We start from the raw sequence: 567,641 nt of genomic DNA on the forward strand, positions 1-567,641 counted from the left end.
GACTACCACAGCCAGAGGAAGACAGGCCTTCCCTTCTTTTCTAGTTCTTTTTGGTTTGAAAGCAAGGCAGTCTTATTTTCCCCTTCCAAGCAGCTGGTGGTTCACACGGGCCAGCACACACATTATCAAAGACCTAGTTTGTTTCTAGTAAATGAGTCCATTGAAGTGGGAGCCTTGGCGGGCACGGTGGCTCACGCCTGTAATCCCAGCACTTTGGGAGGCCGAGGTGGGTGGATCGAGATCGAGACCATCCTGGTCAACATGGTGAAACCCCGTCTCTACTAAAAATACAAACATTAGCTGGGCGTGGTGACGCACACCTGTAGTCCCAGCTACTCAGGAGGCTGAGGCAGGAGAATCGCTTGAACCTGGGAGGCGGAGGCAACAGTGAGCCGAGGTTGCGCCACTGCACTCCAGCCTGGGCGACAGAGTGAGACTGTCTCTCCAAAAAAAAAAAAAAAAAAAAAAAAAAAAGAAAGAAAATAAATGAAACGGGAGGCTTAATTTATTTGAGACACATCACAGCTACCCTGAAAGACGGAGAGAGGTGCTGGTGCCCTGCAGTGATAAGCACTCCTCACATCACAGTAGGGTTGAGGAGACGGCAGACGTTTGTAAATATGAGTCTTTGTAATTTAGAATCTGCCAACATTTTTTATCAGGTGGGAGGAGAGGAAATGGCCACAGGCGAACACACACGCACACACCCCATAGCACGCTTAGCTCCATTGTGGGTTAGAAAGTCCATGTCTTACATTGAGTAGAACCCCAGCTCTTGGTTTTGGGGTCATATTACACTGTCCCCATCAAACTTATCACCCTGATTGTTGTCAGTGCTTTTAGAAGATGTAGTAGCATTTCTTCTAGAGAGGGTGTAGGAGTCTCCTTCTTGCCCAGCAGCCCTCAAAGTCCTGATCCCCCTTCCCCATGGGGCCCTATGAAGGCACACTCCCTGGAGAGTTCACTAGTTTCTTCTCTCCCTTTCCAGGGTCTCTGAGGCTAGTGTGACTGTTAGAGGCTCCCAGCCATGCTCTCTCTGACCCTCAGGCTTGGGTTGGGATCCCAGTGCTCCTTGAAATAGAGCAAAAGGTGATGGGTTGCAGAGTGTCTGTGGAGGTGCTGGTGCCTGAGAGCATAACAATAGAGCAGGCTCCTGCACATAACCTTTGGGATGGACCCATGGCCCCAGTTTGGAGGCGAGGGTTAGGACAAGATGGCCCTGAAGGAAGGATTGCCTCCCATCTTCCTTGGTTGGGTCAAATCAGCTGGTTAATGTCCTCTCCCTTTTGATTTTTCTTGAAAGACCCATATCACTTTCATCCAAATCCATATGTCAGTTGTTTCCCCCTGGCCCTGACCTCTGATCAGATAGGGGGACTGGATCTGGATCATTGGGATGATTGATCTGGAGCTGGGAGACAGCTGCTGTTTCATTAAGTCAGCTCAGCCATAGCCCCCACCCTGGAAACCTTACTGTCTCTCCAGCAGCCTTCTAACTCTTCAGGGAGGGCCCTTTGGTCTGTGATGAAATGGTTTGTGGGTGGGCAGCACGCCTGGGAGGGGCTGCCTCCATCTCCAGGAAGCACAGCTCCTCTCCCGGCTCGGGCAGGATGGGGTGCAGGTAGTGCTCTCCTAGTTTTAAAAATTCTAGGATAGGAGAGGTCAGTCTGCCTCATGGCTTTTGCTCTGTGGGGTAGAGCAGAGGGCATTGGAGACATTTCTGATTGCCCCTGCTGAAGAGAGGGATACCTGTTCTTGGGAGGTAAGAAGCAGAGGGACAGTTGGTGAGTCTCACTCTCAGGGTTAAAAGCAGGGAGGCTATGAATCGAACAAGGATTTCCACATTATCCTTTATAAACAGGTTGTGAGGTTGCAAGAAGTCCTTAGAACAGTGTTCGGCACATAGTAAGGCCTCAATAAATGTGAGCTGTTGGTATTGCCATTGCCCTGGCCAGGGAAGTCGGGAACCATGACGGAGACTCTGAAACCTGTGTGACTTCCCATGAGTAACCGCAAAAGTCTTGGACACAGAGGACAAGACAGGTGGCAAAGAAAACACTTGCTGGGGGATTGTGTTCCTCTTCATGGCCAGTTGTATGTGAGAGGGAGAGAGAGAGGGAAGTGGAAAGTTTAGGACCTGGGGCCAGCAGGCAGGAGGCAGAGCAGAGCCTGTCAGGCTTGAGACGGTGCCCTAGGTTGGAGTACAGGATGGTCTCCTGGGGTTCCCCACGAGGAGCCGACGCCTACCCGCTGCATGGGCCTTGGAGACTGAGAAAATAGGCTCCACCGCTCTCCTAGTGACCCGTCCCCCTGTAGGGCCACTGCTGGCGCAGCTTAGGCACTAGGCCTGGAAAGGGGCAAAGGTAGGGAATGGAGCTGGGACTCTCTTGGATTACCTATTATGTTAGGCTGGCTTCAAGGCTCTATCTCATGCCTCCAAAAGACCTGGGCTCAAATTCCGACCCCCAGGCACTAGTGGAGTATCTTTGGGAAATGATCCTCTGCCTAAGCCTCAGTTTCCTTATTTGTATAATGGAGCAGAAGATGCCACACACACAGAGGGTGAATGAAATAACGTAGGACAAGTACTTTGGGTGAAGCACCTTGTAAACTACAGAGTGTTGTGGAAATGCAAGTGTTTGTTGAACCTCTGCTTGAATGCCTCCAAGGACAAGGTGCTCATCACCCCTGAGGTAGCCAGTCCTGCTGTTGAGCAGTTCTGAACTGGCTGAGGGGGAGTCTTCTCTTACAGTTCTGCTGTGGACTCGCACAGAAAAAAATGTCCCTCTACTTCTTCCACATGATAGAATGAAATAGGGTCACAGAACCCTCTCCCGTCTGCTGCTTGTCCCCCTTATGAACATACATGAGTGTATGCACACGCAGGGGTTAAAGTGTAGTGCATGCACATTTGGATTCCCACAGGGCCTCTTACTAATAAAGTAGCCTCTGTTTGCTTACTACCAGCCAGTGCAAAGGCCTTTACCTATCTACAGCTCTCAAAGATCCTCATAGCAATCTTATGAGGTAGACAATGATCTCCACCTTACAAGATGAAAAAAAAAAAGCGAGAGAGCCTTGGAAGGTTAAGCTAGTAGGTTGCAGAATGAGAGTGCAAACCAATGGCCTGTAGTGCAGTTGTTCACGTAGGCACTTGTGTGGACAGTGCACACCCTCATGAGTATGCGTCCTCCCTCCTGGCACAGGGATTGGAGGGCGAGGTTGGGGGCTGAGAAGGAGGTCCGGGGCAGCCTCTTTCTTCATGTGAAGAGGGAAGGTCTCCCCAGGGAAGGCCTTCTGCTCTATCTACCCTTTCTCCTCCTCCTACGTGCTCTCTTCTGCTTCAGAGGCCGGCAGAGTCTGACTAAAGGCAAGACAGCGGTGGTGCCTTCAAATAAATAGCTGTTGTCTCATCCTCAGCCCCATTTCCTCTTGGAGAAAGTTGGCAGGCCCTGGGGCCACAACAGCATCCACTCTGCTGTAGCTACAAAGAGAAGATGGTAAGGGCAGTGCCCGGGTGCTCCCCTCCTCAGAAACCTCCTCCTGGGAGCAGTCAGACAGATCTGTGGCTCTGCCATTGACCACTTCTGTGCTCTGGACAAGTGACTGTCCAGCGACTCAGCGTCGGTGTCTTCATCTGAGAATGAGCTCATTCCATGCACCCTGGAACATCTGCTGGGCTGCCTGTTCTCCTCAACCCATGCCCCCTGCGCCTGGGAAGTGCCAAGCACACAGTAGACCTCCCTAAGCAGTAGGTATTCCTGCACCCAAGGCCCGTGATGAATTCCCTCCCACTCCTTGGCATTGCGGACCCTACCCTTTTCTTAAGCTCTGCCCAGGGACACCCTGAAGCCCTACAAAGGCCCTACCTCCTAAAAGGAATCCCTGCTTGGCTTGACGGCGATCTGACCCAGGCGGTTCCTTGGAGTCTGGGCTGGGCTGCGGTGACACCCCTGGTGCCCCAAAATCCACCGTGCACTCCTCTAGTCTCTGAATCCCCATGGAGGGGTGTCAGAGCCTGGCAGGCGTGGGACCTGTGCCTCCTGGGGAAGAAGGAGGCTGAGGTGGGCAGGACCCAGGGTGTCAGGCAGAGTCAGACACTGTAGAAATGCCTGGGGGAGGGCGGGGATGGGAGACTTGTAGTCTAAGCTTGCGGGACCTGCCGAGTCCCCTCTCCCTTGGTGTTGCCGACAGAGCCCCACGGTGGCTGGGGGCCTGGCTTTCGTGCGGGGCGTTGGTCTGAGGCGGCTGGCCGCAGTGGTGGCTGCCTGGGTGCTGAGCCCGGATGTGTCCAGTCAGCGCGCACTGGAGATGGCACTTGTTGCAAAGGCCCTGGCGGGGCTCAGCTGGGGACATGCAGGGCTATGCCTGGAATGGTGCCATCCACCTCCACTGGGCCCAGGAAGGGTGGAGCTCAAGAGAGAAAGAATGGCACCCACAGAGGCAGGACGTCTTAGGGCAGAGCTCACCATCTGGGTGATGCCTCCTGGGGGAGGTGAGGCATTGGCCCAGCATGGATGGGGTGGCATTTTACTGCGCCGTCCACCCTTTCTGGTGACTCCCAGGAGTTGGGGGCCCAGTGCTAGCTCCTGGTTGGGACTGATGACAGTGAATTTGAGGACATCAGAGGCCTTCAGAGCTTCCCTTTCTGCACAGGCTGTGAATCCTCTTGGTGAGCTTCAGTAGGTTCTCTAGGGCAGCAAGGGACCTTCATATCCCACCTGCTTCCCTGGACACAAATCTGGGCAGGAAAACAAACAAACAAACAAAAGCTGAGCATGGTGTTCCTCGCCTGTAGTCCCAGCAACTCGGGAGGCTGAGGTGGGAGGATCGCTTGAGGCCGGGAATTCCAGGTTGAGCGCACCATGATTGCGCCACTGTACTCCAGCCTGGGCGACAGCAAAACCCTGACTCAAAAAAAAAAAAAAAAAAAAAAAAAAAAAAGAAAGAAAGAAAAGAAGAAACAACAATAGCAACAACAAAACCTGGGCAGATGAGGCAAATCCTGGCTTCCCTGGAATCTGACCCTCTGGTCTGCTGGTTTGTATCTTGTCTAATCCCCATTTCATAGTTAAAAGCTTTTTAACCTCATTATTTCCTTTCAGTCTTATCAACCTGGCAGCATGGGAGTTATTCTCGCATTTCATAGAAGAGGAAATTGAGGCCCATGAGGGCGAAGGTGCTTTCCCGGGGTCACAGAGCTGGCAAGGGAGCAGCAGGATTGACTCCGCAGCCCCTGCATTTCCATCACAGTGCCCGCCACATAGTAGGAGCTCTACATATGGTGCCTTCCAGGGGCCGCCTGGCTTTCTGGAAAGGATCCGAAGTGGTTTGGTGAGCACTGGCTTTGGAATTCAAACCCTGGCTGATGCCTCTTGCCGGCTGAGTGGCCTTGTACAAGTCACCTGACCTCTTTGACTTCTTTCTTAGCCAATAAAATGGAGATCACACATCTTCAGGGCAGAAATTACAAACACATTAATTTCCCATCCATAGATCCTTCCCACGAATCACCAAAGAGGAGGCCTGCCTTGCCTGCAGTTTCTCCCACCTCCTCTGCCTCCCCTATGCCCAACTGTTGCTGTTTCCTAATGGAAAATGGGGGGAAATGAATGTGAGAGAACATTCCCCAGAGGAGAGGAGGGCGGAGCTGAGCAGGGCTGGAGAAGAGCAGGCAGTGTGTGGGGGGATGTGGGAGGCACAGGCTCCGTAGGGTGTCAGTGGGTGTCACTTACATCTGCTCTTCGGACCCCTTCAGGATCACAAAAACAAAAGTAGATAACTTGAGTTATTTAAAACTTTCGTTTTGGTGGCTGAGTGGATTGAGGTTCTTTGACTGGCACTACGGCCCTGAGACACCACCACCTGGGTTTTGTGCTCATAGGAGTTACTCTTTTTTACGGGGTAGTGGTAAAACTAGGAGAGTATCCGTGCTAAGTGGTTATCAGGGTGCTTGACTCAGGTAGACTCTCAGCGAACGGCAGCAGGCATGATGGTATTCTGTTGTGTTGTTTTCTTGTAACTTGGGGACACTATGCGGAGAGAACCAATGTTTCAGGAGATCTCGGCCTTCACTGATCTACTCCTTGCCCGTTTCTCCCACTGTTTACCCTTTGTTCATCTATGTCTAACATATGTTGTGCTCCTATTAAGTCAGGCACTGTCCCTTCTCTGGAAGAGACAGTGGAACCCTTCTCTGCCCTTGGGGAGCCTGTCTGCTGAGGACGATGTTCAAATACCATCTGTGGAGGGCTTCTGAGTTGGGAAGGGATGAGACTTATTTTGTGGTGCCCCCAGGAGTGGCAGTACTGAGCCTTGTGAGTAGAAGTTGGAGGGGCCACCTAAGCTTAGTGTGAGGGAGGTTTTGCTGGTAGAGCTGTCACAGGTGAGATGTGCTGGCTGGGGAAGTGATGAGTTCTCCATCAGGAGGTGTGCACGGGAAGGCCAGACCACTCTTGCTGATTGCAGATGGAATTCCCAATTTGGGTGGAAGCATGGACTAGGTAGCGTTGAAGGTCTCTTTGAGTCCTGAGATTGTGTGATTCTTAGAGACACTAAAACCAAGTATAGATCACCTCCAGGGTAATCCAGCTGGCATCTATTCCTCCTTCGGGTATTGTTGTCATTGCCCAGAAGAGGACATGGATTCTGGGAGGAAGGACAGAGCCCTGACTCAGGGTTCATGCTCAGCCTGGTTCTCCCACCCTTCTCTCCTACAGACACACAGATGCCCTCCTCCTCTCTAAGCTCACCAGCGGCTCCCTTTGCCTTTCCCACCCTTTACCTGTATAGGAATCCAATATGTAGGGTAAGAGGAGGTGACATGGTATGGTGGGTGACATGGTATGGCAGGTGGTGCGGGGGAGGATGCCCTGGGCCTGATCTATCAAGGGAGAATTTCTATGGGGAGCCAAGTTCCCCTTCATCTCTGGCATAAATTAAGACGATGCTAATTGTTGTAAAATAAACTCCAAAGTAGCGGTGCTTACTGCAAGTTTATTTCTTGCTCACATAAAGTCCAGCTGGCATTGAAGGGGATAGAGGGGCCTCTGCTCTACATAGATGTATAAGCCAGGGTGATAGAGGATCTGCCATCTTCAATAAGTGGCTTCCAAGTTCACCTTGGGCATTGACTTACAGTTGGAGAGAGCAGAGGGTGGCCAGGGAAGTTTTTATGAGCTGGGCCTGAAAGTAGCGTGTATCACTTATGCCACATTCCGCTGGTCTAAGCTCAGTCTCATTGCCTTCTCTGAGAATCGGGGGCCTGGAACTGTAGTCACAGGATGTGTAGCGGCTTCCCCGCAACAACTGTGCACTGTGGAGGATCATGAGGCTTTGGCAGACAGCTAACCCTCCCTGCTGTTCCCTGACCCAGGCTTCCCTCCTTCCGCCTCCGCCAGTTTGCGCACACTCCGGGGAGTGAGCCTTTGAGCGCAGGAAGAGACCCACAGGGCCTTTGCATCTCCAGTGCCCAGCTCAGTGCCAGATCATTGGAAGTGCTTCGGGGTATTTGGTGAATGAACAAATACTCGGGTATCATTTCGCTTGTTAAAAATACAGATGCCACAAGGTCAGGGGTTCAAGATCAGCCTGGCCAACATGGTGAAACCCTGTCTCTACCAAAGATACAAAAATTAGCTGGGTGTGGTGGCACATGCCTGTAATCCCAGCTACTCAGGAGGCTGAGGCAGGATAATTGCTTGAACCTGGGAGGTGGAGGTTGCAGTGAGCCGAGATGGTGCCACTGCACTCCAGCCTGGGCTACAGATTGAGACTCCGTCTCAAAAACAAACAAACAAACAAAATACAGATGCCTGGGGGAAAACAGTTAGTTCATTCCTCAAAAAGTAAGACATAGAATGAGCATGTGATTCAGCAGTTCCAGTCCTGGCTGTATTCCCAAAAGAATTGAAAAGAGGGGCTCAAACAGATCCTTGTACACCTGTGTTCATAGCAGCATTATTCACAATAGCTGAGAGGCAGAAGCAACCCACGTGTCCACCAGGAGAGGAGATGAATGGAGAAGCAACATGTCATAAATAATGGAATATCCTCAAACAGGAGTGGAATTCTGACACATGCTGCAACGTGGATGCAGCTTGAAGACATGATGCTAAGTGAAATAAGCCAGAAACAAAAGGACACATATTGTATGATTCCACTTATACAAGGTACCCAGAATAGGCAGGTTCATACAGACATAAAGTAGAATGGTGGTTGCCAGGTGCTGAGAGAGAGGAAGATGGGGAGTTATTGATTAATGGGTACAAAGTTTCTTTTTGGAACGATGAGAAAGTTCTGGAAATGGATAGTGATTTACAACAAGGTGAATATACTTAATGCTGCTGAATTGTACATTTTAAAATGGTTAAAATGGCGAATTTTATGTATCTTTTACCACCATAAAAATAGAAATGTTGGTCAGGTGCAGTGGCTCATGCCTGTAATCCCAGCACTTTGGGAGGCCGAGGTGGGCGATTGCTTAAGCTCAGGAGTTCAATACCAGCCTAGGCAATATGGTGAAACCCCCTCTCTACTAAAAATACAAAAACTAGCCAAGTGTGGTGGCAAGTGCCTATAGTCCCAGTTACTCAAGAGGCTGAGGAGGGAGGATCACCTGAGTCGGGGAGGTTGAGGCTGCAGTGAGCCATGATAGCATCACTGCACTCCAGCCTGGGCTACAGGGCAAGTCCCTGTCTAAAAAAAAAAAAAAAAAAAGCCTAGGCCGCATACCAACAAATTCCTATTCTGTTAGGATTGGTGAGAGCTGGGCTTCTGGATTGTTTAACGAGCTCCTCAGGTGAATCTGATGTGCATCTACGTTTGAGACCCACTAGTCTAGCTCTGGTTGTTGGTAGAATGGGGGAACAAGGGGTAATCTCTCTGAAGGTCTTCTAGAGGAGGGTTTCTCAGACGTTGATGTGCATGAGTCCCCTGGGGATTTTGCTGAAGTGCAGCGTCTGATTCAGTGGTTCTGGGGTGAGGCCTGGTATTTTTTTGCATTTGTAACAAGCTCCTAGGTGACGATGATGCTGGTGCCACTGGCCTGTGACCTACATGTGGAGTATCAAGGCTCTCAAGGGCAGATGGTGGTCTTATCCATGGTAGACAAAGTGGAGTTTTGGAAAGGAGCAAGTGAATGTGTAAGATGACTGCTCCAGATACATAGAGTTCAATGAGGATGAGCTGGGGATGAATGAGGAGCAGGAGTGCCACTGATTTGTGAATTAGCTTCTGGGTGTGTATCAAACAGGCAGGCTTGTGGTTTAGCTAAAAAACATATTAAGGGCCTGGCGCAGTGGCTCACACCTGTAATCCCAGCACTTTGGGAGGCTGAGGCGGGAGGATTGCTTGAGTCCAGGAGTTCGAGACCAGCCTGGGCAACATGGTGAAACCCTGTCTCTACAGAAAAAAAAAGTACAAAAATTAGCCGAGCATGGTGGCATGTGCCTGTAGTCCCTGCTACTCGAGGGGCTGAGGCAGGAAGATCACTTGAGCCAGAAAGGTCGAGGCTGCAGTGAGCCACGATCACACCATTGCACTCCAGCCTGGGTGACAGAGTGAGATGCTGTCTCAAACAAACAACCCTGCAAAGCTCACTGAATTAGAGATTATTAGCAAATAAAATCGTGTGGATTTTGCTCAAGTATGCCTGAATTTCTAGACTTTGTGCTTTATAATAAGGGGCTTAGCCCAGTGGAATACAAGCTAAACTGGCCCACATCTTACTTTTCTGTTGCCTTTCCAAATCCTTCTCATCCTACAGAGTCCACCTCAGGTCCCAGACCTCCACCAGCTCCCCAGAGCTGAATTCCACCTTTTCTACCACCGCCCCTCACCAGGGTAAAGTACTTCGGAGCCCTTGATCCATCCTGTGCTGCATATTGGGTCACCTGTCTCAACTGTTTTTCTGCCCATACGTCCAGCTTGCTCCCTGGACCTGGCGGACTCTTCCCCTGGCAACATCCTGGGGGAAGAACTGAAACTCTAATCTTTGAACAGTGGAACAGCAGGTAGTATGGCTCAGTAGTTAAGGAATTGGACGCTCATGAGTTTAAATCTCATTCCCATCTCTTCTAGCTCCTCTAACCTTCTCACCTGTCACGTGGTAATCGTGATACCTTTCTCCCAAGTCTGCAATGAGGTTACAAGCAGCACCTGGCACGTAGTATCAGGATCCGTAATGTATTTTCATGACAGCGTTCCCCTTCGTAGCCCTTAGGCTGGTTCTATCTTCTGCGCCTCTAGCCTCTGAGGAGTTTTTCATTCCCTCTTGCTGGTTGGAGGTGGCTCTGATTCGTGTTTGTTTGCCCAATATCTGGTGTGCAGGGGAGGTGGGGTTGGGGGTCTTCTAAGCGGACCGCTCAGGTTTGATCGTTGTGCTTGCAGTTCTGGAGGCGACCTGCAGATGGCGTGCGCGTCCTTGGGAGGCGTTCCGTCCTCCCAGAGATGGAACGAAGCTGGGCTGTCACCAGGTGTCTGGAATGCAGAGCTTTGGTTTTCAACTGATGCCGTTAGCTGCTTCTCTTGGCTGGGTCCTGGGTGTGGGGGCTGAGATGAGCATTTCTTCATAAGCCTAGGAATACCGAGGCGTACGGAATCTCTGCCCCTCCCCTCTCACGGTGCCGACCCGGGAATCTAGTTATTCATGCGAGGGACTCCTCTGCATCCCTGATGCACTCTAGGTGCTCAGAGAGAATTTGTGGGATGAGTTGCTATTCGGAAGATGCTTCTATGAAAGGTCATGCATCCCAGGTGCGGCCTCACCGGGGCCCAAGCTGATAGGTATCAGCTGCCTGCATGCACAAACTCCTCCCTCCCTCTCCAGCCCTTCCCAGTTCCTCCTCTCAGCTGCTAGGGAGCGGTGGGTCCCAGACTCACCTTCCTTCCAGGTTCCTGATCCACAGCTCAGCCTCAATTGCAGTGCTCAAGAGCCCCCTGTGCACTTCTTAGGTGCACTTCCTTTTCACCCAGGGGCCAGTCACCTGCTTCTGCCTCTCCAAACCTTCAAGTCCCTGGAGGTCCATCTCACCTGTCACCTCCTGTGATGCCCTCTGGACCCTCTCATCAGAAACCAGGCCTCTGGACACCCACGGCACCTTGCCTGCTCCTCCGTGTGGACGCCTTTTCTTCCACTTGGCTGACTCCTTGGAAGCCAGGTGAGGTACCTGATGTGCTGACCTGGTTCTCTTTGGCTGAGCTCCATTCCCTCTCCTTCATGAGCTTCTCTCACTCCTCACCTCCGACGACTTCTCTTCTTCTCCCTCTGACCTCATCTGGTCCTAAGAGTCAGCCCAGAACTTTAGGCCTTGGCCTGGTGCCCCAGCTATAATCTCTTCTTCCCCACTCCCAATAGGCACCTCTTTCACAACTGTGGGCTAGTGGTCTTGTTACAAGTCCTGGCCCCCTGGCTACCCTGCACTCTCTTGGAGGAAAGAAGCCAGTAGGCAACCTCTCCCGTATCCCAGGCTCCCCAGCGCTTGGTGAGCCAAGGTTGCCTCATTCCATCTGCTACAAGCTTCCCTCCGTTTACAGGTAAGGACACTGTGGGTCAGAGGGGTTTAGGAGTTTGCACGAAGCCACCGACCTAGTTCCCCTTGTGGGCCCAGCACAGCTCTGAGAACAGAACAGGAGGCACCGTGGCTAAATGCAAGCCTTTAAAAGTCTTAGAGCACTGAGCCAAAGCCCAGGCTTCTCACAAAGTCTCTTTATGAGAGACAGACGGCCTGGGATTGGGGTCTCTCCTCCCTCCCCGCTGGCCTTCGCCAGATGGGAAAAAAGCCACCACATAGAAACATAACCTTTATTGCACACGGCGCTGAGTCTTTTTTCATAGAAAAAGGTATTAACACATAAGCATCTGCAAATTGAAGCAACTCCTGGTTTTCTTGGAACAGTAAAATCGCATGCAGTGTCTCTGAGTTGGGATTTTGGTCTTTGTCAAAACCACCTAGACTGGGGGGAAGGTGAGGAGGAGGGAAAAAAATTGCTGAGTCTTTGTGCCTCTGTCTCAAAATAGGGTGAGAGAAATATATAGATATATAGCTCGTGGACGCGTTCCTATCTGTCTATATATGTATATATATCTCCACACATATTTTGTGGGGTGGGGGATTTGACTTGTACTGTCAAATTCTTTGTGCCCTGGCTTCATGGAGAAGAAGAAAATAGTTTCATTTGTACAAAAGAGTTCTATGTACAGGCGTTCATGATTGGGGGTTTTTGTTTTGTCGTTGGTTGGTTTTTGTCTGTCAGTTGAATATAAATAATGCAGAAAAACAGCCGAGCTGGCGTGTGGGGCTGCGGCACGGCGCGGTCCAGGCGTGGCTGCTCTTCCTGCCGGCCCTACACCAGGGTGTAGGATTTGGAGTAGGCCCCGGCCCCCTGCTTCTGAGACCTCCCTACCCCCGACGTGCTCATCTCGAGAAGCGAGTCCCTGGAGCCCCCCATTTTGGTGTGTGGGCCCCCGGCTCGTGGAGGCTCGGTGCTGGGGGCCGGAGGGGCAGCGCTGGGGGCGGTGGGGGGCTCAGCAGGGGTGGGGCCGGGGGCTGGGGGGGCTGTGCTGGCTGGGGGGGCTGGCATGGCCAGAGTCCTCTGAGGTAAGGTGGCTGTGGAGGCGGCAGCGGGGGTCCCTGGGTGGGGAAGGCCCAAGGGCTTGCTGGCAGGGTCCAGGGTCAGGTGGCGAGCCTGGGTGTGGTAGGTTCGAGCCAGGTTCCGGATGGAGGCCTCACGGGGTGGGACCACGGGGCAGGGCTCACGTCCATCTGCCTTTCGAAAGAAGGCCTCTGACTTGGCATACAGGGGCAGGTTGCAGTAGTCACCTGGAATCACAGAGGCAGAGGATGTTACAGGAGTCATAGCCCTCTGGAAGCAGCTCGTTCAGCCCCCACCCCATCCCCTACCCCCAGTCTTCTCTCTGATTTGGCATAGGGGCCCCTCCCCTGGGGGGCAATAAAGAGTAGCGGAAAGGTCGGGTACTTGGCCTTTCTGAGCCTTCGTTTCCTTATCTGTGAAATGGGGATGATCTTACTTCCCCACAGGATTATTGGGAGGAGCGAATGAGGTGAGGGAGGTAAAGTGCTTTGCTACAGTGGCTGGTGCAGATAACAGCTGCCCAGTACATGGATGCTTGTTGTTCAATGGTCACTAGAGGCTGGTCAGCTTCCGGTAGTGGAGAGCTCACTACTGCTAAGGACGAGGATGTCCTAATGGCTCTGGCTGGTGGAAAGCTTTTCTTTACCCTGAGGAGGAAAGGAATATCATTCCCTGTCGCCTCCCCACCATGGAGCCTGGTTCTGTTCTCTGAGGTCTCACAGAGTAAGGCGTCCCCCTCTTTCCCATGGCAGCCTTCCAGATGTTTGAAGTCAGCTACATGTCCCCTCTCCTCCCCCTTGGTCCCCTCTTCTCCAGGTGGAAAGTTCCTAATTTCTTTTTCTTTGAGACGGAGTCTCACTCTGTCATCCAGGCTGGAGTGCAGTGGCATGATCTCGGCTCACTGCAACCTCCGCTTCCCGAGTAGCTGGGATTACAGGCACGTGCCACCATGCCCAGCTAATTTCTGTATTTTTTTAGTAGAGACGGGGTTTTGCCATGTTGGCCAGGCTGGTCTGGAACTCCTGACCTCAGGTGATCTGCCTGCCTTGGCCTCCCAAAGTGCTGGGATTACAGGCATGAGCCGCCACGCCCAACCTAGTTCCTTATTTCTTAAACTGCCTCCATGTGACTTGCTTCTAAGACCTCCACCGCCTGACCCCCCCGTGCTCCATGGGCACCCTGCCTGCAAATGGGCCTCTTCCCCCGGGGAGCTGGGCCAGGCATTTTCCTTAGATTTTCTTATTGAATCCTCACGACAGCCCCTAGGATTGGTTAATACCTGTCTGCACTTTACAAGTGAGGAAACTGAGGTTCAGAGAGATTAAATCATTTGCCTAAATTTGCACAGCTAAAAGGGGTGGGGGTGTCATTCAGGGTCACAGTCTCCACAGTCTTTCCATTGTTCCAGGCTCTTCTTTCCATGACCCAGAGAGCCTCGCCCCCTGCCTCAATTAGCATGGCCAGTGCTAAGCAGACCAGACTGCATTGTTTGATAGTCTGGGCTTTGCACGCTGTGACCCCAGCATCTGCTGATAGACTCCCCCTGGTGATCCTAGCCCTGCCCTGCCAGCCTCTAAGGGCATATGCTCCAGCCAGGCCCCTGGGGTCAGGTGGTTCCCAGCCAGGCCAGGTCACTGCCTACTGAGAGGTATGATCATGGTGGGTGGAGCTGCCAGGATTGTTTGTTTGGGTCTGGATTAAATTCACACAGCATTGAGACCAGAGGCCCTTGGGCAGCTGACCCTGAAGGGATCTGTTTCCATCCTGGCACAGCTTCAGATTAAGGGGATGCTCACTACCGAATGAATGAGGCCTTACGACACGCTGGGGATGTATATCATTTCTAATGCCCATTATGACAATGCAAAGTAGATACTATCGTTGGCATTTTACAAATGAGAAACTTAGGGCCACAGAGGTTAAATGACTTGCCCAAGGCCACAGACATAGGAAGAGGTTAAGCCAGGATGTGGGCCCCGATCTGCCTGCTCCTAAGTCCTTGCTGTTGGTACCACCCTGCACTGCCAAGGAGCCAAGCTGGGCTGGCATGATCCTGGTGCTGGCAGGACTAGATCTAGCCAGGGCTCATGGGGCTGGGGCCAGGGGGCGGGGGGCACTGCCTGGGAGGTGGTCTGAGCACTCACTCTTGTTGGCCCGGTGAGGGATGGGCACAGCCACGTTTTTGCCCCGGTCCGCATCCTGGGGCTTGGGTGGTGAGGCGGTAAAGCGGCAGATGCCAGGCTCTGAGGGTGTGCTCATGGATGTCATGCTGTCGGCGTTCTCGTTGGTGCCTGTGGTCATCTGGTCAGAGGAACTGTCAGAGATGAAGCACTCGGTGATCTCAAACTTGGCGTGCTGCAGCTGCTCCTCCAGCTTGGCATGCTCATAGGCCCGGGCCAGCTCCTCGTAGGTGGAAGAGGCACTCTCAGTGGACACCATGCTGTTCCTTCCTTTGTCTGGGGAGTTAAGAGGAAAGGGGTGGGTTACGGGGAGAAGGGTATAAGTGAGACTGACTGAGCACTTCCCCTGCCCGTAACCCCAGCAGCCATCTGTAAGTCTGGCCATGGAGGGCACCAGGCTGAGAAGATCCCGTGAAGGTGGCAGTGGTGGCAGAAGTAGGATCTTTGGCTCATGAAGGGCAGAACATCTTTCATTCTTGAAAATAAGCAACTATCCCCTGGAACATTCAGCCCTTTCTCCAATGAACATCATGTGTACCATTTTCTCTGACAGTTTTTGGGAAAGCAAAATTAACTCCCTGACCAAGTAGAGCTCAGTGAGGTCAAGTGTTTTTGTCCCAGCTGCACAGTGGCTCAGTGACCAGCTAGACATGAAACTGACTTGTGCCTTGGGCCCCATGAGCTGGTGGGTAGAAGCTGGGAAGAATAGAAGGTGAAGGTGAATGATGGGGAACTGGGTGGAGGTGTTCAGGATGCCAGTAGGGCCTTAGGCACACCTGTGTCCTGGGACAGGCTGGCACTGTAGCTGTCACTCTCAGTGACCGTGACACCATGCTGGGAGCCCACGGTGCGCCAGTCGGAGGTAAGGGTGCGGGCGGGTGTGGAGGCCTGGCACTTGGTCAGGGTCCACTGGCTTGAGTACCGGTTCCGGGTGCTGTGGGCTGACTTCACATTCTTCCTGGACACTGGGTCTGCACAGACAGAAGCAAGAAATTGCATCCTCCAACCAAAGGCACCCAGGCTTGGGTAGCTGGCACTTACCAGAAAGGGCAGGGGGGAGCAAGGGAAGAGGCAGACACAGCCACAGAAGCACCCTTGGGAATGCTGCCTTTCCTAACCACATTGCTGTCCCCAGAGGAGAAGAGCAATCGAGTCAAGGTGTGGGGGGCAGTGGAGGGCATTCTCCCCACCCACCCCATCTTTTCCTTCCACCTGGGGGAGAATGTGATGTCCCTTCCTGCTGCCTCCTGACTGTCCATTCATTCCCTACAGTCCTTGATGTGTTCTATCCTATGTCCAGATATACAGTGCTAGAGATAGAAAGACCCTTGGAGAACACGAATACCCAATACTCTCAAAATTTCTAGGTAAGGAAACAGGCCCAGAGAGATAAAGTTGGTGATACGCCCAAGGTCACAGTTAGTAAATCTGCAATGGAGGTCTCCAGACGCTAATTCCAGTGCTTTCCATTTTTCCATTCTATTCCATGTAATGCTCCCTCCTCCCTTTTAAAAAAACACCACCTCTGTGTCATGCTATGCCCGAGCCACCCTGGGTGGGAAGAGGGCTGTCTCCCCGGGGATAACGCATACTGGTTCCTGGCCGGATGTCAGACATGTCGATGAGGGGTCCTGTGCTCTGGATGAGGGCTGGGCGGTGCAAGGAGACGCCAGTGCAGAAGCTCTGTGGGTTGACAGCTTGGCTGAACTCAGCATCTGTCACAGGGATGGTGGCCTTGTCATCTCCTGGGGAAAGAAGGACAATTACTAGGAGTCCTTTACAATTGTTTTTTAAAGCTCTTTTGGACGTGACTGAATTTCTCTGTCTTTATCCAATGTGTTTTTTGTTTGTGGATTTGTTTGTTTGTTTTTTTGAGAGAGGGTCTCACTCTGTTGCCCAGGCTTAATTGTGATCATTGCTCACGGCAGCCGCCTCAATCTCCTGGGCTCAAGCTATCCTCCTACCTCAACCTCCTGAGTAGTTGAGACTACAGGATGCGTCATCATGCCTGGCTATTTTTTTGTGTGTGTGTGTGGTAGAAATGGGATCTCACTATGTTGCCCAGGCTGGTCTCAAACTTCTGGCCTCAAGTGATCCTCCCTCCTTGGCCTCCCAAAGTGCTGGGATAACAGGCATGACCCACCACACCCAGGCTTTATCCAATGTTGAGTGACAGAAAGGCCAGCAATCCCCTCCATTGGACAGAGGAGGAAACTTAGCCCTTGAGAGAAGCCACAGTGAGTTCTAAGGTTGTTGAGTGGTTGATGGGGCTACTGCCAGAACCCTGGGCACTGCCATGAGGGCTGGTGTTTGACTTCCATGGGTTGTAGCCTGGAGAAGCACACCCAGCAGGACAGGGAGCTTGTGGCACCTGTCACTCACCCAGCTGCTTGATGCCTTCTTTGTCCTCGATGAGCAGCTGAACCCTGGGGATGTCAATGTGTAGCCGTGGGCCCTGGGGTGGCCCTTTCACAGGGGTGTCAAAGCTTCTATTGTTCTTGCTGTGGGGAGAAAGACTGGAGGTGGGTGGCTCAGCAGCCATAAGGGGTTGGGGGAGGGGGCTTTGCAGGACAGTGGTATCTTAGAAGCCTGTCTCCTATTCTGGGAGTTCGGAGTGAGGCTCCTGAGTCCCCCTCAGGAGAGAGGGGAGAAGGGAGGAGAAAGGAAGCAGCTTGGTGATACCCACCTTATCAACATTTCTGCCAAACTCTTTGCATCTGCAAAACAGTAGAGGGAGAGGAGGGCTGGGTGAGAATGAAGTTTGAACAGGATGACAATGGGAGAGGCATGGGAAACAAGGTGGAGAATTCCTTAAAATGGGGCCAGGGCTGGTCTCCTAAGAAGCAGAAGGAGAAATGTAAGGACCTACAAAACAGCCCAAAATATGACACGGTTTCACTGCTCCAAATTCAGGATTTGGCTCAAGTCTGTTTTCCTTTCTTCAAATTTTATCTAATCGAGAGAAACTTCCCAAAGCACTGGGGGCATAGCAAGTACCTCATCTGCTTCATGAATTGACTCTACTTAAACACGACACCATAACAGGCTGGAAATGGATATCAATGGAAGGTTTATCCTCAGTTATATCTTGTGGAGAGGAGAAAGTGGAGGATGTAGTAGAGGTGGTCAATGGGAAGCCCCAGATGATTAAACTCTCATATCAACCAAGAGGCTTCACTTCCTTCTCTGGGGCCTCTGTCCCCAAAAAGTCCATGGATGGATTTTGGGGCCCCTGCTTTGTCTCAGAGGAGCCTTGAATAGGATCAGGACTCTCAGGTTAGGAATTTGGAAGAGAGAAGAATTAAAGGGCCTAGTTAATTTATTAGACCCCTGATACCTGAGAATGAGCTGTCAGAATGAATCCCAATAGCTGTATGCATGCATCCAACCATCCAATTGTCTGGCTATCCATTCACCCATCCATTGATCCATCCATCCATCCATTCATTCACTGATCTAGCCATCCATCCATCTAACCATCTACCATCCAATTATCCATTCATCCATCCAACCAGCCATTAATTCATCATCCACCTATTCAACCATCCATCTGTCTATCCATCCACCCATTGATTCAACCAGTAATCCATTCAACCATTCACTCATGAATTCAACATCCATTCAATCATTCTTATATTTATATATTAAACCTTACATCCAACCACTCCTTTAGCCATTCACCGAATCATTCCACAGTTCCAATAGTTTTTCCATCCAGCCATCCATCCATCTTGTCATCCATCGATCTATCAGAATAGTCATCCATCCATCCAAGCATCTGTTCAATCATCTACCCATCTGTTCAACTATTCATATAATCATTATCTGGCCATTCAACAATCCATCAATTTATCCGTCCATCCACCCATCTATTCATTCAGCCTTTTATTCAAGCATCCTTACATCCAGCCATCTATTCAGCCATCCAACCATCCTTCTATCTATACATCCTTCCATTCAACCATTTATTCAGTGATCCATTCAACCATCCAACCATGTAACTACTCACACATCTAGTCATTCAATTATCCACCCAATCATCCATCCATCCATCCATCCATCCTTCCATCCATCCATCCATCCATCCATCCAATCATCAACCATCCATTGAACCATCTATTCATCCATTTACCCAATTCCTGAACACAATAGGGAGCATTAGTCATTCCCTCTTCTGTGCTACTATTGTCTCCTGGCTCCTCACATTAGATGATAAATTCTATAAGAGTATGCCTTGGCCATTCTTTATTGATCTCTATAGTCTTGCAGTATCTATGATGAAGCAGACTTAGTAAAAGTTTTCGAAATAAGTGAAAGTATATTTATGAAGCAACTAGTAGGTGCCAGACACTGTATTAGGCTGTGGGAAAATTGAGGTAAATCAGACCCATTCACAGTAGACTGTGGCATCAGGTAATGGAAAAAGGGGACAATATTCAAAATATTTAACACCTGACATGGTGCAGAAACTGCCCAGTTAGAACTGAGCATTGTCCTAGAGACTACCTGCAGGTCTATTCTTTAGTGGATAGGTCCTAGGAAAGTTGCAGGGACCCCGTGAGAGGGGATGAAGCATCCAGTGTGGAAAGGAGCAACATCTGTTTACCAACCAACATGGAAATGTTTAAATATTTAACAATCAACATGGCTTTACCAGTGTGTACCTCTAAATATTAGCCCTGATTAGGGCAGGCACAAAGTCTAGGGGGCACAGAGGAGGAAGTGGTGAACGAAACTTTCTGAACTAAGGAGGTTTCAGAAAGTCTGAGTGGCTGCTCCTCCTTCAAGGGGGCACAGGCACTCTGTATCATCCAGATGGTGCTGTGAGCCAGTGAAGTGGGGACAATGTGGCTGAGAGCCAACACCCCCTCCTGGAAGGCCCATAGGAAGCTCCCCCACCTCGGAGTCGCTTCAGCCGTTTCTCCTTCCTCTTCTTGCGTACGATGAAGAGCAGTGCCACCCCCAGTGTGGCCAGGATGACAGGGCAGCCAATGGTGAACAGCTTCTTCACATCATCCCCTTCACCTTGAGCAGACTTGATGGGTGGAATGGTGCCTGAATGAGGGCAAAGAGTAGAATTCGACGTCCCTTATGAGCCAGGTGCTGTGCAGAACATCTCATAGGTGGGGCAGTCCTCTGACCTCTCTTGCTGCCCTTGGGCTCTGACCTCCACCTCCTGGCACAGAACCCTGGACTTCCCCTCTGCTCCCCAAATTCTGGTCCTATCAGGACAGCCATGAACAGTTGTATAGTTTTAATATTGCATTATATTAACAACATCCTGGTACTGTTGTAGAATTAGCCTAAAGTCTCCTGGAGTTAGTCTCCCGCCTGTTGAAGTTCAGTGCTCATTCCCAGAGAGTGTATTGATGGGCTTAAATTCTGATATCCAGCTGCGGTGGGGAGAACAAAGGGTGAAGCACGGTAGGGAGAAGTCAGGGCAGTGGACCCTGGGTTCTCTTCCCCAGATGGAGACAAAAACCACTACAAACCCTACATTCTCTCCCTGCTCACCCCTCCTGGGGGCCATATCTGTTAACCCGGGGCTCCTGTGGGGAAGCATGGCAAGTTCTCCTGCTGACATAACCCTCTGCCAAGCCCTGATCCTTGCCTGTTTCAGAGCTTTGCTTAAGAGTCACCTCCTTCATGAAGCCTTCCTTGCTTGAGTCCATCCCCTTCTAATACTGCTTTTATTCTGTTTCCTTAACACATAGGTAGACTTGTGACAATGGGCTTCTATGAATTCAGCCTTCCATGTTCCTTCAATGGATGTGTGTGTGTGTGTGTGTGTGTATGTGTATGTGTGCACGTGTATATGTATCCCTATGTGACAGATGCAGTTAGGAACTGGTAGTATGCCTTTTCTGTGGATCCTGGAGTCTCCATGTTCAAAAAGATGGTGGCCACTCAACCCTCGCAGGACTCCAAGAGAGCAAGAAACAAATCAGTACAGGGTTAAGCCACCAGGTTTTGGTATTTGCGACTGCAGGATAGGTTGTCCCCTCCTGGCTAATATTCCATATCAGCAGAAAGTTCTTAGAGGTCAGGACCTCAACCACACCTCTACCTCCCTTGTCACCTCCCTGAAACAATGCACAGTGATTGAGGACTGCAGCTTCAAAGACTCTCCATCTTTGGTATTACTGACCTATGTGTCTGTCCATCTGTAGTGGCCATTGGTGCATCTGCCCACTTACCTGGCTGCAACAAACCTGATGTCCCCTTTGTCAGCCCCTTCACCTGCAGGCCAGCATTTCCCCCACCTGCATTCCTGCCTGTTTTTCTATTAGTCTGTCTCTTTATGTATCTGCCACTCTGCCCACTTCCTTCGCACCACCCTGCTCCAGCCTCTGTACCATCCCTTCCACCCTTGCGACTTACTGCCATCGTAGTCCAGGGTGGCAAACTGGGCCGTCTCATTGCCGCAGCCGGCGCTGTTGCAAGCCCTCATGCGCAGCTCGTACCACGTGGCCTCTCGCAGTTCGGTCAGAAACACCTCCCCGGAGCTGTTGGCCCGGAGGCCCTGCCAGGCCCAGGTCCCCTTGGGCCGGTACTCCAGAACGATGGCTGTGATAGGGCAGCCCCCATTGTTCCAGCCCTGCAGGTTAAGCCGAGCATGCGTGGAGTTGATGTGGGTGAAGAGGTGTTGGTCTTTGCTGAAGGAGGGCTCTGGCAGGCCGGAGGGAGAGAGAGAGGTTAGAGAGACTTGGTGGGAGGCAGGACTGGGCTGGGCTGGGCTGGAAAGGATTTCCCTGGGGCAGCTGGGATGGCAGTGGCTCCAAGAGAATACATGTTTGGCACAGATGGGGTGGGGAAGCCCCAGGGCGCAGAGGAGGAAGAGGAGGGGAGGGAGGAGAGGGAAGAAAAGGGCAGGGCCTGGAGAGAGGCCTCGGTAGAGGAGGAAGGGAGCTGGGAAGAGGCAAAGGAATGCCACCTTCGGCCACCCGGTGGGGAAGTGGAACTAGTTTTTCCTAATGGGATCCATCAGGACACTGTGGTGACGGGAAGGAGGCTGAGGCTCCTCCTCCCTTCAGTCTCCCTGCATCCCTGGACCCCTCCTTCCCCACCCCAGCCACCTTACACCGCATACCTGGCCCCTCTAGCCCACCCTCCCTGGGCCCGTCGCTCCTTCCCTGCCCCAGTGGCCTGGGCCTCACCCCGCCCGTGGGTCTTGGCCTCGATGATCTCGCTGATGCGCCCAGAGCCCACGCTGTTCTTGGCTGCCAGCTTCACCTTGTACCACGTGCCACACTTGAGGCTGTCCAGCTTGAAGGAGCGCTCGCTGGAGCTGATGAACACATCCTTCCACTCCTCGCTGTTGTCCACCGAGTACTGTAGCACGAAGCCTGCGGAGGGTAGGCCTGATTCAGGTGGGGGCAGGGCAGGGCAAGGCAGCAGAAGCCCAGCCTCGGGTACCCCAACAGGGGGCTGGGCTCCAGGCAGGGGGCAGAGTCAGGCTTTTGGTCATTGGAACGGGCATATGCTCCTTAGAAGCAAAATTGGAAGGATCAGCCCCAGTCAACTCTCTATATTAAACCAACCAATCAACAAAACACTGTGAGGGCCTGGGGTCCAGCCCCTGGGCGGGTCTGACGCTGTCACTTTGGCTCTAGTGTTAGGGGTTAGCGGCAGGTTCGGGAGGGGAGAAAACCAGAGTTGTGAGGCTCACAAGGGGTCCTGTCTAGATCTTCACTAGGGTCTAGACATGGCCCCCTGAGCAGCAGGCTCAGAAGTACCTGGGGCGTGTTAGAAAGGCAGGTCCTCAGCCCCAGCCCAGAGCGCTGAGTCAGAACTGCATTGTTACAAGGCCCCTTGGTGACGCAGATGCACACTCACACTTGGAAAGCACTGATCTAGCCCATTTGTCTACTTCGACAGATTGGGAAACCCAGACTCAGAGAGGGAAACAGCCTACTCCAGGGTCACACAGCTCACAAGTGGCACTGGAGGGGCGGGCATACTAAATCCCAGATGCCTGGGCCATTGCAGTTCCCTTGGCACTTGAGTGACTTCCTTGTGGGTCACTTGGCCCCCAGATCATTTCTGTCATTTGGAGACAAATGGCAGAAGTGGGTGAAGCCCCTTCCCTGCCCCGGGCCCAGAATTCCTTCCCCTATCTTCCCCCGCATCCAGACCCCTCCTCACCTCGGATGGAGCTGCCCCCATTGTCACCTGGAATCCAGGTCAGGGTGATGGACGAAGCTGAGGTTTTGGAGACAGTGAGGCGGGGCTGGTCCGGGGGAACTGTGAGGGGAAAGCCACCACCCCTTAGCACAAGGGTGGACCCTGTGATGGGGTGTGGGGAGTCCCCCCGTGACGGGAAGGTGCTGGCTCTCCCACACCCTCACTCCCACTCCCACTCCCCAGCTCTCCTGCCTCCTCTTCCATGTGCACCTCTGTTTCTCCAGAGGTCTGTCTCTCCCTTGGTTTGGCTTCTTCCATTCGATGACCCTCTCACGTGATGGAATCCCTACGCTTTCTCCATCCCTGTCCCCACCCGGGGTCACCTGCCTCACAGAGCCTCACCTTGCACCAGAAGGTTGACGATGATGGTGTCAAAGCCACCGGTGTTGGTGGCCGTGCATGTGTAGTAGCCGGAGTCCTCAGCCTTCACTGCACGCAGCAGCAGTGTGCCGTTGGTGTGGATGAGCCGGTGCCCATCCATGGACACTGGAATGGCCGAGTCTTCACTGCCAGGGGTGAGGATGGGGCGGGTGGGTCATGTCAAGCACCCCTTCCTCCTGAGGCCCTCCCCCCGGTGTGTGACAAAGAGAGCTGGGGGTGGAAGGAGGCTCGCCAGGGGACGCTGGGTTCTTGGGGCTTTGCTCAGCACTCCCTGGGGGTATGAGGTAACCCAGCCTCTTTAACCATCCGGGGAAGGGAGGTCCTTGGCTCCCAAGAGGGGAGCCAGGAGGCCAGGCCTGCTTGAGAGAGCAGTAGCAGCACACCCTGCAGGGCCTCTGCAGGCCTGGAGGCAACCGGGTCACCAGGCAGGAGGGCCCCAGACTCTTCTCCACAGCGCTCTTCTACTATATCCCTCTTTGGGGCTACCCCATCCCTCCACTGTCCCGACACACACCTGTCCTTGGTCCACTTCACAGCAGGGGCTGGATCTCCCACTGAATTGCAAGGCAGCCGAACATCTTTCATCCAAGGTGTTGTCACGGTGCCCCCAAAGGAGATGATCTTTGCTGGGGCTACAGGGAGGAGAGGATGAGGGCCACTCCACGTCTACCCCTGCACAATATCCTGGCCTCCTTCCTTAGGGCCCCCTGGATTTACAGTTCAAATCCTCCCTCCCCGATCTGACTTCCACCTTGGGCTTTTGGTGAGGGGTAGGTGTCAGGGAATATTGGCTGGGAGACATTGACTCAAGAAACATTGATGAAATACCAGTTATGGTCAGGATCACAAGAGGCTCTAAGGATTCAAAAAATGAGTATGATTTATTCCCTGTCCTCACGTTGATCACCATCCAAGAGGGAGACAGATACTTAAGGAAAAATTATAACAGGGCAAAATGCTATGGTAGGTGCAGGCACGAGGAAGCCTAGGGGTGCGAGGCAGGGGGAATGAATGCTGCCCATAAGTGGGCGGTGGAGGCAATGGCCGGGAATAGCATCTGGAATTGGAAGCTCTGACTTGAAGGCTAAGAAAGACTTTATAAGCAGGGAAGGAGACACATGTCAAGAAGAGGGAATAGCACTAAGCACGGACATGGAGACCTGAAGCTCATGGCAGGTGTGAGGGTTTGCAAATACTCTGGGGTAACCAAAGCTTGAGTCCAGGGGGACGGGCAGAAGTAGAATCTTGGGGGCTTTGGTGGCAGGGCCAGGAGACTGGACTCCCTCTTAGAAAGCCGCCACCAGAGGGTTATAAGAAGTGGTGTTGGCCAGGCCTGGTGGCTCACGCCTGTAATCCCAGCACTTTGGGAGGCCGTGGCAGGTGGATCACCTGAGGTTGAAGTCAGAAGTTCAAGACCAGCCTGGCCAACATGGCAGAACCCTGTCTCTCTACTAGAAATACAAAAAATTAGCCGGGTACAATGGCAGGTGCCTGTAACCCCAGCTACTCGGGAGGCTGAGGCGAGAGAATCACTTGAACCTGGGAGGTGGAGGTTGCAGTGAGCCGAGATCATGCCACTGCACTCCAGGCTGGGTGACAGAGAAAGACTCTGTCTCAAAAAAAAAAAAAAAAAAAAAAAAAAAGGAGTGGTGTCCTCAGCCGATTTCAGATGCATCCTGGCTGCTTGCAGAGGATAGTTTGGTGGAGGGGGTCCCGGAGGACACAGACCATGACAGGATGGTGGCCAGAATGTAGGCTGGAGGTGATGTGTAGCAGTGGGGAGATGAGGGGCTCAGAGCAAGAGCTGACAAAACTTAGGGTCTGGCTGGTTTGGGGGAAGAGAGCGGGGAGGGAAGGATGGCTCCCAGGATTCTGGCTGGGCCACCGAGGTGAGTGATGGCACCCTCATGGGAACAGGGCACACTGAAGGAGGGGCAGGCTTGGCAGGAAGGACCGGATGGCTTCATCTCATACTGAGTCCACAGTGCAGCCACAGCTGTAGCTGGACCACAGGTGGGTGCGTGTTCTGGAGCACCAGAGAGATGCCTGGACCAAAGATGCTGATCTGGGAGTCAGCAGGCATGATGAGGCCACAGGAGGGGATGCAGACTGACAGGGAAGTGACCAACTCTAGGATCAGCATGCACAGGCACAGAAGAGAGGACGGGAGTGTCCCAAGGGTGGTGGCGGAGGACTGGGTCAGCAGCATCACAGAAGGCGCGGGGCCACAGGTGCCCAGAATGTGGTGGGTGGGTAAATGCATCTAGTGCCTGGGAGATCGCCAGGCCCAGATTTAAAGGAACCAAGTGCCCAAGTGTCTCAGAGAGTAGAGCAGGCCCATGGAGCTGGGGCCCTTCTTGGGGTGGAGGGAGAGTGAGAGCGAGGGAGCAGCTGAGAGGTTCAGGTGCAGGGTGTGGGGGTGGGCTCCTGTGCTGGTCGTGCCGGGTGCCAAGGGGCTCTCAGAGCAGGGGAGTTCTGGGGTCTGCTTGGAGCAGTGGGGGCACCAGACAGGCCCGGCAGAGGGGCCCACATGAAGACGGCCTTCATGGGGGGGCAGTGAGAAGCCTGGGGGCTTTGTGGGGGTTCTCCGAGTTTCTCCAGAGATCAGGTTCCAGACCTGGTTTTGCCACAGGCTGGGGTTGGCTCCCTGAATCTCTGTGTCTCAGGGTGTGTGTGCATATGTGTGTGTATGTGTGGGTGTGTATGTGCATCTGCATGTGAGTGTGTGGATGTGTGTGTATGCATGTGTTAGTGTATGTGTGTGTAGATGCGTGTTTGTGCACATGCATGTGAGTGTGCATGTTAGTGTGTATGTGCATGTGAGTGTGCACGTGTATGCATGTGTGTATGCATGTGTATGTGCATGTGCATATGCGTGTATACATGTAGTGTGTATAGTGTGTATGCGTGTGCATGTGTGCATGTATTAGTGTGTCTAGTGTGTGTGCGCGTGTGTGTATGTGTGTGCATATGTGTGTGCATGTATTAGTGTGTAGTGTGTATGTGTGTGTATATGTGTGTGCATGTGTGTATGCATTAGTGTGTATAGTGTGTATGTGTATATATGTGTGTGCATATGTGTATGCATGTATTAGTGTGTATAGTGTGTGTATGCGTGTGCATGTGTGTGCATGTATTAGTGTGTAGTGTGTATATATGTGTGTGCGTGTGTGTATGCATGTATTAGTGTGTATAGTGTGTGTATGCACATTAGTATGTGTATGTGCGTAAGTGTATGAGTGTGGGTCTGTGTGTATAAGTGTGTGGGTGTGCATATGCATGTGTTCGTGCGTGTGCACATGTATGTGAGTGTGCAGTGTGTGTGTGCGTGTGTGTGTATGGGGGAAGGGGGCAGGAGTGGTTGTCTTTCCCACCTCACAGGGCAGCTGTGAGGTGACGCTGTGTGAATGTGTTCTAGGAAGTCCACAGCTCTCTAGGACCGTGTTTATTTAATGCCCCCAGGAAAGAGGCCAGCCTTCTGCAAAGATGCCCAGCCCTCACACTCCTGCCTCTGGGCCAGTGCCAGCTGTTCTGGAAGGGTGATAGGTTCTAGGCCCCTTCCCTTCCTGAAGAAGAGGTTGGCGGTAGGGGTTAGGGGGTGGTAGGAGGTGCTGAGGCTGTGTGGAAAGAGCCCTGACTTGGCGCTGGGAGAGCTAGCTCACTCCTTCCCGGTTGTCTTTGCAGCCCATGCCACTCCTGCCTCAGGTTGCTCAGCTGTGGAATGGGTCAACAAGCCCTGCTGGCAGGGCAGGTGGAAGCCCCTGGCCCACCGTAGGCCCTCGATCAGATGCTGGCTGGCTCTGAGCCCGCGGCAGGGTAGGGCTGGGGCTCTCGTGTTTGGGCCAAGAGAAGCTTGAGTAGCCCCGGTAGGGTGGCCAGGCTGCGCAGGCACCACCTCCTCTTGTCTGGGCTGCGGTGGGTAAGAGAGTGGGGGAGTGAGGAGGGGCCCAGGGAGGCCCAGCGGCAAGTAGAGGACCTGCGGTCCTGGGCTAGTTGTGGCCGGTTCCTACGCCCCAGGGAGAGGCAGACGCTCAGCCTTGCAGCTCTACCTGCGCGGCTGCTGCGGCTTGCCCTGGGGATGAGGCCTTGGAAGTGTCATTCCTCTGAAAAGTGGGGGTGTAACCCCCATGGCACACTCATGTCCCGGTCAGAGATTCAGTGGGGCACTCCCTAAGAGGGTCTGATTCTAGCCCAGAGCCTCCTTCACAGCACACGCTCTGTAAAGGTCTGCGGATCGCAGGAATCCGCCATCGCTGGAATCACCCCTGCCCGGTGTCCAGTTCAGCACGGGGGCTCTCCTTTGAGCCTCAGCTGCTCTGTGGAAGCAGCACACCCGGCTGTAGCCACCTCTGGAGGAGCGGAGCATTGGGACAAAGGCCCGGCTTTGAATTGGGGGTAGAGGCGACTCCCCTTTTTTCAAGCTGGGAGTAGGGTTTGGAGTCGGGAACTGAGTGCACCCTGTCCACCCGCCCCAGGCAAGAGCTGGAGGAAGCCTGTTGTGAGGCTTTGCTGGAGTCAGGGGGCAGCAGAGGCCCAGTCTTGGTGTGTGCGGGAGGCAGGCAGGTGGCCAGTTCCTCACAGCCAGGTGGCAGATAAAGCGGAGCAGGCAGAGACCCTGTCTGGGGAGAACCAGGATTCTGTAAGGGAGCTTTTGGAAGTGTTTGCCCCTCTGCCACAGCCTCAGGCTTCTCACCCTTGCCAGCAGGCTCGATGGTCACCTTCTCGCTGCTGTTGCCCCGGCCGGCAGAGGTGACGGCGGCCACCCACAGCAGATACTGCTGACCGCGGTTTAGGTGGGCGATCCGGTAGAAGAGCTGCTCTGGACTTGTCTCGTACTCGCTGGGAGCCTGCGGGGCAGAGGCAAAGAGGCTCTAAGAAGCAGAACTGGGGCCCTCCAGCGTCCAAATCTTCCTCAGTGCCTGGGGCTCAGAGGAGAGGATGGCGGGGTCGAGTGGGAGGCAGGATTCTGTCCTATTTGCCCTTTCCAAGTTTTAGAGATGCAGCGGACAGAGTGTGCCCTGGGCTTGGTCCCTGGGAGCTGATGGGCCTGCCTCGTGGTGTTGCTGGGTCAGCCTCAGTTTACCTCTTTAACTGATCCACGCTCTGGCAGCTGTGGCTCAGGCCAGGGGATGTGAGTACTTTAGGTGAGGGACGGGGTAGCCAGGAGAAGGGAGAATGGGGGACAGGGGGTCCCAGGAAAGCCCTGAGGAAAGAGTCTTCAGGAAGAAGGCAAATGACTGCCTCTACCTGATGAGGGTTGGAGACAGGCTCCTGCAGCCTGCCCTGGCTCCCAGTCACCTCCTAGCCCTGCCGTCTAATTACCACTCCTGCATTTTGCAGGCAGCATGCCCGCCTGTCCAGGGGGGAGGGGGCGGGAGAAGGAACTATGAAAGCTTTACTGGGTAGCACTTTATTAATGATTATTAGTGGTATAGATCACCATATATATTTGTAGGTTATACAAATCTATAAAATTTTTTTTAACAAAATGACAGTTTTGACAAGTTGCCAACAAAACAATATCGGATCCCAGTGGTTTTACCAGTTGCTTTGATGAAAAGATTATGTTGCCTTGGAAACCAGAGGCTCAGATATTGAAATGAATTTGAGAAGGAGCTTTTGATAAGCGCTAGTTTGCAGACCTCCTGTCAGCCTCTTCCCTGGCACGGGCGGGATGGGGCTGACTTTCATTTTATTTTATTTTTTGGTCAGCTGCAGGGAAGGGAGAGGAGGACAGCACAAGGGCCCCTTTGAAAACAGAGCGGAAGTCCAGGGAGGGAGAGCAGCCCCAGAACAGATGGGGGCCCGAGGCCAGAGGGAGCTAATAATTAGTTATCTCTGCAGTCACAGGATCTTGCACACACACGCTCACAGGCACACACACATGTAGACGCATGCACACATGCTGAGGAACAGACCTCCAGGCATGTATGGGCACAGAGGGACATTCTTCATGCCCCATAGTGGGGCTGAGAGGCCCAATAACTTATAACAGGAGGAGACATCCTTTTTGGCCCCAGGCCATCTGCAGGGAAATGTTAGGGGAAAAGGCACAGGCATCTCTGCAACACACACACAGAGCTCCCTGGCATATTCCTCCTGCCTCCCTCGTGGGGGTCTGGCCTTGAATCCAGGAGGTCCAGGGGAGCAGGTGCAGAGCCACCCTTGAGCCCTGGTGGTTGGGAAGCCCTTTCAGGCCACAGTACCCTAGGACTGGTGTGCATATCTGTTGTTGATATATGCTTGAAGTGTGGGGTAGTGTAGTGGCTTCAACACCCTCCTGCCCTTCCTCCTGGGCATACAGCCCGTAAGGTTGCCCATAGTTTCTGGATGCTGTTTTCTCTCTTGCCAACTAGGGAAGCAATACAGCTCTGCCCAACCTGTGTGTGACTGAGGCACAAGGAGGCAGGGGTGTGCACGTCCTTTGTAAACTAGGACATATTCTTCTCCGGGCTTGTTTTTGGTGACAGTACAGGAACGTATGTGTTTCTATGTACATGTGCATGTGTGGAGAACAGCTGAGTGTATGTGCTTGTGTGCATCAGTGTATACCTGAGTGTATATTTGTGCCTACACAGGCAGGGCAAGAAAGTTTGGCCTCTTCTTGTAGGTATTAGCATCCAACCCAGATACTGGGCGCTTTCCTTTTAACCTGGACACCCCGTGAATCTCCTGAAATCATGTTCAAAAGCACACAGACATATCCCCAAATAAAGTTCCAGTGGATCAAAGGTTTTTGAAAAAAGGCAAGCTATGAAAGAAGAAACTATAGGTAAATATTTACCCATTTTTCTAATCATAAAAATCAAGGCAAAATCATAAATGGAAATGATTGATAATTCAGCTTCTGTAAAAAGAAAAACTATGGTACAACAAAAACAGAATCAAAGGCTGGGCATACTGGCTCACACCTGTAATCCCAGCACTGTGGGAGGCCAAGGCAGGTGGATCACCTGAGATCAGGAATTTGAGACCAGCCTGACTAACATGGTGAAATCTCCTCTCTACTAAAAATACAAAATTAGCCAGGCGTGGTGGTGCATGCCTATAATCCCAGTTACTTGGGAGGCTGAGGCAGGAGAATCGCTTGAACCTGGGAGGTAGAGGCTGCAGTGAGCTGAGATTGTGCCATTGCACTCCAGCCTGGGCAATAAGAGTGAAACTCTGTCTCAAAACAAAAACAAACAAAAACAAAAACAAAAAACCAGAATCAATAGGCAAGCAATGAATTGGCAGATACTTGCAACTTATATGACAGAAAATGGCTATTATCCTTAATATGTAAAGAACACTTATAAATCAATAAGAAAAATATGAGAAACCCAAATAGAAACCTGGACAAAGGACGTAAATTGACAATTACCCAAAGAAAAAAATATAGCTAATAAACATATAAAACCTAACTAGTAACCAAAGAAAGGTACTTTAAAATAAGGCACATTTATAAAAAATCCATCTAACAAAAATAAAGCAGAACAAAACAGAAAACAAATGTGGGATCAGCATAGGTGCAAAGGACAATACTGTTGGCCACTCACCCTGCTGGTAGAAACATACATGGGTGCAAATGCTCCGAAGGGCAATTTGTAAGTCTGTATGCAGAACTTTAAGAATACTTACTCTTTGTGACCCAGGAATTCCTATAGAAATTTACCCTAAGAAAATATTAAAATATGTGCATAAAGACTTCTGTGAAGGATGTTCACTGAGACGTAATTTATAATGGTGAAAATTTCAAAGACACATTAAATACAGAATAATGGGAGACTGGTTAAATAGATTCTGTATAAACAGCCATTCAAGATCATGTTTTAGGTCAGGTGCAGTGGTGGCTCATGCCTATAATCCCAGCACTTTGGGAGGCTGAGGAGGGGCGGATCACTGAGGTCAGGAGTTCGAGACCAGCCTGGCCAACATGGTGAAACCCTGCCTCTACAAAAATACAAATATTAGCCAGGCGTGGTGATGTGTGCCTGTAATCTCAGCTCCTTGGGAGGCTGAGGCAGGAGAATCACTTGAACCCAGGAGGTGGAGGTTACAGCGAGCCGAGATGGTGCCACTGCACTCCAGCCTGGGTGACAGAGCAGGGCTCCATCACATACACACGAAAAAATGTTTTAGAAGAATATCTGATGGTGTAGGAAAGCACCAACAGGTATTCCATGAAAAAAGCAGATTGCATTATGTTATGTATAATATTATTTTAATTTGGTTTAATGAAACACCTCAAAACCTGTACTATATGTACAGATCAAAGACTGGAAGACTATATACCAGTGTTTATCTGTAGGAAGTACAAGTAATTTTTACTTTCCTCTCTATTCTTTTATATGTTTTACAGATTTTCTATAATAAAATTGCATTATCTTTATAATCAGTGAAAAATGTATTATATTATTAGTAAAATGTCTACCAGGATTCAGTGTAGCTGTGGCCATCCCCAGGGATAGCTTCCCTAGAGCCAAGGCCATACACAGTCTTTTCTGAGGATGCCACAGGTATGGTTCATCCGCTCCCGCCAGCATGTGTGAGCACACACAGTCTCAGGTATCTGCCTATAATTCCAGGCTCATGCCACAGTTTTGCACTGTCACTGATATGCGCGTGTGCCCTCACCCCTAGCACCCTCTCCCAGAGCTGTCTTTCATAAATGAGTTTGTGTTGAAATTGTTTGGAATTTGGAATATATTTGTGCAAAGTGATCATGTCACACACAGTGGTTAGGTCCCCAGGTCCCTCACTAAGTTCAGTTTCCCCCCAACCTTTGACCCCAGTCCCCCTACAGGGCTGAACTGAAGTTCTCATCACATCAGCAGGACTTGTGTGATACTGTCTGATGGCAAATCGCAAGACATGAAGAAGATGGAGGGAGGGTCCCAATGTCTCCACCAGCAGGAGGAGGGAACGGGGACCAGGAGCTCTGTTCCGGAGCCCAGGAGAGGAGCCTGAAGCCTGAGTTAGTGAGGAGGCGTGGCTCCCGGACACCAACCTTGGAAAGACTTCATTATCAGAGGAGGAAATGACTGCAAAAGTCCAGGCTAGAGAATGACTACCCTCTCCCACCAATTAAGGAACGGAAGCTTGCCCAATATCTGAGGCTATAGAATTGCTAGGCTGCTACCGATTCATTCTTCGAATGTGTATTCCATGACCAGGATGTTCCAGGCACAGTGTTCAGCCTCTGGGGACCCAAAGATGAAAAGATGCTGCCCCTGTCCTCGTGGGGGCCTCAGAAACCAGGGTGGGAGACAGATATGTGAACAGTGACTGCCTTCAAATGCATTCAGTGTCTGACGGGAGTGAGGAATATGCCACGGGAAGAAGCCACGGGGCAAAGGTGTGGAGGTGTGGAGAGGCACAGTATTGTCCAGAACTGTGAACAGCTTAGTGTCCTGAGAGCCTAGAATGTGTGTGTGTGTGGGGGGGTGGGTAGAGTCGGGGGGAGACGGGAAAACAGAGCAGAACACATGGCTGAAAGCATTGCCCAAAACACACCAAGTGTCTGTGCTGATGTGGAGTCACTGGAACTCTTATCCCCTGTGAGTGGGGGTGTGATTGGCATGAGTACCCAACAATAGCAGGCTGTTCTCAGTGAACACCTGCAAACTCTGTGACCTAGCGCTTCCTCTCCTAGGCGTACACCTGGCAGAGATCCATGCCCATGAGCACCCAGAGACACATACAGGAATGTTCACAGCAGCACCATTTGAAGAGTTCCAAACTGAAAACTGCCCCAAAGCCTTCCATCAATGAATACTAACGGCTAGCCCAATGGATTAATAATTGTAACATATGCACACAAAAGCTATACAGAAGAATGAATGAGCTATAACCACGTACAACAATGTGAATGAAATTCAGGAATTCAAAATAATGTTGGGTAAAAGAAGCTGGACAAATGGTATGATTCCATTTATACAAAGTACAAAAAGAAGCAGCACTAATCTATGCTACTGAGGTCAGGATGATGGTTACCCGGGAGGAGGCGCAGGCGGGGGCTGGAAGGGGGCATGGGGATTCAGGGTGTCGTAATGTCCTGTTCTGTGCTCTGGGCGCTGCTGCTTGGGTGGGTTGTGAAAATTCGCGGAGGTCTACAGTGATGACGTTTGTGCACTTTGCTGCATGTGAGGTAGTGGCCGTGAGGATGGAGTGGGGGGCCGCAGTCAGTGGGCTTCCCCTCTGGTAATAGAACTCTGGCCTCACTGGCGGGGAGCTGGGCCGCCTACCACTCAGAGGGTAATTCAGAAAGACCACAGGAAAGCAGAGAATATAGGAGGAGATGATGACACAATTACTGAGCAATTTCAGGGCAGCTTTCCTGGTGGCCATAAGCTTATCTGCAGATCTCAGGCTGATGCCCAGTTGTTGATGGAGGGAGGAGCAGGCCTCCTGCTCCTGCTTCTGCTCCTTGCTTCCGCTCCTTGCTTCCAGCCCTGGGCAAATCTTCCTGACAGTACTTCTGCCCCTCTAGTGTGCTCCCCTCTGCCACCCACCTCCACTAGACTGGAAGCCCCTTGAGGGCAGGTATCTGCTCCTGCTCCCGTACCTAGAACAGGCATTCTCTATAGTAGTCACTCAGCAGGACTTGGTGGTTGACTGGCTGGAGATGATGAAAGAGGCAGAGGGGAAAATGCATATGATGGGATATAGGTGCATATCCCACTGCACCCATCCCCATCCTCCCTTCCCTCTCTGTGGGGCCCCTCCGAGCATCAGTGGAAGTGCGGCTAGCCCCTTGCCCTGTGTCTTTCCTGGGGGCTGCCCCCTCTGCTCCCAGGGTTAGGGCAGATATCGCAGCCTCTCAATCCTCTCCTCTCGCCTGAGCCCAGGCCCTGGTCGAGAGACGCCTGTGCCTTCTCTCGGCTTTCCCCCGTCTTTCCTCCTCCCTCAGCTTGCTCCATGTGGAGGCGCTCATGCAGGGCAGAGCTCCAACAGCACCTCCAAGCCCAGACCAACCACGTTGAAAGATGGTTCATTCCCAGAGGGCACAGACCAGCCTGGGGACCTGCTGGGAGCTTCCTCTGAGCCAGAGCAGAAGAGCTGAGGCTGACCTCCCTTCTACCCTGTCTGGTTGGGCATAGCCCACCTGACTCAAAGGAGCCCCCAGTGTTTGTGACAATCTTGTGGCCTCTGGAACAGAGGACTGACCCAAGATGGACACTGAGTAAGGCTTCGGCCACTCTGGGTGGCCAGTCCCCATTCTTATCTATGAATCTAGGCAGAAGCTCAGATACAGGCAGCCTCAGGGTTTGGCCTGGAAGCCGGCTGATGTACAAGGTCCCTTTTCTTTTCTTCCATCCCCTTCATCATCTGGCCCTGAACTCACTTACCGGCTGGCCAGACCCGGGGCTGGAACAGAAGATGGTGTACTTGCGGATCACCCCGTTGGGCTTGGTAGGGGGGAGCCAAGACACAACCACACTGCTAGCTGATGAAGGGACAGCTTTGATGCCAGCAGGGGGACCTGGAACTGAGCAGGGAAAAGGCCTGGTCAGTTGAGAGAAAGCAGGAGCACAGCCTTTGGGGAAAATGACAGAGTTGGGAGAGGGAGGCAGATCAATCTGGGAGAGCTTCTTGGAGGTGGCATCCTTGAGCTGTGGTTTAGAAGGGGAGGGTCCATCCAGCATGGTAAACAGGTGGGAGGAGAAAATGATCATTTTGGAATTGTAACAAAGTCTCTGAAATGGAGGCCTTTGGAGTGCCAGCTTCAGAACTGTTTGGCCAGAACCAAGGACTTAGGATAGGCAAAAGAGAAACAGAACCTATGAGGAATTCATCTTGATCCCTCTGACCTTAACCCCTGACCCTCACCCCCTTACTAACTGTAAGCATGTATTTAGGGGGAAAATACCCAGCACCTGTCACTTCTTTTTGGCCTGTGAGTTTCTTGAAGCTGGGACCACAACCTGTTTTCTGGCATGAGCCCAGGGCATTGCCCTTGGAGTGCTGGCTGGGCCCTTTCTGGAAGAAAGTCTACCTTGGAAGTCACTAGGAAATCCATCCTAAGTGGATTCCAACTCTTATGGACTCTGATGTCCCCTTGCCCTCCTCTCTCGGCCTGTCTCTCCTAACTGGGACCCCAGGACTCTGCCTGGGAGACTGGAAGCTTCCTGTTCTCAGCTCACACTCCCTATCCTCATCTCTCCATTGTATGGTTGTGTACTTGTTTCCTTTCTAGAAACTTTTATGATCTTTTGAGGACAGTGATAGCATCCCATTCAATTTATTTTACCTCTCTGAGCCTCCGTTTCCCTATCTATACAATGGAGATAGGAACTCTATTAAAAGGTTGTATTGAGAATTAGTGCTAATTAAAGTACTGGGCAGGTGCGGTGGCTCATGCCTGTAATCCCAGCACTTTGGGAGGCCAAGGCGGGCGGATCCCCTGAGGTCAGGAGTTTGAGACCAGCCTGGTGAAACCCTGTCTCTATAAAAAATACAAAAATTAGCCAGGCATGGTGGTGTGCGCTTGTTTTCCCAGCTACTAGGGAGGCTGAGGCAGGAGAATCACTTGAACCCAGGAGGCGGAGGTTGCAGTGGGCTGAGATCACGCCATTGCACTCCAGCCAGGGCAACAGAGCAAGACTCCGTCTCAAAAAAAAAAAAAAAATAATAAAGCACCTAGCACAGTGCCTATTGCATAAGACACTCAATAAATTGTAACGATTATTATTTTTGCATTCTGTCTCTCAACTCTCAGCTGATGGCACCTACCTCAATGTTTTCTTTCCTAGTCAATCATTTGGGGCTAAATAAAATAACTAGATACAGCGTCATCATCCTTCTGGGGGCCTGAGTCCAGAACCTGGGAATTGTTCTTGACTCCACCTGTCCTCCCTGCTACACAGCCCTGTGTGTCACTTCTGCTGGATATCTCTGCAGCTGTGGGGTAAACGAGTCCATGGATGGCCACTGGGGTAAGTGCACTAATTGGAGTGTTCAAATCTCTATCCTTGCATACTTTTTTCCTATCAGTTATTGAAAGAGGTGTGTCAAAATCTTCCACTGTGGTTGTGAATTTGTCTCTTTCTCCATGTAATTCATCAGTTTTTGTTTTTTATATTTTGAGGCGATATTATTGAGTACATTCAAATTTAGAATTGTTTTATTTGCCTAGTAAATTGAGTCTTTTATCAGAACAAAGTGTTTCTCTTTATCTCTACAAATTCTTTTTGCCTTATAATATGTCTGACACTAATATTCCAGTTTTCTATTAGACAGTTTGAATGATACATCTTATTTTTTCCATTCGTGTTGAACCTTTCTATACCCTTATGTTTTAGACATCTCCTGTAAACAGTACATATTTGGGTATTGTTTTCCACCTACCATTCTGACAGTCTTTATCTTTTAATTGGAGGATTTAGTTAATTTATCTTTAATGCAATTATTGTTATATTCGGGTTTAAATATACCATCTTATTAAATACTTTCTATTTGTCTCATCTATCCTATCCCCATTTTTCTTTTTCTTTTCTTTTGTGGCTTCTTTAATTAAGTCAAATAAAAAATATTCTATTTTCCTCCCTCTATTAGCTTGACTGTTACACAGTCTTTCACCACTTTTAGTGGTTCCACAATAGATTACAACATGAATCTTTAGTTTACCAAAGTCTAATATCAATGGGCACTTTTCTTCTCAGACAATGCAATGACCTTAGAGCTTCCATTTACCCTGTCCCAACCTTGCCATTGTTGTGTATCTTATTTCACTTTATTTTCATTTTTTTTGAGACAGACTCTCACTCTGTCGCTCAGGCTGAAGTGCAGTGGTGTGCTCACTCACTGCAACCTCCACTTCCCGGGTTCCAGCAATTCTCCTGCCTCAGCCTCCTAAGTAACTGAGACTATGGGCACCCACCATGATGCCAGGTTAATTTTTGTATTTTTAGTAGAGACGGGGTTTCACCATGTTGGCCAGGCTGGTCTCAAACTCTTGACCTCAAGTGACCCACCGGCCTCGGCCTCCCAAAGTGCTGGGACTACAGGCTTGAGCCACCATGTCCAACCCCATTGTCGTTTATTTTAATTCTGTATATACATCATCATCATCATTGCTGTTTTATGCAGCCAACATTAATTTAGATTTACCCATACATTCAGCATTTAATTGCTCTGCCTTTACTCGTTGCATCATTGAGCTTCCTCCTACAATCATTTTCCTTCTAGTTAAAGAATATCCTCTGGTATTTCTCTAGGGCAGGTATGTTGGTAATACATTCTCTCAGTTTTTATTTGTCTGAAAATGTCTTTATTTCATCTTAATCATGAAGAATAGTTTTGTTAGGTATAATATCATAGGTTGGTAACTGTTTCCCTTACATATTTTATATATATACAAATACATCATTGTCCTTTTTTCTGGTTTCCATTGTCTCTGACAAGTTAGCCACAATCTTATTGCTTCTTCTTTGGAGGTAATCCGTCTTTTCTCTTCTGGTTGCTTTTAAGATCTCTCTCTCTTTTCTTTATCAGCTTTAATATGATATGCTTAGGTGTGGATTTCTTTCTTTCTTTCATTTTTTTTTGAGATAGAGTCTCGCTCTGTCACCTAGGCTAGAGTGCAGTGGTGCGATCTTGGCTGACTACAACCTCCGCCTCCTGGGTTCAAGCAATTCTCTGCCTCAGCCTCCTGAGTAGCTGGGATTACAGGCACCTGCCACTGCACCCGGCTAATTTTTTGTATTTTTAGTAGAGATGGGGTTTCACCATGTTGGCCAGGCTGGTCTTGAACTCCTGACCTCGTGATCCACCCGCCTCAGCCTCCCAAAGTGCAGATTTTTTTAATGTGTGACAATAGAGTTTGTAGAGCTTCTTGAATTTGTGGCTTGATATCTTTCATCAGTTTTGAAACATTTTCAGACATTTTATCTTCCGCTCCATTCTCTGTCTCTTCTTCTTTAGGATTTCTTCTCACTGCATCCTCTATGTCCTTGATACTTGGAATGTGGTCTGTGGATCATTACCAGCATCACCCGGGAGTACGTTAGAAATGCAAAATCCGAGATTCCACCTGAGACCTGCCAAATCAGGATCTGAATTTTGACATGATCCCCAAGTGATCTGTATACACACTGAAGTTTAATGTTTCTTACCTGCTCTTTTAATTTTCCATCTATTTGTCTTTCTGTGCTACATCTGGATATTTTCTTCTGCCTATATTCCAATTCACAAGTTATATCTTCAACTGTGTTTAATGTGTTATTAAACCCATCAACTGAGTTCTTAATTTCAAGTATTAGGGTTTTTTCCCCCTAGATTTTCCATTTGATAGTTTCCAATTCTCTGAAGTTTTCAATCTGTTCAAGCAAAATTATCTTAAAGTCCATGTTTGATAAAACCCAAGTTTGAAACCTTTGTGGGTCTGTTGCTCTTATCTGTCTTTTTTTCCCTGCTGGCTTTTGTTCATGTTGTCCCATTATTTTTTATTGTATGCCAGGCATGGCATTTGCAAAATAGTTTGTAGAAATAATTTGTGGCATCTGCTGATGTTATCTTCCTAAAGAGAGGATTCATGTTTGCTTCTGATAGGCACCTGCAATCTGGGCACGAGCAATCTGGGGTAACTTAAATTCAATTTCCAGTATTGGGATGATTTGAAGGTGAACTGTCTGCTTTCGGTCCACTTTTACCCTTAGAGTGCCGTCCTTCATGGTCTCAACTCTAAGTGAGGGGGATTCACCAGACAGACCCCCACATCCTGGCAGGCCCTGACCTCCAGCTCATGTCTTTCTAGTGCTGTTCAGCTTCTTGGCCACTTCCTCCAGATTCAGCAAATGTCCCTAAGGGAAGGAGCTGTTCCAAATGTCAGGCTCACCTCCAGGGCCTCTATTTTCCCCTGGATCCCGGCCTAATGATTCTTCACTCTCCTGCTAGCTTTATGATGCCTTCAACAGGTGTTCTAAAAAGTAGTTTGTCCATATTTCCTAGCTGTCCTCCGCAAGAAGAGTGAGTTTCAGTCACCCAATCCACCCTTGCTGGAGGTAGAACTCCTCTGGTATGTTTCTCTAAACTTGTCACTGCCGTTCATCCTCAGTGCTGCTGCCCTAGTACATAACTTCCTCGTCTCTGCCTCGACAGGTTCTAACCAGTCTCTCTGACACTAGTCCTCATTACCCACCCTTTGCCTGCCATCAACAAGAATTACCTTCCTAAAACATGGGTCTAGTCATGCCTCTTCCTCAGTTAAAGGTCTTTAAAGTGGTTTAAAATCCAAGTCAGCTTTGCATGTGGAGGTCATATTGCTAGGTTTGGTATTCACAGGGGGAGGTTGAGGAGTTAGCACTGGAACTCATGAATTGGGTCCAGCCAAACCAGCCTGAAACCATGCTCAGACTGAGATCTGGACTCAGTAAATAAAACTGAATTTATGTTTGCATTTTGTTCTTTTAAATTTATTTTGCTTTTTTCTAAATTTCCTGATATTGTTTTTCTTTTAGAAAAATGCAAAATCCTGAGGGTGGGATCACGGTGTCTTCAGATGAGGATATTTGCAAAAGCTCCCATACCAGGGCTGGAATTGGACTACAGATCTGTCTGCTTTCCATGCCAACCGAGTAATAACTGTAAAAACTTCCACCTATGAATGGGAGAGCCTGGTGGAGCTGGGGTGGTTGTGGAGGACAGGCAGAGTTGACTCCTACCCTCTGCCATTCCCTCCTAGTCCTTGCAATTAGAACCTAACTTTTGCTTAGGTATCCGTGTTCCTCCACACTTCAGAGACAGCTGTCTCTACTGCCTACAGTAGAGGGTATGTCGTGCTTGGGGTAAATCGGTAATGATAATTCCATTTCCCGTTTGGTGACTGTCTTAGCAAGAGGCATGTGGCCCCACTCTGACCAATGGGAAATGAGGATAAGTCTGTTGAGGGGGTTTCTGGGAAAGTTACTTTGACTCCCAAGAGAGGCATGCCCACAGGAAGAGACTCCCTCTTCTCACTCTGAACTCTGTCTTGCCTGGTGTGATGCCTAGGGCTGCAGCCATCTTGAAATCATAGCAGGGGCAGCTGATATTCGGAGGATGGCAGAGCAGAAGGCTGGGAACCACTGACTTAACCAACCCTGGAGCTGTCCTACTCAGGACTTCTTGCTATGTGTGATAATAAATGTGCTTATTGCTGAAATCTGTTTTTGCTGGCTTTCGCAACAAAAAGCTTCCTAACAGACACAAGTAGTTTGATGGAAAGGATAAAGTATACGGAGACAAGAAAGCCTGGATTTGTCACCTGTTAGTTGAGCGGCATTTGGAAAGTAGCTTTCACTCTGGAGGCCTCAGTTTTCTCCCCTGTAACATGGAAATAATGCCTCCCTCACAGGGCTCTTGGGCAGGTTAAGTCATATTATGACTGCTATTCTGGATGAGACGTCATCTGACACTGGGTTCTTTGTGGCCTGGGCTTCCCCTTGGAGGCCCTGATGCCGCTATCTGAAGCAGTCATTTCTTTTTTTTTTCTTTTCTTTTTGAGATGGAGTCTCGCTCTGTCACCAGGCTAGAGTGTAGTGGTATGATGTCGGCTCACTGCAATTTCCACCTCCCAGGTTCAAGCGATTCTCGTGTTTCAGCCTCCCGAGTAGCTGGGACTACAGGTGCCCACCACCACACCCAGCTAATTTTTGTATTTTTAGTAAAGACGGGGTTTCCCCATGTTGTCCAGGCTGGTCTCGCACTCCTGACCTTAGGTGATCCACCCACCTCGGCATCCTAAAGTGCTGGGATTACAGGTGTGAGCCACTGCATCCGGCCTGAAGCAATCATTTCATTGCCAGCACCTTGGTAGCCATAAAGCAACTGCTATTTGCTAGTACTTGACATTTTAGATGTGGTACTAGTACTTGATGAGGTACCACTCTCCCCATGTTATGAGGAAACGGGTTCAGGAAGGCTAAGTGACTTCCCCATGAATGCCAGTCTGGGGGCATGCACTTCCGCTGTATTTACCAGCGCCTTTTCCATGCTGCAGCGCCGCCTCCCAAAGGTGAGGGGCAGTGCTTCTTTGGGCCCGGGCTCCTGCTGTGTATAACCATGAGTGGCTCTGGGGCGGAGGGCTGAAGGCTCCTTGAAGGGAGGGGTGATGCTCCTAGACCTCTGGGTTCCTCACAGGGCCTTGCCTTGTTCAGTTAAACAGGTGGAGGTGCTTATAGCTCAGGCCTTGCATCAGAATAGGAGGCAAGAAGAAGCCTGGGGGCCCCAGGGGCTCATTTCTGGAGGCCAAAAGGTGCCTGAGTGTGGCCCTGAGGCCTCAGATGGGACCAGGCTCTAGATGCCATCTCAGCTCAGTCTCCACGCTGGAGCAGGTGGCTCTGCCCGGAGCTGTCCCAGGAGGTCTTGATGGGAGGATTAATGACAGGAAAAGTAGGGCAGGCAGGTTGGTAAATATTGAATTGCTCAGAGCTTAAAGGGAGAGGGGGCCTGCTGGAGGTGGAGAGGGAGGGAGAGCCGGGAGATTAAGCTGAGCTGGGAGCTGGTCCAGTCCCCGAGCACTGGGCGACAATGGCAGCTTCTCCCCCACCACTCCCAGCCGAGTCGTTCCTTTTCAACATGTCAAACCCTTCCAGTGCCTTCAGCCAAATTGTTTGGGTAGGATCTAGACTCTGGGTCTCCATATCCCTTGAAAAAACTAAGGGTGAGTGGAAAGGAAGCCACCATGCCAAGGATGTCTCCCGCTTCTGTGCCTGCTGTGTGCCAGTTGCTTGTCACACCTCTTCTAGTAACGGGGTACCTGGCCCAGAGCACTCACCTGTGAAACAACTAAATGATGGAGCTGGTACTGGGAGGGGAAGAAAGTGGCGGGGCTGGAGGCAGAAGCCCAGAGCTGTGTGCTGTTCATGCACCGTGCCTCCCTGGCGGCCCCTGGGGTAGTGCAGCTCCAGGCCTGGGTGGAAGCCTGGTCCTTCTCCTGGCCTGTTCCTCCTGGGCTGACTTCATCCCAGCCTCCCCTTTTCCCCTGCCCTTACCGTGTCACTCTGTCCTTGAGTCTGGCCCCCTGTCTCTGGCTTTCCTCCAGTTCTGCCCCATGAGGAAGGGCTTTGAGATCACCCAGCTCCAAATGGAGGCACAGCCCCATCCCTGCCTTGACAGTCCAGGGCCAGGACCATGCTGCGGCCTCTGTGGGGTGACCACGAAGTCCCTAACCCGTGATGTACTGAGCGATGCTCCTGCTTCCCCTAGCCCCAACGTGTATCCAGAGGAAAGCAGGCTGAATCTTGCAGGGGAGCAGATGCCACAGAAAGAATGCCCATGGTGTGGGAGGAGAGGGTTTTTCCGGCCTCTGACTCAATGCTGCAGAGAGCAGGTGTGTATGTGGGGGTGCGGGGGGAGGTGCAGGGAGGTTCACAGCTGCTTATCTGCTCATGCATGAATCCTAGAGCATTTCCCTCAAGAGTCCTCAAGGCTACTCTCCCACAGTTTGAAGGCCAGGAGAAAGGACAGTACCCTGCTCTCACCCTGCCTCCTGGGGTGGGGCCGGGGGTTAGCAGCGGGTGGCAGGGCCAGCCTGTCCCAAGGAGAGGCCTGGACTCACCGTCCTCCTTGGTCTGGATGTAGAGCACACTGCTGCGCACGCCGTCCCCAGCCTGGGTGTAGGCCAGCACCTGGACGCTGTAGTTAGTGAACTTCTCCATGCCCCGCAGCTCCACCCGCTCCCGCGTGGTGGTGATGTTCTGCATCTCGCCCCACTCTGCCAGAGACCAGCAAACTCTGAGGGCCCAGCTCCATCGGGCTGTGGCCCCTGCTGCTACCCCTGCTGCCTGGGCTCTGCCCACACCTACTGCACAGGCTCAGCCCTCGACTCCATGGTGGCGAGGACTAGAGGGTCTTTCACCTCAAGGTACCCAGGAGCAGATGCGGGCCACTGCCCCCAGGCCACGTCTCTCTAAGGGGCCAGTGAGGGCGAGCCACAGATGCTGGCCTGGGCCCGGCCTCAGTTGACCTTGCACCAACTTCACCTTGACACGCTCTTTGAAACGCCTCTCTCTCTCCATCTCTCCAGGCAACATTTCTCCCTCCCGCTACCCAACTCCCTTCCCATGGGAGAGCCCAGAGTGGCTTGGACCTGGATGGAGGAGGTCCCATGCAGTAGACACAGCCCAGCAGCCACTCTTCCTGCTGGCCAGCCCGCCTTGGGCCGCCAGACCTCCCTGGGCAGTTATCAACCTGGGGATGATGTGTGACAGGCTGAGGCTGCCTCCCCTGCCTCTGACCACTTCTGGGCCAGTGCCCTGGACTCCCAGTTGGGGTAAGGGGCTGAGTGACTCGTCTGCCTTCTCCCCACTGTTGGAGACACCCAGCCATTCCCTGCACAGAAAGCCTGGGTGAGTCTGGTGGAGCCGATAGCCTTAGCCAGGAAGGGCTGGGACACTCCTGAGGCTCAGGGAGGACCCAACGTCCCGGCCCTGCAAGGACCTTCTCATAGACTCTAAAGAGGAGCTTAGGGAGAGAGTCCCATGGGGGCCAGAGTTGTAAGAGGAGGAAAAGGGACAGACTCTGGAGCCTCCCACTAGGACTGCTGGGCTTTCAGAAAGACAGGTCCAGCAACGGGCTGAGGACCAGCCTCTTAGACATGAGTTCCTGGAGACCCCCCTCCCAGCACCTCGCGGATGGTCCAGGGCAGGCAAAAGGCCAAGGCAGAGGGCCTGGCCAGGGAAAGCAGCAGCTGCTGGGATCCAGAGGGCGAGAAGGCTGTGCCCAGCGTGAGAAGACTCCAGGTCAGTGCAGGAGGACCCTCAGAGGTCAGAGCAGCAGGGCCTTCCTCTCCTAGAGTCAGAAACCAGGCTGGCCTGTCCAGGACTGGAGCCAGAGAAAGGGCAGGAAGAGGGCAGCGTGGTCAGGAGTCCAGCTTGTCTTTGGGTATTACTGAGGCTAATACGTTCCTTAGGGGCTAAGCTGGAGAAGCCCGCAGGCTTCGAAAAGAGGAAGCGAGTTCTGGAAAACAGGGAACCACCCTTTACTTGGTTCCACACAAATATGAACGTAGTGAGGTCACATTGTGAGCAGCGTGGCCTGACACTGCACAGCAAAAGAACTGGGGAGACCTTCAGAGAGCTCAATCTGAGCTAGAGCCCTCTGCTTTTTGTGGGAGAGAGTGGAAGTGGTGGTGGGGAAAGACACTTCGTACTGGCAGTGTGTCTGGGCGGAGCAGAATCTGGATGGGAGAGGGGACCGTAGTAGCGCTGGACAAATGACTGTGAGCTGGATTCCAAGGTCCTCCAGGAAAGAAGAGAGGGCCCAGGGGGCTGGGAGGCAGAAAGTGCAGGAGCTGGGTGGGGGACAAACTCATTTTAGTCCTTTGTGGTCTATTGAGATGACTAAGGCCTTTAATGGAGCATTTCCACAGTTTGGGATGCCTGTCCTCTGACCTGTGTGAGCTACAAGTCTCCAGGTCACGTGAAGATCTGTGTATACCAGTGGGCAGGAGCTTGGTGTGCCTGCGGGAAGCTACTCAAACCTGTTTGCACATTCCAGGGCGAGGAAGACATTCAAAAGTTTGGGCCATCTTACTGATTTCTCTCCATTTGCCATTTCTACCTCCCTGCTCCACTGTGCGCACCTCTCTGCCCTTCTCTGGATCCCGGGTGGCTTGTCTGCACAGAAAACACGCCTTGCTGCGTGCCTGGCTCCAGCTGGGTTTGGCCAAGGGAGGCTCTCCCTGGGTTCTGGTAGCCCTGCTTCCTCCCTTTCCCCCTTGGCCTTAGGTGTTGATGGCTTCCTGCTGATGCTGGTCCCAGGTGCCCACCTCCCTCCTCAGTCCCTTCATTAAACTCTTTGATCGCCCCATTTGAGTGCACCGACTATTCCCCACCGGTCCCTGGCTCACATAGCCATAAAGGCCTAATATCAACACGTGAAACTAGAAAAGCCAATCTGCCCTTATCATGCCCCCAACACTTCCCCAAACACACACTGTTGTCCAGGAGTAGCTGGGTGTCTCCTTCCCACCCCTCACCAGAGATGCCACCCTAGGTACCACCCCCCCACCTTGCTCCTGGCTCTGACCCCAGTTGAACACGGAGGTGTTCAAGTGAATCCCGAGCCCCTTCCTCACTATCCCCCGGCCCCTATAGCCGTTATCGCCCCTTGTGGTCTCCCCGTGTGGAGAAGAGGGGGCTGCACTTCCTCTTGCCATGCTGTGGGAGGATGCTCAGCTCTAACTACGCCTGGAAGCAGACTCCACTGACCTGTGCCTCTCCCCTGAGTCCCAGCCATCAGTCCCAGCAGACTCACCCCCATCAACATAGAGGGACCAGAAGATGACCCGATAGCCTTTGAGGACGCCATTGAGGGTGCTGCGCGGGGGCTCTGACCAGGAGATGACGGCCACGTCAGAAGTGATGGACAGGGCCCGGACGTTCTCAGGGGGCTGGCTGGGCACTGCAGGGGGTAGGGGGAGAACCAAGGGTCCAGTCAGTCGTGGATGTGAGTGACAGTACAGCAATTGTGTCCCAGGCTGGGTCCCGCAGTCCAACCAGAGGAGCGTCCAGTTAGACACGTGGGGGGACCTCCTGACTTGAGCATCCTGATTGTTGGGGCAGGGAGGCTGGGAAGTGAACCGAGTTTCCTTTCCTGGAGATTGGGGCAGACAGAAATCTTTACAGCCTTGGTTCCTTCCTCTCTGGATAGCACATTCCTGGTTGTGGTTAAATCCTGGGGAAGAAGGTGATGAACTCTGGGCACGAGGCCCTAGGAATTCCCCAGCAGGCCACCACAGCCCAGGCAAATCCTGCTGTGATGAACATGACAGACCTGGAAGGCCACCAAGCCAGCCCTGGAGGTGTCTGCAATGCATCACCTCATCTGATGGCTGCCAGCCCCTCTGTGTCGTCTGACCAGGGGTCTGGGCCAAGGCCTGGTTCTAGGGACTCCTGTGTCCTTGTTCCAAGCTAAAGGGAAGGCAAAGAAGGGAAAAGGACTTCAGCTAACCCTGGTGCAGGAGAGGAGTTTCTACCCAGACCTTGGGACCTCTGGGACCATTAAACCTTCGCTCGTGCCCTTGTATTCAAACACACCAAAAGGCTTGGTGTGACGGGAAAACACTCTCTGAGACCAGCTTAGGTGCTTCTCCCGCCAGTCACACTCTCCCTCTGAGAGCCACCTTTGAGTTTAAGCTGAGGTTCACCCTGGGGCACAGTGCAGCCTGCCCCTCCTGAGATGACAGGCCTCCGAAACCCCACGCCCCAGGATCCACCTCAGCTTGGGGGAACTTTGGTGGCACTTCCTGCTGGCATCCGAGGGCCAGGGACAAAGCGCAAGACGGAGTCTGCTTTGCTCCGAGTGGGAGAAAGGAGGCACAGGCTGGCTGGAAGGTAATTAGATCCCGTTGCCCCACAAGAGGCAACTCTAATTTTTATGAGCATTTAAATGATAATACATCATCCTAACGATCCTCTTTGAGAATGATTATTGTTTCATATTACTTAGGTGTAAAAATGTAAGCACCATGTAATTAGGGACCCAGTGTAATAAACTAATACAGATCGCCCATTCGAACAAAATGAAGGTAATATAATTATGGAAAAGACACTATTGCTAAAGCAGGGGCCCTTGAATACCCCAGGAGGAGTGCTAATATTGCCAGGAAATGATCAGGATCTGACAGGCTAACGAGGGCCTTAATTAAGTATGAAAAACTGCTGAACAAATGCTGCTGGAAACTTTCTTCTCCCCTCTCCTCCTTTGTTTTGAAAATGACTCCATAGCCCGTGCTGATCTCTCCCTTTTGGAAATTCCAGGGGCCCCCCACGAGGCAAGGGAGGTGATGTTTGGACAGAGGCCAGAGGTGGGCCTGGCGTGGCCCGGGTGGTGCATGGGAGCTTAGCGTTAGGTGGGGCAGGCTGGCCTCGGCTTGGGACGACTGTTCCCTGGACACACCTTCCTAAAGCCTCCTGCATCTGCGTCACTTGTTCGTGCATCCAGCCTTGCTCCCAAGCAAAAGGGAGGCACAAGGTGAAGCAGGAAAGCTATGGGAATCAGAGATTTTGATCCAGACTCTGTTGTTTTCTGGATAGATGGTTCTGGATGGTTTAATCTCCTTGAGCCTTGGCCTCCCTTCATGGATAATTGTGCGACTCTTGGTGCTATGATTCCCAAAGGTGCTCCCTGGACAAGCAGCATTACCTGGGAACTTATTAGAAATAATACCTCCTTTTTTTTTTTTTTAGAGATGGGGTCTTGCTGTATTGCCCATGCTGGACACCCGGATTAGAAATGAACATTCTTGGCCCCCACCTCAGACCTGCTGAAGCAGAAGCTCTGGGGGTTGGAGCCCAGCAACCTGCATTTCCTAGACCTCCAGGAGGTCTGCTTTGTGCTCAGGGCTGGGAACCAGGTGTTAGGGCACTGCTCAAATGAACACTCCTGGCACTAAGAGGAGACAAGGTGATCTTCCTCAATCCAGCCAGGCCCGAGGCCAACATCTCAGGGTGGGAGGGATGGAGAGGGATAGCGAGCGCCATGGGCCGAGGGCTTGGTTGTGGTGCGGCTCTCCTCCCTCCCCCTGGACTTCTCTGCCATGTGCCTCTTTCCTTCTTTCAGTTCTCCCCTCTTCTCAGGTGCTCAGTGCTCTGGGGCTATTGAAGTCGGCCCCATCTTAAAGCCCAGCTTTTGCCCCAGAATCATGAAATGAGAATCTGTGGTGTTGAAGCCTGGCATCAGTATTTTGAAAGTTCCCCAGATAATGCCAACTGGTGGCCAGCGTTAGGAACCATTGGTATGAGCGAATCTACTTTCAGGTGTTTCTGACCTAATGTGTCCCCCATGCCCAGGGTGCTGCATTTTCAGAGAGGATGAGCTAGGAGGAGGCCATTGCTTCCTCTAAAGGAATGGCTTTCTGATGGTGAAATGCTTGGTCTCCTGATGGGAATAGGGAAATATCATTCTGCCCTCCGGACTGTTGGTTTCGCTCTGTTGGGGCGGGGTGGGTAGGCTCTGACTCAGGGGGGCTTTAGTCTCAGACCCTAGTTTTGGGTTGGGGCATCAAGAAGGAAGCTTGGAAGAATGCTCTGCTTCTTCTTTATTCTGCTTTTTAGGGGACAGAGGTCAGCCTGGCCCCTTCTCTGGGAGCATCAGGGGCCATGTCCTTTTTCTCAACCTGGTGCAGGCTCAGGTACCAGCTGGCATCTTCTCTGTGCTTGGAGAGCAGGCATATTCCTGCTTCCTCCTAACCCTCTCCTCCTGGAGAGACTGGGCCCTTTGATGTGCTAATCAGAGTGTGCGGTTCTCTCCAGTCATGGAAGAATGAAGACTTAAAAATCCTCTAAATCCTCTGCCGCATGCACATTAGGATTTCTTAACTCCTCAGCCTCATCTCAGATAGATGGTGGACAGGTTCCAGACTAGAACACAAAGGCAATTTGGCTCCTGCCCTTTTTCCAAGAAATTGTAAAGGAGGAGAAATAGGACCCAGGTGTAGAGGGAAGAGAGAGGCGTTAGCATGCCGGGAAGAAGGAAGAAGGCCAAGGGAGAAGCATGGATGGGGAGACAGGTGGACAGACAAGTGCTCAGACAGGCCAACAGGTCAACAGAGACCGGATGAGCAGAGCATCGGTCAAAAGGAAGGAGACGCCCGATATGCTGAATGGCCCATGCATCTCTCGAGGAGCTAATGGACAAGAGGAGATGGCGGGGATGCAGGGAGCCTGTGTGGACCACAGGACCAAGATGGGGCCCAGGGGCAAACAGAGGGACCCACAAACCCTCTCTGGCAGCCCTGGCTCTGCCCGTGGCAGGAATCTGTGCACACTCCCCTCTGCTGGGGCCCTCACCATCCTCCAGAGTGGTGGCATTGATCTCGCTGGAAGAGGGCCCCGTGCCAGCCCGATTGAAGGCCTGGACCACCACCCCATACTGGGCGAACTTCTTGAGGTTGTCCAGGGTGTAGACCTCGCTGTCCCCTGTGGCCTTCATCTCCACGATGCTGTACTGCCCGTTGCTGCCGGGGCTGTTCTCTCTGTAGCCAATCTGGTAGCCCCGGATGACACCGTTCTGCAGCTCCTTCTTGGGTGCCTGTGAGCATGGGGTGGGGGTGGGGACAAAGAAATGGCAACACGCTGAGATGATGCTCTTAAAACCAAAGTCAGATCATGTCACTCCTCTGCCCCAGCCCTTCAAAGGCTCCCGTCTCACTCAGAATGAAAGCCAAAGTCCTTACAATGGCTACTCTGCCCTGTGTGACCCAATCTCCCATTACCTCTCAGATCCTCTCCTGTGCCCCTCGCTTCCTGTGCCCCAGCACTCTGGCCTCTTTGGCCGCATCCCCATCTCAGGGGAAACACTCCTGCCCTCTGCCGCGTCCTTGCCGAAATGCCTCTTCTGAACGAGGCCTTCCTTAACTCCTTACGTAAGACAGCTCCCTGCCTCTCTCTGGCACTCCTTATTTTTCTTCCCAGTTTATTTTCCTCCACAGCACTTAGCATCATCTGACAGTCTATAAATTTCACTTATGCATTAGTGAAATTTGCCTGTCTGCCTGCGTTAGAACGGAAGCACTGTGAGGATGCTTTGTTACTGTCCCACTCTCCATGTCTAGAACGGTGCCTGGCATACTATGGGCCCTCAATACATACTGAATGAATGAATGAATGAATGAATGAATAGGGATATCATTTGGCATGGGTTCAGGGGCCTGGGGAAAATAGAATAGCAGACAAAAAGTAATCAGATGGGGCGGGAGGTAAGCAATTAGTTTGAATAAAAAGAAAGAGTCCCAAGATACCACTTCACATCCATTAGGATAGCTCTTATAACAATAATGGAAAATAAGTGGTAGTGAGGATGGAGAAATGGGACCCTGTACATTGCTGGTGGGAATGGAAAGAGGTGCTGCTACCATAGAAAAGAGTTTGGCAGTTCCTCAAAAAGCTAAACATAGAATAACCATACCATCCAGCAATTCCATTCCTAGGGTTTATACCCAAAATAATTGAAAACAGGGATTCAGAGAGATACTTGTACACTCATGTTCAAAGCAGCATTATTCAGAATAGCCAGAAGGTGGAAGCAACTCAAGTGTTCACCAGGAGATGAGTGGAGAAGCAGAATACGACAGTGCAATACAATGGGATAGTATGCAGCCATGAAAGGGAGAAAACACTGACATCCGTCACAACGCGGATGAACCTTGAAGACACTGCACTAAGAGAAATAGGCCAGACAAAAAAGGACAAAAGCTATTTGTCCGATTCCACTTAGGTGGTACTTAGAATAGTCAAAATCAGAGAGAAGAAAATAGAGAGGCCAGGTGTGGTGGCTCATGCCTGTAATCTCAGTACTTTGGGAGGCTGAGGTGGGTGGATCAGTTGAGTCAGGAGTTCGAGACCAGTCTGGCCAACATGGTGAAACCCCATCTCTACTAAAAATACAAAAAATTAGCTGGGTGTGGTAGCGCACACCTGTAGTTCCAGCTACTCAGGAGGCTGAGGCAGGAGAATCACTTGAACCCGGGAGGCGGAGGTTGGAGTGAGCCAAGATCGACAGAGTGAGACTCTGTCTCAACAAAAGCAGGGTGGAATAGAGCTTTCATGGGGAGCTCATGGTTCATGGGTACAGAATTTCAGTTTGAGAGGATGAAAAAGTTCTGGAAGTGCTAGTGGTGATGGTTGTACAACATTGTGAATGTGCTTACTGCTATTGAGCTGCACGCTTAAACATGGTTCAAATGGTAAATTTCAAGTTGTATGTATTTCGTTAAAACTAAAGAAAAAAAGATCCCTGACTTTCACCTGGGTGCAGCCCCTCTGGGAACGCTAAGGCTGCAGTGCCCCAGATGCCAAGGCCAGGGATTGGGGAATGGTGAAGGCTGAGGCCCGAATGAGCCCTGGCTGGAGGCACAGAGATGGCAAGGACTTGGAGGTTAGAAGGGGGCTGGTGGGAATGAAGACTGAGCCCAGTCAGCCAGGCGAATGGAGGAACTCCACTGGCATCGGTCTGGGGCTGGAAAACACTCTCACCCCAGGCTCGAACCCTGATAGACACCCAGCCAGGTGCGCGCACGCATGCGCGTGCACACACACCCCCCTCTCCCCGCCCCGCCAATATATCCATTCACACCCAGAACCAGGAACACGTATCCAGACCCATCAAAGCAAACATCTTAATCCACACCCCCTACTCCCAACCAGATACATTTAGATCCACAAATAGAAACTGGCTCCTTTAATGCCCGGGCCTGCCCATCTATAAATTGAGACAACACGCCCCCCAGCGCATTTAAAAACAGCTTGAATCGGGGTTTTAAAGACAATGAAGTTAATTTAAAAGCCCACCTTTTATTGTACTAAAAAATAGTGAGATAAAAACAATTAAGTTAGTAAAACAGCCTTGCTGTTTTTTTTTCTAGTCAATGAATGTTTTAAATGAACTGCATTTTTAAGCTCACTGTTAATAAAATGAAGTTTTTAATTTAACATAATTGTTTTGAACTCACTAAATAGGTGTGTGTCTGTGTGTGTTTAATTGACTTTACTCTTTGTTGCTGCTTGAATGTTTCTCTCTGCACTTGGGCAGTTCTGCTTGCTGGTCTGTAAGTGGACACATTTTTACATTTGGGTCTTGTATCTACACATGTATGTCTATGCACACACACATACACACAGACATCCATTATAGATACAAATGTATCTTCAAGAGCCTGAGACCTTCCTCTTCACATCGACCCCCATTCTCACGCTTCATGTACGTGTATCTATACTGACACACATTGAACATCATTATACTATGCCACAGATTGCCTACATGCCCAGAGCTATGTATACCATGATACATACCTGCACATGTGACCACATCCACATATACTGACAGGTCTCAGACAGGCATGCAGGCACACCCCAATCTATCCATCCAGATAGATTCACATATTTATACAAATCTTCACAGATCCTTCCTGCCTCCTTCCTCTCTCTTTTTTTCTCTCCTTCTCTGTCCCCCGCCTCTCCAAACAGCCACAGTCAGGATTTAAATCAATCTTAACAATATTTCTCTGAAGCATTAAGAAATCAATAGGGCTGATTGCAAATTTATGTCATAAAGCAGGGGCGATCCATCTCGTGGAAAGGGTCTTAAAATGAAGTGACTTATCTTCAAGTGAATCTTTATTTTTCATTAATCTGTTTCTCAATGTTAAAAAAAAAATCCCCTGAGAAGTCAGCCCAAAATTTATTGACCAGCTGGTTCATTCTGAAGTTCTAACTTTCTAATCAATTTTATTTTTCATTATGAGACTTTGGAGAAATAAATCTGATTCTAAATTTTTATCGACCTGTGGGTCAGAGCTTTGTAGCCCAATGTTTCAGTATTTTACATATTTATTCATCTCTGCCCCCACCTCCTGGCTGCCTTGGAGTGTTTGTAGGATACAGGTCCACAGCCAGGATGCAGCCAAGAGTTTGGGATTGGATGCCCGGCCTCACCCCACTTTCTGAGGAGAGCCCTGGAACCCAGATCTGAATCTGGACAGGAACCCTGGCTCCAGGTATCCACTAGGTGGGCTGCCCCCAGGAAGGACCAACTGCCCAGCCCTACCTCGCTTTCCTCTTGGTCATGCCTCTGGGAGGGAAGGAACCAGGCTGCTGCTATGTGTGTGAGTGTGAGTGTGAGTGTGCATGCACATGGTCTTAGGAAAAATATCACTAGGTCCTTCTGAATCTCTCTCATTCTCAAGTCTACCTTTCTAAAGAGCCCAGAAGAAGGACTCAAGCACCTGGGCTTTTCCTGTCAGGAGGAGAGTCAGAAAGTCACCATGGACAATTGGTCCCTGATGAAGACAGGCAGCCCCCGAGCCCCACTGTTGAGATGGGAAAGCTCCAGGAAGAACACAGAAGGCCCTGAGAATGCTCTCTGATCCAGAGCCCTGTGCAGTGGCTGTGGAGGGAAGAGTGGCTGGGGCTGCAGACTCTGTGTTGCAGTCTGAGCTCTGTCTTTGCTAGCCAGGCCACCTCACATCTTGTCTCCATGGCCTCCTCTGGTGGAAGGGGATAAAAGTGCCTTCTCTCGCTGCTCCCCAGGAATGAGGAGAGGGTCAGATAAGTTGGTAAAGAGAAAGCACTTGGAGACTGGAGGATGCAGTGAGACAGGAAGCCCCTGGATTGCCAGCCCTTCTATGCCCATGGAGGGGTTTGGTGGTAGGGCCAGAAGATGCCCAGGGAAGCATTTCTGAGTCCTGCTCAAGGTCATTCTGTTCTGTTTCCCTGCCCAGCTGTGGAATCTCCCCTAAGATTTTCCTTAAGTGACAGATACTTCAGTCATCCCCTATATTTTACAGGTCTTTGCCCTTAGAAATGGCTATAGCACATAGTGGTCTCTTTTCTCTACAGTTTCTCCACCCTCAGAGGTAGGGAGGGCAGTTGTTTTCATGCTGATGTTAGAGAGGAGGAACTTGGCACAAAATCAAATCTACTTCCAACCTTATTACAACATGTGGGGTTTGGAGGATGGGCCAGCACCGCCGAGGAACCATCTTCCCTCCTTGGCACTGCAAGTTTTTCGTTCCACCCCAGGCAGAGCCTCCATCAGAGAACCAGGGAGGACAGGGAAGTGGGGATTATTGTGCTGGGGGGACCTGCCTTTGCCTCCCTCTCCTTCCATCTCTCAAATCTCACTAGGTTTAGTGACAAAACAGACATGGGCATCATATAAGACTAGAGACTAGCAAGCCTGCTGGGAGCTTCCGTCCTGGATTGATGAGAGAGGAGGCAAGCAGACATTCCAGGGGAGATGCCTTAGACACACTTACCTTCCAGGTCACCTGGATGCTCTGTGAGGTCACTGGCTGCAAGGTAACATCCATGGGGGGCCCATCGGGAGCTGAGCAGGGTAGCGGGGAGGAGAAACATTACAAGTCAAGACTTGGAAGAGGAAGGGGTTCTATGTTCCCACTCCCAGCCTCCTGAGCTGGAGGGCTCCTGGGAGAAGACTAAGCTCAGATGCAGATAGCAGAGAACTTTTGTCTGAGTTCCCCTGAAAGTAACGTAGGGTTTCAATTTCCTCTTCATTCTCTATAATTTGCTGAAAATATAGCAAACAATGATAATAAGGTACTACTGTACATTCAGTAGGATGGCAAACATTTTTAAAAGTTGAAGAGTATGAAGTGTCTACTTCATAAAAGAATGTCTAGGCTGGGCGCGGTGGCTCACACCTGTAATCCCAGCACTTTGGGAGGCCAAGGCGGGCGGATCACGAGGTCAGGAGATCAAGACCATCCTGGCTAACAGGGTGAAACCCTGTCTACTAAAAATACAAAAAATTAGCCAGGCGAGGTGGTGGGCGCCTGTAGTCCCAGCTGCTCGGGAGGCTGAGGCAGGAGAATGGCATGAACCCAGGGGGCGGAGCCTGAACTCTTATCCTCTGATCATGGGAGAGAAAATTGGCACAACACTTTAGAAAACATTCTAGCATTTTTTGTTAAAGGTAGAAGTATTTGCCTGTTTGATGACTCTGTAATTCTACAACTGCTTATATCCCCTAGAGAAACTCATGAACTGGTACACTAACATACAAGAATGCTTATAGCAGTATTTTTGTAATAGCTCCAAGCTACAAACAATCTAAATGTCCATCTACAGTAGAATGGACAAATCCCCTGTGGTATAGTCATATAATGGAATACTATACAGCACTGAAAAAGCATAAATGATATAGCTATGCTAATGACATGAATGAAGCTTGCAAAAGTAATATTGATTAAAACAAGCAAGACACGGAAGAATAGATGAAGTATGATGTCATGAATACATTCTACTGGAAAATAGGGAAAACTAAATTATACATTTTATTGCATATACATTGTGGTGACAGTACAAAAAAGAAAAGAATGAAAATTAGTATCACAAAAATCAGGATATTGATTACTTCAAGAGGAGGGGTGATGTTATGACCAGAAAGGGGTACATGGGGGACTTCTGCCATGTTGGCTAATTGATGATGAGTGTTGGTTATACTCATTGTTTACCTTATGCTTGTTTATAAAACTGCACATATATGTCATGTGTATTTTTCTGCATTTTTTTTTTTTTGAGATGGAGTCTTCCTCTGTCGCCCAGGCTGGAGTGCAGTGGTGAGATCTTGGCTCACAGTAACCTCTGCCTCCCAGGTTCAAGCGATTCTCCTGCCTCAGCCTCCTGATTAACTGGAACTACAGGCATGCGCCACCACGCCCAGCTAATTTTTGTATTTTTAGTAGAGACAGGGTTTCACCAAGTTGGCCAGGCTGGTCTCGTACTCCTGACCTCAGGTGATCCACCCTCCTTGGCCTCCCAAAGTGCTGTGATTACAGGCATAAGCCACCACTCTCGGCCTCTTCTGCATTATTTTGTATTACATGATAACAAAAGAAAACATAGCAAGATAAATCTTGTTTAAACTTTCAAGAAAACTCTATGATGAGGGTCATAGAAAATGATCCAGGCCCTAGTACCCTATCTTGCAGATAGATCTTTCCAGATGCTGGGGCCAGGGGAGTGGGGCAGAACCACAGATAGTTCCCCCAAACCCAGTATCTAGAACCCTGCTTGGAAAAGGGTCAAATAGGAGCCTCCAGTGATCCAGAGGTGGACACAAACATCTGTTAGGATGCTTTTCCCCACCCCACCCCCTTTAACCGCAAGCTCATTGCCAATGAACAGGATCGCTGTAGGCCCCTGGTGGCCCTGATCCCTGAGGCCACGGGCAGTGCAGGCTGGGTGAGGTGCTCACCGGCCTCCTCAGTGCTGATGGTGAGCTCCTTGCTTGGTTCACTGCGGCCAATCTTGTTGAAGGAGTACATGCGGATGCTGTACACAGATGCTGGGTGCAAGTCCACAATGTTGGCCTGGTTGATGGTGGGGGAGATGTTGCGTGTGGACTGCTTGAAGTCCCAGGAATCTGGAGAGAAGACACCTATGTCAAAGCATGGCCAGGCGAACTCCAGGACCCCTTCCCAGCCTGAAGTACCAGTACAACCCAATATTAAGTTGGATGCCCGAGGGGTCCAGCTCACACAGACTGCAGAGAGGGCACAGGCCTGAACAACTTCACAGACGGTGCAAGGGGTCTGTCCCATGCAGCTCCAGCTTGGGAGAAGCCTGACTCTCCTCTGCCACTGGCCAGCCTGTAAGCTCAAACTTCAGGCAGAGGTCGGACGAGACGTTCCCCAAGGTCCCTGCCAAGATCACCATCTGTTTGCTATCCCTGAGGGTCTGACTGGCCAGTGCCCTTCTTCCTGGGTCTCCCCTCACATCAGTGACCTGGTCTAACAGTGAGACACCCCATTTACCCAGTGGCCCCCATGCAAAGCAGGAGGCTAAGTCTCCTCTCCTTTTCTCCTCCTTTTGTGTGTGCTTCTGTATTTCTTTTCCTTGTGCACTTGTGAGGTGATGAACTTGAGTGTTATATGTCAGGGTTGAGGGGACAGGCCAAGTACCAGAGTCCCCAGTCCAAACCCTACCCTCTTTCCTTCATCAACAGGAGGATGGTTTCAGAGTCATTAGGGTTAGGGGCCACCAAAGAGATTAACATGTTCACGATTTATCCAGGGAGACTGGTAGTCTATCTCACGGCTGATGTTTAGCAAAATTGTAGGAGGTGGAAAATACCAGATAAATACCATTCAGGTGTGACTAAACAGTGCCTAGACCCATATTGTGATGATGAACACCCTGCATCTCCAGAGGAATCCAGTCATTTGTTCAATATATTTTTGCTGCGCACCTATTAGGGATCTCCAGAGGAAACGGGAAGGGGTTGCAATTAAAAATGCCTCAGCTAGGACCTTCCACACTCGGGATTCTTAACCAAATAACTGTTTTAGCACCTTACTTGGAAAAGAAAAAAAGGCAAATCACAAGGAAACAAGCTGATAGTAGGGCTGAAAAATGTTCCCAGGGCAAGTCCAGATGTCACTATTCCGTCTAATTTTCTATGCCTTTAAATCCACAGTAGAGTATCGTGAAAAATTCTCCATAGAAAAGATTAAGTTGTATTCACCACAGTTTAAGTCCTAAATCAGGAAAGGAGGCTAGCACATTCTAGAAAGACTAAAAAAATTTTTTTGGTTAAAACTAATGCCTGATAGGCCAGGCACAGTGGCTCATGCCTGTAATCCCAGTACTTTGGGAGGCCAAGGCGGGTGGATCATTTGAGGTCAGGAGTTTGAGACCAGTTGGGACAATATGGTGAAACCCTGTCTGTACTAAAAATACAAAAATTAGCCGGGCGTGGTGGTGGGTGCCTGTAGTCCCAGCTACTTGGGAGGCTGAGACAGGAGAATTGCTTCAACCTGGGAGGTGGAGGTTGCAGTGAGCCAAGATCATGCCACTGCACTCCAGCCTGGGCAACAGAACGAGACTCCATCTCAAAAATGAACAAAACAAAACAAAACAAAAAAACGTAATGCCTGATAAATCAGGAGAATTGGTTCACCAGAAGACAATGTCCCAGGCCTCCAATTTCTGGTTAGTTGAGATCTTGATGGTTTGCAAAACACCACTTATAGCTGCTCAGGCTTAGCATCTGTGAAGGGCACCGGCCCAGCTCCCCATCTGTAGTTTTGCATTTAATTCTTTGGTTTCACGAGCCAGAGAAACAAAATGGCAGGCTGTTGGTGCTTAAAAACACATTATTTTCTCTTTGTATTTTAAAACACCCTAACCACGGGAGGGTCACTTTGTGGTTGGCAGGTTAAGCTGGAATTGCAAATATGCAGGCTCCTACCTGCTGTGGGCACTTGCTTGTGGGTTTGGGACAGAACAAGCTAGTCATGTGGAGGCAGGTGCTCCCTTTTCTCTGTGGCATCCTGGGAGCTGGCGCCAGCTCATAAGTCACATCTGATGTGCCCACGTTTATAGGAGAGGGAGAGGGAGCACAAGTCAGTGCATTCATTTTTGATGAGTGCACGCAGAGGGAGGAGACTGGGGCGGTGTGTCTGGAGAAGAGGCACTAATATTTACCAAGCACCTGCAGTGTGCCAGGTGCAGTGTTGGGCAATTTAAATGCTCGCCATTTACTCCTCACATCCTCCTGCGACATCAGTGCTCCATCTCCACAGCAGAGGTGACCTTCACGGCACCAAACCCAATTTCCCTCCTGGCTTTTTGGGTGTATTCAACACTTGGACCTCTCTCCCTTCTTCAGGAATCACCCCCCCCCCCCCCCACTCAGCTCCATAATAAAACACTCTCTGGCCTTTTGCTTATCTCTTGGGCCAGCTTCTCTCTGTCTCTGTGCAGGTGCATCCCCCTCCACCCTGCCAGGAATGGTTCGAGTTCTTCAAGCCTCCACCCGAGGCTTCCTTCTCTCTTGCCATGCACTTTCCCCAACCATGCATTCTATTTTCATCTCTGCACAGATACCTCCCAGATTAATATCCAGCCTGGGCCTCTCCGTCCGACTCCAGACCTTATAGCCAAGTTTTTAGTTGACGGCTCATCTTGGATGTTTCATGGACACTTCAAACTCAACCTGTCCAAGACAGAACTCTTGACCATACACCCTGCTTACCCAGCAACTTCCTGGGTTCTATCTTGAATGGCACCACCATTATCAATTTCTTGACTCTCCCTTCTCCCTTTCTCCTTATCAAGTGGGATAGCTTTTGTGTTCTGTGTCATTCCTTTTTTTTTTTTTTTTTTTTTGAGACGGAGTCTCGCTCTGTCGCCCAGGCTGGAGTGCAGTGGCGCGATCTCGGCTTACTGCAAGCTTCGCCTCCCGGGTTCGTGCCATTCTCCTGCCTCAGCCTCCCGAGTAGCTGGGACTACAGGCGCGTGCCACCACACCCAGCTAATTTTTTTGTATTTTTAGTAGAGATGGGGTTTCACCGTGTTAGCCAGGATGGTCTCGATCTCCTGACCTCGTGATCTGCCCACCTTGGCCTTCCAAAGTGCTGGGATTACAGGTGTGAGTCACCACGCCTGGCCTCTGTGTCATTCTTGAATCCTTCCGCTTCCCTCCATCCCCATCTCTACCTCAGGCTTAGCCACTGTCATCCCTCCTTAGACCAGGGAAATGGCCTCTTCCCTAGCCCTCCATGTGCTCAGCATACCCTGTTTCTTTCATCTGTTCTCTACACTGCAGCCATTGTCCGCTCTACAAATACAATCGAGCTCCTCTTACAGGTGAGCATTCCATCTTGCCCCTGAGAGTCTGAGAGTAGTCTTCTCAAAACACAAATCTGATACTGCCGTTCCTAACATAAAATTCTTCAATAGTTGTTCCTTGTTCTCAGGATAAAGGTAAAATTTCACAACCTGACCCAGGCCCTGCAACATCTGGCTCCTGCTCACCTCCCAGCCTTATCTTTCTCTATTCTTCTCCTCCTCTGAACTCTTCCAGCATTTAGAGCCCCGCCTCAGTCCACAGCATCTTCTTTCAAGGGTTCACTGTTTGGTGGTAACTGCCCAAGGAGATGCTAAGCTCCCTGAAGTCAGGAGCCATGTCTAAACCTTTGGTCCTCTCCCCAATTTCACATGTGTTGGGCACTTAAAATGTGCTGTTGATTTTAAACCACAGCCACTGTTTTTCCCCTTTACTTGGGACTTGAAGTTCCTCTGCACTCTGTGGCCACAGTGTACTCTTTGCCATTCCCCTCCTTGCCTTGCTCAGCTGCAAATCACAGGAAGGTTGGGCGTGGGAGTGTCCCGGAGAACAACTCCTTTTTTTTTCTGCGTTTGCCGCCCGTAGTTTGCAGGTGGATTTGACCTTGTGTTCCCAAACCATCTTTGGTGTTAGCACAAAATAGGTCCCTCTCCATAACCTTTCCAGGCTAATGCATCAGAGTCAGATCTGGAGGTCTCTGGCTGATCTGCCAAACTTGATCACTGTCATCTCCCTGACCCTGAATGGCTGAGACCAGGGGCCCTATTTTCTTCCGTTTCCTTTTCAGTTCTCAGAGTACTGAGCTGGCTTTGGTGAATATTGTCTCTTTTAATATTCCCTTTCATATGAGCCTGGCTTACCCAGATTAACATATTTCATTAAGGGCTCTCTTTCCCTTTCTTCATCAAAGGGTTTATGATGCAAAATATTCTTCTTAAAAATAAGGAAGCGGCTGGGGAGATGTCAGTGCCTTCTGCTCTGTGGGCTGCTTGCTGAGAGGGGACTGGGAATCTTTGGTTTTTCAGGAGATACATTCACTGTAGAGGGGACGCAGCTTGGAGAAAAGCCACATCTGGAGCGTTTAGCTGCCTGGGCTCAGGAAGCACATCCATTCTGCATCTCTAATTTTCTCCTTGGATCACACCTTTGAGACCCCCATGACAATCTCTTCACAGCACGGAGAAGAGGCCTCCTGCGTCACAACGACAGCTCACGACATCTCAACACCAGTCCCTCTGACAGCCACACTCCAGCTCCCACAGAACACCATGCCATGCCAGGCCAGCTCACCCCATGGTGGCCGGCACAGCCCCTATACCAGCTTGCGCTATGAGGCTGGTGTAGGGGAGGGCCATCCTCAAAGAACCCATCCTTGCTCTGTGCTTGGTGAACAGGGGCGAAATGTGGTGTCTGCATTTTTAAATCTGCAGAGCGCCATCTGATAGATTTGTGTGGATGGTGCTATTTATCATTCGGCATTCATGTATTATTACTCTGCTGCCTGGGGCCAGGAGAAGTCAGCATGAGTAGGATGGCTTAGAAAGGGCAGACTTGGTAATTTCTCTTGGAAAATTAGCATGATGAGCAACATGGTAGAAATCCTGGCAAAGGCACAGTTGGGGCAAAGAAGGTCGGGAGCCGATGGTCAGGACCCAGGATGGGTGTGGCCTGGGGCAGCGGGAAGTGGAGAGGGGAAGCAGAGACACAGGACAGGAATCTGTGGGAGGTTATCAGGTGCCAGGCTGGGTGCTAGGCACCTCCATGTATGTCATCACACTCCCCAAATCCTCATGGCTACCCTGAGAATGAAATGTTACTGTCTCCATTTTATACATAAGGAGATGCCCAAAGATGTTAAGTACTCACTAAAGATCATGCAGCTCTGACACTTGGTCAGCCCAAGTCTTCAGCTTTGCCAGTGGTTCTTGTTCCACTAGTCCACAGGTGCAGGAAGCTGTCCTTAGAGACACACACACACACACACACACACACACACACGTGTGCACACCCTCTCGTTTCTTTGAGTCATCCTCTGTTCCCTTGGATACCTTTTTCAGTTCTCACCTAATACAGTTTGTGGCATATTATACTTGATTGGATAGTGCTTTGTAATGGTTCTGAAAGTGTGTGTGTGTGTGTATGTGTGTGTGTGTGTGTATGTATGTGTATGTGTATATTCTCACTCCAACTGCATTGTAAGCTCCAAGGGCAACATTCTGTCTCCTATTTCTTTTTCTTCCTCTACCACATGGCTGGTGCATGATTCTGCAAAAAAAAATTGGCACTCAGTACATGTGGCTGACTGACAGACACATATATTTCAGCCTGCAAGTCCCACAGGACTATAAATTGCTGCACGAGGTATTTGAGTTAGAAGAGACAGAAGAAGTTATATTTATTAAAAGTTTGCTCTAGCCCCGTGCTATCATAGATGCTTTCTCTCTAATCCTCTAAACAATCCCATGAGGTAGGCATCACCACCCCTACTTCACAGATGGGGAAGCCGTGCCATGCCAAGGGTCTCTGCTGGCCTCCAGTGATAGCACACTGCAGTTCTCATGGCACTCCTGTTCCTAAATGCCAGGATGTGACAGATGCCTGCCTGGGTGGGCTGTGCTGGAGCCAGCCCACCCAAAGATGTGGAAGGGACTGGCTGCCTTCTCAGTGCTCTGGGTCCTGTGACTTAGTTCTTTAAGAGCGCAAAGCCCTTGTGGTAGGCAGAGACTGAAGCTGAGCTTTCATTTTCTCTCCCTCCACCCTCCCCACCCATTCTGGCGTTCCTAGCTGGGGTGGTCTACCGCAGTTCCTCATTCTGCAGGGAGCCAGAAGGGCAAGACATGGATGTGCTGTAAGAATAGCATCTTTCCTTTCCACCTTGCCTTCTGCCTTGCTCTCCAGATGTGTGATGTTCTCCACATTGCCCCTGCTGAGGGGTGCCCCAGGAGAGGCTCCCATGCATTAGAGACTGGTCAGTGGAGGGGCTGTGGGCATCAGGGCAGCATGGGGGAGGAGGAACGGGGGGAGGGGCGCGAGCGACAGCCCAAGCATCCACCTCCCATCCCAGATGTGCGCCGGCAGGGAGGCGGTGTGTGCAGTGCCATGTGGGATGTCACCCTCTGGACCCAGCCCTTCCTGTTTACTCCTGGGTGGCCTGTGCCCAACCTCAGGGAGCCCTGAGATGTGACATGGACACAGTCAGCCCTTTTGTCCCCTTTGCCTCATCACATTTCCCCAGCTGCAGGGCTGCAATGGCCTCTTTTCTTTTCTCCTGGATACCAATTTCTTCCACTCACATTCTTTCTTCTAAGGCACCATGTTTGCTCAAGTCTCCCCCGGAAGCTCAGACATTGTTAGCGGTTCTCAGTGACCTTCCCCAGCAAAGTGAAAGCTCAGCCCGCACGCCTCCCTCCCAACCTGGCCCCAAAGCACCTTTGTAGATTTATTGCCCATGAATTGCATCTATGAGCCCTGTGCTAGATCATAGGCCACTTCCTGGTGTGCATTGCGCCCTCACTTGGTCTCTGTCCTTCGCTTTCTCAAGATCTTGGCCTGTTGCCTTTCAGTACCCAAGATCCATCTCAGCGCAGCATCTACAGGGGACCAGACAGATGCCTTCCTGGACAACCCCTGTTGGCTGACGCCCCTCCTTGGATCTGTAGCCCTCCTGCACTCAGGGTGAACTCCTGGGTGGCTGACCGCAACTAAACTGGAAGCGTCTGAGAATAGCGTTTGTCTCTGTAGACATGTGTATCAAAGATGACTGACCCAGGTCCCTGGACAGAGTGGCTTCTCAAGGGGTGAATGCAGCTCAGAGATTTGCTTTCACATGTCCCACTTCAACTCACTCGCCAACACTTGCTGAGCATCTCCCATGTGGCTGGGCCCTGTACCAGGTGCGGGAAATGCAAAGGGAACAGGACTTGGCCAATCAAGAGGAGAGGACAGCCGGCCGGCCAATGGCCACTGCCGTGCTAAGTGGGAGAAGAAGGTTCTGGAAGCTTCAGGAGAAAAAGAAACCTTCCATCTAAGTAAGGACCCACAAGAGGAGTTGAGCTGGTGAGGGAAGGAGACTGAGGAAGGTTGAGTAATCTAGATTCTACTGTTTTCTATGCTTTATTTATAGTTAATTTAATTTGTAATTATTTTGAGGAGTGAATACAGGCTTATGGTATCGAATTCAAAAGGTACAAAGGATCCAGAGTGAGACAGCTGTTTTCTTCTCACCCTGCTGTGAAGCCACCCAGGTGCACTCTGTTCCCCCCTGAGGCCCCTCCTTGCCATTCCTGCCACCTGACCATGGGACCTACCACAGTCTCCCCAGATGTGGGGTGCCCATGGCGCCCCACAGTGGCGGGGCGGCTGCACAGCAGCCAGCTGGCATCTGAGTGGAGGGCTCTGGGAAGGGCTTTTTTTTTTTTTTTTTGAGACAGAGTCTCACTCTGTTGCCCAGGCTGGAGTGCAATGGCATGATCTTGGTTCACTGCAACCTCCGCCTCATGGGTTCAAACAATTCTCCTGCCTCAGCCTTCTGAGTAGCTGGGATTACAGGGGTGCGCCACCACGCCTGGCTAATTTTTGTATTTTTAGTAGAGATGGGGTTCACCATGTTGACCAGACTGGTCTCGAACTCCTGACCTCAGGTGATCCACTCGCGTCAGCCTGCCAAAGTGTTGGGATTACAGGTATGAGTCACTGCACCTAGCTGGGAAGGGCTCTTAGAGGAAATATAGGTCCAAGCTTTTCCAGGGCCTCCTATCCCCCACTCATGGGGACCATTCTTAGGACCAGCTCTTTGATCTCCAATCATCCTCCTCATCCCAGACCAGGAGCACCCATATGACCTGGCCAAACCCGTGATGCTTCTGATGCCAGAGACAGCCCACAGCCCTGGGTTCAGTGCCCTTACATGGCTTCAAATCAGACCACCCTTGGGGACCCTGGCCCAGGGACAGTCCTGGAAAGGAGCTGACATCACTACCCATCAACTGGGGGTCTCCATCTTCCACCCAGACTCCTAGCCCGGCCAGTGTCCCTCCCTTCAGGAGCCACAGCTGCTTGTGCACTGGTGGGTGCTTGTGTGTCTAGCTTGGATGGGCAGCCCTAAGGCTCAGGGGCTCTCCTCCCAGAGGGCACAGGCAGGACACGTGGCACAAGGGGCCATGGCAGGCCACGCTGTCACCCTCCTGGCCCAGCGCCTACCTGATTTGTTCTTGTATTCAATGTCGAAGCCCGTGATGATGCTGTTCCCGTCGAATCGCTGGGTCCAGCGCAGGTTCATGCTCCGGGCCTTCACCTCCCGGATCTCCAGCTCTGGGGGGTCGGGGGGCTCTACGGTGCAGCAGGGGAGGGGAGGGAAGTGAGGAGGGCAGCAGGGAGCTTGGCCTCCTGCTTGGCCCTGAGGATTGGCATCACCTGGGTGTAGCCAAGGACTCTGGCACCCTAGGGTTTGATCAGGGTGGGGGCTGGAGGAGGCCAGCAGCCGGGCTTGGAGGCTGAGGAGGCCTGGCTTGCTCTACTGTCTTGCTGCCATCTTGTTCTTGGCCTGGGAGAGGGCTAACTCTTCTGCAGGGATTCCTGTTAGCTGATGGCATTTTTCCCCTTCCAACTTCCCCAGCTTGACTTTCCCTTCCCACACGTGCTGCAGGGGCCTGGACCCAGGAACCTGACTCCTCCACCCCTCCCCAGAAGGGGCAGTGGAATCTATAGCGGCTGTAGCCATGGCAAACTTTTGCTGTTTAAGTTCCTGGAAAGGTCTTATTTCCCTACTCTGGGCAGGAGGGCAGGTGGAGGGAGGCTTTTCCCCAGAAGGCAGTTTCCTGTCATCCTCCACCATGGCGTAGGCTGTGGCCCCTGCTCTTTGAGGTGGAGTTAGCGGTGGGCCCCTGGGCCCTGGGGAGGTGGGATGGGAAGGGTGGGGCCGGTGAAGGTACCTTGCACAGTGAGTTGGATCAAGCCCCGGTCCTCCCCATACGAGTTGATGGCATGGCAGCTGAAGAACACAGAGTCCCCACGGTCAGCGGGCTTGAGCTGGGAGACCACCATCAGGGGCAGGAGAGGGAGGAAACAGGGAGAGTCTTTTAGAGCTGGTCAGCTGAAGGGGTCACTCCAGGGCTCTCAGCAAGGCCCTCTTGTTCTGGGAGGGGGACCCACAGGGGCTTTGTCAAGGGCTTCTCTTCCCAGGGACTTCCAAAGATGGAAGTATGGAGGGCTTCATACAGGGAGGGGCTGGGGGACACCAGAGGGAGAGAGGGGCTGAGGAGTCCTAGGGGAGTGGGAGGGGCTGAGGGGGTCCCAGGGGAGTAGGAGGGGCTGAGGGGGGGGGTCCAGGAGAGTGGGAAGGGCTGAGGGGTCCCAAAAGGGAGAATGGAGCCCTGGGGGTTCCAGAAAAGAAGTTGGGACTGAGGAAACCACATTTGATTGCTGTGGGGTTGTCAGAAAGGAGATACAGTGAAATTCTGAGACAGAGATTCCTGGATGGAGAGGGGAAATAGGTGGGAAAGGGGAGGTACATTTTTGGGGTGTGGGGAGGGGCTCCCAGGCTCCCCATTTGCCTCCTGGATGCAGATGTGATAGCTGCGGGCTCCCCACTCTCTGAGAGTTGGGGTCCCCCAGCACTGAGGTGGGGGTGCTCACCTTCAGTGTGGAGACGACCTCATCGCCGTTGTCCTTGGTGGCGATGGCATACCGCATGACACGGTCAGGGTCGATGACCGTGTCCCCCTTCTCCCAGCGGATGATGATGGGCCGCTCACCCCGTGCCATGCAGTTTAGCTCCTTCGCATGGCCCTTGATGGCGATGGTGGTGTTGGGGTGGGAAGTGATCATGGCCGGTACTGGAGGGCGGAGGTGGAGAAGGCCCAGTGAGGGTCGGGAGACCAGCCTGGAGGAGGCACGCGTGCCCTGCGCAGAAGCCCCCGCCCCAGCCCTCCTCCCCCAGGAGAGGCTCCAATAAAGGAGTACAGGGAACTCCACTGGCCTGTCCCTTCTCCCACATCCATCCATGACTGGGGCAGCCTCCCTCTTCACCGGGGGTCCCACATTCCTCCTCTGGGGAGGGAGTGGCCTGCGCTCAGAATGCTTTTACAGGTATGCCATACATAGAACTATAAAGGAAACCACTTGTATTGAAATATGGTTATGCAAATATTAAAAACACGAACAAGCAAACCTTCGATATCGTATATCACCTATCAGTATGTGTTCTTTACTACTCTTTACAAAATAAGATCCAGTGGTAGCTCGTATAATTGCTGTCTTATATTACCATGATCCTGTAATAGTGCTGCGTATAAGTGATATTTTGAGATATTTGCAATCACTGTGATGTGATGGGAGCATATCCGAGGATTTCTGCTGGTGACAGTCACAGGGCTGCTATTGCTGCATTCTGTCGCTTATGTTCAAAATGGAAGGAATACTAAATTTCAGTTAGAAGTTAGTGAAAAAATGTGATTTTCCCTCCACCCACATTCATGGATCCCCCTGAATCAGATCTATACAGCTTCTAGCGGCCTCTGGACCCCAGGTTAAGAACCCTTCTTGAAAGCACCAAGGCTCTGCTTTTTCCCTATAGCTAAGGCTTGTTTATCTCCCTCCTGTTCCTTCAAACAAGATACAAAGGAAAACCCTGGACACCACTACCACAAGTAAGATCCACAAGCAGTGCTAACGGGACTGAGAAAATCACCACCAAACAACCAGGGCCCAGGCTGGTCATCAGAAGCCCCCGTCCCTACTGCTCAGACAAGAAGCCTGTCAATCACCGGCCCCTCCTCTGGGCCTGAGCACCTGCGGCAGCAGCAGGAGGGAAGGGGCAGGGGAAAAATGGTCTCAGCTGCAGTGAAACCCTGTCCCCTTTCTCCTCCGCCCAACTCAGTGAACACACATGGGGCACTTATGCCATCATGAGACCTTGTGCCAGGCTGGGGGGTACACATGACAATGAGACAGGGTCCTTGCCTCTGGAGGGAGGGGAAGACAGATACCTGCACCGGCAACATGAACTGGAGGAAAATCTGATGAGTGTTTCATCAAAGGGTTAGGAGACATTAACTTTGACTGAGGGGCATCAGGGAAAGCACAGTCCATCCATTCAGCAAGGATTCATTGAGACCTACTACGTGCCAGGTCTTGTCCCGGGTTCTGGAGCTGACAGTGAATAGGACAAACATGGCGTGATCTCATGTTTGAAACTCCTATGATCTTATGGAGTTTCACTCTAGTGGTGAGAACAGACAAGACTAGCAATTTCAGTGAAGAGTGGTGAGTCCTATGCTGGGAGAAATGCACGGCCCCTGACCCAGCAAGACTTAAATGGGGAGAGCAGAGGGAAGGGCGCCCAGGCAGGAGAATCTGCTTGAGCCAAGGCTCCAAGGCAGACATAGGCGGGGCAGATCCCAGGAAGGTCAGTGATTTGGTGCTGCTGGAGACTACCCTTGTCCTTTTCTTCTCTGGGAAAATTTGCCTTCCAGTGGCTCCTGTCTCAGGAGGGATGCCCAGGAGCCATCCTGGAGTATATGAATGGGGAGGGGCTGTCATTGGCTGCAAGAATCGGAAACCCCCCACCCCCACCCCCATTCAGGGGAATACCTCTTGTCACAGCAGAGACCAGCTCACCCTATCCTGGTCACTGGCCTGCTTTGGGCAATCGTGCAAAAAGGGGCTTTGTCTTTGTCCTCAAAACCCAGTTCCCTGCCCGCCCCCCGCCCCTGCCTCCGCACTGTGTCTCTGCTCCATTTCGACAGCTGGCCCTTTCTCCTCCTTCCTTCCGGGTATTCTCAGGGTTTTTCTCTCTCCTAGTTTTAAAGGCCTGCTCAGACAAAGTTGTTGCCAGCAAACTCTCCAGGGACATCTGACTTTTATGGACAAATAAGCCTTTGAAGAAATGAGGGGAGCCACAGAGCTGCCACGGTGCCATCTGACACCAGTCCGTGGGTGAGGAGGCGTCTGGGACAGGAGTAGGGTGGATGAAGGGAGGCTTCAGGCTCCCCGAAGTCACATCACATAGCAAGCCACCTCCTCTGCTGCCTTGTCATGAAGGACTTGATGCTGACGACAGCCCTGGCCTCCAGGCCCCCGCACCAGCCTCTCAGCACATTCCCCAGCCCCAGCTCATCAAATAATGAAGCAGATAAATTTTATAATGCACGGCATTACACTAGGATACACAATAAAATGCAAAAGACAAATAACGAGGTGCAAGTTATAATGAAGAAAAAGCCTGCAGTCAGAGACATCCGAGTATGAATTATTGACTAAGGTTTTACACTCTCAAGGATGTGCGGAGGAATATTTTTCCATCAAAGATTTGCATAATTCACTCGTATAAACCTGGGTGGAATATAGAGTAAGATTTTACACCAACAAGTCAGGACTTGCATTGCAGATGCCTCCATTTTTTACTGGAGAATTGAGCTCGGGTGTCAGGGAGGCTCGTAAGCGGACTGGGGACTGGGACCCCCATGGGTCGGGCCCTGAGGCCTCCTTCCTGGGGAGGAATCCTGTTCCTGAGAGGTTGCTGCTGAAGCCACAGAAAAGCAGGGGAACTGTGTGTGTGTGTGTGTGTGTGTGTGTGTGTGTGTGTGTGTGTGTAAGTGGGGCTGGGAGGGAGAGTCTTTCTTTGGTAAGAGGACTTCACAGTTCTGCAGCACACCTCTGTTCTGTTCTCCAGGCAGGCCTGCACTAACCCTTCCAGGACCTGTGTGTGAATTACAAAGGCACCCCCACCATGCCTCTGGCTGGGTGCTGCCTGGTGCCGGGAGCCACAGCTTGGCCAATGAAGCAGGGACCATGTTTCAGACCGCATTCACCCCTGAGGCTATGTACTTTTGAGCAGTGCACAACCTGTGTATCCATACATGCCATTCCCACTTCAGGGAACCTGCCCTTCTAGTCAGCTTTGTTCAGCCCTGTGGGCAGCCAGGGACAGCAGGGTCCCCAGGGATCCTTGGCCCCTCAGCCCTTCTGTGTGTGGTAACAACCATACCTGGAGCCTGAGACAGGGTCCCTTCACCCTTCCACCAGCTTAGGATGGCAATGAGCACCACACACCACAACTCTTACAGTCCCCTAGCTCAGGGCTAGTTCAGGGGAGCCCGTTCATGAGGAAGAGGAGAGAAGCTTGAGGGGCTTGGGGGCCAGGCCAGCCTGGGATCTGCTTCTGTGGCTGCGAGCTATGTGGCCTTCCACCCCTTAAAGCTAACTTCTGTGGGCCCCACGGAGCATTGTGAGGACAAAGTGAACCCACATATGTAAACTGCCTGCCACACAGCACTTGCTTAAGAAACCTGGATTCTAGTCCTATCCCCAAGGGGTTCCATCAAGACAGGAGCTCTTTTTTATAGAAACGTGTGACGTGCAACATAGACTATTGCCTTTCATTTTGTGTGTCAGGACAAGGGTCTTTTTGGGTAGAGGAAAAAAGCCTAGGTCTGTGGCCTGAAGATAGACTGTTGTACTGAAAGCAAATGTCAGAGAATGTGGTCCTAGGCAAAAGAGGACCTGGCCAGAGTCAACCTCCATTGAAGTGTCAAAAGTGGCTCTTCTTGGCCTGGCCAATGGTTCCTTGTGTCATAGGCTACATCTACTGGTGTCAGCCAGCACTGGCCGGTCCTAGCTTGATAACCAGAACCCCACTGGGCTGGTATAATTAGCCCCTGAATTCAAAACAACTGGGTGCCAGGTAATAAGGACTACCTCACATGTACAAGTGGCATGGAAAAGGGTGTGTGGCTTGACATGCATTACCAGACTCCATGGAAAAGGCCCAAAGAAAAAACTAGGTCAGAAGTCATTTCCTTTTCCATCCTCGCCAGCGCAAGTGAATGCAATCAGCCAATTAGCTAAACTGGGTCTGCTGAATGCCCAAAATGGCAGATGTGAAAATGGTGGATGTGATAATGGCAGATGTGAAAATGGCGGATGTGAAAATGGCAGATGTGAAAGTGGCAGATGGGAAAGTGGCGGATGTGAAAATGGCAGATATGAAAGTAGTGGATGTGAAAATGGCGGATGTGAAAATGGTGGATGTGAAAGGCGCATGTCTCAGGCAAGAAGGAAAGCAGGGCCCTGGTGCAGTAAGATGGATGTATATCCTTCCATGGGAATACTGCCAGCTTCCGTCCAGGCCTTGCCCCTAAAAGTTAATCTGGGAAGTGCAAGACTGTATAAGACCCATGTCTGTTACTCCTACAAGTTCAGAAAATACACGTGTACAAGTTACTGGCTTCAGGTGTTACTTGCCAGGTGATTCCACAGAATCCTAGCATCCTAGCACTGCAGAGCCCAGATGAAGACCTGTTCTACTGAATTTGTAGCAGCTGCTGGCCACACGGGGCTAATGGGCACTTGAAATACAGCCAGCCCAAATTGGGATGTGTGATAAGTATAAAATACATAGTGGATTTCAAAAATGTAGGAAGAAAAAAAAAAGAATGTAAAATACCTTTTTTTTTTTTTTTTTTTTTTTTGAGACAGAGTCTTGCTCTTGTTGCCCAGGCTAGAGTGCAATGGTACAATTTTGGCTCACTGCAACCTCCGCCTCCTGGGTTCAAGTGATTCTCCTGCCTCAGTCTCCCAAGCAGCTGGGATTACAAGCGTGTACCACTATGCCTGGCTAATTTTTGCATTTTTAGTAGAGACGGGGTTTCACCATATTGGTCAGGCTTGTCTTGAACTCCTGATCTCAGGTGATCCACCCGTCTCAGCCTCCCAAAGTGCTGGGATTACAGGCGTGAGCCACTGCACCTGGCATTAAGTTTTATATTGACTATCTGTTAATATTTTAGATGTATGGAGTTAAATAGAATATACTATTATAATTAATCTCACCTGTTTATTTTTTTGAACATGTGACAGAGAGGGGATTTCAAATTACATATTGTTTGGCTCACGTTATGGTTCTACTGAATGGAACTGGTATAGATCAGTGACACAGACCCTTCCTTTGGCAAATGGAGAAACTGAGGTGATGCAAGGAAGCAATTTGCCCAAGGTCACGTTGCTGGTAAGCAGAAGAGCATCTTAAAAGAGGATGGGTTGCAGAGGGCAGTACTGAACACACAGCGATGCTGTGAAAGGTGGGCGGCCTGGTATCACTGGGAATGCGATTTCTCAGCTCTCTAGGACTCATAATTACAAGCTCAGGTTATCTGTTCCTAACATTAACCAAGAAATATCAGGTCTTGTTCTGGGGACCCTATTTGACGAAGGACATTGACAGTCTGGAGTGTGACCAGTAAGATGGGCCGACTTCAAAGCATGCTGAGAACTGGGAATTAGTAACCCAGGGAGCAAGGGAGAGACACTGCAAGGGGGGAAGGGAAGACCTCCTACTTGGCCTAAGAAGGAATGTTCTAGTATTTTCTGCTGTTTGGGGAAAGGGCCACAGTGGGAAGTGGCAAGCTCCCTGCATTGGAAGTAGACAACCTGTGGCCTCACAGAAAGGAGTCAATTAAGGCCTGGATCTGGGCCCCTTGTCTTTGGGCCCTTGGGGGTGCCCGGGTCTCAGGAGAGGGAAAGATGGTCTGGGAATGTGGCTCACTGTCTGATGAAGTGGTTCTATGAATCAGAGTACTCGTGTCCTTGCAGATGGGCGCTTTCAGCCCCTTGTCCTCAGTAAGAGGCAGGGAATCCTCTTCCCCTCTTCTTCTGCCAACTAACCAGAATAGAGAACTCTGCCACTGTGCCCCTCCATCAGGCCCTGCACCCAGCCTCCAAGGACCACGGTGTCCTCCTGTGCCCACAAATAGGAGCTTTGGCCCTCCTGGCTGCTGTACTGCTGGGCTTAACAAGGCAGCCCCTTAATAGGGGGAAGTTCAGGGCATAGGTGCCTGCCCCATTGATCCTTCACCTTCTTCCACCTCCCCCTTACTTCTTGCTCTGGACTACAAGGTCTCTCTGCTTCACTGAGTTGCAGTAATAAACAAGATTGAACTCTCTCTATATGGAGACCAGCTGTACCTGACAGGGCTTTTTGGGTGAAGGCGGCCACCACGAATTCCCTGGGGAGATGGTCATATGCACTCACCAGGAGTACAAATCCTGACATGCACAGACACAGACACACACACACACATCACACACAGAGGGGCAGTGTCAGAAACACACCTCAACAGACAGTCACAAACACAGTCACCCTCACAGCCTATGCTCTGACACCCTTACCATAAACCCATGGACGGCATTACACACACATAACCCGATGCAATGATCAATTGCACGTCAATACCCTGATGTGCTTGTTTAACACATATCTCCCCACACTTCTGTAGTCCATAAGCACAGGCTCTCTCCACACACACACTCGTATAGTTCCCTTTTATTGGGTGCTTACCATGTCCTGGCAGGATTCTAAGTACTTTGCATGAATGAACTCATCTGAGGTAGGCACTGTTATTATGCCCCGGTTCCAAAGCCTGTGTCTCAGTGTATTTCTTGACGAAGCTCCATGGCCTCCCGCATGCCCAGGTTCCCCTGATAAAGCAGGCCCTGAGCTGGATGCCTCTGCCTTTTGGCCTATCATTCAGTGGTTCCTCCCAACAGCAACCACGAAAGCAGGTCTTATCATCTCCACTTTTCAAATGAGGAAACTGAGGCTTCCAGAAAGTGTTTCTTCCACCTCTAAGGGGGCTGGCCACCTCTAGCCATCTGTTTGTCTGCCACCCTTGCATACAGTCCCTGGCTTTTGGAAATGGAATTTGGCTGTCACCAAAAAGCTGTGGCCTCTGCGGCGGGGCAGCTGCAGCAGGTACTCCTGGGGCAGGCAGTGGGGACTGCTGCTTTAGGGGTGCAGGCGGGAGAGCCGGGGTGGGGTGTATGCACAGGGCTGGGTCCTGCGTGACAAATGCTGATGACAGCCACAAAAGCACCTCACTGCTCTGTAGGGCACAGGAGGCTTTAATGAAATACAACTTCTCTGCTTTCCTGCAATCTAATTCAATTAACAGCCAGGGAAATCTGATTTCTCTTTACAAACGGGTGCAGGGGAGACTTTCTGGGGACTTGAGAGAAGGGAAGGGCTAGGGCTAGGCACAGTGGTGTGGGTGAGCTCCTTCTCAGTACACAGCTCCTTCCTATACAGCAGCTTTAGGTGGGGTAGGATCTTCTCTCTGAGACCCTGGGGGAGTGAAGACCCTGGTGTGAAGACAGCCCATTTCATTCAAGCCTCAGTTACAGTCCCCAGCACCTGCTACAGTGCCTGGCACTGTGATGACCAAATTGGGGCATACTCTGGTGGAGGCCAAGGAGACTTCCTGATGACTTCCAGGGCTCTTCCCTGACACCCCACATTGCATGCAGGCCTCTCCTGCGGGGCATCCCCTGCATGGCATGTGTCCTCCGGCAGCGTCCTTGCCTCCTTGTGTCTGAATGTGAGACTCTCCAGGGCAGAAGCATCTCTATTCCAGGGCTTGGCTCGTGTTTGTGGAAAGGAGAGCTTTACTGGGTATCTTTGCCGTCCTCCTCCAGTGCCCCAGGGCAGCCTGCCCCAGTCCACACTTAGGCTCACTCAGGGGAGCAGGGAGCCTTGCTGGGCCACTGGGGCTCAGGAAGCTGCCTTATAACCATGCGGAAACTCCAGATTTCCTTCTGCTCGTTGAGATGGGCAGGCACCCCTCGAAGAGGAAGCACCACAGAGAGGAGAAAGGCACCAGAGCCGTAGAGGAATCACCCCCTCCCCTTGCTCCAGGGCCCTTTCAGGGCAGCAAGCCGAGGTGGGAGGAAATCAATTTCAGAAACAAGACAGTTGTCAGAATCTGATGTAACCGGTTCCCGTCTGTGAAATTACTCACAGGCCGGCTCCTGTCACCCCTGAGGTCCTGCTTGGACCAGCTGCTATTTACATTTTAATTTGATGTGAGAGGCTGATAGATTTTTAAAACACCACAAGACAGCTCTGCTGCCTCACTCACTCCCAGCATCCACACACTTTCTGACCAACCCCCAGGCGTGGAGGTAGAGTTCTAGGGGTCCCCAGACCCTGCCACGGGGATTGCAAACTCTGCTCCTATTTGGCCCCTACTTAGCACCCCCAGATCCCCCCTTCCACTGGGGTCCAACTTAATAAGCTGGGGCAGGTCCGCTCCTTGTAGTTTACAAAGCAGTGCTGCATCCTTTGCCTCCAGCTTCATTCTTACTAAGGAGGTGGCCTGGCTCTATTATCCCCTACAGAACCAGTGAGGAAATGGAAGCCCAGAGAGGTTCAGTGATTTATGTAAGGTCACACAGCTGGTGAGTGGCAGGAAGGAGACTGAGCCCCAAGTCCTCTGACAACTGGCCAGCTCCTTTCTTTCGGTTTATCCTAGCCTTCTCCTGTGTAGGTTTTTCTTCCTCACATGGAGAGATTCTGGGGAGAGTGAAGGTGAGCGGGGGATTTTGAAAGAAGCTGAACACTGGAGGAGGGCCGGGCTAGCAGGGCCAGGAGGCTAGTCCAGGGCAGGCTGGGGCTGGAGGCAGGAGCTGGGGAGAATGGTGAGTCTGGCCTTCCCTGTCTTTGTCTCCTGGCCTCTTTTCCTCTGGTGATTGGAGCTCAGCTGGTGTTTCTGACAAGTCCCCAAGTCACCAGGGAGTGAAGATTCAGTTGTGAATACCCAAAGGAGAGGAGCGAGCAGTGTGTGTGGGAAGGAGGATGTTGAAGGAACAGGATGAGAATGCCACGGGCTGCTGGGAGAGGCTGCTAAAATGCAACAGAGGCATGGAATGTTGAACTCCAAAAGGAAGCCTGGGTACATCTTCACCCCATTCATGGGCGTGACTACGATAATAATCATCACAGTCTGTTATACTGAGAGCTTACTATGTGCCAGGTACTGTTCTGAGTTCTGTTACCTGCATTAACTCATGGAATCCTCACACAACCCTATTTTTATTTTCACTTTACAGATGGGGAAACTGAGGCTGAGATAAATAAATTGCCCCGGTCACATGGCTAGTAAGTGGCAGAGTCAGGCCATGGCCCAGGTCATTTGTGGTCTCATCCATGACGTAAGAATGTGAATGTTGGCCAGGTGTGGTGGCTCACGCTTGTAATCCCAGCACTTTGGGAGGCCAAGGCAGGTGGATCACTTGAGCTGACCTGAGTTTGACTTGAGTTTGAGACCAGCCATGGCCAACATGGCCTGTCTCTACTAAAAATACAAAAATTAGCTGGGCATGGTGGCGTGTGCCTGGAATCCCAGCTCCTCGGGAGGCTGAGGTGGGAGGATTGCTTGCACCCAGGAGGTGGAGGCTGCAGTGAGCTGAGGTTGCACCACTGCACTCCAGCCTGTACAACAGAGTGAGACTCTGTCTCAATAAAAACAAAAAACAAAAAACAAAAAACCCCATGAATGTCAGAGAAGGCCAGTAGACATCGAAGTAGAATCAGGGACCCAATAATAGGGGTGCCAAGCTGAGCTTCTCTGAAGAAAAATGCACGTGAATTTGGGGGAAAGAAGATTGGTCTGGGAACCAGGGGACCAAGGGGTTAGACTAGTCTGCACTTCCAGGTGGGTGGTCTGGGGGAGGGTCTTGAGGAGATTCTCAGGCCTGGCTACACCTGAGAATCACCTTGGAAGCTTTTAAAAAATATTACACAGATCCCACCCTGCCCCCCAGGCTCTGACTTATTGTTCCATGGTGGGCCTGGCTGCCTGCATTCCCCATCCCTACCCCGAGGTAATTCTCACGTGGTTTGGAGAAGAACCCCAGGGCTGGATGAGCCCTCCTCTACCTCCTATGACAGCAGCTGCCTCTGGCAGGACAACTGCAGAGGCAACAGGATTAGAAGAAGGGCAGCAAACTTAGGGCGTCCTTCATCAGGAAGGGACTTGACTTTGTCAGGAAGTCCTTCTGAAAGTCTAACTGAAATCTCTCCGGGACTCTCATAGTGCTTTTCGCCAAAAAGGATGCTTTGGGGACGATAAAATGCCTTCTTGGATGTCCTCTTCTTTGCCTTCTGGGAGAGGCTTTTCCAAGGGACAGCAGGTGCCCTGAAGCCTCTCAAGGGCTCTGTGAACCCACCTTGTCAGGGAGCAGGGAGCCCGTGTGTTCAAGGCTCGGATCGCCTTTTGTTTCTGAAAGGATTACATGCACCCCTGAGAGGTGAGGGGGCCCCTCCTTTTCCCCAACCCACCCCACTCCTCTTCTCCCCGCAAAGCCTTGTGTCGCTGCTCCTTGTTAACAAGTTCCTGACAAGAGCTGCAGTGCTGTTTGGCGGTGTGAGATAAGCTGCCACAAAGGGGCATTGTTGGCGCGCCGGGTGGTCGGCGGGGCGGGTGGGAGCCGCGCTTCGCTCAGCCTTCGACGGCAGCGGCATCTCCAGGCCTCCCCTGGGAAAGGCTGGGGGCGGAGTGGGGAGGGGGTGCCTTCTGGTGCCTGTTTTGTTTTTCCCTTCTTAAAGAGCCAGGGCCATGGCGTTGTTAATTTGATTGCGCCCACTTCGGCTTCTTGTCTCTCCTGATTAGCCAAGCTCCACCTGAAGCATGAGATTAATTCAGATTGCATGGAAGCAATCAGCCTCAGCGCCGAGAGCCAGTGGGGAGGTGCCAGGGGAGCTGGGGCCCATGGGACCCTGGCTGTCCACTGCTCCAGTACACAGGGAGCAGAACTGGCCTGAACAGTATGTGTGCAAGGGGTAGGGGTGAGGGTCACAGAGAATGGTTGGGGACTTGGACTGCAGAGCTGTTTCTGCTGCACTGGGGGTCCAGTTGAGGCCCTCAAACTCGCCAGGCCTTACTTTGTCCAGCTTTAAAATGGGGCCAGTCACCTCTTCTCTTGGCTCCTTGCTAAAGAGTAGAAGCGCAGGACGGGGAGTGTTCTCAAATGAAGATGGGGACCCAGTTTTCCCTTGCCTCTGGTCCTCTTCTTTTTTTTTTTTTTGAGACAGAGTCTCGCTCTGTCACCAGGCTGGAGTGCAGTGGCACGATCTCAGCTCACTGCAACCTCCCCCTCCCGGGTTCAAGTGATTTCCCTGCCTCAGCCTCCTTAGTAGCTGGGACTACAGGGGTGCGCCACCATGCCCAGCTAATTTTTTGTATTTAGTAGAGATGGGGTTTCACCATGTTGGCCAGGGTGGTCTCCATCTCCTGACCTCGTGAGCCACCCACCTCAGCCTCCCAAAGTGCTGGGATTACAGGTATGAGCCACCGCACCGGGCCTGGTCCTCTACTTTTTATTTATTTATTTTTTTGAGACAAGGTCTTACTCTGTTACCCAGGCTGGAGTGCAGTGGCATGATGATGGCTCACTGCAGCCTCAATCTCCCAGGTTCAAGTGATCCTCCTGCCTCAGCCTCCTCAGTAGCTGGGACTATAGGTGTGTGCCACCATGCCCGGTTAATTTTTGTATTTTTTGTAGAGATGGGATTTCACCAGATTGCCCAGGCTAGTCTTGAACTCCTGGGCTCAAGCAATTCGCCCCCCTCTCCCTCCCAGAATGGTGGGATTACAGGTGTGAGCCACTGTGCCTGGCCTGGTCTTCTACTTTCCCAAGAATGTTGGAAAAATGATAGTAATAATAATAGCTAACATTTATTGAAAGCTTATTATGTGCACGCACCATGGCTAATGCTGTACATGAATTATCTCATTAACCCTCACTTCTCCAAACACAGCCCTAAGATGTGGGTAGTATTTTTTATTTCCATTTTAGACATGAGAAAAATGACTCCGAACATCAGAATCCTTTCAGAAACAGAAGGAGATGCCATCTTCCTTTGATCACTTGGAAGGTACTTCCGGGTCATTGCTGTGAATACCCTAGAGCTGTAAAGGGCCTGAAGTAAATATTTTAGGCTTTGTGGGCCATAGGTCTCCGTTGCAAGGACTCCACTCTGCAGTTGTACCTGGAAGCAGCCACAGACAACACAACATACAGAACGGGTGTGGCTGGCTTCCAGTTACATAGACCACTGGCCAGATTGGAGATCCAGTTACTGAACCCTGCCCTGAGATTTTGTGCACAGGAGTGTTGGGCTTTTAGACTTGACCTAGAGGGATTTTTTGGCTAGGAAACTATTTTGCATTCAGATAGTGGCAGTTATAGGATGCAGGGAGGGAGAGCATGTCAGTTTCAGATGCTGGAAAGCATGGAGTTGTCAATAACAGATCACCGGCTGGGCATGGGATTGTTGTGGGTTGAATTGTGTCCCCAAAAGATATGTTGAAGTCCTCACCCCTGGTACCTGTGAACGGGGACTTACTTGGAAATAAGGTCTTTGCAGATGTAATCAAGATGTAAGTTAAGATGAGGTCATACCAGAGTAAGGTGAGCCCTTAATCCAATAGGACTGGTGTCCTCATAAGAAGAGAAGAGACCCACATAGAGGGAAGAGGATGTGAAGCCACAGGAAGAGAAGGCCATGTGGTGATGGAGGCAGAGACTGGAGTGATGTGTCTACAGTGCGAGCAACATCAAGGACTGCTGGCAACCACCAGAAGAGGCAAAGAAGCCTCCTTGCCTTTCAAGCGCACATGGGCCTGCCAATACCTTGATGTCAGACTCCCAGCCTCCCAGAACTGTGACAGAATAAGTTCCTGTTGTTTCAGGCCATGCAGCTTATGGTACTTTGTGACAGCAGCCACTGGAAACTAATGCAGGGATCCAGTGTGTGATGAGACCTTCTCAGTGCAGAGTGCCCAGGGATGGTAGCCAAGCCTCTGCCCCATGGAGCTGGGCCAGGGTAGGGGGGCTTCCTAGGTGCCAGGTTGGGCTTCACATTCTCTGCTTTATGGGGAGTGCACCCCCTGTTATGCTCCCAGCCCCAAAGGCCCCAGCTGGCGGTAGGCAGGCAGGTGCAGGAGTGTGCAAAGACCAAGCCCATCTTGCCCCTGATATCCTCCCCAGCACCTGGCTCAAGCTCTTTGCTGTGTAATGGATGAACAGTGCCAGGGCTGAATGCAAGCAAACACAGACAGGAGAAGATGCTCTTTAGAACTGAATCCTGCCACATCTAGAGTCTCTGTGGACTTGAGAGGCCCAGAGGACTAGGCAGGGAGGGGTGGGTGGAGGCTCAGGCTTCTAGGCGAATCTGCACTCAGCCCCCAGTCTCATTGCTTTCTGGCTCAGGACAGGACACCTGCCAGTCACACGAGTCATGAGTCACTTTAGCGGGGGGCAGGGGGTGGGAGCCTTAGGCTCGTCTGGTCTAGCACACAGCTCTAGGGAGGATCCTGGCAGAGTGTCAGCCAGCGTCCGGCTGCTCAGGGCACCCCCTGTCACCTCCACTTTGACACAGTCACAGTGAACATGCCACCCCTCCGTTCCCATCTACTCCATTTCTATTGGTGGGACCATCATCCTCATCTCTCAGCCTGGAGCCCTAGATTCTCCCAGCTCCTCTGTCCCATTCATCAAGGCCTGGTATTTGTTCCTTCAGAATGACTCTTAGAGTTCCGTTTTCTCTCCATTCCATGCTCAAGATCTTAATATCATTCCTATCATCTAGTGCATCATGACTTCAGAACCATACTTCCCATTCCTCTAGTCTCCAGCAGCCTCCGTCTGGTCAGGTGAGTGCCTCACTGCCTGCCCGGGCTTCCTGCCCCCAGGGTCTTTGCTCATGCTCCTCCTTCCACCTGGATGCCTCCTTTCTTCCTTTGCCCTTCCAAACCCAACTCAAGCCCAAGCCTCCGGGAAGCTCCATCTGACCACGTCTGTCCACCTTGGGTTTTTCCTTCTCTAACCTCACATCACACTTCCAGTGCCGAACATTTTGGCACGTGATCTTGTCTTGTTTCCTGAAGGTCAGTTCCAGCTTCCTAACGAGTCTGTATGTTCCTGGAGGGCAGGGAGGGTGCTTCAATCTTGCCTTTCTCTCTGTTAGTCTTTGTCACCAGGCTGGACACCCAGGGGCTGCTCAGGAAGCACCTGGTTATTACTTGGCTCATCCAACAATTTATTCTGGCCCCACCATTCAGAGGGGCTTCAACTGTCATTGGGGGAGCAATTCTGGGCTGCCCACTTAGGGCAGGGCTTGGAGGCACTGCTAAGCTCTGTGCCTACCTGCATTTTCTTATCTATTAAGTAGAGCCGCCCCATGATAACCTTGACTCTCTTTTGTCTCGGAGCATTTGCTGGCACCTTCACCTTAACTGACATACAGGATACACACAATTTTGTGATTCATCTGGTCTCTGCCCTTTATGGTACCTTGGAGCTCAGATCCATCTGGAAACTCTTCAGTGCTGTGGTCATGGGGACTGCAGGCATGAGAGTGAAGTGGTGGTCATGTGCTTTTTGCCACCACTGGCTAAGGCCTCTAAGAAGGAGGTAAGAGCCCAGATGAGACCCTTAGGGACAAGCACTTTTAAACTGGAACCGGAGGATGCATGGGCAGGTTCATCCCTCCTATCCCTTTAATAAAACCTCCCTGCTTGTCAGGGGACCAGGGCGAGGATGGAGATTGTTCCACATGGAGACTGTTCTATTCGACCTTGAAACTTTTGTACAAACGTCCACTTTGGGGTTAGGTTTGGGATGCGATGTGATTGCTCCAATGATACTGTTGGCATTGGGAGGTCAGTAAGATCTCCCACGTTTCGTTGGTTCAGGCTTATCTTCATCTTTCCTATAGCTCCCCGAAGCACAAAAGCCTACAGCTTCTGAATGCTGGGGCCTGGAACTGGCGACACATGCCCTCGAGTCTCCACTGGCACAACAGAACGCAACCCACTTGTTGAGCTCTAGTCATGCCTTAGTGGGTGAGGGAAAGGGACAGGAGGATGGTGACCCCTCTGAATAGAGGAGCAAACTGAGTCCCTGGGAGAAGGACTATGCCCAGTTTACCCAGGGCATAGCGAGGAGCACTGGGACATGAACAAGGATCAGAACCTTTCTGTCCCCTAAATGAACCACTTGTTTTGGCCTCCCTGGGCTCTGCAGAGGGTGGGGAGAGCCTGCAGCTGGCTCAGGGCTGCAGACCTCCTGGCGAGGGCCCAAGGAGGTTTACTGACTCCTTGCTCCTCTGAGAATGGGGGCTGCGGCAGGGAGCCTGGCCTGATGAGAGGATGTGTCCAGCCTTTCTCCTCACCTCTGTTTGATGAAGCAGGAGTCAGAGTGTTGCTCCTTATTCTGTGAAGTCTCAAAATCAGTGAGGCCAAAGAGACAGCCAGATGATCATTGCCATGGAAATCATCACAATGGCTCATTCTCTCTTCCCTTCGCTCCCTCCCTCCCTCCAGCAGCGGTGGAGGTGGGGCTGGGCACTGGGCCCCAGGTTTCCAGAGGGGACTCCCTAGCTTGGCATGGGCCAGGGTGGGGCCCTTTCTGCCACCTGGAGGCTGGGCAGGTGAGGCCGACTATGATCATTACCTGGCTGGAGAGAGCAGGTGATGGCTCCCAAATCCCACAGCTGTGGCAGGGCCGAGCACCAGGCCCAGGCCAGCGTAACTCAGTACCCAGGCCTCAGCCCTTGAGTGCTGCCCCGCCTCCTCCCCCTGCTGCTTGCAGATGCAGCAGAGAGTCTATCCCATCCCCCACTCGCCCAATCAGGGGGACTCATAAGGGGAGAAGGGAAGAGCAGAGGGGGTGACCTGTGAGCCCGGATGGGATTGGACCAGACCTGTGGACTAGAGGTCCGTCAGCCAGTCCAGATTCCAGAGTGGGCAAAGGCCTGTGCTGATCTGGGTGCCGGAAGTGAGAGTTCCCACCCAGGGAGGCGAAGACCAGCCCCAGCCCCCAAGGAGCTTCAGTCTGTGACGAGATAGGACCCACCACCAGGGAACACACAGGAATATCTTGGGCCAGTTGTTTGCCCTCTCTGGGGCCTAGTTTGTCACCTGTGCTGAGAGGGGCCTTGTGAGTATAGTGCGTGGACACCCAATCCATGTGCCCAGGCTCCACTTACATGCTCTGCCAACAGCCGTCCCTCAGCTCTAGGGGTCACGGCAGTGGCAGGGCCCATCCGTGGAAGGATAGTCTGTGGAGGAGCCCTCGGGAGGTCCTGGAAGCAGGGAATTCCCTGGGTACCTGGACTGTGGTCTAGAAAGGGATTTGTGGGCTCTGAGCAGCCATTTTCTCAGGCTCATAGACTCCTTGCCCTGTGGAAGGGGCGGGGGCCCCAGTCCCCCAGGTCTCAGGGAGGTGCTGCTTCTGTTTGACAAGAAGGAGTTTCCTTTGGGCAAATTTGAAATGAGGACCATCTTGGATCTCCAGATGCACTTTTCCAAAGTTTTGCATCCTGACCTCAGTCCCAGTGGCCAGTCATGGTGGGTAACCTGGTCCACGGAGGCCCGAGGGCTTCCTTTGCTAGGCCCGTCCCCTCCATTTCTCAAGTCCCCACGAGAGTTTGGCCCCAAGCTCCCTGCTCCTGATGTTGTGGCTGCGCAGCTGGGCGTGTGCTCGCTGAGGGCACTTGGACCTTACTTTAATTGGTCTGACATTTTGCTAAACAAATAAATCAAAACTCAGACCAAACAAAGAGCCCTTATGGGTTTAATTGGCCATGGGCTTTGTCTGGAACCCAATCACTGGTGCCTTCGCAGAGTGGAAGAGAGTCTGGGAGGTCCAACGAGACCTGTCTAATAAGGTCACCTGCTGGATAAGAGGATGGCCGAGTCCCAGGAGGGCACTGCCATTCGATGGCTGCCTCAAAACACAGCCAGCCTTCTTATGCCTGGGACTGGGCAGCTTGGCTTTGTACCTGCCTCTGGTTGAAGAATTCTCTTTGAAGATGCTTTATTTTTTCCCCATGTGTCAGTTGAAGGGGGAATGACCTCCTCCTCCTTTTGGTCGTTATCTCTCTTCCTTTTTTTAAAAATACATTTTAAAAGGGAAATAAAAGGCAGCTCTGTGGATGTGGTATTTTCTTCTGTTAATTAAATTTATTTTCAACCAAGTTCTGGGAGGTGGTCTGGTGTCTTGAAAAGACTACCCATGCTGCTGCAGTCATAGCTAGTCTGAGCTGGAAGGGAACTGGGGTCATCTAGTGACTAGATCTTAGTTCAGGCCTCTCACTGTATGGATGAGGAAACAGGCCCAGAGAAAGGAAGGGACAACTCACGGATGCAGAGCCACTGGGTCTGAGCCAGGACTAGCACCCAGCCTTTTTACTCTGTGTTCCTTCTACCAAACCATCAGTCCGTAGAAGCAAGTTCTGGCCTCAGCTGGGACTATACTTAAACCAATGACCTTGATCTAATCTCTGACGTTCTCTGAGAGGGAGCTATTGCCTACCAACCTCACAAGCAAGGTATGGGAACGGCTTTGTAAACTGTAAAATGCTGTACATGCAGGCGGCGATGCTGGACTGTATGCTTAGGCACTCGCGAGTTCAACCCACACCAAGACTCAGGGAGGAGTGGGGACCACTTGGGCCTGGTTGGTTGCCATCAAAGATGTCCAAGGACTTGGAAAACCACTTGCCTGCTCTAATAAACCCTTAGCTCCCTGTGATCCTGAAAAGGGTTCTGCATAGCAGTTCTCCAAGAACTAGTTTGGGAATTCCGACTCCCATCCAGACCCTCGGACTCCTGGAACTCTTGTTTGAAGCTTAGTGTCAAGAGTCAACTCTACATAGAAAGAAAACATTTAGCTTCCAAAGGCCATAGCATCTCACATTTCATTCTCCCTGTCACTCTCTGCCAGACACCCTGAGTTTCCTCAACATAGGACAGTCACAGGCCTTCCTGTCTCCACACTGTGCTGTTTCTGCATCCCTGGAAGGGCATGAACTCCATCCCTGCTGGCTCTTGTCCAAATACTTCTCATCCTTCAAGCCCTAATTAGAGACTATTGCTTTTGTGAAGCTTTTCTTGACACCTGCTTCTTCACCCCCAGAGTTAAAATTGATGACTCTATCTCAGATTCTTTCTGTATCACCTTGTTTGTAGCTTTTTAAGGCATTTATCATTTTGTGTATCATAGTTGTTTTGGGTGTCTGTCTGTTTCCTCTTCAAGATTCTAAATTCCCTGAGAACGGCAGCTCTGTCTGACTCATCACCAGGTTTCTAGCATCTAAAACCAATGACTGCTAATTATCGAATGTGTATTTTGTGCCAAATACTGTATTAATTGCTGTAAGTGCATGGTCTCCTTTAGACCTTACCAATGCACAAAGTACTACACAGTAATTCCAAACTTACCGGGGAGGACATTGGGGCTGACAGAGATTGTTGTCCTGGACCTCATAGCTATCCAGTGGCAGAGCTGGGCTTTGAACCCAGGGCTGTCTGGCTCTAAAGTCTGTGCTTTTAATCACCACACTTTATTGACCTATTTAGTGAGTGCTCAGGGAGCACCATTAAGTGAGTGCTGAGTTATCACTGGAAGCTGCAGGGATCAATGGTATAGACACTCCCCATTAGAAGCCAACCACAAACGTCCAATCTGACACTTGGAGGCTTTCTCTGCTGTTATATTCCCTTTGATAGATTTATTTTCTTTCTTCTGCTTGGGCAAAGTGGGGATTAAGATCAGTTTGCTTCCTGAGAGTTCATAAAAGTGTGAGTTCTGGAAAGGTAAAGTTATTTTGGGTCAAAACTTTCCCGAGTGTATTAGGGGCATTGAGGCAAACCTTGAATTGGCTTTGCAAATGGTAGATCTTTCTGTGGCTGGCTCTGCAAGTGGGCGATGATGTGGGCGTTTGAGATGGACTGAGGGATGACGAGGAATGGGTTCTCCTGCTGAGGGCATGGGTAACCAGATCCCGAAGGTTCTACCTACCTGTGCCCTTTAAACTGAAATCAGAATGGGGGAGTGGGAGAATTGCTATCAGGTTGAGGAAAAGCAAAGGAGGGAAAGAAAAGAGCAGGCAAGGAGAGAGGCTGTGCAGGGCAGTAGCTGGGGTGGGTTACTTGGAACAGGCACCTGCCTCGAAGCAGCAGGAGGCAGAACAAATATTCCAAAGAAGGCCAGGCGCACCAGCGGTCCACCCAGTGCCCACTTCCACCCCGCCCCCCGAAAGTGTTGCATTGTCACAGGAGCGTCCTCTGGCAGCCAGATACAGTGCAGAATCACGCAGGCTGCTACACAAAGACAGTCAGCTCCTCCAACCCCAGACAGAGGCCCTGCCCATGACCGCTGCCCTGGAGCCTCCAATGTCCTCGGCCCTGCCTCTTCCCCTCCTGCTGGATTCTGGGTGGCATGAGGGCCTCTAGGATGGCTGGGGCAGGTCACTGGGGAGAGTGGGGCCGGAATGGGAGGGGGCATTTGTGACAGGAGGGGTGTGAGAAACGGAGGATGTGTGAGAGGGAGTGTGTGTGTGGCAAGGCTGGAGAGCAGCCCATCTGAGAGCCACGCAGGAGCCATGAGTGGGTGTTGAGAGGTTCTGAGGGTGATCAGAGGTGCCCTGAGCGGGATGACGTGACCCCGAGGTGTGGAGAGACAGCAGCTGTAAGAAAGGCGTGTCGCTAGCCCTACCGGGAGAGAAGTGAAGGAACACACCAAGGCCTGCAGATGAGGACATGGGGGAGGAAAGGAAGGAGGAAGCCAGGTCCAGGTTCTGCCCAGCAGTGACTGGCATAGTGGGAAACTCCTGCCATTCCTTTGGGAAGATGGGGCCCCATAGGTGAGCCCCAGCGTGTGTGTGGTGCGTGAGGTTTTGTGCAGCATGTGTTCAGGAGGTGGCCCTGGATTTACCAAATATGCTCCTTCTGAACTCCTCAGAGCACTTTGCAGTTGCTGCTGGGTTGCAAAGTGAGGATGGCATAGAAAAAGTGCAGGCCCGCCAGGGGAAGTGGTTTGCTCCAGGGCCCAGGGCATCAGTGACAGCCTGAGGCACGTGGGGTCCCCTCACACACAGCCCAGCTCCTGACAGCTGTGTCCTCTGGCACCCGCGACCCCTTCATCTCCATGGAACAACTACTTGCCACAGAGCCGGCAGCTCAGCGGAATCCCCCAACTTAAAGGAAAAGGCAAAGAACAACAACAGCGAAAAAGCATCTACGAGTTTGGGAGATGAGGAGGGTTGCAGAGGTGCCTGCTCTTCCCCCGCCTCGCGCAGCCAGAATTAGCCAAGCTCTCCCAAGCTGAGGGATGTAGATTGATTGCCTGGTTTTATTAAGGACAAAGTGCTTTTTGATAGTGTGAGGGAAGTGGCTCCCCAGGGCGGGGATTCCGGCTCGGAGCTCCCTGAGCATCGATCGCTGGGGCTTCCCTGTCTTATGCTGAGCTGAACGCCGGCTTTGGCAAGTGATAAAGAAGCTATGATTCTTAAAGGTGGGAACTCTGGGGAGAGGCTGGGCAGACCACACACGGGGCTATGCTATCAGCAAGCTTTCCCACCTGCACCCTGGAGGGACTGCCGCTACAAATAACAAAGCTGGCCAGGCCATGAAATCTTTGCTGGCCACTTACCATACTGGTTGCTTCACTTACACCATCTGACTCGCTCTTGACATGAAATGTAACGGGTAAGGCCCTATTACGAGCCCAACCCCCCGCTCATAGTGTTGATCAGGAAAATGAAGTAGCACGAGGCCAAGTATGCTCATCAAGGTCCCACGGCATTAAGTCCTGGCTCCCAGATTCATACTTGGCCGGGTCAGACGCTAACACTCAGGCCCTTATAGCCATGTCTTGACATGGGGCCAGATGGATGTGGCCCTTCTGATGTGATTCCCAGGAATCCATTATACAGACCCCTACAGTGTAAAGGGAGAGGCTCACCCAGTAGGGATATCTGTATGAGACTTAAGAAAATCCTGGGATAGCAAATAGGCAGTGTGCTTCTAAGGCCATCGAGGCTGGCTCTGGGCAGGGGGATTTAGAAGCCATGGGTGCAGCACCGAGTTGTAATGAGCTGCATTGGTCCTTGGGCTTTTCTGAAGCATCTTCCTCTTTCCAAGATCAGTTCCTGCAGGACTCACAACAATTTTGTGAGATCAGTGGGCTGGGAAGGGAACCCTCGCACAGGTGAGGAAACTGGAGCACAGAGAGGGGGAGTGACTCGCCCAAGGTCACTCAGCTCATCAGGCTGATCTGGAATTGGAACCCAGGTTTTCTGACCTATAGGCCCTTCTTCTACATTGTGTATATGCTACTTTCCTTTCTAAGCCACAAGCAGGTTGTACACAAGCAAGTGTATATTAAGTAGCAAAAATAAACGGTTTGATAGCATTATTCAGATCGAATCGCCAATCTACAGACCAAAGTAAACAGGATGCTACGTGATACTGCAGCAGAGCAAATCATGAGCTTGTTGTGACCAGGGTGGGGTGAGTTGGGGCCTCTCAGGGTGAGGCCCCTGTTTTAGATGACGGTGCTTTTGAATGCCCCATCCAAGGGTCCCAAGGCCACCTCTCACTAGGAAGCCTTCCTGCCTCCCCTTCATAGATGAAACGATGGAGACTGAGAGAGTAGGCAGGGAGAGTGCAGAGCCGGGGCTTGGCTGTGATTTGGGGGTGCTAGGGGGGTGTGTGGGGACAGGACTCACTCTTGACTGTGAGGAACATGGACTTGCTGATGTCGGTGCCTACGCCGTTGCTGGCCTGGCAGAGGTAGTAGCCGATGTCCTCTTCTAGGACGTGGCGGATCAGCAGCGAGCTGTTGGGCAGGATCTGGATGCGGCCAGTGAGGGGCACAGGGTGGTACTGCTGGGGGTTCCCGCTCCCTGGAAGGAGGCAGCTGTTAGGAGGGCTGAGTCTGCACTGGGGCATAAGCTGAGAGTGCCCCAGGAGTGGCCCTGACACCACGCTCTTGCAGATCTAGGGCCATTTTGTAGCAGAGCTGCACCATCCCCAAAGTGCTGAGGCCACACGGCTCCTGGTGGGCAACAGGAAAGACCCCCCACCAGAGGACTGGCCTTGCCTTAGCTCTGATGCAAGGAGATGGGGTTGGGAGTCTCAGCTCAATGCCCACTTTGACACTGGCATGGAGCTTCTTTGGGGTGAATTCCTTGGAGAGGAAGAAAGAGCTGTGTTTGGCCAGTTGGCTGCAGGTGGAGAGAAGATTGAGCCTTCAAATGGCAGTTGCCTGGTCTTAGGCAACCAGGCCTGGGAGAGAGGCCAGCATCCTCCAAGGGGGCCTTGTGGGCACACCCTGCCCCTCCATTCCCCAGTGTCAGTCACGAATACAGTCTAGGATTGGGCCTCAGTCAGAAAGCAGAGGCATCCTTGGGATGAAATTGGGCTCCAAGAAGGACCCTGACCCCAGAAAAGGTTGACTGGTGAGAAGCGGGGGACTTCGAGGCTCTGGGGCCCCAGGGGAGGGTGCGGTAGGGAAAGCAGGCGTACACTGAGTTCTGGGGCGGAGATGGGAGAGGAGAGGTCGCGTCCGGGGGGACAAGAGGAAATACGGAGTCAGCATGATGGCTGTTCCTGGTCCACAGACCCCCGGGGGTGGCTGAGGATGACTCCAGGTGAGGTGTAGCCTGGGGTCCACTGGGGTGCAGACCAGAGGACTCCCATCCAGGGATAGGAGTTGCCTGCATGGAACAGGTTCAAATCCCACAGAGCATCCTCCGTTCCCCGTCCCTGCCCTTCTTGGAGATTCTGGCTGGGCCAGGGGCTTACCCTTGGCATGCTTCCACATGACCTTGGGTGGGGGGTAGCCGTCCACCGAGCAGTTGAGCACACCAGCTTTGCCATAGATGCCATCCTGGTTGTTGGGTTGCACCACAAATCGAGGGGGCACTGCAGAAAAAGGGAAGGTAGGGAAACAGACCATTTTAGTCTCTGATAGGTCTCCTAGGCCTTCGAGCACCTTCTGTTTGAGGTCAGCCCTGCCCGGGCCATTATACAGTTGGAAGCGGGCAGCTTCTGAAACCCAAGATGCTGAGAACTTTTGTTGAGTACTGGGTAGGGACTTGGAAGCTCTGAGTTCCAATCCTGCCTTTGCCAGTGACTAACTGAGCAAGTGTCTCTCTGCTCAGGGCTTCGGTTTCCTGCCCTGGAAAATAAGAGGTTTAGGCTCCAACAGGCCCTTCAGGATGCTGGAGCCCACCTTCCATGAGCCCGTGATTGGAACTGGAAATCTAGAGACTGCAGTAGCAGCAGGCAGAACGGGCTCCTCCCTCCCCTGAGGCTGGCCTGTCCCTGCTCACCACGCACGATGAGCTGGCGCTCCCGGCTCACGGTGGCGGCTGCGTTGCTGGCAATGCATGTATAGTTGCCGTTGTGCTTGAGGGAGACGCTAGAGATCTGCAGGGAGCTCATGAATTCCTTGCTCTCGATGGTCACGCCCGAGCCTGAGATGATCACCTGTCCGTCCTTCCTCCAGGTGATACGGATGGGCATGTCCCCCGAGGACACCACACAGGGAATGTAGAGCAGCTGGCCGATGGAGGCAGGTGGGAATTCGAAGGGCTGGATCAGAGGGGGCACTGGGAAGGCAAGGGGGTGCTGCCATCAGGACCCTGTGCGTTCTCACCTGGCCGCCAACGCCGCCTCACCTGCCTTACCTGGGGCTCTGGGTTGGGCCTTGAACAAAGATCCCCTGGGGCACTGCAGCCTTGTTCTCCTATATATGCAGGGTCTCCTAATGATGCCTGGCTCCTGTCCCTCTGCCCGCCTGGGCTGGGACCCACTGTCTCTGTTCAGGGCCTTGACTGGCCTGGATTAACTCTGACCTTTCGATGTGTCCTGGAATTTGATTCATGCCTGCTGATCTCTGCTCGCCTTTCCCTCCAGCTTCCCTGCTGCTTCTCGGCACCCCTGTACCCACCTTCTCATCCCAGTGATGCAGCTCACAGCTCTCTGGGGGCCTGGGATAGAGGCGAGGTGCCTGGTGACAAGAGGGGAAGCGTGGTGCTGGGACTGTCCCCCATGCATGTCCTATGGCTGCTCATCTGAAACCAGAGCACTGAACTCGGGGTCTCCCACAGGGCCCTCAGCCACCTCACCCCTCTTTATTGTCATTGAGTGTTAGGACAGGCGAGTGGAAGCTCACATCACTGTTCAGTTGCTTTATACACATGATCTCACCAGATCCTCCTACCAATAATGTCCCCATTTTACAGATGAGAAAACCCAGATTCAGAGCAGAAAAGAAATTGCCCTAGGTTGCCCAGGTCATAAGATATGACCATAGGATTTGAAACCCATGGTCTGCTCCTCAAGTCCAAGTGTCATCACCGTGTGGCTTGGTTGCCTCTCCAAGAAAGCCCCAGACATGCCCAGACAAAGAGACAAGAGATAACTTTTTTTTTTTTTTTTTGAGACAAGGTTTTGCTCTGTCACCCAGGCGGGAGTACAGTGGCATGAACATGGCTGACTGCAGCCTGGGCTCGAGTGATCCTCCCATCTCAGCCTCCCAAGTAGCTGGGAATGCAGGTATATACCACTGTGCCTGGCTAATTTTTAATTATTTTTTAAGAGACAGGTGTCATTATGTTGGCCAGGCTGGCCTCAAACTTCTGGTCTCAAGTGATCCTCCCACCTCAACATCGGAAAGTTCTGGGTTGACAGGCAAGAGCCACCACACCAGGTCCAGAGATCTTTCTGTCTTGTAGGTGAGCTTCCTTGGGTGGCAGGAAAGAGCAGAGAGGAAGCCCTGTCTTCTGCAGGACAACCAGTTTGTTAGATGCCTCTGGGCAAAGCACCATCCACCCAGCCTTCCTCCCACTAGAAATGCAGCCTGCACCCCCCTGCCAGCACTGCCTACGTCTCAGCCCCTGGGTGGCCTGTCTGGAGCCTGAGTCGATGTGAGATGGATCCTCCTTTCTCGGCTCTGGCTAGAGCATCAGCCATTATCTTTATGATAACTCAATTAGGCTGCAGCGACTTCCCCAGCAAGTGGGGCAGAAGAGAGAAGGAGATAGACAATTAGCTTAACAAGGATGAGCACCCAATAGATGAGATCTCCTTTGTGCAGTCGAATAATTAAATTACAAGGCCATGCACAGTCCTCTAGCCTTCTCCCAGGCACCAGCCGCACCCCTCCCTGGAAGCCTGCTACTCTCCACCCTGGGCCCATCCAGAGTGGCCACAGTGGGGGATGGGCTCCGGGGGCAAAGACGGATGGCATCAGATGCATGGCCCTCCGCCCTCAGGGCACCCCTGCACTTTCAGGGCTCAAAAGGGAGCTGCCTGCAGGGAGCAGCCAGGTGTGGACACAGAAAAACCCAGGCAGCCCTTTGGATCCTGGGAGAGTTCTTGATCGGGAGCTCTAGGTCCAGAGGAAGTGATATTTAGGAGGGATGTGGCCTCTGTGACCGTCAGTAGGGCCCTCAGGTGACCCTTCCAATGTCATCTTCCACCTCGCGCTCACTCCAGCCTGTGCTCCCACCAGCATGCCGTGAATTCCACAGCCCCACACCTCAGCCTGCCCGAGTGAACACCGCTGGGCGTCTGTCCTTCTCATCCCCAAGCACATGGGCTCCTCACCTACCAGCTGGCTTTGATCCACCTTATTCCAGATCCACCTGGAACCTAAATCCCAGCCAGCTTTTCCGGGGTTCTGGTCATGGCCTGGACCACCTCATCCCAGTCTCTGGCGGCCTCTTTTCCTGGGTTGGGACTCTGCCCCCAGTATTCTGAGTGGTTTATCGGGCCTTAGACATCTTCAGATAGATTTCTCTGGAGCCCTGACTCTAGCAATGGCTCAGTGCCCATTCCTGAGACCTCCCCGAGATTTCTCTTGTTGGGCCTCTGCTGACCCCCCTCCTAGTTTGTGTGTATCCCTAGGTCAGATCTAGGCCTCCCAGCTTCCTTGGGCTTTCTGATGGATTGTAGCAGAGACCCAGATGTGCTGCCCAGTTTGTTTCCTTAGGCCTAGAAGAACCAGTTCTGGCCAAGTCCTCCTCCTGCTCACAAAGGCCTCCTGGGAAACTCCCCTGGGAAACTCCCCTATATCCCTTCAGATCCTGTTCAAATGCTACCTCTTCTGTGAAGCCCACCTTCCTTCCACACAGCCCTGAAGCCTTCAGTCCACACCTGGATTAGGGCACGTATCACATGGCTGTCGGGGTAACTGCATTACCCCCTCCCTGGGGTAACTCCCTATATAAGTCCTTATATAACTAGGACTTATTCACCCAGCAAACTGTAGGTGCCCGATGAATGCCTGTCGGGTGAGGAAATGCACAAACATATGTCTCAATATCATTTCCTAGGGTGACCTCAGAAGTTCACCTGCGAGAGGGCAGGGGGTGCGGCAAGCACAGGATGGGGGCTCAGCCAGAATAAGAGGGGGGGTCTGTGCTGCTCCTCGAGATGCTTTGGGGTTCTGGAACCTTGGTCCCTTGGTCCCTCCTAGGGGCCAAGCCCTTGCTGTCACAGCACCGAACAAGCTGCTGTGATTTGAGAGCCCTGTGTACACTTGAACACGAGCAAGGGGAGGGTGGAGGCAGTGATGAGGAGCTGGAGAACAGGATATATGGGCAAAGCAAGCAGGGAGAAGGTTCTGCAGAGCCGAGAGAAAGCTAAGGGGCTGTGGAGTCTGGAGGGCCAAGCCCGGGCACAGACGGCCAGAACACCACGTTTCCATTGAGGTCAGAGCCAGTGGATAGAGACATAGTGAAATCAGGTAGGAAGGTTTAGTTCAGGCAAGAAGACTGTCTCTCTCAGTAAGGAGGAATTTAGATAATGGAGCAAGTTACTAAGGCAGGTTAATTCATTAATTAACTAATTCATCTAATATTTATGAAATGCTGCTCTGTGAAGGCATTATGCTCTGTGTGGGCTGGGGAAAGTAGAAACACACTTCAGCTACAGACGGAGCCTCGGGGAGCTTCTCGTTTACTAGGGAAGGCAAGATACTTCCCCAAAGATGATTAGACAAGGACCGCCTGGATATGCAGATGCTGAGCTCAAGCAGAGGGCGATGCCATCGGCTGGGGGTGACTGCAGCTTCATGGAGGAGTGGAATTTGAGCTGAGAGTTAAAGGACACACATGCTTTCAAACAATACATGGGGCGAAGGAGACGGAGGAGGCTGAGCCAAGGGGCTGTCATTCCTTCTGGTCTTCTGAATAACATCAACAGCTCCGAGAGGCCATGAAGAAGAAGTAGCCAACATCCATCCTGGGGAGTTAGACATGCAGCTGGGCTGGTCCCACGCTCCCAGAGGGCTGTTGGGAGGCAGATGACCAGATGACCTCCCAGAGGCCCAAGGCAGGCTCCTCGCTCCTCTCCAACCCTGCTTCTGGGGGATGGGCAGGTGCGATGTATGGCTGGTGCTCCAGGCTAGCCACTCACATCCGGTCAATACACACACCGGGCAGCCTGGAGGGGGAAGAGAGCCCAGGGATCATGGCTCCTCCACCAGCTCATTCGGTACTAGGAGTGCTGTGAGTGGGGTCTCCAAAGCAGGGTGGGGACTCCTCCATATATGTACATGGCTGTCCAAATGGGGCTGCCTTCTGACCTGTGAGTCAGCGGCGCCCTCTCCAGTGCTCAGGGCTAGTAGCTGCATGTGTGCCTGGCCATTTCCATTTCTGGGAAAGCCATCCTCCCGGAGGTGGGGTCTGACCCCCTGCACCCCGGTGATGACCTGGGCCCTCTTTACTGTGGAGTCCAGCCTACAGACCTGCCCCCGAGTCCCAGCGTGTCCCTAGCAGGCAGCTGGATGTAGGGGGCATGAATGCCTCACAACCCAGGGCTTTCTCCCCAGAAGCCCTGCTCTGGCCACAGTCGTCTTTAGTAAGGTGCTGCAATGGTGAAGAGGCAGAGGCCTGAGTGGCTGAGAAGACACAGTGGTTGAGGCAGGCTATTCAGTGTCCAGTCACCATAAAGCTTTTATGGCCACTTGTTTGGGAGTGCTGCACAGAGGAAGGCGTGCTGACCACCAGCCCAGCTCATAAACATTTAATGGTGTCTCTCATCATCTCTCTTTGAGATGGAGCCTTTTATTTACTGCACCTGCTAGCAGAGTGTGCGCCGTGGGAAGTCTGGGCTTCTTTGCCCCTGCAGCACGGAGATGGGGCACTAGCCATGCCTGGAACCCAAAACACCCGGTTTCAGACTCTGCTACCCATTCAAGTGACTGTGGGCAAGGCACCTCCTCATCACCATCCAGTCTAACCTCAGTTTTCTCATCTGCAAAATGGAGCGGTTGAACCAACTAATCTCTAAAGTCAGACATTGATTTTCTAGTTAAAACAAGTCCCATATTTTGGGAATAATGACAACTGACTTAAGTTTTTTACACAACCCTCTCTTCTCAGGAAGCCCATCCCGGATCGCCTTATTTGAAATTGCAAACCCCCGTCTCCTTGGCACCCTCAGCCTCTCTCCTGTTTGACAGGAGACATCTCTGGGGTATTTGCCGTAGGATCCCTTTCCTCACTAAAATGTAAACTCCCTGATGGCAGGGATTTTTGTCTATTTTGAGCATAGCTGTATTCATAGAACCTAAAATAGTGCCTGGAATCTAGTGGAGGCACAGTAGATGTCACTGAATGAATGACATTCGTGGTCGTTATCCTCATCACCACTACCATCGTCATGAGCCCTGTCTGTCCCACGGGAGTTTGCTTCATCCTTTGTTACTGGCTCCCTTGGCTGAGGAAGTAAGGTTGTTGGCAGCGGCTTCCTTGGTGTTCCTCCCCCAAATGGCATGCAGGCCATCTCCTCCTAGGGAGCCTGTTGTGCACCTTTCCTGTGGATCCCAGTGAGGTTCCTCCCAAATCTCCACCTTCACCAGTAGCAGGCACTTGGCCAGGTGGCTGACTCTCCCTTAAGCTTATCATCATAGAAACCCCCAACCTACTCGTTAGGGTGGGAGAGGGTCTCTGGCACATGCTCCCAGGCATACGGCAGAGGCTGGATGGAGCAGTGCTGAAGCTCAGCATTGAACAGCTAGGGAAAAATTAGGGAGGGAGGAGGGAACATGGGCATTTGGGAGAGAGGGTGTTTGTGTGTGGGTGAGTATGTCCCTCTTCCACTTGTCCTCCACAGAAGCCTGGTACCACCTCCCTGTCCTGGTCCTGCTGAGCATGGGCAGAAAGCACCTCTTGGCCTTGTTTTGGCTCAAGAAGCCCTCGGAAGCTCAGATGTAGGAATGGAGATGTTTCTTCACGGAGCCAATGCAAAGGGGCCCCAGTTGCAGCCCTGCCTTCCTAGTTAATTAAACATTCAGCCTGCATGCCCAGAGATGCTTTTGTGCTACATTATTTTTCAGCTACAGGTGGCCCTAAAGTCACCAAATCTAGGTTTGATCTGTGTGCTCTCCTCTTAGCATCCTGCCAAGGATTTCTCCGGATGACCAGAGACAAATACCAGCCACCCCTGCAGCCTGGCTCTCCACTGCCAGCCAGTGTCACATATGCCAAGGCACACACAGCCTTCAAAGCACCCTCCACCCTCTCTCCTCTCTGCTCCTCCCACTTTACTGGAACACAGCAGGCTCCCTTGGGCAATATTTCATATGGTCCCACCTGCAGCCACCTTTTGGGCTCAGGAATGTTGCCTTATGGGAGGGCCCTGTTGGACAACACACTTGCGTATATGTAACTGCTGGCATGCATGTTTATGTATGTGTGCTCAAGTGTGAATGGGCTAATGTGTTAATTGGCTGCACGTGCATGCAATACGTACCAGGGTGCACACGCACGAGTGCTCACACACAGGTCTCTGCACACATGTGCATGCATGTTGGGTGTGTGCTGCTGTTTGCAGCTTAGTGTTAGAAAAATTTGTTAGAAGACAAGCAGTCCCAGAAGGAATGGAGTCAGCAGTTGTTTTTCCAGCTCATGGAGCAGCATGGGTTTCAGCCCCATCCTGCCCACTGACCCTTGGCCCCACAGAGAGCTGGGGTGGGAGACTTCCAATTTTATCTCACACTTCCGGTGCTCTGTCCCCACCGTCCCTGCCCCCCCAACTTGCCCTTTTCTACTTTCTAGCTCTCTGCTCTGAACCTTGAGTGGGATGCACTTCCTAGTCGGGCAGCAGCAGTGGGGTCTGGAGAGCTGCCCCCAGGCCCATACCCTTCTCCCCCTGCAAGTCAGGGCCCTGCCATGCCCACGGGCACCTCCTCCACCCCCCTCCTTGGGTAGTTCTTGGAACAGCGCATCCGCTAATCAAGCAGCGTGATCATAATCAGCTCTGATGGTTCTTCTGCAAAAGTGCATTCTAATGAGGTGGGAGACGGAGTCAGGGAAAAAATGGGGATGAGGGGGCCTGAGCTTTTGGAGTGGTGGGGGCATGTCCCAGAGCCCCTCACACCAATGCTGCTTCTTGGTCCAGAGAGAAAACAGGTGACTACACCCGCCTCAGGGCTGGATTTCTGGGATTTTTCAGACCCTGCGGGTGGGGAAGGGGGAAGGTGTGCATGCAAGCATGTGTACACACACACACACACACACACACACACACATATGCCTGCTATACACAGCTTATGCTGGGTGCTGGGGACTCACACGTGGCCAAGGCATGGGCTCTGTCCTCTAGGATCACACACACACACACATATCCCTCCCCTTCCCCCCACTTCCCTCCCTCTCCCTGGGCTGCAGAGACACTGTCACTCAGCACCATCACAACAGGCCCAGCGAGTGGCCGAGACGGAATGCATCAGATTCAATTCATTAGGACTGATCACTCCCTGAATGGGGCTGAATAATTGATGAGCAGAAGCAGCTTTCAGGACGTTCCGAGTCCTCTGAGGCCCGCTGCAGCCCTGTTATCATTTTTTTTAAGCCAACAAACCCGACCAAATGCTTGCCAGTGAGGGCTGGTGCAGGGAGTGGAGCAAAGGTTAGATGTTTTAATATGTGATGTTTACACTTAAACTCTCGGTCCACTGCTTGTAAGGGAAATGGATACAGGCGGCCCGGCCTGTGATGCTGCTTAAAGGAGGCAGGTTGAGCTGTGTACACAGCCACCAAGCTGATTTGTCCCAGATGTCAGGGGCGGGGATGTGGGCTGGGGGTTGTGAGGTCCCTGGTGGTACGGCAAGGCCTCTGGGCTGGGCAGAGAAAGTGGCCAGGATGCCCTTCCACATGGCTCCCTTGCAACAGCAGGGAAATGGGTGTTTGGCTGTGAGGGTCTCGTCTCTCCTCCCAGGCCTCAGATGGCCACGGTGAGGTTTCCTAGTAAGTTCTCAAAGTAGACTTTGACAGTCCACTTTCATCCGGGAGCAGTGGCTCATGCCTGTAATCCCAGCACTTTGGGAGGCCAAGGTGTGTGGATCACCTGAGGTCAGGAGTCCGAGACCAGCCTGACCAATATGGTGAAATCCCATCTCTACTAAAAATACAAAAATTAGCTGGGCGTGGTGGCGTGCGCCTGTAGTCCCAGCTACTCAGGAGGCTGAGACAGGAGAATTGCTTGAAACCAGGAGGAGGAGGTTGTAGTGAGCTGAGATCATGCCACTGCACTGCAACCTGGGTGACAGAGCAAGACTCCATCTCAAAAAAAAAAAAAAAAAAAAAAAAAAGTCCACTTTCCTGGGCTCAAAGTGAGGTTTCCTACTAAGTCACTCCAACTCAGCCTAATGTCTCAGTTTCAGTTCAAAGCACACACTGTCTGGCACTGTGATGGGTGTTGGGCACACAGGCTTGTGACTCGGCTCCTGTGCACTGATGGCAGGAGCTGGGGGAGAAGTCTCCACCCAGCCTTCCACTGCCACTGTTCAGTCCTTCCAGCTGGCCACCAGGCCCTTCCACCGGATGTCCAGTGATATCACATGCTTGAGGGTCCTCCACAAACCCTTCCTCTTCCCATACGTCCCTCTTGCTGCCGATAGTGTGTGTGTTCCATGTTGCTTCCGGTCTTGGGCAAAGCAGCAGCCAGGGGGGTCCCCAGGGCCTTCCCCCCATGCCAGAGCCCCTTCCCAGGCCTGGACCCCTCTTCTCTTTTTCTTCCTTCCGTGGGCCTCCTGCTAGCTCTCCTCCCCTGGTCAACGTTATTCCTCCCTCTCTTCCCTTGGGGATACAAAGGGGGTTCTCCCCAGCTTCCCCTCCCCACTGCCCTGGGGTGTGACACAGATGCTCAGGAGAGGGAAGCCCCCAGGTGACAGGGCCCTCAGAGTTCTCAAGGACTCTTGTCTCTTCCACACCCTCCCTGGCAGTCCCAGAAGCTCTATGTCTTTATTCCTAAGGCAGAGCATGGAGCAAACGGTCCTCCCTCCAGCCTGTCCTTTCCCTGGCTTGGGGCCATTCTCGGTTGGAGCCCAGGTTCTGGAGTTATGCAGACCTGGGAAAGATTCTGACACCAGATGGCAATTTACTTAACTTTTCTTTTCTTTTCTTTTTCTTTTTCTTTTTTTTTTTTTTTTGAGATGGAGTTTCACTCTTGTTGCCTAGGCTGGAGTTCAATGGCACGATCTAAGCTCACTGCAACCTCCACCTCCCAGGTTCAAGTTATTCTCCTGCCTCTGCCTCCCAAGTAGCTGGTATTACAGGCATGTGCCACCACGCTCTGCTAATTTTGTATTTTTAGTAGAGACAGGGTTTCTCCACATTGGTCAGGCTGGTCTCAAACTCCTGACCTCAGGTGATCCGCCCACCTCGGCCTCCCAAAGTGCTGGGATTACAGGCGTGAGCCACTGCACCCGGCCTTTCTTAACTTTTCTATGCCTCCACTTTCTGCCCCGAAAACTGGGGAGGAAATGTTACCTGCCTTAGCTGAGTGGGCAGCTGTGGGGTCGAAGATGGCACTGCACGTGGAGCATGGAGCAATGTGAGAGGCACACAGTGCGCCTGCCGCAGTGATAGTGGCAGATCATTATAACCATCGCAGCCTGCTGCGATAGCCCAGGATGGTGGCTGGAGACCCCCAGACCTCCCTTCCTCCCAGGCGGAGCCCCAGGCTGAGGTCTTCATGCTTCTGGAGCCTCAGGCTGCAGAGGACAGCCTGTCCACTTAACCTCCCCAGGCCTGAGCCCATCCTGGCTCTTCACGAAGAGACATAAGCTCTTCAGCCATCACAGCCGTGGCTCACTCAGTACCCAACCCCTGTAGCCTGGTTTTCACTGGCTTCTCCTTAGTCAAGCCTGGGGGTATCCACCTCCCCAGCATGGCCCCAGAGCAACCAGGCCACCCTCCTGTCACACACCATCCAGACAGTCTCCAGGTCTGTCAGTCCCAAAGAATGTATTTGGGGGTTTCGAAGACCTTCGCAGCCCGAGAACAAAGGAGACATTGTCATTGACTCACATGCTCATGTATTTGAACATTTATATTCACTCATTCATTTGATCCACAGACTTAGTGAGTGGCTACCCAGGACCAGGCATGAAACAAAGACCTCACCCAGGTGGATGTCAAGGGCCCAGGAGGGACAAAGGTTTTTTTTTTTTTTTTTTTTTTTTGAGACAGAGTTTCAACTCTTGTTGCCCAGGCTGGAGTGCAATGGCTCAATCTCGGCTCACTGCAACCTCCGCCTCCCAGGTTCAAGTGATTATCCTGCCTCAGCCTCCCAAGTAGCTGGGACTACAGGCACCTACCACCACGCCCGGCTAATTTTTGAATTTTTAGTAGAGATGGGGTTTCATCATTTTGGCCAGGCTGGTTTCAAACTCCTGACCTCCTGATCCACCCGCCTCGGCCTCCCAAAGTGCTGGGATTACAAGCGTGAGCCACTGTGCCCGGCCTGAGGGAGGAGGCTTTTAAGCACCACACATCACTTTCCAGGCCTCAAGCAGTACTAGCAGGTGGAAGGGTGTTCCCAGTCCTGTAGAAGCAGCCTGGCTACTGTGTATCCCACGGGGGTCAGGGCTCCCAGCGTGCTCTCTCAACCCTGGCCTCCTGTTGCTGGTATCTTGTGTGGGCCCGCTGAGCTCCTGGGGGCTCCATCCCAACAGCAGAGGCCCCATGCAGCCCATCTCTGACCTGGCCTCTCTCCCAGAAGGCAGCCTGCCTCCTCTATCTGTAACTCACCCTGTCATGCACCTGGGGTGTGTGCTGTCTTATTCTGCAGCCTGAGGAGGACCCCGGATGTAGAGGAGCTCATGGCCTGCGTCCACCCACAGTCTTCTGCCCTGCTCCCTTTTTTCTGAATGCCAAGCTGGGGCCTCTCTCGCTCAGCCTTCCGTTCACCCAGGATTGCCTATTGTTGTCTGAGTCCCAGCTGGGGAAAGGCCCACGCATCCTGGGTGGTCAGGCGGGCAGGGGCCCTGGCTGGTGAGGGAGGCCTACCTTTGACGGCTACGTGAACGCTCTGGCTGATGGAGAGCTGGGGCTGGATGAGGACACTGCACAGGTACTCCCCCTCATCCATGCCCTTCTGCACGTCAGTCAGCTTGAGGGTCCCATTCTCAAACACCACCTGGCGGTGGTTGTCCGGCAGCAGCAGGGCATCCTTGTACCACTTGATGGAGTAGTAGGGATAGCCGATGACCCTGCAGTTGATAAGGGTGTCCCGCCCGGCGACTGCTGTGATGTTCCGCATAGCCCGGATGCTGGGGGGGCCTGGGCAGGAGTCAGAAGAGAGGAGGAGGAGGAGAAGGGCATGTGCTGCCGTCAGCCAGGGACAGCCGGGCACCACCCTGCGGTGCTCTTCTCAGGCACTTGGCCCCTGAGACTTTCAGGGGCAGACATTTGGTGGGGGCACAGGGATGCCTTTTTACAAAGCTACAGACAGGGGCTGGAATTGGGGGGTGCCCACAGTCTCTCCAGGACTCACTGTTACTAGCTTCAAAGAGTTGCAAACGGATGCAGTATATACATGCCTTGGCCAAGAGCCATTCCCCTTGTGGGACAGGGATAGGACCAAACTGCAGCCCCACCAAGAAGTGACTGGGATTTGGGAGGGCAAGTCCTCATTTATGGGAAGATTAAGATTTGGGGATTAAAGTGGAAAGGTAGAGATTTTGTTGTTTCCATTCTACTTGCTTACTTTGATCTCGTACCCAAAAGGAATTTAAGTTAACTACTTAAAAACAACAGGAAGGTCTTCGCCAGGTGAGCTGATGACTTTCATTCAACAAGTAAATGTGTATTGTAGGCCCCTGGGAATGAGCTGTGAAAGGGGCTCTGATAGTGCTGGCTGGGGAGAGAGAGTGTCCTGGGCTAGGCTTTCTGGGCAGATGGCAATCTAGGGGTTGGAAAGGGAGTTCAGAGGCTACCAAGCAAGACAGTGCTCCACAGGGTACAAGGTACTCTCTGGGCCTCAGGTCCCCATCCAGAACATGAGGGGCCCAACTGGGAAATCTTCCACGGCCTGACTGGGAAATCTTCCAGGGCCCTGCATCTCTGTCCCCCTTCCAATACAGAGGAGAGGGCAGGAGGGTGGCCAGATGGGAAACTCACACTTCTGTCAGGAGTCCAAGGCTTGGCACAGGCAAATTCAACATGAAACTCCACCTTTGCTCCTTTTCCTACCCCAATGGCAACCAGGGGTGCCCCTGGATCAGTGCCCCTTCCCTTCCTGCTGTCCCCCTGCTCCTCTGCCCTTGGGTCAGGGGTCAGCAGTAGGGTCAGATGAAGACCAGTCAGACCCCATCGGGCTACAAAGAGCTTCAGAGGAGACTGCGTTCTCACCACAGTGACTTGAAGAACTGAGATGTGGGGGTGATGCCCTTGAGGACTCCTTTCCCCACTCTTGGAGGCTGCCTTCCTTGGGACACCCCCACCCAGCCTCAGCCTCTTACTCTTGATGGTGTGAGCCTTGCGGGAGAAGATGACGCCCTGGCTCCTGGTTGCTTATACCTCCTGGAGCATTTTGGGGGCTGGCTCAGTGGGAGGACAGAGGGAGCACAGCTTGGGTGGGCAACCATGTTAAAGACCAAGCCTGGTCCCCAGCCCCTGCCCTGTCTTGCCCTTACAAGGCCCTGGTGGGGCTGGCAGATACCAGCAGGTGTTTAGCATACTTGGGCCCCAGAGAGATTTGATGGGGAGGAATGGGCTAGAGGGTAAGAGAAGGGGCTGGGCTGGCTGGATTTCTGGATAGGAGGAAGGAGGAGGGGGAATGGGGAGGTGAATGAGGGTGAACTGTACCAGACACACACGCACACAAGAATGGATGATGGCGCTTGAGGAGGGCAGGAAAGGGGGACGAGAGAGGGGAGAGAGACCTCTACTAAAATCAAAATGACGATTAATAATAAGTACTAATCAGCACAAGAATAATGGTAACCACAGAGATGGCAAAGGAACTCAAAAACCTATTCTGATATTTAAATGTAGACAGGCACCTCTTACGTTTATTCGCGCCTGATATTCAGCACTGCCCACCAAGTTCCGCGCTGTGCACCGGTACACGCCCCCGTCGCGGATCTGGGGGCCTGTGACGTTCATGTGGCTGATGGTGGTGCCGTCCGACATGGTGTACTGGTTGGTGCGGTGGCTGCCATCCCGCATGATGGGCTCATCGTCGAGGGCCCAGGTGACCGTGGGGGGCGGGGCGCCCTTGGCCGCACACATCAGTGAGAACTGCTCCCCGGGGTTGACCACCTTCTCGCTGAAGGACGAGACGATGCGGGGCGTGCCATCTGCAGGGAGTGAGGAGCCCCCTTCAGGGTCACCAAGCCATGGAGACACGGTCCCCCCAGCCACCCCACCTCAGCAGGGGAGGAGGCAAAAAGCAGCCATAAGAGCAAAAAAGAACTTTTGTGTACATCAATTCTTCTGCTATCCACAACCCCAAGTGGTGCCAGTTACTGCTGTACATGGATTCAGGCTGTAGGGTTTGCATCCTCCCTCAATCACTTATTAGCTCTGGGTCTTTGGGCAAGTTGCTTAACCTCTCTGAGTCTTTTGTCTCATGGATGGAGGATGGGGATAATAGCAATCATGATTATACCCACCTCATGGATAGTCTGAGGATAAAATGAATTAATACATTTCAGAGGCTTCACACAGCGCTTTGTAATTTCTTGATAAATGCTGCTTCCTCTCAACTCTTCCTCTATTAATAAAGACACAAGCTCAGAAGTTAACTGCTTAGAACTACATATGGAACCGCCTGGCCCTGTGGAGTCTGATTCCAGTTCCCTCTGCGTGGGGCCCCAGGAGGGGGTGGTGGCGCTGCAACCCTGTTAGCACAAGGCCTTAAGTCTGAGGCTGAAAGTGCACAGAGGCGGTGGCAGTGAGGAGTCTTGGCCGAGGCTTAAGTCTTGGCTAACAGAATAACCTTGGACAAGACAATTAACCTCTGTGCCCTGGCTTCCTCACGTGGAACACGGGGATGTAATTATTAACCCTGGCCATCCTTCCGCACAGGATTGTTGAAAAGGATTAAAATAGGCATTAAGTACTTTAAAAGTAGGCCAGCCACGGTTGCTTATGCTTGTAATCTCAGCACTCTGGGAGGCTGAGATGGGAGGATTGCTTGAACCCAGGAGTTTGAGACCAGTCTGGGCAATGTAGGGAGACCATGTCTTTAGAAAAAATGTAAAAAAAAAAAAGCCAGGTGTGGTGGCACATGCTTGTAGTCCCAGCTACTCAGGAGCTGAGGCAGGAGGATTGCTTGAGCTCAGGAGTTTGAGGCCGCAGTGAGCTATGATTGCATCACTGCACTCCAGCCTGGGCAACAGAGCAATGAGACCCGTCTCTAAGAAACAGAAACAAGAAACAAAAAGGAAGACAAATGTTTGTCTGGTCGGGGTGAGGAATGAGGGCTTAGGTTCCTGGGTGCCTCACACCTTCAAGGAGTGCAGACCCACAGGCTGTGACGAGGACACCTGGGGAGGATCCCATACCTGTGGGGCTTGCTTGGGTTTGGCTGGTATCTTTGTTACGACAAATCCTTGGAAGGAACAGAATTGTGTTGTGTTTGTTTTGGTGGCAATGAAGGAGGAGGTGGGGAACCATTAAACTTGTTTGTAAGGACAGGGTTTCTGCCAGCCCCCACTGCTCCTTTGTACAAATGAGAAAGTGGTGCCTCCTCTGTGTGGGCACAGCCCAGTGCCAGGGCTGATGGGTTGGCAAATGAGGTGCAGGCTGGATTTCAGTCCTCACCTACCCTCTTGGCTGGGCAACATGTGCAGTGAACAACCTGAACAACCATACACAGAGGTGCTGGGTAAGGAACCCCGGGTGCTGGCAGCTTTAAAGGAGGAGATAGAGAAACAAACAGGTAAAAACCCAGGATGCTGGTGAGACACAGAGCCTGCCTTGAAGAGGTCTCAGGCAGGGAGAGGAATTGCAAGTCTAGAGGTCATTGGCACTCTTCCAGCCTCTGAAGACTCCTCTAATACTGAAATTCTAGTAATTTCCAAGGGCAGAGACAGTATAGTATGATGGTTAAGAGACCTGAGCTCAAATCTCTGCTCTGTCCCTTGGGCAGAGCTGTGTGAACTCAGACAAGTGACCAAAGGTGCAGTTTCCTCAACAGCAAAATGGGTAACATCATTAAAAAAAAAAAAAAGTAAAGGCCTCAGCCCAAGCGGAAGGATCGCTTCACCCCAGTTCAAGACCAGCCTGAGCAACATAGTGAGACTGTCTCTGAAAACAAAACAAAACAAAACAAACCATAAAAAATTAGCCAGGTGAACAGAATAACCTTGGACATTAGCATGGTGCAAGATGGTCCCTGCCCGTAGTCACAGCTACTTGGGAGGCTGAGGTGGGAGGATTGTTTGAGCCAGGGAGGTTGAGGCTGCAGTGAGCTGTGATCGCACTACTGTTCTCCAGCCTGAGAGACAGAGTGGGACCCTGCCTCAGAAAAGGAAAAAAGATTAAAAAGATTTAAATATAAAAAAGGGCTTCCACACAGGGCCCTTAGGGTGAGATGGTGCACTGGCCTGGTGTGTAGTGAGCACTGGTTTAATGCCTCCTGGCATTGCTCCCACCTCAGCAGGAGGGAGGGAATGAGCTCGGCAGCCCTGAACCTGCCCCCTGAGTCCTGGCGCCCCAGCTCACCCTCGAGTGCAATGATGGCAAAGTCCTGGGCGGTCTGGGCCTTGCGGGTGGCGAAGCACTGGTAGGCCCCGGAATGGCTCTTCTGGGCCGAGGTGATGAGCAGCGTCTCGTTGCTGAGCCCGCGGATGGAGATGGCCTCGTCAGGCAGCACCAGCTCCGTGTTGCGATACCAGCGGATGGTGAACTCTGGGGAGCCCGTCAGGGCACAGGAGAGGATGACCGTGCTGCCAATGCCGGTCTTCAGCTTCTTTGGTGTCAGGGTCACATGAAGGGGATCTGGGCCAGGCCAGGGAGACGTGAGGGGAAATGGGAGGGAGGAAAGAACAGAAAAAGGGCTTACTGTGAGTGGAGTGTAGCTGGGGGTAGTTAGGGGTCACAAAAGGCCCAGGTTCTGCCTCCAGACCCCTTGTGTGGACTGGGACTGGGGAATTCCTTACTCTAGTCCTCAGTTTACTCATTTGTTAAATGGCAGGCTCAGACTGAGGGATCTCTTGGTACTTCTTGTTCTGATGGCCTGTGCTCCCCTAAAACGTGTCCCTGTGCCTGGTGAGAGTGTGAGGCTCCCTCTGGCTCACTGAGGAGGGCGGAGACTTGACTGGCTCCTTATTCTCCCCGCCACCCACCTCAGAAACCGGGGGCGGCACCCTTGGCCCAGCAGGCTGTCTCCCATACTTGCGGAGATAACACATTGCTATGTGCTGCTGGTCTGATTTCCTCTAGTTGGATCTGTGGACCCCCTGCTCGGCATCGCCCCACTGCAGGCCTGGAGCTCCCAACCTGGATCCATGTGGCAGCACCTCCCTGCCTCCCCCCAGCTGTCCTCCATGCTGCAGCCAGCCACTCGCTGCTCAGAACTTCCATGACTCCAATTCAGCATGGCATTTGAGGCCCTCAAGGCCCTAAGGGACTGACTGTAGGGGTTCAAAGGGGTTCTGTTGTCACCAAAGCCATAGGTCTTTAGAGCACCAGCAACCTGCCTGCGATTTCTGCATACCCTGGGCTGTTTCTGGCCCCAGGGCCTCACCTAGAGCATTCTGTGCCTAATTCTTGCTCATCCTTCGCATGGTGTCACCTCTTCCAGGAAGCCTTCCTGGACATCACTCCCCCTCCCAGGTTGGGCTAAGGATCCCTCCTCTAGCCCCCCTGTGTATAACTCACACCACACTGAGCACCCTGTCTCTTCATCACCTCTTTTGTGTCTGTCTCCCTTTCCCTCTGGACTGTGGGCCACTTGAGAGCAGGGTGACATCTCTCAGCTTCATAGGCCTATCATGACCGGAGTCATTACTGATGGTCTAACTGGCTTAGCAAGCCATTTACAAGCTCCAAACTGACCTCTCCTTGATCTCTATGGGCTAGGGGCTCTGTATGGGGGCTCAGGCTCCCTGTATAGCTTGGTACCCCAAGTGAGGAAGCCTGCAGGAGAGAGGAAGATTGCAAGCTCATGTGGGCCGAGTGCAGCCAAAGCATAAATGACTGCATGCTTGCTTCTCCCTACTCGTTTCCCAGAGCCTCTGCCTGCTCTCCAGGAAATGTCAGTGCACATTGAGTCAGGTGGCCTCCTGCTCATCCCAGTTGCTAGCCGGAGCTCCCAGTGCTCTGCCAGCCACCGTCTCCTCACTGCTCCTGTGTGGGCTTGGCGCAGGTTAGGTGGGGGGCTTCGTGGAGGAGTAGGGGGTATGGAAAGCATTGCTTTCCTCTCCATGAACCTGGCAGGGAGAGGCTGTAGAGAGGCTGGAAGATGGAGAAAAGTCACGTTGATTCCCCTTGAACCTTGGTGGTCCAAACAAGCCTGCTGTGGGGAGGGGTAGGGGGCTGGGGATCAGAGAAGATGCATTCAGGGTCAGTGTGGGAATGTACACATCTGGAGGTGGTGACTTGCTGTACATCTGTGAGAGTGTACTTGGATATGGGCATGTTCCTGTGAAGGGATTGTGTAGCTGTGCATAGGTACAGGCACCATATACGTGTGCATGCGTACATGGGGAGGCGGGCAGGTGCATTTTCAACATGTGTGCCTGTGTCTGTGTGTCTCCGCTTGCCTGCATACACTGGTGCAGGAGCTGTGAACACTGCATTTACCTACAGGAAGGTTTGCTAATTTTCCAAGGATTTGAGGGTGTGTTGTCCTTCTGACCTACATGGAGAGAAAGAGAGAGAGTGTAGAGCAGGAGGGTGGGAAGGAGGTGAAGGTAATACTGGAATAAACTTTTTCAGACAGTGCTTAGGGCAGGAAGGGAGGTGCCAATCCTGATCCTCTGTCTGCTCTGCTGTCCAGGGCTTGTTTGTACGAGAGGAACCCCCAGGCCCCTGAAGTAGAGCTTTCAGCGTTTTAACCTAAGCATTTGCACCGTGCACTGCCATCCCAGAGCATTTCTTGGGGCTCTTTCTGTTCTTCCACCTTGACAGTGAATTTGTGTTGCAGGGACGCTCTTCCAGGCACTGTAGATAAACACACTCCAACTCTCAAGACTCTCTTGACTGTGAGGAAGGAGACTCAGCCCTTATCTGGGCTGTGGGAGTCAGACACTAGGCCCAGGAGTGGGCTCTGCTGTGGTTCTCTGGTCAGCCTGAGGGTCTGCAGCCCTACTGCCCTATGCTCACAGTGAATGGGAGGTGGGAAGAGAGTTTCTTTGGTCAACCAGGATGAGAGGTGGGATCACCTCTGGACGTTCTCTTTCCACTGCCCACGTTGAATAACCCTCAGGATGCTGTTAGTAATGACAGCCTCATTCCTGTCTCATGAGGCACGGCATTTCCTCAAGGGTGTCCAGATCCCAGCCCCACTGCAGCCTAGAGAGCAGGGAACTCAGAGTCAGACCCTTGATGCCGGAGCTAGAAGGAACCTCTTCATTTCACAGATGGGAACCTTGAGGCTGGGTCACACAGGAGTGGACAGAGGTGGGGTAGGGGGAAAGGGGTGAGCTGGGCCTCACAAATCCGCATCCAGAGTGCTTTCCAGGGCATTCGCCCATCTGCTTCTACCCTCTCTGCCTGCCTTGGGGGCTCCTCAGCAGCAGGGGTATGCTAAGGCCACCTGTTCTCCACACCAGCTCCTTGGACCCCTAGAAGCGGCAGGAGGAGGAATAGGAAGGAACCAGGGTTGACATCCAGCTGGAAGGTCCTGGCAGAGACGATTTGCTTGTTTATGGCCAGTTTCTGATCTGATTAATCAGTGCCCCTATCAATGATTGTGAAACATCCTGAATGTCACCCTAGGATTGGGATGTATGTCCTCTCTAGTGGATTGACAGCTGCCTTGCTTCCCTTAGTTCGGACACTACCTCCCTACAAGCCCGGAAGCCCTGCCCTCATGGCGAGCACATCACCATCACCCTCCTCATCCCACTGGAGCCTCATGACCTCTGGGAGGTAGGAAGGCTGGGACCACTTTCCCATTTTACAGAGAACGGCACTGAGCTGATGGTCATGGTTATGTGATTTGCCCAAAGTCAGTTACTATCTGCTAATGCCAGAAACAAAAGGCAGGCCTCCTGATTTCAAGCCAAGGGCTTTTCCAGGATACCAGACTGCCTTCCCCAGTCAGCCAGGGTTATTCCCAGGGCCTGGTCAGAGACAGGTCCAGCTGTCGGCCACACTCCTCCCCCGACCCCTGAGGTGCTCTCAAAGGTTACTGGGGCTGCAGAACTCACCAATTCCCCGACTCACCAATGACTATGAGGATGCCTGTGGCCTCTGCCGAACCGAAGGTGTTGGTGACCTCACAAATGTAGGTGCCGCTGTCCTCGGTCCGCAAGTCGCTGATGGTCAGCCCTGTGATGCGCTTGGTCCAGCGGCTGTCAGCCGGGAGGGGCCGGCCATCCTTGAGCCAGCGGATGGCGGGGATAGGGTAGCCCGAGGCGGTGCAGGGAAGCTCCACGGTGTGGCCGGCCCACACTTCCTGGGAGTGGAAGCCATCCAGGATGGTGGGGATCGACTCAGCAGGGTCTGGAAGGCAGAGAGGGTCGGCAGCCCTGGCCAGCCCTGGGTGGGATGAAGTGGCGCTGGGGGAGGGAAGGCAAGCCCCCAGACAGGAGCCTGCTGCCCATTGGCGCCCATAGCGAGCAGTTTCCAGGGCGGCTCCAGAGGAACATTTCAGGGAGGGTGAACTGTGTCTTCTGTGCTCAGGCCAGACCAAGCCCCAGACAACTTTGACTGGGATTCCCAGCACGGGCTGGGAGGAGGAGAGGATATGATGGAGTTCGGGACTAGAGTGACAGACAGAGAGACAGATGGAAGAAGGGAAGAAGGTGGAAGAGAGCAAGACGTGCAGGGAGGGAGAGGGTGTGCATGAGAACTCCTTTCCCACGGAGAGTCCCTGGCTTCTTTTTTTTTTTTTTTTTGAAATGGAGTCTCAATCACTCTGTCACCCAGCCTGGAGGGCAGTGGGTGATCTTGGCTCACTGCAACCTCCACCTCCCAGGTTCAAGCAATTCTCCTGTCTCAGCTTCCCAAGTAGCTGGGCCTACAGGCACGCATCACCACACCCAGCTATTTTTTGTACTTTTAGTAGAGACAGGATTTCACCATGTTGGCCAGGCTGGTCTCGAACTCCTGACCTCGGGTGATCCGCCTGCCTTGGCCTCCGAAAATGCTGAGATTACAGGCCTGAGCCACCATACCTAGCTCTGTCCCTGGATTCTGGCCCAGGCTGTAGAGCAGTGATGTGTCATGATGTCTCAAGTTTGCAATTCATGGTAAGTATCTCTCTAGGCCTACTGGGAGATGGGAGGACGATCTATCTGTTCCTGCTCTGTCTTCTGCCTAAACTCTGGACAGATTCAGAAATGACCAGTGCATTTCCATCAGAGCCTAGAAGGATTCAGAAGCCCACCTGTGACAATCCTCTATTTCGCATTCCAAAACCAAGAGAAACCAGCAACTACGAGACCTGTGGCCTGAAGCTGCAGAAAACCGTAGGGCCTGTGGGCAGGATTCTGTGTGCAATGCCCAGGCATTTCTGAGTGGTGTCCTGTTGGCCCTCTCAGGCTCGTTCCCACCCTCCAAGGCCTCTCTGGGTTTCCTGCCCCTGGGGGACCTCCTCCTGTTTTAAACCTCCCCAGGATGCCCCTCACCTACACAACACACCTCCGCTGCTTATCCTGAATGCCAAGGCCTTCTATGATCTGGGCCAATGAGTCGGCCTGGCCTGCCTACACTGTCCCCTGTCTCCATGGAACCCTGAGGTGGTGTGCTGCGTCACCTGGGTCACCTGGATGCCCAGCCAGCCTGCTCTGCCTGGCCAGCTCCTACTCATCTTTCACAAACCAGCTTAAATGTCACCTCTTCTGGATGCCTCCTCCAGGCCACTCTCAATGACTCCCACAGATTTTTCTTTTTCTTTCATTTTATTTTCAAAGAACTCCCTGTTATTTATTTTTATTTTTATTTTTTTGAGACAGAGTCTCACTCTGTCACCCAGGCTGGAGTGCAGTGGTGTGATCTTGGCTCACTGCAACCTCCGCCTCCCGGGTTCAAGCAATTCTCTGTCTCAGCCTCCCAAGAAGCTGGGATTACAGGTGCCCACCACCATGCCCAGCTAATTTTTGTATTTTTAGTGGAGACGGAGTTTCACCATCTTGGCCAGGCTGGTCTTGAACTCCTGACCTTGTGATCCACCCGCCTCGGCCTCCCAAAGTGCTGAGATTACAGGCATGAGCCACCGTGCTCAGCTTAGAACTTCCCCTTATTTTAAAATAATCCCAAAGTGCTGAGATTACAGGCATGAGCCACCGTGCCCAGCTCAGAACTTCCCCTTATTTTAAAATAAATGTTTTAATAATAGGTCAGGCATAGTAGCTCATGCCTGTAATCTCAGCACTTTGGGAGGCTGAGGTGGGAAGATCACTTGAGCCCAGGAGTTGGAGAGCAGCCTGGGCAACATAGTGAGATCCCATGTCTACCAAGCAAACAAACAAAACCACACACACACACATGACTATAGTGCCAGGTGTGGTGGCACAAGCCTGTGGTCCTGGCTACTCAGGAGGCTGAGGTGGGAGGCTCAATTGAGCCAGAGATGTGAGGCTGCAGTGAGCTATGATTGTGCTACTGTACTCCATCCTGGGCAACAGAGCAAGATCTTGTCTCAAAAATAATGATAATACTAATATTAATACAAGCTTTAAAAGTGTTTTAACAGATAAAATAGATACCATATGCACTTGGCAAAACTTCAGAAAGTATAGAAGAGCATGTCATAAAGGGAGTCTCCCCATCTCCCCACCCTCCTGCCCTCTGCCACCCCACGTGACTCTCCAGAGGCAGCCCCCATCAGCACTGCCCCTTCCAAGGGCAGTCAGCACCTGGAAGACCGAGCTCCTCAAGGCAGCGTTAAACCGCTGCTGTATCTCCCCAGGCTGCTGAACCATAAATGTCTAGGGAGGACGAATGGGGCACTCAGGCATGGGCAGGCCAGTAGTCTGATTTTTCTGGATAGAAATCCACATTGCAGAACTGTATAGACTTGTGGAATTATAGAGCTGGCTTAGGGAGCTTGAGGCACAAAGAAATGAGGATGCTGAGACCAGCAATGTACAGGGACCTGCCTGGGATCACAACATGGAGCTAAGATCAGAAGCCAGGTCTCCCCCACCCTTGTTCAGTAAATGGCGTCTGAGATGGAGTAATCTAAAATCCTAAATTTTGCTTAGGAGTGGATAGTGGTCCCTTCACTAATGGAAGCTTTCCTCTGCCCTCAGCAATTGCCCCGGAGAGCAGTTGGGGTGAGAATTCTCCTCTCTAGGGGAAAGAATCTCTGTTCTCTTCCCACCTTCCAGTGCTCGTCAGGGGCTGCCTGTGGGCTACAGAAGGAGCCCGGGCTGGGAATCAGGCTCTCCAGGGGGAAGTTCTGCCTGGGTCACTGAGAAGCCCTGTGACCTTGGGCAAGTTTTGTGATCTCCTAGAGCCCGAGTTTCCCCACCTGCCCTGGTGGAGGTGATAACATTGCCTCCAGACTTCACAAGGCCGTTGCAGGCAACCAGTGGTGTAGGTGTGTGGAAGCGCTTTAGATGCTCAATCCAGCTGCAGATGCGTGGGACAATTACTATCTAGAGCCCATGCGCCCTGCCTGCCAGATTCTGTAGCCTCTTCTCTCACCCCGAACCCGGTGGGAATGGCTGGGATAAACAAACCCAGTGCCAAGGAAGAATTACTCAATGTGACACTTAATTGATGCAAAATACACAAATTCCATGGCACACTGCAGAATTTACAAGCGGAGGGGCCATCAGGGTGGTGGAGGAAGGGGCGGGGGGAGGGAATTAATCACCGAGGCTCAGGCGTGAAATTAAATTCTGAGGGAAAGAAACCTCTTCCATTACTCCAGAGCAGAAGTAAAATGCTGCGGCGTGTACATGGCGACAGCCCGGGGGGACCGGGCGCTCCTAGCACTGAAGCAGGGCTGGGGGAGACAGATGGTCAGGCTTGAGAAACTGCTGGGGGTGCACTGGAGCTAGGCTAGGCTGGCTGGGGATCTGAGACGCCCTGGGGAGGCTGCTGGGAACCCCCGCCTCCATAGCCAGCTGAACAGCATTGCTGTGGTTAGGTGGTTAGGGCACCACCAGGAGCATGGCTTCTGCACCTGGCTCTGTCCTTTGTGAGCTGGGGATCTGATTCCAGTCCCTCAGCCTCTCTGACCACTAGTCTCCTCCTTTATAACTGCAGGTGACAATGCCCATCCCACTGAGTTATGGGGGGGACAGAGTGAGTTAATACACCTGAAAGCACTTGGTAAGCTCTGAAAAAGCACCTAGATGTCTGGAATGATTATGATTAGGTTGTATTTTGTGGAGGCACAGACTATTCTTGCAACTGCCTCTGCAACTTGGAAAATACAGAAAAATGAAAGTTGCCGCCCCCCCCGCCCCTCCCTTGGGAATGTAGTAGGAATAACAATGTAGAAACAACAGAACCACCACCACTGACAATAATAGTAGCAGCTACTGTCTGTCCAGAGCTTCCTGTGTCAGGCACTAGCTAAGCTTTTTATAGGCGGTATTTATTTATTTATTTATTTTGGAGACAGAGTCTCACTCTGTCACCCAGGCTGGAGTGCAGTGGCATGATCTCGCGTTCTCGGTTCACTGCAACCTCTGCCTCCCTGGTTCAGGCGATTCTTTGCCTCCACCTCCCGAGTAGCTGGGATTACAGGTATGTGCCATCACACTCGGCTAATGTTTGTATTTTTAGTAAAGATGGGGTTTTGCCATGTTGGCCAGGCTGGTCTTGAACTCCTGTCCTCAAGTGAGCCACCTGCTTTGGCCTCCCAAAGTGCTAGGATTACAGGCCTGAATCACCACGCCTGGCCTTTCTTAATAGGAGATATTCTGTTTCATTCTCACAGCAACCCAGTAGGAGTACATTTTGTTACTCCCATTTTCCGGATGAGGCAGCTGAGGTTTGGAACATTATTTTATGCCAGGCTGCACAACTAGTGAGTGTTGAGGCGGAGATGGAAAGTTTGGCCTAATTCATAACTGCCATCTTAATAATACACCTGGTTATCTCTCCCCACCCCCAGCAACTTTAGCCCTGAGTGCTGAAGAGACCACAAATGCGGTTCCTGTTCTCACAAACTGACCACCTCCAGTGCACTGCCATTTGTACCATTCTCACCCGCAACAAGCCCCAGGAGCTCTCGGGGGTCCTGGCCTCTAGAGACTGAAACATCTCAGTGGACACTCGTGCCCTACCTCTCTCTGGGGACTGATCTCCACCCTCAGCTCTAGGGAGTGGAACCCAAGTGCAATGGGGAGGGGCGGGTGAGCCTGAGACGGGCTCTGGGCTCCACAGTGCCAACCCCCTCGGCACTGCTTGCTCCGGTATCAGTTGCATTTTTGCCGAGACAAGCAGCTTGCAGATCGCCTTGTCACATCCCATCACATCAGGGCCCCGCGTCGCTGCATGTGCCCCCTCCCTGGAGCCCCCTCGCTCGCTTCCTTTGTCTCTGTGCATGTCTGTCCGTTCTGCCTTTCCTGTGCCCCATGCCAATCTCTCTTTGTGCCGGGGCCTCTCTCTTGTCTGTCTGGGTACCGTCCCATCTTCATGCCCGCTTTTCTATTTGGGCTTTATCTGTGAGTCTCCTCCCCCTCGCCCCTTCTCCCGGAAGCTGGTGGTGAAAGAGGAGGGGAAGAAGGGCTGGCATGGCCTCCAGTTCAAAGAATGTTTCTTTTTGAGGGACTCTTGCCTAGTGCCCCCAAAAGCTAGAGGTCCACCCAGAAGACTAGAGGATGAAGGGGCCAAATATTCACGGAGGAGAAGGGAGCAGGCCTGCAGGAAGGGGATTTCTGTGTCTTTCCCACATTGCAGGATAAGCATGCAAATGAGATGCAAAACACCATACAAACAAGTCCCTGTCATTTTGAGGCGAGCCCTTTGGAAATTGGGCTGCAGATTCCAAAGTCAAGCCACAAAGATGGGGCTGCACGGAGCAGCCCCGTCCCCTACCCTTATGACAGCACGGTTTCCCTCGACATTGATTAATGCCATAAATATTTACTTGGCACCTACTGTGTGTTAAGCACAGGGCCAGGCGCTGAAGACACAGGGGTGAATCGGGAGCTGGGTTGTTGCCCTCCCAGCTCCTGATCTCCTGGCCTTGCCCCACATGTGACAGACAAGTGGAACGGGTCCTGGAGAGAGTCTCTGTGGGTCAGGGCAGAGCTCATCACCAAACCACCAAACTCAGGGCAGAGCTCTGAGCGCCAGAGGCACACAGAATCAGAGCAGCCACCTAGACTGGTTCCTCTTCCAGAGGCCTAGAGAGGCTGTGAGATTTCATGAGTCTAATCCCAAAAGCCGGGTGTTCTGACTTAGCGTTCATCCCCGTTCCAAAAACTCCAATCTCAAGACAGAGATTTTCAACTCGCAAACTTTTAGGAGGTTGTGAAATCCATTTGGTAAGTTGTGGCCAGCATTTAGAGAAATCAGAATTAGATAGAATAGAATAGAAAATTCCAGAGCGCCTTGCAACGAGCATGGTAGAAAATGCCAGTGTGCATCGTGCAGGCTGTGATAAGAACGTCTGTCTGGGCATTGTGGTCAAAGAGTTTGGAAACCACTGTTCCGAAAGCCTATCTCGAGGAGCGCCTCCCTGTGACCTCAGCGTGGGTATGGGCATTCAACTGACCCCTTCTATGGGGTCCTGTAGCTGGAAGGACCCCGAGGCCAGGGGTTCAGAGTTTGAATTCTGGCTGTGCCTCCCACTGGTTAAATAGCTCTGGCAAGTCACTCGGCTTCCCTAAGATTTGGTTTCCTCGCCTGTAAAAATAGGGGGAACAGCACACACCTCACAGGGCTATGACGGTCCCTGACAGAAACAAATGAGGGAATCCCAGATACACAGGAGGATTCAATAAACACCAGTTTCTATCCCTCCCGAGAAGCTATAATCACCCCAAAAGAAGAATCCTCTATTCTGTTTAGAAATATTTTGTTTATAAATTATGTTCTGCCTGCTTTCAAATGTTGTTGCGAGGTGGCCTGTGACAAAAGATACATGTGTACTCATTGATCAGATAGAATCCTCAGGCCGCGCGCAGTGGCTCATACCTGCAATCCCAGCACTTTGGGAGGCTGAGGCGGGCAGCTCACCTGAGGTCAGGAGTTCAAGACCAGCCTAGCCAACATGGTGAAACCCTGTCTCTACTAAAAAACACAAAAATTAGCCGGGCGTGGTGGCGCATGCCTGTAATCCCAGCTGCTCAGGAGGTTGAGGCAGGAGAATTGCTTGAACCCAGGGGGCGGAAGTTGCAGTTAGCCAAGATCATGCCATTGCACTCCAGCCTGGGCAACAAGAGAGAAACTCTGTCTCAGAAAAAAGAAAGAAAGGGAAGGGAAGGAAAGGAAAGGGAAGGGAAGGGAGAAGGGAGGAGGGAGGAGGGAGGGAGGGAGGGAGGAAATAAAGAAAGAAAGGAAAAGAAAGAAAGAAAGAAAGAAAAGATAGAATACTCAAAAGCACCTAGAGGCATGGAAATGCAATCCCCCCACCCCCAGCAAAAGCAACACTAATAGTTACTATGTTTGAGTATCAGATTTTATCTATGAGCTTCCTGACAGGAAAGACCAAAAAAAAAAAAAAAAAAAAAAAAGAAAAAAAAGGGAAAAAGAGGGTGAGTCTCGTAGCCTCATTATTTGAAAATGAAAACATAGCAGAGGTCTTCCTTGGTGGTTTCAGTACCCGATTTCTTTAATCTCTTTCTCTGATTTCCCTGAGTACACAGGGGGCTCCTCCATCTGCGGTGGGACATGCCAAGTTCCAGGGATGGCCTGGTGTCCTCCCTTCCCAGCCTGCCCCGTTCTCCCCAGGCCCTCTCCCCTACCTGTCACGGAGAGGCGTGCCCCATTGCTCTGCCGGGTCTCCCCGCTATACTTGTGCTTGGTGATGCAGCGATAGGTGGAGAGGGCGTCCTCCTTCTGTACGTCAGAGATGTACAGCCCGCCGTGGTAGGTAATAAAAAACCTGTTTTCTGGAGACACAATCAGGACATAGTTCGTTACTTCCCGGTTTGGTGCAGCCTCAGAGGCAGGGTAGCGTCTCTGACAGATGAGGATTTTCACACACAAACAAAATGACAAATAGAAATGATAGTAATTGTTCCTTTCAGTGTAGATGCTCCAGGGTTTAACAGAAAGAAGCTGGGCTTTAGAGTTAGACTGAGATCTGGGTCCCGATCTGGCTTTTCTACTTATGGGCTGTGTGACCTTGGGAAAGTTACTTAACCTCTCTGAGCCTTATCTGTACAATAGGGTAAAAATAATGGGGTGGGTGTACAGATTTAAAAAATGGGGCCAGGTGTGGTGGCTCGCACCTGTAATCCCAATGCTTTGGGAGGCTGAGGCAGGAGGATCACTTGAGACCAGGAATTGGAATTGGAGACTAGCCTGGGCAATATAGGGAGACCCTGTCTATAAAAAAAAAAAAATTAAACAATTAGCTGGGTTTGGTAGGGCACGCCTGTAGTCCCAGATACTTGGGAGGCTGAGGCAGGAGGATTGCCTGAGCCCAGGAGGTCAAGGCTGCAGTGAGCCGTGATCTCACCACTGTACTCCAGCCTGGGTGACAGTGTGAGACTCTTGTCTCTAAAAAAGTAAAAATAAAAATAATAAGGTGTCTGGTGCAGAATAAGCCCTCACTAAGTGAATATTAGTTCTCATCTTTCCTACCTCTTTGCAAGAGTTTGCAACTCTTTCATATTCCTTGCTCGTTGGCTTTTACAACTGTTCGAGATGCTAGCTCTATTTTACAAAGAAGGAAACTGAGGCTTGTAGTAAAGTAACTGGCCCAGGTCGCACAGCCAGGAAGTGGACTGGAACTTCTGACTCCCAGTTGTCCTTCTGTATGGAATTATACATAAGCCTCCATCCCTTTCTCTCAATTTAAATCCTTTATTCACTCAACAAATGATTACTGAGGCAAAGCTATACCAGGATGGGGACAAGGAGGGGCAGATACACAAAAATCATTCAAACAGTTCTCAAACACCCGTTGTGTGCAAGGCAGTAAGAGACCAGGCATGGTGCTCTATGTCTCCTGCCACTGCCACAGCCATCTCTGCCCCGACTGTTGGGACCTAGCAGGAGAGCAGGAAGCACAGGTGGCAGCGTGCCCACTTTGCAGATTGCGACACAAGACCCCCCCGCTCCACCCCAGAGGGGAAGTGGATTTCCTTGTCTAAGGTCCTAAGGCTCACCCTGACCTTGAGCTGATAAAGGCTGATTTAAAGGAGAAAACTGGACTTGAGGGTTGGGGGGCGGGGTTTGCACTAGACTCCCTAAGCTCATGGATGTGTCCTCCCACTGAGGCCAGACTGAGATGGAGAGGAGAACCCTGGGGTCCTCTGCCTCCTCTTTGGGGATTTCCCAGGCAGACCTGGAGGGCCCAGGCTGCCATTTCCATGGGAGGCGGCCTTGGAATCAGGATAATGATAGTGACTTCAAAGCTGCAGGGGAGAGGGTCATGCTGAACCCACGGGAAGAACCCGATAGCACCACATGTCAGGCTGGCAGAGGGAAACATTTTGGGCAGTTCCATGCCCTTCTAGCCCTATTATTTAGAGGTCTGCTACCTGAGGCCTAAGTGACATCCCCTCAGCCAAGATGAGAGCTCTGCTCCTGTGAGGAATATTCTGTGGTATCCCACCCATCTCCCTCCACCATCCCAAGCACAAGTCCAAGATTCTCAGCGCCTGGAGGTGGGGACCTCACCATAGGGCACCTTCTGCCACTGGAGGCCGTAGAACTGCAGGGCTGAAAAGCTGAGTGCACGACGATATCTTTGACAAAGGTTCACCAGCCTTCGTTTGAATATCTCTGGGGCTGGGGAACTCCCTCCCTCACTCAGCAGCCCATTCCAAAGTTGACTTTTAGATCAGTCTTCCTTGGTGACCACTGATCTTCTTGGCACTCCCTCTGTGTGTCCTGCTTTGACTCACTAGTGCCACGCTGAACCAGCCGAAACCCGTGTTCCTGACATACTCCCTTATACACTGGAAGGCAGCTGTGATGCCCTTTGAATTTTCTTCAGCCTTAGGATTTTATTTTCATTTTATATATTTTTTGAGACAGACTGTCACTCTGCCACCCAGACTGAGTGCAGTGGTGTGATCACAGCTCATTGCAGCCTTGACATCCTGGGCTCAAGCGATCCTTGCACCCCAGCCTCCCCAGTAGCTGGGACCACAGTCATGCACCACCACAACTGGCTAATTAAAAAATTTTTTTTGTAGAGATGAGGTCTCGCTATGTTGCCCAGGCTAGTCTCAAACTCCTGGATGCAAAGGATCCTTCTGCCTTGGCCCTCCAAAGAGTTGGGATGACAGGGATTTTATTTTTTAATAGTTATTTATTTAATATAGTTTCAAATAACTTCATCAGTCTGGTCTCTTGCTTCTGAATGAAGTTTGGTTTATCTACAATTCCAATTGCCCCTCCCTCCCTCCTTTCTTTCCTCCCTCCCACACATCTCTGTATAGGACTGGACCTACCATGTGCCAGACACTGTGCCCCACTTTGAAAGCCTCTAAGATTAGACTTAGCCCATCAGAGCAGAGTAGAGCAAGACTACCAACACCCAGCCTCAGCCTGCATCACCTTGTCATGGGGATGGTGTGGGAGGAGGGAGGCACCCCCGTTATACTACTCTCCTTGCAGTCAACTAAAGACCCTGGCCCTGTCTCTGTGAGCTGCTGCCATGCCACTTTCCCTCTCTCTGTCCTTGAACAGTGGTTATGTGGGCCAGAGTCTGGAACTTCCCATTGATCCCGGTTGAGCTACATCTTGTTGGGGATCCTCCCAGATGGGCACTCGGCCATCTGGCAGCCTGCCCATCTTCTGGAACCTAGAGTTTGTGGACACCCCACTCTGCCCGGCTCCAGCACACAGACCACAGCCGGGCAGAACCCGCAACTAGGCAGACCCCCACTCGGGGCTGTGGGTGAGGACGAGAAGGAAGGTGGAGGGCGCCAAGCCCTGCAGCTGGCTGTCAGAGGAACCGAGGAAGCATGGAGAAAGCCGGCTCCCCAGTGGACTCTGCATGTGCCGTTTTGTCTCCATGTTGTGACATCCCAAAGTCAAACGCGGAAGCTCTCTTGTAATTTATTATGTAACTGGGACTGGAATGCAGAACTACTGGAGGGCGTTGCTGCCAATCAGGAGTGCCAGTGTCGGGAGGTAGTGATGGTGGGGTGAGGAAAAGCAGGAAAGACACAGAAATCAATGCTCACAGCCGACAGGTGCTCCAGCCCTGGACAGCTAGGACCCTGTGATCTTGCATCTCCCGGCACCTCAAGACAAACAGAGCACTTGGCCCTACGAGGATTTTAAACTAGGGGTGGGGGGTGGAGGGTGGGGGGGCTGATGCTGCCTTGATGGTGGTGGGGAGCTAGGGTTTCTATAGCAACAAGCAGCTGCTGCATCTGATGTTTCACATCCTTCATTGTCCTCATTTTCCCCTCCCTCCCCCCCTTCTTGTGCATATTTAATTGCAGTAACGTTTTCAGACACAGTGTTTTGCTCCTCCTGAAACAAAGGCAGGCTGCAGCCAGGGGGATGCACAGCGCGAGAGGGGAAGGAGAAATCAGGGGTATGATGTTAGTCCCCTTGGGGGGGCTTGTGCAACATCAGTTCTGCATGTTTGATGAGCATCGGACGGTGGACCCTGCTGGGGAAGGAAGGAGCAAGAGGCATGTGGAGTGAGCCTCATACAGTGTGGAGAGCGGAGGGAGGCCCGGCCCGCTGTTTGGGGATGGAGACGGGCCAGGGTTGGACAACATGGCTGGCCTCCCGGGCTGGCAGCCCATGCTCTGCACCCCAGATGCAACTAGCCATCCCTGGGAAGGGAGAAGAGTAGCTGGCCCACGTTCTCTGCTTTGAGGCAGGCTGGGTCCCACGGGAGAAGGATAAAATGGCAGCCAGTACCTCCGGGTCCAGCACCAATCCTGAGGCCACTTGGACAGGTTGGGGGAGGTGGGACATTTGGGGTTGACAGCATAATTTGGGGTTGCTAAGGGCATTTAGTGGTTAGGGGCTTGAGTCACAAAGAACTGTTCCACCCCAAATGCCAACAGTGTCCCTGTGAGTTTAGGCTGGAGGGTGCCATTCCTTTAGGCTGTAAGACCAAGACACAGAGCTACGTTTAAATGCTGACTGTGCCCTTGACATTGCTTGATTGACATATTTCAAAGGCTGTGGTATCATCTATCTACATGCTTATGACTAGGGGAGTGGTTGGTTTCTGCTTTTCTTCCTTTTATTATTACCACAAAGACCCTGACCTGTTTTGCCATCCCCTTTCCTCTGTGATCTTGAGCAGGACTCTACTTTTTTTAAAGCTAAGTATTTATTGAGTAGCTATTACAAATTAGGCCAATGACTTTACGTACATTATCTCATTTAATCCCCACAACCCTTTGAAATGGATACAATTATTATTAACTGAAGCACAGAGAGGTTACATAACCCATCCAAGGTCACACAGCTAGAAGGTGGTAGAGCCTGGACCATTAGTCGACTTCCTATCCTCTTCCAAAGCTCTGCGCTGGACTGACTCTCCTAGAATGACAGCACCACTCATAGGGACATATGGTCAGCCAGCCTCTGCCTGGTCGCTTCTGTCAATGAGGTCCTCACTGCCTCCTGGAGGAGCATTCATCCATCCAGCTCAGTTTGGCTGAATCTATCACGTCTTTCTGGAGTGTCTCCAGGTCTTGGTCTGGGCACCATGGGAGAAGTCCTGGACTTGGTCTCTGCCCTCTGGGATCCCACAGTTAGGAGACAATATCCTTCCACCATGGAAGGTGTGGCCGTCAGTGCTGGGGTACTGGGGAAGGCTGTGGAAGGTCTTGTGGAAGCTATGAGTAAAAGGAGCTGTACAAAGGGGGGCTGGGCCACCAGGGGTAGTGGGGAAAGCCCAGGGTGGGGATATAGGATTCCAGGTTGGAGTCCAGGCTCTGCCACTCATGTTGGGGTGTATCCTGGGTTGAATAGCATCCCCCCAACAAATTAATGCCCCCTAGGATCTGTGAATGTGACCTTACTGGAAATATGGTCTTTGCAAATGTAATCAAGTTTAATTGGGGTCCTCCTGGGTTAGATTGAGCCCTGAGTTCTAATAAGACTAGTGTTCGTCTAAGAAGAGGGCGATCTGGACACAGACACGCACCCAGGGAAAGTGCTGTGCAGAGGTGGAAGCAGAGTCAGGAGGATGCACCTAACAAACAGCAAAGAAACGCAAGGATTGCCAGCAGCCACCAGAAGCTAGGAGAGGCCAGGAAGGACCCTCCCCTAGAGCCTGTAGAGAGACGCTGGCCCTGCCAGCACCTCCATTTTGGACTTCCAGTCTCCAGAACTCTGTTGTTTAAAGCCACCCAGTTTGCAGTGATTTCTCATGGCTGCTCTGGGCAGCTCACCCAGGGTGCCTTTAGGGAGGGCCAGTCTTCTCTCAGACCCTCAGTTTCCCATCCGTAAAAAGAGGGGAATTTGGATTTGGTAAGTGTTTTCAACCATGTTTGTAGATTAGAATCATCAAAGGATCTTTTCAAGTGGAAGTCTGAATCTCTCTCTGAGGGTGTGGTGGTCTGGGAATGGATTTTTTAAAGAGCTGTAGGGAGTGTCTTATGTGCAGGGCAGAGAACCCCTGGATGAGATCAATTTGCAAAGACTCTTCACACTCATTGACAATTTGATGTCTCCATGATCCCACTATACTAGTGCAAGCCCCATTTCTTCTTCAGGAAAATGGAGAAAAGAAATAGAACTGATGTCACAGGGCTGTTGGGAGGATTAAGTTAAATACTGAGTATGAAAGTCCCCAGCACGTGGGTGGCTGGCTCCATGTCATCTCAGGAAGATGAAGGGCCGGAGTAGCTGAGGTTGGGGCTGCCGGGGCCCTCAGCGCCTCCTGCGGTCAGGCCTCCTGCAGGTAGACTCCCTCCTTCCTCCTCAGGAGCTGGGTTGGAGAGCAGGGAGCTTGGAGATGAAGAAGCCTCCTTGGCAATTCTGAGGCCCTGCACACAGGTGTTAAGTGAGCTGACAGCATCTTTTCTGTCTTTTTCTAAAAGGTCAGAGAGCTGGGCTTTGGAGACTCCCTGGAGCTGCAGGAGCCATGGAGAGATAATTGATAGAAACCTCTGGGCTTCTGGCAGCCCCAGAGGGCTGGACAGAGAAAAGCCACCCTCTGCAAAGGTGGGGCCCTGGCTGCTCTGCTCTCAGGGAGGGGTGAGGGGGAGTGTGGTGGGGAGAAGGTGATAGACAGGGGAGGAGGGGGAAACTGGGGGTTTGGGGGAGGATCTGAACTGGACAGATCCCACTGCAGTCTCTAGAGCAAAGGAAGGGAAAGGATTGAATGAGGCAGGGGCCAGCAGCCTCCTGACTGGCCACCCTGAATCCACCCCTGCCCCTCCTCCTTCTGTCCCCAGCACACAGCCAGAGCAATGCTTTCAATCCACATCAGATCCTGTGGCTCCTCTGCTCAGAATCCTCCAGTGCATTCCCATCTCAATCTGGTCATAAAACAGGCACTCAGTACGTGTTTCCAGAGTGAATGCATGAATGAAATTTCCCAAAACTCTACGGCAGTTTTGTCCCCATTTCACTCACGAGGAAACTGCAACTCAGAAAAGTCTGATCCCAGCTGGAAATTCACCTTCTTCAGGAAGCCTTCCCAGATTAAATCCACTCCCATTTCTGAGTGTTTCTGCACCTGGCAAAGCTCTTGTCCTGCTAATCACTATTTCTACTACATCCAGTTAGACCTTTAAGAAAAATGGTCTAGGCTGGGCGCAGTGGCTCACACCTATAATCCCAGTACTTTGGGAGGCCAAGGAGGGTGGATCACCTGAGGTCAGGAGTTCGAGACCAGCCTGGCCAATGTGGTGAAACCCCATCTCTGCTAAAAATACAAAAACTAGCCGGGCCTGGTGGTGGGTGCCTGTAATCCCAGCTACTCAGGAAGCTGAGGCAGGAGAATCGCTTGAACCTGGGAGGTGGATGTTGCAGTGAGCTGAGATCACGCCATTGCACTCCAGCCTGGGCAACAAGAGTAAAACTCTGTCAAAAAAAAAAAAAAAAAAAAAAAAAAAAAAAAGGAATAAAGCTCTAATTAGCAGTGGCAAGAGGTTTGCCAGATGCTCACAAAAGTGAGCATTCAAAAGTCAAGATTAAATAGTATGATGGTTCCCCCCAAAATAAAAAATAGAATTACTATACGATCCAATGATTCTACTTATGGGTATATATCCAAAAGAATTGAAAGTAGGGAGAGAGATATTTGCACACCCATGTTCATAGCAGCATTATTCACAATAGCCAAAAAGGTGGAAGAAACCAAACTGTCCATCAACAGACAAATGGATAAACAACATGTGATATATACATACAATGGAATATTATTCAGTCTTGAAAAAGATGGAAATTTGGGCACATGCTTCAACATGGATGAATCTTGAGGACATTATCCTAAGTGAAATAAGCCAACCGCAAAAAGGCAAATATGGCATGATTCTACTTTACTTATAGGAAGTATTGGAGTTGTCAAGCTCATAGAGACAGAAAGTAGAATGGTGGTTGCTAGGGGCTAGAGGGAGGGAAAAGGGGGAGTTGTTTAATGCAGGGGTTCCCAACCTTGGGGCTGTGGACCAGTACCTGTTCGTGGCCTGTTAGTAACTGGGCCTCAGAGCAGGAGGTGAGTGGCAGGCGAGCGAGCATTTCCTCCTGTCAGATCAGCAGCAGCATTAGATTCTCACAGGAGTGCGAACCCTATTGTGAACTGTGCCTGCGAGGGATCTAGGTTGCGCGCTCCTTATGAGAATCTAATGCCTAATGACCTGAAATGAAACAGTTTCACCCGTATCCCCCTACCCCTGTCCCGTGGAAATATTGTCTTCCATGAAGCCAGTGGGGGACTGCTGGTTTAAAGGGAATGGAGTTTCAGTTTTACAAAAGGCAACTGAACTTAAACATGACTGAACTTAACCCTTAAAAATGATTAAGATGGTAAATTTTATGTTATGGATATTTTACCACAATTAAAGTTGAAAAAAAATTTAAGTCAAGGCTATAAAAAGTTGGAATGAGTGATAGGTGGGATTTGAACAATGAGATCACTTGGACACAGGGCGGGGAACATCACACACTGGGGCCTGTCGGGGGATGAGGGGCTGGGGGGAGGGATAGCATTAGGAGAAATACCTAATGTAAATGACGAGTTGATGGGTGCAGCAAACCAACATGGCACATGTATGCCTATGTAACAAACCTGCACGCTGTGCACATGTACCCTGGAACTTAAAGTACAGTAATAATAATAAAAAAAAGTTGGAATGAGTGTCTTTGTCAGGTAGTGAGTCTCCTGTCACCGGGAGTATTTAAATTGATGCTGAAGAAACCCTTGGCTGAGATATTGCACAGGGGATTTCAGTCTTGAATAGAAGAAATAAACCAGACCATCCTTAAGAACCTTTCTCCCCCAGCGATTTAGAAGTTCACGGCTTAAGGAATGTTGGAGCTGCAATAACCCTTGAGGATCATCCACTACGGGGATTTTAAAATGCGTGTGTCTGCACGTGCATTTGCACACTTCCACCCCAAGGCCTTTGCTGTCACAATTCCTTTTGGCCTGAAATGCTCTTTCCTTGACTTACTTCTGGCCTCATTCAGGTCTCTGCTTAGTAACAGCTCCTTGGAGAAGTCTTGTCTGACCACTCTCTAAAAATTAGACTGTGTTCCTCGTCCCTGCCCAACTCTTTACTCTGTTTTATTTGTCCTTGGAGCACATGCTGCTTCTGTTTGAGAGCAAGAAGTTATTTTGGTTCACCCTGTATGCCAGCTCCAGAAGACATCTTGCACACAGCAGATGCTCAGTGAACATCTGATGTGTTGAATCAATGAATCCTGGCAGTGGAGGAGGCATCTCCACATGGGGTGAGGCAGCTGAACTTCCAACCTGGACTCCTGTTCCCAATGTGCCCTGTGCCCTGGGGCTCTCTCCCCCTCTAGCCACTGCTGCCACATTGCAATGGTTTGGGCCACTATTTCCTCTTTGGGCCACTTTGATCCTTTCCTTGTTTCCCCAGCTTGGGACATAAAGCAAGACGGATGGTTTGGAGCTAACAGAAGAGAAAAAGTACAGACAAAAACACAGCCCAGGTTGTCTGGACTGTAAGCCATGGTGGTCTTATCTTAGTGAGGCCCCTGCAGGGTCTCCCAGCTGAGCCCATGTGGGCAGTGGGACCTCACACTTCCCATGGCAGGGCCCAGGGGGAAGGTGGGAACAGACACTCCCTCAGTAGCACCCCGGCTTCTGTGTCCCTCCCCGACTAAAGATGTACCTCTTCGTTAGGTGACTAGATAGGAAATGCTACCCCCAGCCCGAAGAGGGACTACTAGCAACACAGGGCTGCTGGTTTCAGGATGGAACCACATTAAAGTCCAGGACCCAACATTCAGATCAGAGGTATGTGAAATAGAAGATGCAATGAGGCCGGGCATGGTGGCTCATGCCTGTAATCCCAGCACTTTGGGAGGCCAAGTAGGGTGGATCACTTGAGGTCCGGAGTTTGAGACCAGCCTGGGCAACATGGTGAAACCCCGTCTCTACTAAAATACAAAAATTAGCTGGGCATGGTGTCAGGCTCCTGTAATTTCAGCTACTCAGAAGGCTGAGACAGGAGAATCGCTTGAATCCAGCAGTGAGCCGAGATCATATGACTGCATTTCAGCTGGGGGACAGAGTGAGACTCCCTATCAAAAAAAAAAAAAAAAAACCCACAACAACAACAACAACAACAACAAAAAAAAACAGTGCAGGCGATGTAGTGCTGTGCTCTGAGGAAAGAGAAGCCCTGGAATCAAGCTGCCTTGGGTGGTTCCATCTCTGCCTGTCTTAAGGGGAGCTCAATCTCTTACACATGAAAGGTTTCCACAGCTCGGGCCCTTGTGGAAGAAGCCCTGTGTCCAGGCACCAAGCAGCTATAAACTTCCCCTCCCCAACTCTTTTAGGTACCTCTCTCCAAGCACTGTACTTTGGATTTGGAGAGAGATCCAGGTGAAATGTCTTAAATTGTTATAAAAACTCTGCAAGAAAAGCACCCCGAGGTGCATGAATCAGTGGACACCCATGTGCTGAAATGCCTATCAAATACCAGGCACTGTGCCAGGCACATCTTCCCTCTTTTGACCATTGGTACACACCTAGGAAGACCATCCTTCTCTTCCTTTACAGATGAGGAAATTATGGCTCGGGCTAAGAGACTTGTTCAAGCCACACATCTAGTGAGTGGAAGAGCCTGGACTCACACCTGGGGCTCCTGAACACAAATTCAGAGCTGTTTCCTCCAACCCTGCTGCCAGGAAAGTGTGTGCTGCATGCTGGGGGTGCTTTGGCTAACCCCTTCCCTGTGAGGTGGACTTCTCTCTCCTTTCTGGGCAGAGGTTGGTCCCCTGGCCTCTTCATTCTTCTGAAGGAGGCTTCCCTCTCACTAGCCAGGGCCAGAGTAGGTGGGTGGGCAAATGGTGAGATGAGACCAGTTTTGGAAGACATTACAGTTACTGAATGAAAGAGTGGATGAATGATCTCACAGGCTAGTGCAGAGTGAAGTAAGAGGTTAGGGGGACTCAGAAGCTGAGGCTTAGGGAGAAAAAAATCCTGCCATGATCAGTTGCCATGTGTTAGTGGGAAGTGTGATCTTGGGCAGGTGGCTGAATGTGCCTGCAAGGGAGCATGGTGCATGCGCTGGCATGTTGTGTACCTGCGCTGGCATGTGAACCTGTGCTCGTGTGTGTACCTGCGCTGGTGTGTGTACCTGCACTGGCATGTTGTGTACCTGTGCTGGTGTGTGACCCTGTGCTGGTGGGTGTACCTGCACTGGCATGTGTACCTGCGCTGGTGGGTGTACCTGCGCTGGTGGGTGTACCTGCGCTGGTGTGTGTACCTGTGCTGGTGTGTGTACCTGCACTGGCATGTTGTGTACCTGCGCTGTCATGTTGTGTACCTGCGCTGGTGTGTGACCCTGTGCTGGTGCATGTACTTGTTGGGTACACTTGCACAGGCTGATGGGGCATTGTATGGGACAAGAAAGGGGCTGGCAGCTTAGGGAGGCGTAGGTCCCAATGGGTACTATACAGAGCTCTGTATTTGGAGGTTTGAGACCTGCCACCTACCAGCTGTGTGGCTTTAGGAACACCCGTTAACCTTTCTGGGCATTTGCTCACCCCCAAATTAGGGATTCTAAACCCCGATTTTCTCTGTTCGTGGAGTTCTTCTGTGGTGTCCATGCAACAATACTTATGAAAGGCTGTTGTGATGTATACGCACTGTATGCTTATAGGGCAGGTTTTTTTTGTTTTTTTTTTAAAGATCTTAATACTAAATGGGAGGCAGGTCTATGATGCGTATGTAGTGCATAGGTATTCACATGGGGTTGGGAGCTGCTTTTCCACTATTGGAGTCAGATGCCTTCCTGAAGCAGGAAAACCAGAAGCTGAGGAAGGTTTCCTGCTTTGCCTCCCCCCTTTCCTCTGCAAGGAAGGTCCCAGTAGGCAATGGGGGATATGGAGTCAGAGGGAGGAGCAAGCGAATAGGGTGAGGCTTTGCGTTGAGACCAGGCTTTGGCCACAGGGTCAGAAAAAAATTGTTGTCTCTCTTGGAAGAGAAGAGCTACTTAGTCTGTCACAGCTCAAGTCTGTTTCCTGCGGTAGCTTCAGGATGCCAGGGCCTCGAAGTACCTCAACTGGCCCCCAGGGACCTCCCAATTCAAAAAGAGAAATTGCAATCAATACAGGTTACCAGTTGCTGCTCCATGCAATACAGATTTATAAAAACAGTGTCGTCAGTCTGCAGTGTGGAGCCTGCAGATAGTTCATAGGACTAATGAGATAACTTGCCCCACAATCAGGGCTGTCCTTTCCTCCCAAGCTATTTGTGCTGTGGGGCAGGGCAGTTGAGGGTGATGGATACTTCCTGGCTGGCGGGAATTAGCTCCTGTCTGGGGGCCCTGGCACCAGGGCAGCCTGCGGGGAGCAAGTCAAGGCGGACTCTGCAGGGCACCTTCCTTTCTTTCCTTTTGGTTCCACCTGCTGATGGTGAATATCCTGGGAGTCCCTGCCAGCCTGGGTTTGAAAAAACCAAGGGAAGCCAGGCCCATCCTTCTTCCTCTCCTTTCCTTGGACTCTGAACTCCTAGGATTATAAACCCTCAACTCAGTACCCCAGAGGGAGATTTGTAGCAGAGTGAAAAGCACATGAGATGTGAGTCGGGAACTGGGATTCAAGTCCCAGCTCAGGCCAGGCTGGCTCTAGGTTTTAGATCCTCCTTGTTTTGGACTGAATTGTTTCCCCCAACATGTTATGTTGAAGCCTTAACTCCCAATGCAACTGTATCTGGAGATAGAGCCTTTAAAGAGGTGGTTAAGGTTAAATGAAGTCATGAGGGTGGGGTCCTGACTGATGATGCCCTTATAACAAGAGGAAGAGGCTGGGTGTGGTGGCTCACGCCTGTAATCCCAGCACTTTGGGAGGCTGAGATGGGTGGATCACGATGTCGGGAGTTTGAGACCAGCCTGGCCAAGATGAAAAAACCCGGTCTCTACTAAAAATACAAAAATTAGCTGGGCGTGGTGGCGGGTGCCTGTAATCCCAGATACTCAGGAGGCCGAGGCAGGAGAATTGCTTGAACCCAGGAGGTGGAGGTTGTGGTGAGCTGAGATTGTGCCACCACACTCTAGCCTGGGCGACAGAGCAAGATTCCGTAAAAAAAAAACAAACAAAAAAAACACAAGGACGTGCACACACAGAGAAAAGGCCATGTGAGGACACAGCGAGGAGGTGGCCATCTGCAAGCCAGGGAGAGAGGCCTCACCAGAAACCACACCTGCCATGACCTTGACCTTAGACTTCCAGCCTCCAGAACTGTAAGAAATAAATTTGTTTAGGCCACCCAGTCTGTGGTATTGTGTTATGGCAGCCAGAGAAAATGAATACACTCCTCATCTGGACATGCTCTTCCCTGGGACTCTTCCAGCACGAACATTCTAGAACCGGGTCCTGCTCTGCAAAGACATGAAGATGGGGAGGGGAGAAAGGCAGAGGGGAGCCAATTCTGAAGGTCACCAGGCTTCAGGCTGTACTGTACAGGCTGGGTTCAGAGAATGTGATGGGGAAGAAAGACTGAGTCTAAGACCATCCGGTGGGCATCAGGGGCCAGGAGCTGAGGGGAGGCAGGGAGGAAGCTGAAGGCATCATCCAGGGATGAGGTGGGCAGGGAACTAGCCCTGGGAATGGGTCGTTAACACAGGCTGGGCCTCATCTGCACCCTCAATCAAAGACTCAGATCTCATCCCCCGTGGAGGAAACCGAAGCACAGCGTCACACAACTCATCTGTGTGGTCAGAGCGCAGATGTCAAGAGCAGCCTCCTGTCTCCTGGCCCATTGCTGTTTGCTTGTGCAACTGGGGTCAGGCAGGGTGGACACGCCTGGGTCAGGAGAAGAATGGGTGGATGGGAGGCGGGACCTCGGCTATGCAAACTTGTGCGAGGCACGCAGAGCCAGAAGCTTTGGCCTGCCCGTCAGTGCTGAAGTGGTGTCAACACCCCCAAGTCCCCCTTTCTGCACTGTAAAGGGGAACAGTCAGGTCCCACCATCTTTATCTCTGCCTTTGGCCTCTATAGGAGATGGCATTACTGGAGAGACAGGTGTCGGAAGCACTCAGGAGGACACAGGAAGTTAACAGCATGGTAGAGCAGAGAGAACCCCGCTCTGCAGTCAGAAGGCTTGGATTGGACTTGGGTTCTCCTGTCTAGCTGAATGACGCCACGTGAGCCACTGAATCTCTCTGAACCTGTTTCCTGTGACAATTACCAGTTAACGAGTGCACCCAACGCAGTGCCTGGTACATAACAGGTGATCAGCAAGTGTTGAACAACTGAATGAATAAATGAATGCATAGCTCTCCTAAGTGGGGGACTCAGAACTTGACCTGGATCTCAGTCTCCAAGTCCAGGGCTCTGCCAGCCATTCCCACCAACTCCTAACTGCCCACAGACTGGTCTTTTAAGTAGGTGGGAGGGGTGTGGAGTTACCAGAAAGGACCCTACTCAGCTCCCCGGGAGCCCTGACAGAGTGACCACTTGGGGCAGCTGAGATCTAGAAGGGCCCCTCACCGTCTCCGGAGCAGCTCCTAGAGGTCTTAGGGGTGCAGAGGGTGGGGAGCAGCAGACAAACCTGGGGGAGGGGGTGCAGAGGCACGGTGGCTAGTTCTCTCTCTCCCCGAATCCTTTCCTCTAAATACAGCTCTATCTTTCTCTACCCCAGGATTAGCACACATCTCTCATCCTCATATTGCAACAAGATTTTATTTCTAATTATGCTGTAATAAAACTGGAGCGCTCCCAGGCTTCCTTTCAAATGACTTGTACACACACTGCAGATTGGGCCCTCCTCAGCCCCATTGTAATAGCATTTCCCTGACATTCATTAGACATGCATGAGAGGGGCGCTTTAAGAATAGAATTGCATTTAAATGGATTTGCTGAGAGAGGAAGATGAAAAAAAGAGAAGCGAGGAGGGGGGAGAGGGAGAGGGAGAGAGGTTTGTTGAACAAACTATGAAAACAAGATGCCATAATAACAGGGTGCTGAAATAAGCCTCTTTATTCCCGGCCCTCGTCCGCTGCACATGGCAGAGCCCAGTCAGGGGCGACAGCCTCCAACCCTCCCCAGAGCCCCCACCCCCACTTTTATGTTTCCCGCTGGGGGTGCTTTGTAGCTCTCACTCCATGTGTCAGATGCTCATGGTATAATAGAAATCACTGTTATTACAATTCGGGAAAGCTACCTCCTTGCAACAGAACCCCAGTAGCTGCACGGCGGCAGGGAAGGGGACCCTGGTGTGCCTGGGCCTTGGGGAGGAGGATGGCAGCTGCCCACCCTTGGCTTGCTTCTAAGGCGCGGCCCCACCCTTCTGCTCCTGCCCTGAAGGACCGCCCTACACCCTACACCGCCATTAGCCACTAAGCAGTTGGGATTGTTCTTTTACCCTGGGTGGCTCTGCAGCTAGGAGGTGGTAGGAAGAGTAGGGATGCATTCTGACCCCAGGGCCTGGCCCTCATGGAGCCCTGCTCCCTGCTCAACCTTCCCTCCCCCAACACCCCGCATGCTATAAAGGCCACTCTGCTGCTGTTTAGCAAGCAGCTACTGTGTGTCTGTAAGACTTGTGGTCTCATCTAATTCATTCTCACTATAGCCATACAGACTCACTTGAAATAGACATCTGATCATGCTGAAAACATCTCGTGGCTTCCTATTTTTCTCAGGATGAAGACCAAAATCCTTAACAGGGCAGCCCAAGCCCACAGTCATGCCCCTGACCTCCAGCCACGCTGGTCCTCCGCTCCCAAGCCTTGCTGCTGCTCATGACACTCTCCCACCCCTTCCCAGGGTTCATCCTGACCTACCACTTAGAGTCAGCTCACATCCCCTTCCTGGAGAAGACCCCCACCATGGGTCTTTCTGCCTCATGTGCCGCTTCATTGCATACTCGTCTCTACTGGGACAAGGTGTGGACTGAGACATGCAAGCCCTGGTACTGTCCCTAGAGAGTAAGCCCTTGAGGGCTGGTGTGGATCCCAGCGGCCGCTGTCGCCCCAGCCCTGTCTCAGTGGCAAAGGCTCAATACCGTGGAATGGATTCCAGGCTCTAAGCCAGCCCTCTTCCCACCATCTGCTTTAATTCCTGCAACAGCCTTCTTGGGCTAAGGGTTTTCTTCTTCCCCTCTAACACTCAAGGAAGCTGAGGATCAGAGAGGTCACAGCAACTTGCCCCAAATCTCAAAGCTGGGGCTGTCCAAATCCAGAGCCAGACTTTTGGTAGGTATTTCCAAGTACACTACATGGCCATGGGGAGTCCTGCCAGCTCCTTCCCATAGGGGTACACCCCTCCCTGCACCCCAGCAAGGCCCCTCTTAGACCCTCTCTTAAAGTCCAGCTAACCAGAACCTTCTCTCCCTTTCCAGACAGTTCATGGCTCCAACCGTTGGGCCACAGCCTGGGACCCAGGAGGGCCTCAAGTTCCACATTTGGATGGGGTCATCTTTGTATTCCTAGGTAGGGTGCAGGCTTCTTAAAGAGTGATACATCAGTATCACTCCTCTGAACCTCCCCATAACAGCTGGGCCAAGGCTGGGAATTCCCGAGTGCACCGTTAGTTCTGGTTGGATCACATTGGAGATGGAGCATTGGATGTAGAGCTGGAAGATCGGGCCAGCTTTACAGCTGTGTGACCTGGATGCAAGTCCCAGAGAAGAAACCCCGCAGTCTCGAAATCTACAAAGTGGTTTTGATCACACCCTCTAGAGAGTTACCGGGAGGAGTCGCTGGGCTGCCGTGGAACCATGCCTCACATGGGCTCATTTCTGTCTCTGCTTTTTCATGCCTTGGTAATAATGGGGTGCTTATACACAGACAAGGAGAAAACGGGTCTTACTGGTTCTCATAAGGGGATGTGGCTAAAAGGGACATGGCACTGTGACCTCTTGCAGCCATCTGGTGTCTGCCCCTGTGTCCCTGTGTGGCTCCAAGGGCACTGGGTGGCAGTGGAGACCATCCCTCTGTCCTTCCTACATGTGTTTCCCCATCACCACCTTCCCACTCCAGGGGTCTACCTGCCTCAGAGGCCTCCAATGGCCTCCTCCTGCACACAGAAGCCCCACAATGAGTGGCTGCAGCCTCCAAAGGCCAGGAGCAGCAGGTGGGCTCATTCCCCTGCCTCCCAGTCCTCAGCATAGCCCTAGCCTGGCACTTGGTAAAGGCCCGGTACATGTTGGTCACTGCTCTGGGCTCAGTTTCAGTTACAACACCTTCGAGATGGTGCTCCAAAAATATTCCTTGAATGAATGAATGGATGATTGAATGAGCGCATGAATCTTGGCTACTCTGCCTCAGTGGCAAGTACGTGGCTCTGAAGTCAGATAGACTTTCGTTCTATCAGTGTGACCTTGCACAGGTTACTTCGCCTCTCTAACTCAGTTTTCTCATCTATAAAATTGTGCTAATAATAGTACCAATCACACAGAGCTGTAGTGGTCATGTGAATTAAAGTGCCAGGCCCGGCGCCTGCACAGTGATTGCGTGATAAACGATTGCTCTCACGATTATGACTTACAGCTTTCCATCCAACGTCTACATCGGTACACTCCGGAGCTTGGAGTGACTGCTGTGCCAGTGATTCTAGATCATGCTTGACTCCCATTTTCTTCTTCTTAGAACTGTTAAAAATCCTCTGCTGTTGCTCAAATAGCAGAGGCAATTCAGCTATTTTGAACCTCTGCTTTTTAAACTTATAGGCTAATCGGCATGACTGTATGTACATCAGCCATGCCAGCCAGGGAGCTTATCAGTAAAGGTAGAAATGTTCCAAGTCCCATCAACATTTGTGTTGTGAACATGTGAACATATGAGTATATGAGTGCTCTGCCCCAACTCTACTGGTCCACGCACCAACCTTTCCACACTGGGTCATCTCAGCACCTCTTCTCCCTTGTCTCCTGACAGCCCTTAGTCATTTCTTGCTACCCCTAGCTCACAGTGTCTATACCCCTTATCCAGCTTTCATCATATACTGGCCTTTTACTATTAATTTGTAAAATTCACTGATAGCTTGCCAATTAAGAGGACATACCTCTTAATTGATAATTTCCACTATGTTCTAGGCTTAGTGCTAGATACTTTACATGCATTGCCTCAGTTTCATCCTGAGAGGCGGGCAATATGATCCTCATTTTATAGACAAGGGAACTGGGCTCATAGAGATTCAGAAGCTTGCCTAAAGTCACAGAGTTAGAGAACAACACATTTGGGATGCGAACCTAGATTGTGTGACTCCACATTCCTTCAGGACAGAGGCCTCAAATCCCACCTCCCCGCCCCCAGTGTCTGGCCTGAAAGCCCAGTGTCTGTTTATTGACATTAGCTGCTGCCCATGGCCAGCTTTCAGGGTGTTACAAACATTATCTGAGAAATTTAGATAGCGGTTTCACACTGGGCTAGGCATACAGTAAAGGTATAATAGATGATTTCTGCTATGCTTTTTGTGCACTTATCTTCTGAGCAAGGAGACGGGCCCCGCCAGCTCCCTGGACACGCACTGCCTCCCCACCTTGGCATTGGCCAACGTGGCACCAGCTTCCCCAGCACACTTGGAATTCTGAGCTCATTCACCAGAGAGGTGCAATTTCCCACCTCTCACTCGCTGACACTCTCTGCACAATCGATCACAAAACTGTTTCCAAATTAACTTAGATTTAGCTCCAGCCTCACCTGTTCTGACTCTGGCAATTTCCTCTCTACCTCTGTTAACTCCTCCGGGCACTGGCCTGCCTGTATCTCTCTCTCTTCCTGAAAATGCCCAGCTGACCCCGAGTCAGGGTTTCTTCTTGCCCTTGGCCCCAGATTATGTGGGACATGGCCTTTCTCAGGATGCCCCTTTTCTCTGTCCTCAGCCATGGGCTGGGGGCAGGGGTCAGGCAATTCTCTTCTTTTCCTGCCCCCTCTTCTCAGGATTCACCCTACATGTTGCGTTATCCTCTAATTAACATTTTGGGTTGAAGGGCCATAAAGTTTCCTCTGCATTAGTCCCTAAAAACGTGTAAAGAAAAAGATATCTGGAAGGACAAAGGTCAGAGAGAATTGGTGCAAACAAAAAGTTTGGGGATATACCTCAGGGTTGAGAAAGCATTTCTGGGTAAATTCCAAGAGCTGCATTCTCCAATCCCACTAAACTCCAGCCAGGCACCTGCTGTGTGTCAGGTCCTGAACTCTGAGCTTTTACCACAATCCTGCCAGATGTATATGGTCATCCCCAATGTACAGATGAGAAAACTGAGGCTCAGAAAGGTTGTATAAGTCATTAGGTTTTCTATGTCACAGACCTAGGAGGAGAACTCAGGTCCAGAGCTCAGCCCTCTCCCCCACTGTGCCTGACTCTCCCTGCCTGCACCCTGCTTAGAGTCTTCCGAGGGACACGTGTTGGGGGCAGGGTAGAAAGGGAAGGGAAGAACTGGATTGGGGGCATGCATTTGTCATCCTTCTGCCACCTGAGTGCCATGTTTAGACCTGCCTCCTTGGCCTATAAGATAGAGGTAGTTGCTGCCCCCAGAACTGGGAGATGGGGCAGTTGGGGAAAGGGGGTCTGGAGGGGACAGCAGCTGACTTTGGAGGGAGAGAGCCTCTGAGGGCTTCGTGTAATTTACCCACAGGGCCTTGGTGGCCTGGCGGCTGTGGGGGGCATCTCAGCATATCAGCAGTCACACCATTAAAGATCGAGGAGAAATTAATATCACCGAGGTGGTCCAGAGCTTCTGATACCAGCAGAAAATTACAGGACACGAGATGAGGAGTATTACAGAATGAGTGGGAGGGGACAAGAGATCTCCGTGGCTAATCCTGTTAAGGAGACAATGTCTTATCAGACTCATTACACTTTTGAAAGGAGGGAGTATGGAGGGGGAAGAGAAGGTGGGGGACAGAGTGTGATGGGGTGGGGGCAGCTGCGGGGAAGGGAGAGAGGTGAGGAGCTGCGGTAACACAGCCTGCAGGTCCATCGGGGTGGGCATGCACCTGGAAGGTGTCTGACCTGTAGAGTAAAAACCCTCTCTGGGAGCTACGTCCCTACTGGGCTGTGGGGAATGTCAGTCAGTGGAGCAGCCCTTCAGCCTTGATAATTATCTCAACAGGTGCCTGGGAGGAAAGCAGGTGCCTTGACTCTCCTGCTTTGACCTAATCTCATCTTGTTGCATCTCCTATGGAGCAAATAGAACCATCCCCAATCTACACAGACACTCAAAAACCAAACACACCCATTTTTCTGCAAAGCACTTTCCTGTCCAGGCCCTCATTTGACACTCACAATCCACCCCCCTCTCCCCTGCCCCCGAGATGAGCAGGAAGGGGACCACACTGCCTGGGAAGTTAGAGGGCCCTTTTTGGCACTCAGCTGAGCCTCCTTGGGTAAATCACTTAATCTCTCTGGGCAATCATTTCCTCACCTTGAAAACAGAGATTAACTAAATCCTACCCTATCTACTTCACAGGGTCCTTGTGGGGATGAAAAGGATAATATATGCAAGAGGGTCCTGTAATCTGTGAAACACTGATGTAAAGGAAAGTGATTGCTATCATCATTTTGAGGTCGAGACAACAGGTTCAGCTAGGTGAAGTGTCTTGCTGGAGGCAGCAAGGCTGGAAGTGGCGGGCCAGGGCTTGCACCTTTAGTGTCAAATCCAGGGTCATTTCTGCCTCCATGAAGTCACTCCACTGGCCTGTTCCCAGTTGACCATTCACCAGGGAATTCAACAGGCACAGACCCGAGTGTCTGCTTACTACAGGTGCGCGATGTGCTCAGTATTGTCCCAGGCTGGCCCGGGGAAGTGCGTGGTTGGGAAGACACTGCTTGCTGTCTATACAATATTTATTTTCCCTTTCTTACAAATGTTTTTGAGTTGGCAAAGTTGTCCATCACCGCCTGTTCTGGGTGATGAGATCAAGTTTCTTGAGGGTTGAAGGATAGGGAAGGGCTTCCAAGAAAGCATTTCTTCTTCAAACAGAAAGGACAGACATTCACAATGGATCGAAGGCCTGAGTGCAAGAGCCTAAAATGATAAAACTCTTAGAAGAACAGATAAGGGAAAACCTTCATTACACTGGATCTGGCAACAATTTCTTGGATATGACACCAAAAGCACAGCTAACAAAAGAAAACAATAGATAAATTGGACGTCATCAACATGTAAAACTTCTATGCATCAGAGGACTCAACCATCAGAGTGAAAAGGCAACCCATGGAATGGGAGAAAATATTTGCAAATCATATCTCTGATAAGGGGTTAATATCCAGAATATATAAAGAATGCTTACAATTCAACAACAGAACCAAACAACCCAGTTTAAACATGGTCAAACGACTTGAATAGACAGTTCCCCAAAGAAGAGGTACAGATGGCTAATAAGTACAGGAAAAGATGCTCAACACTAGGGAAATGAAAAATCAAAACCGCATTGAGATACTACCTCATTCCCATGAGGATAGCTATTATTAAAAAACAAACCCAAAACTCAGAAAATAACAAGTGTTGGCAAGGATGTGGCAAAATTGAAATCCTCGTGCACTGATGGTGGGAATATAAAATGGCACAGCAGCTAACAAAACAGTGGATGGCTCCTCAAAAAAAATGAAACCTAGAATCACCATGTGATCCAGCAATTTGGGTATCTATCCAGAAGTGTCTGGGTATACACCCACAAGAACTGAAGCAGGGACTGGAAGAGGTATTTGTACACCCATGCTCGGAGCAGCATTATTCACAATAGCCAAAAGGTGGAAGCAACTCAAATGTCCACTGACAGATGAATAGATAAATAGAACATTGCATACACATACAATGGAATATTATGCAGCCTTTAAAAGGAAGGAAATTCTGACATATGCTACAACATGCATGAACCTTGAGGACATTATCCTTAGTAAAATAAGGCAGACACAAAGGGACAAATACTGTATGATTCTACTTATGTGAGGTCCCTAGAGTAGTCCATTTCATAGAGACAGAAAGAAGAATGGTGGTTTCCAGGGGCTGAGGGGAGGGGGAATGGGGAGCTATTGCTCATAGTGGGTCCAGAGTTTCTGATGACAAAGTTTTGGAAATAGTGGCGATGGCTGTACCACAATGTGAATATACTTCATGCCACTGCACTGGACACTTAAAATGGTTAAGATGGGAAATGTTATGTCATGCATATTCTACCACAACTTCAAAAAATAGTAAAAGACAGATACCATGGACACAAACATTTTATTCTATTATTTATTATTTGTTATTTTTATTTTTTGAGATGAAGTCTTGCTCTGTCACCCAGGCTGGAGTGCGGTGGTGCGATCTCGGCTCACTGAAACCTCCGCCTCCTGGGTTCAAGGGATTCTCCTGCCTCATCCAAGTAGCTGGGACTACAGGTGGGAACAACCACACCTGGCTAATTTTTGTATTTTTAGTAGAGACGGAGTTTCACCATGTTGACCAGGCTGGTCTCGAACTCCTGACCTCAAGTGAACCACCTGCCTTGGCCTACCAAAGTGCTGGGATTACAGGTGTGAGCCACCGCGCCCGGCCTGGCACAAACATTTTAAACATCGTCCTGCCTCCTTTTTTCCTGCTGGAAAGTGAGGCTCAGAAGTGCAGCTGTGTTGCAATCATGAGGATGGCAGAGCAGGAAGGGAACAGGAGCCTGATCTCCTGGGTCAGCCCTGAACTGCCAGTCCCCAGACTCCTTGTTAGACAAGAAAAACAGGTCTCTACTTTGGCCACGCTGTTGTGGAGGGTTTTCATTACATACAGCCAAATGCAGTTCTAATGGAGACAGTACCCAAACTCATCCCCTCTGACTGCTTCCACACCCCCTGCCTCTTCTCTACCATCTTCTCACATGATGGCACCTTGCATCTCCTGTAGACCCCACACTCTGTGCCTCTGCTCATGCTGGGCCCCCTGCATGGCCCCTCTTCCTTCTGAGCTGCTTCCTTTTTTTGGCCAGACAGCTTCTTCCATGGCCTTTGCACGCAGGTGGGGCATTGCCCTGGATGGGTGTGTTACCCCATGTCTGGGCTCCCATAGCAACCCATGGCCACCTCTCTCATACTATTTATCACCTTTCTTAAGATTGGGTATTTCATGCCAGCTCTCTGCTAGACAGAAGCTCCTTGAAGGTCAAGATCTTGTTCAGATCTGGACCCCTGGTGCCTGCGTATCAGGCACATGGCAAGTGCTCAGTAATGACGGGTTGACTAGAACTCTTCTGACCTCCAGGGGCTCAGGATCTGCGGAGGTGGATACAGACCCAGAAACAAACTCCCTGACAGGAACAGCTCAAGGTGCACAGGGAGCCCAGAGGATGAAGTGACCGCTGTCTCTGGGAGAGTCAGGGAAGGTGTCACAGAGGAGGTTGCAGTTGAGCTGGGTCCTGAAGGACACGTGTGTCTTCTCTCCCAGTTTGGGAGTGAGGTGATGTATTGGAAGTGAAGGCCACATCATATGCAAAGGTGTTAAGGCACGAAAGGGCAGGGAGCATCTGGGAAGCAGGGATGCAAGGGGCGGGGAGAACAGGGGTTTGGCGGGTGATGAATTAGACACCACGGGGCCTGAGTGTGAAGACTTGAGTGACCAGAGAGGAGCCTGCCTTTTAGCCTGTGCATAGGTGGTGGCTCAGGGCTTTCAGCAGAGGGAGAGAGGGTCATGCTGGGCCCTACAGACATGGCAGCTTAACTATGGTGATCAGCTCTGATTCATGGAAAGCCCTCTCCTGCAGAGTGTGGAGGGGGCTCTGAATGGAGTGAGGTTGGCAGCAGGAAGCCAGCGGGGAGCTTATTCCAAGGGTCCTGGAGGAGGGGCGGGGGAGGAGGGGGAAGAGAAGGTGGAGGAGGAGGGTAGGATGTGCAGCAGATTCTGCAGTTGCACTGTCTGGGGCCAAGGTCTGGCTCTGCCACTTATTGATGTCAGTTTCCAATTCCTCTGTGCCCCAGTTTCCACATTTGTAAAAGGAGGTTAATCCCAGCACCAATCTCAGAGGCGCGTTATGAGAATTGCAGGAGATGAAGCATTATGAAGTGATCAGCATGGGGCCTGGCACACAGAAAGAGCTCGGTGACCCTGCAGGGAGATGGGGAGAAGGGACATTCTCAGTTCTGGCTGGAGCTGAGGGGTCAGTTGGGGGCTACAGGAGGTCCAGCAGGTACAGACTGTGGGCTGCATGGTGCAGGCTTTGAATGCCAGGGCAAGGGGCTCTAGCTCATCTGATGGGCCACAGAGGGCCACAGAGGGTTTCCGGAGGGTAGAAGGGTGTTACGAGGATGAACTAGGTTATGCTTACGGAGACAGAGAGAAAGAAACTGGAGACCCTTTCCTTTCTCGACTCACAGGTGTCAATCTAAATCTTGTCCAGTTAATCTAAATCTTTTCCAGTTTTTCTCACCCTGCTAGTGGGCCTGAAGGAAGCAGGCAGAGGGGTGGTGGAAAAAGGTGAAGACAAAGATGCATCCCATGGACCTACCCTACGTGAGATACCGCCTGACCCCAGGGCCCTGGAAGTGGGGACTCGCTCTGATGGTACAGCTATGCCCCAGTATGGCCTCATCATTGCTGACCACTGAAGAGATGGGTGTAACCACGTCCTTGGCCTCCCAGTGAGGGTCAAAGGCCCAGAGAAGTCAGCTTGTCCAGCGGGACTTCATGTGCACTAGGGAAGGGCTGGCGACCTTATGTAGCCATCCATCTAGATTCTAGAAGCTTCACCGCCGACATGCCCACATCTTCTTAGCTGCAGTATGAATCCCTTTTTGTTGGATTAAATTGGTCTGGTGGGGTGGAGGATGCTAGTAAAGTGGTGGCACAGTAGCATCTCACCAGTGAGAGGGGAGCAATGCCCTCTCCTGGAGATGGATGCAGGGAAGGGACAGTCCACACAGGACCAGGCAGGATGCACGTTGGGCTAGATCTTGGGTGAGGGATCTTTCCAATAGCCATAAAGGGATTATTCTGAGCACTTCATGGTGATGCTGAAGGAATTTAAGATGCCCGTAGTTAGTCTATGAGAGTCAGGTGTCATGAGTGGGAGGTTAAGCAGGTGGGGGACTTGCAGGAAGAAGGTGCAGAGGCAGTGTGGCAGGGGAGGCTCTGACTTAGAGACAGAAGGTGACCTCTCAGGATTAGGCTGAAAACACTTAATACCAGTCTGGGCTGCTTCCCTGGAAGAGGCGTGGGGCTCTGAAGCCCTAAGGTGCAGGAAAGAAGGCTCCACCCTGCTCTCCACCTTCTTCTGTGCCTTTGAAGAGCATGGAGTTTCCCCAGCCCCCCTCCTGACCACCGTCCCTGGAGGGGGCTGGGTACAGTGGGAGCTGGGTAGAAAGCGAGCTGCAGCTTCCCAGGAGTCCCTGCCCGCCTCACACGAGCCCCTCTTCCTGCCTTTCATCTGAGCAGAAAACAAGGGAGAGGCCCCAGGCATCAGCAAAGCATTTCACTGTGTGCAATTTGCATTTTCTGTCTCCATCTTGAGCAGCTCTGGCTTTGGGTAGCCGGAAGAAAGAGCAGCTGTTCCAGCCGCAGAAGGTGCTTAGTCCAGTGTGGGCTATAAAGTGCCACTTGGCTGTGGGGTGATCAGGAGGGAGGCAGTGAGAAGGAACAAAGCAAGGGAGCAGGGATGGGGTGGGGAAAAAGCGGGCTGAGGCTTTAGGGGCCTAGATCTATCTAGGGTGTAGATCTAGGGCCATGGTTCTCAACAAGGGGTGATTTTCGCCCCTTAGGAGACATATGGCAATGTCTGGAGGCATTTTTGGTTGTCATGACTGGGTGTGAGGAGAGAGCAGTTGCTTCTAGCATCTAGTGGGTAAAGGCCAGGGACACTGCTAAATATCCTACAAGCCCGGGATAGCAACCACAACAGAGAATGATCAGGTCCAAAATGTCAATGATGGACATTTCCCACCAGGACTGGGAACCCTGGTGGCAGGATCAGAGGAGAGGGACAAAAAGCAGAAAAGACGGGGATGGGTGATGAGGTTTAGCCAGTGTCTCCCAGGCACAGGGCAGTGCCGGGTGCCATAGAGGCAACAAAAGAAGCTGTGGGCAAACTGAGAAGCTGCTGCCAGCACCTACGGGCACCACAGATCCATGAAATTTCACGAAACATGAGCAAGTGAGGTGGAGCGGGGACCCCTCTTAAGGGCCTGCCAGGGTCCCCCCAAACATAGAAATAAAGGAAAATCTTGAGTCCCTTCCAGGGAAATTCCAGGCACCTTACTAGCCCTGAGAAGTAAATGAGCAACCAGAGAAGCAAGAAGATAATAAAACAATAGCCACCCAAGGAAGTTGGAGCCACGAGATGTTCAGTTACCTATAGAAAGCAAAGATAATGGCTGGGCACGGTGGCTCATGCCTGTAATTCCAACACTTTGGGAAGCTGAGGAGGGTGGATTGCGTGAGCCCAGGAGCTCAACACCAGCCTGGGCAACATGGAAAAACCCCGTCTCTATGTGTAGCAGGACGAGTCACAGACAAAACTCCTCAGACACTGGATTAAAGAAGGAAGAGGTTTTTATTTGGCCGGGAGCATCGGCAGACTCGCGTCTTAAGAGCCAAGCTCCCCGAAAAAGAAATTCCTAGCCCTTTTAAGGGCTTACAACTCTAAGGGGTCCACGTGAAAGGGTCATAATAGATCAAGTAAGCGTGAGGAAGGTGACTGGGGGCTACATACATCAGCTAACAGAACAAAAATTTTACAGTGCTTTCTCATACAATGTCTGGAATTTACAGATAACACCAGTAGTTTTGGTCAGGGGTTAATATTATTATTATTATTATTTTAATCACCAGGGCCAGGTGGTGGCGCCAAGGTCGTCTAGCTATTTATCTTACTTCTGTTTCTTTCCAACTTTTTGCTTTCTCCCTTTTCTCCTGTCTTATAAACTAGGGGAAAGGGGAGGTTGGGGAGAAGTTGGGAAGGACAACAGAAGTGGTGGTCTCGTTCCATATATGGGGAAAAAAAGAAAAAGAAAGATAGAAAAACAGACAGAAAGAAAGAAAGACAGACACAAAGAAAGAAAGAAAAGAAAGACACCAGAGATAACATCTTAATATTCAGAAACCCAGACCCAAACCCAATGGAAAATGCTGACCGCCATCATGTACAGCTCAGGTAAGGGGACACTGAGGACTGAACTCCAGCCAGTCTTTCTGAGTCCCTTCCTGAGAGGACTGGGGAGAGTCATGCCCTCAGGCCAAATCTTCACATTCCTTTTCACTGACCCCGAGTTTTTAGACAAAGCCTCACTTTCGTAACCAACCGCAAATTTAAAAATCTCTAAATCCACCTGTGACCTCTAAGCCCTGCACTTCAATATATCTCACCTTTTTGTGCCAAACCCATGTATAACCTTGCACTATGTATGGATTTATGATTTTGCCTGTAACTCCTGCTTTTCTGAAATGTACCCTTCCTTTATAAGCCCTTGCTTGTAAGCCATCAGGGAGTTTGTCTGATTCTTGTTTGGTGCCCCGCAATACGTGCCTTTTATCCCCCCTCTCGTTGCAAATCTCAGCATCAGTGTTTGGCTTTGCTGAGCCAGGCAGGCAGACCCAAGTTTGGCTTGGTGGCATGAAGAGGCGCTCTTCAGACCACAGATGTCCCTGGGCTGAAGAAGGGGCAGAGAGCTCCCATTGGAGAAGGAGGGGAGAATGTCTACAGAGAGACCCTTGCCCAGGGCACGGAAGCCACAGCAGGGCTCGCCACTCAGGTGTCGGGATGTCAGGCTGGCTGGGGTGAGAGGGAGGGTGGGACACAGGAAGGAAGGGCCTAGAGTTGGGGGGAGGGGCAAAGGGCTAGGTAGGAAGAAGCCAAAGGGGGAAAGTCCTGCCCCAAACCCAGAGAAGCTCCAGCCCCCTGCCCAGAGCTCCTTGGGTGAGTTCCCCAAGTGAATTTAGACAGGCCTGGCTGCTGGGAGGGGTGGGGGCAGGATAAGGGTGTGATGGGGCATTGAAGTGGGCTTCTCCCTTGAAAGAAAGGGGGGGCCACTTTGACCAGGGACACAGTGAAGAATTTAAGGGCTGGAAAGGTCTGCATTTTATTAGTGATGGTGATGATGGAAATAATAATAGCTCTAAATCCAGTCGCCATTTGTTGAGTGCCTACTTTGTGCAGGTACTGTGCTAGGGTTTTGAATACAGTATCTTATTTAATCAGCACAGCAACTTCAGGAGGTGTGCAACTAAGCCCAGAGGGATGAATTGATGTCTCAAGCTGTCCAGAACAGCCCTGTAGCCACTGCAGTCCCCTTCTCTACTGTCATATCCTCATTGTATTTTACACTGGTGCTTTCAAACCCTTCTCATTTGATTTGCGTATTGCTCCATTCAAGTAGACTAGGTGAGAGTTGATAATCCTGTTTTACATGTAAGAAACTGAGGACAGACAGTTAACTCACGGGAAAGCCAGAATCAGAACCCAGCCTTTTGACTCCTAGCCAAGGCTCTCTCTGGGACCTTGTTAGGACCTGGGGCAGGCAAACCTCATGGCTTTGCTTCTGCACCTGCCTCTTACCAGGGTGGCAGAAATCTAGCTCCTGTGCAAGTTTCCTAAGTCCCTGGGAGATGCCCCTGAGACTCAGAGTGTCAGAGAAAAATTGGCATAACATCCTGCCTGCCCATCCCTGTTTTAGGGGCAATGGTTTTCATCCTGTGCCCCTTCTCCCCCACTGCCCATTCCCTCCAACAGCTTTACTTCTTACTGTAAAATTAATCATCACTGTATTGCATAATTAATAAGGCAGTAAGAGGAAATGTCTAACCAACCTTAACTCCCCACCCTGGTGGCGCCTGGACCAAGAGCTCTCCTGAGGGCGGGGCTCCAGGGCCGCCAGATGGGTTTCAGGGATAGAGATGGAGGGCGGGTGCTGGGGCCCCTGGGCACAGCCATTATTGGCAGGTGAGCAGGAGATCTCAGGCTGCAGGGGCAGACCCCTCCCCAGGCTGCTGCGGACACAGAGTTTATTGGTGAACATGTCTGTGCCTCTGGGCAGCACTGGAGCACCTGGTGAGGAAGGCAGGCTCTCCTCTTCTCAGCAGGGCAGTGGGAGGAGGACCTGTGTCTTCTCCCTCTTGCATCTTCAGATCCCTCCCTAATGGGAGGCGAGGCTGTAGCCCAGGGCAGTGAGCACTGGACAATGAGTCTGGAGACCTGAGTTCTAACCAGTTCCACAGTGACACCACACAAGCTGCTTCCTGTCTCTGAGTTTTGGCCTCTTTGTCCAAAATGAGAAGTTGTGCCAGATGACTCTTCAGACCTCGCTCTGTGATTCTGCCACTCCTGCACTTAAAATCCTGCAGCAGCTCTGTGCGGCTATGGGGATGAAATCTGCACATGCTACAGTTCTGTGGGGCTGCTCCAGTCATGTCTCCAAGCATCCTCCTGCCCCTTGCCTTGCTCCATCCACCCAGAACCTCTTCCTATAGCACCCCTTGTTCTCCTCTCCTCTCCTCTGGGCCTTTGCATGTGCAGGTCCCTCTGCCTGTGATGGTCTGGGTCTGTTTCCTACTCTACCCAGCCCCTAGGTTAACGACTTATCTTCACGTTCTAGCTCAGCTTTACTTCTACTGAAAAGCCCTTGCAGGTCACTCAGGAAGGGCAGGATGCCCCTCGTACTTGCCCCAGAATGCCCTGGGCTTACTGCATGACACGGCATTGCAACTGCCACTTATGTATTCATCTCTCCATTAAGGCACATGCTCCCAGAGTACAGCGTCAGGTCTGCTTTGACTCCAGCTGTTTCCTCAGCACCTTCCACAATGCCTGGCACCAATAGCCAACTGGTAGATGTGGCATGAATAAATGATTGCATACAGCAATTCTATGAGCATAGAAGTCCAGGAGGAACATGTTGGAGGAGTGGGGACAGTGGGAAGCAGGGGCAGGGAGGAGGCGTAGACTCACAGCCTCTGCTGCAGAGACAGTGTTGAGAGGGAATAGGGTGTCACAGACCCCTGATGCCCCTTGGTTCAGAGGGGCAGGCTTTCTGGGGCTCTGGGTCTGACCCAGCACTGAGGGCCAGCTGCTAGGGGCATGGAAGTGGCCCTCTAAGATGCTGTCCTGCCATGTGGAGTCTGAGGAGCTCAAGCTCCAGTTACTGACGCACTGTGGGTCCCAAGGGAGCCCCCCAAGCCTCTCATATGCCTGCCTCCTAGGATGGGCTGCTCCCATACACACAACAACACCCCCTCTCTCTAGGGACTGGACTCCAGGGCTCCTCGCCAGGGTGTGTGTGCCAGCCCCATGCAAATGCCACGTCTTCTGTGTGCCTTTCCAGATCCCCTTGGAATCATTTCTTGCTTCCAGCTCCCACAGCATGTGACATGTGACTCGCATCAGATGTGTTTAACCCCACTTTGTGAGTTGCACCGAAATGACATGTGGGTCTCCTTGGCTGCAGGGCAAGTTTTCTGAGGCCCAAGGTTAAAGAAGCATGAGTCACCAGAAACTGGTGGGATCTAACAGACTTGGGCTTGAACACTAGTTCTTGGCCAGTAGCTCACAGAGTAGGCACCTTGTGAATGAATGAATGAACAAATGAATGAACGAATGAAGGTGCTTAACTTTTCTCCTCAGTTCCTTCTTTCTTTCCTTGTTTTTCTTTTTCTGTTTTGAGACAGACTCTGTTGCCCAGGCTGGAATGCAGTGGTGCCATCTTGGCTCACTGCAACCTCCATCTCCCGGGTTCAAGTGGTTCTCCTGACTCAGCCTCCTGAGTAGCTGGGATTACAGGTGTGCTACACCACACCCTGCTATCAGTTCCTTCTTTCTAAAGTGGAGGCAATCATATCTATTTTATAAGGATGTTGGAAGGCTTGCTGACACTGTATGGAAGGATCTGATGCAGAAAATTCAAGGTTATTATTACAATCACTCATTGATGTGCCCCCGTTCCAGCCTCCCATCCTAGCCAACTGCTTGCTGAAATGAAGTGAACGCCAAGAGCAGTCACTGCAGCACCAAGGCCATTTCCTAGTGGTGTCTCACCCACCCAATAGCTGGTCCTGGAGTGGAGGGTGCTTGTAGCTGACTCTGGGGCAGGTTGTCTTTTATTTAATGTGTTTATTTCTTGCATATAGGAAGAAAGTTGGGATATTCAGCAAAGAGGGCATAAAGGAAAGAGAGAGGGGAAATAAATCCCAAAGAACAGCTGAGAACCAGATGAAATGGATGACATGGCAGCACGCATGGTGCTGGGACAGCTCAGCTTGGCCCTCCCGTTCCCCAGCTCTCCAGGCTTGCTTAAATATGGAACCTGGGCAGAGGCTAGGAAGAACTGGGATGGAGAAGTCAGGGGCCAGCTGCATTTTAAAAAAGCTGACAAAAGCCCCTCTGCTTGTGAAGGTTCTACTTCCACGCTTTCATAGATGTAAAGGAAGCTCCGTGCCAGAGGGAATCACACGTTCACCTGTCATTAGGCCTTGTTCCCCATGAGGTGTGTCTACCATGTGTTTGCTGAGTTTGTGCCTACTTTGTGACCATTGCATTCACTTTCTCTTGTTTGGAAAATGTAAAAGCAGTCAGTGTTGTAAGTGGTGGGGAGAAGACGAGAACTATTATAATGGACCTCAAAGCGGAATTGATTGAGAAAATAGACCGGTGTTGTACTGCTTCTCTATGGGATGAGCCGTGTGACAGCGAGGACCATTCTGAGGGCAGATTTGCACAACATACGACATGTGAAAAGGGCTGGGCTAGGCCTGTGCACCCTGGCAATGGAAGGAAGACATGAGGAGAAATGATGGATGAAATGGATGATGCACTCCGTGGGCTTCTCTGCATCTGTGACGGATGCCAGTCTAACTAGGAGATCAAAGCCTGAGCAAGGGGAGGTGGTGAAAGTGCCAAGAAGGCTGCAAGTGCCAAAGGCGTAGTGGCCCAGGAGTTCCCAGGGGCCCACTAGTGGAGTTCACCGAGGTGGAGGGTTCCCTGCCACATAGTTTTCCATGTCACCAAGCAGTTCTATTTTTGGGAAAAGATGTCTGTTTAACACTGTATCCGCAAGAGGGAAAAGTGTAAGCTTGGTTTAAAGCTTCAGAGGACTGACTCACACTCCTGTTTCATAGAAATGTACCAGGGTATGGCAACTTAAACCTCTGCTGGTCTCTTTGGACTGATGAGTAGTATCTGGGCCAACTCACTGCCTTCCCAGATGGAATCCATTTCTCTACTTTGTGCAGAGACACTCTTCTTTGAACACGTTGAGAAGCACTCCCTAGCCTTTGTTATTGTTTTTATTCACCAGAGAACACACAGCTCTCAAGAGGCCAAAGGGACATTTCTCTGCTCTAGAACAATCATCCGCAATCAATAGGCCTTGCAGGTCCCGGCGATTCTCCTGCTGCAGCTGCTCTGGCTTCTTTGCTGCCCCTGAACACGCAAAGCACCCTCCTGCCTCAGACCTCTGCTCTTGCTGGTCCCTCTGCTGGGAGGCTCTGCCTGGGTCTCTGCTGCTCACTCCTTGCCTCCTTCAAGGCTCTGCTCAAACCTCTCTCTCTCTTTCTTTCTTTCTTTCTTTCTTTCTTTCTTTCCTCCTTCCTTCCTATCCTTCCTTCCTTCCTTTCCTTCCTTCTTTCCTTCTCTTTCTTCTCTCTCTCTCTCTCTCTCTCTCTCTCTTTCTCTCTTTCTTTCTTTCTTCTTTCTTTTTGATGGAGTCTCGCTCTGTCACCGAGGCTGGAGTGCAGTGGTGCGATCTCGGCTCACTGCAACCTCCACCTCCTGGGTTCAAGCGATTCCCCTGCCTCAGCCTCCCAAGTAGCTGAGATTACAGGTGTCTGCCACCATACCCAGCTAATTTTTGTATTTTTTAGTAGAGACGGGGTTTCACCATGTTGGTCAGGCTGGTCTTGAACTCCTGACCTCAGGTGATCTGCCCACCTCGGCCTCCCAAAGTTTTGGGATTAACAGGCATGAGCCACTGTGCCCGGCCAAACCTCACTTTCAATGACGACCTGACCACCTGTTCAGTGCTGCATCCCGCCCCTCCCCTGCCCTTCTCACCTGCTTTTTTCTGCTCTGCTTTCTCCTTAGTATTTCTTCTGTTTTAAAAATCAATGTGTACTAAAGGTACATCGTTTTGGGGGTACATGTGATAATTTAATACATTCATAAAATTTGTAAAGATCAGATCAGTGAATTGAGGATATTCATCACCTTGAATATTTGTCTTTTCTTTATGCCAGAAACAGTTGAATGTTTCTCTTCTAGCTATTCTGAAATATACAATAGATTACTGTAAACTCTAGTGACCCTATTGATCTATATCTAACACTAGGTCTTATTTCTTCTCTCAAACCGTGTATTTGTACCTATGCCCCTTTGCATTTCTGACCGTGGCATTGATACACAAACACAGTATCTAATTTACTTGTTTATTATGACTCATTGTCTATCTCTTCCTGCTGGATCATAAGCCCCATGAGGGCAGGGATCTTTGTTATTCCACTGCTCTATCCTAAGATCCTGGATGAGTGTCTGCCACACAGAAGGGGCTCCATGTGGGTGGCAGGAAATGGCTTCACCATGCCCCCATCCCCTGTGCTTAGGCCCACTGTCTCACCTTTTTGGTGTTTTTTTCCCCCTCTCCCTCAGCACTCAGCTGGCTACAGGCTGTTTGTGTCTCTGGCCCAGGCTGCCCTCTAGGTGTGACAGATGCATGGCCAGGCTCACTCAGAGCTTGATGGCGGTGGAAGACTGAGTAGGGGGTGTGACAAGATCAGGGACGGTGCAGACCCTGTCCTCTGCATGCCAAAGCTCAAAGCCACACAGCAGGCTCATTCTGAGATGGGCAGATATCTCTTGGACAGCTATCTCCCCCCTCCCCCACTGTCATCTCCGTGACAAAGTGGGGCCTGAGGACTGGTAGCCTAAGCCAGGTTCTCAGAGCTCATGCTGATCGTAGATAACATTTGTAAGCACTGGCCATGGGTTGGGCACTTCATGCAGACTATGCCATTTTATCCTCCTGCAATCCTCCCAGGTAATTGTTATCATTATCGCCATCATCATCTCTGTTTAATAGATGAGGGGACGGAGACCTATAGAGTGACTTGTACAAAATTAGAGAGCTGGTCCTGTGACAGAAGTCAGGCTACCCTCCACCCTCTGCATAAATTGTAGAGACAAAACAGAAGCTCAGGTCTGTTGATTTCAAACCCTACATCCTTTCTTTTCTTTCTTTCTGTCTCTCTTTCTCCCTTTCTTTTCTTTCTCTCTCTCTCTCTTTTATTTTTCTAGGGCCTTGCTCTGTTACCCAGGCTGGAGTGCAGTGGTGCAATCACTGCTCACCGCAACCTCTGCTTCCTGGGCTCAAGTGATCCTCCCACCTCAGCTTTGTGATTAGCTGAGACCACAGGTGACACCCACCATGCCCAGCTAACTTTTGTGTTTTTTTGTAGCGATGTGATTTTTGCCTTGTTTGTTTATTTATTTATTTATTTATTTACTTATTTATTTATTTATTTATTATTATACTTTAAGTTTTAGGGTACATGTGCACAATGTGCAGGTTAGTTACATACATATACATGTGCCATGCTGGTGTGCTGCACCCACTAACTCGTCATCTAGCATTAGGTATATCTCTCAATGCTATCCCTCCCCCCTCCCCCCACCCCACAACAGTCACCAGAGTGTGATGTTCCCCTTCCTGTGTCCATGTGATCTCATTGTTCAATTCCCACCTATGAGTGAGAATATGCGGTGTTTGGTTTTTTGTTCTTGCGATAGTTTACTGAGAATGATGGTTTCCAATTTCATCCATGTCCCTACAAAGGACATGAACTCATCATTTTTTATGGCTGCATAGTATTCCATGGTGTATATGTGCCACATTTTCTTAATCCAGTCTATCATTGTTGTACATTTGGGTTGGTTCCAAGTCTTTGCTATTGTGAATAATGCTGCAATAAACATACATGTGCATGTATCTTTATAGCAGCAGGATTTATAGTCCTTTGGGTATATACCCAGTAATGGGATGGCTGGGTCAAATGGTATTTCTAGTTCTAGATCCCTGAGGAATCGCCACACTGACTTCCACAATGGTTGAACTAGTTTATGGTCCCACTAACAGTGTAAAAGTGTTCTTATTTCTCCACATCCTCTCCAGCACCTGTTGTTTCCTGACTTTTTAATGATTGCCATTCTAACTGGTGTGAGATGGTATCTCATTGTGGTTTTGATTTGCATTTCTCTGATGGCCAGTGATGGTGAGCATTTTTGCATGTGTTTTTTGGCTGCATAAATGTCTTCTTTTGAGAAGTGTCTGTTCATGTCCTTCGCCCACTTTTTGATGGGGTTGTTTTTTTCTTGTAAATTTGTTGGAGTTCATTGTAGATTCTGGATACTAGCCCTTTGTCAGATGAGTAGGTTGCGAGAATTTTCTCCCATTTTGTAGGTTGCCCATTCACTCTGATGGTAGTTTCTTTTGCTGTGCAGAAGCTCTTTAGAGAATACTATAAACACCTCTATGCAAATAAACTAGAAAATCTAGAAGAAATGGATAAATTCCTCGACACATACACTCTCCCAAGACTAAACCAGGAAGAAGCTGAATCTCTGAATAGACCAATAACAGGAGCTGAAATTGTGGCAATAATCAATAGCTTACCAACCAAAAAGAGTCCAGGACCAGATGGATTCACAGCTGAATTCTACCAGAGGTACAAGGAGGAACTGGTACCATTCCTTCTGAAACGATTCCAATCAATAGAAAAAGAGGGAATCCTCCCTAACTCATTTTATGAGGCCAGCATCATCCTGATACCAAAGCCGGGCAGAGACACAACCAAAAAAGAAAATTTTAGACCAATATCCTTGATGAACATTGATGCAAAAATCCTCAATAAAATACTGGCAAACCGAATCCAGCAGCACATCAAAAAGCTTATCCACCATGATCAAGTGGGCTTCATCCCTGGGATGCAAGGCTGGTTCAATATATGCAAATCAATAAATGTAATCTAGCATATAAACAGAACCAAAGACAAAAACCACATGATTATCTCAATAGATGCAGAAAAGGCCTTTGACAAAATTCAACAACCCTTCCTGCTGAAAACTCTCAATAAATTAGGTATTGATGGGACGTATCTCAAAATAATAAGAGCTATCTATGACAAACCCACAGCCAATATCATACTGAATGGGCAAAAACTGGAAGCATTCCCTTTGAAAACGGGCACAAGACAGGGATGCCCTCTCTCACCACTCCTATTCAACATAGTGTTGGAAGTTCTGGCCAGGGCAATTAGGCAGGAGAAGGAAATAAAGGGTATTCAATTAGGAAAAGAGGAAGTCAAATTGTCCCTGTTTGCAGACGACATGATTGTATATCTAGAAAACCTCATTGTCTCAGCCCAAAATCTCCTTAAGCTGATAAGCAACTTCAGCAAAGTTTCAGGATACAAAATCAATGTACAAAAATCACAAGCATTCTTATACACCAACAACAGACAAACAGAGAGCCAAATCATGAGTGAACTCCCATTCACAATTGCTTCAAAGAGAATAAAATACCTAGGAATCCAACTTACAAGGGACATGAAGGACCTCTTCAAGGAGAACTACAAACCACTGCTCAAGGAAATAAAAGAGGATACAAACAAATGGAAGAACATTCCATGCTCATGGGTAGGAAGAATCAATATCCTGAAAATGGCCATACTGCCCAAGGAAATTTACAGATTCAATGCCATCCCCATCAAGCTACCAATGACTTTCTTCACAGAATTGGAAAAAACTACTTTAAAGTTCATATGGAACCAAAGAAGAGCCCACATCGCCAAGTCAATCCTAAGCCAAAAGAACAAAGCTGGAGGCATCACACTACCTGACTTCAAACTATACTACAAGGCTACAGTAACCAAAACAGCATGGTACTGGTACCAAAACAGAGATATAGATCAATGGAATAGAACAGAGCCCTCAGAAATAACCCCGCATATCTACAACTATCTGATCTTTGACAAACCTGAGAAAAACAAGCAATGGGGAAAGGATTCCCTATTTAATAAATGGTGCTGGAAAAACTGGCTAGCCATATGTAGAAAGCTGAAACTGGATCCCTTCCTTACACCTTATACAAAAATCAATTCAAGATGGATTAAAGACTTAAACGTTAGACCTAAAACCATAAAAACCCTAGAAGAAAACCTAGGCATTACCATTCAGGACATAGGCATGGGCAAGGACTTCATGTCTAAAACACCGAAAGCAATGGCAACAAAAGCCAAAATTGACAAATGGGATCTAATTGAACTAAAGAGCTTCTGCACAGCCTTGTTTTTGTAGAGATGGGATTTTTGTATTTCGTAGAGATGGGATTTTTGTATTTTGTGTAGAGGTGGGATTTCGTCTTGTTGCCCAGGTCACAAACTCTTGATCCTCCCACCTTGGCCTCCCAAAGTGCTGGGGTTAGAGGCATGAGCCACCCTGCCAAGCCCTGCCTACTTCCTTTCTATTACACCAAGCCACTTCCCTCATTCTGTACTACCTTGGCTAAGGTGGTGACACTTGAACTGAGATAATGCTACTGGCCACTTTTCCTCTTCCTGTAGGCTGAGTGACATTCCGTTTCCCGGCCCCTCTGCAGCCAGGTAGGCTTGTGAATGCAGCTCAGTCTGACCAACAGATGCAGTTGAAATGATGAACTCACTCCAGGCCTGGCTCCTAAGGTCTCCTGCATGTTCCTCCACACTTACTCTCTTCTCCCCTTGCTGGCCACATACAGGGAATCCAGTGGAGGGCTCTGGGCCCCTAGGAGAAAGAAGGAACTGTGAAGAACAGAGCTGTTCCTGACTCTCTGGCATGGGATGTGAATGAGAAATAAACTTGTATAAGATTAAGTCATTGAGATCTTGGATCACCTACCCTGTCTAATACAGCCTTGAAGGATGAGGACATGTTTGCCAGGCAAAGAAGGCACTGGAGCCTTTCTGGGAAGCAGGAACGTGTTGATCATGTGGGAATGCGGGAATGTGTTGGGGGATGTTCACGCTGGCTCAGCTTTCTAGAGGGGTGGGGGGATGTGAGCTAGAATGGCGGGGTCGGCTGGAGCGTCTCAGATGCTATCCTGGAGATAATGGGGTAGTTTTTGGGGGATCTCATGCCAAGGATGAACGCTTTAGATTTGAGTGTTAGGACCATTCTAGAGCATTCCTCAATACCTTTCCAAGGAATTGCAGTTCTGAGACTTGCTTATAGAACATGCAGTTCTGCTTCTCCTTAGACAGTCACAGTGCATATTAACACATCAGTCCCCTCTATCCCTTTACTGGTTTGCTTTCTTCACAGCACTCACCATTTGAAGTTCTCTTATTGACTTGCAAATTTATTTTATACCTCCCTCTGCACAAGTGTCATGAGAGCATAAAACTTGTGTGTCTTATTCACCACTTATTCCAAGCAGCTAGATGAGTACTTGGCACCTAGTAGGTGCTCAATACATTTTTGGTGACTGAGCAGTTTAAGGTCCTGAGAAGTCCTGCGGCAAAGGAATACCAATCCCTTTACAACATCTATTGTGTGTGTATGCAAGACCTATTAATATCTCCCTTGACTACCACACTTTGTGCATGCTGCCCTGGTGGCCAGTGGCAGATGGCGTGGGCCTCTGCTAATTATGTCTACCACTCAGGGGCCACCGAGGGTCATGACCCTTCACAGGGGTGGGAGTGGGAGGTCCAGCTAAGACACTAAGAAGCCACTGGCCACGGCAGCTGGAACCTGGTGCTGAGGCTGAAGCCTTGTTCCTTTGAGGAGCTCGAAGAGGAATCAGGATCCAGCTCCCTGCCAGCCTGGCCCCACGCCAGCTGCAAGGCCAGCTTCCCACACATGGCAGCTGAGGGTAGATGCTAAGCTTTATAGATTACTCTTGGCCTCTTGCAGAACCTGTGCCTATGATGATGTTTTGCTGGGCACCAGACAAATGATATAATGAAACTCAAACCTCATTATGGAGACGAGCAGAGCCCTGGTGGGGAAGATGTTGGGAGACCAGTGCTCCAGAGGGATCACGCCTGTGCCCAGGGCCCTCTGCCTCTAGAACAAATGGTTGTGGGGGCTTGCGAAATATCCCTGGCCTGGGAGCAGAGGATTTGAGAGCAGCAAAGGGCTTTGGAGATCATCCTTATCATTGCAGTTATTGCTACAATTTACTGAGCAGCTGTCACTCTTACCCATCCTAGAGGTAGGTATTACTGTGCACATTTCACAGAGGAGGACACTGAAGCGCAGAGAGAGGGAATGATGCTCCTAAGATCGTGGACTGAGTGAGTAAGGGGTCACGCTGGAAGGAGGAGCCCACTCTCTGGACTCTGTCCAGCACTCTCATCTGGTCTCTCTGGCCTCCTGGAGCACTAGCCTTCATCACACTGTTTTGCTGAGATTTCGGGTATTCCCAGGGGAAGAACCTGCCCTGGAGCCCAGGTGAGCTCTGTGCTAGCCTGCTGGGACCAGCTATTTGAGAGGAAGGTGAACAAGGAAGAGTGGATGCAGATGAAGGCCCTGGGTCTGGGTCCTCAGCCCGTCCTCCCCCCACCTACAGATGTGCTCCTTTCAGAGGCATTTGAACCAGAGCAACTCCATCTTGAATAGAGGCTGGGTAAAATGAGGCTGATACCTACTGGGCTGCATTCCCAGACGGTTAAGGAATTCTAAGTCACAGGATAAGATAGGTCAGCACAAGATGCAGGTCCTAAAGACCTTGCTGATAAAACAGGTTGCAGTAAAGGAGCTGGCCAAAACCCACCAAAACCAAGATGGTGATGACAGTGACCTCTGGTCGTCCTCATTGCTACACTCCCACCAGCGCCAATACAGTTTCCAATGCCATGGCAACGTCAGGAAGGTATCCTATATGGTCTAAAAAGGGGAGGCTTGAATAATCCACCCCTTGTTTAGCAAATCATCAAGAAATAACCAGAAAAATGGGCAACCAGCAGCCCTTGGGGCTGCTCTGTTTATGGAATAGCCATTCTTTTATTTCTTTACTTTCCTAACAAACGTGCTTTCACTTTATGGACTCGCCCTGAATTCTTTCTTGCACAAGATCCAAGAACCCTCTCTTGGGATCTGGATCGGGACCCCTTCCCTGTAACATTCTTGCCTTCCTCTTCTAATGAGTAAACATTTCTCACAGGGCAGAAAGCCTTTGTGGCTTTCACAAGGGCTTGCTCAGCTGTGGCCTCTCCGAGTTTCCAGCCTAGGCCTGGGAGGTGAGGAAATGTCACCCAGCTGGCTGGTGAGGAAGCCTGGAGGAAGTCAGGGTTCCTGGTGTTCAACCTGGCATTTCACCACCATGATAATGAATGTGGATTACTCCTTCTGAAACTGGCTTGTGGCATTACCCTCCCCTCCCTATCTCATTCTTCTGCCGTAGGGACTCCTTGCCCCATCCCCTTTAGTGAAGGAGTGTATCCTCTGGTCACACCAGCTCTGTTTGTAAGCTAGAACCCATGGTGAGCAAATAGTGCTCAATAAGTACTTACAGGGGAATTATTAGGGAGTCCAACATCCGGCAGGGGATTGGGGGGAGGCGGGGATATGCTTTGCAAAGATCCGGTTCCTGCAAATCAGTTGAGTGAAGGCAAATGAGTCCCTGCCCTTCATTAGATAAGTGGTGGTTGATCAGGTTCTCCTCTGCCCGTTCAAGTGCAGGTATAACTAGACCTGCTTCTCTCAGGCTCTGGCCCACCCTCCTGCCCTGGAGACCTCACAGGGCCAGAGAGCCCTGCTCTCTCAGAGTGTGGGGTCAATCAGGCATCGCCCGGGGGCAGAGGGAGAGGAGAAGTGACCTGTAGATTAAGCCCCATCAACCTTAATGTTCATAATGGCCCTAATGGTGATAATGGTGATAACAGCACTTTCACAATTGTTATCTTAGCCGTTCTTCATAATGGCCCTGTGAGAGAGCTATTGTTTTACCTTCCCCTTCTCCAAATGAGGAAAATGGAGCTCAAGTTTACACTGCTTCTATGTGGCACCAGCTAGCACTCGAATTTCACACGTGTCCTGTCGTGCATTCAGAAGGTGATCTGAACACTCCAACCCCGATCTGCTACTGCTGCAGATCATGCGCAGAGTATGCTGGCTGTACGCCCTCTGCAAGCTTGGGTCCAGCTTTCTAGAGACTAGAGCAGTTTGCATTTATGGGTATTGGTGCCTAGACACGGGTGGTTATCAATTAGATTCCAGTCTGGAAGAATCTTTCAATCCCCTCTCAGCTGGGCTGCTGGGGCCGGCTGGGCAGGGCTGCCTGTGACAGCCCCTGACAGCTACAGGGGGCAGAGGAGCCCATCTCTCTTCCATTCAGAGCCTTCCACTGGATCACTCTGCCCCAGGCCTAGCCGGTGGTACCTCGGGTGCTCCGCCCCACCCTCTGCTCCAGCCCCAGCCAGGTAATCCCCTGGGCGGGCATCCCTGAGTCACAACATCCAGAGGTAGGCGGGATCCTGCAGTGAGGACAGCTCTCCAGTGAAGCCATCAGCGTCCTCTGCCCTGCAGCCTCCTGTCGCCGACCACTTCAGTGCCATGCAGCAAAGCAAATATGCTTCAGCCCCCCGTGGAACAGTAAGCCCCAAATGCTAAGTTCTCCCTTATGCTTCCAGAAGACAGCCAAAGGGTGGTATCTCAAGAAGAGCATTGAAGGAGGATGCAGGCACCTTTTCCTGGTGAAGGAGAACCTTGCTGCCTCCTGCCCTGTTCCACCAAATCCTTCAGGGCCCCTGGCACAGCTGAAGGAAAATGCCCAGCATCTGCCAGCTACTGCCTCCTCCCTCTGCTGCTGTGAGTCCCTCATGCTCGGCAGGATGTTCACGAGGCCAGGGCTGTTCTCTGCTTCCCCCTGAGCTCCCTCCAGCTCTACCATTCCATAGCTTTCTGGAGCTGGGAAGGAGGAAGTGCTGGATCCCTCATTCTAGGAGCTGGATGGGAGGGAAGGGGGGCCAGTGTGTCCACCCACTCTTCCACCTCGACTCCTGGGCCACTCTGGCAGCTGCACATTCTAGCTCTTGGTCTCACTTTCTCCCCTGGGGGATCCAATTCTCCAGAAGAACAAATGGGTGCCACATTTTTGGGCAAAACCTACCCATTTAGAGGCAGGGGAAGGAGCAGCAGAGTTCCGAATCCCTGGGTGGTCCTAGAGAGGCCTAGTACTCAGGGTGTCTTCCCTGCTCTTGAAAGAGGCCCTAGTCTCTACCACTGTGGGGAGATTAGGTGGAGGGTTCCTTGGGGTGGGCTCCGAAGGAGGTTGCCTCTGCTGGTATTAATGGGGAGCTGAGCTGTCATGGTTTGGACTGTCTCTGAGGCCCACATCCTTTCTGCAAATCACCTGCTCTCTGCTCTTAGGCCTCTGCCAGAGAGCCATGGGTTGGCCTTTTCTCCAGACCCAGGGGCCCTTTAGCATTCGCCAGTGGACACGAACTTGGTGACCCTGCACTGTCTCTGCGGTGCCTCCCCCTATCATCTCCCGTCTGAGAGCAGCTCCAAGTGTGGGGGCCCCTGAGCCTGGCACTCCCTACCTCTCAAGGGCAGAAGTGCAGGCCTGGACTCAATGAGGACTGGCATTGGGTCCTCTGGGCTCTGCCCCTGCCCTACTGTGGGGCCTGCCACGGAACCTCCCTGGGCACCAGCACCAGCCAGACTACAGAAAGCAGCATGTGCAAAGAGCAGTACTTAGAGGAAAAGAGTCCACTGCCTGGCCTGGGAAGGGGAGGCCTGGCCACAAGCTACAGTCCCAGGGGTGAGCAGGCACGGTTACTAGAACAGAAATCCTGCCGGGTGTGGTGGCTCACGCCTGTAATCCCAGCACTTTGGGAGGCCAAGGAGGGTGGATCTCCTGAGGTCAGGAGTTCGAGACCAGCCTGGCTAACATGGTGAAACCCCGTCTCTACTAAAGATAGAAAAATTAACTGGGCATGGTCATAGGCGCCTGTAATCCCAGCTACTCGGGAGGTTGAGGAAGGAGAATTGCTTGAACCCAGGAGGTGGAGGTTGCAATGAGCTAAGATAGTGCCATTACATTCCAGCCTGAGCAACAAGAGTGAAACTCCATTTCAAAAATAAAAAACAGAACAGAAGTCCTGTGTCCTGAGAACAAGAGGCTCTGGGACCACATCTGGAGGACTGGGCTCTGTTGGTAGAAACCAGAGCAAAGCACCCGGGATGACGCATGGTTTGAGACCCACCACAGGCACTAGAAGAAATGGGGTGAGGTAGGGAGTTGCTTAGAAGAGGAAAGGCTTACAGGGGACCTGATAAGTTCCAACTGGTGGTTCTCAGCCTCTGATGCATATTAGGATCACTTTTCAAAGTTACAGGCACAGGCTCCACCCTTGAGGCTTCTGATTCAGTAGGCCAAGGTGAAGTCCTGGCATCTGGTTTGATAAAGCTTCTTGTGGTGATTTGCTGTATGGCTGGGGTTGAGACTCCCACATGAGAAGAGCTCAAAGCTTGACCTCCAACTAAGATGTTGTAAGTCAGGGTCTTTCAAATAGGCAGAGCTTTGCTCTCTACACATAGTAGTTGAGAACAATAAAAAAACCCAAAGGCTTGGGCATGGTGGTGCACACCTGTGGTCCCAGCTGCTCAGGAGGCTGAGGTGGGAGGATCACTCAAACCCAGGAGTTGGAGGCTGCAGTGAGCCATGATCATGCCACTGCACTCCAGTTTGGGTGACAGAGCCAGATCCTGTCCAAAAACAAAAACAAAAACAAAAACAACCCAAAACAAAACAAAACAAAACAAAAAAAGAACAAGCAAGCAAGCAAAGGCTTGGGCCCACACCGCTGGAATGACACCCTTGTCTACGCTACAGAATAGAGAGGATGCAGAGGGTCCTGGATGCTTGTCTGGGCTCTGAATAGGATGCCAGAGCCCGAGTGCCCAGCCCTTCCACCTACACAAAGGGCACTTTTTCCACCAGCGAGGCTCCTGCCCTACATCAGCAGAGCCTGGGCTCTGAAGAATCCCATCAGCTCCCTGTGATGGGTGTGTGCTGAGGCTGCTGTACCCTTACCCGGACCTTCTAGGACCAACTGACCCCTTTACAATCAGGGTCTGTGAAGAAGTTGCCTTGAGAGGGGTGATTGGATTTGGGGTCTCATTCTGGGTTTCACTGACTCCATGTGGATGGATGAGGGGGTTTTTGTCCAGCGAGGAGGAAGAGCAACTCCCCTTCCCAGAGGTGAGGGGTTCTCCACAGGGCATGAGGACCAATCTGGCTCGTGCTCTTGGGTCCAGTCTTGCTCCTCCCCATTCCATGGAGCACAAGGCCGCTTTCCCAACAGTGGACTCTCCCAACATTTGTTTGATTGCTTTCTACTCCCAGTTCCCTTCACTTTACCAACATCTTCATTGCCTTCCAGCTTTCAATATGGATTTCAGTCCACCGAAATGAATACAAGAATGAAGATACTGAGCTTGTTAAGGGAGCTCCTAGCACCGTGCCTGGCACACAATACCAGCTCAAGAAATGGACATGTCCCTGGCCCCGCCACACCTTCCTGAATGCCTCGTACAACAGAGTCAAGGCTGACTGTTTCCACAAGGGACTCTTCTCTTTGTACCCAAAACCCTTCTAGCTTTTGCCTCCTGAGCATGTGTTGCTGCCGGAGCAATGTGGCCCAGCTGTGCCCCGAGTGTCAGGGAACAATCAGCTAGAGAGTCAACATTTTCATCAACGAAAGTGGATAATCCAAATGCAGATAATTGAGAACCAGGCAGGAGTCACAGACCTGGTGGCCTTCGAAGGCTTATTACCATTGATCTGCATATTCTAGGCATCTTATGAGAGGCGTCCACTTTTCACATGACTTGGGCTTACTTTGAAATTTGAATCCTTGATTGAGAATTTAATTTCTTCTTCTATATGGCAAATCATACCCACCCCAATGCCCCAACCAGAACGGCAATGGAGTGTGATGGACGGAGCCCCACATTAGGTAACAGGAGCCTGTGGTCTAACCCATAGGTCCCTGGTACTGGTGTCACCACCCGAGGTTACTGAATCTCTCTGGTCTCTGGCCCAGGGGCTGGACAAGATTATTGGTTCTCAGATCCCTGTCCATGGCCTAGCTGTACCAGAATCTCCTGGAACATATCTTAGAAAGTATGGATGCCCTGGCCCTGCTCTCAGTGTTCAATGCAACACAACCTAGGCATCTACATTTTTAAAAAGCTCTACAGTGATTTTACTGCATGGTCACATTTAGGAACTATGTAGCCAAGTAAGATTTTCCTTCCTCCCTCCCTCCCTCCCTCCCTCCCTCCCTTCCTCCCTTCCTCCTTTCCTCCTTTCCTTCCTTCCTTCCCTCCCTCCCTCCCTCCTTTCCTCCCTTCCTTCCTTCCCTCCCTCCCTCCTTCCTTCCTTCTTTCCTTTCTTTTTTTTTTTTGATGGAGCCTCGCTCTGTCGCCCAGGCTGGAGTGCAGTGGTGCAATCTCAGCTCACTGCAACCTGTGCCTCCCGGGTTCAAGCAATTCTGCCTCAGCCTCCCAAGTAGCTGGGATTACAGGCGTGCGCCACCAAGCCCGGCTAATTTTTGTATTTCTAGTAGAGATGGGGTTTCACCATGTTGGTCAGGCTAGTGTTGAACTACTGACCTCAAGTGATCCACCTGCCTTGGTCTCCCAAAGTGCTGCGATTACAGCTGTGAGCCACCACTCCCCGCCCTAAGCAAGATTTTGTTATCCTACCTGGTCCACCAGAGGCATTCACCCAGTTGACCCCTCTTGCCTATTAAAAATCTGAACTTCTCAGCCTGGCATGGTGGCTCATGCCTGTAATCCCAGCACTTTGGGAGGCTGGGATGGGTGGATCACCTGAGGTCAGGAGTTCGAGACCAGCCTGACCAGCATGGTGAAACCCTGTCTTTACTAAAAATGCAAAAATTAGCTGGGTGTGGTGGTGCATGACTGTAATCCCAGCTACTCGGGAGGCTGAGGCAGGAGAATCGCCTGAAGCTATGAGGCTGAGGTTGCAGTGAGCCAAGATTGTGCCATTGTATTACAGCCTGGGCAACAAGAGCGAAACTCTGTCTCGGAAAAAAAAAAAAAAAAAAGAAAAAAATCTCAACTTCTCTTGGCTTCCATGACACCAGTCTATCCCAATCCCCCTTCTCCCTCACTGCCACACCTTCTCAGTCTCCGTCTCCTTTCCTGCTTCCTCCCTTCTGTTCCACATCTAAATATTGGTGTGGGCTGGGTGCAGAGGCGCATGCCTGTAATTCCAGCACTTTGGGGGTCGAAGGCAGGAGGATCACTTGAGGCCGGAAGTTCAAGACCAGTCTCGCCAACAGAGCAAGACCCCATCTCTAAAAATTTTTAAAAATTAGCCAGGCTCAGTGGTATGTCCCTGTAGTCCTAGCTACTCGGGAGGCTGAGGTGGGAGGATAGCCTGAGTCCAGGAGTTCAAGGCTACAGTGAGCTATGATGGCACTGCTGCACTCCTGCCTGGGAAACAGAGCAAGATGTGGTCTCAAAAATCAATAAAAAATATAAATATAAAATAAATGTTGGTGTACCCCAAGGTCCTAAGCTCCCTCTACTATCTAGACTCTCTCCTATGGCTGGAAGTCCCTCCCATATGCCAATGGCTTCCCAGGTATGAATCTGTAGCCCTGATCTTTCCCCAGAACTGCCTACTCTTTACCTCCACCTGGATGTCTAATAGTCATAGCAAAGTGATCATGTTCAGCACAGAAAACTTTGCCTTACCTCACCCCTCCAGCCTATTGCTCCCCAGTCTTCCCATTCCCCATGAAGGGCATCCCAACCCATCCAGACACTTCATCCAAAAATTCAGCAGTTATCCTTGATTCTTCTGTTTTCCTTTCTGCCTTCACTCAATTATCAGCAAGTCTTGTTGGCTCTATCTCCAAATATACCCCAGACTCATCTAATTCCTCTCTAAGTACATTGCCATGGCCGGGTCAACATCTCCCTCCTCCCCCACCGAGGCTCTGCAGCCCAGTGTTCTCTCTGCTTCCACTCTTGTCCTCTTGTAATCCATTCTCCACTTGACAGCTCAAGTGCTCCTTTGAAAAGCATGTCATCCCCTCCAGAGCTTGCCATAACACTTACAAGCAAATTCAAACTCTTTACGGTGACCTAGAGCCTTCTACAATCTGGCCCTGCCCACTTCTTGGACTTCCTCTTTATGGCTCCCCTATCCTTGTTGATGCCACTCTGGGTACTCCAGCTCTCTACCCACTCCTTGGGCACAACTGGATCATTTTCACTTTAAGGTTTTGCACCAGCTGCTCCTTCTGCTTAGAAGCTCTTCCCTGATCTCCACACAGTTGGCTCCTTCCTGCCACTTATGTCTCAGCTAAATGTCCCCTCTGCAGACAGGCCTTCCCTGACCGCCCGATTCAAAGTAGATATTGAGCACTCTCTTTCAGTTTCTTCCGTTTTCATTCTCTGCACAGTATGTGGCACTGTTTGATATTTTCTAGTTCGTGACGATATTTTTCTGGCTTGTGTGTTGACTGTCTCTTTCCTCTAGAATATAAAATCTATGCAGTCAGTGACTTCATTTGTTTTGTTTGCCACTGTATTCCTGGTGCCTAGAACACTGCTTGGCACATTGTAGATGCTCAATAAATATTTATCAAATAAGTAAGTAAATGTAAGTTCCCTTCTAGTTCTAGAGGTATATATTTAGAATCTTTAATAATTAATCTTGTTATCCCATGTAAAGGTTTTGTGGAGTCCAAAAGTGTGATTTAGAATGTAGAATAACTGGGAAGAGTGTCAGTTTTTTATAGCTATTTAGCAGTCTAGCTGTTTCCGTCATCAGAGCTTTGCTTCCCGGAGACACGGTAAATTCCACAAAGACAGGGATTATGCCTTACCCATCTTCAAGTGTCTCAGAGCTCAAAGTTGTGCTGAGCTCCTTAAGTGTTTGTATAGAAAATGAATAGATGGTCTTCTCATGGAACAAGGATGGAAACTGAGGCAGAGAGTAGGGAGGAAATGTACTCAGGAGATCATGTTTTCTGTGGCTACATGGTTGGTTCTGTGACTCATACTTCCTGGGCTGGCTGCCTCCAAAGACCCTTTCATTTCTTCTTCGCACATGGTGAGGACAAGGCAAAGTTACCAGCAGCTTTCTCACCTAGGTGCTGGCTCAAGGGACTCAGGGCAAGCTTTAGCTCTAAGGGGCAATCTGGTAGAGCGAGGTTTGGAAGAGGTTTACTCTGGACTGTGTGTTGGCTGTGTGACCTCGGGTAGGTACTTAATCTCTCTGTGCCTCCCTTTCTGTATTGGTAAAAGACAGAGAATCATGGCACATAGGTACTTTCAGGAATTTTGTGATATGTAAATGAGAAAATGCATGAGAGGCTCTTTGAGATGCCTTGCACCCAGTAATTGCTAAATAAATGTTGGCCATTTTAATGATCGTTAATAGTTCTGGCCTTGAGCTGGGATCTGAGGTACCAGGGTTCCCTGCTTAGGATTTCCTTCTCTCTCTCTCTTCTTTGAAGCCATGGGCAAATCACCTGGAGCCTTCTTCTTTCCTGCTTTTTTGCAACCAGGATAATGATAGCTCCCCTTCCTTCTAGCACTGCTGTGTGGATTAATTAGTGTTAATTAATGGGCTTTGAAAATGAAAAGCACCTAGGTAAGTGCTGATCATGATTATTAATGGGAACCTTGAACATGGAGAAGGTGCTGAACAGGGTCCTAAAATTACACAGATTAAAGAACAATGAGGACAGGTGAGAAAGTGGCTATTAAGCTCTGAGGCTGGGACCCAGGTCTGCCAGCCTGCCAAGGTGTTCAAGCCAGAACAAAACCTCGCAGTCATTCTTATGCAAAAATGACTTGGTGAGCCAACGAGGTAGAATGTTTTCAACAAATGTCATAGGCTGGAAGGGACCGCTGCAGGTCACTGAGCCGAAGCCTCCTCCTTTGAGGAGCACTGTGGCCCTTTTGCCCCTGTGAAAAATTGCCGTGCCTGTGCACTTTGAGGCAGGAAGGGTCTCCCCACGATAATGATAATAATATAAGTTACCATGGATCACCTGCTCACTATCAAAGTGTAATTATCTAGTAAACACCATGCATTAAGGCTTTTACATGAATGTATTATGTCTTTTTTTATGGAGGGGTCAGATTTATTGAGATAGAATTTGCATATAGTAAATCTCACCCATTTTAGTGTACAATTCTGAAAGGTCTGACATACCACCACCGCAATCAAGATACAGAACAGTTCCATCCCCTGCCAAACCCCTTCGTGTCCCTGTTGTCGGCCCCTCTCCCCAACCCCAGCTCCTGGCAACCACTGATCTGTTTTCTTTACCTTCAGTTTTGGCTTTTCTAGAACACCATATTTATGAAATGATACAGTGAGTAGCCATTCAAGACTGGCTTCTTTCACTTAGTACAATGCATCTGAGCATTAAGCATTGTGATGAACACAGGTAAGATCCATGCGTTAATTTTACATGCATATGTTATCTCTTTTCATTCTCAAGACACCTCTGAGTCAGGGACTATTATTATCCCCGTTTTATAGATGAAGCAACTGAGGCTTAGAAATGTTAACTTGATTAAGATCACACAGCTGGTAAGTGATGAAGCCACGATTTAAGCTCAGAATTTCTGACCCAAAGTCCATGCACGCCCTTCTAGAAACCAATATCAGCAAATTTACTCAATTGTTTACACAGATTCTACCTTCATTTCCAGAAATGCTTCTTGTCCTTGATCTCATCCTATCTCCTCAAAATTCACTTCTGCCTATATTTAAAGACCCATGCCAGATCCCTAGGCACAGCTTCCTATAAGGAGCACACCACAGTTCTCACAGGGCCAGAGATCCCATGATCATCGGATGTGCATTCTCTGAAAGTAAGGGACATGCATTTGAGGACACAGGAATGAGTTCAGGGGACAAGATACCTGGGACTTGCAGAAAAGAAATGTTAAGTTTCATTTATTGTCAGAATCAGCCTGGTTTCTTCTGGACTTGGTGTCTAATTTTATTTCAGCTGCTGCTTTGTGGATGTTGGGCTCTGTATCCATTTACAAGTCCAGAGGGACCTGGGATGTGGTATGGTTTGAACCCACAAAACTGTTCTCTATTCCTTTGGAGAAGTGCTGAGCTGTGGCTGGGGAAGGCAGGCTTGGATACCAACTCAGCAACTAGCACACCAAAAAGGCACTTTCCCCTTACTGGGTCTCCAAGGATCTTGGCTGGTTGAGAGAGGGATAAGCCGGTTCCTCCAGCCCACACGGTCCTCTTCTTCGGCTCACAGTATCAATAATTGTCAAGATGTGCATAAAAGTGCATTGACCTAGTTGGAGGTTTCATAAATATAAATAAATTAAATGCTTATGCCTAAGGATGCCTGGGTAAGCATGGGGGAGAAAGAGAGAGAGTTGCTCATGCTTGGATGGACAGTGAACGGGACCCTCAGGCCTGCCAAGTGCAAACCAGAGAGTGCCAGGCTGTAAGGGAGAGGGGAATATCTGCAGGGCCCTGCCAGGAAGCCGGGCCCCTCCAGCTCCGGGGAAGGCTGGGCCTGAGTGCTCCTACTGTGTGCCCCGGTCCACGGGCTGTGGTGTCTGCGTAGGGATATTGACCCCTCAGTTCTCAGGCTGTGCCCTGAAGTAAATAAAGTTGAAGCACAAGAAGCCTGAGTGGGAGAAATATGGAATGATTTCAGTATTGATTTCCAAGAGGGAAAGAGGACAAAAGAATGCTAACAGCACTTCATGCTTTCAAAGTGTTCTCATAACATGATCCCATTTTATTCTCACAATGTGGCATAGGAGACAGGGATATTATTATTATTATTATTATTATTGTAGCACTAGCATTCCCATTTTAGAGATGAGAACATTGAGGCCCAGAGAGGTGAAGACATTTATGCAAGGTCACCCAGTAACCAGGTGGTTATCTAGTTCAAGAAACCGTGGCCTTTCCCCTCCCCATGCTGCTGGGCGGGGCCTGGGCAGGTCTGGGACCCTCTCCCCTGGCCTCTTCTTCCCCACCCATTGTCAGTGCAGCTTCCCTCACCAGCCGCTTGCACTGAAGACCCCTTGCCTCTGGTGTTCCCCCTTCCAAGTCCTCCCTGCACACTCCTCTGCCAGGCAGGTCTTAAACATGGCTTCTACCCCTCTGCTCAAGATCCTTCCTCAGCTCCCCTTCACCTATAGAACACTAGCCAATGTCTAAATCTGACAGTTTAGGCTTCGTGGTCTGACCTCATCTCGCTCCGCAAGAATCCCCTGCCCATCCAAATCTGAACGCCTGCCAGCCTTCCAGGCTCAGCTGCAGCCCCACCTCCTTGGGGATGCCTTCCCTGATTAGCCCGGCCTACGCGGCTCTCTCTTCTCCAGTCCCTGCCACAAGCGCCATTACCCTCTGTTCTGCATTGCTAGCCACCCCTCTCCCTGTGCAGGTCTGCCCTCCCCGCATCAGCCCCCGAGCCCTTGGGGAGCAGAAGCATCTGACACGCTTGACCAGATTAGGCCTGGAGAGAGCCTGGCTCCATCCCCGCCTAGCTTTGTGACCTGGGTCATTGTCCTGCCCTCTCTGCATCTTCATCCACAGAATGGGAGGAGGTTGAATCCACGAATGTCAGAAGTCCTTTCCAACTCCCACATTCCCTGTGATCATGGACCCCATCAGACCCTGGTGTGAAAGACTGATTCACTTTACCGTTGCTCTTCTCCAGAAATTTGCATTTTAACAGGCACAATGCTTTCGGCCAAAGAAAAGCAGCTCTGACATTTGGAGTTGTGGGGGCAGGCTTCCTGGTACCCCTGTACACGGCCTGCAGGGGGTCATCTCCTCACGGCCAAAGGCCAAGTCTGCTTTGTGGAGATTTTCCTACTCCCCACCCCCTCCTCTCCTACCCCCCTGTGCAACATTAAGGGATCCTCGGGGAACTAAGAAAATAGAAACACATTTAAATTCTTTTCCGCTTCTGTCCCCTTGCATTCAGATGACTGACTCATGCTTGCCTCATCTCCCGGTCTCTAACTTTGGGCTCTAGCCCCAAGGGGCAGGGACGATGTCTTTGTTCTAGCTCCATTTTTGTGCCAGATCCTCAGACACTGGGATTCTTGGTCTGATTCCCCATCTGCCCCCGCCCAGCCCCACCACCGGCATACAGTCCTTCCTATCAGCTTCTCAGGAGCCAGTGTCTCCCCAAGATGGGATGTTTAGGAGGAAAAAACCAATCCCAAAGCAAAACTCAAAGCAAGCTTGTTTGTCTGCATTCAGGCCTGTATCAAGGAGTTGCATGGCACCAGGTTTGCCCAAATCCAGAGTCCTTCAAGGACGTCTGGCATCAACACTTGCTTGGCACAAAACTAGATCACTACTGTCTTGACCTTTGAGTCCTCAGAGCAAAGTTCTTAGCGCCTGGGTAGCTGCCAGCAGCTTTGCTAATTGTTCTGTGTTCCAAGTCAGGAAAAATCAGACATGTGCATCACCTGAAGTGTTCAGCCACTTTGGTTGGTTTTGTTTTTTAACGTGCCAAGTTGAAGTGGACACTTGGGTTGGTTTTGAATGGCTGTGAACGTTGCTTGCTACATTTGAGCAGAGAGGATGTGGCATATTCAACTGCAATATAGTGGCATAGAGCATGGGCTCTGGGCAAGTGACTCAGTCTCCTTTTCTGTAAAATGGCTTAACAGGAGTACCCGCCTAGTTCACAGAGTTGTTGGGAAGATTAATAGGATCATACAAGGAAAGTACTCAGAATGATACTTGGCACAGGACAAGTGTCCAATACATATTAGCTCTTATGATTATAACATGACTTGAAGGCATCGAAAATATTCCCAGTTAGTAGTGAATGGCCTGAGTCTTTGCTACAGTCTGATTTTGACGATCTCTCTCCAGATTATCCTTGTAAATATTATCTCCCAGGATTATTCAGGGCCTCCTCTCTTCATAGTCATTCAATCCTTCCACGTGACTCACCTCATTTTGATACTCAGCAAAATGGAATTAGGAATTCATACTTTCTGTCCCCCAAAGTGCACTTCAAATCAAATGGAAAGGATTTGGGGGGTTTTCTGCTATTTCTTTTTCTTTTTTTTTGAGATGGAGTCTTGCTCTGTCACCAGGCTGGAGTGCAGTGGCATGATCTCGGCTCACTGCAACCCCTGCCTCCCGGGTTCAAGCAATTCTCTTGCCTCAGCCTCCTGAGTAGCTGGGACTACAGGCGCCCGCCACCACGCCCAGCTAACTTTTGTATATTTAGTAGAGATGGGCTTTCACATGTTGGCCTGGGTGGTCTCCACCTCCTGACCTTGTGATCCGCCCACCTCGGTCTCCAAAGTGCTGGGATTACAGGTGTGAGCCACCACACCTGGCTTATCTGCTATTTTAAATGAGCAGTTTCAGTTCCTACAAATATATCTGTAAGCATGTATAAATCAGAACAGCACTGGTATTTAAGGGATGCCATCAGGACGATGGGGGTATGACCCAGTTGCTTGCTAATGGAACCCCTGTTGATCCTCACTCACTGCAATGCAGGAGGCAGCTGGCTGAGGAGGGTGGGAGAACTGGTGCCTCCGTCTGGGAGCACAGAGAGGAGGAGTCGCCAGGGCCAGGGACCCACTCACTCCTGGAGGCGCCGCTGAAATGTCATGGAGAACTTCTTGGCCATTTTCCTGTCAGAATGAATCGCACCTTTCCGTGCTCTCACGGTATTTTTGTTGATACCATGTGCCTTGCACTGACTGTCCTGCTGAGGACCCTGAGGGCAGCATGGTCTCTGATTCACCCGGGATCTGCAGCATCCAGCACCATGCCTGTTGCAGGGGGCCCTCCATAAATGTTTGCTGCTAAAGGCATGAAGGCCCTTGATGGGATCTGCCACTTCCAGGACCCTAGAATGAGGGAATCCGAGGATACCCTGGACCAATCCCTCCTTTTGCAGATCTAGGAAATAGGCCAGGGAGCAGAAGTGACTTTCCAAGATCACACAGCTGGGGGCAGAGCTGGGACTAGAATGCAGGTCTCTTGACTCTGGTCCTAGGGCTGTATTCTCTACATCTGCTTTCCATCTTAACCCCCTCCTCCAGCCGTGAGCAATAGAACATGGCTTGCACTCTATGGGAGGGTGGGAGGGGAGGCTGGGGGCACCGCCTCCAAGGCGCATGTAACAGCTGATCCTTCCGCATTTTGCAGTGTGCCACAAGGAAGGCATCTTGGTGTAGGAGGACCCCTACCCCTTTGCAGTTTCCCACTGGAGAGACCAATCTGCTTCTTAACTTCCCCTTCCTAGGTTTAGGACAGCCTGTTCTTTGACACCAAGAAGCTGCCCAAGGTCACAGAGCTGAGACCTTGACCCAGCTCTCTCTGTTCTCGGTTCTCAAGTTATCCAGTTCCTCCTGTTTGACTCGGCTGGCAGGATCAGATCTAGACAGGACGCGGGAAGCAGGAGGATGACAGCGGGCCCAGTAGTGAGGGGCTGGGGAAGTTCAAGGAAGGCTTGGAGAATTCATGCCTGCTTCCATGATGGGTTTATAAGGGCAGGGAGAGCCTTCAGGACTCAGCCCTTCCACGAACTGGGCAATATAAAGATTCCTTAAGCTCTGGGGACATTGCCTGAGGCAGATCCCTGGAGGAAGAACCACTTCTCTCCCAGGGTGCTAGTGATTGCTGAGTCCAGCATGTTAGTTTTCAAAGACTAAGCCTAGATCTGGCTTGCTCTGCGCAGCGCTGAGGCCAAGTTGGCTTTTCTGGAGTGGAGTGATGCCCAGAGGGTGAGGCCCCCCAGGATGCTCCTCCGTCACCTCCCACAGTCCCATCTGATCCTGTCCTCAAGGACAGACATACCAACACGTCAGCTCTTCTCTGGAGTTCTTTAGGCAGGTGGCCACATCCCGCAGGACCCCAGGGAGAAGGCTCTCCACTTTTGCCAGGGGTCACTCTTATTGCTGCTGCCCCCTCAGAGATGGCTGCTTGGGTCAAGACTTTTCACCACCACCCTCACTACTCCTAGTAACTGAAATAGCTGATACATGGACAACGAACAGGGTGTTGTGATTATGAGCTCATTCGATTCTTTCCAAACTCCCCCATGATTTAGATACTATTATGATTCCCATATTGTAGTGGAAGACACAGAGGGTGGGAAAAGGTGAGTGACCTGCACAAGGTCAACCAGTTAGAAGGTGGCAGCCGCAGGGCTCGGATGCTGCACTCTGCCCTCCTCCTACCCTCCCCATTACGCTGTCCCTGGCCCCCTGACCCCCACGGTGGGTCTGGGGACACCAGTGTTCTCTGTCATCCTGGTCCAGGCTGTGAAAGCAGGTGACATTTCCCCCTCCCCTATCTCCTCTAGGGAGCCCAAGACTCCAGACGCGGGGACTGCCCGGAAGAGATGAGTCGGGCCGATGTTGTCCATGACTCCTCTGCTGCCTGGAGCCCCCGCTGCCTTGCATAGCCATCACAGAGATGATAAACTGAGGAGCAGGGGATGGGCTCAGAGCTGTTACCCTCTGCGAGTGGAAAACGAAAGGGAGGGAAAGTGTGACTTAGAAATACTTACAAATCCCTTGGTTTTTGGGATCCAAGCTATTCTCTGTTCTCCATGCCTCCTCTTTGTCCCTCATCTCCACCCTGAGAGAACGTCAGCTGCAGAGTGAGCTCCCTCCCAGGGGTGTGGGGAGAGCTGTGTTCTGAGTTTTCCTGTGGTCCTGAGTGAAATCACAGCCCCTCTCTGCTTGGCACTGGAGGATCTCCAGGTCTAACATCCAGGGATTTGGTGATGCCATCACTTTAAACCTCAGCATAACCCACTACCACTGGCAGCAAATGGTATATGGTGTTTCTTTGACAAAGACTGATGTGGCATTTCAATGTGCCAGGTGCCATTCTAAGCATGTTGGTGATATCAGTTCATGGAATCCTCTGACAATTCCCTGGGTTAGGTTCCACTGTCACCCCGATTTTACAGTGAGGGAGGCACTGAGGTCATATAGCTAATAGAGGGCAGAGCCTGAAGGAGGCCCAGGCATCTGGCACCAGGGTCCATTTTTTTTAACCACCCTAGCTCGGGGGTCAGGGGCTGCCTGTCTGCCAGCCGTGCCCATGACTCCTCCATCACTCGCTAGTGCTGCAGCCTGGCCTTTCGCTCTGGGACAGAGGAGTCCCCCTGCTCCTTGAGCACCCAGTGCCCATTCCAATCACTTTTGATTTCCCATCTGGCCTTAGGTAGCCTGTGCACCCTGTAGGGGCAAATTAACCAGGGATAACACGGGTAGCAGCTCCCAAACAAAGCCATGTTGACAAAGTCCCCTCCCCTGCAGTCCCCTGAGCCGGTGCACTGAGGGGTGTGAAGCGTTTTGTAGGTTATCATGCAAACACACAGGCATCCCGGATACACGCGAGCCCAGCCTGAGCCTTCATGGCCCGTAGCCTTGCCGGGCCACCACACTCTGCTGCTGAGGAGAGCTCTCAAGTGTGCTGTCATCAGGGACTGTGAAGCACTAAACATGTGAGATGCTTGTATCCAAACAAGCAAGAGGGATTCAGTGGGGCCAGTGGGGCAGACTGAGTTCCAAACACTGACGTCGACAACTAGGAGGGGAGGCTGAGGCATGGCCAGGGGCGGGTGTGGGGATCCTGTCCCCCTCCTCTAAGCCACCCCTCCCTGCCTTCCTGCCCTTTTCTCTTCCTCTTCTTCCCCTTTCCCTTTCCCTCTGACAAGAAGGAGCATCAGTCTGATTCAGCGCCTGAGACCAGGGGACCCTGCTGCCATCTGCAGAGGGGAAAATGAGCCTCATCGACCCAAATAAATAAAATAAGGACACACAGGGGGAGAGGCTGCTACAAAGAAAAACAAGGCGTGGGTTTCGGAGGTTGTTGCAGGGAAGCATTGGGGTCAGGAGGCACAGAGGCCCCTATGTTAGCTTACTCCAAGCCTCAGATGGGACTGGTGGCCTCTTCCTCCACCACGGTCAAATGCAAGCCTAAGAGGGGGCCTGTAAATAGAGAGAAGCAGATGACAGACGTCACCACATATTAAAATGCAAGCGACCGGAGTGGGCTCCTGCCGACTCTGCAGTGCGCCTTGGAGATGGCTGCTAGACCCGGTTGGATTCGATGCACGGGCAGCCCATCCTCCTGTCACCCAGCTATTTATTTATTCAAAACAAACACATGCTCAAACTCTCTTTTTATTCTAGGTGAACAAAGCAAACACACTCTGCGGGCGGAACACCCCCCTCCCACCTCCCCCAACTCAATGTGTTTTCATTAATATAAATTGTTTGCAGTAGGCAAATTAATTCTAGAAATGGTTCTTAGACACGGCAAATGGTTCTTGTAAAGGAAATGATGCAGGAGAGCTCTCTGCGTCTTCGTATGCACCAGGGATCTTAGGTAAATATAATAATGTTGATAATGATAATCGATGCTTAATACAATGGCCAGGCTTAACAACCTGCAGCATTAAGAACTAACCAGAGTGACTGAATCCAGGTTGTGAGTTGCAAAGAGCCCCTGGGATTGGGCAAAGAACATGAGGTACGGAAAGCTTTCAAACGGGGAATTTCTTAGTGTACCTTAAAACTTGTCATTCTGGAAGGTTTTTCAGTTTAAAAACACTTTCTTGCTCCTTTGAGTTTGACATCAATGAGGTGTGGTAGGAAGGTGGACAGGCATAGATAGCCCCGTGGTACAGGAGAAAAAGTGAGGCCCTAAGAGGTTAAGTGATTACCCAGCTGCTAATGAACAGAGCTTGGGTTGAAATTCAGATGACCTTGTTTCAAATCTTCTATTCCCTCCATCACATCAGAGCTCCTAAACTTCAGGGTTTGGGGTCTCACTAGGTATTTTTTGCCTTATCCAAATACTATCTGCATTGTTATTTATTTAATATGTTTTTCAAAATCTACCTTAAATCACCAAACTTTTTTGGCTGTCCTCACCTGCAGCAATGATATCCACGAACCCATGGGCTTGAGAGGCTAGCTCACTTTTTTTAAAAATGAAGATTTAATGCATTATGTTATTTGATTTTTTAAAAGATGGTCTTGCTCTGTTGCCCAGGCTGGAATGCAGTGGTGTGATCAAGACTCACTGCAGCCTTGACTTCCTGGGCTCAAACAATCCTCCCACCTCAGCCTCCCGAGTAGCTAGGACTACAGATGTGTGCCACTATGCCTGGCTTAAATACATAATTAAAAAAAAAAAAAACAACTTGTCCATGCACCACCTAGAATTGCCTGGCACACCATGAGGGATGCATGCCACATTTTAGGACACACTGGTCTGCACCAGAAAGCAGCAGCCAGACACCTCTAAGTTATTTTTGTCATTACTGACTGCCCCATGCCCAGTGCCTGCCAGAACTGCCTGTTCCTCCCACACCATCCTTCCAGGGGTCTGCAATACATTCCTGCTCAGAGCCAGATCCCTGCTGTCATCTCGAGATGGAGCACGGGACTGATGCCAGAATATTACCTGAGTTCTGGATGGGGTCTGGGGACCAGGACTAAAGAACTGCAGCAGAAAGGACTGCTGGTCAGGCTCTGCTGGGACCCACTGTGCAGTGGGGTGTGTCCCAGGGTGATGGCTAGGAAGGGGTCATCAGCCACAGAGACCCTCAAATGCAGACTGAGAATGGGATGATCACAAGGAAGTATTGTCAATTTTGTAAGCAGTGACAATAATCATGCAGTTATATCGGAAAATGGGCATATTGCTCCTAAAGATTCGTACTGAGTTCATGTAGGAGAGAAATCAGAGGCCTAGGATTCACTTTAAACACTTCAGCACAAAACAGGGGGAGTGATGAAGCTGGTGTAGACACATCTTGATAGTTGTGAAATATGAGTGATGGGTATATGAGGTTCATTGTTCTACACAATTTGAAATAATTTGTAATAATTATTTTGCGAATGGAAATCAATGATCCTAGTTCAGCTAGTGTAGAAGAGGGGGTATTTAGAACTTTTAAAAATTCATTTATGTATTTATTCATACAGAGAGCAGCACAGTTAGGAAGTGGCAGGGTGAGGGGGGTAATATGGGGTCTCTGGGGTGAGGAGCAGGTTCCAACACCCCCATAACCCAGTGGGCACCCTAGCACCCCCAAAGTTTGCCTTCTGCTTCTTGGTCTGGCCGTGTTTCTCACTTAGCCCCCGCATCCCGTCCTGAGCGCCTGCCTCTGTAATGAGGAGTGATGTATAATTGATGAAAGCACAATGTGATATAGTCACAGAAACCTCGTCTGCTAGGAGACATCTGTTCAGCACATAGAATCCACTCAGCTACTGTCACAATGCATTTACTGTATTGTATCAGAGCTGCAGGAATCTGCCAGTGCTATGCGAGCCGCGATCTGTAATATTCTCTGTCTGGGGACATGGAGAAGTAGGAACCAGTGCTTCTGCCTCAGAGATTTATGCACCTGGGCGGCATTCTCTGCATCTCCCTCACTTTGCATTCCTTCAGAGTCCTCTTCATAAATTATCCCCACGCTCCAATGGGGTTTTAACGGGCTCAGGTGCCAGCATCTACATCCCTCTTTCCCATGCTTCTGTCACAGATGCCCCAGGGTCCCCGTGCACTGCCCATTCTGGAACGAGGGAGGAGCGCTTGCCAGGGATGCAGCTTCAGGGATCCCTTCTTTGCTTGGGACTCTCTGTCCCCAGGTGCATCCCGGCCCCTCACCAGGTCAGCCCAGGCTCTACAGGCATGTGGGGTTCTGTGCTTGGTGCCAAGTGGGTTTCCTGCAAGTTCTAAACAAAGGGAGGCAGGGCTGGGAAAAGGGGGCATCTTGAAAGGACCACAGGCCTTGGCAGGGACACCCTGGGCCAGGTTGGGTGACAGGCCCCTGATCTGAGTCAATCATGTCTATGGGGAGGAGGGTGAGGAGCAGGAGAATCCTGGGGCTAGGGTGGAAAGCTGTGCTCATCAGGTAGGGCAGGGGCCCTAGGACACTTGTCAGTGGGGCCCGCAGTAGGCAGAGTCTGGATTCTCCACGGCTCTGGGATCCTGGTTTTGTCATCTTACACCCCTCTGCTCATCCTAGCCCATCATCCCTCCACTCTGTAACTCACAGTGCACCTCCTCCTGGAGGCCGGCTTGGCAAGGACTGCCTAGGAGCTTGGATGGAGCCATTGCAGTGTCGCCAGTCTGCCTCGCATTGAGCTCACACTGTCTTCACTCAGAGTCTTAAGCATTCTCCATATCTGTGTCCGTGTGTGTGTGTGTGTATGTGTGCATGCATGTCCAGGCTCTTCCATTTGCCTGGAAGTCCCCTGAGGGCTGGCTCTGTTTCTTTTCTTTCTTTGGGGTCTCCTGTGGGGTCTGACACAGGGCTGCAAAGGCCCCACAACCCCTGATATCTAATGTGAAGACCTCTCACTCTGGAAGCTGAGGCAGTGCTAGGCTCACCGATGGTCCATAGTCATTGTATTGAGCTAATAGTTACACACCCTTCGTTACATGCCGGGCAATGTTCTAAGTGATTTACACATATTCAATAACATAATCCCTTAAATAACCCATGCAGTAGGTACCATCATTGGCCTCATTTTTCAGATGGGGGAAAGCTGAGGCATACAGAGGTGATTCCATGCTGCAAGGTCACCCAGCCCATACATGATGGGTGCAGACTTGGCACCCGGGCAGTCTGCTTCCAGAGACCAGGCTCCGTGCTGCCGCACTGAACGCTGCCCCAGTGGGGCTCAGGAGGAAGGGCTTTGACCTCAGGCAGCATGGGGTGTGAACCCCAACACCGCTGCCATGTGTAAGTCACCTCCCCTAGGCTCGGTATCCTCTCCCACAAAAGGGGCTAATGATACTTACCCCAGAGGGTGGCTGTGAAGATTAAGCAAAAGACATCTCAAGCATCTGGCATAGTTCCTGGCACTTAAGCGGCACTAAACAAGAGGCTGTCCCTGTTCCTCACTACTGAAGAAAGGGCGCAGTGAGGGGCATAGGCCCAGCTCCTCCATCCCCTGGGCCCATGTGTCCTGCCCTGGGCCCACGTGTCCTGCCCTCAGCGGTGCCCACACACAGCGATGCTTCAGGGTCACAGACTCACAGGCTCAGTGCAGAAGAAAATGGATGTCTTCTGCCCTGCAGCACAATCTCTGCTTTCTCCCCTGCTCCCGCCCGCCCTGACCTCTTGCAAAATGGCAGATTCCCCAAAGCAGCCACAGAGCTGCCTCTCCATGCACCTCGCTGGGGCCTGGGGGCCTGGGTCACTCAGGTGGTACCTCAGGGCTGCTGTGCGGCCTCCCTCATTAAAGCCTAACAAATGAAATGTGAGAACCAAAGCTGCTCCCATGTCACCTGGAAAGAAAAGATGACAGGCTGCCTGTCTGCCACCGGGGCCTGTGTACAGGGTTCTACAAACCCCAGGCCCAGAGGCTGGGACAGCACTGCAACTTCATTTATCAGGAAAGACTGGGCTGGGCAGGGCTTGGGGCCCTGGCACAAGCCAAGGAACAGAGCCACCTGTTTCTGCCTGGCACAGGGATGTGGTGCTCCCTCTTTCCTTGAACCATAGTATTGAACTCACTGCATTTCTTGTTTTTTTTTTTTGAGATGGAGTCTCGCTGTGTTGCCCAGGCTAGAGTGCAGTGGCGTGATCTCGGCTCACTGCAAGCTCTGCCTCCTGGGTTCATGCCATTCTCCTGCCTCAGCTTCCCAAGTAGCTGGGACTACAGGCGCCCGCCACCACACCTGGCTAATTTTTTTTGTATTTTTAGTAGAGATGGTGTTTCACCGTGTTAGCCAGGATGGTCTTGATCTCCTGACCTCGTGATCCGCCCGCCTCGGCCTTCCAAAGTGCTGGGATTACAGGCGTGAGCCACCACACTGGGCTGAACTCACTGCATTTCTAAGTTGCCCTTCTAAAAGGGAGTGGGGTCTCACCTGGCATGGTTATCTAGGGAAGTAAACACCAGCCTTTCTCAGTCTTGACAAAGGACAGAAAGAGGAAAGAGGGGCACTCAATATAAACCTCAAGGAATTCCAAGGGAGGTGCACAGATATTGGGTCCTGGATCAGGCTCCATTTCAGAGAGAGTTTATCCTAGAAAAAAGTCTCCTGTTGTTTCTCGGTGGGGGTACTTTGACATTTTGGGGAGGCACATACCTGTGGGTCTATCCTAGGCAAAGAAGGACATTTAGTATCCTTGGGTTTTGTGCATGAAATGCCAGTAGATCCCTCAGTCACTCTGACACCCAAGTATTCTCCCCTCTTGCGTTTTCAAACACCCTTGAGAAGATGACACTGCCCCAGGTGAGAAGCTCATCAGATCCGCTGATGCTCTCAGCAATGCACGCACACCTGTGTGAATCTCCCTTCCTAAAACTCCAGGAACAGTCAGGTCTGCCCTCTGGGTGTCAGCTTCTGTGAATTTGGAGATGGTGTTCTGGCTCTGACATCTGTGTTCTGGGTGTCCCCAGCGGGCTGGGTTAGACCACCTCCACCTGACATCCCGCAGACCTGCAGCAGCCCCTGCTCCTCCTCTGGCTTTGGCTATCTGGTCTTCTCTCCATGGCCAGGCTACTCAGGCTCCTCGCTGGTGTGGGGCAGCCTCATTTCCCTACTGTGACTCTCATCTTTAGTCCTATGTGGTTGGAGCCTAAGGAAGACAGGAGGCCAGGGAGGGATGAAAGATGTGTTCCTCCCGCCTACCCCACCCTGCCCCATAGAGACTTTATTATTCACTTCTCCTGTCATCCTTTGCCCTTTGGCAGTTTCTGTGGTGGGATTTTCATTCCTCATTGTTACCTCTGTCAAGAAGAGACTCCTCAATAGTTCACCATTGCTGTTCTCTAACTGTTCTGTTTTGCATTTCTATGGTGGGTTGGTGGGTTTCCTCCTTCCTGATATAATGATTACTCTGTCTTCCTCTTACACACACACACACACACACACACACACACACACACACACCCTTTGATATTTCCTTAAGACACTTCTCTGAAGAGATGAGGGTGAGGGAAGGCTACAGAAGCACTTTAATGAGGAAGGCTTTCTTCATAGCAGAGGGGGAGGGTTGGAAAGTCAGTCATTAGAATAGGGATCAAGAAAGTCAGTGGAGCCACTGTCTCTGGGGGGCTTTTAAAAAATGTCTACTTTTTCCTGATTAAAATATAATACCAATTTGTTGTAAGAAATTTGGAAAATACAGAAAAACCAAAGTAAGACAATAAAAATGACCTGCAACCCCACCAACAAGAGATAGACTTGGTATATTTCCTTTTAGTCTTTTTTTGGAAGGGTGGTGATCAGGTTGCATATGCAGTTTTATATGCTTTTTTCATTTTATATTCCAATGAGGGCTTTTATTTTGCATCCTCAAATCATCTTCAAAAACATCATTTTAAGGACTACATAGCATTCCCCTCTGTGGATAGGCTGTGATAAAAATGGCAGGGATAACAGAACAGGAAGGTGCCAGGGCCAGCCCCGCCCAATTTCCGTTGAAATCTGAGGCAGAGGATGAGCGCCTCTCCCTGGTGATGCATTTCAGTAACTTACATCACAGTCAGGAAGAGTTTATCAATGTCGTCCAGCTCTATCTCCACCTTTGTGTGGGTCACCCTGAGTTGGATTTTTGTGAGCTCCATGTATGGCTAAAAAAAAAAAAGTGACCTTTCAGGTTCTCATTCCTTTGCAACCAACATAAGACTGTCTTCCTTCAACAAACCTCCCAAAGTAGAGGGATAGGAGGCAGGTGTGGAAATATGCAGATAGAAGTGGTGAAGGAACAAAATGTCATGTCTTAAGCTCCAAGACAAAATCGTGTGGGAGCAGGAAATGTATTAATAAATTCTTTTTTGTTCTCTATTGTCCATGATGAATGACCACATTCAGCATCAATAACTGCAAACATTCCTGGGAAAGAGATACACATGCAAGCCCATCGCTCCTGCAGAAAGCAGTGGGTTGAATTCAATTTTGAGTCTGAAGGCAAATTTCACAGCCCTAAACAAAATTATCTGTGAGAGCTGCCACAACCACACATGTAATAAAAGCAAGACCATTGTGGTTAAAGTGGGAGAATGACTCCCCAGAGTCATAAAAGATCGCAAGGCACTGGATGGTGGAGAATTGCTACTCTTAAGTCCAGATCTTTTGAAACCACAAGACTCTGTTCTTACTGGGATTTCTACCAGGAAACACAACCTCCCTGGGAGTTCAGAGCATTTTCTGATCAGCCAGAACATGCCATTCTTCTCAGGAAAAAAAAAAAAATCTCAGTAGGACATGCCAAAAGGGGTAGACACATATGTGTCCGGTTGGGGAGGAGAGAGAGAGAACAGGGGAGCCCATTGCTAATGGCAATCACATATTTCTATGTTTGGGTGAAATTCAACCAGAGAGGACATTTTGGAAACAGATGCAAGATGATGGATAATCAGCATGTCCCTCATTTACTGCTCATGGAACCTGCATTACTATGTTCACAGAAAGCAATGGAAGCACCTATTCTAGGGGAAAAGAAGATGAGGTGTGGGAGGTGAAGACAGGGATACAGGGAAAAAGTAGTGAAAAGGAGCAATGCAGGTATTTTGTTCAAAAATCTAGTCTTTGTGAACAAATATCAGTCAAGGCTGATGCATGTGTAATTAATGCATAAAAGGGAAACTCCTTTTAATTGTTTTCATTGTTTTGAATGCAGAGGCAAACCTGGACACCCAGTCTCTTATATAAAGGTTTCATAGGAAAAAAAGAGGAGGAAACCTAGTAGCTAGCTTTGGGATCAACTAGTTTGGCATTTACAGTTTGTCCGTTCCTGAATTTGTCCCTGCGGTGGGCTTTCTTTTCCCTTGGCATAGAACAGTGACTGTGATGAGCAGTCCCATAAAGCACAATATAAATTTTTATTATTATTGGATGGTGCTGCGGCTGGAACAGCACCGTTCTGCATGGAGGTTTTCCGACATATGATAATTACATTCTGTAGGTTTGCAAATAATGACATAACCCAGTCACCTTACTGTGGGTATGATTTATTACAAATAACAAAATGTTATTATATGGAAATTAGTTTCCACACAACAGCTGACTAGAGGGGAGCACTCGAGAGCCACTTTAATCACTAAGACAGGAACTGGTGGCATTTCAGGACCGGGGACAGCGCCAGAATGGCCTCAGCCACCTTACTTGCTAGAAACACCTCTGCAAGAAGCAAACTGGGGGGCAGGTGTGTGGGAGCAGGGCCATGAGCAGCTAAGACTCAACCTGAGTTAGAGACCGAGGTCCTTGCCAGCCTGCAAGAAGGAGGACCTAGGAATTATTTCTTTTGTCTTTTTCGAGACGGAGTCTCACTCTCTCACCCAGGCTGGAGTGCAATGGCACGATCTCAGCTCACTGCAACCTCCACCCCCCAGGTTCAAGCAATTCTCCTACCTCAGCCTCCTGAGTAGCTGGAACTACAGGCGTGCATCACCACATCCAGCTATTTGTTGTTGTTGTTGTTTTTAGTAGAGATGGGGTTTCATCATGTTGGCCAGGCTGGTCTCCAACTCCTGACCTCAAGTGATCCACCTGCTTTGGCCTCCCAAAGTGCTGGGATTACAGGCGTGAACCACCACACCTGGCTAATTCTGATTTTTCATTTGGGTGCTGTCTTCTCCTGACCTCCTATTTTTGCCCCTTAATTCTCCTTCCCTAACTTGGAAAGAAAATTGTCAACTTCAGAATCATCCAGAACTCAAGTGCTTTTTTACACCTCTAGGAATATTGTCTTTACTTAAAGAAAAAAAGAAAAAAAAAGCAACCAAAGACATATTCAGCCTGGGCATACCGAACGTATAGAAATATGCCTGGCCCAAACCCTAGACACAGGCCAGTCCTGATACAATATATATATTAAAGAAGTAAATATTTATTGGTCATTTAATTGTTTAACATTTTCCTCCAACATGTGGATGGTCACAGCTTATAAAAGAAAGCAGAATATGAAACCTTCAAACATTCTCTCCAGCTCTCCTCCCTCCTTTCTCCTCCACTGTCCAAGAATAAGAGACTTGGAATGCCAGTCTAACAGATCTCCCTACCTTGGTCATTTCCTGAAATTTTCCAAGGGGATTACTTTTTGTTATAATGAATTTGTACAAGATAAAAATTAAAAAGATAGTAGTTTTCATAGAACCTTGATGTTTTCCCCTATTTTATGGAGTATAACTTATTACCCCACTTAACTAAAGAGCAGGAATTCATTCATTAACTTGCCCAAGGTTGAAGAGCAAAGGAAGCATTAGAACTCAGGTTTTTCTGACATCCCAATCCAAGCTACGCCCAGCTATACCATGGGCATCTAGGGTGACTTAGGAGATTGCAGCTGTCCAACATGCAGCCATGGAAGCTGGGTTGAAATTGGTCTGGGGTCTATTATGGCCCCCCATGCCCCACTGGGAATCTTCATCTTTGCCTTCATTCAGAGACTGATCTAACTGATCTCTTTTATTCCCCAAACATAAAGTCCAAACATGTCTTTGCTCTTGTCTGTATAATTTCAGGATTTGCGGTGGGTGGAGAAGGGGTTGAAGGAGGGGAAAAAGGGAGCAGGGAGGCAGTCTGTGTGGCAAGGAGGGGCAGCGCCAACTTTCCTGGGCACAAAGCGAGTTTGTCATGATCTCAAAATCAGGGCTAAATGGCTTTGGTTTAAACTGATTAGGAGCTCTGGGAGTTTTGAGAAGCATTCTGACTATCCCACTTTGGAGCAGGATTTTTGGTGGTATATTTTTTGGGGGTTGATGCCTAAAGTTTTGAAAGGATAAATGCACTAAAAATTTAAACATTGGGAAAGCAATCACTCAGTGACATTTAATAACACTAATGCAGCGGAATTACAGAATTATCACAGTAATACGGATCTCAACACCAGTTTCCTATCAATGATTAGAGAATTCCTGACCAATTAACAATGAAACATTCCGTTGCAGCTTGGGTTAAATTTCAGGGCAGTAGCTGCAAAACCAGAAATCTTTTCTTAGTACCTCACAGGTGAATTTCACCTCTTGTTCCTTGATTTCTCAGGATGACCCTGAGGAGGGGACACTGGATCCAGCCCTGTATTTTGGTTGCTAGCAGGGGAATGTGCAGCTGTTTCCTCTTCACTAGCCAGCCCTCTCAGCTACTGGATGGCCACATTTAGTTCTGGTCCATATACCTTCTTATTCACTGGGATACTTGTGACTGGAAGAGGATTTCCAAATGGCTTCTCCTAATCATAGTTTTCAGTGGCTCCTTATTACCCATTCTCATAGCATTATGGAATAGACACTTCGAAATCTTCTAATGTTGGACACTTTTCTTTTGAGTATGAAAGCCTTTCTCCAAATGAAATCACATATGAAACCCAGAATTGTAAATGGGTGAAAAGGTGATGTTTGGGATGGGTTCTGAGCCCTCTCTGCTCAGCAGCACCGTAGCCCCTCTCTATACCATGTGAACATATTCACTGAGTTCTTCCTTAGCCTTCTCTTCCTCAACACAAGACATCTGCCACCACTCTGTGCTTTCTTCATTAACATGGACTCCACTCCAGGATTCAACTCAGTAAGGGCTGCAGGACCCTGGTTCTGGTTAGACCAGAGGATGTCCAGCTGGGTCAGAAAATGGGCATACAGTGCACAGAGATGTATAAACACCACATCAATAGCGACGCACGCTTACTCACTCAGAGACAGACACTAAAGCCCAGTTTAGCATCTGGGACTCATCTGGCTGCCCTGACTCCAGGAGTGCACTGGGTAAGCGGTGCATTCCCAGAGGGAGGTGGAAGAGCACAGTGGAAGGTCTAGGGCCAGGCTCTGTATTTGAATGTGGGCTCTGCCAAAAAGTGTCATCTGGAGCAAATTCCTTCACTTCTCTGTGCCTCCCTTTCCTTTTGTGCAAACACTGGGGATAACAACCATAGAGCCCACATGGTAGAGGTATGGCGAGAAGGGAATGAGTCTTCATATATGTCATGTAAACACATGTAGAAAAGCTTCCGAAATGAAGGAAACATTCCGTAGGTGTTGGCTCTCTCTACTCCTGACTACCCTTACATCTTCCGTTGCCGGCGGGAGTTCCTGGGGGCGGACTGAGGCAGGTCTTCCTGTAGCACACAGGGAGGATCTTCATTGCCTTGCTCTCTGCAACACCTCCTTTCTCTGCCTGGGCCTGGCTGGCCAAGTGGTAACATCTTGCAGGCACGTGACCGCCTCTCACAGCTGAGCTGCGATGCATAAAGGGATTTACGGTTGTAGAGCCGAATCTCACTCTAGATCATGTCGGGGAGCAAATCCCCACTCTCGCCACAGCTGTGCACTAGCAGGCCCAGCCCACAGAGGGGAAATGCCAGCTTCCCTCTCCCTGGGGCTCCAGGTCCCAGGGGCCATTTGAGTCCATCTCTCCCCCCACACCACAGGATCCCCTTTGCTCCCTGCTCCATTTCCTCCCCACCAGAGGAGGGAGGAGGAGGTGGTCTGAGCCACCACATTAGGCAGTGACAATTAGGCCCATTCAGAGTGGAGTCATTTGCATGCAAGTCCTCACTAGGCAGAGAACACTCAACCTGTCATTATCTCTTGGCATTGCTGGTAGCCGTGCCACGTGGCTGTGGAGATGGCAGCTTCCTTTCTCTGGGTGTTTCCAGGCAGGGAGAAGGTGATTTATGAAGGGCCCAGAACCTTTCCTTCTGCCCTGGCTGGCCACTGGAGGAGGCCAGGAGGCCAGAGCTGGAGGAGAAGGAGGGGTAGGGAGGAAGCATAGGGATCCCACAGACCCAACTGTGCTTGGGCACTGGGAAGAGTCTTGGGAGGGCCCTGCAGGAGGACGGGAGGGAGGGCAGGAATCATCCGAGAGTAGTTCCCACCTCCTCAGCTGGATTTATCGAACAAGATTATCCCTTGAAAAGTATTAAAAGCCACCATTTTGCCGTACACCCACAGAGCAGCCTCTATGGCAGCTGCTCCCTCAAACGCACTCCAGCTGTTCCCAGCCCCCACCCGCACCAACTACTGCTCCTCTGTCCCCACCCCCATCTCTAGCTCCAAATAAACTACAGTGAGCTACAAACACTACCACGCCTTGTTGAGCTGGTTCAGCATTTCTGTCCTCAGAAACAGAGAGACAAAAAGACCCAGAGGCAACTCCTCAACCCTGGATCATGAACCCTTTGCGGGCCTATCACAAAACCAGGGTTTGAAGACCACCAGGGTGTGTTGAGGAGGGGACAAAAACTCTTCAGCAGGGAGACCGACCTTCACCTTCTGAGGTTGAGAGGGCCCAGTTGAGATGTCCAAGATCAGGACCAGCCTACATTTAATGAGAATAGGTGGTGTTAATTGTGGAAGCTCCAGAAACACTACGCCATCCAAAACACCGTCCTGTATTTGCCAGGATCTGAAATTCCACTATCCGTGTTTTATTCCTTTCACTTAAACCATGGATTCTGGTTTAAATGCAAATACCCCTGAGAGAGGCAACACTATAGAATGTGGTCAGTTATTTACCCCTTAATAAGAATGCATTTCTGCAGCCTTTTCTGAGAATAAGTGCTGATTATAAAGGAAGTGAACGAGAGAAACATGAGAATGTCACGCCCTTGAACACATGGGACCTGGCTTCTCCAGCAGGAGGGAAAATACAGGGTGAGGAATCTGCATTCGGGAGCCTGGCCTTCCTCATATTTTCCCCAGGGCTGGTTTTGATTCATTGGTTTCTGGGATAGAGCCATGTTGGGACCCGAGGGGTCTAGGCCAACTCAGCTGAGTATCATCTATCCTGGGTTTAGGTCTATTGTGACAGCAAGGCCCTGTGTCCAATCCCCAAATGGGGGCTGGAAGAATTACCTTTTACTCTCACTACATTCCCTGCTGCTGTAATGAGGCCATGAACCTGCAAAGCCCAAGCTTGTGTCTCTTGGCATTGCATGTCTCCCGACTCTGTCTCTGTTCCTACCTCAGAATCAGCAGCCTCAGCTGGGCATGGCCCAGAGGTGCTGCCTTCTCACGACCTCTAAAAACAGAAGTTTAATTTATCAAGTACGTTTGAGCACCTGCTTTGTGCTCCCAGATATGGGAGATGTCTGACTTGGTGCCAGCCAAGAATGCTCCCTTTGCTCCACGACAGGCCCTGGGCACACATGGCCTGGAGTGGCCAGTTGTCTTGGCATGAGTGTGTGTTTCTGCCCTCCAGCTGCCTGTGACTCCTGGCAGGCAGGGGGGTCCCTCTATTTATTTATTTAGAGACTGGGTCTCACTGTGTCACCCACGCTGCAGTGCAAAGGTGCAATCTCAGTTCACTGCAACCTCCGCCTCCTAGGTTCAAGCAATCCTCCCACCTCAGCCTCCGGAGTAGCTGGGACCACAGGCATGCACCACCATGCTCAGCTAATTTTTGTATTTTTGGTAGAGATGGAGTTTCACCATGTTGCCCAGGCTGGTCTTGAACTCCTAAGCTCAAGCTATCTGCCTGCCTCAGCCTCCCGAAGTGCTGGGATTATAGGTGAGAGCCACCGTACTAGGCCCAAGGGTCCCTCTCTTTCGACTCTGCAACACTCAGCACAAGGTGAGGTATACAGCAGGTGCCCAATATGTACTGTTGATTGGTTGCCAGCCCCTCCCGTTGAATCACTCACAGTCTAGTTGGGATGATAGGAGTTCACACACAAGTAACAATCAGAGGCAAGGTGGGGTGGCTCACACCTGTAAGCCCAGCACTTCGGGAAGCTGAGGCAGGTGGACCGTTTGAGCTCAGGAGTTCAAGACCAGTCTGGGCAACATGGCGAAACCCCGTCTCTACAAAAAAAAAAGTACAACCAGGTGTGGTGGCGTGAACCTGTAATCCCAGCCACTTGGGAGGCTGAGGTGGGAGAATCGTTTGAGCCCAGAGGGCAGAGGTTGCAGTGAGCCATGATTGCATCGCTGCACTTCAGCTCGAGGACAAAGTGAGACCCTGTCCCAACAAAACAAACAACAACAACAAAAAAACCCAAACCAATCAGAGACCAGTGCAAGGTCCCATATGAGGAACTGACACAGAGTCTCCCAACCTGGCTATGGTGGGAAATTAGAATCTGCCGGTTCCTGGCCTCGAAATTCTCAGTGTGCTGCAATCCTCATCCTAAAACTGGTAGTGACCTTGGTCCCAATTTTGCCCATCTATGGCCTTGCTATCCTGAATCAAATGGCAGCGGGCATGATTCCAAGGTAAGGAAACCCCACGTGTAAATCACATGGTGGTGAAGAGCTCTGGGTCAGGCTTATTTGGATCTTTGCTCCGTCATCTGCTGTGTGATTGTGGGCAAGTTAACCTCTCTAGGCCTCAGCTTCTTCATCTGTAAAATGGTGATAGTGAACTACCTATGCCAAAGTTTGCTGTGAAGATCAAATGAGACAGTGGATATAGGGCACTTAGCACAGTGCCTGACACACAGCAAACACTCAGTGAATAAATATTTGATATTATTATTTCCTAAAGCATAAGGCTAATGTCATAAAGGTAATATAGCAGAATTCATTCTGAAGGAAGATGTTTAAATTCAAAAAGGGGAGATCAATTCCTCTCTTCCAGTAAGGCCAATAGTGGAATCATTCTGGGTAATGAAGACTACTCTGAGAGTTACTAAGAGATGCCGAAATTTTGGATAAAAGCAGAAAGAAAAAGGGAAATTTCCTGAATGATCTTGAAGATCAAGATATTTGTATGAGGGTCAAATACTATCACTACCACCAGCAGCTTGAATTCATTGAGCAGCTACCGTGTGCCAGGAACTGGGCCAGATATCTTATTTGTAATCACTAAAATGACACCTCAAGGAAGGCATTATTGGCTCCATTTAATTGATGGGAGCTCAGCTGGGCAGATGACTTGGCCAGGGCCCTGTGGCTGGGCACTGGCAGATCTGATATTCAAACCCCAGCCTGTCTGACTCAAAGTGGTCTTTCTCCCAAGCAGATTGCCTCTTGCACCCAGATATTCTGGAGCCTGAGCTCATTACCGATAATGCAGGCATCTCATTCATCTTCATGAGCCCTAGCACACTTGCACGGCATCTGACCCATGGCAGGTGTTCTGTATATGCTCACTGAATTGAGCATTTGGTGGCATTCGTTTATTTGATGGACCAGGGGGTAGAGAGGTGCCATTTATGAGAAGTGGCCCAACACGGCTGCCGCACCCAGACCTTTGTCACTGAGAAAGGGTGAGCATGTTTTCTGAGATGATTGCCATGAATTTGACCTCTTACTGCTTTTGGCAGCTGCACAGAGATCTCCCTCCCTCCCAGCGCCTGCCCCTCCCTCCCTCTCCACCGAGGCCTGTGTTAAATTGCAACAAACAACAGAGGCCCCACCTTGGTGGGCCCTGCTCATAAATAATGAACTGGCACGAGGCTCCATTCTTTTGAAGGAATTCTCTCTCGGCCGGCGGAGCTGTGTGGCAAGGCAGCCAGCTCATCATTGCTGTTGTTTATTTATTCATGCTCAGATGGGGTGGGCCAAGCCCGTTTGTTCACAGGCATCTTTCCCCTCGTTGAATCTTGCTCTCTGCCTGCCTTTCCTACTAGTTCTAGCTTCTCTGTGAGGGCTCCCGTGGCAGATGAGATGGGAAACCAAGTGGCTTGATTGTCCCAGGAGCCCGGGATGAGGGAGCCAGAGACTAGAAATGGAAAAAGATCTCTCCCATGCCGCTCTGTCTGCCCGTGGCTCCTTGGCAACGGGGCCTGTCTGGGATCCAGGGCTCCCTGCCATGGGGATGTGAGACAGGTGCTCTGGGGATGGCCACTGCCTGGCCTGTGGCACACAGGCTGTCTGCTGGCTGTGGGTTTCGGGAGGAACCTGACCAGAGGGGCTTTTCTTGATGGAGCCCATGGCAGCCAAAGAATAATATGGTTCTTTTTTCTACCCTGCGTCTCCCTGCTCCCTGGTCTGGTTCTGTCTCCCAGGCTGGAGTGCAGTGGCACAATCATAGCTCACTGCAGCCTCAAACACCTGGGCTCAAGCAATCCTCCCACCTCATTCTCTGGAGTAGCTGAGACTACAGATGCAAGCCACCATGCCCAGCTGCTCCTGGGTTTTAGATCAGCACCACTCTTCTCCTTGATTCTCCCCATTACCCCCACCCCAAAGCACGGCTGGTCTGACAAACATTTCCCAGAGTCACCGATGAGACTGGAAAGATGGGGTTGACCATGCCCGCACCTCCTGAGCTTGGCTCCAGCCTCCCCATCCTAAAATCAATCCTCTACCCCAAGCTCTGGGAGCCGCCCTCTGCCGCAAGCACAGAGCCCTCTCCCCACGCACAGAGTCACACACAAACCCAGCACAGCCCAGAATGCAAAGACAGACAGAATGGAAAGCGCTTAAGTGGAGGCCTTTGGCCAACTTTCATTTACTCTGCCACCTGGCTTCTTTTAGTCCTGGGCACGTGGAGTCTGTCGTTGTCGGACTAGATTTCTCCATTTAGGTCAGGGGAGCCTGTGATGGGAGGAAGAGGTGTCTGAGGCGGGGTGGGTGGATGAACCAGTGACAGGGAGGTTCAGGGTGAAGGGAAGAGGCAAGAACATGGGGAAAGGGATTCTGACTTGAGTTTATGCTGTCTGGGTGAACACCTCCTGCCCCAGGGGAGTTGTAGAGAACTCGCTGGAGCCAGGTGACCTGGACTTGAAACCTGGCTTGGGATATTTACAGCCATGCCATTTTGGGTGTGGGGGTGTGGGTGGGCAGAGTCACTTAATCTCCCTGAGCCTCAATTTCCTTATCTGTCAACGGAGGCCAACCCTAACCCCCTGGATGGGTTGGAGATGGGGTGTACACCACCTAGTCCAGGGCCTGGAAGTGCTGAAAACACAGCAACAGTGTCATTATTGTCCTTTCCACTGTCTACTATCAGGCTTCCATTCTGTATAATAACAGCGGGCATGGGGCAGGGGGCTGAGCTTCACTTTTGGGTATGTGGGAAATTATTCTTGCAGTGGTCCCAGGAGACCCCATAGAGCCGTGGCGACTCCTCTGCTGAGTTCTCAGGTGAGCTATGGGTTGAGGGCTCCCACTCTTACAGGGTTCTTTCTTTCCCTCCTGAGATTTCCCTGTAAGTAATATTTTCCCCCTGAGGACCAGACAGAAAATTAGGGATTAGGAATACATTCTCTTCCTTCCATGGCTTCCATGGCCCTGGAGAAATTTACCTTCACTGCCCCACTGGAGAAGTTCTCACGGCCTCAGTGTAAACTCCCCCGCTGTGAGAGTGCATAGCTGTGCAAACTTCCTGCTCCGCTTGTGAATAGCTCTGAGGGTTAAAACACTTTGATCGATGAGTTAAACCCCACTTCTTTCACTTTCACCCACTGATTGTAGTTATACCCTTAAATAAATGCACTCTGTTTTTCATACAATGCTACTTCAAGTATTTGAGGTAGTTATAAAACTCTCCAGAATATTCTCTCTTCTCTTAGATACATCCATTTTTCAAAAAGGCATCCTTCATTTGACATGGGTTCCATCCGTCCTTCCACCCCGGCACCCAGACTCTGCCCTGGTTCCACGGATGATCAGTAAGTCAGAGGCCCCCACTTCTCTCTTGGGCAGGAGATTTCAGGGATCCCAATTACCTCTATTGCACCGCAAATCTTGCAAATGTTAGCCCATCCCTGCATCTTGAGGAGGCAAATTTGGATTCTGATGCTGATGTCTGTTTTCTTCAAAAAATTCCTTGGCTTTCTGTGGATGGTGCCTGTTCAGTAGGCCACAGAAGGAGGGTGACATTTGGGTAGGAAACTAGACAAGGGAGAGTGTTGACTGGTTGAGTCAGCCAATACTTAGCCAGGCAGAGTGCTAAGCAGTGAGAATGAGGAACTGACAAAATCACAGCCCTGCCCTTGGGAGACTCACCATCTACTGGGACCAGACAGTGTTCTGGGCACTAGCAAAATGCCCAGCAGAGAAGGTCTCCTTCGTAAAGAGGCACAGCAGCTGGGGGAGGGCAGCAGGGCAGGGGACTGACTCTCTTCCGGGACCTGCATGTGGCTGTCCTTGACCCCAGCGGTGGCAAGTCCCTGTGGCCTTGTCTCCTGACACCAACACGGCCTCTTCGTGCCCTGTGGCTGAGTCTATCCACCTTGGAGATTGGGCTGGACATGCTTGACAGGAAGCGGGAGGAGACAGGCAAATGGGGTAGCAGCTCACCGACCTAGAGTGGGAGGTCAGGCTTGCCAGTCTCAGAGAAAAGTACTATGTGTAGGTCTAGTGTTCTGGCCTGGGTTTCTGCCACTGACACCCCTAACAGATGCTGCCCACCAGGGAGCCACCATCCACAGCAGAGACTGCCATGCACTGTTGTATCAGCCAGGGGCTCAGCAGGGGACAGAATTCAACTCAGATGGTTCAAAAGCAGAGCTTTGGTGAAGGGACTAGCTACAGAGGTGCAGGCAGGGCTGTGGAGGCACCCAGAGACCAGTAGCCAGTCGCAGGTGGATCCACAGCTCCCCAGTGAAGGCTGAGGCAGGGGCCTACGCATCAGGTGGAAGGGCCTGGCTCTCAGAGAGCAGCCCCCACACCTTATTTGTGCTGAGACTTTGAGTCACACCAGACCTTAGCAGTACAGATGGTGAGGGCAGGACCCCACAACAGGAGGGCAGCATAGGAACCAGAGGGGCCTTTTCCCAGTGCCACGGGGATGGATGAGTTTCCCTGCACTCAGTAGCCCTTTTGGTTAGGGAGAATCAAGCGTCCTTGTCAATAGGGAAAAAGAGTCTTAATAAAGAGCGTGAACCTCACAAGAGCATGTATGCATGAAATCCCACCAAAGTGTTTAAATTGGAAGATGGTTTAAATTGTCTTTCTTTACGTGATGAGCTTGAGACCTCCTCTCTCCACCTGCATCAGAGGGAATGGGGGCTAAAAGATGTTTCATCTACATTGTAGTGGGTAAATTCTGACCCACGACATGTGTCTTGAGACCCATTGTGTAAGGACACTGGGCCAAGCACTGTGGAGACAGCAGGATGACAGCACCTAGCGGGGAAATCTACGGGGGATATAGAGATGAACAAATGTAAAGTGTAGCAGCAATACAACTGCAGAATAGAACAATTGCACAATGGAGAGATGGTGCCAGTACTTAATGATCTGATATGGTGAACACAGCCTTGCAAATAAATGTAACTTTTATTGAATAATTTTTTCTGATCATAAAAATGAAGCATGCTTATTAAAAATGGAAACGTATTGAAAATTATAAAAGAAAGAATTGAAACCCACAATCCAACCCTCTCTATTAACATTTTGGTGTCTTTTCTTAATACCATTTTCTCTTTTTATATGTGTATATATAAACACACACACATTTAATATGGTTGAGACTATCTTGTACATGGTTATATTTCCTGCTTACTTCACTTAACATTATACGAGAACATTTTAACATCTTTGAGCATTCTTCATAAACCAGCATGTAGGATGCCCATGAGATAGTCCATTGTGTGGATGTACTGAAATGTATTTAAATAATTCCCCATTGTTGGGTATTTTGACTATGTCTGATTTTTTCACTAGCATAAGTCTTCATCTGTATTTCTGATTATTTTCTTAGGATACATTCATAGAAATAAAGTTATCAGGTCTACAGGAAATAATATTCTTAAGGCTCTTTGTTGACACACATCACCATAAATCGGTACCACTCTTTACTATCACCAGCAGTGTACCGAAGTGTCCTTCTCACCTTTGCTGACATTGAGCATTATGCATTTTAAAATATCTGCCAAATTGGCCAGGCGTGGTGGCTTACACTTGTAATCCCAGCACTTGGGAGGCTGAGGTGGGCGGATCACTTGAGGTCAGGAGTTTGACACCAGCCTGGCCAACATGGTGAAACCCCATCTCTGCAAAAAAAAACAAAAACAAAAACAAAAATTGTCTGGGCATGGTGGTGTGTGCCTGTAATCCCAGCTACTTGTGAGGCTAAGGCAGGACAATCGCTTGAACCTAGGAGGCAGATGTTGCAGTGACCCGAGATCGTGCCACTGCACTCCAGGCTGGGCGACAGAGCCAGACCCTATCTCAATTTAAAAAAAAAAAAAGTGCCAAATTGAAAGAGCAAAAATAGCAGCCTGCTTTAATTTGCATTTTTGATTACTAGAGATGTTGATTTTCTTTTCTTTCTTTCTTTCTTTTTTTTTTTTTTTTTTTTGAGACAGGGTCTCACTTTGTTACCCAGGCTGGAGTGCAGATGTGTGATCACAGCTCACTGCAGACTTGACCTCCTGGGCTCATGCAATTCTCCCCTCTCACCCTTCTAAGTAGTTGGGACCACAGGCGTGCACCACCAGACCTGGCTAATTAAAAAAACATTGTAGAGACCAGGTCTCCCTGTGTTGCCCAGGCTGGTCTCAAGCTCCTGGGCTCAAGCAGTCCTCTTGCGTCGGCCTCCCAAAGTGCTGAGATTATAGGCATGAGCCACCGTGCCCAACCATGCTGATTTTTTCCTCTATATTCTTATCAACTCTTTTTATTTGTTCTGCGAATTCTCTGTCATGTTCCTTGCCCATTTTTGTTTTGGGTGTTAGTATTTTCTTAATGATCTAGAAGAACATTATATTTTAAGGATTTTTATTTTTATCTATTGCCATATTTGTTTCAAATGATTTTTTTCTTGGTTTGTAGTTTGCCTTTTAGCTTTAAATGCAGTGTTTGTTTGATAGTATAGAGTGGTGAATGGAGTGTGGAACAGTCTGGAAGACTGGCTTTGCACTCTGGCCTTCTCCCATGGCCATCATGGTAGAAACCGAGAGGGTCTGCAGAACTGGCCTTACCCCTGTGCTCCTCAGAACCCACATTGATGTTTCACAAGGACTGCTGAGGCTGTCCCAGTGATCACTCTTTAACTTACAACCTTTCTATTCCCACCTCCCCTCAGACAAACCCAAAAAAGCAACCTGCCCCTTCGAGGAGGCACCAGTACTCTCTGCATCTGGACTTTCAAGCTGTTCTCAGCCAAAGGCTTGTTGGGGAGAGAAATTGTGACTGCTTCCAATGGATTGTTTATGCACATTCTTAATGCCAACAAGACACTCTTGACTGCTCTGCTCTTTTCCTGTTGAGTCAATGGGGAATTCCAGAGACCAGTTCCTCCTGCCCCCTTTTGCAGCTACAACTATATTTTCTGGTCACACATTCTTCCAAAACTACCCCCACTGCCCCACTGCAACTCCACATTACACTCACACCTCCAGTCCTATGAACAGGTAGAAGGGTGGTGCAGATTCTTAGCCGGTCTTCTGACAAATGAGTTGCTAAGTCAAACAGAGACCTTGACAAGGATGCCTCTTTACAAATGGAATATAGTTAGTCTCCAGGAGCAACCTCCCCTTGCCCCCAAATGTAGCAAGGGCTCATGGAGCTGTGAGAACAGACAGTGGGGAGGAAGAGGTAATGGAGGTGTGGGATCTTCAGCATGGACCTCCCACAGCCAGACACCCTGCACTATTTATCCCTTCTTTTCTGCTTGTCCTTTTCTACTTAAAATATCATGGAGGTTATTTCTTATTTGTTCACATAAAGCCGCCCCATCCTTTATAATGATTGCCCTGTATTCAATTACACACAGTCATATTCATTTATTTAACTACTCCTAAGCATTTAAGTTGCTTCTAGGTTTCAGCTGTTACAAGTAACACTGCCAAAACCCCCAAACCAAACCAAAACAACCCCCCCCCCAAATGTGTTCGTAGACTTTTTCACACTTGTATGAAGAGGTTACTTCCATCCCTGTAGGGTAAATTCCTAGAAGTAGCATTGCTGAGTCAAAGGGTATGTACATTCCCAGCGTTTCTATATCCTGCCAATTTTCCCTCTGCTAAGGATGGACCTGTTTACATCCCCACCAGCAGCACAGGAGGGTGCTTCTTCCTACACTGTGGCCAGCACAATTAGAAAAGACAGAACTCCCTGCATGGCCAACAAAGCTCTGTGTGTTCTGGCCCAGCCTACCTCATGTCAGCCTCCTCAGGGAGCTCATTCTATCCGCCCTCCTCACTTGCTGGCCCCAGGCTTTGCATGGGCCATTCCCTTACTCAGGATGTTCTTCTCCCCTTTCTGTCCCACTTATCCTGCAGATCCCAGCCCATGCGCAGCTACTTTGGGGAAGGGAAGCCACGTCTGAACTCCCAGGCCGCTCTCAGCCCCTTGGCCAAGGTCTTGGAGTATGGTGAGTATTATTCTTGCCACAGGAGCATCTTTACAGTGGCTTGTGGGGTCATCTGATAAATATCTGTCTCTCCACTGGACTCTTAAGCTCCATGATGCTCATGAGCTCTGCATGAGACATGAGAACCATGTCTGTTTCTGATCCCTGTGGTCTTCCCAAGAGCAGGTCGCAGTATCTGGCCTACAGAAGGCACTCAACCTTTTTATTGAATGACTGAACAAAAGTAACACCAGCTCACGCTTTTCCTCCTCCAAACTTCTTGCCCTATGCTCATTATCTGGGTGAACGCCATCAGTGCCCTTCCAGTATCTTAGCAGGAAACCCAGCTCTTCTCTTAAACTCCTTTCTCTTCTCTCTGCACATCCGGCGGGGTTGTCAAATCACTTTACACTACAGGAGAAATTCCTCTGCCCTCTCTAGGTCTTTAAGTCATTCCCTTACCTTCAGTGCCCTTTCCCTCCTTACCTTGCCTGATGATGTCTATTCTTCCTTTAAGATACATTGTATCTTTTCTAAGAAACTATCCAGCTCTCTAAGTCGAATTTAACCTTGTTCACTGTCCCATAGGCTGTATCTCCAGAGAGCCCTTTCCTTGGCTGAATATCGGAGTTGTCTATGGATTTTTCTGTCCTACCATCCCCCCAACACACAAACAGACACAGACACACACAGACACACACACACACACACACACACACACACACACACACACACACACACACACACGGTGTGACGTGTTGGAGAGCAGGAAGCCGACCTTGTTCATCTCTGCATGCCCCTCAGCCCTGAGAACAGTGCTCTGTATACAGTAAGTGTTCAATAAACTCTGAATAAGATCAAACCAAATGATGCTCAAGTTAAAAAGGCCCACTTGGCTTCTTAGACTTTTAGAGACGCTTTCCAGAAAGAGCTCCACTGGGCAGGCAAAGTTGAGAGAGCCTCTTTCTTCCCCACCGCCTCCCTGTAGCCTGCCAACCTTCAGACTGCATTATTCCCACCCCGGAACCCAGGCAATATCATCAGACAAGTCAGATGTTTCCCATCAGTCTGGTAGGTTTCCATTTTCATTTTCCACATCAGCGTTATGTTATCAATCTATTCCCCAGCCTGCTTCCTTCTCCTGCCTCCCCCTACCCCTGCCCCTAACACACCACTAGTCCCTGCTGTGGATCAATTCCTGTGTTGCAGATACAAAGGTAGTTTTGCTTGACAAATGAAGCTGCCCTTCCAGGAGGCAATAAAGAGATCAATACTGGTTATACAGAAGTGCTCAGGAGCAAGTGGGATGGTGATATCCCTGAATCCCACTGCCAGCGCCATGCTGAGCAGCCCTCCCCCCTTCCTTCCACACCCTTGCACCTGCAGAAGCCTGGTGTGCCCAGGGCCAAACCAGCCTATCTGTCCTGGTGGGATGGGCATCGTCAAGGGGTGAGCATCCTTTGGGTGCAGAGCACCCTGCCCTGGATCCTGTGGCTTTGTGGCCCAGATGGTAGCTGAGGAGCCTATGAACAGATGGTGCGGATGGAAGACACCTGGGTGGGTTGAGGGAGGCAGAGAGCAGGCCAGGGTTTCAGTTCCAGTTCTGCCACTCACTGGCTTTGTGACCTTGGGCAAGTCACTTTCCATCCCTGATTGGGCCACTGATTCTGCACCTGAAAGCCACGGAGTTTAGACTGGATAACCTAGGGTCCATGGATGGGCTTATGAGTGTCCATGTACCTCTGAAATTTCTTCCAATTTTGTGTATATGTATATTTTTTTCTGGGGTAGAGGGTCCATGCTCCCCCCACCCCACCTCCTTAATATCAGATTCTTAAAGGGACCCTTGATGCCCATCCCCCACCATGGTCAACTCAGACCGAGCATTCTGTGACTCCAAACAAACGGGAGACAAGTGTTCTTGCAGGACTGCTGATGTTGCTGGGGACGCACACCAGGCACCCCAGAAAAAGACACAAGGTTGCTCTTGGAGTAATAGTAAAGACATGGTAGGAAGCAGGTTGGATAAATCTGGGAAGACTCCCTGGAAGAGGTGAATTATGACAAGAAAGGTGAGGCAGAAACTTAAAGGGGAAAGGTGAAGAGGGGCCTTGAGGAATAATAGGGTGTGCTCTCCTCTTCTCCATGCTCAAAAAACAATACACTTTGTGAGAGGAGACCCCCCTAACTAGCTGAAGCTGCTCACAGTCCTCTACGGAGAACAAGAAATCAAAAAGTCAACACCAGCTCATTAAATACTCGGGGCTGGCTAGCTATTAAAAGAATTTCCATTTCAGAACAGGATGCCTACCAGGGAATGCCAGACCTAAATATAAGCCAGCCCCCTCCCTGCCAGGAGACTTTACCGCGTTAGGCAGGCAGGAGGCAGGACTTTGAGGAGATGTGTCATTACTTTTAACATCCAAATATAACTGGCCCCAGGGGGTCGGAGACTGAGGCTGCTCTTCCCAGCTACCTCCTGCCAGAGCCAGGGGAGGGTATGCAGGGTTGGGGGTGTGGGAGCAGACCCCTGCAGAGCTCAGAGGTCTTGGCTGCAAGCAGCCTCCCAGCCACCCCTCCACTTGCCTAAATGTAGGGGTCTGGAAGGAGGGCCACTGAAGCCTAGCGGCTGTATCCTGATCTGGCTGCTGGGGTGCGGCAGGGGTGTGGGGAAATTTGGGGTCTCTCTGGGTGAAGGAGGGGATACTTTTAAATATTTATAGTTACTTTTCCTTTCCTGGAAAGGTGGGAGGAAAGGGGCTACAGGGAAGAAAAGCCACTAAGCTGCCCTGGAGAGAGATATATATGCATCTCCCTTATCTCTCTCCCTGCATTTCTTTCCTTCAGCGCAGGCTCTCAGTTTACAGTTCTGCACTCATGCCTGTCTTCCCCATCAACTAAGCTCCTTGAGAACATGGGCTTTGCGTCTGCTCACATCGCTATCCCCAGTGTCCACCAGCCCAGTGTCCTCAGGAGTGAATGAAATGACAATCGTGCAACAGCCCTATGTAGGTAGAGTGCTATATACACCACTGGTTCTTAACTTGGCTGCCCAGTGGAACCCTCTGACCGCCTGGATTCTGATTTCATTGTACTGGGGTGCAGTGTGGCCATTTGGATTTTTAAGAGCTCCCAGGTGGTGATTCTAACATAAAGCCACATTATCTAATCAAAAAGCTTTCAGTTGTCTCCATTGATTCTCTTTTCTCTTCCTCTACCTCCTCCTATTCTTCCTCCTTGAATCCCCTGTTGTTGATTCTTTAAAACAACCTTATGAGAAAAGTATGGCAGGGGTCATTATCCCCTGTGGTCCCCTGTGGGACTTAAGAAACCAAGGCTTAATGTGGTTAAACAACTTGCCCAAGGTCATGCAGCCAATCAGCAGTTAAATTGGAACGGTCCAGTCCTCACAGTGCCCAACCCAGTCTGACTTCCCTGCTTCAGTGGGAAGCCTGGAGCAGGGTCTTGACATGTAGGGAAGTTGACCTGCAACAATGTAGCTCATTTCTTGAATGGAGGGAGGAGAAGTAATGGTCACTATGCAAGATCCAGCATCTGCCCCCTCACAGTGTGGCCAACACTGCCCCTGCAGGCAGCCTGACCTGAGGCTGAATTAGGCTGCAGACAAGCCCAGGGCAGGGCGGGGACCTCTGATGCCAATAGATAATCAGAGGGCACAGTTTGGCACCAGACAATTTTGCACAGAAAAAAAGCTGGTAAAGAATCTAACAGTGGAATAGTCCATCTTAGGCTGCCTTTGGACCACATGTCCTTCTAAAAACAAGAGACTTGGAATTGAAGAGCTGTTGACCCTGGGAGGGCCAGTTGAGTCCCTGGTGGCTCAGTTTTCCCATCTGGAGAATGAAGATAATAGTACCCTACTCGCTGGCTGCTGCGATGGTGAAATGAGAAAATGGAGGTGACAATAATGTTGAAAATAAAAGAAAACACTCTTTGTGTGCCCTCCTACCTGAGGAAGAGGGATTGGCCTGAGCTGTCTTCTTTTGCACTCCTGAGCCTCTATCACATCCTGAGGTCCTGGATGCTGGGCCTGCTAGAGGAAGTAGCTTTTGGCTGCAAATCCTACTTGTGACCCTCACTGCATGAACTTCTGACCAGAACCAGTTTATTTTCTTGAAGTTGGGGAAGATTTCATGGAAGCAGACATGACTATAAGAAGCAAGTGCAGGGAGGGAGTCCCAATGACCTTAGCCTCTTAGCCTGTTGGTCTTCAGGGGCAGTTTTAGGGAGAGGTACAGGCAGGTCTCTCACCCTCCAGGTGTTGGTGGTTGCCAGCTGTTCCTCATTCCCGGTGAAACAACATGTCCGGTTGTACCAGATTGTAGAAGGAAGTGTGTCTGGAGAGTGGAGCTAATTAAGCCCAAGCAGATACTTTGGGTGGGGGAAAAAAAATCACCCTTACCCTGGGAAGGAAATCCTCACAAATGTACTTTCCCACATGTGATGGGGCCAGGTTAGCAAGTAGCTGTTGGCCAGGGTTCCCATCAGTGACCCTTGGGTCTTTGAAGAGTATTCACTTGGCGAGTGTCACTTCTCTGACTAGGGATGGGAGTAGCACAGGGAGCCCCAGCAGAACAGGGACATGAGGCTTCTTGCTAGAAAACTTTTGCTTGCTTGGACAGAGCTGGGATTGGCAGCCAGCTCATAATCACCATTGTTTTTTTAACGTAGGCAGCCCTGAGATTGTCCCACTGCCAGGCTTTGTGGTTGCAGCCACTCAGGGTATCAGACACAGTAATCCTATAATTGACAGAGTCACAAAGAAGGAGATCTTGGGGTCATCATCAGTCCGATTGGCCATTTGATGCCTGAGTCTTCTTTGTAGGCAGGATTCCAGTGTCTTCTAGTGATGCCTCCAGTGATGGGGTTCTCACCACCTCCCAAGGTTTTCACTCAAATGCACTATTTGGATGGATTGGGCTGTGGACCACTTACGGGAGAGTCAGAGCTGGAGAAAATGATCCCACTGCTGGAGCTGACACAGGGGATTAGGAGGGTAGCCATAGTGTGTGGTTCAAGAATTATAGTAATCTCTGGTCTAAGCCCTGAAAAACAGTCCTTAAGCTCTCAATGGGAAGACTGTACTGCTACTGATGTATACAGGTTGTTCCTTTCCATTGTTGTATAGTATTTCATCACATGAATGTAGCACAGTGTGTTTTTCTACTGCTGGTGGACACTTGAGTTTGTTCCAGTTTTGAATGAATGAATCTCCCATGAATGAATCTCATGAACATAAGGTTGAGCAAAAGAAGCCAGACTCCCAAAAAAGTATGCTTTGCATAATTAGATTTTATGCTTTTTTTGGTTGGGGAGGAGGGAGTTAGTGACTGGAAGGGTAACACAAGGGGACTCCTGGGGTGCTGGTGATATTCTATTTCTTGAGCCAAGTGACAATTATGCAGATGTGTTTACTTTATGAAAAGTCAATAAGCTGTATAAGATCTGTGTCCTTTGACATGTATATTAAAACATTTATTAAAATAAACATTAAAAATGTTTACTTAAGAAATTATGGCCCAACCATGATTGACTTTAATATAGTAATACTGTCATGACTTATGTTATGGAACTTTCTAATTTCTTACAGACGTGTAACAGATAAGAGGAAACTTCAGGGGATATACTGACATTTTCATGGAGTTACAGTCAAAAGTCTTGCAATAATAAAGATCATTCAACTAAATTTGTTGACTATTACTACACATCAGACACTGTTCCCAGTGTTTTCTGTGTATCAATTCATTGAATTCTCACAACAGTAGGAGGTCAGTATTTTGATTTTTGCAGAGAAGAAAATGGAGGCCCAGAGAGGTTAGGTAGGCACTGAAAAGTCACACAGCTTGTAAGGGGTGGGGGAGCTGGTGTTTCAGACTGTCCTAAGGAACTGGGGACACCTTCTGAGCTCCTGGGATGACTCAACTAGAGGCACCTCTGGGACCATTCTGAGGGAAGCTGGGCCGGGCTGGGAAGCCCTCCAGGCTCGGCCACTGGCCCAGGAGTTTCTGGCCAACTGAGAGAAAACCCAGCCCTGCTCAGTATGCATGTTGTGGTATTTTTAAAAAGAGGTAAATAAGTCCCCTCATTTGCATGATATTTCACGCTGACTCGGTCTCTCAAACTGTTATTCCATCTACACACGGCACTGTGGGATGCCTGCGATATTTTATAAAGTTAATAACTTTCTCTTAATTGGATGAGTTTATAGAATAGTCTGCGCAATTAACAATAATTACGCCAAAGACACTTTGATTCCAAGGATGCTCCACAAACATTGGCGCATTAAGCCATTTAGGAAAAAAACAACAACCCACAACACACTTCCACAAGACAACACACAGGTACACGCGCACACACACACACACACACACACACACACACACACACACACTCACTGCAGAGCTCCCTGAAGCACCGTGACCCAGAATGAGTCTTTGTTTCCAGGCCACAGGATGGTGGAGCTAGAAAAGAAATGCCTCGTGTCACACTTCACTGCACTCTGTGCCTCCCCTCGCTACCCCCCACCAGGTAGGAGGAGGGGTCGGCAGGGCCAGGTCCTGCCACTACTTGTTGAAGGACACACTGTCTGTCCGTGCCCAGGTAACCATGCAGGACAACACCACCTGAGCACTTGGCAAAGACTCGTAATAAACTAGATCTATAATAACATCTCTCTCTCCCTCTCCCTCTCTCTTAGCTATGCTACCTTTGATCTCAACAATACCTATTTCAGGATGACTTCTCATTCAAAAAGGACAATTGCCTAGGGACATGAAATTCAGAGTTAGTTGAATGAAATTTTTAAGCTATTCAATACAGCTCCTTTCATAAAGTTATAGACATGCAGGGTTGGAAAGGGCCTAACCTCATTCAATGGTTGAATGGCTTCTCCAACATTCTGCCAGATGGTTGTTGAGTCTTTGCTGGAACACCTCCATTGATGGGGAGCTCGCTACCATCTAAAGGCATCCATTCCATTTTAAGATAGCTTTAATTATAAGAAAAGTCTTCCATATAATAGAGCTTAAATTTATTTCCCTGGAACTTCCACCTGCTGGTTCTACCCTTTGGAGAATAAGTGAATTCCTTCTTTCATATAACAGCTCTTCAGTTTTCAACACCTGTCTATGACTCACACTCTCCCCAGCCACCCTGAGTCTTCTCTTCCGCAGGCTGACAATGCCCACTTCCTATAACCTTTTCTACCATTCCAAGCCAGCTTCAGAAACCCATCCATCAGAATAGTGCTGCAAAAAAATTCTAGCCCTACAATAAAATATCCCTAAAGTGTCCATGTGACTTTCATCATCTCTTTATAGTGCCTTTAGGTTTGGTTTAAAAAAAAAATCTGTCTTTGCAGGAAAATAGATGCTTCTATCTGAGCTGGGGAAACAAGGAGCAGGGAGGGAGGGGGATGCATTTCAGTAGGCCAAGGAGAGCACAGGGTTGAGGAATGGGATCTCTTGCTATGGAGGCTGTGTTAAGCGGCCCAAGACCAGCACTTGTGGGCTTGTCACTCAATGCCCCTTAGGACAGCCTTAAGTGCCACTACCGCTCACTGGGGGTGTTCTCAGGAGACAGGGACCTTCCAGACAGGGTTGCTGAATACTGCAGAAGGCGAGCTCCTTTGTCTGCACAATCCCAGGATCAAGCCTTCCCCAACGCACCCAGCCCCAGCCCAGCTCAGTGAGCCAATTCCTGACCTGGCTTCTTTGCCTTTCTCTCTGTTCCCTCCCCAGCTCCACTTTTGCCTTTATGGTTCTAGCTCGGGGCGCCTGTGCCCAGCCCATCTGTTCAGTCCCATATGCTTCCCGTAAGGGCTGCCAAGTCGGCCCAGTGCTCAGTGACTCTACTCCAGCCCCTGGTGGCTGGTCTCAGGCTTTCTCTATCCAACCTGGTCGCTAGGAAACAGCCTTGCTGCTGCATCAAGACCAGACCTGGATGCTGTCATGGTACAGCAGAGGCGTGGCTATTGGCCTGGGGCACCCAATGGGCACCCAAGACCAACCTTCCTCAGGGACTGCCTGTGGGTCAGGAGGGCCTGGCCTCAGGAGGTTTGCCCTCAGGGCCCACATCCCTGGAAATGCGCTGGTAAATAAGACCCTCCCAGGCTGGAGGGTCTATACTTGGTAACCCTATAGACCACAGAGTGGAGAAATATTTCAGAAAAATTAAGATTTGGAGGAAAATGGAAAATATGTTTAATCTCTTTTTGTACTCTTTGCAAATCTGTAGTTCCCTTTTCAGCTAAAGAACTTAAAAGTGAATTATGGATAACATATTTTGATTCCAAAATGTTCATGTTGGTACACTTAAAGGGGTATAAATGAAGATTTGAAAAAAAAAATCGTTACATTTTGGGAAAGTAAGGTTTTTCTTGTTTTATCTCATCCTTTTTAGTTGATGGAGTAGTAGATTATAGATACATCTTTCTATGCTTTCACACATTTATAGCAGGTCACAGGGCACCTTGTTTATGGCCCCTTTCCACAACAAATTCTTGTGGCAGATCACTAAGAGGCATGATGCAGGGGCAATCATGTGGACTTCGGAGCACAATACCTAAGTTCAAATTCTGACTCTTCTATGTGTTAGCTTTGAGACCCCAGGGAGCTTTATTGAGCCTAAGTGGGAATAATAATTTCAATTCCATAAATTGGTGAGAAAAATTAGCAAATTTGGTGAAACATCTTTAGTACGGTGCTTGGTACATTGGAGACAATAAATATTGCTGAGTAAAAACAGCCTGGTGGATTACAGCCCAGTGACTCTGAGGTCCCATATGTGAACGATTCCTAAACTGTGCCACCTTTTCCAGAATGGCAGATAAAGCCCTGGCTAAAACTCTTAAAGTAGATGAGGAAGCAGCTCCAGCCGGCCATGATCCAGCTTCCCCATACAAAAGAGAACCAGGTCTGAATTTCATCAGCCACTGACAGTGGAGAGCTAACAAATTGTTCTCTTTACCCTACCAGTACCTGTAAACACTGCCAGCTCTCTCTCCCTCCTCCTCCTCCCCTCTCCTCTCTTTCTCTGTCCTCCACACCTCCCCTAAGATTAGATTGGATTCCAGTTTTATAAGGCCATTCTGACACCTACAGCCAACCAACTGCTCCACTTAATAGGAACGACACTGTGACTGAAATTAACTCCAGAGGGGAGATTTCCAAGCCATTGCTCAGACAGGCTTGTCTGTTTGCCACCCGTTTGGACTGGGGCCCCCTACTTTGCTGCACCTTCTCCTGTGGCTGTCCTCTCCTCCCGCATGTCACAGAGAAAATATCCTTGCTCCTATAAACCCGTTTTAGGCCTGAACAGGCAGCATGGGATGCCCTCCCTATGGGGGCAAGTGGAGATCAAACACAGGATGAAGAGTCTGTGTGAAATACTAGAAAGAGTGGACTTGGAGTCAGACAGATGAATTCCAATTCCATTTTCATCACTTATTAGCTGTGTGACCTTGGGCAAGTTACTAAACCTCTCTGGGTCTCAGTTTCCACAGGTGCAAAATGGGTACAATAATAACTACTGTGTAGAAAAATTGTGAGAATTAAGGAAGGTAATGCACGTAAAAGTGCTTCATGTAGTACCAGGCATACATAGTAGATACTTAATACACGACAGTTCAGTTAAAGTCCAAACTTCAGCTTTGAGCAGAGATACAAAAATCTCCCAGGTTGCAAGAAATGTCTTCATTTCAGCTAAATGGTTTACTGTCTATGGACATGGCATCTGGGATGATTAAGTTGAAGATGGGAAATACCTGTGCTCCATTCAAAGCCCAGCTCCAAATTTGCCTCCATTTAGAGGTCTTTGCTGAAAGAAGGCTTCTACCACTTACTAGCTGTGCATTCTCAGGCATGTTACTTAAAATATTTTAACAAGTTTTATTACTCTTTTTATTGGTTGTCCTTTAGCACTTATGAACACATTTGAGACCATACAGAAAACTCAATTCTAAGTAAATATGACAGGTGGATGCTTAATTTATATACTGCTAGAAATAAATTTATTTGCTAATGTTTGAAACCCTAGAGTTAAGTAATTTTCAGGTCGCTCAGTGGTGACACCTATCTGTGAAGTCTGGTGCAGCAGATCAGCTCTATCAGACGTGGAACATTTTAACCAAAGGGGAAGGCAGGGAGGATGAGTGGTGCTTTAAGAGTGAAGCCAGGGGATTCTGAGTCTCAGGAAAAGGAAAAGCAGGTCCATTTTCTTTAAAAAATGTTAATGTACTTGCATCTTGTTACTCAACTGGACTCTAACATTCCAAGAATATGGCTATATATATTTTTTTGGGGAAAAGAACTTAGCTATGGAATTAGAAGCTGGGTTCTCTCATGAATTGGCTGTGCTGTTTTATGCAAGTTGTACAACATCACAAAACCTCATGATCTTATCTATATGCAGGAGGCAGTATTTACCTCACAGGACTATTTTAAAGGTGAAACAAGACAATGTGTGGAAGAATCTGCCATGTATTAGCTAGGTGTTATGGATAAGGTATGTAGCCTCCTTGGGCCTCAGTTTTCTGATTGAAAAGTGGGATTGTCAAGAGGTTACCATGAGGATCAATGAAAGGACGTGTTTCATAAAAAGTTTTCTATACATTGAAATATTATTTTAATATTTACTTATTACTATAGCAAGCACACTACAAGGTCTGAAACTTAGATGACCCTCAGTCCATGTTTGCTGGATGAATAAATGGTGGAATGAGAGACCATTTGCCTAGTCCAGGCTTGGATGTTTGCCAAAATGAGGACCCCTTTAAAAGGAGAAGAGGACTGATGATATTAATACCAGATTATTTTTTTCCAGCAGATCCATATTTAGCTTTGTCCATCCCAAAGGGCTGGTGGCCTGGAAGCTCTGCAGACATGAATGAGGCGGCTTTGTGCTGTACCCTGCTTCACCATGGAGACACACACCTGCTGTGGTGTAAGATGAAGAAGGTGAGAAGCCACCATCTGTAAGATGTAAATTTTTATTTGTCTTCCAGGAGCAGTGGCAGGTTGTACCAAGTTGCCCTCCCTTGCTTCCCCCTGTGATTGATGGCATAGAGTTAGGCTGGAGCTGGCTGGCAATGGTGGTGAGCCTATAAAGCTAACAGCCCATGTGCAGATCCTGCACATGGGCCTCTGAAAACATTGACCTCACCGATGAGCCTGACTGTTCTCCGCAGGCTCACATGGACCATCCTTCACACGTGCATTCTGGGGCTCTCATTCCACTCCAGAGTCCTGGAGGAAGGGGGCTGTTGTTTCTACTTTATGTCTGGTTTTTCCTGGCATATTCAGTTCTGAAGGACCAGAGCCCTGATCCACTGGGGATGACGGGAGCCAAAGACCCAGACTCTTTAGCAAAACTGTGAAGCAGGTCAAGTTCAAGTTCATCTCAACTACCTACATTTTGGTGCTCCTCGTTCTCCCCCACCCTCAAGGCACCTGGCATGCGGACATTTCCCATGCTGCACTTCTAAAGGATCCTACGGGTAACAGATTCAATAAGTAATACAGATTATATATAAATAATTATGTTTACTGAGTCCATACTATGTATTAAATGCTGCAAGGTGTACACATATAAATGCTCTTCTACTGGGCAGGCTAGGGTAGCCATTATGAGTGCTGACCTTACACTAGGCAGGTCTCAGCCCAAATCCTGCTTCTAGCACTTATTAGCTCTACGGTCTCAGGCAGGTTATTTAATATCTCAAAGTCCTATGCCTACCCCTTCTCTCTCCTATGAGACATGAGAACCCTGGCTTCTCGTCAACTAGCATCAACTGAAATCTCCTGCCATGTTTAAGGGCATCTGTGTCTAACATGCTAAACTCTTTTTTTTCTTTTTTCTTTTCTTTTTTTTTTTTGAGACAGAGTTTTGCTCTGTCACTCAGGCTGGGAGTGCAGTGGCGTGATCTCAGTTCACTGCAACCTCCACATCTCAGGTTCAAGTGATTCTCCTGTCTCAGCCTCCTGAGTAGCTGGGATTACAGGACTGCGCCATGACACCAGCTAATTTTTGTATTTTTAGTAGAGACAGGGTTTTGCCATGTTGGCCAGGCAGGTCTCGAACTCCTGACCTTAAGTGATCTATCCGCCTCGGCTGCCCAAATTGCTGGGAATACAGGTGTGAGCCACCGCTCCTGGCCTAACATGCTAAACTTGCAGCGGAAGGCCCCTTAGCATGGGATCTAGGGTTAGATAGTCTTAGCTCTGTCACTCACCCATTGTGGAACCTTGGGAAAGTGAAATAAACTGAGAGCCAGTTTCCTTGCCTCTAAAGCTCTAAAGTGGGGATAACAGTAACACCTACACCTCATTATATGGTTATAAAGATTAAATTAATCAATGCCTCTAAAAGACTTAGCCTGGCCCCTGCTATATAGCAAATGTTCAATAATTTTTGGTTATTATTGTTAACCTCATCTCCCAACAGACGAGGTAGCCCAAGATCACACACCTGAGACTTGAACCCAAGTCTTCTGACACTGAGACTAGTTAAGTACTTCCATCACAGAATGCTGACTCATCTGAATAACATGTGTTAAGACACTATTGGAGGATAATGGCTTGCTGTTCCCCTGCATAAAAACATAGTTACAATTTCACAGGAGCTGTCAAGGCTTTAGTGCAAAGAGAATAATGATGGGCACCCAGGTACCATAAAGGACAGGTGGGAGGGAGAGCTGTCTGTGCAGGAGGAGCAGTGAAAAAATAGAACAGGTTACCTTCACTAAATGATTAACTTTCTTTTTACCATTTGTTGGTTTCAAATTAAAATAAGTCTAGCCAACTTGCAAAGCCACCCACCAGCTTCAACTTGATTGAAATCAGCTGAATCGGAATGACAGCATCACAGGCGTTCACAGAGATCGGGGGGAAGGATGGGGAGCAGAGCCAGGAGGGGCCACCTCAGCGAGGCCTGCAACAGGAGGTGTTTATTCTTTAGGCCCCTAAGAATGACTGGAGCCATTCCTGACCTTGTGGCTCTTGATAGAGTAGTGAATGGAAAGGCACTATTAATCTGCAAATAGAAGGGGACTTGGGAGCTCAAAACCTGTCTGTAAATAAGCTTTGAGGGGGCGAAGGTTGGAAAGTCAGTGCATTACAAGTTTAAAGCATCAGGTGCACTTGGATTTGGCCCTTTTGGGTTTTGTGTTTTGGCCTTTTTTTATGGCTTGAGTATGGGTGAGATAGTCCTTTATTATGATAGGCACTCACATGCGCACTCGTGGCCCCAGATGAGAGCCTGGAAGTCATCACCTGGCCCTTTAACTTGTTCACTCCTAAGCCTGGCCCCAGGAGCATTCTTCTCCCTCCTAGATGTTATTCTCCTTCAAAAGCTCCTTCCTCACTCCCACGGAGAGACCTGGTAAGCCCCGGGGTCAAATGCAACCCCCAGCTAGAATCATTGCTTCAGGAGCCAGCCCGTTGGGAAGAGAAGACATCTAGCAAAGATTTCTCTGGCAGGGGCACAGATTAATTTGTGGCTTGGCAGAGGAGAGACAGAACAAGAGTTGGGGAGGCAGGGTTGGATTTTGGGTCTAGATTGGTGATGTTTGAACTTGTGTGCACATTGGAATCACCCAAGGAGCTTCAAAGCCCACCCATGCCTGGTCTCCCGCAACATACTGTAATTTAATTGGTCTGGAGTGTGGCCGGGGCTTTGGATGGTTTAAAAGGCCCCCAGGTGATTCCAACATGTGGTCAGGTCTGGGAATCACTGGTCTGGGACTCCTACAGAGAGGGAGTTCTGCTTCACCCCTAGTCTCTACCTCTCCCACCCCGGACACATGTATTCTCTGTGGGGGCCTCATGGGTTGCTGGAGTGACGAGTCCAGTTGAGCACAACCACCGAGTAAAGGGATTTCAGGCCCGGGGAAAGTACCCTCTGGCTTTCAAAACACCTCTCCCACCTACTTCCTAACACCTGCAGCTCCTTCGCCAGGACAAAGCTCTTTATTCCACAATGAGAGATAAGGCTTAAAACAGCAATGCCCTTGGGAGAAGAAGGAGAGTGACTCACATTCATGCTAAGCTATAAATGACTGATGAGCAGGGGAGAGAACACTGAGCCATGTCGACAGCCTGACGCAGGGGAGAAGTGTGAACATATTCAAGCTAGAGGGGCCCCCTCATTTTAGAAAGGAGGAAACTGGGTCCCAGTGGTGTGACCCAACATGGTCAAGGCCATCTGTTCAGCAGGTCAGCCCTAGCGTCCGGGGCAGAGAGGATGCTCTTCATACTTGGCACAGCTTGAGGTAGGGCTGGCCTTGACTGTCAAAAATGAAGATGCCTCCTGCAGGCGTCTCCATGGTAGATCTCTGTATCAGACTTTGCATTGCCCCAAAATGCTGTTGGAAAATTTGTCAGGCATTTTCTTACTAACAATGCCCGTGGGTGCTACTGGCATTCAGTGGGCAGGGTCCAGGGACACAAAATAGCCTGTAATGTGTGGGGCAATCCTGCCCAAGGAAGTACGGTGCAGATCCAAATGCCATCAATGTCCCCTATGAGAAACACTATTAATCCTGGGGCTGTGGCAGTCTGTGAGGCGCATCTTCCCCTAAAACCCATGACAACTGCTGGTTCCATGCCTGTGGGCATGGTCTGGACATCGGTGGAGGAGGCATTTGTCTCCAGGTAGGTTCTATGGACACTTTGAGGCTAGTGCCTGTGCAGCTGGGTTTCCCACAGGCCTCTGGGACATTGCCCCATTATCTGGAGCTGAGCTCTGGGTACATGGATGCTGAATACCCTCATACCAGAGCTCCAGGCCAGAGATTAAAAATGCCTAGTGGGCGGTGTTTAGCACAGCCCACTCTTGCTGAGACCCCCCCCCTTCTGGCATGAGACCTGGTCAAAGAATCAGCCCAAGTTATCACCTGCCCCTGCTCAACCTTGGTCCCCTGGGGATGCTACACAAAGTAAAGGGCTTGCCTAGAAAGCTACTCCTTAAGCAGAAAGGACCTTGTGCCATGTTGCCAGGGCCCTGAGTAGCAAATGTAGGCATTTCATGCTGCTGCCTGATTGCTTTCAGGGGTGCTCCACTCCTCTTAATCCAAAGATTTATACTTTCTTGATTTGATAGTGGGGCAAAGTTAGATGAGTGGGCCATTATCAGGTAGTTAAAGAGTCCAGGCTGTTCGCTTCACTGGGGCAGTCATGTCTCCTCTCTGGGCCTCTGTTTCCTTATTCATAAAGGGTGCTGGTCATGCTGCCTGCCTTCTCATGGAACGGGCATAGCACATCAAAGCATGTGGCGGATTCTCGAGCTGTACCCAAACAAGCGCTCTCTATGCAGGAGGCGCTTATTTTCCCATCATCATTGCAGGCACCCACTGTCCCTATGTCTCCAGAGCCCCACACCTTGGACCACCCCACATCCCTGGACTACTGGCCCCAGGGACCGCCCTGACATTGTGACCACCTGGGACAAGACTCAGAGGGCCTGGCCGTGAGCGGCAGGTGCAGAGTAGGGGCAAAATCTCATCCTATGCTCCATGGTGCCTGCCACTTGCTGACCACCAGCACCCTGATCCTCCAGGAAGGAAGAGAGAGGGTGGAAACCCGCAAAAGAAATCAGCCAGGCCTGAGTTCTCCAGGCAGTGGTACCTGCGAGACTTTACATTCAGGAAGCTTAGCTGACATTTATGGCGGGAAGTTTTATTTCTGTGGTAAATAACCTCGAATGGTGTAGGTTATTAGACTAATTACAGCAGATAATTAATTTTCTAACTCTTTTTTAAGCTGGCCACATATTACAAGATAAACATAATTTATTCTTTTTCTTCTCTTGCGGATGTGACCGTGCTTATCCCGTTGTCCTGCCCATCAGAACGGAGATGGCGGGAGTTTTCCCTCCCGCCCCCGGTCTGCTAAGACACTGTTAGAGGTTACAAGTAACCCCGCCTCTTCTTCTCCCTCCTAGACATTATTCTCCTTCAAAAGCTCCTTCCTCACCACCATCTGAGGTGGGTTTTCATTCGGCCTGCCCTGTTTCCCGTGGGTCTTGGGCACAGGGGCTGGTGCTGATTTCCAGGGCTTTGACTGAAGGCCTCTATGTCGTCCCCAGCCTGAGTACAATGCCGGGAGAGGTGCCCAGTCGCACTGCTCGCAGCCCCACATCACCACACTCGTGCCTTCCTCTGAGCCACTGCACCCACCATTCCCTACGGCCCAGTGCCTGGGCCCCTGCTCTCTATGTAAAGCCCGTCTGCTGCCTGTGGCTTGGTTCAGCTCACAGCTCCATAACTGAGCTCATCCTCACAGTGTCCAGGAGGGAGCTTCAGGAACTCCTGTGCCAGGCACTTTGTATATATGATCTCACAGAAGTTTTGAAGGCAGTTCCAACACCTTCATTTTGGAGTTGGGGAGACTGAGGCTGAATGCGGCTGAGCTGGGATGGGCATCTAGCTCAAAGCAGGACCCCTCAGGCCCTGCTGCCCACATGCCTCTATTTTTATCAGCCATTAGGCTCCTCATGTTCCCCTCAGACTTCATGAATGTTGCATTTTCCAAATCCCTGGAGCTCTAATCAAGATGACTCTTCTTCCCCATGGGGACCATGGGCCCCTATGCACCCTCCATTTCCCTGTATTTCCCACAGAGCCCATCATGGTCCTGAGCACTTCTCAGTAATACCTGTATATATTAAAGGGTTTATGTTGCATAAAGCCCTTTCATCACACATTGCATTTCAACCTTACAGTATTTCTGTAAGGGACACATCAGCATGTCATTATTCCAACTTCAAAAATGAGAGACTGAGGTGCTCAAGGTGATACTGCTGGGTCGATGTGAAGAGGGAACTAGAATCAAATCTGTTGCCCCCATCCAAGGGTTTCCCTGCCAGCACACCAGCTTATGGAACTGAGGCAAGCCCGACAGGAACTGAGAGACAGCACAGTGAGGCAAGGGAGCAGCAGACTGCAGACAGACCTGCAGTGTCCCCATGGAGAAAGCGTGAGATGTCACCCCTCCTGCCCTCCTGTCCCCCATAGGGCACAGGAATGACATCTCCCATTCCAGTGCCCCTTCTTCTTCTTTCGTACAGTTCCCTCACCTGCTGGAGGGAGGAGTGGGGAGAGGGGAAGAGGCAGGAAGACAGACACAAGTGGGCCCGACTGCACTGCCTGAACAGGCGTCGAATGCACGTCACATGCCTGCTTGCTGCTAGTAGGCCCAACACACACAACACACATCTGCTCAGCTCAGTGGCCTTGCAGACACACGGATCTCCACTCCCAAACCTGGCAGTGAGTTCTGCCATTCCAGGGAAAGGCATGGGAGAGAGGCAGCAGAGGGAGACAGCCCACCCTGCTGAGGGAGGACCTGGCGGGCCTGTCTCTCTATTGCCCCTGCCTTGTACCAAGCACTTGCTCCACCAGGTCTTGCCGGAGCTCTGTGGCCCCACAGCCTTGAGGATCATGATGGCCCTGTGAAGTCAGAACAGGTGTAGTCCCGCCTTACAGATTTGGAAACTGAGGCATAAAGTGGCCGGAAAAAAAAAAAAAAAAAAAAAAGAGGCATAGGGTGGTGGAAGGCAGGGCCGGTGCCTAAAAACAGGAAGCCAAAAGCTAGAGTGACTCCAGATCCAGGAGTGAGAATGAGCCTTTCCTGAAAAGCATCCCCATTGGACCATTTTAGATGGTGGCAAGAGCCCAGCAGGAGGAAGAGTGCCTGGGTTCAAAGCCCGGCTCCGATACCCTTCCTAAATGTGTGACCTCAGCAGGTCGCATGAACTCTCTGTGCCTTCGTTTCCTCATCTGTAAAACTGGGATCACGGCATTTAGGTCAAAGGGTTGTGAAGACGAAATGAATTGGACACATAAGTGCTCAGAATGTTGCCTGGCACATAGTGGGCACTCAATAAACATAAACATGAAATTCTAATATTTTATAGGAGGGAGAATGGCAGTGACAAAGGTCGGGGGAGGGCTGGGTGAAAGGGAAGAAAGTCACCCTCAGGAAATAGAAAGGGGCCTCTGGAGAAATAGCTCTGCTGGACTCATAGCCCTATAGCCTGAGGACACAAGAGTCTGGGGGAGCCCCAAATCTGAGCTCCCTGGGGGCCTCCTGCTGCTGCTTACTGCTGGTGGTACTGTCCCTGCTCAGCAGATACGATGAGAGTTTTTCTAGCACTCCAGACAGGCTCTCCCACAGACACAGGGCCTGTTGGACCCGGGCAGAGGGAGAGAGGGAGGCCCACCAGGGTTCCTGGCTACATCCACTATTCCCCAGGAAGCCCGAGAGGAGAGCTGCGGGCTGCAGGCTCCAGCCAATGTTCACCTGGCACACCCCAAACAGTCTTCTTAGTGTCCCCCTCCATGGGATCCTAGAACTTTCTGGGGCCTGGCTCTCAGGGGAGATCAGAAGAATTAGTTCAGCTCCACCTAAAGGCCAGTGTCTTCAGGGACAGTTACATTTTGAAAGAAGCCCAAAGGGAGAGAACAACAGAATACATTAGAATATCAGACATAGGGAGCAGGCAGATATTTCTGTGAGCTTGTGCATGTGCACACACGTGTGATTGTGCCTGTGTGTGTGTGTGTGTGTGTATGCATGTCCCATTACTCCTTCAATCAATCATCCACTCATCTAACCATCCAGCCACTCCTACTTTTGAGGCTTCTTCCTGGGCCAGGCCCTGAGCTATGCTCTGGAGTGACAGAGGCTGGTGACCTGGTGCCTGTCCTTGAGGAGAAGGCCCCTAAGCTAAGGAGAGAAGGTCTATAGACAGGAGGTCCCTGGCTGAGTCACAGGCCCCTAGCAGGCCAGAGAAGGAGGAGGTCTTAGAGGAGCGGCAAAGCCTCTCTCTTGCAGATAAGAATGTTGCAGCCCAGGTTTGGAAGGACACGTGCAGCCCACCTGGCCCAGCCCTCTCCCCAGTGGCCATATAGCCTAATGGTTAGGAACTCTGCCCGATGTCGGCAGTCCTATCCCTGCTCAGCAGACATGACCGGAGGCTTTTCTCAGTCACTGGCCCCAGGTCATCATGGATTATTAGAGTTAGGAGAGACATCAGCAGTAAACTTGTTGTAGCCTTTTCTTCATAAGGAAATGTCTCCTAAAGCCTCCTTATCAGAGGATAGCCACATGCGGTCTTGGATGCTCCTGGGGCCAGGAAGCTCACCACTTCTCGAGAGAGGCCAGTTCATTTTCAGGCTGCTCTTGCTGCTGGTTTTGGTGAGCAAGAATCAGCTCCCTCTGACCCTTACCTTGACACTAGCTCAGCTTTCCCCTAAGCCTGTAGGCACCTGAAGACAGGAACTATGAGGCTTTCTGGAAGCCTTCTTGTTTAAACTTTGCTCATATGATGAGTTTCCTGCCCCTCCTGCCAGCCTGGCCCCCCGCTCATCCTAGGGTGCAGCAGGCCATAAAAGGGATTGCTCCTGGGAGCCGATATGCCACCAGCTAATGTGGTCAAAAACACAAGTGCTTGTAAGTAGGAGCCGTAGTAGACTTGCTTTGAGTTTTATGGCATGGCCCTGATATTTGGTCAGGTCTGAAATGGGGAATGAATGCAAGAATTTTCCCCATTCAAAAAGTTCAGGTTCGTGTGGGTCAGTTGCCCTGGAAGGGCTTTGATTTCTCCGTATCTAACAGTATTACTAATTAATTCATAATAATAGTAACTACCATTTATTATGTGCCAGGCATCATGAAAAGGGCCCTATATGTATCATTTAATTCTCTCAATAAAACTAAGAGGAGGACATTATTTAAGAAAAGGAAACTGAGGCTTCCAGGAGTTACCTTAAGCCTAAGTTTACACAAATAGTGAGTAGTAAGTTCAAAGCTGGAGTTCCCAACCATTAGGTCATACAGCTGCTTGGGAAAGGACGGGCCAGGCAGGCTCTAAGTATCCTTTCAACCCTGGGACACTGTCACCTGCCCTTCAGCCTTCTGGTCAGGAAAGATAGCACAAAGCCAGGTCTCTTTCTCTGTCATCTGGAATTTGGGGGTGACAACTCCACTGAGAAGGGTGGTTGTCTGGGGACAGTGTGTGTCTCTCTGTGGCCTGAGAAGGGTGGTTGTCTGGGGACAGTGTGTGTCTCTCTGTGGCCTGAGAAGGGTGGTTGTCTGGGGATAGTGTGTGTCTCTCTGTGGCCTGTCTCTCTGTGGGAACCTGGGCGACCTTTGCCTGAGAAGTCAGGCCTTCCTGCCTGGCCACACCTTGGCCAGCCTGGGTCTGGCCACCCTTCAGTGAAAGAGATTCCTCCTCCCAACTGCAAGAGCTGGAGGGGTAGGGAGGGGACAGACAGGGCTAAATCCAGCCTTTGCTCCCTGTCAACACAGAAAGAGGGCTCTGAGTGCTCTGAAAACTGGGTTAAAAATGGCTTGGCTGTACCTATCTTATCTGCTTTACACTGAAAGCCTTCAGCGCGTGGCAGGTTTTCACGCAGAATTTTCCTTGCTAATCCCCTTTGTTAGCTCTGATACTGACATTGCAATACCAACCTCGTCTGGGCGATTTGAAAGGGATTACAGACCCTCAATCCTTCAGCATGTGGGAGAAGAATGTTTTCTCAAATCAAATTTTTCACAAACCTGTTTTCAAAAATAATCAAAGTGCAAATCCCTCCTTGGGATTGAAGGGTGTGGGGAAGACACTTGTCTGTTCGAAACGCAGCATGGCAGGCAGAATGTCATCCTTTTGGAGGGCGAGGCAGAGGTGCAGGCCCACCTGGTTGATTAGTGGCCCTTCGTGTCCTCCAGACTTTGATGCCTGCTAAGTGGGGTCTGCGAGGGGAGGGCAGGGCAGGCGCTTTGGCATGTGTGGTCACTGAATGGGACCATGTGCATGCCTGAGGGGCCAGATTCAAGTTCAATTTCAACAACTGTGTATTAATAACCTATCACATGCCCTGCACTGTGCTGGAGATTGTGGAGGACACAATGATGAATCCAGTTTTACACTTGCCTTGAGGAAATCACAGTCTAGCAGGCAAGCGGCAAGTATCCAGAGGCTCGCGACCCAGGGCAGAGGGGGACCGGACTGTCACGGAGCATCAGGGACAGGGAGAGGGATGATTCAGTTCCCTCATGCAGCTTCCTGGAGGTGTAGGAGAGTGTGGACGGGAGCTGTGCTTCTTGTGGGCTGGAATCTTGGATACCTTAAAGGTTATCCCGCTCTGAGCAGAAAGAGGGCCAGTGGGCATCAGGAAGACTCGAGTTCTGACCTGGCTGTCACTGTCACTGGCTGTGTGACCTCTAGTCACAATGGTATACCCTTTCCAGCCTCCGCTTCATATGGTGGCATTAAACTGTGACTGTGTCCCCCCTTCTGTCTGGCTTGGCAAGACAGCCCTGCCGAAGGCCCGTCCAGCTCCTAGATGAAGCTTTAGGGGGCCAGGCAAAGGTAACACATGCTGCAAGATGTTGCGGGCCTGGGGATTTAATTCCAGTTGCTCAGGGCCCTGGAGTAAGCCTGAGTCTGTGCTGCCTGGAATTTGCATTAGTGATTTTGCCTTAATACTCTGGTGACAGTAGCTGATCCACAAGCTCCCAAAGCCACATCCACTTGCAAATCCTCTTCCCTCCTGCCAACTCCTCCCATCCCCTTCAGCGGTGCCAACACAACTGTCCATCTAGGTCCCCAGCTGCAAGGTGCCCCCTACTCCTCGAGGCTGTGGTCGTGGTGGTGGGTCGCAGGTTGGAGCTTGGACATCCTGAGCTTCATCTCGTTTCAGGGCTTCAGTCTTTCTTTTCCTGGTCCCAGAAGGAGCTGAAGTCTGGTGGCTTTCAAGAGCCAAAGCCTCTGGCAGTAAATGGGCCTTGACATCAGATCTTGTCTCTGGCGCAGTGCTGTGGCAAGGCACAGGGCACGAGTGTGGCCACGCCATAAGTCCTCTCCTCCCTCAGCTGGCACCATCACGTGTGGGGCCCACCAAGCCCATGATAGGTCGCACAACAGTCAGCAAATCGCCCTTTCGGAGGCTGATTAAAGATGGATGCGCAGCCCCTGAGGTGGCTGGAAGCACAGGCTGCTCTCAAATGCATAACCCCAATATTTTCTTCTTAAGCAATTCTCCTGCTCTTTGATGTTCTGCAGCGGCACACAATCACATTCGGTTTGATGCACAGAAGGGGGAGGAGGAGCGGATGGCGAGGGAGACAGAAAGCCCCAGCTCTACTCGCCCATTCTTTCCAGGCAAATTCAGTTTTACCATTTCATCCCTGGCTGGTCAGGAATTTAGTGAGCTGTGGGTTGTCTCTTCACAGCGCCAGAGTCCTGGACATCCAAGGGATGTGGTGCCAGTGGTTGAGTTTTATGGCTTTAAGTGCAGAACGTCCTAGTGTGTGTGGTGTGTGTGTGTGTGTGTGTGTGTGTGTGTGTGTGTGTGTATGTTTAATTCTGTGACTCACTGGTGAATTCTCCATTTCCCAGGGTGCAGCAGGGGCTCAGGGGAAGGAGGGGACAAGGCTCAGAATAATATTCGTTGAGGAGGGGAGAGAAGAAAAAGGAAATTAAGAAAGAGAAAGGAAAAAGGGAGATCAGAGGGATCGAAACAGAAGAGATGGGAAGGAAAAGAGAAAGGGCAAAGGAGGTCGATCAAAGTTGAAGAGGGGGAAGGCAAAAAAAAAAAAAAGGCAGAGTTTATGAGAAAGGAGAAGAAATGAGGGAAAAGAGGACATCACCCTTGATGGCATGCAAAGCAGGAGGTGGTGATGTAGTGAAGTCATAACGCTGGGTGGGAAACGCTGCTTTAGTCAAAATCAGGTTACAATCGTGGATATCTACAGCTGGGGTTCAGGGGGAGTCTCTGAGGTCCAGGTCATATAAAGGACTTGTCCAGGGGTGAGTCCCATTCCCACACCCCTCAGCCCTTCATTTCTTTCATCCCTACCCCATTCCTACAAAGAACATGCAACTGAGCTGTGTTCAGAGGCAGAGGTTTTAGTAATTTCCCTTCTGCATATGCCCGGATCACAACTGGTCCCCCGACCATCCTGCTGTGCTCCTTGAAGCCAGGGACCTTGCCCTGGCTGGTGAGCCGGGGGTTAGAAATAGGGAAGGTTCATAAGATAAATGATGGGAGTTCTTATCTGAATGAGGAAAAACCGAGCCTTTCATCTGCATGATGGCTACATTGCATCGAATTACATCCATATTTCTCCTGGCCAGAACATTTGGGGAATAGGTGAGTATTTCAAGCATTCCTTTTTAAGAGTGGAGCGGCAAGTTTCATTATCATATTTTAATTAAAAGGAAAAAATCCTATTAAACAATTCCCAATGTATTGGGATTAGCAAAACCCAACACCTGGGACCCAGTAACTCAGCATGTATGAACACATGAACAAGACGTATATTCCTTAGAAATTATCCCTACACCTGCCCCTCCACTCCAGCTAAGTAAATGGCTTCCTATGGGCTCTATCCTAGGCAGGCCAGAATAGGAGGCCCATGCCCCACAGACACCACCTGCCTCACCCCACGAAGGAGAGGGGGAAGGGAGGGACGGAGCAGGGAGCCACACTTCCCCCTGCCTCATTGAAACCCCCAACCCCTTAACTCAAAGCACTGCTGGCAAGAAACCTGGCTTTAGAATCAGGTCCTGGGCTTAAAACTCAGTTTCACCATTACTAACTGTGTAACCCTAGGCAATTCTTGATTTTTCTGAGCTTCCATTTCCTACTTTGTAAACTGTGAATTTTACATCTACTTTGTAGGGTAGTTGTAAGGTTTAAAACTTATACATGAAAAGAGCCTGGTACAGTGCCTAAGTAGTAGTCAGTAAATAAATGGGAGCTATTATTGTTATTATTAATATTATTATTTAGTAGACAAGATAGAGGAACTACTTCCAGAAGCTCCAGATAAAATACACCCTGTTCATGAACACCTTACTCTATGCTGGTTTTTCCATTAGCCGTGTCACAGCTGGTGGGGTCATGCTTTCTCTTGCTCCTGGCCTTTGCACATGCTGTTCCCTGAGCAGGAGCCCCCTTTCCAGCCCTATATCCCTCCCCACTTTGCCTGCTCATCCATCAGTCCTTGGGCCCTTGCCTCCAAGGAGCCTTCCCGACACCCAAGACTGGGGTTGAAGGCTATTCCCTATGCTCACTGCAATCCCAACATCTCTCTCAGAGCATCCTAATTACCTGTGTAAGGGTCTAGAATCCTCAGTGAGACTATGAGTTTCTTAACAGCAGAGACCAGGCCCTATCCATGGTGGTATCCCAGTGTTATTGCGCATAGTACGTGCTCAATAATTTTTTTTTTTTTTTGAGACGGAGTCTTGCTCTGTCACCCAGGCTGGAGTGCAGTGGTGCAATCTCGGCTCACTGCAACCTCAACCTCCTGGGTTCAAGTGATTCTCCTGCCTCAGCCTCCTGAGTAGCTGGGATTACAGGCACCTACCACCATGCCCAGCTAATTGTTTTGTATTTTAGTAGAGACAGGGTTTCACCATGTTGGTCAGTCTGGTCTCAAACTCCTGACCTGGTGATCCGCCCATCTCGGCCTCCCAAAGTGGTGGGATTACAGGCATGAGCCACTGCTCCTGGCCCTCAATAAGTAGTTTAAAAAGAAATGAATGAATCAGAGAGAAAATGAAATAGAACCAGATCAAAATCAGTAGGGAAAAGTGGCAAAGGAAATGAGAAGTCCACATACAAACAATTTAGAGGTCTTACTAGGACTACATGTCAAGATATGGCTTCCCCCCAAAAGCCAATGCACTGTGATTACATTAGCGGAGAAATAATCTCCATTCAAAGGGTAATGACTCTGCTCCCCTTGCATGGGTAAACACCGCTGGGTGCTGGATTCTGTTTCAGGTTCCCTCCTTCAAACACCTACCTACAAAGCACAGCCCATTCTGTAAAGGTCCCCAGAATGGTGAGGGGACCCCACTCCTCACATATGCAGACATGGTGAGAGGCAGAGGACATTAGCTCTGTGGAGGTGGTTTAGGCTTTTCCCTGTGGCTTTCTTCAAGCTGGGCTCTCCTGGGGCAGGGGTAGGGCCTGGATGTGTTCTGAGTGGCTCCAGGGGGAGACCTCAAACCAGTCAGTAAACATTATGAAGAGGCAGATTTGGGTTCCACAGAGTGTGACCAACCATCCCAGTTTCTCAGGACTGTCTCTGTTTCAGCACTGAAAGTCCCATGCCCTGGGAAACCCCTTAGTCTTAGCAAACTAGGACAGCTGGTCATCCTAGTTCCACACAAGATAGCAAGTGTGTGTGTGTGTGTGTGTGCAACCGCTCTGTTATCATTCACAGAGCATACAATTCACCCATACAAAATGTACAATTCAATGGTTTTTAGTATATTCACAAAGTTGTGCAGCCATCACCACAGTTGATTTTAAAACAGTTTTCATCATCCCCAAAAGAAATCCCACACCCTTTAGCTATCACTCCAACAGCCTACCCCATTCCCCCGGCACTAATCTATTTTCTGTCTCAACGGATTTACCAATTCTGGATACTTTATATAAAGGGAATCATACAATATGTAGTTTTTTTGACTGGCTTTCTTCACTTAGTAATATTTTCAAGGCACATCCACGTCACAACATGAATCTGTACTTCATCCCTTTTCATGGCCAAATAATATTCCATTGTCTGGAAATATCACATTATTTATCCATTCGTTTTGTTCATTAATGGACATTTGTGTTGTTTCTGCTTTTTGGCTACTAAGAATAATGCTGCTGTGAACATCCATGCATAAGTTTTTGCGTGGATGTATGTTTTCCTTTTTCTTGAATAGATACCCAGGCATGAAATTGCTGGTAATTCTCTGTTTAACCTTTTGAGGAACTGCTATATGCTGTTTTCCAAAGTGGCTGCCCCATTTTATATTTTCCCAGCAGCAATGAATGAGAATTGATTTCTACATCCTGGACAGCACTATTCATTATCTGTCTTTTTAATGATAGCCGTCCTAGTGGGTGTGGTAGGCGTGTTTTAACAACTAGGGTCCAGAGGAAATGAAAAGAGATGTTTGCATAATGATAAGACTCTTGTCATCCCAAGTGTGCAAACAAAGCTGGATACACTTGGAGAAAGGCTACCTAGGGGCCCCTGGCTGGGAAGCTGCATGGGTGGGAGGCTGGATGGGTGGGAGGCTGGATGGATGGGAGGCTGGGTGGGAGGCTGGCTGGGAGCTGGATGGGTGGGAGGCTGGATGGATGGGAGGCTGGATGGGTGGGAGGCTGGATAGGTAGGAGGCTGGATGGATGGGAGGCTGGGTGGGTGGGTGGGAGGTTGGATGGATGGGAGGCCGGATGGGTAGGAGGCTGGATGGATGGGAGGCTGGATGGGTGGGAAGCTGGATGGGTAGGAGGCTGAATGGGTGGGAAGCTGGATGGGTGGGAGGCTGGATGGGTGGGAGGCTGAATGGATGGGAAGCTGGATGGGTGGGAGGCTGGATGGGTGGGAGGCTGGATGAAAAGAGATCTAAAAGTCTTTGGCTCTGCCTTCCTAATCTTGAGGCTGGGTGGATTGGGGGAAGGCTTGAGGGTGGGGGGACATCCTGAAGAGGTCCCCCATCCTTGGAGTGAAGAGGAACTGAGGGGAGGAGGGAAGGAGGATGCAGACGGTAGGCTTGTCTTCGTTGCCATTCTGCCACAGGCTTGTGTGGGCAGCAGAGCGGACTCAGGTGCTTTGGCTGGGCCCACGCTGCTGCCCAGTGTGAGAGAACTGGTAGTGGCTGCAGAGGCCCCGGGAACTCTGGTGGCCTCCCTGCCCTGCCCACCCCATGCCTGCCGCTCCCTTCCTGCAGGGCTCACCGCCCATCTGCTCTTCCTCCCCATGACGCCAATGCCTGGCCTTTATGTTTCTGTCTTGCCATCCAAGCCCCACAGGAGGGACTTTTCAACTCCCCAGGAATGTTCTCTCATGGAGGAGAAGTGAGCAGACTTGTGTGGGTGCTGTGACTTGGGTGGGTGGGCTCGTGGAATGGTCCTCTGGAGCTTGGGAGCTGCAACTGAAGCTTCCTCAGATGCAGCAGCCCCGTCTTGTTCTGCAGTGACAGTTCCCAAATACACAGCAAAGCCCCAGCTCAGGTCTCAGTGCTTGGGCTGTGGAAGCAGCACTCTCCTTCCTCCTTCCTCCGTTCTTCCTCATCCCACTTGCCACTCCCACCTGGCAAACCTGCCCCACAGCCCTCTCATGGACCAAGGGCTCTGTGTCTGCCAAGGCAGCCCATTCTATCACTGAGCCAGCCCTCTGTGGTAATCCTCATGACATGCTGGGAGGACCCTGACACACTGACCTATGTGACCTGCTTTCATCCTCAGGAAAATCTAAGGAAGGTAGGAGTGGGGAGATTGTTGCTCTTACTTTAGAGATGGGGTAAAGTTTATTCAGATGACTTGTGCTACGTCATACAGAGGCAAGTGTCATAGTCAGGACTGAAAGCCAGCCTCTGGGTTCTGGTCCAGTCATCCACTATCCAGGTGCTCAGGCCAAAAACTTGAGCATCATCCCTGACTCCTCTCTCTCACAGCCCCAAGTAAACTGTCAGAAAATCCCATTGATTCTTTTTTCAAAACATGCCTTTAACCTCATGCCTTCTGGTCCCCGCCACTATGGCCCAAATCACCATTTTCTTTCACGTGATGCTTGCAAACGCCTCTTCCCCATGTCAATCCCAGCCCCTCAATGACCTTCACACACAGGTCACTCTCCAGGCGTTTCCTTTGTTGTGTTTGAGGTTCTTTCTCCATCCTCAGTTTCCCCTGGCACAGCGTGGGGCACAGACTTGCAACTCACTGAGATGTGTCATGTCACAGAACTGAGATGAGATTTGTTTCCCGCTGTGTGTGTGTTTATGTGCATGTGTGCACATATATGTCCATGAGCACATATGTCTGTGCTCAACCAAAATAATACAAAGGCCAGACACATAGCCGTAACTCTTGAAAAAAGCTTATTTGGTCTGTACTATTTTATTTTGATAGAGGGGAATACACACATTGCATTTTGCAGCAAATCAGGTTAAGAACCACTCCATCTGGCAGGACAAGTTTGCCTGTTTCCAATAGGGGTAGGCCACATCTCAATTCCCCAGCCATCCGGCCAAGTACGCTGGGTCTGATCAGATGCCAGGACTGGGGACTAATTGACCCCAGGGTCCTGGAGAAAGATCACTCATGACACAGATGGCTGGGTGCCACCTTCTCCCCACCCTTAATGGAGCCTCATCACTCACAAGGCTGCAGGTGTTGCTGGGGAGGGGGCAACCCCAGTCTTAGCTCTTTATCTTTCAATTCTGATTTCAGCATCCTCTGCGATCACATTAGTGCGAGGATGTCTCTTATGGTTAGTTGCCTGCATCCAAGATGAGGATATAATGACTTCCCCTGTGTCTCACACCCAGCCCCACTGAACAGATGCACACACTGTCTGCACACAGAGTTGCCATGTGACTGTAGCAGCCCTCCCATGTGACCTGGCCAGTGGGTACTGACTGTGGAGGCTTTTTAATTGTCTGGGAAGGGAATGGAGGGACTCGGGCAGCATGGGCTGTGGAGTGATAGATCAGAACCTTCTTAACCTCCAATACTAGAGGGCCCCGACTCAGAAGAGGGAGACAGACTCGGGCTGGGGAGCACTCACAACTGCACCCCCACCAACTCCAATTCCTGCCCCGAGATGCAGAGGAACTGAGGCCTGCGACTGGCTCTATGCCCCATTCTAAGTCCCATCTCAGGGCTTGCCTCCCTCATGGAATGAAGGGAGGAAACACGCATCTATGGTGCACCTACTGCATATCGTACCCAGCCAGGCCCTTCATGGTGCTGAGAAGAGGTACTATTGAGTCCGTCTTACCCACGAGGGAAACTGAGCCTCAGGGACCTCATGGTACACACCTGGTAAGTGGTTGGGCTGGGATCCCAAGCTATGTCTTCTGCCACCAAGCTAGCAGTCTCCTGCTACCCCACCCTGCCTCTCCCCACTCCAACAGCCCCTGGTGACAGCTCCCTTTTCTGAACATCGATGGCAGTCATCTCCACCTCACCTGCCCTTACCATTGCCCTTGAATTATTTCTGGTTTGTAATCCTCAACCCCAACCACACTGGATCATAAAGCCTAAAGGGCAGACGGCATGACTTAGGCTCCTGTGGTATCTGGGTCTCTAGCCCACTTTTGGACACCATAGTGCTAGCCACTGCAAGGAGTGCTTTCATCCCCACAGTGCCCCTCTGAGGCTCTGAACCACTCTTCTTCCTGTCTCACACCTGCCATCCCCCTTTTTTTTCTTGCTTGAGCTCTGGTCCTATGTGTAAAAATTTGCGCTTCTAGATGGGTCTGTGTATAAGTCTGACACCCACAGGTCACAGTCTGGAGGCACAGTCTGGAGGACAAATAAGTGGAACTGTCAGGCCCCACTGCCAACATGCTCAGTAGGACACTAGACCAGCAAAGCCACAAAGGTGGCTGCTGGGAGAGCAGGGGCACCAGGTGCCTGGTGAGGGGCTGGAAGGAGCAATGGTGAGACATAGTGGGGCTGTATCCCTGTGGATGGACAGCAGTGCCTGAGGGAGTCCTTCTATCCCTGCCCACAGCTGCAGTGGCCCAGAGTGGGATCTGTGGCTCCTGGCTGCTTCTTGGGCCAGTGGATTGTCACGATCCTGGCTCAGATGAAGACGTCAGACTGGCGGGGCTGAGAAACACCCCTGGTGATTCCCATCTCACTCTTGGATTCCTTCATCCCCTTTCCACCTCCAACCCTTTGTCCAGAGCACCCTTCCTGGCCCACACTGCCAAAGCTGTCTTGTGTTCAGGCAGCTTGGGAGATATTGCTTACCCCAGGAAGCCCTCAGGGAGTAAGAGGAAGAGACGCCAGGACAGTTTTCCCCAACCTTCCTCACCAGAAACGCAAAACTCCTTTGATTTGCCTGTATTGAAATCTTCACTGAAACCTTTAACCCTCCACCTGCAGGGATTTCAGACTTTGCCTCTGGTGTACTTGTTACCTAGTTCTGAGTCTGAATTTATCTACCTTGTGTTCTCTTTATGTCTCCTTGTTTCCGTGTAGTTCTCTTTGAAGCTTTTATGGGGCTAGTTTAAGATCCAGAGAAAGAAGTGCAACTTCACACAGAAGCTTGTAAACTTATGGACCATCTAACCTCAAGAGGTGGGACAAGCAGAAAATATAAATAGCTTCTGAAAGGGTTCGACTCAATTCATGGATGTCAGGACTGGGATGGAGAACTGAAGAAAACCAAAGTGACCGTGTGTGCATGTCTGATTGTGTGTTTGTGTGTGTATGTGGGGAGGACGTACTATCCCCCTGTAAATATTCCTGTCTTTTGTACCATCTCCCTCCCCTTGGAGGTTAGCATGGAGGAGGAAAACACAACCCCTCCCTGTGAGGCTGACCCTTCAAAGAATTCTGCAAATGTACCTTTTATTTTAATTTTTCTGGAGGGTGAGAGATTTTTTCTGAATGCCTTTCATTCATTTCCCCAGCTCATCGAAGGTGAGCTGCCACATCGTTGTTAAAAGACAGATCCTACCCAATTTAAGGCTGTGCAGTCTTAGGTGAGTGGGGCGGTCCACTCTGAGCCTCACGCACCAGCCCAGACCCTCATCTCCTGCAGGGGAGGAGTGGGGGTGCCCCCACTCCCCAGAAACAATGCTCGGGTGATCACCCAGGCACCATCCCTCTCCCCACCAGCACTTATACTGCCATCATCACCATCAGGCTCCAGTGTCCTCACACATCCTCTCACATGACCCCTGTCACCCTCTGGGGTGAGCTGGCCAAGCATTACTTGCATTCCACAGGGGAAGAAGGAGAGTTGAAAAAAGACCATGCCCCATTCTCAGACAGAAGGTGGCAGGTGGCAGAGCTGGAACGTTCAGCCCAAGCCCATTTGAGGTAGGGGGCATGGAGAGGCCCCCTCAGTCCATAGAACTACTGTCGGGGAAGAGGCTGGCAGGTCTCCTGCCTGCCTTCCCCAGTTCCTATCCCAAGAGCCCGCCTTCTTTCTGGGGCGGACTCTTTGCAGGAAGGGGCCCCGTGATGAAGTCCTGGGCTCAGGGCCGCCCGGTCGGCCTGCCCCTTGACTCGGGCGCTTCCTCTCTCTCCAGAAAAACCCACTTCACAGCCACCCCCACCAAGTCTCGAAAGGCTCCAGGAACAAGATCCAAAGCCTCCTCCGAGGAAACAAGCGGATATTTTAGAATCCCAAAGTGCAAGAAGTCCCCGACTCCAGCCCTCATTTTAAAGGCGGGAGTGCAAAGGGGATTTCTGCGCACGGCACCTGGTTTTCCCAGCTGTGCTCACTTTTCCTGAGAGCCGAGGTGGGCAATGTATCCGACCTGCCCCCAGGCCCCAAAAGATGCTAGTGTGCCCATGCACATCCATGCATGTGAGCTGGCACCCCAAGCACGCCCTCCACACTGCTCTCTTGCCCTAAATTGAGCCCATTTAGAAAGTTTTCTTTCCTCCCTCCCACAGACGACATCCATCACTTTCCCCAGCAGAGGCGAGGCGGCCACAACGCCTTCCTAGGGTTTATTAAATACGTTCAAGAGCCTATTTGTAGCTGTCAGGGAGAAGCCGAGGGGGAGCCGCGGAGTCCGCTCAGCCGTGCAGCCTCCCTCTCAACCTCCAGGGCAGGGGAACCCCTCTGGAAATGTTCCTCTGCACCAGGTGGAGCTGAAGGGGCACCCCCAGCCCCTGTGCAGTAGACTCCACTCTCAAATAGCTACCAGGGACTATGGTTGGTGTGGTCAAGGGATCTCAGCAGGGCTGGCTGGCCAAGGACTGAACCCGCCGGGGCAGCGTCCTCTGCACCTCACCCACGCTGACCTCACCTCAAACAGCTCAGGAAAGAAAAAGCACACTCGCGCTCTGTCCCAGACCCCACAGGCCGCCTCAGAGTCACAGACAGGGCCTGGGAACCCCCGGTGTGGGGCCCACGATCCCCGAGGTGGGATGACTAGGCTTAGTAAAGCCTCGGCTTCACATGCAGGGACACGGCTTGAGAGAGCCCCCACAGAGGTGGTTCATGTCTGAGCATGGAAGGAAAATGCTTTCCATGAGGCCTGCAGGGCTTCCCTGGCCCAGGCAAGGATATTTGTAGATGGTCACAGCCCCAAAGGATCTCAGGGGCCCTAGAAACTCCCTCCCAGTTTGATGGATAAGAACGAGTTCCAGAGAGAGAAAGGGGGTTTCTTGGGGTCTCCCACCCCAGCGTCTCCTCAGCATCCCTTTATCTGAGGATCTAGAACAACTGAGGCTGATTTTCTCTCCTCCCTGGAATTAAAAGGGGTGAGGAGAGAAATTCCAGGGAAGGTTGGGACTGGAAACATGAGAGCCCAACTTCCTGATTTTGTGAGACATTTTTTCTTTATTATGAAATACTTCAAATGTGCGGACCAGCATAAAGAATTATATACCCTTTGCCCACTTTTTGATGGGGTTCTGGATTAAGAAAATGTGGCACATATACACCATGGAATACTATGCAGCCATAAAAAATGATGAGTTCATGTCCTTTGTAGGGACATGGATGAAATTGGAAATCATCATTCTCAGTAAACTATCACAAGAACAAAAAACCAAACACCGCATATTCTCACTCATAGGTGGGAATTAAACAATGAGAACACATGGACACAGGAAGGGGAACATCACACTCTGGGGACTGTTGTGGGGTGGGGGGGAGGGGGGAGGGACAGCATTGGGAGATATACCTAATGCTAGATGACGAGTTAGTGGGTGCAGCGCACCAGCATGGCACATATATACATATGTAACTAACCTGCACAATGTGCACATGTACCCTAAAACTTAAAGTATAATAATAAATAAAAGAAAAAAAAGAATTATATACCCAACATCTGTGTACCCAATACACAGTATTAACAAATCCTAATAACTTGAGTGATTTCTATTTTCAAATGTGGTATTAGCTGCGATATGGTTAGCTGAATTTTTACAGCTCTTTTCAAATGTAAAATAATTTTATTCTTTTCAATAAAGGCATTTCATTAAATGTATAACCAGGATTTAATTTTCAGACCTTGGAAGACTTCATTTAAATACATTCAAAGTCAGAAAAAAAGTCCTCTGTCAGACCACAAGTCCTGCTTTTTTTTTATTGCAAAAATATAGTCTGCAGCCATGGCCTGGCCAGATGGGAAGGGAGGGAGGTGGCTGCAGAGTCCTGGGACTCCCTGGAGAGGTGTGGAATCCCAGGGAAAGGTTTTCTGTCAAGCTTTCGAGATGGAACCCTCACCCAGAATGTTTGATGAGGACAGAAGTGCCTGATTGGAAGGGAGGCATGGGTGGGAAGTCTGATCTTGGAAGGGGTCTCTGCTGGGATCCCCCCCAAGTCCTACTCAGAGTCCCTCGCTTCCTTCCCCTTACCAACCTCACCTCCCAGAACATTTCTGTCTCCTGATACTGTCAGCTGTTTCTTACCTCTTAGCTTTTATTTAGCATCTACTATGTGCACCTGCCAAGGTGTTAACAGATTAATGAGTGTGTGGGAGTCGCTCAGACCAGCTCAGACAGCCAACTGTGCATTTCTTCCCAATCCCATGGTTAGTGACATCATGTTGGTAGCTTGCAATTGGCCATGGTAGAAGTAATTACACCATGGAAATCAGTCCGCAAACACTACCAGTCAATCAGGGCTTTCCCCAACTCCCCAAGAGCTAGCTGTTAAACCTTCGCCAGCAGGCCACGGGTATTAACGTCCCAAGAATATATGAGTTCAAAAGAGGTCTCCTAGAGAGAGAGAGAGAGAAAAAAAAAAAACCCAAAAACCAACATGGAGGAACGAAAGGAATTAATCACAAATTATCAAATTTCAGGTCCCAGACTGATCGTGACGTGAGTTTGATCTCAGTAAGCAGCCACTACTTAGCATTTTTGTGGCTGCACAGGTTCCTAGACGGGATCTTGTCCAATCCTCTCATGTTTGAAAGCAAAATGATGTCCAGAAAGATGACACAGCTTGCTAAGGACACAGGTGGGTTTATAACTCCCATCTTCCTTTCCTACGCCTACTCCTGAGCCTGCTCACCAGAGCTGGAGGTGGAGAGGGACTCACATGAGGCAAGAGTCCAAGTGACCTCTCAGCAAAGACACAGAGATGGGAAAGAAGGTGCATGGAGCCCTTCCCATTCCCTTGCCCTTACACTGCTCCCCCAGGAAAGGCTGGGCATCTAGCAGGTGCTTAGCAAACCCTTGAATTGAGTCAGGCTAATGAGCCAGGTGGGCAGTGTTGGGGTGGTCTGTGCAGGAGTCCACTCCCAGCAAGCATGAGTGATGGCAAACAGAGGGCTGGGCCACAGGGACAGCCAGCTGCTCAGGTTGTCACTTAGCCAGCCCTTCCCAGGAGCGTATTTCTCAGAGTCAGAGGGCAGCTAAGGCTCCAAGACCTAGGTGTGAGCCACAGGTCAACAGGCATAAAGAACAAGCAAACTGGTGCCACTCCAGGCTGAGGCCTGACAGTGAGGAAGAAACTTACAGGAAAACAAAGGGCTGGGGAGAGAGGACTTGGGGAGTAGGGATGAAAGAAGGCAGGAGACAAATGGAGAAAGGGAAGGGGGATGAGGAGGGAGACTCACTCTGATTAGCAGAAAGCAAAAGGGAAGCAGGATATCTAAAGGGAACAACACAAAGAGAAGATACAGTGGAGGGAGACAGAGTGAGAAAGACCAAGAGGGAGTTCAGGAAAGAGAAGGATGGGGAGCAAGGAGACTTGTCCCCAGGGAACCCTTCTTGCCTTGGCCTTTTCTCAGACCTCTTCCCCTTTGTGCCCCACCAACCCCCAGCAGCACAAGTGACCCTGTGCCCTTGTGGCCATGTCACGTCCCGCCGGCATGATGGGGCTTCTGGTCCATCAGTAAAGAAGCAAACTCAGAGCAGTGTCCCACAACAGGCACCCAGCTCAGAAGCAGCCCTGGTGGGTGGTCGTGCCAGTCAGCCCTGCATGGGGGTTCTGCCCAGCCACACCCACAAGTGACCAGCACCGCCCTCTCCCAAATCCCCTTGATCTCCCTTTCTCCACCAGCACCATCTGTGCCCGTCTTTATGCACTCATTCCCCCATCTCAGAGGGGGGCCTCAGTGACCTGGAAAGCAGACCTGGTTTTTCTGCCCAGCTGTGTGTCCATGGGGTGAATTACTTCCACTCTGGAAACCCAGGGGAAGGGGCGAGGGTGGTGTCCAGGGTGCTCCTGGGTCTCCCCAGCAGGGGCCGGCTCAAGGTTGAGTTGCAACCATTTCCTGAGCGCCAAAGCCCTTTATGAAGAGGAATGAAAGCAACGCAGGACCCGCTTCCACGCAGTTCACCTCTGCCCTCCTTGGATCACGCAGCAGCCAAGTTCAATTCCTTGTGTGTCAGAAGAAATAAAATGTGATCAAAGAAAAGGAGAAAGGATTCTGGAACGTGGAAGCAGTGGGCCCTATAAGGGGAAGAGCACAGGCTTTGGGGTCAGACTGACCTGTGTGTGTGGCTGTCTCAGCCCTTTCATCATGGGTCACAGAGCAATTCACTTCCTCTGCAAGATGGGAACAGCGGTAATACCTCACCCCTTGGTTGTGCAGAGTTGGAAAGAACACACAGCCAGACACCTGGTGCACACTCTGCCTCCTGGTAGCTGCTCCATAAATGTTTATTCTCCTCTCCAGCACCTAACCCCAGGCTTTAGCAATCCAGGTGGCCCAGACTCCAAGGCGGCACCTTCTCCAGATATAGGAGGTAAAATCTCTGCAAAGCCAAATGCTTAGTGCTTCCTGGGAAGGCAAGTGCCTGCCACAGAGAATCAGACCAAAGATGAGGAATGTGACATTCCCACCAGCTCAGGCCTAATGTAGAACAGTAAATAACAACTAAATCTTGAGCATCTACTCTGGCCAGGATTGTTCTGAATGCTTTACTTATCTCTCTCTCCCTCTTGCTCTCTCTCTCTCCATATATATATATATGTGTGTGTGTGTGTGTGTGTGTGTGTGTGTGTGTGTGTGTGTGTGCATTTTTAGACAGAATTTCGCTCTTGTCACCCAGGCTTGAGTGCAATGGCATGATCTCGGCTCACTGCAACCTCCGCCTCCCAGGGTTAAAGCAAGCCTCCTGCCTCAGCCACCCCAGCAGCTAGGATTACAGGCGTGCGCCCCCACACCAGGCTAATTTTTGTATTTTTAGTAGAGATGAGGTTTCACCACATTGGCCAGGCTGGTCTCGAACTCCTGACCTCAGGTGATCTGCCCGCCTTGGCCTCCCAAAGTGCTGGCATAAGCCACCATGCCCCGCCAACTTATCACTATTTTTGCAGGCCCAAAGAGAAAGGCTTTCCCTTAAAATTGGTCTCTCCAGCCCTGATAAGTTCCCCGTCTCCACTAGCCATATGCCTGTTCTTGCAGGTGCCAAAGTTCAAAATGTTAATATCTTTGACTCTCCCATCTCCCTGGCAGCTTCCTGTGGTCACCAGGGCTTGGCTCTGCATCTCTCCTCTCCTTCTGGGCCCCACTGTGACCCCCCCACTCTTCTTCATTGATCTCCCTGCTCTGGGCTCGTCCCTACCAAACCCCTGTGAACTAATGGCCCACTTTATTGTAAGAGTTATTGTCTTAAAATAGCACTGGTTGAGAAAATTTCCCCAATGGCTATTGAATAATGCAGGAATTCCTTGGTCCTAAATCTGTTCTCAACCTACCTTTCTGGACCTATCCGTAGGTTCCCTCTCCCTGAACAGGCCCAGGCAGTCCTCACAGGGAGATTTGTGCTCCTTCCGTGCCTCCGCCCCAGCCTGCCAAGTGCTTCCTCCTTCCTCTGCTCATCGGAACCATGGCCTCCCCAGGAGTTGCCTCTTGATGTGCTGCCTTGACCTTTCCTCACTGGAACCCCTTGCTTGGCTCAACCTGTCCTCTCTTTGGCTGGCAGGGCATTCTGGGGCACTGAGCAGTGGTTGGCACAGGCTAGGCCACTAACTGGGTTTCAGTTTCCTCTTTTTAGGAACCAGGCAAGGGACCAGAGCTGTGGTCCCCAGATACGGCTCCTCATTGGCATTATCTGTGAACTCCCAAAAAACACGGGTTCCCGGGCCCCGCCCTGTGCCTTCTCAGTCTGGATCTCCAGAGTGCGGCCCAGGAATTTGTGTCTGCCCACTCCCCACATGATTCTGAGGTGCTGCCAGGTCTGGCAGGACCTCAGCTAGAGATGCTTCACGTATGGATTGCCTCGTGTTAAAGGCTTTGCAGACCCTCAGGCTGAAGAGGACAGGGCTCGGGTTTCTTCTGCATGTTGCCAGGATCCAGTTATGGGATTCAGAAGATACTCCACAGATGTTAGTTGAAGAAATGAATGAATGAATGAATGAATGAATGCCCTGAAGAGATGCAGCTGCGGTTCTCTGAGAAACTGTCCTCTCCAGCTCTTTTTCAGGACAATTAGGTAGAAAGTCAGAAGAGATCACATGCAGCCTCGTGCAAAGAGGCTGTCAGAGCCTCTGCCAGTCTGAACACACACTTGGTGGAAGGTCACAGTACCAAGCTGGTGATCTGAGGCTCTCCTTGGAGTCCATCTGAGTCATTCTGTTTAAAGTGTGTGTGTCTATCTGTGTGTGTCTGTGTGTGTGTGTGTGTGTGTGTGTGTGTGTGTGTGGTGGGGATTGGGGTTCCCAGTGGGTGGTTTGCTAGGATGATTCAGATGGTCAGGGGTGGTTGAGGGCTGCTCAGGACTCGGCAGCTAATTGCCCAGCTTTCTACTGTGGTGAGATCTGGTGCTGAGCCCAAAGGGAACCCTGTGGTGCCTGGGCCTGAGTTGGTTCAGAATCGCCCAAACAGGCCCCAGGCCCCTGCCAGTTGATCAACCTGGGAGAGTACAGGTAGTAAGAGTTTCCAGGGCAACCTCCAGAGAGAGGACAGGGATGTCTCCTGTGTGCCTAATTTGTCTTCCGTGCCTTTGTAGCCTGGAAAGCAACCCTGGGTGGGACCTTGGTGGTCATGCCTGTGACCATGGGGGACATGGACATGGCCTGATTTGTGGGCACAGACTAAGGCCCACATTTTGACCAAAGCCTCAATCCAGGGCGCTTTGCTCTTACAGCCTGAAACAGCTGCTGCCTCTGTCCATGGCTACTGGACCAGGGTCTGCAGCTCCAGCCTCAGCTCAGGGATGGGACAAGAAACAGAAACAGATGATAAGGCCACAGAAATGCCACCCTGGCAGGGGCTGCAGTGGCAGCACTTTGTCCAGTGGCCCCAGCCCAAGGACTCCAACAGGCTGTGCTCCACAGTGCACTGATGGGCTCTGCTCAGCTCCTGAGCCCTGGCTACATCTCCAGCAAATATAAGAATGATTGCACCCCTAGGCCGGGCGCGGTGGCTCATGCCTGTAATCCCAGCACTTTGGGAGGCCAAGGCGGGCAGATCACGAGGTCAGGAGATCGAGACCATCCTGGCTAACACGGTGAAATCCTGTCTCTACTAAAAATACAAAAAAAAAAACTAGCTGGGCATGGTGGCGGGTGCCTGTAGTCCCAGCTACTCGGGAGGCTGAGGCAGGAGGATGGCGTGAACCCAGGAGGTGGAGCTTGCAGTGAGCTGAGATCTTGCCAGCGTACTCCAGCCTGGGCGACAGAGCAAGATTCTGTCTCAAAAAAAAAAAAAAAAATGATTGCATCCCTAAAAATTTGTTGTCCTTCAGAGTTTCAAAGTACTTTCTTGACATTATCTGGTTTTATAGTCACTGCAGCCCTTCAAGACAGATGTCATCCCCGATGTCTCCCCGAGCCTCTGCAGAAATAGGTTCAGGGAAACAGTGGGGATGACAATGCCTACTCTGCAAGTGGTCATCTGTCAACTATTCTCTCTGATTACGGGTATTGGTCCAGCCTCCTAGGGCAGCCCAGGCTCACCTCTGGCTTCTGAGCCACTGTTTCCTCTAAGCCAGCAAGGCCTGGTGCTCTTGGCCTTGCCTCCTCCTTGCACCATCTTCCTTCTCAGGGTTCGGAGATCGCAAGGCTGACAGCAAACCCTTGGGCCACACTGGACTTATCAAGATCCAGCTGTCCTGGATGCCTTCTAGTAGGGGAAGCCCCAACTTCAAAATTGCTTCTCAGACTCCCAATATCTTATCTTTTCTGGAGACAAGGCGTCGGTAGAATTAGTCTCCAGCGTGTTGCCTGCTCTAGTCCCCAGCTCTTAGTCTCCATGACGAGAGGTCACCTGGGCTACGCATGTGATGCTGCCATGCATGTTATCCCCATGGGAAAGAACCAGGAGATGGAGCAGATGACACTGCCCTGTCCTCCAAGAATAGAGGGCGGCGTAGCCCCTGTCCCATCACTGCCATGCCCTTGAATTGGGTAAGTCACTTACTGTTCCCAGTCACCTCCCCATCTTTGACTGCAGAGATGGATGCAAGACCTGCTCCACCTCCAATACATCACCATTTAAAAGGTGACATACTTACACCTGAGGCAGCCACAGCTCTAGTCTTACCCAGGCTGGGAAGAAGAGGTAGGGGAGAGATGGTGATCCATGGAAATCTAAACCCTAGAGACACTTAGCTTCAAAATGCCTCAAGATTCTTGCCTGGGCCCCCGAAGCAACTGGATGAGCAGAAGGAATGCTGGGACTGGTCATAAAGTGCCCAGTCACGATGATAACCATGCGTGCATTGGTAAGGGCTGTGGGAGGCAAGGTGTCCCCCCATTGCCACCCCCTCAGCCCCATAAAAGGCATTCCCTGGCTTGGCGTGGTCTTTCACAGGCACAGAAAGCTTGGGGTCAGCTTCTCCCTCCATGGGACTTCTCCTTCTTTCTCCATTTTCTCAATAGGGGATGGTTTTGCCTTCTTCTCTCCAATGTTAGCTTTGCCTTCTCTCTCCAATGCTATTCCTAGGTTTTCTTAGGGTCTAAGATCCAGTCTTACTTAACTTTGGGAGATGAACTACGATCCTGGCATCCAAATGGTGACAGAAGAAGATGTGAATGGAATTGGTGCTACAGGCCCCCTCCCCAACTTAGGACAAGCAGCACATTCCCTGGCTTTGCCGAGTAGTTTTGAGTTACCCAAAACGACAAGGAGAGTCCTCAGCCAGGCTTGTCTCGGGGTGGGGTGTGTGTGTGGGGGAAATGGCCAGCACACAAACAAGGTTTATAATCCTGGTCACCATGAGCCACAGTCCCCTTTCTCATGATTTTCCCCAGCCATGAAGTGGATCCAGTATTCTGGTTCCAACACTTCAGATGATCTCCCATGGAGGCCAGCACTGGTCTTTAGTCAAGCTTGATACCAGGATGAGCATCCTGGAGGGGAATCCTGGGGCATCCCAGAAGCCTGGGGACAGTGGTCCCAGAAGGATTCCCCCTTCCCCCAGCTCATTCATCACTTGGCCTCATTAAGCCCTGTCTGTCTTCATCCTCCCCTGCTTGTAGACCCCCGGGCTAGCCCATGAGCTAGGTGAGGATTTAAGAGGGACCAATGTGGGAGAGGACGTCGAGAATCTGGACCCCTCACACCCTGCTGGTGGGAGTGTAAAACGGTGCAGCCGCTTTGGAAAACTGTCTGGCAGCTCCTCAAAAGGTTCAACGTGGAATCACCATATGACCCAGCCATTCTACTCCTAGGCATATATCCAAGAGAAATGAAAACATACATCCAAGCAAAAGCGTGCATAAGAATGTTTATAGCAGCATTACTCACAATAGGCAAAAGGTAGAAACAACCAAAATGTCCATCAACTGGTGAATGTGGTGCAGCTGGAATATTATTTGGCCATAAGAAGGAATAAATTACTGATAAAGCCAGGTGCGGTGGCTCGAGCCTATAGTCAGGAGGCTGAGGTGGGAGGATCACTTGAGCCCATGAGTTTGAGGCTGCAGTGAGCTATGATTATGCCACTGCACTCCAGCCTGGGTGAGAGAATGAGACCTTTGTTTCTTAAAAAAAAGTACTGATATAGATAAGCCTTCAAAACATTATGCTAAGTGAAAGAAGTCAGACGTGGAAGACCACATTTCTAATCTGTTCTTCTATTCTATTCCGATATGAAATATCCAAAATAGGCAAACCTATAGAGACAGATTGGTGGTTGCTTAGGGACAGAGGTGGGGTGGGGAAATAGGGGGATGTTGGTCAGAGGGTGGGGGGTTTATTTCTGAGGTGAGAAAAGTTTTCTAACATTGACTGTAGTGATGGTTGCACATATCTGTGAGTATACTAAAGATCACTGAACTGTGCCTTTTAAATGGGTGTATTGTATGGTATAAGAATTCTATCTCAATTAAACTGTTAGAAAAAGTGAAGAGAGAGAACATCTGACTATTCCCGGAATTGGGAGCTATGCACTCACATTCTGGGCACACTATCAGTCTGCTCTATGACCCTGGCAAAGTCACTTACTTCTCTGAGCCCCTGTTGGCCCATCCATGAGATGGGGCATAAATAATTCCTGGCTCAGAGGAGCGCTGCAAGAAACCAGGAGCCAGAAGGTACATGAGCACATGGAATCGGAACAGAGGCATTATTTAAATGGGCAAGATTTACTGCTGAGATGTCACTGCTCTGGGAAGCTGCGGCTTCCTTGAGTTATGGGCTCAGAGTCCTGCAGAATGTTAAATTGGAAGAGACCTAAGAGATCAATCCAGAACACAGCTAGGACGGCCTTGTTCTCACCCAGGCACATGCACACCCACCCCTGTCCTCCCCATCGAGAACCATTTATCTGCGGCGTGGAGGGCACTGAGCGGGTGGAGGAAACGGCAGGTAGGAACGGCAATGCTTTATTCCGGGTACCCTGGTGGGGCCACCTGCAATGGCCTTTCTCTTCATCTCTACCCCAGGATGTAAAATATAGAATCAGACACAACAGTCTCCTGAAACAGAAAACCCTCTGCCCACGCTTGTCTCCCAGCCCTGATGCCAGGTGTCCAGATGTTGTGGCAGCTGCCAGCACATCCCCTCTCTCCAAACCCTAAGTGCACAGCCCAAAGCTGAGCCATGGCGTGAGCCTTGCAGCCGCCCCTGGGCACGGGGCCAGCTCACACGCAGGTCTGCAGCCCCAGCTGCCATCTCCATGCGCTGATATTGGGGGCTTTCTTTAGGGGGAACCACACCAGCAGGCAGAGGGGTCCGGGTGTGCCCCAGTTCAGGACAGGGGAGGGCTCAATGTGCAGGCAGAAGAGGGCTGGCTATTTGGGGCTTTGAATTCTGAGGCAGCAGGCTATTATAAGGACAATGGTCATCACAATAAAAGCAACAATAATAAATAACTTCCACCTTCCTTTGCACCAGACATAGACTTTACAGGTACTTACAACAGCCTTATTGGGTTCATAGTATCATCTTCATTGATAGATGAGGAAACAGAAACTCAGAGAGGTTAAGTATCTTTCCCAAGATCACACAGCTAGTAAACGGTAGAGACAGGATTTAAAATGAGGCCTGTCTGGTGTAAAGTCAGTGCAAAAGTGCAATCCATATTTCAGCCCCTTCAGGCCTTCCATCAGGAGCTCCCCAGTGCCAGAAATCCCAGGGACACCCGGCTATCCTGAAAACCATTGCTTTGTGGAAGGGCAATCTAGGGCAACTGCCCCAGTGTCCGTGGAAGTTGGGGCCAGCCCCAAGCCACGTTTATGTCAGGTGCCATGAGGATTTTGTTTAATCTCAGGATGGAGATGCTGGGGAGAAAAGGCATATTTGAGGACTTGGACTAGAAGGCAAGCCTGGTTGCTGGAGAAGCCTGGCCACAGCTGCCAAAACTGGCTTGCCTTTTCCCCACCTACAGAAAGCCACAGAAAGCACCGCTAGTGCTGAGCTGGGAGTGTGCAGCGTGAGGGACGAGGGGAGGTGAAGGCTCATATTCTTCAGAACTGGTGTTTAAGGCAGCAAGATGTTGTAAAGAGAGCACTGGCATTTTGAGAGGCCGAGGCGGGCAGATCACGAGGTCAGGAATTCAAGACTAGCCTGGCCAACATGGTGAAATCCCATCTACTAAAAATACAAAAATTAGCTGGGCGTGGTGGCGTACGCCTGTAATCTCAGCCACTCGGGAAGCTGAGGCAGGAGAATTACTTTAACCCAGAAGGCAGAGTTTGCAATGAACCAAGATCACGCCACTGCACTCCAGCCTGGGCGACAGAGCAAGACTCCGTCTTGGGCGGGGGCAGCGGGGCAGGGGAGAGCACCAGATCTGGAGTCAGGCAAGCCAGCTCCAAATCCTGGCTCCACCAGGTAACCCTGCTGTCACGTTCAACTAGGAACTAAGCTCCTCTGAGCCTCAGTTTCATCAGCTGCAAAATAAAGATAATAATACCTACACCACGGGAAGGTTCTCAGGATAACGGTGATGATGGAAAGACTTGTAGAACATTTACTATGCACTAAGGATGACTGTCCTAAACATTTACCTAAATCATCTATCTATCTATCTATCTGTCTGTCTGTCTGTCTATCTATCTATCTATCTATCCATCCATCCATCCAAATTTAGTCTTCTCAACTGCCTTGTAAGGTAGACATTACTACAATTTTCTTTTACAGATGAAAAAAATTGAGGCTTAGTAGGGTTAAGAAATTGGCTCCAGGACACAAAACTGAGTTAGTAGGGGTGCTGGGATTTGAAGATAGACTCCAGACCTTTGGTCTTAATCAACACACTGTGCAGCCCCTGAAGAACACACACAAAGGGTTTAGCAACAGTGTCCAGTCCATGCCCAGGCCAGGGCCTGCAGAAGGTAGGGACACATACTTGGTAGCTGTAGCCCTCAAATGCCCAGGCACCCCTGAGGAACTGGAAGCTTACTAAGAGGTGGCAGTGCTATGTCATCTGGGTTGGCCATTGACTGCTTAAATAGAAAACTAGAAATGGAGCTATTGCTCTAAGAGAAATAAAAATAAAGAGCTTACATGTTGAGTTATATAAGGGGTCTTCACACTGGTTACTGGAGGCTAGTAAAACCCATCAGCTCTAAGGTGGTCTATGTGGGCTGCAGGGCACTCCACAGGTGACAGAGATGCCACACTCCCAGGCCAACAGCAGCTAGTCCTGGAAGGTGACACCTCTGCCCTGTCGGTCAACATCCACATCCCATCAGGTAACTTCCTTCCAGATTCGCAAAGGCCCTTGAAATTTGCAAAGGGGCCCCATCTCCCTAGGACTTGAGGCCAAAACCATAACCCAGTGGGCTCCTGAGAAAGAAACAAAGAAAAATGAGCCCGTCAGAGAGAGCCTTGAGTCCACAAGACAGACTCTCGGAACAGAAGAGCATCAGAGTAAGAACAGGGAAACAGAAACAAATCCACAGCCTCCAGAGCCACCTTCCCTGGCCAGTAAATGAATGTGGCTTGCTTCAAAATTCAGAATCAGGAAAAAGCGTGTCTCTCCTGCCACAAGTCCTTTTGTCAGACACCCATATAACAATCATATTTCCATTTTTGCTTTTGCTGTCAAAAAGCTCAGAGTTGAATTTAATGCTCCGTGTCAGTGACTATCTAATCCTAGGTCCCTGGCCAAACCATCTCCTCCTCACCCCCATGCTTTCATCTACATGGGGATCTGCTTTTCTGACTTTATTTAAAATGATCAACAGCCCAAATTCTCCCTTTTGGAAGCTGGTAGGACACACGTTAGAGATGGATGCTGGGTTACAGAGGGAGATTTTATTATAGCATTAAGAGAGACTTGGATTAGTGACCTTTGAAGGCCCCCTTTTAGCCCTGAGATTCTGAACTGTGATCAGTGAATAGTCTGCTATGCTCTTCTTCCACAATGAAGCAGAGCCTCTCCATGGCCCAATGGAAAAGGATGTTCTGCTCCTAGAATGTCAAGGAGGGATTGACTCTGGTGCGTACGCTGGCCCAGCACAATGAGCACAGACTGCTTGCTGCTTCTTGCCAGCATCACCTTACAGCACTGGAGCGGGACTTGGTCACTGGATGCCAGCTGGCACCAAGGCACAATGAGATGACTACTTGAGAACAATGTCTTTTCCACCGTGCAACTGCCTGCTAATTGACAACAAAGCCTTCGTGGTGACTGGAGTCACAAGGCTGTCTTTACAAGCACAGGACGGAATGCAAACCTCTTTTAGGACCCATTTTTAAGCATAAACAGGAGCCACCGTGAGGTCCCTTCTGCAGCCCTAGAGTCTCTGGAGCTCATGCTACACATTCATCAGAGGCACAGTATCCGATTATCTGAGCTTGAACAGTTTGCCAGCGCTATGCCCAAGTTGTGGGTTGCCCCTTCTAGCTCACAGTCTGATGTGAGGAGACTTTCCTGATCCACTTCTTTGGGACGATGGAGTTCAACTCCTTCATAATTTATAGATTGGGAAACTGAAGCCCCGGAAAGCTGTGGCTTGCCCAAAGTCAGGGTCCAGTTACCAGCAGAGCAACAACTAAAACCAGTGTCTTCAGAGAGAGAGACCTGAGATTGGCTGAGATCTGACACGTCAGGGCATTATATTTAAGAAGAAGGCATAGTTTATGCCACAGTATGTGGATCCATGGGTCAGGAGAGGCTGGACTCCATCCAAAGGCCCAAGTCAACAGCTGACCTGGACCAACAAAAGGTTAACATCTCAGAAGAGTGTAATATAAGCATTAGGAAGAGGCAATTAACAGCTGGGAATTAGGATAAGCACATTTTTGAGTGGCAAAGATTCTCCTTAGTTAAAAACTTAGCCATGAACTAACCCTACAAACAAAAGTGTCAATGAAACAAACCACACCTTTCCCCAGCATCCCAACATCCACATACTCCTTACTTACGTTGCTTGAGCAAATGTTGGTTAACTGGGTGCCCCCAGGTCATGTGGTGAAGATTGGACCTTAGCTTCTAGTCAGCCTGCCTGTGCCTACCCTCAGTCTGGGTGTAGCTCTGACTTTCAGATGCACCAGCCTATTATTATTGGACTTGTAACAGAGACACCTCCCTCTCCTCTGACCCACGATTCCTTCCTGGTTCCTAGGTAGTCTGCCTTCCAGCTCTGGGTGAGCACTGCTGCTATTTCAGAGAACCTGGGAGCAAGAATGGGATTTAAGGTAAGCCAAGTTCAGCATGGTTCTGTAGTAAGAAGGGGCTAGTTTTTGGAAGATGGTGTTTCTTTTGTGCTTAATTTATTTTCCCCTTGCACCCAGTGGTCGATGGAACAGAAGAAGCTCCCTGGCTGTGACAATCCCGCTTAGAGCTTGGATATTATTATAGGGGTTTTAGTTGATGGAATATTTTCACATATAGCTAATATAAATCTATCCACAGACTATGAAGCCACTAACAATGTTCTTGTTTAACAACTGGAAACTGGGGCCAAAAGAGGTTAAGTGCCCTGATCAAGGGCGTATAGTTAACAGTAAAGTCAGGACAGCAATTGTATTCTCTGCCTCTTTAGTGAAGTGAGACTATCTTTCAAAACAGCTTGGCTGATCTAGACCTTGCCAAGACATTTTTATTGTTTAAGCACGGGTCTTATTGAGGTCCAAAGGGCGAGAGTTTGTGCAATGAGTTAGCACCCCGAGGGGAGGTGGAGGAAGCCACTGGGCTCGGCTCTGTGGTACGATTCAGGACTGACTGCTCTGAGCCAGTATCAGCGTCTAAGCTCCCTGACTTGCCCGGCACATGTCTTCTGCCTCACACATTTTTTTTTTCTTTTGAGATGGAGTCTCGCTCTGTCACCCAGGCTGGAGTGCAGTGGCGCAGTCTTGGCTCACTGCAACCTCCATCTCCTGAGTTCAAGTGATTCTCCCACCTCAGCCTCCCGAGTAGCTGGGATTACAGGTATGCGCTACCAGGCCTAGCTAAATTTTTTTTGTATTTTTAGTAGAGACTGGGTTTTACCATGTTGGCCAGGCTGGTCTTGAACTCCTGACCTCAAGTGATTGGCCCGCCTTAGCCTCCCAAAGTGCTGGGATTACAGGCGTGAGCCACTACACCCGGCCTCTGCCTCACACTTTTATCCCTAAGCTTACCTAGGGCCACTTCTCTCTTTTCATATCATCCTTTCCATTTCTTCCTCTCTCTCCTGTTTCTTCTCCCCAACACAGGCCATAGGAAACAGCCCCAATACATAAGCAGGGGCTCCTGCTTCCCAGTCCCCTCCTAGGGCCTGAGTCCCATAGAACAAGCTCAGAATGCAGAGCTCCAGGTGGGGAGAAGAAAACCACCAAAGGCCCGCCCCTTCCCAGTTCCTCCCTTTTGGGAAGGTGCTGGTATTGTGTCTAATGTTGAAAGCACCGTTGAGGAGCCAGACCTAAATTGAGGGCTTGGTTCTGCCATAATCCATATGTCTTTGAGCAAATGGCTTTCCCCATCTGGGCCCCAGGTTCCTCAGCTGAAAAATGACAGGCTGGATTCTGTAATCTCTGAGTTCCTTCCCTGCTCTCCGGTTCTCCATGAGGACTCATTTGGTAGACAGCAAGGGCAAAGTCTTCGTGTAGATCTCATCCTCCAAAATGACTTTGCCATAAGAGGGGAGGCTGTAGCCGGGGCTAATAGATCCATGGAAACTCTGGAGAGTCCAAAAAGGATTTTAATTAAAATGTAAATGTTGTAAACAACGTAAGTCCCTCCATCCTGGGAGCTGGGGCCCAGCTGCTGAGAGGGGTCAGGGCACCATTCACCATTATTAGCATTAACAGGTGCCCTGTATATGTTACCAATGCAAAATTCTACTAGGGGAGCTCATTCACATGGAACATCGATGCAGGAATGGGTGTCCTCTAGCTTAGCTCAGGCACAGAGCGGGCTGCATCTACAGGTGATTTTGTGTCCTGAATTTGAGAAAGACCCTCTGCCCCTCAATATCTTCCTATCACATTATATACACTGCTGATGCCTAAAATCCCATCATTAAGGGTTCCTTTGAGTTGGGGATTGTGCTTCTATTGGTAGACAAATAGTGCAGAAGAGGTAATTTTGTTTCATTATTGGTCACTTCCTAGCTATGCAATCTTGAGCACCAGTCCTTTGCTTTCTTAGAAATAGTGACAAAAATGCCTAGGCCACTGTTCCCAAGGTGAGGGGTCCTGCCTGGTCCAAGGACTCTTTTCTTGGAAAACCCAGAATCCTAGGGTTGGGCTCAGCCTTCTCCGGGTTGATGATCCAGGGACTCAAATTTGGAGGATGATTCCCCCAAACAGCAGGAAGAAACTCAAGGCCTGGTAACCAGACAGAGGCACCTCAGAGGACTACAGACCTCGGCCAAGAAACAACAGAGCAGCCAAAGAGGTGGCCATGGCAATGCAAGGCCTTCCCTGGGGCTTCTGCCGCAAGGGAGGAGGAAAATGGGAATATAACAGGTGCACCGAATAGTGAATACACAGTGTACCGTTACTGGCTGGGTTTTGCATTCACTCTACTCACTGTAACTTTTGGTGATTGTCTAATTATGGCTCATTACAAACATCAAGTTACATTTGCAAGGTCGTAACTAGAGGGGAAGGATACAATTATTATAATGAAGCCTCCCCAGCCCCAGATTCTCTCCCCTCCAATCAGTCCCAAATGCCACTGCTTAAATCATCTTCCTTGTCTGCCACCTGGTCCTCCTAGGTCTCCTCTCCTGCATCCCTCCCTAAGGCCAGTGTGACAAAGCATGACTCAGGGCACAGTCCCCTTGGTGGCTTGTCCCCATCAAAGGGCACCTCTCTCTCATTTTCTTTCCTTGCTAATGAGCAGCTTTTTCCTGGCACTGCCTGGATGGAGGGGAAGAGCTAAGGATGTCAGATGGTGACTAATAGAGTCATAGGGACTGGGCCTATGAAAAAGAGTGGCTGGATGGAAGGCAGAGTTGGCACCTTCTAGCATAGTCTAGGGTTGAGGCCTGCCTGCTGGCTGTTGCCCACCAAACAGTTCCTTGAAGGCCAGACACCAGTACCCAAACTCTGGGTCAGCGAGACTTCAGCACTAAGGACCATGAGGGCTTGGAGTGGCCTGGATGCAACTTGTTTCTTGCCTTTCTCAGAAGTGCTTCTGCCACTAAATGCTGTCCTGGAGGAGCAGCCTCTCTCCTCTAAAGGCAGCATCCCAGGACAAAGGCTGGTCTGTATCCAGAAAAAGGGAAGAGAGGGTTTGTCTCAGTCCTTCACTTCTGTTGATCACACCCCAGGGGCAAGTACCATGTTTTTTTAAAAAAGGATGGTCACTAACCCAAGTATTCAGAGAAGAGAAGGCTGAAGCAGGTGAGGAGGAAACTGAGAAGTCTAGGCAAACTCTCCCTTTCATGCAACCAGTAGTTTTCAGTCTGGAAAAGAGATTTCAAGGTAGCATGACAGATGGCTTCGAAATGTGAAGGGCTGTCATGTATGAGAGGGAGCACAATTGGCCCAAATGCCCGGAGGCAGAATCAGGACCTGCAATCCAGCCAACTGCAGACTTGGCTGTCTCGCAGAGTCGTGAGTTCATGGATGACCACTCGTCGAGAATGCCAGAGAAAAGGCTCTCTCACGGGTGGCAGATGCTCTCTGAGATCCCTTCCATCCTAAGACTGTGTCTTTGGCTCCAGGCAACAGCCTAGCACAACACCCTGCACATAGTAGGTGCTTAGTCAATGTTTCTAGATTGTGAAATGGACAGTATTCAGTTACACAGGGACATTGGTTTTCAGGTAGGTGTAGAGGCTTTCTCCAGCAAATCCTTTCAAACCGAAGATATGGAATGCAGCTCTTAAATAGGGGTTAACAAAATTCTTGCAAATTAGAGTCACCCAGAGTGCTTACTTAAAATGCAGATTCTTGGGCCCCACTCAAAATTTGAATTCAGTAGGCCTGGAATGGGGACAAGAAATCTGCAATTTTTAACAAGCTCCCTAGATGATTCCCAAGCATGTGATTGCCAGGCGGCATTTAAATAAATGTAGACTCAGAAAAACATCACGGGTTCTTCTGGTTCCCGGATATAAGCCCTACCGGAGTTGTCATTGCCTTTGCCTTACCACATCCACTTGCCCCCGGAGATGGGGAAGGCCTCCATCTGATGCTGGCTGAACCCCAGGCAATGCTGAGGCCCAGAGCAGCAGGAAGAAGGCAAAGGCATCTTTCAGCATGAGACCCATTCTCAGACCCATGGCATTGCACGCTACCGAAAAGCCAGCCTTCGATATCCTTGCTATATCGCAGTCAGCCCTGACAGCCTGCCCACCTCCCACAATGCTTCTGATCTCACGGCTTACCTTGCTGTCATGGCTCCACCTGGCCCTCCTACCTGGGTTCAGTCTTTGCTGCCACCTTTCCCCCAAACTGGGCTCTGCTTCTGCTTCCTCTACCTTTGGTTTCCCAGCCTGGCGCCCAGGACTCTGAGGCCATCCCCCACCAGTGGTGTCAGTCCTGTAAGCAGAAGCCAGCCAGCATCCCTCTGGGAGCTCTTCACGTGCTGGACTGAGAAAGTGGAAGGGCTAGAATCCATGGCAGGAAGTACCATGGAGATACAGGAGGCTCTCCATGGTACTTCCTGCCCCTCTCCCACTGCCACTGGAAGGAGTGAACCCAGTCTCTTCCAGGAGGTTCTCTCTCACTGTGCCCACATCGCCGCCAAGTGCCCAGCCAGGCCAGACCTTCCCCTCCCCCTGCCCTTTCCCTACAGGGATTGATTTGTTTAGTTTCAACAGTTTAATCTTCTCCTTCCCTTGGAGCAGAGCTGTTTCCCTCTGATCCCTGGTGGGAGGCATTCTGTATCGGACTGAATACAGGGGGGCTGAGGGAGGAAGGTAAAAGAAAAAAAAGAAAGAAGGAAGGAAAACATACCTCCTGGCAAAACCCAGAGCACCACTTACACAACATCTTTCCCCGCTACATTATTTATAGCGTGACTGAAACATTTATTCCTCCCCTGCTCTTCCAAAGAGCACCGGTGTTTCCGCTGAGCTGTAACAAGTACAGCAAGGCCGGCTGCAAGGCTGTATTGCTCAGCGCCATCACCAAACATTGGAGACACAACAGTGCACCCCAGAAAATGCTGTGGCTCCCAGCAGCCAGGAGGAGGGGCCGGGCCTGGGAAGAGAGAGGGCGTAGTTCCAGGATGCTGGGAGAGGAGGCCAGGGGAGGGGATCAGGACTCTCAGTCCAGAGAGGAATAGTGGCAGCGTTCCAGGCAAACAGCTCAGGGGCCCACATTCAGCCAGACTTGCAGAGAAACCGAGGCCTAGACCAGCGAGGGGCTGTGGTAGGCAATTAGCCAAATCTGCAACAATGACACTCTAAGGAGCGGTGGCTGCTGGCAGGCTTTCTGAGCAGGTATTTTTATTTATTCAACAATTTATATGAATAAGTACATTTATGAATTGCAGTGGGATAGAGAGGGTGGGGATTTTGAATCCACTCAGATCTACTTCCCAGGACCCCTCTGACACCTCCCTGCCATGTGACAGAGATCAAGTCACATCATCTCAAGGAGGCTCAGTTCCCCTTTCTGCAAAAATAGGGATGACAGCTCCTACCTTACATTGCTGTTTTGAGGTGTTACGTTTGTATATGAAAAGTACCTAGCACTGTATGTGAATTTCATCTCAATTTAAAAAAGGGTAGGGGGCACTTAGCACAATGTCTACCCCGTAATGGACACTCCACAAAGGGAGCTCCTCGCATTTTTGGTTGACGAGTGTTATGAGTATTCATGGATTTTTGCCAAACTGTTTCCTGATGGCCTGGTTTAGAAACTAATGACAATACATGGGGAGGCCTAGCATTCTCAGAGCCTCTAGCTGTCTTTAAAAGAATATGCCCACAGACCCATGATGGCGGAGTTCCACACCCCTACTCCTCCTGGCTTTGCCTTAGCTGAACAAGCAGCTACCTTGTGCCTTTCACGGCCGCGTGTCTGCTGGGCACCTTCAGAACCACGTCTATCAACAGACACTGTGGTCTGCCTGCTGATCTGGGCACCCCCAGACCCAGCACCCTTTCTGCCTTTCCTTCTTGTTTCTCTCACTTTGCCATGCTTGTTGGTAGCCAGGCCAAGCCCCGCCCATCTCAGTGGAAGTCCTATTTCCTGTCGAAGTCTGTGCTGACAACTCCTGCCCTCATGACCCTCCCTGAGCCCTCGGGCTGCTCCCAGGCTGGCCTCTGACCTATGGCTTTTCACAGTTGTGATGCCTTGTTCATGTGGGCCCAGTCTCCCTGACCACACAATCAGCCCCTTGAAGTCCAGGACTAGCTCATTTTCTTCTCTGGTGTCCCCAAGGGGACTGCAAGTCGGCTCGTACGAGCTGGGCAGTTATAGACAAGTCAAAGAACATATCTAAGATTTGGTTTCTCTTCTGTAAAATGAGGCTACCTCAATGGAATAACAGCAATGACAGCCACAAGCACAGCTAACCCTTCCTGCGGGCACAGAGTACGCGAGCTGTGGTCTAAGAGCCGAGTGCATACTCAGGAACACTCAGGTAGGCAGCAGTGGCTCCGGGTTTTTGGATGTGAAGTGCATATGATTTTGGCAGTCTACTTATAAAATAGGGCCTCAGATTGGGTCTGTGCAAATAAGGGGCTCTGAAGCTTAAGCTGCAATGGCTTCCTGGAAAATCTATCTCTACAGCCAGGTATTGTCATTGTCCCTGTTTTACAGATGAGGAGACTGGGCCCAGAGATAGTAACTCGCCCACCATCACACAGCCAGAATGTATGGAACTGGGATTCACACCAGGCAGCATGGTACCTGAGCCCATAATCCCAACTGCCTCAGTCCCTGCCCAGGACACGGGGCTAGTAAGGTGTGAGGCAATGCCACACAGCCCTAAGACACTGCCAACGTATAGGTTGGCAAAGAATCAAAAAAGGAAAGAAACAGGGATCTATAGTCAGCCCAACCTCCTCATTTCCCAGATGAGGAATCCATTGCTCTGGGAAGTCAGAGACTTTTGCAAAGGCACACACAACACCAAACACAGTCCAGGACCCACTCTATATTGCCTGCGTGAGGATTGAGGAAGGACTTTTGGGCAGTTGGTCAGTGGCTGGTTCTCCTCCATCACTGTGGTCAGAGCTCAGGGCTGCTGCTGAGACCCCTGTAATGCTCCGAGGGGCTGTTTGTTGGCCTCCTTGGGCCCCAGGAAGCAGAATAGTATGGTGAGAGGGGCATGGACCTCAGAAGGCCCTGAGGTCACACCCAGCCTCCGGTGCTTCCTACCCGTGGACCCTCGAGCCAGCCTCTTCAGCATCAATTTCCACATCTGTAAATTGGGAGTGTTAATACCTGCTGTAAGCGTGCTGGGGATCAAACAAGATCACACATGTAAAGAACCCACCCAATAGCTAGCATTTTCCATAGTGGATTTTAGAAGTTGTGTAATCAATGTTAGTGCCCCTGCCTCCGTCTAATAGTCAGACACCTACATTATAACAGAGTACCCCTAGGACTTCAGGCCTTTGTTCTTGTCTTATCCCTGGTTTGACTTTCTGCCTGTTTCCTGATCTGGCCTCTCAGCTGCTGCCAAATGCCCCTGAGGACACAGCTGCTGCCGGGCCTCTCTCTCTGGGTACTATCCCAACTTCCCACTCCTCTCTCTCCCTCACTGAGCCTGTGTCCCACCCCCAGTTCTGCAGAACAGCCTCAGCCTCAGGTAGTGGGGAGTATGAGGCCTGAGCTACGGGCAAAAGACCCCTCTGAAGGGCTGGCCCCGGCAGGAGTGCATTGTCTAAAGGAAGGTCGCAAATTCAGGCTTGGTTTTAGATGTGGCTACCTCAGAGGGCTATAAGCCTTGATCTCTTCTTCTGTAAAGTGGTGATTTCAATGCCTCTGCCTCTCTCAGGGTGGCTGGAAGGATGAAATGCAGTGATGGATCTGGAGTGCCTAGCAGATGCGTGGCACGTGGTGAGCTCTCCATAATGCAGGTAATTACTGTCCGAATCCATGTATTCACCATCACGCAGTTTTGGGGGTGGGGCTGTCAGGTGGGCAGTCAGCAGGTGTTAGTGGCCTGGTCTGGGTGGTTGGTTCATCCAGGAGTCTGGACAGCAGCTGGGGGTCCAAGGAGCAACACCCAGCTTTCCCAAGATGGCTGGCAGGCGCGGGTGGGACAATGAGCCTGCTCTCCTGACAAAGTCAATGTTGGTGGTTGGGCACGATGGCTCACGCCTGTAATCCCAGCACTTTGGGAGGCCAAGGTGGGTGGATCACTTGAGGTCAGGAGTTCGAGACCAGCCTGGCCAACATGGTGAAACCCTGTCTCTACTAAAAATACAAAAATCAGCTGGGCGTGGTGGTGCATGTCTATAATCCTAGCTACTCGGGAGGTTGAGGCACGATAATTGCTTGAACCCGGGAGGCGGAGGTTGTAGTGAGACAAGATGGCGACACTGCACTCCAGCCTGGGTGACAGAGACTCCGTCTCATAAAAAGTAAATAAATAAGTCAACATTGGTAATGGTTCTGCCCGGGGTCTGACTAGCCCCTCACTCTCTAATGGGCCAGCTTTCCGGGGTGGCCGGGGCTGGGGGCGGTGCTCATCTCCTTGGGCACTGAAGAGCCAGCCCAGACACTGAGACTGGTTCCAGATAGTTAACTCCTTTCTGCTTCTTCCCCACTCTTCCTTCCTCTTTGCATCCAGGACTCAGTTTCCCACTAGCCCCTCAGCCTGACTTCCTCCTCTGTTTTAAGTGCCTCAAAAGCCACCTCCTGACCTGAAACAGAATCCAACCTTCAGAGTTGATTGTTGATTATAACACCCAGAAAAAGGTGGTTGGAGGCTTGGCAGCATCCTTACTCCCAAGAGGAAATGCTGCTTCCCATTCAGTATCCAGTACTTCTTCCTGTCCCATGAGCCACCCTGTATCTGAACACATTGAAGGCAGATTTGTGTTTGTAATTCTTGCAGTGGAGAAGAAGGGAGGGATATGGAATCTAGTGCCAGATGATCTACTACTGCTCGTTAGGTGCCTGACGTCAGAGAAAGCAAGTTGACCTGACTCTGAGAACAATATAACAGCCAAACACCATTCGCATTATTATGCACTGAGGGTTTTATACACATGGTCTCCTTTATTCCTACAACTCTGGGAGGTGGGTACTATTATTCCCATTTTCTTTCATTTTTCATTGATTCACTCTTCTAAAAATATTCTGAAATGTCTACTATATGCCAGGTAAGGCAGCAGGAATACAGTGAGGAATGAGACAGATGTGGTCTCTGTCCTCATAGGAGCTTACGATCCAGATGAGGAAACTGAGACTCAGAAAGGTTGGCTAAGGCCACAGAATATCTGCCCTAGATAGTGATGTCATGCCTCCTATCTCTCTGCAGGGTGCTTTGCAGTCTACAGATCCCACAGGATCAGTTCATTCCAGAGCAGCCCCCAGCCAGCTGCTGAGTGTCTCGGGAGTCTGGTGCAAGCTCTCAGCAAAAACTGGCTTCGGCATGAGGATATGTAAAGGCACCTTGTAATCTGCAAAGCACAGTGTGCCCATTGGTTGTTTTTGTGCCTCATTATGCTATAGCCCAGCGGGTACCTGGGAGGCTGGCCAGGTCCCTCTCTAATTGCAGGATGCTGGCAAGTGAGCCCAGGCAGGCACCTGTGCCAGTCCCTGAACGGCACTGGGTTCCAGGCAGAGAGAGCTTGCCCTCCCTGACTCTCCTACCAATGCTCCAGCTCTAGCTTCCATCTGACTGCAAAGCAACCTGGTCTCACACCAGCCACTTCTGCTGCTCAACGCCATCTCCTTCCGGCTGTTCCTGCTGCTTCAAAGCGTGGGGAGTAGAGAGAAGAGGAGCGAGGTGCGAACAATAGCCAACTTGCCTAAAACCCTGATGCTGGAGTTAATAAAAAGAAATGAACCCATTCAGGCTAGCACCCAAATTACAGTCTCAGTTTCACTGTAGTGATAGAAGGCGGGTACTTTGGCAGGGAGCTTGGAGTCGGTCTGGGGGGTGGCAGTAGTGGGGGAAACAGGTCTTCTGCGCAGACTGGTAAGCCTGGCAGTTGGATTTGTTTTCTCCCTCCCTTTCCAGCCACCTCTCCTCTCCAGATCCCACTCCTATGAATATATTTGTTTGTTTATTCCTATTGATTTCTAAGGCCTAGGTGCCCCCAGGGCCTCTTGCTGCAGGTGTACCAAATGCAAATCCGACAATTACAGTCAATCCAGCAGCAAAAATTCCCCATAAAAGGAGAAAGCCAAAGGGCTTCCTGCTGGGGAGTGCAGCCCTCAAAGACAAGTCCTCCATTGAAGGGCAGCTTCAATGGGCCTGGCAGCACTGGCACAGGCAGGCACCAGGGTGGGCAGATGGTCTGGGGGACGGGCCCTCGGGCTGGCTCTGAGAAAGCTCTGCCTCACGTTGCCAGTGGTGGCACCTTGCCTTGGGAGACCTTCAAGGTCCCCATCTGCCTGAGCTGGGTGAGTGGTGAGAGATGGCAACTCTCTCCAGCCCAAGCCTCCCATGCTGGATCCTTCAACCATTCAACAGCTATCTAGTGGACCTTCTTAGAGCCAAGCTCTGTGTTGGGCCCTGGGCATATACAAGTGAACAAGACAGACATGGCCCTAGTGCTGATGGGCTGACAATGTAGTTAGGAAGACCAGATTAAAAACAACAAAGATGGGAGTGTTCAGGTAGAAACCAGGAAGAAAGTGAGATGGACAAGGGGTGCTTTAGGTAGGTCAGGAAACAGACATTTCCTGAGAAACATGACATTTACACTGAGACCTGAAGGATGAGATGGAGCCAAATGTGAAGCATGGGGGAAGGGCTTTCCAGCTGAAGGAGCATGTGCAAAGGCCCTGGGGCAGGGGCGGATGGAACACCCTGGTTCGTCTGAGAAACTGAGATCCTTGTGGCTATAGCTCAATGAGCAATGGGGCCTGTGGCATGAGATGGGCTCAAAGAGTGGCAAGGACCAGACCACAGGGGCCTCAGCGGCCCACGAAAATGTCAAGCAAGAGCTGATGGCCTGGCCAAGCCTGTGATTCTAGATCCTTTTTAAAGGAAGGAAACTTTCTGGCCCCTAAGTTTTCAGCGACCTTTGTCTGCCTTTAGTAAGGAAAGGAAAGAGGTTAAGCACTGTGATGCTTGGCTCTTCCTCCTAATTTTAAGTACACTGTGTATACCTCACAGTATACTGTGGGGGCACCTAGGCCTTTGGAAATCAATAGGAATAAACAAACAAATATATGCATAGGAGTGGGATCTGGAGAGGAGCGGTGGCTGGAAAGGGAGGGAGAAAACAAATCCAATTGCCAGGCTTACCAGTCTGCACAGAAGACCTGTTTCCCCCACCACTGCCGCCCCCCAGACAGACTCCAAGCTCCCTGCCAAATGAGTTATCATTCAGAACGAAATCCACTCATTCATTGATTCACTCCAGTAAATATCGAATACCTATTATGTGCAAGGCAGACAGGCAAGCAGGCAGGAGGCGAGCAGCAAGTTAGGCTGGACCAGGGTGGGCCAGGTATGACATAATGGAGAGGTCAGACTTGATTTGAGAGAATGGAGACCCTTGGAAGGTTTTGAAACAAGGGAATGACAGACTCAGATTCAAACTGCCCAAGGAGGTTCCAGCTGCTGCGTGAAGGCTGACGGGAAGGGTCAGCTGAGGCTATTGTCAGAGGCCACTGTGATTGTTCACTAAGCAGCATAACTCCTCCTGGAGGCATCTGGCCACTCCCCAGGACAGAATGAAAGGGCTGTGCCTCTGTGCTTGGGTAACATTTCATCCTTACTTCTATTGTAGTCCGGTTTCTGGTACACCCTTGACTGGAGAATCCATTAAGACTTTGGGCAAAGGCATGGGGAAGGCAGGAGCAAACCTGTCCCCGAGGGTCATTTTGCTGATGTTGACAGTGAAATGAATTTGTCTTCCTGGGCACGCAATAACTTGACAGAAGGGAAGGCACCCAGAGAGCCTGGGTGACAGAGGAAGTTGGACCGGAATTCCTTTCTCCATGCACCTATTCACGTGGATAACTGAGAGCTGGCTGCCCGTTGAAAGAGGTGCACATTTGGAAACCAGGAGGCCAATTCCCTCTGGCCTGTGCCTAGCATAAGGAATGCACTTGACGTTAACACTTCAAAGCACCAGCCCAGTCCACAGCTCCCCTGAGAGGGACACAGCCTGGGCAACCTGCACCTGCAGCAGTGTTTGATATGCAAATGTCCTGCCTCTTTAAGCTAGACTGTTTGTGAAATGGAGAGTTAGAATCAGAATTAAGGAATTTGAGCTTTTAGAAATCATGGAGCCCCAAACCCTCGCTTCATAGAGCAGCTTCCAGAGGCCACACTCACGTGAAATGACTTATTCTGGTACCCTCAGTTAAAGGGCCTCAGTCTCTTCCATGGATTTCAGTGGCCACGTGGAGTCCATGTTTACATCTCGGGGCTTACCTGCTAAACCCAGCACACACATAAAATGTCTCCCAACAGCAGTCTGGGATCTGAGAAATAAATACTTAGATAAAAAGCCATTTACCAAGACCCCAATGCCTTTTAACAGAGGCTGTGTGCCCGGCAGGATAAGCCAATTACCAAAGGATTGTGTTCCAAATGCAGCCTAACTGTCTCAGAGTCACATCAGGGGGAATCAATAAGTAGTTAATCAATGGATTGATTGATCATTTACTGCTAGTAATTAAATTCTGAGAAGGTACAAATTCTATCACACCTACAGTCAGTCAAAAGCAATGCTCAGATCCTGGGACATGGAAGCAAATAAAAATAGAAACCGCATGGCCACAGTATTAGAAAGGCAGAGTGGGCGGGGGAGAAGGAGCCTTTATCTCACAGCATTGCAGGTGTTTAGGGTAAAAGAAAACTTGGGGCCGGCGCGGTGGCTCACGCCTGTAATCCCAGCACTTTGGGAGGCCGAGGCGGGCAGATCATGAGGTCAGGAGATCAAGACCACGGTGAAACCCTGTCTCTACTAAAAATACAAAAAATTAGCCGGGCGTGGTGGCAGGTGCCTGTAGTCCCAGCTACTCGGGAGGGTGAGGCAGGAGAATGGCGTGAACCCGGGAGGCGGAGCTTACAGTGAGCCGAGATCGCGCCACTGCACTCCAGCCTGGGCGACAGAGCGAGACTCCAGCTCAGAAAAAAAAAAAAAAAAAAAAGAAGAAGAAACCTTGGCCCTCATCCAGGCTGACCCCCTCATTTTGGAGATGAGGAAACCAGAGCTCGGGAGGTTGGATTCTTCCAATGGAGCCAGCAGGTTACTGTGGAAGCAAGGATTACACTCAGGCCTCCTGCCTCCCAGCCCAGTGCCCTTGAACAGAGGGGCAGGCAGTCCCTGTTGTATAATTTGGGGTTGGTATTTGACATCATCGGTGCTTTGCTAGTGGCTTTTTCTTTAGGGGCACCCACTAGATCTCTAACTGGCCATTTCCCCCCCCCCCCCCGCTCCCCAAACACATGGCTTTCCTATTAGCAAAGATTCACAAAAATGCTGATGGCTTTATAGATCAGTGCCCTTCTTCTGGCAAAGTCGAAAGGAAAAGTGCTCCAAGGATAAGGATTTGCCATCACTCAGGGAATTCAACAAGAGCATCTGTACACGAAACAGTTCCCAGCGACGCAATCACAGCAACTTCAGAATAAGCCCATAGGCATCCAGGGCGAGCCTATGAGTGGGCAACACACATGGTGTACGTGTTCTGCTGTTTGTCCAAGGTGTCCCATTTTTTTTATTCAATACACATCACTATCATTCTGGGTTCTGTTTGATTCCTCTCCTCTAGTGCTTAAACTGGGTATCACCATGAGCCCAGCATACTTGTTAAACTGATTCAAAGACTCGGGGTATCATACAACACACTTAACAGTTCATGCAGGATGAGTGCCTTTTATGCCAAGTAAGGAGACAAATGCCAATTGATTTACCTATGTCTGGAAGTAGGAAGTGGAGGAAGAAAAACATTTGGGTGTGCTGTATTAATACATTTCTGCACTTGTTCCCAAAGTCAAGTGGAAACTCCTCCAGGAAGCCTCCCCAGACCACCTGCCTGGATCTGGGCTCTAAGACGTCTGTGCTCCCCTGTGCTTGCTCATCTCCTCGGGCAATCGGTTTTCATCGCCTGTTTTTGTGGCTCTCTGTGGACAAGTTGTAAACCCAGAGTACCTTCCTCCAGCCGGTCAGCATGACGCCCTTGGCCCTTGCTGCCAGTCTAACTGTGATCAAGAAAGGCAAACACGTTTTTATTACTTGCTTAAGCCAAGTGGAATTAGGTAGGTAAATCTTCTGGGAGGAAAATCAATACATTCCAAAGCCGAATATCAATGATTTCTGAATTATCCTCTGCTTTTCTAAGATCTGTGCTGGTGTTTCTGTTTACGTTAAGCACCTTCCTGAGCCAGCTCCTGGGTGGACTTCTCCAACCAGAAGACAGTCAGCTCCCCAAGCAGGGAATCCTGTCTCCTGTGCATTTCTTCCCATCATGCTTGAGAGAGTGTTTTTCATGGGGGTTTATCCCAAGTGCAGATGGTCTGATGCTCTGCTTTCCTCAAGAGTCTGGCCCTATCCCCATTTTTCCCATCCTCTGCCCCCCACCAAACTCCCCATGCCCAGGGAAGCAAATCAGAAAGATTAAGGTTTACTTGACATGTCCTGTGCAGTCACAGGTAATGCCTAAACCTCCTGCTCCCTGTCTAATTGGACCTGCTGCCTGGAAGTCCGATTTAATCAGCCTGTGATCACCACTGGGTTGAGGATGTGGGGGTGGCTCAGGAAGAGGATGAAGCTCCCAGGCCTGGGCTCACGCTGTTGGTTGGCCCCAGCTGTGCGTGTGCACAATCAGCCTTTATTAACTATTACACTTCATTCTGGACAGCTGCCTGGGGAGAACATTGATTCATTCCCCAACCTTTTAGGCTGCCCTGGAACTCAGCGTTTCCATTTATTTATCTCCTTATTTCTGTGCGCACGTGCAGGCTGGAGCTGGCCTGGGAAGATGGTGCTAAGAAATGGATTCAATTAGAAGCGCATGTCCCACATTCTTTCCTCAGACGTCCACCTTTCCTCGAGGCTCATTCCTGTGGTGGGTTTCCCTCGATCCCCGCACCTTGCGTGCCTTCGGTAGATTCTCCACTGGAGGAAGCAAGTGCAGCACTTATATCCAAAGCGATTTACGTTGCCGGTACTAGTTTAGATCCTCTCGGCTGTATTTAGCATATTTTCATAAGAATGCTGGTTCTGTCCTATTTCCTCATGACCTGAGCCCTGCTGTGTGCCTGGCAGGTGCTGTGGATAGCACCTGGGACATAGCTGGTGCTCCTTTCTGGCTTTCCAGCCAGGCCTGTCTCCAGACTGGGGGATCCTAGGTAGACACTGGGGTGGAGTCACTACTGAAGGCAGGACGTTTTGGGTTCTTTGGACGGGGGAAGCTGAAGCAGTACCCATGTTCTACAGCAAGGTAAGGGAGTTCTAGGTAGAGACATTTCTGAAGGGCCAGAAGGAACTGCCATGATCCTCTCAGTGGATGGGGTCATCCCAAATGGCATGGGTACCATGTCCTCATGATTGGGGCCATGCATACCAGGTGCCAAGCCCTCTCACTGGATATTGATGGGATATTTGTCAAGGTAGTATCCCCGCAAGGTACCCCACCCAGATATCCCGCTGCAGATTCAGGATCCCAATCTTCCATGAGGCACCCGACTAAGCACCCCTTTCTTCTGTATGGACTTGCAGAGAGGCAATTCCATCGTGGGAAGGCCAAGTGGTCCAAGCGGAAGAATATCCTCACAAAGCCCTCAGAGAGATGGCCCTTTAAATCTCTGCTTGTGTGTTCAGAGTCTCTCTGCTGCTACCAGCTGGGTGACTTTGGGCAAATCAGATGACCTCTCTGAGTCTGTATTTCTGCATTTGTAGAATGGGGCAAATCATCCCTGGATGCTTGTCCTATAGGGATCCTAAGAACCACATGGAATGATCTGGGTGGGGTATAGATTTGTGAAAGGTAAAATATCTTATCAGGCAGGGAGTGGCGTGCTTAAGAGAGCACATGCCAGAGCCCGCTGCCTGGGCTCAAATCCTGGCTGTGCTGCTGCCTAGCTGTGTGACCTTGGGCAAGTTATCGCCCATTCTGTTTCCCATTTGTAAAAAGAAGATAGTAATAGCAACTCCTCCACCAGCATGTGATGAAGATGTATGAGTTAACATATGTGAAGGACTTAGAACACTGTGTGTTAGCGTTTATAATTCTACTCAGGGATAGTCTATTTCATTAATGTGTTGTTTTAAAAACACACACACAGACAATACCATGGCTCGGAACATTTTCAAACATACCACAAAATATCAGGGTTATGCTTCCCAGCCTGCCAGCCAGGATCTCGCTCTGTTGCTCAGGCTGGAATGCTGTGGCGTGATCATGGTTCACTGCAGCCTCAAACTCCTGGGCTCAAGCGATCTTCCCGCCTCAGCTTCCCGAGTAGCTGGGACAACAGGCGTGTGCCCCTATGCCTGGCTAATTGAAATTTATTTTTTTTATTTTTTTTATTTTAGAGACAGGGTCTCACCACGTTTCCCAGGTTGATCTTAAACTTCTAGCCTCAAGCAATACTCCCACCTCTGGGGACCTGGGGGCTTCCTTTCCTCCAGACCTGGGTCCCAGTCTACAATTAGGCATGTGAGAAGAAACCTGAAATCACTGTAAAGACAGGCCTGGCTGCGTGGTTGGTTTTCTAAGTGCAGGTCCCCCCTTTCCCCCCAGCAAAGGCCAAAACTGGAGCACCTCGGGCATTGTTTCTTGTTGGCGTAAAGGCCGGCTATTGACACCTGCTCTCATCCCTCATCCACCAGCAACTCTGAAAGTAACCCACAGACTCTCAGCTGGCCACTTCAGCCTCGGTCTTATCAATAATTCCTCCTGGTGAAATGCAAACTGCATCGAACGGCTCCCACTCCTGATTAGGATTCTCTCTCCATACTGAGTGGTCCCCACTCCAGGGCTAGCTTTTTATGAGTTGGGGGCTGGGGATGTGAAGGGGAACTGGGAAGTAGAGGAGGAAATAGCACTTTCGAGCTGCAGTTCTGCTAATGGGTTCCAAACCCACCAGATTCTCTCATAAAAAGTTTATCATGATTGAAACAGTAAAATAGAGCAGAGAGCCAATGAAAGGACTGGCAATATTATCACAAATTGGCAGAAAAAAAATCATTGCTAGTTTTGATTACAAAAAAAAAGCAATCATAAGAGAGGAAGGAAGAAGAAAGCCACAGCATCAGATAGCAGAGTTTTTACAATTCGAAGGCAGGGAATGAGGCAGAGGTATTAGACATGGTTCTGACATGTTCCAGATCTCTCCTTTATCTTTACAAAAGGGGTAAGGAAAGCGTTTGGACCAGGGCTAGGAAGATTCTTCTGCCATTCAACATCTCAACTGTACTTCAATGCAAGTGGCTCTGGACACCTGTGGGGCATGACAGTGAGGTCTGGGAGATATCTGGTTTCTCCTCCAGTCGCCTTTCCCTTGTTACCATAGCAGGCCCCAAACCTGCCTCTCCAGCCCTCCTTTTCCCAAAGGGTCCAGGGGGGTTCCATTGCCACAACTGCACAGACGGGGTGCTCCTGGGACCAGTCCTTCCTAACCCCTCAGAAGCTGTCGCACCTCCAGCCCAATCAGCCTCCATCACAGGTGGCCAGGGAGGGCCTAGAGCTCTCTGGATGGACCAGCAGCTGCTCAGCAGATGTCCCCGCCAGCAAGCAGTGTGGGTGGGAGCTTCACTTCACAGGGCCAGGTGGCAGGGCCACACTCTGCTACCCGATGGGACGGCACTGGGACCTGCGGGCTCCCAGAGGGCCCAGCGTTATGCCTTTGGGAAACGGGCTTGTAGGTGGGCTGGGAGTGCCGCCCAGGCTGCTGTCAATATCCCCACCAGATGTCCATCTCAAAGGGGTGTGACCGAGCCACGAGAAGGCTAAGTGAAGGAGGGTCCCACAGGGACAGGGGAGGCTGGGTGGAGAGCACTGGGAGGGGAGCCAGGAGGCCCGGAGACCCCTGACCAGTGATGGACTTGGCTCGATCATTTCTTCTTGCTGGGTGGTGGTTTCTTCACATCTCCCACAAAGGTTTGAGTAAGTCCAAGTCTTAGGTTTGAATCTCCAAGTCTTTCGGCTCTGATATCCTCAATTTGTGATGAGGGCATGTAAAAGAGGACATTTCTCATGGTCTCAGAATTTCTTCAGGAGCCTAAAGCTGAGAATCATAGGCGACAAGGACCTCTAGATTCTAAGAAGAGGTGCTAGACTTCTGAGAAGGGCTTGCCAAGGGTTGGGGTCGGGGGCTGGTTCCGAGCCCCTGAGCCCATCACAGCTCCAGTCTGGGTAAAATAAATAGAATGGGCATCGAATGAGATGGTGGAATGAGGCTCTTTTTGAACAGAGTGGGGCATTCTGTGGGTTCCCTGTGTGTGTCAGAAGAATGGGTCCCATCTGTGGTCCTGTGAGCCCAGGAAAGCCAGGGAGGGAGCAGGGGGCAGGGAGAGGGGAGGGTGCTGAGGAAGTCCTGGGGCGGGAGAATGAGGCATGGGTTCTGTGGCTGCGGGGCAGGGGCTGGTGAGGACCCTGGCTTGTGGGCAGAGGGAGCAGAGAAGGTTCTGGAGGGCTGCAGGACCATGGGGAGCTTCTGCTTACCAAGGGGCAAGTAGACATCGTGCAGGGCAGAAGGGACAATAACCATGGCTAACTTCTACTGAGCACTTTCTACGCACCAGGCTCTGTTTGAAGGACAGATATGCTAACAAAACACATTTATTAACCCCGTTTTACAGCTAAGGTAACTGAGGCACAGACAGGTGAAGGGACTTGCCCAAGGCTGCCGAGCTACTGAGCATTAGAGGAGGGACACAACCCCAGGCAGCCTTACTCCAGAGCACTGATCTTCACCCCTGTGCTGCACCACGCCTCTGACAGAGCTGTCTCAAAGGACTCCACTCACGAGGACTGCCTGCCGAAGAAAGAGGCTGTGCGGTGTGTCCTAGAACAGAGCTAAGGGGGACTCCGGAGACCAACCAAAAAGGTCATTGCCTGCATGGGGAGCAGTGCAGTGTTAAAGGCCCAGAGAGCTGCCTCCAAATAACTCACAATATCTTCCGTGAGAGAGAGGGCGGCTGACAAGCTCGCTCTACCAGCTGCAGCCACTGAGTACAATGACCCTTTCACCCTCTTCCTCTCATCCCTCCTCCCAGCCTGGAGTCAGCTGGGGAATGGTGAAGCCAGGAGAGATAGCCCCCATTTTTCTCCTGGTGGGTTACCCAGCCTAAGTGAGCCCCAGGCTACAGGGTGGGGTGGGTGGGGAGGAGGAGAAGCCTTGATAGATGAGGGTTTGCAGTTTTGATTTAGATTTGTGAACAAGTATTTACTGAGTGTCTACTATGTGCAGAAACTGTTTTAGGACATGAGGATATGGCAAAGAATAAAATGGACAAAATCTTTGCCCTCTTGGAGTTTACAGTGGAGGGGTAAACTAAACAAACAAGAAAATACCTTGTAGGTCAAATGGTGTTAAGTAGTTAGGTACCATGGAAGGGGCGTTGAGCAGGGAAGGTTGGGGGGCAGCTGTATTTGACAGAGGGTCAGGGAAAGCATTTCTGAAAAGGTGACATTCCTGAGAGTCCTGAAGGTAGTGAGTGAGTGTGCCACGTGGGTACCTAGTGGAAGAACACTCCAGGAAGCAGAACGGGGGATAGCAAGTTCCAAGGCCAGGGGCCAGCACAGGTTGGCGTCTTTCAGGACAAATGGCACGCGCCAGAAGGCGGATGGGGAGAAGTGGCAGGAGATGAGGACAAAGGAGCAGGGCGTAGGGCCAGGCTGAGCAGGGCCTTGTAGGCGAGGACTTTGGCTTCTACTCAGAATGGGGCGACAGCCAAGAGAGGGTTTTGAATAGGATTGTAAAGAGTTTTCAATACTACAGAGTGAGAGAGCAGAAATGCTACTGGATTGTCTGCAAATGAGTGCCAGAGGCAGGTTCAAGCGGAGAACATCTGCAGCCAAAGTGATGGGACACATATGGGAGAGGGGCTCCTCCCAGGCTCAGCGGCCTCATTGCCTTCCGCTGAATGGAAGGCCACTTCAGGTCGGCCTGGGCCAGAGCAGAGGCCAGGGCTCACTGCCACTCCAGAGGCTGACTTTGGGTCTGGCCACTGTGGGACGATGCGTGTTAGGCACGGAGCAGAGGGAGAGCTGAAAGTGGTCTTAGATCCCCTGGGCCCAGCAGGCTTGTGGCTTAACCATAGAGCCTCTCTGCCCTAGAGGCCCAGGCAGAGACCTAGCAGACACCAGGATTCATGAACCAGGCAGCTGGTGCGGCGGTTGGAGCTGTGGCTGTGCAGTCAGCAGCCCTTCCTCCCCAGAGAGGGTCAGGGGAACTTCCAGGAGGAGAGGCACTCAGAAGGCCTGACAGACTGGGTTGCATTCAAAGGAGGTTCCACCAATGGCTATTTTGAAACCTGGCTGTGATTGCTGGGTGATGGGTGCTTTTTCCAGTCCTTGGTGAGCAGTAATTTCTCTGACAACCTTGGCCATGCCCGGTACCCCAGCATAGCCTGCTCATATTCCTAAAGCTGCCAGCTGCTCCACCCTTTCTCAGGTAGTTTCTAGCTCTCCTCCTGGGGGCCCTGGGCCTCTGCCCTACCTCACCTTCACCTTCCCTGCTGTCTAGGCTCAAAGTCTATTCTAATGTAATCCACAAAAAGCCTGCCTGAGTTCCCTTGGATTCCTGGGGAGGCCAGAACAACAGCAGCAGCCTACAAACCCAGCAGGCCGATTTGTTTCAAAGAGGGGAAACTAAGCTTAGCAAACTTTTCCCGTTAGAATGTACATCATGTGCCCACCAGGAAGAGCAGTCCCTCCACAATGATTATAAAGAATTCAGATGTCAGATATGAGACCCTCCTCTCCATGACACAGATGTCCAGGGAGCAGCAAGACTCTTGGGTCATGTTCTATGATGCCCTGGACTTTGCTGGGTCTTCGCCTGGCCTCAGTCCTAGCTGTTTGGATTCCCATTTCCTTCCACTCTCAGCACCTTTTGTCACCTTTCTGGGCTTCCCTCAGTTGCTTGTCCATCAATGAAGGTAATGCCTTCTCTAAGCTGAAGAGACAGCCCGACCATGAGATCTCCAGAGTTCCAGCCTAGCTCTGCCATCCAGGTTCCTTTCTCTTGCTGTCCTCCTGAGCTAGAATGTGGCAGATTTTTTTCCATCATGCAAATGGGACCCCCAAGCCAGGAAAACCCAAGTGACTTGTCCCAGTCCACACTGGCAGTAGGAAGCAGAACCCATGCCTTCCAGCCCCCAAGCCTGGTGGTCCTGCTGTGGCCCCTGACCCTCCTGTGGGTGCAGAGCCCCCGTAGCCCTGAGGGACATGGCACAGGGAGTCCCACTCTCCTGCACAAGGTCCCCTCAGATCCTGGCTAGGCCACGGAGCAGAAAGTGTAGGGGTCTTCCCAGAGTGGGGCATGCCAGCTGTGAGAGCTTCTCAGGGATCTGGAAAGCTCTCCAAAGGAAGGCATGGAGGTGCAGCTCCAGGGCTGGGAGGGACTTCTGTGGGGGAGAACTGACTCAGGCTGGGGTCCATGATAAGGCAGCCAGCGGAGCAGCCTTCCCATCATCGCTGTGGCTTGTGCTGGCCAGGCTGCCATGGTGGTTGTCTACTCCCATTCCTCAGTGGTATCACCAGGGCTTGTAAGGACAGCCTCTCCAGGGCCAGGCTTCCCGAATCCTTCCGCTTTGCCAAGGAAAGATCAAACAGGGTACCTTGGGAGGCTCTGACGGGTCAAGCAGGGTCCGTTCCCCTCCCCTACAAAGGGGCTGGACCTGCAGCAGTGAGAACAGCAGTGACAGCTGCGGTGACAACCCAGGGGAAGGAGATCTGGCCAGCTCTTGAAGCACAGAGCCTGACGAGGTGAAGCCCAAGGGTGGCAAGTTACTCAAAGAGCATGGGGAAGGGGGACTGTCCCAGAGCTGACCACTGAAGAGGGGCCTCTGCTCCCCACATTCCCTCATCCTCCCTCATTCAGACCCTGGATTCTCATCTTGCATTTTCCAGGCTAAATATCTGCCAGCTGTCTGGGTCCCAGGGACACAAAACACGCATCTGCAAACCCACCCTTCTCTCTCCCACCCATGCCCTCCAAGCTCTATTGACTCCCAGCAAACCCCTTTGTGAACACATGGACCTGGTAGGGTCCAACAAGGCTTTTGGGGCTTGCCGCTCACCTAGTGTGGTTCCTGGGCCAGCAGCATCGGCATCACCTGAACCCTCTTTAGAAATGCAGAATCTCCAGCCCCTCCTGGGCCCACAAACTCAAAAAAATCTGCATTTTAACAAGCGCTCTGGGTGATTCTTACGTGCATTCATAAGCATTCCTATGTGCTTTGGGGACATAGCCTGCCCCCTCCTTGAAGGCCCTCTGGCTTGACCACAGGGCAGTGATGTCCTATGCAACTGGGAAAGGCTTCCCTTTTGCAGGCTATTCCAAGGCAGGCCCCTCTGGACAAGCTGCAGGATTTCAAGTTGGAAAAACAGTCTCTTGACACTCCAGGGCTTTATTGAATTTCCATTTTTAATTTGCAGAGTAGAGATGGCTGCTTGGAGACTGCGTTCTCCTCCATGGCTACCCTGCCTCTCTTTCCCAGTTCCAGCATCCTCCTCTCTCCCCATTTAAAAAGGAAACAGAAAACCCACATGGGAATGGCGTTAGTGGATACTGCTTCTTTAATTAATTTAATAAATTAATCCTTGGACTTTTTTCTTCACTGTCTCCTTGGAAGTCCCTCCTAAGGCACTGGGCAGAATCACAAACACCCACATCAAATCCTCCAGCCCCCGGGAGTCTCTTCCGTTAATACCACTACAGATTGATAGAATTATTTAAGCTCCTAACTGGTTGCCCTGTCCCAGTCTGTCTCTCCACATCCCTGCTTGGGAACCACAATGAACTTTCTAAAACACACATTTGATCTTGTCACTCCCGCTTCATTCTTTAGTGTCCTCTTATCACCTACAGAGTGGTTCTCGATGACAGTAAGACCCTACCCCCTTTAGGAAGTTGGGGGCTGTTTATGGTTGTCACAAAGATGCCTGGGTGCCAGCGGTCCTCCTCAGCACCCTGCTGTGTACAGGATGGCCCAGGAGGACAAGGAATTGTCCTCCTCAAATGGCAGCAGCGCTCTGTTCAGCCACATGTGAAATGCAGCTCATCTTCCTTGGGGAGGTGAATGAGGCCACCCATCTGCCCTCTGCTGCCTGTCCAGCCCTGTCCAGAAACCTCTTCATCACTGCTGCCTTCCCTCCTTCCCACCTGCTCCAGCCATGAACTTGAACCTGAAGACGCCCTCCCATGAGCCACTCATTCCCCTCTGCCTGACCGTGCCTCTGTGCTTCTTCCCCTACCTCACCTAGAAGAGTTCCTGCCCATCCTTCTTCCAGATGCCACCTCTCCCATGGCCCATCCAGGAGAGAGGTAAATGAGGCTTTTCTGTATGTCTCTGAATTTCAGTTGAAGCCAAATTCTTGAGGACAATAGGTGAAAAGAACTCCTACATTCTACTGAGAGGTGCTGGCTCCTGCTACACCTGGACATCCTGCACCCTGACTTGACACCCCCTCCAGCCCATGCATAAAGGCTGGAAAAGGATTCTTCCAAGGGAGGGACAGCTGGTAGGTGAAACTACCCCTCGCTCCCAGACAAGCCTGGAGAGAATATGTTCCATGTCTCCAAGTCTGGAGGCGACAGAGACAGGTACATGACTCTCTCAGGAAAAACTGTGAAGGCCAGAGGCTGGCTGGAGGGAGGAAGGAAGGGAGAGAACTGCCCTGAGCCTGCTGTCTCCTGGCTCCCATTCTACTGATGAGGAAACTGAGGCCCGAAGAGACCAGGTGACTTGTCCAAGATCACATTGTTATTAAACAGCTGAAAGAGAAATCAGACCCAGATCTGTCCCACTTTACACCATAATGTCCCTCTGCTCCTCCACAGAGGACTTGCCCCTTTCCTGGCCAGTTTCACTCATTCATCCATTCTTTCATTCACCTTTAGTTATACCTTCATTCCACCAACCAGGAAGTATTTATTGAACAACCACTGTTATTTATTTGTTTGACTAATTTGTATCTTACCCTGCTCCAATAGGAATTAGAGGCAGCTTATAAAGACACCTGCAGTGTCATAAAATGTGATGGGATGAGGGATGAGGTCTGAAAAGAGGGAGTGCCAACAACTGAGCAATAAGGAAAATAGCACAGAAGACAGAGCGCAGTTGGTCCCCGGACGTCCCAGCCTGCATCTTTTCTCTAGGTCAGTGGTAAACTGGACTGCACGCCTCTAAGTTGAAAAGGCTAAGAGCACAAGACCTACTGCGTGTAAAGTAATCTGCTAGTCTCTCTGGAACGTGCAGAGGAGAGCTGAGTTCAGTCATCTGCGAGTTTCTCAACATCATTTCAAAGTTTGCAAAGCTCATTGACATGCAGCTCCATATTCAAGTCTCCTTATAACCCTGTAGGAGATGGAAGCTCAGAGAGGTGAGTGACCAACCCAAGGTCACACAGCTGGTGGATAAAAGAGGTCTTCTGCTTCCAGGCTTTTTCCTGTATAGCAGAAGGGTCGAGCTTGTAGCCTCTCGGGCCAACTGCCTGGGCTCATATAATGGATTCACTACTACTTGAAGGATGTGTGACTTTGGGCAAGTGACTCAACCTCTCTAAGCCTCAGTTTCCTCATATACAATGTGGGAGAAATACAGTACACATTTTTATAAGTGAGCAGTGTCCTTAAAACTCCTGGCTTATAGGCAGTATGGAATAAATGTTAGCTGTCATAATTTTATCACACAGCTGGCTGTCTCCTCTCATCACCCCCACCCAGGGTCCCAATACCTTCTTTCAAGGACACAGAAGGGTGGTACACATAGACACGTATGTGCACAAATGCAGGCAGATACGTGTGTGCTGTTGTCATCCTCAAGCCAGGAAGTAGTGATTTTCTTATCAATACCTTGCCTTCCTTTCTCCCTGGAGATGGATAACAAGGAATAAACTCTTAGGAGGATTCTACCTCCCACTACCGCCACTCCAAGCATCAGTCCCTTTCTCCTGACCCATGGATGTACTGACTCACTTCCCAAAGGGTGGAGCCTTCCCAAGTCCCTGTGCCCATGTGCCAATCACAGGGACCCCAGCAGGGTTTGTGCACAGGGAGAGCAAAAGAGGGACAGATCACACGTGATGTTTTGTATGGATCTTTCCCTTCTCCTTCTTTCTCCCCACCTCACCTCCCACCAGTGGCCTCTCCCACTGCCAGCCAGTGCCTTGCTCAGAACCTACCTCTTCCTCCTACACAGAAAGGTATGAAACCCATCAGCGCTTGTTTTTAGCTGGGAACAAACTGTTCACACATTTCATTAACCAAAAAAAAAAAAAAAAAAAAAAAAAAAAAAAAAAAAAAAGAGGAAGAGGGTGTGTGGGGTGAAGACTCTAGGATATCAAAACCATTTAACTCAATTATATACAGAGATGCAGAGTTAGCAAAGAGCAGAGAGAGAGAGAGAGAAGGAGATGACGGAGTTTCATTAAAAAAAGAAAAGATAGATATGGATGGAGGTGGCCCCTCCTGTCTTTGTGCTAGTTCTTCTGTTCTGATGTGTCTGTCTAATGTAAAATGTATTGCTGAATGTTAAACACTTTTAAGCCAAGAATGCAAAATTGAAAGGTGTTTGTGTGTGCTTGAGAACAAATAGAACATGAGGTGTTGAGTGGAGTCTGACCCCTTTCTTCATATATTGCTGGGGCTTTGCCCAGTGCTCAGATCTTTAGCCAAAGGGAGAGACTGGAGTTTGCGTGATTAATTGCTCCACAGAGGGAGGAAGGTTCCAAAGTCCCTTCTTGAAGAAGCCAAAGTGGGCCCCAGTGGAGATGCCAGGGCCGGTCCAGCTGGTAATCTGAGCCTGTCATGGGAAAACTTGGCAATAGAGGAGGTCTCCTGTTGAGGTCCCTGTCCCAGGAGGCCTGAGGCCCAAGGGCAGAGCTGGGCCAGGCCTGGAGAGTAACCAAGGCCTTCCGTGACATCGAGGCACCTAGGGATCTCCCCAGGGCTTCCTTCAGGCCTCTCAACATTCACTGGCATTGGATCACACAGTGGGCGACAGACTTGTGAGGGAAGCTGTAGGAGTCAGGATTTCAGAGCTGGAAGGAATCTTAAAGATCATTTCATCAGGCTCTTTCCTAAGATGAAGCTCAGACAGGCTGTGTGATTTATCCAAGGTCACACAGAAAATTAACTGTCAGAGCTGGAATCCAGGCCTCCTGATTCCCAGAAAGCGGCTATCTTCATGTCTCCACCCTTCCGCTTAATTCCTTACCTCCTCTCCCTACTTCCCCTAGTCAGGTTAGCAGAAAACAGGGTCAGGGTGGAGGCCCAGGCAGGGTCATGGGCAGGGCATGCACAGTTGGGCCCAGGTAGAGTGATGGGGCACATATGCCCCCAGGGGCAGACCTGGGGTCACAGCACCCCTAGGTAAGAGGGTCTGTGGTGGGATTCAGAGGGGATGGGGTTCCAGCATGGGTGCCTACAAATATTCCGGAAGAACTCAAAGGTTTGCTTTCTACCCCTGGAGCTGTTGTGAGCTCTGAGCTCCCCGGGAGGAGACGGAAAGCATGCGTACCTCTGGGTGACTTCCAGTGGTAGCTCAAACTCTCTGAGCCTTTCCTTATCTGCATACTTACCCTGCCTGGTCCCAGGGGTGTGGCTAGGTAAGCTGCAGGTTGAAAAATGTCTGGGAAGTTGTACAGTCCTGTCATTTGTGAAGGGACAGGATGACAGCTAGCAGTGGTATGATGACTGTCTAGGGGGCCATGAGAACAGACACTTAGCACCTGCTGCATTTGAGGCTCATTTTTGGAAAGCAGGACCTGGAAAGAGCTTGGGCCCCAGAAGACTGCTATGATCTACAGCCTTGAGGATGGGAGGGAGGGTTCTGCTGCTGCATCTGTGCCACTGGACCCAAAGCCAGTAAATGTTGGGACAAGGCTGCAGGGAAGAGAAGGTGAGATCCAGAATTGAGGTACCAGGTTCCCTCCCCACTACAGGTGCCCCAGCTCCTGCCAAAGACCTCCATGGGCTGACATGGTTGAGCCTGACCTTGAACTATGTGGAGAGATGGAGCTGGGAAGGAGTGATAGGTCTGGGTGGATCACCCTTAGCTTAGAGTTTAGTAACTCCAGGGTGTCCCAGTACTGACCTGCTCTCAGCCTATGGGCAGAGATACAGTCAAGTGCTCATACCGCCCTCTGTTGAGTCTCAGGTGGCATTAGTTCCCAGAGCACAGCACAATGCATGATTGGGTCTGACCCTTCCTTTTGCACAAGTGGTAACTGGGCCTCAGAAAGAAGTAGGCACTGGGCCTGATCCCACCAGCGGCAGAGCCAAGAGCAGGAGCCTTCGCACTGTGGGTCCACAGCTGCCATTGCTCCATCAGCCTCCCCAGCCCAGGTCCCTGCCCTACACTGCAGAGTCCTGGGCATGTGCCCCCCGGCACCTGGTGCCTCCTCTCCTTGCAAAGTTCTCTTGGCCTGCTTGTGGCCAATTTGGTCATACTCAGGTGAAAATGACTATGGCACCTTCAAGAGTCCTTTCCGGTGGGCACTTGCATATAAAGGGAATCCAGAATTTTAAGGAAGAGGCAGGCACATGCCTGGGGGCGGGAGAAAGAGGCAGAGGGGTTCTCAGGACCCTCAGGACCTCAGAGATCTGACCACAGAGGCAAGGACCACCCAGGCCACCAGGTGAAGCTCATCTACCATACTGTCTACAAGCCTGATGATGACGATGATGATGATGATGGTAACTCACATTTATTTAGCTTGATCTTTACACTTTGGATCCAAGAACTGGTGACTCAGGCACTAAGTGGGAAAGTGGATTATGACACATTGAATGTGTCTTTCCTCTTTAGGATTATGAGTCTGTGACTGTGAGAATTTGCTGGCTGTGGGTAGGCTCTTATTAACCCCATCTCTGCAGAGCTGCAGACACAGGGGTACCCCAGGTGTCTACATGCAGAATGTGGATGGGGGCAGGCAGAAGGCCAAGGACTCTGGGAGGATTTATAGGAGAGACAGGAAGAAAAGGAGGAGAGGCCAGAGCGGGAGGAGGCAAGCCAAAGAGATCACAGGTAAAGAAGTTCAAGGAGGAGGGAGAAGTCAAGGGCTGTTTGGATTTGGGAGCCACTCTGCATTTATTTTTTATTTTTTAATTTTTTTAGAGACAAGATCTCGCTCTGTAACCCAGGCTGGAGTGCAGTGGTGCAATCATGGCTGACTGCAGCTTCAAACTCCTGAGCTCAAGTAATCCTCCTGCCTCAGCCTTGCGAGTAATTAGGACTACAGGTGTGCTCCACCATGCCTGGCTATTTTAAATTTTTTTTTTTTTTTTTTTTTTTTAGAGATGGGGTCTCGCTATTTTGCCCAGGCTGGTCTCAAACTCCTGGGCTCAAGCAATTCTCCTGCCTTAGCCTCTGAAAGTTCTGGGATTACAGGTGTGAGCCACCATGACTGGCCTAATCTGCATTTAAACCCTCTAATTCTTTGCAATATTTTGTTTCAATAATTATTTTTTGAGCATCTACTACGCACCCAACAGTGTATGGCACACTGAACACTCCTCTAAACCCTGGAAGGTTAATATTAGTATTCTGTTTGAAAAGTGAGGAAATCAGAGCTTAGAAGTGTAGTCTCTCTAGGCTTTAAGAGAAGACATCAAGATTCTGAATAATTAACAAAACTGGTAAGGGCAGCTTAATAGATGGCACATGTCCTGCACTCCCATGCAAAGGTCCCAGGGAGCTTAGGGAAAAGAGGGCTGGATGGTCTGGACCTTGGATCTGACCACACTTGCCCTCATGGCCAGATGGGCCATGTGGTCCAAGTAACAAGGATGTCTGTGGGGAGTCCTGTGAGGAACCCAGGCAGCTTCTCCTGCAGACCCAGGACAAGCATGGCCAAGCCATTCCCCATGGTTCGGCGACAGCTGTTGGAGGAAGGAGGGAGGAAGAAGCGCTCATTCAGATGATGGGTGAGGAGAGAATGCCAGTACTGGCAGAAGGGGAGGGAAGAATGGAATTCTCAATAGCAGCAGCAATACAGGAAAAAGAATGGTGTCTGGGAAGATAATGACTTAGAAAATTTGGAGTGTAAAACTGCTACAGAGGTGCCAACCCTGAGGGGCAGAGAAGGCAGGGACAGGGCTGGCTGTGCCCATGAACCATCAAGGGTGGCACCTGGGCAGGCCTGGCAGCTCACCAATGCCCTCCCATCTCCAAGCAGTGGGGAGAGGGAGGGCTGTGTTCTCGGGGATGGGCCCAGGCCAGGCCTGCTATTTCCTGACAATGGTCTCAGTCCCAGCAGGACAAGAGTTGGGAAGGATAGGGGAGAGAAGCAGCCTGCTTCTCACCTCCTCAGCCCAACATCATCCAGGCAGGGAGAAGAGCCACCCATTCCTGCCTCCTCCCCACACAGACTTGCAGCTCCTATCTTTAAGGGCGGCAGGAAGAACACAGGACCAGGAGGCAGGGAATGGGATTTTGGGCTGGGCTCCACCAAGGACATGCTGTGTGACCTTGGGCAGGTCCCCCAGCCTCTCTGTGCCTTGTATCTGATGGGAATGATGCATGCCCACCTTACCTACCTTAAAGGGCCATGAAGAGAGGCTGTGGGAAGATACTTCGAAGAGGCTGAAGGCCCTAAATGAATCTACAATCTAATCACCAGCATCTTCAAAATGCTTCCACTAAGTGCTAAATGCTGTCCCGAGTTACACAAATAGTCTTCTTTTCCCTTTTTAACCAAGGTCGTCCTAACCAGGGCATGGATTGGCTCTGCCCTGCTGGCAACCTCCATACTCTCCACGGAAAGTGAGTAACCCTTTCAGCTCTCGCCTACTGGCTATCATTGAGGACACCAGCCCTATGCAAAAGGCAGGTCTCGGAGCAACAGAGACCCCTTCCCTGCCTCATAGCTCCAGGGAAGCAGCACAACCACCATCCTCCTCCCCTCATCTTCCCAGGGGCTTCTGTTTCCAGTAGGTAACCTCACAACAGCTGCAGGACAGAGGCATCATCACCCCAGTTTTACTGATGAGGAAACCGAGACTCACAGAGGCTAAGGTATTTGCAGACAGAGACAAAGTGGTTCTAGACAAAAACGTTTAAGGGACGCATACAAAGAAGCTGCAATAAGCAGAGCTGTTTGCGTGTTGCTTTTATGTTTGCTTTACCTTCTTTTTGTTTTCTAAGCTACTTGAAGTGTGCTGTGCAGGACAGCATCACCCGAGAGCTGGTCAGGTCAGAAATGCAAACTTTCAGGCCCTGCCCTGAGAAATCAGAGCCTGTCTGATAACACAAACCTTCGGGGATTTGTAGGCACGCTGAAATGTGAAAGGATAGTAATACATAGCAAGAAAGATTGGGTTAGCTATAAAGACAGACTTCCTGCCAGCAGGGTATGAAATGTGTTTCTGGAAACTCCTTCCCTGTGGAAGGGAGGGATGAGGTCAGGGCAGAGATCCTCAGCTTCTGGGGTGCTTAGACGGGACATAGAGTGGGGGTGAAGGAGATGATCACTCAAGGCTCCCTCCTGCCCTGGGACCCACATCATGGGCTACTCAGGAGCCTCCCAAGGAGGAACCCAAGGGGGTCCCACGCCCTGCTGGAGCTTCCCTGACTGCTGGAGACCTGGATTCAAATGCAGCTGCCTCTGTCGAGCTGAGACCAGCAGGCTTAATTCACATTCTCCTGGAGGATAGGTATTTGCATCAGAAATTACCCTGGAACTTAATTCTGCATAATGTTGCTCAGACAAACGACACCCCTGAAACTCTTTGCCAAGGCCAATAATAACATAACTGCAGAGAGAAATAATGAATAGGAGCAGGGGGAAAGGGAAAGTCAAGGAGGTGGGGACGGGGGAAGGGAAAAGAGACGGGCTTCTAGCCGGAGGTGTTCTTGTCCTCTCCTCAAGCTGCCAGCATGCTGCCAGCACCTAGTAGGCACTCCAGAAATAGTTTCCAAAAGCCAGAGACTATACTGAAAAAAAAAACCAAACAACACAATGAAGTAAAGACAGAGCTGCTTCACTTCGTTAACTAACAAAACTATAAAGCAATTCATTAATCCAACCATTTATTTGTTCAACAGATTCTACTGAGTACCTATTAAGAGCCAGGCACTGTGCTGGGGCACTGTGATCCCTGCCCTCATGGCCAGTTCCAGTCCTGGGCTCTGAGCCCAGTATGCCCAATCCCAGCATGGGGGAGTCTCACAGAGTTCCTGCCCCAGGAAGCTTAAAGCCCCAAAACAGCACCCAGGCGGGCTTGGTAAGTGACTACAGACCTCCCAAGGGATGGAGGCATCCACGGGTCTCCAGGCTGCCCTCACGGGCCTTTCAACATCAGTCGCATTGGATACAGCAGTGGCCACTGTGATTTCCTTGAGGCCTGTACGCCTCTGAGATTTCCGAGTTGGAAGGATTAGGGATCACTGAGCTATCTGCATTTATTTTACAGACAGGACATGAGGTTCAGAGAGGTAGTGAGACATGTCCAAGGCTACCAGCCAGTTCATGACAGAGCTGGAGGAGGAGCCCAGCCACCTCTGGACCATGCTCATCCCTCCCTGGAAGGCAGGGGACCTGGGATCTTGTGCCTAGGCCAGGCAGGTCACACTTATTCTCGTTTTATCATCTGGAAACAGAAAAAGGGAACCTTTCAGTAGTTCTCACTCTGTGCTTCATGAAGCTACCACAGGGAACCCTGGGAAGGAAGAGGGTGTGGGAGAGTAGAGGGGCTCTGAGCTCACCCTGCTTCCATCAGAGCAGCTGCCTTGTTCACTGGGCTCCCATGAGACTGTTGGTTTGAAGCAAGGGTTCCACAGCTAAAACCTCAAACCAAAACAACTAGCCAAAAAACCTCCCTAGGGCTCCCGTGACACACGTGTTTGGCCCTTCGAGATTACAAAGGACAGGATCTCTGTCCCCCAGATGTGTATACTACATTTTATGAGGGAGGAAACACACACATGTGAATAGACTTGAAAATCCCCAGGAAACAGCATTTAGGGTGATAATGAGTGGGCTGTCTCAGGAGTAAGTCTAAAGTGACCAGTGCCAAGGATGACGTGTTATGTGAGGAAGTCAGGTGGGCAGCTTCTCTGCACACGGGGATCCTAGGGAGATGGACCTCCCTGAAAACACAAGGGGCAGGGAGGGATGAGTCTGAGTAACAGGGACCCTGGAGCTTTCCACTTTCTGCCTTTGGGGACCCGCCTAGGCTGTAAGTGCCACCCGGCCCTCTGCCAACGGCCTCCCCACTCCCACCGACTCAACCCAATTTTGCATGTTTACATTATGGTTACGTATAATTCTGCCATTTACATTCAGTTGCAGGCTTCTCTGTGTGCTCATAAAATATTAACATTGGAGGGCCGCTTGTTGCAGAAATGTTTATAATTTCTCTTCCCCATTATGGGCTTATTAATGATAATAATGCCGTTTCCCTGCTTAGGAGCCGGGGCTACCGAAAGGCAATCACTCACCATAGCTGAAATATGACAGTGGGAAGTCGGATTCGTTGCCTGCTCGGCGTTTAATCTTAATAACATTTTATCTTGGACGACAAGTGTGTGTAATGTTGTTTAAAAGCCATGACTACATCGACACTACATGTTCAGAAAAAGGAACAGGGGAGGGGCTGGGAGAGGCTTTTTCTCCTCTCTTCTGCTCTACCTTCTCTCCCCAGGGGGGTTTTGCTCACAACTTTCATTTCCACAAGCTCTGGCTTTCAGAGATGGGAGTGGAATCCCACCCGAGGGTGGGTGGGGCTGCAGGGGGCCTTACTGCAGGAGGGCACCATCCTCCACCCAGCCCTAGTTCAACATTTCCACTCTGAAATGACTTTTTTTTTAAGCTGTGAGCATGAGAAGTACCTTAGGAGTACATCAGCCTTTGAAAACACAACTACCTTAAATGGGCTCTATTAAAAATAAATATGTCCATTTCACTGGAGAGCTGGGCCTAGGTGGGTGTGAAGTCTTCACACCTTGGTGCAGAGGTGATACAAGGTGTCCTTTTCCTAAGGCAAGGTTCCTAATGATGCAGTCCTTGGGCACAGTACCATTCTCCTCTCCTTGCCTCCCCGCTGCTTGGCCGCCTCCTCCTCTGCTTTTCCAGGCTTCTTTGCTCTTTGCTAAATCAGCCCCTTTTGTCTCCTTCTTGCTTACTGTGACTGAGAGCAGGGGAGACCCCCACCTTTTGCCTGTCACTTTCTCCACCCCCACAGTCTCACTCGGAGCCGTTCTGAGTGGGTTTTGTCTGAGATACCAAAAGGTAAAGGCCTTTTCTGTTGTACTTCTCTCTCTCTCCCATCCCTCCCCCAAACACACTCAGGATAGGGCTCTGTCCATTGTAGGTACTCGATAACTGGATGTTGGTTGGGATTTTAAACTACAACTATCACTTAGCTTGAATCATGGGCTGAGAAAGGGGAGGTATGGTTTTAAAAATGTATGCAGACACATAGAGTCATAGCCGCTATGGTTCTATAATTAGAGTAATATCACAATCATAATAAAAATCAGAAGCTGATCACTAGAAGGGACCTTCAAGAGCACCTCAATCTTTTCCCCTCCGCTTCCCTGACCAAGGGGCATCCAGGCCCTGCTCGCACACCTTTAGTGGTAGGAAGCTCATGACCTGCATGGAGGTATTTATTGCTGGATGGGGAGACTCCGTTGAAATGACTCCCCTGCATGGAATGGAACTGAAATCGGTTGTTCTACAGCTCCCAAGTTCTGCTCTCTGGAGTCCATGAAACTGGTCTACTTCCCCTATGCACAGGAAGATCATCCTTTCATTTTCCTGTGTTTCTCATTAGACAGCATTTCCAGACCCCTTGCCATCTTGAGTGCCCACTTCCAACATGTTCAGTTTCTCAAAGTCCCTCCAAAAGTGTGATGCTTAGAACTGGAGCCTGGGCTCTGATGTGGTCTGAACAGCACAGAGTACAGGAAGCATTCCATCCTCTGCTTTGGAATCTAACTTTAATTCAGCTCAAGAAAGATCTTCAGCATCTTGCCGTGGCATTTCAGCAGCCAGCCAAGACACCCTAAGATCCTCTTGTTATCAACTCTAACCTTTACTATGTGAACCTACATCAAGTCAAGTGTTCCCCAGCCTGTACTTACAGAATCGATTTTTTGGAACCTCAGTGCAAGACTTTCCATTTGTTTCTGTTAAGATCCATCTCCTTACTTTCATCCCATCATTCCAGTCTGAAAGGTGTTTCGGATCTTGATTCTGGAGTCCCACATATCAGCTCTCCCTTCTGCATTCTGTGTCATTCATCTATTTGAAAAACATGCCTTCTGGGTTTATAAAGCTTTGGAGTAAACAAAGCTTTATAAATGACTGAATGGGCAGGGTCAAGGATCAAGCCCTGCACCCCACCATTTGACATCTCCCTCCAGGTACACATCAGCTTGTTAAACTACATTCTTTGGACATGATTGTTCAGCCATTGACAAACCAAAGGATGCTGGGAAAAGCCTGTGTCAGCATGGGCTCCAGAGCTGGGAGAAATAAATTCTGGGCCCCGTGATGCTACTAATAAGCTGCATTTTAAAACAAGAAAAACAGGCTTTTGGGGTCTCAGTTTCTTACCTCTCCTCTCTGAAGAACCTTAGGGGCTGTCCAATCTAAGCCTCTCATATTACAGGTGAAGAAACTGAGACCCCAAAGTCTTGTTTGACTATTTTCCAAGTATATTTCTCAGCCTAGCCCACAAGGACATAGTCAGAGACTTTGTTAAAAGCGTCATTCAAATCAAGATGTCCTGTGGCCATCATGTTCTCTTCTTGTCCAGTCTAGTGTCTTTATGCAAACATGAGATGCCATTTTTGAGATGACTTATTTTGAATGTACAAGCAGGTTCTTTTCTCAATCAAGTGTGGCTTTGTGTAGCGGATAAGGGTTCCCTCCCTCTGTCATTTTTAGGTTCTATCTTTATATACATATATATATATATATTTTTTTTTAATTGAGATATGTGTCCACAGGCTGGGCACGGTGGCTCATGCATATAATCCCAGCAGTTTGAGAGGCTGAGGTGGGTGGATCACTTGAGGTCAGGAGTTCGAGACCAGCCTGGCCAACATGGCGGAACCCTGTCTCTACTAAAAATACAAAAATTAGCTGGGCGTGGTGGCAGGTGCCTGTAATCCCAGCTACTTGGGAGGCTGAGGCAGTAGGAGAATTACTTGAACCTGGGAGGTAGAGGTTGCAGTGAGCCGAGATAGCACCACTCCACTCTAGCCTGGGCAACAGAGCTAGACTCCATCTCAAAAGAAAAAAAAAAAAGATATGTGTCCATATATACTCTCTTGAAACCTGTTCTGTTCATGTCTCAAAATAGAGAGAAACTAAGGTTTATAGAGTGCCTACAATGTGCTATGCCCCCAGACCATCTCCTTTCAAATGAATGCTGGGCTCTGGAGAGCCACAGCTGAGAAAAGCTAGGTCTCTGCCCCATCTAGCCAAGGAGGTGAGAAAAGCTAGGTCTCTGCCCCATCTAGCCGGGGAGGTATACACTTAAACATTAAGCCATAATATGGTGTGCTAAGTGGCACGTTGGTGGCTTGAACTAACTTAGATGAGAACCCAGGGGAAGGAGCCATCCTGGTTGAGGGTTAAGGAAAGCATCGTGGAACAGACAGATCTTGAACTGCCTGCTCTGTGGTGCAGATATGAATGTATGATTTCCTTTCAGGGACTTGTGAATAGTTAATATGAATAAAGCCCAGGGTGCAGGTGGGTGGCAAGTGAAGTATGTAATCAAAGATGAGGCCAGAAGTGCACTGGAGCCAGGCTGTGCTGGCTTTGGATGCCTGCTAAGGACTTCTTCGGCCTTTAGGTGACTGGAAGACAGGGGACTTTAGAAAAGGACTTTAGAAAGATGCTTGGCAGCCGTATGGTGGATGGATTAGAGGGAAGACAACAGAAGCAACACAATAAGTGCTCAAGGGAGATATTACAAGGTCCTAAAGAAAAGCAGTGACAGTAGGAAAAAAGGGAGAGAAAGAGAGTCCACAGCTACTGAGAAGGTAGACTCAAGAGGACTTGGTTATCTATGAGAATTAGGGATGTGAGAAAGGCAAAGACATCACAGATGATGTTTTCCATGATCTCTGTCTTAAATAACAGGGCAGATCTTTTTTTTCTTTTCTTTCTTTCTTTTTTTTTTGGCTAACCAACCTGCAGAATAGATTTGAAATGAAAAGGGTGGCCATGAGCTCATTTCAAGACATGCTGAGCATGGTAGGAACTGCAGATGTGTATGTTGGGTCACCAGTGTTCCGGGGGTGGTTAGAATCAGAGCAGGTAAGCTTGTCCAGAGAGCATACGTAGAACAAGACAAGAGAGCTCAGGCCAGAGCAAGTGAGAAGCCAACATGCAGCAGGTAGATGCAGGGAAGAGCTCACTAAGACAACCTGAGGAAGGGTTAGAGGAGAGCCGGCAGAGTGGTATCATGGAACCCCAAAAAGTGAATTCCAAATGCTACAGTTTTGAGGGTGTACAGAGAGATCCAAAGGCTGAGCACTCCAAGAAGCGGCATTGAGGGAGTCAGTGGGGACGACACAGAGACTTCTTTCCTGGTTGGAAAACCGGGTGGTTGCCATGAGCCTCGATTTAAATCCTGGTGCCACCACTTACAGCCATGTGATGCTGGGTGAGTTATTAATTCAAGCAGCCTCAGTTTCTTCAACTATAAAATGGAGATAACAGCAAGGCCTACCTTGTAGGTTGTTGTTAGGATTAAATATGACAAGTAAAGCATTTAGAACGTGTAATAGCAGCTCAATAAATGTCAGCAAAGACAAATTTGGAGGTTTAGTGAAAAGGGCCATTGGAGAAGTGGAGGGATCACTGGAGAAGACCTTGAAAAACAAGATGTCATAAAAAGAATTATTAGAAGATTTAAACATGGTGAAAGCTGAAGGAAAAGGGGAAGTAGGTGAGGAAGGAAAGGTTAGCGAGTAATCCCCAACTATGAAGGAAAATCCTGGAAGACATGGGGAGATGGGAGCAAGAAGCTTCGCACGGGGTACAGGTGCTTCGAGTTTTCAAACAGGAGGCTACTTCGGAGAGACAGAGGGGGAAGTTGAGCTGGTTCCCCCCTGGGGGCTTGATCTCTTCAATGGTGAGGAGGACATCTCACCCCTGAGTGGGATGTGAGCTGGTTTGGGGTATTGAGAAAGGAAGAGACTTGGAATGGCTCTTAAGGAAAATGAAGTGGGGATTGAAGAAAAGCATTTGCAAGGAGAACTAGGGGTACCTCTCAGGGCAGAAATCATAAATGTATAATGTGCTCTTTGAAGATTATTTACTAAAGAAAAACAGGAGTTAGTGTTTTCCCTGTTTCAGTTTGGTCATTGGTTAATGTGAAACCATCTTCCTGGGGAGGCCGCACTTCTCTTCCCTGCAGGCCCCCCAGGGTGGGTGTAGATCCCAGGGACACTCATCTTGCTGCCTGGCCTGGGAGCAGCAGCTGGTCAGGACCCGTCTCCCCTTGTCTGTGCTTCCGCAGTGCTTAGCAGGGTGCCTGGTACAGCGGAGAGGTTCCCAAGCATCTATTTAATTGCTCTCCCTTCCATTATCTGGCTTCACATGGGGGCTGGAAATGCTAATCTCCCATAGTTACAACCACGAGCTTAGTGCTCACTATTCAGCTCACTTCCAACATGTTCAATCCCTGCCCAACACCTTGGAAAAGGACATCTCCCATGTTCGCCCATTAATAGTACAACCTCCCTTGTCATCTGAGGCAGCTGCTGGCATTTAAGCAGCCTGAAAACCCTACCTCCTCCACAGACTCTTCAGGGACTAATATGGGAGCTAACATTTAACAAGGACCTTCTATTTGCTAGGAACTTCCTTTGGCACATCACAGATTGCTTTTAGCTTTGTAACGGCTCTGGTAGTGTTAGTATTGGCATCTCGTTTTATCAATAAGGGAACCATGGCTCAGAGAGGTTAGATCACCTGTCCAACATCACACAGCATTGAGTCAGCAGCACTAGGATCAAACTTAAATTTGGCTGACTCTTGTGCTCAGACTCCTACACAAGGCCACCTGTCTCACATAGCTCCTTCTTTTGTAAGGGTTCCCTTTGGCAGTTTTCTGGTTTCTAACCTCTGTGTTCAGGATATTGGTCCTGCCCTGTCGCATACACTGATGGGGAGATCCAACATAAAGATTCTCAGGCAAACCTGGAATGGATCTATTTGTCTCTTTCTTCTCTTATGGTAGTCCTTGACTTTTTTTCCACATTTTTTTTATTATGGCAAAATATGCATAATATAAAATTTACCAACCTGTTTTTAAGTGTACCATTCAGCAGTGTTAAGTACATTTATATTGTTGTGCAATAACCATCGTTATCCATTTCCAGAACTCTTCATCTTGCAGATGAAACTCTGTACCCATTAAACACTAACCCCCCATTCCTCCCTGCCCCAGCCCTTGGCAACCACCCTTCTACTTTCTGTCTCTAGGAATTTGAGTACTCTAGGTACCTCGTATAAGTGGAATCATACAGTATTGGTCCTTTTGTGACTGGCTCATTTCACTTAGCATAATGTCCTCAAGTTTTATCCATGTTGTAGGATGTGTCAAAATTTCCTTTTTTTTTTTTTTTTAGACTGAGTCTCGCTCTGTCGCCGAGGCTGGAGTGCAGTGGCGTGATCTTGGCTCACTGCAACCTCCACCTCCCAGGTTCAAACAATTCTCCTGCCTCAGCCTCCTGAGTAGCTGGGACTACAGGTGCACGCCACCACACCGAGGTAATTTTTGTATTTTTAGTAGATACGGGGTTTCACCATGTTGCCCAGGATGGTCTCGATCTCTTGATTTCGTGATCCACCTGCCTCGGCCTCCCAAAGTGCTGGGATTTCAGGCATGAGCCACTGCGCCCAGCCAGAATTTCCTTCTTTTTAGAGGCTGAATTGTATTCCATTGTGTGGCTGTACCACATTTTGTTTAGCTATTCACACATCAATGGACCCTTGGGTTGTTTCCACCTTTAACTATTGTGAAGGCTGCTGCTGTGGGCATGGGTGTGGAAACTGACCCTGTGTTCAATTCTTTTGGGAATCTACCCAGAACTGGAATTGCTGGGTCATATGGGAATTTTATGTTTAATATTTTGATGAGGAATGACAAATTACCTAACGGGTAACAATGTCTGAGCCTATGATGTCTAGGCCTTTAGCAGCTCCACTAAAGGCCCAGACTTCACTGCCATGCAACAGATACATGTAAAAAAGAACTGCACTGCACTTGTACATCCTCAATCTATAAATATTAAACAAAACTTTTTAGGAACTATCATACTGTTTTCCAGAGTGGCTACACAATTTTACATTCCCATCAATAGTGCACGAGGGTCCCAATTTCTCCACATCCACCTCCGGGTTTGATCTCCTGTTATTATTATTTTTTTTTCTTTAAATAGTAGTCATTTTAATGGGTGTGAAGTGGCATCTCATCGTGATTTTAATTTGAATGTAATCATCACCTAATGACCGATGCTGAGCATCTTTTCATGTGCTTATTGGCTACATGTATATCTTCTTTGGAGAAATGTCTATTCCATCGATTTCTGAATCTGGTTGTTTTAAACCATGATGTTTTTAGAAACCCTGACCTTCTGCCCTGTATACCACAGCCCCACACATATTCCCAGGAGAGTTCACTGGCAGCCCAGACAGCGGGATGCTCTGAGGGAGAAGAAGGTATTCCATTGCTCTGCCCCATCCAACTAGTTTTGCCAACGCACGTGACACTTACGCACAACACTGCACTCTAGGGCTACGGCACTGCAAACCTCTGTGAACCTGTAATATTACCCGGAAGAGGTAATTCATCAAGTCAGTATGACTCACAGAACTTTAGCTTGAATTCCTAAATCTGTGTAGCTGCCTGGGTTACATCCCTCCAGAAAAGAGGCACAGGACAGGCAGGTCCTGATGAGAGAGAGGCTGGCCCTGGTGACACCCAGCAATGAAGGGAGGAGAAGGGACCAGACAGCAAGCATATGGATTTGGCCAACAGGGTCTGAGCAGACAAAGCCAGGGGCTACCCAAGGTGGCAGGGAAGCAGAGCCTGTGGTGGGGAGCTCTGGCCTTGGTGGCTGCCCCCGGGAGGAATTATTACACAGGGACGGGGCTGTAGCACACGGCTGGGTCTCAAATGTGAAGAGGAGTTAGGTCCAGGCGAGTGGCTCAGAAATGAGAATGTGAATAGGAACTTTGGGCTTAATGAGGTCACCCCAGAGCAGAGGGGTTGGTGTTGCAAGGAACGGAGAGACGGCAAAGTCCAAAGGGAGGTGACGCAGGAAAACAGACGGTGGCAGTCACGGGAGAGTGCTGCGCAGACCTCCCTGCCAGGGAGAAGAGCTGGGAGGAGTTTGGTAGGTGGACCACCTTCCACATCCACATGCACCGCAGTTTCACACCAAGACCCGGAGCTCTCAGGTTGCTCCGCACTGACTAGTGAGTGCCCAGAGGCACAGAGCCGGGTCATCCCCGCCCAGTACCCACAGTGGCTCTGAAGGCTCCCCCATCTACTTCTGCTCCATCCCCACTTTATGTTCCACAGAACTTTCTCCCAGTAAGTCAGCTGCGCATTTAATTGCATCAGACATCTGCTTCTTAGAGGACCCAAACTGACACAGAAGATATCCAAAGACATGCTGGACATACACATACACTCCACCCAGCCCACTTCCCTCCTGGGCTTGACCTTACCATCGCTCCAGAGGCTGAATGATCATCAAAACAGGGGCAGCCTAAGCTGACAGAGGGCCGAGAGTTAGTAACAAAAAGCATGGCACAAGGGTGGGCAGTGACCAGTATTCAGTTTTGGGTGGGCAGGAGGTCACTTAATAAAGAGACCTCGTGCTTGTGTGGTGTCCTTCATCTTTTGGGAGCTCACAAGTTTGGAAGATGGTTCAGAAGCCTGGCCAGATTCAATTCTGAATCCACAGGGCCTTGGATGGTGCCTGGCGACTGCCCAGTAGATGTTTGAAGAATGAATGAGTTTATTCATCATAACAGTGCTCTACAATGTTCCTAAATCTTTTCAAGTCTATCTGCAGCCCCATGAAGTAGGATGGGCAGAGATGGTCTCAAAGATGCTAAACTGAGGTTCAGAGAAGTCTACCACGGGAGTCCACTGCAGCCCCGGGTCTCCTTCCAGAGAAGGTGAGACCACACCACATCACATCCTATCCTATCCTCCTTCATGCCAAGAAAGCCCTTTTACCCAGAGTCCCTGGGAAACGGCCCTTGCTCCCCAGCACTCTTGTGACCACTAGGGAAGCCCAGCCAGTTCCAACCCACATCCTGAGAAGCAGGAGCTCCCAGCCAGCAAAGGCCAGTATTGGGCCAGATGTAGCACACGTGAGGCCAGCTAGCTAGTGACTGACCTGCTTTGCACTATCGATAACTAACACCTTGATCGTGACAAGCTGGGTTCCTAGGATGGCTCTAAGGAGCACTGATCAATATGGGGAAGCAAGGAGTCAGCTCCCCGGCTGGAGTGGCAACTGTGATGGAGACATGTCTGTGCCAGATTCTCCCCCCCACACACTGGACCAGTGCCAGGAGTAGAAGCTGTAATGTGAACTGGGGGCTTCCCCTCCACCCAGCCAGAAGCAGAGCAGGACCTTCTATAATATTTTAACAATGCTGCAAGCCACAGGACCACTATCAGAGATGGAGCCAGTCAGGGTTCACCGCCTACCCTTAAACGAAGCATTTCAGGTCCTCCTCCTAAGACAGCACAGACTTTGCTTTACTTTCTCTTATTTTTAAATTAGGCAAAACTGGGCCAGGTGCGGTGGCTCACGCCTGTAATCCCAGCACTTTGGGAGGCTGAGGCGTGTGGATCACCTGAGGTCAGGAGTTTGAGACCAGCCTGGCCAACATGGTGAAACCCTGTCTCCACTAAAAATACAAAAATTAGCCGGGCATGGTGGCGTGCACCTGTAATCCCAGCTACCCAGGAGGCTGAGGCAGGAGAATTGCTGGAACCCGGAAGGCAGAGGCTGCAGTGAGCCGAGATTGTGCCACTGCACTCCAGCCTGGGCAACAGAGCAAGACTCCGTCTCAAAATAAATAAATAAATAAATAAATAAATAAGGCAAAACTGAAGGAGAGGCAACTGGGGGGCAGGGAGGCTTGTGCTTTGCTGAATGATGATACCACCCTGGGCAGGATTGTCCCCCAGAGAATAAACAACCGCCAGAGACAAACAGCTTTTGAGAACCCGCTTATGGTCAATTAAAAATCCCAATTAACACTTCTGAAAAATAGTTCAATATTTGCCACTGAGCTCAGGATGAGATGTATCTGGAGGTACACAGGCAGTCCTCTTTGGAGGAGGAAGAGCTGGCTGCCGGCTGGGGAAGAGCCATGGGGGCTGTGCAAAGATCCCCTTCAGAAAGCCAGCGCGGGGTGGGGAGGCCTGTGTTTCCATCCCATTCTCACTTCCATGTGGTTATTCCTGCATCTTCAAACAAAAATGCCGTGTCAGGACCCCAATCCTGCTGCTGGGCATAGGCTTCCTAGCCCACTCCTTCTTGTCTGTCACCTACAGACCCTTTGTGGTGCTGCTTTGGTGCCTGGTTCTAAGTACTCATCCTACTACCCTCAGGCCTGGTGACCTGGACGTCCTGGGGATGTCATCCCTGCACTCAGCCTCATAACCCCCAGACCTCATGCCCATGGCAGATGTACACGGGGCACACAGTGCCGGTGCCAGGTGCAGGGTAAACAGACAGCGCGTGGCAGCTGTGGTTACTGCAGTGCTCCACACTCCACATCCCTCCAGTTACACAGTCCCGTGGATCCAATCCCCTGACCTGGTACCAAAACTGGCTTCTCCACCCCTCCTCCCAACACCTCAGTCAGGCCCTGGCCACTTCCTGTGTGGCTGCCTCTTTCCTGCGTGGCTCCCCAGTCCACCCTCCTTCCTCCTGCCAGAATGATCTCTCTCAAATGCAAATAGGATCATGTTGGTCTCCCTGATGAACACAATTCAATGGCCCACATTGCTTTTAGGAAAAGTTCAATCGCTCTGATGAGGCGCAGAAAATCCTTTGTTACCCTGGCTGGCCTCTGTCCTCCTTATCCTTGTCACTCCCACACCTCCATCCACTGCCCCTGGGGGCCCTAGAACATGATGCCTTCCTATGGCATGTTGCTTCTGCTGGGATAGCCCTTCCCTTCTTCTTTAGCTAGCACATACCTACTCTTTTTCCAGAACCTACCTTAAGCTTCACCTCCTCCAGGAAGCCTTTCCCTGACTGCTCCTCTTTCAGTTTGATCTAGACCCTTCTTGATGAGTCCAGTGCATTTGCTGCTTACCCTCCTCACAGCAATTCCCATTCCACACTGTCACTGTTGATTTATTGCTCCCTGAAAATGAGGACTATGTCTTATATCACATTGCCTGGCGCATAGTAGGTATTCAGTACACGTTTGTTGCATGAATGAATGAAAACATATTTAATACAACTTTTAAATAATGGTATAACAATCAAGGTTTTGTGAATCAAACAGTATTTGCCACTGACTTTCATCATAATACTAGGTGTTTTAGCTTCATTTCCAACTGTTGAGATATCAACATCAACAGTAGTTCTAATTCTTTAATTTTATGTCTTCCCCCAAAGCCTCTGTGAGGTATAAACGAACCCCAAAATGATCTAGAAGAAGCTGATAGTTAAAGGATTCTTGTGGCTGAATCCTATTGTAAAATAGAAGACTTTCTGGGATGCAAATAACCACCTCCTAATTTATCTACTTGGTAAGTTTGAATTTGGAGGTTTCTTAAATTAGCAGAGCAAACTTGCAGTTTCTCTGAAAATGTGACTGCAGTTGTGGTTCATGCCGTAAAGATGCAGATAAAAGGGCTTAGGACCCGGTGCAACAGCCAGTGGTGAACGTGTGAGCAGTAGGGGAGCAGAAGCCAGAGCCTGCCGAGAATTTCAGGGCTGCCCAGCAACTCCATTATGCAAACCAGTGATTTTGAAGGAATATTGCTCGGAGCTCCAGTCTCCAAATCTCAATTACCCCAGGGCTATTTCATCTTGAGATTGTCTGGGCTGCCTTCACCACCCGCCTAACACTCCAACGGGAAGCTGGAAAGATAGTTCTTATTCTTCCTCCCTTTGGAATTCTTTTGTCTGCTCTGCAGAGAGCTGTCTGGTCTCTACCAGGGCCCCTGCTGGACACCATCTCCCCTTCCCAGACAGCTGGCTTCTGACCTAGGAGACTTTGTTTACTCACCACATGTGGCAAATATTGACACTGAAACCAACTGTGCTTCTGCCGTTGCTAGTTTCCTGGTCCCAGGAAACCTTGGTTCCCAAGTGACAAATGAATTTTAGGCCCATTAGCCCATCCTATTATCAAAACTCAAACTACAGAACTCTGCCCACTCCCGACCATCCCCAGCACCTGGCAATCAAGGTATCCCCTTCACTTAGTCCTGCTCACTCACAATCTTACATCCTTTAAAAGGCGGCCGAGTGAATGTGGAAGCCAGACGGTTACCCCACAAGACTGTGGGTGCCCCAAGGGCAGGGACTTTGACCGAAATGTCTATCTCTAGAGCCTGGACCAGCACCTGATACCTAGAGGTAGCCCAAGAAACATTGAGAGGAAAGAAGAATAATGACGGTGATGATGATCAGCATCATAACAACCATTACCAACACTCCCCATCACAGCACGGGCTATGTGCCAGGCTCTGTGCCAACTCTTCTCTTGTATTAATACCCACAAGTAACATTATCCCCATTTTACAGATGAGGAAAATGAGAGTTGGGAGATTAAGCAACTTGTCTAGGATCACCCATAAGACTCTAAAGTTCATGCTTCTAATCCCAACAAAGAAAGGAGAAAATGAGAGGAAGAAGGAGAAAGTATGAGAAAAAAGAAGGAAGGAAGAAGGAAGGGAGGAGGGAGGGAGGGAAGGAGGGAGGGAAGGAAGGAGGGAGGGAAGGAAGGAGGAAGGGCGGGAAGAAAGGAGGGAAGGACAGAATGACCTGAAGCCAACCAGGCAAGATAATAATAATAATAATAAAAATCACCCTGCCACCACCCAAAAAATGATAAAAACTTAATTATCATTCCTCAGACTTATTCCTTGAAAAGCTCAGTGTCCTCACATCTGTTCTTTTTTTCTTCCTTCTACCCAACAAGGTGAGTCAAAGTATCTGCTACTCTCTTTGTGCTTCTCACCCTCCCCTGGCTGCACCCCACATTTACCCCTTCCCATATGTTGTGTGCACGCGTGCACACACACAAATTAAAAAAAATTATTTTAGACAGATGGCAAAATTGAAGTCTGGAAAATCTGGTAGTTGAAACTCAGACTTGCAGTTTCCCAACCCGGACCATCATGGGCCAAGCCTGGCTGATTGGCAGGGAGGAGCAGGAGCTGTGGGGAGGAGGGGGTGTATGGCCTCGCACTTAGCATTCCTCCCAGTGACTCGGTGACTCGGCTGGTAGCCTCGGCGATGAGAACATATGTTCTCTTGTTTCGCTCCAGCCAAAGGGAAAAGGTAGGTGTCATGCACACCCACAGCCAGGAACAATGCAAGTATTAATAACTGTTTTAATTGTATGCGAGTCTCGGTATATTTCCCCGTGGTACCTCAAAAGCCATTTATTTTGGTACCTCATAGCAGGGATGGTACTATCCACCAGAGGCCCAGCCAGGCTGGTGGTGACTAATAGAGAACTCTTCATTCAGAGGAACATTGGAACAGCGTTTCCATTTCCCTTGTGCACATTAGGTGGGTGGTGAAGGCAGTGAGCTAAGTGGAGTGCTGTCAAGGTACGAGTGTGCGGCCCGGATGTGTGTGTGGTGCAAAGACTCTGCGTACCCACGCCGAGGGGGGGACGTCTGTGGGCTGGAGAGGGGCGGGGAATGCAGATAAGCCCCTACAATGCAGAATCTAAAAATAGTGTGTGCATTTGCCTTTGACTTGCATTATATGATTTTCCCCCCAGCAGACTCACCTTGCTAATTTTATTTTGCTTCGGCTGTTATTAAAATGAGTTTGCAATCCCAGAGAACCCTCTGATGGTTACAGAGGCCAGGTAGTGCTTGGTGGCAAGTAAAGCCAGACTGAGAGTCTAAATTTGTCTTGGACAAGCCTAACTGAAAGTCGATGTACTCTAAGCATGAATGTTGTTTTTCTTTTAAGTTAATATTACATTTTTTTTTTGCTTTTGTGAAGCAAGGTACTTTCTACTCCCCAGCAACACAGAGAAGAAAGATTTTGTTTCTTGCTAAAAATCCTTCTTCTCACCTCCATCATCTCCCATGATTAACACATTCTGTACAGTAGATAATCTCTGTGATAAACAAGGAGATTTCTTCGAGGTTCAAAACCACCGTGGGAGTGGCCTGGAATTACCTCTGGCTATGAGTGGGAAAATTGAGGCTCAGAAAGAGAGACCAGTACGGGTCTCTGTCACCTCATCCATGTGTCCTGTCTAACGTCTTGCCTCTAAGTAGAACTCTAAATAATCTCAAACAGGTGAAGATTTTCTCCTTACTGCCACCCACCTCCCAGAGCCTCATAATGCTTCATCTCTGTAGCACTGAAGTTTGGGATTCTAAATTCCCAAGTGTTCCATAGTGGAGAAGGCCAGAAGTGTGCTAGGCTGGGAAGTGTGACCTTGGGCTGGTACTTAATCTCGGAGCCTCAGTTTTCTCATTTATAAAATGGGGGTCAAATACGTGCCTTGCAAGAAGAAGTGCCTTGTCCAGTGCCCTGGGTAGAATAGCACTTATTAGTAGGACTTGGCGTCAGCTTTTGGTAGTGAACATGAACAGGCAGAGGGACTTCAGAATATAAGCCCATTCCATTCCTCTGTCCGAGACAGCTGGAAAGGTGCAGGTGGCTTGGCCTAATGAGCTTTGTTTTGAAGGAGCACAGGGAATAAAGGGCCCTCAATTCACCACTGAGCAGCTCATCTCCTCACACCAATCTGGATTTCTGCCCAGCACCAAAATCACCTCTCGCAGGAGCCCTCTCCTCTCCAGTAGGAGCCTCTTTTCCCTTCCAATTTACATGAGCTGTGTCTGCTAGTGCAAGGTCTGTCCTAGTTAGTTTTTGTTTTTATTTTCCCCAGGTCTTTATTTGTTTGTTCGATTGTTTCCAATCGGCCTCTCCTGTTCTATGCTGAGAGAAACAGAAGCCTACAGGCGTACAGAGATCGTAGTTCAGATCACTTCTAACTTTCCCATGACTCAGTGCCGGTCTATTCCCAGGGAGAAAAGCAATCAGAATTCAGTGTTTAGTTTAGATAATCCTGCAGGATTAAGGGCTGAGAAGGAAGAGGTGTAAATGGGAAGGCCCTCTGTACAGTGAATCCCTTTATCACAGGCATTCTGGGCCGGATTGACTTTTCCTGGTGCTCTGCAAGCCCTTCGCAGAGGGAGACACAGCTGTGCAAATGCCGTGTGTTGCAGCCAACGCCCTCACCTGCACACAGGTGTGCAGCATGGGGGAGGAAGGAGGCCTAGCGTCTAGCCCTTCTTCTGCCATTGATATCTTGTGCAAGTCCTTTAGATCATTGCTCCTGAACTTGCTCAATTATCAAAACCACCTTGGGCCTTTCTTTTAAAGTGCAGACTCTTAGAAGTCTTCCACAGAACTACTGACCTGAAGGGTTAAATCATATATAATCTTAAGGAGTTCACGAGCCACAGGTTAACAGCCCTGGCTTTAGACCTTTGTCTACTCCTCCGCAAAATGAAGGGAGGCAACCACACACCTTCCTAAGCAGCATCATGTGGCCAGTGTTCTAGCTCTGAAGATGCATGCCTCTGTGCCCAGACACACAAGCACCCAGGAGCAGCAGAATCTAGTTCCCTTCGTACTCTGGGATACGGTCTTACTTGGCTTTGGCTGAGCTTCCGATGGCAAATGAGTGGGTTTTAAGTACCTACAAAGCCTGTCCTTTGTGGGTGTCAGTGCCTCAAGTTCCTGACATGAATGCCCTCAGCCCAGAAGGTGGGTGGTGGTGGCCAGTGGACACCTGTAGGGGAGCACGCTATTTAGGAACGGCCACTGCCTGCCCTGAGAATCAGCTTAAACTTCAAGTGATTAAATAAGTACCACCTTCTGGAAGCCAGAAATATGGTGGCAACAAATAGAATCAGTTTCCTGGCTCCCAAAGATAAGGAAAAAAGGACAAAAGGACAGAGTGAATGGTCGCGAAGGTCCCTTCAGGTACCTCTCCTTTCTGCTCCTCCATCCTCCTCCCACAGGGGCTGCCTTGGCAGTCTGAACATCTCCCAGGTCAGCCCATTTAGCCCACCAGGCACTCCAAAATGCTGCTGGAGGCAGACCCCTGCTTAACCCAAGGAAGCTTTTCTTTTTATTCTTTTTTTTTATTTTTTGAGATGGAGACTTGCTCTGTCTCCAGGCTGGAGTGCGGTGGCATGATCTCGGCTCACTGCAACCTCTGCCTTCCGGGTTCAAGCGATTCTCCTGCCTCAGCCTCCCGAGTAGCTGGGATTACAGGCGTGCGCCACCATGCCCAGCTAATTTTTGTATTTTTAGTAGAGACGGGGTTTCACCATGTTGACCAGGATGGTCTCAATCTCCTCACCTCGTGATCCACTGGCCTCAGCCTCCCAAAGTGCTGGGATTACAGGCACGAGCCACCGTGCCTGACCCCAAGGAAGCTTTTCAACAGTCCAGCTGCCTGATGGCATTCTGAAGCCTTCTGAAGCAATCTCATAAGGTCCTTGTTCTTATCCTGGAGAAGTGAGTGTCCTCTCTATCCCTCAGAGGTTGAAGCAGAGACGGGATGCCCATTCTAGACTTACCAAGACATGAAGACTGCATTAGGGCAATGGCAAAGTGAAGCTAGCTGCAACTAGCTTCAACCAGCTGCTCAGGACAACACCATGTCTTCAACACCTCCTGCCTCCCTCTCTGTGCCCTGTACTTCCTGTACCCCCCACACACCATAGGACAGTATGACCCTCTGTCTTCTCACATTAATTCTGTGGAGTCAAGGAGACTCGGGCTGAAGGGACTTTCAACCTGTCTAGTTGAACCCTGCCATCCAAAGCTACAGCTCTCTCACAGCATCTTCATCCCCATTAGGAGAGTAGCCCTCTCTGCTGGACCACCTGCAATGACTGGAAACTCATTCCCTCCAAAGATACCAAATTTGTCTTTGTATAAACCTGCTGTCAAGTGTTCCCTGATGCAGAATCTCAAACGATCTTAGGAACCTAAGGTCTTCCTGGTCTTCCCAAACCAATTAAATTGTTTGACTTTGGGTAAGTTTCTTAACCTAAGCCTCAATTTTCTCTCCTGTAAAGTGGAAATAACAACAATAATACCCATCTCAAAGTCTGTTGTGAGGATCACAGGAAACATTAAACACACAGTACTTGTCACACAGCAAGCCCTCAAGAAATGTTAGCAGCTAATATTTTGTGTTTTGAGGAACAGACAACTTCCTTCACACCTAAGGCATTCCTGGTATGTTCATTTTTGGGACTCAAACTGTCCTGAGAAAGGGTGTTCCCAAGAGCTCTGGAGACACAGGCAGGGCTTTTGTGTAAGAGGTGGTACATTACACACAAGTGAAGCGATACCATTGCGTGGACCTATGGCCAAACGTTCTCTCCTTCTCAATCCAGAGAGCCAGACACATGGCAGAGTACAAAGTGGGGGGTGGGATGTCAGATGTAGGCTCCCATTACATGCTGCCCATTAAATCATCTCAAGTTCATTTAAGGCTGGGTCCTGCCCCAGAGTCAGAGCCTGTCAGAGCTGAGAACCTGCCTCCAAGTGCACACACTGGCTCTTTAACTTGGGCAAGAAGTTTATACTCTGAGCTTCAGTTTCCTCATCTGTGAAGTAGGGATATCGATAATATTCACCTCATGGACTTTTCATTCTGGGATAAACCTAAATAAGGTGACTGACTCCTGCCAAACTTGGTATGAAACTAAAGGACCTCAGATACTGCCTAGTTTCAATGTGTGACCCTGTTGGCCATTAGCTATCATGAAACAAGTGTGCATGGGCTGCCATGACAAAATACCACAGGCTTGGTGGCTTAAGCAAAAGGAATCCATTTTCTCACAGTTCTGGAGACTGCAAGTCTAAGGTCAAGGTGCCAATGGGGTCAGAGACTGGGGAGGGCTCTCCCCTTGGGTTGCAGATGGCTGCCTTCTTGCTGTGTCCTCACATGGCAGATGGAGAGCGAGTGAGCTCTATGGTATCTCTTCTCGTAAGAACACTAATCCTATTGGATTAGGGCCCCACACTTATGACCTCATTTAACCTTAAGTACTTCCTTAGAAGCCCCAAATATAGTCACATGGGGCTTTTGGGCTTTAACATATGAATTGCGGGGGTCGGGGGGAGTGCATAAACATTCAGTCCATAACAGCAACCAAAAAGGATTTTTAAATGGCTATTTATTTCCCCCATTGCATGGGGAGGTGCGCGAGAGGGTTACAGAACCATAATCCCACCCCAACTCCCACCTCCAGCCTCTTCTTTCTGGTTTCACTGGCTTTGGGCTAAGGCTTCATCAGGGGAAGCCAATAAGGCAACATCTTCAGGGCACTGGAAAGTCTCCTGACCCATCACACTAAGGAGCGGCTGTGAGAAAGAATGGACCCTAGGGAGCTGGTCCCAGCCCGGGACCGCGAGGCAACCAACGATCCCTGAAGATAAGACTGGCCGTGAGACAGGTCCAGACAGAAGGAGCAGGGGCCTGGCTCAGAGCCCCTGCCTCCAGCCAGGACCTCCTTGGAGACACACACACAAAAAGAATGAATCCCTGGACTTTCCCTGGCCTCAGTGCAGTCCTGCTGTTGGGGCAAGGATGGCTGCCCCCTCTGCAAGGGACAGTCTTGGAAGACCTTGTCCTGCTGACAGATGACTGTTCTGATGGTGTGGGATTTTCATTTTACTTTGCTTCCTCTAACACCACTTTGTTTATGGGGTGGATATTTCATCTCCCAGATTCATCTTGAGATCATCATTAAAGATTCCTTCTCTGCTCACTGAGATGTCCCTGCTAATCATAAAAATCTATGTAGTAATTTCAGATTAATTAAAGCTGTAAATTGGGGAAGTTAGTGACTGTAACTCATATTTCTCACTTCTCTGCACCATCTCAAAATCATATTATTTTACAATACTCTATTCCTCAGAGTATTTTTACCACCCAAAACCCTCCTTTTGCCAGCAGGCAGCCTTCCTTGGGCTGGGCTGTCCTCCAGGCACGGCATCCTGGCTATGGACAGTGGGAAGGAGCTGACATGTGTTCTGGAGAAAGAGTCCCTCTCTGCAACGTTAGCAACCCACACATGTATACAGCTTGATCCTTAGGGACTAGCACTGGGGAAGCAGAGTAGTTTTCTGGTTTCAAGCCCAGCTCTGCACCTTACAACCTGTGTTTCTGTGTGACTTAACCTCCCCGTGACTCAGTTTCCCCATCTGTAAAATTAGGATAATTACAGTGCCTACTTGTGAGGTCGTTAGTGTTAAATGAAATGAGCTATGTAAAGCACTTGGACAAGTGTTTGCAAATGAGCAAAGCTTGATGAATGGTAGCTGTTAGGCAATGTCGGCTGAGCCCAGCACTTGGATGGGCCCTGTGGACAATACCATAAATATAGCAATGTCTCTGCTCTCTACAAGTTGACAATCTAATTGGGGAGACGGAACATACTCGAAAAGAAAGAGCACATCAAGCCCTAAGTCACATAGTACCTGTTATCAATACAATTGGAGTTGGATCACTTCAAGGTCACAAACTATATCCAGTGAGGGCTGTTCTACCTCTATGCCCATCCTAGCTCCCAAGATGGGCAGATTCTTGGAGAAGCAGTGCCAGTAACTCAAGCTTTGCTGCTCCTGTCTTCGCTAGAGAAAACCAAGAAAATAAAGCCTACTCCTGAATGACTCCAGAGGAGCCTCCCAGGATGGCATTCTTGAACAGGCTTTTTCCTTTATGCCTCAGGGTCATGGTTATGATTTCTGCCTCATGGGGCAGGCTGAGCTCAGCCCAGGGCAAAGCAAATGAGGTTGATGGAGGTTGTTGTGGCCCAGCTTTTTTCCACCTTCCATTCTTTTGAGGAGTTAAGATGTGAGCACCACCACTCTCAAACTCTCAAAAATGTGCTGACTGTGAGAACTCCCTGCTGCTCCCATTTTACAGAAGAGAAAACTGAGGGGCAGAATAGCTTGCAGAAGTCCCTGAAGGGAGCCAGCTGTGTGGCTTGATAAACTAACTCAGGGGTCCATAGAGCAACTTGGCTTAGGTGAAGGTTCAGGGCAGTTTCCTCCCTCAGGTTCCCTGTCTTCTGACACCAGCTGCTCCTAGAACCAGGCTTAGGAGTTGGCACCGGGGACATGTCTGGCAGTTGGTGCGAGGGACACGTCTCCAATTCCTGACACAGATAACCCCAGGGACAACACTCATGGTGTGCTGAAACTTCTTTACTCAAATATCTGCAATTCCAGGCTCAAGAAAGAAGATTCAATTCTGCTGGTCCTTTTTTTTTTTTTTTTCCCTCCAATTTTGTCCTGACCACCTTAATCACTGCATCTCTGGATTGTTTAATTCCACAATGAAGCCACTTCTCCTTACAACTGGCCTATCATCAGCTAGGATTAAGATTCATTTCAAATAAGAGGGTTTTCCCCCCATTCCCCCCTTCTTTTATTCCTAAACTGAATTTGCATTACAAAAAAATTAAACAAAAGCAGCTTTTTGAATCTCCACTCATTACTCCCATTACATTTGTTAACATCATTATCCTCAGCTGAAGATGGCAACTATTATCAAATGTTGCAGTGCGTTTGTGGACCTCTTGCTATATTCGTTTAGAAAATTGCTTTAATGCATATGCTTTTAGAGGTTTAAAATCTACCATGGCATTATGAGCTATATAATGCTGTACATTTTTAAATCTAATAGTGCATTTATTTTATTTTTTTAAAACACGTTGCACTGAAATAAAAAATGCATGCCTGTAGTAAGGAAGAATACAAATGCAACTGGGAAAATGCAGAACTAGGCTCCTGACTGGCAGGCCCTCTCCACTCCCTTCGTCCCCTGAAGAAGAAATCACTCTTCCTGAAACCCAAACCTTGAGGTCCTAAATGGGTCTAATGGGTGTGGACAGTGGGGGTTGGGGAGGGTTCTCTTTGACACAATGATGGGGAAGGAATCTGTACCATTTGGGGCTGTAAGCAAAAGCAAGCTCCTGCTATTCATTAATACAGAAAAGCACAGTTTCAGGGGCAATTACCAAATTTCTATATTCATAGAAATCCAGTTTCCCTGGAGAGAAAGGCTAGGGCTGGAAAATTTATGAAGTGCTGGTTTCTTATGGAAATAAGAATTTTTGGTAATTACACAGGAGCTGCTCTTTATCTGCTTCTGCATTTTAATGATGGGGAATGGTATTTTGTTAGTTTCTTTTTTATTATTATTAAAGCACGCGCACGCCGACAGCATCCTCGCTGGTGTCCCAGGGATCCATTCATCCTAATAGCTGAGAATGAGCGGCTGCAACCCTGCTCAATCACACTCAATCACTCTGCTCACCAAACCAGAGACAGCAGAGATGCAAAAGTGACGACCGTTCTCGCCAGCTCCACACTCTGGGCCTGCGGCTTTGCGTCTTCCGCTCCTCCTTGGGTACCTTATGTCTTCCCCGTCCTCTCTCTCCCCACCCTGTGACTGGCTCCCTTTCTGGGGCTGAGTGAGTGTGCTCATTCCTCAGGAAGCCATTTTTAGGGAAAGAGATTGAGGTATGAAAGATTCTGCTGTTTTCTCCTTCCCAACTCCCCTTTTGCAGCAACCCCTAACCCCCCAACACCCAGGACCTATAAAAACATGAATAATTGTCACTAGAGTCAGAGTCACACAAAAGGCTCCCTTCCTCAGTTTCCCCATGGCTCTTTCTCCTCCATTCCCAATGCCATTTTTTGGGAGACTCTGTCTCCCAGGCTAGAATGTAATGGCATGACCTCGGCTCACTGCGACCTCCGCCTTCTGGGTTCAAGCATTTCTCCTGCCTTCAAGCAATTCTGCCTCAGCCTCCCAAGTAGCTGGAATTACAGGCGCCTGCCACCACACCCGGCTAATTTTTGTATTTTCAGTAGAGACAAGGTTTCATCATGTTGGCCAGGCTGGTCTTGAATGCTTGACCTCAGGTAATCCACCCGCCTTGACCTCCCAAAGTGCTAGGATTACAGGCATGAGCACTGGTCCGGCCACCAATGCCCTCTTGATAGCTTCCCATCCCATCCCTAATCGGTCACCATGGAACCCACCTTGGCCTTTTCCCTACCCTCTACCCCTTTCCAAAGCCTTACTCTGTGGAATGACCACAATTTCCCAGGGAGGCCTGCAAAATGACACTCACCGTCCCCCTCCCAGAGCCATTTGAGCTGATTTATAATGGTTATAAAAGAGGTCAGAGCTTGATTGAGCTTAATAGATTCATTAATTATACCACACAAAACAAACATAATGAACATAAAAATTTATGACCTCCGTCACCAGTTCAGATGTGTCCCCTTGTCGGGCCTTGACAGATTCTGCGGAGTCCATCCATCTTGACACTTTGTGGGATCAGCAGCCTGTGGCTGTGTGGAGGTGGTGGTGGGTGGTGGGCAGTGGTGGTGGAATTACCCCAACACCCCAGACACTACTACTGAGGGAAGTCCCTGGAACCACCTGCCAGCCACTCATCTTTGCACCTGTCTCTCCAGCAGTCCACAGAGCAGCACGGCACTGGTTAGCACCATGGTTAGAGCACTGTGGTTAAAGCAGAAACCCTGGGGCCTGACTACCTGGTCCAAATACTGGCTTTGTGTGTGGCACTGGGCAAATTAGTCCATCTTCCTGAGTCCGCATTTCTGCATCTGTGCAATGGGGATAATAATTAGTTAATCCTAATCCTAGGGTTGTTGTCAAGATTAACTGAGTTAATGCATCTAAGTTGCTTAGACTAGTACCTGGGGCATAGTAAGTGTGCTGTGTTACCTGTGTTTATTTTGGCCTTACTGTTATTATGGTTTGGATGAAAACAAGAGACTATCTATAGCTTCAGTATTTCTTGGGGAACTTTTCTTTGTCCCTTTTCTGAAAGACAGGGAAATCTGCCCTAAAGGAACCCATCACCAAATATTTGTTAGAGCCCTCTAAGTGCCTAACTCTTAATCAGGGGCTGAAAGAGCAGCTCAGCATCTGCAGGTGGTGCCTGCTCAGAAATGATTTAAAGCAGCAACAAGAGCCTAGAAGGAATTGAAGGGCTCCAGAGGTCATCGAGTTCAACACATCCCATCTTGCCATCACCCACGTGAAGAAAAGAAGAACAAGAAAGTTTCTGCTGGCTGGTGCAGTGACTCACAGCCTATAATCCCAGCACTTTGGGAGGCCGAGGCAGGTGATACACCTGAGGTCAGGAGTTCGGGAGCAGCCTGGCCAACACGGTGAAACCCCATCTCTACTAAAAATACAAAAATTAGCTGGGTGTGGTGGTGGACGCCTATAATCCCAGGTACTCGGGAGGCTAGGCTGAGGCAGGAGAATTGCTTGAACCTGGGAGGTGGAGGTCGCAGTGAACCGAGATCACGCCATTGCACTCCAGTATTGGAGACAAGAGTGAAACTTCATCTTGAGGAAAAAAAAAAAAAAAAAAAAAGGAAGCTTCCACACTTGCCCAAAGCCATGGAGACACATGACGACGCAGCTGGAAGGAGGCCCCAGGCCCCAGCCGTCCAAGCGTCCTTCTATTCCACCATTCTGTGCCGACTTGGTGCCTACTCTGCCATCCACATGGGCCATCAGACCCAAACAAACCATGCCAGGAGGAAGAGGAAGTACGGTGCAGGCAAATACAAATTGAAGATGGAAACTATAACATGTAGATGGCTAAGTTTATACAATTTCGTCAGTTACAAATAAGTCATTAAAAAAAAAGAAAATGGAAACTATAACCCACGGGCTTGGCTTCCATCACTTTTCTTCAGGGCTTTTTGGTTTCACAAGCAGAAGCACTGCCTTCTCCCGGCCTCAGCATGCACTGCTCCCTCCTTCCCTCCTTGTTCCCTTGGCCAACACTATGCCTATCTCAAGACTCAGCCCAGGTTTCACCTCTCCTTCAGCTCTCCTTGCCTGTCCTGAGATCTTGCAGGAAAAACGGAGCCTCCTGGCTTCTCCTCGACTCCCTTTGTACCCCCAGCTGCAGCCCAGTCTCTGTATAGAAGTTAATGCACTTCAATGGGACTCTTTTTTTGGTTTGACCATTCTCTTTTACAACAGAAAGTATATCGAATGCCTACTATGTGCCAGGAACTGTGCTCGGCACTGGGGATGTGGTGGTGAACTAGACAGCGATAGCTCTTGCCTGCATGGAATTTAGTCTGGTGATGCCGATTTTGTCTTGTGAATGTTTGAATCCTCCGTGCCCAGCACAGGGCCTCGCAGAAACAGCCCCTCCACAAAGTGTGATGAGTACGGGACTGGGATGCCTGGAGGAGAGGCAGACGCTGTCCGAGGGTGGGTTGGCTGGGGAAGCAGGTAAGTGGAGTATTGGGCCCTCTTCACACAGGAGGGGCAGGAGTCACATTTCTGGCTGGAGCTCACTCACAGGGCTTGTAACCATCCCAGACGAGTGCAGAACTATCCAGTCAGTGTGGTTTAACCATATATAACCCTCCTCTATCCATTATTCCGTCCTCAGATACCAATTCCTAGTTGGTCACTTGGCCCACAAGACCCTGAAAATAGATTTAAATTATTGCTTTATTTCCCACCCAGCTCAGGGTGTTGATTTATGCTGCCAAAACAATCAAGCCTTTATCTCAGTCACCCAGCAGCATTAGCGGCGATTTATCATGTTTTACTTCTGCCTGTACTAACCCAGGCTGACGCCTGTTGGTTTTGTCCTTCTCTTCTCAGGAAAATGCAGTAACAGGTAGGCACCAGCAGTAATGGTAGCAAAGGCCAGGGTCGCTTCCGACAGCCCGGAGCGAGGAGCCAAGAAGGTGCTTAACCTGGAGGCCCTTTTATTTTATGATAGAGTGAAAGGATCTGTCCCTGGATGGCCGGGGTTCTGGTCCCAGCCGTGTTGTTAACCAGCTGAACAAACCTGAGCAAGTTACGTTCCCTCTCTGGGTCTTGATTTCCTCATATTTGACCCCTTCTGACCACTGATTCCCAGGAGGTCTGCAGGAGAGACTAAAGGCAGCTCGAAGCGGGTCACCAAACAAGAGCTTTGGGTTTTGCTCTTTAAAAGCTTAACCTGACCAACTTTACCCCCAGCGGTACTGTCCCTGAGACACACTGTAGCCATGAGCGCTGCAAAACCAGCTCACCCCATCAGAACAGGTGGGCGTGCCTAGCCAGAGAGGGGAGGGTAGTCCAGGGGAGCTCGAAGAAGTCAAAAATGTCAACCAACTCTAAGACCTCATGATTCAGCCAGGGTAAGAATCCAGATCCAGCCCCCTTCCTGTTTGTTACAACCTGAGAGCTAAGAATGGCTTTTATATGGTTGAAATGGTTGGGGGGAAAAAGAAAACACCAAAAGGACATTATTTCATGACACATTAAAATTACATGAAATTCAAATTTCGGTGCCCATAAATAGAGTGTTTTTGGAACACAGCCATGCCCGCTCACCCATGTATTGTCCACAGCTGCTTGTGCGCTGCCACGGCAGAGCTGAGGTGGTTGCCACAGAGACCTTGTGGCTTGCACGGCCTGAAATATTTACTCTCTGGTCTCTTACAGAAAGTCTGGCGACCCTTAGGCTAGATGGTTGGTGTTGCCAGAAATTCCCATCCCAGATGCACCCCAGATGCACCCCAGCACCAGGCTGTGTCATCTGCTTTCTGTTTTGTTTGGGAGGGCGCAGGCCTTTCTAGAGACTTCTAGGGGGAAGAAAGATCTGAGGTTTTCATCAGCTATAGAAACCACCCTGGGACAAAGCCAAAGAGGCAGAATCCAGTGCCACGCCGAAGATGGTCGATCAGGCTGGCTCCGGTCACTTGGTAGGGCCTGAGAGCGGCCAAGGACACCGCCTGGGGCTCCTGTGCCCACCCTACCAGTCCCCTCCCTGCACCTGCACTGCCCTGCCCCCCTCAAGTATTCCATCCTACCCACCCTCAAAGGCCACCTCCTTCATGGAGCCTCACCTCTCCCCGCCCCTGCCTCAAAGGATGCCCACTCCCCTTGACGCTCCCTCAACTCTTCATCAGAACTCCTCCTGTATCACTCATCATTTCCTCCACCAGGGACAACAAATTGGTTTCATCTCAGGCAGGTTCCAACTGACTGGCGGTGGCTTCCTGTGTGGATAAGGATTGTGAGGCTCTTTGGGAGCTCAGAAATAAAAGACCCTGACGATCAACCAGCAGTGGCTGTACTGGGCGTGGGACAGGGTAAAGGCCCGTCCTGGGCATCCTGACTTCCTGGCTCCATGCCGTGTTCTAGGCTGGTGAACAGTAATGATGCCCTGGTGAGCTGTAAGCTTCTGGTAGGTAGTGGCCACATTCACCCCATACTCACGCCCCCACAATGCCAAGCCCAGTGCCTGGCACAGAGCTGTCCTCGAGGCACATCTGGGGGGTTGCTGTAATTGATGATGCCCTGAAACCAGCCCCTTTGAAATGCCCCCTAGCAACTGGCACTAAAACACACCCCTTTGGCCCAGAGAGGCAATGCTGGGATGGGCACAAACTGCCTTACCAACCTAGTCCCAGGAGGAAATGAGGGGTGAGAAGAGGAGTGCAGGTTCCAGCTTCAGGGAGGAATCCTTGGCATTTACATAGCAAACAACACCCAGGTGAGGCGGTGTGTCAACAAGGCCCAGCTCAACAGCTCCCAAGTCTCAGCATATTTTAAATGTTTGCCACATGCCAGACATTAATATTTTAACGGCTGCACGTCGGTGGCAGGCGGAGCAGCATCCGGAACACAGTGTAAAAATTGAGTGATAATAGCCTGCCTGTATGCGAGGTCAGTGGGGCATTGCCGCGCCGGCTCCAGCCTCTCTGGAAGCCACTCACGCACCCCGCCATCCCCCACCCCCCTTCCCGAGGCTGACACAGCCTGAGGATGGCAGGGCTGTCTGCCAAAGTGCTGGGAACTGGCAGGGCTCTCCTGGCCTCAATGACTCCAGGCAGCTCCCAGGACCCTTCATAAGCCCCCAAGTTGGGGGTGAAAGGGGTTACGGTTGATGTGTGCCGGGAACAAACTCAGTTCCAGCATAGGTGCAGTATCTTTGGCCAGGAATTCAGCAAGCTTTGGATATTTGAAATCCAGCAAGAGTATTCTGAGGGTGAGGGGGCTGTGCAGCAGTGGAGAATGAAAGTTTCCCCCTTGGTAGAATTAATCAATGGAATTGGGAGATTCCTGATATCCCTTAAGACAGAAAATATGTGATTCAGGAAGGTGTATGACCAAATATCGCTCCCAGTTTTTCTTTCTAAAAATACACACACACAAGATGAATACTCAAAAAACTTCCCCCATCATATGAGACCTTTAAAAAATCCTCTCTGGCTAGTATGTCTTAGAAGCTACTCATTACTGCGCACTTGGCCTCCAAACACCTCAGTGAAGCAGTGTGGAAATTACAATGATGATTACTTGTTAATAACAACTAGTGTTTAACGAGCACATAACCATGTTCACTTGGGGTCGGCAAACTTTTTCTGCAAAGAACCAGGCAGCAAATGTTTTTGGCTTTGTGGGCCATCCTCAACTCTGCTGCTGTGGCTAGAAACCAGCACAGACAAAACTTAAAGGGAAGAGAGAAGCTGTGTTCAAATCCAAGTTTGCAAAAAGAGGCCATGGGCCTGATTTGGGCCATGGGCTATAGTTTGTCAGTTCTGTTCTAGGCGGTGTGCTAAGTGTTTTAGTGCATAATCTCCTTCAATCCTCATAGTAACCTAGGGGAGGGTGCTGTTATATATTCATTTTTAGAAATAAAGAAACTGGCCAGGCACAGTGGCTCATGCCTGTAATACCAGCACTTTGGGAGGCTGAGGCAGGCGGATCACTGGAGGTCAGGAGTTCAAGATCAGCCTGGCCAGCATGGTGAAACCCCATCTCTGCTAAAAATCCAAAAAATAAAAATAAAAAATAAAAAATAAAATATAAGTCAGAGGTGATGGTGCAAGCCTACTCAGGAGGCTGAGGCAGGAGAATCACTTGAACCCGGGTGGCGAAGGTGGCAGTGAGCCGAGATTGTGCCACTATACTCCAGCCTGGACAACAGAGCAAGACTCTGTCAAAGGAAGGAAAGGAAGGAAAGAAAGCAAGCTCACAGTCAGGGTTAGGTACATTGACCAAGATCACAAAGTTAATATGCAGTCCAGTTGCAATTCAAACACTTAACTAATTCTCTAGTTAAGAATTTGTAGATGAGATTTATGGAGTCAGGTACTGTTACTAGGGATCAGGTACTGTTGTCTTTACAACTCAATTATTATACCCATTTTATAGATGACAAAACTAAGTCCAGATAGGTGAACTGACGGGCCCAAGGGTACACAGCTCAAAAGTGGCAGAGCAGAAGTCTGAACATGAGTTGTCTCTAATTCCACAATCTCGTGTCTTAACTGCTTAATGCTCAGGATTTTCTTTGGAGGTAGGTCACTGGGCAGAGGGTCCAGGCGGGCAGAACTCTGCCAAATCATTCCTTCATCACTGGAAAAATATGAGATCCAATCCCCACTCTGACTGTGCCCACCTGTCCCCACAATAGGTCACAGGAAAAAGAGCTGACTGTGCTTTGTGGCCCCCTAACCCTGAACATATGTGGGGTTTCAAAGGCAAAAGGACTTGAAATCTGGATATGAAAGCCCCAGCCAGCTGCCCTGATCAAGTCTCAATCAGTTAGTCCCTCCCGGCCCAGGCACTGGATCTCTCCGTGGAAGCTGGAGGGACAGAACCCCCACCCTGTGCCAAGTCAGCACTGGCATGCCCAGAATAGGAGCACTCAGCCCAGCACCCCCCGCCTGCACACCCGCACAGGCCACTCATAATGACACCCAGGCATCCAGGTATGGAGCAGATAGCAATTTTCCTTTTTACTTATTGGTGCAAGGCAAGTCAGAGAGCCTGACAGGGCCCCAAACAAGCTGTCAGGAACTTCTAATTAAGGCTGAATGGCATAAAGAGTGCACACGCCCTCCCAGCCTCAGAATTAGCAGGACAAAGTACCGAGATGGAGTCAGACAGGCTGAAAGAGAAAAGCCTGAAGTGGGGCTGGGAGGGGAGGGAGCCGAGGGCTGAATCATGAGAGGTGAGCCCCAGCCTCCCGGCCTTTGGAGCTGGCTCCAAGAGCTTGTCCCCTCTCCCAGGGCTCCAAGAGAACACGCGAATGAAGGGGGTAAAAACTGAACCACATCCCTTGCACTTGCAAACTCCATGCTTCCTCCTCCTTCTCACTTCCCAAAGAATTTGCTGAGTCTCAGAGAGGTACTGGGATGGTGTCTAAGTCTTGGACTTGAGTCAACCAGACCTGGATTCAAACTCTGGCTCTCTTGCCATTTGAATTCCAGTTTCCTCGTCTGTAAAATGGTGCACAGCAATAGTGGTGCTTGGCTTGAGCAGGGTTTGTGAGGATTAAATGAGAGAATTCCTGCAAAGTGCTTAGCACAGTACCTGACACATAATAAGTGCTTAATAAATGGCAGCTTTTATGGTTTTCATTACCATTACTAGTTAACCATCATTAACCTGAGGTTACGCTGAGTCCTGCATGAGGGACAGGCACAGACTTTGTCCTCTAAGAAGTGTCCTGAGGAAACATTTACTGGCCCTCTCATAAGCAATCTTGTTACATTTTCATCCTCAACATTTGTCCAAGGCAGATGTGGCAATCCCCATTGTACAGATGAGAAAACCAAGATGCGGAGAGGTGAACTGACTTGCTCAGAACCTCATACTTAACAAGTGGCAGATTCCGGATTCAGATGCTGAAGTTAATCATCATAATCACAATAACAGCTACCATGTTCTGCACACTTGGAATGCACCAAGCACTATGCTAAACAAGTCATGTGCTATTTCCTCCAGTTACTGGCCCAGTTTTAAACAGCCTGGATAGCTAGAAAGAACTTCTTCTCAACTGAACCAAAATGTGCTACAATGTCTGCCCACATGTCCTGAGTCTTCCTTTCGGACATGCGTAGTTTAAGTCCAACCCTGTTCATATGTCACTCTCCAGGTGCCAAGGGTAATAGTCACCCCCTCTCCCAACCTGGAATTACTCTGGTTATTCCAACCATCCCTCAACAGCTGACATATTAGTTATTACAGTCAGGGGTTCCTGACCTCACCCTCCTGGCCCTGTTCTTTGGCCTGGGCCTGCTCCATTTGTCCATATATTTTCTGACTTAAGTATCTAAACCTGTGTTCCTAAATTGTTTAAAACTTGTCATGTTCCTCTTATATGTATATATAAATATATGTAATATATAAATATGTAAACATATATTTAAATATATGTAACATATAAATATAAACATATATTTATATATAAATGTTTATATAAAATATACCATATATCATATATAAATACATCATATAGAAAATATATAAATATATGATATATATGATATGTACATATATATATACATTTTTTTTTTTGAGGCGGAGTCTCGCTGTCGCCCAGGCTGGAGTGCAGTGGCGCGATCTTGGCTCACTGAAGGCTCCATATATTACATATTTTTTAAACTCACACTAATCATGATGTTTAAAATGTAAGTCATTTGTTCTTTACCAAGTAATTTCCAAAGAAAATTTTGTTTTGATCTTGAAAAGGCCACTGTTTTTGGTTTGGTATTGTTTTTGCGGTATTCTCAGGGTGACCATTAATTCTCCTTGCAAGTGGAGAATAGCACAATGGGTTACTTTCAACATCAACTTCTTCTCTGCTTTGTAATTCGTGACATCCTTCCTCCTAGATTCTGCTAACCAGCCCCAGCTCCTGGGAAGGATCATGGCTCTACAGGAAAATCTTGAGGGTGGAAGCCAGAAGGCTTATGTCCAGGGCTCCAACTGAAATGTATTTCTCTAAGTCAGGCACAGAAAGATAAATACCACATGCTCTCACTCATATGGGGGAGCTAAAAAAAAAAAAAAAAGTTGAGCTCACAGAAGTAGAGAGTGAAACTGTGGTTATTAGAGGCTGGGAAAGATAAGGGGGAGGGGAGCCAGGGAGAGGTTGATCAACAGATCCAAAGTTACTGCTAGATAGGAGGAAAGAGTTCTAGTGCGCTAAAGCTCTGTAAGGTGAATATATTTAACAGCAATTTATTGTATGTTTTATAGAAGCTAGAAGAGAGGATTCTGAATGTTCCCAACACAAACAAATGATAAATGTTTGAGGTGATGGATATGTTAATTACCCTGATTTGATCATTACACATTGTTACAGGTATCACAATGTCACTCTGTATCCCATAAACATATACAATTGTATGGCAACTAAAAAGAAAAACGAAACAATAAATAAACAGATAGAAGCATGGAGCCTGGAGTTCAGGCTGTGGAGTGGCCCGCCTTGCCACCCTGTGGATTCAGGCTGAGGTGTAGACGACCAAACTCCTCTGGGTGTTTCAGATATGCTGCCGACAAATCTCATCCCCCATCCTGTCTCAATGCCTTCTGATTCTAGAAACAGTAGTTCCCACATATTCCTATTCAGTTTCATCTCATGTTCTACCCATAACTCTAGTCTATTGAAATAGCTTTGTATCATGTTTATTTCATAGCAAGGGGTTACGAGTATAGGTTCTGGAGCCAGATGGCCTGAGGTTGAATCTTAGTTCTGCAACTGGTTACCTCAGTTTCCTCATCTGTAAGATGAGAATAACAATGTGAAGTACCTCATTGGGCTGCTACAAAAATTAAATGCCAACACGTGATGTGTTTAAGAAAAGTGCCAAGCATGTGGTAAGTGCTGTAGTATGTTAGCTGTTAGCTATTTTTTAAAAAGTATTACTACTATACTTGTATTTATTACCCCTTGTAGCTTTAGGTCATTCACAAATTTTATTAGTATATCCTCTATATCTGCACCAAAGTCACTGATAACACATTTTGGAAAAAATAGGGGATCCCCATATTTCGAGATATGTTCCTCCAGTTTTGATCTCGGTCCATTAGGCATTCATTCCCTTGGCCTGTTCCAAATACTCCTTATTGGATACCATCCAGGTTACAAATATCCAGCTTGTGTACAAGGATTGCCATGAGAGATTACAACAAATGCCGTGCTAAAATCCTCCTCCTATATCCAGAACATTATTTTAACCTTCCAGTATTTTACAAAAAAAGAGAGGTTTGCTCATCTGGCATGACTAGTTTACAGTGAACCCACCCTGATTTCTGGTGATTGCCCCTTACTTCCCTTTGTGTTCAAAATGACCCATTCCGCGGCTGTTTTAGAAGCCTGCCCGGGGTTGGCGTTGAGTTCATCTGTGGATTGACTGCAGCAGTCCCCTGTTTTTCCCCCTTGAAAAGTAAAATGACATTTGCCTTTCTCCCCACTTAGAGCCCTCTCTCCAGTTCTGTGCAGTTCCCCAGAGAGACCGCTGGTGATTTAGCAACCTCATCTGCAGCGTCTCCTCCCAACACCCTGGGAGGGAGGGAATGATGGGGCCAGAAGACACACCTATGTGGCTCAACCACGTCATCTCCTCCCACCTCTGTACCATCTTGGGCTCAGGGCATCTGCCCAGGTTTTTATTACCTTTCCTCGACTAACTACCCTGCTCACAGACAGAGAGGAAGGGAGCAAAAAAGAGCTTCGCTACGGCTGGTCCTTTATCTCCAATTAACATTACACCAGCTGCACTTAGAAGCAACCCTGCACTCTCTTCTTCTGGCTACAAAAGCAACTTTAAAAGCTTTGTTTAAAGGCCATCACAACATTTTTCCCCCTCCTGTCTCACCTCATCTGGAGTTTAGCCTTTCTGACCCTGGCCTTATAGAGAGCAATAAGCTGACCCCAAAGGCCTTCCAGTGTGTTGAGAAGGTCAATCACTCAGGGGCAGCATGCACTTCGCTGAGGCCATAGGAGAAGTCACTGGGTCCCCTGGTCTGATTGGGTCCTCGTCCATAGGCAGCACCGCCAGGCACCACATGAGACAAGGGATGGAATTATGGACTGGAGTGGGAAAGAAGAATGAGGAAGACCTGCCAGGAAGAGGGGGCTGGGCTGTGGAAGGTGAGGGTGGGAGGTAGGAGGCACCCTGCCTGGAGCTAGCACACCAGTCTCCTGTAGTCTGTCCACTGGGATGTACAGAAGCTCCCAGATCCCCAGCCCTCTTGCTACTCTTTATTCATTAAAATGCTCAGATGCCGGCTAACTTTATTTGCTCAGTATTTATTTCACCAGCCTTGAAGCGGGAACAACAGGCAGCTTGATTGAAAGGTTGTCTGGCTGCATTGTGGCTCCTGTAAGTAATTCTACAGCCTCAGTGGAAATGGTATTTTATAACTTGCCAGAGCAGATAACCCTTAGTGAATTGGAATAGATATTCCTGCATCACCTAAGCTGTCTTCTCCTGAATGCCAGGCCTCTGAGAATCATTGCCCTTCTCCACACCCCCCTGACACTCTCTGCACTTGAGCCCTGCTCAGGAAACAAGGAGCCTGGAATATGTCAACCATCATCCACCACTCCACAAGAGGCATGGGGGAAAGGCCTAGAAGTGCAGCAGGAGGACCCCAGGTTAGACCTGAACTCATTCCAAGGGGCAAGACACTGGAAGGAAATGGGAGGGCAGAGGGAATACATAAATTCTCTGGACACCCCCAAAGGCTAGACCGGTGGAGGTGGGCCCAGTACTAACTGGAAAAAGGAAACTGCTAAGATGCTTTCTGGAAAGCACTAAAAATAGGAGGGATTTGCTTCCCCAAGCACTTCCCTTGCCTCCCCACCAATCCTGACTGCCTCTGAGAAACTCAATCAGCAGAGCCCCTTCCCCAGGCATAGCTGGGCCGGTCTCCGTGGATAGGAGGCAAGTTGGATCTGGGCCCTCCACACCACTGTTTTCCCTCTGTCTGCTGCCCTTAGAGGGCAGAGGCTTGCCAGGCAGTACAGGCCTCTGTGCCTTGGGACTCCCAGCAAGCTCAGAGTGCACGACCCATGTTCACCTGCCGTCCATCCCTAATCCAGAGTGACTCCATCCACAGGAGGTTTCAGAAGGCTGGTGCAGGGCAGAGGGAGCTTCAACTTCTGCCCTCCGACCCTCCTGCCCAGACTCTGATTGAGGCTCTGATCACAGTTCTGCAATCCCCCTCTCCTTACTATTATGACTAAATCAAGTTGGGTGATTTATTTCCCACTTATCTTTCCCGTTTCCGCTCCCTGTCCGATCTGCACTGTTGAGCACACCAGAGTGAAAACATATCATCCGTTCCGATCAGCTGCTGCTCAGCCCAAAAGCACACCCCTCTTGCTGCCTTACTGGCAGAGAGGTCTGCAGGAGGAGGGAGGCCCTCCCAGGGCCTAGACACAGGGCTGGCCCCTGAACCCCATCTTCCAGGGGTTGGGGGAATTGTCCGGAGGCTTTGGGAGCCCCTGCAGAGGAAACAGGCCATGGTTATGCTACACAAAACAAAACAAAACAAAACAAAACAAAACAAAACAAAACAAAACAAAACAAAAAAGGTAGGGAGGCAGCAGGCAGCGGGTCCCAGCAGAGGCAGCCACATTCCCCACCTGTTCCAGTTGAGCCCCTGCAGCCTCTCCAGCTGGGCCCTACCCACAGGTCCCATGCACTCCCCACCATATTGAGTGACAGAAGAAGTTCACCAGTGCCTTACATCCTCAGCCCAGGTCAGGCAGCCAGGCTGGCCGTCCTCCCTGATGGATCATCCCCAGAGGGCACCGCAGCCATAGGACACCACCCACGAGAAGCAGGACGAAGTGGGAATCAAGAGTACTAGTTCTGGGCCTGAAACGCTTGGGCAGATTGCTCAGCTTCTTTGAGCCTCAGTTTCCTCATCTAGAAAAAGGGTAATAATCGCTACTTTGTAAAGATTAAATGAGGTTGTCTGTGTATGTCTGTGTGTGTGTGCGTGCGTGTGTGTGTGTGTGTGTGTGTGTGTGTGTGTGTATGTGACTGGGTGCTTTAGGAAGTGGCATTTAAACCATTAAGCCAGATATTCTGCATGGGGGAAGGGAGAGGAGGGACATCACCTTGGGGCAATTTGTTGTTGTTAGTATAGGAAAAAATCCCTTAGGTAACATTTATATTTATTTCATAGTATACTTTAATGTTTATATAAATATAAGGTCAGTGGGTAACTCCTGACCCAAGCAAAGGGCCCTTCAGGATGCTGTCTCTGTTTGGAAAGGCTGCCCTACTCCAGGTGTATGTGACCATGAGGGAGGTGGAGCCATGCATTTGAGAAACTCAAGAGGCTTCCGGAAGGAAGAAGACCAAGCAAGACCTCCACTCTTTCTTCGCAAGATCTAGCGTTAAAGCCATCTGCTGAGTAAGCCAGGGTGGCACTGCAGCAGATTTGAGGGTGGGAAAGGACCCCATGATCCCCAAAGAGGGGCTCAGAGTGAGAGCTGGTGACCTGCTAAACCCCCAGCATGGAGAGGTGCTTTGGTAGTGATCGCGGGAGAATGAGCTTGGATTGTGATGTGGAGGTCTCTGGGAACTGCAGGGGAGCATAAGCAGCTCTATAGGGAAAGGAGACTTTAGGGTAGCAGCCAAAGCAACAGCATGACGTATTGTACCCCAGGCGGCACGTAGCCTATCGGGGCCATAGCATGCTACAAATGTTGGCTCCTATGAATAATGGTGACAGCTGACACTCTTGAGTGTGTACTGTGTGCCAGATAGTACACTACACTATCCACACCTTGTACATTCATTGACTGATTTAATTCTAGCAAAACTTTATTAAGTAGGTACTGTTCTTACCCCACATTTATAAATGAAGGATGGAGGTAGAGGGAGGTTAAATAATTTACTCAAGGTCACCAGCTGATAAGTAGAAAAGCTGGGATTTGAACCCTGGTTTGAGGTTGATGATAAAAGCTCTGCATCTCTTCCAATGGGTCTAACCAACAAGACCATGTTAATTAGTACCGTGAAACACTGTGGGATTAAGAGGATCCACAGATTATAGACAAACCTCAGGAAAACAGTAGGTACTGCCCAGGGGCTGACAGTGACCCCAGAATCTTCTCTCTCCATCCCTCTTCAGCACCCACACTTTCCACCTTCCTAAGCAAAACTTTCTCTCCAGAAAGGATGGATTCACTCACTCATCCTAAGTTGGGTGTGACTGCTGAGTGTAGCATATTACCTCTCTTGATGTATTGCTTTTTAACTTGGGACAAATTCTGAGGTCAAAGGAATGAAATTCCAATTGTAAAACACCAGAGCCCAGCAATGCAAGGGACTGCATCCAGGTGAATGTCGGCAGGGATCAGGAGTCCCCACATGAATGTCTTTGAGAAGCTGACATTTTAGCAGGGAAGACAAACAGTTAAATAACCAACCACAGGAGAATACAGCTAGTGTTACAAGAAGTTATAGGCCAAGAATGGGAGCACAGGCGAGGTGAAGGGGCTGTCAGTGCTCCTGGGTGAGGGAGCTACTGGGGAGCTGTTGGGTAGAGCTTACTACCCGTGATGATATCTGAGCCAAGCGTAAAAGACAAGGGGCTCAGAAGTGATCATTCTAATTGTCATCAGCTCACAGTTCTTGGGGTAATATGGGAAAGATGGAGCCAAGGGAAGTAAGAAAGATTCTTATAGATGAATTTATGGAATGTTTTAGGAGGAGGGAGCAGTGATTTGCTGTCCCTAAGAAATCCTGACATCAGAATGGTTGCTTAATACTAGCAAACTGAATCCAGAAGCATATAAAAAAGATTGTGTACTATGACCAAGTGGGATTTATCCCAGGAATGCAAAGCTGGTTTAACATCAGAAAATTCATTAATGTAATACAACACATCCATAGAATAAAGGACAAAACCCACATGATCATTCAATAGACACACAAAAAAGCATTTGACAAAATTCAACTCTCCTTCATGACAAAAATGCTCAACATAACTAGGAATAGAAGGAAACTTCCTTAATCTCATAAAGGGACTCTGTGATAAACCTCTAGCTAACATCATATGTAATGATGAAAGAGTGGATACATCCTCCCTAAAATCAGGAACAAAATGAGGATGTCCATCCTCACCACACCACTTCTGTCAACATTGTACTGGAGGTTCTGACCGGGGCAATTAGGCAAGACAAAGAAATAAAAGGTATCCCGATTGAAAAGGAAGAAGTAAAACTATCTTTTCTCTATTTGTAGATGATATAATCCTGCATATAAAAAACCCTTAGGAATTCATTAATAATTATTATAACAAATAAGTGAGTTCAGCAAGGTTGCAGAATACAATATTGATACTCAAAAATCTATTGCATTTCTATATACTAGCAATGAACAATCCAAAAGTGAAATTAAGAAATAATTCTATTTACAATAGCATCCAAAAAGAATACATTACTTAGGAATAATTTTAAGAAAAATGTGTCCAAAGAATGCTCTGAAAACCATAAAACATTATTGAAAGTAATTAAAGAAGACATAAATAAATGGAAAGATATCCCATGTTCATAGGCAAAAAGTCTTAATACTGTAAGATGGCAGTACTCCCCAAATTGGCCTACACAGTCCCTAGCAGAATTCCAGCTGGTTTCCATAAGCTGATCTTTAAAAAAGTGTATAAAGAATTGCAATGGGCTCAGAATAGCCAAAACCATCTTGAAAAAGAAGAAAAAACTGGAGGATTTACATTTCCCAATTTTAAAACTCACTACAAAGCTACGGTAATCAAGATAGTGTGGTACTGGTGTAAGAACAGACATTTAGATTAATGGAATAGAAATGAGAGTCCATAAACCCTCACAAATAGGGTCAACTGATTTTTGACAATGGTGCCAAGACCACTCAGGAGAGGGGAAAGGACAATGTTTTCAACAAGTGGTGCTATAGCAACTGGATATCCACATGCAAAAGAACGGAGCTGGACCCACTACCTCATACCATGTACAAAAATTAACTCAATATGTATCAAAGACTTAAATGTAAAAGCTAAAAATATAAAACTGTTAGAAGAAAACATAGGGATAAATCTTCATGCCCTCAGATTAGATAATGGTTTCTTTAAATATGATACCAAAGCACAAGCAACAAAAGAAAAAAACTGGGTACATTGGATTCCATAATAAAATGTTTTGCACTTCAAGAAAGTGCAAAAGACACCATCAAGAAAGTGAAAAGACAATAGAAGAAAATATTTGTAGAGCATATATCTGATAAAGGACTTGTGTGTAGAATACATAAAGAATTCTTACAACTCAATAATAAAAGGACAACTCAATTTTAAAATGAAAATTATGTCTTTATATCTAAGAAAATATATGAATGGCCAAAAACACCTGAAAAGATGCTCAACAACACTAGCCATCAGGAAAATACAATTAAAGGCATGAGATACCACTTCACACCCCTTGGGTGGCTGTTGTGATAGACAGGATAATGACCTTCCAAAGATGCCCAGCATCCTAATCCCCTAGAACAGGTGAATATGTTAGCTTATCTGGCAAAAGGAATGCTGCTGGTATGATTAAATCAAGGAATTTGAGATGGGGAGATTATCCAAGTGGGCCCAATGTAATTGCAAAGGTCCTTTGAAAAAGGGAGTCAGGCCAGGCGCAGTGGCTCACACCTGTAATCCCAGCACTTTGGGAGGCCAGGGCGGGTGGATCATGAGGTCAAGAGATCGAGACCATCCTGGCCAACATGGTGAAACTCTATCTCTACTAAAAATACAAAAATAAGCTGGGCGTGGTGGTGTGCGCCTGTAGTCCCTGCTACTTGGGAGGCAGAGGCAGGAGAATCGTTTGAATCCAGGAGGCAGAGGTTGCAGTGAGCTGAGACCATGCCACTGCACTCCAGCCTGGCGACAGAGTGAGATTCCATCTAAAAAAAAAGAGGGAGGCAGCGGAATCCAGAATCAAAATCGAGAAGCAGCTGTGACAAGAAAGCAGAGGTCAGAGTGATACAATTGCTAGCTTTAAAGCTGGAGGGGGCCAGGAGTCAAAGACAGTGGGTAGCTTCTCCAAGTTGGAAAAGGCAAAGAAACAGAACCTTCCCTACAGCCTCCAGAAAGAATGCAGCCCTGATGACACATTGATTTTAGTCCTGTGAGACTCATTCCAGACTTCTGACCTCCGGAACTGTGTGACAGTCAATGCATGCTGTTTAAGCCACTACATTTGTGGTAATTTGTTAGAGTAGCAAGAGGCAACCAACACAGCAGCAATCAGAAGGAAAGATACCAACAGGATTTGGAGAGGATGTGACGAAACTGGGACCCTCATACCCTGCTGGTGGGAATGTAAAGTGTGCAGCCACTTTGGAAAACAGTCTGCTAGTTCCTTAAGAGGTTAAACAGCATTCCCATATGATCCAGCGATTCCCCTCGCAGGTATCTACCAAGAGAAATTAAAACATACACCCGCACCAACATTTGTAAACAAATGGTCACAGCAGCAATTTTCATCATAGCCCAAAAGTGGAAACAAACCTCATATCCATCAATGGGCGAATTGATAAATCAAATGTGGATTCATCCTACAACACAGATGAACCTCAAAAACATTCTTCTAAGTGAAAAAAGCCGGACACAAAAGGCCACATATTGTATGATTCAATTTATGTGAATTCCAGAATAGGTAAAACTATACAGACACAGATTAGTGTTTGCCTCGGTCAGGGAAAGGGATGGGGAAATGACTGTTAATGGTTGTGGGGTTTCTTTTTAGGGTGATGAGGATGCTGTAAAATTGATTGTGGTGATGGCTATACAACTCTGTGAATATACTAAAAACAATTCAATCATACACATTAAATGGGTAAATTGTATGGTATGTGAATTATATCTCAATAAAGCTGCTACTAAAAAAAAATTGCCTGCCCTATTGTGCCCAGAGAAGGTGGTCAATCACAGATTAATAGGGGCCCCTCAGCTCTGTCTTAGGAAGCCAAGTGCAATAGAAGGAACCGCAGCCCTCTGGTTCACCTGAGAAGTTATGACTCCAGAACAGGGTAGATACTGCTTTCCCACACCCCAAGATCCTCAACATGGGTGTTGGAAAGCCATCCACAAAGACTCCTGCCCACCTCTCTGGCCTTGTATGTCACTGTTCCAGCCTCACAGTGCATAAGCTGTAATTCTGAACCACTGAAGTCATCCTCACACGCAGCTGCCACCTCCCAGCCATAGATCACACTGCCTCTTTCCCCTGTAAACTCCCTTGGCCCAACTCCTACACATCTTTTAAGACCCATGTGGCTTCCCCAGGTGGTCCCCTGGATCCCCCCAGAAGCTGGGCAATCTGCCCTCCTCCATACTTCCTCGGGGTCCCATAGCACATAGATCCTTGCAGGTAGCTCTGCCCTGTCGTTTAATACCACAATACATGTAGCTGTTACATGTCTCTTTCACCATAGCCTTTAAGTTCCTTTAGAGCAGAAAACACCTCTTATTTGTCTTTGCAGTTTCACTATCTAGCATTGTCTGGCACATAGCAGGTGCTCAATAAATGTGGATGAAACGGCACAACAGGCTATTTTTTCCAAGCTGAACCTGGGCAGACACAGCTGGGACCCACAGTAAAGAGAAAGAAAAAGCAGCAGGTGTCTCAGCATGGGTGTCACAGCATGGTCCACGCAAGATCAGGCTGGACAGAGGGCCGGGGTGATGTCATCTTCCTCTTCCTTCTCCTCCCTCTCCATAGCTACCTTCCAGGCTCAAGGGCCTTACTGTCCTCCAGGAGTCACGTAGCCCTTACTGTCCTCCAGGAGTCAAAGGCACTGCCCCTCCCAGGGACATTTGCATGTAAACAGCAGACTCCTGAAGACTGCAGAGCTTTGGGAAGAACAGGTGAATGCTGATGAGCCTCCATGGTGCACAGGTGCTGTGCTGGAAACTTTTGCATATATTCCATTCTTGATTCCTCATGATAAACAAGTATTATTATTTTCCAGTTTATTTTCCAAAGTAAGACACAGGCACAAAGAAACCAAGAAATGGGCCCAGGATTGCACCAACAGTGATGTGGCAGCAGAGGCACCCAGACCTAGGTCTTCCTGGGTCTAAGGACCCTGCTCACCTATTTCACACACCGAGTCTTCTTTCTTGTTCTGTTACTAACAAGCTTTGTAACCTGAGGGTAAGATTACTTCTTGGGGGCCTGGCTGCCTCTATTATAAAAAGACGAGTTCCAAGGCCCTATCTGGCTCTCACACTGTATCTGGATGAAGGCTGGAATTGTAGACATGGTGAGAGGTCCGACCGGGGAACCTCTTAGGACTTAGACCACACACATGCAGGCCAGCTCTGGGCCCACCTCAAACCCAGCCCCCGGACAGAAGGACCAGGCTGCTGTCACTTCTGAAAGGTCTGCAGAGGGATAGCTGGGCCTGCTCTTACCTCTCTCCTTCCGGAAAGAGCACAGTGACGACTGCCCAGCTTCCTTGGGAGCCAAGCATGAAATATGGGAAAAGCCAGGAATTATTATTATTATCATTATTATTATTATTATTGCATGTAAATTATGCATGACTAACTCAGGAGGAGGGCCACACTTTCTTTTTCCAGATCCTACGAACGTCGGTATGATAATAATAAAAAAAAATTATATGCTTGAAAACATGCACCCAGCACTGCCCTATGTTTTCTTCTAATTGTTTCCAGAGCCTCCAAGAGCCACATTTAAATAAAATGAAGCAATTATTTAGTCTGCAATTAAAGATTGCAGTGATTTATTTTTAAATAGGAATATCATCAGGGGTGAACTGGCAAGAGAGGAGGACAGAGAGGGCCCAGAGCTCGGGGCAGAGGCAGCAAGGAGCATCAGGAGGACATGCAGGGGGAAGGGGCCAGAAGGGGTTGGTGGCCCTGCACATCCCGGAAGACCAGAGCAGCCATCCCTGATCTGCTCTGTTTTGTGAACCTCCTGTTGCTCTCCCCATTTAGGCCCTGTGCAGTGCTTAGCACGTAGTAGCCTCCCTACAAATCCAGAATGAATGCTAAGGAAGCATGGTCTGGTAGCGCACTGCCTCCCGAAGAATCCCTGGTGCAGAGTGGGGCTCAGTGAGTGGGGGTGAATGATGTGCCTCTATCTGCATGGATTTTTGGCCCTGTGAACAGCTGCTTTGTCCCTACACACTTGGAAGTGGTAGACTCAAGGTGGTGGCAGGCCAGTCTGCTGACCACGAAAGGATTACAGATGAAACCTACGAAAGGATTACAGATGAAACCTGCCTGTGGCTATTGCCCAAAGCCACAGTCACACCCTCCTGCAGGAGAGTGCAGTCAGGCCTGTGGTCCCTCGACACAGCAAGGAAGGAAGCATTAGTTGGGGTGGGGAAATATTTGAGGGTATTGGAAGAGAGCCCTTCTAGACCTCAGGTCTCAGGGACCAACTGCATGCATATATGTGCACATCTTGTCTTTTGGGGGACTGTCTGGAGAAGTCATCTTCCTCTGGGCCTCAAATCTCAGGGACCAATTGCATGCATGTAAGCATGCATTTTGTCTTCTGGGGTACCGTCTGGAGAATTCATCTCCCTCTGGGCCTCCAATCTCAGGGACCAATTGCATGCATGAAAGCATGCATCTTGTCTTTTGGGGGACCATCTGGATAAGTCATCTTCCTCTGGGCCTCGAATCTCAGGGACCAATTGCATGCACGTAAGCATGCATCTTGTCTTTTGGGGGACTGTCCGGGGAAGTCACCTCTTTGGTCACTCCTCTTTTCTCACCTCTCCAAGTTACTGCCCAGTGACCTCACTGCTGGGACACTCCCAAAGGCATGGCCTTTCACCCTGATTTACCTGGCCCTAGGGAGATCTTTCTCTAGGAAGCAAGAGCACTTACGGGGTGGGGGAACCCAGTGATGGAAAAGGTGGGGAGAGATGGGCCCAATAGAGCCATCTTCAGTCTCTGGAAAACCTTGTTGGGAGACTAGAAAATCCCTGCTGGCCCCTCGGGTCCCCACATTCTCAACTTCCCCAACACTGGCTTCCCCATTCCTAGAAAGCACCAACTCTCAGTAGACTTGGGCCACCTTGGGCTCTCCCCCAGCTCTGCTGGGTCAGTGCCTGCTCTTATTTTAAACCTTGAATTGTCACCTCCTCTGAAAACCCTTCTCAGAGCCCCATCCCTGCACCCCCATTCTCTCCCGATCTCTTCCGTAGCTTTTGTGATTGCTTGGTGATTGCTTGGCATCTGTTTCCTGTTCTCTTTTGTAAGCTCCAGAGGGGGCAGGGACTATGCCTGTTTTGTTCCCCAACCATATCTGCAGGGCCTGGTGCATAGCTGGTGCTTCATAAGTATTTGCAGAGTACATGATGAGTGGGAGGAAAGATGAGACAGGTGAGAAAGGTGGTTTAGGAGGACTGAGGCTGGGGCTGGGATTCAGAGGATAAGGACAGACATGCATCACAGCAAAAGAGTGGGCCTAGGGAAAGCCAGGGGCAGAGCTGCTGCTGTTTGCCTCTGGCTGCTGGTCGGGCCTGTGGGTGGCTGAAGTCATCTTTCCTGCAAGAAAGCTTGGGACTTGGGGACGGGGGCATTTAATGGGGATTCAGGTCAGGCTGTGGAGAGTCCCTCACAGCCCTTGCTTACTCCACACAGCCAGCCTTCCCTCGGGGGACCAGACCACATCTTTGGCCTTGCAGGGTGGAAAGGGCAGATGGACTGTCTTACCCCGTAGCATCCCCCTTCCCAAAAGCTCACAGCTGGCCCCAAGTCCCCACTGGAAGGTCAGATGGGCTTTCATTAGGTGGAGGAAGGAAAGAAGACAGGAAGAATTTGAAGCCCAGGAACGCCAAGGAGTGTGTCTATGGCCACAGAGAATCCTGGCAGCAGAGCCATGGGGCTGGTTTACAAGGGACTTTCATGTTCATGATCTTATTCCAAATCTCACAGGGCATGTATTACTATCCTCACTTTACAGGTGAGAAAACTAAAGCGTGGAGAAGATGCAGCATTGGCTCAAGGTCACACAGGTTAAAAAGAACAGGTCCAAGACACCTGCCCCTGAAGAGAGTAGAAGCTGGGCGGGGCAGGGGTGGGCGGGGCTGTCTACAAGAGGAGGACAATAACGCCTTTCAAAAGCACATGAAAAAATAAAGCAAGAAGAAGGCTGGCCCTCCATAGAAAGAGAGGGAAACCCAAAATATCTTTTTCTTTCCCAGAATGGCAGCCTGTGTGAGCCTGCGAGGACCTCACATCTGTCTGCTCATACAAAATGAAAGAGGTTTTGAAAAACAAGAGAGGCCATAATAAAGCATAGACTATGCTGGGCCCGGAGCTGCATCCAGCGGGTCCTGTCACTGTCACGACCAGGAGACAGCAGCCCAGCTGTTCCTGCACCCTGGCTTCCCCCAAGCCCCAGGGCCCCTGGAAAGGGGCAGACCAACAGATAGATTTGCATCAGGGCTGAGGGAGGAGCCAGGAGACCCAGCACCCAGCTAAGGGGCAACCATGCAGAGCCACAGTTCCTAGTGCACACTCCTATAGTGATCTCAGCACTGCTTCTCAGAACCCAACCCCTATCTATAGGGCTCCCCAGAGAGCTCCCAGAAATCACAGACTGGCAGTGTCTCTTATTGGGGCTGTATTTGTTATCTACTGCTGCAAAACAAATCACCCCAAGACTCAGCAGCTTAAAGTGATGTTATAACCCCACAGTTTCTGAGGGTCTGGAATCCTGAAGTGGCTGAGTTAGATGACTCTGGTTTAGGGTCTCTCATGAGACTGTGCAGCTATAAGCCAGGCTGCAGTCACCACGAGGCTTGGCTGGGGCTGGAGAATTTGCGTCCAGCTTACTCAGGTGTCTGCGTCGGGCCTTGATCTCTTCTGGCCGTTGGCTGGAGGCTTCAGTTCCTCACCATGTGGGCATCTCAATATGGCTGTTCGCAACCTGATGGCAGCTTCCCCAAAAGCCAGCCACCCAACGGTGAGAGCCCAAGATGGAAGCCACAGTCCTTTACAACCAAATCTCAGAAATGACATCATCACCTCCATCACATGCTACTGGTCACACAAACCAACCCTGGTGCAAAATGAGAGAGAACTACAAGAGGTGTGGACCCAAGAGGGAGGATGGTTAGGGTCATGCTGAAGGCTGGCTGCCATGGGGGTACAATTTGGGTGGGAAAATTCTTCTCTGTGTTTGGCATCCTTGGTCCTGCCCTCTGAATGCCAGTAGCTCCCACCAGTCATTCTACAGCTAACAGCTCCTCCCTGATCCCTTTTCCCCGACACACACACATTTCCAAAAGCTTCTTAGGGTTGCTTCTTATCACAGAACCATTGGCCCCATCTCCTCATTTTATTGACGAGCAAATGGTTTTGGCGATAACGCGGAAGACATCTTTCACACAGTGGAACAGAACAACTGTGAATTATAGGTCCCTCTGTGTGGGATTCACAGCCCATTTCTCACTAGCTGTTGCAATGTGGGCAAGTTCTTTCTCATCCTTCGGCTCCCAGTTTCTGCTCTGTGAATGGGGGTAATGAGACCTAGATTGCAGAGGCATTGCAAGGGGTAAAGGAGACCACCTTGTCAAGCACCGGCACGCAGCAAGAGCTCAACAAGCTGCTATACACAGTGTGGGTATCAGGCTCCAGGTGAGAGATCTGCTGTTTCTTTGAGGTCCACTATTTAAGGAGGCAATGCTGTCCAGCTGAAAGAACACGGTCCTATGAATCAGGAAGCTTGAACTCCATTCAAGCTGCTTTAAACCTTCCTGGGCTTCAGCTCCCCTAGTTATAAGTTAGAAAAGATAATTTTCAGTTCTTTCATCCTTTCCAGTTATTCTATGATGAAAAAGGAAGAACAGCTGTAAAAGGCTTTTCAGGATTTAAAGTCTGAGTGTTGTGAACAAGGGCCAGGTTCCGCGTCTGGTCCATCTGATGTTCCCAGTGGACTTCAGGCAGGCAGTCGCTCGATCAGCAAGCATACAGTGCACGGGGGAATGCCAGGTGCTGCCTGCTCCCAGGGAGCACACCTCAGAGCTCAGCGACCAGTGCACCCAAAGGGGATTGTGGCATAATGCTGTCCAAGACCGGGACAGCAGGACAGCGGGGCAGGCTGGGGGCCTACAGACCACCAACATGCTGCCCCAGGTGGCCATGTTCCTGAATATGGAACACACCGTACCACTGATGTATATGTTTAAGGTGGTGTTTATGATTGCTAAAATGATGGTACGTCATCCATCCATAGTCTAGCTCAGAATCAATGACATCCTATAATCCAGCAAATGTAAAGGGTTCACTTGCTGGGCCTTGGGAAGCCTTCACTGAGGAGATACATTCATAGAGGGGTTTATGAAGAGTTGCAGGCTTCCATGTCAAGAAGGGCAGTCCCAGCAATGGGAGCAACCAGAGGGAAGCCAGAGAAGCATGAGATGGCATGGCAGGCTCTGGGGACTGGGAGCAGTCCAGTGTGGTTGTGACAGCGAGTGTAGATACTTATTACACACACAGTGAGGAGTCATGAAAGCTTTAAAGTCAGGCAGTGATATAATCAGATCTCTATTTTAGATAGAGGTGGAAAGAAATTGGAGGCACTGAAATCAGTTAGGAAGCAATTGCAGGTTGCATGGGTGAAAGATGATGACTGCCTGAAACGGGCAGAATGTAGGTTACTCAATAGATGCTTACTGCTGAATGATTGTGTGTGTGTATATATCTATATACAGATACATATTCTGCATTGTTCTAGAATGGGACAGTTTCAAATGGCACCAATTCATTTCTTCTCCACCCACACACTCTGAACTCTTCTCACCTTCTGCCAGCACTCCAGCGATTCCAAGCTTCTTAGTACTTTTCTTGCTAGAATCCACCCAGTTTTCCACACAAAATGAAAACTATTTTGCATTCTAGGTCATTCCCTTCCTAAGAAGAATTTTGTGGGTCTAGCAGTAATTAGCTCTGTGTTTCTCAAGTCTTCCCCTAGATGCTGACATCAGCCAGACCCCTCTGGCTGACTTCAGCATTACTCATACAACGTCAATGTCAACCATGCTTCTTCCTCAACAGCTATCATGTGTCTGTGCACACAGGTAATGCACATTTGTTCCCATGCAGACTGCTTGTGTGTCCATATGAAATGTACCTACAAGTGTAATCATAAAAACATGGATGACTGGACTCAAGCCCATTCCACTGGGTCTCCAGGCTCAAAGCTTTGGCTTGCCCAGGCATTTCTTCCTTGGTCTGAAAGGATTTCCATGATGCCCAGGGAAGAGGTTTAGCATGAGCCTCTCCGAGAGTAACTTTCATGACCGTCTGCTGGCAGCCCCACCCCTGTGTGGTCTGGAGCCACAGTGCAGGTTTGCACTGGTATAACTGTATCTCTATTTTGGAAGTGCTGACTTTGACAGTCTACTGAATGCAGCTCCAAGTCTCTCTGCAGCAGTCCCTTTCCCTGCATCTGGGTACTTTTCATGGTAAGAGATGAAGAGATGTATTGTCACATCCTAAAAGGAGAAGACTAGAACAGTCCACCAGAAGACAGAGGGAAAACACCTCTACCCCAGAGAAGAAATTACCAGCTTCAAACAACACATGTAGTTTGTAGGGTTTGAACAACACTTGTAGGGCTTGAACACATATTGTCTAATCTGATTCTCCAAACAATACCTCAGGGTAATAAAAGCAAAGGTTTCCATTGCCAATTGATAAAGAAAGAAAACTAAGCCTCAGAGAGGTGAGATGATATGCCTATATTAATGTCACTAATAAGAGGCAGGGAAGGGACTTGACTCCTGGTCTCCTGACTCCCACTGCACAGGCTACCATGAAAGATTTCCTAGGATGGTGGTTCTTGAAGGAGGGCCTGGCCCAGTAGCATCACCTGAGAGACTGTTAGAAATGCAAATTCTTGGACTCCATCTCAAACCTACTCAATCGGAAACTCTGGGGTTGGGGCCCTGCAATTTGTGCTTCACTAAGCCCCCCAGCCGATACTGTTGTGCACACAAGTTCGAGAACACTGACCTGGGACATGGGAATGGATAATGAGATAAAACAGATAAAAGGACTTTAATCCCACAAAGCCTACATATCAACAGAGAATGCCTGGGAGCAGCTGGTGGCTGCTTACTTCAACTGTAGACAGCGTGAGCCACACAGTGCCCTCAAACCGAAGTCAAGCTATTTACCCACTAGAACCCCACAGTGGATACTGGACTCTGTGCATGGTTATTCAGGGTGTGCGCTGTACAAATCAAAGGCAACAGTGCCCCTGAAGATGGGCTGCATGGCCATTAGTGGTGGCTGCGAAAGTCCTGGGCAAACCAGGATGAGTTGATCACCCCAACACCCAAGGTCTCACATGGTAGCTGCAATGGGCAAATCTGAGATTGATCAGAAACAGGAGGAGGAGGCATTGTCATATATTTACTGCCATTTGGTTCTAATTCTAGAGCCCCTGGTCTCACCACAGACTCAGCTGCAGCCCCTTTGACATAAAATATCTCCACCTCTGCTCAGATCCATCTGCTCAGACACTCGGGCACATGACCAACATTTTTTAGCATTCAAGGGCTGTGATGTGTGCAAGTCCAGAAGAGGAACCAATGGGTAGAGATTCCCAAAAGGGATGTTTCCAACAACCAGATGTAGACAAGAGAATGGGCACCTTCAAGAGAGAGGGGCTCCTTGGTTACAGGGAAGAGCCAGGCAGGGGCTGGACAACTACCCACAGGAAGGGAGGACCAGGGCCCTTACACATATTATTTTACCTAATCATGGAAATGGTTCTGTGGGAAAAAAAGTACTCTATTAAGCCCATTTTACTGATGAGAAAACAGGCTTAGAGAGGATGCAGCACTTGCCACAGGTTATGCAGCTGGTAATTTGGACCTTGGTCTGACTGACTTCAAAGTTCATACTCTTTCCCCATTAGTGTTCTATCTACATCTAACATTAAGGTGACCAATGATCCCAGTATGCCCAGGACTGAGGTGGAGAGGAGGTTCTTAGGAGATGGGACTTTCAGTGCTAAAATCTGAGTCCTGGGAGAACCAGGACAAGCTGGTCACCCTGTCTCACACTGAAAGTCTTCATCTTTAGGGCTTACAAGACTCCATTTCCAGTCCCTTCCTATTCTCCAACCCTGGCCCCCGTCAGCAGACCTCATTACTGATGCCGCCAACCCCTGGCAAGCACCCCACTGCCCAGGTATCATGCAAAAGCTCACTCCTGCCACACCCTTGACTCCAGCCACCTAGCAAATGTTGAGAAGGGACAAGCCTGGTCTTAGCAAGGGGCAAGCCCCAGCCATGGCCATCCTAACTCCAAGGTTACATATTTATTGTTCAAGAAATGAGGACTGCCAACAACTATGGTCACAGATTTGTTGCTGCACACTCGCATCTCCAGAAGGAGTACAGCTGGGCTCGACCAGAAGCAGGGGTTGGCTAAGCCAGACCAAGACAGAGTGTGCACCTGCAACAAGTGCATGAGAACAGCAGCTCCCAGCCAGCCAGGCCATCAGATCCAAATGCAGATGTCAGGCAAGCTGGAAGGGAGGGATTCCTTGTTTGAGAAGAAAAGGTGAACTGGACATTACCTGGCAACTACCAACGTGGGGTACATTTTCTTTGTTTTCTTATTTATAAATATCCCTAGCAATCCTGGAGGTAGGTGCTTTTGGCAGAGATGGTCTCCACCAGAGATTTGTGCCTCTCCTTCCATAGTGTGGAGTTGTTGCTGTAAAGCAGCTGCCCAGCCAGGGACTCTGCTTTCCCAGAACTCCTTACATCTAGGTGGGGCACCTACTGATTCCTGGCCAGTGAGTGGGATGTGGGTGGAAGCAACAAATGCCATGCCTGGGTCTGGTCTACAAAAACCTCCCACTTCATTCTCCACATTAGCTCTCTTCTGCCATCTCTCTCTGAATGGTGACGATAAGTGCAATCTTGAGAGCCAGAGGTTAAAGACAATGGATTCTTAGTTAGCCTGGATCCCTGGATGACTGCATGGAGCAGATGCCCACTGCCTATTGGATTCTACATGAGCAAGAAATATAATTTATTGTGTTAAGCCATTGAGATTTAGGGTTTTTCTATTACAACAGCTTGCATCACCTAAGTGGGAATGCAGTGTTATTCCCATTGACAAATGAGGAAACTAAGGCTCAAAGATGTGTGGGAACTTCCCTTAAAAACACATAGTAATTAGGGAAGGTGGAACCTCCAATGCTCCTGTTCTTTCCCCTTTTCCAGGCTGCTACACACAACACAGTGCTCTTTGTGTTAAAGCATGTCCAGCTTCCCTCCCCATGAAGCTGCAGGCCTCTGGACTCTGGTTCTGGGCCTCTGCCACTGCATCCCTCAGCATCACTAGGAGGCCTTAAGTGACTCTTGCATCCTGAGGGATGCTGCATGGAGTCCACAAGCTCCGTACCACAAGCAAAGTCCAGGTTGGCTTAGTATCATGGTGGGAATGCAGGACAAGAGGGGAAAGGAAAATTGGACCCTGGTGGCCAGCAGGTTTTGTGCCTACTGGGTAGTCACGACCCCTGAGAAAGGTTACCCTGGGCAAATGCTCTCAGGGAGGAAACAGAATGAGACATCTCCTCTCCTCAGCTCCAATACCTGACCTTGGGTCTTTGGACGATGGCTGGCCCATTGCTAGATGACAGATGGCACATCATCTCATAGGGACTCACCTATAGAAACTGGGTCTAGGAAAGTCTCAGGGATGCATGGAGGAGGAATTGTGAAACCCAATCCTGAGTTCAGGCCCTCACTTCACAGACTGAGACACTGAGGAGGCCCATAGTGGTGAAATGACTTAACCCAAGACTGTAGATGGTGCTACCTTAGAGAGGAAGCCTGAGGTCAAACCCAGAGCTCCTAACTCCCAATCTAGTGACGACAGGACAAACATGGTGCGATTTTCAGACAGAGCTAAATCCCTAGGTTGAGCCAGAGGCCCATTTTGGGACGCTGGTGGTACTGGGTCTGTCCTGGGGCCCCACCCCATGGCTGGCTGTGGGACCCTCCTATTCACTAATGCAGGAATCTCAAATGCTCTGAAAAATAATAGGATCAAGTCCATCTGGTAACACTCTGAGCTTGGAGGAGGTGGAGGTGACTGAGCGGCGAGGAGCATGCCCAGGGCAGAGACAAAGCAGGGCAGTTCCATACAAGGAGTCAAGCTGGGGACTTGGAGAGCCGGGTCAGCATCCAGGGTCCTTGGACTGTGCACACACTGAGTTCCAGGTAATTGGTTTATCAACAAACGCACACAGCATTTGGACCAGTTTACTCTCCTCAGATCCTATTCTGTCTTCAGAGAGTCAACATACTTGAATCAGAGAAAAATATTTGGAGGAGAAGGCTGCTGAGGGTTTGGGGAGGGTGTGGTCTTGTCTCTGAGAATGGGCTATGGAGAATCCAGCCTTGACATACCCAGAGACCTATGTCAGGAAATGGCGATAAACATGAGGTCACTGGGTTACTTGTGATGTTGTGGCCTCAGGTGGCCTCTCCCTGTCTCCCATGTGTCCCTTTTGGGAGTATAGCTATGGAGATGCTCACTCCACTTTCATCCATCCATCCATCCATCCATCCACCCATCCGTCCATCCATCAATCCATTCAGCAGGTATGGAGAATCTGCTTTGAGCCAACCTCTGTGCTAGGAGAGAGAATATGGAGAAAATAAGACATGCTTTCTTGCCCTCGAGGCACTTCTAGTCCATAGGGGAGACAGAGAAGTCAATAAGCAGTGACAGCATGGTCTTACATAGCACAGACGAGGAGCACAAGCCAGGGAGAAAGTGGTGAGAGAGAGGAGTGGAGGCCCAGGGAGGAGGAGGAGCAGGGTGCCCTGCAGGAAACCAGGTTCCCGGATTGGGGCCAGTCCCCAGAGGGTTACAGTATCCACGTGGCTGCACACACATGAGCAATAGTAGTCACATATCCCAGTTGTGACCAACATAAACTCCAAGCTTCCTGACATCCCTCAGTTCTGGACCTCACTGTCCTGCCCATGCCTGTGTGCACAGGCCCTCTGTCCCCCCAAGCTCCACAGGGAGCCATCTGCCCACCAGTTCCCCGACATACAGGATGCTGAGCAGCGTCTGACACCTTGGGGCCACCTCAGCTCCTGCTGTCTGGCGTAACCACCCTCTTGGCTCCAGGCCCAGTTCCCCAGGGCAGCAGGTCCTCCCCAAGCCCAGATCCTTCTGAAGACTCTCTCACTCAGTCTCTCAGGCCACTGCCACCCCTGCTTCAAACCCTCTCTCATTTAATTTAGAGCTTGCTGGGAGCCAGACAAACACCTCGTGTTTATCCCTAACAATTAATCCTTAGCGATTAACAGACAGAATTCAATACCCACAAACACACCCGCAGCCTGCCTGTGACCTGCAGGCATCACATTCCCGCCGCCACGGGGAGAAGGTGGTGCTCTCCACCCCACACCGAGGAAAACTCGTCTATAAACTCTGCCTCCTTTGTCTCCAGGAACATGTTCACTCGTTGGCCTCAGCTGAAAAGTGACTTCCTTGATCTGGACAACACATCTAAATACTACTACTCAGCTCCGGATTATTGCAGAGCCGGATGGGGTGATGCGGGAACAGCACTGTGCCCACAGTGCCTGGCACTGAGTAATAAATCATAATCGATATTGATTGTTTGCCATGTGCTAGGTATTGCTCAAAGCATTTCACATGGGTTATCTCATTTAAATCTCACAACAACCCTGCAAGGTAAGTACTGTTATTATCCTTATTTTTGAGATGACGCTCAGAGAGGTTAAGTAACTTGCTTAAGGTCACACATCAAGTGTCTGAGCCAGGATGCAAACCTGGGCAGTGTCGCCTGCGTCCAGCTCTTGACCACCTCAGCGTACTCCCTAAAGCAGGGCCTCTAAAACCTTAGTGCCTCCACGACACTTGTTAAATGCAGATTCCAGTCCTGCAGGGCAGGGTGGGGCCTGAGACCCTGCATTGCTAACAAGCCCCAGTTGATGCCAGGTGAGGCCTCATGGATACGCATCAGTCTCTCTCCCTTTCACTTCTTACAGTGAGTGAGACCTTTACAAGAAGCCTGGATTCCTGGAGCTTCCCCATCGGAAGGGACTTTAGCAGTCCCTAGCTTCCTCCTCTTCGTCCTGCCAGGTCTGTGGCTGGGGGGTGTTCCCTCTACTCTCCAACTAGCCCCAGCCACTGGCCACCCCAGTAGCCAGAGCCCCGGGGGGCAAAGTCCACACCAACCTTGCCTTTGGCCTGGGTCTGTGCAGCCTATTCTGGCCTGAGCCAGAGGGCAGGAAGGGGACTCTCCATCCAGCATGGCTGGCTTTGATTCTAGACCTGGAGACCCACAGGAGACCACAGGGGGCACAGAAGGTTCCCAAAACTACAGGCAAAGGGGAAGGAAGTCACAAAAAGAAGCATGTCAGCTCTGAGATGTACAGGGGCCCCAACCTTCCCCTGCATGCCAGGGCCTGTCTCACCCCAGCGGGGAGGGCAGGCCAACCCAGAGGACGTGCTGCCCAGAGGGTAGGTGGCCAGGACAAGGGGCTACCTGACAGCCGCAGTGATTACCAAGACAACCAGCACAATCTTCTGAGCGAACCGCACAGATGCAACATTGAGTGGGGGAAGCCAGGCGTAAGAGAACGCTTCCATTTTGTATGAAGTTCAAAGCCAGGCAACACCAATCCATGGTGACAGGCCTCAGGAGGGTGGTCATCTAGGTCGGGGGGATAACAGCTGGGAGGGGCACGTGGGAGGCTCACGGAGGGCTGGTGAGGCTACCTGGGGCGGGGGGTGGCTACGTGAGCATGTTCATTTCATAAACATTCACTTAAGGTCAGTGTACTTTCCTGTATGTGTGTTAAACTTCATTAAAAAGTCAATTAAGAAAAAACAACACCTGACTGCAAAACAAAAACAAAACCAGGGCAGGCTACCGAGGGAGCTGAAGCTGTTCTACCCCAAGGGAGGTTTTCTCCCCTTGAGGCCAAGACAGGGTGGGGCGGGGGACAGGGATGGGCAGCACATAACCCTCTGGCCCTCTGCCCTTCCCATGCAGGTGGTCAGCACTGGGGTCTTCCCGGCCCTCCTAGTCTCACTGACCTACAGCATGCCCTGTTCACTGGGGCTGGGGGCTATAGGATGTCAGCACCCAGACAGACTCATGTCACTCCATGTGAGACAGGTGTCCTGGCATGTCCATCCTCCTCCGGAACGGCTCCCTCCCTTCACAGGCCGGTTCTTGAACAGCTTATCTGCCTGCCTTATTATGCTATGTCAGCTCAGCATGGAGCATCTGAGCTACTCTGCCTGATGCCCAGCTGCATCACTTCCTGGTAGGTGACTGTAAGCAAGTTCCTTGACATCTCCGTGCCTCAATGTCTTCATCTGTAACATGGAGATAATAATAGCATCTTCCTCATAGGATTAGTTTGAGGATTAAGTGAATTAATTAACATAGGTAAAGTGCTTAGAACAGTTCCTGCACAGGCCAGGCGCGGTGGCTCACGCCTGTAATCCCAGCACTTTGGGAGGCGAAGGCAGGTGGATCACGAGGTCAGGAGATCGAGAACACCCTGGATAACAAAGTGAAACCCTATCTCTACTAAAAAAAAAAAATACCAAAAATTAGCCTGTTGTGGTGGCGGGAGCCTGTAGTCCCAGTTACCTGGGAGGCTGAGGCAGGAGAATGGCGTGAACCCAGGAGGCGGAGCTTACAGTGAGCCCAGATCATGCAGCTGCACTCCAGCCTGGGCATCAGAGCGAGACTCTGTCTCAAAAAAAAAAAAAAAAAAACAAAAAACCAGTGCCTGGCACATAGTGCTATATAAGTGAATTTTTATTATTATAATCCAGCATTTTGCAAATGTGTTAGGTGCCTTGGATATGGGCATTTGGAAGCAGACCAGGGTTAGGAGATTGGGACCTGAGACCTGATGGTAGAGCTGTCCCCAGCTGGTGGTGTGGTTGAGGGGCAGTGCCTTGGCACGCTGCTCTGTGGCTTCCTCTCTGCCTCTCGTCTTCTCTTGGACCCAGGAGGCCAAAAGAAGTCCAGTGGTACCTAGGGAAGTGCTTGAAGCCCTCAGGAGAGGGGCCAGTCTCCTCAGATCCAAGCCTCCCTCCGCGCTGCCATTGGGGGTATCTTTCTGGTGTACACACCTGCCAACGTGGCCTCCTCCTCAGACCCCTAGCAGCTGCTGACACTCCCAGCTTCCAGTGTGCTATTGGCAACCTGGGATGACAACCTTTCCTGCCATGCCCTGACCCAGGGACCCTAGGGTGCTCCCCAAACACACGGGGCTCTGTTACTCCTCCAGGCCTTTGCAACACGCTGTTCCCATGGCTTAGAATGGCTCTCCAATCCCACTCTTCGCCTGAGAAACTCCTGCTCAGGCTTCAGGACTTGGCTGAAATCTCAGGTCTTCCATGGAACCTCCCTGGGAAGCCTGGGCTCCCTTAGAGCTTTGGACATGCCTCCAACACAGCACAAAATAACACTGGGTTAGAAAGTATGGGTCAGCGAGATTTGTCCTGCCTCTGGACAGCGGCTCCCCGAGAGCCCTCCATAAGTGGTAGATGAATGAATAATGAATGAATCCAGTCTACCAAGAGCTTGCCATCTAACTGCCACCCCTGAGCCCAGCAGCCAGACTCCTTGCCACCCTCTGGCCTTCACCGCCCTCTCCCTCCCTTGCCCTTCCTGAGGTCTTCACCACCCCAGCCTTTATTGCTTCTACTGATGCTTCCTCTTGTGGCCTCTGCCTGCTGACCCTGACCTTTCCCCTAACCGGTGTTCTCTCCATAACAAATCAAGCACAGCAGATTTTTAAAAATTTTCTTTTCTTTTTAGCAGCCCCAAACCCTAAGCCTTGGGAGTGGGTTTCTCTAAATTCAAGGTACTATATTGATGTAATCCCAGGCTGGGTTTGCTGAAGGTCCCGATGCACAGCATCCTTGTTATTTCCATGGCCTGGGTGACCAGTGACCAGTCAGTCAATGAGCTCTCACTGTCCTTTCCCCATCCCTCCTCAATCACGCACCACCAGCACAATACTGAATGCAAGGTAGGGAGTTACACATGACTCCATGAAAATGCCTCCTATTTACAAATAAATGCAGGAATGCGTAAAGACAGCAAGTCCTCCTGAGTGACACAAAGGAGAGAGGGTCTGGCACACCATGGCAGCCAGAAGAACGAGCTGGCTTCAGGAGGAAGGGGCTACCTGAGTCAGGGACCTTGCAGCTTCTCAACCTCAGAGAGACCGCCTGTGTCCTCTGATCTCCGGTCCCTCAGGTAACAGGAGAAGGACAATACCCGACCTCACAATCGTGCTGCATGTGGGATGCAGTGCTGTGTGGGACGGAGTTTTATAAACTGCAGGAACGTTGCCCTGAGGGTCCAGGGGAACCTAAATGCTGGGGTCAGACTGAAATGCAAGGTGCTCAGAGGCAGGTTAAGCTAGGATGACTTTACCAGGAAAGGAGCCCTCTAATCTTTAGTAAGGAGAAGAGTCTTGGAGATCATCTGGGTTCTCCCCAACACAATAGGTTTCCCTTCCGCAAGTCCCATAAAATGCCAAGAAGGGCACAGGCTTTCTTGGAAACAGACCTGCTCTGCTATTTACAAGCTGTGTGGCCTTGGGCTAATTACTTAACCTCTCTGAGCTTATTGCCTCCTACACAATATGGCGGCAATGATACCAAAATTGTAGACTATTGTGAGAAAGTGAAGACAGAGCAAGAACACCTGGTACTTAGCAGGCACTCAACAAATGGTAACTAAATATTCTCTCTCCCTGCCCTGGACACACTCCGTAGTGGTGAGCTCACTACCTCATGAGGGAATCCAAGCTGCTGCTGACCATTAGAAAAGTCACACTGACCCTGAGCCAGTTGTACTCCCCGTCATTTTTACCCACTGGTCCTTGTCTTGCCTCTTGGAGTCTCATACAATAAGCCTGCTCCCTCTCCCTTCTGATGGCACTTTAGACATTGGGAGAAGGCAGGAATCATGTCTCCCCACATCTTCCCACCTTCAGCCACACAGCCCAGTTCCCTCAGCTTTTGTGTCAGCCCTGGCTCTCCTGGGTGGTGTACTGTGAATGCACCATCATGAGGGCCCATCACACATGGACCACAAGTTCCAGCAGGTGTGGAATGCGGGCGCTCAGTCCTCTTTCGCCTGCAATCCACTTTGGAGATGAGGATTGAGGAGGGAAGGGCTGGGACTCCAGGCTGGTAGTGTTGCATGTTGCCCAGCCCAGCTAATGTGTGCAGGAGCCTGGGTACTGCACGCCCTACTGACCCCTGCTCAGGGAGACCTGACCATCTAGGGAGGCCAAGAAAGACCTGTGTTATCTACCCCTCCTCTGCCCACGTCCATCAGGAGTGGCTGACTCCCAGGGAGGGAGCAGGAGAGGCAGGGCTGCTATGAGCAGCAAGATGGAGGGTCCCACTGCCCAGGCCCAGTTGTTGGTCTGAGCTGGCTGAGCAGCTCTCCAGTGCAGAGCTTGGAGGGTAAGGCTCTAGTTGGCTCTGCGGCCCCATGGCCCACAGCTCACCCTTGACACATGTGCCTTGCCTGGCTTTGTGGGCTTCCAGGGAGAGGTTCTGAGGTCTTCCTTGACCTTCTCTTGTGCAGGTGGAACATCTTCATTCCCAGAGAGGATGCAGAGGACGAAAGGATGAGGCCCAGAACTACCAGCTCCTCCTCCAGCCCCCTCTGCCCTGGTTCCCTGGTCTCAACCAGGCCAGACGGGGCTTGAGCCAGGACGAGGGTTTGGAAACATGCTGGAAACCAGATGCTGTGGCGGAGCTGTGCCTTCCCAGGTAAATAAATTACACACCATACACAAACAATCTGCTGCCTGCCTCTCCCCATTCAGAGAGCGGCATGTACAGAGAACGAGCCTTCCTCCCAGAAGCAGCTTTCTTTCCTCATGGTGGGGTGAAGGCCAACGCTATTGACACGGAAGGCAGGGCCAGGGCTAGGGTGAGAGGCCATGAACTGCCCTGTGCCTCTAACACTCCCTGTCTGTTAGCACAGAGATCTCAGGTAAATGATTGCAGAAACAGCTTTATAAGTGCTCTGCTGAGAAGGTAGCAGACAACAGCACCAGGCGACCAGCAGACCTGAGCCTTCGGAACCAGCCCATCTGCTGGGAAGGAGGCAGTGGGTGATCTGGATTCTTGGCAAGATGCTGAGGCCCAGAGCACAGATGAACCCAGCCTGGCAGGCGAGGGCAGTGGAGGTTTCCTAATGGGCCAGAACCAGCACAGTCGGGCTGAGCTGAATCGCAGGCAGTGCAGGTTGGCAGAAGCTCTGCCTGGGCATCCAGGCATGAGATCCAAAGCACAGGAGGGCAGGGCCTCCCCTTACAGAGGGGAGAGCTGGGAACGGGACCTGCGTTAGAACAGACAACCTCCAGCCTGTGCAGACTTGAGCTCTGGTTCTTAATAATAGCGGAAGCCCAATCTGCCAGTGGAGACTGTAAGCAGGGAACATGGAAACGTAAGGGTGACAAGCCTTGGTCCGAGCACTATTTGACATATTAGGATTTGATCTGGGTGATGAAAGGCACTGAGAAGGGTACCCTAGAAATTGGATGATCCACGTTCTTGTTCTCGATTTGTCCTATAGGGCTGTGTAGCCTTTCTGGGTTGCAGTTCTCACTCGAGAAATGTTGGGTAAAGGGGCATCTGGCTGGAAGAGAGAGAACAAGGGATGTCTCAGCCTCCAGCAAGGAGTTAAGGGCAGCACTGAGGGCCTTGTGCTCGGGGACTCCGTCCCCAGCCTGCACGCTGCACACCCTGGCACTGCCCCTACTCCTGACTGAGCGGGGATATGCAGGTAAAGATATCTGTGTCTTTGTCAGACCCAGGTTAGGGAGACTGTTGCCCCTTTAGCAGAATGGGAGGAATAAGAAGCACACCCCAGGGACAGTTAGTTGTGAAGGTGATCACATTTGGAAGAACTTGCAAAGGCTTGAGACCAAAGGACCTGGAGAACCCATCAGCTCCTCAAAGGCTGTACCTGCAGGCACATGTGTTGGGCAGAAAAGGATAAACAACACCCAAAGAACGTGGATGAAATGTCTCCCGGGCGTGTCTACTCCCTGACAAGCACACGGGCTGCTGCGCTCATGCCAGCCTTCCCTGGGTGCCCAAGGCGGGGACATAAGAAACAGAGTGTAGGCCTCTGTGCTTATCCTAATCCCAAAGTGAAGGTTCTAGTGGAACAACCCCTGGCTTGGGAGTCAGAAGACTGGTTCAGATCAGAAGGTGCCACCACTAACTGCTGTGTGACCTTGAGCAAATAAGCAGAGCCACATAGTTTAAGAAAATATCTGAATTAATCACTCAGGTTGGACAGAGACTATACACCAGGACCATCCAGCCCCAGCCCCAGCCCCTGCCCTCCAGGGGCTTATGCTCTACAAATGGCAGTAGGTTTCCATGGGCAGGATGGCAAAAGGAGGGAGTCCTGCCACGCTGCCCCAGCTGTGAAGTCTGAGCTGTCTCCATCTTGCCCCCAGGTCACAGTCTTCCCAGGCTCCTTACCCAGGCCTCGTGCTTTTGGGGGTGGCTTTCTGAGGTTTCCATTGGGGGGCAGCCAGAGGCAGAGGGCAGGGGCTGGGACTGCCTATGCATGCATGTTTGTGTGTGTTTGTGTGTGCGCAGGCGTGTTGTTGGCACGGACGTGACTCTGCATTATCCGGGCCCGTAATGAGTCCTCATTGCAATGGGTTTGATGGAATAATTATATTCTGGAAAAACTGCAGGAAACTGCGTTCCACTTCTTAAAGGGCAGGATCATCAAACATTTGTGCTACATTATTTGCAGTCACACCTTCTGCTGCATCTGCTCCCTTAAAAAAAAAATCTCCAACTCCAATCTGATCTGAATATATAAATCTGAATTATCACAGCAAAGGCGATACGCTCACACCTTTTTTCTTTTTTTTTTTTTATCTGTTGCCATGGTGATTAGATAAAATTCACGCCAAGTCTCCAGGGAAGGATGGAATTATTTCAGACAGTTTCTCACCCCTCTCAAGCTACTTCTCTCTGTAACATGCCTGGGCACCATCTCGGGGCTTGGGCAGGAAGACAGGCAAGAGAAGAAGGCACCAGCTCTTTGGGAAGCCTTGGGCGAGCAGAGGAAAGCGCTCATCTTTCAGTGATGCTCTTAGTGCCAAGTATGCCTGAAGCTGCCGAGCCAGCAACATGTCCTGAAAACCCACAGCCTCCTCAGTAACCCAGAAAGCCACCTGGGGGAAAAAATGGAGGCTCAGGGGATGAAAGGCAAGGTGCCCTTGGTCAAGGTCAAGGCAACAGGAGTTGCAGATATTGACCCAGGGCCTTGGCTTTACCCTCTCCCAAGTGGAGTTGAGCAGGGAAAGAGGTTTTCCTTGAAAAGTGAGAGACTCAGCTCCCCACACCAGGTCTATGTCTGGATCCACTCTTCATCAGGGCTTCCCTAGGCCGAGATTCTCATAGGCGCTAATTACCAATGGATGTAATTTGTTAAAAGGATTTTCATAAAGGGAATTATTGACCTAACTGTTATTTAACACCACCAATTCACAAACCTCAGCTCTGTGTGTGTGTGTGTGTGTGTGTGTGTCACTTCAATGTTTCAGAGTATATTGCAGAAGGCAGGGTCTCTCTCCCTAGAACAAGCCTTCTCATTTCTGTCAAAAGTCCCAATTCCCGGGTATGGGAGATAGGAGCCCTGATTCCAGGAGGCCTCTTGCACGGAAGCCTCAGGGAACTGAACTCAATGCCTGTGAAAGCTGAAAGTGGCTCATTATTAAAGCCGTAGCTGAACAAGGAGGGGAGAGCTTTGTCAGCCAAAGCCTAGCGGCAGAACGACAATTTGTGTTTATTTACTCCGGTGACTCATGTTAGGGTCTCATTAACAATCCCACCAATAGACAGGGAGGGGTTGGGGAACACACAATTTTAAGTGTATCTCACAGCACATCATTTTACTCAAAGGTGAGTTAAGAGAGAGCCCTGGAGGTCAGGAGAGGATGCTAGATCCCCTAAGAAGCTTAATCCAGAACTCCTCCAGGCCAGTGCACTTTGCAGAAAGGGGCACTAGCAGGTCACTGGATAAAGAAGACATCTTTGAGGCAGCCTGAGAATGTCTTCTTTGGTGGTTGGTTGGAACTTGGGCCTATTCAGCAGGGTGCCCCGGGGAAACAACGGGTCTGGAGTCAGGATGCTGAGGTTTGCTAAAGGATCTGTGGGATTCTGCTGAGAACTGTTTCTTCTGTGGACTTCAGTTTCCCAGTCTGAAAATGAGGGAGAAGAAGCCTATTTCTGTCACCGTTGGGAAACCTTGCAAATTCTAGTGTCAGGGATGAGGCTGCAGCACGAGGGCCCTGTAGTGCGGCGAGGACACCCAGGACCACTGAGCAGGCTCTCCCAGGGCCCAGCACAGAGCCTGCGCACAGGGGTGCCCAGTGAGCCAGCAAAAACGAGTCTCTAGGTCTGCCCTGTCACTTTGCCCATGGCTGTCCCAGGGGAGCTGTGGCCCCAGGATGGTGGCAGGGGTGGGAGCACGGGAGTGGTGGGGACACAGCAAGTAACTGCACGGACTTGGAGGGTAGACATACCTGGCTGTGAGTCCTGCCGAAGCCGCTTATTAGCTCTCAACTTCAGGCAATGTAACCTCTCTAAGCCTCTGTTTCCTTGAAAGGTAAATGAAAATACATTTAAAATGCACCTCCCAGGGTTGTTGTTGGGATTAAATGATCTACAGAGCACTTAGCACAGTGCATAAAGAAAGTGCATTGAGTAAAGCCTCAATAAATGATGATGGTGACGAAGGAGAGGAATATGGGCGGCATCATTTTAGTAAAAGGTGGTGTGAAAACAGCAGAGGCCTGGGGCTGAGTGGTCCTGCGTTCTTCTCCTCCCTTCACCCTTTGTTGCTGCTATGTTTGGGGCATGTCACTTAATCTCAGAGCCTTATTCTTCACTTGTAAAATGAGAGTCTGCTCCGTTGTCAACCTGTGCTATAAGTGTTGTTATTCTCAATTTTCAAATGAGAAAAGGAGAAGTTAAGCACCCAAAGTTTCACAAGGCCACATATTAGTGTCTGAGCAGGGATAGCAACCTCAGGGTAATAATACCTCTGTGGCCTTCAAACACTGAGCATAACATGAGCTGATGTAGGCACACTTTTGTTGATTGTCAAGTGTGATGCATGGCTAAGTTGCCACGATTCAGTCATGGTAATGAGAATCACCTTGAATTGGCAGCTGAGACCTGTGACTTAGAAGGGCTTGCCCCAGTATCCAGACTGCAGGCCCTTAGTTAGACATGGCTGTCACTCACGCTGCATGTTGCCAGAACCTAGAAAGGAGGCCAGAGAGATTGTTCTAGAGGCCCTGGTTCTAGTTCTCATGCTGTTACTCTATGTGACTCTGGACTAGGTTGTCACTAAGGTCCTCTCCCAATTCTAAGCCTCTGTGATTCTAGGATTCATTCCTGGGGACAAGGTGAAGCAGGCATTGTTTGCAAAGGAGAGTCTTGGACCTTACCTGAGGCCAAGTAAGGGAGAAGGGAGCAAATAGGGCCACCAGGGATGTGGAGAGGCAGCAAGAAAAGATCCTGGGGTCCTTTCCCTTTAAGAGGAGCAGAGATTCCCGACTTTTGGATCAGGGTTGAGCAAGCCTGGAATGGGGAGGGGGGTAGAAAGCCCCCAGAGCCTACAGATTCAAAGACACCCTGCCCCTGTGAGATGCAGAAACTCTTAATTGGAGCTGTGCGTGCATCCAGCACCAATCACTCCATGATGTGCCTTTCTGAGGCAGCACAGAAGGCAGCCCTTCATTAAATCCGACACCAGGGAATTAATTCAACTCACTGCTGTCACTCTGTCTCCCTCACCCTTTCCCTCAACAGCCATTGCTCCTTGATCTTCCACACCTTTATGTCGAAAGTTCTCCTTGAGAGAGGAAGCTTCTCCTGACTGTCACCTGAGCTATGACTATATCGTGGGCCAGGACTCAGGGCTCAGCTCGGGAGGGTGCAGTGGGGAAGCACAGGGGTGATGGGGGAGCCGGGGGTGTGAGAATGGTCGCACTCTCATAGAGAGAAGGCGAGGGAAGGACCACAGGCCATGAGGGGTCCCTCTCCACCACCAGCCGAAGAAGCAAGGATTTGAAAGCTAATGGTGACAGCTAACTGGCTCACCCCATTTTAGCTATTCTTGAAACAGCGACTTTATAATTAAAATCCCTCCAGGAGGGAGTCATATGGGGAAGGAGGAGGGGGAAACAGAGAAGGGGCTGGAGGGAAGTTGCTGGGACCTTCTTCAGCGCTGTGCTGCCTCTTTGGCCATAGAAAATCACAGCTTCCAAATGATCCCCTCACCTACTTACGGGTGCCTCCCTCCCTACCTGCCTACCTGCCTTCTGTGTGACCCACAGTTTTCTCCTAACTCCACCCATGTGCTGAGATCCCCAGCATGGGAGGAGCCAGGGCAGAACTTGGAGCAGGTAAATCCCTCCCAATCCATGGGGAACTGGTTACCCCGGCCACAGACAACCTTCTCCTGTTGCCCTAATGCTATGAATCAGTATTATTTTTGTTCTGCTTGTGCTGAGAGGTGAAAACAGTTGGAAGAACTGCCCCCAAGGCCCCCAGCTCTGACGTCTGTAGTCTGAGGAAATTGTGCTACACCTTTCAATGATGTCCATTGGAAGTCACTGGGTAGCGCTTGGGTTTAATTCTTCCTTCTCTATGGATCCCCTAAAGATTTGTCCAGGACTTGCAAGAAAACAGAAACACTCAAAAGACCAGGGACAGGGAACCTGAATTATGTGAATGCTAATTTATGATGGGAAGACAGTTGTTTAAGGAACTTCCCCCAAGGAAGGCCATGGCTCTGTCGGGGAAATGTTAGAAGCTAATCCAGGCTCCTGGTTAAGGTGAGGCCAAAGAGATAACGCTTGTGAAATAATTTTCTATCAGCATCCCCATTTTCTAGATGGAGTTCTGAGAGGTAAGTAACCTGCGTAAGGAGAGACCCAGCCAAGAATCCATCCCTGCCCCCCGTCTCCTCGGATTGTCATCCCTTTCCTACCCCAGAGCTTCCTTCCTTGGGAAGATTCCCACTTGCTCAGGAATTCTATGCAGACAACATCTCCTCTTGACTATAATCAAATTACAGAGTCAAGTCAGAAATGCAAAAAGGAACCATTTTAAAGGATTCTTGGTTTTGTTTTTTAACCTTCGTAAGAAAGTCTGACCTTTCCTTTTGATGGAGTCACAAAATCAGATGATCAGTTTTCCCCACCCACAGGAGATCTCTGAGTGTTGGGGCTGACACCATGGAAACAAAGGAGCACCTGGCTGTGGACTGAGGAAGGTGTGTCCCACCCTGTCATCGAGATGAGACATTGCACCTGTACCCCTCCCACCAAGACTACAGCCACCGGCTCCTCTGGAGTTCCTGCCATACCCACTACCATCAGCAGCAGAGGTCCTTTGTCCTGGAAGAAGGACGGTTCTGCTGTCGGGTAATACCAACAGAGGAAAAGAGGCGGAAGCTTCCTGCCACGAGTTTTCTTATGATTAAATGTGAAACACACATCAACACACTCCCTGAAATTGTGTGAAAGATCTGAAAGACCCTCTGAATTCTCCCTAGTAGGAAGATTAATTTGGGAAGTGGAAAAAAGAAAAGTGGCTCAGGGCCCTTTTCTGTGGGGCACAGAGGCTGCCTGGCAGCCCCAGTTCAGAGCTGGGGACAGGGAGGAAGGTCACTCAACATGGCAGGTGCCCAGTGGACTCTTAGGGGCAGGGATGCCTTTCTGTGTTCCACATTATCTGGCCTCCCAAAAAACCTTCAGGAAGGTCTGCACGATATGTGTGGGTCTTTGTGAGGGTGGGATTTTTGGGAAAACCAGGAAGAAGGCTGAGGAAACATTTGGTCAGCACCAGAGCAGAGATAGAGAAGCATCCGTGAAACTCAGAGCAAGGAAGCAGAATTCGGCAGAGTTGGGAGCCAGAGCCAGCGACCACGATGAGAATACAAATCTTCCTGCGAGCTTGCAGACATCTTGGGAAGGACATGGGACATTTCCAGGGCTTAACTAAGACTAGAGACAATTTTTGTAGCTCTTAAGAGGCAGAGGCTATCCTATTGCTATCTGGGTTGTAGAAAACTATTATTATTCTTATTTTAGACATGAGAAAGTTGAGAAATTTAGGTAAAGGGCCAAGGGCTACTAAAAGCCAGTGATCAGAAAGAGCCAACACCGAGAGGTAGCTGGTGAAAAACCCGGTTCCAGATGGTGCTGGTGGAAACAGCATGTTCAGACCAAGGAGGGGGTGATGGCCTCACTCTGCCCTCTGCTCACACCTTTTGTGGTGTGGGGCACTCACTTTGGGAAAGACTTTGACACAACAGGGCACGATCAGAGGTGGCTCCCTGGATGAACTCAGATCCAATGAATCCTAGGTGGGATTGCTGTAGAATTGGGGTTGCTTTGACCTGGAGGATGGGACACCAGGGTGGGGTGTGGGAGATAGAAGAGGATGGGCACTGTCCTCAAGAACTGAAGGTGCAGAGGGACAGAAGGAAACATCTGTGGAAGCTCAGGGTGGGGAGTTGGCAGGAGGAGGACCTACGGGTGGAATCTCACAGAAGCAGATTTTAGTCCCCCATCTAAGAAGGAACTTCAGAGGACTCCCTGAAAAAGCAAAAAAGCAAAAATAGCAGCTACTTTGCCAAGGTACCTACACTTAAATATGACTTTTTGGTGTTCAGAACTACTTCATATCTAATCTTCTTAATACATGTTTGACAATTTAGAAAATGATGGAAAAGAAGCCAGAAATCATCTCTAATCTCACTATCTAGAAATAATCATGACAATCACTAATAGCCTTCAAGTATTTCTTTCAAGATATCCATCTAGGATCCCAACACAATATAAATGATAAACACTCAAGGGGTGCTGGATATCCCAAACACCCTGCATTGACCAGGACACATTCTATGCATGCAACATAATACCACATGTACCCCACACATATGTAAAATATTATGTACCAATACAAAAGATATCCATCTACAAGATGTATAGAGCATACACATTTTTAACCAATTAGGAGCTTATACACACACACATACACACATACACACAATTATTTTTCCACCTAACATCATATTAGGATCTTTTTCTCTGTAAGTTAAAAATGCATTAAAAATATTTCCTTGTGGCCGGGCATGATGGCTCACACCTGTAATCCTCAAAATCACCTCAAGCATTTTGGGAGGCTGAGGCAGGCGGATCACCTGAGGTCAGGAGTTCGAGACCAGCCTGACCAACATGGACAAACCCTGTCTCTACTAAAAATACAAAATTAGCCAGGTGTGGTGGTGAATGCCTGTAATCCCAGCTACTCAGGAGGCTGAGTCAGGAGAATCGCTTGAACCCAGGAGGTGGAGATTGCAGTGAGCCGAGATGGCGCCATTGCATCCAGCGGGGTTAACAAGAGCGAAACTTCATCTCAAAAAACAAAAACAAACAAACAAAAAAAACGGTCAGGTGTGGTGGCTCACACCCGTAATTCCAGCACTTTGGGAGGCTGAGGCAGGTGGATCACAAGGTCAGGAGTACAAGACCAGCCTGGCCAAGATGGTGAAACCCCGTCTCTACTCAAAATACAAAAATTAGCTGGGCATGGTGGCAGGTGCCTATAATCCCAGCTACTCGGGAGGCTGACGAAAATAATCGCTTGAACGCGGGAGGCGGAGGCTGTGGTGAGCCAAGATCATGCCACTGCACTCCAGCCTGGGTGACAGAGTGAGACTCCATCTCAAAAAAAAAAAAAAAAAATTCTACCATAAGTTATTTAATCATTCCCCTGTTTATTTGAATTTTCAGGGTTGTAAATAACATTGCAGTTGGCAGAACTCTGTTTTGTTTTGTTTTGTTTTGTTTTTTGAGACGGAGTCTTGCTCTGTCACCCAGGCTGGAGTGCAGTGGCGCGATCTCGGCTCACTGCAAGCTCCGCCTCCTGGTTTCACGCCATTCTCCTGCCTTAGGCTCCGGAGTAGCTGGGACTACAGGCGCCTGCCACCACGTCCGGGTAATTTTTTTGTATTTTTAGTAGAGATGGGGTTTCACCGTGTTAGCCAGGATGGTCTCGATCTCCTGACCTCGTGATCCGCCCACCTCGGCCTCCCAAAGTGCTGGGATTACAGGTGTGAGCCACCGCGCCCGGCCGGCAGAACTCTTTATTGCCATCTTTGGTTATCTCTTAAGGATAGAGCCTTACAGACATGGACATCTGAGACTTCGGATACATATTGCCAAATGCTTTCCAGAAAAGGTATGCTGGGGCCTACTTGCACGAGCAGCATGTGAGCGTCCCCAACTATGCGTTCACTTGCCAAAATCACCTCAAGGGTTCCCTACAAACAGTACTCCTCCATCGAGGAGGAGACTTGATACATCGCTTTTCAGGAGCTCGTCTGTTACATGCCTACCCATGATAAACAAGGTAGCAACTCCATCTTGCAAACACACACGCTGATATGCACATTAACTAATTCTGTCCTCTTTGTAAACTCTGGCAATATTTCTAGACCTTAGAGGACCCCAATACAAATCCACCCTGTTGAGAATGAGACAGACTCCCTCACCCTGTAGCAGGATGCTTCTTGAGACCCGGGTCACCAGTCCCATCAAGGCTGTGAGTGGCGTCTATAAGAAATACCCAGGGCATTAGGCTTCATGATTTCCAAGGCCCCCTGTAGCCCTGACCAACCAATTCTACCACCTGCATGTGCCACCTGTGAACTTGGGTGTGTAAGAGGGAGGGGGAAATAGAGGAGGGGCAGGACAGGGGAGATCACTGTTTCAGGATACATTGGAACAAACCTAGGTGCTTTTAAGAGCTAAAGCAAGAAGGCAGCAGCTGTTGACCCTGCCCCGCCCTCTGCCCAGGACACCCTCTGTTCTCCGACCCTGAGGGGGGCCTCGTCCCCAGGGCTGGAAGGCAAGCAGGGGATCACCTTTCTCTCTCAGGTTTCCCTGTTGGCTATGACCTCGACTCCCAACTTTCTCTTGTAATGTAAGCTGGAGTTGGGAGTAGGCTTCTCCACGAGGGCGATCATCCGGGCCTCTTGAGGCCACCCATCCCTGCCCCGCAGGCCCACTCTCTTATCTACAGGCTGCAGATACTGACTGACTCCCTCTCTGGACGGGAGGACAGAGGGCTGCTGGGTCACTCCTGCACCCCCAGCTACAGGGAGCAGCGAAAAAAGAAGGCCTCGCAGCCCCATAAATACTCCCAGTATTCTTAATTTTCAGTGGCCTCATGCTGAGTCTCCAGGCCCTCATTAAACTGGGAAACAGATTACAACAGGATCCCGAGGCAGACACATTTCTTCCCCTCCTGTATTTATACCACTTTTAATTGTTATTTCACAACAGTTGAGAGCACCAAGCCCTGCTCAAGGTGGCCCTGGAAGAGGGGGCAGGAAATAAATAGGGCACAGAGGGCATTGCTGAGCACCTGACCCCTCCCATCTCCATCAACAATTGCCCTCCAGAATCAGCCCTCAGACCTCGCTTTCACCAACAACCTCCTATCTCCGCACTCCCATTCCCCCAGCCCTAGATTATCATAGTGGGATGCGAAGTCCACCTCCACCATCCTAGAACTTTGCACATGGTGTTGAAATGGTTTGTTTTCTAATGATACATATCATGCATACAGAAAAGCATAAAAATAATGGAAAGAGACCCATGTTTCTTTTGGCATATTTTCTTCAGATCGTTTTTAGAAGAAACATTTTAAGAAAGAAGACATTCTGGAAACAGTTGTATTTCCCTCTACCAGCCCATCGCCTCCTCCTCAGAGGTAAGCGCTACCCTGAATATGGTGTTTATCATTTCCATGCATGTTTTTATACTTTTGCTACATATGTATGCATCCAGAAACAATACAGAGGACTGTTCTGCATGTTTTCAAACTTTGTACAAATGGTACCATAATGTATGGCATCCTTCTACAATTTGCTTTTTTCTCTTCAATCGACGCATCCACACTGATTTGTAAAGCTCTGGTTCATGCATTTCCCCTGCAGCATAGTATTTCATTGTGTGAGTATAACATATTTAATGTGCCAATACTGGTTTCCGATTTTTTGCTATCACAAACATGGCTACGATGACTAATCCTGTCCATGTCTTCTTGTGCACATGTGTGAGTTTCTTTAAGGAATTTAAATTTTTGAGCTCTTTCTTATCTCTCTCCCCTGAAGGGCACAGACCTGTCACCATAGCCAAGTTCCCAGAGTACTGCAGGCACATGGGCACAGTTTGTCAAACTGGACCAATCTGGAAGGGACGTAAGGGATCATCTATTCCAGCCCCTTCACTTACAGATGGGGAAACTGACATCCAGAAAGAGGTCATAACACTATTTAGAGACAGAGCCGGAAGTAGAAACCCCATGCCCTTTTCCATTTTTCTAGCCCTATCCCTACCACACTCTAGGATAGCCAAAGACTGTTAGAAAAATGATCCAAAGGAGAGAGGGGCATAAAGAGGTCACATCTGGATACTTGGCCTCTACAAGGGGGTCTCATATCTGGATACTCATCCGATAAAATGAAGCTTCACACTTGGACACACAGCCCACCGAGGAGTACTCACATCTGAACACCCAGCCTCCAGAGGAGGTCTCACACCTAGACTCACCTTCCAGACGAGGTCTCACACTTGGACACCCAGCCCCTGGAGAAGGCGTCAAACCTGGACTCACCTTCCAGATGAGGCCTCACACATGGACACCTGGCCCCCAGAGGAGGCCTCACACCTGGACATGCTCAGACCAGGGCCTCAGCTCTGGACACCAAGCCCCCAGACTGAGGCCTGCCTTTCGTGTTCTTCCCTTCCTCCTCCTACAGAGAGTTCAGTCCAGTGGAAGACCCTGGAACCAAGAACCAGGAGCCCCAGATGTGATGGCCTAGAGACAGATAGTGGGCTCTGATACCACATGGCTTGGATTGAGTCCCAACTTTATTCTTACTGCTATGTGACCTTGGGAAAGTTACTCCACCTCTCTGTGCTTCATTTTTTTTCATCTGTACAATGGGAATGATGGCTGGGCACGGTGGCTCATGCCAATAATCTCAGCACTTTGGAAGGCTGAGGTGGGAGGATCACTGTAGTCGAGGAGTTCAAGACCAGCCTGGGCAACATAGTGAGATCCTGTCTCTACAAAAAATTAAAAAATTAGCAGAGTGTGGTGGCGTGTGCCTGTAGTCCCAGCTACTTGGGATGCTGAGGCAGGAGGATCCCTTGAGCGTGGGAGATGGAGGCTGCAGTGAGCTGAGACTATGCCCCTGCACTTCAGCCTGGGTGCTGGAGCCAGACCTTGTCTATAAAAGAGAAAACACAAAAAAGTGGGGATGATAACAATTCCACCCACCTTATAATGTACTGGGGAGACTAAAAGAGTCAGTTATATCAAGCTATTCACACAGTGCCTGGCGCATGGCAAGTGCTGTGCTTTATTCTCCCTGCATGTTCCACACAACAACCAGTACAGCATCGACTCACTCCACGCGGCAGGATCTCATCTCCCAGTCGCACTCTGCTACTTGGCCTTGGGCAAGACATTTCTCTGACCCCTAGTTTCCTCATCCGAACATAGTGATGACACCACCTGTCACAAGTATAAAATGAGATCAAACAACTCAAAGGGCTCTGACAAGACAAGTTCATAAAGTAGACATGGAGTGATTGTTTTATTTATCTCGTTCTGGTCTGCCGGTTGGGCCAAGTGTTTTCCCATTCATCATGGGCTATAGACCATGAGGAAACAGATAAAACACTCTGTCTTTAAAATGTGAGGTTGCGTCTGTGACAGTGCCTGGCATAGTGTCTGGTCCACAGTCCAGAAGCTGAATAAATTCTGCCCCTGGTGCCTGCTTCCTGCTGTCAATAAGTTTTTTTTTCCTTTCCTGAGTCTGGAAATAATTGCAGAGGTAAAGCCATTGCCTCTGGCCTTTGTTTGCTCATCTGTAAATGGGGGTAATTGTTTCCATGCTACACGGAATCATGATGAGAATCAAATTTCATATATATATGGGCCAGACACAGTGGCTTACGCCTGTAATCCCAGCAGTTTGGGAGGTGGAGGCGGGTGGATCACTTGAGGTCAGGAGTTTGAGACCAGACTGGCCAACATGGTGAAACCCCCCCTCTACTAAAATTACAAAAATTAGTCAGGTGTGGTGGCAGGTGCCTGTAACCCCAGATGCTGTGGAGGCTGAGGCAGTAGAATCACTTGAACCCATGAGGTGGAGGTTGCAGTGAGCCAAGATCATGCCACTGCACTTCAGCCTGGGCAACAGAGTGAGACTCTGTCTCAAATAGTAATAATAATAATAATTATTATTATTTAATATATATGAAACTGTTCTGTAAACAGAAAAGCACAATACAAATTTGACTATTATTTTATAAAAAGTGAGAGACTATTTAGTTTGCCTTAGATCCCCACGTTGCTTAAACTCTGGGTATGCCATGTGGGGTCCTTCCTCCCACAGACCTCTCTGGTGAGCTCCCACATTTGCCTTGCCGGTTCCTGGGGTTAGGGCCAGCAGCCCGAGGAGGGGCACAGGAGTAAGACAGGAGTGTGGGGTATGTGACAGAGGCAGCTCTGGTCCCACCCACCTGAAGGATGCCCAGTGATAAATCCTGGGAAATTCTCAAATTTAGAGTCCCCTGGGGAGCTTTCGAAAACCACCAGTGTCCAACCCTGACCCCAGAACAAGTAGATCAGGATCCTTGGCAGTGAAACCCAGGCATCTGCAGTTGTTAAAGCTCCCTGTGTGATCCCAGTGGGCAGCTGGGGTCCGGGCAAGGGAGGCTGTGTCAGTGAACTCCTGGAGAGCTGAGAATAATGGGAGACATGGACTCCAGGAGGCTGAAGCCAGGGATGACCTCCACTTTTCTGGAAACATCCTTGATTACTGAAGACCAACCCCTAAAATTCCTTCCAAACCATGCCCCACCCAAAATCTTTACTGGCTCCCGATTGCCCTTCGATACATACAACTCACGCAGCATCAGTTATATCCCACCTGTGATGCATCCTGAGCCCAGCCAGGCTGCTTGTCCCCAAGAGCAGCCCATTGTTCTCAGCTCTCCAGGAGTTCACTGACACAGCCTCCCTTGCCCGGACCCCAGCTGCCCACTGGGATCACACAGGGAGCTTTAACGACTGCAGATGCCTGGGTTTCACTGCCAAGGATCCTGATCTAATTGTTCTGGGGTCAGGGTTGGACACTGGTGGTTTTCGAAAGCTCCCCAGGGGACTCTAAATTTGAGAGCTGGCAGATCTAGAACACTCTCCCCTGCAGGAGCTCAGCCTGCCAAAACAGACCCCTTCTCCAGGACCCAGGGGGAGGTGCCATTTCCTACAGGGCATCTTCTCTAATCACAAAAGATGGGTGTCCCCCACCTCTCAGTCCCCCAAGAACTTGATTCCTTTCCTGCACCCTCATCACACTCTTGTGTGTTGTGTTGTTGCCTTGTGTTGGGGTCACCTGTGTCCCATACTCATCTCGCCTATTAGACCCTGAAGGCTGGCACGGTGCCTCCAAATGTTTCCATACCTCTGCCCACCCTTCTTACCCCTAACAGGGCTCATGAAACAGTGGTTCATCCAAGGCTGTCCCTAAAATTCAAAACACCAAGGCGTCTTTCTTAGGTCCCTGCTCTGGGGCACTGCTGGGGTCTACACAGGTAAGTCTCTTTCCCCTTTCCAAGGGTAAAAAAAGATTAGTGTGTGCATGAGTGTGTGAATACATCTACGTACCTATTCAATATGTACAAATTACATCATGCATGCTATTTATACACATGCACGCATATATATTTTAATTAAAATTAGTTTCTTTGGTGCGTGGGAAGAGGAATTTCTCCAAATCCCTTGAGATCCTCAAGCAGAGACCCTTGGGAATCACTGTCTACATAACACACACAGGAAGCACTCAGAAAACATTTGCTAAATTAAATAATGAACTAAAAATCCAATCAACGGATTGTTGCTTATGCCAACCTAGGCATTTAGATAGATTTAGGGGATGACATCGATGTCAGACATGGCTGGCACAGCTATGGCTGGCACAGCTACAGGCTGACGGAACCAGAAGCTGTGGTTTTGTGTCCCTTCCTGGGCGCAGGCCCTGAGGTACAACCATGCTCCATCAGGCTTTGCAAAATGGCTTTCCTAGGCCTGGGCAGTAGCGGCAGGATCTGGAACATTCTCAATGCAAGTCTTTTCCCTTTCTGTGTCCCACTATGAGGGGCGGTGAAAAGGGACCCCAGCCACACGCTCTTAGAAGGGATTCCTTTGTTACAAAGTCTCAGAGAAGCCCCCAGACTCTCACATAGAATGACGCTCACTCCACACCTGGCAGAGCCCCAGACTCCACCCACATGCACAGCTGCCTTCATGGCCACCCACTTCGACAGGCCCTTCTCCCATTCCGTTGTCTGCTTCTCAGCGGTCTCTTCAGGATTCTGGCAGATCCTGTGACCCTAAAGCCTTGGGTATTCAGACATACTTTGAGCCCCAAACTGCTCTGAGCCGGAGGTGAAGAGGAGGAGTCTCTAGGTGTGAGAGGAAACACCTCAACCTTAGAGGCCTTTGTCCAGGCCCAGGGCCCCTCCTGCCCTCCATACTGGGATGCAGAAGCTCTGTGCCTGGCTCCAACCGGCTTGCTATTCCACTGTGAAAGTCGAGCTTGGCAGCTACAGAGACCTGTATTTAAGTTCCAGAGGCTTCTGCACACAGCAAGATGCCAGGACCACAAAAGCCAAGAGCGTAATGGGAGGCTTGGGCTTTGGCCTTAGGGGGTAACATTAAGGGCGTCCCCGCCTCTCTGTCCCACCATGAGGGTCTGGATCCTCCCCATCTAGCCCTCAGGCCTTTAGCCCTGAAGGTCGCATGAGCCTGTGACCCTCTGTGTAAGAGCAGCAGTGTCTGCCCTCCTAAATGCTCACAACTGCGATCACATCTATGTTCTCATTCCTCACAGAGACCTCCCAGGCCGCACAGCAAAGACGACTAATGCTGGGGCAGCTTGTGGACACGCGTCTGTCTAGCCCTAGGAAAAATTGAAAACCTACGCATAGAGAAACTGTATGTAGAAAACAGATCTATACAGAAAAATACATTATATACATGGAAAATGTATTTTCTCTATACAGAAAATAAAAGTACCCGATTTTGAATCCTCACAGCTGAAAAAAGTGCAGCTTAGAAAGGTTAAGACCTTGGCCAGGGTCAGAAGGCAAGTTAGGTGCGGAGTCAGGGTTGGAACCCAGGTCCCTCTGAGGCCAGAGCCCACAGGATTTTGCTTCTCTAAACAGCTTCACTTCATCACAAAAGAGACTCCAAGCAAGCCCCACTTCTTCAGAGCAAAACAGGAGCAGATGGTGGCTTTTTTCCAGCAACCACGGAAACAGGTACAACGGCACCTGCCCCTTCATTCTCATCCATCCCATTTACAACTTAATCTAAAGTATCAGTCACCTTCCCAGCTAAACCTTCCTCTAGGCATTTGGCAAACATTGCCTGGGTGCCTACTATGTGCTCATACGCAGTGAGCCTTGTGGCATTGAGGACGCAGTTATGTTACCCAGCACAGACCTCCGCACAGAACCGCAGCACCGTCTCCACCAGCTCTGGCTCTCATTGATACACAACAGAGTTCAAAATCACAGGCTTGGCAGGAAGTGCCATCTATACATAGCTCTACCATTCTGTAAGCACCGTTGGCTTCTTCTGAATAAATGCTACCCTACATTAAATGCCAGAATTCGGCAAGCAATACTGCATGTTTGCGATGAGATTGAGAACTAAAGCAAGATTGATTTTGATGTGAATACCAGCAAAGCAAATGGGTTTTTGAAAACCCTATAATTTCCCTGCAACCCTTGACTTCACTAAACACACATTTTTAGACTACAGCACAGTTAGGTAGGCATTAAACAAAAATGAGGTAGACTAATGATGATTTATGTGTAGGATAACCTTCTATAAAGAATTCCGTTCTGATTTCAGGGTAACTTTCAGAGGTGCCAACTTAACCAAACAATGCTGCTTGCTCTGTGTCCACCGCCAGGGTGTGATCCCAGGGCAGAGCGTTTGCCTGCAATTGTCTTAAATCTGCTGAAATTCACCCAGGGGGTGCTCTGGAAATGCAGCGCCTGCCATGAACTAAATGGAAAAGCAAAACATGACACATGCACACACTGCCAGAGGCACCTGTGAACACGAGACATTTCTGCTTGACTGAGGAGTGTGGCTGATGGTTCTGGAACCAACCAACTGGCGTGCAAGCGCAGAGCAGCCCGCCTGCTGGGATATTGGAAGAAGTTCTAGGGAGCTGCGGGCATGTTCTCTGGGAGGGGGTGCTTTGAGAGCTCCTGGGGCATAGGCATCAAAACCAGAGCTCTGGTGTACCCCTCCCTGGCTGTGTGACCTTGAGCAGGTCCCTCAGTGCCCCCAAGCCTTGATTTCCTTGTCTGTGAAACCTGTGTCTCCCACAGATGTGTTTGGGAGGATTCAATAAGATGATGCCGGTGAACGGGCTTTATAAACCAGAGAGCACCATACAAACCGAAGGTGATGCCGGCTGCAGGGCACAGATGGAGAAGTGGCCCAAGTTATCTCCAAGAGCTGAAATCAAACTGCCCTGGGCTCAGATTCTGCCTCATCATTTCCTCAGGGTATGGCCTTGGGAAGGCTGACCTCTCTGTGTCTCAGGCCCCACATCTGCAAAATGGGAATAATAATAATACAGACTACATAGGGCACCTGTGAAGCTTAAATAAAATGATGGAGAAAAGCACTTATCACGGACGAGCTCAATAACTGATCACTTATTTTCCTACAAACCATTCTTGCCACTATGAGTATCATCTCAGTTTAGGGAGAGAATCCCATTGCTGCCTCCGAGTGCTTTCTTGTAATCACTAACCTGCAACGTACGCTTAACAGCTTTGGAAGGTAGGATTTTCTCCACACTTCAAGGAAGAATACAAGATGTCTGAGTCCGAGGCTTCCTTTCTCACCAAAGCAAACAACAAACAAACAACAGCCAAATTAAGGACCAGTTGCCTTTTCCACTCTCTGACTGCCTTGATGAGGGAAACAGTAATTGCTGGGAGTTCCTAGGACAGCACTCTGCCTGGAGTCACTGTTACAATGAAGAAGGTTGGACTTTGGGGACAGAAGCTCTGGTCCATGCCCAAGCCTTGCCACTTGGAATCTGTGTGACCTGGAGAAAATCGCTCAGCCTCTCTGAATCTCATTTTCTTTACATCTAAGAATGGGGGTAGCATGTTTCCCTCCGAGGGTTCCAAGCATGATTAAATGAGATGACATGCAGGTGCCTGCTGCGGGACCCTACATACACTTATGGACTCATACATGTCTATTGCCTCTCCTCTCACTCCTCTTCTGCCTGCACAAGTCACTAAGCCACACTGCCTCTGTGTCCTCACCTGTAAAATGGGCAAGGTAACAGGGGCTATTTTGAGGAGCCAGTGACATCATCTGAAAGCACTTTATAAACTGTATCATTTGAGAGACAATAGTTATTATTGAACCAGGGCTTAAGCACTTGGAGCAAATTAGACACCCCGCAGTTTGTGGAGTTATTTACTATGTTGGTACAAAACCGCACCTCCATTCCTTCCCTCAACAGAAAATGTTTATCAGGTACCCTGCAAGGTACTAGTGAATCTAGAGATTAATACTACATCCTAGGCACTTTGTTTCTGTCACTCTATTCAGTTATTATCATGGAATATTTGAGATAAAAACATGATGGTGGTGATCCATCTTGCACAGTCCTTTGTAGCTTTCTCAAGATCATAGTTAGGTGGATTCACTCTCCATCTGTGACTCCAGGACCACCACCTCTTTGGGTGGCTGCAGCCCCTAGCTTACCACCTCTAGCCCAGCACCCAGAAAGGGGAGCACAGGTGGTGAGTAATGATGCCAGATGATGGAGAAGACAGGGCGAGGGAGGTGAGGTCTAAGGTTGGACAACTGCATGAAGCTAGATGGGCAATTTCTCTGATGCATTTAGGTGACTCCTTTCACATCTAAGAATTTGAGTCTCCTCAGAGGCCCAATTTTTATTTCAAGGATTCTATGTGCAATAGGTTTTATCGTTCCCATTTTATAGATGATTAAACTGAGGATTTGGAAGTAACTTGCTCAAGGTCACTAATTAAGACTAGCAGACTCCACAGCCTGTCTTCTTTCCACCACATCCCACTATATCTTCTGTGAATTGTTTGCTCATAACTGTTACCCAACTTTCTGTGGATTGTCTTTTTCTTGTTGATTTGCAGTTTTAAAATATGGTGAAACCCCGTCTCTACTAAAAATACAAAAATTAGCCAGGCGTGGTGGTGTGTGCCTTTAATCCCAGATAGTCGGGAGGCTGAGACAAGAGAATCACTTGAACCTGGGAGGTGGAGGTTGCAGTGAACCAAGATCACCTGGGTGACAGAGCGAGATTCCATCTCAAAAATATATATATATCTCTCTATATATAATATATATTTTATATATATAATATATTTTATATCTATTATATATATAATATATATTAGATATTATATATATTTTATATCTATTATATATTATATATTAGATATATATATTTTATATTATATATATTTATATTATATATATTATATATTATATATACTTTATATATTTTATATATATTATATATTTTATATATTATATATTATATATTTTATATATTATATATTATATATTATATATATTATATATTATATATTATATATATTATATATTATATATTATATATATTATATATATTATACATTTTATATATATTATATATATTATACATTTTATATATATTATATATATTATATATTTTATACATATTATGTATTATATATTTTATATATATTATATATTATATATATTATATATTATATATTTTATATATATTATATATTATATATATTATATATATTATATATTATATATATTATATATAATATATATAATATATATTATATATATTATATATAATATATATTTTATATATAATATATATTATATATATTATATATAATATATATTTTATATATAATATATATTATATATATTATATATTTTATATATAATATATATAATATATATTATATATAATATATATATTATATATAATATATATTTTATATATATAATATATATTTTATATATATAATATATATTTTATATATATAATATATATTTTATATATAATATATATTTTATATATTATATATATATTTTATATATATAATATATATTTTATATATAATATATATTTTATATATTATATATATATTTTATATATTATATATATAATATATAATATATATTTTATATATTATATATATAATATATAATATATATTTTATATATAATATATATTTTATATGTATTATATATTTTTTATATATATTATATATTTTATATATATATAGTATGTTAATTATTTGGGAGATAATATAGTGCAGCACTTAGGAGCACAGATGATGGAGTCTGAATGCATAAGTTTAAGTTGTGGCTCCACCACCTACTAACTTTAAGCAATTTACTTAGCGTCTTTGTGCCTCAGCTTGCCCATCTGTAAAATGGGGGAATAAAAGTCCCCTTGTCTTCAGATTGCTGAGAAGGTGAAACAAGCTAAATATGTCAAACGCTTAGAACAGAGCCTGGCAACTTAGTAAGTGCTCAATAAATATTAGTCATTATTATCATGTTGTCCCTTATTCTTTTTCCCTAGATCTAGGCAGTACCTTCATGAGTTAAATGGCCCAGTGACCTCTCTGGTCTCTCACCACTTCTTCTTACCCTCCAGCCACGTTCCCAGATCACCCCACCCTTTCATTGCCCGTTTGCCTGTGCCTGCACTGTCACCTCCACCTAAAGTGCTCTCTCTGCCCTTCTGACCTGGTCACAGACTCCAGGGCCTGACTTGAGGGCCCGTCTCCTTCAGCATGCCTTACTGTGTGGCCATCAGCAGAAAGAGTGGTCCTGCGGTATCCTCCTCTTTGTGGGAAGACACTATAGTCCCAAGACAGAAGCCAGGAAAGGAACAGATCGTGGCCAACCTGGACTCCTCTGCAAGGCCTGGCACTGTGCCTGGAACCCAGCAGGGGTCCAAGCTCCTTTTGTTGAATTGCCTCGGATCTATCATCTATTTCCCACTAGTGCAGGGTGACAATCCCAGCCACTTTTCTCCAGACTCATAAGTAGTTAAGAGCTTAGGTCCCCAGTTCTACATCTGAACAGCAGAGAATCACAAGAGGAACCCACAGAAGCAACTCGGCATTATGGAGGTGAAGGACCACCAAGATTAGACACTGGTAATGCCGCCGATTTGCCACGGGACCTTAGGCAGGTCTCCCAGTGTCCTCCATTCCACAGGACGGTTCAGTAGGGGAGAGACTGTCATTTTGTCATCACCATTAATCACTGGAGAGAAGAGAGGTCTGAATAAAATATGAATCCTGCCCCTGATGATTATACATTCCTGTAATGGGGATAACACAGACCTAAAAAAAAAATTACAGGACAAAGTACAATTAGTGTCTTGAGCAAGGAACCGATAAAGTTTGGAGGGAGTTCAGAAAAGGAGCCCCTTGGAGTGGGTTAATCTGGGTGACTTTTAAATCCATTCTTAGCAGAAATTGAGGAAAGACATCATGGAAAAAGTAGTATTTGAACCAGACTTTGAAAGATGCGTAGGCTTCAGACAGACAAAGGAGGAAAAATAACTGGTATCTGTAGTGAAATACAAAGGTGCCCCATGAGTAGTTAAAATCATGTGCCCTGAGAGTGAGCAGGAGAGGAGAGAAGATGGCAGGAGACAGCATTGGTCTAGGCCTCGGTTTCTTTATCCATAAATGCAGAGGCTGAATGACACAGTCTCCAGGCCACTCTCCAGCTCTCATAGTCTGTGATTCCACATGTTCATAGCCTACATGTGGCCCAAACTGGTTTCCAGCACCGGCACCACCTCCCCTCTCTGTACCCATCTCCCATTCGAGTTGGTGTAGATTCGTGGGAGCCAAAGAGGTGACCTTCATGTCAGCCTGAACGAAATGTAATTAATAAATTGAATTTGCATTCCAAAGCCAAACCAAGATCACATTTGTTTGTTGTATTGAGATTATCCATCCCCGTCCATCAGAGCCGACAACATGAGCTGAATCCTAAATTCCCAGTTTAGGACAGTCTTTGTGTCTCCCACGGGGCCAAAAACAGAGCCAGCGCCCAACAAAGCCTTCTTGTTAGGATGGCTGTTTTGTTCACTGGTCTTTAAGCTGGAGATCTGTTGCCCTTCAGAGGAGCCCAAGCCTCTGGTCACTGCACACACAGCCAGAGGTCAGCACAAGGGTTGGTGGCAGATTTCTGTTCCCAGGCAAGTGCAGGAGACAGAGATGGGCCCTCCTCCTATGTGGAAACCTAAGGACACCCGATTCCTAATGATTCCCAGTCTGCTCCAGAGAGGCGGCGGGAAGTAGAGGAACCGGAAGACCGGCTCACATCCGGGCCACATCTCTTATTAGCTGTGTGGCCTTGGGTAACGTGCTTAACTGCTCTGGGCCTCAACATCCTCATTTATAAAATGAGAAAATAAAAACAAAAACAGAACATAAAAACATTATCTCTCTTAAAGGGTTATTGTGAGGATTACAGATAATATATATAAAATGCCTAACCCAAAAGAGGTCTCCATACAGCATAGGTATTATCATTAATCTTGTTATTATTATTATTATTCCTCTGTGACAGTCCTATGCTGGTTCTGGGGATAAAAAGATGAAAGATACAGTTGTACACCCTCCTGCGGCAGACAGATAGAAATAACGGACTAGGACGCAAGACAGAATGAAGGCAGGGCTCCAGGAATGAAACCAGGGTAGTACTGTCTGCCCGGCAGGCCTATGTCTGGCCTCGTGGAAGAGGGCATGTGGACGAAGTGTAAGGGAAAAAAGAGGGGCAGGGTGTCAACAGAGAGAGGAGGGGGCCACTGTACCCCAGGCAGAAGAGATCACTGAATTGAATGAGAGCTATGAAAACCCATTTGGCACCCTGGAACTCTGGAGTTCATTATTCTAGGGAGGCTGGTAGTTTACTTTGCTCTCTCGGCCAAAGGTGGGCTGCAGGGAGGCAGCACTGCCTGATAGGAATCCTTATACGACACTAAGAGACCTTTTCTCATGTCACAGGACCCCTCTGGCCAGAGGCGTCCTTGCCCGTGTCTCCCTACCCACAATAAACAGTGTCCTCAGCGCACTTTCAGCCTGGCAAGGCACGGTGACAACTCAGTATCCCCATTTGCATGGACAAAGGAGCTGATGCAGGCTTGTCTTCCTGAGCAGCAGCAGACACATCTGGCCCGCATCTGAGCAGTGTCCCAAACTCCCCGCTGGGGCCAAGATAGCCAGTCAGGATGCTGGGGAAGAGCATGCTGGGAGAATCCCACAAGGGGCCCACATTGATATAATCAGGTCTGGTGGAAATTAAAAGCTATTAGGAACAGGGCCGGATTTATCTTTATATCCAATAACATGTATTGTAATGGTGATCATGCAGATGCGAAATTAAACCACATCTCAGCTTCACTGGAGGCGTTAATTTTAATTTATGTTTGTGCACAGCCCTTGGCCCTCTTACCCCAACCCTGCCAGCCTTGGAGAGCCAGTTCACACCAGGATCAGTTCCCTGGAGAGAGAAGCAAGGGTGGGAGTCTGCCAGATACAAAGTGAGAGGCTCTATGCTTTACACACATCTTTAAACAGCGGATGGAAAGATGACCCACTTGAGGGAGTGGAGGCGGGTATAGTAGGTGGCTAAAGGGTAGCACTTTGGGCTGTTTCTCCAGACTCTCCCTGCCCTGGGCAAAGCACAGCCAAAAAGCTGGTGAGAGTTTCCTTTGCCAGCTTCAGGATAGCCAGGGATAGCCGGGAAGGCTAACCTGTGAGTAAGCACCCAATTCATGGAGATTGTTTTTGGTCCCAAGCCTTCAATTCTTCCCAGACTCCTTCAGAAAGAGGCGTGGGAGAGCCAGCTCCCATCCACAGGGGCTGCACCCACATGAGGGCCCCCTCCTCCCAGGGCACCTGCATCCCCAAGGGGATGCCTCCTGGGGCTCTGATGGGCTCACACCAGTCTCCCTGCTCCTTCTCTGTTCCAGCTCCTGCTGGACTTGTGGTTTGTGAAGCTGAGCCCAGCCCTGCAGATCCAGAAATCAAAGTCAACACAGTTCCTCTGGCTCTGGAAGCTGATCCTGAAGTGTCAGAGGGAAGTATCCCTGGCTCTTCCATCCTCCATTAACCTTCAGGGCAACTTGCCATGTAATCTTCCCCTACCATGAGAAGTGCCATCCAGCCTCCTCACCTCAGAATGCACACACACACACACACACACACAGCACACACACTGGGCATAGTGTGAATATGGTTAGTGGAAAAAAAATCCTATTTTTATAAAAAATCAAACTACTTGCATTTGCCAAAATTAAAGCATGTGGCATGTGGGCCCGAGTTCTGGTCCTGGACCTACAGAGCCTGGACAAGACAAAACTCCACTCTCCCTGGCTCTCATGGAGTCCTCCATGATCATGCTAGTTGGATTTCTGCACTTGGAGGAGACTGGCCCTGGATCTAACATGTAGCTGTAGAATGATCTAGAATGATTATAGATGGGGCTGGAGGGCTGGGCAGGAGAGGAAAATTCTCCAATGCCAAACTAAAGAAAGGGGTTCTGCAAAACCGAAGTTTAACACAGCCCTGCAAATTAGCATCAAGGCCACTTTCCTGATAATTATGCCCTATGGGGCCACCAGCCCAGTCTTGACATCAAAGACAGCCCTGAAGCACCAACTACAGGGGCCGCCTGGGGGAAGCTCCCTGCCTCCAGCTCCTAAGCACAGGAACCAGTTAACCTTCCTTTTCTCCTATCTGATCTGGTCTTCTCCGCATCCCACGCCCAGCCTGCTGTCCTTATTCCATGTCTCTGTCCATGCCATTCCCCAGATTCCTCTAGAATTCTTCCAGCCAACCATTCATATACTCACTGATCATTTAGTGAGCTTTTATTTACCCTGAGTGCAGAAAGTGGAGATGTGTGGATGAGAACAATCCAGTTCCGGCCCGTGGGAACTGCAGTCGTGTGGGGAACACAGACACCATTCCATACCAGAAACACACACCACTGCAGCAAACCGCAAGCGCAAATGCTCTCTTCCACCTAATAATCGCTATAACCTGTGCTCAGCAAGTGTCGGGCAGTGTTCTAGACATTGTTCATATATTGATTCATTTCATTCTTACTTGAACTCTATGAGTCCATTTTACAGGTGGGGAAACGGAGGGGGTAAATGACTCACCCAGCTAGTAAGCAATGGAGTGAGTCTTAAATGCAGGTAGTCTGGTCCTAGATTCTAGGCTCTTAATCACCACACTGCACTTGGTTCCATGAAGCCATCCCTACATCTATTTGTCCCCCTTCCTAAAGCCAAAGGCCTCACTGCCTACAGTACACATTTAAAGCCTCCACTGTAGCCAGAGTAACACTTTATTGGATACATTTATGTGGTGGGTGAGGCACATCTGTGTGGGGTTAAGCACACAGGCTGAAAAAACAGACTCTGGTTCCAGCCCCACCCTCTGCTCAGTGTGATTCAGAAGGTACTTTACTTCTTTGAGCCTCAGTTTCCTCTTCTATAAAGTGGAGAGGGGAAAACACATTTACGGACTTTTTGTGATGATAAAAAGAGATCCTGTATGGAAGTTTCTGAGCCCTGTACCTGGGATATAGTAAGCACCCCCCAAATTTTAATGCAATAATTATCATTATTTAATGGATGTAATGCTTAGTCTATAAACTTAAGTATATAAGAAATACCACACTTCTTTATGTTCTTTAAATCACCTTAAATCTGACTCTGCTAGATAGGCAGGAGATTGTCCCCAAGATTATTGGGGCTTCTCCCAGGATATGCCAAGGTCTGAGGTACCTCTGCTCCTCACCAGCCCATGGTCCCTGCCTGAATGATTGCTTTGGCTCTTGGGCTGTGCACCTCATGACTCATTTGAACCCAAGAACCCTGGCCTCAGTCTCAGACCCTGCAGGACCCCACACAGCCACCCCTGCGGGGTCCAACCGCTTCTTCTGGCTGCATCCATGGAGCAGCCTTCAGCACCATCCTCATCCCTGGCATCCTTTCATCTCCTCTTTGTTCCTTGCCCTCAGAGGCTCTCCTCCCCAGACAAAACACCCTTCCTAACCTTTGCTATTAGCCTATGGTTTTACAAAAGACAGGAGGAGCAGCTGTCTTCCAGGAGCTTCGAATTCCCATCCTGCTACAAGCTCTGAAGTCAGGAGATATAATGGCCTGGCCATCTGCTTGGAACTGAGAGAAGGAAAAAGTACTGAGCATAAAAGGCAAATTAACGTCTCAAAGAAAGTCTCCTGCCGCATTAGCTGTCAACACGCCAGAGCATGGTTCTTGTCCTAGGTACACATCAGAACCACCTAGTGAGCATTGAAAAGGCTGATGCCCAGGCTCTACTCCTGGGACAGTCTAATTCAGTTGATTTGGGGCTAAGCATTGGTGTTTCTAAAGGAGATCCTCAGGGATTTAAATGGGTAGCAGGCTTAAGAACTCCTGCTTCAAAGGTTCCATGAATAGAAGTCTTATCTTCCCCAACTAAATCATCAACCTCGAGGAACAAGAATCATTTCAAACAATCAGTTATGAGACCTTAATGCTGAAAGGGCACTCAGAGATCACCTGGTCAAGTTGCTCCAATTTACAGCAAGGGAAACAAAGGTCCTTGGTAGAGAAAGGAAGAAAACGCAGCAGAACCCCCGCAATGTGCGGAGATGAAGAAATGGGTGGTGGAAAAATCCCACAGTTTTGTAAATGGAGGCCTAGAGGTATTTTAAGGACCCGAGGTCCTCTCTTGGGGCTTCTATACCTGTTTTCCTGTGGCAGACACAACCCCAGAGAGGTAAAAGGAGCCAATAATGAGGGACTCGCAATCACGGCAGCTGTAATGAGATGAACCCACAACATGGTATGAACCCAATTTCCCAACATCAGCCTCAATGCGAGGCCAGCTAGAATTCCAATGGAGTCTTTAGCCAACTTATTCAAGAAGGAAAGAAGGAAAGTCCCCATACACATGCTTCCTGAAGTCAGGTCCTCCAAGGAGGCAGTGCTCACTGTTTTAGTCACACGACGCAGGAACACAGACCACAAACCCGCCTCTCATCCCTCCTCCCCTTGCCACCTTTCGCAGGTAAGGTGCTTCCAGCCTTGCCTCCCGTCCCTCAGGGCTGGGTCAAGCAAAGCCCCAGCAGTCAGAAAGGATGGGGCTTCCACTGCACTCGGTGTCTGATGGGACCCTCACAGACCCAGTCAAGACCACCAGTGTGTGAGTCTTCAACACCCCACCCAGAGACGTGCCAGACCAAGACCAAAGACTTTTTTTTTTTTTTTTTTTTGGCCAAAGCATCACCAGAACAATAACAAGTCACTCCCCAGAGCCAATCTCAAGATCTTATTGAGCTCAACAACCAGCTCAGGCATCTCTACTTTGTCCAGTCCCCACAGAGGGAGCACCTCTGTCTGCCGCAGCCCCGGGACGCTTCTTACCTGGGATGATGGAGACTGTGTCTTTCTCCCAAGATACAACGCTAACATATTCCTGCACTGAAGAGGGGATGAGGCACTTGAAGACGGCCACGTTGCCACGCATTGACCTTTGATCCTCCACCCGGACGGTGTAGGGTTCCCTGAAAACTGCAGAGAGATTGGCAGTGGGGAAGAGAAGAGTGTCACAAGGATGTGGTGAGGGTCCCCAGAAAGGAACAGGGAGTCAGCTCAACTCCCTCTGCTCCTTCGGCCTCACCTTCCCACTTCTTCCTTCCCCCCTCCTGCTTAGCCAGCCTAGAAGCCCCTGCCATGATCTTGTTCTTGTCTGGGCAACTCCTTCTCCATCAACCTCCTCCCCATCCTACTGGGCAGCCTTTTCTCCCTCAAAAACATCTGGCCTCCCTCTGCAAGACCATCCATCCAAATTCCTACCTTTCCCATTTCGGTATTAGCAAGTCATATTAGATTGTAAGAGCCTTGAGGGCAGCACTAAGCCCTGCAATGTTATATTCACCAAGGGGATGTGCAGGTAATAAGGAAATATGCTAGAATTCCCCTAAGAAAACCAAACCGGATTTCCTGCATTATTGCTGGACCCAGGGTGGCAATTATTTTGGACACAGTGACCATAATGCACCCAAACAAAACCTGTGACACATGCTCTAACAATTGAGTTTTGGGCTTCTTCAACGTGAAAGGCAGCCTGGGAAATGCAGTTCAGATCCTGAGCTTACAAGGACAAAGGGAGAGAATGTTTGGGACTATGATCGTCTCTGAGCACACAGAATCCTAGAGACATGGACACAGTCTCCAAGATTCTCTGAAACAGAGCATTCTTGCTGCTTTCTTCCTGCTTCTGACCCTGGCTGCAGCCTCTACAGCACCCCTCCCTGACCCCCAGACTTGCCCCTGCTTTCAAACCATCCCTTCCCCCACAGTGTCCACCTCCTGCCTCAGCTGGCTTCTGGGGCACTGCCACCTGCAGCCGCTGTATGTGTCTGGCCCTAAAGGCAAGCAGACCCAGCCCTAGGAATGGGACCAAGGCTTCTGCCTCTGCCTTGTCCTCCTCTGTTTGGCGTCTCCCAGGCCTCGCTTGATCCTTCCACCCCCTTATCTGCCAAGCAAAGCTGGAACATACAGAGCCCTGCTGCCTCCCGACCTTGTCCCTCAGCAGGTACCTGGGCAGCGTGCCCTCCTCCTCTCCCTGCCATGGTTGCCAGGGTGACACTTAGGGCCCTGGCAGCCCATCCCCACCCCCTGACTGTGCACCTGCAGCCCCCTCTGGCATCATCAAGAGTCTCTTAATTGACTGTGTTTCCAGTCAGCCTGGCTCTTCCCGGCCCTCCCTCGGCCTTTATTCTTTCTCCTTCTCCAAGCTGTGGCTGTGATGAGGAGATGTGGTTGAGGTGGAAGAAAGAGAAGAGAGGAGAGGCACTGGTGGCTCTGTGGATCTGTGGTCCAGCCCTTCCAAAGGTTTGGGCAGAGCCCTGTCTCCAGATATGGGAGAGCACAGAGGAGAACAAGGGGAATGGACCCTGGAGGGAGGCAAGGTGGTGGAGTGGAAAGAGCGGGCTAGGGTGCACGCCACCTGTGATGTCCCAGGGAGTCAGCAGAGGTTAATGGCTAACGGCATCTAACAAGCGGGCCCTGCCTCCTCCACTGGCCCACTGTGTGATCCTGGACAAGGGTTGGTTAACCTTCTGGAGCCCCAGTTTCTTCATTTATGAAAGGAAATCACCATAAGAGCAGCGTATGAAAGGCCCAGCCCAAAGAAAGCACTTTGGCAATGTCACTTTTCATGATAGCTGCACCTCTGCGATTAACTGGCTATGTGCCCTTGGACAAGTGACTTAACTCTCTTTGTTTTAATCTCTTCATTTGTGAAAACACATGTATAGACTTACTGTGAAAACTGCATCCTAACCCAATGAGGGGGAGGTGACAGGAAACATGGTCCCTTCCCCTTAGCCCAATCCTCCACGCTGTGGAGGCCAGAGCTGGGCTCCAAACCCAGGCCTCAGGGCTCCCAGCCCAGCACTTGGTGCTGCATTAGGGGTTGAGCCGTGCAAAGCACTTGCTCCTAAAAAGAGTCCATGGGGAGCCCAAGGAGAAGCCCTGAGCATATCTCTGTGTTCTAAGAGCTCATGGTCTAGCCCCAAACCAACCGATGGAATGAAGGACAGCTCTCACCCCACCTCACCCCTACACACTCCCGTTCCCAGCTACTTTAAACCTTGCTCTTATGAGAGGTGTACCTAAGGGAAAAGGACCCCAAGAAGTCAGAGAGGGTCTGTCACCACATGCTGGTTGGGAGGCCTTTCCCAGAACCACTCTCCCTGGTTGGCCCAACACAGTCTCTGGAAGAGATGGTGTGACCTAGGCCTGGCACCATTGCAGTGGGCTGGGTCTTTAAGTTGAAAAGCTCTTCTAAGTTGAAAACCATTCCCAAAACGTCAGTGCTTTATAATGATCCGAGACCCACCTTACCATTGATTGTGAGACACCAGTGTACCCTGGTGTCCTAGTGAAGAATGGCTGATCTTAGCTGTCCCCTTGGCCTCCCGACCTAATCCAGAGAAATAAGACTTTCTTTTTTCTTAAAACAGACCACCTGAGAAACCCTACCTCCTTGCCTCCACCTACTCTTCCAAAGACCAAAATCCTTCACTGCTAAAAGTCTTTCATCGTGAATTTTACCAAAATTGCCTTTTCTCATGAGATATGTCATCCTCAGACATCCCCTCAGTAGTAGAATGGACAAAGAAAGTGTGGTCTAGTTGCATGATAGAACACTAGGCAGCAGTGAGAACAACCAACCTCCCACCACACACAGCAGCAGGGGTAAATCCCATAAGCAGAATGGTGAGCAAAAGGTCTACACGATATACACCGTTGGACACCATTTGTATAAAGTTCATAAATAAGCAAAATATCTACATTGTTAGAAATCAGAATAGTGGTGGCTCTTAGGGGAATAGTGTCACAAAAGAAGCTTGAGGAACGCTTCTAAGGTGCTGATGTTGTATTTCTCAATCTCAGTGTTAGTTGAAGTTTGTAAAATTTCATCAAGCTACATACTTATAATGTGTGCACTTTCCTTTATATATTATTTTTCAATAAAAGGCTTCAAGGAAACCTCACTGCGGGTTTTCTATAAGTCAAGGGGGCTGAAGTGAGCACCTCATTTAAATGAGCACCATCTCATTTAACCATCACATGTAGTGATACAGAGGTAGGTACTTGCATCCACTTTGCAGATGGGAAAACTGAGGCTTAGGAAGGTGTCTTCTCACCACTGCACTCCAGTCTGGGCGACAGAGTGAGGCTCTGTCTCAAAAAACAAAAAGAAAGAGAGAGAGAGAAAGAAAGAAAGAAAAAAAGAAAGAAAGAAAGAGAAAAAGAAAGAAAGAAAAGAAAGAGAAAGAAAGAAAGAGAAAGGAGAAAGAAAGGTGTCTCTTATGCCTATGGACACACAGCAAGTGGTACAACAAAGATTCAAAAGAGAACAACAAAACTGTTCTTGAGTGAACGACTTCTTGCAAGCCCCTCCGAATATCCTCAGAATGACGGCGCAGCCTCCTCCTGTGCCACTGGGGCAGCCAGTGTCTTGTCCCTTACCTGCTTTGACGCGGATGTTGGGGCTCCGGATCTTGCCGGCAGCGTTCTCCGCGGTGCAGAAGTAGTCATTGTCGTGGATAAAGCTATTGAAGGCGGAGGGGGAGAAGGGGTAGAGCTGCAGCGTCCCGTTGGCGTGGACGTGCCGGATGTGCGGCACGTCGTAGATGTCGTCCCCCGTGGCCAGGTACCATCGAAGGGCCGCGCTGGGGGAGCCCGCGGCCGGGCAGGGCACCACCACCCCCACGGAGCTGGAAAAGGTCACCTGCTGCAAGGAGTCATTTACAAAGTAGAGGCTGGTGCCAACATCTTCAGGGCGGGCTGCAGGAGAGGCAAGGGGAGAGACTTGGTTAGCATGGGCTCTAACAATACCCATATAAGCCACGGAGGCTTGCGACAGGCTGCACTCATTCACCTGACCTTCAAGCATCAGTCATTCAGTAAGCACTTATTGAGCACTGACTATATACCAGGCACTGGCAACGGTGAATCAGAGATAGTTCCTGATCTATAGAAAATCACAGCCTTCGGGTGCGGCGGCTCATGCCTGTAATTCCAGCACTTTGGGAGGCCGAGGGGGGGGGGATCACCTGAGGTCAGGAGTTCATGACCAGCCTGGCCAACATGATGAAACCCCGTTTCTACTAAAAACACAAAAATTAGCCGTGCACACGCGCCTGTAGTTTCAGCTGCTCGAGAGGGTGAGGCAGGAGAATCGCTTGAACCTGGGAGTCGGAGGTTGCAGTGAGCAGAGATCATGCCACTGCACTCCAGCCTGGGCAACAGAGCAAGACTCTGTCTCGAAAAAAAAAAAAAAAAAGAAAGAAAAAAAGAAAAGAGAAAAAAAGAAAATCCCAGGATTTTTGGAATTTGTTCAGAATCACACAGCTAAGGTACAGAACTAAAATGTGAACCCATTGCTCCTAAAGAGGATTATAGTGCTCTTTCTATCATCCCACAGACGAAAGTTGTAAAAGGTCTCAAAACCATGCTCTGAGATGAATGGCTACAGGAGCTGGGATGCTCGCCTGGAATGGAAGATGGAAGAGTGCAGGAGACCTTGATAGCTGATTTGGGAAATGCGTTGCCACAGAGGACTGAATGAGGACCAGCAGAAGAGTGGGTGGATAAGATCTAGACTTAGGGCAAAAGACCCAGCTTCTAAACCCAGTCCTCACACCATGTGACTGCAATTCCCTTCCTCACTTCGATCGTCTGCTCCTTCACTTGGAAAATGGAGGGAGAGGATGGGCAAGACTGCAAAGACCGCTTCCATCTCTGACATGGTGCCATTCCAACCCTCAACCACATGGGAGAATGTTCTTATGATTACAGCTGGCAGTGGCAGGGCCACCTGACTCGGAGGACTGGCCATCTGTTCCTCTTATCCCAGCATCAGGCCTAGATATTTCCTGCTCTTATCCCAGCAATCCTGAATGTTGGAATCAAGGGGTGTCCCCCTTCCTCTTGAGGAGCCTGCCCCTTTAAGAAATCCATTGCCTAGCAAGTGGACACCACCCCAGAGGAAGAGATGGCAGGGTCCCAGGTCTGTAGCTGGAAGCCACTCCCTCTCCACCAGGAAGATCAAGGAGCAAACAAACCACTCTGCTGCTTGTTTAAAGAACGTTGCAGGGGACCCAACTTGACCTCAATTTCCACAACTTTATAGGATGGGGGAGGGCCCACATCCGGCCGTATTAATATTCTTGGCTTAACTCTGAACCGAGCCTCTGGGGAGAATATACCAAGCAGCTCGTTGAGGAAGGCCATTAAGCCTCATTGGTCAGAGCAATTCACATCGTCTCATAAAAAGCCGTGATGGAGCCATTAGCAGACGTGCTGGAAAACACATTTGTGGGCTTCTTGCTGCGGTGTCAGGAGCATCCTCTTAGCAGCAAATGCATTTGCTGTCCCCACCAGGCACTGCACTCATAGCAGCTAAAGGCACTTTCTTGGAGAGGGGAGCCACATGGCCTTGCCATCCTCCTCCTCATGCTGCCTACTCTTGTGACAGTCATAAAGTTGGTGGCCGAGCAAGTCTGCTCTGCACGGGACCCTCAGAAGCCCTGGAAGCATGCCCAACTTGCTGTGGCTGGAGTGTTCCCCAAGAACATGAAATCATGCCATTTCACCAGGCAGCAAACTGAGGCTCGGGAGGTTTCTCTTAGAATATACACTTAGCAGGTCCCACTTCCAAGACTCTTCTCACTTTCTGAAAGCCTTCCTTACTGACATCCATGCAGCAAATATTTGTTAAGCATCTTCAATGTGCCAGGCACTGTTGTTAGGGACTTTACTTATATGACTTCTTTTAATTCTCCCAACAACACTAAGAGACAGGTACTATTAGTATCCCAGTGTACAGATGAGGATACTAAGGCACTGAGAGATCAACGCAACTTACCCAAGACCACAAAACCAGTAAGTGAGGGCACTGGGACTCAGACTTTGGCAATCTGGCCCTACAGTCACTGTCTTAACCATTCTGTGATGTATGACCACAGTGTAACCACTGCAATAATAAAGAGGGACCTTCACCTTCCTCAGACACAACCTGGCCACCAACTTCCATTTTCAGCTGGCCAAGAACACACAGGTGCACACACACATACATGCACATACACGACACACACACTCCTTCCTCGGAGTGGTTTCTGTTGGATTCTGGGCATTTCAGACAATACTTTGCTTTTGGGAACAGGGACATTGCTCCGGGGTCCTGGGTGCCTCCTGAGAAACCTAGTTAATCAGGCACTCTCACCTTGGCAGCTTCATGGATTTGGGAGCCAAAATCCATCACAGTACAGAAAGACTCTACATTGTGCCTGTAAATGGACTTAGGAAGCCGAGAGAATCCCCGACAAGGAGGAATTCAGGAATTGATCCATGGGAGAAGGTAAGTAAATTCTCAAGGCTAAGTATGATGTAGCCCTCTGTAATGATATTAGTAATAGCAATAGCCACCACTCCAGCAATAGTAATAGCCACCACTGACTTCATTGTTAACTACAGGCCAGGCTCTGTGCCAGATCCATTCTAGATACCGTATTTATATCATACAGATATTATATTTAATCTTCATAACTCCCTCAGGGGTGTTATTATTATTATTTCCATTTTACTGATAAGGAAATTAGGACTCTGAGAAGTTCACTAACTTCCCCAAAGTGATACAATGTGCAAATGCCAGAGCTGGGGCTAGAACCCAGCTTTGCCTCGCCTCAGAGCTGGGGGATGTACCTCCTGCTCTACTGCAGAAACCCCATGGAAGACAAATAAAACCACAGAATATGGTTTTTCAGGCTGGGTACTTTTCCCAACCCTTCCTCCACCCCAACCGCATTCCAAACACACATTCCCACTCTCCTTCTCTCCTGGATGAAAATCCATTCCACTCTCCCTGCCTCCTGAGATGGCTACTTCCCCAGGCCCCCTCTGCTCCCTCCAGGAGCATCAGCCACAATGATGACAGCAGCCTTCCTGCACTCCTGGGCCTCGGATCTTGCTGGAGCGAAGGAGACAAGGTTCCCAGCAACTACAAATGGGTAGATTTAATTGATGAATTGACTGGGATTGTCCAGCCACCTGTCAGGGCTGATGAAAAGGCAGATTTATAGCAAAAGGCAAGGAGCCTCATATTTCTCCCACCCTGGGATGTGAGCTTCTGTCTTCTGAGTCTGGGGGAGCAGGGGAGGATTAGACACACCATTCATTTCTGCGTATGGCTCTGACAGTGCACTGCCATCATGAAACATCACCCTCAGGTGTAAAACAATAGCATTTTGCACTTACATTGGGTTCATATTTTACCATCACAAGGCACCTGTCAGCTCAGAATGCAGAAACCCTTAAATAAGCATTAATTTAGCCTTGCCCTGCCTGCCAAGGGAGTAAGCAAATACATAAAGAGGAAACTGAGGCACAGACCAGCAAATACCTCAAATCTCTGCTATGTGCCACGCTGAAGACTGGGCACATGGGCAGCAGGTAAGTGGCCACAGAAGCAATGGGTGTGTTCAGAACTCCAGGGACAGAAGGGGGAGTAGTAGGAGCCTGGCGTCCTAACTCTGGCCTCATAGAGTCTGGTGCGGCCTCTACAGCAGGGGTTTCCCCACCTTCTCAGACTCATTTGAATCTTCAGAGTGGTGTCAAAGCCCTAGCAAGCTCCCAGAGGAGCCCCAGACCCCTGCCTTGAAGTCTGACAGAACTACCTCCCCTCTGGGTGCTCACCCCTCACCTGCTGTGTGACCTCAGACAAGCCACTTAGCCCTCCTGAGCCTCCTTTACAAAAGGGCAGGATGTGATTGCACCATCTTAGCTGCCTCCCAGAGCTGCCGAGACGGTGGAATGGAATGGGGCAGTTCTTGATTCCCCGTGAGGATGTTATAATATGCGATTGTTATAATATGCGATTGTTATAATATGCAATAGGGATTGTTCACTCTCCCTGAGGGGTCGAGGGTGTCTAAGGTTACTGCAGGGATGGAAGGGCACAGCTCCACCCTGCAGCTCTGCAGAATTCCAAGCCCTCTCCAAACCCTACTTCCTCTCGGCTGACTCCTGCACCCTTCAGTGTCCTCCTTCCCCAGTCATTTCTGATCCAGGGACCAGAGAAGACATTCATTGCCTCAGGAGATATTTACCAAGCACCAGCCACGCGCTGCACCACAGTATCCCAGGTATGGTGGGAGGCATCAAAGACAAGGAGAATGGCTCCACCTTCCAGGAGCTTGTAAAGGAGAGGGGGAACAGGAAAGGGGGTTAAACAATAGCACCAGGCCATATGTGACCCGGGGGCTGAAAGTACTGATTTAGCCAGGAGCCATGGGGAGGGAAGGGGAAAGTTATTCAGCAGCCAGAGAAAAAGCGTTGGGAAGAGGTAGGAGATGAGCTGAGCTGGAAGACCTGGATAGGTGGGGTGACAAGGGGGGGCACTCCCAGAGAAGACAGCCCAACAACAGTGGGTGAGGCATGCATGTTGGGGGATGCTGTGGAAACCTTGCAGGCTGGAGCACTGGGTGGGTTTGGGGAGAAGAGCTGAAACCAGCTGGATTGAGGAGTTTGGGCCTCAGCGGTGGAAGACAGTTGGGGGTCGAAGAAGTGGGGGATATGTGGAGGTTTGCAAGCTTGGGAAAGCAAGGTTTGAGGGTCCAGCAGTCCCCGACAGTGGTGCCTGAGGTTATCCAAGTTCTTGTAGTCCTTATGTCTAACTTCTGTGGCATTTTGGCTGGACATCTATTTCCCTAAAGTCTTATTGGCCTAATGTTGTGGAGTCCCCAAAAGAAAGGAGACTCACATTTTGGAGCACCTTCTTGTGCCAGGCACCAGGTTTGACCATTTAATCCTCACACAAAGGTATGAGGTGGAGGGCCCATTAGTCTCATTTTAAGGGTGAGGAAAAGGAGGGTGAAGGAGTCGACATCTTCTCCGAGATCCTACAGCCAGGAAGAGATGGAGTCAAAATTCAACCAGCTCCAAACCCGAGCTTTTTCCATCATGTTGTTGAGTTCAAAGTTTGGGCTCTGAAGAAGTTTCCCCTCATGTCTTCTCTCCAAGCTGGTCCCAATTTGGAAAGCAAATCCCCTGACAGAGACTCCTCCTTTCCCCTCCAATCCCAGCCACTCCCCGCAGCTCTTTCTTCCTTCTGCAGACAGAACCAGGCATATTTACCGAAAGAAGAGGAGGGGGAACACTTCATAAATAAAGAGAGAGACACTCAGATCAACAGCAAAGCTTCTTCTGGTCAAAGGGGGAAATGGATTTTTAATAGAAAATGGAAGTTATGGGCTTGGTTGTCATGTGACAGACGCCCAGACTTAAACCCATTTAATCTTCTCTGCCGTTTAACATTGAGCACCACCCCGATGCTGTGTTTCATAAAACAGGCTCCAAATTGCTAGGAGATTAGAAGTGTGGAAATAGCACAGCAATATTTTTAAACCAGAAATCGCCCCCAGGCATTTGGGCTGCCTGCCCCCAGGGTCACCGCTGAAACCTAAGTATCCATTGCATCAACACACTCGCTCGCCCTCCACCGCTTGCTTGGGCATCAGGATTAGTTTTGCAAAGGGAACTCAAGCCCTGTGTATGTGACCCCCAGGGCTCCCACCCCACCTGCCTGTGTGGGATGGAAGTGTCTGTCTGCAGTGGGAGGAGCTGGCTGACTGAGGTTGCTCTGAGGTGTACGCTGAATTACCCCCATGTCATCATCTGTAATCATCGTAAAGGACAACCCGAGGGGACTGAAATATTAACACCTCGCCACCTCCACTGGGAGATGAGTCATTTTGTTCTCTTCCCTTACAATATTTACTCATCTCATTCACTGGACTTTTCATCCAGGAGTATCTGCCAGCGCTGGGGCCCCTGCCACACCCCCTCAGAGACAGGCAAGATCCTTCAAGAGGCAGCCTCACCCGGGCATGGCAACCATTTGTAGGAGAGGTCATGGGTCTTCAGGGGAGCAGGGGGCAGGGGACAGGAGGAATGGTCAGGGCCAACGGGCCAGTAGGTATTCTCTCCCCTGCAAGGTCATTAGCTCCCCCAGGGCAGTGACTGTCTAGTCACCACTCTGTCTCCTGGGCACATACTAGGCACACAGTACAGTAGTGAAAAGCCCACCCTCTGGTACCAGGCTCCCTGGGTTTGAATCCCTACTCTGTCACTTACAAGCAGTGTGTATAACCCCAGGCAAGATTGCCTCGCCTTTCTGTGCCTGTTTCCCCATCTATACAAAGGTGGTGACAATGTCTACCTCAAGGGTTGTTATGGTTGGACGAGTTAATATATACGAAGAGCTTGGGACAGTTTCTGGTTTATGTAAGTGCCTGGCACCACCTAAGTATTTGTGGCTGTTGTTACAAGCATTATCATTATAGCAGGCAAGCAGTAAGTATTTGTGGGAAAAGTGAATCCTTGTGCAACAAATATTCACTGCTCACCTCTGATGATAACAATAATAACCTACAACCATGGTTCTCAAACATCAATATGCATAAGAATCACCTGGAGAGCTTGTTAAAAATGCAGAGCCTTAGATAACAGATTCACCAAGTCTGTCATAGGGCCAGAAATTCTATTTCTGAGACTGGTGTCCTCTGTCTATACTGAGAGTAACAGTCCTTTGGAAAAGTAGATTTGCCATCCTGGACTTCTATACTTCCTTTCCCAACGACAGACAATTGTCATCCGCTTGGCTGACAAGACCCTACCACCACATTAATTAACTTAATTTGGAGATCAAGATAAGAAAACAACAGTGGTAGAATCAATAGCAACAGAGCATTGCAGTAGCCACACAGCTTTTGCTAATTCCCAGGCCTTACACAGAGTTCTTCATGCAGATGTGAGCTGGAGAGGTTTCTTGGATTGATTTGCAAGGTTGATTACTTCACTGTATTTCCACACAAAGGTTTTCATGGGAGATGTGTTATGTGCCCTCACTCTGATTGTTCTCATCCCAGAGTTGGAAAAATCGGTTCTAGAGAGGATCAGCCAGTAGGGTGATCCTCCCACCAGCTCACCCGCCAAGTCCATTCAAAACCCAGAGGAGGACCAGCCAGACGGTGTCTTGCTGCTTCACTAAAAACCCTTTATGTTGCATCTTGGAAACTGTCTGAGCCCAGACACTGGCAAGGAGAGGGTTGAGTTTCCCAGACAGCATCAGAGCATGTACCAGGCAGCCTGAGCTGGTATGGTCCTTGGACAAGAGGAAGCAGCGGGCCAAGTCCCATGCTCTCTGCCTGTGATGTCCACCCAATCTGGCACACCTGCTCCACCACTACCTTCCCCATCACGGTGCCATCTTTTGTTTTTTTTGGTTTGTTTTGTTGTTGTTGTTTTGTTTTTGTTGTTATTGTTGTTGTTGTTTTGAGACGGAGTCTCGTTCTGTCACCCAGGCTGGAGTACAGTGGCACCATCTTGGCTCACTGCAACCTCCACCTCCCAGGTTTGAGCGATTCTCCTGCCTCAGTCTCCTGAGTAGCTGGGATTACAGGCGTGCACCACCACGCCTGGCTAATTTTTGTATTTTTAGTAGAGATGGGGTTTCGCCATGGTGGCCAAGCTGGTCTCAAACTCCTGACCTCAAGTGATCCACCTGCCTCGGCCTCCCAAACTGCGGGGATTACAGGCGTGAGCCACCATGCCCAGCCCCATCATTTCTTTGTAGTATTTGTTTTGTGCCAGGCGTGGTGGGAAGCCTTTTTCTTGCATTATTGCACATTTAATTCTTACAACAGCCCTTGGATGTAGCTACTGCTCAAGACTCCATTTTACAGATAAGAAGACAGGCTCTTAAGTCAAATAATTTCTTGGTGTTGCACAGTTCGTAGTGGCAGAGCTGCATTTCACATCTTTATGCCAGGATGTGTGGCTCAGCAGGCACATGACAGGCTAGATTCAGACCATCCCCATGGTGTGAGCACACTGTAGGGGGATTTTCTGACAAAAGAGAGCAATTGGGGTATGATAATTCAGAATTACCTGGGAATCTCCCTGTCATTAGACATTCCATCCCTCCCCCAACTAAACGCCAGCAGCTCCCCACCCTAGTCATTGAGATGACCAAAAAATGCTCCCCATTTCCAATCCCCATGCAAAGCACAGCTCAAGTGTCCTCCCTGTGTCCATCAGAAACATGGGTGGTTTTGGTGTTTGTTTTTAAGATTCTTAGCACAAACATGGTTTCTGTGACCAGCAACCAGAAACCTGCGAGGTCCAGTGGAGATGCAGCTATCCTTCAACCTCCAAGGCCCTGTGCCATCAGCTCCAGGAGAAGTTATGAGCAACAGCTGACTGTCGGACAGACTCTTTAATCTTCCAGCCCTTTCTAGACAGGGCCTGTCAAAGGAAGGTCCCTTATGGCCAAAATTTCTTTCCAGGGAGTCGGCTCAGACAGCACAGTTGTCCCCATAGAATCCTAGATTTAGATTGTTAATGCTTGAGGGACTTAAGAGATTATTTTTTCCAATCTCCTCCATTCACAAGGCCTAGAGAGGTGGAGTCATCTACCCCAGGGACACAGCTCACCAGCATCCCAGCTGGGGCTACAGTGCTGTCTCCAGTGTTCTCTCAGTTCTGGCCACCCTGCTGTCAGAAAACTAGCCATTGTGGAACTCAGGAGCACCATGAAGCACCGAAACGATGTCATTCGAGGGTGTATCAGAGCAACTAGGGATGCTGCATGTCCAGAGGAGGGACCTCAGATGGACAGGACATCTGCCTATCACAGTCGCAGGGCTGTCAAGTGGAAGAGGGCTTTGCCTTGCTCTATGTGGTCCAAGCGGTGACATCAGGACCAGTGAGTAGAAGGTCCAAGACCACGACAGGGTTTGACTCATTCTAAGGATGAGCTCTGTAATAGTCAGAGCTGTGTGGCCAGGAATGGGCTGCCTTGCAAGGAAGGAGTCCCTGTTGTAGGAAGTGCTAGTGCAGAGAGAAAAAGACACTGGGTGGGAAAGCTGCAGAGGGAGTCAGCCTCTGATTAGGGGACAGATTCCACAGCCTTAAAGATGCCTTCCAACCCTGCAAGACTTTTACCCAAGGTGATCACCTGAATCTCCCTCTCCCACCCCCAATGCAGGGGTCCTATCCTCTCTCATACCCCACGACTGCGGGAGGGTCACCCTAGTAGCAGGGTGTCCACCAGTCTTGACTCGGCAGAGTTTTCAGAGATTCCAGTGAATACTGTGACCTTAAATGAGGTCACATAAGATGGGACTGTGCCTACTGCTCTTCCCACAAAAGACTGTGGATTCCCTGCAGGGAGAATGTCCCTTTGGGGGAGTTGGTCCGGAGGACTATGGACTACACTTGCATCTAAGAACCTTGGAGGGGAATGGGAGGAGGGAGCAGAGGTAGGCTTCTTCCCACTCCCACTGCCACTGGGGCCACAAGGGATCTGCCAAGTTTGCTCCAGGAAGACTATTGCCGGCCTGGCTGTGCCTCATCAGCTGTTCCCCATGATGCTGAAAAGCAAAGCTAGGAAAATTCTCCATATGTTGGGGCCCACGGAGGGGGAGACAGCCACAAACAGCTGTGAGACCTTCATCGTCCCTGTATGATGAAATGACAGTAATTATGCCTCACATTTCAGCAGAGCATTTATAAGGCTAAAACGGGTTTGCTGTGGTTTTTACATGTGTGTGTTCATATGTTGCCTCATTCCGTATACAAAGCACTGTCATATGATGTACATTTTTATGCCTCGTATTCTTATTTATGCACATATACAGTAACAACTGCTCTGTAGGATAGCCAGGATGGGGGTAATTTTGCCCATTTTACAGATTACGAAATAAAGGCACATGAACCATTAGGCAACTTGCCCAGGTAAGACAGGCTGAGCTTTGTTTTTTAGGTCCATGGATAATGTTCTTTCCAACACACAGACACACATACACACATGCACGTGCAAACACACATGCATCTCTTTAGAATCAGTTTAATGGATATGCAACTAACTAGCATTTGAATAATTGTTGTTAATGAAGATGGTGACCTTGGAAACTGTTAGTGCAAGCATCATGTAGAGACAGGGCACAGGGAGTGGGGCAGGGCAGCTGAACGAATGAGGGCAGTAGCAGCTGGAGTGGCATGGATGGTCCCCAAGGCTAATGCTGTTCACGCTAAAGCACCACAGGACAAACATCTGTTTAACAAGGCACACAGGCTGTGGAGCCCACAGCCTCCCCAACATGTAGGATCCCACAGGCCATGGCCTGCCATAGGCAGCACTTGACCTCTGGGTTACATGCTGCTTCCCTGTGACAGACTAGGTCATGGAAGGAAGAGCAGTCCCAAGGTCACAGGCTGCCAAGAGTGTTCTCTACATGCAAAACTGCCTGAAAAATAGAGGTTCATCTCAGCAGGGAGAGACACAGAAATACATCCAGCAACAGTTATGAGGGCTCCCTCACTTTGTGAGGAGTGCTTACACAGGCTTTATAGCATGAACTCCAGAATAGTTCTTACTCTGGCCAACCGTGGTAGAGATTTAACAACCAACCCCAGCCTTCCTTTGGCAGATATGAGACCAGCCTTTACCTCAACTCAAATCCAAGTCTGGAGCCAACCTCAGCCCTCTTCATTTCCACTGATGGCCAGGGGAAGGAAGTGTGCTGGGCACCCCAGGGGCACTCAGGTGACCACATGGCCTCAGCCATGTGGAGTCCTACATGCTATCCAGCTAGGTGACGGATGGAAGGAGTTGACGTCCCCTGTCCTGGCCACTACTCTGTCTTTCTTATTGTTATAAAGTCTAAGCCAACTGGCTTGGCCAAAAATGTGGCTGATTAATTCAACTGCTTAGGGAAGGATCTGATGATGCATTCTGGAGAAGGGGCAGGGAGAGGAAGGTAGAGGCAATGCAGAGGAAAAAGTAGAGGTCTAATGTTTATTGAGCACTAACTATGTTCTGGCTACTTGATATGCATTATCTTCTTTAATCTCATTTCATAGCTGGAGAAAGTGGGGCTCAGAGAGGCCCAAAGTCACATGGCCAGTAAGTGCAGAGCCAGGATGTGAATGAAAGATTTGCCTTGACTCCAAATTTCTACCACACCAGTGGGTTGCAACCTTTCTTATTTTTCATTCTACTCCAATATATGAAATTGGATAATGAATAAAAGCTCTGGTTGAAGCTCTGCCCTCTGGCCCTCCCCCTCTCTACCTCTATCCATCCCCTGAGGCTCCACCTCACCCCTTAGGCCTCCACACCACATCCCTTGGAAACCTCTGTGGGCTCTGGTGGGCCAGGCCCCTTCTGGATCAGTGGATGTGCAGAAAAATAATCTGGGAAGGCTTTGGAGCTGCACCTGCCATAGTAGTATCCTCTCAGGGCCCTGGAAATGCAGACAAAACCATTCCCGAGGCCACACTCCCACTGCAGCATCCCAGCTGGCTTGCTGGGAGGGGCCACTCAGCTCTCCTGAAGTGCTCACTCCTCAAGCATCACTCCAGGCTCTTGACACGCCCTTCCCTCAGTGACCGTAGTGCCTGTCCTCCCTCTGCCCCGCCATAACCAACCCACATACCTGAAGCTGCCCTAGGGGAGGTGGAATGAGAAGCTGGTGCTATATCTTTCATCTCTCTGAAGCCACGACCACCTCCCAGGCTAGGTGGTGACAAACCAGGAGGGTGAAAGAGCATTCTGCCTCACTTCACACCCCCATGCCATCAGCAACTACCTCACTACCTGCTGATGGCAGCCCTAGGCACCTAGCTCCCTGCATTCTAGGGGTGCACCCCAGGAAGCTAATGCGGGCCCTGGATTTCTATAGCTAGTTTGCCCCTCTCTTCACCCTCTTCTTCCTGCACCATGAGAGGAGCAACCCACATCCCAAGTTTGGTCTACCTTACGGTGTCTTGGCCCATTGCTACCCATCCTACCCCAATATCCCCAGTGCCACTGTCTGTCCTTGGATAGGGGTGGTGGGAGCTCTGGGGCTGCCTTGCCAGATGGTGAAGCCAGTGCTGAGCACTGGAGGCACATATGGAGGCAACAAAATCTAGGAGACAGAAGCATTACCAACACCAGTCCTTCTCCCAGCTCCTGCCCCACCCCCTTCCATGCAAGGAGGAAGCCAATGACTGGCTACTACTGAGGTTGAGGTCAAGATGCTACTCACAGAGGGCACAGCTTTTGGCCTGGCTAGGTGAGCATGCAAATCCATATGCAGATTATATGCAAATCTGGGGTGTGCCCTTGGGTTCCTGGCACCCTGCCATCGCTGCTGCCTGTAGCTCACCCTATTCATGCACCTGGGTACCCGCTAGAATTGACTGGGCTGGGAGCTGAGAAAGTGCTTCAGGAACTAGGGGATCTTCTCTTGACTACTTCAGAGGTCCCCCAGAAAACAACTCCTCCAAGATCACGGAGGAGGGAAGAAGCTCGCAGCCTGGAACTCGTATCCCTGCAGAAAAACTCTCTGAGCATCTGCCCTCCCCTCTCTTCATCTACAATTAAATCATCCTTCACCAGCCAGAGCAGGGTACCAAGCAAGTGGCAAGTGGCAAGGATGTGTCTTCTCTAAGACACAGAGAAGGTCAGGAAGGCTTGAGGTCTGCATCCCTCTGTCATAGGCTAACAGCCCATGGGGTGCTCTGGACAGACCTTGGCCCTGTGTCTGGGGGCTCCTAGCCAGCCTGTTTGGGGCCTGCTTCCCTACCAAGCTCTCCCTGGGCCAAAGCCCTGTCTGCTTGCTCACATCCTCTCTGATCCTCATCCTAAGAAAACTAAGCCTCTCTGTCCAGTCCCCCGGGATCTGTTCAACTTAAGCGCTGCCTTTGGGTCCACTGCTTACTTGCTTTTTGTTTCTAATTAGCTCCCCATTCTACTGCAGAAATATATTAAAGGCAGCTGGCTTTGATGCCCAGAAAAACGAAGCGTCGGAAAGGCTTGTCAGGCATCATGGCCCTGCCAATCTCCCTCATGTTATTCTAGCAACCGGGGTCTCTCTGCCACTCAGCCCCTCCCCAGTATTCACTGGCCCTTCGCCTGCCTCCCCTAAGTTGCGTTTGCCATTTCAAGATTTTAAAAACACATTTCTCCATTGCCCCCCCCCCCACCTTTTTTTAATTAGACACTGAACAGAATGTTGGAGATTTTCTTAATGGCCTGACGAAGGCTTTTAATTTGGTCTTCCCAAGAGAGAAGAACCATGAGTCCCCATCGGAGAAGTTGGGGTGGGAAATGAAAAAATCAATGCAATCCATTATTTTGGCTTTTAGAAAACAGGAATTTTAGTGCCGGGGAAGCTTGTTCTTTTACACAGTAAAAATGCAAATGCAGGCAACACAGATGCTGGCACGCTGGATGGAACAACGGAGAGCGCCTCGCCGGGGTTCATCGGGCTGCCTAAACCTGGATTTGTTTTGGCAATAATAAGGCAGTTATTGGAGACTCGATAACCGATGATTAAAACACCTTCCCAGTTTAGTTCTGGGGAATCAGTCTGAGCTCAGGCATCATAAAAAAAAAGGTATTTTGAGACAAATGGAAATGACAGAAGCTTAAAACACATTCAATAACTGCTTAATTCCATCCAAAGGATGCTCCATCTCATCCTGTTTTCTTCTCTCTCTCCCTGCCTCCTCCCGCTCCTCACAGATGGACGTACAAATTATTGCAAGAGGATATTGTTTTCTGTAACAGGCTCGAACATTCACATTTACATTTTCCTTGGTGCCGCGGGGGTGACTGGCAACGGGAGAGAAAATACTCCAAACCCCATCTTTCTTGCTGTCTCCGCATCACATCTTCCCCCAAGCCGCCTCTGCCACCCCCTACCACGCCACCCCAAGCAGAACAGGCCCCGGGGACCAGCCTGGCACCTAAGACCCAATTAAGGCACCAAGGAAAAGAAAGGCCTGTCTGGCGAGGCGCCCTGGCGCCCAACAGACAGACGCTGGAGCCTCTGAATCGCAGGGGCACCGGGCTCTGCAGACCCAAAGGCCACGGAGGAGCCGCCACAACTGGCATCTCCAGCCCGCCTACAGGTCCAAGGCCACTGGCAACTTCCATCTCGAGTTGGACAAGATTTTGCCCCTTGGCTGTCCTGTTGCCTTCTGGGCCTTTCTCCACCCCCAACCCCATCTGCTCCCGCCCTATCAGATAGCTCGGCTTCATTTATTAATGCCAGGCTCCTGGAAGGGGGAGGGGAGTGTCCTTCAGGTATTTGCTGAGGGGCCTCCTGCACTCTCCGGGAATGGGCTGTCCTGGAAGATGTCTCCAGAGAGTGTTGTGGAGGCATGGGGGAGTTGGGGACAAAGCCGGGCTAGAGTGTGGCAGCGGCTTCGGCCTGTGCTTTCTCGCCTGACAAATTGCGAAAGGGGATGGGGGTTGGAGAGAGAACTATCGAGAGAGAAAGCCGCTCCTCACCTTATGTATTTTTAATATTAATGTAATTAAAGCTGCGAGCCGAGCCAGCCTGCGGGGGGGGGGGGGGGCGGAGGGAGGCAGGAAGAACCTGGGGAGAGGGAGACTGGGGTTCGGGGGTGGGGCTTGAACAGGAGGCAGGCTTCTTGCTCTGCTAAGGTAGGATGAAGGAGTGCGATGCGGGCGGCAAGGGGTTAAACAGCAGAGACCAGCCTTGGTGTGTAACCCGGGGGACCCCACTGGGCCTGAGAAACTCAACTACTTTGTCCACGATTTTTGAGGCCACCCTTCCTTGTCCCGCAATCCGATCGCCTAGTAAATGCCAGCAGTATCTGGGCCTTGAGTCTGGCTTTGACCCGGCAGTATCTACAAATAAGGGTTATCCTCTTTCCCCCAACCCACGATGTATCGCAGTGGGCTCCGGCAGCCTGCAGACTCCGGACCCCTGGAGCACCGGCAGGGCAGGGTTGGACCCCTCCCCGGGTGGCAACCCTCCACTGGAGTGCCCTTCCTCATCGCCTTGGGGTTAAGAGTTGCCACCCGGCCAGGGCAACAGCCAGGGCAAAGGGAGAGAGAAGCCGCCCCGGGGCGAGAAGGAGAAAAGTTAGAGGGCTGAACAGGTGACGCTGAGCTTGTTGGAGCGTGTGTGCTCCACCGCGCAAGGGCGCGGAGTTCGGCCGCCTCATCTCCCGCCATCTGCGCGCCCGGGGGCACGTCCTCTGCGATAGCCTGGAACCCAGACTACCTGCGCCTGCCTGGTCCCGACTCAGTGCCCAGGTGGCTTCAGTCGGAAATGTCTGCCCTCTTCCAACCTCCCGATCCCGGCTGCCTCGCGGATCAGGTACGCAGCGCCCCAGCCGCAGGTCTGGACATGCCGGACACCTGGACCCACCCCTAGCAACCCCCTCTCTCCGGGAAGAGGGACACGCCCCCCAGCCTGAAGACTTGTCCCCAGGTCCAACTGGCCAGGCGCGGAAGCGGAGAATCTCGCACCTTGGGGCGCGCTGCCCGAGGTGGCCACGGTGGCGCACCAAGCCGGGGCTAGAGCCGGGGCAGAGGGGTGGGGTAGGGCCGGGGGAGGGTGACCTCTGGGTTTGGAGAACAAACTTGCTATCCGAGGGACCTCCAGCTCTCGGGACTCTCACTATCCCCACCCTGCCTCCAGCCAATGCGCGGATAAGCGCCATGCGGTGCGCCAACATTCGCGCCAGGGATGGGGTCCGCGGCGGGAGAGGGGCGCACGGACATAGCGGAGGAATCAGCCGCCGAGTCCGAGGCCTGAATAAGCGAGGACTCCTAGGTCAAGAGCCACGGCCTGAGGACCCCTCGACTCGGAGGGCACTCCGGGGTCCCAGTGCCACCAAGCCGCAGGAAGAGGGCAAGGGGCTGGGGGAGGGGTCCAGGGCAGAACTGCCGCCGTGCAGGGAGCAGGGAGATGAGGGGCTCCTTCGCCACCACCCCTACGGGCGCGCCCCAAAACGGCAGACGCGGGTGGCTGGCGGAGCGGTCGGGGGCTGACTCTCACTCGGCCCCTGTCAGGGTGCCTGCCCCGCCCCGCTGCGCCCCACCCGGGGCCTTGCACCCCCGTCGGTCCCCCCACGCACCTGGAGCCCGCCGGGCACCCCGCCTCGCCGCCAGCCGCGCCACCCTGGCCCCGCCGCCTCCGCCGCCCAGCCGCCCGCGCAGGTCTCACCTTTGTGTAAAGAGTCCAGGAGCAGGAGGAAAGTTACCAGCCACATGCCATAAAGAGGCCCTATTCTCCGGGGAGGTGGTCCTGTGGCCGGCCGTGCGGCAGCGCCTCTCCCCCGCTCAGCGCGCTCCCAGCCGCCCGCACTCCGCGCCCCGCTCTCTCTGCTCCTCAGCCCAGCGCTCGGCTGCGGCGGCGGCTCCTCCCTCCTCGGCTCCCCGGCTCCTGTCATCCGCGGGGCTGGGCTAGGCGGCCGCTCTCCCCGCCCCCCCGCGGCACCCCGGGTGGTGAGCGCCGCGCGAGCCCGGAGCCCAGACGGACCCCAGCCCCACAAGCCCAGGAACAGGAGCGGCGGCCCAGGCCAGACCGCCCCGACCCGGCTCCGCTGTCTGAGAGGCGAGGGGTCCCTGTCACCCACCGGCTTGGAGCCTGTGGTCGCAGACAGGCGTGTGTCATCCATGTGCCAAGAGCCTGCCATGCTTCAGCCAAGGACGCCCGGTTTCTACTGGCCTAAGTCACCCGGGACACGAGCTTCCTGCCTCTTTCGGACTCAGCTTACCCGGCCCCCCCTCCCTCCCCGGGAGGAGCATGGACGCTCTGGGTAGAATCCCAGGCTTTTCAGTGCTGTCTGGTGCTACTCCCCACCCCAAAGTTCATAGCTGCCCTTCCAACCCCTTGTGACTTCCGCAAGCCTGCCCTCCGGAGAACCCCAGATGAGTCCAGCCACCCCCTGGCACTCTGTTCGAATTTTCTTCAGCACTTGGCACATTGTGACTATTTAAACGGTTATTCACAATGAGCAGTTTAATGTCTACTCTACTGTGTATCTTCCTCCTTTGTCCTCACCTACCCACCCCTATAGCTTTCCTGCCTGGCAGAAATTGGCTTATTCCTTACACTCATCTTTATGAAGTTGGCATAGAATAGGACTGGAGTGAGGGCGTCTTCTCAGTGACCAAATGAATGTTGAGCACCTGCTGTGTCAGGCACTGGCTTGGGCACTGGGGACTCAGGCGTGGCTGAGCCAGGTCTGCTGTAAAAGGTCAATATGGTTGGAAAGCCCTCCTTTCGTCTTAATTCCAAAATAAGAGGATACATAGAACCCAGAGAAGGGATCCAGGTATCCCTGAGAATGGCCTATGAGCCAGGACTGTAGCTCCCTTTGCAGGGTCATGGAAGCTGCTTTGAGTATGCCCTGACAATTGGGCTGTACCTGGGCAGACTCTAAGGTGTGGAGTGCGAAGTTTGGAGGGAGAGAAGGGGTCCACTGGCTAGCTGCATTTGCCAGAGGAAGAAAATTTACTTCCTCGAAATGTGCGGCCTAAGTTCACATGGGAGAATTGGGACTCCTCACTCCCAGGTTTTGCCAAAATATCCCTAGAAATTTTAACCAAATTTTGAAAAGTGTGTTTTTTATATGTTAAAATGTACATAACATAAAATTTACCATTTTAACCATTTGAAGTGTACTATTCTGTGGCATTAAATACATTCACGATGTGCAACCATCATCACTTACCATTTCCAAAACTCTTTCATCATCCCAAACAGAATCCTGCACCCATTAAATAATAACTCCCCCTTCCCCTCCCCTCCCCCAGCTCCTGGCAACCACTATTCTACTTTGTCTCTATGAAGTTGCTTATTCTAGGTACCTCATAAGTGAGATCATGAAGTATGTATCCTTTTGTGCTTGGCTTACTTCACTCAGCATAATGTTTTCAAGGTTCATCCTTTAAACGGGTGAGAAAATCGGGGCTTAGCTTGTTCAAGGCCACCAAGGTTGTATCAGAAGCAAGACTAGAACCCAGGCCTCCCGACTCCAGAGCAGAGCTTGCTCTATAAGCTGCAGCATCCCTCGGTGGCTCAGCTCCTCATGCAAAACCACCACCCTGAAACAATTTGCAGGAGGTGTTTTGTCATCTGGAAACACAGGCATAGAACAGAGACGGGGGGACAGACTGCAGGGGGTGTTTGAGATGACCCAGACCAATCTTCTGCTTTACAGATAAGGAAACTGAGGCCCAGAGTGGGGAAGCCATGAGCCTGCCCGAGGTCATGCAGGGAGTGACAGAGCCCTCACGTTTCCAGTCTTCTGTCTTAGCTCCCATCTCTCACCGCCCTCAGCCTGCTGGCTTATTCTTCTACCATGCCCCCTCCCTTCTAAAGGGAACGGTCATTGAGAGGAATCCAGTTATTTAAAACTAAGCCTATTGACCCAGAGCACCTGGTCAGGCCATGCCTAAAATAAACCGCTAAGGCAGACAGGATGAAAGGGGCTGCTGTCTGCTGGGAGGGAATCTGAGTGTGCCTGGGGTATCAGCACAGCTGCTCCGTGCCCCACACGCTGGAAGTAGCAGTGGACCCTCTTCTTTGCATCCACCCCAAGTACCTCCTACAACCTGAGTGTAGGAGGCTTTATGCTAGTTACACACAGGGGGCTTTAAAGAACCACAACATGTGTGTTACCCGAAGGGCGAGGTCATTCATTGTGCCGGTGACTGCAGTCTGGCTGTCCCGGGAGGAGACATATATGTGGAAATAAACGGGTGGTCAGTTGGGGAGAGCAGACCTGGGGACCCCCCTCTGGCAAAAGGAAGCTTTCTAATGTCATGGTTAAGAGCCTGGCTTTGGAAACAGCAGGAGATGAGTCCTCAGCCCAGCTCTGCCACTTGCCAGCTGTGTGCCTGGGAAATGTATGTGTGCCAAGCTGCAGTTTCCTTACCAGTGGAATGGGGACATCCCCAGCATCTGCCTTGGAAAGTCATAGCGAGGATTAAATAAGACAAGCCCCATGGCTGACACATAGTGAGCACAGGTAACTACCATGAATGGGAACAGCTTTGCTCACAAGGACCTTGACCTGTGGGAACTAGGAGGAGGGAACAGCTCCACTGGGGGAATGTTGGGATGATATTGTGCCTTCCATGCTGTGACAAAGCCAGAGCCAAGGAGCTGGGAATCCAGGAAAGGGGCTGCAGAAACACGGAAGGCGCACGTTGAGGCTGGAAGAGCCTGGAGAGATGGCTAACAAAAGAAGGACCTGAAAAACAGGCAGGTCAGGCCTCATGCTTTTTGTGTTTCCCATTGATTTTGTTCTTCCTTAGTACCTAGGGAAATGTCTTTGAAAATGACAGGTTGGCTCAGATGTATTTAGAAGTCTCCTCTTCGACAGGAGTTGTATTAGGGGTGGGCAAGCCAGCATGCCAGGAAATCCCAAGGGAAAAATGAAACGCCGGGGAAGAGAGTCAGGCGGCGTGTTCTACCCCATGCCCACCTTAAACCCTGACAGTCCCCTCCCCAGCTGACATTTTAGAGGGGCTATATTTTATTTTGATAGAAGGGACAGTTCCCAAAATTATATGGAAAACTTCACACCCACACACAAATATATTCATGCCAGAGTGAGAACAAACACAGTTGCCCAGGCAAACATTCATGTGTACAGGTAAACATAAACACCTAATGACAGGCACACCTGTGCTTAAATGTGATTTGAACCCAATCCAGAAATTCTGCATTGGCACCTATGCATATGCTCCATTTTTTTAAGCCTCAAATTCATGGGATTCCTTTCTAGTAGGGACACACTACCCATTTAAAAGCAGTGATCAGTTTTAATATTTTCTTGCATCAGAATGCTGGGTGATGATCTGTCTATATTTTGGTTTTGTGCTTTTGTTTTTGTTTTTTTTAAACAATGCCAGTTGAAGCAGCTATATGAAGTCACTGGGAGCTGAGCCCTCTCCAATTCAGGTTAATCATGGATATTTAGGGGGTATTATTTTGCCATGTTATATTAAGACTAGAGCCATCCTGAGAAACAGCAGATGTTTTTATTGTTTAACTCAAACAATAAGCTTATATATTTTGGATACTTTTCTTCAAAAACAAAGGCATATAATTATTTTAACAATGGCTTCATATGCCTTCTGGAATTCTTTGACAACTTGAGTATAAACAGGATTTTCATAAAAGGAATCAATACGGAACCAGGTCTGTGTGAAAAACTTAACTTTTGGTATTACATAGCTAATTCAAGATTGACCTTCTTAGTACTTACTTATCAGTTGGGGGAGGAAAAAACAAGGATCTCCCTGCTTCCCTCCCCAAAATTTATAATTGATTTTAATATTATAGAAAGAATCCTCATCTACAAATCAGAAATCCTAGGTTCTTGTGTCACCTCTGTCTCCATAGCCAGCTGTGTGATCTGTGACAAGTCACCTTGCCTTTCTGGACCTCAGTTTCTTCACCAGTGAGGTGAAAGAGCTGGGCTGGAATGATCACCAAGATCCCTTCCTAGGACCAAACACAAGGTAAATGCAAACAAATATGCACATTCCCCCCTCCTACCCCACATAGGTGTATAGTGTGTACCCACAAATGTGTGCAGGCAGAGAAACAGAAGCTTTTATGCACAGATATTCAGAAACTAATAGGAACAAAAAAATTACACAAAATAAACAGTTTTGGCTTCAAATATATACACATACATCTAAAATACCATCTTCTTGAGATGAATCATTACAATTCATAGACTGTGATGCCTATATATAAAAAATAGTATGTGCCATTAAACTACCCAGGTTCTCCTTAAACCAAAATTCTGTCTGCTGGGCTCAGAAGATGTCTAGGTATGCTTGCCACTTACTCTCTCATCATTTTGGATGATAATATTATGGCTCTAAGATCACTGGAGCAAAGGGTCTACAGCCCTGGGGCTCCAACTGTACAGATGCAGTCTCTGGGGTCCCATTGCCCTTGTTCAGGCTGCTGTCTCAGCAGTGACACCAGGATGGTTGGTCAGGGGCTGTGGAAGCCCCCAGCAAGGCAGGAGTCCCCTGAATAACTGTGGCCTCTCTCCTGCTGTTCTTTCTCAGCTCACAACTCTGAAATCAGTTGAGAAGCCAACCCAGAGAAGTTCCATGTAGTCCGGATTCGACAGAGCTGAAGCTCATTGTCACATTTCTCTCTGGGGAGCAGTGGGGTGGAAGGTATAGAAACTAAGAGATAGGAAAAAAAAGAAAGTGCAATGAGCAGAGCTAAACTTGCTGGCTTCCCAAGTCTTCCGGCAGTTCTTCTGGCCTGTGTGTCACTCACAAATGTGCTTATCAAATTTTATGAAAGTGTCTTCTACAGTGGAAAACCTTCACCTTTCTCAAGTACCCAGTGCCCCCCTTTTTCACCTGTTTAAGGCTTCCCATTCAGCAGGGCCTGGTCAGGCACCCCCAGTTTTCCCTGACCAGGCCTCCTCTGGTCTCCCACTGCCTCAGACATCTACTTGAGGCCCATGGGTCTCATCCCTTTGTCTAGAATTGTGGCTATTTATGCACGTGTCTGACTTGTCTCCTCTTCTAGACACTGGGCTCTGACCCTTTCGATTTGTACCTGCAGGCCCTAGCCTGGTGCCTCCTGGCTCTAGGGGTACACTCAGTAAGTGTTGATTTAATGACCAGATGGGCTCATTCTTATAAGGTAGCAGATATCTGATTACAGCCTCACATGCCATGCCTTCCAGAGAGATGTCCCTTAACTAGGATCAAAGCCTTAAGCTTGAAAGTTCTCGTATTGGAGTTTCTCGTCTCTAAGAGTGAGCATTTGGCAGGACATTAGATCCCGCAGGAGTGCTGACCCGTAAAACCAAAGAAGTCTCAGCAGTTCCTGCTCAGCCCGCATCACTGTGGTCTTCACAGTTGTCATCTTGACCTTGTAGGCAGCGCCTCTAGGTTCCAGAGGTTCTAGGTTTATGTTTTCGTCCATTTCTGATTCTCACCAAAAAGGATCTGGATACATATGCCAGAATTGTTTTGATCATTATATAGATGAAGACACAAAGTCAGAGGAGTCCCAGAGGCATATTTGGGATGCTTAATACCATGACACTTACACAGCTCAACCTTCAGGTTCCTTTAGGGCCCTAGTAATGTGTTCACATGGTCAGATATGAAAACATTGTAGAATAATAGAGTTTAACCACTGTCAATCACGGCTGCTACCCTTTTCCGCTCTGGCTTCTCAGTGGGTCTGGTGAACATTTTGGGGGATCTGACTCTGGCTTGGGATTGGTGGAATGTATTTATATGGTTCACAGGCCATGCACGTACTTCCAGGATAGGGAACGGCTTGCAGGAACACTCCTACCACCGACTGGGCCAGCTCACTGCGCTTTGTGACATGAAGTTGCAGAGCCAGAAGTTGTATCACAGTATAACTGTGGCCTCAGGTGCCTGCATCAGAGATGTGTGTGTAGCATAGGAAAGACAAGGTTTGAAATGCATGGAGCCAAAAGCCAGCTTATGTAAAGCTGTGAGCAGAAGTAATGTAAAAAAATTTTTTTAATTTAGAAAGCATTTTTGAGGTGTGTCAGTTAGTTAATGCAAATATTATGTTATCTGTCTGGATTTCATGATGGCGTTTGTCAGTTTTTTCAAGATTTGTAACTTGTTGCAATTTCTTTTTATCTTTCTAAATTAATAATCATATTTGTATCTAATTTTGTATTCATAATTGTGTATTGTTTTCGTTAGAGAGGCCTAAGCTTCCAGCCCTTAATGGTCTAAGCTTCCAGCCCTGCAAAACCTGAATCCGTCCCAGGAACTTTCCTTGGGTTACACTGTGGCTGGGGACCAGGTTCTCTGGATTCTGGTCAGGGCTCCCCCCTTGCCTCAGAGGTCTTAAGTCTGTATGTCAATCATGTATTTGTACAGTGCTGTTCACACAGAAGCCCCCCCTTGGAGAGATTTTCCTCCCCAGAGAAGAGAAAGTCAAGGCCCAGGCCCATGGTGGTGACCTTGACTTAGATGATGAAAGTTCTCTTCCTAGAAAGTCTGCCCATTTCACCACAGGCTGGACTTGCCAGTCCATGCGCTGGAGGATCTCAGGATGGGAGACAACTTGGTGCTGCCGTAACGCCTTCCACGGTCTCTCTGCAGGGCAGCATCCCTCCTGTCACTGTGACTGGCCACCAGCGTTGTGGACCGAGACCCTCCGCAAAGTCCAGGAGTTGCTACAAAACACTAGCAAGTCCTCCAGCCACTCTGAGCAGGAGAAATGTGTGGCCCAGAAATTCCACCTGCTGGAGGCCAAAGCCACGGCTCCTGGGGTGCCCCAGTGGTGAGTGGGCTGCAATTTGGGACAGTGAGGCTGAACAAAGACATTGCCTGGAGACCACGGGGAATGTTGGCCCCTCAGTTACAGAATCTGAGAGGGGGCAGTGCCTTAGAGCTCAGCTCACCTGGCCCCATCTCATACCCACTGGCTTTCTACACTGACCCAACAGGTGTCAACTCAGTCTCTCAAATGCTGCCAGGGAAAAGGGGCTTGCTCCCCACACAGAAGTTTATCTAATTTCATTGTCCACAGTCATGTACACATGCTTTTCTTTATCAAGCCCAAATCTGCCTTAGCCTTCTGGAGTTCAAAAGATGTGCCCAATCTGGACCAAATGACAGCTATTCAAATATTCAAGAACTGCTACCGCAGGCCCCCACACCTTCCTTTTGCCAGGCTACGTATCTTTTTTCTTTTCTGACATAATTTCTAGACCTTTCCCTATTCTGGTTTCCCTCTTTGCTTATATTCAACTTTAGCAATATCTCGTCCGGGCATGGTGGCTCATGCCTGTAATCCCAGCACTTCGAGAGGCTGAGGTGAGAGGGTCACTTGAGCCCAGGAATTCAAGACCAGCCTGGACAACACATGGAGACCCATCTGTACAAAAACATTTAAAAGTAGCCAGGCACGGTGGTGCATGCCTGTAGTCCCAGCTACTCGGGAGGTTGAGGTGGGAGGATCTTCTGAGCCTGGGAGGCTGAGGATGTTAGTGAGCTGTGATTGTACCACTGTACTCCAGACTGGGTGACAGATTCTGTCTCATAAAAGAAAAAAAATCTCTCTTAAAACAGAATAGACTCATGAATCCGGATGAGGTCTGAGCAGCTCCAGTCCAGCGCCATCACCCCCTCAGTAGGTAGCTGATCTTCTCTTACTGTTGTCCAATGTTTTGTTGGATTTCCTGGGCTGACATGCCAATCACTCTGGACCACTATCCCACGAACTTCTACTGAACTGGCCTCCTTGGCCTGTAATCCTGATGTGGAGTATTTGAGAGAAAACATGATCCCATTCATCATTTGGTGAAAGTTGGGAAATGGGGTGTTGCCTGGGTCAAATGGCATTTACTTACACAATGGGTGACTCAAAAATGTCATCTAAGGTCCTAGCCCAGCCCCAGTGAGGGTGGCAGAGCTCAGCTAAGAATGCAGCAATAAGGTTCCCATTTCAGGCCACAGTGACATTGAAACCTAGCATCTTTACCAAACTTGACCTTATTTTTAATAAATCCAGCAGAAAACAGAAAAAGATCTAACATAGCATTTCACAAGTGTTTCATGAGAAGGTAATAGGTAAGGTGCAAAAACTGATCTATGGTCAAATAGGTTTGGAAAACAGTGGAATAATCAAAGGTAAATAGGTTTTTGTGGGAGTTGTTTTTGTTTTTGTTTTTTACTGCAGGCTTTAACACGCTGGTGGGCATTGTCAATCTCCAAGTGGTACAGTATGAGGTTTTGGGGGATCCATTTCCCACTTCTCCTGGTTAAAAACTCTGTTCTTTCACTGTTTCTGGTCCACACCTGGCCTAAAGGAAGTACATTTTGTTGGTTTACTCATTCTTTTGGCAAGTCTGTGCCCAGCCCCTGTGCAAGGAGTTCCCCGATCCCTGGAAAGTCTAGCACAGAGTCCCTGCCCTCAGGAAGCTTGCATTCCAGTGGAGTAGAAGATGTTTAAAGAGCAACACAGGGAAGCCTACATGCTCAGAGTCAGCAGGTCAGAGTGTGAAGGGACCTGGGGAGCATCTCCTACAAGTGCCTAGGAAACAGTGGCTGGCAGGTGAAGGGCGTCCCAGGTCACATGGCAGAGTCAGGGCTTAGGTCCAGGGCTCCTGACCGCCTGGCCTGCGCTCAGCTAAGTGGTGTTTACCTCCCTTCCAGGCCCTGTTGCCTTCAGTCTCTTGCCCACCTTGTTCACCACTCCATCCTCAGTACCCAAGGCAGGTCTTTGATGACTGTTTGTCGAATGAAGCTATGATGATGTGGCTGGGTTGGATGATCTTTACAGTCTCACCTAGGGCAAGGGGTTCGATGAGTCTGTGAAGAGAGCTGCTTAAGCTCAGAGAAAGGAGTGGTCAGTAAAAACCAAGGTAGGATGTGAGTTGGGCTTGAGCAATGGGAAGAATATGCAGAGAGGCAGGGAAAAGGCCTCCCTGCAGGGGCTCAGGAAAGCCTGACTCTATGGTGTGTCTACCCATCTGAGACACCCACATATCCGGCACATGGCAGTTCAGAGCTGTGTCCTCAAAGACTCATCGGTCCAAACTCTGAGCTGAACTGGCTGGCTAATTGTTTGTCTGCATCAGCCAAAGTAGCTTCTTCTTTTGGCAAATCATAATCAGAGCCCTGGACTCCTACTAATAACAATGATTATAATTGAGCACTTGCTGTGGGCCCAGCACTATGCTAATTACTCCAGATGCATAATCTCAAAACAACCCTATAAGACTGGTATGATTATTATCATCCCCATTTTACAGACAGTGAAACTGAGACATAGAGAAATTAACTAAGTTGTCCAATTCACGCAGCGTCAGATGCTCAAGGCAGTCTAATTTCAAACTCATCATTCTATGTATTGACTTTGGTGGTGGTGGTAGTGTTACTGCTGTTACATTTTTTAAAGTTTGAACATGGAAAATTTCAAGAATATACAAAAGTGGGGAGAATAGTATAACGAATTATTATGCACTCATTTCCCAGATGCTACAAGAGTTGACTCATGGCCAGTTTTTTGTTTCATCTATGCTCCCCTCCCATCACCATGAATTTTTCTGAAGCAAATTTCTTGTGTTACATAATTTCATCCATTGATCATTTTGTGTGCATCTCTCAAGGATGAGGCCAAATCCTCTTTCTCAATCACAATACTTTTTGCCTCCTGACTGAGAAGTTCCTTGGCCGGGGCACCCGCTTCCCCCAAGCCACACGCCAGATTTCAGGCTAGCCACTTCCCCGCACAGTGGGCACAGAGGCAACAGGCTCAGTGGGTAGCCTGTCCCCAGCTCCTCACCACACAGCCTGACCAAATGGCATCTCTCTGCCTCCTCAGAGTGAATTTTTATCACTGAAGCCCCTGCCATTGGTCTAGTTGCTCTGCAGATGGGGAACTGGATGTGGTGGTCTGCCTGGTGGGGTTGTTGACACAAGGATGAGTCTTTCTTGACCAGGCCTGTCCTAGGCTCCAACCCTGGCCTTGCCCCAAATCCCAGTACCTACTTCAGAATGATTTGGGGGGTGGGAGATCTCCTCTGCCCGGGAGGAAATGACTCCCCACTCCGCCCAGCCTAAGAGCAAGAAGAAGGGATGAGATGGAGCCAAGAACCTGGAGTCAGAGATTCACTGCACTTCTCATGAGCTGGGAGGACCAAGTCTCACCTTTTTGATCTGTGGAAGTGGGAACAGAACACCAACCCTGCAGCGTGGCTGTGAATGTCTAAGGAGATGGGCAAGTTTTCTCCGCAGAGTTGTTTAGCTAGAGGAGGTCACAGTACCTGCCATGGCCAGCAGGTGTCGCCCAAAGACTGAGTATGAGAAACCTTTGGGCGGGATGGGGGCTCCTCCATGGAGATTATCTTTCAATATTAGATACAGCTGCACTTGGAAGAAGTGGAAGAAAATTCAGCCTGAAGGGTTTCTCCTTTGAAAACTCAGTCTGGTTCTGGCTTTCACTGGAGTTAAAAATTGGAGCTTTGCAGTTTTCACCCAGGCTAGAGTGCAAAGGCGTGGTCTCGGCTCACTGCAACCTCCACCTCCCGAGTTCAAATGATTCTCCCACCTCAGCCTCCCGAGTAGCTGGGACTACAGGTGCATGCTACCACACCCAGCTAATTTTTGCATTTTTAGTAGAGATGGGGTTTCACTCTGTAGACCAGGCTGATCCTGAACTCCTGACCTCGTGATCCGCCCGCCTCGGCTTCCCAAAGTGGTGCGATTACAGGCGTGAGCTACCGCACCCGGCCTGCAGTTTTCAAGGTATGCTCACATGAAAATACCACAGCAAGACAGACATCAATATCCGCATGTTACAGATGAGGAAATTGAGGCTTCAGAAAGCAAGTGACTTGCTAAAAATTATGCAGGCACTAAATGACAGAGCCATTAAGTGACAAAATATAGAATTAGAAGGCCTTCGGACTCTATATTCTGGGCAATCTGCCGACACATTCCTATGGGTCAAACCTTTAGGAGGAGTCCTGAGACCATGGCTGGGCTGTTCCTGCCCCTCTGGAAAAGATAATCGGCGCATGCCCGAAGCCCCTGGCATGGGACATGCTATCCCCTGAGAGCATTTGCCATCTCTGGGTCTCAGTGGCTCCGAAACCACACAGCTACACATGCACACAGACACAGGTGAGGTGAAGGAGAGAGAGATCCCAGACTACAGAATCCGGGATCCGTATTTTCTATTTCCCAGTATTTGGATGTAAGAAGCTTAGCATAGGTCTTGGGGCTGGCATTTGGGAAATCCTGAACTAGAAGATAAACTAGAAGGTTTATGTTCTGTAGTTTCATAAACACTATCCACTTAAGCTTGTCAAAAACACTAATACAGTGTCTGGCACATACTTGATAGTCAACAAAAATTTGCTGAATAATAAATGGCTGAAAAACACGCAATCACCCAGCCCAGCAGAAGCCTTGGTGAACACTGCTTCATCTCTCACCCACTTTACATGTTCGCAGCACTTTGTGGCGTACATATCTCATTTACACACATGATCTCGTTCAATCTCTTTAATGAGTTGGATATCACAAACCCCATCTCACAGATGAGAAAACTGAGGCTCCGAGACACTAAAGGACTTCCCCAGGGCTGCCCAGCTGGTCAGTGACCGAGCCAAGCTCACGCCCACGCCTGTCTACCCTGCTCTAGCAGCTCCGTCACTGCCCCGCCCCTGCTTCATATCATTTCCACTGCGAAGCTTGAGAGGAGGAAAAATCCATCCAGAGACAATGAATCTTCCAGATCTGTTGGGAATGCCTCGGATTTAGGAGAGGCGACCTCAGGAGTTTGCCCTGAGACCCCAGGCTCAGGAGAAGTCTTGCCTCATTTGGCGAAGGGGCTCAGCGCAGACCTCCAGGGTGGGGCGGGTCCTGGGAGGCCAGCTGCCGCGTCTGCACTCTTGGAAAGTGCAGTGTGGGAAGGGTGGGAGCTGTGGGAAGGGAGGGGAGCCCTCCTCCCCGCTGTGCCTGACTCCTTGGGCGTGGCTCTGATGGCTGGAGAGGACAACCCGCCTCCCTGGCCCACTACTGGATGTGTCTCTGCGGTCCTCCGCAGAAGGAAGCTCCAGGCCTCCGCACTGGGAACTTGGTGTCTGCCTCCCCCTAGTGCCACAGGACAGGATGGTGGCGCCGCAGGCTGCTGTGCAGTGCAACATAGACGGCGGCCACTCAAATTCTCCACTACACAGGTCCTGCCCTTCACCCCAGTCATGTCTCGCAGTGAAGCCGGAGGCTGGGCTCACTCCCTGCCCCAGCCTGTGTCCTTGCCAGCCTCTAAGAACTACTGGAGGGGACCAATGGTGTCCTCCAAAACAGACCTCTGATTCTCAGCTGAGGAGGCTGAATCGCTGCGCAGCGCTCCAGATGCTAGGTCCACCCACACACCCTCCTGGGTTGCTCTGCTCCTCCTCAGTTCCAGCTCAACTAGCAACGCACAACACACACAAACTCACACACATTCACATACACACTCACACTCACACATTCACATACTCTTACACACACACACACATTCACACATTCACACACACGCATATTCACATACACACATTCACACACTCACATTCACACTCATACACACATTCACATACACATACACACATTCCCACACTCACACATATTCAAATACATTCACACACATTCACACTCACACGCATTCACATACATTCACACACTCACACATTCGCACACACATACACACATTCACATACATACATATTCACATTTCAATCTCGGCGCCACACTTCAATCTCTCCCTTCTCTTAATTTCAATCCTTTCATTTTCTGATAGAGACAAAGGAGACACGTGGACCCAAAACTCCGTGGACCCAAAACTCCGTGGACCCAAAACTCCGTGGACCCAAAACTCCGGCGCCCTCTGGGGGAGGGGCAAGTACCCCTCAACCCCTTCTCCTTCACCCTCAGCGGCAAGTCCCGCTTTTCTGGGGGAGGGGCAAGTACCCCTCAACCCCTTCTCCTTCACCCTTAGTGGCAAGTCCCACTTTTCTAGGGGGCAAGAACCCCCAATCCCTTATTTCCGCACCCCGACCTCTTATCTCTGTGTCCCAATCCCTTATTTCCATGCCCCAACCCTTTCTCTGCTTTTCTGGAGGGCAAGAAACCCCCACCCCTTCTCCGTGTCTCTACTCTTTTCTCTGGGCTTGCTTCCTTCACTATGGGCAAGCTTCCACCTTCCATTCCTCCTTCTTCTCCCTTAGCCTGTATTCTTAAGAACTTAAAACCTCTTCAACTCTCACCTGACCTAAAATCAAAGTGTCTTATTTTCTTCTGCAATGCCGCTTGACCCCAATACAAACTCGACAGTGGTTCCAAATAGCCGGAAAACAGCACTTTCAATTTTTCCATCCTACAAGATCTAAATAATTCTTGTCGCAAAATGGGCAAATGATCTGAGGTGCCTCACGTCCAGGCATTCTTTTACACATCAGTCCCTTCCTAGTCTCTGTGCCCAGTGCAACTCGTCCCAAATCTTCCTTCTTTCCCTCCCGCCTGTCCCCTCAGTCCCAACCCCAAGCGTCGCTGAGTCTTTCTAATCTTCCTTTTCTACAGACCCATCTGACCTCTCCCCTCCTCGCCAAACCAAGCTAGGTCCTAATTCTTCCTCAGCCTCCGCTCCTCCACCCTGTAATCTTTTTATCGCCTCTCCTCCTCACACCAGGTCTGGCTTACAGTTTCGTTCTGTGACTAGCCCTCCCCCACCTGCCCAGCAATTTACTCTTAAAAAGGTGGCTGGAGCCAAAGGCATAGTCAAGGTTAATGCTCCTTTTTCTTTATCCCAAATCAGATAGCGTTTAGGCTCTTTTTCATCAAATATAAAAACCCAGCCGAGTTCATGGCTCGTTCGGCAGCAACCCTGAGACGCTTTACAGCCCTAGACCCTAAAAGGTCAAAAGGCCATCTTATTCTCAATATACATTTTATTACCCAATCTGCTCCCGACATTAAATAAAACTCCAAAAATTAGAATCTGGCCCTCAAACCCCACAATAGGACTTAATTAACCTCACCTTCAAGGTGTACAATAAGAAAAAAAAAGTTGCAATTCCTTGCCTCCACTGTGAGACAAACCCCAGCTACATCTCCAGCACACAAGAACTTCCAAACGCCTGAACTGCAGTGGCCAGGCATTCCTCCAGAACCTCCTCCCCCAGGAGCTTACTACAAGTGCCAGAAATCTGGCCACCAGGCCAAGGAATGCCTGCAGCCCAGGATTCCTCCTAAGCCGTGTCCCATCTGTGCGGGACCCCACTGGAAATCGGACTGTTCAACTCACCTGGCAGCCACTCCCAGAGCCCCTGGAATTCTGGCCCAAGGCTCTCTGACTCCTTCTCGGCTTAGCAGCTGAAGACTGAGGCTGCCTGATTGCCTTGGAAGCCCCGTAGACCATCACGGATGCCGAGCTTTAAGTAACTCTCACAGTGGAGTGTAAGTCCGTCCCCTTCTTAATCAATATGGAAGCTACCCACTCCACATTACCTTCTTTTCAAGGGCCTGTTTCCCTTGCCTCCATAACTGTTGTGGGTATTGACAGCCAGGCTTCTAAACCTCTTAAAACTCCCCAACTCTGGTGCCAACTTGGACAACACTCTTTTATGCACTCTTTTTTAGTTATCTCCACCTGCCCGGTTCCCTTATTAGGCCGAGATATTTTAACCAAATCATCTGCTTCCCTGACTATTCCTGGATTACAGCTGCATCTCATTGCTGCCCTTCTTCCCAATCCAAAGCCTCCTTTGCGTCCTCCTCTTGTATTCCCCCACCTTAACCCACAAGAGACCTCTACTCCCTCCTTGGCGACCAATCATGCACCCCTTACCATCTCATTAAAACCTAATCACCCTTACCCCACTCAATGCCAATATCCCATCCCACAGCAAGCTTTGAAAGGATTAAAGCCTGCTATCACTCGCCTGCTACAGCATGGCCTTTTAAAGCCTATAAACTCTCCTTACAATTCCCCCATTTTACCTGTCCTAAAACCAGACAAGCCTTACAAGTTAGTTCAGGATCTATGCCTTATCAACCAAATTGTTTTGCCTATCCACCCCATGGTGCTGAACCCATATACTCTCCTATCCTCAATACCTCCCTCCACAATCCATTATTCTGTCTGGATCTCAAACGTGCTTTCTTTACTATTCCTTTGCACCCGTCATCCCAGCCTCTCTTCGCTTTCACTTGGACTGATCCTGACACCCATCAGGCTCAGCAAATTACCTGGGCTGTACTGCCACAAGGCTTCACAGACAACCCCCATTACTTCAGTCAAGCCCAAATTTCATCCTCATCTGTTACCTATCTCGGCATAATTCTCGTAAAAACACACGTGCTCTCCCTGCTGATCGTGTCCGATTAATCTCCCAAACTTCAATCCTTTACAAAACAACAACTCCTTTCCTTCCTAGGCATGGTTAGTGCAGTCAAAATTCTTACACAAGAGCCAGGACCGCACACTGTAGCCTTTCTGTCCAAACAACTTGACCTTACTGTTTTAGCCTAGCCCTCATGTCTGCGGGCAGCGGCTGCCGCTGCTTTTATACTTTTAGAGGCCTTTCCTACAAGGTCTGAGAAGGCCACCGCAGTCATTTCTTCCCTTCTGTCAGACATAATTCCTCAGTTTAGCCTTCCCACCTCTATACAGTCTGATAACAGACCAGCCTTTATTAGTCAAATCAGCCAAGCATTTTTTCAGGCTCTTAGTATTCAGTGACAGACTAATGGTCTATTAAAAACACACCTCACCAGGCTCAGCCACCAACTTAAAAAGGACTGGACAATACTTTTACCACTTTCCCTTCTCAGAAGTCAGACATGTCCTCAGAATGCTACAAGGTACAGCCCATTTAACCTCCTGTATAGATGCTCCTTTTTATTAGGCCCCAGTCTCATTCCAGACACCAGACCAACTTCGACTGTGCCCCAAAAAACTTGTCATCCCTACTATCTTCTGTCTAGTCATACTCCTATTCACTGTTCTCAACTACTTATACATGCCCTGCTCTTGTTTACACTGCCGGTTTACACTGTTTCTCCAAGCCATCACAGCTGATATCTCCTGGTGCTATCCCCAAACTGCCACTCTTACCTCTTGAAGTAAATAAATAATCTTTGCTGGCTGGACTATGCTGAACCTCCTTAGGCACTCTCTAATCAGATGTCCTGGGTCCTCCCAATTCTTAGACCTTTTATACCCGTTTTTCTCCTTCTCTTATTCCATTTAGTTTTTCAATTCATACAAAACCTATCCAGGCCATCACCAATCATTCTATATGGCAAATGTTTCTTCTAACAACCCCACAATATCACCCCTTACCACAAGATCTCCCTTCAGCTTAATCTCTCCCACTCTAGGTTCCCACACCGCCCCTAATCCCGCTTGAAGCAGCCCTGAGAAACATCGTCCATTCTCTCTCCATACCACCCCCCAAAAATTTTCGCCGCCCCAACACTTCAACACTATTTTGTTTTATTTTTCTTATTAATATAAGAAGGCAGGAATGTCAGGCCTCTGAGCCCAAGCCAAGTCATCGCATCCCCTGTGACTTGCACCTATATGCCAAGATGGCCTGAAGTAACTGAAGAATCACAAAAGAAGTGAAAAGGCCCTGCCCCGCCTTAACTGATGACATTCCACCATTGTGATTTGTTTCTGCCCCACCTTAACTGAGTGATTAACCCTGTGAATTTCCTTCTCCTGGCTCAGAAGCTCCCCCACTGAGCACCTTGTGACCCCCCCCCGCCCCTGCCCACCAGAGAACAACCCCCTTTGACTGTAATTTTCCATTACCTTCCCAAATCCTATAAAACGGCCCCACCCCTATCTCCCTTCGCTGACTCTCTTTTTGGACTCAGCCCGCCTGCTCCCAGGTGAAATAAACAGCCATGTTGCTCACACAAAGCCTGTTTGGTGGTTCTCTTCACACGGACGTGCATGAAACTTAGTTCATAATTGGCTAAGCCAGGGCTCAAATCCAGGTCTGCTGATTCCAAAGCCTGTGACCTTAACTGTGAGGCCAAGGAAGAAGGGATCACGCACACCTCTGACCACCCCAGCTGCCTACCCTGACCCCACACCTTTCTTGCTGCTGGGGGCATGGAGCAGGGGCAGGGGTGGTCCACCTGGTTGGTAATCAATCACTCATTCATTCCTCTGCTCAACCAGTCATGTGTGCACTCAGTAAACATGTACTGAGGGTGCACTAAGTGCCCAAAGGGGGGTGAGGCACTGGGATCGGGGGGTGAACTTTCAGATGCAATCCCTCCCTCACGTAGCTTATAAGCAGTGGGGCCTCAGATGTGAAGGCAAAGCTCAGAATTCAGGGGATTCAGGGTCCCCTGGCAGGTGCCCAGGGTGCTAGAGAGAGCAGGTCAGGAACACTCTTGAACAGCGGAGGCCTAGCCTGGCCCGTCCCCTTCCTGCCCCCTGGGACGGGTGTCTGCGGCCTCCAGGCTACTCCTGGATGATTTTATTAGCTGTGTTGGGAGCATATGGTCCTCGGACACGAGACCTGAAGTAGTATTTACTGGAGAGCCGAGGACACCGGGTTCCCCTGTGGGCTGGGTTTGGCACGCACTCGGTTACTGATTGATAGGCCATTCAGGAAACAAAGACCACAAGAGAATTCAGCGTGCTCCTGGCTCTGGGCCAAGCCAGCCTCATCTCCTTTGCTTTGTCAAGTGTGTGTTTTTGTCTGCCTTCATCACTTGCTGGGCGCCTCTGCCATTCACTGCCGGGAGGAAGCCAAGTGTGTATTTGCAGGGGCCGTGGGGCTGTACCCAGCTTTTCTCTAAGAACAGCTATCCAAGGGGTGGGAGGGAACAAGGGGGTCAGCCACAGCTCTCCCCTTACCCCTTCCCCTGAAAAGTCACAGCTCCTTGACGTGTGAGCTGAAGCTTGGGACTTTTGTCTTGTGTCTGTTTTTTCCAAAGCCAAGTCCAGAGACAGACCAGGGCCTTCCCAAGGTCACACAGCAGGCCAAGGGCAGAGCTGGCAGTGAAGCCAATTTTCCATCTTCCACGGTGTGGTCTGCGCTGAGCTGCAGGCAGGGCTTCCGGGTCCACAAATTGCTTCCCCAGCTCAGAACGTTCCCCTCTTCTCCCCTCCCTGCTGCCCTGCTCACCAGGGGGAATTCCTCTCAGTGACACCAAAGAAGCCCTTTGGGGAAGTGACAGTGAGCATTTCTTGAAAAGGGAACCAAGTTTAGACATCTAGAGACAGTAGCAGCCACGGTGACTGGCGGCCTCCTGGGGCTGAGGAACTTCGGGGTGTCACTCAGGGTGACAGCAGGTAGCCCAGCAAGCCCATAGGAGCAGGACAGGCCAGGCTGGGCCTCCACTGTTCCAGGAATGTTCCTGACCTGGTGTCACCTGCACCCTGTGAAGGGAAGCTTAGAATTCAGGGAGACTCAGGGTCCCCTGGCAGGTGCTCTGCCCTGGTCCCCCGCCCTGCCAGGGGACCCTAAGTCTCCCTAAATTCTGAGCTTGCCTTCACATCTGAGGCCCCACTGCCTACAAACTGAAAATGAAATCTGCCAAAACAGGGCTTGGGGAGCCGCCACTCCTGAACATAGCTCGTCCCAGTCCCTTCTAGGCATGAAGTCCCTCCACACCTGGGGGAGACCCTCCCCCAATCTCCCAATGCCACCTTCTTTGCCCCTCCAGTGTCAGGTTGAAGCTCTGGGAATGAACGTTTGAAGTTCTAAACAGGATTTCTTCCCAAGTCCTCAGTCACTCAACGGCAAACTAGGAAGTGTCCCCAGCCTGTGAGGCTCCTCCTGCAGCCAGAACTGGGAGGGGGCACTGAGTCTGAGCCCCGGCTTTCTTCCAAGGCTAGGACACTCGGGCCCTTCCGTGGCTCTCCCAGTGCAGCCCTGGGCTCAGCACTGCCCTCCCAATGTCCCGGAAGGAGGCCGCTGTGGCCCTGGCTCCGAGGCCCAGGCCCAATCCATCTTCCCAGCCAGTGACTTGCTCTGACAACAGGGCCGAGCTGCCATGGCATTTGCCTCTGATCTCCGCTGGCCAGGCATTTGTCAGGCAGCCTGCTAGGAATGAAGAATGGGCGCTTGGTGAGGCACATATTACCCGCCCCAGAGGCCCCTGATGAATTGCAGTTCAGAGCTCAGCTGCCTGGGGCCACGGATCAACAGGGAGGCGACTAATCTCCCCCACAGCAGCCCTGCCGAGCAGAGCGGAGGGAGGGTGGAAGCCTGGAGAGTCTGGGAGGAGACGCTACACCACCCCCTGCCCTGGGCCTTTCTTCAGCACAACACCCCTCACTCCCTCCACTCCCACCCCTGTCTGTCCAGGGAGCCCACTTCCTTCACTAGAGGCAGCGCCAGTGGAGATGCTCAGTTCTTTGGGGCACCCCTTCCTTGCTCCCTGTAGAAGAGAGAGAGTTCGGAATTGCTGGGGCGGGGTGGAGATTTCTCCTGATGCCCCAAAGCATTTAGAAAAACGAGGCCCATGCCAGGGGCACCCTCACCCTGGACAGGAGATCAGCCTGTAGGAGCTAGCGATCGGCCTGTCTGAGGCTCTTCTTCCTCTGATGGGGAAGTCCAGGCCACCCAGCCAGGAAGTGCCTGCCAGAACCCAGCAGAAGCCCTCCTGCCCCCATGCCCACAGGGCTCTTTCTCTGGAGCTGTGCAGAGGCTGGATGGGTTTGGATGGTGGACCCTTTAGCAAGGGATAGGTGTGGGACTGGCTGCTGGCTCACAGGCTAATTCTCCTGGCCCTCCCTGGGCTTCCTATCCAGCTCTTCCTGTTCATGGGTGCTGTGAGGAAGGCCAGAACTCAGCGGACTTAGCAGAGACCCTGCAACCCCATTGCCCAAGGCCAGGACTTCTGGGCCTGGGGGCTCTGGAAGTGCTCTCCCAGGGGCTGGCAGGGCAGAGCTACCTGCCCTCTCCCCAGATGGTGAAACAAGTCCAGTTTCCCTTGGGCCCTCACCTGCTCCGCCTGGCTGCGTTCCCCTCACCCTCACCTGGACATGCCCACCTGCTAAGCCGTGACTGTCACCTTTTGCTCCACTTCGAGTTCACCTGGGGAGGCTGAACAACCACCGATGCCCCATCAGTTGAATCAGACTCACTGCAGCTGGGGTTGAGAAGAGCTACTCAGGCAAAGCCTCTTTCCCCTCCCACCCCACAAACGTCCCTGCTTGACTTCTCTGCCCCTCCCCATGTCCTGCTGTTGTTGATTTACTCAGACTACAGGGTTAGAGGCGTCGCCGTTCCCCAGGCGTTGGGGAAGATGTGTAGATCACGTGGGGTCTCTGCCTCTGCGAAGGAATGAGCACTTAAGACCCCACAGCCAAGAATTACCCCAGAGTGGGGCAAGTGCTGTACCTGGGGGGTGAACGAGCGGAATGAGAAGAGCTGAGGGCTTTCCTAGGAAATCAGGGCACCGGGCGGACCACTCAGGAGCCAGGAGCCCCTCCTCCTGGCAAAGGCCCTTGGAAAGATTGAGTTGAAAACACGCAACTGGAGGGGATTCGGCGCAAGCCACGTGCTCCCCCTGGTGGTCAGAAAGGGAATTGCGCCCTCAGACGGAGGCTGTCGTGGTCGGAGTTGTGTGATTAAGAGTAATTCACCCAATCATTTCCTAGGCTTGGTAGACCTTTGTGACTCAATGCAGGTCTGAATTGTGGAAAATCCCAAAGTGAAGTGAAAGTTCAGTAACTGCCAGCCCATGTGACCTTTCTGGAGAGAGAAGGGAAATGTTCACAAGAGTCCTGGTTAGGAAGCAGGTCCCAGGCCTCTGAATGCCACCTGGGGCCATGGGGCTCGTTAAGCCTCCGCCTGCAGAGGCCACCCCCCAAACCTCATATTCAACCGCGCTGGGGAAATCTGGGTACGTGGTGGTTTGAAAAGCCCCTCAGGTTCAGACCTGATAAAGCCTCACATTTCACAAGGAGGGAGACCTTGAGGCAGGGTCAGCAAAGGGAAGTGACTCATCCAGAGCAGGTGGAATTTCCCTCTGAGGATGGCAGGCTGGATTGGCCTCTGTATGGAACATTCTAGAACATTCTAGAAACGTGATTCTTCTCCAGGGCTCTTACTTCTCCTGGGGTGGGCCACAGGTCTGAATACCCCCTCTTCCTGTTTGCCTTGCTGCTGCATCCAAGAGGCTTTGGGAGCCTCCCTCCTCCTGAAAGCCCCCCTGGCTGGACCTGCCCCATTCGTGTTCATTTCTCCCACCCTCGAGGGAGAGCTCAAGTGTGTGCCTCTATCTCCTGCAAAGAAAACTGAAGTCCAGTTAAGGGTTTGGCCTACACCAATGAGTCCACATTTGGAGTGGGGTGTCACAAGGACTTGGTGCTGAGTTGTAAGTCACCTGGCCTTCCCCTGCCTGGCTCCTGGTCTCCTCTGGAGTTTCTCCCCCCAACCCCAGGCCTTCTCTGTTTCCCCTTCACTCTCCAAACCCACAGGCAGTCAGTGGGGAGTCCACCTCCCTGCCCCACCGACCGCTTCCCGTCCTTTGGATGTTCGTGTGGTGGGAAGACCTCTGGAAGGGGAGCCAGAGACCTCAATTTTACCTCTGGCTCTGACTCAGGCTGGCCATGTCACTCTGGACAAGCCACGGCCTCTCTTAGAGCCTCAGTTTCCCCTTCTGTAAATTGAAGATGGTCTGTTTTGCTCTCTAAGGACCCTTCCCTGCTCAAGCCTTCTGTGTTTCTAGGAGAGTTGGTGGTTATCAGGGACTGGGGGCAGTGGATTAAGACAAAGAGCTTAATTCCCAAGTGGAGTGAGGTCCATCCTGCCTTTGGCCCCCAAACACACCCTGTTCATTTCCTGCTCCTGTAGCTTGGTTCTCCTGCCAGTTCTTCCCTCCCCTCCCTCAAAAGCTTGCAGGCCCAGATGAGGAAGCCAGACGCTAGGTGGTGCCAGAATCCCACAATCTCTTCAGCCTTAGAGGCCTCTGAGTGAAGGGAGGGAGAGGAAAGTTGGGCTCCTTCCTGAGTGCAGAAGGTCCCAGAGGCCTTCCTGCATGGCCACGGCCTTGGACTCACAGCAAAGGGGGCATGGGCATTAGGAGTCGGGCACATTAGGAGTCTGCAGTGGGTGGAGCAACCTGGAAGCATCTCAGGCTGAGGCTGCCCTGGGTGGGTCCCTGCCTGCATGGACGGGGGCTGGAGCAAGTGTGACAGTGGTCTCACTCTCACCATCTGTTCCCTGGCCCCAGGCCCTGGAATTAACCAACCCTCCAAATAGGTGGCCCCAAGAGTGGAAAGAGGTGGCCCGAGCTTAGTACCAGGAGGGGGCTGGGAAGAGGGCTGGCTCCTTCAGGACATGTGCGGAGGCCCAGCACCAGGCCCCCCGGACCCACCCACCTTGGCCCAGGGGTATACATGTGGAAAATGGCAGAGCACAGGAATGTGACCACACACAAGCCCATCTTGGTAGCGTGGGGCCTCTCCACAGCAACTGCTAAGCAGGGTCGCTTCCAGGAACCCAACAGTGGCGCCTGGGGCAGAGGCCTCATGGGTATCCAATGGGCTGTGGTTTTGACCCCTGGGCCTTTCAGACTTCCCAGGTGTATAAAAGCCAGGCTGAGGCCTCTGTCCCCAGGGCTCCTGCCAGTTCAGGGGGTGCGAGGAGTGGCCTACAGATGACAACACTGAACTTCTTGCTTTTACAGGCAGACAGGTGCCTGAGCAATTAATTGAAAAAACAAATGAGACCCGGCTGTATTTGTACTTGAGCTTGGAGAGGCTGGTGGTGACAGAGGAGGGAGACAGGCAGGCAGGTGAGGGAAGCAGCGGTCTCTGACGCCGGCTTTATTATAAGCATGAGGTGGCACGAGGCAGGAGTTGGCGATGCCACCTGGGGGTCACATTGAGTCTGGAGCTTCCTTCAGCCCAAGCGCTGGCAGTGACGGGGACAAAGGTCTACAGCCCAAGGAAGAAGGGGAGGCGCCAGAGGCAGGGCCATGCTTGGCTTCCCAGCTGGCCCCAGTGCAGTGGGTGGCACCGCCGAGGCTGAGAAGACAAAGGCAGGATGGGGTTGGGCAGGAGGCAGCAGAGGTTGGGGTTTTATTTCCCCCTTGTCCATCTCACTTTTCTCCAGGGCTCCTCTGTGATCTGCGGCACACACTCCACGCCAGGCCCTTGGCAATCGTTTTAAACACACGATGGGTGACAGACCACCTGGCTGATGTGTGGACGACCCTAAAATTCTTATTTACCGAGTCCAGGAGCCAGAATTCTTCCCTGTTGCTCCCAAGCCTGCCCTGCCCTCCCCGCACCCTCCCCAGGCCCTCCTAGCATACCTGCTGTTACGGCTCATCTTCAGTGATTTGCCTGGTGGGGGAAGGAAAAGCAACAGGTGAGAGGGCAGGGGGAGGGGTGGGTCTAGGGATCCCTGAGGGTGGGGATCCTCCACTGTGTCAGAGACAAAATCCGCAGCCCGCCCCTCCTTCTCCAGCCCCAACCCCCTCATCGGTCACCCCAGGCAGCGCTCACCTATGCTTCTTATTGCCCCCACAGCGGAATCTTCTGCCTTGAAAAGAGAAAAGGAGATTTGTTTCCATGGACTAATTTTCCAAGGAGACCCTGGAAGACTCAAAATTCTTCCAGTCTCTCCTACCTCCCTCCTGCCAGTATTACCGCAGGGTCAGGCTTGGAGGCCACGTTTGACTGTCTCTATTTTATTTTATATTTTATTTTATTTTATTTTTTGAGACAGGGTCTTACTCCGTCACCCAGGCTGGAGTGCAGTGGTGGGATCGTAGCTCACTGCAGCCTCAAACTCCTGGGCTCAAGTAATCCTCCTGCCTCAGCCTCCCAAGTAGCTGGGACTATAGGTACATGCCACCATGCCCAGCTAATTAAAACAATTTTTTTTTGTATAGATCTGGTCTCACTGTATTGACCAGGCTGGTCTTAAACTCCTGGTCTCAAGAGATCCTCCTGCCTTGGCCTCCTAATATGCCGGCATTACAGGCATGAGCCACCACGCCCAGCCTTCTCTCTCTTTATATAAGGCTGGACCATAGGCATTCAAGAACCTAAGTCAGTCAGTCAGTCAGCAAATGTTTACTGGAGCAGATCCATGGTGGGCTGTTGGCATATCGAGAGCAGCAGCAGAGACTGGGCCATCATGGTGCCACCAGCACAGCTGCCCGACGAACACCTGGAGAAGGATGGCAGCAACTCCAAAGTGGAGCCCCTTGCTTAGGCCACCTGCCTCCTGTGCCTATGTGATCAGCCACCACCCGGCACTGCCCTCCGGGAGCTGCCACGGGCAACATGTGAAAATGGGGAGACCTGCAGGACTGTGGCCCAAGCCTTGGGGTGGGCTGGCAGTGGCACACGTAGAGAGAGCTGCCATGGGCAACACAGGAAAATGGGGAGACCCGCAGGACTGTGGCCCGAGCCTTGGGGTGGGGTGGCAGTGGCACACGTGCATTAGAAGTCCAGAGCCCACAGGCGTGCTTGCTGTATCTTCTTTCCATGGGTTGTGTTTTCTGTGTATTTTTCTTTGGGTTGGACCAAAACAAGTCAATGTGCAGTTATTAAGCTCCTCCTGTGTGCCCCTCGGGGCTTGAGGATACATAACTCTCTTTGTCTCCCCCAGAACACTCCGAGTCTGCACTGGACCGTTCTCGGAGCGCTGTCCTGACTGCCATGTCTTTGGATGCTAGCCCTAATCTTGTGAGGCAGGTGGGATCATCCCTATTTAACAAATGAGTTTGGGATCATGGTTAGCAGCGGGGGGACTAGTCCCCCTGCCTGGCCCTCCGGTTACCCGGTTACCCCGTGGGTTCGCTCTTACCTCTGCGGCTCCTCCCGGGCCCACTGGAGGGTGCACTTGAGCAAGCAGGAACCTCACACTGTGCTCCCTGCGAGCCTGGCACCCCACCGGGCACCCATTCCCACATCCTGCAGTGGGGGGCGTGGTGGGGAGGCTCACCCCTCCCTTGGCAACTCCCGAAAGCCAGCCTGCTCAGCGGCCTTGAGAAGAGAGGTGCCCTGGTCAGCACCCCTTCCCTGGAGGCCACCCCACTTACTGAGGAGGATGAGGAGCCCCACGATGAAGGCCAGTCCAGCGAAGATCAGGCCCCCATTGCGAACAGTCTCATAGTCTCCGGAAAGAGAGGGCAAGAGGAGCGGGATGGGTGGTCTCTCCCAGCAGCTGTCTCCCCGCAGCCCGCCCGCAGCAGCCCGTGGTAACCAGGGGAGATAAGGGGCACAGAGCACGGACCTGGGGCTGGGAGAGGCCGCTGCTTGGTGGAAGGGGTCCTGAGGGCTCAGGAAGGGTGCGCAGGGGCCCAGGCTTACCATAGTAGAACGGGTCCACGTCCCCCTTGGGGCTGCCGCCTAGGAGAGAGCCAGAGGTGGGATGAGAGGAGTCACGGATGGTGAGCCAGCCACAGGAACAGCTGGAATTCCCTGTCCTTCCCTTCCCAGAGGACCCTCGAGGGTCCAAGCAGGCGAGGGGAGGCTGGGAGCGGGGGTGTTGCTAAAACCATTGCCAGCAGCCTTCTGCTCTAGGCGGCTTCAGACACGGTCAACTGGGGACCAAATACCGAGTGTCCGAGGGGGATCCGTGCTGTCTGGGGGGCCTCTGACCACTCCGGAAGGGTGGCTCTCTCCTGCTCCTTGATTCCTACCATGGTAGAAAAGGCCAGGAGAGGCCTCTCCCATTAAACTCCCAGCGGCCTCTCTCCACAGGACCATTTGGCTATCAGGTGCTTAGCAGCTATTTGGGAAATGCATGAATAAATAAAACAGAACCTTAAAGTTTATCAGACAGAAGGAGGAAGCCGAGCCCAATGTGTAGACTTGTTCAAAGTCCTAATGAAAGCTGAGACAGACCTCCTTCCCTATGTTACCATCCTCAGGGGAAGCAGATCTAGTTAAGAAACATTAATATATAGTGCTGGTCAGGCACCGGGCAAAAGCTAACAAACCCTAACTCATCTAACCATTATGGCAACCTTATGAGGCGTCAATGTCATTCTGGTGTAATCCACGAGAGGGTGGACGTGCAGAGAAGAAATTCCCCCACAGTTATACAGCAAGTCAGGGGTAGAGCTGGCGTTTGAACCCAGGAAGCAGGGGGCTGAGAATGGAGGTGCATAAGCCCTTTGATCTCCACCTCTCAATGGCGGGAGGGAAGGAGCCCGTTAGAGGCAAGGTCCTGCCCCTGCCTCTGGTGGCCTCCCCCGGATTTGGAGCTGCTCAGCAGGCAGGTCTCACAGTGGTGCCCTGCAACTGAGTACACTTGCCCTGGACAGCGAGATGGTGGCCTGGCCAGGACGCTTCTGCCACAGCTGAGGGCCGCTACTCTTTCCTGCCCTGCTGGAGCCCCTTCTTGCATGAGGGAAGTAGAGCCCGAGGAGGAAGGAACGCGCAAGTTAGCACTTTCCGGGCTGTGCCAAACTGTGCCCCTGAGCAGCAGTGAGACTTAGGGTCTGCCAAGCCCAGCTGTCCTCAGCGGCCAGTCCCTGGGCCAGGAAAGGACAGGCCAGGAAGAGTCAGTGCCCATCCTGACGGGCCTGAGGTGCTGGGTGCTCAGGGAGGCCATGAAAGACCCAGGTCCCACACAGAAGGCCGTCAGGGCTGTCTTCCCAGATTTGGTTCAGGCCTTGTTTAAGGTCATATGGGGATTTAAGTGTCAGAGCAACAGCTAGACCCCAGCTGAGGCTTCCCCACACACCCCAGGAAACCTCCTCCTCCGTGGCCACCTGGCCCTGAGCCGCTTGCTGAGACCCTCCCTGCCCAGCACCCTCCCCTTTCTGCATCTGGCTCAAAACCCACCTCTGTCAGCAAGTGCCCCTCTTGGTTTCCAGGCCTGAGTCAGTTCCTGTGACAGGAAGCCTTTGGGGAGTGTGACTTGAACTTGGGGGGCTCTCACCCCAAATCCAGCCTAGGAAGGCTGACCAGAGGGGCCTGCTCCTTCCCCAGCCAGATGGACCCCGTCTGCCTCCCGCCCAAGTTCAGATGGTCTAGCAAGATGCATTGAACTCAGGGCGGGTGTGTGCCAGGAGGCTGAGGAGGAACGCTCAGCTCTCCAGCTTCTATCTGCTGCCTTTCTGCCACTCAAGCTATCTTTCTTTGGGGTTAAAGCAGGGTCCTCCTTTAAGTTGCAAATTTTCTTAGAGAGGAGGCCGACAGGAAGAGGGGCTGGGTACTCTGGAAGGCTGAGGTGGCAGGAGAGGGAAGAGTAGGGTCCAGCTGACCCCACAAAGGCAGGCCAATCAGAGCCACCCAGCATCGCACACGCCTGGGCACGCACACCAGCACACTCACCACCGTCCATCGACAACCCAGTCATTTCCCCAGGCGAATGGGCTGCCTCCACTCCCCTCTTCCTGCTGTCTCTGCTTTTTGGAGAGTGTCTGGCTGCCTCCGCAGGGTGGCCGGGGACGAGGTGCGGGCATTAAACATTAACAGTGCCAGGTAATATTTACCCTGGTCACAAGAAAAGCTGCAGTGTGGATGGAGGGGCTCCTTCTGCAGGGTGAGGACGTGCGTGGGGAGGCAGGGGCAGGGAGGAGCTGGCTGAGTTTCCAAACCTTCCCAAAGGAAATTTCCAAAGAGAAGGGCTGGGATGGGTCAGCAGTCGTGCTGTTCTGCCAGCTGGGGAAGCTACAGCTGGGGCGGTGGGAACAGGAAAGTGGAAGTTGCACAATCCGTTCAGTGTACACTGTACTTGGGAGTTTCTGGGGGCAGTGTCCCACAGCGGCCCCCAGCCCAGGCAGGGCCCACCGCACCAGCCACCATGGATGCCGCCGCTGCAGCTGGTGTTCCTTATGTGGTACTGGAGGCTTTCCTGCAGTGGTCCCTAGGAGCCTGGCCCACTGCTCCCCCACCACATCCCTGGAGCACCGCCAAAGCTGACCAGCAGTAGATCCTCCAGAAGGGCCCTTCATCTGTCATCCTATTCACCCATCAACATGCACCCTGCAGGTTACACCTCATTCAGAAGGGCTTCAGTCATCCCCAACTAATTTCTCCTTCCCTGCAGCCCTGGCACTTCCTCCTACCACCATTTGGCCTGGCTCTCGGATTGTGTCCTTGCCAGTTTACCATGGAGCATGCAGGATCCTTAAGGACAGGGCAAGACTTTCATCGTGGGGAAAACCCCCTGCGTTTATGGTTTACCAAGCACTTTCCTCACTGTTTTCTCCTCAAGCTTTATGTTTCCCATTTTACTGATGAGGCAGGTGTCTAAGGCACAGAGAGGTAGGGGCCTTGCCCAGGGTCACACAGCCAGTGTGGGGGAAGTGGAGACTGACAATCGGGCCTCCTGCTGCAGGAGGCAGATGCTTTCCACACCTCGCAGGCAGCCTCCCCACTCCGCTGTGACCTCCTTCACCCCAGGACTCCTGTGCCGGGTAGTCACAGGTACTGTAGAATCCTCGTTGAGTTCTAGTCCATTGAATTGGCCTCCAGAAAAGGCTGAAGCCCAGTGGCCACCAAACAGCCAAGGTCAGTGGCCAGCGGACACCAGGGGAGCTTGAGCCCTTCTGAAGGGAGCCACTGTATCCATGAATCCTCCCTAAGCAGGGGCAGGGCTTGGCACTTGAGTTCACACCCTGGCCCTCTCACTTGCTAATGGTATGGTCTCAGTCAATTACTTCACCTCTCTGTGCCTTAGTCTCCTCATCTGTAAAATGGGCACAGTACCCAGCTCCTAGGGTGGTTGTGAGGGGAAGTGAGATAATGCATGCAAAGAGCATATCCCAGGGCCTGGCACACGGTGAGTGGCATCATTTTTACTGTTACATGTGTGTTGATTGAAGAAATGACAAGCATTAGCCTTTGGCAAATGTTTGCTGCTGGACATGGAAAAGCCAGCCACCCTCCAATGAAAATGGGCACGAATGAGTGAGATGGAGAGAATGGCATGGCCCTGCAGATCAGGCTCTGCAATACCCGTTCAGTTCCCTTCTGCTTCTGGAGCCAAGAAATATATATTCGTGCAAACATCACAGCAGAGCCAACGTTTGGTGAAGATGGACCACGTGCCAGGCTCTTGGAATGCACTGCATCACTTAATTCCTACTAACGGCGTTTTACAGATAAAGAAACTTGAGGCTGCTCATTTGCTTTCCACAATAGCCCCTGGAGGTGGCCAGGGCAGTGTCATGATCCCCACTGGGTACACCAGAAAAAACGAGGGCAGGAAGGTGAAGGGACTTGCCTGAAACACATAGTTAATGGCAAACTGGAGGTAGAAAGCCCAGATCCTCCAAGATGTGCTACCAAAGCTACTGCCATCTCCACACAAGACAAGGGTGCTCCCTTTATTATACAGGATTGTGTTATCTTACTGCATTTTGTCTATATTTGTAAGCCTCCATGGAGTCTTTCGGGAATAATAAGAGATGTAAAAATAAGTGGGAAGTTAAATAAATTCATCTGTCTGTCTGTCTATCTATCTATCTATCTATCTATCTATCTATCTATCTATCTATCTATCATCTATATCTACCTATCTATCCATTGACAACCCAGTCATTTCCCCACCCAAATGGACTGTCTCCACTTGCCTCTTCCTGCTGTCTTTGCTCCTTGGTGGGGTGGCTGGGGATGAGGTGGGGGCATTAAACATTAACAGTGCCAGGTAATATTTACCCTGGTCACAAACAAAGCTGCAGTGTGGATGGAAGGGCTCCCACTGCGGGGGGAGGAGGTGCATGGGGAGGCATCTACAGATGGATGGATAGATAGATAAATAGATAGATAGATAGATAGATAGATAGATAGATAGATAGATATGGATGATAGATCGATCAATAGATAGATGAATAGGAAGCAATAGGGAAAGCTAGTTGATGGCTGCATTTTTAAACTCTGTGTGCAAGGCACCGTTTCAAGCACTTTACAGAAATTAATTCTTTTTTTTGAGACGGAGTTTCGCTCTTGTCACCCAGGCTGGAGTGCAATGGTGCGATCTCGACTCACTGCAACCTCCGCCTCCCGGGTTCAAGTGACTTTCCTGTCTCAGCCTCCTGAGTAGCTGGGATTAAAGGCATGCGCCACCAAGCCCGGCTAGTTTTGTATTTTTAGTAGAGACGGGGTTTCACCATGTTGGTCAGGCTGGTCTCGAATTCCTGACCTCAGATGATCCGCCCGCCTTGGCCTCCTTTCAAAGTGCTGGGATTACAGGCATGAGCCACCACGCCTGGCCAGAAATTAATTCTTTAGTCATCACAATGACTTTTATAAGGTAAGGAAGGCATTATTATCACCCCATTTCATAGAGGAAGAAACTGAGGTCCAGATAAGTTAAATAACTTGCCAGATGTCAGATGGCCAGAGAGTAGGGGAACCAAGATTTGAAGCCAGCAGCCTGGCTTCTGAGTTCCTGCATCTCTAAAGGACGGATGGACAGACAAGTAAATGAGGTGGTTGGACAGCTGCCTTCCCAGCCCTCGCAGCTCAGATATGCTCTGCACACACGTTACAGCAGGCCGGTGACTCCGTATGGAGATGCTCTTTTTTGGAAATTCTGCCTCTCTTCCTTTCTGCTTTTCCTGCACTTCTGGGGAGCTTGTGGGTGCACTTGAAAGGGATGGGGCTGGCACCTGTGTTAGAGCCTGAGCAGGGAGGAGGAATGGGGCTCAGAGGACTCACCCAGGTACCACCTGTCCATGGCAGGAGCTGCTGATTGTGTCCAGGAGTGCAGGAGAGCAGGGAGGTGCTGCTTGCCTGGGGCCTGGATGGAGAGTGGCACTCCCCCTCTTCACACTTCAGGTGAGCCCACAAACAGGAAGAGACACAGGGAGGGAGGAGGGGCTGGCAAAGGAGCCCTTACCTCGTGCCCACTTGCTGGGGCGGGTTGGGGCAAGGGATCCACGTGAAAGCCAGGGGAGATTCTCTGACCTCCACCTGGCACCTGAGGATGGGGAAGCTGTCAGATGCAGCAGAGCCAACCACAGCCCCCGCCCTGGCCCTCTCCCTCGAGGGGCTCCATACTGCAGCCAGCCCAGGGTGCCCGAAAAGGGTACAGGTGCCAGGAGGAATCAAGGAGCCCACTCTTCCCCAGGCCCCTGGGCTGGTGGCATGTGAGGGAGACCTTTAGGGGCATGTGTGGGTCCCCTGAGCTTTACTCCGCTGCACCTCCGCCCTCCAGTCCAGCTGGGCCATTGCCCGGAGGTATCCTGCCCAAGACCCCGGGCTGTAGCTAGGCGTCCCCTGAGACTGGGAGGCACAGCTGCAGCCTCTCAGAGGGGTGGGAATGGTTTCCAGGACCCTGTCGTGGGACCTGAGGCACCGGCCCCAGCTTCCTGTGTCGTTCTGGTAGTTGGCAGAGAGATGGGGAGCAGCTGCGGGGCTGGGAGCCGGAGCTGTGATGGGGGCCGCTCCTGTGGCCTGCCCTTTCCTCAGCTGGGACCCCTCACTCAGCCCACAGTGACTCACCCAGCCCGCAGTGACTCACCCAGGCTGTGATGTCAGGCCTGCCTGCCACACCTCAGAGGGCTCAGCTGGAGACACCAGCAGCCTAATGAGGCCTCTGGGGGGCTGCTGGTTGGTATCAGAGGGGAATGGCCAGAAGACAACACTGCTAGGCCCAGGGCAGGGTCAGAGCCAGAAGCCAGCAGGGAGCTACAGGGAGCCCCACCAGGCGGGGCAAGCCACTAGGCAGGGTGTCCTACCACGCAGGGCAGCCCACTACACTGCCCAGGCAGTCTCTGTTCCTCGGCCACCAAGGCCTTGCCCACAGCAAAGCCACAGTGAGCAGTCTCTGTGTGGCTGACTTGGGACCACAGGGTCTCCGTCAGGTTCCTGTAGCCGCCCTGGCACGGCCACCCCAGTGTGGACACTGAGAAGCAGAGTTAGGAGGGGCTGGCTCTGGCCCCAGCCTCTGACCTGGGCTCTGGTCACTCTGACTCCCACCTCTCTGTCCCTCCTTTGCAACACTCCCTGTCCTGAGGGGAGGACTCATGACGTCCCAGGGAGCCCTCTCAGGGCTTAAATGGAGACCAGGAGGTCTAAGAGGTGCTATTTGTTATCAGGATGGGCTGAGATCAGCGCTGGGGCCCCTGAGCACAGCCCTGACTCCAGGCTCTCTGCACCTTTCCCTCCAGACCACCCTGGAGGCAGGGCCAGACCTGTCCTGGGGTGGGTAACAGCTCGGCTGGCGGGCGGGCCTGTCCCATGCTCCCAAGTGGAAACCTGCACACTCAGCCCAGAGCGGCTGAGTGGAAATTCCCCAAGCTGGGGTTAGAGAAGTTTACAAACCTCGGGGCTGGGTGAGACTTAGAGGTACCTGGTCCAAACATATTCTAAGTGGTCCAGAAAAGTGGAGCTCTCAGCCAAATCCCCCCCCCACCCACCCCGCCAGTATACACACTCTGTTCCCTGCCCACCCCCAGTGTTGTGAAGGAAGGCATCTCTATCTCAGAGCCCGGTGTGATTGATGGCCCAACTAGAAAGGACACCAAAGCCATCCCATCCAAACCCCTCCCTTTAAAAGTTGCTCCCTCTCCTGCTCAAAATCCTCAGAGAGGGCTCGGATGATACGCAAAATCTTTGTGTGTCCCAAAAAGAAGCTCTTTTTTTTTTTTTTTTGAGATGGAGTTTTGCTCTTGTTGCCCAGGCTGGAGTGCAATGGCGTGATCTCAGTTCACTGCAACCTCTGCCTCCTGGGTTCAAGTGATTATTCTGACTAAGCCTCCCAAGTAGCTGGGATTACAGGAGCTGCCACCACACCCAGTAATTTTTGTATTTTTATATTTTTAGTAGAGACCCGGTTTCGCCATGTTGGCTGGTCTCAAACTCCTAACCTTAGGTGATCCGCCCGCCTTGGCCTCCCGAAGTGCTGGGATTACAGGTGCGAGCCACCGCACCCAGCCAAGAAGCCCTTCTCATTCTGGCTCTAGGCACCTGTGAGCTGGTCCCCCACCTCCCCGCCCTGCTTTCTGCTCCAGCCATACTGGCCTTCGTGACACCCCTCACCCTCCAGGACCTCCGCACGGGCTGTTCCCACTTCCTAAATGCTCAGCCTCCACAGGGCTTGCTGCTCAGCGCACGCTGCCTTCAGGGCTTTCTTCAAAGCCCCGATTCTGGGCATCCCTGTATAAAATGTTCACACCCACTGCCTCAGCCTGGCTTTTCCTCTGTGGCACTTGTTCTTAACTAAGGTATGTATTTCCCTTATCTTGTTTGTCCCTCTCCCAACTAAAATGTAAGCACCAGGAGAGCAAGGATTTTTGTTTGTTTGTTCATTCCCCCATGCCTGGAACAGTGCATCGTGGGACCCAGTTTTATTAAATGAATGAATCAGTCCCAGGCAAAAATCAGACAAAGATGGGGACAGGATTGAGGGGAAATCACTTCTCCCATGCTGCAGGCAGACCTAGGACTTGCCTCAGGCACCCTCCTTCCATGCTGTCGCCTGCCCTGTGAGGAGTCACAAGACCCCATTTGCCCTCACAGAGGCAGCAACCCTCACCTTGCTGACAGCTCCCCCAGAGTCCCTCTCAGGGGGTTCTCTCTCACTCCTCTTGCACCCCATCCACCCCTCCCCTAACCTCCCCTTCCTTCTCCAGCCCAGCAGCAATTTTCAGAAATTGTCCTGTTTGTTCTTTGGGGGAAGCCCAGGCATTTGTTAAGTCAAGCAGGTCCCACCCCTCTCGCTTCACTCATGTTTAAGTCCTTCTCAGACTTCCTTCCTGTCCTCCCCCAGCTAGCTCAGGTCATGGGTCCTAGCTAGCACTGGGGACAGGGAACCCCTCTCTGAGACACCTGCTCTCCTGCAGAGAGGTCGCGGCCCTTCCACCTGTGGCCCATGTTCCTGAGAGCAGCTCAGTTCAGGAGGGTCTCTCCTCCTAGACGTCTCCACGCAAGGCACCCTGAGGGCCAGACACACCCATGCATAAATCCCCTTTCATCCTGAGACTTTGCTAAGGACTGCCTGACCCTGGGCAAGGGCACCCCTCTGGGTCTCCTCCCACCTGTAAAATAGGGTAATAACACCTACCTTGTAGGATTGTTGTGGGAACAGACAAGGTAGGTCAAGCGTTTGGCCAGAGAAGGCCCTAAAAAATGATGGCTGTGTTTTCCTTACTCCGAACTGCGCCCCCCAGGAGACAAGAACACTCACAGCAATCCCTTCCCTTGGCTCAGTCCCCAGTTGCGGTGATCTCTAAAGCAGGCCTCTGGGAACACCCTGCCCTGGCATGATCCTGCTGGCCACCACTCACCCTGCATCTCCAGCCTCCCTTTCTTCTCCACACAAAACCAAGAAACCTCCTTTGTCTAATGGTTCCAGGATGGAGACAAAGGAGCATCCAGCTGTGCTCTCCTGTTCTCTCCAAGACCCAGAGCTCTGGGAGATGTTGGGAGGTAGAGAGAGGCAGTGCCCACTCCTGGATGCGTCAGCACTGTCACAGCTGATGGGACTGTGCCCTCAGTGGCGAGGCCTCCATCTTCCCTGTCTCCCCCAGGCAGGCCTCTCTTTTGTCTCCTGACTCCCAAGTCTCAGGGCAGTCATTTGGGGTGGTCGTTGCTGGGTTGGTGGGGCAGGGAGGAAATAGGCTGGAATCCAGCTGACCTCTGTTTTCCTGGTGATCAAAGGCCCTCACCACCAGCTTCCCAGAATGGGGTTCTCCAGCTCCGCCGGCTCTGGCCCTTGTGGGAGTTTACAGCCTTGAACTCCAGGTCCCCAGATCAGTTCCTCCTGGTGTTGGCTTGCAGCTGGAAAGGGGCTCCAATGAAGCAGAAGCCAGAAGCACCTAGAAAGCCATGACCCCAGGCCCAAGTCAGTCCTCAGCTGCATAACCCGTATGGCCACTGGGCAGGGAAAGTGGCAGTTCCCAAGCCCCATTTGTCCCACTCAGAGGTCCTGAATCCTGAGGAACGCTGGCTCCTGTCTCCTGCTATGGTTGCAGGTGCCAGGTCACTGGGGTCTTATAAGGCAGGGCTGGAAGGAGGTGGGCCCCAGAGGGTCCATTCCTTAAGTGTTGGCTTCAAGAAGGCCTGAGCCATGGTGCACAGAGGTTCTGAGAACTGCCAAAGGGCAATGTACTCTGAGAGTCAAGGTCACCAGCTGGTGACAAGGGCAAACCCATTTGACCCACCTCCCCTACAGTGAATACCTTGGAGAGAAATGCATTCTTGACTGTTCTCAGAACTCACGTCCAGGCTTGAACCACAACAGAGCCCATTCCTCTCCAGCTTTTCTTGGTTTTCTCCTCCCAGTAACCAAACTCCCTCTCACCTCTGGGAGAGGCTCACCACCTCCGGGAAGACCTCGCGGAGCAAGCCCACCCCTGGTTACTCTTACCTTCCCTCCACCACCTTCCGGATGCCACTGACATGGCTTGAATGGCCGGCATGTGGCCGTGTCACCATTCTCTTCATTTATAGCACAGATTGCCAAGTCCGTGGCCTCCTTGAGGCCTCAGGTCGGGTAAGCTGTTAAACGTTTGTACCTGCACTGAGCCTGGTGCCCACTCTCCACACTTGGCAGCAATTCCACCCTATTCCAGGGTCTCAGTGGTTCCAAAGAGCTGCTTAGAGCCTCCCAACAATTCAGCCAGGCAGGCTGTGCGATGCCCATTTTACAGAGGACACTGCAGGTGGTCTGCAAACAGGTCAGAACATGAACCCAAGTCTAACAGAGACAAGAGGAACCCTGCCATCAGAGAATGAGGAGACAAGGAAATGGATAGTGATGCCAACATTTATAGCATAATGGCTACGTGGAGAATTGTCACGGTGCTTCGATGTCCATTGTATCACTTTGACCCTGTGAGATAACAGAAAACATCTTGATGCATTTATTTTATAGGTGATGCAACTGAGGCTTAAGTGGCTTTTCCAGGGTTACACAGTGAGCAGGAGGCCCAGCTTACCCCAAAGCTAGGAAGGACTTGATTATTCAGAAAAGGAAACTGACAGAGAGGCTGGGGTCTTTCCAAGCTCACAGTTAGAGCAGAAGGGACCTCGGGGATGTTCTGAGCCTCAGGCTCTACCAGACTGCCTCCAAGCCCAGCTCAGAGGTAGGAAACCATTCTTCTGGATAGTGCAGGGGGGCCCACCCCCTCCAGTCCCTGCCATCCAGGTCCTTCAGGACATGCGATCACAGCATCACCTGCTCTGCCATCATTGCCTTGGCAGGTGCCCCACTGTTGTGCAACCAGGCCCGGGGCTGGGCTGGCCCCATCAAATCAACAGCTGGTTGGCTTGAGCCGGCTGAGTCTGCCCCCCTGGAGCTCAGCTGTGACAGCAATGAATCACACTAATGGAGAGAGGTGGCCATTCCTTCTCTGTGGCCTGGAGACAGGTTTTTCCAAAGCTCCTCCCCTGGCTCAGGCAAACACACCTGACCTTTCTCTTGCTGGGCCCAGGGTGAGGCAGAGCAGCCAGGAACAAGGTGGGGTGAACCAGACAGAGCTGGAGTGCTCTCCCACCCCTGCTTTGCCCAGCCTCCCCGCCAAGCCCATGATTCCAAGCAAGGTAAGGCCCTCCTCCCAGAGGAAGGGGCCAACAGCCCGGTGACCTTGGAGTGTGCTTCGCCTGGCACTCCCCTCACACCGCTCCCTACAGCTTGTACTCTGCCTCTGACTCTCTTCCAAGAACAATTTGGCAAGTTCTAATCTACATCTTGCAAAAAAAACAGAAAACAAAAAACAGAGAGGTAGGAGGGCCACAGCACCTGGGGTCCCAGAAGGCAGACTGACCTATTCCTACAGCAGGGGTAAGTAACGCAGAAAACCTCCAGGCAAAGAGACATGGAGATCTTCGAAATGGAATGGGGGGTGGAGGGAGTCACTGGGAGGCAAAAGGTGTGGGACACCGGAGGTTACTGAGACAGGGAACTTGGGATTCCCTTCTGGGAAATGACACAGCATGGCAGCTGTCCTTATTCAGTCAAGCTACGTTGCCTCATTAAACCAAATCACAACTACAAACCAGTGCCACATGCCTGGAGGCTGAGTGGACACTCCTGGCCCTCCTCACGGAGATATATAGCACTCTGAGTTCTGATCCAGCTCATCTGTGTGAAGTCCTCAGACAAGCATATAGTAAGTGCTCCATAAATTTCAGCTGCTCGGTTTTTTAATTATTACTATTTTGACCATCATTTCTTCGATTGCTCTTCATGTGTCTTGTTTCCAGACCATTAGACTCCCACAGGAGGCTCCTTGGAGCATGGTCCAGCTAGTTTATGTCTTGAAGGGGCAGCCATGCTCCAGGTGCAGTCTTGGGAGCCATCTGATCACTGTCCCTTCATCTGAGCATCTGCCTGCTGAAGGAGGCTAGGCCATGTGCTGACAAGCACTATGGACAGATAGCCCGGGGTGAAGTCCTAGTTCCTCCATCCCCCAGCTGTGTAACTTGGACCAGGACGATTGTATCTCTGACCAGTCTCAGAATACAGCTGGATTACTAGGAGGAAAACTAAGTGAGTGCTTAGAGGCGGGCAAAGTAAGGATAACCATTTGTAGATGATGTGCTAGAGATGCTGACCATCGTTCCTTACTCTTAACGTAATTATGAGAAAAATTAGAACCTCCTCATTGGACTTCCTTATTCCTATGCCGAAGTATAATGTTCTGTTTTTACTAACGTATGGGGGGCGGCACACACAATGCTTTGCATGTCTAGGGCCTCTAGGGGTCTCAGTCTGGCCTCGCTATGAAATTTCTGCAAGGCCTGTCAATTCCCTGATGTATCACGAGTGTTGCCGAACAATAAGCTCATTTACCAGGTCTTGCTGTGACCAGATATTTTTTAATCGCCATGATCACTGGGTTGACAGGTTGAGCTTGAGCTCTACCATAAGCCTGTGTCTTTCCAAAGGCCTGGGGGACCGAAGGCAGAAGCAAGAGCACACGTAGACAAGGCACCGAGCAAGCGGATCTGTGCGGTTCTTCGGTTCTAAACAACTTGTGGAATCCAGGCGGACTCAGGGCCTGTGGCCACTGGGCAGGGAAGGTGGTGGTTCCTAGGCCCATCGAAACCCCAAGGAGCACTGGCTTCTGTCTCCTGCTATAGCTTCAGGTGCCAGGTTCACTGGGGTCTTAGAAGTTGGGGCTGGAAGGAGGTGGGCCCAGAGGGTCCCGCTCCTTAAGTGCTGGCTTCAAGATGGAAGATATTAAGACATTCCAGGGGTCGATTCTTTTTTCAAGACCCTAAGATGTTCCAGGCTTCTGTAGAGCAGGCACAGTCCTTGCCCTCCAGGAATTGTATCAATAAAGACACAAAACACTAGAGGCAGAAGCTGCACACGGGCAACCTCCATGCAGAATCTGCCCACATCTGTGTTGGTTTGGCCAACAGTGGTTTTTAGAAAGTTGAGTCAGAGTGTCTTTGGGAGGACACCGTAGGTGACTGCAGGCGCCATGCCCCATCGTCACTCCAGCAGATTCACATATTGGCATTACCTGCCTGGTCTCTACAGTCTGGATGCCAAGTATGAAGTGTGAATATAAAGGCAGCAAACAAGTGTGATTGGGGCACAAGAAAGGGATTCGGCTGGGCGCTGTGGCTCACGCCTCTAATCCCAACAATTTGGGAGGCTGAGGCAGGCAGATCACTTGAGGCCAAGAGTTCAAGACCAGCTTGGCCAACATGATGAAATCCCGTCTCTACTAAAAATATAAAAATTAGCTGGGTATGGTGGAGGGCACCTGTAATCTCAGCTGCTCAGGAGGCTGAGGCAGGAGAATCGCTTGAACTCAGAAGGCAGAGGTTGCAGTGAGCCAAGATAACGCCACTGCACTCCAGCCTGGGCGACAAGAGCAAAACTCCATCTCAAAAAAAAAAAAAAAAAAAAAAAGGGATTCGATTCTACCTAATGCCCAGGGAGGCTCCACAGAGGAGGGGTATTTCACAATCCACGTCACCCACCCTGTCACTCCCTTGATCCTTTCCTTCCTTTTTTCTTTTTAGAGACAAGGTCTCATTCTGTTGCCCAGGCTGGAGTGCAGTGGTGCAATCACGGTTCACTGCAACCTGGAACTCCAGGGTTCAAGCAATCCTCCTGCCTCAGCCTGCCGAGTAGCTGTGACAACAGGTGCGTGCCACCATGCCCAGCTAAGATTTCACCATGTTGCCCAGCTGGTCTTGAACTCCTGGCCTCAAGAAATTCTCCTGCTTCAGGCTCCCAAGTTGCTGGAATTACAGGTATGAGTCACCACCCCTGGCTCTCTTTACAAGTCCTTAGGTAGTGGCCCCAGAACTGACCAAAGAGAAATGTTAGGATGTTTTACTCCAGGCCACTGAGTACTTGAAGAAGCCATTGTGACTCCCTTTTTTGCTCCAAGACGGTGTGCAATGTACAGGTCCTGCTATGGGATGTGGCTTGAGCCCAGTGGCCTGGGAAGGCCGGAGAGAGGGAGGGAGGAATAGAAATGGCGGGAAGGTGCAGGACGAAGGGCTGAGCAGGAGGAGAGGAAAGTGAAGGAAGAAAAGGAAAGGAGGGAAGAGAAGCAGGGAGGAGGCAACAGTGACAGCAGCTGACAGGGCTCTGTGCCTGCCTGGCTGGCTATCCAGTCCTTCCTCTTCCCTCTGACCATGGACGGACTCCCTCTAGCCCTTTAAGTTCCACAGACCCTACAAACACTCAAGTTCTTTCACAGAAAGGAAAGCACCTCCGAGCCACTAGGAAACAAAGGATATTTTATTCCTTTTTTCTGTTGTTGTTGAGGATAGATCACGATACAGAGAACAGCAATGTGTCACAGCGCATGGTTTGGTTGGTTTCCGCGGGAACACAGAGGACAGGAGGGGCGGGATCTGGGTTGAGTTCCCACTCTCGTTATGACCTTCAACCTCTCACTGTTCCCAAGGGCTGCACGGAGCCTGCTGAGTCTCCAACCCACCTCGCTCACCACTCTGACCACCGACAGGCAGAGCAAAGGATGTGGGAGTTGCCTCTGCTGCCCATCTAAGGGGACGTGGGCAGAGAAGCAAAGGCCTCTGCTCTCCCTCCATCCATCCCGGTGTGCTGGCCCCAACGGAACAGGAGTCCTTCAGCTATTGCCTGCCAGAGACCCAATTGCAGGGACTGGAGTCTGCATCTGGATGAGCTAGGCTGTAGATTGAAGTCTCAGAAGCAGGGAAGGTTGGAAGGGGTAGGGTCCCAGAGCCCATGGGGTTATTGCTGAGAAGATATGCAGGGGACACATTCCCCAGGGGCAGAGTAGAAGCCCTGGGCCTGGAATCCCCAGGCGCTCTGTGAAGGGGCGGGGCAGATGGGGACTCCTCGTGGAAGCCCCTGGGAAGAAATTAACCACGGAAGGGCATAGCCTGCCTGACGTCAACGCTGGGCTCACCAGCTCCTTGCTTTGTATCTCCAGTTGCTAAGAGACCTTCAGACTGGGATCAGGTGGGATAAGGAAGCAAGGTTTTTGTTAAAGGAGTGAAAGGAGTCCATGAAGAATGATGACAAAGTGCTGCAAACCTTCCCAGGTCCCAAGACGATTGAAGACCACTGCCCGTGCTCTTACCCTACGCATCCCTAAATCAGGGGAGGGGGCTGGTCTCGGGCAACAAGCAGCCTCCTAGGAGCAGAAGGTGATGGAGGGCCACGGGGGCAGGGAGGAGCAGATGGCCATGTGGCTCAGCCCCTGCCTGGGAAAGCGAGTCCACAGTTCACTAACAAACACAATACCATCCACGAACAAGTAGCCACAAAGACCACAGTTAGCAAACACACACACTCACACACACACACACACAGACACATCACAGGAGGTGGGCAGGACCGCAGGCTGCAGTGGGGAGGCAAGTGTTAGTTGCATCATCAGGTGGAGGAATGGTGTTAGAGGGGATAGGGTGGGGGACACACAAGTTCTTGGCTTCTCCTGGGGAAAGGGCTGTTGCTGAAGAGGCCGGTTTTCTTAAGCATCGACATTTGCATCCAAAGGTTCAAGCAGCGGCCTCAGGTTCCAGAGGCTGAGGAGGAGGATAATTTAAATTAAAAACACTTTAGCTCGCCTCTGGTATCCTTATCTGCTTCTCTCCCTTCCTTGAGCACCTGCCCACTGAAATTCCCGGTATGGAAGCCTCGTCTGAGACGCAGAGAAAGGAGACGAAGACACAGGGGAGGGGTGAACCTCAGAAGAAGCCTCTCCCAGGTGGGCTGGAGCCTGGCAGACATGGAAAGGAAATTGTTAAACCCAGGACCTCCCCAGTGGTTGCTCACAGTCCTGAGCCTTAGGATAAAAGGTTTCTGAGAAAGAACTAGTTTGGGGAAAAAAAATGAAAAGACATTTCATTTCCAGGCTGCCTCCTCTGAGCCTTCCCAGATTCTCAGTCTGGGATGAAATAGACAGAACACCAAGCTACCAGGAAGGGCACCTGCCTCCTAGATCGGAATCTTCATCCATTCGCACTTAGGTGATCACTTGCCTTCGAGAGCCCCATCCAGAAGACGGGAGTAATGAGCCCTGCTCTGCCCATCACGGGCCGCTATGAGGATGCAAAAGCACTTAGGAAAGAATTTAAATGCTACACAGGCAGGCGATATTGTTACGCACAGTCGAAGCTGGTGCATCGGGCACTTCATCATCCAGAAACCTCTTTTAACTTACAATGTGAGATAAACTTATATACCTTTCTATAATGCCTTTTTTGTATGGGGGGAAAAAACGGCAGAAGTGAGCTGACAAAACACAAACCTTTTCCCTTAGGATATTCCAGGGCATGTCATAAAGCGAGACGCACAGGACGGAGGGGAGCAGTGGTGCTGAACCACAGCTGCAAAGGCCTGAGTTCACAGTCCGGGCTGTCACTCTCCACGGGGCTATTCCCTCTCATCTTGGTTTCACCTATAAAATGGGCTAAACCCCACCTGTCCCATCCTCTTTTTCTGGCAGACTCGAGTGAGTCTGTGTGTGTGGCTGCACTCTGAAAACTGTACAGCATTTGCCAGTTACTACTCTCCTGTGCCCCCTACGATGAACAATGGAAATAGATACTAAAATCAGTGCACTTAAATGTGGAGAGGGAAGGATCATATACTATTTGCTCTACTTTTGGGTAGGGTTGGGAAGTTTCATAATAAGGTGTTTAAAAAAAAAGTGGCCCTAAAGTACTTTCTGAGTCACCACGGAAAGCCATTATCTTTATGCTACTTTGAGATTAGGAGCATTTCACTAACTCTAATTCTCCCCATGTTGCACCTGGGATGACGCCCTATGCACTCGACCAGTGGGCTGTGTGGAAGCCCCATTTCCTGGTGTTGGCATGCATGTGTGTGGGACACTTCGGGTGTTTCTAGTCCTGGTCTCTCTCACAGCCCCTTTCAGACTCCTGAAGGCTCCGCAGGGCAGGGCCCATAATAAAAGCTGTGCCCACTGCAAAAGCTAGCCCCATCCTTCCCGCCTGAACCCCTGTCCAGGCCCTGATGCAGACGGTGATGGCGACAGGGGCCAATCCAGGCAGTGAGCATCTCACCTTCCACCTGATGGCTGCACTTCAGTTCTCTGCTTTCTGGGGCTCTGTTGCTGGAAGGAAAACCAGAATGGATTATAGCGTATAGACTCCTCATCCCCGTGGGCCACCCCCAACAGCAACCGTGTCTCTGCCTGACTCTGGGGGAGCAAAGAGGTGACGGGCATGGGATTTCGAGTCAGAACGATCTGGGTTCAGTCCTGGCCCTGCTACTTGCTGCTTACAGGAACCTGGTAACCTCTCTCAGTCCCTCGGTTACAAAATGGGGACAGTGATGCCTATCTCACAGGGCTGTGTGCACATTAAATGATATGGGGTCTGTGCCTGGCACAAGCAGATGCTCTGTAAATAGCAGGTGACACTAGTAGTAGCCTGTTTGGTGGAGTGAGGGGGCAATGCTGCAGAGGCCCTGGAGACCCACTCTCCTGGCACTGCGGGAGCATGTCTGGCTGGCTGTAGTGAGGCCATGCACCTGGCAACAGTCCCTTCCTGAGCCACAGAGGGGTCTCTCTGTTCCCTCTTTTCCACCTGGGCAGGTGGTCATGGACAGTTACCATTGGCGGTGATGAGGTTCTCCACCTGGGCTTCCTCATCTCCTGGGGCCCTGCAGGAGAAAGAGACACACAGCTCCATCAGAGATCTCCAGGGCAGACCCAGAGAGCATCGCTCTGCTCCTCACTGGGGCACAGCCGCCTGTGGTCAGGCTCCTCCCAGTGCCCTGAGGGGCTGGAGCTCACTCTGCTGTGGGATACATGGGGCAGAGGGAAAGGTCTGGACTGAAGGGTCAGACTCGGAGGGAACTCACAGGTACCCTTCAATGTCAGCCCTCATGGGAAGGGGAGGCTAGGGCCACATGGGGGCTTGGGTGTGTCCTGCCACACGCTTTGGACTTCTGGGATCCAAGCTACCCTTGGCTATTATAGTAAATTAATGGGGTATGACCTCTATGTGGGAGTAGAAAGAAGGTCCAAGTGTCTATTCAGCTCAAAGAGCCTCATGAACAGGTGACAAGTGGGGACTGTGTCGCAGGTCCTGTAGAGAGGACCTGAGCATCAAGAGAGGCCAGGAAGCCCTCTGCTTCCCTTCTCCCAAGCTCAACTGTCCCCAGGGCCTCCAGAAAAGGTTCCAGTACTTTCTTGTCCACTCCCCGTCCCCCACATAGATCAGAAGAGACAGGATGGGCTGACCTTCATTGTTTTGACCTCTCCTTTGCCCCAGAGTCTACTTGGCAGTCCTCAAACTTCCAGCCCTATGTCCCAACACACACGTTCTGCCTCCGAGACAAGAATCCAAGAGAATGCCCATTTGGGGGTCACACACCAGGGGTCCCTTCCTGTCCCACCTAGTATCACCCCCCGAAGGTCACTGCCATGGCATCCTTACCGGGGCTTCTGATTGAAACTGCACTTGCACCTGCGACCTGAAAAGCAAAGAAACCATCCAAGGTCATGCTCCTGGCTTGGCCACAGCAGGGCCAAGGGTCTGTGCAGGTTGTGGGACTATGTAAATGGCACCCCCTAGACCTGGGCAGTGCACAGTTTGCACAGCTGCACACAGTGGCCCTCAGATGGGGTAGCTTCTTCTGGGGCAAAGGAAATACATTCTATAGCTGGAATGGCTACACCCCCACAGCCCTCTTGATCATGTGAGTAAAGAGGGATCTGTGCACATCAGGCTCATGTGGGAACAACAAACTCGGGGGCACATCCCTGGCACACTAGGGCAGCACCTGTCTCCTTCCTCCGTGACTGCCCCATTCATGCCCTATAGACACGGCACTGGGAAGCCACCCTGCTCGTTCCTATCTATGCTCATTGTCATATGACATTTTCTTTGTTCCCGCTTCACTGTTTTACTGAGCACTTACTATGTGCCCAGCACTCTACTGGGTCGTGAAGATAACATGGAGGGCAGGCAGCCTCCTTTCCTCTCCAGGAGAGGGACCAACCAGGCTCTCACACTGTCCCCACCTGCTTAGCAGCCTCAGTCATTGCTCTTAACAGAGTGAGCAAAAGAACAAACTTACTTAGGATAAGGAGGATCCCAACCGAGAAGAGGACCACAGCGAACACCAGTCCCCCAATCCTCAGGGTCTGGTAATCTGCCAAAGGAACCAAGGGTGAGAGAGGAAGGGGCCAGGGAGAGGGTGTCTGTTCCCCCCACCCCTCCTGCCAGGCAGGGCTGCATTCCCCCTGACCCCTGCACCCACGGTTGCCATCGCTCACCATAATGAAAAGGGTCCATTTCCTTCTCCTTTTCAGCTGCTGCAAAAACAAACAGTTGGTCAAGAGAAAGAAAGCTACACAACCTGGTTCCCAAATATCTAACCTTGCCTCACAGACCTCAGTCTCCACAAAGGAATTCAAGAGGAGCAGGGCCCATTAAGCAGAGATGCCTAGAGGTGCACGGTAGGGCAGGCCTGCCAGTTAGGGGGTTAGGGGAACCCTGAGGGCCGAGGTCAGTGAAGGCATCGAACCTCAGTGAGGCTCTGAGTCATGCAACACCCACATTCATTGCCCCTTTGTATTCTTACATCATTCCCAGAAGGCAGGGTCAGTTTTCCTCTTGTGACACACGGAGAAACCGAGACCAAGGAAGGACATATGACTTGCACGAGGCCAGCACTTGCTAATATGGTCTAGAGACTGATGTGCAGGTCTGAATCCCAGGGTTCAGGCCACAAGTCCACAGAGGCGCAGTGAGCTTGCGGGGCTTAAAAACTACTCCCTGCCGGACCCTTAGGGGGCAAGGGGGCAGGCTGTGTTGAGGTCTGTGAATAAATAGCTGCCACCTCCACGACTTTCTCTGCTGACTGAAGGGAGAGGCCCCTGACTAGACATGAAGAACCTGAGAGTCCCCCAGCCCTAATGTCCCAAGGGGCCCAGAACCTTCCAGCAGAGAGGGTCGGACAGGGTTGTCATCTTGTCACAGCCAGGTCCCAGAGGGGTACTTACCACTGGCCAGGACCGTGGGGGCCAGCAGGCTGCAGAGGAAGACCAGCACCAACTCCATGGCGTCTGGGGACAGAGGGAGAAAAAAATGATTCTCTGGCTAAGAAGCCTCCATCCGTCAGCTCCAAGCGTCAGCCTGACCAGGGGCCAAGCCAAATCCCCAGCTTTGCTCTGCACTCATGACTTGGTGAGGGTTCAAACAACCTAAGCACAAGCAGTTGACTTTTTTTTTTTTTGAGACAGAGTCTCGCTATCTTGCCCAGGCTAGAGCGTAGTGGCATGATCTCGGCTCACTGCAACCTCCGCCTCCCAGGTTCAAGCGATTCTCCTGCCTCAGCCTCCTGAGCAGCTGGCATTAGAGGCGTGTGCCATCACGCCCGGCTAATTTTTTGTATTTTTAGTAAAGACAGGGTTTCATCATGTTGGCCAGGCTGGTCTTGAACTCTTGACCTCAAGTGGTCCATCTGCCTCAGCCTCCCAAAGGGCTGGGATTATAGGCGTGAGCCACCACCAGTTGACATTTCTTGGACTCTTAGAGAATGCTCTGCATGTATTAATTCAATTGGCACAATTGAGTTAGTACAATTAGCAAGCACTACAACTAACGCAGGCCGAGAATCTGAAGCTTCACAAGGCTGACATGCACCAGAGTGAGTAGCAGGGCCTAGATCCTAACCCAGCATAGTAACTCCTCCACCACGTTGCCTCTGGGACGTGACTTTGGTGATCTCATCTGTGTCCTTCTCTCCAGGCCACCCTTCTGTGGCCATCTCTAGTTCATTAAGGCCTTCTGTGGCCATCTGTAGTTCATTCTGACAGCCAATACCCCGTCAGAAATGTTTCTTAATATCAGATTAAATGGGGCCAGTAAACCAATGTCCCTCTAGTCCAGCCAGCTGGGTGGAGAGGAGACTTGTGGTTTCCTGGGCCCTGAAGCACTGACAGCCCTCCTTCAGGTACCCTTCACATCCCACCTCAAAAGTCCCCAAGTCAGCTCTTCCCACAGGCTTTGGTTCAGAATCCTCCAGAAAGGTGGTTTGATTCAACAAAAGGAGTTTGAAGGCTGGTTCCACGAGCCTCAGCACCCCAGCCTCTGCTTCCCCAGAGGATGCGGAGGTCTCTGCTCAGGAGCTCATCAGTCCTGGTCTCTGGGTGGATGGCCCCAGGTGGGCTATCCTGGTGGAAGCAGGAGGCAGGGCCAAAAGGTGGCACCCAGGGATAGATTTCAATGGCAGGACACACATCTCATTCCTGGGCTTAAAGGGGCATGGTTAAGAGCCAGAGAGGAGACAGAGAGGCTTTTCCTGAACCAGGAAAGCCCAAGGCTGGGTGCTGTTTTCCATGTGGGGTGAAACTGGCAGTGGCCTGAACCCCTGGACATCCGTCCAGTCCAAGACCCTGATTGCCCCCAGCACGGTCACTACCTTCCTCCGGCCTTGAGCAAGCAGCCGCCACTGCACTTCACCTCTCGGCCACCAGGGGTCAGAACGACTGCATCCACAGCCACGTCAAGGCCCAAACCTTGATTCAAAAAGCCTTTATCAAAAGGTGGTAATTTGCTTTTAATGCTGTCTCATTTCACACTTGTATTTCCTTTGAATGCTACACTGTATCTTATATGTATAAAAATATATGTAACATACACATATAATGAGGCATAGTAATAATAGAAACAACCATAAACCAGCAGCTTAGGAAATGGAGCTTTACAAAGACTGCTGCAGTGACCTCTATTTCCCTCCACCCCATCCCCCTGCCTCTCTCCCAGAGGTGGCCAGTATCCCAAAAATATATATTTTTATTTTTATTTATTTATTTATTTATTTTGAGACTGAGTCTCCCTCTGTCGCCCAGGCTAGAATGCAATGGTGCGATCTCGGCTCACTGCAACTTCCACCTCCCGGGTTCAAACGATTCTCCTGCTTCTGCCTCCCAAGGAGTTTGGATTATAGGCATGCACCACCACACCCAGCTAATTTTTTGTATTTTTAGTAGAGACAGGGTTTCACCATGTTGGTCAGGCTCAAACTTCTGACCTCAGGTGATCCACCCGCCTCGGCCTCCCAGAGCGCTGGAATTACAGGCGTGAGCCACCACGCCTGGCTGAAAATATGTATTTTTAATCATTCCCTTGCTCTTCTTTTAAAAAGTTGCCAATCAACAGATATAAAATTTCAGTTATGCAAAATGAGTAAGTGCTAGAGATCTGCTGTTTAACACTGTACAGCATAATTAACAATATTGAATTGCACACTTCAAGATATGTTAAGAGGGTAGATCTCATAGTAAGTGTTCTTTCCACAATTTAAAATATACAATTCACACATCAGGAAGTTTGCCATCTTAAACTGTACAATTCAGTGGTTTTTAGAACATTTACAAACTTGTGCATTCGTCACCAATCTCGGGTTCCAAGACATTTCATCATCCCAAGAAGAAACTTGTATCCATCGGCAGTCACCCCCGACTCCCCTTCCCTTCAACCCTGAAACCATTCATCTACTTTTTGTCTCAATGGGTTTGCCCACTCTGGACATTTCACATAAATGAAATAATAAAATACATGGACTTCTGTGTCTGGCTTTCAAGTTAGCATAATGTTGTCAGGGTTCATCTACCTTGTAGCATGTATGCATATTTTATTTCTCTTTATGGCTGAATAATATTCCACTGTATGGATATTCACCTTGCTCTTTGTCTTAAAAATATATTTAACACGTACATATATCTAAATATTATGTTGCTTAGTGTAGCTTTTTTGAACTTTATAATTATGATATCATGTTTATAGTCTTTTGAAACTTGCTTTTTCTGTCCGACATTATGCTTCTGTGGTTCACTGACTTATTACATTTAGCTATAGTGCATTCATTTTCAGTGTGGTGTAATATTCCATTGTGCAGGTAAATGATCATGTATTGCTCTAGTCTCCTGCCAGTGGATGTCTGTTTCTTTTTCCCCCTCAATTTTATGCTATTACAAATAGAGTTGTGGACATTCTTGTGCATACTGCTCAGGGCACACATGCAAGAATTCTGAGGAAACAGTTTTTCGATTCTTTGATCACCACTCCCATAAGAAATACATTTTACATTGCAACCCAGCATAACACATATTCATGTAACCAGAAGCAATTATCACAAAATAATACTTACTATGAATGAGATAGTTTATTTTCTATTTTATTCTGTTTCTTTACAAAAAACATTTCCAGGCTCCTTAATGGGTCACACTCGGCAGTTTGAACAGTTATGTTCTAGACATGAGCCTAGGACTGAAGTCATTCATTGGGTTGTATAGTATGCAAACTGTCCACTTCACACAATGATTTAAAATTGTTTCCACAGTGGTCATCTCCATGATAATATCCCACCAGCTGCATATCACTGTCCCCATTACTCTACAACCTGTTGTGGATATTTTCTGTTGTCAGATATTTTCATTTTTGCCAATCTAGAGGTAAAAGATGGCTTTAATGTGATTACACTGTAATAGAGCTGGACTTTTTTCTCCGTGTTTATTTGTCATTCCTGTTTCTTCATCAATGATATGTTTTTCATGCCATTTGCCCATTTTCCAAGTGAGTTGACATTATTATTGTTGTTAATTTCTTATTCTGAATACTAAACCTTTGTCATTAAGTATAGCAAATATCTCCTTCCAGTTTGTGGCTTATTTTTTCACTTTTAAAAATTGTCTTCTGTTGAACAGAATTTCTTAATCCTAACATACTTGAATGCTGCGATTTTTGTGTCTTAAGACATCCTTTCTCACCCTGAGGTCAGAGTTTTCATCTAAAAACCCTAAGGTTTTGTCTTTTACATTTAAATCTATTTGACATCTGAAACTGATGTTTGTGTATGGTGTGAGGTAGGCGTCTAGTTTTACTTTTTCCCATAATGATAACTTGTACTGTAACCTGGTTCCAGGGGCAGACTGCCTCCCCTTTTCCTCATGATGGGCTATACCACCTTTGTCACATATCTGACTTCTATTTGGTGTGCATCAGTTTCTGGGCTATCTCTTTGGGTCTATTGGTCAATTTGTCTGTACTGCATTAAAATTACTGTGTTTCAATTATGATAGCTTCATAGTAATCTTGCCATGTGGTAAGAGAAGCTCCCATCTTTTTTTCTCCTCTTCCCTCTCCTCCTCTTTCTTCAGGAATGTCTTCATTATTCTTGGTTTTTTGCTCTCAAATTTCAGAATTAGCTTTTCAAATTCATCTAAAACTGTTAGGATTTTCATGGGAACTGCAATGGACCTATCTATAGAACAACCTGGGGAGAAATGACATATTTCTGATCTTGAGTCCCCTGTCTATAAATACATCTTTTGATTTGTTTAGGTCCTTTTCAATAAAGTTCCATAAATGCTTTCATACAGGTGTTGCACACATTCTGTTAGATTCATTCCTAAGTGCCTTATCATTTTTATTGCTGCTTTCAATGTCACCTTGTGTGTGTTTTCTAATTTTTGCTGGTAGAGAGAAAAGCAACTGATCTTTACATATTGATCTTAAATCCAATAATCTTGTTAAACTCCCGAATTATTTGTAATAACTTACCTAGAGATGCCTTTGGGTTTTCTCTGTAGATATATCATCTTTAAATGATATTGTTCCTTCTTTCTAATTCTCACACTGTTTATTTCTATTTTTTTAAGAAAATTATAGTTTTTATTTTATTTTATTATTTTATTTTATTATTCTTTAAGTTTAGGGTACATGTGCACAACGTGCAGGTTTGTTACATATGTATACATGTGCCATGTTGGTGTGCTGCACCCATTAACTCGTCATTTAACATTAGGTATATCTCCTAATGCTATCCCTCCCCCCTCCCCCCACCCCACAACAGGCCCCGGTGTGTGATGTTCCCCTTCCTGTGTCCATGTGTTCTCATTGTTCAATTCCCACCTATGAGTGAGAACATGCGGTGTTTGTTTTTTTTGTCCTTATGATAGTTTTCTGAGAATGATGGTTTCCAGCTTCATCCATGTCCCTACAAAGGACATGGACTCATCATTTTTTATGGCTGCATAGTATTCCATGGTGTATATGTGCCACATATTCTTAATCCAGTCTATCATTGTTGGACATTTGGGTTGGTTCCAAGACTTTGCTTTTGTGAATAGTGCTGCAGTAAACATACGTGTGCATGTGTCTTTGTAGCAGCATGACTTCTAATCCTTTGGGTATATACCCAGTAATGGGATGGCTGGGTCAAATGGTATTTCTAGTTCTAGATTCCTGAGGAATTGCCACACTGACTTCCACAATGGTTGAACTAGTTTACAGTCCCACCAACAGTGTAAAAGTGTTCCTATTTCTCCACATCCTCTCCAGCACCTGTTGTTTCCTGACTTTTTAATGATCGCCATTCTAACTGGTGTGAGATGGTATCTCATTATGGTTATTTCTATTTCTTGTCTTAGTGCACTGGGTAGGAATTCCAGTGAAATGCAGAATAAAAACAATAGCAAACACACATGCACACAACACGTGCACACTCACACACAGTCTTACTACTGATTTTAAATAGAGTTTTTCTAATGCTTTGAAAGTTCCCCTCTAATCCTGGTTTCCAAGATGTTTCTGTTTTATGTTAATTATGAACGAGTGTTCTATTTCTATGGTTTTTGTCCTTAAATCTACCAATGAAGTAAATCATATGTATGGATTATCAAGTGTTAAATCATCCCTGCATTTCTGAAATGAAACCAATGTGTTTTTTTTTTTTAATAAACAAATGGATTTGGCTTACTGACATTTTGTTTAGGATTTTTGCATCTATGTGCATGAGTGAGATTGGTCTGCAGTTTTTATTTTATTGTATTAACCTTGCCTGGTTGGGGGATGGCAGTACTGGCCTCACAGAACAAGTGTCCACTCTCCTGCTAGCTCCCTGGAAGAGTTTGCAGAAGATTCGAATAATCTGTTCTTTGAGTGTTTGGTGGAACTAACCTGTAAAATCATCCGGGCTTGGGACTTTCTTTGTTGGAAGATCTTAAATGGCCCATTCAATTAATTAATGGTTATGGCACTCTCCACATATCTATTTCTTCTTTAATAAATTTAGTGAGTTATAATTTTTAAAGGAATTTTCCCTTTTCTGCTTTCAAATGTTTTGCCATAAAGTTATGCCTGTTTTTTTCATTCCTAATGTTACTTGTGACAACTCCCTTTCTTCTTGGTCAGTTTCACCAGAGGTTTAACGATGCTAATAGTTTTTTTGAAGAAACCAACTCTTGGTTTTATTAATCCTTTTTATTGTATGTTTTAAAATTTTCTTAATTCTGCCCTTAAACAATCTCTGGGTTTCTTCCATTGTTCTTTTTTATGTTTATCTTGTTATGTTGGATACCTAGTTCATTAATATTTAGCTTTTCTTATTTTCCAGTATAAGCATTTAAGACTGCAATGTTCCCTCTAAGTGCTTTTAAAGTATAATACTAAGAACTAAACAATAATCAATAACCACACTTCAAAGCTTCTGTAAGGGGGTGAAAGTACTCCATCATAGTTGGATTGTTGTTTAGTTCTCAGTATACTTTAAACCTCCTTACAATTTCTTGCTTTACCTATGCATTAAGAAGTGTGTGTTTTAAATATCCAAATATATAGTGATTTTTATTTGCTTTTGTTATTGACTTCTAAGTTAAGTGCACCAAGGTCAGAAAACATGGTCTGTATGATGTACAGATGCCTTGAAATGTGTTGAGACTTGCTTTATGACCTAGTACATGGTCAGTTATTAAAAGAATTATATTTCCTATGTGCTTGGAAAATTGTGAATTCCTTCATGGTTGGGAAGAAAGTTCTATATGCCTATAAATTAAGATTATCAACTGTGTTTAAATTTCTTTTTTTTTTTTTTTGACTGTTTATCCTACCAAAAATCAAGATCAGCACTTTAAAATCTACCACTAAGTGGAAGGATTTATAAATGTATCCCCATATTTGAAACCGACGGGTTAATCTGATCAGGTCTGCCTGCACTGCTTGCTTTTGGTCGCTTGCTTTTTGTTATTATATTTTATTTATTTTTTTCCTTTTTCCATGAAGCTGAAGGCCATGGTAGCTGAAGGCCTTGGTAGCTGAAGGCCTCGCCACTGCATGCTGAAACTTAACCTTCACTGGTTACTTTACAGATAACATTCATAGGTCACCCTGGTAATGGTTACTTCAGTTGTTTTTCAGGAATTTGGGCTAGCTCCTGTTCAGTTCAAACAGGATGAGACCACCCACCCTTCAACTGGGCGTGTGCAAGTGCCCCGAAGGGTAGCCTTTGACATCAGAGGGCTAAAAACTCCACCCTTGGGTCACACTAACGCCACCATTTCCTGTACACATGTCCTGTGGAATGCCACAAACCCTGACTACGCTTGCTCAGAATGAATCTGCCATTTCATTTCTCCCCACTGCCAATCACCTTTCCCTATGCCTCAGACCACCCCACTTCCCTTAACAGTAAATATCCCTAAGCCTTATCTTTGGGGAGGCGGATTTGAGAGCCGTTCTCCGGCCTCCTTGCTTGGTGGTCTTCTGAATAAATCTTTTCTGTTTTGCAAAATCTGTGTCACAGTGATTGATTTACTGAGATTTACTGAGTGTGGGCAGAACAGACCTGAAGCTGGCCGATAACATGTCTCTTAGAATATTCTAACAGATAGTTTAAAACTGTTACTGTCCTCTGAGTTGGGTCTTTTAGAATTATGTAGTGATCCTCCCTGTCTTAAATCCTATGTTGCTCTCTACCTTTCTGTGTCCTTATGTGTTGTGTGTGCATCTTATAAACAGCAAAGAGATGGATTTTTGAAAAATTCCGTATTGTCAGGCTTTCTGTATTAATTGTCAAATTTACCCCCTTTAATTTACTTATTGTGACTATTGATATAGTTGGTCTGCTTTCTGCCATCTGTTTTTTCCCTATAGGAATGTGCTTGTTTCTTTTTCTTTCCTTGCCCTTTCTTTTTTCTGGATTAGTTATTTTTATTTTTGTTTTTTTGGGGGGCGGTCTCGAACTCCTGGGCTCAGGTGATCTGCCTGCCTTGGCCTCCCAAAGTGCTGGGATTACAGGCATGAGCCACTGCCCCTAGCCTAGTGATTTTTTTTTTTTCTTATTCCTTTTCTCCCTCTACTGGTTTAGAAATTATAGAAACTATTTTAATCTTTTAGTGGTTATCTTTGTAATTTTTCCACGTGTATTCAATGTAAAAAAGACTAAAAAAATTCAGAGTTAATACTTATAATAGTTATTAGGCAGAATACCCTCCTTGAAAATACAAAAATACAAATCATCCCCTTCCTGATACATATGCTGTTATTGGAGAATATTTCAGTTCTTTTTAAAATTCTATAAAATAGATACTAATATTTGTACTTCATGAAAACTATGTTTGTTTGGATTCACCCATGTGTGTAGTAGCCAGCCTGCAAGACAGCTCCCAGTATCTCCTAGTATTCAGATCCTTGTACAGTCCCCTCCCACACTGCACCAGGGTTGGTCTGTATGACCAGTAAAATATGGCAGAAGTAATGGTACGTCACTTTCAATACGAGGTTATAAAAAGCAACACAGCCTCTTGCGTGCTCTCTCTCTCTCTCTCTCTCTCTCTCTCCCTCTCAGATTGCTTGTTCTGAGTCAAGCTAGCTGCCATGTCTTAAGGATATTCAGGCACCCCTGTGGAGAGGCCCATGTGGTGGCCTCACTCCAAAAGCCTCCTAAGAAATACAGCCTGCCATGAACCACATAAGTGAGCTTGGAAACAGATCTTCCGGCTTCATGAAAGACCTTGAGCCAGAACCACCCACTGAAGATTCTCCCTGATTCCATACCCTCAGAAACTGTGTGAAATATCAAACGTTTGCTGTTTTAGGCTGCTGAGTTTGGAAGTAATTTGCTATGCAGCAATAGATAATGAATTTACAACATATGTACTGATTTGTTCACCACTGTTTTTGAACGTTAGTCATCCTTCATGCCATTTTCTTTATTCCTAAAGAACATCTTTCAAAATTTTCTTTAATGAAGATCTGTTCGTTAGAAACTCTGTTTCTGTTTATTTGGAAATGTTTTCATTTCACCTTTGTGGCAAGAGACCCTACGGCGATCCCCAGTCATTCCAGCCTTCTAGTGTTCAATGCTTTGAGTAATCTCTTTCCTTTGAATACTGGCAGGAGCTGCAACATACTTTTAACCAACAGAATGTGGCAAAAGTGGCAAAAGGACAGCTCTCAGATGATGGTGTTATATCATATAAGACTCAATCTTGCAGGCTGGAGCTCGAGAATTTTCTCCCTTGCTGGCTTGAAAAAGCAAGCTGCTATGTCATGAGACAGGCTACGGAGAGAAGCACAGGATAAGGAATTGTGGGAAGCCTCTAGCAGCTGACAGCTGCCCCTGGCCAGAAGCCAGCAAGAAGATGGGAACCTCAGTTCTTCTGCCACAAGGAGACGAATACTGCCAGCAACCTGAGGGAGTCTGGAGGCAGATCTTTCCCCAGTCAATTCTCTTATCAGACCACAACCTTAGCCAGCACCTAGACTGTAGCTCGGTATGATGCTGAAGCAGAAAATTCAGCTAAGCTGTGCCAGACCTCTGACCTAAAGAAACCATGACATAATAAACATGTGTTGCTTTAAGCTGCTGGGTCTGTGATCATTTGTTATGCAGCAATAGAAAACTAATACAGTCCTATCCTTGAAAGGTAGTTTGGCTATGTACACAATTCTAGGCTGATAATTATTTTTGCTCTGCACTTTTAAGATGTTATTCCACTGCTATCTGGCTTCCATGATTGCTGTTGAGAAGTCTGCTGCTTATATCATCATTCCTTTATAGATGTCCTATCTTCCTTCTCTGCCTCCTTTTATTTTCTTCTTTTTGTGTTTGCTGTTGTGGGTTTCATCACAAGTCTGAAACACAACATAGAACTGATTGTTGTGAGTTTCATCAGACTTGAAAGTCCTTTACCTATAGGTTCATCCTTTTCATCCTTATGAAAAATTCTTATCTCTTCAAATATGGCCTCTCCTCCATTCTCCCCACTTTCTCTTTCTGAGACTGTGACTAGAAGCAGGTTAGACATCCTCTTTCTATTCTCCATATCACTTAACTGCTCTTTCATATTTTCCACTTCCTTGTTTCTCTATGCTACATTCCAGGTAATTATTTCATATTTGTTTTCCATTTTCTGACTTCCTTTTTAACTGTATTTATTTGCTGCTTAACCCACTCATTTACTTTTGTGTTTCAATGGTCATATTATTAATTTCTAAAAGTTCTATCTGGTTCTTTTTGAAATTGCCTGGTCATTTGTGTTAGTCTTTGTTGTTCACTCATTTTGTGTTCTCATCTCTTATTCTTTCAACATTTCTTACAGTTATTTTATATTCTGTATCTGATAATTCCAAACTCTTAAATCCTTGGGGGTCAAAATCTACTTTTTGTTTCTGTGCCTCTCAGTCACAGTGACTTGTTTTTTCCTGTGTTTGGTAATATATTCGATTGTGAGCTCATATTTGCTAGATTTTAATCTGTGGGAAATTGGCAGTCCTAAAATGGGACACTTTCTTTCAGAGAGCATTTGCTTTGCTTTTTCATGGAGGCTGGGGGCAGCAGATACCAACCTGAGATCACTTTAGCCCCTCTCAAGGGTTCTTGGCTTCATGCAGGTAGTCTCAGGTTTGGCTTCCCAACCTTGCTGGGCTCAATGCTGATTAGCCTACAGAATGCAGTAATGTCAACGAGGGTTCATTCTAAGAGTAACTATGGCTTAAGTTCTGGCTAAGCTTCACATACTCCAGTGCTAGTTTTTGTTTTGTTTTGTTTTGTTTTGTTTTGTTTGAGATAGAGTCTCACTGTGTCACTCAGGCTGGAGTATAGTGGCACAATCTCGGCTCATTGCAACCTCTGCCTCCTGAGTGATCCTCCTGCCTCAGCCTCCCTAGTAGCTGGAACTACAAGCATGCACCACCATGCCCAGCTAATTTTTGTATTTTTAGTAGAGACAGGGTTTCACCATGTTGGCCAGGCTGGGTCTCGAACTCCTGACCTCAAGTGATCCTTCTGGCTCGGCCTCCTTAAGTGTTGGGATTTCAGGCATGAGCCACCATGCCTGGCCCAGTTATCTCATGGGGTTTTTGTTTTGTTTTGTCTTTTTGGTAGTGTTTGGTGTGGGGAGAGTAACGGTGACTTAAGATTGGATGATTTTCATTCCTTCTTTAAACCAAGCTGTGTAATAATAAACCTGGGATTAATTATTTTAAAGTGGAAAGTCCCCTTATGATTCAGGCAGTCATACAGTCCTAAAATATCTTCAATCAAAGTATGAAATAAAGTAAGTTTTGAGCATCTGCTATCTGTAAAACACCTCCCTCCCTCCCTCTCTCCTTCTCTCTTTCTTTCTCCAGTTTACTGCTGCTTCCTAGCCCAAGTCCCATCTCCAAATTACACCTGCTCCTTGCTTAGCCAGTGAGGAGGGAGACTGGAGTCAAGATGTGGAAGGTAGATGAAACAACACATTAAGGCCTTCAAATCTTAGGGGCCATGGTGTGAATATTGGATGTGAGGTGAGAGAGGGAAGGACAAATGGACCAGGTTTCCCACAGTGGCCTCTTGACCAGCTCTAGCCGGAAGAGGGAGTGCAGTGTTGGCAATAGGGCTCTTCCTGCCCCCTGGGAATAGGGAAAGCACATGTCAATGGCTCTGGGCCACCAGGAACAATGGGCAGCAGTTCAGGTTGCTGCTGTGCCTTCCCTTCAAACCCCAACAATCACCTCCACTGATGCTCAGGTTCAAATCCATTACACAAGCAAACACTGAACTCCTAGAAAGGGCCATACTATTCTGGGTTCTGCAAAGGATAAGTAGGTGAACAAGACACAGCCTTAGCTACCAAGGAGAAGTAGGATTTGGTGGCAAAGGGCTCTGATCCATCAGCAAATATGATGAGAACTTCCCAACAGGTACAGACGCCATGCAACAATAGTCCAGAAAGACAGAGAGAAGGGGAGCAGAGAGCTCAACAGGGAGCTAGGGAAGTTTCCGTGGAGGAGCTGACATTCCAGCTGAACCTTAAGAGCAGGGTAGGATTTCGATAGACAAGGGGAGGGAAAGAGTAGAGGAAAGGCATTCCGGTAGAGAAGACAGCATGAGCAAAAGCAGTGAGAGGGGAAACAGAAAGTAGGAATAACAAATGGGATTCAGTTCAAGTTCAAGATCAGTTCAAGATGAGCCTTAAGGCATTTCATTCAGTAGTAGCTGTCCAAAGTGGCTTCCCCAAATGAGGTCCAACAGGAGATGGCCTTCACCCACCAGTAATGTCTGCTTAGCCTAGGAGGGAGCTGTGACAGCAACCTACCAAATAGCTGCCATTTCTAGTGTAAGATATCTTCCAAAACAGTGAACAACCCAGTTGGACTAAAGCATGATGGGGTGGGTGGTGAGAACTCAGATAAGATGGTTGGAATCAGATTGCAGAGGCTCTTGAGTGCCAAGCTAAAGAGTTAAGACCTGCCTTTGTATTCTAAAGAAAACATTTCTGATCAAGTTACAGTGTGAAAAGAAATACTGTCACAAATTTGAAAAGTGACCAATTCTCTACTCCTGCAAGCTGCTGTCCCAGCCTGGGCTACATCAACCACACCTCAGCATGGGCCCCTCGGTGTGGCGGGAGGGGGGAGGAGGGGGGCCTAAACCCATTTTTAAAAATCTCATCGGTGGTACCTTGGCGCTGCCCCTGAGTCGAGTGGCCCAGTACATACACAGAACTTTTGAAGGGCCACAGAATGCCTTTGTCTCACTGCTGCACCCAGCTTGGCTTCCCTTCCGTCTCATATACCACCCCTCTGCACCTCCCACCCTCCCAGTGACCACACATTCCTTTCTCCCTCCTTCCAGAGAGGAAGCTGGGCTGCTGGAGGCTGGCTGGGGTGGGGAGGGTAAGAGGCTGGGTGGTGAAAAATCTCAGTTCCGGGCGAGAGATTCTAAGGAGTAGATGGAAGACAGGAAGGAGGAGTCACTGGGGGAAGGAGATCCAAGGCTGAAGTGAGTGCAGAGGGCACAGGAACAGGGCATGCACCGCCACATGTGCACTGGGCCCTGGACCTTTGCCTGGGGGCCTGAGGACCTGGCTCGCCAGCACAGGGGGCCTGAGAAATCATCACTGCTGGAGTGGGGGACTCCCTGGCTGCTTCACTCTCTTGCTCCCCAACTCTTCCCCTCTAGACCATTTGGACCACTCTCCCCATCTGGAGAATGGAACCAATCACACGTTGCTGCCTCCTCTAGGGTGTATTATGAGAACGAATTCTGTTTCCGCTCATTTTTCCTCTCCTTTCTGTGCTCTCGTTTATCTCCATATTGGCAAGCAGCTGAGGTTTTGGGTGGAAGCAGCACTTCCATGTTAATTTTCCTCTCTGATCCTCCTGCTTGGTTGCTGGCTGCATGTGCGGGAGAAAGCAATCAGAAGAGTTTCTCCGGCAATTATCTTCCCATACTGAGTCACATAATTTCACTTAATTGCTGGGTAAAAACTGCTCAGAAAGAGAAGCCACTAGTTGATGATATAGCAACATGCTCTATTATTTTTGATTCCACGCAGCAGTGAGGTAGATCAGAATACCCAGTTCCATTGTGAAAATAACTCAGAAACAACCTCCCTTGAAAATGCAGAGGCTCCAAATTACAGTGAAACTTCATTATCTCATCCTCATCCCTCCCTCCCCCTGCTCCCGAAGCTTCACTCGCCTCCCCTGGCATCCCACCTGCTTGCCTTCCTACAGGCTCAGCCCACGGATGACAAGCCCTGAGGGGTCACCGGGCCTGGGTCTTAGCAGGATGCCCTGCTAAGAAAGATGAGGTCTCACTTCATACAGAACGTCCCGGAATGGGGCCTTTTATGAGGCCGCAGAATGCCTGGGCCCCACAGTTTAGTCTAAATGGTTACCCTAGACTATTATTATATGCAAAGGGATATGATTTAGCCTATGACGTATCTAGATCTTTGCAACCAAGAAGTCTATTAAAAAAAGATTCGACTGTGTATGTATTGAGTATAACCAAGATGTGAGGTCTACCAGATGGAGTTAGCATCACAGAATTCATCACAGTTGGTTACAGTGATTGGGCTCCTGCTTTTTATTTGTGAAAACTGGGGCCCAAAGAGAGATGAGGTACCTGATTCATCCAGTTATTTAGGGGCAGGGCAGGGCTCAGAACATGCATTTCCCACTCTTGACTGCTGTTTTGATGTGCTGGGATTGGGAGGTGGGAAGAACAGGGCTGGCAGAGCAGTGGCCAGGAGGAACAGAGGGAAGGAAGGCTGAGCAATGCCAAAGGGAAGTGGGGCAGCCCGGCTGGAGCCAGGGAAGAGGGCAAGGCCCTGCAGGAATGGGGTGGCCAGGGACATGAGAGGGCAGGAGGGAAGCCACTGCCACTGATAGCCTCCTTGGATTGGAGATGGGAGGTGACAGTGCTGGCTTCAGGGAAGGCGAGGGATGGAATCAGGTCTAGAATGGGTCTTCTGGAGGCATGAGGCCCAAATGCTCACTCTCTCACACAGGGGAGTAAACACGTGATGAGAACAGGTCTTTCCCATGATCCCCAGGTGATGTGGTGAGTTTAGTGCAGGTGGCTATTGCTGCAGCATGGATCTGTGTTGTGTAAGGTTAGACTAAGAATGAAAACAGGGAGGTCATAGACAAACTGGTCAGATGTATTGGGAAAGAAGTGGATTTTTTTTTTTTTTTTTTTTTTTTTTTGAGACAGAGGCTCGCTCTGTAGCCCAGGCTGGAGTGCAGTGGCGCGATCTTGGCTCACTGCAACCTCTGCTGCCGGGTTCAAGTGATTCTCCTGTCTCAGCCTCCCGAGTAGCTGGGATTACAGGCACGCGCCACCATGCCCAGCTAATTTTTGTATTTTTAGTACAGACGGAGTTTCACCATGTTGGCCAAGATGGTCTCGATCTCTTGACCTCATGAGCCACCCACCTCAGCCTCCCAAAGTGCTGGAATTACAGGCATGAGCCACCACACCCGGCCCAGGTGGAATATTTATATTCCTAAGACCTTAGCAAGTCTTACTGTCTGGGAGGAAAATTGGGGGAGAGTGGTCTGATCTATTCGTGCTAAGCAAGACCTCTTGGAGACAAAGGACTGGCCCCGAAGGCTTTTTAAGGCCTCCTTAGCCCTCTGTTTCCATGAAAGGGCCGTGCCTGCACAATATCAGCCTTACCATCAGTTCTCTATTCTCCATGCTCATGAACGGGACCTGGGGGAGTGGTCAGTATAAACCAGCAGAGAATGCCCAAACCCTGGCCTTGGCTTTGGAATGTGTTTTATTTTTATGGGAATTAAGCCTCATAATGCTTTCAGACAAAAGATAAAGAATCCCAGAGAGGCCTCAGTACTGGAGAGGCTGGATGTTCTTCTCCTTGATCTTCCTTGGCACCCCACCCCAGCCCCACTCCAGCGTCCCCCTGCTTCCCATCCATGCTGGAGCATCCTGGTGCCCTTGGCATCCAACCAAAGTACCTCCCCACTCACACACAGCTGCGTTTTTCCTCTCCAAACTGTCCCTCCTTTTTCTGCTTCCCGTCTCAGATGCTTTGGCTGAAGTTCTCTTGCAGGATTAAAAGGAAAATGAAGGACAAAAGGACAGTCGTCATCCACTTGGGGGATGTATGTCGAGCAGAGCTCCAGGGGGGCTTTCCCAGGTTCCCTCCTGGCTAAGCCCGGCACCCCTCACTCCCTCTCCGTGTCAGGGCTGCTTTCTCCTCTCACCTTGGGTCCCATGTGACCACCAGCTTGGAAACAGGGGTAAGGACCACACTCAGCCTCACACCCCCAACTTTGTGCCCTAAACACTCTCCTGTCAAAGTTCCCAAGCCACAGGGACCCAGAGTCATGGCCCAGGTTCATCCTCTGTTTTTGTAAAACGGAGAGTCGATTCTGCTTCATTTTCTTTTTTCTTTCTTTCTTTCTTTTTTTTTTTTTTTTTTTTTTTGAGACAGTCTCGCTCTGTCACCAGGCTGGAGTGTGCAGTGGTACGATCTTGGCTCACCGCAACCTCCTCCTCCCAGGCTCAAGCGATTCTCCTGCCTCAGCCTCCCGAGTAGCTGGGACTACAGGTGTGAACCACCACACCCAGCTAAGTTTTGTATTTTTAGTAGAGACGGGGTTTCGCCACACTGGCCAGGGTGGTCTCCAACTCCTGACCTCCAGTGATCTGCCCAACTCAGCCTCCCAAAGTGCTGGGATTACAGATGTGAGCCACCAAACCCGGCCGATTCTGTGTCATTTTCAACCCCTTCTGGGAGGCTGCTCAAAAGTCCATTTGCTTATGTGGCTATTAGATACATCTCCTGCCTCCTAGACACTGTGCAAGACCCCTGCCCCAAGCCAGTGTGTCCCAACCGCAGGTCCAGCCACACCCAGTTTGGCAGGACACTGTGGAGCCACTGGCGGGCGAATGTGAATCCCCTGAGGAGGGAGGTCCGGGGTTGGAGATCTTTGTGCCTTTACAAAGCACACCCCTGACTCACACTGCACACTTCCCAGACAGTGGCCTTGAACCAGAAGGCTGGACACAGAGGTCAGCCTGCATCATAGGAGCCCTTCTATGGATGCCACAGAAGAAACTAAGAGGAATTAAAAATTCTGAGATGAAAACCCACACTTGAGGCCCAGTCTGGGGGTCTGTATTGGATACAAGAGGTAATAATTATAATCACGACAAATGATACAGGCCAGGCACTATTCTTAGTGCTTTAAATACTTATTCTCACTTAATCCTTAAACATAACCCGATGGTAACACTGATAATGTGCACTTGTGGCCCTTTCATGAACTCCAAGAACTAAGGAGGCCTTAAAAAGCCTTCAGAGCCAGTCCCTTGTCTCCAAAAGCTCTTGCTTAGCACAAATAAATCAAACTGTCCTCCCCCATTTTCCTTCCAAACAGTAAGACTTGCTAAGGTCTTAGGAATATAAAGATCCCACCTCTCTCCCAGTACATCTGACCAGTCTGTCTGTGATAATTTTTAGTCCGGAGCTTCCCTGTTTTCCTCCTTAGTCTGGTCGTACGCTACTCAGATCCACGCTACAGCAATAGCCACCTGCACCAAGCTCACCCTCACTGCACAGCTGGGGTCATGGGAGAGGCCTATTCTCATCACCTGCTTGCTCCCCTGTGTGAGAGAGTGAGGAGTTGGGCTCCATGTCTGCCGAAGGCCTTTTGTTATCGTCAAAAGCATTTTACAGGGAAAGAAACTGAGGTAGGGAAAGAGAGGTGCCCTGGAGAATAAGTGCAGGATTCTGGACTTCAGCCCTGCTCTGTCTGCCTGGCTGTTGGTGGAGGGCAGGGAGTCTTCCTGCTATGAGTAGGTTTCCTTCGATCCCAGAGCCAGCCCCAAACTCCAGCCCTTGGGCCCCACCTCACAGGGAGGGATCACATCCATTTGGGGGCAAAAAGCCATGAGGGGCCACCTGCACTGTGGCTCTTTGAAGGGCCCACCTTTTCTAGGTAGCTGCCACCCTGTTTTCTCATTCCCATCCAAGTCCAGCAGGCTGAGGCCGCGAGACACAGGTACCTGAGAGAGCTCTGTGCAGACAGCCACAATGCAGGGGCTCCCGCATCTGGATGAACATTTACCAAGCTTCCAGCATCTCTAGCTTCATACATATTCGCGCACTAGAGAGACAGCAGAATGTACAGTCTTGCCAGCTCACCCCTGAGAAAGCATTGATACTCACTTGTTGGACAGAGAGCTGTTTACTCGGGTGGGGGATTTTTAAAAACAGGCTACAGAACCCTGCAGCTGATTAGGCCGAGGGTGAGAGCATGGGGTGCAGGCAGCGCAGAATCAGTGCAGAATCTGCCAGTCCGTTCCCTTGTCCACTTTCCAAGGCTATGATCAAGGTCAAGTGAGATAATATGTGTGAAGGTTCTTTGTAAACTGTAAAACACCCTGATAACAACATGTAACATTCGTAAGGTGCTCATGCCATACCAAGTGTTGTTCTAAATAGTTATATAACTCATTCTACCCTTACAATAGTCCTAAGAAGCAGCTATTATTACGATCATTCCCTCTACACAGATGGGCAGACTGAGGTGAGAAAGATTAAGTAAGCTGCCCAAAATTCCAGAGCTAGAAAGTAGCAGAGCCTAGATTCAATCCCAAGCAACCTGGCTCCAGGGTCCTTGCTCTGAGCACTCAGCTCTCCCTCCTCTCTGCCACTCAGTGGCTCTGTGGCCTCGGGAGCGTTACTTGGCTTCTCAGAGTCTTGGCTTCTGCAACTGCAAGATGGGCCTAACAGCATGCATCTCAGGATCAGTGAGGGTCAGATGAGGTGGTCTTTGTGCCCACATCAGTCCCCTCTTCTGCGAATGACATCCCCTTTCGGAAGGGAGCCTGCTCTGCCCCCACTCCAACCCTGCTGGTCTATGGGAGCCTGCCAATCTCAGCTCCTTCCCTGTAGCTAAAAGACATGGTAGGAAAGACCTCAGCATCCTGCCGGACGGAAGGAGGAGGAGTCTGTTGGGGGAGAAGTCGGCCAATAGCTGACAGGTACAGAGCTGGCAGGAGAGAGAGGCAGGGAGGAGGGGCCCAGAGAGCTTCCTAGCTGTGCCTCAGGCTCCTGCATTCCCACACCAGAGGGCCCCACCCTTCCCGAGTCTGGCTCTGTAAACTGATACCCCTGCTTCAACTAAATTAGATGGAGTTCTGTTGCTGTCATTTGCAATGAAAAGAGACGGCCTGTGGACGGAGCTGAGTACAGCCTGGCGAATAGTAACTGCTGGTGAAGCATCACCTGTTAGTATCATTACTGAATCACTGCCCAATTCTGTCCTTGGCTTCCTCCTTCATTTCTACCTTTTCCAGGAAAATGGAAAGATAAACAGAGACAGGGGCTAGGGAGAGGGCCCAGTTACTTCCTCCCCCTTCCCTTCCTTTTAACATTGTCCTCCAACCACTGGAAGGCTCCAGGGTCCTCGTGTGGTCACAGGATGTGGAGGGTCCTCGTGAGGTCACAGGGTGTGGAGGGGCCTCGGCCCACAGCTGACACTGGCTCCCGGCCACTGCCTTTTCCTGCCTCAAGACAAACATCCTATGTCATCCAGAGCTGCAGACATGTGGCCCAGGGAGGACACATCTGGCTGGGACAGCTAAAGCAAGGGACATATCTTCCCAGGCCCAAACTGAGGGCACCCCCACGAGAGACACAGAAGCAAGACAGACAGAGGACATGAGGCAGCAGGAGAGGAGAGAAAACCCGGAGGAGGAGAAACTGAAAAGGCGATGCCCCAGAGGAAGTGGGAGAGGCAGGCAAAGGAAAGAGAAAGAAAGAGGCTTCGAGACGGGAGAGGCTGGCCCAGGGGCCAAGTCCCCGCAGAAACTGAGCTGGAAAATGGGAAGGAGGGACACAGGTGGTGAAGCCAGGAGAGGTGGAGGCTGCTGAGAGAAGAGAATTGGCTTTGGAGGAAGCATCAAGCAAGCCTTCACGTCATCCTCCTCCTTCTAAGGCCTTGGCTGCCTTGGGTGCCTCCACCATGCCCTGGGTGCCTCCATTATGCCCTGCGTGCCCCACTCACACAGATGCACCTAAAAGCAGAGACAGGAAAATGCACCAGGGCAGGGTCTGAGAAGGAAAAGTCAACAGACAGCTGCTCTTCCTGGGAGAAAACATCTCACGCCCTTCCCTGGCTACAGGGCCGCTGCCCAGAAGACACACTGTCTCTGCTGGAAAGAGACCAGGAGCTGCGGCTATCCCAGACCGAGGCCCAGCCCACAAGGTCCTCAGCCACCTCCTCTGGTCACCATGCCCAATCTTCTTCATTCACCAAGGTCATTCAAGGAGAAGCCACTGCCTCCCACAAAGGGCCCCTTCAGGGTATCTCTCTAGAAGGGTTGGGCCCTGAGACACAAAGGCAGGGCCAAATGGACTTCTGCAAAACCAAGGTGCTGTTCCTAAGATGGCCCTGTTCCTCCCTCCTCCTTGGGTTGAGGAGGTCACGGCAAGATGTATCAAGATAGGAACTCTTGTCCCTCAGCCCTGCACCCTTCAGTGTATCTGTGACTGTCAAAAGAGAAAGGGGAGTTGCTGTGTCTTACATGTTGCATATTCCTGTTCCCTGCCCACATTGGTCAAAGGGGATGATGATGATGATGATGATGTGATGATGTTATACACCAGTCATTTATGAGACACCTTATTCACCAGATAACATTACAAGCATTGGCTCAAAGAAACATCACAACTCCATGGGATGTTGGTTATTACTGCCATTTTACAGATTAGAAAAGGAGAGGCTCAGGCTTATGCTATTGCCCAAGGCCCAACAGCTAACAAAAGCATACCTGGAACTGTCACTAATTCTGCTGGTGCCATGCACCTTCGACTCTTTCTTGCTGCCTCCCTGGCACATGTGGAAATGGGCAGGAACTAAGGGAAATAAAATTGGAGGCCCCAATTTATTCCTGGAATGCAAAAATGTTTCAACATATGAAAATCAAGCAATATAATATACCACATTAGCAAAACGGAGGGAAAAAAAACCACACGATCATCTCAATTGATGCAGAAAAAGCATTTGACATCAACATCCTCCCATGAGGAAAACATTCAACAAATTAGGAATAGAAGGAAACTACCTCAACATAATACAAGCCATAAGTTTAAAAAAAAAAAAAAACCCACAGCAAACATCACACTCAATGGTCAAAGACTTAACGCTTTTCCTCTAACATCAGGAACAAGGCAAGGATATCCACTTTCACCATTTCTGTTTAACACAGTATTGGGAGTCCTAGCCAGAGCAACTATGCAAAATAAACAAATAAGTAAAAGGCATCCAAATTGGAAAGGAAGAAGTAAAATGATCTCTGTTCACAGATGGTATCATCTTATACATAGAAAACCCTAAAGATCACACATAAAAACTGTAAGAACTAATAAATTCTGCAATGTAGCAGGACACAAGGTCAACACACAAAAAACAATTGCATTTCTATACATTAACAATAAAAAATCTGAAGAGGAAACTAAAAAACAACTCCATATCATAATATCAAAAAGAATAAAATATTTAGAAATTAACCAAGAAGTTGAGAAACTCATGCAATAGAAACATTTCTCAAAGAAATTAAAGAAGATGTAAATAAATGGAAAAAATAGTTCATGTTTGTAGATTGAAAGACCTAATATTTTTAAGATATTAATACTATCCAAAATGATCTATAGATTTAATGCAATCCCTATCAAAATCCCAATGACATTTTTTTGTAGAAATAGAAAAATCTATGCTAAAATTCATATGGAATCCCAAGGGACCCTGGATAGTCAAAAAAATCCTGAAAAAGAACAAAGCGGAAGGACTCAAGCTTCCTGATTTCAAATTCTACTACAAGGCTACAGTATCAAAACAGTGTGTGACATAAGAACAGACATATATACACCAATAGAGTAGGATAAAGTCCAGAAATAACCCTCACATATGTGGTCAAAAGATTTTTGACTTGGGTGCCAAGACCATTCAATGGGGAAAAGACAGTCTTTTCAACAAGTAAGTGCCAGGAAAACCAGATGTACACATGCAAAAGAATAAAGGTAGACCCTTACTTAACACCACACACAAAATTCAACCTAACTGGATCCATGACCTACACGTAAAACCTAAAACTTAAAACTCTTAGAAAAAAACACAGCAAAAGCTTTATGACATTGGATATGGCAATGGTTTCTTGAATAGGATAACAAAGGCACAGGCAACAAAAGAAAAAAATAGACAAATTGGACTTTTTTTTTTTTGAGACGGAGTCTCACCCTGTCGCCCAAGCTGGAGTGCAACGGCTCAATCTCGGCTGACTGCAACCTCCACCTCCGGGGTTCAAGCAATTCTCCTGCCTCCGCTTCCCGAGTAGCTGGGATTACAGGCGCCTGCTACCACACCCAGCTCATTTTTGTATTTTTAGTAGAGACAGGGTTTCTCCATGTGGGTCAGGCTGGTCTCGAACTCCTGACCTAGTGATCCGCCGGCCTCGGCCTCCCAAAGTGCTGGGATTACAGACATGAGTCACCGCGTCTGGCCGAAAAATTGGACTTTATAAAAATGTAAAAATATTGTGCATCAAAAGACACAATCAACAGATCAAAAATACCACAGAGTGGAAGGAAATATTTTAAAATCATACATCTGGTAAGGAATTAATAGAGACCTCCTAAAACTCAACAACAAAAAAAGCAAACAATCCAATCCAAAAATGAGCAAATAACTTGAACTAACATTTCTCCAAAGAAGATATACAAATGGCAAATGAGCACATGGAAAGATGCTCAACCTCGATAATAATTAGGAAAATGCAAATCAAAACTACAATGAGTACCACCTCATATCCATTAGGATAGCTGCTATAAAAAAAAAGAAAGAAAATAACAAGTGTTGGTGAGGATGTGGAGAAATTGGAACCACTGTGCACTGTTGCTAGGAATGTAAAATGCACAGCTGCCATGGAAAACAGTACAGTAGTTCCTTAAAGTATTAAAAATAGAATTCCCATATGATCCAGCAATTCCACCTCTGGATATATACCCAAAAGAATTGGAAATAGAACCTTGAGGAGACATTTGTAAACGCATGTTCATAGCAGCATTATTCACAATAGCTAAAATACAGAAGCAACCCAGGTGTTCATCAGTGGATTAATGGATAAGCAAAATGTGGTGTATACACATAAAGGAATATTATTCAACCTTAAAAAGGAGGGAAATTCCAACACATGGATGAATCTTGTGCCCAGCAGCTGTGAGATGGACAGAGGCTGAGGAGGAACATAAGAGTGCCTGTGGTGAGGTTGAGCATCCTGGCCAGGCACGGTGGTCATGCCTGTAATCTCAGCACTTTGGGAGACCAAAGCAGGTGGATCACCTGAGGTCAAGAGTTCGAGACCAGTCTGGCCAACACGGCGAAACTCCATCTCTACTAAAATACAAAAAAAATTAGCCGGGCGTGGTGGTGTGCGCCTGTAGTTCCAGCTACCCAGGAGGCTGAGGCAGGAGAATTGCTTGAACCTGGGTGGTGGAGGTTGCAGTGAGATCGTGCCATTGCACTCCAGCCTGGGCGACAGAACAAGACTCCATCTCAAAAAAAACAAAAAAGAGTGCCTGTGGTGAGGCTGAGCATCTTTCCATGTCCTTACTGGTTCCAGCTACAACATGGATGAACCTTGAGGACGTGATGCTAAGTGAAATAAGCCAGTCACAGAAGGACAAGTACCATATGATTCCACTCATATGAGGCACGCAGAGTAGTCAAAATCAGAGACAAAAAGGAGAATGGTGGTTGCCAGGGGCTCCGGGAAGGGGGAAATGGGGAGTGAGTGTTTAATGGGTATGGAGTTTCAGTTTCACAAGATGATGGGAGTTCTGGAGACGGATGGTGGTGATCGTTCCACAACAGTATGGATATACTTACCTCGCCGCTGAAATGTACACTTAAAAATTATAGTACATTTTATGTTATGTGTATTTTGCCATACTAAAAAAAACTGGGGGGAAAATGGGTATAGGTGACGGGAAAAAACATGTTGACCCTAACTCGTGACCAAGCTGGGCTCACCTGATGAGGGTGTTCTTACCCAGGCCAGGGAAGAATAACCCAAAATACAGCTTTTCAAACTTTGGCATGCATTATCCCCTTTTTCTGCCTTTCACATTTTCTTGCCCAACCGTGTTCTGCTGACTATGACTGAGGTTGGGGTAAGGCTGGGACCCTGGGGCCTGTTAAGAGGAGAGGTTGTGGCATGTCTGTTACCCATCGTCGGATCCCAGCTGTTCCCAGCGATGCCCCATCAGTCCCAGCTGAGCTTTGGCATCAGCACAGGCACTCCTGTGTCCCTCTCAGCCTCTGTCCATCTCACAGCTGCTGAGTGCCCTGCTGCACTTTGCCTAGCAGAATACCAGTGCATTTATGCTGAGTACTGGATGGAGTCCCAGACCAGTTGTAGGCTATCCTGTCCACTGGAGCTCAGCTCAGGGTGGATGCCAACAGAACTACTAGCTGGCAGCCTTTCACCGTGAGCTGCAAAGCTGCAGATCACCTTTTTTTCTGGTATGGCTCAGAATTAGATGAGGGTGTAGAATCGAAATAAAGGCCACCCCTACTCAAAAATGTATCTGCCTCCACAACAATTCTTCCCAAGGAGAGACGTTTAAATGTCACGACACCACTACAAGAGAAATACTCCCAATCCTAACAGTCATTTATATCTTGGCCTGAGTTATTTAATCAGATTGCTTTCCACAGCAGAGAAATTTGCCTGCATTTAGGTGGAGAAATTGGGGGAGAAAGAGCGTACTTTTGGAACAAGGTGTAATTTTGGAAACAATGGCACCCTTATCCTTCCAGTAACCAAGTTAACAAATATTTATTGATGGCCTAATGTTTTCCAGGCACTTCACTCATCACTGAGGGCACTGCAGTGAGCAAGACAGACACAGTCCCTGCCTCCCTGCCTGATGGAGGTTATGGCCTCACCAAGTTTCCGGGGCTTCCTCTCTCCTTCCCCATCTCCACACTGCGTCTGTGGCAAAGTCTTAGCCATGCTCGCACTTGCAGTATCTCTCTAATTGGAACTTCCTTTCTGTCACTCCTCTGGGTAACTTACCTAATAGTGAAGTAGGTGGACCCATCTTTAACCTCCTCCTTCCCCTCTGTGCTGGACACTGATTATTGCAGGACTAACCTTTCTAAAGTGTATTCTGAATACCTCCCTCCCAAACTCAAAGGCATTCAGTGGTGCCTCTATGTCCTATTTACTTTTTTAAAATCCAAACTTCTTTTTGGCATATGAAAACCTCTAAGTGTACCTCTCTTCTACCCCTCCAGTATCTTCTCATTATTTTCAGCTAAGATGGTCTACGTTCCATCTTCTGCCACGTGTGTCTCTAACTGAGTGCCTTTGTATATTCTGTTCCTTCTACTTACAATGCCCTTCCCTTCCTTGTTTATTCCAGTTCTCAACCCTGGTTGTACCTTAGGATCACATGAAGAGCTTCAGAAAAAAAAAAAAAAAAAAGAAAGAAAGAAAAGAAAGAAAGAAAAGAAAAAAGATGCCTGGAAATCAACTCAGCCACATTCAGCTCTAAACCCGGGCAGTGTAGCCAAGGGCAGCGTAGCCAAGGCATCAGTAATTTTGAGAATCTCCCCCACTCATTCTGATGTGCAGCCAAGGCTAATAAATGCTATCTTTGTCCAGCTGCCACTCCACATAGACCCCTTTCTCCAGACTCCAAGAGCGCCTGTTGCCTGTCGTTGGCACTAATTTGGCGCATAGCACATTCTGTTTCATGCTCACTTCATTAAGATTCTCCTATCGGAAAAGTCTCTGTGCTACCCCATGATCTGTCCTCACCTGGGATGGTGAGGACGGCCGAAAGTGCTGGCTGATGGATTGGTATGTTTGTCTCGAGGAGCGGAGAGAACACAGCTCCAATCACCAGGCCTTGAAACTGTGCTGCGTGGGGGGCATGAAAGGGATGGAAAACCCAGTCCCGTCAACGTCAACAGCAATGAATCATCCTGATTGTATCGTCTTGGTGTGATGTGATGAAAATGGCACTTTCCTCTGTGATCTTCCTCCCTAAAACCCATCACTCCAGTCTAATCATGAGGAGAACATCGAACAAATCCCAACACGGCCACATCCTACAATACACCTGACCAGTGACCCTCAGAACTGTCAAAGTCCTGGGAAGCCTGAGAAAAGGTCACCACCCAGAGGCACCAAAAGAGGCAATGGAGTGTGGTATCCTGGATGGGATCCTAGAACAGAAAAAGGACATAAGGTACAAACGAACGACATTTTAATAAAGTGTCAATGTTAGTCAATATTATTGTACCAATATTTGTTCATTAATTGTAACAAATGTACCACCCTAATGTAAGATCGTAATAATAGCAGAAACTGCATGCCAAGGGAGAAAATTGGAACTCATACAATCTGCCCAAGTTTTCTGTAAATCTAACTGTTCTAAAAAGATAGTCTATTCGTAGAAAAATAATAAAAATTCAAAAATTCAGTTAAAAGCAATCCTCAACCCCATCCCAGCACTCTGGCTCCTGCTCACCTTTCCGGCGGCGTTTGATGAATCTGTAACAGGAGCTGGGCTTCTCTGGTTCAGAGCCTCAGAGCAAACAAACAATCATCAAGGGCTTTTAAAGCTGCCTTTTAAAACAAGTGCTTTGGGTCGACCAGAGGCCACAGATCCATCAGTGGAAAATGCACCCAGTTCCCTCAATTTGCATTTTAAACGCCCATCAAATAAACAATTAAGCATCAATTATTGTTAAATCACCTAACTTGAAATGATGGCCTGCCCCGCCCAGCCAGCAATGTTCCAGAGAGGAGTCGATGAGGAGGCTGGACTCAGAGACTGGCAAGGGAAAGGACAGAGCAGAGGGTGGTGAAATTCCAGCAGTCCATGGCTCAAGGAGTCTGCAGACACTGCTGAATTCCCCAAGCTGCCAGGAAGGCAGCTGGACAGTCTAGGAGCAGGACAGGGCACCTCCGCCCAGCGCATCACTGTGGCTGACACCTCCCAGGGTGGCCTTTCCCTCTCCTGTCAGGCGCCTTCAGTAGCCCAATGGCTCGAATGCTGCCCCTCCAACCCTCATTCATGGAAGAGGGGCACTCCCACTGCTAGGGTGCTGGAGGCTGAGTCGTTAGGTACCCTGGACTCAACCGGCCCAGACCCAACACAGCCCGGCTGCACAGGGTGGAGCGGGAGAGGCAAAACTCTCTTGTCATATAGCAGGGGACTTATTTTTAACCTGGAGGCACCTTTATCTTTAACATGAAAACATGAAGTTCTTTCTAGGGAAGAGAAACTTGGACAGAGGAAAAAGAAGAAGAAGAAGAAGAGAGAGAGAGACAGAAAATAACGGACTGTGAAAAGAAATAAGGCCTCTTCCTTAGAAACAGAAACAGAATTCACAAATCACAAATCCAGGCCTGTTTTCTGGAAGTCTCCCTGGAAAGATCCCAAGCTGGACCATGAGCGGAGGCATGGTGGAGAGATCTTAGCCTCTGGTCTTTCAGTGCGGGCCTGGCTTTGTCCTCCAGCTGCATGCGGGTCACTGTCATTCCAACCACATCCCCTCATCCTTGGCCCTCTCTGCCCACATCAGATACTCTGAACTGGGGCAGCCCCATTCTCTGGGCCCCAGCCTGGTCTGTGGGGCCCCAGCCCCCTTCCCAGGTCTTGCTGTCACCTCACCATCACTGACAACCGTGACACTGTGGCATCCCAGCCATCACCCATGGACTTCTCACAACAGCCCTCAGAAGCAGGCACACAGAACAGTACTGCGAGGCCAACTCAGGCACAGGCCAATGCCGCGCCTTGCCCAGAGGGAGTCAGAGTGGGATTCAGGCCTCCTGCCTGCCAGCACAGGGGCTGATGCCCCTCTGGTTCCCCAGGAGATCTCGGTCTGGCTCCAGAGAGTCTGAATGGTGAGTGGTATTGCACAGAAGCCACAGGCTGGGGCCCCAGCAGGCTGCACGCCCCAGCAGGGCGTGATGGAGTCAGGCCAGGATGGGATCACCTCCCCCACACACCTGCTGACAAAGGCCCATTCAAGACAGGACAGACAGCAGTCCCAGCAGCAGACACAGAAACCCAGAGCAGCTGCCAGGGCCAGGAACCCAGAAGCCAGGCCCACGCCACCCTGCCCACAGCCAGGCCACAGCACCAGGCAGCCCCCTTTGCTCTCTCTGCCTACCTCTTTAGAAGGACAGCTCTGGCCTGCATGTTTCAGCCTACAGGGCACTTTGCACAATTTCATATTGTCTCCCTTTTAGGGGTAGAAGTGGCATGAAGATGAACCCTGACCCACGGGCCTGGATACCCAGAAATGTGCCCTGCCTTTAGAGGACGGGGCTGTTGACCTGACTCTGTCTCTTTCAGGAAATACATTATCCCCTCCCTCCCCTCAATGCATCCTCATCCCCACAGAGCCAAGGCCTACACCCCTTCCCACGTAGGGCTGTCACCAGTGTATGCCCCCATCACACCATAGCTCCCTGGGAGCACAGGCACACCCTGGCCATCTCTGGATCCCCGGCACTGAGCACAGCAGCTGCTCAATAAATGCTGATGTGTGAATGAAAGGACGCTTCAGCATCATTATCCCTTTACATCAAATCCATTCTAAGCTCAGAACAATCAAAGGATCTGTAGGGAATTTTTCAGGCATTTAAAACTTTCTCGGTATCCTCCTTCCTCCGTTGCCTCATTTCTAATCTCTGTGTCTCTGTCAAATCCCAACTACCAAAATGCTGTGAGGAATCAGCCTCTCTCCTCTGACTTCAGCTTTTAAGCATCTCTCAGACCTCAGATGGGGTCAAATTCTTAGTTTCTAGACTCTACCAAAGCAAGTGGGAGACTGAGGTGACGCATGGTAATAAAGGGATGTGCATCTTGGGAACGTGCGGTGTGCACCGGCGTATGGGACACAGCCGGGAAGGGCAACTAGGTGTCCACACCTCCTGGTGATGAGGACTCTTCCCCATGCGTGTCACAGCACACACGCTGTTCACTGGGCTTTCTCCACGTGTCTGACACTGTGCCAGGCACCGTGGGGAGAACAGACCTGCCACTGAGAGGCGGTGCAGTGGAGCGGGCGGGGTGGGAGGAGGCGGGGCGGGAGGAGGCGGGGCGAGTCCTTCCGCAGCTAAAATGCAGGTGTGTGCTCTCAAGGAAGAACTGACAGGACATTCGCGGTATATGAGTATGTTTATTGGGAATTTTAATGCCTGTTTATTGGGAATATGGAATAATTACTTGAAAGAATAAACACTTGGGAGGAGCCACGAAGGATGATATAACAATAATAATGCCATTCTAATAATCCTAATAATGTGTCATTACTATCATTATTACAGCAGCTGATATCTCCTGAGTGTTTACTCCACGCTAGGCAGCATGCTGAGCCCTTTACACAGCTCGCCTCATACTGTCCTCACACTCATTTGACAGGTAAGGAAACTGAGGTTTAGGAAAGTGAAGAAATCTAGGAAGCATCAGAATGCAGTTTAGAATCCAAGTTTGTGTGTCTACAAAGACTGCCACCCTCTACTCGGCACATTCCAGCAACGGCTTGAGCTCAGGCAGAGGGTGAGACAGTACCAGGCTTCGGATGACCATCTGGAGAAGGTGCCTGCAGAGGTGGCTGCAGCCAGGTCACGCTGAGCCTGGAGTGCCTACACCATGTACCTGTGCTTATTAATAGGCACTGGTGAGCCTGGGGAGGTTTTTGAGCAGAGGAGTGGCAAACCTGGACCTGAGCTGTAACATCAGTGGGTAAAATGGAATGGGCTGAGAGGGTGGATGTTCACAGGCCATCACCATGGTCTGAGAGACTGCAGCTCTTCGGGAGAGGTGACAGGGCGTGTGAGAATGTGTAAGCCCCTGCCTCCCTGTCGGGTGTGGAAGATTATGTATGTGTGAGGAAGGGAATGTGTGTGAGAGTGTAAGTGCACCCGTGATTGCATGGAGGGGCTCTTCCTATGGAGGAAGAAGGTCGCAGGGCCTCCTGGTAGGATGTGGACATGAGGTGGACAGTGGGGGAGAGGAAGGAACAGGACAAGCCCATTGATCTACCTGAGCAGGAGGGCTCCAGCAAAGGAGAAACCTCAGAAGCCCACAGGGCCTGCCTGACATATGAGGGGAACATTTATTAAAAGGGTGAACGAGGGAGTTTGAAACCTTAGCCTCTGGTCTCTCAGTGCGGGCCTGGCTTTGTCCTCCAGCTGCGTGGGGGTCACTGTCATTCTAACTACATCCCTTCATCCTTGGCCCTCTCTGCCCACATCAGATATTCTGAGCTGGGGCAGCCCCATTCCCATGGCCCCAGCCTGGTCCGTGGGGCCCCAGCCCCTTTCCCAGGCTGTGTGCTCCCTCCCACATCTTTGTAACAAACATGTTCCTGCGCAGCCTACAAGCTGGCTTCATCCCTTCCCAGGTCGGGACCTCTCCCTCCCCCGATTCTGGAGCAGAGATGATGCTGCCAAATTGGTTCCATGCTTTTGTTTCGGCCGGAGATGTCCTGCCTCTCATCAGGGACAGTGTCAGAGCACTGTGTTCCCGACCGGCCCCTCTCGTTGCAACTCTCCAGCTGGCCAGGGGTTCTCCCTGCAGAAGATTTCATGGACCTCCAAAATGACAGCCCAGTCCTCTCCAGTTGTCTCTTCCAGAGAACAACTCTTTAAAGACCCCCCCACTGCTGCCCGCCTCCAGTGTGCAGCCTGGTAGAAAAGGCCAGGTAGACCACAGCATCCAGGAGGAGCTGGCTCCCTCAGCCCTAAAGAAAAAAACTTGGTTTCAGCTTCTAGGGCACCTTCTGCCACACTGGGTAAAAAGGAGACTTTCTCCAGGGTAACCAGAGCCCAGCCCCTTCCTGCTCAGCTCAGCTCAGCTGCAGCCCTGTATTATGAAATAATGAGTACTATTTGGTACCTGGAGAGAAAAGGGATCTCTTTCAAGATTGTATAATCCACACAAATTTAGAGGAAGACATGCCTTGGAAATCATGAATCTAAACCCCACTATTGACAGATGTGGAAACAAAGGTCTAAAATCCGAAAGGCTTTCAGTTGCTGAAGAGCAGTCCAAGCCATTTCTGGATTTCACCAGAAGCCCAGTTTGCATCCAAAGGGATATTTGTGCAATGAACGCATTTGCCTTTCGGTAGCACGGAAGCTCAGGGGGAGAGCTGGGGCTAGAACCCGGCCTTTCCACAGCAGGCTCCCTGCCTCCTTGGGGCTGTGCCTTTCTTGACTGGTTTGCTTCCCTCAGGGTGCTCAGAAGGTGATTTGTTCGAAGGTGAATATTGGGGGGCTGCCTGGCACAGTCTGCCATCCAGATGGCAGCCGACTAAGTCCAACAAGGTTGGGAGGAAGAGAGGAGGTGCTCTTATTTAGGGGAGATTTCAGTGGGCAGACTCCCCCGAGGCTGTCGGGGAATTTCCATGGTCTAGGAAACTGCCCTTTCTCCCCCATCTCCTTGCCACAGCTTCCAGCCTCACCTTCCAAGAAAACATAGTGAAGCAGGCTCCCCGGTTGTACCCGCCCACTAAGGGACCCTCACTTTGGAAGGGTGTCCCAGTCACCAGCCGACCAAAGGCTCTCCCTCCAAAGGTTTCCATCAACCCACCATCTCTGATGGTGACTGAGAAAAGAAAGCAAGGGATGCAGGACAGGCAGTGTGAAGGCCAAAATCCTGGCCGAGGAGTTAGAAGGCCTCAGCGACTACTGGCCACGTGACTGCTGAGCCTCAGTTTCCCCCACTGTGTTCCCACTGGATGCTCCCTCAAGGCCTCTTCCGGCTCTGAGAAACCTAGGATTCCGATGTCAGGGACTGTGTCTCCCTCCTCACCTTCATGTCCCCAGCAATTAATACACAGTAGACACTTAAAACAGTTCTTTGAATGATTGAATGAAATCGGTCCTCAGGTCAGTCTGAAGATCCGATGGAAGCCAGGAAGGAAATGCTTCCCCCAGGCGCCTACCGTCTGACAACCATGGAAGCCACACGTCTTTGGAGAACCCTGGCAAGCCTAGAGCCCTTTGCACACCCGCTTCCTCTCCTAGATGCACAGATCTGTTTGGAGGAGCCAAGGGGGAAGCAGGAAAATGTGCCAGGAAGAGAGGGTGGCCTGAACCCCAGGCAACGGCGGGTAGCCCTAACTTTCGCTTTCTTGACTCCTGTGGCCCCTCTCCTTCCCTCTTTCTGGTTTCCCTCCCCTTCCTGCCTCCCTGGCCTGGCCTCCTTGGCTTTCCTGGGACCGTAACCACTTTTCCTTCTCTCCTTTGTTGGGGCTCAGAGCCTCCGATGGTCCCAGAGCTGGCCTGATCCTCTGCTGGTGAGGATGACTCCCAGAGCCTCAGGCTTTCTCTGGGTCAGGGAAGAGAGCAGCGGCAGTGGAGAGATTGAAATTCTTGTCAGTGCCCAACCTCTGGAGCCCAGCACCTGGGAATGGCTCTCGTTAACACCTGGAGCTCCGGACTAGGGCTTTGAGGAGGAGGGAAAAGGGCTGCGCCCACTCTTTATCCAACCTTCCCTTCCAGGTTTAGGGAAGGGGCTCCTCTTTTGAGGGAATCTGGCAGTGCCTTTCCCTCCACCTTCCTCTGCAGGGTTCCCAGGGAGATGTTAGGGTTTTCCTTCTGGGCTTCGTGAGCCTCCATCTCTTCCCCTCCACACCCCTAGGGAGGTTGCTGGATAAGGAAGGAAACTGCCCTCTCTCTCCCCTGCCTCAGCCCAGCCTGAGACTTATTTAGATGTACTGTGTGTGTGTGTGCATGCACAGTGCGCATGTAGGGTGTCAGTGTAGCACTGTAGGTGGTGTGTGGTGGTGCGGTATACATGCGGTGTGTTTGGTGTGTATGTGTGTATAGGTATGATGCATATGTATGTGTGGTGTGAGTGTGAGGGTGTGTTGATTGCGTAGTGTGGTATATGTCTGTATGTGTTTGTGGTGTTGATGTGCAGTGTGTGTGAAGTGGGTGGTGTGAGTAAGGGGCCACTGCAATTGGGTGTAGGAGCCAGATATCTAGGTCTCCTAGCCAGGGATAACCAGTATCTAGGCAACCATATTGGGGGGAGGGGAGGAGATATGGAGGTGAGGAATGGGCAGGAGAAAGAGGGAGGCTGAGAAATGGAGGAGTTTCCATGGCAACGACCAGGCAAGTCACGTGCAAAAGGCTAAGTTGCCGACGTAGACATACACATCCATAATATGAGGGTGGCTGGATCCCCAAAGGGGGCTCCTTTCAGAGAGGGCCTGAGATGCCCACTGATCCATCTTCAAAGCTGGAAATCTTAGCCCAGCCAGACAGCACGAAGCCACAGAGACAAAGGAAGTAGTGGCAGAGAGCACACTGGTGGCGAGAAGCCTCCAGTAGCCACGGTCCCGCGAGCGTGCAGGCTTGCAGCAGGTGACGAGGCAGACCCATGTTTCCAGCGAGGCTGCTCCCAGCTCCCACCCTCGGGTGCCTCCTCTACCAGCCACCACTTATAAGAGCCAGAAGCCAGCGCTGGGAGCCCCAGGCTGCACACCCAACTCTCCACGGAAGCGCGGGAGACACAATAGGGGAGGCTCTGCCAGGGCCAGCCCTGCTGGGGAAAGGGGGCAATGGCGGACCCCAGGGCCCCCCGGAAAGGAAACAGGATTGGATGGATAGACAAGAAGGAGGGAAAAAATGATGCACTCTCATGAATCCCCGAGCGCTAGAATCCTTCTTTCCCTGCGCCCCCATCCTGTGCCCACTGCCCAGCCCCACCTTCCCCAAGCACCAAACCAGCAAGTTCCATTTTGTGTCGCTCATAAGTCCACACTCACACCCAGCCACACGCCCTCGTCCGTAATTCCCCACGCTCCACCAAGTGTCCACAGCTTCCAAGTAACAAGGGGAAAACTCCTCATGGATAAAGGGTGGGCGCAGCCCTTTCCCCTTCTCCTGAAAACCCTGACCCCAAGCTCAAGGCAGCACCGAGAGCAATCCCCAGCCACCAGCGTCACCCCCAGCGCCACAGCCTGCCTCCCCTAGAGGCTCCTCTCTCTTCCGACGCCGATCTCCTTGTTTACATCCCCAGCCCGGTTTCCCGCTGCCCAGGCGGGGACCGCGGCGCAGCTGACGGCGGAGGACCGCACACACCCACTGAACACACAAACCCCGGCGCTCCCGGCGCTCCAGAGATCGGTCCCCACCGAGCCTCGCCCCTCCTCGGAAAAAGGAGCCAACTTTGCCCACCTCCCCAGCCGCCTACCTGCACAGCCGGTCCCCTCCGAGACTCCCAGGAGGACCCGCCGAGTCCCGAGGAGCCTGGGAGTGGCGGGGCTGGGGGCAGGGCGGTGGGTGAGGCTTGAGCTGCTTTCCCGCCTCCCCTCCTCCTAGGAGTCGGGCGGGCTGGGAGGCGCGTCCTGCGGGGGCGGGGGCGGGGGCTCGCTCGGGGCTGGGCTCGGGGACAGCCCACTCCGTGCTGCCGTCCGCTGGCTTCTGGGTAGCGGCCGCGCGCAGACCCCCTCTCCTCCTCTCCCTGTCCGTCCTCCCGCTCCGTGCTCGCGCGCGTCCTCTGCTCCTCTCTCCTCTCGGGGGGCGGAGAGATTTTTCCAAAGGGCAGTCAAGCTCCGAGAAGCAACAGGAGACTGCCGCCGAGGAGGCGTGCAAGCGCCGGAGCGGATTTGCCATCAGCTGTTGCTTTTCGGTTTCCCTCTGGTTAGGGTGGGAAGGGAGCAAGACAGGCACAATGACAGACCTGGTGTCTCTCTGCAATAGTAAACCCCGAGGAACGGAAAAATAGGAGAAAATAACCCAGCACCAGACACAGCAGCCCACGTTAATTGGGAGCCTTGGTAATTAAGGGGAATGTGCACCAAAAGCATGAATGGCTGTGTCGTGGGCGCAGGAGCCAGCTCCAGTTGTAGTTGTCATTTTCAGCTAGAGCCAGGTGGGGAGCTGGGGGGATGGTCCTTACCTGAACCATAGATCTGCTGCCTTGAACCCCCTTTTCAATCCCCGTCCACCTCTGGCCCTGCCAGGAGCAGTACCACCCCGTCCTCAGCCCAGTCCCCAAGAGTCGAAATTCATGATGACGAACTTTGAATGTGAAGATGTAAATCCTGGCTCGGCAACCCTGCCTGTGACGCGACTTGGAGCATATCTCTGCACTCAGCTCCTGAGTCTATTTCCTCACGTGGGAAAATGGTGATTAGAGACTGACCCCATGGGAGGCTTAGCTCATAGTGAGTGCTCAAGAAATTGGCTCTTACTATTAGGGGCAGAGCTTGAAGGAAGGGGCAGAGGCCAGGCACCGGTGGAAACCAAAGAAACACAAGTGTCAGTAGCCAGGAGCCATGCTGAGATGGAGGCTGTCCAGCCTCAGTCAAGGTGTGTGTATGGCCGAGCGGGGTGGAGGGAGGGGCTACTGAGAAAGGCTGTGATTGTCCAAGCCTAGGTAGGGCCACGGAGACTTCCTTACAAACCCCAAGCCGGGGATGATGGGTACTGCTAGGAAGAAACCTAGCCCTGCCTCTGCTGCCCTCAGTTCTGGGCCTGTTTTCTCATTTGGGAAAATAGGGAGATGGACTAGATGATCCTGAGGTCTCTTCCAGCTCTGCCCTAGATGATCTAATTATTTTAATAAAAGGTCAGGTCTCAAAACCCCAAGGCAGGAAATATACATGAGCTCAAGAAGACTTTGGAACCAGCAGAGGAACCATAAATAGCTACTGAGAAAGAGCACCCAAAAAGCCTCCCCTCAGGGGGTAGTTCTGGCCCCTTAATCATGGGACTTGGCTGAATGGATGCCACTCTGGCCCAGTCCTGAAGTCCCTGGGGTTCCTGTGAATGCTAAAGCTCCTTCTCCAAAGCCAGACTCAAATCTTGCCTATTTGCATGCCTAACCCTTTTCCGTTCCTGTCTTTTCCTCTATAAACTGAGGACAGCATTACAACTGTCCTTTTCCCTTTTCATGTGTTCTAGGTGGCAGATTTAAAAGCACACCCCTTTCTAGGCCCATGTCCTTAGGCAGGTACATTCATCCCTCCAAATGCCCTTGAATCCTGCCTTTTGGCCACCTCTCTGTGCTTTTTAGAGCACCTACTAGTGATGACACGTCAAGCCCAGGCTTTGCAAGCCTATTTGGGAAAGGATAGTTCAGAACTCCAAAGCCAAGCCACCTTCTGGTTCAACCCCATTTCCAGCCAGAGAGTTCTGAAGTGTTTGGCCCAGTGACTTCCCAGGTCCCCCTACCTAATGCTGACCAGCCCAGGCTGCAGAGAGATAACAGGAACTAAATGTGCATGAGAAACCGCCATGGCTTAACTCTCAAATAGTGCTTCATCACGTTCCATCCAGGGGTACTGCTGGAAGAATTTGGGGTGTTACAGCTACAAAGCAGCACACAAGCTTGTTCTAGGGTGAGTCACATCTCCCTTCTAGCAGGAAAATAAACACATCTACTCCCTGTGAAAAATGTGGGCATTCATAAAAAGAGGTCACCAGCTGTTCCATTCTTTCAACCATGTATGGACAGGAGGAGCTACTCTTCACTGAGACCTGGGCCAAGATCTGAGGATATACTGTGGAGAGGAAAGATGTGGTCCCTGGGTGAGATAGAGATTTAGCAAATGTTCCCATGAATAAACGTGTAATTAAAACATAGTTCAGAGCCCTGAAGATATAGCACTTGAGAAAGGTCAGGAGATGTTAAGAAGATGAGGTAAAGCAGCCAAGAATTGGGATGTCAGGGTGGGAAGATGATTCTGCCTCTGGAACAGAAGCAGTATGTGCGAAGGCCCTGAGGCAGAAGGGGCATGGTGTGAAAGGAGCCAGGGTGGGACTGGCCCAACAATTCCTGGTGATTCCAGCTTTTATCCTGGGAAGCACTGATGGGCATCATGAAAACTGTTCTGAGCAAGAATTGGTGAGAGGCTGGGTTGGGATGTTCCTGGTGGACCCTGCAAGTCAGGGTTCAGGGGGCTGTGTGGGGGCAGCACTAACATGAAGCTGAGAAATAAGCCTGATCCCCACTAAAGAATCCTGCTTCTTTACAAGCCCAAAGAACAAAAAAAGATCCAGGGCAGGGCTGCGCAGCCGTGGAGAAAATAGGGTAAGAAAGGGTGGAAACCATTCCTGAAACACTCCCCACCCGCCAGAACTGGAACCATGGGAAGACCTGGAGCTGGAGAGGACAGTATAACTGCTGGGAGCATCAGGGACTGCTCTATGCTTTGAAGCTTGCTCTGGGCTAAGTAACTCACAAATGTGCAGCTAAAATCCCATCTGGAGAGGACTTGCCCTGGTCCGCTTGTATTGCAGCAAAATAGCCCTTCTGCATGTCAGTGCCTTGGTCACACAGCCACGGACAGGTCACAGAGTGACCTCCTGTGTCCTGGTCACACAGGACACGGAGGGCCTAAAGGGGAAATTAAAGGGGAGAGACCAGGAGTCTTAGAAGAGACCCTCACCCCTCCTAGCAGGCATCCCTTCTAGTGGGGTGCCACTTCATCCTGGGGTAGGGCTGCAGAAGGGAACCGATCTTGCCCACTGACTGCTACTTTGTGTCCATGCATACCCACTTGGCTTTGCACAGGTGTGAATGTGTGTCCTCCCCATTCAGCCAAATGCCAAACCCCCAACCCCTAGGACAGAATCGTTTCCTAGCTCCTTGGCTGAAACAGCTCTGCTCACCTCCAAACCAGTCCTTGATCCTGGGTCCCTTCCTCTCTCTCCAACCTTTCTTTGTCAAACTCCTCCAACTTCTCCCTCAAGCAGCTGTGTTGAGTCCTTGGTCATCTTATGCAGTTGCTAGACAATCTAAATCCACAACCAGGGTTTTACCACCCGCTAGGCTTGATGAGTCCACAATCTCCAGCCCGGTCCTCTCCCCAGGAGACCCAGGCAAGTAATCCCGGGGAGTCAGCACCGCCCAGTCCCAATCCATCCTCCCAGACCACTCCCTATCCATCCTCTCACGGCTTGAAGCCGTTCCCTCTCATGTCTTCTTTGAATTCATGAATGGCACTGCCCCCAATCCAGTTACCCTGCAGAACACATGCCACGCTCAGACCTCTCCCCCAGTGCCTCCTTTCCTGCCCACCACTCCTGTTCTAGGTCAGGTCTCTGGCACCAGATTCCCACTGGTGACTCTGCCACAGTCCCCCTACCTCTAGGTAGAGTTATCTTCCCCAATACAAATGCGATTCAAAACTTCAATGGCTCCGTATTTTCTACAAGTTAAAGTCAAAATTCTTAACACGACATTCAGCCTTTACAACCTGACACCCACCTGCCTCTCCTGCTTCATCTCGTGACCCATTCCCTGCCCTATTTCTCCCCATCACCCTCATCACTCCAATCCTTGTAAATGTCGTGTCCCAGACCAAAAGAGCCGTGCACGGTTATCCAAATACGCTGCCTGATTCCTACCCCCAAATCTTTGTTTACATAGTTTTCTCTGCTTGAAACATCCTCTGCCTCTATATCCTCTGCCTATTTTCTCTACTTACAAGAATTCTACCTACGCTGCAAAGTTAAGTTCAAATATTACCTTAATAAAAATGAAAGCTGTCTTATCCGTGCTGTAATTAACAGCATTTTGTCTCTACGTCTATAATTGCACTTATCATAGCCTCAACTTTGCTATGTTTACTTGCATGTGTCTGCTGCCCTAATAGAATGAGAACTCCTTAAGGTCAGACCTGGCCTCTCACTCCACTTATAGACCCCACTATCATGTGTGGTGACCCACTTATAACTTGTTGAATTTAAGTGAATTGTAGTTGTTGACTTGAAGGACTCTGGCTGGTCTTGCTCCAACCAACTTCTCCACATTCATTTTGATCTCCAGCCAGCAACCTCCTGCCTTAACCAAAGGTCTTAGCCATAAGTCTTCAGAGAGTCTTCAGAATTGGTTCCCTGAGTGCTGATACCTTGTGCCTAGACCACACTTGTGAAATTCATTAGCTTTGCTTTCTCTTGCCAAGATGAAGAGAGGAAGTAGTTGGTGCTCGAGGCCACAGCCAGAGGAGAGAGGGATAGTGAGCCTCACAGGGCTGTGATCATTTCAAATGAAGGCCTTCTCCTGAATGGTGAGTCCTGGGGACCTCCCAGGCCAGACTGCCTCCAGAGGAAGAGCAGGTAACCATCGCACTGACCTGGGGGATGAAAAGCAGGTATTCCCTGACTACTCACAGAGCTGTCGGGATAGGGTAGCAGACACTGCTCGGTCCCTAGCCAGCTTCGGTTCTCTTCTTTTTCCTATCAGAACATTTTTTCTAACTGAGCAGCAGTATGCTCAAACTACTCATTTTCTCAGACTCCTTTGCAACTCTGGGTGTCCATATGACCCAGTTCTGGCCAAGGAGATTAGAACAGCATTGCTCCAAGAAAAATACAGTGGTATGTTTCTTTTGCCCTCCACCCTTTGTTCTTTCCTGTCTTCCTCCTCCTCATTCTTCTTCTTTGTCAGAAACATGGATGTGATGTCTGGAGATGAAGCAGCCATTTTGCAACCATGAAGAAAGTAAGTATTTGAGTAAGGATGGCAGGACAAGAAGCTGTAAGAGCCGTCAACAACATCCGAATGGCTTCATCCCAGATTCCTTGTTATGTGAGCAAATTCAACTCCTATTACATAAAGCGACTGTAGCTGGTTTTCTGTTCCATACAGCCAATACAAGCCTAACTGATGTACGTGGGTTGGAACAGCTGGGGAGGACAGGCTTTCATCCTGAGAAAGCAGAAATTCAGCACAAGTCCTTCTCCTCTAAAAGTCCTTGACCTGCCACTTGCAGCCCAGTAACACACACCTGACACGTGCCCACACATCAGAAGAATAAACACCGGCATCCCTCTTCATAGAATGGGTCCTGCACAGTCCGTTTCCTTACTTAGATACCTTTATATCAGGATCTTGATTTTGGGGAAAGGGAGAAAGCAAAGGCAGTCAGAGTGAGGGAAGTCTGAAATACAATTTCACTCTGTCTTCCCGCAGGAAAACCATAACATATGTAAGGAAAAAGCATTATTCTAGGCATGCCAAGACACGAATGAGATTTGTTTCTAAGTGAAAAATCCACCCCAATCCCATTAGTCTAGAGAACCAATTGCTGCCTGATTAACTTAAACTTGTCTGGTAAGTGTGAAATGTCACCTCGAGGTGCCGATCTCTAATTATGAACACGCATCTTCCAGAAGCTGTTGGTGATCCAAATTGGAGCACATGCCCACTCCTCCCCCAAGCCCCTCCTCTCTGCAAATATGCACCCATTTGTCTTTTCCCAGTGAATGCAAATGGGAGAAAAACGGAGCAATGTTGCCCTTTGGAGATAATGACATTGGAAATTCAAGACATAATGGCTCCCTAGACAAGACCAGAATAGCTTCGTATTTCTGCTTTCCTGTTGCACGGAGAAGCTGACAGCCTGTTAGCATAAGCAGGCGCCTGAACTCCCCGCCCCTCCCTGAGTGCCTGGAGCCAGCGTTCGTGGGGAGAGGCACCTGTTTATCATACACTTTCTTCCAGCCCACTGGCTCCAGGCTCAGAACAGAGGCTGTAGCTGAGTTTTTAAGCAAGAACGAATTGTAGGGACCCAGTAGGCACCTCCATTCAGTCTGGAGAACAGCTTTGCAACTAGACAATAACCCACTAGCCCAATCATGTCTGCTGGGCAAATAAGACTGATGTGAATCCACTTATTCTCTTTGGCACCTCCCACTCCCACCTCCACCCCAAAGCCTGAACTGGAGTTTAGACAAACAATAAAAATGATTTGGGGCTGGTAGATCATTGAACTTGTTTATAAGGAGGTCACATGAAGCCTGCAGTCTAACTGCCAGGAGGGTAGAAAGGACCTTCCCTGTAGGGAAAATTCAGTGCCTACAGACAAACTTGCATTTCTTCCAAGGAAGGTATAACAGTGGCCAGAGGCCTGGAGTCCCAGGGCTGTGCCTGGCCTTTCCTGGGGAAGCAGCTCATTTCTGATGACATTGGGTGCCCAAGTGGAGCGCTGGGCAGGTCAGCAGAACACTGTGGCCATAGAGGCACTGTCTCTCTTGTCTGTTTCTAATGGACTTCTAGGTCCATTGACTTCTCCACGCTCCCAACCCTCCTGTAATTTAATGATCTCTTTGATGATACTGTTAGTGTAATTGCTCCTCAGACCAGAGGCATGTTTGATGTCCACCATTTGAAACATTATCTCTATTGATTTTTACTTTTCATACCTTGTAAGGACCTTAGATATGGCCGGTGGGAGGTGCTGGCTGTAAAACACTGACTATTCCAGCCACTTATTATTTATTATTAAACATTTATAGAGCCCTAAAACACATCTTCCACATCTTCCCGGCACATTGTTAAAAAGAGAATGCGCAGTTATCTTCTTAAGTTTAGCTTGGAACTTTCTAATTAGGAATCAGAAGGGATGTAATGACTCAGCCCCGAGGGTTGGCTAAGTTGTTTACTTTTAGATGGCAAGTAACCTGAGGATGGGAAAGCTGTCTGGCTGGTGTTTTTAACCCTCTCCCTCCCCTCCCCCCATGTCAATATAATGGGTGTATGATGAATATTTGTTGAATGCAAAAGATAGGAATGATATAGACAGAGAAAACCAAGATGCATCAATAATTAGTCCCCCATCAGCCTTGGGGGCAGCCTGGTGCTGCTCATCATCTGACAGCAGGGAGAAAGGGGGAGGTGGGACCAGACTTCCCGGGACGTGGTTCACAGACCTTGAGCACATCAGACTAATCTGGAAAGTGTTTTTAAAGTTGTGGTCAGTTATATTTCCAAAGATGGCCTCAGCAATAGGTCCTCCTCCCTTGTGCTCTTCTGCAATGAAGCTTTGCCACTGCTTCCACTGAGAGAGGGGTCTGTTTCCTCTCTCTTTCAATCTGGGCTGGCTCTGTGACTTGTTCTGAGCAACAGAAGGAGGCAGGCCTATCATTGTATAACTTTTAACCGGGCCTTAAGAAACCTGCAACTTCTGCCTTCACTGTTTGAATGCTGCCTCTTAAGTCAGACTAGCCTGGCGCGGTGGCTCACGCCTGTAATCCTAGCACTTTGGGAGGCCAAGGCGGGCGGATTGTCTGAGCTCAGGAGTTCCAGACCAGCCTGGGCAACACAGTGAAACCCCATCTCTACTTAAATAGAAAAAAAATTAGCTGGGTGTGGCACATGCTCCTGTTGTCCCAGGTACTCAGAAGGCTGAGGCAGGAGAATTGCTTGAAGCCGGGAGGCAGAGGTTACAGTGAGCCAAGATTGTGCCACTGTACTCCAGCCTGGGTGACAGAATGAGACTCCATCTCCAGAAACAAACAAACAAACAAACAAGAAGTCAGACTACCATACTGGGGAGAGAGAGACCATGTGGGGAGAGACCTGAAGTCTTCTGGGACATTCCCAACCCAGCTCTCAGCTGAAGGCAGCCTCTCCAGCTACCTTGACCAGAGACTACACAGCCGGGCCTTGCCTAATTCCTAACCCTCAGAAATCAGCAAGTTCGTTGGTTGTTTTTTTAAATGCAAAATCGGGAGGCATTTTGTTGTGCAGCAGCAGATGACTAAAGCAAGGTGATAAGGCCCCACCTCAAGCCCATGATTCTTCAGGGATGGGACCTGGGCATCTGTATTTTAGCAGGCCCTCCCTGGGACCATGAGTTGAGGCTCCCACTGAATTCTTCCCTGGGCTGCTTCATGCATGACTCGCAGACAACACAGTGAGCATTAGTCTTGGAACATGCAGTGAGCTTGAGCCACAGCAGCCTGGGCCAGGGACACGTGGTAAGAGAGACCAGGCAGCCTCAGAAAAGCAGAGCTTGGAAGACGTGGGGCATAAGAGATTTCTGTGTGCAAAGCCCTGAACCAGACACGGCGAGGTGAGTCAAAGGAAGCCGAGCCATGGAATGTATGAGCTGGATGAGACCTTTGAGAATGTTTTACAAACTGGGAGACCAGGGCCCAGAGAGGGGAACTGACTTGCTCAGAGTCACACAGAGCTTGTCAGTGGCTGAGTCAGGACCAGAGCAAGATCTCCTGAGTATCGGTTCAGTCCCCCTTCCCTTGCCCCATCCATCCCTTGTGATTTCTGCATCCTAACCGAGGAGTGAGAAAACACGGAATTTCCTAAATGTTCAAAACATTAAAAAATATTAGCTAACCTATGTATTTGTGAGTGCTGATTATTAATGTCCCAAATAAGGTGAAACTACCAAACGTATCCAGAGTAAGAGAGGGATCAGAATGGGGATGGGACCGGTCAGGGCCGTCTGCCTGAAGAGCCACCCGTGAAGGAGGAGAGGAGGGTTTAGGGTGGGGGCAGGCAAGCTGAGGCACAGAGGTAGGAAGGACTTGCGTAGGACCCGCAGGCTGCTTACTTGGCAGGTTCAGAAAGTTCTACTGGGAAGGAACAGGGGTTTCAAAGTTTCCATCCAAATAAGACGAAGTCCGTTTGTCTTATTTGGTTCCTCCACCAGCAGAGAGGGGAGAGGACTGGCTGGCGCCCAAGTGGGAGGGCCTTTAACACAGCCGTCCTGGGCCCCACTGTGCTGATAAGAAATCTCACCAGGGCCTTGAAGAGGACCAGATCCAGGCACTAAATCAGCGAGGCGGAGGGCTTCCAAACCTGGTGTCCGGATTCTCCTCTCTGCCTTCCCCTCCCCTCCAAGTCCAGCCTCTCTTTGTCATTGGAAGAGGCCTCGGAGACGCCACCCAACAGAGTTTATTTTTAGTTTTCCATTCTCCGAAGAACCGCTGGTCATGGAGCAAGCTGTTTAAATCTTCCCAGCTGTCCTGCTGAGGACTGAACAAGAGAAAAGGGATTTTGCTTGTAGTAGGAAGGGTCAAGGTCAGGTAGCGGGAAGAATTCATCCTGTGGTCAGAGTGGGCAAAATGAGCCAGGTTGGTACATTTATTTCTTTGGCAAATAATTCTTGCTCAACAGAGAGATCAACAATGCTGTCTGCAGTTTCCATGCCAAAGAATGAGGTTCTTTTGGAAGGCAGTAGGGCGGTAGCAGAATGAGCGCAAATAATCATTAATTGAATTCTAGGACTTGCCACTTAATTACTTTTGGTCTTGGACAAGTTACTTAACTTATCTGAGCATCAGTTTCCTCATCTGTTAAGATTATATCAGTGATACTCACCACCTCTTTCATAGGGTAATTAGGAAGATTCGTGAAGATAACACAGGTAAAATACCTGCCGCGGTGCCTGGCAATGATAATTATAATAACTATATTTACTACCAAAGGTATCCAGAGTAAGAGACGGATCAGAACGGAGATGGGACCGGTCAAGGCCATCTCCCTGAAGAGCCACCCGTGAAGGAGGAGGAGGAGGGTTTGGGGTGGGGGCAGGCAAGCTGAGGCACAGTGGTAGGAATGACTTGGGTGGGACCTGCAGGCTGATAATTATAATAACTATAACTATAATAGCTCAATAACTATTCATCTCTTGACTTTCTTATACTAACTCACACCACTTTGATTCATCTCAAGATAGAACTTAATCTACTTAATCTTTAACAACCTATTATGTACCTACTATGTGCCAGGCCTGGAGCCAGGCATGTCCCACACCTTATCCCTAGACAACGTACCAGGCTGGGCATTACTTATCCCCATTTCACCCATGACTCTCTTTATGGCGAACTTCACCCCACAGCAGACCATTATGATGTAAAGTCATAGTGGGTGCAGAGATGCAAGCCATCAGAAACTGTGGGGCAGAGAATATGCCTACTACTTCAGGCCTTTACAGGGTGCCCTGAAACTAAGTGCTCCAGGAGGAAAGAAAGAGCCATTGGTCCATCCCCATGTCTGTGGGACCCTGGCCATACCAATTTAAATCATGGAGTTGGTTCAGGGAGTGGAGCAAGAAGACCAAATGTAACTCTCTGGGCGGGAGAGGCCTCAAGAAAGCAATGCAAACACAGCAGCCAACTTTAACTGAGCATTTACTGTATGCCTGGCATGGTACTGATCAGTTCACACTTGTCATCTCATTTAATCTGTACAACAGCCCTGGGGTGTAGATTTTATTGTTATCCCCATTTCAGAGACAAGGAGACTGAGCCTGACAGAGTTGAAGCAACTTTCCCAAAGTCACTCAGTTGGTAAGTGGCAGAGCCAGGACTGGAATCTGGTTGCAAAGCAGGTACTTGCTTGGGATTTGGTTTGGGGGAGATGTGACTTTGGGTCACAGCCTTCAGGCATTCTGCACTCCTGGTGCCTTCTTCCCATGAGGAGATCCTGCTCCACAGGGGGTCCACCATGCCTGATCCTGTGACACTAGGACTCCCTCTCTCAGTCACCGGCCATCTCTGACCCCTGCCCCATGTGGGGCTGAGATCTGGACGCCTACCCCTGCCCTCTCTGTCTCTCTCTGCACACCCAGGGACATCAGCCAGGGGTGGGCAGAAATGGTTTCCTTTGTCCCTGCAATCTGCTTAAGAGAAGTACGGGATGTTTTCCCACTCCTAATCGGCCATTTCTCCTGCTCTCCCAGTGTGAACCTCCTGCTTTCTGCACAGTTGAGATCAGATTTCTATGGTGATAAAAGGAGGGCAACTTGTGGCTGCTGTACCCAGGGACTGGTAAGAAACGGAGGCTCAGCTGGAGACACGTCTGGCTGCTGTCATTACCATCAACATTTAATATGTGCTAAGTGCCCCAGAGTGCCTGCCCTAACCTCAGGAGTGCTCTGAGAGGACAAAATCAAGTGAGATAGAGTGGGCTGTCTGCCGCAAGGATGCCTAGATGCAAATCTCCACCTGCAAGTCAAATATCCCCAAGCCTCGTGCACACAGGTGCGATCAGACAAACACGCCCTCCAGGCCGGTGGTTCTCAAACTTGGGCATGCTTCACAGACCTTGAGAGGCTTGTGAAAACACAGATCTCTGGGCCCAGCCCAAAGGAATGTTTATACTTCTGGTCAGGGGAATGCATCTTGATAGCCAGTGACCAGTACACCTACTAACAGCGCTTAGAGGCACACACATGCACCGTTGCATGTACACACTCAGACACGCAAGATCAGGTACATCTTCAGTACCTGCTGGCCTCACTCTCCCACTCTCTCTTTGGGCTCCAGCCTCTCCAGGCTTCTTTGCATTTTTTGAGTCATAGACCTCCTGCCTTGGGAGGAAAAAGAGTTGGGAGAACAGCGAACAAAGGCGGAGAGGCAGGACTGCTCGTGTGTGTGGAATGGCAGTAGATTTGCTTGGCAAGATATTCCTGCTGAGGGTGGAACAAGAGATAAAAATTTTCTCTCTGCTTGGAACACGGTTCCTCCTACTCTTCATCTAGTGAATGCCTTCTCGTGCTTCAGAGCTTAGCTCTAATATTCCCATTTCAAAGAAGCCTTCCTTGATCTCCCCTACATCATCACCAGACCAGGGCAGACCCTTGGTACAGGCAGTCATATCTTTACATAATTTTTCTTCATGCACTGATGGCAGTTGTTTTATTTTAAAAAGATATATGTTTGACTCCATCAGAGCTGGAGTCACGTTGAGTTTGTTACAGTTGAATCCCTGACTCTCTGCCTCATGGTAGATGTGGTAGATGCTCAGAAATGTTAAATGAATAAATGAACCCTCACACATGTGGAAAGCTGACATATACACACAGGTATCCATATAAGAACACATTCACATGCACTTTTCTGTCAGCCTTTTGCGTTCTTTGAAGCTACAGTAGACATCATTGGAGGAATAGAAGTGAATTCAGCTCTTCTAAAAAACAGTTTTGCATTTAGGGTAGAAATGTAAACAATCCTATTTATAGGAATTTACCTTTTGGAGATCATTGCTTGAGAATGCACGAAGAAATTTATTGCAGTATTGTTTATATTAATACTATTAGCAAACTACCCTACTTAGATGTAGGAAACTACCCTACTTAGATGTCCACTTACGGGTTAAGTAAACTGATAGATCCATACCGTGGAATACTCTGAAACCATTACAAAGGAAAGTACAGGAGTCCCCCCAATCCACGATTTAATTTTTTTTTTTTTTTTTTTAGAAACAGGATCTCACTGGGTTGCCTAGACTGGTCTCCTGGTCTCGAACTCCTAGGCTCAAGTGTTCCTTCCACCTCCACCTCCAAAAGTGCTAGGATTGTAGCCATGAGCCACTGTAACTGGCCCATGATTTCATTTTTCATGGTTTCAGTTATCTGTGTTCAACCAAGATCTGAAAATACTAAATGAAAAATTCCAGAAATAAATAATTCCTTAGTTTTAAATGGTACACTATCCTGAGTAGTGTGATGAAACCTTGTGCCACCAGGCTCTGTCCCTTCTTCATCACAGCAAGAAGGGTAAGAGCAGTTCAATAAGATATTCTGAGAGAGAGAGACCACATTCACATAACTTTTATTGCAGTATGTTATTAAATTCTTCTATGTTATTATTAGTTATTGCTGTTAATTTCTTACTGTGCCTAATTTATAAATTAAACTTTTTCATAGGTATATATATATGGAAAAAACATAGTGTGTGTATACACACACATGTATATATATATATATATATAGAGAGAGAGAGAGAGAGAGAGAGAGTGTGTGTGTATATATATATATATAGAGAGAGTGTGTGTAGATAGGTAGACAGATAGATAGACGATAGACAGATGGAGATAGAGAGAGATAGGGTTTGGTATTAGCCACAGTTTCAGGCATCTACTGGGAGCTTTAAACATATTCCCCTCAGATGAAGGAGGACTACTTGTAATATCTAACCTCATGGGGAAGGTGTTCATCTCATATAGCTGAGAAAAAAAAATCAAGATACAAAACAACCTATATAATATGATCCCATTAATACAAAACTGTAGACATCTATCTATGGATGTATGGAAAAAGTTCCAGAAAGATTTTATCAAAATGCTAACAGTATTTACCTCTAGATGGTGGGATTAATTACTTTCTTTTTTGTAACAGTACCTACTTCACAATGTTTGGAGAGATTGAGATAAGGTATGTGACAATGTGATGAGTTTATAGCTCAATGCTTGGCACACATAAATGGCACATTTTATATTATTTTCTTAATTTTCAGGACTTTTTTTTTTTGGGTTTTGGTTTTGGTTTTGGTTTTGGTTTTGGTTTAGAGACAGGACCTCTATCACCAAGACTGGAGGGCAGTGGTTGGATCACAGCTCATTGCAATCTTGAATTCCAGGGCTCAAGAGATCTTCCTGCCTCACCCTCCCAAGTAGCTGGGAGGCACCACCATGTCTGTCTATTTTTTAATTTTTTTGTAGATATGAGGTCTCAATATGTCCAGGCTGGTCTCAAACTTCTGACCTTAAGTGATTCTCCCTCCTTGGCCTTCCAAAGTGTTGAGATTGCAGGTGTGAGCCACTGTGCTTAGCCAGTTTGGATTATTTTTAAATGCTCCTAAAATGAGAACTAAATTACAAAATTACAAACACAATCAAGAAAAAAAAAAAAAAAAAAAAAAGACCGGAGTAGGAAGGGCCAGCTAGGTGAATACTGTGATGAGTTACCGATAGGTGTGTGTCCTCTAACCCAACCTCATCCTCTGTTCCCAGCGTTTCAGACAATTCTTGGTACTAATAAGTGCCTGTGACAATTTGTTGAATTCAATTGAATTTGGGTCATCTATTAGTCCAGTTAGAGGGATTATCAGAGAGGAACTGATGGATTCTGATCTCTAGTCCCAACGACAAAACTGAACCCATCCAGACATCATCGCTGATATTGACTATATCAGATATCCTTCCTGAAACCCAGAGAGAATTATTGAAGTGTTTCTAACTAGAATTTGAGTGCTCACCTGGGATGCATCAAACCCAGGAAGTTAAGAAAATGCAAATTCCCAACCACTCTTCTTTCTCCCACCCACTGTGCTGTTTATTAAACTGCAGTTAGATTTTCATCCATCTTCTTCAACAAGACCCAACATCACAGCATAAAGCTGACTAGACTTAGGCCTCTTCAGATGACAGATTGTTCACTTTTCCCTGAGAGTCGGAAAAAGTAGTGAGGATGAGATAAAGATATGATTCCAGTAGAATGTCCAGGAAGTACAGTTCAAATCAATATCTCTGGATTTTGCTTTTTTGTCTTGTACGGTCTAACGTAGCAGTCCTCAAAGTAGGGTCTGAGAACTCCTGGGGGAGCCAGAGACATTTTCAGGGAGTCAGCAGGGTCAAAACTATTTTCATAATGATGCTATGATGTCATTTGTCTTTTTCACTGTGCTGACATCTGCACCAATGGCACAGAAGCAAGGGGGAGTCTCCTCAGCAGGAATCAGACAGTGGCACCAACCTGCACAGTACTTGTAGTGACTGTTCTTCACCTCCACATACTTGCCAGTTTCACTTAAGAACATCCTTGAAGAAGCCACAAAAATTATTATTAAAAATTATTAATATGGTTAAATTTCAACCCTGAGCACATGTCTTTTTAATATTTAGTGTGACAAAATGGGAAGCATGCATAGAGGATCTCTGCTACATACCGAAGTGCCAAGTTTCTCTCAAGGAAAAAGACTCGTATTTTTGAGCTGCATGCTAAGCTAACTGCTTTTTTCACGAAACACGACTTTTACTTGAATAAAGATCAACAGACAAATTATAATTATGCAGACTTGAGAATTGGCAATTATTTTTCAGAAATTAGTAAAATGAGCTTATCGCCTCAAGGAAAACAAACAACAATATTTGTTACTAATGATAGAGTTTAAGCTTTCAATTAAAAATTAGAATCTTCAGGCTGGACGCGGGGTCCCACGCCTGTAATCCCAGCACTTTGGGAGGCTGAGGTGGGTGGATCACCTGAGGTTAGGAGTTTGAGACCAGCCTGGCCAACATGGTGAAACCCCATCTCTACTAAAAATACAAAAATCAGCCGGATGTGGTGGCGCATGTCTGTAATCCCAGCTACTTGGGAGGCTGAGGCACAAGAATCGCTTGAACCCAGGAGGCAGAGGTTGCAGTGAGCCAAGATCGCATCATTGTACTCCAGCCTGGGCGACAAGAGAGAGCTTCCATCTCAAAAAATAAATAAATAAATAATAAATAAAAATTGGAATTTTAGAGAATCTACATCCTTTATCAAGAGCTTGACAGCTTCTTGTAAAAACTTTTCTGATGAGATCAGTGGTGATTTTTTTTTGTTAAGCATGATGAACATTTTATTTATTTTTTATATTAAATATTTTCATAATTTCAACTTTTATTTTAGATTCAGGGGGTACATGTACAGGTTTGTTATAGGCATATGTTGTGTAATGCTGAGGTTTGGGGTACAATTGATCTCGCCACCCAGGTACTGAGCATAGTCCTCAATGGTTAGTTTTTCAAGCCTTGCGCCACTCCACCCCCCCTCTTTAGTAGTCCCCAGTGTCTATTGTTGCCCTGTTTATGTTCGTGAGTACCCAATGTTTAGCTCCCCCTTATAAGTGAGAACATGCTGTATTTGGTTTTCTGTTCCCGCATTAATTTGCTAAGGATAATGGCCTCCAGCTGCATCCATGTTGCTGCAGAGGACATAATTTTGTTCTTTTTTATGGCTGTGTCGTATTCCATGGTGTGTATATACCACATTTTCTTTATCCAATCCAAGTTTTGGGGCACCTAGGTTGAGTTTATGTCTTTGCTGTTGTGAATAGTGCTGCAATGAACATATAAGTGCATGTGTCTTTTTGGTAGAACTGTTTAGTTTCTTTTGGATATATGCCCAGTGATGGTAGTTCTGTTTTTAAGTTCTTTGAGAAATCGCTAAACTTCTTTCCATAGTAGCTGAACTAATTTACCTTTCCACTAACAGTGTATAAGTGTTCCCTTTTCTCCACAGCTTCCCCAGCATTTGTTGTTTTTTGACTTTTTAATAGTAGCCATTGTGACTGGTGTGAGATGGTGTCTCATTGTGGTTTTGATTCGCATTTCTCTGGTGATTAGTGACGTGGAGCACTTTTTCATGTTTGTTGGCTGCTTGTATGTCTTGTTTTGAGATGTGTCTGCTCATGTCTTTTGTCCATTTTTTAATAGGGGTATTTGTTTTTTGTTCGTTCAATTGTTTAAGTCCCTTATTGATTCTGGATATTAGACCTTTGTCAGATGTATAGTCTGTGAATGTTTTCTCACATTCTGTAGGTTGTCCGTTTACTCTCTTGATAGTTTCTTTTGCTGTACAGAAGTTCTTTAGTTAGGTAGGTCCCACTTGTCAATTTTTGCTTTTGTTGCAATTGCTTTTGAGGACTTAGTCATAAATTCTTTCCCAGGGCTGATGTCCCGAATCGTGTTTCCTAGGTTTTCTTGTAGGATTTTTGTAGTTTGAGGTCTTACATTTAAATCTTTGCTCTATCTTGAGTTAATTTTTGTCTATGGTGAAAGGTACGTGTCCAGTTTCATTCTTCTGTATATGGCTAGCCAGCTATCCCAGAACCATTTATTGAATAGGGAGTCTTTTCTCCATTGCTTGTTTTTGTTGACTTTGTCAGAGATCAGATACCAGTAGGTGTGTGGCTTTATTTCTGGGTTTTCTATTCTGTTTCATTGATCTGTGTGACTTTTCTTGTACCAGTACCATGCTGTTTTGGTTATGATAGCCTTATAGTGGAGTTTGAAGTCCAGTAATACGATGCCTGTGGCTTTGTTGTTTTTGCTTAGGATTACTTTGGCTGTTTGGACGCTTCTTTGGTTCCATATGAATTTTATAATAATTTTTTCCTCGTTCTGTGAAAAATGGCATTGGTAGTTTGATAGGAATAGCATTGAATCTGTAGATTACTTTGGGTGATATGGCCATTTTAACAATATTGATTCTTCTAATTCATGAGCACGAAATGTTTTTTCATTTGTTTGTGTCATCTATGATTTCATTCAGAAGTGTTTTGTACTCCTTGTAGAGATCTTTCACCTCCTTGGTAGATGTATTCCTAGATTTTGTGTGTATGTGTGGTTATTGTAGATGGGATTGCATTCTTGATTTTGCTCTCAGCTTGAAGGTTATTGGCGTATAGATATCTACTGATTTTTGTACATTGATTTTTGTATCCCGAAACTTTACTGGAGTTGTTTATCAATTCCAGGAGCCTTTTGGCAGAGTTTTCAGGGTCTTCTAGGTAGAGAATCATATCATCAGGGAAGAGAGATAGTTTGACTTCTTCTTTTCCTATTTGAATATCTTTTATTTCTTTCTCCTGCCTGTTTGCTCTGGCTAGAACTTCCAGTGGTGATATTAATACACGTAGTTTTTGGTGTTGTATAATGAAATGTGTTAACATTTGGAAGTCATTTATAACTTACAGAGCCAACATTTTCCAAATGATCAATGAGTGATGGTATAAAATTAGGCATGTGTAAAAGACCCATTTTGGAGTGCAAGATAGACCAATGTCTAATTAGATTTTAAATTAACACAATACAAAAAAATTAATGAATATGGTTTCTGATTCCACATTTGACTAACCTTCAAGAAGCTGCCACTTCTCAAGATTAAGTATAATATTTAAAAAAGGATCCAGAATTATCTGAAAAGGCCGTTTAAATACCTTCCACTTTCCAACTCTGTATCTATGTGAGATTGGATTTTCTTCATTTATTTCAACAAAAACAACATAAACAACAGATTGAATATAGAACCAAGTATGAGAATCCAATTATCTTTTATTAAGCCAGACATTAAAGAGATTTGCAAAAATGTAAAGCGGTGTAAGCAATGTAAAATTCTTTATTTGCTTTGATTTGAAAAACATAGTTATTTTAATAAAAATGTTATGTTAACCTGTAAATACTTAACTGTAAGTCTCACAAAATAGGTACAGGATTTGTATGCTGAAAACTACAAAACCTAGATGAAAGAAATCAAAGCTCTATATAAATGGAGCAACATGCTCACTATAATTAACATGTTCATTCTCTCCAAACTGACCTATAGATTTAACACAATCCCAATAAAAAACTGCAACAGGTTTCTTTGTAAATATAGGCAAGTTGTTCTGAAACTTACATGAAAATATAAAAGAACCAGAATGGCTAAAGCAGTTTTGGACAAGGATGAATTTGGAGGATTCACTCTACTCAATTCTATCATACTATAAAGCTACAGTGATTAAAACAGCATGGCATAATTGTAAGAACAGACATATAGATCAATGGAATAGAATAGATAGTCAAGAAATACACCCACACAAACATGTTCAATTGATTTTTGACAAATGCAAAGGCAATTGGATGGAAAAAATACTGTCTTTTCAACAAATGGTGCTGGAACAACTAAACATCCTTTTGCAAACAAATAAAAATGAACCTTAATCTAGGCCTCAAGAGTATTCAAAAATTAATTCAAAATGGATCACAGGCCCAAATGTAAAACATAAAACAATAAAATTCTTAAGGGAAAATATCAGAGAAAATTTTCCTGAGCTTGGATTTGGCAAAGGGTTCTCAGATACAACAGCAAAAGCACAATCTAAAAAGAAAAAAATTGATAAGTTGAATTTTACCAAATTAAAAATGTTTGGTCTGTTAAGGACACAATTAAGAGAATGAAAATTCAAGCCACAAAGTGAGAAAATATTTGTAAATCACATGTCCAACATAGACTGTATCCAGAATATATAAAGAACTCTCAAAACTGAGCAATAAGAAGCAACCCAATAAAGAAATGGGTAAAATATTTGAACAGACACATCACCAGAGAGGATATGCAGATGGCAAATAAACACATAAAAAAGGTTCTCAACATTATTAGTTATTAGGGAAATGCAAATTAAAAACACAAGGAGATAGCATTGTATCTTGTTGCATCTATTAGAATGGCTACAAAAAAAGATACTGACAATACCAGTGAGGATGCGGAACCAACGAAATGCTTATATTGTTGGTAGGAATGAAAAATTGTATAGCCACTCTAGAAAAAGCCTGGCAGTTTTTTACGAAGTTAAACACACAATTACCAGAGGATACAATAATTCCACTGATAGTAATTTATCCTAGAGGAATGAAAACTTACGTTCACATGAAAACGTGTACACAATTACTGAATTCTATACTCATCCTGATTTCTGTCATGATCTTATCAGGAAAGAATGGCTTTGATCCCACAGAGAATTTGCAAGCCTTTGTGCACTGTTCATAAAAGAGACAGGCCTGAACTACCTGCTAGGGGAAGAAGATTTGAGGGTTGAAGATAGGGGAGCAGCCTCAGTCTGACCCAGGAACAGTGAGGTCCCTCAGTGTGAGGGCATGGAGAACAGAGGTTTGGAAACTATGCCCTTTACCTGTACAGTACTCGGAGGGGTACCCACAAGGGCTGCAGATGGAGTACCCAACCTGGAGAACAATGGGCAAGAAGTTCTTCTGGGGAAGAAGGTGACAAGGGATGTTTTTCAGCTAGGCTGCAGCAGTTCAAAGTCAGATTCATCTGATTTTAAAAAGAAAGGTGAGATTTTTTATGCTTTAGTGACATGGAGCAAATTCCTGCTGGCTCCATAGGTGTATGTTGGAAACCCTGGAAATAGATGAGATGGCCCAGGGTGAGCATTTACCATTTACCAAGAGAAAAGAAGAGAGCTGGGGACGTCTCCTGGGAACACAATTTCGGAATCTGTGGAAGACTGAGAAAGAGCAGCCAGAGGGCAGGAAGGGGACCTGGGAAAGTCCATGTCCCAGAGGTCATGGCAATGTCATAAAGTAGGAGGCACTCAATGGTTAGAAGCTGCAAGAGTTCCAGGAAGATGAAGACTAAGAAGTGTCTCCCAGACACCGGTATGGGGCAGGAAACGGCTGTGGATTGAGGAGTTGTGGGGGCTGAAGATGAATGCCCCTCACAGACCTGAGTTGCCCAACTCCATTGGCTGAGCAGTCAGAGTCTGCCAGGGCAGGACATTAACATCTCCCAGAGGAGAATTCTTCCAGGGACAGGCAGCTTTCCTGGCCCTGTCAGTGATAAGAGAGAGCGGGGTGAGCTCCTCTAAGTCATGGAGCTCCACGACTTAGAGGGACCACCAGCTGGGAATATCCACCTGGCCTAGGTGGTAGCGTCACCTCCGTGGAGGATCAGGTCATTGCTAAAAGCCTAGGAACAAAGTTTACGGAGAGACATGGCAAATTTCCTAGGACTCGAAGCTTTATCCAAAATTCTCTCTCCTATGTCATGTGTTTGATGAAGCGCCTGAGGGTGAAGGATCTGACCCTTTCGCTGCGAATTCAACATCTGCAGAGAGGTCATGATATGCTAATCACTTTGCCCTGCATGTTTTTATGGATCGTCCCATTTAATCTCACAACGAATGTAGGCCAGATACACCCATTTTACATATGAAGAAACAGAGAGGATGGTTTGTCTAAGACCACATAGCTGACTAAGTAGTAGAGTTGGAATTTGTACCTCCAGGTACTTTGATTCCAACTCCAGAGCTCTCTCCGCTACAACACAGCGTAATTAGAAGGAATTATTCAAAGCAGATTCCCAGCTCCTTCCTTCTGTGAAAAGTAGACAACCTTTTCTGGGACTCAGGGCTTGGACAGAGAAGGCCTCCTGTTATGTCCACCTCCCATGTCCGATTGGCAGGAGTGAGCAGTGGAGGACCATAGACCAGGCTATGCCCTCACCTTTCTCAGAGGTCTCAAGACCTCCTGTCCCAGAAGGTCCAGGGCTGTTTATCTCCTGAGCACAGTCCTCCCTGTTCTCTGGGAGGACCCATTGTAAGATAGGTACAGCACGCTTAACTTACTGGACTGGGTGGCAGCCTTCCTAGGGACAGGAAGCCTGGGCCAGTGCACAGGAGACGGGGAATGAATGGCATGTTCCTTTCAGAGCCATCCACCTACATCAAGGAGACTTGGAGGTGTCCTGGGTGACAGCTTGTTGTGACTTGACAGGGCCTCCCAGAAACCATCCACTTGGGACCGGGGTGGAGGAGGGCCTCCTCCCACTCATGATGCACTTGTCCAAGTTACCAGAAACCACATGGTCTAAGCCTCTGGTCATGTGACACTCTGATGGGTGCGCCTAGCCTTCTTTGGGGAGTTGTCTCACCCTGCCACTCTTGGAAAGATACGCAGAGCCAGAGAGCAGAGCCTATGAGGTCCCACTTGGGAGGATTCCACCTGACTCTGGTGCAGAGTGTAAAAGAGCAGCTGAATGCAGAGTGTAAAAAAAGCAGTTGAATGTCAGAGCCTGGATTCAAATCCACCTCTGCCATGCAGCAGTCATGTAGTTTGGGAGGCTTATTTCACTTCGCTTGGCCTTTGTTTCCTCATCTGTAAATTAGGAATGAGACAATGCCCACTTCACGGGATTCTTGTGCTCACAGGAGATAATATACATCAGGTGTCCAGCACAGCATGTGGCACATAGCCAACGTTTAGCAAATGCTGGCTATTATTATCATTATCCTCATCATGGCCATCACGGGGACTTCACATGCGTGTCCCCATGTCCACCCAATTGCATCAGGACCACAGCTAAGTGATTATGGGGAACAATGATCCCTGGGAATCTAACCAAAGCCCAGAGGCAGCTGGAGCACCTGCTAGGCTGTAAGTGGCTCCTTCTGTAAAGAGCCATCATCTCTCCCCGCAACAGCCTCCCCCTTCTCCTGCCCAGCACACTCACTTGGCACTCCTTTCCCAGAGAAATTCTATGGAAATTCAGCAGTCAATAGAGTTGACAAAGCCAGAAGGCTTGGCTGGTACTTGGAGGTGCCTAGGCTCCAGGGACATAGGACAATGTCACTGCAACCCCCTCCCTGCCCAAAACACACACACAGTTCCCTGGAGATTCTGCGCCAGTTTAGAATGCCCCATCACCCCCCGCCATCCGTAGTTTTGGTAGCCTCTATAGATATCCTGGGCCAAATGAATGTATTTTTCTTTTCCCATCCAGATCCTGCTTTTTCTCTAACTTATTTCCCTGCCCCCCTCCCATACCCTTACATCCCTGCCAGTCAATTTATGTCCTAGGAATGCCCTGAGAGAGAAAGGAAAGTGTCTGCTTTCTAAGGGGAAAGAAACAGAAATGGCCTAAGCTCTAAGTTTCTGCCCAGGCTGGGCTTCTGAGGATGCAGCCACCTTCCTATGGTGAGTGGAGATGGCTGGTTGTCCTCTGAAATGAGTGCTGGCTCCTGCAGGGGGATCTGCCAAGGACTGCCTTTCCCAGCCCCACTTTGTCTAGGTGGTGCCACATGACACATATGACATGTCTGCACCCATAAAATGTCAGTGGAAATGACTTCCGGGCTAGAGCACTTAAGGAGTGAATGAGTCTTTTTTATATTTTCTTTCTGGCTAGAAGTAGACAACAATGTGGATGACAAACTCCCAAGACGGAAAAACCTTGTGGAAGAAAGTCTCCCTCTGATCAGAACACCCTTACAGGATTGTTGCATGGATGCGAAATAAACTTCAATTAGGTTAAACCATTGAAATTGTCAGAAACTGTAGGATCTATTACAGTCAGTGTCACCCCTCCTAGGAATATAGTAAGCATGGCACCTGCCACCTCCTCCATACCTTCTTGTGCAGATGGAGCAAGAAAGGAATCAAAAGAAGGACTTTCCCTGGCATTGATATGAAAGACTAAAGCAATCAATTTCAGGGTATCCAGAGGCTGGATGCTTGTGGGGAAACCTGAAGAATTCTGTGCTTGTGGCTGGTGTGCTGGGGACTATGAGCCCACTGGTGAATGGGGGTACAGAGGTGGAGCTTGGGATTCACCAGTGGGCTCATAATGGTTGAGGTCAATATGGTAAACACAGGAAAGGTGCAAAGCAAGAAGAGATAGATCGTTCAGAAGAGGCCAGTGGAACCACCCATCCGATTCCCTTGGAAATAGCTGAGTAAGCTTTGGGGTTTCCTTGTCAACATGTCTGTTGTTGAGCCAGCAAAGGCAGAAGTAGAGGAAGAGGAAGAGGGTAAGAACATGCCCTGGAGTGCCCTTCCCCTGCCCCCAGCTGCTTTGTGAAGGTTCATTCCAAACCTGACCTCCTCTGTGAAGCTTCCTTGACATCTCTAGGTGTGGCTGGTGGTTGTTCTGTGCATGTTCCATGCATGGTGTCCACACTCAATCACAGCTTCCATCACATTGGGTCATGACCCAGTTCCTTGAGGATGCTGTCATGCCATTTGTATCTTCTGGGCCTAGCATGAGTACCGGGCACAGAGTAGGCACGGATGCAGCTGGTGAATGGAATGAATACATGAATGTATGGCTAAATGAGCAGAACCCAAAGATGAGGAACCAAAACTAAGAACCAAAACCAAGAGTGTGTGGGCACTAGGGTGGGCAACCTCAATTTGTTACCTAGGGTACCAGTAAAACATCCAAAGACAGATGTCTCAGGTCACACAACTTTTATTGCTGAAGACCATCGCTGGGGGCTGCTGCAGACAGGAATGTGGCCTCCTTCCCAGTCTTGCTAACATTCCCCAGTGTACCCAGCCCCATCAGCCCCTGCCCAGCCTCTCCAGCTTGCTCTTCTGGGGCAGTCTTTCCCTTGAGCGGCCACGGCCTGCCTGAGCTGGGCTAGGCTGGGCTGATCTGCTTGGATCCTGCCTCTGAGAAGCACAGCACCACAAAAGACCCTTACGGGCCCAAGGAAGGTGAGGGGAGCAGGACTGGCAGAGGAATAGGTGCCCCAGAAAAAAGGCTGGGGAAGGCCCAGGCTTTTAGCTGGCGAGTCCAGGCACATTGATGATTTGCAGGAACAGGGCCAACTTAGATCCTTCAGCAGGGCTGCCTGGAAGGCATGGGACCATGTTAGCTTTCTCTCCATAGCGGTTTTTATGTCAGTGCTATGTTTCTGAAACAACTGAGAAACTGAAAGGTGGAGAAAGCTGAGAAGAAATCCCAAAGTCCCAGGACAGCTCCTGGGAATGAGAGAGGCAGTCCACCTGGACCTCCCTGGGGCCCCCGGGAGCCTACGCGGGAACAGCATCCGTTTCTTAACGCCTTCGTCAGAGCCCTGGGATGCAGAAACAGTTTGTGGACCTCGTCGTGTCGGATTTGCTTGCCAGCCCAAACAAGAATTTGCTTCCCTGAGTATCTCCTAGGGGCTCCAGATGCTGTAGTGACTTGGGGGATGCCCATCCTGGGGACCTTGTCCAGTCTCTTCATCCAGTTCCTTGAGGCTAGAAATATTCTGTAGGACTCTAAAATACGACATTTCCCATGAATCCCCTGGGGGTCTTGGGCTGATTGATGCCAGCTGTCAAGGCTTCTGGACTTTTTGGAGAATCTTTAAAAATACCCGTATTTTCATTTCTTAAATATAAAAATAAAATAAAATAAAACCCGCCCCAGCAGCTTGTGACCAAATGAGTACAGTGAATCCTCATCCCAGTTGTCAGCCTGGTTAGCCACAGCACGGCCCAACTGGTGACATCCATGGCACCAGCAGGAGGTCTGGGTGAGGGCTTGATGCTCATAACGCCAATGGGAGCAGCTTTTCACCGAAGACGGTCCAGGCCCTGGGAAGCTGCATCCACCAAAACCTACGATCCATCCCAGGACAGCAATGGCGTCACCTGGGCCGCTGGCATCTGCCCACACTGGGCTAGTCTGTAAGTGAGGGTCAGAGAAGCAAGAATTCCCAGCTCTTCCTTGGGGTCTGGGATCCACCTCCTCCATCTATCTATGGACACCCCTGTAGGAACATCCACGGTACTCAAGCTCTTGTCTCCAGGTAATTTCCAGCCTGGGATTTTGAGAAGAGTTGACAGTTCTGCTGGTTTCTGAAAAACTTGGGAGAGTGGCAATGCACACATATGCACACACACACACACACACACACACAGAGGCAGCAGACAGTGGAGGTGGGAGTCCGATGGTGCCCGGTGGCCATTAGCCCAGATGATGCCACACATGGCCAGTCGCCGTGGCCAGAGTCTTCACAGCAGCAGGTGCTGTGCAGAGCAGCAGGCCAGCTGGTTAGGATTTTCTGAATCGCACCTCGCTCTGAGGAAGAGAATGGGAGAAGAGGGTGAGGGTGGGCCAGGTGGGCGAGGAGCACAGAAGCCCAAGGTTGGGGTTCAGAACCTATAATTTAGCCTCGCTGTCACCTAGCACTGCCTCTCCAAGGAGGGACAGCAAAGGGAAAGGATGGATGCAGGCTTGGAGGGCCTCTCTGCACTAGATTTCTGGAGCCTTTTCTGCTCCCCCTATCTGAGCCCTCCCCTGTTCCCCAGGCAGAGAAGGGGAGGGCTGGCAGAGCACCCCCTGCTTTACAACTAAAGGCTGAAGGCCCAGAGAAGGCAGGGTCTCAACTAGGTCAGCAGAGTTGCAGGCAGATCCCTGTTTCCTGACACCCAAATTCCTGCCGTGGAGGGAGGCCTCCCATCACTCCACTGCCAGCGGCCTGTGTGAACTCACATCTCGGTCATCCCTGGGAGAGGAGAGTGGCACTGGGGCTGGCACCGAGGTTAGGCCCACCTTTTATTCTTTTCATTTATTTGTTTATTCATTCATCCTTAATTTATAACAATAAATAGTAAATACTGAGGATATTCCAGGCGTTGTAAATGGCTGATTTTGATAGATTAGTCAGAGTTCTTCAGTAAGAAAAATGGAAGATGAGAGGGTAGAAGTGGGAGAGGGGATTCTCTAGGGTGGATCAAGTATTCCAAAGGCCAAGGGCAAGGTAAGGCACACACTGAAGAGTCTGTGGTTCAGTTTGACCTGAGCAATGACTTCTGAGGTTGGATATAGGTTAAAGCAAGTCAAAAAACATAAAATAACTTTTTATTATTTTATTACTTTATACTCTTTTATGATAGTAGTGAGGTTCTGATGAAATATTTTAAGTGGGAAAGGGAAAGAATGGTAGTTCTCAGGGAGCATTCTGGTGACAGCTGTGAAAGCTGTCAGAGTCAAAATGGAGTCACTTGTGTTTTTAAAAAAAGACAACAACAACAACAAAAAGAAAATCAAAAAGACTAAAACAAACAGAGCTGGGAAAGGCCATGAAGAGCGGATTCTCATGCATAAATGCTTGATAACAAAAACTATCACAAAATCCTCTGCAGAAACTGAAACGTTTTCAAAGTCCATTGCAACCTTACACAAAAAAATACTTCTGGGAGAACATCTGCCCAGCAACTGCCTGCCCGGCCTCTAGGTCCACCCTTTTTCAACCCTCTGAGCTCTGTTCTGAGGGAAGAAAAGCAGGGAAAGAAACACAGGCAGCTGGGATTGACCCCAGGCATCACATTTGACCCTGTCCAGAACACCCCCCGAATATGGGGACGCTGAGGGGACCTCTGCCTACACCCTGCGTGCTCCTCCAGGGTCCCCACCTGAGGAAGTTCCCAGCCTGCTGGGTGCAGTGTCCTGCTGCAGGGATCTTACCTCCATCTTGCTGTAAATCCAGGGAAGAACTTCTGTCACTTTGGTGTACACACCAGGTTTGTTTCTCTGGCCACAGCCTGTGCCCCAGCTGGTGACACCTGCCAGGTACCAGCGGTTGTTCTGCTCACAGACAAGAGGCCCCCCGCTGTCTCCCTGCAGGGGAGAGGGGGCACATTCGCAGGATGGGACAGGTGGTCCATGAGCGGGAAAGGGTGGGGTCCCAATTCCCACATCAGCCCCAACACCCCTGCCTCCCCCATCCCCAGGGTGCTGGGACCTGAGCCCACCCACAGGTACCCTCACCTGGCAGGAGTCTCTGCCCCCACGAAGGTCCCCAGCACACATCATCCTTGGGGTAAGGTAACTGTCATAGACCAAGTAGTCATTGCATTTCTTGAAGTCGATGAGATTGACCTGCACCTCCCGGAGGAAGGGGGATGTCTTGTCTTCAGTGAAGTGGGGTGGAGGAGACAGAGGATGGGAAGCCAGTGAGATTCTAGATAGCTTCCTGGCCATCCAGCTGCCACCCCAAGACCCAGAATCACAGCCTCCTGGGAATGGAGGGTGCCATGCCCGTGCCTGGCTCCCACCCAAGGGAGGCCCTCTGTGGTTGGACACCCAGGACATATGGGCACACACGCCCTCACACAAGACACAGCTCACTGCACGTGAGACAGAGACATCCATGCACACAGACACACTCACAAGCCTATGAGGCTACCCGACATGTTGCACAGTACTTGCCTACGTTCAAAGCACCCTCAGATACATGGCTTTGTTTGTTTTTGGAAGCTATGTGCCCTAAAGAGAGCAGGTGGCATTAATCTATTTACCGGTGGGGAGGCCTGGTGCTGGAGAAGTGACCTGCCCACAGTCACACAGCTAGTCAGGTATGGAGACAAGAGGAGAAGAAGGCTGCACCCACATCAGTCATTGCTCTGCCTCACGGAGGGAGGGAAAAGCGGTCCTGATGCGTGGAAGTGGCCTGAGTCTAACCGTGGGGTCATCCTGCTCAAAGTAAGCAATCTCACAGGACAAGGCACTCTGTGATTGGGATGACATGAAAACAAGACCACTTCATCATCTTGTTTAAGGCCAAACAAAAACAAGGTCACTGTGCAAACCACAACAGTACCAGACATCCCCCTCTCCTGGCCAATATGAGTGACTGCTGCTTCCTTACCACTTAGAGCTCCTAGATAAGATTTTATATATATATACATTATATATATATATATATGTATATATATATGTGTATATATATGTATACATATATATGTGTATATACATATATATGTGTATATATATGTATACATATATATATGTGTATATACATATATATGTGTATATATATGTATACATATATATATGTGTATATATATGTATACATATATATATGTGTATATACATATATATGTGTATATATATGTATACATATATATATGTGTATATACATATATATGTGTATATATATGTATACATATATATATGTGTATATATATATATTCTTAATTGAGACGGGTTTCACTCTGTCACCCAGGCTAGAGTGCAGTGGCATGATCGTGGCTCACTGTAGCCTCAACCTCCCTGGGATCAAGTGATCCTCCTGCCTCAGCCCCTCTCATAGCTGGGACTACAGGCACACACCACCATGCCCAGCTAATTTTTCTATTTTTTGTAGAGATGGGGTTTTGCCATGATGCCCAGGCTGGTCTTGAACTCCTGGGCTCAAGCGATTCTCCCACCTTGGCCTCCCAAAGTGCTGGGACTACAGGTGTAAGCTACCGTGCCCGGCCTCTAGATAAGATTATTAAGGTTGCCAATCATAACCCCTGCTTCCTGACACCACAATTTAGAGAAAAGTCCTACGTCTTTGAACCCTCCCCAAGCCACCTAAATCCTATGAGCATTCCCTCTCTGACACCCTCTTGCTGAGATGCTCCATGGTTCTTCATGGTGTGTTCTCTCTCTCTCATTGCAATGAGCAATGAACTCAACTAGTTCAACCACAGCAGTTTTTCAGGTGGTCTTGACTGGAGGGCATTGTCACAGTGACTGCACCGGCATATACTCAGGTGTCTATACACACACAATCACACCCAGGCCCATGAATCCGTATACCCAAACACTCATCGACATAGGCCTTCATCTGTATACCCAGACACATTGCTTACACACGCACATGTATACACACACATGCACATGAATACATACACACAACCAAGCATCTTTGCCTCTTACCATCTGTCTCCCTGGTCTTGCCAAAGCCTGTGATCCAGCAGGTCTCATTGAGGCTAAAGGTCTGTCCATGCATGGGGAGGCAAGCAGGGTGGATGTGAGCTGCAACAAGACCTCCAGACGTCAGTGAAGGAACAAGGCTGAGACTTTCAGTAGGGGGAGGGAGAAGGAGCAGAACCACTCTGGGGGCAAGGAGGGGTCCCCTACAACATTAATCCTTGACTCTAGAGTGGTTCTGAATCCTCTAGAGCCTTGGACTGACCAGACATGAAACTCGATCACTTTACCGTAACCCACCAGCATTTGGGGGCTACCAGAGTCCTCAAAGCCATTCTGATTTCAGTGGTTGCCCTGTGGTCAGATGCGTAAGCCTTGGAAGCTCCCTTGTACAAGCTGATACTGGGCAGCTGAGGGTCTCTCCCTACTGAGAGGGTCTCTCCTGGTGGAGCCTCTTCCATGTCTTTCCATTAGAACAAGGAACAGCAGCAGGCTAAGACCCAGATATTATGACCGTGGCATCTCAGCGGTATGTCCAGCCTGGTCTGGCGAGGGTACCCACTGGTTGTCCAGAGCCTGTGGCTCTCCTTTTAAATGTTTTCCCAGCACAAGGTAAGAAATCTCTCCAAACAGGAAACACATTCCTAGAGACACAGACCACAGAATTCCTGCTAACTTGATCCCACATTCAGAAATATTATATTTAGAAGTCACTGTTATATATCACTTCATAAGCTCTGAGGACTGGTGTCCCTAGGGGGGACCAGGGCATTGACCAACACATCTGAGTTTGCAGGAGGAAAATATTAGTTAATAGAATGTTTGCAGTATTCTCAACCATTTGTTATATTCACTGCAGTACTCTGCACCTAAGATAATGCCTGTCGCATATTAGTGCTCAATAAATGTTTAAAAAGATAGAGACAAGGCAGGAAGCGTAGATGGGAAGGATGATTTTAAATTCTTCTCCCATAAATTGGAATTAGGCTTTAAATATTGGTGTCTGCCTCATTTTTGTCTGCTAGAGAGTAAACAAAAAATAGATGAAGGAATAGCATGCATTATTAACAAAAATGCAGCATAGGATTTTTTTTCTATGCCCCTTTTTGAGATGTAAAGTTTTAAAAACATGTAACACTGTTATATGATCCATCGTTAGATATTTCACTGTTTTTTTATGGGGGAATTAAATTTACCAGTGAACTTTCACAAGCAAAAGTACTGTGACTTCTAGTGCTCCACCTGCCAAATGAGTTTAAGAAAATCAGTCCCGATTTCTAAACCAAAAATCAGGGCACATGTTCTGGCCACAGGACTACATACAGCTGAGCTGTGATTCTCAGACTAAGGGTCTGCTTCCTGCCCAAAAGCCTATTGGAGCCTGGAGGGAGACTATTACGTTTGAAAAGCATACGCAATGTGAGAATAGCTTTCATTCGCTTTTAGAAATTATTTAGTTTTGGAATTCCAAATAATATTAAGGGGTGGAGGGTGGGTGGGAGGTAAGATTCGGATGTTTAGCCAAATATAGCCTGGGTTTGACAAGGTGAGAAGGCCTGCTCTGGTCCTGCAGTCTGTGCCCTTCTTGTGTGCAGGGCAGGAGGCAGCGGGCATCCCTCACCTCAGCCCTGGACTCCACAGACAAGGATGGAGTTTCAGAAAGGCTGGTGGGCGTGTCGTGTCGTGTCGGGGCGTGGCTACGAGTGGGTGTGACGCTGCGTGGGCGTGGTTCTGGGCTAGCGCTGCCCAACCGAGCTCTACCCAGGGATCCTCCTCCTCACCCCACTCTGATGATCTAACTGCTCTGACTCATGATAGACACCGCCTCCATAATTAATGTGCGAGGAAACACCAGCTCACAGGCTCAGAGCACGAGAATGGCTGGACTAACCAGAGAGTCCTCCGAGGCTTCCAGAAATCCCGGTACTCCTCCTCCCTCTCCCACCTGTAAGATGCTTATGCCGGAGGGCTCTGGCTCCATTCTTCAGGATCCTCCCTGAGCTACCATTACCTGTCTTCTCCAATCTTTTCGGGACCCACCTTGGCTATCCTTCCTGTGCTGAGCTTCCCCTAGCCTGCCAGGATGATTAGTTGCTCCCGCCTATGCCACCATAGCTCCCTGCTCCCCGAAAACATCGTATAATTGGCCTCTACTGGTCGTCTTGGTGTATTTTATTTCTATTTGCAACTGTACTATAGGGCTGGCCATATAGTATTTGATAAGTGAACAAATGAGTGAATGGATGAATGATGAGTGAATGAATGAAGTCTTCTTTGACGTTCCCTGTCCACAGTGATCTTCTGAGAACCTCTGCAGCATTTCCTTTGTGTAGCCTCATTTGGTCCTTAGCAACAACGTCGTAGCAATTAGTTGTTTGAATGTGTACTCAGCTTAAGTTCTCGACTGCAGGGTAAGCAATTTGCCAGTCTAGAGCCAGGTGGGGAGAGGATTGCTTGGGAATCAGATTGACCTGTTTCCAATCCCAGAGCTACCACCTATTACTTGTGGCCTCAGGTAATTATCTCTCTGTAAAGCTCCATTTCCTCATATGTCAAATGAAGTTAATAATAGTGCCTGCTCCACAGGGTTGGTTGTGAAGAGTAAATGAAATCATATGTGTGAAATGCCTACCATAGCGTTTGGCCCCTAGGTGCTCAGTTAATACCAGTGAAAGAATTCAATCTATTGATTAAGATCAGTACCCAAGCCCTGACTCCATCATCAATTTGTAATCTGAGATGTGTCATTTGGAGCAAACTTATTTATAACCCTTGGGCTTCAGTTTCCCTAATTATAAAACAGAAGTGTTCCATGTAAGGATCTTTAAGAGTCTTTGACTTCTGCCCTGCAGAAGCTTTGGGGCCCGGATATGAGTTGGCAGATGCTGACAAGTGCGAGGGCTGCAGAGGGTGCTGGGGCTGGGGGGCAGGAGAGCGGGGAGTGCAGATTCCCTCACCGGACAGGGTCAGGGGCTTGGACAGCCGCATGAGGGCGATGTCATAGTCGTCCTCCTCATCGGTGTAGTTGCTGTTGATGATGATCTCGGCAATGGAGGCTGCCTCAGGCAACTGGTTCAGGTTGCTGGTGCCCGCATACACCTTCCAGCCCTCCAGGACCTTCTCCCGGGTCCTGCAAGAGCCACAAAGGAGCGTGGTCCAGTACCTGCCTGGCAGCATTCACTGGCAGCACCTGCTACCTACAGGGAGCCACAGTCAGAGCACCAGCTTGGAGGCAGGAGGATGGATAAAATGACTTCTGGAGGGAACCCTCTATCTTATCCCTGGAGTCCAAAGCAATCCCCCACAGCCCCTCAAAAATTATGAGCTTGCAGCTCTGCACCTTACAGTAATAAAGAGGGAAGGATGAGTAAGACCTCTGTGTGGCACTCACCCCCCACTATCTCCTCTGCAAGTCACCAAGGATCAAATAGGAGCCTTTGACTTCTGCCATGCTGAAACTCTGGGGCCTCGATATGAACTGACAGATGCTGACAAGTCACAGGGCTGCAGAAGGTGCTGGGACTAGGGATGGGGACACAGATTCACTCACCAGACAGGGTCAAGGGCTTGTACTTATAAGATCTCAGTATTATTACCCTCAGCAAATTCAGACAGGACAAAGTAACACACTGAACTCATTACTAGGGAGGCCAGTGCCCCTGAGGCCTGGTCCCAGAGCTCTTTCCTGCCCACCAGCCTGGGCTGTGGGCCCCCAAAGACACTAGGCCAGCTGGTGACCGTTAGCAGCTGATACAGTGCCCTCCCTGCAATCCCTAGCCCTCAATTTCTGGGATAACTAGGGGCTCCTCTGCTGTGAGTTCCATTTGCAGGAAGCAGCAACAAACCCAAAGCCTTTTTCATTTCACCCTGTTCTTCAGGGGCAGGCTCCCAGTCCCTCTTCCTGCCTGCCTCTCTCTCCCTTGGGGCCGTCAATGGGACTTTCTCATCCTTGGGCCTAGCTCAGAACAAACACCCCCGACCCACACTCTCAGGACCAAGTGAACACCCAAGCTACACTAATGCCAACTGGCCCATGGGGGCTGGACTCACACCCAGAATCCTCCTCCACGAAGAAGTCAGTCTGCAGCCAGCCCTTCCTGGTGGTTCCCGACCCTGGGCAGTGTCAAATCACCTGCCTCTCAGGCACTTACACGAAGAAGCAGTGGGCGGCAGTGAGCACCCACTGGGCGTCAATGAGCGTGCCTCCACAGATGTGGGTGGTGCCGAAGTGCAGACTCACTTGCCAAGGCCACTTGCTATCCGAGGCCAGCGCCCCTCCCACGATCCGCCCGGTCATGGCCCTCAGTCCACAGTCTGGAGGGAAGGAGTAGATGTACTGCGAACCCTGTTTCTCCCAGGGTTCTTTCCGAGCTCCTAATCAGGATGCCTCTGCTGTGCTCCCAGGGCCAGGACAGGCTCAGGCAGCCCCATCCTGAAGGGCACCCACCCTTCCATGAACGGGCTTTGCTCCCTTATCTGCTACACACAGCAGTTTCTGTGACAGCAGAGCCACCACATGGTGGGGTGGCTTTCTGGGATCATTCCGCGGGAAGTTTGACCCCAGGCAGGTTCCTCTTTCTTCTCCTTCACTCATTCTTTCATTGACTTGACAAATCCTTTCTGAGTGTCCCAAGCTTTGGGCACTGTATCAGGCATTGGGGTCATGATGGTAAGTCCCAGGACTGCCATTAGGTGCACAGGAATGCAGACCAGTTCTAATGTGACCCTGAATTGACAAGCATTATAATGAGGGTCTCTATTGTTTCTAAACATAGGAAGAATACACTTCCCCCGATGCACAGAAGACTCAGACAGCTTCCTTGGAATAAAAGGTTGCTGGGCTGAGCCCCTACCAGAGTCAGGAGAAGGGGAAATGTTACCCTGGGTGTACCGGTGCCTTCCAGGGACTCCAGCCCTGAAGCAGGTCTGCTGGCTAAGACACTGTTCCTGACTTGAACCCCTGTGCCAAACACCTCCCTTGGAGGAGTGCTGCCCCTCTGCCCTTTACTCCCACACGACACTGGCCACAATCCAAGAAGAAGAACATCTTACGGGAACACTGGAGAGAGATATACCGCTGGGAAGGGCATTCAGACCTGCAGGGGGAGACACAGAAAGTGGGAAAAGGGCACATTAGCTACCTCCTCCAGGAAGCCTTCCTGATTGACTCCTGCTCAGTTCCTATCCTGTTTCCAAGGAAGCTACCCTTTGTACAGGAAGCAGGAGATTCTGAGCTTCCCCTTTCCCCATGTGACATTCTCCCTTCCAGTGCTTTGTCCAGAATCGGAGTGGCTCAGTGCAAATCATCTCCACTCTCATCCCCTCAACTAGTTTCCTTGTGGCACATTGCAGACATTGGCCCAGATCCATGTTCTTTGAACTTAGGACTTCATTGTCGCAGCATCTTTTCACAACTAAACAGGTGGTCTGGTGCTCCTCTGACAAAGTTCCTCAACGCAGATGCAGAAACCACGCAGCACAGAGCTGGCATCCAGCTGCAGCAAATTCATGTCCCTTCCCTCACCATTACTTCTCCTGGAGCCCAGCTTCTTCTCTCCCCTCCATAGGGCAAACAATGCTAGCTGGCAGAGACCCCAAACCTCCGATGCTTCCCACGTGGCCCTCCCTGTCCCTGATGCCTGCACCTGGCGGTCCCCTACTGCTGCCTGTCTACCCTGTCCCCTAACTGCACTGGTGGAGAGAGCAGAGGACGGGCCGAGTAGAGGAGCGGCATGTGCAAAGTGTCATGCCAGGGTGTCAGTGGTGCTTCTCCCCCACCAATCCAGATCCACTCCCTGCAGCAGCTCTCAGTCCAAACACCTGGCCGACTAGTGGTCCCAAGGTTCATGAATTGCCTCTGACGACCTGATAAACTCTCAGGGGCACCCCTGGTCTCCAGTTGTTCTCAGCACCGAGCCTCAGATAAGAATTCTTAAGTCAGAAGGCAGTTTGGTGAATAAGGACTATTTCCAAGATGCCCCTGAACACTCATGGTGGACTCCTGGAGGCTTGATACTAGAAAAGCCAGTGAAGGGGGCTCCCTGACTCAAAGACCCCCTGCCACCCACTCCTTCCCCTGCTCACAAACAGGCAGCCTGCCTGCCCCACCATACCTGTGGAGGCTTTCCTGGATGGTGGAGTTGTATCTCAAGATTGAGAAGCTGTTGGCAAAATCCCTGTGGGCAACCTCAGTTGTCCGGTAAGCACTACAAGGGAGGAGAGGGGAGAAGAATGAGCCCCCTGGAGACAGAGTCACCTCAAGTCCTCCAGCATGCTAGAGCCCCACCAGCCCTGCCGACAGAGGCCAGACTGTGATGGTCTGAATGGTGGCAAACTCCTCCAAGCAGCAGCCAAGCCCCGATAAAATGCAGCCCCACCCACATGCTCCACCACTGCCCCTTATCTCCCCCAACTCCCCTCCAAATCCCCAGCCTTATGGACTACCCAGCATTTCTCATGGTGGAGACTGGTAGCATTAGCATTGCCTGGGAAGTTATTAATATTAGCAATGCTTCTGAATCAGAAGCTCTGGGTGTGGGCCCAACGATCACCGTTTTAACAGGTTCTCTAGTGATGCTGATGCACACTCAAGTTTGAGAAACACCAATCTTGCCCTTTTCTACCCAAACTGTGATCTGTGAATAAGCAGCAGCAGCATCCCCCCAGACCTACTGAATAAGAATCTGCATTTTAAAGAATCCCAGGTTACTGATCTGTACAGTAAAGCGTGAGAAGCTCTGGGCAAGCCCACTGGATCTCAGAACACAGCGTGCCTAAGAATCACCTTGGGATGTTTGCTGAGCAGGTTCTAAGTCCTAATCCCAGAGATGCTGATTCCAAGATGCATTTTCACAAGCACGGCGGGTGATCCTAATGTGTTCTACTCTCTGCGTGGAACGTATGTATATTTCTAGAACATGGTACACCCCTGCGTGACGCCCTGGCATGACACTTAGCACACGCTGCTCCTCTACTCAGAGGGCCCATTTTCTGCTCTCTCCACCAGTGCAGTTAGGCACCCTCTCCATTGTATGCCCTTAGTGCTTCACCCACATCCTCATCATTACATGTCACATCGTGCTGTGGTTATTGGTTTAAGTCTCTCTCACTGAGCCACACTAGAGGTGCCTCAAGGCTGGGCTCCTGTGTTATTCCTTTGTGCCCAGGTACTACACAGTATCTAGCACACGATAAAAGCTCAATGAATATTCTTTGAAAAAGTGACATTCAAAGACCTGAATGCCTAAGGGAGGTTCAGGCTTGCATAAGGCCACACAACTCACAAAAGATGCCCATGGTCTTCCATCTGCATTACTACCATCCCCCTTTCATGGATCTGGACAGGCTGAGGTGGGGTGGAGAACGTGTTCTAAATCCTAACACCCCACCCCAGGTGTTTTTGGTGCCTCTTCTGTAGAGAACCCACAGTGAGATCTTAAACTCCTCTCCCCACAACCTCACACACACTGATAAACCCCAGACTACACATCTGGAAAACTCAGTCCAAGACGGAGGATGGAGATGCGTGTCTGGGCTGAAAATCAGACACTTCTTCAAGTGGAAGGTCATTGCTCACCTACTTCCTCCTCTACCTATTAGCACTGCCTGATTTGTTTAAAATCTTTAGAGCCAAAGATCCTTATGATTCTGCCTAGCCTCACCTGCCCCATTTCATTCTCCATTTGATGAGGTCTGGCTCAAGCCACAGTAGCTATAGCTCAAAGTCCATTGAAAGGCTTTGCACAACCTGAGCTTCTAGTTCCCAGATATAAGAAGAAAAGATCTGCCCAAATGCCTACCCAAGTCGTAGGGCCACCACCACGATCAGTGAATGTGATAATGGATGTGAGCGTGCTTTGATGCAAAGAACCATCTAGGAGTCTGATACTATTGCAGATCTATACATCATTATGTTGGCCTCATGAAAACAGTCTGCTCCAGACTCATATGATCTCAGGGCCTCTGACTCTGAACACCTCGAGGGTGTCCAGAGCTAGTGAGATCAGCCCCGGTCCCCAAGGGTCTTTTTAATGTAATGTTTCTGCAACATGATTGAGACGCCCTATGAAGAGCCTGAGACATCCCTGAAGCCTGGACTCTGGGGCCAGGTTGGAGGTTACCTCTCGAAACCCAGCTGCTGGCAGGTCTTCTCTGAGTAGGAGTCATTCCAGTTGCTGCTACAGATGGGAAGCCACTGATGGGAGGACCCAGAGTAGATTTTAAGCAGAGACTTGTCCCAGTCAAACCTCACTGCAGGGCAAGAAAAAGGCAGAGCAGGTCCTCAGCACCTAGGAAGCATCAAGCTCTTGGGGGATGAGCTGAGTGAGGCTTTGAGAAAGCGCCTGTCCTGACAGCACTCCTTGCTGAGGCCTGGGAAAAGTCCAGGAACATGGCCTGGGTCATGGGGGTTAACCAGTACTCAGAAGCCCAGGATGCCTAGCATGGACAGAGCCAATGCAAAGTCACTAGAGTGCTACAGACTGATGCAAACTGTGTATCAGCTCAAATGGGAGGCAATGGACAGGGAATCGTTGGGTCTGGATTACATACATGCACACATGCACACACACATACACGCACACACATACATGCATACACACAAACATACACACACACACACATGCATGCACACATATACACACACAGGCATGCATACACACACACATATACAAACAGGCACACAAACATGCACATACACACACATGCACGCACACAGGCATGCACACACACACATATACAAACAGGCACACAAACACATGCACATGCACACACATGCACACGCACGCGCTCCCCCGCACTCAGCCTCCTTACCGCAGCCCAGCTCGTCACTCTTCAGCTTGCAGTCCACCACCCCGTCACAGCGAACAGCGTGCTTGGGACAGCTCTCCCTCTGCTCCTTGTACCTGATCCCTGTGTGGTCCCGCCAGAACTGGACTAGAGAAAAAGAAGCAGACAGCTGGGTCACGGCCAGCCCCACTGAGATGAGACACTGAGCAGCCCAAGGCCCTGGGGGTTCTGAGACACCGACCTGCAATCCCTCTTGAACTCTGGGGCTCTCGTCCCCCATCTGTATGGAGAGAAAGGCTGCTCAGGAATGCTCCAGAATGCTCCAGAAAGCTCCTGCAAGCAGGGCAGCACCAGGCAGATTCGAGCAGCCAGCCACCCAGAAAGAGAGAGAAAGAGAGAGAGAGACAGAGTGCTGTGGAGATGGGGACCACCTTGGGAACTCCCCTTCCTACATGCTGGCCAACACAGTGGCCAGAGAAACCACCTCCTCCAGTATCCCAGAGCTTCCCTCTCAGAACCCCTCTGCCATCCCATCTTCTCTGTGCTCCGCAGGGTCACAGCAGATAAATTTCTGTCCTCACAGTCACACAGGCAACCACCGTCTGTCTGTTCTCAAAGGCGACCATCCTTCCAGCCTCAAAAGCTCCTAGGTTTTTTCCTTCTCCCTCTCCCCTGCGCAAGGGACACCTCTATGCTCAGTTCTTTCCCCATGACTTGTCTTTATGCCTTTAAATGTCTTTTCAATCAACCAGCAATTCTAGGTGGCTGATTCCCACATATACAAGTTGGGGCTAAAAGAAAACAGCTTTACAAGCCATATGTGCAAATCTGCTTCACGACTTCCTCTCTAACAGCAATCTCTTTCCAAACCAGGGGCTGTGGGCCCTCCTGCCTGGAGGCACCTCCCCTTGGCTGCCTCACAGACCCAGGTTCTAACTTCTCACCCTGCCTCTCCTCCTCCACCAGCTCCTCAGCCCCACCCCTTGCTTCTCCTCCGGGGCCCACTGTGCTCTCCATCACCCAGGGTAAAGGCCGCCTGTGTGTGACTGCTCCTTCCAGGTCCAGACACAAATCCCTCCTAATCTCTTGGGCTGGCCCCTCCTCTCTGTGTCTTGGTCTTCCTCCCATATTCTGGGCACTCAACCCCCAGGGAACCCTGGGCAGTCTCCCCTGGAGTGCTCATGGAGCCCCACGTGGATGTGTACTGGAGAGGGTACTGGGCCGGGTTGGGAGTCAGGAGGCCTGGGCTCTAGTCCTGACCCCACCAGGTAGCTGCTTGGTGACCTGCACAAGTCAAACCACCTCCCTAGCCCTGGAGGTCTAGAGGCCTCCCTGGCAGAGCTTTTGGGGACTTCAGGAAATGCTGTGATACCACGCTGAGAGCTTTAGTTCTATTCTGTGAGCCCACCCGTGGGTGCCATCTCGCCCCTCCATGGGTTATTCCTGTGGCTTTCATGGAGCGGGGTGCCCTGTGGTGGGAAAGGGAGGGAGGGCAGGGCAGCAAGTCACAGCAGGCACCATGCCGAGGCCTTTATGTGCATTATGACAAAGACCACCCCACCCAGTCAGACTGGTGGGGAAACTGAGGATCAGAATGTTAATGGACTTGTCGAATTCACACAGCCTGTCGGTGGCAGAGCCAGGGTCTGCATGGCACTAAAGCCTGCTCTGCCAGCACACTGCCCCTCCCTCAGAATCCCTTTCAGCAGCCCTGCCAGCAGACGTTTCCACACGCTGGTCCACTCCACCCTTCACCACTGGTGCTGCCTCTTTAACAGAATCCTTACTCTTTGGCCTGGGGTTTAAAGCTCTCTACAGCATGGCCCAGCCTTGCTGAACCAAACAGATGGCCCCAGGTCCCTGATTGTTCCTTCTCCACTTTGGTTAGGCGGGTCCCTTCCTCTCCCCCATGCTGTCCTTGCCACCTGGCTTCCCACATTTTCTGTGGCTGCTCATTCGCTCAGATGCCCTGCTGGGCATAATTGCTGTCCCACCTTCCAGGTCTTCATCTGGCCCCACAGCTGTAAGAAGCTATGCCCTGCATCCAACCCACACAGCTGTCATCCCCTCCTCATAGTCACACTCAAATGCATTTGCCCTTCAAAATTTCCAGCTATTCCCCCAGGAGACTGTAATCTCCCTGAGGACAGGACAGAATAATGTACATGCACATTTGCGCTGCCTAAAGTTTCCCACTGTGCTGGGCTCATAGTGGACCTCTGAGCAGAGAGCCCTGGGGCATGCCTGGGTATCTTTGCTGAAGAGAATGAGCCTGAACCCCTGAATGCTGAACACGTCATCCCATTGACTGAATGCCTGGGTATCTTTGCTGAAGAGAATGGGCCTGAACCCCTGAATGCTGAACACGTCATCCCATTGACTGAATATCCTTGACAGACTTTTTCCAATCAGTGTTTTCATGTGTGTTTTTTTAATAGCTAGTATTTGTAGATTTTGTTCCAGGAATTGTGCTGTTGTCTTATTTATTCCTCATAATCTAGTGAAGTTGGAATGAGAACTTATGGGACACATAGTCATGAAATGGGTGAATGAATTTTGTCCCATCTGAAGATGCAGAAACTGAGCTCAGGGTGGTTAACTAACTTGCCCAAGTAAGCTGCATAGTAAGTGGCACAGATGAGAGCCAAGCTCAGGTTCCTCTGACTTCCACACTGTTAACCTGGATATCCCACAGGGGCCCCGGGGGCAGCACAGTCCAAGGCCATTTGCAGGAGTGTCCCTCTTTGGACACAGTAGCCGGGTGAGTGGGTGGTCCCCACACCTGTCTCCCCTGCCTGTCTCCATCCCTGGGTCCCACTCTGCCCAGCAGTGCCCAGAACCCACCCCTGCACCCTCCATTCAACTCACAGAGGATGATGAGCGAAACCACCAGGGCAATGAGGAGGAGCACGCACCCGATGAGCGGTAGCCGCTTCTGGCCCTCCCGCCAGGTGAACTTGGGCAGGTTCGTACCTAGGAGCAGGGCGGCAGCAGGGGAAGATGACGCTGGAGAGGAGTCCAACGAGATGGAGAGGGTGGGGGAAACAAGACTGTGGCCCAGGAGGGCCCCGTGAGGACCACTCCACCCCAGAAGTTGGAATGAGATTTTATGGGGCACAAAGTCAATTGAATGAATGAATGAATGTTGTCCCATCTGAAAATGCAAAAACTAAGCTCCCCCTGCCGGGCACCAGCAGCGGTCTTTTACTGTGCTCTCCTCTGGGCCAGCCAGGCACTTTGCCTGTGTTAATTCTCACAGCAACCTCATGAGCAGAGTCTTATTAGGCCCCTTTTTATAGATGGGGAAACTGAGGTTCATGGAAGTGAAATCACTTGCCCAGGGTTACTTGGTGAGTTAGTGGCAGAGTAGGGATTCCAGTGCAGTGGGTCTGATACCAAAGCACCTCACCCACCCTGGAGAGGGCAAGGCTGTGGGATGGGCCCAAACTTCAAGTGATCCTCTAAAGCCACGTATCATCCAGGCCTGTGTGTATTGTGGTGGTGGGGACAGTCTGAATTCTGGGATGGGAGGAGGGCAGCATCGGAGTGGAAAGGAACACTGATTCCTTAAGGGCAGACCCAGTCCCCAAGGCCTATTCAACCTCTCTGACTCCCTAGTAGCTAAACCACACAACCCACAATTTGGAAGGCTGGGGATGGACTTGCACACCTGGTCAGAATCTCTCCTTTTCCTCCCCCACCCACAGATGGGCCCACCGATCATGACCTTGCTCCACTGCAGACCCCAGCTTCTTAGGCAGACCCACAGGACAGCACAAGGAGAGAACCCTGTGACTAACTGGGAGACCTTGCCATTGAAACCGGTGCTCTGACCTGGGTTGTGCAGACTCCAGGGTGACATGCTGCTTTGTTAGTCCTGGCTTCTTATCACCTACCCCCTTTGCCCCTAATTTTCCACTGTCTCAGGTTTTCATGTAATGTTTCCTTTTTGCCCCCACCCTCAGGTCCCTCACTTCCCACCCCCCTACCTCCCCTTCCCCGCATCGTTGTCTGCTATGAGAGCAGAGCACACTGGCTCTGAGATTTCCTCCCTGCCCATGGGCTGCTTCCCATCTCTCTTGGCTTCCCTACAGCATCCCCCTTACCTGGGCTCTCCCTGGTGGCCCTGGTGGCTGGTGCTGACCTGGCAGGAGATGATCGGACGGGTACAGCCCCCACTGGTGTTGCTCTAACAAGGTACACTCTGGTTGGGGAGGTTGTCACGGAGGCTGACCTGGCGGATGATGACCTGCCAGATGAGGACCTGGAAGGTGATGCCAGAGCCGGAGATGCCCGGGCTGGAGATGCCTGGGCTGTTGATGCTTGGGCTGGAGATGCCTGGGCTGGAGATGCCCGGCCTGGAGGTGTCCCAGCTGGAGATGCCTGGGCTGGAGATGCCCGGCCCGGAGGTGTCCCAGCTGGAGATGCCTGGGCTGGAGACGCCTGGGCTGGAGATGCCCGGCCTGGAGGTGTCCCAGCTGCAGATGCCTGGGCTGGAGATGCTCCAGCTGAAGGTGTTCTTGCTGGAGATGCATTCTGAAAGCAGATCGAAGAGTATCCCTCAGGCTGCTCCCCTGCCAACCCACCCCAGCTGTCAGCTCTGCTGCACTAGGAGATGAATGCTCTGGGGCAGCAGCTAGGGGTTGAGCAAAGCCCCCCGGACAAGGAAGCATCTGAGAGGAGGACTGTGTCCAAGGATAGAATGAAAGCTCAAAGAACCTGCTGTCCCCCAGCTCCCCTAGGGGCTCCCCTGCCACATAGGACCTGCAGAGATGGGTAGAGGGCAATGGGCCATGTGCCCGGGGGTGGGGGGTCACCTGCTTAGGCTACGCATGTCTAGGAGGGGTTAAAGGAAGAGGCTGCTGGGCTGGTCACTCACTCTGAGACCTCGTATCAAGGGAATGTGGTCCCCCATGGGGAAAGCAAAGACCCCTTCTGCCCTCTTCCCTTCCACCTCCTACATCCGCATCCTTTTCTTTCACGTATGTGTGTTAGATTATAAAATATTGTTCTTAACTATGAGCTGTAATCGCTAGTTAAGCACTAGTTAAGAAAAGCCCTGACCTGCCAACTGAAGGGGCTGAGTGCCAGTGTGAGCTCATCTGAGGAGAAAAAGAATGCTGGACAAAGGCCAGACTAAGGTCTTTCCATAACATGGACAAGCCCCAGCTGCAGAAGGCCCTTCCCTTCCCTCCAGTGGTGGCCTGGGCCTCGGCTCCTGCCAGGGATCCTGGCACTGTGGCACCTTCACCAGCCTGCCTGGTCTCCTTCCTCTTTTGTGCACACTCTAAGTCTTCCCCAACTTCAGGGGGAATTCCCATAAGCCGGGACAATAAAATACTAATCACTCGTGTGTGTACTGGCACTTTAGAGTTGATAATAAACGTTCACATCTGTGGCCTCACAAGGGCCTCACCACACCCCTGGGAGGCTGGTATTTTGGAAGCCCATTTTACAGATAGGAAAGCCAAGGCTCAGAGCTCATCTTGCAGAATCACAGAGTCAGGGTTCTACCCCATGCCTATTTGTCTCTGAGTCACCTGCCCTTCTTGAGTCAGAAGAGCTTCCTGCACAGTCTTCGTGAACCACACGTACAGAGTGCTCATTTTGCCTTTGTGAGATTGGTTAAGAATGGGGCCCCATGGCCCTGCAGGGCCAGGAACACCTTGGGAACCTGGGGATAGGGCTGGGGGTTACCACAGGGATCTTGGTCTTGTGATACTTTCCAGTGTGACCCATAGTGGGGCCCTGTGACCTGCCAAGACCAGGAGGTGCCTAGTGGCCTGGAGCATCGGGGTCAGGTGAGTTTTCAGGTGCTCTGGGTTAGAGAGACCAGGTTGGAATTTGGCCTGCCTCTAAGGCGGCTGGGCACCCCAGGCAAGTGACTTCACCTCTTTACATCTCAGTTTCCTATCTGTAAGCTAGAGCGAAGCACCTTGCTTCATGGTACTGAGGTCACAGATCATGCCTGTAAAACGCCCAGTACACAGTGAGGGTGTGGAGAGCAGTGGCTGTGATGGAGGGGTTTTGTTTGTTTGTTTGTTTGTTTGCTTGTTTGTTTTTTTGAGTCTTGCTCTGTCCCCCAGGCTGCAGTGCAGTGGCATGATCTTAGCTCACTGCAACCTCCGCCTCCCAGGTTCAAGCTATTCTCCTGCCTCAGCCTCCCATGTAGCTGGGACTACAGGTGTGCACCACCATGCCTGGCTAATTTTTGTATTGGAATCTTTTGCCCAGGCTGGAGTGCAGTGCCGCGATCTTGGCTCACTGCGACCTCCGCTGGGTTTAAGGGATTCTCCTGCCTCAGCCTCCCGAGAAGCTGGGATTATATGCACCCGCCACCACACCCGGTTAATTTTTGTATTTTTAGTAGAGATGGAGTTTCACCATGTTGGCCAGGCTGGTCTCAAACTCCTGACCTCAAATGATCCACCCGCCTCAGCCTCCCAAAGTGCTGGGGTTACAGGCATGAGCCACCACACCACACCCAGCCGGTAGTGGGGTTTTGTTTGTTTGTTTGTTTGTGGGAATGCTGGGCTTGCTATGGAAAAATCTGAATCTGATTGCCTCCATTCCCAACTGCGTTTCCTGGGCAAGCGACGTAACCCTTCAGTGCCTGATTCCATGTGTGTAAAATGGGCAGACCTTACCTCCTTCCCCCAGATAAACGGGTGATACACATGAAAGAGCCTGGTCTATAAATGTGTGTCAAACCATGACAAAGATAACAGCCCACGAGCACTTTATGGGACCCCATTCCAACCTCTTAACAGCTCTTTGCAGTTGGTATGGTTAGCCTCATTTTATAGATATTGAAACAGAGGTCCAGGCAGGTTAAGAACATGCCCAAATTCACACACCAGGTAAGTGACAGCTCAGATTCTAACCAGGCCTGCTTGGAGCAAGGAGGGCCTTGACCTACAGTGTCACAAACATCCACAGGACCTACCTTCGTCTCTTCAGGGCTTGTATGTGCAGTTTTGCACCATTATGTGATTTGATTCTCACAAGTCTCTCAGTTAGCAAGCTGGGCAGGAATTACTATCCCCAGTTTGTACACAAGGACCCGGGGCTCAGAGAGACGAAACAGCCCACCTCACCCCCTGAATGAGCTGGTGGTCTTTAGGAACTCTAGCACAGTTGTCTCATTCCCAGGCAGCTCAGGCTGTCTCTACCTGAACAGGACCCTCCCATCCAGCCCCAGCTGCCCCATCTTGAAGAGGCCCAGAGGAAAATGGGTGGGCAGGTTGGGGGAGGGAGCTGGGGAAAGCTGTAAAGCTGGAACAGGAGAAGGGAGTCAGACCAGACAGGGAACTGGTGGGGAGGGGGCATTGGTGGAAAGCCAAGAACTGCAGAAAGGGCGACACATCCGAAAGTGGGATGGAGTCTCTGCAGGCCCTGGGTCTGGGGGTATCTAGCTCTGGTCTGGGTAGAGCAAGTGCTCTGCTGTCAGAGCCTGGGAGCCAGGTGGAAAGCGGCTGGACCCCCAGACCAGGGCAAGAGGAGAGTTCTGGAACCTCAAGACCTGAAGAAGAACTGCCCATGAAGAGAACTACAAGTCCCAACAGGGACATCATGGTGGAAGGGCAGCCCCCAGACCAGAGGAGAGCAGCATCCAGAGTGAGGCCCCCGCTCCACCCCCTGACTCTGACCCTCAACCCAAACCCTCCCAGACATCAAGAAGAGTTCTCATCTTCAGGGATCATCTGAGTAAGAGATTCCACACCAACCTTCTTTAGGCACTTCACGGCCTGCTGCCCCATGCTGCTGGAAGTTCTTCCTGATACCTAACCTGTTATAGCACTAACTCATTTCTTTTCCCCAGTTCTTGGAGAACAACTGCTGAGACTCTAGCTTCCCACCGCTGGCCTGATCTCACCCTCAGAGTAGAGGCCTTCAGCAGCTGGGGAATAGGAAGGGGAGGAGACTACTTGTTTGTTTGTTGTTTGTTTGCTTTGAGACAGAGTCTCACTCTGTCGCCAGGCTGGAGTACAGTGGCGTGATCTCGGCTCACTGCAACCTCCATCTCCCGGATTCAAGTGATTCTCCTTCCTCAGCCTCCTGAGTACCTGGGACTACAGGCACGCGCCACCGTGCCCAGCTAATTTTTGTATTTTTAATAGAGATGGGGTTTCACCATGTTGGCCAGGATGGTCTCGATCTCTTGATCTTGTGCCCACCTCAGCCTCCCAAAGTGCTGGGATTACAGGCGTGAGCCACCGTGCCCGGCCGAGACTTCTTATCCAAGGTCCCAAGCTACAAGGGGCAGAACCAGGACTAGAACCCAAGCTTCTCAAATCCTGGCCTTTGGCAGTGAGCCGAAGCCTCAGAAGTGGAAGTGAAATGACCAACTCCTTGATGTGTCCTGGTGTCTCCACAACCTGCCTGCAGACCAAAGGCTTCTCAGCCTGCTCAGGGGCAGGTGCACAGGGTGGAGCAGGGGAGTGTGGTCAACTCTGAGCCACATCCCTGGCCTAACCTTGCCAACCATTCTTTCCTGGCCGTGCCTCTCCTCCCCACCTACCCATGGGGTAGTCTCTGAGGTTACCCCCTGCAGTACATAATTGTAAGCCCTTACCATGACATGGAACAGGCCCACACCCCAGGCTGTCACTGCTACCACCTGGCTATGCCTCTGCAGCTCCCAAGGGTCCTCACTCAAGGCTTGTTCAGGGCCCTCCAGACGTTTTGGGGCAGGAGGCAGCATGGCAGGAAGGCAGGGCAGGGGTCCGCAGGAAAGCGGTAAGGGACAAGCTAGGGAGGGCTAAAAGGAGCAGCCCCTGGCTCTGGGAGTCTTTCCAAAGCCTGTCCCTGGACAGAAGTCTATAAGAATTTTTACTCCCACTTTACAGACTGAGAGGTAGAGGCCCAAAACATTTGTGTGCTTTGCCCAAAGTTGTTCAGGCCCATCTTACAGCAGAGGAGGGACTAAACCCAAGGCCCCCTGCTTCCAGCCCAGGGGTCTCGACACCACAGCTCCCAGGGGTAGATCCCCCCTGAGGCGAATGGGATGTTTTTCTGGTTTCCAGTTGCAGACTCTGCCCCTTGGGCCGTTACCTAGTGGGGATGGTAGTAACCTAGCCAGCCCGAGTATGTCCAGCCCTTGTCCTCTCCTGGACCTTCTGGGGGCCCAGCCAGTGATGCCAGGGAGAGAGGGGGCCTGAGTGATGTGGGCTCATGGTTGCTTCATCTCAATGGTTATGGAGCTGCTGCCGTGGATCAAGCCCCAGGCTCTGCATAATGAGAGTTCTTCAGCCATAAGCAGCAGCCTGAACTTGGGAAATATGCACTTCAGGTCCCCCAGAGCCTGGGCTTGCAGTGTGAACCACGCTATAAAAAGCTCTCCCGCAATTGAACAATGAGAACACTTGGACACAGGATGGGGAACATCACACACCAGGGCCTGTCGGGGAGTGGGGAGACGGGGGAGGGATAGCATTAGGAGAAATACCTAATGTAAAGGACGAGTTAATGGGTGCAGCACACCAACATGGCACATGTATACATATGTAACAAACCTGCACGCTGTGCACATGTACCCTAGAACTTAAAGTATAATAATTAAAAAAAAAAAAAAAAAAAAGCTCTCCTTCTAGTCCTGAAGAATGTCCAGCAGGGAGCAGTAGCTGCTTCATGGCCTGAGGGCAGGTGCATCAGGGCCCGTTTCAGTCCAGTTTAAGCCAATTGGGCCTCCCTCCTCAGCCCTGGGCCATCCCTTCGTAAAGCTACCACCCAGGGTTGGGCATATCACAGGCTGTCAGAGTTGCAAAGACTCTGAAAACCCTCCAAGCTGGGCGTGGTGGTGCTGGCCTGTAGTCCCAGCTACTTTGGAGGCTGAGGTGGGAAAATGGCTTGAGGCCAGAAGCTGAAGACCAACCTAGGCAACATAGCAAGACCCCATCTCAAAGAAAAGAAAAGAAAAGAAAAGAAAAGGAAAGAAAAGAAAAGAAAAGAAAACCTACCCAAGCCCTTTATACTATCGTTGAGGCGATGAAGGCCCAGAAAGGCTGTGTGACTTGCTCACGGACACACAGCCAGGTGGGGACGGTGCCAATTCTAGAACCATGATCTTCTGGCCCCCATCCTTGGGCTGTTACACAACACTCTGCTCTTCCCCTGTCTGTCCCTTACCAGCCTCCATGAGAAAGGACCCTTCCCAGACAGAGGCCCCCGTGGCAGCGTCTCTCTCCCAGTGACCCTGGGCATCAAGGGCGCCCATAGGGTGGGCACGGGCAGACCATGGGCCAACAACCCAGCACTCTGGGCTAGACAGGAAGAAAAACCCCTCACTAAACCCTTCTGGAAGCACTGGCGGCACTCAGAAAGATCAGGATCTCCCTTTGACGGAGCCTAAAAACCCTCCTTGCCTGTTAGGAACCTGGGGAGCCCTGGGGTTGTGGCAGGGGAGGCCTGAACCCTTCCCAGCGAGGGCCAGGCTGGACTGGGTGACTTTTTTCCCTTTCTCACGGCTAGACCCAGGCTTCACTGTACCTCCAGGTTCCCAAGGCCCTTTCCTACTCTCCCCCTCCCTGAACCCAGAGAAACCCCACAAATACAGGCTCTCCTCAACACACAGGCATCTTCCCCACCACCTCCTCACCCAGCACCAGCATCCCCAGCACACACGCAGTATACAGCTCAGGGACTCGGGTCAGCCCTTGAGGCAGACTGAACTCTGGAAGGGGCCAGAGCTGCAGGGTCTGCCTCGCCCTGGGGGTGGGGGGCACGGGGAGCCTCGCTTCTGCTCCTAGGCAGCCGTGTGACCTTGGGGACAGTCACATCCTTCTCTGGGCCTCAGCTCCCTCTTCAATAAATTAAGGGTGTTGGACAATCAGCAGTTTTCAAACAGGGTTCCACAGAGCATTTCAGTTTCCATGGAGGTGCCTTGGAGACCAGCTGGTGGGGACTGTGGTGGGCTCTGAGCCCTTACCCCACCTCGACAGAGAAGACCGATCTTTCAGTTTCATACAGCGGTGTCGACATAACATTCATTTGAACAAAAGAGGCAGCTGCTACAACGAACTTGAAAGGGACTGGCCAGAGTAAGTGCTGAAGTCCCTTCTAGTTTCTGATGCCTCCTGTGCACATGAAAAAGCTCAAGGAATCCCTGTTAGACCAGAATCAAGACGCCTCCTTGTTCATTCGTTCGTTCATTCATTCATTCATTCATTCATCAAATGCTGTAAAGAACATGGAGTGCCCACTATTGCCCAGCAAATAATGTTTGATTGCCCAGGAACTTGCTGCCTCAGTGTTTCCCTGTGTCTGTGCCTTCTCTTGCTGCCAGTCCTAGGGTAGTGACACACTCAGGGCTGGTACATAATGGGGGTCCCTCTAAAGTTTTGGGTATTGCTTCCCTCCTAGGGAAACCAACCCCCATCTGGTGCTGTCAAGGCCTCCACTTGACTGCTAAAGCCAGGGTTCCCTGTGGTGGCTTCCCTCATGCCTGCACCACCAGTGCCCTGCCCACTTGGCCAGGCACATCCACCCTCGTTGTTGCTATACCAAGAGGAAGCTGTTTTGCCAAAACAAGACACTTAAGCTAAGTGGCCATTGTTACATCAGTTGTCCTTCCCACCCAGCTCCCCAGCCCAGGGCCCAATACACACCCTCCCACACGCTTACACTCACATCTGCCAAGTCTCAGGGGACAACGCAGGGGAAATCGAGGTGGCTGTGCCAAAGGAAGTCTGCTCCTCACCAATGACAACATGAAACAGAGGACAAGGTGAGGGCTGCACACCTGCAGGGGCATAGGGCAGGTACCAGGGTCCTTGGAGGATGAGGTGAGGGCTGCACACCTGCAGGGGCATAGGGCAGGTGCCAGGGTCCTTGGGGTGCCTGGGGTTGGGATGGGGCTGGGACACGGCATGGCAGAGTGACTTGAGCCCACGGGTGAGCCATCTCAGGAACTGCCCAGCCCCTCTGGAAAGGGTGCCTTATCCTGGACCAGTGGTGGGCCCCCAGACGGTTCTCACCAATCCCTAGCACCTGTGGCCTTGGGCTAATTTGAAACCTGTTCCACTTGAAGAAGGCCCAGTGTAAGAAAATCCACTCCACAAAGGAATGTTGCTTCATCAATGGGTCTAATTCAGTCTTTCTTTAATAAGCATTGCACTGCTCTGAGAATTAAAAATGAGAATTGAAAAAGCACAAAATACGCATTGTCAAGAACAAATCTGGTGTGGCGCACCTGTCATCCCTGTTCTATGTAATTCCAGACTGTCAGGGAGCCAGAAAGGAGCCTCAGGGGGGGAATGTGTCCAACCCTTTTCTTTGGTGGGGAAGCTGAGGCACAGGGAGAAGAAGATGTTTGTCCAAATTTATAGGAGCCCACCCCAAATTCTAGGCAGTGATAATAAATTTCAACATTCTGTGACTCCATCTCTATCTATCTATCTCTATCTCTCTATGCCAGATGCTATTCTAAATGAGCCTTACTATGGGAAGGACACTATTTTGAGACTCCTTGAGGTAGGTATTATTAAATTAAGCTTAGCCTAAAGCTGCCTCCTTACATATTTTAAGTTCGGATCAAAAGGTTTCTCTGTACATAATGAACTATAACTCAACTGGACGTGTAAACAGACTGTAAACTACTCTTGTTAACAATCACCAATTTTGCACAATCAAAGGCAGCCAACTGTTCAAACAGTGTTCAAATAAGGCTATTTCTGTACCTCACTTCCTTTTTCCATACACTACTTGCCTTTTTCTGTCCATAAATCCTCTCCGACCACGCAGCTGTGTGGGAATCTCTCTGAATCTATTCTCCTTCGGGGGACTGCTCCATTTGAGAATTGTTCTTTGCTCAATTAAACTCTGTTAAATTTAGTTTGTCCAACATTCTTCTTTTGAGAGTAGTATTATTATTCCATTTTACAGATGAAGAAACTAAGGTACAGAAAGGTGAAGTGGCTTTCCCAAAGCTGACGGGGAACATGGTCAGTTCTCTGTCCACCACGACATGCAACTTTCTTTTGAATATGAGAAACTGAGACCCTTCTCCACCTCTTTTCCAAGATCCCTCTGAAGATCCAGCAGCTGCCAGAGGAGTGCCATCAGGCTCAAGCCCACTGGCCACCATCTTCCTCACGACACATTTTGGAGTTGAGGGACAGAAATCACAATGCATCTCTCTGCAATAAAGCCCTCAAGGAGAAAGCACAAGCTCAGGTGACCAGCTTCTCCCAGCCCACTCCTATTTAATCAAGGTTAAGAAACCTGCTGCAGATGGGAATACGAGCCCCAACTATAGGCTCACTCTGTCAGAGTTCCATCTTAAATAGGGGAGTGAAGTTAAGAACTTTAAATAAGGATGTAATGATTCCATTCTTCCATTCCAAGATAAGTTTGGACAATCTTTTTTTCAGAATGAATATGGCACCTATCATAATATTTGACACTTAATTCATAGATTAATTGGGAGTTCCTCAAAGAAGTCTGTTCTCTGTCCTGTATCCCTCCAGCAACCTTCATGTTGATCCCTGACTCTGAAGAGATGAGCTTCCTGGGAAGATATCACCCCATCACCCTGTCTCAGGGATGGACTATCCATCTCCAATGGGAGCATGGCCACCCTCCGGATAGCTCAGCCCTTCTCACTCTTGGGTTTAGGGACCATCTAGTTTAGGCTCCCAGCATATTGCCAAGGAGGATGCCCCATGGCTGTGACTAAGGGTTCACCTTCTGCATGCCCCTGTGTACCCCCCTTACTGCTCAACAGTAAGAGGCTCTGATAACCCCCCAAGGCCTAGGGCCAAGTGACTTTGGTGAGGTAGAGACATGAACGAAGGAGCCCAGAGCAGAGGGCAAGGGAGGCAGCCTGGGAAAGAAAAGTCAAGAGGGGGCTGGAAGAATGGTGGGAAAAAAATGATGGTAAAGTTTGCAGAAACACATTGGGGGTGCAGAATGGACCACAAGCCAACTATAAGCCAAAACATAGGATGAGCTGATCTTTCCCAAACCCAGTGCTAGCCCATTCTTCCCAGAGTCCCAGGCTCTACCATGTCGGTAAGGTACAGAGAATTTGGAGGGGGCAGAAAACAAGACCTAAAGGAGAAATGAGAGCACAAAAGGGATTTCCTGGAGGAAAAGAAAGTGGAGGCACAGCAGAACAAGATCTTTGGAAGCCTTCATGTGTGTATGCTGGCTTTCCCACAGAGGACAGGCCAGCTGCTCTCTCCCACCCCAAGAGCAGCAGAAGAAAGGAAGTTGAGTGGTAGCAGGACTTGTGGTTAAACATCAAGAAGCACTTCCCAAGCATGAAAGTTATTAAGTCCAAAAAGAAGTGACCAACGGAGGTTGAAACATCCCCTTGAAAATCTTGAATGCACCCAGAAAGTCACAGTTTTCTGGGAAGGTTTAGGAGTGTAGTGAGGGGTTTAGACAAGATGCCCCTGAATTGCAGTTAGAATGCTTTTGATTTTCCAACCAGCAAAAATGAGATTAAAGTAGATTAGCCTGGATTCCCAATTGGCCAAGTTGGTGCTGTAACACTATGGATGCCCGGCAGGAGTGCTCACAGACCACAGAGCAGGAACCCACGACTCAGCCACATAGCCCTGGGGTGCTCACCAGCCAGACCCCAAATCCCAGCAGCTTCTCCTCCCAGGGGCTTTTTCTAGAACCACGTTAAAAGGAGACCAAGAGATCTTGATCCTAAGTAGCTTCAAACTAGAAGAGGCACAGCCAGTTTCCCCCAAACCTGAAACACAGAGGTAGCCGTCCCACCTGTCTCCCAGCCTCAGCCCTGCTTCCTCAGCGCTGGGAGAATCTGGCCCAAGGCCTGAGGTCACACTCACCCCGTGGCTGTCCCTCTCCATGGTCTCTGAGGGGAAGAGTCCTCCAGGCTTAGCTGATGTCGAGGAGAAGATCCATCTTGGCCCCTGGCTTCTCAGGCATGTAGGGTAAAGGAGTTGGAGGGCCAAGGGCCAGCCCCCACCAAACGGGGCGGGGAAGCCGGTTGGGATGTGTGAAGTAATCCCCAGTATAAACAACACAGAACTAGCCAGACCTGTTCCTCTGCCCCTCATCGAGGCCATCCCAGTTACTCAGCGAATACCGAATTCCAAATACCGGGAACCTGAAGCTGCCTTTACTCCTGAAACTGCCCCCACAGAAGCAGAGGAGTGTTCTGAGCTACTTCTTCAGAGGGGCCCTGAGAGAAAGGGCAGAGCCTTGAGAGGATGGTCTTGGTCCTGTTGACCTGAGCCCCTGAAACAGATGCTCCAGAGCCTTCTGAGAGATGACCCTATCCCCACAGGGGACGTTCCAGGCCAGAGACAGAGCCCCACCTACGGCAGGACAGTGGGAACCTTCATCTCCAAGGACCAGGTGTCCAAATCCCAAATCAGGGCACACGATCTCTGGGCGTGTGGTCTGGCAATTGCTTTCTCCTGAACTCTGTTTGTTTTTATGAAACTCTTAACAAAGAAATGAAAATCAAATGACCTTTAATTATGCACATCATGAATTGCCCTCTATTGAAAACAATAAAGTGCCAGAAGCAACACATCAAAGTCAATGAAATAAAACATAACTATCTGAATGGAAACTGTTCCAAGAAACATTGGGCTGACTCGTGATCCCAAACCTATACCCTATTCTGATCCTCAGAGTCAAAAGAAGTAGAGGAAGGGCTATTGCAAAGGGAGTCCTTAGCGCCTCCAGCTAAGTCCCAGCTGAGCTGCTGCTGAGAACTGCAAAAAAAGAAAAAGGAGTTCCTGTTGAGGTTTGGGAAGAACTTTCTTGAGCATTCAGAGGCACCAAGATTTTTAGAGTTTGAAGGAAGCTCATGGATCTTTAGTGGTTCACTCTTCTCATTTTACAGACTGCGAGACAGAGGGCCAGAGAGGCTAAGGAATGTGCTCAAGTCACACAGCAAACAACAGCAGCAGCAATAACCTTAAGATGCCAAGAATCCTGCGAAACACTTCACACGCATCCTTCACGTGTTCATTCAACAAATATGTATTGAGTGCCTGGCATTTCTTTAGGTGCTGGGGACACAGGAACAAAATAGGCAAAGCCTCCTGCCCTGTGGCTCTAGTATTTGGGGGTTGGGGGGAAAAAGCAGACAAAAATCAATAAATCAGTTACACAGCCTCCTAGAAAGTGAAAAGTGCCGTTCAGAAAAACAAAGCAGCGAAAGGATCCAGAAGGTAGGGGAGGCAGAGTCCTGGCAGTTGGGAACAGGATGGTCAGAGAGGGCTCTCTGTGGTGACATTTGAGCAAAAACTGAAAGGAAGTGACTACTATCGCCCCCCATTTACATTCAAGAAAACGGAAACTTCTAGCTCACAGTGGAAACTGTGCCCCAGCTTAGGGTGTCTTCAGGGAAATCTAACCCAGAGGCAAGAGGCTGGAGGAGAGAACTCTGGAGGGCCCAGGCAGGGACCCTAGAGTTCTCTCATCTTGGCTTATTGTGGGAGCCACTTCCCTGGCTTTCAAAGAGAGCAGAATTCAGCCACAGGCCACATCCCCTTCCTGCCCCATCCACCAGCCCACCATGACAAAGGGGCCCCTCCCATCCATCCTCCTGAGAAGATACCCACCTCCTGTCCTCAGCTCCTCCTCTTCCCTCTCTCCCAGGGAGGAGCCCAGCCCCTCTCTGGCTGCCACTGAGCCCTGGCACGCCCAGGCCAGATCTGAGGGCCTCCACTTCATCCCTCAGGCAGGCCACTGGTCTCCGAAGGGCACCCTCAGCCTCCTTCCCTGAAGGTCCCACCAACCTAGGGAAAGAGCTCAGGCTCGGGGGTCTGGGCGAGTTCGGGGGAATGAGAACCCTGACTCTGAGGGGAACTCGCAAGGCCTGACAGGTTCACCATCGGGAAAATGAGAACACATAGAACCAGAGGAAGTGCCTGGCACGGGGCACGGGGCACTGGGCAGGCTGGGAAGGAACGTCAGTTTCACCTCTTGCTCTTTTCCTTGGTTTGCATCAGAGACACAAGTTGGCCTGTCCCAGAGTCCTCGCTGACAAAGCCGTCTGACCCATGTGACATCCCCACCAAGGGCAGTCCAGTTCAGCAAGGATTGACTGCTCAGCACCAGGCCCACGGTGGCTGCTGGGGAGTGAGAGCGGTGGGCAAAGAACAGAAAGGCAGGGGCCCTGCCCTGGGAGAACACACAGTTGATGTGTTGGGGCGGGTGGTGGTGGGGACACTGAGGAATGAAATTCCTTGCTGCTGGTTTTCCTATTTTCAGAGTGAAGGCGCTGCGGCAGCACAAGACCTGGATGCTTCCCCCACAGAGCTGGACTTAGAGGCCTGCACCGCTTTTGACTTCCCCACCTGACCCTGACCTGGCCCTTTCCTGCCCCCTCCTCCCGGCCTCCTTTGCTGTCCTGACTGTACAATCCCAGGCTCTCTCTGACTCCCACCCTTTCCTTTGCCTCTTTCTCTCTGGCCTTGGTCCCTGGCTTTCTCCCTTCAGCTCCCTGGTTGCCTTCTGGAAAGACACCTGCCCACCTTTGGCTACTCCACACCCAGAGGCTATTGGCAGCACCTGGGACCCACCTTCTGCTCCCTCAACCCCCCAGGGAGAGTGTAGGCCAGCCATCAGGCCCATTTGTACCCTGGTCATTTCCTACCTGGGTCATTTCCATGTGGAGTGGAGGGAGTTTTACAGAAAAATGTCAGCCATGCAAACAAGCACACATCTCCTGGCAGCTGGCCAGGAGAGTGAGGAGTGAGAAAATCTCACTACTGTTTTGAGACTAAACTCCTAGCTTTCTGCTTCCATGGCTGTTCTAGCTACCACTACCCCAGTGCCTTGGGAACTCCTTCCTGAGGCTCCAGCCTGGGAAACAGAGCTCTGGGCCTTCTATTCCCAGCCTTGTTATGTTCCTTGGAGTTCCCACCTCGGGCCCATGTTCCTCCCTCCTGAGCCTATCAGCAGCTTCACCCCTGAATCACCTCCCAACTCCCTGCTTGGAGCCCTTGCCTACCCTTCCCCACTTTGCACCCCGCTTCTGAGCTTCTCCACCACTCTTGGCACAATAGGTGGGTTTCCCTCCAGGCCTGAGGGCAGCCAGGAAACCAACTACATACTTAAAGACTCAGTGTGACAGAGGGGAGACACTGGGGCCACCCTCAAGGGGGTGAGTCACCAGGAGCCACCCCTGGGCCCAGCACACCTAATGCTCCTATGGTCTGTACTGCCCCACCCCCCAAGCCCAGCAGTCTTCCCAGCTGCAGCCCCAGGCAGGTCTCTCCCGCCCCACTTAGCCTTCCAGGGCCGTCCTGGGTCCCTCCAGGCTGTGGTCCTAGCCGTGCCTCTCCCCACTCCAGGCCTGCAGAGGTTGATCGCCGTTGAGTTCTGTGGACTAGAGGCTGGTTCTCTCTTCCTGCTTTTCCCTTGGGGCTGGACATCAGTGATCAAGTGAGGCACTTGCCCAGGCTGCACAATTTAAGAGCGTGCCCAAATAATCAAGATAAATCATGTTTTAATAAAATATTTTTAAAATCTGCATTAATGGGAAAAGTCCAAGGTGAATAAAATATCAGAATTTTAAGTAAAGACAGGATCAGCTTTCCATCTGGATTTTGTCTCCCCCTTTTATTACTCACATGTTAGCAGGGCCCCATTTCCCCTCGTGATTATTCCTTCTACTTTCTGCAGGATATTGTCCTGGCTGCTCAAAGCATCCAGGCCAACCAAGAGCAAGGAAGGCCTCTTCCCAGGGGGTGAGCTCCCTCTCTGCACAGAGCAGACCTGAGCCCTAGAGAGCTGTTGTCTTCACTGTGAATTTCCACCCTGAGTTCCTTCTTTTTTGTGCCGTATTACTTCATTTTCGGTCTTCCATGAATCTGCATGGCTTACATGTTCTTTGTTGTGGCTGAACAGGAGTCCTCAGAATTAAGCAAACTGGTGCCTGCCTGACCATTTGTTGAACATGGCACTTGCTACCAATCTGTTCTAAGATTTGTTTTTTTAAATTAACAATGCATCAATAATAAGTTAACAATTTAATGAAGGCTGACAAATGTGCACACCTGTGTAACCATTATGACAATCAAAATCTAGAACATCCCCATCACCCCAAAAAGTTTCCTCCCACCTCTTGCAGTCAATTCTCCACCCCATCCCAGCCCCAGACAATCACTGATCTGCTTCCTGTCACTAGAGGTTAATTTTCCCTTTTCTGGAATCTCATCTAAATCTCCCCTAAGATTTAATGCTGAACCCTGAGCGCAGCCCAGCCGCGCCACTGCCTCAGGACTCACATCAGGTGCTAGGTCATCCAGATATGATAAGAGGAGGCCAGATCATGTGGAGAGATTTTTTTTTCAAGCCAAGAGAAAACAGCCCATGAGTCCATACAGAGTCCCTGGTCCCCAACTAGCCTCTCAGCAGCTCTAAGGGAGGCTCTCAGGGGACTCTGCTGGTGGGGCAACTCTAAGGTTCCCTATTTCCAGCAGATACTGGGCTTCTCCCCTGGATAAAGAGGAAAGAGGAGGGAGAAAGGACTGGGACACCCGGAGGGGAGGCCAGAAGATAAGTGTGGGCAGGAAACCAAAAGACCACCTGATGACTCCCCAGCAGGCCTGTGCTTCAGACAGTCTAGGATCTTAAACGCAGGGGCTACAGGGTTTCTCTTAGTCATGGGGTTTACTGCCCCTTTGTGTCTTGTTCAGGACAACAGGGGCAGAGTGGGACAAATCCCTGCTCTTCTTCTGATAATTGGCATTCCTGTCATTGCATGATCAACACTCCATGATTAAAGGCTGGGTGCAGTGGCTCACGGCTATAATCCCATTACTTTGGGAAGTTGAACCAGGAGGATCGCTTGAAGCCAGGAGTTTGAGACCAGCCTGGACAAAGTGAGACACTCTCTATGATCAATCAGTCAATCAATCAATCAGTCCAATTAGCTGAGGGCAGTGGTGCATGCCTGTAGTCCCAGCTGCTCAGGAGGCTAAAGTGGGAGGATCCCTTGAGCCCAGGAGTTTGAGGCTGCAATGAGCTATTACACCACTGCACTCCAGCCTCGGCAACAGAGCCAGACCCTGTCTCTAAAAATAAAATAAAATAAAATGAAATAAATCCATGATTAGATGGGATAAACTAGATAAGAAGCCTCTGGCAGGACCCTGGTAGTCTCAGTCAAGTTGGCCCCTACCCTCTTAAAGAATGGGCAGTGGGCAGTGGAGGAGGCTGCCCCTGCCTTCCAGAAGAGCAGCCGAGCCCTCTCAGGTGGACCCTCTGCAACACCCCTGCCTGGTGGCTGCCCGGCCTGTGCCCAGATCGCTCCATCTGGGGATAGTTCTGACTGACTAGGCACCACCTGTTTCCAAAGAAGGATTTGACATAGCTGCTTTTCCTTGTAATTCACCCCAACCGTGTGTCTGTAGCTCCTTGTTCCCCTCTGTGGGGACCCACAGCAGAAGTCAAATCCCACTTCCCCAAGACAGCCCTTTTCACACTTGAGGGCAACAGCTCAGTGATCCTCTGCGTCTGCACTTTTCCCACCTGTTCCTTCGCTTGCTCCTGCTGTGAGGTGGTTCCAACCCCTCCCTCAGCGAATTTCTCCAGAACAAGGCCCACAGGCCACAGCCCTCCTGAAGTGCCGGCCGCAGCCGTGTTTACACGTGCTTACTCTGACTCTTTACATAAAACCCACCGTTGCTCACTGGAAATACCCAGTGGGCTGCTGCTAATTTTTCCACAGAAATGAGGCAGCTGCAGACAGACCCGTGATGCTGACAGACAGGGCTTAAGCCTGGCAGGGACAAGCATGGGTCCCACCCGCACACATTGGAGCTGAACGTTCACAGAGCGGGTGAGGGTGAGAGTCGCTGACTACTGTGACCGCAAGAATCCCACCTTCAGACGGGACCATCCTTAACTCCCCTCGAACTATCTGAGAAGGCTTTCTCGAGTAGGAGGTGAGATTCCAGAGGCTACACAAATGACAGAGAGACAGCCTGGTGTTCTAGGCTGCCAGGGGGCACTTGACAGGCCCGGGAAGGGGACATTCAGAGCGGTAAGTGTGGAGTGGTTTGTAGAAGGGACTTTACGGTCAGACAGCTGTGGAATCACAGCTCTGCCATGTACCGCCTCTATGTTCCTTGAGCAAGCTAATGGCCATCTCAGAACCTCAGTTTCCTCATCCATCAAATGGAGATAATGATTCCTCTTAGAGTATTTCTGTCCATTCAGTGAAATCATTTGTATAACACATTCGGCACAGGACCTGGTACCTAGTGCCCACATATGATTATACACACACACACACACACCACTACACACACACACACACACACATAGACTATACGTGGTCATGGTTTCAACAACAAATAGGACTCTGAGCAAAATATGTGCTTTTTTTTTTTTTTTTTTTTTTTTGAGACAGTCTCACTCTGTCACCCAGGCTGGAGTGCAGTGGCACAATCACAGCTCACTACAACCTCAACCTCCTGGGCTCAAGCCATCCTCCTACCTCAGCCTCCCAAGTAGCTGTGACTACAGGTGTGGGCCACCATGTCCAGCTAATTTATTTATTTATTTATTTGTTTTTTGTAGAGATAGGGTCTGACCTTGTTACCCAGTCTGGTCTCAAACTCCTGGCCTCAAATGATCCTCCCACCTTGGCCTCCAAAAGTGCTGGGATTAAAGGTGTGAGCCACCATGTCTGGCCAAGATATGTACTTTGGATCTGAAGTCCAAAGAGAAGTGTCCTTTGCTAGAGATTTGGTGGAGTAAGATCTGGCCTGAGACTTCAGACCTGGGCTTTTGTTGAGATTGTTACTTCTAAGCAGGGCAACTTCCTCCCAGGTGACCCCTGGACCACAGCTTTCTCATCTTAAAAAATGAGGTCCTTTTCAACTCTGGAGAGACTAGAGGTCTCCAAGTAGGACTATTTGGCACAAAAGAAGGAAGTCAACAAAGGTAATCAGGTGATCTGGAGCTCCTTGTCAAAGAAGTGTGAAACAGAAAATCTGAGGGGGAGACACAGAGTCACAGTTTGAGAAAGAAGAAAATGCCCCTCAGCACAGCCCAGAAAGACAGGAACAGAAGAATGGTCAAAACCAGAGGGAAGGCAAAAACAGGTGCAAGATGCAATCAATAAAAATTATAAGGAGAAACGACATGTTTTTTCATGGATAAAAATAAAAAGAACACCAGGAAATAATAACTCACATTTGAAAAGTGCTAGCACATCTATATTATTTCATTTTGTCCTCTGAGCACACTCAAATATAGTTGTTATTACCCTCTTCATCTTCCAACAAGGAAGCAAAGACACAAAGAAATACACTTCTCAGTGTCAACAGTTCATGAAGGATGGAGCTGATTCTCACATTCATTACATTGATTTGTTCTAAAGCTATGTTTTCTGTCTCCACATCTATGTTCTTACCATAACAGTGTCAGCTGGCATAGAGAGGTATAATGAGTCATTGTATTTTTTAATTTTCTTAATGTCAATCTACAGTTTTGATAATAAAATTTAAAATGTTAAATCGGTACATTCTTGTTAGAACCTTTATCTATTCTCTTTACAACTCACAGTATTTGAAAAGAAATACTTGATTTTGATGCCTTTCTTTTCCCAGTTTCATTTCTCAGCTGCTTCAGACAGATGTGTTTTTATCCGAGCAGGTGATGAGTGTGAAGTCACCGAAGGTGAACTCCTGCAGGTCCCCAGATTAATCATGCTGTGTTTTGTCAACTGTCACCCAAAGACAGACACTTATATTGTTTGCTCAGTGAAAAGGAAATTTTATGCATTTTGATTTTTTTTGCTTTTCGAATGTGAATCATTTAAGAAGCATACAAAGTTACCCAGACTTCAAGCCTAGTTAACGTAATAAATTTCAGATCTTTGAGCGTGCAGCTATACGATTTCATTTCTTTTATAGCATTTTAGAGTTTGGAAAGAAAACAGAGCCTTTCTGCTTTTTCAGCTTTCAAAAGACTTTTCTGCTTAGAACAAATTCATCTAAAGGAATATGATCTTTTTTTTTTTTTTTTTCTGTGCACATAGAAAAGTGGAACAAACTCCAAGGTCATTTCCTAACCCAAGTGTTACATTCCTGCTGTAGCTCTCGGGAAGGAGCCTATGCCACTCTGCATCTTTTGACCTCACTTAATCTGACTTGGCCCTGAGTAGAGAAGCTTATACACACTGAGTCAGACCCACAGGCAAACAGGACCAGGAGGCTGTCTCCAGCAGACGACATTTAGTGATATCTTCCAGTGTGATATTAAGACTTGTAATATCACATTCCCTTCCTTTATCTCATCTGGTCCTCAGGACAATCCTCCAAGGTACATAGGACAAGTAACATTCTTGCTAAAGCCCAGAGAGGCTGGACAACCTGCTCAAAGCCACAAGGCTGGTGGCTTGGCTGAGCCTCGCAGCAAAGTACCTCCAAAGCTATGCCCTTTGCAACATTAATGGTACATTCCAGACAGCCTCAGGGTCCCTTCATAGCTATGATAGATACAACATTCGTGAAGATATGAACACTGGGGCTGGGCGCTGTGGCTCACGCCTATAATCCCAGCACTTTGGGAGGCCGAGGCAGGTGGATCACTTGAAGTCAGGAGTTCGAGATCAGCCTGGCCAACATGGTGGAACCCCGTCTCTACTAAAAAATGCAAAAATGCTAGCCAGGCATGCTGGCGCGTGCCTGTAGTCCCAGCTACTTGGGAGGGTGAGGCAGCAGAATCCCTTGAACCCGGGAGGCAGAGGTTGCAGTGGGCCAAGATCGCGCTATTGCACTCCAGCCTGGGCAACAAGAGTGAAACTCCGTCTCAAAAAAAAAAAAAAAAAAAAGAGATATGAACACTTCCCTTGAACCTGTCTTTATTCCCAACCTGTAGCACTTCTTCGAGGCAACACGTCATGGCCTATGACCAGCCCTGGGTTGGCTACTCCCCAGAAGTGGAAACTTGGTCAGTCACTTCACTTTAATTCTCTCAACTGTGTCCCAGCAAAGATGTGTCTGCTCTGCCTGTCCCTTAAAGATCAAGTGATATGTGAGATGGATCTTGGGGAACTCTGAAGTACTATAATGACATTGGACATTCTTACTGTAAGTTTAAAACTCTCTGCAAACAGATCTTCCTACCATTTGTCTTCACACAATACTTGTGAGTTCTAAGATGCTCCTCTTCTAACCTGTCAGAATTCAGTTCGGCCTTGGAGGATTTAGAGATTTCTATTGTTTTCCTTCTCAGCCTTAGTTTTCCCAAACTGAGGGGTTATGATATTTCTGGCAGCTCCTGACAGAGCCCCTGTAACCATAAAAGCACTGAGTGAGGGGCATAGCACAAAGAGAGGAAAAGGTTTCCAGCTGAATTCCGAAATTCTCCCTGAAAACATCCAGATTCCATTGGTCTTTTGGGCTATGGCCACCTTGGACCGCCCACGAGTAGGCTGCATTCAAAATCGTCTATCATAATGCCAGGACCCCTTCCTTGAGTCAGAATGTCTGGCTCAGGACCTGTGGCCCTAAAGAGAGTCATGAAGCATTTTGCAGAGATGTTCTCCCTTCCATTTTAGCAGATCAAAACCCACTCCCTCAGGCCCTGAATCCTGCTTAGTTCTTACACATTCCATAAACAATTACTTACAGTGTAACTGTCATGTTCCAAATACTGCTCAGGCCACTAAAACAGAGCAGGAACAGCCTGACTCTGTGCGTGTCCTCATGACCTTCGTCTTCAGCGAGGAACCTCATGCCCCTTTATGCTTGCCCTCCTCACCTTGGGGCCTTGCTGCTAGAAAAACGATTGCCAATGTTTATTGGAGCCTCTTTATGTGCAGTGTCTTCATAGCAACCTCATGCATAGATATTTTTATTCCCATTTTACAGATGAAGAAGAAACCAAGGCTCAAAAAGGGTAAGTAGCTCACACCTGTAATCCCAGCACTTTAGGAGGCCGAGGAGGGTGGATCACCTGAAGTCAGGAGTTCGAGACCAGCCTGGCCAACATGGCAAAACCCCGTCTCTACTAAAAAAACAAAAATTAGCCAGGCCTGGTGGCATACACCTGTAATTCTAGCTACTCGGGAGGTTGAGGCATGAGAACCACTTGAACCCAGGAGGTGAAGGTTGTAGTGAGCCAAGATGGTGCCCACTGCACTCCAGCCTGGGTGACAGAGTGAGACTTCATCTCAAAAAAAAAAAAAAAAAAAAAAAGAAAGAAAGAAAGAAAAAGAAAAAACAAACATGGGGTAAGTAATTTGCCCAAGACCACATAGCTGACAAGTGCTGGAAATGGGGTTAGCATCCCAAATCCGTCTGACTTCTGAAACTGCTTTTAATGTTGCTCTGTGCTCTCTATCCAATCTCCCAACTCAACATCACCTTCAGATGTGGAAATGTTTTTGTTATTCTGTCCTCCAGAGAATTCATGAAGCTTTCAATAAGGTCTATCCACACAGAGATTCTTGGAGAGGGTTACTTGACAATGCTTTGTGTAGACAAGCTTCCAATTTTCTCTGTGGTTGGTTTTCTGTTAGAAACAGCTCCCTATCTGTAAGGCAATATAACATCATAGTTCAGAGTGTAGACCAGATTACGGCTTTTTTAAAAGCTGTAGAGTGTACAGGTTCCTCTATCTTCTGTTGGAATTCTTATTACATTCCTGACAAGCTTACTATCTGAATCTCAGTCTCTTTATCCACAAAACAGGGAGAATAACATCTATCTCAGGTTGTAAAGATTAAATGAGATAACATCAATGAAAATGATAGTGTATGGCATTATACGACTTTATTATACAATTTTTCTCTTAATCATAATTTTTTCAATAGCCTCGGGTGTTGGACTTTTTTAACATATTAAGAAAGTCTAAAACAAATGTTGCAAACTCGCTGCTGTCAAGCTGGATTAACAGATGTATTTCATTCCATTTGGACAGTATTATTATCTGAACTAATTGCCAAAATCTAAAAATCCAAAGAAGTCTGGTCTGCCTGTTAACATTGACCAGTACTTTGCCTATACCATGCACTCAATAAATACTTACTAATTGATTGATAGAATTCTTTTGCATCCCCTCAGAAGATCTAGCACAAATCTAGGCAATCAGTTATTCAATAAATAAGCCTTTATTGAATCTCTACTATGTACCAAACAATAGTTGCTTAATAACTTAATTGCTTCTTGTGGTCTTCTCATCACAAAGAAAAATTACTGTGTCCTATAAAATAACCCTAATTGAATTAATCACAGCTCTACTCTCATGAGATGGTTCTTACATCACACATACATTCTTCAAAGTTAACTAGAAGGAGAGCCTGGATTTCTAGAATTATAGATTTAAGGAGTATGGGCAATGGATGGTTGAGACCTTGGTCTCTGAGTCAGGCAGACCTGGATTTGAATACAGGCTCCACCACATGGAAGGCCTGTGACTTGGAGCAAATAATTGACTTCTCAATCCTCCATGTCCTCCTCTGTAATCCAGGCAAGAGAACAGGATCTACCGTATAGGGATGTGGGTATGAAATGAGATTGTGTGGGTAGAGCCGTCACACAGAGTAAGTGTGCAGCGGATATTAACAATCGGACGCGCAGAACATGGGAACTGGAAGGAATTTCAGAGATCCTCTCTTCTGAGCAGTTGTTCCCTTAAACTTCTGATTCCAGAGCAGCCCTCTGACATCTTGCGGCAGGGTATTTGAGAGGCCAGGATTCTAAAGACCCACTTCCTGTGCTTGGTCTGTCCTCCTAGGCCTCAGCCCATGCCTCAGAGTCTGAGGCTGCCCCAGGCTCCTTTGGTTCAACACTGAACCACGGGCTGTGGCATAGGAGTGAGTTCAGAGCCTCAAGTTTAAGCAGCCAACCATCTTCAGCCCTGCCTGGACCCACCTGGGGCCCACTTGCTCTCGGTTCCAGTTTTGGGATGAGGAGTAAGGAAGACCAGAGAGTCCTCCTGTGCCACCACCCAATCCTCTGCTCAGCACCAGGTGCCCTGGCTGTCCACTCACCCCCAGTGCCTGGCAGAGCCAGTTCTCCCAGTCTGCACTGGGCCAGGGCTGGTGTGAGGCAGAGCAGCTGAGTCACGGCCCCTCGTTCAGTTTAATTACCTATGTGTGTAGATGACACACACAGAGGGGCTAACGAGGGTAATTACTCCGGGTGGGGTGAGCCCAGCTGACTAAGAATGCTTTGTTCTAGATGCAGAGAGCTGGGAGAACATTGCCAGAAGTGCTTCCTGAGCCTGGACCTTGTCTGGCCCTCCAAGACCCCTTCCCACCATCTCCCAGCACTTCCAAAGGCGAGGGAGCTGAGGTCCTAGAGGGGAGGGTGCATGTTCACAAATAGTATGAGTTGCCACCTATCAATTGTGCATTTCTAGGTCCAGAGACCAGCTCACGGGACAAGGGCCACCTGCTGTGTCTCCTCTAGAGCCAGGAGGCTATCGGAAGGGGCAGATCCATTCATTCATTTCACAGTAAAATTTTAACAGCTGTATTGAGATAGAATTTACATACCATACCGTTCACCCATTTAAAGTATACAATTAGATGGTTTTTGGTATATTCAGGGTTGTGTAAGATTGACCATCACAATAAATGTTAGAACATTTTCATCATTCCCAAAAGAAATACCCTACTCTTTAGCACTTACTTCCCCAGCTTCCCTCCCCCAAGCCCTAAGGCAACCACGAATCTACTTTCCGTGCCTGTAGATGTGTCTATTCTGGTCATTTCCTATAAGTGGACTCATGCAGTGTGTGGTCTTCTGTGGCTGGCTCCTTTCATTCATCATCATATTTTCAAGGTCCATCTGCGCTGTGGCTTGTGTTGGGACTCAGAAAACAACACCTCAAAATGAAGACCTCAGAAACAAAAGTTTTTCTCTGACCTGCTCCTGCCCTCCTGTTTCTCAGTCCCATTCTCCCCCGAGGCCAGCCGTTGAGACTGGAATCCCTCTTTTCCAAGGTGGGTCATAGAAACCCAAACTCCTTTTCTCCAAAGCCAGCCATAAAACCTAAAAGTATCAATCTCTCTCCCCAACTCCACACCGACAGTGTAAAAACTGGCCATAAAACATGATGTGACCTACCTTACCTGACTGTAGGTCATTAGACCCTCATACCCAGAAGGAAGGAACACATGCTCAAAGGGGTCAGCAAAAATCTAGATGGACAGCCTTGCTGGATTTCCATACTCACTCTGTTAGCATTAGATCAGACCCTTTTTGTCCAATCGTATCTCTCCACACAGCTGTCTATACTTTGTTGAACCTAAGCATAAAAATGGACAACTTCCTCTGTATCTTTGGGTCTTCATTCTGAAAGCTCCTGTGTCACCTAAAACTATGGTCAAATAAATTTATGTACCTTTTCTCCTATTAATCTGCCTTATGTGAGTGATTTTCAACAAAACTTCAGAGGGTGAAGCAGAATTTTTCCCTTGGACTTGACGCTTGTATCAGTACTTCATTTCTTTGTATTGTGAATAACTGTGGATAACACTCCATTGTGTGGATATGCCACATTTTATTTATCCATTCATCAGGTGATAGCCGTTTGAATTGTTTTCCCTTTTGGGCTATCATGAATAATGGTGCTATCAACACTGATGTGCAAGTTTTTGCATGAGCTTATATTTTCAGTTCTTTTGGGGATATCCATAGGAGTGGAATTGCTGGGTCATATGGTAACTCTGTTAACCTTCTGGGGAAATGTTCCACAAATAATTTTGAGAGCCTCCTATATGCAAGGTCTGGGCTAGGTGCTGGGGGTTCCAAACAAATCTTGTGAAAAGTTAGGAACAAATTCTGGTGAATAATACATGAGGATTCTAATAAGGAATCCACATTTTAGTAAGTGCTAAGGATTACAGGAATGAGCCACCAACCTGGAATGAAGCTTGTTAATGTCTACAAAAAAAGGCCAAATAGAATTTTGATTAGGATTGCAAAAACTCTGGAGATCAATATGGGGAGAAATAAACAATATTGAGTCTTATGATCCATGAACACAGTATATCTCTCTATTTTTTTTAGGTCTTCTTTAATTTCTCTCAGAAACATTTTGTAGTTTGCAGTGTATAGCTCTTACATACATTCTGTTAAATTTATCCCTAAAGATGTCATGTTTGTCAATGTGACTATATATTGTATTTTAAAAAATATCTATTTCCAATTGTTCATTGCTAGAAATGCAATTGATTTTTGCATATTGACCTTGGACACTTCGGCCTTGCTAAAATTACTTATGAGATATTTTGTCAATTGAGTTTTTTTTAATGCAGATGTTGTTTGTGAAAGCAGTTTTATCTGTTTCTTTCCAATATATATACCTTTTATTTGTTTTTAGTACTTTGCTGTTCTAGTACAATATTGAGTTGAAATGTAATTATTTCTTGCTAGGGTTTTAGTACAATGTTGAATAAAATGATGAAAACAGGCATCTTTGCCTTGCTCTTGATTTTTGGGAGAAATCGTTAGTCTTTCACCATTAAGAGATATATTAGCTATAGATATCAATGTCCCTTATCAAGTTGAGGAAGTTCATAGTTTCCCAAGAGTTTTAAACCATAAATAGAAGTTAAAATATGTCAAATGCTTTCTCTGCACCTATTGAGATGATCATTTTTTTTTAGTATATTGATATGGTGAATTACATTGATGGCACTACCTGATTTATGTTTTTAAAAGATATCTCAGAGGTAAACCAGAGAAAGGCAGGGAGAGCAGTTTAGAGGTCCCTGTTATTATCTAGGTGAGAGATGATGGGGGCTTTGGCCAGGCTGGTAGCCATGGATCTGTTTTAGAAGTAGACCTGACTTGCTGCAAGATCACATGAGGGAAATGATGTTAAGGTGACTCCAAAAGGTTTTACTAGATAACTGAGAGGATGAAAATGCCATTTCTATCTCATGTAAAGGAAGAGGTCTGTTTTTGGTGGAGGTCTTGGAGCACTGTAGTTCTTGGAACTTTCTTCCACATACCAAGCCCCTTTGCCATCAGCACTGTGGAGATTTCAAGGCTGGATCCCAGAATATTAGGCAGACTTGGGTCCTCGCATGGACTGTGCCAGTCCCTAACAGTGTGTGAAGCAGGGTCAGCCGCTGACCCCCAAATACAACCCACCTAGGAAGAGGCATACACTGGATATGGCCTTCACGGAAAGAAGGACGAGGAAGGGACTCTCTGGGACAGCACCTGGCTCTTTCCCCAGAGATCTCTTTTAGCTTCTCTAGTGGAGGTCAGAAAGACTGGGGAAGGGGAAGGCCAGGACAGAGGTGAGACAGAGGAAATGACATCACCAAGTGATCCTGACCTCGTGATCACGGTCGGAGACAAGCAGCCTTAGAAGCTCAGGCGATAAGAGGTAGGGAGGAGACAGCAGCAAAGGAGAGAATGAAGGAGAGAAAGAAGTATATTATGTCATCAATAGGAACAACAATGGCAACTCCAGCCAGCCCTGGGAGCTTGGGGAAAAATGAATTAATGGATGCACATATAACTAACTCACCCTAGATGAGAATCAGAGTGCCACAAAAAAACTTCAGATTAGCTAGAGCAATGGTTTTCATTCCTGGCCTCATATCAAAACCATCAATGGGAAGTTTTACAAATCACTGACACCTGGGTCTCATACCAACCAAATCTCTGGCAGGAAAGCCTGAGTATTGGTATTTTTAAAAGAGATTCCTTGCCTATTCTAATTAGCAGCCAGGACCAAGAACGCTTGCTCTAATCAAACTTCTTCATCTTACAGAAGAGGAAGCTGAGAAGCAGTGTTGGGCAGAGATTAGCGTTAAGATGACTGATGTCCTGGTTTGCCCAGAACTGAGGGAGTTTCCAGGATGCAGAACTTTCAGTTCTAAAACCAGAACAGTCCCAGAATGTGGGACTTTTAGTGCTAAAACTGGGAAAGCCCCGGGCAAACCTGGATGCGCTGGCCATCCTAAAACTCTCATCTCCCTATTTTCTCATCTCCCTGAAATTAGGGAGAATTTCTTTCCACTTGAAATGATAGAATAGGTGATTAGTGAATCCTGGACAGTCCATTGGGCCATTGGGTATCTTGCTATTTGATCAAATCCATAATGTAATAGAGCTTGTGTTTCTAGCTGCCCCTCAGGTCATGACAGCCCCCAAATCCAAATGCAAAGCAGTCAATTAACCTCTAAGGGAACAGAAGTCAGCGTGGAAGCAGGGGGTCTCAGCTCTGCTTGGACATCTGCTTGGATATCTGTTTCTATACTGGTTTCCTGGTTTCCTTCCATATTGGTGAAGGAGGGGCTTGTTTCCTGGCTAAATCCTCCTGCGACACGCTTTCCTGCCACCATGTGCCTATCTGTAGCACTAATCACAGCCATCATTTTATATTTGTATGATAATTTGGTTGATGTCTGTCAAGATTTTAAACTCAGTGAAGACAGGTCATATCTGTTTCTGCTCATTATGGCATCTAAGTATCTACCTATCACAGTGGATGACATGTAGTAGTCACTCAATAAATGAATGAATACATGAGGGAATAAGCAATGAAGATCATTACCTATTCTTGTGCTCAGGGAATAATATTGTCTTGTATCCTTCTATCACCAGGAGATTTCAAACCAGTAGGAGATGAGTGTGAAGTCTTTGTCTAGTGGGACCCATAGTGTTATAATAAATGTAATCCATGTTCATCTGCAATATAGAGGCACAAGAATAAAAATGAGGGTGGTGATGGCTTTGCTGGGAGGCCTCTCTGTGCCAGCTGCCTGAGACATGGCTGCTTCCAAAAAGCTGCTGGCTACTCTCCTGTCCAGTGTCATGCACCTCCCTGCCTCAGTGACCTTTGACATCTTTAGTAATATCTGTGACATTCAGCCCTTGCCAGGCAGGGCCTCTGTCACATTCCTACTACCTCCTTGCAGATGGCCCACGGATTCATCATCATCATCATCATCATGATCAGATCTTCACTGAACATCCTAATGTCCAAGGTACTGTGCTAAATCCTGGGGAAGCACGGCTGGGTGGGAGCTGGTGAGATAGTGGTGAATGTGATATGACCTGGCCTGTTTTACCATTCAGCTAGTGGGGGAGATAAGATATGCGCTTAGAAAAAGCTTATGCCGAGTGCAGTGGCTCACACCTGTAATCCCAGCACTCTGGGAGTGAGTTTGAGATAGAGCTGTGGGCTGGGCTGAGCCAGGGTGTTCCCCATTGCATCATCCTCACCCCCATTTTCCATGCTCAGACACCAGTTTTTGGACCTCACTCCCATCCTCCCACTACACTGCCCAAACTCAAGAGGGAGCAGGACAGGAGTCTCTTTGAGGAAATGCTTGCCTTGTCGCTCTAGAACAGGTGCAATGCCTTGTACCTTGCAGTACCTCATTAGAATGCTGATGAATGTAGAATGAGAGAAAGAATGAATGAGTCAAGAGACCACCCCCAATGGCACTCATCACCCTGAGAACAGCTCAGCTTTAATGGGGTGATGCAGTGCTCCTGGGTCTCACCCCACTGATCCCAGTGAAGAATATCCCACTGATGAAGTCATCCCCCCTGAGTCATTTCCTGGGAAGTGGCTTGGAGAACAAGCTCCCTTTGGCCTGCTTAGCCTTCCAGGACTTGGCTTAGGGCGCCACCTGGTGGCAGGCCTAGGAAAGGCTCTCCTGCTCACTCCACCCACTCCACCCACTCCACCATGCTGGCCAGCCTGAATCCCCCAGGCTAGAACAACCGCAAACCAGGGCCCCAGGACAGCTAAGTCAACCCTCTTGCAAGTCCTCCTCCCCCATGACTATATTCCCACTGTGTGGCTTTGGCCCTGAGCATCCTCTTGAGGAAAGATGTCACCATATGTCAGCTTCTTAGATGTCCTTAGGGCATCCTGCTCTCAGAGCGATCCAGCCCATGTATGGGCGGAGCTAGGGGCACTCTCCAAACCTTAAGGATTCCGGAGGGGTCTTAAAGTTTCCCAGTTTTACCTCTATATCTGCATCCTATTCATGCCGCTCCTTCTGTACACCAGGTACCCCATTAGACAACACCCCAGCCTCCACACGCCAGAGTGAAGAGCACACTTTACTGAACATCTAGAGTCAGAAGGCAGGGATCAAGTGGTCGGGGGGTGAAGGGTCAGGTAGGGGGTGGCAATGTTGGCAAATCATTTAAAGCTGAGCGTTAGACATCCCTGTTCAATCCTGTGCAGGATATATGAAGGTACAGGGATCAGGTCAACATGACGCCATTTGCAGACCTAACCTTATAGTGGGAAGACTGGCTCCAAGGCAGCTGGGGTTCTGGATACAAGAGTGCTGTGCTGTGCAGATAGACAAGAGCCCTGCTCTCAAAAAGCTTACATTCTAGTAAGGAATGGGAGACAGGCAACAGACAACTGAACAAGTAAGTAAACTGATGATTTCTGTAGTATTAAGTGTCATAAAGAAAATAAAATGACGGCCGGGTGTGGTGGCTCAAGCCTGTAACACCAGCACTTTGGGAGGCCGGGGCAGGCGGATCACCTGAGGCCAGGAGTTCGAGACCAGCCCGACCAACATGGAGAAACCCTGTCTCTACAAAAAATACAAAAATTAGCCAGGTGTGGTAGCACATGCCTGTAATCCTAGCTACTGGGGAGGTTGAGGCAGGAGAATTGCTTGAACCCGGGAGGCGGAGGTTGCAGTGAGCCGAGACTGTGGCATCACTCCAGCCTGGGCAACAAGAACAAAACTCCACCTCAAAAAAAAAAAAAGAAAGAAAGAAAGAAAGAAAAGAAAATGATATGAAATGATAGGAAGTGGCTGGTGGGGCTGGGTGTGGTGGCTTCCTGTAATCCCAGCACTTTGGGAGGTCGAGGCGGGTGGATCCCTTGAGCTCAGGATGGTAAAACCCTGTCTTTACAAAAAATACAAAAACTAGCCAGGCGTGGTGGAGTGTGCCTGTAGTCTCAGGTACTTGGAAGGCTGAGGGGGGAGGATCACTTGAGCCCAGGAGATTGAGGCTGCAGTGAGCGGAGATCACACCACTGCACTCCAGCCTAGGCAACAAAGCCAGACACCCCCCGCCCCGCCAAAAAAATGAATTAATTAATTAAAAAATATTTTTGGCCGGACGCGGTGGCTCACCTCTACCCAGAGACTGTCACAGCCAAGAGGAGCCTATGGAGACATGGCAACTAATTATGACACCCTGGATCAGATGCTGGAATAGAAGAAGGATGTTAGGGCCGGGAGCAGTGGCTCACGCCTGTAATCCCAGCAGTTTGGGAGGCTGAGGTGGGCGGATCACCTGAGGTCAGGAGTTCGAGAGCAGCCTGACCAACATGGCAAAATCCCTTCTCTACCAAAAACACAAAAATATTAGCTGGGCGTGGTGGTGCATGCCTGTAGTCCCATCTACTGGGGAGGTTGAGGCAGGAGAATTGCTTGAACCTGGGAGGTGGAGGTTGCAGTGAGCAGAGGTCATGCCACTGCACTCCAGCCTGGGGGACAGTCTTGCTCTATCCCCCCACCAAAAAAATTATTTTTGTCTCAAAATATAAAAAAATAAAATAAAAAGGAAGTGGCTAATGGGAAAGAAGGGAGGCACCTCTAAAAATGAGGTCAGGGATCTATCTAAGAAGGTGATGTAAGATGACACCTGAATGGTGAGAAGGAGACAGAGATAGATGGAGGAGAAGATTGAACAGTGAGGAAGGAAGACAGAGATAAAGAAAAAACGGCACTTAGGATGATGCCTCAATAAGAGACTCCCATGGCAAGGCGCCCGATGTGATTCTCAAGCCAGGAAGACCAATGTGTGCATTCAATCGTGTGTCCAATCAGGGCACAATGTGGTCTCTCCTCTGAGCCCTTCATTTTCACAAAATCGATCATAGTCATGGATGTTTTATGCAAGGGGATTTTTACTTCTTAATTTGGTTTCTGTCTTGGTTTTGGTGGAAATCAAGGGAAGAACTGAGATTGCTACCCATGGAGCAGAACAGAAAACACACGTTTGAAAACAGAAGCCCAGAGGTAAAGGCAGGGTGGCCCACACATCCCCCTGGAAATTCCTCTCAAGCAGGGCTCCAGACCACATCAGGCCTGGGGCTTGAGGTTCAAGCTTGTCTTATCTAAATCTTGAGGAGCAGGGAGGCCTTGGCTGATTTTTAGGATATAATCCCCAATGTGTATTGAGCACTTACAAGCTCTTTCCTTTCAATATCTCTTTTCATCTTTGCATCCAGGTACCGCTGTTATTCCCACTTTATAGATGAGGAAACTAAGGCCAGGAGATGTTAAGTAACTTGTTGAAGATGGCATAACTAATAAGTGGGAGAAGCAGGATTTAAATTCAGGTCTGACTCCATCCCTGTGCCCTGAACCACGCTCTACGTATGAAATATATGAATGAATTTTAAAATGAGTGCTTTTTGGCCAGGCGCGGTGGCTCACGCCTGTAATCCCAGCACTTTGGGAGGCTGAGATGGGTGGATCACGAGGTCAGGAGTTTAAGACCAGGCTGGCCAAGATGGTGAAACCCCGTCTCTACTAAAAATACAAAAATTAGCCGGGCGTGGTGGCGTGCACTTGTAATCCCAGCTACTCGGAAGGCTGAGGCAGAGAATTGCTTAAACTTGGAAGGCGGAGGTTTCAGTGAGCCAAGATTGCACCACTGCACTCCAGCCTGGGTGACAGAGTGAGACTCCGTCTCAAAAAAAAAAAAAAAAAAAAAAAAAGAATGCTTCTTTTGCCCGCCTGCCCCCAACATTCAGATAAAAGCACTTTCTCTCTTTTGAAATTCCATAGCAGTTGCTCTGGGTTGAAATTGGAAAGAACCTTTGAATACACAGGGCAGCAGTTCTCAATCAAGGCACATTGGCAATCTCTAGACATTTTTGGTTGCCACAACTAGTGGTGAGGAATGCCGCTGGCATCAATTGGATCGAGGCCAGGACACCGCTAACAACCCCAAAATGCACAAGACAGCCCTCCACGAGAATTACCCAGACAAAAATGTCACAAACGTTGAGGCTGAGAAACCCTCCGGTAGAAGGTGTCGTCAAGGAAAGCAGCTGGCTGGCTGGAGTGATGTTATCTTGATAGTTTAACCTCAACCTGGGGTTTGTTTCTCACTTGTCAAACCCAGAACCTTGAGTTTGTGAATTCTCTGAGATGAAAAGGTCCTGAAGAAATGATTCACGTCAAACCAAAAAGCATAAGAAAGTGATTTTTAATTTTTTAGAAAAACACAGTTATCCTCCTCCAACCCAAAACAAGCAAGAATTCTTCCTATTATTAACCCTTCCACTGCCCCCACCAACACATACACACAAATACCCACTGGAATCCATCCAGGGAACTGGGCAGTAAACCCTGGGTGGTGACCTGCAGCTCAGCACCACTTTTGACTCCACCTCTCCAGAGCTACTGTGGTGGCACCTGGGGAACAGGTAAACAGAAGCAACCTTTCTAGAAAGATCCAGACCTGGAGATAGTCTGAGATTTGCAGAGACAAAGCCAAAGGGAGAGAGCCCAGGACAAAGGCCAGTGAATTCTCCAAAGTGACGTGCATGCATTTGCCACAAGAAACCCGGTGGCCACAGAGTCCAGAATGCTCTTGTCAGCAGAGCAATAAATTCTGTCCCCAGAGAGAAGTTCACTTCAGGCTACAGACAGACTCAGCCACTGAAGCAAACCCTCAGGAAGCCAGCTGCTCATCCAGTGTGCAACAAACCCTCACAAGAGAGGTGTGCGAACTTCGTAGGCTCTTCAGCCTTCCAGAGGACCTTCCCCATCCCAGGATTGACCACGCCAGACCCTGCTAGAAGGATTCTAGCACCAAATGCACTCTGCCTTCAAGCTCTGCCTCTCAGTCCTAGGGAGACCTGTACTGTGCACTGGAGGCCCTCCCTCTCACGGAGGCTTTCTTCCTCTTGTTGGCACATAGACCAAGTTGTGGTTGAATCTCTCTGCAGCCTGAAGTCAGCTGGTCTCTAGATTTGATCTGGGATGCGTTGACTTTCTAGTTTAGCTCTCTTGTGTCCCTTGTTTATCAGTACTACTAGTTCAGGGGGCACCTGTCTGCTTCACTCTGGCCCTGTGCTAGATCACCAGTCACTTTCTACACAGTGTTAGAGTCACCTGAGCATGTATGTCACCCTCCCCACTAAGTCTAGGGTTGGCAAGACAGCTCAGGCAAAGTCAGAATTGCAACCCGCCTGTACCAAACACTGGCTGTGTAACCCTGGGCAACGCATTTCATCTCTCCAAGTCTCAGTTGCCTCATCTATAAGCCAGAACTCCTGACTGCAGCTGGATGGGGTCGGTGTGAGGATCAGATCAGGATAGACACACGCAGTGCCCCACACCATGCCTGGTGGGTGGTGAGCACTCAGCGAGTGTGGGCTCTCATCGTCACAGTGGACACCCTGCACAGAGCCTGGGAGTGGGAGCTGGTGCCTCACAGCAGCAGGTGCCATGCATGTCTGATTCAGGGAATCGGTGCAAACTCCTCGTTCATGACTTGTTTCAAGCACATATGCTCGTCTGACCAGTGCAGATTCAAGACTTTAGTAGGACAGAAAGAACAGCAGTGTGGCCACGTGGGGTCACAGGCTTGATGCCAGCCCTGCCTCCACCCCTTGCGGCTGTGGGACCCTGGCAGGTTACTTAACTACTCAGTGTCCTCAATGAAAAGCGGGGCAGAGGGCAACCCTTCCCTTCTAGGCCAACACTGCCCATTAGAAATGGAACACAAGTCACAAACACAAGCCGCATATGTGATTTTTTAAAATGTAGTACCTACATGTCACAGACATTTTTTTAAATGAAATTGGCCTTAGTCATATCTTTTTTCTAACCCAGAATACCCAAAATATTGTCATTTAGATATGTAATCAATTAAAGAATGAATGGGATATATATATATAAATATGAACTCTTTGAAATCCAGTGTTTTTTTTTTTTTTTGAGATGGAGTCTTGCTCTGTCGCCCACGCTGGAGTGCAGTGGAGCGATCTCGGCTCACTGCAAGCTCCGCCTCCCAGGTTCACGCCATTCTCCTGCCTCAGCCTCCCGAGTAGCTGGGACTACAGGCGCACATCTCAGGTCACACTAGCCAGCTTTCGGGTCCCCAGCAGCCACGTGGGGAGTAGCTACCACTCAGGACTGTAGCTCCAAATGAGCGCATGGAGGTAAATTAGCTGGACCCAAGTAGGTACATGGCGAATGTTGGCGTTATTACCTCCCCACTTCAAACAGACAGTGCGCAGGTGACTGAGTAGTTACATAACAAGGTTTTCTTTTTATTCATGTTTTCACATTATACAGATGGTATGTAGTAGTGTATAGAGGCTAAGCACACAGGCTCTGATCCAAACTGTTCGATCCTACCTCTGCCGCTTACTAGCTATGTAGCCGGGGCAAATGACTTCACATCCCCGTGCCTCAGTGTACTGATCTGTAAGAAGGAGTTAAAATAGTGTGGATTGTGAGTTAAAATTGTGAGGATGAAATGAGTTAATTTATATAAAGTGCTTAGAACAGTGTCTGACACATAGTAAATGCACAATAAATGTTAGGTACTACTGTTTCAAGTTTGTTGAAGAAAATCTGAAAATATAGAAAAGTTAGAAGAAACATTAATTGTTTAACCTCAGAGTCTTTTCTACCCAAAACAACCACAGCTGACATTTTTCTCTGGTGGTTTTTTGATAAAACATGAGGCCCCACCTACTTCCTCTCTTGAAAAGCTATTAAGTGTCTCTCCCTCCCTCGTTTACTTCCCACCCCACCCAGCTTTTCTGCCCTTGCAATCAATCTCTGGCCCCAGGACACAACCCAGAAGCCAGGTGGAGATGAAAAAATATTTCTATGAGCATGAAGGAAAAGTAAACAGATGAACTTGGTGCTTTGAACCCAGCACCACTTCTCTGGTCTGTTTTCCAGTGACAGTGTCATTGGTAATTAGTATATGACATCTTGCTTCCAACAAATGTCAATTGAGATGGGACTGTTGATTTGGTGATATCACAGCATGGAGCAGCTCTAAATGTCAGAGATGTGACACATTACATGTGATAGGCCCAGGGCCCTCTCTCAGTCATGCTGGGCAGTCCTCGTATGCCTTGGCGACCCAAATATGAGCAGGGAACACCTGTCCCTGATTACAAGGGCTTCTACTGGGCCTTCAGCTCTGATCAGGGACCCTTTCTTCTAAGGAAACGGTTCTCAAACTTGAGTGTGTGTTCATGAGAGTCACTTAGTGAAATTGTTAAAATGCAGATTCTGAGTTCAATGCTTAGAAAATATCATTTAATAGCTCTAGGGACGCTCAGGAATGTGCATTTTTTATACATGGGATTCTGATGCAGGTGGTCTCAGGCCCATTCTCCGAGAAGCCCTAGAATGTAAAGGCTGTAATTCTCTTTGTACCTCACTGGCTTCTACAAAGACTAAGATAGAGATAGCAATAGCACCAGAGCAAAAAGGGGGAGAGCCTTGTCTCCCCTCCCTGGATGTCAGACCCATAGTCCTTGCCTTGGAAACTCAATGTCTGCTTTCAACCCTAGCACGGACAGCCCCAGTCACTGGTTTTGAAAATGGTCTGAATTTCATGCCACATGACACTATGGTATTAAGCATTCCAATGATAATGGAAAGAAATACTGTATCTGGAGTCAAATCTTGACTTTGCAGCTTATTAGTGGTGTGGCTTCAGGCAAATTTCTTCCCTCTTTGAGTCTTAATTTACTCATCTGTGACAATGGAGATAATGAAACCAGCCTCTTGTGATTGCTATGGCCATTAAATAAGATACCGTATATGAACAAACTTAGAGCAGTGCCTTCTGCAGAGTAGACAGGAGATACTCATTTTATTTATTCAACAACTATTTTTATTAGGTTCCAGTATGTGCGAGGCTGTGCTAGCTTTTAAGATGCAAAGATGAATGGGAAGCACTGCTGATCTGTAAGGTGTTCCCTGTGTGCTGGAGGAGGCATCCAATGTCTCCATTATGAGATAGAAGGAAAGCCAAGCAGTCAGGGTTGACTTCCCAGAAATGTGACTCTCTTTTCCCCATACAAGTGTTTACCTTTTAGTTGCCAAATTGTGGAAAGGTTAGGGAGCGATGTTCAGGGCAGCCTGGAGTGGAGGACAGATTGGGTGCTGCACGGATGGTTCTGCTCTTATTTACTAAGCTGAAAATCCAAGTAATGGCCTGGCACTGTGGCTCGTGCCTATGATCCCAACACTTTGGGAGGCTGAGGCGGTCGGATTGCTTGAGGTCAGGAGTTCAAGACCATCCTGGCCAACATGGCAAAACCCCGTCTCTACTAAAAATACAAAAATTAGCCAGGTGTGGTGGCATGCGCCTATAATTCCAGCTTTTCAGGAGGCTGAGGCACAAAAATCGCTTGAACTTGGGAGGTGGAGCTTGCAGTGAGCTGAGATAGCGCCACTGCACTCCAGCCTGAGTAATGGAGTAAGACTCTGTCAAAACAAAAATAAAACACAAATAAGACCCAGAGAAGAATTATGCAGACAGTAAAAGTGGTTGTGTGGTACATACATTTGTCAGGAGTCACCAAATTATACATTTAGGATCTGTGAATTTTACTGTATGTAATTATGTCACAATTTTTTAAATTACTGTGGTACAGAATGTGGTGAAAAGCCTGTATTTTGAACTCAAATGGATCTGGGTTGGAAATACCAGCTCTACCAATTCCTAAACAAATGGTTTAACCTGTCTAAGCCTCAACTTTCTGCCTATAAAGTAAGGATAATGATAGTATCTACTTCATATTATAGTTGTGAGGATTAAGTAAGATAATTACTAAAAAATACATTAATACAATGTTCAACTTTTAGTTTTCAATAAATATGAGCCACCCTTTGATAATATAGAAAAATACAAATGACAGAATATAAAATATAAAAGGCAAATACAAAATTGTACTTCTGGCATGAATAAAACTGTATTTTTAAAAGACAGCTTAATCTATGTCTAAAACAAAGACAAGGAGAAAATACATCAATATACTAGCAGCAGAGCATGTCTATAATTTCAGCTACTTGGGAGGCTGAGGCAAGAGGATCACTTGAGCTCAGGAGTTCAAGTCCAGCCTGGGAAACATAGAGAGACCCTATCTCAAAAAACAACAAACAAAAACTAGCAGCAGTGGTTATGTCATGGGACTATGAATGATTTATTTTTCCTTCTTGTAAACTCTCTGCACTTCCAAATTTTCTTTAATAAAGTGCACCCTTTTTAAATGAAGAAAAGCGTATTTTATTTTAAATAAGAAATCATTGCAAAATCCCATTGTTTAGAAGATGGGAGTGCTTCCAAATGCTAGGGTTTGTTAGTGTTGCCTATCCCTAGAGTACTTAAAAGGGGATGAACCTTCAAAGTGGGAGAGTCAAGGAGCCAGCTGTAGGGAACCAGAGTGTGCAAAATCCAAGGAATGGGGCACAGACAAAGCTGCCACTGAACACAAGAGAATTCCAAACAATCGATGAGTGACTGAGCACAATTTGTACGAAGCTTAACAAACTCCAAGCGGGAAAAATGCAAAGAGAAACACACCTTGGCACATCACAGTAAAACTGCTGAAGATAAAGTCAAATATAAAATCTTTAAAAAAAAGCCAGGAAGAAAAAGATAAATAATCTTAAAAGAACAAAAATAAGATGACTGACTTTTTGTTATGGGTTGAACTGTGTATCTCCCACCCCCTACCAAATTCATATGTTGAAATCCTAACCCCCGTACCTCAGAATGTGGCTATATTTGGAGACTGTGTCTTGTCAGAGGTAATTAAGTTAAAATGAGGTCATTAAAGTGGGCCCTAATTCAGTATGACTAGTGTCCCTATAAGAAGAGGAGATTTGGACCCAAACTTGCACAGAGGGAAGATCGTGTGAAGACAGAGGGAGAAGATGGTCATCTATAGCCAAAGAGAGAAGTCTCAGAAGAAACCAACCCCGCAAACACCTTGACCTTGGACTTTAGAACTATGAGAAAATAAATTTCTGTTGTTTAAGCCAAAGGCCCAAGACTGTTCCTCTAGAGAGGCCCAAGTGGCACTTTGTTACAGAAGCCCTAGAAACTTAATATACGTTTTAACAGAAACAATAGGAGCCAGCAGACAGTGGAATGATATCTTTAAAGTGCTGACAGACATATGTAACAGATCCACAGCCAATATCATACTGAATGGGAAACAAGTGAAAGCCTTTCTTCTAAGATCTGGAACATGACAAGGAAGCCCACTTTTACCACTATTATTTAACATACTACTGGAAGTCCTAGCTAGAGCAATAAGACAAGAGAAAGAAATAAAGGGTATCCAAATTGGAAAGAATGAAGTCAAATTATCCTTGTTTTCAGATAATATGATCTTTTATTTGGAAAAACCTAAAGACTCCACCAAAACTATTAGAATGGATAAATAAATTCAGTAAAGTTGCAGGATACAAAATCAACATACAAAAATCAGTAGCATTTCTATATGCCAAAGGTAAGCAACCTGAAAAAGAAACCAAGAAAGTAATCCCATTTACAATAGCTACAAATAAAATAAAATACCTAGGAATTAACTTAAACAAGTGAAAGTTCTCTATAATGAAAACTATAAAACATTGATGCAAAAAATTGAAGAGGACACCAAAAAAAAGCGGAGGGGAAAGATAGTGTATGTTCATGGATTGGAAACATCAGTATTGTTAAAATGTCCATAGTACCCAAAGCAATCTACAGATTAAATGCAATCTCTATCAAAATACCTATGACATTCTTCACAGAAATGGAAAAAATAATCCTAAAATTTATATGGAACCACAAAAGACCTGGAATAGCAAAAGCTATCCTGAGCAAAAAGAATAAAACTGGAGGAATCACATTACCAGACTTCAAGTTATACTACAGAACTATAATAACCAAAACAGCATGGTACTGGCATAAAAGCAGACACATAAACCAATGGAACAGAATAGAGAAGACAGAAAAAAGAATCAATACATATAGAGAACTCATTTTCAAAGAAGATGTCAAGAATGTATGTATTAGCCAGGGTTCTCTAGAGGAACAGAACTAATAGGATAGATGTATATATGAAGGGGAGTTGATTAAGGAGCATAGACACACACGATCACAAGGTGAAGTCCCACAGTAGGCCGTCTGCAAGCTGAGGAGCAAGAAAGACAGTCTGAGTCCCAAAACCTCAAAAGTAGGGAAGCCAACGGTGCAGTCTAGTCTGTGGCCAAAGGTCCAAGAGCCCCTGGCAAACCAATGGTGTGAGTCCAAGAGTCCAAAATCTGAAGAACCTGAAGTCTGATGGTCGAGGGCAGGAAGCATCCAGCAAAGGAGAAAGATGGAAACTGGAAGACTCAGCAAGTCTGCTCTTGCATCTTCTCCTGCCTGCTTTATTCCAGCCACACTGGCAGTTGATTAGACGTTACCCACCCAGACTGAGGGTGGGTCTGCCTCTCCCAGTCCACTAACTCAAATGTTAACCTCCTTTGGCAACATGCTCACAGACACACCCAGGAACAATACTTCACATCCTTCAATCCAATGAAGTGGATACTCAGTATTAACCATCACAATATACATTGGGGAATGGACAGTCTCTTCAATAAATGGTGCTGGAAAAACTGGATATACATATGCAGAAGAATGAAACTAGATGCCTATCTCTTGCCATACACACACATCAAATCAAAATGGATTAAAGACCTAAATCTAAGACCTCAAACTATGAAACTACTACAAGAAAACATTGGGGAAACTCTCCAGGACATTCGAGTAGGCAAAGGTATCTTGAGTAATACCCTGCAAGCACAGACAACCAAAGCAAAATTGGACAAATGGGATCAAATCAAGTTAGAAAGCTTCTGCACAGCAAAGAAAACAATCAACAAAGTGAAGTGACAACCAATAGCATGGAAGAAAATGTTTGCAAAGTACCCATCTGATAAGGGATTAATAACCAGAATACATCAGGAGCTCAAACAACTCTGTAAGAAAAAATCTAATAATCCAATGTAACAATGGGCAAAAGTTCTGAATAGACATTTCTCAAAAGAAGACATACAAATGGAAAACAGGTATATGAGAAGGTGCTCAACATCATTGTTCATCAGAGAAATGCAAATCAGAACTACAGTGGGATATCATCTCACTCCAGTTAAAATGACTTTTATCCAAAAGACAGGCAAAAACAAATGCTGGCAAGGGTGTGGAGAAAGGAAACCTTTGTGCACTGTTGATATTGGACAACACTGTTGGTGTTGGAAAACAGTTTAGAGGTGCCTCAAAAAACTAAAAATAGAGCTGCCATGCAATTCAGCAATCTCACTGCTGGGTATATACTCAACCGAAGGGAAATCAGTATTTTAAAGAGATATCTGCAGTCCCATGTTTACTGTAGCACTATTCACAATAGTCAAGATTTGGAGGCAACCTGAGTGTTCATCAGCAGATGAATGGATAAAGAAAATATGGTGCATATACACCACGGGGTCCTATTCAGCCATAAAAAAGAATGTGATCCTATTATCTACAACAACATAGATAGGACTAGAGGTCATTACGTGAAATAAGCCATGCACAAAAAAGACAAACTTTGCATGTTCTCACTTACTTGTGGGAGCCAAAAATTAAAACAATTGAACTCATGAAGATAGAGTAGAAGGATGTTTACCAGAGGCTGGGAAAGGTAGTAAGGGTGGAGTTGGGAAGGAGTGCAGATGGTTAATGGGTACAAAAAAATAGTTAGAAAGAATGAATAAGACCTAGTATTTGCTATCACAACAGGGTGACTATAATCAGTAATAATTTAATTGTACATTTTAAAATAACTAAAAGTGTATGATTAGATTTTTTGTAACACAAAGGATAATGCTTGAGGTGATGAATACACCATTTACCCCGATGTGATTATTACACATTGCATGCTATATCAAAATATCTCAGAACCCATAAATATATGCACCTATTATGTACCCATAAAAAAATAAAAATAAATAAAGTGCTAATGGAAAATAACTTCCAACCTAGAAGTCTATAATCAGCAAAAATATATTTCAAAAATGAAAGTAAGGACTTCCTCTTCTGGCCAAGATGAAGTTACAGGAACTGCATTTATCCTCCCACCAGAAACATGCCCTTCCCAAACGGACAAAATGTATGAAACAATAGTTTTTGAGACTTTGAACATCAGGCAAAAAAAAGTCAGGGACTCTTAGAGACAGAAAACAAATAAGTAGAGCCATATGATTGCCCCCAACGAATTGCCTTGAGAGAATTTCCAGGCCATAGCATGGGTGGGGGTGGAGGTCAGTGGGGGAACTCAACCCCTATGTGGGTGGGGTTAATAGGACGGAATACCAGAGGAGAGAGATGAACAGAAAGGGAACTTCGGATATCTAAAGAGGGTTTCCTTCAAGTGTTCAGCAGAATACTGATGATTGTACTCATAAGAAAAAACTATCTGAGGCCAGGCAAAGAAGCTTCTGAAAGAATGAGAGAGAACAGTACCTGGTATGCAAACAGAATTGAGAATAGTGCCTGTTCCCACTGTACAGACTGGAGAAACTTACAATTCACAGGGAATTAGGTGGAGGATTCAGGATGATCTTGCCTCAGTAGGGGGAAGTAACTAGCCCTAGGCTAAACAGTACTTTAAATTTACCTAACAAATCACAAAAGCAAGACACAAAGGATCAAACTGTTTCCAAGATACTTAACTGCATCCCAAAACATAGTTCAAGAATAATTACAGGAATACCACAATATCAAGTACCCAACAAGGTAAAATTTACAATGTTTAACATATATCCACAGATTACCAGGCATACAAAGAAAGAGGAAAACAAGACCCATAATGACAAAATAATCAATCAATTGAAACCAACCCAGAACTGACACAGATATTAGAACTAGCAGAGAAGGATGTTAAAACAGCTATTATAACTGTATTTCATATGTTCAAAAAGCTAAGTACAGACATGGAAGAATATTTTTAAAGACGTAATTCTAATTTACAGATGAAAACTACAATGCCAGAAATGAAAAATATACCATATTGGATTAAGAGCAGAGTAGACATTGCAGAAGAAAAGTTAAGTGAACTTGAAATCTTAGCAATAGAAACTGCTCAGCAGTTCAGAAAATGAAACACAGGGGAAAAAATCATCAAAAATGAAAAGGAAAAAGAAAATAGAGTCAGTGAGCTGTGAGTCAACTTCGAGTAGCCTAATATTGGATTCCCTAAAAGAGTCCCTAAAGCAAATGAGAGAGGAAACAGAAAAATATGAAGGGATAAGAGCCAAAAAGTTTTCAAACTTAATGAAAACTGTAAACCCACAGGTCCAAGAAACCAACCAAACAAACAAATAAGCCAACAATAAAACAAACAATAAAACAAAAATATGCAGAAAACTATAGTGAGGCAGATTATAATCAATTTGCTAAAAACCAATGTTAAAGAGAAAATCTTAAAAGCAGCTAGAGAAAGACATGTTACATACAGAGGAAGAATTAAGATACGGATTTCTCATCAGAAACAATGGAAGCAAGAAGACTGGAACAACATCTTTAAAGCACTTGAAGGAGAAAACAGCCCATCTAGAATTCCATGCCCGTCAAAAACATCTCTCAAAAATAAAGACATCTTCAGACATAAAAAAGCTGAGAGAAGGCCGAGGCGGGCGGATCACGAGGTCAGGAGATCCAGACCATCCTGGCTAACACGGTGAAACCCCGTCTCTACTAAAAATACAAAAAATTAGCCGGGCGTGATGGCGGGCGCCTGTAGTCCCAGCTACTCAGGAGGCTGAGGCAGGAGAATGGCGTGAACCCGGGAGGCGGAGCTTGCAGTGAGCCGAGATCGCGCCACTGCACTCCAGCCTGGGCGGCAGAGCCAGACTCCGTCTCAAAAAAAAAAAAAAAAAAAAAGGCTGAGAGAATTTCCACCAGCGGAACCACACCATAAAAAAAGTAAAAGGAAATTCTTCAGGCAGAAGGAAAAGAATACCAGATGGAAACCTGGGGTGACACAAATAAATAAAGAATACTGGAAATGGTAGTGACTACATAGGTAAATATATGAGTTTTTAAAAATTATTTAAATCTCTTTCAAAGATAAGGGACTGTTAAACCAAAAACAGTTACAACATATTGTGGGGTTTAGAATATTTGTAATAGCAAAATGCACGATAAAAACAGCACAAAGGCTAAAAAGGATAAAAATGAAAGTATGCTATTGTAGAGTTCTTCTACTAGGCATAAAGGACTATAATATCAGTTGAAGTAGGCTGTGATAACTTAAAGATGTATGCCATAAACCCAAAAGCAACCATTAAAAAAAATCCCCAGCAGCCAAGAGTTATAGCTAATAAGCCAACAAAAGAGATTTTAAAATACTTACTCCAAAGAAGGCAGAAAAAAATGGGAAAGGAAGACAGAACAGATGAGACAAAGAGAAAAGAAATAGCAAGACGATAGACCTAAACCCAACCCAAAAAGCAAGATGCAACTCTATGCTGCCAACAGGAAATTGGCAACAAGGACACCGTGGCTCATGCCTGTAATTCCAGCACTTTGGGAGGCCGAGGTGGGCGGGTCTTCTGAGGTCAGGAGTTTGAGAGCAGCCTGGCCAACATGGTGAAACCCTGTCTCTACTAAATACACAAAAATTAGCCAGGCTTGGTGGCCCTGGCCTGCGCCTATAGTACCAGCTTCTTGGGAGGTTGAGGTGGGAGAATCACTTGAACCCAGAAGGCAGAGGTTGTAGTGAGCCAAGATGGCGCCACTGTGCTCCAGCCTGGGCTACAGAGTGAGACTCCACCGAAAGAAAGAGAGAAAGAGAGAGAGAGAGAAAGGAAGGAAGGGTGGAAGGAAGGAAGGAAGGAAGGAAGGAAGGAAGGAAAATATTTATTTTAAATATAAAGGTACTACATGTTAAAAGTAAAAGGATAGGATAGTGTAAACCATACTAACACTAGTCAAGAGAAAACTGGAGTTACTGTGTTACTATCAGACAAGGTAGGTTTTAGAGCAAAGGATATTATCAGAGCTAGAGAGGTCATTTTATAGTTATAAAGGGATCAATTAATCAAGAGGACACAATTCTAAAGTGTTTATGCACCTTTAAAATATAGACAGTAAAAGTTGCTAGAGTTGCAAGGACAAACAGACAAATTGACAATTACAGTCAGAGATTTCAATATACTTGTCTCAATAAGTGGTAGAATAAGTAGAAAATAAATTAGAACATAGTACATTTGAATAGTACTATCAGTCAATTTGACTGGATTGACATTTATAGAACATTCCATCTAACAACAGCAGAATACACCATCTTTTCAAGTATACACAAAGCATTTACCAAGACTGACCATATTCTGGGCCATAAAATAAATCTAAATAAGTTCTGAAGGATTTAAGTCATACAAAATATGTTCTCTGACCACAATGGAATTAAATTAGAAATTAATACCAGAAAGGTACCTGGAAAATCCCCAAAGTTCTGGTAACTGAGTCCCATACTTCTAAATGACCCACGATCATGACCCAATAAGAAATTGAAAGGGAAATTACAAAGTATTTTGAAATAAATTAAAACGAAAACACAACATAGAATTTGTGGGATGCTGTTAAGCAGTATTTATGAGGAAATTCGTAGTGCTAAATGCCCATACTAGTAAAGAAGTATCAACTGGGCGTGGTGGCTCACACCTGTAATTCCAGCACTTTGGGAGGCCAAGACAGGCAGATCACCTGAGGTCAGGAGTTTGAGAACAGCCTGACCAACAAGGAGAAATCCCATCTCTACTAAAAATACAAAAATTAGCCAGGCGTGGTGGCGCATGCCTGTAATCCCAGCTACTCGGGAGGCTGAGGCAGCAGAATCACTTGAACCTGGGAGGTGGAGATTGCGGTGAGCTGAGATTGCACCACTGCACTCCAGCCTGGGCAACAAGAGCAAAACTCCATCTCAAAAAAAAAAAAAAGAAGTATTAAGTAAATAATGCTCATATTGCATCTAAAGAAACTAAGAAAATTAAAAGAAAATTAAACCCCAAAGAAGCAGAAAAAGAAAATAACAAAGATCAATGGGGAAATTAATATTAATAGAACAGAAAACAAAATAAAACAAAACAAATACAGAAAGCCAATCAAGAGCTGGTTCTGTGTGATTAATAAAATGGATAAACCTGTAGCTATAAGGATTAGGGTAAAAAGAGAGATGCCACAAATTTCCAGTATTGGAAATGAGTGAGGTGACCTCATTCAACAGATTTTACAGATATTGAAAGGATAATAAAGCAATATTATGAGCAACTTTATGTCAAAAAAATTGAAAACTTGCATGAAATAGATTAATTCTCTTGAAAAACACAAATTACCATGGCTAGTTCAAAAAGAAAGATAACCTAAACAGCCCTATTGTAGTTAAAAACCTTCCCACAAAGAAAACTTCAGGCCCCAGTGGCTTCACTGGTGAATTTCACCAAACATTTAAGAAAGAAATAATACTAAGTCTACACAAACGTTTTCAAAAAATTGAAGCAAAGGGAATACATCTCAACTCGTTTTATGAGGCCAGCATTACCCTGATGCTAAAACCAGACAAAGACATTTACAGAAAAAAAAACAAAACTAAACTAAAGGCCAAAATCGCTTATGATCATGAGCAAAAATTTTAAACAGTACTTTGGGGCATTGAATCTAGCAATATATTAAAAGGATAATACATCATGACCAAACGAAGTTTATCTCATGACTTCAGGGTTGAATGAACATTGGAAAATCCCTCAGCATAATTCACCTGAAATTCAAGCTGAAAATCAATGATCTCAGTTGCTATCTCAAGACGATAAAAAAAATTAACTAAAAAAGGAAAACCATGTAATCATTTCAATGGATGCAGAAAAAGCACTTGACAAAATTTAACATCTATTTTATCCATTCCTGATTTTTTTTTTTTTTTTTGAGACAGAGTCTCGCTCTGTCACTCAGGCTGGAGTGCAATGGCGCGATCTGGGCTCACCGCAACCTCCGCCTCCCGGGTTCAGGAGATTATCCTGCCTCAGCCTCCCAAGTAGCTGGAATTACAGGTGCCCACCACCATGCCCAGCTAATTTTTTGTATTTTTAGTAGAGACAGGGTTTCACTGTGTTAGCCAGGATGGTCTCGATCTCCTGACATTGCGATTCACCCGCCTCAGCCTCCCAAAGTGCTGGGATTACAGGCATGAGCTACCGTCCCTGGCCCATTCCTGATTTTAAAAACTCTCGGCAAACTAGAAATAGAAGGGAACGACTTCAATCTGATTTTTAAAAATCCACAAAAAGCCTATAGCTATGATCATTCTTTTTTTTTTTTTTTTTTTTTTTTGGACAGAGTCTTGCTTTGTTGCCCAGGCTGGAGTGCAGTGGTGCGATCTCGGCTCACGCAACCTCTGCTTCCCGGGTTCAAGCAATTCTCTGCCTATGCCTCCCAGGTTCAAGCAATTCTCTGCCTCAGCCTCCTAAGTAGCTGGGATTACAGGTGCCTGCCACGATGCCTGGCTACTTTTTGTATTTTTAGTAGAGATGGGGTTTCACCATCTTGGCCAGGCTGGTCTTGAACTCCTGACCTCGTGATCCACCTGCCTCGGCCTCCCAAAGTGCTGGGATTACAGGCGTGAGCCATTGCGCCCAGCCAGCTATGATCATTCTTAATGGCAAAAGACTGAATGTTTCCGCCTAAGATCAGGAGCAGGACAGGTTGTCCTCTCCCACCAATTCTATCCAACATTTTACGAGAGGTGCTAGCCAGAACAATCAGGCCAGAAGAAGAAATAGAAAACATCTAGCCTGGGTAGGAAGAAGTAAAACTGACTTTATTTTCAGGTAATATGATTATCTAGGTAGGAAACCTGATGGAATCTACCAAAAAAGCTACTGGAACTTGTAACTGATAACAGACAAGGTAACAGGTTGCAGGATCCATATTTAAAAACAATTGTATTTTTATATACTAACAACAAATAATTGGAAATTGAAATGTATAAAACAATGCCATTTATAATGGCATCAAAAAATATCGAATACGAAAATTAACCATATGTCGGGACATAAACTGAGCCTCAATGGCTTTCAAAAGTTAGATCATTTAGAGGATATTCTATGAATTAATAAAAAGGAGATAATTGGAAAATCCTCAACTGACTGGGAAGCAAATAATGTACTTCTAAATAATCCAAAGGCCACAAGTAATCATAGTGAAATTTTAAAATATTTTATTTATTTATTTTTGAGACAAGGTCCCCCTCCGTCACCAAGGCTGGAGTACAATGGCACAATCACAGCTCACTGTAACCTCAAACTTCTAGACTCAAGCAATCCTCTCACCTTAGCTCCCCGAGTAGCTGGGACTACAGGCCCAAGCCACAATGCCCAGCTAACTTTTAATTTTTTGGTAGAGGCAGGATCTCTCCCAGGCTGGTCTCAAAGTCCTTGGCTCAAGTGATCTTCCTGCCTCAGGCTCCCAAAGTGCCAGGATTACAGGCCTGAGCCACCTCGCCTGGCACAATTTTAAATATAGCATTAACAAAATTGCTGAGATGTGACTAAAACAGTGCCCAAAGGGAAAGTTATAACTTTAAATAATAAATTAGAGATGAAGAAAAGCTGAAAATCAATGATCTCAGTTGCCATCTCAAGATGATTAAAAAAAAGCACCTGAAACCTAAAAAAAGTAGAAGGATATGACAAAGATAAGAGCGGGAGTTTAAGAATAGAAAACAGAATTTAAAAATTTAAAAAGCCAAAATTTGTTTTTTTAAAAAAGATAAATACATTTGAAAAAAATATTTGCAAGACTGATTTTGAAAAAGAAAGAGGCCGGGCATGGTGGCTCACGCCTATAATCCCAAGACTTTGGGAGGCTGAGGCGGGCGGATCACCTGAGGTCAGGAGTTCAAGACCAGCCTGGCCAACATGGTGAAACCCAGTGTCCACTAAAAATACAAAAATTAGCCGGACATGTTGGCAGGCGCCTGTAATTCCAGCTACTCAGGAGGCTGAGGTGGGAGAATCGCTTGAACCCCGAGTCGGAGGTTGCAGTGAGCCTGAGACTACACCACTGCACTACTCCAACCTCAGCAACAGAGCGAGAGACTCCGTCTCAAAAAAAAAAAAAAAAAAAAAAGAAAAGAAAAGGAAAGAAGGGAAGGAAGGAAGGAAGGAAAAGAAAGAAAGAAAGAAAATGTGAATTACTAATATTGGGAATGAATAAAAAAGGCAACATTACTCCAGATCCTAGACAATATATTTTGAACATTATTCCAATTTGGATGAAATGGACAAATTCTTCAAAAAGCCAAGTTCACAAAGATAAAAGAAGAAATAGAAGAGTACTGGGATATTCTGACATCCATTAAGGAAACTGAATCTTTGCCTCCCAGCTCCGTGCTGGCTTCTTTGGAGGCTCATCCTCTGTGGGCGAATGCACAGTATTAGAGTCAGTTAAAAGATTTAAAGGGAATCTGCAGGCAGTTTTAGGGCTCCCTAATCTGCCACTCCCTTCTTCCTGAGATCTTTCCTTCTCCATTTCCGGCTGCTCTGGCAGCTCGGAACCCTGACCTGCAACTGAGTTCTCAGCCCAGCAGCACTCACCCTCATGCGGAATCTGGTCTCCTAAGTGCCACTCGGAACCAGAGTGAGCTCTCAGGGACCTCACCTAGTTTGCTCTACTCCTTCTACTTAACACGACCCTCTCAACGCTGTTGGCTCTTGCTTGTGCTCTAGTGCCTTCAAAATAGTTGGATTTGTTTGTTTTTGCAGATTATATATTTTTTGAAACATTTTCAAACTCTCAAAGGGGTTGCAAGAATAATACAAAGAACTCCTGTATACACTTTACACAGATTCATCAATTGTTAGCACATTTCCATGACTACTGTTCCTTATTGGTAGATGATAGATAGAAATAGAGGTATGCGTGTATGCATGTATATACATATTTTTAAATAGACTTTTTTTTTTAGAACAGTTTTACATTTACAAAAACAAAAACAGCTGGGTGTGGTGGTGCACCTCTGTAGTTCCAGCTACTTGGGAGACCGAAGCAGGAGGATTGCTTGAGCCTAGGAGTTTGAGTCCAATCTGGGCAACATAATGAGACCCTGTCTCAAAAAAAAATGAGGTGGGCCGGGCGCAGTGGCTCATGACTGTAATCCCAGCACTTTGGGAGGCCGAGGTGGGTGGATCACTTGAGGTCAGGAGTTCGAGACCAGCCTGGCCAACATGGCGAAACCCCATCTCTACTGAAAATACAAAAATTAGCTGGCCATGGTGGTGCATGCCTGTAATCCCAGCTACCAGGGAGGCTGAGGCAGGAGAATTGCTTGAACCTGGGAGGCAGAGGTTGCAGTGAGCCGAGATTGCGCCAGTGCCCTCCAGCCTGGGCGACAGAGTGAGACTCCATCTCAAAAAAAAAAAAAAAAAAAAGAGAGAATATTCTACAGAGGGTTCTCATATACCCCACATCCATTATTAACATCTTACATTAGTGTGGTACTTTTGTTACAATTAATGAACTTAATATTGATATATCATCACTGACTATAAAGTCCATACTCTATTCACATTTCCTTAGTTTTCACCTAACGTTCTTTTTCTTTTTTCTTTTTTTTCCTTTCTTTTGAGATGGAGTCTCGCTCTGTCGCCCAGGCTGGAGAGCAGTAGCATGATCTTGGCTCACTGCAACCTCTGCTTCCCAGATTCAAGCTATTCTGCTGCCTCAGCCTCCTGAGTAGCTGGGATTACAGGCGCCCACAACCACACCCAGCTAATTTTTGTATTTTTTAGTAGAGACGGGGTTTTGCCATGTTGGCCAGGCTGGCCTCGAACTCCTGACCTCAGGTGATCCTCCTGCCTTGGCCTCCCAAAGTGCTGGGATTACAGGCATGGGCCACCATGCCCAGCCCTAATGTCCTTTTTCTACTCCAGCATCTGATCCAGGGTGTTATAATTAGTTGCCATGTCTCCATAGAATGCTTTTGGCTGTGAGTCTCTGGGTTTTGGTGCCCTTGACAGTTCTGGTGCATACTGGTCAAGTGCAGTGTAGGAGTTCCCACTACTGGAGTTCATTTTATGGTTTCCTCATGGTTATCTGGGGCTGTGCGTTCTGGGAAGGAAGACTACAGAGGTTAAACGCCGTTCTTGTCACATCACATGAAGGGTGTATACTATCAACGTAACTTACTGCTATTGATTTTCATCTTATTCAGCAGGCTGACGTTGTTTGTTGGCTTCTCCACTATAAAGTTATTCTTTCTCCACTTTCTATGCTGTATTCTCTGGAAGGAAGTCACTGTACAGCCTGCACTTAGGAAGTCACTATGTGCAGCCTGCACTTAAAGAGTGAGAAGGTTTTCTTCCTCCACCACCATTGATGGCAGATTATCTATGTAAGTGATACGAAATTCTTGTACATGGGAGATCTGTCTCTTCTAATAGCTGAAGTTTTAAATATTTTATTCAGAATTTATAACTGTTACCAGCCAAAGGGTGTTTGGAAATAGCTTGTACTGGAATAACCCTTTGGCTGATAACAGTTTATAGACTCTGAGCGGGATCTCTCATATATAACATTTGTTGGACACTTACTTGGTACCATGCACTGTCCTAAACATCATTCACATATCTTATTTCATTTAATCTTTGCGATAACTCTACATAGTATTATTATGCCCATTTTATGCATAAAGAATCAGAGCCCTACTGGTAAGCCCCACTGCATTCCCGTGTGTGCCTTGCACACCATACTTTTAAAATTTCAGTGAATTTCCTTGCCGTATTTGTCCATGAGGGTTTTGTGCTGCTAGGTGAGCCCTGCTCTCACTGGTCTTGTTCATGCATTTCTGGTTCCCCCCGCTTTCTCTGCTGGGCCTGGTTGTGTAGTAACTGGGTGCCCAACTCAGCATGCTCCAGAGCCAACCCCAGAATTCAGTTCCGTGATTTCTGATAGGTGCCTGAACTCTCAGACACAGACTATGAGACCCTGGCCACCATAACAGTCCCAGGGAATGAGGGGCCATAGCCTGACACCTCCACTCACACATAAAGTACCCTTGCCACCCAAGGGCAAAAACAGCACCTCACACCTATGAGGACCTGAGAGATCTAGAAGTCTGTTTCACACTCTGAGCAAAATCCCCCACCCAGATGTTAAAAAGGCAAGAGGGCAGGGAGGGAGTTGAAGACTCAAAAGCCACTATGGTTGGAAAAGAAAACCAAACCAAACAATTTCTGGACGGTTAACCCACCTGCCCACAAAACAACCCTTAAAGAAGGACCCATGAGGTATGGTGGGGCTCAGCCAATTTTCGCAAGTATGAACCATTTAACGCTCAAGGTTTCACCCCTCCTTACTACCACCCCTAGTGCTTTGTGCTGGGCACCACAATCAGGTGAAAAGACAGCTTGGGTGCAGAATCTCATTTGATTTTTACAAAAGCCTTAGGAGGATGCAGGGCAGGGATTCATACCCTCACTTTATCATAGAAATGGAGGCTTAGAGAGGTCAAGTGATTTGCCAAGCATGGTCCAGTAAGTGAACATGCTGTCCAACTCCATCTTGGACTTTATATGGAATGGCTCAGTGGAAAAGACTGGAGTCATTCCCATTAAAAAACATCGAGTAGAGGCACCTAATAATAGTGGCCGATCAACAAAGGTGCACATGAAACTTGGTCAAAACAGCACGTTCTTCCCAAAGCTGGAGCACTTAGGAAGATGAGAATGTCTAGTGTTAACAAAGGAAGGTTCTCCATAAGCAGTGTTGAGTATTCTGCAGAAGGGGGGAAGAGAAGGCACAAAGAAGGCCAAATAGCTCCACACTCCCAGGACTGTGTCCCCACTCTCTGACTGCCATCTCCTGGAGAGCTCTGCCTGGCTGGGGTCCCCATACAGAAATCACCTGGTGGCCTGTGCAAGGAAACAGCCAACCTCAGAGTTCTATTCCCACTCAGACATGTCTCTGCGGGTTGCCAGCATATGGCCCGCTGCCTAGCACACAGTGGGTGCACACTAAATGTCTGTTAACTGGAATTAGCTGATAAATGTTTGCTGACTGAGGCACAGACAGGTGAAGTCACTCTTCCAATATTACACAACCAGTAAGTAGCAGAAGTGAGATTCAACCCAAGTCAACAGACTATTCAGCACTTAACCCTCTCTGTTTTCCCCTCCACCATATAGCCTCTTGCCCCAAGGACCAGAATAATGTTGTTTTCTCATCCTATTCCTTGTCATTCCCAACACAATGTGTGCCACACGGTAGGCTCATAAGAAGTTTTTGTGGACTGAAGCTTAGTGGTCTGCCCCAACACCGAGCCTGGGGAGTTTCCTTACTAAAACCACAAGCCACACTGAGCAGGAAGTGGAGGGATGGGCCTGAGTCAGGAATAGGAGGAAGAGGCCCTGGATACAGAGCAGTAGCCAAGGGTGAGGACTGGGGTAGAGGGTGGGGAGGAGGCACACCACAATGGTCTCCACACAATCTTTGAAACCCCACCCGCCACCCCAGGCCACCCCAAGCCCTGCACAACCTGCCAGAGCCAGCCATACCTCCGTTCTGCCATCTGTCCCCTCCACCTGGAAGTCTCTTCCTTCCCTCTTTGAAGGGAAGGTTACCCCAACTCATGCAAGATTTAAGGGTACTTCCTCCTGGAAGCTTTCTTGGCCCCCTTATCAGGTAAAACCCCAAATATAGGCTCTCATGGCACTTACCACAGTCGCAACTCTGCGTTTTATCTGAGTGACTATTTGATTCACATCCATCTCTCCTTCTAAACTGCAAGCTCCTGAGGGGCTCTCCTTTGCTCACCATGTATTCCCAGCATCCTGCACACTGCCTTGCACTGAGGAAATGGCCAGCGACCCTGTGTCGAATAGGGAATGACTGAATGAATATAGAGATGAATGTTGAAACTGGAACACTCTCTGTGGTAGGATGAAAATGGCCCCCAAAAGATATCCAGACCTAATCCCTTGAACCTGTGAGTGTTACTTTATATGGGAACACTGTCTTTGTATATTGGGTCTTGAGATGGGGAGGTTATCCTAGATGATCAAAGTGAGCCCTAAATGCAATTGCATTGGAGCTCTTAAGAAATTTTTGGTATAAAAAAGAGGCAGGGAAAGATTTCACTCTCACACACACACATATGCACACACCAAGGCTAGCCACCAGGAGCCAAAAGAGGCAAGGAACACATTCCTTCCTAGAACATTCCAGCCCTGCCAGTACCTTGATTGCAGCCCAGTGAAGCTGATTTCAGACCCTCCAGAACCAGGAGAGAATTCATTCTGTCATCTTAAGCCACCCAGTGTGTGATAATTTGTTATAGCCTTGGGAAACAAATACACCTGACCTCCAAAACCTTCCTCACCCTGACCCCCAAAACCCTCCTGCCTTCTCCGTGTCTAAGCACGTCAGATTTATGGGGGATGGAATAATCTAGAATAATCTGAAATAATTTTAAAAGGAAAAAAGAAAAGGGGATCAAGAAGAAAGAGAGGAGAGGGTGAGTGTAAGGAGGGCTAGAGCCCGAGTGTGCAGGGGGATCATAATTTACTCAGAAGCTGCAGGAAGAAGAGCCCTATGCCCATGCCTCTCTCGCCTCTCCTCCAGGGAATGTTCTCCACAAGTGGGGGAGGCTGAGAGTTCTCGAGTCCCCTGTCTGTCTCTCTATCTGTCAGCCAGTAGCCATGGGCCCCATGAAGGAGCCATCCCTCACTCAGGTGGGCCTCACTCACTGGGCGCCAACCCCTCCCACACCGGCCAGGCACGCCCTTACCTGGAGGCCTGGCACTTGCTGTTCCCTTTGCCCACAACACCCTTCGTCCAGATATCCACACGGTTCATTCCTCACATCCCTTGGGTCCTCATTCTAATGTCACCTACTGGGGGAGGCCTGCTGCCCACTCTATTTAAAATGGAGGTGGAGGCCAGGCACAGTGGCTCACGCCTGTAATCTCAACATTTTGGGAGGCTGAGGCAGGTGGATCGCTTGAGCCCAGGAGTTCAAGACCAGTTCGGGCAACATAGGGAGACCCTGTCTCTATAAATAAACCTAAAGAAAAAAAGGAAAAAAAATGGAGGTGGGGGAGGGAAAAGGAAAAAAGGAAAAAAAAAAGGCAACCCTCCCTCCCTATTCCCTAAACCCCTTTCTTACTTTATTGTTCTCAGTGGCGCTTATCACTGTCTGACATGCTACACATTTCTCTCATGTATTGACTCTTGGTGTCCGTCTCCACCTGCTGCAATGAACACTCCATGTGGCAGGAGTTTTGTTTGCTTTGTCTGCCTCGAATGAAGCCTGGTATGTGGCAGGAAATCAACAGCGATTGAAGAATAAACACTCTCAGAGGGCATTTCTCCAGGAAGATGGAGGCACTGGGGTGAGCAGATGGGAGCGGGATGATAAAGTCTCTGCTTCAGAAGCCACCAGCCCAGCCATGTCTTCTGCAGGTCCTCTGTGCCAAATGCAAACCCTGTCAAGGCATTTCTTACACTTTCTAGTAATTTTCATTCCCACAGACCCCATCCCTGGCTGCCTTGGGCTGTGAGCCTCCCACAGGGGGAATTGGCAGCACCCAAACACCTGCCAGTAGTCCCCAAAGTTGGTTCTTTCCCTGGCAGCCTTCCAACTGGACCTACTGCTGGAATTGTCCCACTTACTGCTTTTTGTCTGTGGCTGGTGTGCGTGGGGCTGGCAGGAGCAGTCAACAGGAATAGTTAGAGACAGACCTGGGCTTACAAGCCAGCTGCACCACTTACGGAGTTACCTTGGGAAAAGCATATAACCTTTCTAAGACTCAGTTTCCTCCTCTGTAAAGTGGGAAGAGAAGACCTATCTCACATAGAATCAGAGGAAGTACATAGTAGCAAATTGCTCAGCACAACAATAAACCTTAGATTTCCTTTCCCCCACTCTTTCTAACTAAACATCCTCCAAGACAAACATAGTATCTTTTCTGTTTTTGTCCCCAGGTGCTTAGCACAGTGCCTGACACAGGGACTACTCAATGAATGTTTGCAGATTTGAGCTACTGACCCAAGAAGAAGGTGTGGCAGTTATGAACTTTGTCACCAAATTGGGATCTCAGAAGAACTGTGCAACTGACTTATGCTTTAGTATGTGGTGACCACAGTTGGCCTAGGGAGAAGAATTGAGTGGAGAGGGGAAAGTAATCTTGAGTCTGGGGCTTAAGAAAGTGGTGTAATAGCAAGAGGCTGTGACCAACCGCCATAAGTATCTCGCTTTGTGGGTGGACAGGAGGCCTCTCCTGGGACCAGTGGATGGGTGAGCACCCAGTAATCACAAGGAAACCCTTCTGTTAATGTATACGTATAGACACATGTAGTGACTGCTTTCCAGAATTTCACGAATCTCAGCATCTATTTACTTCAGCTTTCCAACATTAGGCTGAGAATTTATTTCTACAATGTGCAACAATAAACATGAGTCACCTCTTCGAAACTTCATACTGTGCACCAAGTGTTGATCAAAACTGTGTATATTTCTGAATACGTATTTACTTAAATAACTTGTATGGGTTTTGAACACATTTACTAATTAAAGTTAAAAAAAATTTTTTTTGAGACAGAGTTTCACTCTTGTTGCCCAGGCTGGAGTGCAATGGCGCAATCTCAGCTCACTACAATCTCCGCCTCCTGGGTTCAAGCAATTCTCCTGCCTCAGCCTCTTAAATAGCTGCGATTACAGGCATGTGCCACCATGCCCAGCTAATTTTTTTTTTTTTTGTAATTAGTAGATACGGGGTTTCACCATATTGGTCAGGCTGGTCTTGAACTCCTGACCTCAGATGATCCACCCGCCTTGGCCTCCCAAAGTGGGATCACAGGTGTGAGCCACTGCACCTGGCTAGTTTAAAATTTTTAAAAATGTGAAGATGACCTCACCATATACAAGAACTCAAAGAATGCTCAGAAGAAATGCTAACTTTTTTCATGGTCCTGGTAATTTTCCACTGGAATTTTGGAGTGTCCTGAGAAGAGAGGCTGGGGTAGGACAGAGGGACAGGTTAGTGAAGACAGAAAGGGGGTTGGCTGCGGACTATCAGAGATACCAGCAGGACCTCCCCCACCAAAATCACCCAAATGTTGGCCTGTTTAAAAGAGTTTGGAAAAGGAGGTGAGAAGAACATCACCTGTCTTGTTCTTCTGTCCCAAAAGGTCAGATCGCCACAGAATGAATCTGGGGGCGAGGTGTGAATCCGCTATGCTCTTGAGATAGCTCTTCCTCTCTGACTTTCGTTTTCTTATAAATTATAAAACTTCACTACTCCTTAGGACTGCAGAGCTTCTCTTTTCATGCCCCCCTCCCACACATCCTCTGCTGGGCACTTGTACATGCTCACCATTTGTCATCCCTGGCTGGCCTCCAGTTACCATTTCTTTTCTTTTCTTTTCTTTTTTTTTTTTTTTTTTTGAGACAGAGTCTCGCTCTGTCACCCGTCACCCAGGCTGGAGTGCAGTGGAGCGATCTCGGCTCACTGCAAGCTCCACCTCCCGGGTTCACACCATTCTCCTGCCTCAGCCTCCCGAATAACTGGGACTACAGGTGCCCACCACCACGCCCGGCCAATTTTTTGTATTTTTAGTAGAGACGGGGTTTCATTGTGTTAGCCAGGATGGTCTCGATCTCCTGACCTCGTGCTCCACCTGCCTCAGCCTCCCAAAGTGCTGGGATTACAGGCGTGAGCCACGCACCTGGCCACCATTTCTATTTTTTTTTTTTTTTTTTGAGACAGAGAGTCTCGCTCTGTCGCCCAGGCTGGAGTGCAGTGGCGCGATCTCAGCTCACTGCAAGCTCCGCCTCCCGGGTTCACGCCATTCTCCTGCCTCAGCCTCCCAAATAGCTGAGACTACAGGTGCACGCCACCACGCCTAGCTAATTTTTTTTTTTTTGTATTTTTGATAGAGATGGGATTTCACTATATTAGCCAGGATGATCTCCATTTCCTGACCTTGTGATCTGCCTGCCTCGGTCTCCCAAAGTGCTGGGGTTACAGGCGTGAGCCACCACACCCAGCCCACCATTTCTTACATTTGTCATTAATTCTGTGAAAGAGGAAAGACTGTACTTCCAGTGTGTCCTGGGAAGAGTGCTGGAACGGAAGCATGTAGGTAGATGACAGGAGCCCCCTGAAAGGATTCTAGGGTTCCATGGGGGGGCAGGGAGACCTCCTGGAGCCTGGGGGACAGGGAGAAGAGGCTTCCCACTGTGAGCTGCTCAAGACATGTTTGGCCCAGCAGTGAACAGAAAGGAAACCCAATTTATAGGAAAAATGACAGCAGTACTAATATCCACAAGTATATAACGCTTTAGAGTTTACAGAACACTTTAGATCTAAGCTGTTTCTTCTCATATCATAATGAAGTTACCTATTGAAGTCTAAACACCCTAAAAGCGCATGAGTCTGATAAGGCCAGTGTCTTACTAATTTTTGGATCCTACCATGCCTAGGCAAGTGTACTTAACAAATGTTTGCTTGCATTCATCCTCTCAACAACCCTGACAGGTTGGAAGAAGTGGTATTATCCTCGTTTTTTAGCTAAGAAATCCGAGACCTGGGGAATTCATGACTTACCCAAAGTCATGGATGGCAACTGACAGACCTGGGGCTTGAACCTCAGGCTTAGGTCTTCCCATTGAGCACTCGGGCTGCTGCCAGAGACAGGGGAGAATGTAGAGCTTTAAATCCTTGAAGCGAAGGAGCTGTAATTCAAGGATTTACAAGACATTTCTGCATGACAGAGGAGTGATTAGGATTTGTCTTCACATGGGAGTCTCCCTGTATTGGGTGAACCTTCTTAGTCTTGTCAATATAAAGTACATGCATACCCATTGTTCTGGAAGACATCCTAGACATCTGTGATGGGTCTGAGACAGAGTCCTCAGACTGAAGTGTTACTGGTTTCATTTAGCAATGTCAGTGGAGTATCTCCTTAGCAGAACCATGACCCTGAGGAATTACAGAATTTGTTTCCCAAAGTCTCAATTTAGGCTGTCCCATGGCTGAAAATCATTATCCTTTGTCCAGTCATTGTTCACTGCAGGGCAGGAGCCCAGACAACCGCAGGAAGAGCAGGCAGACCAAGTCTCTTCCCTTCCAGGCAGGAATGACCAGGGTAAGGCCCTGGATTGGGCCTGATTTGTCATTATCTGGGCCACACGGCTGCTGGCCCACCTGCAGGGTTATTTAAGGCCAAGGCAGGCTTAAGGCAACTAGCCCTATGTGAGCCATTGGAGCCAGGTTATACCTTCAGGATAGGTCTAGGAATTTCTCTTGAAAGATATTGATGTTCTTGCTGTGAATCATCTTGAGGCAAAAAGTTAAAAACAAAACAAAACAAGGTGGTCTTTGGGCAAGAAGAGTAAGGCCTCTCCTCTCTTTATGGGCAAGAAGGGTGTTCAGAGAGGCCTAGAGACTTCCAAAGGCAGGAAGTTCATTGGCCTCTCCCTGCCACCAACATTGCCAGAAGCTTAAGGAGGGTTTGCAAAATGCAGCTGAACTGGTGGGTGCTCTGAAACTACTGCTTTGAGCAGTTGTAACAGACTATCTCTTTGGTACTTTTGTTATTTGAGAGCTTCCAACAGCATTTTTTCAAAGGTGCTGGGCCTGTGTCTGTACTTCAAACAAACAGTTGCAGCTCAGAGGCCACCACCATGAGACGCTCAGAGGTGAGCTGCAAGCCCTCTAGGATGGCTCTGGGATTGGAAACCCAAGAGCAGATGGACTTCCTGCATTTGTGGGATGGGAGTTCAAACTGTTGTTATTTTAGAATTAAGGGGAAATGACACCCTTAAAAACTGGAGAAGTCAAGGCCATCTGGGCTGCAGAAGGAAGACACGACTGTGTCTTGAAATGACACGAGATATTTCTGTCAATGTTCTGTTCTTCACTTGTTGCATCCCAAGTTCACAAAGCAATGACAATGGACTAAGTTCATGGACCAGGTCCACAGCCTTCCTGACAAGGTGATTTTCTTAAAATAATTCTGGGGGAGGGAGGTGTCCCAAGTACAACCAAAGGCCCAGTTGTCCCGAGATGGTGTGGTGGGCCTCAGCACAACATACAACCCAGAGCGAGGCCAAACACATCCAGGCCATGAAAGAAAGGGGCTAGATCCCTCTAGTCAGCGTGCTTTTTGCTGAATGTTTCTACAGACCTCACTCCCTCTTGTGTCCGGAATTGGTGGGTTCTTGGTCTCACTGACTTAAAGAATGAAGCCGCGGACCCTCGTGGTGAGTGTTACAGCTTTTAAGGTGGCGCGTCTGGAGTCTGTCCCTTCTGATGCTCAGATGTGTTCGGAGTTTCTTCCTTCTGATGGGTTCGTGGTCTCCCTGGCTCAGGAGTGAAGCTGCAGAGCTTCGCGGTGAGTGTTACAGCTCTTAAGGCAGCGCGTCTGGAGTTGTTCGTTCCTCCTGGTGGGCTTGTGGTCTCGCTGGGCTCAGAAGTGAAGCTGCAGATCTTCGCGGTGTTACAGCTCATAAAAGCAACGCCGACCCAAAGAGTCAGCAGTAACAAGACGTATTGCAAAGAGCGAAAGAACAAAGCTTCCACAAGGTGGAAGGGGACCCGAGCAGGTTGCCAATGCTGGCTCCAGCAGCCTGCTTTTATTCTCTTATCTGGCCCCACCCACATCCTGCTGATTGGTAGAGCCAAGTGGCCTGTTTTGACAGGGTGCTGATTGGTAAATTTACAATCCCTGAGCTAGATACAAAGGTTCTTCACGTCGCCATCAGATTAGTTAGATACAGAGTATGGACACAAAGGTTCTCCAAGGCCCCACCAGAGCAGCTAGATACAGAGTGTCGATTGGTGCACTCACAAACCCTGAGCTAAACACAGGGTGCTGATTGGTGTGTTTACAAACCTTGAGCTAAACATAAAGACTCTCCGCGTCCCCACCAGACTCAGGAGCCCAGCTGGCTTCACCTAATGGATCCCGCACCGGGGCTGCAGGTGGAGCTGCCTGCCAGTCCTGTGCCATGCGCTCGCTTTCCTCAGCCCTTGGGTGGTCGATGGGACTGGGCGCCTTGGAGCAGGGGGTGGTGCTCCTCGGGGAGGCTCGGGCCTCAGAGGAGCCCATGGAGTGGGTGGGAGGCTCAGGCATGGCGGGCTGCAGGTCCCGAGCCCTGCCCCGCGGGAAGGCAGCTAAGGCCCGGCAAGAAATCGAGCACAGCGCCGGTGGGCCGGCACTGCTGGGGGACCCAGTACACCCTCCGCAGCCACTGGCCCGGGTGCTAAGTCCCTCATTGCCCGGGGCCAGCAGGGCTGGCTGGCTGTTCCGAGTGCGGGGCCCGCCAAGCCCACGCCCACCCGGAACTCCAGCTGGCCCGCAAGCGCCGCACGCAGCCCCGGTTGCCGCTGGAGCCTCTCCCTCCACACCTCCCTGCAAGCTGAGGGAGTGGGCTCCAGCCTTGGCCAGCCCAGAAAGGGGCTCCCACAGTGCAGTGGGGGGCGCTGAAGGGCTCCTCAAATGCCGCCAAAGTGGGAGCCCAGGCAGGGGAGGTGCCGAGAGCAAGCGAGGGCTCTGAGGACTGCCAGTACGCTGTCACCTCTCACTCTCACTTGAGAAGCTATTATCAGTTACCAGAACACTTTGTGTCTGGCTTTACAACAGCCCAGATTCCAATCTTGCCAACAGCTAATAGAGCCAAAGGGACCGGTTCCAGGGTGCACGACTGGTAGTGACCAAGCTGGGGCTAGAAGTAGGTCTGTTGGTTTTGAGGTACCCAGGCTCCTCCCACCTAAGGCAATGACCAAGAACAGTGTCCCAGGCAGATTATAGGAATGAGAAGGCTCTTAGCCCCAGCTCTGCTGATTTAAAGTAATTAGCAGGGGCATTCCTTCACCTGGGAGATCAGTACTTCTTCCCCTTCCCCCTAAACTGATGGGCATGACAACCTCACGCAGTCTTCACAGTTCCATAAATTTAGCTGCTATGGTTTGAGAGCCAGAGAGTTGAGCTTCGATCTGGAGACCAAAGTTTTAATTCTGTCACTAACTAGTGAGTTACCCTGGCTACTCACCTTCATGCTCTAGATTTCCTCTTCTATTTAAAATGCAAATCTGCCATATCCCTCTCCTGCCTAAAACCCTTCACTGATGCCTTTCACCCACCCAGCTAAAGTTCTAGGAACTCCCCATTCAAGCCTGAGCCACCACACAGAGTCGAGAGGAATGTTGAGAATGGGGTTTTGTCCCTTCTGAGCTCTTTGGTGCTCCTCCAGGGGGGAGCCAGGGAGAAGGTGAAGGGATGTGGACACTCATTAGGTTTGGCAGCTGGAGACTTCTCCCAGGGCTGTTGCTGGGGCTGGGCGAGCCCCTCACTGTGCATCTGCAATTCTCCTGGACCCAACAACTACCAAGTTTCCTACCCACACAGTTTCCTTCTCTGTGTCTCCTTCTTACGGTCAGTTCCCTCTGTGTCTCTCTCCCTGTTATGTGCAGCTCTGACACAGTGATCACAAGTCCTGGAACTTCCCTACTCACCAGTCGAGGGACAGAAACTGCAAGTTACGCTTGTTAGCACACTCAAGCACAGACTTCCTGCCAACTCAGATGCCCATCCGACTCCCCAGGCATGCCCATTTAACAGCATCATCCTGAGCACCAAGATAAAGTCAAATGAAAATGAGACAATGGAACCACCCAGAACCCAAAATCTGCCCTCAAAATTTCCCAGGGTAACCCTAGGGGCAAGATGTTCACGCAGCAGGTTCCCTGGTTCCCTGGGCTAGCCACATCCCTCTGCCCTCTACAAGACTCTCAGCCCTCAGCTGTTCCTCCTCTCTTGCCCTCCCCCTTGTCTTTTTCTCCAACCCCATTCTCTCTTTCTCTCAATCACTTGACATTTGTCTCTTGCAAGAATTCTTCCAAGATTCAGAAGGGCACTGTTCACATGGTAGTAAAAGCATGAGCTCTGGATTCAAACAGACCAGTTGAACAGGCTTCTAGCTCTGCTACTTACTGAGTGAATGACATGGGCAAGTGACTCAGTCTCTCACCTCATTTTCCCATCTGTAAAACACTGATAATGATGCTTATCTCACTGAGTGGTTATAATAAGGTTTGCAGATTATTCAGGGTAGTTAACACTAGCTGCTATGAAAAAAACTTCACAATCTCAGTGGCTTAAGAGGGTTTACTCCTCACCCAATCAATAGGCTGATGCAAACTGGGTGTCTTTTCTGCACAGCTGCCCTCCAAGAGGTGATTCAGGGGCCCAAGCTCCCTCTATTCCCTTGGAGTCCTCCACTGGACACCTCCAGATGGCTGGCAGAATAGCAAAGATAGAGTTAGCAGCCAGGCCTGGAAGTGGCACCCATCAACTCAGTTTTACAGTGCTTAAAAGCCAGCCACATATTCTACTTAACTGCAAGGAGTACTGGGAAATATAGTTGCCCCATGTGCCCAGGAAGAGGAACTGGGATTACTAAGCATCTGGCCATTCTCTGCCACAACATGTGAAGTATTTCACATAGTGCCTGATAGGTCATAAAAACTCAATAAATATTAATAGAAGATATGGCCAGGTGTGGTGGCTCACGCCTGTAATCCTAGCACTTTGGGAGGCTAAGGCAGGAGGATCGTTTGAGCCTAGGAGTTCCAAACCAGCCTGGGCAACATGGTGAAATGTCATCTCTACCAAAAAAAATAAAATAAAATAAATTACCTGGGCATGGTGGCCTGCACCTGTAGTCCCAGCTACTCAGGAGGCTGAGGTGGGAGGATCACTTGAGCCTGGGAAGTAGAGGCTGCAGTGAGCCAAGATCAAGCCACTGCACTCCAGCCTGGGTGACAGAGTGAAACCTTGTCTCAATAAATAAATAAATAAATAAAAATTAAGAAAAAATTTAAAAAGAGAAGATCCTTTAATGATTGCCTCCTATCATGTGTCTCTCTACTGGTATGAATACCAGAATACACAGAACTTTAGGGTGGACTTTTCAGAACACTGAAAACAAAACAAAATAAACATGCGGATTCCGTGTTTCTTTTTCTTCCTTTTCAAGTATAGTAATCACATGCCTGACGTAACTCCTATTCTGGGCGCTCTCCATGAGGCAGCAGCATACATTGGAATAGCCTGCATTCAAATCCTGGCTCTGCCCTGAGCTAGGTATTAACCTATGTTAGCCACTGTGGTTTTCTCATCTTAAAACAAGAGTGCCAGTTTACCCACTTTCCAGGGTTCTTAAAAAATGCCATATTCCCTAATCTCCAAGTAAACACTTCCTTCTGTCTGGAATACCCTCCCTATCCACTCTTCATTAGCTACCTCCTATTCCTCCCTCAAGTCTCAACTTAGATGTCACCTCCTTCAGGAAGTTTTCCTTATCTTCTATCCCAAGTGTGGTTTAGTGCCTCTGTCTTTTGTCCAGTCAGCCTGTACTTGCCTTCCCAGAGCACTTACCACTGTGTATTAAAATCTCTGTTCACTTTCTGCCTCTGCCCAGATTGCTTCTTGGGGAAAGGGACTTAGTTTTGATCACCATTTTATTCCTAGCATCATTATAGCATCTGGCCCACAACGAGTATGCAGTAAATATTGTCATATGAACGAATTAAAAATTTTGATCCTCCTTCAAAATGGTAACGCGTAAGACTCTTATACGTCAACAAAAAATAAAAGTAAAGACAAGGTCAGGAACTGGCCAGGTGCGTTGGCTCATGCCTGTAATCCCAGCACTTTGGGAGGCTGAGGCAGATGGATCACTTGAAGTCAGGAGTTTGAGACCAGCCTGGCCAACATGGTGAAACCCCGTATCTACCTAAAAATACAAAAATTTCGCCAGGCGTGGTGGTGGGTGCCTGTAATCCCAGCTACTTGGAAGGCTAAGACATGAGAATCACTTGAACCTGAGAGATGGAGGTTGCAGTGAGCCGAGATTGTGCCGCTGCACTCCAGCCTGGGCGACAGAGAGAGACTCTGTCTAAAAAAAAAAAAAAAAAAAGGCCGGGCGCAGTGGCTCACGCCTGTAATCCCAGCACTTTGGGAGGCCGATGCGGCTGTATCACGAGGTCAGGAGATTGAGACCATCCTGGCTAACACGGTAAAACCCCGTCTCTACTAAAAAAATACAAAAAATTAGCCGGGCCTGGTGGTGGATGCCTGTAGTCCCAGCTACTCGGGAGGTGAGGCAGGAGAATGGCATGAACCCGGAAGGCAGAGCTTGCAGTGAGCCGAGATCGGGCCACTGCACTCCAGCCTGGGTGACAGAGCAAGACTCTGTCTCAAAAAAAAAAAAAAAGTTCTGGAAGAAACATCACAGTGTCTTTCTCTTTTAAAAGGTCAGGAGGAACCAAGTAGTTGTTTCAGAAGGCAGCCACACCCCTTGGGTCATGACAGGGTACTCCTGAGCAATTTACCATCTTAATTTCTCACTTGAGCAACAGAGAGTATAAAAAAAATCTTCACACATTAAAAAAGCCTGGGGCTTGCCCTCTCCACTCATCTGGGGGTGTGGCAACAAGAGCTGTCTCCTGAGGGTGGCCCAGGCTGATGATGTGTCCTGGTAGGCCTGCAGATATCACTCTCCCCCATCCATGTAGCTGAGGCACCCCTGCCTTCGCTGACTATCGTCAAGAGTGAGGTCTTTCTAGTCCCAATGTAGACTCTTAGATACAGGATGGGATCTCCCAACTCCCACCCCCAGCCAACCTGGCACACTTTCAGTCCAGGCCACTGGGCAGAGAGATTTCTGCTCTGAAAATATTGAAATAGGGTTTATATCTCCACAAACCATGGGGATAATGCCTCACTAACTCCTAGACCACGCACAGTGCTGGTGTCACACACCTAAGTTAGGGGCCCTTTCTCAAAAGCTGCAGTAAATAAGGCCCTCCATGTGGGCATTGGGCACTGCCAGGGAAACCTCCCAGGAGCAGGTGATAGTTACAGGAGGCAGTCAAATGCCTAGGCAGAGAGGGCGGGTCCCTGGTGAAACCCCACCTCCAAGTTGAAGACAATTTAAAACCTGAAAGCCAAGCTCCAAGTTAAATCTTCAGACCAGATTGAGAACCTGTCTTCCCATTTGGCACGCTTTCCTCTGATTGATCCCCACCCTTCACCTACTTTACATACACCTACCCTTTCCTAATTGGTTTTCTACACTGTCGTACCCACCTTTGAGTGGTGTCTTCACTTTAACCTTTTTTGCATACTCACAAACCAATCGGCATGCACTCCCTATTCTGAGTCCAGAAAAAGCCCTGGATCCAGCCACACTGAGAAAAAAAAACACCCAACTGTGGGAGTGGGGAACCACCCCCCTCCCCATCCCCTCTCTGCTGAGAGCTGGTCCATCACTCAATAAAATTATTCTCTGCACATCCTCACCCTTCAACTGTCAGCGAATTCTCATTCTTCTTGAACACAGGACAAGAGCTCAGGAACAAATGAAGGTACAAACTACAATACAGGCAGGGTGGGGTATGGCCGGGTGGGTGGGGCAGCAGGCCTGGAGGGGGGCGTTGCTGGCCAGAAATGTCCTGAGCCCCTCTTCTTTGGTTTGTCTGAGAACAAGGGCAGGGCTCGAGGGATGCACACACAGTACCAAACACACATATGCACTTGGCAAACAGACGACATTCTCCACACCACAATGAAATCCAAATCCACAGACTGGCCACTGCAAATCATATATGACTGCAAATGCGTGCACACACACACACACACACACACTTTGAAGCAGGTGTCAGCCTCCAAGAAAAAGTGATGGACAGTCTGTCTCTCATATCCTCACATATTTGGTTCACCTGGAGATGGCCTCAGATAAGCCAAGTGACACAGAGGTGCGAGAGACTGAGGATGTGCTGAGGTGTTACCCAGCACTCCAGTAGTGCTATTACCCAACACAAAAATTGGTCTGAATATCAGATTTCAAGCAAGCAAGGGAAACCCAGAAGAGACTGGGAGAAGTCCTTATGGAGGCTAAAGCAACTCCATGTTGGATGCTAATCCACAGTTTTGGCCATGTTGGCTTCGGAGCCTCCCAGAAGACCTCTGAGATTCCCAGTTTATCAATTGCTCCTTGTGTAAGTGCAAGCACCTACTGTAAATCCGGCCCTTAGGTCAAACAACCTTGATGTTATCATACTTCAACTGTCCTACACATCTTTTCTGAATCACCCTTCCCCTGTGGTCTATAAGCCCTGGTCCTGGGGGTGAATCGTGGAGACACAAACGTAGCTTCTGTTTATAAGTCCTTATTAAATGTTTTTTTCTAAGAAACTGGATGTGTCAGCCTGTAACCTGCAAAAGGATCTGGCTGCTCTCTGCTTGTAGAAGGAATGGATAATAGAGGAAAATCTGCTAGCTGCCATGCTAGCAGGGGAAGAGCAGCAAACAATTCCACTCTTCAATTCATGGGGGGAACGCAGGGGTTTTTTAAGAAAGGATCTGAAATGCAGAAAAGGCAAGGGGGAGGTTAGGAGGTACCAGGTGGCGTGACTTGCTCCAGTGGTCCTCTTTAATTATTGTCTTATTTGGTGGAGGGGCTGGTGCAATCGTGGATCCTGCCAGGTTATAAATTAGTTACTCTTCAGAAGGGTATATGTTCAATTCCTGAAGTAAGCTTTTGTTGGAGAGAGAATTCCGGAGGTGCCTGGTCCCTATCAGGAGGCAGCTCCTGAGGCATCTAAGGAAATATATGACCAGATAAGAGCATAGCGTGTGCTTAACAAGCACGTAGGTAAATAAACGTGCATA

The 567,641-nt window shown here is 49.4% G+C and overlaps 4 protein-coding genes across 17 annotated transcripts; all 4 read right to left on the reverse strand.

Moving 5' to 3' along the window:
- Positions 1-11,789: 11,789 nt before the first annotated feature.
- Positions 11,790-380,680, reverse strand: DSCAML1 (DS cell adhesion molecule like 1). Of its 4 annotated transcripts, none has more exons than XM_063693558.1 (34): positions 379,751-380,680; positions 363,033-363,088; positions 362,771-362,853; positions 359,153-359,299; positions 116,310-116,456; positions 108,658-108,936; positions 104,989-105,264; positions 102,321-102,617; positions 100,324-100,596; positions 89,350-89,628; positions 88,820-88,939; positions 87,742-87,918; positions 66,027-66,226; positions 65,324-65,420; positions 64,593-64,721; positions 56,019-56,186; positions 54,058-54,128; positions 49,094-49,334; positions 45,558-45,704; positions 42,859-43,014; positions 34,670-34,809; positions 28,033-28,186; positions 23,854-23,971; positions 23,301-23,464; positions 22,920-23,018; positions 21,932-22,120; positions 21,156-21,443; positions 19,674-19,829; positions 17,461-17,491; positions 17,157-17,275; positions 16,367-16,519; positions 15,551-15,745; positions 14,739-15,050; positions 11,790-12,821 (listed from the first exon to the last, which is right to left on the reverse strand). In XM_063693558.1, the coding sequence occupies exons 2-34, from the start codon at positions 363,047-363,049 to the stop codon at positions 12,346-12,348; spliced, it is 5,898 nt and encodes a 1,965-aa protein (XP_063549628.1). In that variant the 5' UTR covers positions 363,050-363,088; positions 379,751-380,680; the 3' UTR covers positions 11,790-12,345. The 4 variants fall into 4 exon arrangements, with proteins under 4 accessions (XP_063549628.1, XP_063549627.1, XP_063549629.1 ...); XM_063693557.1 differs by lacking the exon at positions 379,751-380,680 and adding an exon at positions 379,339-379,452; XM_063693559.1 differs by having other exon boundaries at positions 362,771-363,088; positions 379,751-379,771.
- A 21,755-nt stretch (positions 380,681-402,435) lies between these two features.
- FXYD2 (FXYD domain containing ion transport regulator 2) lies at positions 402,436-410,380 on the reverse strand. 3 transcript variants are annotated; one of them, XM_019036827.4, is made up of 6 exons: positions 410,275-410,380; positions 404,968-405,006; positions 404,697-404,771; positions 403,150-403,186; positions 402,957-402,987; positions 402,436-402,666 (listed from the first exon to the last, which is right to left on the reverse strand). In XM_019036827.4, the coding sequence occupies exons 1-5, from the start codon at positions 410,291-410,293 to the stop codon at positions 402,963-402,965; spliced, it is 195 nt and encodes a 64-aa protein (XP_018892372.1). In that variant the 5' UTR covers positions 410,294-410,380; the 3' UTR covers positions 402,436-402,666; positions 402,957-402,962. The 3 variants fall into 3 exon arrangements, with proteins under 3 accessions (XP_018892372.1, XP_018892370.1, XP_018892371.1); XM_019036825.3 differs by lacking the exon at positions 410,275-410,380 and adding an exon at positions 406,942-407,128; XM_019036826.3 differs by lacking the exons at positions 402,436-402,666; positions 410,275-410,380 and adding exons at positions 402,686-402,794; positions 406,942-407,139.
- An 8,874-nt stretch (positions 410,381-419,254) lies between these two features.
- Positions 419,255-459,683, reverse strand: FXYD6 (FXYD domain containing ion transport regulator 6). Of its 7 annotated transcripts, none has more exons than XM_055355017.2 (9): positions 458,832-459,160; positions 426,425-426,521; positions 425,004-425,066; positions 424,275-424,310; positions 424,076-424,150; positions 423,433-423,469; positions 422,604-422,653; positions 422,053-422,102; positions 419,255-420,549 (listed from the first exon to the last, which is right to left on the reverse strand). In XM_055355017.2, exons 3-8 carry the CDS (start codon positions 425,059-425,061, stop codon positions 422,074-422,076), a joined length of 285 nt encoding a protein of 94 aa, XP_055210992.1. In that variant the 5' UTR covers positions 425,062-425,066; positions 426,425-426,521; positions 458,832-459,160; the 3' UTR covers positions 419,255-420,549; positions 422,053-422,073. The 7 variants fall into 7 exon arrangements, with proteins under 7 accessions (XP_055210992.1, XP_055210991.1, XP_055210989.2 ...); XM_055355016.2 differs by having other exon boundaries at positions 424,275-424,313; positions 458,832-459,157; XM_055355014.2 differs by lacking the exons at positions 426,425-426,521; positions 458,832-459,160 and adding an exon at positions 459,663-459,683 and having other exon boundaries at positions 424,275-424,313.
- Positions 459,684-482,731: 23,048 nt separating this feature from the next.
- Positions 482,732-511,973, reverse strand: TMPRSS13 (transmembrane serine protease 13). Of its 3 annotated transcripts, XM_063693560.1 has the most exons (14): positions 511,722-511,973; positions 501,027-501,456; positions 499,789-499,893; positions 497,162-497,200; positions 496,945-497,067; positions 496,254-496,383; positions 494,247-494,339; positions 493,186-493,229; positions 492,285-492,447; positions 491,091-491,263; positions 488,140-488,238; positions 486,202-486,344; positions 485,899-486,051; positions 482,732-484,509 (listed from the first exon to the last, which is right to left on the reverse strand). In XM_063693560.1, the coding sequence occupies exons 1-14, from the start codon at positions 511,959-511,961 to the stop codon at positions 484,483-484,485; spliced, it is 1,962 nt and encodes a 653-aa protein (XP_063549630.1). In that variant the 5' UTR covers positions 511,962-511,973; the 3' UTR covers positions 482,732-484,482. The 3 variants fall into 3 exon arrangements, with proteins under 3 accessions (XP_063549630.1, XP_030871986.3, XP_055210994.2); XM_031016126.3 differs by lacking the exon at positions 497,162-497,200 and having other exon boundaries at positions 511,722-511,972; XM_055355019.2 differs by lacking the exons at positions 482,732-484,509; positions 497,162-497,200 and having other exon boundaries at positions 485,815-486,051.
- Positions 511,974-567,641: the final 55,668 nt, after the last annotated feature.

Source organism: Gorilla gorilla, chromosome 9 (assembly GCF_029281585.2).
Source record: "Gorilla gorilla gorilla isolate KB3781 chromosome 9, NHGRI_mGorGor1-v2.1_pri, whole genome shotgun sequence".
Taxonomy (NCBI): Eukaryota; Metazoa; Chordata; class Mammalia; order Primates; family Hominidae; genus Gorilla; species Gorilla gorilla.

Excerpts from the sequence above, each read along its gene's own strand:
- DSCAML1 (XM_004052204.5), bottom strand. The coding sequence starts at position 379,564 with ATGACAGGAGCCGGGGAGCCGAGGAGGGAGGAGCCGCCGCCGCAGCCG. Across the intron at positions 43,015-45,557 it reads GTCCCTCTATGTTGATGGGG|AGTGGGGCGAGATGCAGAAC; the intron begins GTGAGTCTGCTG and ends GGTCTCTGGCAG. Across the intron at positions 22,121-22,919 it reads TGGGGGCAGCTCCATCCGAG|GCTTCGTGCTACAGTACTCG; the intron begins GTGAGGAGGGGT and ends TACCCTCCGCAG.
- FXYD2 (XM_019036825.3), bottom strand. The coding sequence starts at position 406,966 with ATGACTGGGTTGTCGATGGACGGTG. Across the intron at positions 404,772-404,967 it reads CGTGGACCCGTTCTACTATG|ACTATGAGACTGTTCGCAAT; the intron begins GTAAGCCTGGGC and ends CTCTTTCCGGAG. Across the intron at positions 403,187-404,696 it reads GGGGCTCCTCATCCTCCTCA|GCAGAAGATTCCGCTGTGGG; the intron begins GTAAGTGGGGTG and ends TCTCTTTTCAAG.
- FXYD6 (XM_055355013.2), bottom strand. The coding sequence starts at position 459,253 with ATGGCAAATCCGCTCCGGCGCTTGCACGCCTCCTCGGCGGCAGTCTCC.
- TMPRSS13 (XM_055355019.2), bottom strand. The coding sequence starts at position 511,961 with ATGGCCTCGATGAGGGGCAGAGGAACAGGTCTGGCTAGTTCTGTGTTG. Across the intron at positions 493,230-494,246 it reads ATCCAGGAAAGCCTCCACAG|GTCTGAATGCCCTTCCCAGC; the intron begins GTATGGTGGGGC and ends CTCCCCCTGCAG. Across the intron at positions 486,052-486,201 it reads GGGGCAGAGACTCCTGCCAG|GGAGACAGCGGGGGGCCTCT; the intron begins GTGAGGGTACCT and ends TCTCCCCTGCAG.